Genomic DNA, 576716 nt, shown 5'->3' with positions numbered 1-576716 from the left:
GACTATAGTTTTTAGTGAATGTTCAAATAAAGGAAAAATGAATGTTTGCTTCCACTCCGGTGACACAGTATTTTTTTGTAAAATTTGCAGATTATATATTTATTGTTCGGAGCTTGGATTTGTAGCAGGCATGATTTATAAGAATACATCTTTACCATCAGTTCATTTATCTGTAAAGTGGTGACAGCACTCATTCCTTCATTATTTAGCAACTAGGTATTGAGTTTCGACTATACTAGATACCGTGCTGGTTATTGTTGATCAAGAATAAGAAATAAGACACTTTCTACGCTCAAGGAGATTGCACTCTTGCTGAGAAGACAAAGCTATAAAGAAGCAATCATAATGTAGGGTGGTAAATGTCATACTGGAAGTATATACTGGATGCCATAGGTACATGTAGGAAAGACAAAGCATCTGGTACAGCTGGGGAGGTAAAGATTAATATCCTCATGAAGTCTTTACTTTGTGGAGCACAGGAGGAGCAATTAACCAGGTTGGAGGATGAGAGGAATAAGATATTTTCCATGTGAAAGAGTATACAGGGTTAAGAGTTTGAAATATTATCTAGTATGTGTTTCTGCGTCTGTGACTCCTTTTCCCCTGAAGGCTTCCTAACATTAAAATAAGATTTCAAAATAATTAAAATCTTCATGTGTTAATGTTCAAAAAATTAATGTTACAAATGGGCTTTGCTAACTTATTAGGATCAAAGTTGAATTACTTTAAGGAAAAGCATTAGTGTCCTATTCTATTTTTAAGATATGTAGAAGGAAGAAAAAATAAGCATTTATTTATAAAGTACAAAATAAAGAAAGATTTAGGAATTATTCAGCTAATTTCATCATTTCAGACCAGGCTGGGCAGTGATACAATTTATTATGCCATATCATTCATGGTGTGATTGTATAAGAAAGATAAATTTGTTTTACTATGTTCTCTAAATTCTTTTTGTTTGTTTGTTTGTTTGTTTTAACATTTGTTTACTGTTGAGACACAGAGAGAGAGAGACAGAGCACAAGCAGGGGAAGGGCAGGGGAGGGGCAAGGGAGGGGCAGAGAGAGAGGGAGACACAGGCTCCAGGCTCTGAGCTGTCAGCACAAAGCCTGACATGGGGCTCGAACTCACGAACTGCAAGATCATGACCTGAGTTGAAGTCGGACTCTTAACCCACTGAGCCACCCAGGTGCCCCAAATGTTGTCCATATTCTGTACATTTTCTATCACTGTACAGAAGTTCTTACTGAAAGTCTAAAGTTATAATTATTTATTGCCATAAGTATGTGGGTGTCAAAACCAATACATATCAGTAATTCATTAAATCTATATCTAAAAAGTAACATTTGTTCTTATGCTTGTATGTATGTAAATCTTAAAATTATATGGACTGTAAAATGAATTCTAATGCATTGTGCTTTAGACAGTTAGAATAAATCAAATATGTATTCTTAGAAAAGACTTTAAAGTTTATTACCTAGGAAAGGGAGGAAAAGATCTCAAAAAGAATGAAGAATCAATTATTTTTTAAGTTTGAGTTTCATTATGTATTTTTTGATAAGTCCATAGCATGAAGTATCTTAAAAGCAATTCTGAATTACAAGAAGCAAGCACTTGAGAAGGAAAAATGCTTTGGAATGTTAAGGACTTTTCTTTTGCATGTCAAATATAAAGCCTGGCTGTATCAGGGCATTGAGTTCCATATTTTAAGTCACAGAAAGGAGAAAAATGTAGAATGACAAAAAATAGTTTTCCATTATTCAGAGAGTGGATTAAGATTCTTCTGAATTGGGGAGGAGTCTGAAGAACACTGGTCAGAATATGAAGAACATTTAGATCAGTGTAGAAATTCTGCTACCATCCTCTGGCCTCTTCCAAGGGGAATCTTGGAGAGGGAGGGGCAATGGAAGTGCTAGATAGGTTTGGAGATCTAATTCAAGGGAGAGGCAATATGGCAGCCTGCCCTATTACCAATAGAAGGGAGGTGGTGAGGATGACAGACAGAGTGCCCTCTCAAGTCTCTCAGCTCCTGTGAGATATAAGGGAGATCAAAATGTTCCAATGTGCCCAAGGAGAGTGCAGAAGACAGCTGAGGATGAAGTGCTTAGAGTAGATAGATCATCAGCAGAGCAAGCTAAGGACAACCACCAAGACAAGGAGAGACAATCCTCCCATCAGCAGAGGCTAGCAATAGAGGATAACGCTGGGACCAGATGTTCCTTTCTAAATTTGAAGAAGCCATATATCACTCTGGTGACAAGAGAAAGAAAAAGGTGATGGCTGAAAATTCTAGAAGCGTTCTTAAACCTAAAGTCTCCTTCATAAGATACTTTCCTTAAAAGAAGGTACTTAGCAGGTCAGAGCAACCTTTGTCTCCTTACGTATAAACTCCTGGGTGGTCACAGATAGTTCTATCCTGCACTGGCACCATTCCTGCAGTAAGGACGTCAAGCTCTCTCTCTCTCTAGACAAGACAGCTCCTTTAAATTTAAATCCCATGTTACCTGTAACTTGTCCAAAAGGAACTCTTCTTTGCCTCTAAATATCTTCATTTCAGTGAATGACATCGCGTTCTAGCTAGGTATTCAGACCTCTTGCATTATACCCTCTCACTCCATTGTCAACCAACTAGTTACTACTCTTAACACTCTCAAATGCTTCCCTCTTGTCCATCCCTGTTACCACTAACTCATTTCAAGCCAGATGGAAGATTCAAAACAGTCTAATTGGTTTTCTTGATTTAATCCTTGATTCCCCCCCCCCAATATTCCCTAAAACACAGTCAGAATGGTATTTTGCAAATTCAATTCAATTCTAATTAAGTTACTTGTGACTTAAACATTTTCTATTTTCAACAACTTTTTTCTCATGACAAACTTTAAACTCTTTATCTTGATAAGCAAGTCTGTGTGTGATATGGTGCTAACTTTGCATTCTTATTTTACTGTTCACCATTAAACTCTTAGCTCTACGTGGGTTAATATCTTTTAGTTCCAGAATCCCTTGTGTTTTTTGGGTTTTTTTTTTTTTTTGCACATGCTATTTAAATTACCTGAAACATTGCCCTGACCACCCTTCCCCATGTTCACAATAAGTGCTGCAGATTCTCATCTCCGAGTCTTGTTTGATGATCTTGTGCAGATTTTGCCTTTCTTTTCTTTTTCATATGATTTTTTTTTGTTCCACTTAATTTTTGCATTTTGTCCTTCCGCATTTTCACACATCAGTTGGAAAAAATATCCTCAGGATGGAGTCTGGGACATATTTATATATGTATTTTCCTAAATGATGGAAAAAAGGGGAAAAGATTAGCCTTTGTCTTGGTTAATGGCACCACCAGTCATCCTGCAAATGAATCAGAAACTAAGGTATTGTTTTTCTTCTACCCTTTATGTTGAGTTCATCATGAAGTTTTATTAATTCCATTTCCCAAATATTCCCTTTTGATCCCACTATCACTGTTGGAGCTCAGACATACCCCATCATAGCACTGACCGTTTAAGTTTCCTTTGTTTCTAGCTTTGCTCTTCAAACGACCCAAAATGGAAACCTAGCATTAATGCTCTACTATTTAAAACTTTCCTGCTTAACTAGTTCTTTATCACCCATAGTCTACACGCATGACATCTAGGATGAAAGTCTTTCTTTCTTTCTTTTTTCCTCTCCTCCTTCTCCTCCTCCTCCTCCTCTTCCTCCTCCTTCTTCTTCTTTCATTCCCTACAGTGTGACTTTTATCCCTGTTACAGTTTATTCCATGACTGGAAGCCTGTATCTCCTACTTTTCGTCACCCATTTTCCCTATCCTTCCCTCTGGCAACCACCACTTTGTTCTCTGTATTTATGGGTCTGTTTCTGCTGTTTGTTTGTTGTTTTTTTGGCAAAATCCTATAGTATTTGTCTTTTTTTGTCTGACTTGTTTCACTTAGCATAATAACCTCTAGGTCCATTCGTGTTGTTACAAATGGCAAGATTGCATCCTTTTTTTTATGGCTAAACAATACTCTATTGTATTATATACCATAGCTTTTTTTATCCATCTATTGATGGACAGTTGGTTGCTTCCACATCTTTCCTATTATACATAATGCTTCAATAAACATAAAAGTTCATATATCTTTCTGACTTGGTGTTTTCATTTTTGGGGGTAAATAGCCAGTAGTGGAATTACTAGATCATATACTATTTCTATTTTTAATTTTTTTGAGGAAACTCCATACTATTTTCCACAATGGCTGCACCAATCTACACTCCCACCAATAGTGGATAAAGGTTACTTTTTTCTCCACATCCATGCCGACACTTGTCATTTCTTATCTTTTTGATACTAGCTATTCTGACCTGGTGTAAGGATTATTCGTTTTGTTGTTGTCGTTTTCTTTGTGTGTGTGTGTGTGTGTGTGTTGTATAAGTTCCTTATATATTTTGGATATTAATCCCTTATTGGATATATCATTTGCAAATATCTTCTCCTACCCAGTTGGTGACCTTTTTGTTTTGTTGATGGTTTTCCTTCACTGTGCAAAAGTTTTCTATTTTGCTGTAGTCCCAATCGTTCATTTGTGCTTTTGTTTTTCTTGCCCAAAGAGGCATATCTAGAAAAATGTTGCTAAGGCTGATGTTAAAGAGATTACTGCCTGTGTTTTCTTCTAGGATTTTTATGGTTTCAGGTCTCACATTTCGGTCTTTTATCCAGATTGAGTTTATTTTTGTGTATGGTATAAGAAAGTGTTCCAGTTTCATTCTTTTATACGTAGCTGTCCAATTTTCCCAGCACCATTTATTGAAGAGACTGTCTTTTCCCCATTGTATATTCCTGCCTCCTTTGTTGTAGGTTAACTGATCATACAAGTGTGGGTTTATTTCTGGGTCCTCTATTCTGTTTCATTGATCTGTGTGTCGTGTGTGTGTGTGTGTGTGTGTGTGTGTGTGTGTGTGCCAGTACCATGCTGTTTTGCTTTTTATAGTTTTGTCAAAATTTTATAGTATATCTTGAAACCTGTGATTGATACCTCCAACTTTGATTTTCTTTCTTAAGATTGCTTTGGCTATTTTGTTTTTTTTTTCAAGTTTCATACAAATTTTAGAATTATTTGTTCTACTCCTATGAAAAATGCTGTTAGTATTTTGGTAGGGATTGCATTGAATTTGTAGATTGCTTTCGATAGTATGCAAATTTTAAAAAAAAATTTTTTTTTTAACGTTTATTTATTTTTGAGACAGAGAGAGACAGAGCATGAATGGGGGAGGGTCAGAGAGAGGGAGACACAGAATCCAAAACAGGCTCCAGGCTGTCAGCACAGAACCCGACGCGGGGCTCAAACTCACGGACCGCGAGATGGTGACCTGAGCCAAAGTCGGCTGCTCAACCGACTGAGCCACCCAGGCGCCCCGATAGTATGCAAATTTTAAAATGTTTTAGAATATTAATTCTTCCAGTCCATGAGCATGGGATAGATTTACATTTGTTTGTATCACTGTCAACTCTTTTCATCACTATTTTTAGTTTTCAGAGTACAGGTCTTTGGCTCCTTGGTTGTTTATTTCTAGGTATTTTATTCTTTTTGGTGCTGTTATAAATAGAATTGTTTTCCTTAATCTCTTTCTGCTAATTTGTTACCCCTTATTTCTTTTTACTTACCTTGTATATTATTACAAGACTCTCTGCTCTAGTTACACTAAAGAGAACACAACACACTTTCTGTAAAGAGCCAGATGGTGAGTATTTAGTCTTTGTGGACAAAAAGTTTTTGTCACGACTATTCAGTTCTGCCACTGTGACACAAAAACAGCTGTAGACAATAATATAAAGGAATGGGCATGGATGTATTTCCATAAAACTTTATGAACACTGAAATTTTAATTCATATAATCATCACATGCTATCAAACACTATTCTTTTGATTTTCCCCCTAACCATTTAAAAATCTAAAAAAAGCATTTTAGGCTCACAGACTGCATGAAAACAGGCAGTGAGTCAGATTTGGGCCATGGGCTGTGGTTTGCTGACCCTTGCACTAAGCCACTCTTAGAGGACTAAACGTGCTGAGGTATCACACACATGCTTTTTGGGTTTTTGTTTTTGTTTTTGCCTGACATGACCCTGTTGTTTAGGCTAGAGAGCTTTAACCTGAGAGGAGCTTAAATAGCAGTTAAACTTCATCATTATCTCCTGTGAAGAGTTCCCTAATTCTTTTTTTTTTTTAATTTTTTTTTTAATGTTTATTTATTTTTGAGACAGAGAGAGACAGAGCGTGAACGGGGGAGGGTCAGAGAGAGGGAGACACAGAATCTGAAACAGGCTCCAGGCTCTGAGCTGTCAGCACAGAGCTCGACGCGGGGCTCGAACAAGAGTTCCCTAATTCTTATACCCCCAACCAGGAAAAGGTTGATCACATCTTCTTTTATGTTGTCCAAGCATCTCCAAGTATCTTGATACAAGATCTCCAAGTACCTTCTACTACAGTACTTTGCATACTTTATTGCAGCTGTTTCTTTAATCATGTGTCTCCACCTTTCACTGAGGGTAATGGTTTCTGTTTCATCTATCTTTTGATTTCTGGTTCCTTGGCACTTTTGTTTTATGGGGTCATCAAGCTGAGAGACAAAGTCCTGTTCTGCAGAAAATCATGCCACGAGCAGAAAAATTTCAATATGTGTCGTGAGAGAAGCGTTTTGGTTGGCAATTGAAAATAATCCAAGCGAGAGATAAATTTAGTGACTGGGTGCGTGTTATCTAAAATATAATTGACTAGGATGTGCATTAGAATGTACATTCCTTTTAAATGATAGCAGAAGAAGCTCTTTGGAAGTTAAAATGAAAGCAAAAGTTCTCTTCAATTGTGCAAAATTAATCAGGTTGTGGCTTTTTGTGTCTTTTCTTGCATTTTATATTCCATCACAAACTCATGGTCAGTTTTTGAAATTTACATAAGAAAATGGAAGTAAGAAAGTAAATTCAGCCCCTTTGGCCTAGAGGTAAATTTTCATGTTAACAATTTAGAAAAGTCATTTCTCATTTTATAAATAGAGTTTATTTTCAAGAAGTTGACAAGGGAGACAAAAGTCCAGAGGCTTTCTATGTTACTTTTTAATGGAGATGTTTCTCAGTATATAATTTGGAGTATGTGTAATTATGTATGGAAATGCAGCCTGTCAGGCAGACTGCTACACAATGGTTTGTTTGTAAAAATATGGATGCTCAAGGTGGATACCTGTTACACTAGCAAGCAGAGGTCCATGATTGAATGAGGGTCAACTCCATTAAATTCTTTATAGACAGGCAAAACATCTGAGAATTTTTTTTTCTTGTTAACTACATGTGTGATGTGATCGTTACATTTTCTTATTTATAATTAGAGGTGTTTTTACCCCCAATATTTTAGCAGAAGAGAGTTTTAGAAAAGGGATTTTGGCTGAGGGTGGGGACAGCTGAGGGTGGGGATTAAGATCACAGTGACTTTGTTTTGTGTTGCAGGTATCATCATATTGATACTGCCTCAAATAGAGAACTAACCTACAAAATGTATTCCTCCTTCTAATTTACAAGTTCCTAGAGGGCAAAGGGTGGGTCTTTTTAAAATCCCTTCTCCTGGGGGCACCTGGGTGGCTCAGTTGGTTGAGGGTCCACCTTCCGCTCAGGTCACCATCTCATAGTTCGTGGGTTCAAGCCCCACATTGGGCTCTGTGCTGACAGCTCAGAGCCTGGCGCCTGCTTCAGATTCTGTGTCTCCCTCTCTCTCTGCCCCTCCCCTGCTCACGCTCTTTCTCTTACTGTCTCTCAGAAATGAATAAACATTAAAAATTTTTTTAAAAAAATCCCTTCTTCTCTTAACCAAATATCTAACATAGTAGAACAAAATCTCATTGTAAAAGCTGGGTTGGCAACCTGTTGGGTGTGAGAGTCTGTGTTCTCAAATTTGCATATAAAGCAAACATTGAACCTCTGAAATGCTCTTAAAAATATATCACTAACAAAAAACAGAACGCAGATATAGCATCTTTCAATAATTCTGGCACAGCTAGTTTTTTCCTACAGCTTTGGAACAAATGAAGTACTTTGTTTGCATTTTAGGGGCCAAATTGAAACCCCTAGAATGCACCCTATATGTTTCTGTGCTATCAGGATATTTAATGTTCATTGTACAGAATTGAATTTCTCTAACTTTAATAGTCAATGAATGTTTGCTGAATAATTGATTGATTGAGCAAGATAAAATATTACTTTTTCTAGCAGATGACATAAAAAACAAAAATCTCTATAATTTTGTCAGCTTTCTCTCTAGTACAGGAGTATTTATTTACAAGGTCAGTTCATGCTCTTTATAAAAAGGGTTGCAGTATTTGTTTGGAAGCCAAGGTGTTATTCTGCGACTCATGAAAACTAGGAGCTACCGTCCTCTTGAGGTATAACTGTTAATAATAGCTACAGATATGACCTCAGTTCTGCTGGCAGCTTTAGAGTTGAGGGGCCACTAAATGCACATAATTATTCTGGTAAAACTCCATAGATTATCCCTGCCTTATGGGAAAAAGTTATATCTTTGCAATTTTTTAATGATGTCCATGCCCATCAAAAGGTACCAGATTGACACTTGTTAAATTAATTGTGCTTGAAAAATCTGACTTTCTTAGAATCCAATGCAGTACAGTTGGCATGGTGCCTTTACCGAGACTAGGCTTGTTAAGAAGTCCAGAAACATACTACGAAATCTCAATAGCTACTAAGCTATTAATGTCTCTTTGTTATTATTCTGAGATAGAGTTTCCAAACTCATTGAGTTTATTAGGGAAGTGATCATCCCAATCTGGTCATTAAGGAAACTTTATTATATTATGGGCAAGAGATAAACAAGACTGGCAGTGAAGCCAAATAGGACTGGAAACTTATTGTTGGGGAAACCAATGGCCTTTTTTCCCTCCCTGATGTAAAATCAGAAACAAAATCTGAAAAAACGGTTAAAATGAAGATTTTTTTAGTAGGTTAATGATAATTTTATTTTATTATTATTATTTTTAATGTTTTTTTATTTCTGAGAGAGAAGGAGAGAGAGCGAGCATGAGTGGAAGGGGCAGAGAGAGGGAGTCGCAGAATCCAAGCAGACTCCAAGCTCCCAGGTGTCAGCACAGAGCCCCTTGCGGGGCTGGAACTCATGAACTGCGAGATCATGACCTGAGCCGAAGTCGGACGCTTAACCCACTGAGCCACCCAGGCGCCCCTCTACTAATAATTTTAAAAAGAATGTTTTGCCTTTTTTCCATTAGATACTCTTTTCCTGCTTTGTCAGATTAGTTGACCATACATTTGTGGGTCCATTTCTGGGTTCATTATTCTGTTCCATTGCTCTGTGTGTTTTTGTGCCAAGACCATATTGTCTTAATGATAACAGGTTTGTAATACAGCTTAAAGTCCAGAATTGTGATGCCTCCAGCTTTGGTTTTCTTTTTCAGCATCACTTTGGCTATTCAGGGTTTTTTTCTGGTTCCATATACATTTTAGGATTGTTTGTTCTAGCTCTGTGAAGAATGCTGGTGTTCTTTTGATGGAGATTGAATTGAATATGTAGATTTCTTTGGGTAGTATTGACATTTTAAGAATATTTGTTCTTCCGATCCATGAACGTGGAATGTTTGAGTCTTCAATTTCTTTGCATCTTCAATTTCTTTCATAAGACTTCTATAGTTTTCAGCATACAGGTCTTTTACCTCTTTGGTTAAGTTTATTCTCAGTTATCGTATGGTTTTGGTGCAATTATAAATGGGATTGATTCTTTGATTTCTCTTTCTGCTACTTTATTATTGATGTATAGAAATGCAACTGATTTCTGTATACTGATTTTATATCCTGCAACTTTGGTGAATTCACATATGAGTTCTAGCAATTTTTAGTGGAGTCTGTCAGGTTTTCCATATAGAGTATCATGTCATCTGCAAAGAGTGAACGTTTGCCTTCTTCCTTGCCATTTTGAATGCCTTTTGTTTCTTTTTGTTGTCTGATTGCTGACGCTAAGACTTCCAATACTATGTTGAACAACAGTGGTGAGAGTGGACACCCCTGTCATGTTCCTGACCTTAGGGGGAAAGCTTGAAGTTTTTCCCCATTGAGGATGGTATTAGCAGAGGGCCTTTCATATATGGCTTTTATGATGTTGAGATAGGTTTCTTGTATCCTTACTTTCTTGAGGGTTTTTATCAAGAAAGGATGCTGTATTTTGTCAAATGCTTTTTCTGCATCTATTGAAAGGATCATATGGTTCTTATACTTTCTTTTATTAATGTGGTATGTCACATTAATTGATTTGTGAATATTGAACTAACCCTGCAGTCCTGGAATAAATCCCATTTGATCATTAAAGACCTACATGTGAGACAGGAAACCATAAAAATCCTACAGGAGAAAACAAGCAGCAACCTCTTTGACCTTGGCTGCAGCAACTTGTTACTAGACATGTCTCTGGGGGCAAGGAATAGAAAAGCAAAAATGAACTATTGGGACCCCATCAAGATAAAAAGCTTCTGCACAGAGAAGGAAACAATCATCAAAACTAAAAGGCAATCGGGGCACCTGGGTGGCTCAGTCAGTTGAGTGTGTGACAGTTCGTGGGTTCGAGCCCCGCGTTGGGCTCTGTGCTGACTGCTCAGAGCCTGAAGCCTGCTTTGGATTCTGTGTCTCCCTCTCTGTCCGCCCCTCCCCTGCTTGTGTTCTGTGTTTCTCTCTCAAAGATAAATAAACATTAAAAAAAAATTTTGTTAAAAAACCCAAAAAACTAAAAGGCAACTGAGACTATGGGAGAAGATATTTGCAAATGACATATTGGATAAAGGGTTAGTATCCAACATCTATAAAGAATTTATCAAATTCAACACTCAGAAACAAATAATCCAGTGAACAGATGGGCAGAAGACACGAATAGACACTTTTCCAAAGATGACATCCAGATGGCTAACAAACACATGAAAGGATGCTCAACATCACTCATCATCAGAGAAATACAAATGAAAACCACAATGAGATACCACCTCATACCTGACAGAATGACTAAAATTAACAACTCAGGCAACAACAGATATTGGCAAGTATGTGGAGAAAGAGGAACCGTTTTGTGCTGTTGGTGGGAATGCAAACTGATGCAGCCACTGTGGAGAACAGTATGGATGTTCCTCAAAAAATTAAAAATAGAACTACTCTATAACCCAGAAATTGCACTACTAGGTATTTATTCATAGGATACAAAAATGCTGATTTCAAAGGGCACATGTACCCCAATGTTTATAGTAGTGCTATCAACAGTAGTCAAATTATGGAGACCCCAAATGTCCATCAAATGATAAATGGATAAAGAAGATGTGGTGTGTGTGTGTGTGTGTGTGTGTGTGCATATACGCACACACACACACACTAGAATACTACTCAGCAATGAAAAAGAATGAAATCTTGCTATTTGCAACAATGTGGATGGAACTAGAGTGTGTTATGCTAAGTGAAATAAGTCAGTCAGAGAAAGACAGATATCATATGATTTCACTCATATGTGGAATTTAAGAAACACAACAAATGAACATAGGGAAATGGAAAGAAAAATAAGTTAAAGACAGAGGGAGCAAACCATAAGAGACACTTAAATACAGAGAACAAACTGAGGGTGGGGGGACAGGCTAAGAAGGTGATGGGCGGTAAGCAGAGCACTTGTTGGGTTGAGCACTGGGTATTGTATGTAAGTGATGAATCACTGGGTTCTACTCCTGAAACCAATACTACATTGTATGTTAACTAACTCAAATTTAAATAAATAAATTTTTTAAAAAGAGCGTTTTGCCATGAAAATTTGTCTTCTCAATTATAATGATGGATTTACAAATATGAAGATCATGGATGCCTGTTCCACTCTTTAGAGGACAAATAAATCACTGTTATGAATAAGAAACTATCATTTTCCTTTTGGTAATTAATGTCTTAGCCGTGAAGTATGTTTTTATTGCATACTAAGTCTTTCACAATCCTAAGTGGACTTTTTTTGTGGTGGTGGAGATAGTTTTTGAAGCTGTGATTAACCTTGAAACAAGGAAATAATAATTTATAAGTTATCTCTGCCTTCAGATATGTTGATTCCTATTAAAGCAGAGACAAAACTACTCAAATAATTCAGCAGAAAAATAATTTCAAGCAAAATGAAGTCATTATTTTGAGTGGCAAAAGTGGGGAGACTCTGATAAGGAAAAGAAATCTGTGTTTTGGTTGGTTTTTCTTTTGGACAGATTAATTTATGTTTAGGGAAATATATATGCCACATTTAGATATTTTTGCCTGAGTTTCATGCAACTAGTTTCCATAAAAGTCAAAATTTCACTCATATAATGGGAGAAACAGAGATATACACATAATAAACATCATTTCTTTAATATTTCAGTGTTATTTATTTTGTAATGGGGAATACAAAATATGTAAAACACATAAAAATACTGTATAAATCATAAAGTCATTTCTGTACCTTGCATGAATCCCTTATATATATATCTCTTTTAGGATATAATAAGAGCATTTGGAAAATTAAGATAAAGTCTTTGCTGAACAAATATTAGAATCAATCACCTAGTAATAATAATATTTTATATTTACACAGTGCTTTACAATTTACAAAGCACTTTCATATATGATATATATCATGGTTTTAAGTAATATCTTTCCTTTAAAAACAAATACATATACTAAAAGTTACCCAGGTGGCACAGGTGGAAGAGAAAAGCCAATGAAAAGAGAAATCCAATGAAAGATGATGAAATGAATTAGTCCCTAAGATGGACGATGTATTAGAAGCCATCTTGGAAGATTTCAAGAAGCCAGTGGTCAATGATCTTCCTACCAATTACAGGGAGGAAATCAAGTGAGACTCAGACTGAAATCTGTCCATTAGATTTGACAATTGAAGGGAAAATGGGGAGAGCAGTAGAGAGAAATTGTGGGCAGAGGAGGGCTTACTGTGAAGCTAATGGAGTTTAAGCATGAGACCACTCAAATGCATGTTCCCCTTCATATACTTAATCTCAGGTTCATATTTTCGAATCTGTCTTCTTAAAATAGATTTCAAAATTGTGTAAGTTTTAGGCCCTACAAACTCTGATCTATTCCTGATTTTAGAGATGGAATCCTGATACGGTATCAGGATGTGACTGAGAGAGGAGAGGATGAACTGGTGAGCATGAGCCATTCTTTCAAGAAACTTGGCTGGGGTCAGTGGAGTTGTGTGTGCATACACAGCACCAGCTTCATGGGTGTGTGACCAATACATTAACACAAGGCCCCCCACTCAGAAGGACCCCACACTTGGGATTTGATGCTCTTCCATGGCTGTCTTGAGATTCTTGAAACCTATCTTTTAATTGATGTTTTGTGAGGGCTGATCAGACAGTGAAACATGCACTGTGTCCGGGGCGTTGGCTCTCCTGCAGGCCTGCCTCCCCGCGACCCTTCTCCTGAAGAAATGTTCTCTGCTACTTGCTCCCCAACCATCTGGTGCTCCAGATCCACTTGGCCTCAGCATTCCTGCCGCCACCCTGCCGCCGCTGTTGCCCTCCACCTCTGTAAGGAGCCTGGGCATGAGCACAAGAAGGGTCGGGGTTGGGTGTGTACATCCTGCCATGACTGGGGACTGGGCATGGTGACAGAGGTCCCCCCTGGGGTTGGCAGCATCATGGAGTGGTTGGTGTGGTCAACCAGAGGCCATATGTCAGTGAGGACTAGCCTATGGTTCACCTCAGATCCAACATCATGCGCTCCTCAGTGCGGAGGGTTTTGTTCACCCACTTGTGTGGCCTGGAGTGACAGACCTGTGGGAGAGGGAGAGGGGGATGGCTGGAAAGACTCTCCCAGACCCTGCCCCTCCCTGGAGTAGAGAGCCTGGGTGGGGGGCAGGTACAAGGGGATCTTGACAGTCAGGAGACTGGAGGGAGCACCAATGTCCCACTTGGTGAGGTGGGGCACCTGAGTGTCTGTGATGGTCTCCACTTCAAGGCTCTGTGGCTGGAGGGATCCTCTCTTCTTCCTGGTTCCTTCAGCTTTCCTGGTTCTGGCTTCTTTTTGTCTCTCCTGGCCAGCTAAAGTCTCCCTCTGGGGATGAGCCAGAAAATATGAATTTTATAATTTTGGTGATATCACAAACAACTTAAAATACTCTAATACTTGCATTTGAAACTGGCATTCCCAATATAAAGATGAATGGGAAAATATATGCTAAAAAATTTAACATTTTAATTTTACTATATTTAGAATGCCATTAAATAGCAAATAAAAAACAGCATAAGTTGAGAGCACAGAAGACATGAAAAGTGCTTTACATGTACCTTTAAGTGTACTTCTCCTCTACTCTTTGGACAAAAGGCCGCATTTTCATTTTGTACTGGGTCCTGCAAATATTGTCGCTGACCTTGTGTGTGTATGTTTAGCACAAAGAGAACAGTTGGAGACGGAGGAGAGTTGGGGAAAGCACGTGTTTGATGTGCTGAATTTGATTTTGGTAAGTTAGCTGCCATCACCTTTGATGAAAGGAGAGAGTTTTGCCAAACCTCTTGCTTAAGTTAGTCAGGTGTGTCTGACTGGGAGAACCTGGTTCATGTGCCTGTGCCTTAGCTGCAAGGGAGGCTGGGAGGGCATGCATTTCACGGTTTATGTTTTCATAGTGTTATGAAGTCTCTGTTTCATACTCTGGGTCATAAAGTTGGGACTTGTCTAAACCTAGGAGGAAGTTCAGATGCTATAGCAGAAACTGTAGGTGCCTTAATCATATTCATTGAACCTTACCACTTTTGGTATGCCCCGGATGACTTTGACATCCAGTTGCCAGTGCCTTAAAGGCTATTTCCAAAGCTAGTGAAAGGAGGCTCTGCTCATTCATGGGGCTATCCAGAAGTACTGGGTGGGGTGGGGTGGGGATGAAGTACCCAAGGAGAAGGCCTCAGCAAATGACTGATAGGAGCTACAATCCTCTTCCCTCCCTCCTTTGGTAGGATAACTATAAGATGTGTGTTTTATACCGTTTCCTGAAACTGCCAAGTGAGAGTAACCTCTAATCTCTCATGGTGGCAGTTGACTTGATAACATACCCATTATTGACTGCCTTCCCTTTTCTGATCCAGCTCCTCTCCCCTAGTAATGATTCCTTTATTTCCCAAACAAAATCACCTTGTACTTGAATCTTTTCTCAGGGTCAGCTCCTGAAGGAACTCAAACTAAGATAGATGCCAAAGAGCCGAAAGGCCAAAAACCAAAACCAAAAACAAAATCTGCCTCCCCTTGTGATAGAAGCATGCATTTCTCTGCTTCAGTAACAGCTCTTTATGCACGTTTATGTAATAACACTAATATCTCTGTAAGGTAGTATTTGTCTAACTAGTCCCTTGGGTAGGCTCACAAGATCCAGGACCATGTACGTTCAGCTGAGCATCCTCAGGGTTCATTGCAGAGGCTGGATGTAATGGGTGCCCAGTAAACATCTGGCAATGCACAAGTGAACAAACTGATGAATGGTTATGTGTTTATCCAAACATGATGGCTCATGAAAGATTTATATGAAAGATGTTCACCTTATTACTGTTATCTGAAATTCTGATTGAAGGGAATGTGATTATCTCTGTATTTTCCAATCTGCCCAATTTTATTTTTGGCCTGGTTGCTGTGTAGATGTGGGCATGTGATCAGCACTAATTTGTGTATGTGAGGGTGTGCAAAGAACAATGCCCTACTGTGTTTTTTGGGTTTTTTAAAATTTTCTTGAAATTATGGAAAAATGTCTCCAAAATCTGTCTTTGACATGGCAAACTATATTAAGCAGACCTGAACTAGTGGCAAACCTCTCTTCTTATGCCTAAAAGTTTTTGAAACACCCAGGAGGATGTGTCTTACCAGAGACTCAGATGAACATAGTGTTCTGTTCCATGAGTTGATTCTAGCATTTTCCATAGAGGTGTCCTTTAACATTTTTCTTGCTGCGTTTTTATGCTGAATTTAAAGCCGGTGAAATATGCCAGCTCAGGGCTTCTCAAATCAGAGGATCTCTGTTTCCTAGAGAATAAGTTTGGCTCATGAGAGCTAATGCCACCCACACTCCAGAACCATACCAGAATGTAGGCTCCAAGCAAATGCCTGTGCATACTCTTTACCTTCCTGAATAAAAACATCTTTGAAAGTGCATCAGTTTGAAGGTCAAATCTGATTTCTTTATATTTTCCTTAGTTTTGGCATAATTTTTTTCTCATTCTTAAGACAATGAACAGGAAGCCACGCAGATGGCAGAGTGTGTTAAAGGCGTTAAGCAAGTGTCTATTAATACTGAAGGAAGCAATGAGTTCTTCAGGCACGTACATACAGAAGAATATGCTGAAGCAATGAAAGCAAAATATGCTTTTCATTGTTCCAAGTTAGAGATCATTTCTAGTTTGAATAATGGAATAGGAAAATGTCAGTGCCTGGATGGGCAGTAGGAGTATCTCAGGGATAATTATTCGGGGAATAAGCTGCTTAATTCTATCTACAACCTTAAACCCGCCTTGCCATGTAACATAACATATTCATGGATTCCAGGAATTAGAACGTGGGCATCTTTGGGGACCCTTATTACACCTACCACAAGATGATTTATAAAACTACATAAAAATAGCAAAATAACTAAGCTGAAACTGAGACTAATACAAGAAAGACATAAATTGATAGGGGCATAAAGTGTATTGAGAAATTAAGCCAACAGAAAAATGCACGCTAATGAGGTCCTATACACCATACTTTGAGTTCCAAGTCAGTGATTCTTAAATTCTGGGTTTAAATCATACTTTTGAATGCTCTAACTTTGGTGCCATTCTGGAGGGGATTAAAAGAATCAAAACAAGACTAATCATGTCACCAATAATTATATCACAAACACTGCCCCAGTATAATTGTATCTCCCATTTTTATGAGAACAATCATAGAGAACTTGACTGCCCTTAAGCACAGTCATTGTTTAAATAGAGCTGCTTACTGCTTATGCCTTATTCTCCCATGAAATCATGAGGCACAGGTCTTGCCTATTCTGTGAATATCTTCCTTTTGGTTCCAGCTTACTTTTTCTTTATGCTGCTCTCATCTTATTGCAGCAGATGAATCCTACTTTGCGCATTATTAAAAAAAATTGCTCAGAACAACATTACATTTGATAAAAATTTCCATGACAGTAGGTATACTCAACATAGTAACAACAAAAAAAGTCTAAATGCTGGCCAAAATATGGGTACACACCCATGCTATGCCAAAAGGTCAAAGCACACCAGTTCTGAGCTCTCTGTCTTTAAATACAAGATACATCTGACCTATAACATAATCCGTAGTGTATATAGGATAAGAACATTAAATTATTTTTTTAAATTTTTATTTGAGAGAGAGAGAGAGAATTAGAGTGTGAATGGGGAAGGGGGAGGGAGAGAGAGAATCCAAAGCAGGCTCCAGGCTCTGGGCTGTCAGCACAGAGCCTGACGTGGGGCTTGAACCCACAAACAATGAGATCATGACCTGAGCCGAACCAACTGAGCCACCCAGGCACCCCAAGAACATTAAATTCTTAGCAGAAGGACAACTATTCCTGATAATAACCTAACATTCCTATAGTACTTACTGTATCTCTGATATACCTAACACTCTTCTAAGTGCCTTTACATACTTTAACTGATTTAATCTGTACGAAGGTCTTCTGTTCCTAGTCCCATTTCACCAAAAAAGAAATTAAGGCACAGGAGGCTAGTTGACCTCCCCTTGTTAATAGTAGCAATCTGGGATTTGAATCCAGCTAGTCTGGCTTCAACTCTGTGCTTTTACCATCAATGGCATGGCTTCAAAGAACAAAGCCAAAAATGTGTCCCCACAGTCCTTACAAAGATGACCTTGTGCCAGGCTGTGTATGAAACTTACTGTTTTGCAAGACTCCATCTAACTGGGTATTTTTACCAATGGAAGGGGGTTGAAAATGATACCTAAGGCATTGAAAATCTTCTGTTCTAGAAAGTTCCTTTGCCTAGCATGCTGTCCTCCTTTCTTTCCTCCTCCTTTCCTCCAGTTTCCTGGTTAACTCTTTCTAATGCAGATCTTAGAACAGGTATCACTTCTTTAGGAAGCTTCCAGTACTCTCTTGTTTCCATTATTTAATTGCATTTTTGTGTTAAGTACTCAAGTAAAATACTGAATTTTGTCCTTCATAGCATTCATTGTAGTTTGTAATTAATTAGTATGAATTTGTTTGTTTTGTTTAATGTGTGATTTATTTTAATATGTGTATTGTCTACCAGACTGTCACATCCATGAAGGAAGGAACCATGTCTGCTGTTGGCCTCCATTGTACCCTTAGAGGTAGCAGTGTCTGTCACATGAGAGTTAATTAGCAAACATTTGTGGACTGAATGCAGAAAATCCCAGTTTCTGTTTATTTGTCCTTCGTTTCGCTTCTTATTATAGGCAATTTTATATCTCAAATTATAGGACTAATGAATTTGGTTACAAAACTATGGTTTGAAAAATTTTTATTTCTGAAATTCTATATTTATTACACTTAGCAAATCATGTTTTTGCATAGGTAGAAGGTGAAAAATGATATTGATCTTATTACTATTCATTGTTCCTTGCACATGCCCTCCTTGCCTCTCACTGTATCCTACTTCCTTAGCTCAATTGAATTCCAGTTAAATCCAGTCTTGCCTCCACTGCCCTTCACCTGCGGAACTGACCGATGCTAAAGAAAAACACAACCCATGATGACTGGGTAATACCTTAAATCTATGATTCCAGCTAACTGCTTAATGAATGTTTTAGTAACTATATTGAGAAAAAAAAAAACCAAAAACATATGGGGATGTGAATAAGTACTGCTTTTTTAAATTAAAAAAAAATGTTTACTTGAATTAACAGGTAAATAGGTTCTGAGAAAGGAGTTAAGCAGCCCAAGCAGAAGGCTTAAGCATGTTGATTTCCAAGGGTGTATTGATTTGAGTACCAAGGCAGATCAACTTTTCTATTAATTTGTCAAAATCTCGCGTTAGCTTGGGAAGTGTAGTTGCGATTATGTGAAGGCTTCAGGGCACGCATGGCTGGATGGTGAATCCTGAAGCCCTGTGGATGGGGAAGCCACCTCGGGATGCATCAAATGTTTATGGACTCTTCACTAGCGAAGTCCTTTCTTGTATTTGGCCCCTTGATAGACGCCTGTGTGAGCTTTGGGCGTTTGGTGAGAGTTACACAGAAGGGGGAGGGCAGGAACAATCCTGGGTGAGGCAGTAGGAAAGAGAATGAAGACTTCAAGAGAACTGGATTTGGGTGTTTAGAGGATGACCAAAATAGATGAAAATTGCAATGTACTTAGAATTCAAAACTAAGTGACTTTCTCGTGTTTCTTTGTAAAACTTAGCTTGTATTTTTACCAAAGTAATACATATTCATAGTTGTTCTTTTTAAAAAAAACAAGTTTATGGAAAACAGTGGTTTGCCTGCCTTGTTTCTGCCCACCCAGAAGTCAGCCTTTCTGGAGGCCACCACTTCCGCCTCTTTGAACTGCTTCTTTGTGCTGTATTTCTAATTAATATGCTCATGTTGTTATTTATTTTCCAACCTCAGGCGTTTTATTGAATCCGCCTGAAAAAGAGACAATTAGCCCTCTTAACACCATGTTCCCACCTACACATAACTTCGCTTTTTCCCATTTTCCAAATATAGTCATTCTGCAATTTGAGGTTAAGTCAATATTGCAATGTTTACAGTATCGAGACTATGAGTGGGCATTTTGGGTATACTTAAAACAATATTTTTATTTATCTGGGGTTTCAAACACTGATCTAACTCCCTAATGTTATAATGTTTTAACGTTTTTACTTTAAGTTTTTAAATAAAACTTATACATTTTTATTAGCCTGTTGATATTAGTAGTCATTTATAAGGGAACTTTTATTTATTATTTATTTATTATTTTTAATGTTTTATTTATTTTTGAGAGAGAGACAGAGAGAGAGAAAGAGTGTAAGCAGGGGAGGAGCAGAGAGAGAGGGAGACAGAATCTGAAGCAGGATCCAGGCTCTGAGTTGTCAGCACAGAGCCTTACGTGGGGCTCCAACCATGAGATTGTGACCTAAACCAAAGTGGTATGCTTAACCGACTGAGCCATCCAGGCACCCCTATAACGGGACTTTTATTAATGTTTGGTCCCTTTTACAAATTTAGTTCAATAAAATGCTGTAAAGAGCTTGAAACTTTATTTCCTATTTAATATTTTTAAGTATTGTATTTTGCCAACTAATACCCCAAAGAATTTAATCCTAATAAATCTAGCAAAGAAAATTTATAAATATGGCGATTCCCCAGTTATCATAAGCATTCAGCATGGCTGATATATTTTCTAAAATTTTCTTGTACTTTCCATCTAAAAAAGACACAATCAAATATTCCAGAATGTTAGTATTCATCCATTGGATTCACTAATCTCGGAATGTCAAATTCTTAAATACCAAATTAAACCAAAGGTACTGACATATTGCTATGGGCTAAATTTAATATTTTACACTTTACCCTAAGCTTCCAAGAGTTAAAGATGGTTTACACTAAGGAGACAATTACTTCTTTCCCATCTCAGTGGATCATGGTGACCCAGGGCAATGCCTACAGTTATTATTTTTTTAAGTAAGCCCTTTAAAAAAAAGAGTTGATTTTCTGGTCCATGTGCTGGGATTCCCGTAACTCATTACTTAAATTTTTAAGTTTAATCTGGGTCTGAATCCTTGTCCCTCCATGCCCCTACATTCAGGTCATTTCATTTGCTTGATTGCGTCATTCTGTTACATAATATTATAAGTCATTTTATTATTCTTCAAGTTTGGTAAGGTAACACAATATCACAGACGTTTAAACAGCATCCAGTTTTATTTAGGTATTGTTTGTTTTTTTTCCTTTAATTTTGATTAGTGAAGGATAGCTGACATATAATGTTATAGTAGTTTCAGGTGTGCAATACAGTGATTCCATAATCCTGTATATTGCCAAGTGCTCACCGCGATAAACGTAGCCACCACCACATCTGTCACCATAGAACATTTTTACGATATTATTGACTTTATTCCCTATGCTGTACTTTTCATCCCTGTGAGGACTTTGTACCACTTAATCCCCTTCACCTATTTCACCCCACCCAGTTTTATTTTATATACTTCTTATGTTTCATTGTCATTCTAAATGACAATCACCATATAAATATTACATTAGAGCTGCATGATGTTCTATTATTGCATTTCCTATCTTGAAAATATTATTTTCATTGTTCTCGCATTTGCTTTGTTATTTTGCTCCTACTATAGTTTATAGAATCTAAGACATGCCCTTTTTGTCTTATATATCTACATATCTAAAATCAGAACTCCAAAAATGAAAGTTTAGAAATACCTTGCTCAATTTACTTTGTATTTCTTCTTTATATATAATCAGTGTGCTATAAATTCATGTCTACCTAAGTCTAAATTTTGATACATATAAAATAAAACACAGTCATACTTAATTGGTCAACCATTTCCTTCTTAGTACTATATGAAATGATGGTACATTTTAGAGTCTGGGATATCTTAGATTTGATGAAATATACTGCCATGTATTTATTCTAAGTCTCTCTGAAAGACATATGAAATTCCTTTTGGTATTGCCAGGCACAATACCAGGTTGTATACACTGGCATTTCTCCCCATTCTAGCCTGGTCTGGTTGTTCTCTGAATCTCTCTGCCCAGCTGTTATTGTGGAACTTTCTTCTCTCTACTGTATTAAATTCCCTATTTCTGGGATCTCATATCTCCTTTTTTGGGTTATTCCCCCATATGGGAGAGTTCACTCTTCAGCTCCTGAATTCCTAGAAAATATTTTAGGCTGACTTTATCATAATAATAGTTATTATTATTATTATTAGCAGCAGTAGTAATTTTCTCTGTGTGGGTTTCCTTTTTTAAAAAAATTATTCTTTATATTTTTAAGGAACATTTATCATTTAAATGCTGCTCATTCTAGATTGAGCCCCAATTTCTCTTGTTTCCTATTTTTCTACATTTTGTCTGTATTTCTGTTTTCAAATAGATTTTCTTAAACTTATCTTTTTTTAAAAAAATGTTTATTTATTTTGAAGGAGAGAGAGAGAGAGAGAGAGAGAGGGAATCCCAAATAGGCTCTGTGCTGTTGGCTCATAGCCCCACACAAGGCTCCATCTCACGAACCGTTAGATCATGACCTGAGCTGAAATCAAGAGTCAGACACTTAACTGACTGAGCCATCCAGATGCACCTCTCTTGATTTTCAAATGTTCCTTCAAAAAATGGTACTACTTCCTTGTTCTCTTATTTATTTTATAATGTTAACTTTGTTTTATTATAGAAGTTGCCATTCTTGTTTCATCCACGTTCCTGTTTGTTTGTTTTGTTCTCTCTCATGATAAATGCTTTCTGGGCTGGCCACAGTGACGACTGAGCTGAGTAGGGGGGAAAGAAGCAGGGGAAAGGGCTAGGTTAATCTCTCTAGGTTAACCCCACTGTTTTATCATGGTGTCACAGCTCACCTCAAGTCTGCCTCTAGGACTCAGGCTAGAGCTTCTCAGAGGAGCCTTTAGCCTAAACAGTGGGGAGGATATGACTCGAGTTAATGAGTGAAGAACTGGTGTTTCTGATGGGGTATTCAGATGGGGTATTCTGATGGGGTATTAGGGGAGAAAGGTACAAAATACGCTTTAGTAAGTGCGTGGAAATTTTAAAGACAAGTATTACAAGAAGGAAAACAGGATCCAGCCATATGGGTCTCCTTCCCTCTCCTCTTTCATTCATTCAACAAGTATTTTTTTGGTATTTACTTTGTTCTTGTAAGAGACAACCTGGATACAGCGACCATCGATCATCGTGAAGCCAGTCACAACTCCTGTTTCATGAGCTTAGAGACAAGCCAGAACATTCTAGATATCCTTACATAATTAGTCAACTAAGTACATTAAGTGCATTAAGTGTGTTGACGCAAAAGACAATGCCATGAGAGTATATAAATGGAGGAATACCATGTTCTGATGTTGGAGTGTGTGTGTAGGACCAACAGTTAACTAGACAAGGTTGGGAGAATAACGGGGGCAGGAAGACATTCCAGGCAGAGGGGATGGAATGTTTAAAGGATCTGCGGTCTAGAAATTAGAAGAGAGTTGGCTTGTTTAGAAATGGAAAGGAAGCCTGTGTGGCTGGCCTACAGTGGACCAGCAGGAGGTAGCTGCAGGGGAAGGGGAGAGGTAGGTGGGGAACTCAATACAGACCCCCCCCCACCCCCACCCCAAAGCCAGGCTAAAGATTCAGGGAGTGACTTGATCCACTCTGTTTTTAAAAAGACTACTCTCCTTGACTGGAGAACTTATTGAAGGGAGAACATTTAACTGCTCTGTGGGTGTGAAATTATATAATCTTACCGATAAATGATTTGGCAAAATAAATCCAGAGCCTTTAAAAATTCATAGTCTGTTAATACAACTTCTACAATTATGTCTAAAAAGTTAAAAAAGAGAGATATACACATACACAGTCATAGTTGTTTATAAAAATGAAACATTAGAAACAATTCAAAGGTCAAATAACTTCAGCAACAACAGCTACATGTATCGTCTGTTATTTTTAGCTATTTTCATATATTAACTTTGAAACTTCCTTATAATTTTTGGAGATAGATAATATCGATATTCCAATTTATAGCGAAAGCCCTGAGGGGTTAGGTCAATTTTCCAAGGTCACAGAGGTGGTGGGTAGGAGACCTGGGGCTCCTGCCTAGGCAGTGTGGATCCAGATCCTGAGCTTTCTATCACTACGTGAAATTACCACCTGGCAAGCAGCTGAGCAGCTGGCCGACCAGAAGATGGGCGATTCTACGGTGAATATGGTAGCACGGAGTCCTCGAAGAATAGTTCATGACTTGGATAGAATGTTTATAACGTAGTATTTAGTAAAAGAAATCAAGACACAAAACTGACTATGTATGCTTTATGATTACAGACAATAGAAGGTGCGTATGAGTGTGGCAGGATTATTAATCTGCATTAGGCTGTAATTCTTTTGCATCTTCCTCTCCTTCCTAGATCCTAGAATTCTCTCATTCTCAAGCCAGGAGGCCTCTCTCCAAGCCCGTTTGCATGGTAGGCATAGATCACCCACATCAGAAACAGCTCTAAAGACTGTAAATCTCAAAGACAGAAGTTGCAAGCTAATGACGCGCTGCATAAAAATATTCACAGGCTTGTTTGAGGACCAGGTTTGTCTACTCCCTGAAAGACTTCGAGCTGCAAAGAGGAAGAGGCAGCCTGAGAGAACAAGCAGATGGGAGGAAGGAACTGAAAGACCTCCATCCCTGGGGAGGAAAATAGAGCTTTCGTTTGCAAGTACCAGGCAAGTGTAGACACAGACTCCAAGCCAAATAGTCCTGTTGTTGCTAATTCAGGAATTTCACCACTACCGGCTTCGTGCCTCTGGGCATCTGCCTCCATACAACTGCTACCTGCAGAGAGTTCCCTAACGGATGGGAAATCTGGAAACCTGTAGGGGATTTAGATGTCCAGGGAGAAGATGATGGCTGGAATAGACTTCGAGCTGGGACAACAGCTGTATATTCTCTCCCGGCACAGAGCATAGAAACAAGGAAGGAGAGGAAATACAGCAAAATATCAGTCACGCTCCTGGTCATGTTATGTTAATGGTCATGTTATTTTCTTGAAATTTAATGGTATTTTCAAAATATTCTATAATGTGTAATATTTACAGGCAGGAAAAAAAATTGAAATGAAGGAAAGAAAGCTCGCAATCTTTACCAGGATGTGTGCCTGATACATGGTAACTTTATCCCCCTACTGGGTTTGACCAAGACAGCACCTGCAGTGGTGCGAGCTGTCTTTCCAAGTCCCTCTGAGTTCGATACAATTTATAAAGAAATTTTCAAAGCCCTGGAGCACTTCCCTGTAAGGCACAGGCCAGGCGTAAGGATTTTGCTTGGACAGCCAAAGGCATAGTCTGGAAAGAGAGGAGCAGTCTGAGGGGATCCTAACTTGAAGAACGGCTGAAATTAGAATTTTTTTTGGCTGTGTTGTGTTTTGTACTGCTGGCCGGAAACTGGTCTATAATCTCTTCTGAGCACCTCCTTCCAGAGTGTTTCTCCCGACTGCACTTGTTCATGTGACTCATGAATGCCTGCCGCCTTCAGTAGACTTTCAACATCACAAGAGGAGAAACCACGTCGTTTTCTCACCATTGAAAATCTCTTCCCAAGACTATATAGTTGGTGCATCTTTGTTGTTCCATTAACATTGGCCAACTGAGTAAAAACCCAGAACCCATTTTTTTCTGTAGGGAAAGGGAGGTTTTCCCCGTATTTTAGAGGTCAGCAAAGGTAAATATAACTCTTGGAACTTCTGACTTGTGATCGATCAAGTTCCATGTGGAGGGTTGGAAGGCAGGGAACGAATTCATTCTCCATCTTGTAGGCCAAAGACTGCTTCCTGGAAGATGTGGCCCCGAACAGGAGTTTAAAAGGGTAAAGAAGAATTAGCCAATTAAAACCGAACGGATTACAGGGTGTTTAAAGTCTTACGGTTGGGTGAGTGAGAGATTTGGGGGCTCATTAAGGGAAAAGATATGACCATGAGGTCGCAGTAGTGCATACAACTTTATGGGCAAAACAATGACAGAGTCACATTCAGGACAAAATCCTTCACAGAAGTCTGTCCGAAGGCTTTGGTGGGGGGGGGGGGGGGGGGCTAGGCCGATGGGCAAGAGAAGGGCAAGGCGACTTGCTGTGGGGGAGGGGCTGGAGAGGGAGAGCAGGGCAGAAAGCTCCAGAGAGCATAGGCAGCAGGGGATCTTGATGGCCCAGGGCGTATCTTATTTATTGCCAGCAGACCTGAGGTGAGGTTTGGAGGTATGCAAAGCAGGCAGGCTGTAAATGGCTCAAAATCTGCTTGTTTGGGCTATTTTTAAAATAAATGGATGTATAAAAAATTCGAGTTTGGCACCAGCCGGCTTCTGAGCTAACAGATCCCAGTCTGCCGGGAAGAAAGTAAACAACCTAGGAGCACACAGAGGCCCCTTCGGCTCATTTATAGAGCAGGCTCTCTGGGCTGCCTGGGTGACGCAGGCACTGGGGTTGTGGGTAGAGATGGGGCAAGGGCAGCAGAGCAGGGCACGACATACGTACCAGGGAGCCAGTGTGTCATTCTAAGAGAGCTGAACTCTAGGCTGAAAGCAATTTGGGGTCAGTGAGATAATTTAATAGTCTCTAGCCATCTGCACTGTTTAAAAAGCCCTTTGTGTATTGGAGCGCTTGGGTGGCTCTGTCAGGAAGCTGAAGTGTCAAACTTCAGCTCCGGGTGCCATCTCGAGGTCTGTGAGTTCAAGGCCCCATCCAGCGCTGTGCTGAGCTCAGAGCCGGGAGCCTGCATTGGATGCTGTGTCTCCCTCTCCTTGCCCCTCCCCTACTCGTGCTCTGTCTCTCTCTCAAAAACAAACATTAAAAAAATATATATATATATCTTTTTAAAGCCATTTGGGTGAATAGAATACGTAACCCGCGTTGGAAATACTGCCTCAGAACCCTGCTACTCAAAATGTGGTCTGTGGACCAGCAGGATTGAAACTGCCTGAGAGCTTCTGGTCAGTGCACGGCAGGTCCTACTCCAGCCCTGTGTTGGCTGTTGTTGTTTTCAATTCAAGTGTAATTCATGTACAGTGTTATGTTAGTTTCAGGTGTACAGAATAGTGATTCAACAATTCTATACATTACTCAGTGCTCGTCACTATTCGTATAACTGTTAACCCCTCCACCTAATTTACCCATCCCCCAACCCATATCCCCTCTGGTAACCGTCTGTTTGTTCTCTACCGTTAAGGGTTCGTTTTTTGGTTTCTCTCTCTTTTTACTTCGTTCATTTGTTTTGTTTCGTAAATACTGTATATGAGGGAAATCATGTGGTATCTGTCTTTCTCTGACTGACTCATTTCACCTAGCATGATACCTTCTAGTTCCATCCACGTTGTTGCAAATGGCATGACCTCCCTCTTTTTTAATGTCCAGCCCTGTGTTCTAAACAAGATACCAGATGATTCCTGGGCACATTACACTTTGAGAATCTAGAGTAAGTGCCCATAGACTTACTTTTACGCTTCACATATAGAATTGCTCAGAAGTGGTTCTCTCTCACTAATTTTTAGTTCCTTCAAAGTTGTATATGCAAGATATTTAAATGGTAGAATAGTTCTGCAAGGTGGGGCACCTGTGTGGCTCAGTCGGTTAAGCTTCCGACTTTAGCTCAGGTCATGATCTCGTGGTCCATGAGTTCAAGCCCCACTTCAGGCTCTGTGCTGACAGCCCAGAGCCTGCACATCTGCACATGCTTTGGACTCTGTGTCTCCCTCTCTCTCTCTGCCCCTCCCCCACTCATGCTGTGTGTGTGTCTCTCTCTCCTTCAAAAAAAAAAAAAAAAAATAGCAGTATCCCACCTACTCCTCCATTCTCATTCCCTAAAGGCAACTGTTTTCCACTTTTGGAGGGTAATTACTTCATACCTATGAATATTATGTTTATAGTTCTATTTTTTAGTGTTAGGCTTTATCTACCGACTTTTCACTACAAAAGATAAATATTTAGTATTCTTTCACCTCTACCTTTCACCCCACACAATGAAAAATTCCCCTCTCTAATTAGAGTTATAATTTTTATTTAAATTAATATTCAGTGTTTATGTCGACATGGCTATGAAAATCCCATGATGATTTAGGATGATTTCATTTTCTTTCTTACACGACTTTTTGCTATTTCGTCGGAGTTTTGTTTTTCCACAAATGATTATTCATGCGTTCACTACCCTCTGTCCTAAATATAAAATTTCTCAAAGCAATCAGATATTCTCTGTCTCTTTCCTTGTTTAGCATCACCTGACATGCTCTAAACCAATCTGGTTGCTCTCTGAAGCCACTACACCGTCCTCAGCCTGAAAATCCTCTTACAACCATCTTAGGAACACCCTCCATTTGTCTCTTACCCTGGGTTCTTTTTTCCCAAACACCACATCTCCCTTTCATTTTTCTGCACCATCATCTTGGTGGTCTTTGTCACCCCATAGATGCTTGACATGTTTGAAATTTCATGTCTTTATTCTACCCTAACACTTCATTGACAGTTTAGTCTCCTACGTCCCTCTGCCCAGAAGCTTTTAGAATCTTCTTTCTATCCTCACTCAAGTTCCCACGAACCCAGCCATATGCTTTGCTGTGGATCGAGCTTTATCTATATACTCAGTGGGGCCCTGTATTCATTTTGTGGGTCTGCCATAACAAAGCACTACAAAGTGTGGGGCTTAAACAACAGAAATTTGTTGTTTCACAGCTTTGGAGGCTAAAAGTCTGAGATCAAGATGTTGGCAAGGTTGGTTCCTTCTGAGGGCTGTGGGGGAGAATCTCTTCCATGTCTCTCAGCGTCTGGAGGTTTATTGGCAGTCTTTGGCATTCCTCGGCTTGTAGATGATTCATCCAAATTTCTGTCTTCATCTTGAAATGGCCTTCTCCCTGTGTGCATCTATTTTTGTGTCCAGATTTCTCCTTTCTGTAAAGACACCAGTCACAATGGACGAGGGCCCACCCTAGTGATGTCATCTTAATGTGATTACATCTGTCAAAACTAGATTTCTAAATAAGGTCATATTCTGAGGGGTAGGACTTCGATGTTTTTAGAGGGACACCATTCAGCCCATAACAGCTCCTTTGAACTAGAAATTCAATTCTTTCAGTTCTAGGAAATTTTCTCGAGTTTTTTTCTTGGAAAATTTTCCTATCTGTTTTTTGTTCTGTTCTCTCTGGAATATTTGTTATTTGGATCATAGAACTTGTGAAATGATCCTCTAATTATATTAACTTTTCTCCTCTTTTCTGTATCCTAGTCTGTATCTTCCTTTTTATTTGTGTATATTTTTCTATCATATACAAACTCACAATGCCCTATCCATCCACGCATTGCCTACTTCTTTGTGTATGATTTCCAAGAGTCCTTTTTAATTCTCTGAATATTACTTTTTAATATTATACTGCTTTTCTGTCAAGATTGTAATGTATTTTGTATTCTCTCTGATAATATTAAACATATGATTTGGAGTTTACTTTACCCACGTTGTTTGTTTATTCACTTTCTTTTCATCTCTTTCTTTGTCTTGGTATATTCTCTTTTCGTTACTCCTCGACCATTTCCTCATATTTAGGATTAGGGAACGAAAAGCTGAACTGATGCCCTGTGTATGTGTTCTGGGCTTGTTAATTGGTGCACTTCAGTCTCAGGTGGTCTGAGACATTCTGAGGGTTCAATGAAGAAAGGGAGCAAAAGTTTAATATTTCATTTCGTTTCTCTGTTTTAGTGTCTTCCACAGCTCAGCTGTATCTAGTGTCTGTTCTCTTGTGTCATCTAGTACCTAAAGATGCCTCTGCCCCCCGGGTGAACGATACCCCCTGGTACTCACATTTTTAGATAGTACACTTGTCCTGATTCTGGACAGGCCTTGTGATTATGACCAACATAATGTGGCAGAAGTGATGCTGCCTGACTTCCAAACTCTATGTCATGGAGTCTTTGTACCTCCCCTTGGGTTTCTCAGAAGGCTTGTTTTAGAAGAAGCCAACCTCCGTGGATGAATTTCAACTAACCGGAGACTGCCAAGCTGTGATGAAGGCAAGCTGGCTACATGGAAAGGCTATGTGTAAAGAATAGCATCTGGTCATTTGCTGGCTGTTCCGGTCATCCCAGCTGAAGAGCCAGGCATGTGAATGAACACTTCATCTTGGACAGCCAACTCATTCAAGCCTTTGGAGACTCCAGCCCAGCCACCATCTGTCCATAACTATATTGGGGAGCCCCAGTGAGAATTGTCCAACTGAGGCTAGTCAGCCCATATGTAGAATGATAGGTATAATACTAGATGATTATTTCATGTCACTACATTTGGGGAAGAGATTTGTTATGTGCCAATAGAATACAGAAACATCTCTCGTTTAATGGGACCTCTGTGTTATGTCTCTCCAAAGATTCCGTCTCCAATTTTCTGTTGAGGTGAGGCAGAGCAGGTCACCTAGATATGCAGCGTAAGGGTGGGGACCTGAGAGTCTAGCTGCTCCTTAAAATGGTATTTGAATCCATTCACTGAATGAACGATCTGCTTCTCTACCACACCATTACCTTCACAGCCATCAATTTCTGAACCGTTTGGACGTTCTGTAGTTATTTCAGGTAAATTACTACACAGTTTCTACCACGGAAGCTTAGAATTCATGTTTCTCAAGTTTTCTAAGCAGCTACCCCATATCTGTCTGCTTTTGTGCTTCCAGAGTTCTGTTTAGGTTGTTCTCCTTTTCGTTCTGTCTTTGTGGTTTTATGGCTTTTAAAGATTACTTTATTTTGATGGAGGCTCTCTAATCAAAAGTCCCTAGAAGCCACTTTACTAAAGGGCATTACTCAAAGCAGAACATTGTAAACAAAATGAATAGGGATTTCAAACAGATTAACACTAATTACTTAAAAAGAGGTAAGTTTGAAGGCCCACTTTATAAAATTTGGGACATCACCTTCAACTACTGGGGCTCCCTAAAGGACTAGCCCAGGTACCTTTTTTAAGTCCATGCTGAAAAAAGACAATACACAGACAGGCTTAAAAGCATCCTGCTAGGGACTTTGAATAACTATTACTTGAAATTATAGTAAGATTTCAGAGGGATTCAATATGGCCCCTCTTTCCCTCAATGCCTCTCTCTTCCCCTGAACTGTTTGTCTGCAGTATAGTTCTGTAATTCATATATAATAAAGTCATACTCAGAAGTAATTTGCGATAATAATTTTGTTACAGCTCATTATGGAAATATTTCCTTTTCCTGTCATAAGTAACAAAAATAACAACTCCCAACTTCTTTCAAGATGAGTCACATTTTTTTGAGAGCATAGCCAGGTACTTTTAAATTTTAAAACTATCATACTTTGCTTATAAAAAGCAATATGACTGTCCACAAATGGCTCAAGAGAGCAAGGAAGCTTGGGGAAGTTATGAAGGACCGAATTAGGCAGCAAATGATTGAAGCAACATCAATCTCTTAGGATTTCCCTTTCATTCTTATGACTGAACATATAGTTTTAGTTTACTCAAGTCCTTAATATGATTTAATAAGAAATCCACAGGCAGACCTTTACTTCTAAATGTAGCGTAACATGGTAATCATGAGGCTTTAATTTCAAGTTAATTATCATAATATGCTTGTAGCATTCATGAAAATCCTCTACAATCTCCAGGGAAGGAAAGTATTACATTCTGCTGCCCCCTGGCAGACATTTTGTTTACTGAATATTGTGAACTGCCCAGAGGAAAATGAAAACAAGATAGAGGCTGCCCTGTCTGTACGCCTCCACAGGAGATAAAATATTCTTTTAGGTGTTTGTCGTCCGATGAGCAAATATTATCTCTAGTCGAAATTTGTTTGAACGAGGATTTTGCTGAGGCAGAACCAGCTCATCTAAATTCTTGGCTTCCCTCTCTCTTAAGTGGGAAGAGTTAATATGAAATGAATGCCAACAGAGGATAAGTGTTATAAATAAACAATTGAAGGGAAATACTACCATCCCTGTTTTAGGCACTTTATTATGAACCAAAACTGTGAATCATGAAGCTCAATATAGGTAGGGTTGAGGTCCGTATATATTCTCAAAGGTTCCAGGGAACAAGAACGTTTTAAACCATAATCATCGAGTGTGCACACATGCTGGGAGAGAAGAGGAAACATGTTGGGCTGGTGGAGAGGGGTGTAGATAACACCACCTGCATCATCTTGCCCATGTTACGTTGCTGTCAGAGCATATAAGGATGTGTGATCTGCAAACCGTCGACGTGAGAATCAAGTCCCGTGGTTAAATATCTGTAGATGATTTGCAAAGTGAGAGCAAAATAAAATACAAAGTATTAATATTTCTGTTTTGGCTTGCTTCTTTTTTTAGTTTTCTTTAATGCTTATTTATTTTTGAGAGAGAGAGACAGACAGACAGACAGACAGACAAAGCATGAGTGGGGAAAGGGCAGACAGGGAGGGAGACACAGAATCCGAAGCAGGCTCCAGGCTCTGAGCTGTCAGCACAGAGCCCAACACGGGGCTCGAACTCACAAACCGTGAGATCATGACCTGAGCTGAGGTCGGACGCTTAACCAACTGAGCCACCCAAGCACCCCTGGCTTGCTTCTTTTGAAATCAGAAGAAGCAGTGAGCTACCTTAATGGTGACAAAGGAATGGAAATTTTCAAATTCCCTAGGAGTCCTTTCACCTGACATGTTTGTGGGAGAATATTTACCAAGAAGTCAAGTGAGAAATAACCTCGTTCTGCCTGCATCTCAGTCTTGTTACGACGGATCTGAAGCTGGGGAGGTAAGGAAAGGTTGAGGGAGATCAGAGAGGGATCTAATTTGAATATCAGCCAGTGACTAGTGTTGTCCCCTCTGGCCCCGAAGGATTTTTATTGCTTTCCAGATAGGATAGAATAGTTTTGTTTTAGGTTTTATTTCACATGATCAGGATTTCTTCTAAATTTATTGAATGTGAAACTCTGGGATCAACTGGGGAATCTCCATTTTAACATCTTTAGATGATGTTTAGGCAGAAATGGATCTTGGCAAAGCAATTTTTGTTATATTTTCAATATATATTTTCAATTGTATTGTCTCTTGGAACTTTGATGGTAAAGAAAATTCATTTGATCCCATATTGTAGACGGTGGCAAATTTCCTAGATTCTTCTCGTGGCTCCTTGGACAAATACCAGATATGAATCCCATGTGAGCATACGCAATGTAAGATCTGCCTGTGTTAAAAAAAAAAAAAAAAAAGTGATTGGAAGTGCTATGTAGAATTCTTCCTTTAATGAAAGCCTCCGAGAGATTTGGGCCGAGTTTTTATTCCAGGACCAGGATTACTACCATTAGCAATCTTTTTGTTTACGAAGTTCTGTGGACTGCTCTCAGAGTCCTGAAAATAGGTTAGAAGGATTGGTACCAAAATTCTCAAATACTTCTCATTAGCCCTGAGCTAAATGATTTCTGCCTTTTCCCCATACAAACGTAGGCACGCCTACCCAAATATGTTTCTGATTTATATGTCAATGCTGGTCTGTTTACACTGAATTATCTGTTGCATTGTTTTGTTGTTTAGGGTTTTTTGTTATTGTTATGCATTACATTTTTCTCTATATTTTGTAATATGTTCTTGGAGAAGACATTTACTGAGTAAGGAAGCTAAACAAGATGATCTCTGAAAACACATTATAATTCTCAGACACAAAGATTAAATGATAACTTTCAATGATTATGAACTATAATACTCCTGGCAATTCTGTGGGTTCTAAATAAGTAGTAGGAACCATCTTTATAGAGTATTTTTTATTTTTTATTAATAGATTTTATTGTTATAGTACTTTTAAGTTTACTGAAAAAGTATGCAGAGATTTCCCATATGCCCCCTATAGGCCTTTTGTGTCTACAGTTTCCCCTATTAGAACACACATTGGTGTGGTACATTTGGTATAGTGATTAACTAATATTGGCAGGTTATTATCAATTAAGGTCCGTAGGGTACGTTAAGGTTCACTCTTTTTTTTTTTAATTTAAATTTTAGTTAATATACAGTGCAATATTGGTTTCGGGAGTAGAATTCAACATTTCATCACTTACATACAACACCCAGTGCTCATCACAACAAATGGCCTCTTAGCACCTCCCTTCTTCAACCCTCAGTTTGTTGTCTATAGTTAAGAGTCTCTTGTGGTTTGCTTCCTTCTCTCCTCTTTTTTCCTCCCTTCCCATATGTTCATCTGTTTTGTTTCTTAAATTCCACATGAGTTAAATCATATGAAATCTTTCTCTGATTGAGTTATTTTGCTTAGCATAATACACTCTAGTTGCATCCATGTTGTGGCAAATGGCATGGTTTCATTCTTTTTGATGGCTGAGTAATATTCCAATGTGTGCATGTACCAAAGGCTCACTCTTTATCTTGAATAGTTCTATAGATTTTGACAAATGTATAATGCCATATATTCACCGTTACAATCTTGTGCAGAATACCTTTGCTGCCCTAAAAATTTTCTATGCTCCACTTATTCATCCCTCCCTTCCTTCTTCCTTCAAAGTCCCTGGTAACTGTTGATCTTTTAACTGACTATAGTTTTGCCTTTTCTAGAATGTCACGTAGTTGGAATTGTACAGTACTAGCCTTTAGGAACTGGCACCTTTTACTTAGCAATATGTATTTAAGGTTGTTTCTTCTTTTATCTTCTTTTATTTTTTTTTTTTATTTTTTAATTTTTGTTAGAGAGAGAGTGCGAGTGGGGAGAGGAGCAGAGGGAGAGAGAGAGAGAGAGAGAGAGAGAGAGAGACAGAGAATCGTAAGCAGGCTCCATGCTAAGCATGGAGCCTGATGCAGGGCTTAATCCCATGACCCCGGGATAATGACCTGAGCCAAAATCAAGAGTCAGAGGCTCAACCAACTGAGCCACCCAGGTTCCCCTTATCTTCTTATCACTGAATAATATTCCAGTGTATGGAGTACCACAGTTAATCCATTCACCTTTTGAATGATTTCTTGGTTACTTGAAATATCTTGGCAATTATGAATAGAATAGGGCTTTTATAAACATAACTGTGCAGGGTTTTGTGTTACATAAGCTTTCAACTCACTGGGGTAAATACCTAGGAGCATGATTGCTAGATTATGTGGTAAGCCTATGTTTAGCTTTGTAGGAAACTGCCAAATTATCTCTCAAAGTGGCTCTACCATTTTGCATTCCCTCCAGCAGTGAATGAGAGCTCCTGTGGCTTCATATTCTCACCAGCACTTGGTATTAGTGTTTTGGATTTCAGCCATTCTAATAAGTATGTAGAACAGCATTCAATAAGTTGTTTTGATGACATATTCTGTGGAGCATCTTTTCCTATGCTTATTTCCCACTTCTATAACTTCTTTGCTGAAGTTTGTGTTCAGACCTTTTGCTATTTTTTAATTGGGTGGTTTGTTTTCTTATTATTGAGTTTTAAAAGTTCTCTATATATTTTGGACAGATTCTTGTATCAGATATGTGGTTTGCAAATATTTTCTCCCAGCTTATGGCTTGTCTTGTCATTCTGTTAACAGTGTCTTTCACAAAGCAGAAGTCTTAAATTTTAATGACGTTCAACTTATTATTTATTTTATGGATTGAGTCTTAAAAAAATCATGTCCATGCCCAAGGTCATCTAGATTTTCTTCTGTGTCCTGTGTTATCATCTAGAAGTTTTACAGTTTTGCATTTACATTTACACCTATGATACATATTGAGTTAATTTTTGTGAAGGGTATAAAGTCTGTTTATATGAAAAAGAAACCTTTTTGGCATGTAGATGTCTAGTTATTTGAGCATCAGTTTTTGAAAAGACTATTCTTTCTCCATTGAATTGCCTTGGCTCTTTTGTCAAAATGATTCAACTATATTCATGTGGACTTAGTTCTGGGTTCTCTGTTTTTTTCCATTGATCTATTTGCTTATTCTTTTGCTAATACTATACTCTCTTGTTTACTGTAGAAGTCTTGAAGTTGTCAGTTCTCTGACTTTGTTCCAGTTTAGAATTGTGTTGGCTTTCTGTGTCTTTTCCCTTTCCATATATGTTTTAGAATTATTTTATTGATATCCACAAAATAACTTGATGGGATTTTGATTGAGATTGCATTGAATCTATAGATAAAGTTGGGGAAAACTGACATCTTAACAATATTGAGTATTCTTATATATGAATATGAAATCTCTCTATTTTTAATTTGTTTCATCAGTGTTTTAGAGTCTTCTTATGCATATTCTGTTAGATTTATACCTAAGTATTTTATTTTTGTGTATTAAGGTAAATGGTGGGGTGTTTGTAATACCAATTCCATTTGTTCATTTTTGATTTATAGCAAATAGATTGGCTTTGGTATATTATCTTCTGTCCTGCAACCTGGCTATAATCTCTGATTAGTCCCAGGATTTTTTGTTGTTGATTTTTGGGTATTTCCTAGAAAAACCATCATTTCATCTGTGAGCAAAACTTTATTTCCTTTTGCCCAATCTGTATGTCATTTATTATTTTTCTTGCTGTATATCATTAGCTAGGAATTCCATACAATGTTAAATATGAGTGGTAAGAAGGAATGTCCTCGCCTGGTTCCCAATCTTAGGGGAAAAGCATCTAGTTTCTCACTATTAAGTTTGATGTTACCTGCAGGTTTTTTGTAGAGGTTCTTTGTCAAGTTGAGGAAGTTCCTTTCTATTCCTACTCTGCTGAGTTTTTATTATGAATGGGTGTTGGATTTTTCCAAATGCTTTAAAAAAAGCTATTGATATGATCATATGACATTTTTTTTTCTTCAGTGCCTTGATTACATTAATAATTGATATTTTTTTCACCCTGAATGTTGAATAAGCCTCGCATGCTAGAAGAAATACCACTTGGTTTTGTTGTTTAATTCTTTTTATACACTGTTGGGTTGATTTGCTAATATTTTGTTGAGAATGTTGGCATCTAAGTTTAAGAGAGATGTGGGTCTCTGGTTTTCCTTTCTTGTAATGTCTTTGACTGCTTTTGGTATTAAGCTAATGCTGGCCTCATAGAATAAGTTTGCAAGTATTTCCTCTTCTGTTTTCTGGAAGAAATTTTGGAGTAGTGGTCTCATTTTCCCCTTAAATATTTGATAGAATTTGCCAGTGAAACCATCTGGACCTGTTTTCTGTTTTGGAAGTTTGTTACTTATTGGTTTGATTTTTATTTTCTTAGTCTCTATAGGTCTGTCAAGATTATCTATTTCTCCTTGTATGAGTTTTGGTATTCTGTGTCCCATGTTCTGAAGGCTTCATATTTGGTTTAACACTCATTGTTCCTGTCTTTAAATTCGTAATAATTTTATCTCTGAACTTGTGATTTGTAAGTGAAGTCCCCCAGGACAATGAAGCATGTTCATGAGTAGGGGAGGCAGTTACCATATGCACATCTGCCTTTCCCTGCTACTTCATTGCATGCGGCCTTCAGGATGCCCTGCGAGCACAGCATCTTGGTGGCACCACAATGTGCAGAGTTTTAGCAAGACTGGAAGGGAATACAAGTTAAGCATGTTACATAGAGTAGGCAGGGATAACAATGGGCCAGGAAGGCCATGTTTTCCTTTGGAACAGGATCTTACTTCAAATAGAAAGAATGCAGTGGTATTCTAAAAACAAATAATCAAGGAACCCCCCCACCCATCATAACTTTTCTTACTCGTGTTATCCCTTGTATGAGCCAACCACTTAAAAAGAAATGATAACACAGAGGAAAAGGCAAGCACCAGGCAAACCATTGTTTCTTTACCTTTTGGTCCTCCTTTAACTCATCAATAAGCTGAAGGTAGAGAATGCCTGTGGAATGTGTATATATTAAAGAAGCAAAATAAAAACAGTTAAGTTAGCCTTGGGTATCATCACCTCTGACATTTTGATAAGAATAAAAGACATATACTTGTGTGAGCTATAGATATGAATTGTGCAATTTAAGTGACTTAGTGTGCAAATTACATGCCCTTATGTTTGCATTTAAAACTGCTATTGAACCATATAAAGACAAATTTTTGTTAATATTTATAATTTTTAAATGTTCTTTAATTAGCATAACACTAGCCAGGAAATAGAAAGCACCTTAACAAGAGCAACACCATGAAAGAAAGAAAAAGGCTTTGGCTTTATATTTTAGTACCTTTAATCACATGTGTTTCTTCTTTTTATCCAAGGGCTCCACATTTTTTTTTTGCACAGGGCCCTGCAAATGATGTAACCAGATCTGAACTCTTGAAGAAAAGGTATTAAATATAAACAACAAAGAAGTTAGTTGTATTGAAATGGTGATTTCCTTAAAACATTTGCTGAAATTATGACTTTATTTGGCAACAGGGAAGCTGTGCAGGAAATTACAAAGACTGTGATAGATTTATTTGATAATTCAAAATCAAAAACTTCTGTACCTCAAGAAAAATATAAAATTAATGATAAGTTGGTAAATTACTTGTAAACATGATAGGTAAGGAATTAATAACTTATATATAACAAGACTTTCCAAATCAACATATAAAGCATCCTAATAGACAAATTGGCAACACTTATCAACACAAAATTTATACAAGAAGAATATAAAATATGAATCACCATAGGAAAAAATACACTTTTACGGATAATAAAAGAGTAAAAAAACGTTTACATGAGGTCTTTTTAATAATTTTTTTAAATGTTTATTTACTTTTGAGACAGAGGGAGACAGAGCATGAGCGGAGGAGGGGTAGAGAGAGAGAAAGGGAGACCCAGAATCCGAAGCAGGCTCCAGGCTCTGACCAGTCAGCACAGAGCCCGACGAGGAGCTGCAACTCACAGACTGGGAGATCATGACCAGAGCTGAAGTCTGACGCTTAACCAACAGAGCCACCCAGGCGCCCCGAGTTTTTTGTTTGTTTGTTTGTTTTTTACTACCAAGTTGACATTGGCTGATGTGCATTGAAGTAATCAGACACATTCATTTCGTGTGGACAAATCCAGCTTAATGAAGACTCATTGGAGGAGTGTTTGGTAATGTGTATTAGGAACCTTCAAAGAAATTGTTATGATTTGATCCATAATTAATTTCCAGGAATTTTATCTAAGCAAATTATGAGAGACAATATAGAAAGATTTCTGTATAAGGTTGCTGATTTTTATTTTTCAATATTATAAATAAGGTGTGGTGGTGGTTTTAAAACAAGTTCATGCACTTTTCAACTCCTCCCCCTGACAAAAGGTGAAGCCCAATTCACCTTCCCTTGAGTGAGGGCAAGTCTTAGTGCCTTGGTGCTGAGTAGACAATGCTGGAAATGATGTTGTGTAACTACACAACTAAGTCATAAAATGCATCACTGCTGGGGCTCCTGGGTGGCTCAGTCGGGTAAGCGTCCAACTTCGACTCAGGTCATGATCTCCAGGTTTGTGACTTCGAATCCCGCGTTGGCCTTGGTGCTCACGGCTTGGAGCCTGGAGCCTGCTTCAGATTCTGTCTCCCTCTCTCTCTGCGCCTCCCCTGTCACGCTCTGTCTCTCTTTCTCTTAAAAATAAACATTAAGAAAAATTAAAATGCCTCACTGTTTCATCCTTGCTCGCTCTCTTGATTTATTTGCTCTGAGGGAAGCCTCTCAAGCAGCCGTCTCCAGAGGTCCAATCAGTGAAGAACGGAAGTGAGTGAGCTGTCTTACAAGGGAATCCTCCAGCTCAGCAGGTCCTCCAGCAGATTAGATGCAACTCAAAATGCCAGTGGTAGGTAGGAATGCTCTGTGGAATCTGTGGCAGGATCCTTCAGGGAATTACAGAGATGATTATAATGTGGGAACAAAGCGTTGCCATTTTCTGTGAGGGAAAAGTCTCTCCTATCATGAAACATCTTTTGCTCTGCTACCAGGCTTTCGCAGAGACTGAACACTGGACCACAGGCCACCAAGTTACCAAGTAACTTGAGCTGTCCATCACGGACTGGTGTTATTTGACCCACCGACCTATAGATTAGGAGACATACAGCAGCACTCTTTATCAAATGGTAGGGATATGTCCTAGATTAGGCTCACGTAGTTCCTGAAAGCTCAAGGTGCATAAGGAAGTGGGAAAGATGTCCGTGGATTCTATTCAGAGTACATTGCCTTCCTCTCTCTTAACCTTTCCAATGTATGGTCTTGTAGGGAATTCTCGTTGACCAATTGTTAAAGAAAAAAATTCGATCTGATTTTACGAGTGTGTTTTGCAAAAACGCAGGCATCATCAGTATAGCTGCAGCATGCGAGTCCTACTCCAGGATGGCCCTGAAAGATAGCAGTAAAGGGCAGACATTAAAATTATTCATTTTTCAAAAAAGGAGAGATGGTCACCGTTATGGGTATACATCTATTTCTGGACTGTAGCTAATGTCACAGTCCTCAAGACTGGCTAGATAGTCAGGGACTGAGGAAGTGCATGTTTAGAAAATTGGTGACAAGGAGCTCAGGGGAAAAGGTATCTAGACAGATCCAGCATGAAGATATTTGTGCCCCATTATGCTCACCAAAGGGCAATTCCAGCAGAAGGGACTTTTAATTACCAGGTAGATAGGATAACATGATTTGGGGGTTGTTGGTGAACTTCCTTTCCTAGCCATTCCTGTCACTTATCACTGAGCTCAGGGAAAAGAGGCCATGGTGGCAGGAAGGAAGGTTATCCCCAAGGCCAACCTGATTATCACCCTTGCTGAGTACTCAAACTGCCTCCCAAATTGCTTTCACTGCTGGCCATGCTTCTGCCAAAACTACCGTGTATGAACTTACAGAACACTTTATCCATCATCATGGCATTCACACATCATTTCTTATGCCAGGGAAATCACTTTACCACAAATGAAATGCAGCAATGATTCCTGCTCATGGAATTCACCATATCCATCATTGCCCTGGAACAACTAACTTGATAGAATGGTGGGATGGCCTTTCAAGGATTTAATTATGGCACCGGCTAGGGCACAATATCTTGTGGGGCTGTGGCAGTCTCCTCCAGGATGTGGCATCTGTTCTAAATCACCATCCAGGATTTGGTATTATTTCTCCCATATGGGATTCCCATAGCCAGGATCCAGAAACCATGCGATGGAACTTTGGGCTCTGCTTGCTAGAGTTTATAATTCCAAAGGGAGGAACTTCCACCAGGGGATTTAATTCCATTGAATTAGAAATTGAGATGGTCATCTGACTACTTTGGGCATCTCATGACATTGAACCAACAGATAAAGAAGAGGATTCCTGCCCTGGGTGGGGCAAATTTTCCTGACTATCGAGGGAAAATTGGTTGCTCCTATACAACAGGGGTAAGGAGAAATATGTCTGGAATGTAGGAACCCCTGACTCTTGACTTTTTCTCTTTAATTTGAATGCAGCTTGCTCTAGTAAAAATTGATGCTTCTGTGTGTTGCTTAGTTTTTTCTTGATTGTTTTTAACCATTCATTCAGTGTGCACTTTGCTGAATATAGGCCTTAAATTCATTCATTTTGCAATTATTGAGTGAATAACGAAGAGGGAATTTGGAGTCAGAAATTACTCATCACAGTGGAATGAATCAGGATTTGTTCCCCTAAAATCTCAGTTCCTTGTAACTAGCAATGTATTTCCGGAGTAATAAGATAAAATGATCCATGATCAGTCATTCCTTACCATAGTCTCTTTAATTCTGTACACATTCTTCCACATTTTTGATCCTTTTTTGTTGCCCTCAATGCTCCTTTCCTTTATCACTACATTAGCAGTGTGGTTGCTGAACAAATTGCTTCAGGCTTTTAAAGGGAATAGACAAGACTGCTTTTTGTCATGATTAACTTTGGGGATTTATGAAGGAAGCTGCTCACAAGGTGTGGGCAGAAATTACTGACTACCCATATGTCGCTGGCACTGATAACACGTAAAATCTGAGGACTACGTCTGCACAATCAAGCTTGTGTAACTATAAAGAACACTTCATTTGAAGGTTGAAGGTTTTGTTTTATGTCCTCTCAGTTTTTCTTACCAATTATTTAACCTCCAAAGGAGTTATCACCATTTATCTTTCACTGCCTTAGAAAATATTTTAAAATAATGTCAAAGTAGGAAGAAGTAAATGAATATGGTGAGAGTGAGTTGGAAATTTTGAATCCAATTCAATTTCTCAAAAATTCATAAATAAACCAACTTGGATTAGATGGTAGTTAGGCTATAAAAAATACTATTTTTTGTAGGTGGAAATGTTTACAGGACTTTTATTGGCTTCTTTCTGAAGTATGAATGGTATTCTGTTATTTATACCTAATCATATCTCTTAAAGATATTTCAAGGAAAAAATCTGGCCAAAGTCTCATAGGTAGAATACTTCTATTTCCATTTTGAAGAGGAAAGACTATTAAAATTCAGAGAGCTGAAATGGCAAGCCCATAAGTCACATATATGATGGGATGGGGCTGAGAATCCAGATTCTTTCCACACATCCCCATGCTTTAAACACTAAGGAAAGGGGGAGAATAGCAAAATACTTTTTTACATAGCTTGTCTTTGTTTCCTAGTTTCTCACAGCCTGACACAGTGATTACTGTCACATCTGCCACTTCAGAGGGCACAGAAAAGAGTGACTATGGACATAAGAGTAAGGGTAGATGGTGGGGAAGCTCATTGAGAAATGGATGGAGCCCATAGAAGGGGAGTTGTCCATTCTAAAACAGGAGTAATTCCAGAGACATGTTTCTATTCTCATGGGAATAGAACTCATTGCAGTGGTCACTGAACTCATTTTGGAAACATGTAAGCCATTCTCTGTTCTTTACTTGTACCTGAATTTACTACCTATGTGGCTTTGCTGTGGAAGGCTGGTTTCTTTAGACTCCAAAACACTGTTATCTAGTTCTGAAAAAAGCAAGCATTTAAATGAGAGATCTTCAGGTAGGCGAGTTAGAGTCTACAGACAGAGATCAATCAGATAGGAAAAGGCACAAAGCTAGAAGAGTATAAGTTACCTTTACTAATATTGTAGATTTCATTTAAATAGAAAATATTGATTAGCTTACCTTATGAGAAATATAACATCTAACCAATTCATAGTTTTAAACAAATGCTTGAATTAGGAAAAGAAATTTAAATGTCAGTCTCATTTGGACTCCTTTGAGAACTCTCTATAGCAGAGAGGAAGACATTGTGAAATAGCTTAGGAACTAAGACTCAAAAGTCAAACGGATGATGGTTTGAATGTAGGCTCCATCACTTGACACGTATGTAACCCCAGGCGTTATTCAACTCTCTAAGCTTCATTTTCCTCATCTGTAAAATGGGAATGACAACTGCAACTTCTTCTCAAAGTTGACGTGAAAATTGAAGGACAGTCCACATTCTATTTAAGCTTTTATTACATTATATTTACATTGTGTAGTTAATGGAACATACTACTGGCAAGTATTGGGAATATATTTATTCTTTTTGTGACAAGATCAGATACATCATGTTCTATGTGTATGTCATTGGAGGTGGGAATGGAGTAGTCATATGGGTGGGTGGCTTGATTCATGTTTGGGAGTTGGCGGTTGCATCCAAATAGGATAGGAAAATATAGGCTTCAGTAGGCAGAGACAGAAAGATTAGGACCTGAGGTCCCTGGGTAGGGAAAAACATATATTTTGGAACAATGCGGGGAGCGGCTGACCACAACAAACCCCCTTAGGCTTAAGGTTCCTCTTAAGAATGTGACAGACAACACCTACTCCCCCTCTGGTTTCCCTCAGGAATTTCACAAAAGACCTGAGTAAAAATAGGTGGTAGACCATAAAACGTATGACCCACAAGGAATGGTATGGACACAGACCACCCCTCATACAATGGAAATGAACCAATCAGGAATGGACAACCCAGCACCTAGAGTTATCCAACCAATGAGGCTAAAACCTGAGAAAGAACAAGGGGGGGAAGGAAGGAAGGGGAGGGTGACCAGAACTTTATAAAACAAGGGCCCTTGCCTATAGTTGATGGGTATTCACCTTCAAATGCCGCCTCTCTGTAAAGAGAGCTTCCCTCCTTATTTTATAATCTTATGCTCTAACAAACTTGTGTTTGCTACTCATTCTGTGTCCGCCCCTTCATTCTTTCAAGTGGCAAGACAATGAATCCGGGGTATTGAGGTAAAAAATCTGCAACACAAACAAGCAGAAAGGGATTCAGAAGGATGGTGAAGTCACTAATAATGTGCCTAGTAGACTAGGCTGAATGTGGAAGGAAGTGAAACATTTACAAGGGTGAAATACAGGAAAAATTGGAGAAGTTCAAGGGCTGGCTCCGAAATGAGGTGGAGATTGGAAGTATGGTAGGTGAGAGCTGGGAGGACAGAAGATTATGCTGACCAGGTTGAGAACTGGTGCATATGCTTTCTGAGTTGGAGCATTTGCAGATAATGACAAAGCCCAAGGTGTAGTCATGCTGAAGAGAAGGGAAGAAGGGGTTAACTGGAATTTGTGAAGGTCAAAGAATCAAGAAGCCAGGGTGACGGATGAATGGTTTACATGTTCATAGAAGTACCCATGATGATGGCAGAAGGTGGCATGAAAAATAAGTGGAAGGATGGGTACATTATATTAATGAGGAAGTGCAAAGGCTGTAGTGGCTCAGAAACCGGATCTCCACAGAGGAGGGGTTATGGCAGACAGTTCATCCAACATATAGCAGTTATAAGGCAAGTAACACCCCTTGTCTTGAGGCATTTGGGATTTCTGAGAAAGAGTCTGAACTTGAAGTTCAAAGGATAGCAGTATTTGGAGGGGGAAATCAAGTTTAAGGTAAGGCTAGGAGGTGAGGAGGCTGGAGGGTGATGATTCTCACCTGCCTACATTAATCATCCTCAGGGCTTTTAAAGATCACCCATGTCTGAGCACTTCCCAAACCAGCTGAGTCTAATTCTCTCAGATTGGTGTTGTCAGCTCATTTTGTCAAAGTTCGAAATTACTTAATGGGATGTTTAGGTGAGAAGTTGCTTAGATCGAAGATGAATCAGCTGGGAGGAAGGGTAGAGAAGTGGTGACAAGCATCTAAAGAGAGATGACCTCAGCGGCAGGCCTTTGAGGATGTAACGGGATGAGGAGTCTCTATGCAGCTTTTTAGGACCTTCCATTACTCCCAGAGCCGACATTGTGTGGCAGGAGGTAAGGAAGACAACACCTGCTTGGGGAAAGCCTGGGGATGAAAGGTCAGAAAGTGTTTATTTACCTTTTATCTCCATCTCTCTTTCTCTCTCCTGGTTTCTCTCTCCAGAGCCCAGAGTTTGGGGAAACTTTGCTGTTCCTGTGAAGTATGAGTAACTTAGCTTTGGTGACCACTGACATCTATCCCATGCCTGCTTGTGCTATTCCCTTTCCCCGGTGCTCAGAGACCAAGCCCAGCCCCTGCACGCACTTGATTTCTCAGAATCTCTTCTCACCAATAAAAAAAAATCTGGAGGCCCTCTGAGTCTCTCTGAAGTGTGTGCTTCCCCAATAAAATGTGCCCATAGTAAGTTGTTTCACCTAAGCCTAAAATTTCCAATTCTCTGCAATGGTTTGTGGCAGAAGACTCTTTGGTTAGAACAGATGCACAGAGGCCTTTTCCTTTTCCATCTCGGTGTGATCAGAAATTTCACATAGAGAGCTGGTCACCCTTCAAAGCACTAAGTGTCCCTTGGCATGTTCTCAGGACTTACCTTACCCCACTCCCACCCCCAGCCCTATCACTACACTGGGACTGCTGTGGGAATACCAATGAAAGTGGTACCAGCCCCACACACACCCCCACCCCAAATGACCTAGGAAATACCTATCTCCTATCCCAGACTCTTCTTTTCCAGGAGTCATTCAACGATCTGTTCAACAAATATCTGTTGAAAAATTATGTGCTATGTCTGAAGGAAGCCAGTGGTTGAAAAAGGAAAATTACAAATTCCTGCCCTTATAGTGCTTATATATTCTGGTGGGAGAAGTTGGACGATGAACAAATATTTAAGGAAAGATACAGATGCTATTATATGGTAATACGCCCTTTGGAAAGGGATGAAGTCTTTGATGTAATTTATTTTAAATTAGGATTTAAAGTAGGGTGGTTGGAGAAGCCCTCACTGAGAAGGAGGTGTTGATGAAAGATCTGGAAAAAGATCTGAGAGAACAAGCTAGGTGGGTGTCAGGAGGAAGAGCATTCCTGGTGCAAAGACCAACAGGTGCAAAGGCCCCGAGCTGGGAGAATTTCTGCTATGTGTGAGGAACAGCAAGGAAGCCAGTATGTCTACTGTGACATGAAGCATGGGGAAATATTAGGGGATGAAGTCAGAAATGCAGCTGGATCAGGTTGGAGGCAGGCATCGGGGATGTGAGGGGAATGAGATCATAAGGGACCCTGTAGGCAATTGTGAGGTGCTCTGAGTGAGAGTGAAGGGCATGGAACAGAATAACACGATCTGAATGGGGTGCGTCAGGCTTCAGGGTTGAGAACTGCCTGCAGGGAAGTAGGGCAAAAGAGCAGAGAGATCAGTTAGGAGGCCATGGTGATAAGCCAGAGGAGAGATTTTGGTATATTGGTTTGGGTGGTAGCGTTCAGGGTGTTAAGTATTCGTCGGATGAAAGATATATTTTGAATGTAGCATTGAGAGATGTGTCAGATGTGAAGGATGAGACAAAGAGGAATCGAAGATGTGTCCAAGAGTTTTGACTTACAACTGGAGGAACAGAATTATCTGGAACTGAGAGGTATAAAACTGAAGAAGGAATAAGTGTGCTTGGGAAAACAAAGAGGTTGGTTTTGAACATAGGTTGAATGTGAGATACGCTGAATATCCAAGTGGGTATCTTGAGTAGGCAATTGGATTTATGAACCTAGAGTTTAAGGAAGGGATTTGAACCGAAGATAAAAACTTAGAAGTTTTCAGTGTGTATTTTACTTAATACCATGAGACTGGATGGCATCGGTGGGGGTGGATGTAGATGGAAAAGACATGATTGGTAGGGTTGATAGGTAAATTCATCCCCTTAAAAGTAAATTTTACCCCTACCCACTTGAGTATGGCCTTGCTCTGGAATCTCCAAAACTTATCAGAATAAACTGATCTGGTCTTGGATTCTTTCCCACAATCCCATGGGAATTGCAGGTCACCAGCAGATCTGTCAGTGTGGAGATCTGTCCTCTGGCTTGTTCCATACTTCTTCCAGTGAAAGGCCAGGAATATACCTATAGGTCTATGTAGAACCTTAAGTCTCTGCTTATGATTTCTGTGATGCTCACTATTTGAATAAAAATAGCATCTAAGTACAAGTAGAGGACAGTCTAAATCCATAGAGAGAAAAACAGCCTTTTTCTAACATGGTATCAATGCCTGTAGAGACCTAATTTGTAGGACTATCCAGAATATTGTCTCAGACTAAAACAATCACATTTAGATTACACCACATTGAGGATCTTCCTCAAGAAAAATGTGTAGCTCTTGCTTCATTGTTCCAAAACTAAAAAGCCCATGGAGGCTGTTTTCCAACAAAATAAGACAGTTTATCAAATAGATACATTAAAGATATTCATAGGAGGCTGAAGTTGGCAAGTTGTGTAGACTGTTCCAGTTTCTTAGAGTTTCACTACATTAATTTGTACACATGAGAGTAAATAAACATAGATACACACATGTACTTCTAAGAAGTATTTAAGGTACCTCATCAGAATTAAGATTGCAACCAAGATAGAAAAAAAGAGTGCAACTTTTAAGTTGTACCCATTGGCAGGGATAGAGAAATAATATTAGAATTTATGTAAAAATCCCCTTATTTTATATTTTATCTATATTAAAAATTATCTGGGATAAATCTAATAAGGAAAGATTTTAAATTTTTTTCTTAATCGCATATCAGTTAAATGCTTTAATTCTAAAATAAGATAATTAGGTATAGGCAATGGCTGCACAAACTATTCTTAGGATACTTTGAAAGCAAGTTATATAAATAGAACATGTAGGAAGTCTGAACTAAGAGCACTATATAAAGGGGTCTATTGGTCACTTCAGAAAGCATATTAAACATGAGTCAGTACAGCGGTTCTGTTCTTGAAAAGGTAATTATGGCATTGAAATGCTAAATAAGAATTCAGAGTGTAGGAAACACTTGGCACCTTTCCCATTAGGTACTCAAAATTGTCAAAGCCTCTACCTGCTCAATTCTGATTCTGTAATTAAATAAGACAATGTACGTGGAGAATATTCAAAGGATGCCAATGCAAGACAATGTAAACAAGAAGGAAGTTGACAAATTGATATTATTTATCTGAAGCAAGACATGACATAAGAGGTATGATATAGTCATCAATTTGCTGGAAAAGGAGGTCCTTTGTCAAAAATTAAACCACATTATAATGGGAAAGAACCCTGAATTTCAGAGCCAAATAAGCCTGGAGTATAATCCTGGCTCTACTATTAATTTGTGTGACTTTGGAGAGTAACTGAACATCCTCTACTTTCTTCGGCTGGAAATGTGGATAAAAATGCAATCCTTGATTAGTGACTATAATGATTAGATTAAATTATATGATGTAAGTAAAGCACCTAGCAAAGTGTCTAGTTGAGAGCTATAATGGAAATTATAATAAATCAATACAGCATTCTGTCATTGACATGCACTCTAATGTATGGGAGTGACATGCATTCTGGCAGAATGCAATTTTGAGTATTGCACAGTGGTTAAGAACATCATTTCTGAAACAGCCTTGCCCGCCTTCGAGTTCTAGCTATCCTACTTCCTAGCTACGGGACCATGGGCTAGTTATTTAAATTCTCTCATGTGGGTCATTTATTAGCCCCAGATTGTTCTATAGATTCTGTTCTGAGATTTACATTAGTTAACCCGTGTAGAATGTTTAGAATAGTTCCAGAGACTATTCTCTTCTGCCTCTTTCTCATTCTTTCCCCCTTCTCTTTCCCTTCCTTCTCCTCCTTCTTGCAATTAGTGTGATTCAAGGGCGTCACTTGGCTATTTCTGGTAAGTTGTAAGGATGGATCTTGAATCACTGCAAAACGTGCATTGGTACGTTTTGTCATATGTCATGTGTTGGTGTCATGTGTTGGGCCTTCCCTCCTTGCCCCCCCTCTGTTCCGTGTGGTAATCCCAAGAGCACTCTCTAATGAGTCTCCTGCATGTCGTCTCCATCCAGTCTACATGGCGGGGAATGCAACACATTACGGTCACCACTGCTATCCTCCCACCAATAACAATAGTGGTAATGACCAGTATTTTAATATTTCGCATGTGCCAAACACTGTGCTAAATGCTTTATGTTTATCATCGAATTGAACTGTCAACACTGAGCTATTATTATCACCTCCATGTTGTATATGCGGCTAGTGTGGCTCAGAGGGGCTAAGAAGTTTTCCTTGGCCACTAGTTGTCAAGTGGCGGAGGCAGGATTCAAACCCCGTAGTCTGGCACCAAAGATGTCACACTGTTCCGTGATACTATGTGGTCGTTTAGGGGGTGCTTAGTAAGAGTATTACCAGATATTTTGAGGTGATTTGCTATTTCATTGAGTTGTTTTTAGAATCCTTTCATTTGGTAAATTCCTACCCTGAGTGGACCCATTATTATTAAGTGTAAACAACAGGGTGAATGGGTAGTCAAAAGGGGAAGAGAGGTAGAGAAATGTTTAAGTCAAGACCTTTATCTAAAGGAATGCTTTGCTCAAGAGATACATGTGTTAAGGAATGTTGAATGTACAATAAAAATTATAAAAATACGCTCAATGCCACAAGTAATTGGGGGGATGCCCATTAAAAGAACACTGAGATAAGTAGAGATCTGCACAATTTGTAAAGAACTGATAATGTCAATGTTGGTAAAGATGTGGGAAATTGGATACCATCATACAGTTTTATTAAATTTTTAATAAATTAAAAATTATTTTTTTAATTAAATAAAGTTTTAATCAGTACTTTGGAGAACAATTTGACACTAATACATGTGAAAATGCATACACCCTACAACTTCGCAGTTAAACTCAAATACCTAGAGAAGTTCCTGTACAATTATGTTAAGAGGGGAAAATGTGGATGCTCCAGCAGCATCTTTTGTGAAGGCAACAGTTCTTTAAAAGTTCAAGTATCTACCAGTAAGAGAATGGGTAGATATATTATGGTGGTATATTTGTATGACAGAATGTTCATATAGTATTTCAAATGAATAAATTCAATATATATCAATGTAGATCTGGAAAAAATGTTGAAAGAAAAACGCAAGTTTCAGAATGTTAAATACGGTATGGCATCATCTATGTAAATTAAAAAAAATCAACACATATATTGTTAATGGATTCAGATGTGAGGAGAAAGTGTAAAATCGTTAACTGTGTATATTGCGAATTTGCCACGGTGGTTGCCTTGCTGGAGAGAAGGAAAGATGGCATAAACAGCAGAAGCAGTGAGAGAAATAGAGGAAACTTAACTTTTTCTCCCAAGGTTTATTTCTTAAAACAAACTGACAATCACAAAAAAGATCTGAGGCAAACATAAAAAAAAATCAACAGAGGGGAACCCGGATGGCTCAGTCAGTTAAGCATCCGACTTTGGCTCAAGGTCATGATCTCAAGTTCATGGGTTTGAGCCCCGAGTCGGGCTCTGTGCTGCTTCAGATTCTGTGTCTTCCTCTCTCTGCCCCTCCCCCCCTCATGCTCTGTCTCTCTCTGTCTCTTAAAAATGAATAAATCTTAAAAAGAATTAAAATAAACCGACATAACTGTTTGGGGGATAATATGTTTTTCACTTTTGTACTTTCTTAAAAATGAATAACAGTAGAAGAGAACGTGTGTGTAATTTTACTGATGAATTACTTTGCAAAGTAAAATCTTAATCCAAATGTAACTATTTGAATAGAATCTAGATATGTAGGTTATCTCTAGGTGGGCTTTGAAGTGTAAATATATATTATGCTGAAAAAAAGTAAGGAATTTCCTCTTTCTTTAAAAAATGTTTTTTCAATCTCCTTTGGAGTGTTTCAGGGTGACCTTTCCTGTGTGGGGAGAATGGAATGGATTAGTGGTTCCTAAACCTGGCTGATCTTCAGGATCACCTGGGCAGTCCTTCGATAGACAAAAGTGTGAGCCACACCTTAGGTTTATGAACCATATTCTTTGCTGGTGGAGCCCAGAGACCTGTTCCCTTTATTTCCATAGCCTTTGATAGCTCCCAGGGGAGTCTGGTAATTAGCCTAGCTTGGAAATCTACCTCCAGATGGCCTCTCAGGTTTCCTTCTTTCCGATTATTTTTTAAAGATTAATTAGTTTGGTATAGGAGTAGAGTGTAATCGTTTCCCACAGAGAGACTGGAAGTCCCCGCTTAGATAGAAAAGGTTTCCAGTTTCCAAAGTGGGCATGCCTTCCAACAGTTAACTCACGTGGCATATTCCTCCTTGCTTTTAAGTCAGTCTGAGTTCAAGATGGCCCCTGGTGCTTAAAAAACCAGGTACTTACAGTGTCTCCTTTTATATAAAGTCCAGAATGTTTTTCTTGCTTTTGTTGGTGGCTTTAGTCTTTTTTTTTTTTTTCTTCCTCTCTCTCAATTTATCTTCAAGAATGCTACAGACAGTTGAATATCAGTAAGAGCATTACAATTTTGGCTGCCAGGAAAATAAACATTACTGCAGTTCTTTTTGTGTGAAGCTCCTTGTCCGTGTAAAAAGTAACTAGTAAGCACAGATCTTTGATTCTGAATTGCAATGTTCTTTGCACTTGACTTGCAGGTGAATATAACCTCCATTCGTACTACAAAATAAAAATGGGATAATGATTTGTGCCTCTGAGGCATTTTCTTTTTGAGAGAGGCCTCACTATAAATCCTTCTGTGGGTTATTGGAGGAATTATATGTCTTACAGTGCTTGAGACTATAAATATATGGGTCATAAAGAGAGTGCCTCCTGACAGACTTCTCATCTGTATCTGCCATACACAGCTTTTCTGAGGGCTGGGAAGAGGGAGGACGGCAGAGAAGAAAATATCAGACAGGAAGTTTCCTTGTGGACGCATTTTGTGTTTACTAGTTTTTAAAGACTATAGCCTAGGGAGGGGCCTAAATTTATATTTCTAAGTACTTTTTTTCCCATGAAAAGATGGAAGTAGGGGGTTGCTACTAAGAGTGACTGCTTTAATATTTTCTATTACTTGTTTCCTCCTATCTGAACAGGAGTCTAATTTCTGCTCTGACCTTGTGCCTTTAGCCTATGCTACTCATGTACCTTCTGCCTTGTCACCATCCAGTAAAGGGGGATCCTAGGAGCTCAACTGTTCGTGAAGTTTTAGACCATCTTCCTTCATACCCATTCTTTTTTTTAAATTTTTTTAAATGTTTATTTATTTTTGAGACAGAGACAGAGCATGAATGGGGGAGGGTAAGGGAGACACAGAATCTGAAGCAGGCTCCAGGCTCTGAGCTGTCAGCACAGGGCCCGATGCAGGGCTCGAACTCACGGACCGTGAGATCATGACCTGAGCCGAAGTCAGACCCTTAACCGACTGAGCCACCCAGGCGCCCCCTTCATACCCATTCTTGATCCCTGTCTTGCTTCTCTACTCACTCAGCTCCTGACCGATGGTTTTCCTGTTGATAACCTAACACTTGGCCCTGAGCTCTAATTCTAGACTTAGCTTTTCCAACTTGACCCTCAAGTCTGCTCTTAGCCTCACTTTTGCCCCCTCTCATCCTCTCTGTTCTATTTCTGGCTCCCCCATACCAGCCTAGTGTTCACTATGCTCTTATGACTTGAAAAGGAGGAAGACACCCTCCCCTCCCCCGCCAGTGCTAAGGGTTGATGCTTTCCAGCCCAGTTTTGGCTGATGGTCTAAGTAAGAGTTTACATCCTTCCTCCAGTCATATCTGAGTCTGTGTGGCTAGATTTCTTTTGTAAATATTCATTATATGTTTTCAGGGCCTCACATATATTCTTATGATGCTGCCATTGTTGGAACACTTTTGAAGCATTTCAAATTGCCTTCTGACCACAATGCCTTATATAGCAAGAACCCCGTTGGTGTTTGTTGAATGAGTCAATTACAAATATGTATAGGAAACTCAATCTTGTTGATCTATAAAAATACTTCTTCTTAGATTCAAAAAAGCATTCCCTAACTTTTAGAAGCTACTTTGTTCATAACACATGTCACTAGATAACAATGGAACATTAAAAAAAATAAGTACACCTTTACCCCAAGGCACAGGACTGACCACCATTGGATATTGTTAAATGCACATGCTATAGCCTGGGAAAGAATTTCTCAAATGGGTAGTTTGAACAAGTTTCAATTAATGGTGGGATTTTTAGAGGAAGTATATGTTCTCCTATGATGAATGGTTTAAAAGGGATTATGTTGACATGTAGTTGATATGTTTGATGATGTTTTTAAAAATCAGTGACAATAGTTTATAACCACCCTTTTTACATTGAACTTTTTGGAAATAGTGTGGTCTTAGGTCTATGTTGCTTATGACACCATTTGATTTAATTTAGGGAAGACATCTAAGCTGGAAAACAATTCCCACCCTCCTCCTCACCCCCAGAAATCTCAAACCCTCATAAAGCAATTTTGAGTAACATACTCAAAGAAATGATGTAGAAAACATTTTACTTTCCTTCTCATCTTCTGCTTTATAGGTTTTAGTCGTTTCCTCAAATACTTTATTCATTATGTCGCAACCTTGCCCGAGCACTTTCTCTATTTCAGGCGCTGTGCTAGGAACCGGCCACAAAGCAATGAAATAATCCCTGGGTACTAGGAAGAAATAGTTGCTCTGAGAAGGATGGACACGTAAATAAATTTGCAAGTAGTGGTCGGTTCTCTTTAGAGTCTTGTCAAGAATGCTCTAAAATTATAGAAATGATCTACTGACTAGGCGACTAAGGTGGAGTGATTACTTCACAAGAAAAGTGGCACCGATCTAGGTCAGTGGTTGGCAAGTTGTTTTCTGTAAAGGGCTAGGTAGTAAATATTGTCGACTTTGTGGCCAGATAACCTTTGTTCTAACTACTTTATTAGGCAGTTGTAGTGTGAAAGCCGTCATAGACCATGTATAAACGGCTGTGTTCTGATAAAGCTTTATTTACAAAACCAGGCAGAACAAGCAGACAAAATGTGGCCCATGAGCCATGGTTAATTGACCTCTGATCTAGGTTATCAGGGATGAGTAAGGCAAAGATGTTTTGGGTACTGAAAACAGCATGATAAAAGATCCGAAGCAAGAAAGCCCATGTATCCCTAGGTGATAGCAACATGAAGATAGGCAGAATAAAAAACTGCTGGGAATAAGCTGAGTAAGAGTGACTAAGGCTATGTTGCCAAATGCATCATATGTCAATTTAAAGAGTTGGATTTTACCCTGAGGGGAGTCACAAAATGAGCTTCTCTTCCTGTAAAACTGGTATAAATCAACTTGTTCATTTTCTGAAGTCAGGGATGCAAAATCTTGTAGAAGGAAAAGCACAAGCTGAGTACAAATTCTTGCTTTTAACATTTTTATCGTTAGCAGTGGCTGGATTATTAGGCCTATCATAATCTTTTCTCTTCAATTGTGTCCTATTTTTCCTACACAGCAATTACCAAGAATTTAACAGAGGCAGCACACATCCATGCCAATGATATATCCCCTCAACCAGTTCTGTCTTCAACCAGCAACTTGTTTTTGCTCTTCACCTAGACATGATGGGACATTTGGAGAAAATTGCTCCCTCTAATGACTTTCCTATAGAAATTAGAAAAAAAGGCACCAAAGAGAGCAGCACTGAGATGAAATGCTACCATGAGTCAACTACGGGGATGGACCACTGCTCAGTAGCCTAGGAGACTTTACAATACAATGACTTGTCTTGAAGATGGTTTAAAAAATAATTCTCCAAGACAAGGAATATCCCTGAAATCAACTATTCAAATTTGTATTACTGAGGGAATCTTGGAATCTCTTTCTGCCCAGACATCGGCTGAACTTAACAGCAAGTTTGTAAAGCAATTTTAAAGCTATTTGATAGCATAAAGAAATAAATATATAATATATAAATAAAACAAACTATATATATATATATATATATATATATATATATATATATATATATATATATAGACAGTTGACCCTTGAAAATTTCAGGGGTTAGGGGTATTGAACCCCTGTGCTATCAAAAACCCACATATGACTTTCAATTCCCCCAAAACTTTACTAAGAAAATCATATGGAAAATACATTCGCAGCACTGTACTGTTTTTTATTTAAAAAAAAAAAAAAGAGGAAGAAAATCCGTGTAGAAGTGGATCCACACAGTTCAAACCTGTGTTGTTCAAAGGTCAACTGTATGTATACATAAGGATGCTTAAATATGTCCTTTACTCTTAATGTTTTAATATTATTTTGATAAATAATATTTAATAACTATATTCTACAATATTAACTTGATTAAAAAATTTTTTATTCCATGATTTTAATAATCTTTATTTCCATGAGTTTCTAATATGAAAGTAATGCCATGCAGACATCAGTAAGAGAAGAGATCACAGGGAAACAGAGTGTCTAGGGAGAGGGCTGTGGCCCGAGTCAGAAGATGAAAAGTCTGGTTCTGGCTGAGGGCCTGCAAGTCTGAGCCATCTCTCTGAGAACAGAACATACTGATTCTTTGATTGCAATGAACTAGGAATCATGAAATACCAAGAAACTCCCATGGAGGTCAAAGCATCAGGGATTGCGGAGGCCTGTCAATGAACCTGTCCAGGTACAACTGACTGACTTGGGGAGGGAAGCAGAGAGATGAGGGCAGGAATGTTCTGACTGCTTCCATAATTGCATCCCGGTGATAAATAAAGGGACCAAAGTGACAATTTATAACAACCTTCTCCCTCTTGATTGGGGCCACTGATCCTAAGAGTGCTCCCTAATCTATATATAGATTACATATCTGAAGAGTAAGCATCATGAGTCCTCAAAGAAAGGGAGAGATTTTAGCAAAGTGCATTTAAACATAGTATAAATATCAAAGAAAAACTTGTAATAAAGGATCCGACATGAGTCTCTGTCATCATGAGCAAGTTCTTTCTCGGAAGGGGCACAAAGACATCAGCACACTTCACACAAAAACAATAATAATAGTATTATTGGTGCCTTACTCTTCTCACAGAAGGGAAAAGATCATCTCTTGGAGGTGTCAAGTGGGTCTCTCAGGTCCTTCTGGAGTATTTTCCTGATGTTTCTCGTTGAAGTAGGAGAAAATTGAGACTTAGTCCATATGCATTGAAAAACAAAACAGAAATGCCTTCAGGTCAGCGATAGCCCTCAGGTATGTCGTCTTCCCTGGGGGGATTATAATCAAGTGGCAGGTGACCTCAGGGACTTGGATGATGATTGGATGATGAGACTGGACCGGAGAGGCCATACTGGCAGAATGCTCATTGGCCAGAAGACCTCAGACAGACGAGAAGGAGCTCTGAACTCTTCAGCAATGAGGGCAGTAGGTACACACTGGACTTTGTGGAGCACACGCCACGCCTTTAGTCTGTGTCAATGTCCAGTGGTAGATTAGCACTTGAAATGACACCAACTGTGTTTGTCATCTGCTGTTTTTTGGCCTGTTCCCTTGCTACTGTGAGCCCAGTTTTCCTTTTGGGAACTGCTCCTTCATTGCACATAGTCCTGGTCAGACCATAAGTCAAGATCCCCGGATAAAATTGATCAGGTGATCAAGCAAAGCTAATCAGACACTCTCTTCCAGAATTTAAATCTAGGGCAGGGTGATATAAGGACACAAAATAATTGGAACTGATCATTCAGATTGAGGTGGGTGATGTTTTTTCTATCTGCTCAGCAAGAACAACCACCCCCCAACCAGACAAATAACTCACAATTCACCAATTCCGCCATCATCGACAGCACTCAAGTGTCAGCTGATAGTCATGAGGAATTTGCATAAATGTGATTATTCTTGAACCAGAACAAATGCTGTTCTGTCCAGTGATGGACACGAGTGCTAGTCTCATTCTTTCTTTTAGAAAGTAATCGAGGCAGTGAACTAAAACTTCACTTTGCAATCACATCGATGATAACTTTGTAGTGTTAGCTCTGAAAGAGTCGTTGTCATGCCTTCCAGGAACATGATGATTTAAAAACGCAAGCCAATCACCAAGCTTTCGAAGACTAAACTTTGTCACAAGTTTTCTTCTCTTGAGGTTCTGCCTCAGTCTGCAAACGCACTACAAAACCTTGTCAGTTCAAAAAGGCTCTACCACATGGTGGCGCTCTGGTTGTGCCTTTAGTGAAATTACTGGCGTTTTCTTTTTAGGGAAAGGTTTGATCAAAACATGAAGTAAAACAAAACAAAACAAATAAAACCTATCCACGCCGCAGCTTCCGATTGTCTTAGAAAAAAAATGTTGTTTTTGGTGTTTTCTCTACATCCTCCTTGGGTCATCCTGCTGTTTTAGAGGATCGCACGTGCCCTTGACTTTTCTCCTGCAATTGCAGCCACCCGGGACCCAAAAGTGAGGACCTGGCGGAAGCTGCCTGATTGTAAACAATAGGAGGCTGGCTTAAAGATACCCTTATTCCTTCCTCATGTCTGTTCCTCTCGGCCCATGCAGAGCCCCTGCCATCCTCTCCATAAATGAATCACCGGGAAATTTCCAGCACATCCCAGCTTCCTGACCAACCGCTTGCTCATTCGTTCTAGCCGACCAGAAATAAGATGCACTAATGTGATAACGAAAAACAAGGTCTAATGGATGGAGTCCCGGGATGAAGTCACTCAAATTTAAACTCCAAATGTGCCTAAAGCGCATTTTCCTAGGGTAGGGGATGCTCTAGAATAGCAGTATCTTTTGCCTCCCTGGAGCCTGCGGTTTCTTCTTGAAAGAAAGTTGCCTTAAGGGAGAGGAAGGTCCAGTTCTGCACACCTGAAGAAAGCCTGTTGCAGGTGATTCCTGATAGAAAATTCACAAGAGGCAGAATAACATTTCAGCTGAGCTATGTGAAAAGGAAATTATAGGTTGATTGTTAGAAGTAATTTTTGATAAAAGAAAAAGCTATTAAATTGCATATTATTTTCTCTAGTCGTAGAGGTATATTAGATTTCCATTGCTGTGTGACGAACTTCTATGAACCAAGTGGCTTAAAAAGCACCCATTTATTAGTCCACAATTCTGTAGGTCAAAAATCTGGCCATGGCAGGGCTGGGTTCTGTGCTCAAGAGTATCACAAAGTTGAAATCAGTACGCTGACCAGATTGGGTTCTCTTCTAGAGACTCAGGAGAAAGAAATCTATTTCCAAGCTCAGTGGTTGCTGGCAGGACCCATTTCCTTGTGGTTCATTGTATGACTGAGGTCCACATTCTCCTGTTAGCTGTCAGCCAGGGGCCACTCTTAGCTCCTTGCTATACGGCCCCCAGGGGCAATTCACAACATGCTTTTTGCTTCTTCCAGGCCAGGAAGAACAACATGTCTTTCTGACTTCTTCCGCTAAGACTAACCAGAAGGAAAAAAACAAAAAACTCTCTATTTTTAAGGGGCTCACATGATTGATTAGCTCACACCCACCCAGTTCATCTGCTTTTCTTAAGATTGACTGATGTGGGTCTTTGGTGACATCTGCAAAATATTTTCACAGCAGGATCTAGATTAGTGTTTGGCTATCTGGGAACGATGTGTATACCAAGGGTTGGTGTACTGTCTCAATCTATCTCATAACTCCGCTCCCTGTCTTGATATCAGCATACAGCAAGGCTTGGGGGGGTTCTCCCTAATGTCCTCTGCCTGAGGAAGACTTACAGTTTTAATCCTTCTGCACCCTCCTGGGCTGAGTCAGAGATATAAAAGTTAGAGCTGGAAAAGACGTTAGAGATGGAGTCCAGTCGACCTGAAACCAGGAGAGATATAGTCAGAAACCACCCAGGGTCACCCAGAGGCTAGCCAATCTGGCTCAGCCCAATGCCTTCTAATTTCCAGTCCTCACCTGTAGCCTCCTCCAACCAGCCAGTGCCGCTCCATGATGGGGTTTCCCCCTGGCTGAGAGAGGTGAGGAAAATAACAATTTAGTAAGTTTTTAATAATACTAAATATTTTTATAAATATATTTTTTAAATTTAAATAGCTATCCTTTATTATGAGATTATACTGCCTATTTTTCCTTTTTCTTTTGTTAGTGGTGTTGAGGGGTGAGCTAGTTGACGTGCAGAGAAATGATTTTTATGGTTCTTCCGTAATTCACTTTTTAGCCACGAATACAGTATAAGGCTTTTGATTTCTAGATCAGGACATAAAACTGACATCATGCTCTTCAGAGTGTCAGACAGATCCTTTAAAAGGAGAAAAAAGAAAACCACATCAAAAATGAAAATACTATGGCCCAACGTTTCGAGCACTTAGTCTGCCCTTTAGCTATTATTTGCTGTTGTTCTTTAGAAAGTTCATTGCCTTTTAAATGTTCCAGTCATATTACAAGCATACAACATACCCTGCTGTGGTGAAGAGATGTAGGCATAGAAGAATCAATTATCATTATTATGGTCATTGATATTCCAGTGACTGTCAGGATGAAGCCACAAAGCCCCTGAAATTCTAATCTATTCGATCATCCTACTTTCTGACATGTTCAGAATATATTATAGGCATGATAATTATTTTTCCTACTGGATCGGTAAGTGTATTTGTAGGCGTTATTATGAATTAGTAACAGGATAAAGAAAATGTATAAATACATAAAAGCTATCATTTAGTGACTGCTAGTATGTGCCCCGAACACTCTGATACGTTTCCTCTCATTCCCTCATCAACCTGCAAGGTAGATATAATCCTCTCCACTCCACATGTGGATAGCAATTCAGAGAGATGCAGTAACTTGGCCACAGTCAGAAATCTGGGAAATGGTAGAGATGTAATTCGAATTTAGGACTCCGTAGTCAAGGTTCACTCTGCTCTGGCAGGTGTGACCGTCAAAGCACTCCTGAGCACGGGTATATCTTTTGACCATGACCTAAGAATAATGATTCTTTTCAGAGATGAGAGATTATACCGCAGCCTAGGAGCCCTAGCTCTGGCATCGGGAATGGGGTTTAGACTTCGTTAAGTGCTTTGAGCCTCAGTTTCCTTGTCTGTAAGACAAAGTGACAGGATCAAGTGATTCCCACCGGTGGCTGCTGCCCTGAATGGCGGACCCCTTTACATTTGGGTTAACTTGTCTTCATTTGTTTGTTTCTTCAGTGACTTCCTCCCTCCCTCTCTCCCTTCCTCTGGCCTTCTGCTGTTTATTTCTGTGTCTGTTTCAACTGCCCCTGCTAATTTCAGCATGACGGTGCCTCTGAGCAGCATGACTATACTGCTATAGCGACTGCTAACTTCCATTGCACACATTCTCCTCCTTGAATTCTGAAATCTCTATGAGACAGTTATTAGTACCTCCATTTTACAACTGAGAATTAAAATGTTTGGAGAAATATAAAAACTTTATTAGAGGTCGCCTTACTAATCTATGGTAGGTGTAACATTTAAAACTGTCTTCAAAACCCAAGATCTTTATCACAACTACCAACATGACGTTTATTAGATTCTCCTTATCCGGTGTTTGCTTTAATAGAAAACTAATCTTTTAAACACGACTTAATAGAAATAAAATGGACTTTCCAGGAAGATGTGCTATGTTTGTCCTGTGACTTATGCTCCCCAGCACACAGGTGCATACTTCTGAGTATGTATAGTGAGGGAAAAGGATCTTATACTGGGGGTTCATTTATTCAGATCTTTATTGGATTGTTCTGTGACAGGCACTGTGTTAGGCACTGTAGATGTAGGGGTGAATAAGGCACAGCCCCTGCCCAGAGGCAGGGAGGAAACCAACCTAGTTTTGCAATAGCTGCTCCACAGGCTTGGGGGTGAGTGGGACAAAGGCGGGGGTTACCACGTAGCAGTCTCCTGAAAAGGAAGCTCTGAGAGCTCTGTGTCCCTTTCCTGTATCTCAGTGAAAAATGTGCAAAGCAGGGTCCTGAAACTGGGCTCCGTGTAAATGCTGCCTTTTTTGGGGACAGTGATTTTTCTTCGAAATGGAAGGATTTAGCTTTGGGGCCTAATATGGGAAGGGGATATAGAGCAAGCAATAGGAAAGAACTTTCCCCGAGGCACTGAGGAGAGTTTGGCTGAAGATGATTATTTTCAGTGATGAAAATGAGCAGCTCAGAAACCCAGAGGCCTAAATCAGAGCAGGGCAAGACAGATACTGTTTCTCAGGGACCAGCCAGGAGTGTGTGTGTGTGTGTGTGTGTGTGTGTGTGTGTGTGTGCATGCACAGGTGTGAGTGTGTCTCTCCGTGTGCATGTCTGTGCACATGTGCATGTTTATGCAGGTGTGACTTATATGTGTATGTTTGCATGTGTGAGAAGGCACGCATGTCTGTGTACATATGTCTCCATGCACGTTTGTACACTGTGTTCATGTGTGTTGTGTGCGCGTGCCTGTGCACACGTGTGATTTTGAGTGGGTGCACATGCACCCTGGAAAGGAATTGAGCGGGATATATTTCCGTTGATGCTACAGGCAGATGCCTGTTTGCTTTCAGTCGAGAATGGATAGATGTGGCTATTTTCCACATAGATGTGGAAAATCTATGAATAGATGTGGCTAGAACCCATAAGATTAGAAGCAGTGTGAATTTTTTAGATTCACGATATTCTTGATGTCTAATAATTCCCCAAACAACTTACAAAGTTTATCGACCCCAAGATCGGCAAGGTATATGAAGGTGTGGTGTGGAGATAAAAAGGGGTTTATTTTCTGTTATTATCTATGCTTTCCTATAATGCAGTCCTCTGCACCTCTTCCTGCCCCCTACTTGCCAGAGAAATTGCTTCCTTTGTCTGAACTTGTTTACAACAGATGCCTTATTACAGCCAGGGTTTTAATTCTCTTTATGAATAGTGAAAACAAAATGAAGGGAGAAAAAAAAAAAAAAAACACGACCACAAACAGTATCCATCTACAAACATTTTTAAACAGAGCTGGAGGACATGATAAATAGATTTCAAAATGATTTTAGTTTGCTAAGGAGGCTGGAAGCCTGGCCTTTCCCCGAAGGGGTTAAGTCCCTGGGGCAGGGATAATTATGACTATTTGTGTTCGTTATACACATAGAGCTGTAAGGATCTGTTGTCTTTCTCTGTGGTGTATGATTTCTATTCAGTGGGCTTCTGCTAAAACGTGGATTTTATATTTACTTCTGAAGCCGATTTTAGTCCTTTCTCTTTCATCCAAAACCAAAATGTGGTATTTCCGTGGCTGGTTTGATAATTGTGCAATTCCAGACCTAGAATGCAACGTATTTGTTTGTTAAGATTAAGAGTTTATTTTCATCTGCGCCGATGAATGTGATGTCGTATTGCAAAGCAAGCAGTGCCTCTCATCCTTCATTTCCACCTGATTAAAAACAAAAATGCTCACTGTAAATCTGAAGTCAGAAATTACCAAGCTTTGAATGTCTAGTTTTTGAAATCCCTCTGGTTCTCGGAAGGCCATCTTTTGTATATACAGCTGCCAACGAGCCTTCCCGAAGCCCCACGGCAACTGCACACAGGCCCAGGCTGTGGCAGCGGCTGCCGTGGAGTGATCCAGCTTTTGGGGTAAGAAGTGCCTCTCTTAGCTAATTAATCGGTAACTCCAAGAACCCACTAATCAGAAAGAGTACCAAGTGCCTCCTGCATTCACTCAACCTTTGCCATGGGGCACATTTAAAGTAGCTTCGAGTCTTGGAGCATGTACCCTATACTGTGGTAAAAATCAACGCACTGGAAAAGGGAGAGATGCGAAATATCTCTGCACCCCCTGGGTACTAACAGCTACAATTTGTCCCTGGCGAAGTCCACAATACACTGGTATTAAAGATTAACTCGGTGTGCAGCACAGAAGTATCTGGGCCAACCAGGACAGAGCTGGAGAGTGACAGCATGTGCTTGAGGACAAGGGGCTCCGATGAATAGGCCATTAGAATCTCACCGAGGGCCTAGCTGAGAGGTAGAGGGAAGAGTTGAGGTCAAGAGGGCTCTGATGGTCAGAAGAAGCTTTTGCAGAAAATGGTGTAGGGAACTTTTGTGTAGGCAAGCATGAAGAGAGGAGCAAGTTCAACTTCAAAAAGGTAATCAAAGGACTACAAGCTGGTGTGACTGACTTCCACAGTAAGGAAGCTAGCACAAAGGCAGGGGTGGAATGAGTCATTGAAAATTATTGACCATCAGCAAATCTGTGGGCAATTCATGGCAGCCCAGGCTGGATGAAATATTCCTTAAGTGGGTGTTGATGTATAGTTAGAGGTGAATTATAAATAGGGAGCCTGGGAGGGAATAGAACATTCAGGGAAAATGGGAATAAGACTGTTCAGGTTCAAGCAAGCAGGAAAACGGGAGAGAGGACTCAGGGAGATCGGACTTCAGGTCTCCTATCAGAGTGACGGTTGCCCTGAATTGTGTGGGGACCTGAGTCACACTGTTAAGCTCCTAGAACTACATTTCTGGTGGGTGTATATGAGGTCATGCAGGGAGTCATGATGTTGCTGAAGCTCGAGCGTGTTGGAGCTGGAGGGATCATCTCACTAAACTCTTCAATCACCGATGTGGAAACTGAGGCTCAGTAAGGTGAAATGACATGGCGAAAATCCACTCACCTGGGCGGAGCTGGTGTGACAGTGGATCCCCTGGCATTTGTTCCATTCTCTCTCTTTCTCTCTTAAGTTTGTTCTATTCTGAGGAGACACAGACTACATCTCTTTTATTGATCTAAGAGATTGATTCTTTTGCAAATATAGTTAACAGGCCTATCTAAACACCAAAAGGAAATGCCAGTCCCCATTTTGTTCTGATCATAGCTTCCTTGCGTCATGATACCTGACATTGGGAGGCAGCATTTTCACCCCCCACACTATGGTTTTATTAATATGTCAAACAAACGGCAGTCAAGTTGAAAGAAACCTGAGCCAACAGGTGCTCCCAAAACAATAGGCTCATCCAATCTCCAAACCTATGTATTTAATCCTTACTTGGAGGCATGAAACCATGACTTCTCACCAATGAATTTCTTCATTCTTTACTCACTTGAGAACACCTGACCCGCTACCCTGTGCCAAGCAGTGTGCCTGAGCACCATGCAGAGATGCAATTCCCATCCCGGATGTGTGACCCAGAGCGTGCAGTGTAACAGGGAGAGAGCCAGAAAACTGCCATTAGGAACACGTGGTGATCAGTGCTATGGGCTGGTTGATCAATTGTTTCTGTTATAGTAATTTTATTCATGCAATCTCAACATAGTAACAAGCCTAGGGCTAGTTGAAGGCTGCCTAGAAAGCTTAGATCCAAATAAGCAAGCTACCAATGGCATGAGCATAAGGTATACCTCATTGATAGCCTCTTTTTTATGTGTGTCAACTTATTCAGTGGTTTGACTCGAGTCTGCCATTTTTTATTTTCAAAGTGTCTCAAAGCACTTACATAAGCCATTTAGATCCACAGTCCTTACGGTCACGATTGTCCTTGTTCCACTGAAGCACCCCAGCTGTTACAAAAGCTAGTAGTTCCTCTTCTGTGGCACTCGGCCCAGTCTACCGCCCATGGAAATCTTGGTAACTCTGGCACTTCTTCAAGCCCAGGTCTGACACCACAGATTCATAGATCTAAGCCTCCTACTCAAGGTGGAAACAGGATCTCCTTGAGGCAGAACCCTGCAGTGCTACTGCAAATATATACGATGCTCTTCCCCAATCTTCCCCCAAAGGGACCTTCAGACTTTACCTGGAGGAAGAGGAAATACTTAGAAATTTGAATGTTTTTAGATACCAAATCTGACCTGACACTCAGAAATTCAATAGTCCAATATGATTCCATAGTTAGAGTGATTAGAGACCAGGAGATAAAGACCTGACCTGAGTCTCTCTTGTGTTGGATTTGTTGAGTCACAGATCCACTCTGTGGTTATTTCCTGAGTGCATAATTGGTATGGACATACTTAGCAGCTGGAAGAGCCCTCACAATTGTTCCCGGACCTATAGGGTAATAGCTATTATAGGAAAGGCTAAGTGGAAGCCCCTACAACTGTCCTACTACTCCCCACTATCTAGCCCAGCCAAGAGAGTAAATCACACCTTAGGAGGAACTGCAGAGAGTAGAGCCAAGATTAAAGACATAAGGATGCAGGGGTGGTGTTTCCTATTATGTTCTTACCCAATTTACTTGTAAGACCTCCATAAGACCTTCATGGGTGTGGTGCATCATGTGCCATAAACTTAATCAAATGGTAGTCTCAATTTCAGCTGTTATGCTGGATGTGGAGTCTTTACTAGAATAGCCTCTGGCATTACGTAGGTGACTACTGAACTGGCATCTTCCCCAGTCCCATTAGTAAAGAAAACCCAAAGCAATTCCATTATGTGGGAAGACCGTCAACTCTCCAGCCCCAGGACTCCATTAACTCCCTTGTTTTCTGACACAGGTACTTCTCATGGACTCTAAGCAATTGGTCTGCTATATTGGTCATATATATATATATATATATATATATATATATTTTTTTTTTTTTTTTTTTTTTTTTTTTTAAATGTTTATTCACTTTTTGAGAGACAGAGACAAAGTGTGAGCAGGGCAGGAGCAGAGAGAGGGAAACAGAATCTGAAGCAGGCTCCAGGCTCTGAGCTGTCAGCACAGAGCCCGATGCGGGGCTCAAACTCACAAACCGTGAGATCGTGACCTGAGCCAAGGTCAGACGCTCAACTGACTGAGCCACCCAGGCGCCCCTGGTCTTCTATATTGATGACAGTATGCTAAGTGATCAGGAAGTGGCAAGTACTGTGTATTCCCCAGATAGACACATGTGAGTCAGAAAGGGGGAGAATAACACCATGGAGATTCAGGGACCTGCAATACCAGTGAAGATGTTAGGGGTTTAATGGTCTAGGGAACATGACCATTTCCTCTGAGGCAAAGGACAAGTTGTTGCCCATATACTCCTACCAAAGAAGAGACACAGCTCTTGCTAAGTTTGGTTTTGTTTGTATCTTGGAGACTGCATACACTGTGCTTTGGGTTACTGCCGCAGTGAACTTACTGGGTATCTTGCAAGGCTGATGATTTGGGGCCCAGAGTAAGAGGAAATTGCAACCGGCTCACGTGACCAACAGATTGATGTGTATAGTCTCTGTCTAGCGTGAAGAGCAGAGTCAAAGCAGAGATGCCTGGAATCCTTAGGCAACATCATACAGGCCATACTTTGTGGGTCAGGGAACTACTTGCCATTTGTAACAGCAATTTCTGGCTTGGCTCTAGTATAGAGTGAGTACCTTCCTGATCCTGGGACATCGAGTTATTGTGTGACCAAGGTATTATCACACCCACCAAGCAAAAAGTTTGAACAGGTGTAATAGCAATTGGCATTGTGATGGAAATAGTACATTTGGGTTTTGGCTCAGTAAGTCCAGAGAGATATCAGCAATCTGAACAAGTGGGTTAGATTTCCATATCACTTACTTTTGTTGGACTACCTCCTCCCTCTCTCACCTTACATCTGTGGCCTCACAGGTGGGGTGGAGGTTCTCTGTCACCAACCAGCAGAGAAGGAAAACCCAAATAATCAGAAATGGATTGGCTGTATATGTTGCTGCTAGCTGAAAATGGACTGCCACCACACTACTACCCCTCAGGAAAGCATAACGATCTCTGCACTTCATGATAATGCCCACCAGAGAGCATCTGTGGTACTCGCCAACCAGGAAGACAGTTTGACTTGTCCAGTGGCTAGCAGTCAGCCTCTGTCCATAACCATCCCAGGGCTTTGTCAATATCATACAAATGGCAGAGCCCAAGGGGAACCCATGCGCAGGCTGCAAAGTTGGGCTCCTCACTAAGACTGATCCAGTTGCAGCTGCTGCTAATTGCTCAAGCTGCCAAAAGCAGAGACTGACCCTGAACCCTCAGTATGGCATCATTCCTTGATGGAAAGTGGATCACATCAAAATGCGTCAACTCTCAATTTTTCAACAATTGTTGCTCAAGGAGCAATGATTGTCCTTTTTAAGTTGAAGATATGGATTTGCTCTTACCAGCACCATCATCTGAGAACTTACTAAATGCCTGATTTAATAACATGGGGTACAGCAAAACATTATCTCAGACAAAGGGACACATGTCACAATTAATGAGGGTAGCAATGAATGGGTGACCATAAGATCCACCAGTGCTAACATATACTGCGTGACCTGGAAGTAGACAGCCTAAAAGAATTATGGAATGGTTCATTAAAGATTCCACAAAGGCATCAGTTTGGGGCTAATGCCCTGCAGGGCTGGAGTACTAACCTCCAGGATGTGGTTTATACCACAGCTAATATTAAGGCACCATGGTCCCACTACCATGCATGCACAGATCTGAGAACCAAGGTGTGGGTGGAGGTTTGGCCCGTCTCATCATCTTCCCAGCTACCCACCTATGAAACTTGTGCTTTCTGTCCTAGCAACTTTAGGGCCTATTGGAAGAGAAATCTTGTTTCTCTGGGAGAGGGAGACGCTTTCATTAGGAAACACAATAAAGATTCCCCTGAGCCTAAAGCTGTAAATATCCCTGGACGGTTTTTGGATCCTCATGCTAGTGGGTCTTTAGACAAAGAAAGGAATTGCCATATTGGTAAGGGTACTTGAACCTGATTACTATGAAGAGGCAGGTTTGCTACTAGGGTGACTTTGAAACCCAGGGAACTCCCTGAAGTGTACCTTGGTTCTCCCATACCTGGTGATAAAAGTAAATGGCCAGTGTCAACACCTGTGGTCCATTAGGGGTAAAGCAACTAAGGGTTCTGATCCCCGGGGAATAAATCCGTCAAGTGATCCAATCTCAAGGAAAATTCCAAATAGGGCGAGGAGGGGAAAGATGTAAATATCATTATAGCCTTGGGATCAATCATAGCAGTTGGGACTGTAGTTTTTTCCACTACCATTGTCTATTAAGTTATTTTGTACATATTGCAGGTGACCACCATTTTGAAGGTCCTGTGACAGACTGACCGGACTTAATGTAAAGAGCAAGTGAGTTTCAGTAGTACAAGCATGGCTGTCCTAGACACCTCTCATGCCCTGCCTCAAATCCTCTCTGCCCATCTTTTTTTCCAGTTGTTGTTTCCAGTATAAACTTCGTGAATGCAGGCTTTTGCTCAGGCTCAGCACTGGGGAGTGACTCCAGCCAGGACAGAAGATGTACTTTAATTCAACTTTTTCCTGTTTGTGTCCCCTTTATGGATTGTGGAAGAAGGCATGTGTTTTCATGATTATATTCACTTGTCGTTACTGTATTCAGATACTCCAGGTCTGGCTGTGCATTTTATTTTACTTCTTTGGGTTTTGCTTTGCCCTGTATGCTCTGTTTTTCTCCCCTGTCCTAGATTTTTCCCCTCTGAGAAGGCTTTCTCCTTCTTACTTGCCCAAATATTGAACTCTGATATGCGTGTAAGAAGAACAACCATTTGTGAAGGTATATATGAAGTGAAATTCTTAGGCTTTTCCTTCCTTTTTTTTCACCCCTAGAAGTTACTAGTAACTGTGTATTCATTTGGAAGCAAAAACTATTTGTGGTATATTCAGAGTATTTTAGGATTTATTAATGTGCAATATTCATATAGACTCTGTGGCAATCCTAGTTTAAATAACCAGCTAACCCAGGCTACAGTATGATTACTTAAGTTTTAGAGACACAGCCGGATTCTCTACAAATAATTGTGCTGAATTGATTATTCAGGAAGATTTTATTTTATTCTAGAAGGATTTGCATCTGTTCTAAATCAGTGAGTAGCAATTCAAAAGAGCTACTACTCGATTTTCAGTATCAATCAAAACTCAGAAAACCAAAGCCATACGTTCCACATAGCTCCCATACTGATTAATAAGTTAATAGTGTTATTTAAATAGTATGTCGAAAAGAGAAAGGCGTGTCCCCATTTCCCCTTTAGCTGTATACACGTATCTATAGCATGTGTAATGGTGTGTGTGGTGAAATCAATCTCATCCAATTAAGTTCCCCTTCAATAGTATCTTCCAAGTGATGAACAGCAGAGTGTGTTGTAAATGCCTGATAAAATTAATGCTGAAAAAATTCTACAAGAATGAAAGTCAAATAGAGAAACTCAAGATCAGATTTGAAGTATAAAATTGAAAAATGTATCGTAAAATGAGCCTCAAAGAGCCAGCTTCAAGAGGAAGGTGAGTAGAAAGATCCTATCTCAGGTATGTTTTTTGTTAGCAGAATCAAAGATACAACCAGTATGAGTGAACTTCAACATATATCATGTAATAGAAAACTTGGGGGAAATGGAGCATTTTTTCCAGTATGTCAATTTTAAAACAAAATATAAAAGTCTATTTATTAAAACCTTTTAACCTTCTAAGGTGTTTAGAAGATACTGAAAGCTGTGCTCCGTCAAGGTATCTGCTAAATATTAATCTATTTCCAAAGAGAATGATAATGTATGTTAGACCTAAGATACTTTTACTTGTTTGTTAAATTTAGTTTTAGATCAGATATCCAAAATAACCAGTTTTTCAGTCTTACACACACACACACACACACACACACAGAGTATTTTATAAATAACAATTCAATTACAGTTTCCTATTCATCCAAGTATTAGATTACTGTTTTCCATGATTTATACCTATGGACAAAGAGTTTTTTACAAGCAGTGCAAAAAAAATCAATAAAAATAAATTGAACTTTCCCGTCAAAATGGAAAATATTTCCTACCACTTAGTAACAGTGTCAAAAGATTAAAACAGTATCCAATGATCTCAAATTTCCCTTTAATTCATTTTATGATTGCTGGTAGTTACACACATCCTATAATATTTGAATATTAAATAATACTTAAAAGGTATCTAAGTAACATCCATTTATGAAAGGTATGGTGTCGATTTGGACACATTTCAAGTTTCTGTTAAAATCAAAGCCTTTGAATTTGAGTTTCACAAATGAATGGAGACTTTAAAAGAAAAGAAAATATTAGCTGCTTGGAGATCTGGCACCCAGATGAGCTTGATGTTTCGTTGAGAACTTAAACCACAACCTTCTCATCTTTGTGCTCCTAACACCCAACCCACTGCCTGACACAAAGCAACGTTTAATAAATGCATGTGGAATAAAAGAAAACGTAAGTGTAATCTGCAAATTATCCTCACTATGCCCACTGTTACTTCTCCTTGAGGACAATTATTTTGGAGTCTTCTCCCAAAAGGTAAAACCTTTTTCCTTGGCTCAGATAGGCAATTCATTATCTAGAAGCAAATCCTCATGGAACTTGAAAGCGTATGGAAAGCCTGAACCAGAAAAACAGACACTGGCTGAAGGAACAACCCCTGTGGAAACACTGTTGAAGAGTGTGTGGGAGACCCAAAGGTTGTGTCTGATACCAGTGACTGGTCAGTTCACTGACCAGAAGGAAACAAGTTTGATTTTAAAGCCGAGATGCTGGTGTACAAGCAAAAGTGATACAAGAAATGGAAGGGGAAAAAAAAGAAAGGAAAAAGAAATGAGGTAAAGAAGGGCAACAGATCAGCATAGCGTAGAAGGAATAGCAATGAGTCCATGGCAGTAATGAGCCTTATGGCAATGAGTCTACTGGCTTTATAGTGCTCGCTCCTGTTAATCCCCGGAGCATTCATGTGTCACAGCAAAGAGGGTAGGATCAGTGAACACTGTAGGTATGCAGATGGCTTCGTGTGTACCTCAATAGAAAACATTTAGAGAGAAGGCAAACTAAATTCCATTCATTTTGATTGTCTCAAAGGACATCAATATTCAACGTCATGCTTAAGGCAACCCAATGGCTGTCTGTGGCCCATTCACTATTGTGCAAAGGAGAGTTGACGTGTGCAGGTAGAGCTTGGACGGTAGCTGAGCTATGATCAGGTGTTGCATGTAAACTGTCCTACGCGATGATTCAAAAACTTCCCCCAGTTGCCAGCAAACACCTCCGTTTGTGCTCAGTGTAAACTGAAAAAGCAAATGATTTTATAAGCAAATGCTGCCAACTGAGTTGTGTGAGACCAAACATGAGAAGGCTAGGTGTAACTGTTTAAAAACAAAGTAAAAACAGAAAGCCATGGAGTTACAGAGCAATTTTGCAGCTTCCCCCCCACCTCGAAAAGAGGTTAGCCCCTTAAATAGTTTTGTTTTGTTTTGTTTTTAATGCTGATGAAATTGGCCTATTTTGGCAAAGCTTGCTAAATTCTAGCCTAGCAGGGTCCGGTGAATCAAGTGCCTGAGGGTGTAAGAAGAATAAGAAAAGGCTGACTACTGTTATACGTGCAAATATTTCAGGCTTCAACAAAATAAAACCCCTGATGATGGAAAAATTCCACTCTTGGAGAGTTTTTATAGGTGTCACCACTTCTATACTGTTTATGGACTGTACACTCTTACATAAAGGGACATAAAATTGTTAATTCCCTTTGCAATTTTGTTCACTTTACTTCTTGATCCCCGAGCCCCAGAGAGTGGACGTGAGTGAGCTGTCCTCCCAGAGAAAGGGCAGAGGAGATTGCTCCGGTAACGTTTTAATAGTGAAAATCCCACATCCTGGGAAGCCGTCAGTTCCTGGCAAGCGAGGGCTTTTGCTCACCCTCATTTCTGAATTATGTGTGCTCCACCTCCTTTTCCAGGAGCTATTTGCAGATTTCATCAGAAACCTGAGAAGTAGGGACATGCAGTCGATCTACACCTAAAGAACAGAATCTCCAAAAGGAAGGACTAGGTAGCATTTTGCATGGTAGGAAGTGGTGGTTCTCAGCCTTGATGTGCCTTAGAATCCCCCAGGGAGCTTTAAAAACTACTAATATCTGTGTCCCCACCACTGGGAGTCTTGATATCATTGTTCTGGGATGTGGCCTAGACAGTATTCGAGATGAGTCCAAGATTGGGAACCACTGACATAGGGAGGCATGTAAACGTCTTCTGTATTTACTACGTTGAACTTCAACATGAATATAATTTGAGCTCATGAGAGTGATTCCTATTTAGCATGAATTGCTGATAAAGGAATATTTAACTCTTACCTTATTTGATATCGACCATCGCACAAAATAACCTGTAAGAAAGACAACATGAGCTAGTTGAACAAACTTCCCATTCTATCTTCAACAAATGAAAACATGTATCTATTCAGTTATTAATCTGATTCATTATAACCTAATAATTTAAGATTATACCTTTTCATGATAAAGCCTTTTAAACATGACTTTTACATTTCACATCTTATAGTTAACTTATCTTGACTTTTTGATGAACAGCTTCTGTTCCAATTGACTAGTCATTCCCTTCAGAATAAGCTTTAATCTCAACTATGCCCACTTATGACTCAACAGTTATTGGGAGGGTGATATTCAAAATATTTAACAACCGGGAAGGTACAGGCACTAACCAACTGCCAAGGACATGGCAACTGCCAAGGACATGGCAACATCGTGGGGAAGGAACGAGCCCCCTAACTGCTGAATCAAAATGCAGTTCCGAAGGTCCTCACCCATGTCTAAATGGGATCGTCTGTGGGGGGCGGGGGAGCTTCGGACAATGTTATTTACCAAACAGAGCAAAAGTTTTCCTTTAACAATATCATTTTGCCAATCGACATCTGCTGAATCCTGGCCCTAATAAAGAGTGTATTGAAGCCTCTAATTTAAAATGTTGACAATCTTGGTAAAGCCAATGTAAGAGGGTATCAATTCAACCCCTCACTGCTATGTGAAACTAGTAGGTAGCTCTCCGTGTATTTTGCAACGGGAAAAGCATGGACTTTGAATTCAGTCAGACCAGAACATGAGTTCCCGTTTTGTAGCTTCCTCTGTATAATTTTGGGTAAAGTGCCTCTTTGAGCCACAGTTTCTGTCATTGCTTAGGTTTTATGAAGACTAAGTGGAGGCAGGGGTCTAGGATCTTATTACATACTTGATAAATGGTGACTGTACTTACCATGACGATGCAGATTTTTCAGCTTCTGTTGAAATACTTTTATGGCTCAGCTCACCGCAACTCAGCTCTAATTGCTAGAAAGTTACACCTTATTATCGTTGATTGTACTTTTGGTTAAAAACGTTCACTGTCCTTGCCATGGAAGGAATATTTATCTCCAAGTTTGACCATGGGACTTGCTTTGGTCAATGGAGTATGAATAAAGGTGCCCTGTGTAACTTTCAGAGAAGAGCTTACCACAGATTATCAATGTTTCACATAGGGACTTCTCAACTGGCTTACAAACCAGAATGAGGAACGCATAGAAAAAATTGACTTACAGTGGGCATATATTATAAGATGTGTAATTTAGCGGGGTTTTTTTTAGACCCCTGAGATTTAGAGTTTTAGATTACTACAATCTCACACCCCACACTCTTGAATACAGAAATCGGTACCTAGAAGTGGGGTACTACCAAGAAGAAACCAAAATTTTGTGATTTGGGTTGTAGGATCTGGTAGTGGGCAGCAAGGAACTTATGTTTAGGGACTGGAAAGATGTCAGCTCCTACTATGTAAAGGCAATATTTTTGGTCAAACGATCCACTGACGTAACTTGGAAGGCAGATACCAAAAGAGCTTGTGGCTTTAGGAAAAGGTGGGGGAAAAGAATATTGGTATCCGAACTGTGCTTTCTTTGCTATTTGCCGCCTTTATAAGAATCTGCAAGAAAGAAATTGAATGTGAGGATGAAAGGGAACATGAAGGGACCATAAATTCTTGGACATTGCTTTGTTAGAAGAGTAAAGCTTTTTTTCATCTTCAACAGATAAACCCAAATCCTGGGTATGGCTGTCCTGCCCTTTGTCAACATCTTTAACAAATTGATTAAGATACCAACTAGTTAATCCTTTTAGTGGGGCAAAAGGACTAAAGAGTTGGCCCTCCCAGGGACTACTAAACTTATAATTAAGTCTAGAGCCATATCTTGAGAAGACTTGTTGGTGGGGCTATTGGCTTGTGGAAGAAAATCAAATAGACTAAAAAAAGTATGCATTTGAAAGAATTCGACTGCCAAATAAATACCAAGACAAATATCGATGTGACCGTGTGAGCCGTAAACCAACCTTGGGCCTCCAATCTTCTTTCAAGATAAAGCAGCCTGGGAAAGCTGCTTAGTCCTCAGAGATGTGGCCAGGGAGGAAAAGGAAGGGGGCATAAGGGAAAGTTATGGAAAATAGTGGTCTGGGGAGCTACTCCCAAAACCAAAACTAAGGTCTAATCCAAGAACATTTCCTGCCCTTCGAAAGTAAGGGCGGAAACACTGCATCCGAAGATTTCAGAATTACTCTAAACTGGAGACTGCAGTGTGCCTCCCATTTTCCTGATTTCTGCGTTGACGGTGGTAATCCTGTTCTTTCCTGGGTGGCAGTGTCGGCTTAAATACAACAGATACATAAGTTGAAGTGTATTTATTAAAAGGGGTATTTTGAGGCCCTTGGGTGGCTCAGTTGGTTAAGAATCTGGCTCTTGATTTCGCCTCAGGTCATGATCTCATGGTTTGTGAGATGCAGCCCCACATCGGGCTGTGTGCTGCTGACAATGCAGAGCTTGCTTGGGATTTTCTCTCTTTCTCTCTCTCCCTCTCTCTCTCTCCCCCCCTTCTCTCTGCCCCTCCTTCACTTGCTCTCTCTTATGCGCTCTCTCTCAAAATAAATAAACTTTAAAAAAAAAGCGGTATTTTATAGCGGTGGAAAAGAATTATTGCTAAACCCAGCAACATTGGTAACTCATGGAAATAATATTGCATGTGTACCAAAACCCCGAAACTAGATGCTTTGTGATTTCATTTATCTGAAATTTCAGAAATAGGTAAAACTAACATACGGTGATAGAATTCAAAATGATGATTTCCTCTGGAGGGCTGTTGACTTATGGAGGAAGCATGGGAGAGTCACCTGGGTGTTAGGAACATTCTATACATTGATTTGGGTGTGATTCCTAAATATAGATGTATGTGCAATTCATCAAGCTGTATACTTAATCCATCTCCGCTATACCATATGTAAGTTATACCTCAAAGGTTTTCTAAGCCATCTATATTTTTCTTGCCCCTCTTTCCCCTAAGTCTCATGTCATTTTGGGCTTTAACCTTTCTGAAACTCTTCTTATAGTTTCTCAAAAACTTTTGATTTTACTTTAGCTTTTTCATGACATTCTCCATGTTATGCTCTTGTCTTTTGAATATAAGAATTTATCTTTGGGCGCCTGGGTGGCTCAGTTAAGTGTCTGACTCCGGAGTTTTGAATCAGGTCATGATTTCACACTTCATGAGATCTGCAATGACAGTGGAGCCTGCTTGGGATTTTCTCTATCTCCCTCGCTCTCTGCCCCTCCTCCACTCGTGCTCTCGGTCTCCCAAAATAAATAAATACACATTAAAAAAAAGGAATTTATCTTAATGTTTCTAATTCAATCTCTCTAGTTTCCTTAAACATGAATGCTTGTTTTCTTCCATTGAAACTAGTCCTTCACGCCAATTTCATCTTTGAGATTCTGATTCTTCTTGAGCTTTAGTTTCTTTCTCTGTGGTTATGAGATACCTTTTTTTTTTTTTGAGTTTTGAACTCTGCTCTCCCAAAACTTTGGTTTCAGTGGACCCACAACCAGTATTGTTTTTCTACATCATCATAAATTCCACTGTGATCTGTCATTTTCCTCAAGAAGTTTCCACTTTCCCATTAATATAGTTAATCCACTGTCTTTGGCTTAATTGTTTGTAGTGCTGATAAGGAAATCAAAGGGTGGATCTTGTTCTGGGAACTGTTCTAAAAGGGTATCCTCACAAGTGGTAGGCTTATGCCCTGGGGAAGCTCTTTGTGGGTGAATAGAAGGAGCTAAAATACTGGGCATCATAGCCAATTTTGCACTGAGTACTGCATGCTTGAATGAGCATAATACAGAAATGAGAATCATCCTTGATCTCACCTTAAAGAAACACTCTGTCCTGAACAGAAACCTGCATCAGCAATAGTGAAGGTTACCAGAGCAGGAGGCTTTGTCTCAGCCCTAGTATCTGAGGCTAAATAGAAATCATGATATTCTACTGGGACGGCAGTAGCCACATAATGCGGGTCTCTATGTTACCTTTGGTACTTAGAGCAGGTTAATGGGAGCACATTCTAGGGCAACCTGATCCTGGCAGTGGTTAAGGAGTCCCTCTTCCCCATTCCCCTGCTGAAGGGTTAAATTTGAGTTTCATTTCCAGGAACGAAGGGAAAACAAATTGAATTGATCTTTTGAATACAAGTAAGCATCCTGAGGGAATTCTGGACACATATGGAGAATTTTAAGCAAAGGCCATAAAAAGGAGAGACTACATTTTCTGCTAAACTTTAAATTGAACCATCTCAGTGACTTGAATGATTTGGGGCATACAAGTCTTATTACAGATACTCTTATTTGTTACTTCTCTATAGAATTATGAATACTACTCTCTTCACAATGAAAGCAGTATAATGAGTGGTAATAAACCCATGCTCTGGAATGAGACAGACCTAGAATCAACCCTCGGTTCTAACTAATACAAGTTGGATAATCTTAGATGGATTATCTAATGTCTCAGACTCTTAGTTCTCTCAATGAAATAATATGAATATATTAAATGAGATAATTTATGTAAAGTGTTTAGAAGACTGCCTGGCATATATTGAAATTTCAGTGAGTGGTGATTATTATTCTTGTCATTCCATGAAATATCTATTGTCTTCATGCTATTTGTTTTTAACTTTCACATGTACGTTTCTATCTTCTCACCCTCAAATTCCAATTTAGACATATGTTAATAATATTGATAAACCTCTTCCCAGTTTCCATGGAATGCACATTGGACCTTGGCATAAAATAGTCTGAATACTCCGTACATTATATGATAGAGCATGCTTAATTTTAAAAATTTGAAGTCCGAGAAAATTACTTAGATTTAATGTTACGTTAAAAGCTATTTGATAATAAAAAGAACCACTGCTAATAAAAAATAAGACTAGTTCACCAAGCCAATTTAAAGTGTTTAAAGTGGCAATAAAAATGAGGCAGATCACTTTCTAAAGAAAGCAGTGTGTTTTTATACTTTCTCACATATTTAAGCAAATATTCTTAGAAAATTTGGTGTTTAGTAATATTTTAAAATAAAGTAAAATAAAATATTTTTATTATATGAATATATTATGAATATGAATAAAAATATGAATATATTTTTTATTATATGAAAAGAAAAGGAGACATGGTCTCAATGGAGTAGATATTTAATACATGGATAAATGAATGAATAAAAAAGTCCATAAATATACAATATTTACACATAAAAAATAAACACACTTCATTTAGTAGGTGAAACCTACAAATACAAAATAAACAAAAATTCTTGGCAATTCTTGTTTAAAAATTACAAATGCCACTGTTTTAAAGGACAAACCATATCTGTAAAATGCAATTTTGTTAAAAGGAGATTGTTAAAAGGAGAAATAATAAACACTAAATAATAAATACTAAACAATGACTTGAGTAGCATTCAGGACCATGTATCTCATGAATCTATTTGCTAAGTTTACTGAGATTGGATAAGATTCAAGTATAACCTCAAGAACTAAAATCTGAATAAAAAATAAAAAACAAAGAGAATAATGAATGACAATGTTTCCAGTTAAGATGTGATAGCTGGTGATACGAATTTTGTGGCCTGTCTTATTTAACAGCTTTATTAATTATAGAGGAAGAAGATGATTCTAAATGAGGAGATGCTACAAATACCACTGAAAACCAAGAAGTAATGGTTGGAGTAAAAGGAATTCATGAACAAAACTACCATTAAATAATACTGAAGGACAGTAAGTAAGAGAGAAGACTTCAAACTCTATTTCTTTTGCTTTCTGATTTTGTGCGGCAAAATCTAAGAACAGATCAAGTATAAAAACAATTTTTGAAGCTGATGTTGTTTTTTTTTTTTCATTTAAAGGAATATTACAAATAGTTTTATCTTTTAGAGCTCATCCCTCTCAAGTGGGTACTTAAAGCTATGCTTAGAGATCAAGTCAGAGTAGTGAATTTCATTGTGTTTGATTGAGGAGAATACTAATTTGGATATTTCTGGTCCATAGCCTATAACTCTACATACAAGTCCAAGTCCTTGTTTGCTGTCTGGATAGTTACTCCAAGTTCTCCTGAACAGTGAAACTCTGGCTCTGAACTGCAGCCTTTGGGAGCTGGGTTTCTACTAGTTTCATCTTCTTATACCAACCTGTCTGAACCTTTGACTATTTACTAAATCTCTGACTTGCCTTGTGCTCAAATGATCTTCCTCCTACCTCTGGTTACTGGGCAATTTCTGGCCCTCTAATTCCTCTCTGGAAGCTCTGTGTAGTTTTAGCATCCTAAGAAAAGAAAAAATAATTAAAAAAAATAAAGCATTCAAGTGGACTAAGGTTTCGTCTGATCGCTTACAACTGCCCTTGGATACACCCATTTAGAAATTCTATTATCCATCTTACCCGAGATGTTTCTAAAGAGAATTCATTATCTCTCCCTCTTTCCTCTAAAAAGAATCCTTTTCTGACTTTTCTTTCAATGTCAGTGGTGAGACATTTTACTCAGGCCAATAGGAATGGAAACTAGAGTTGTCCTTAACTTTTTCATCTTTATGATCCTCTGTATTCTATTGTTCACCTAGTCTCCTAGAGTCTTCTTTCCAAATTCATGTTAATCTTTCTCTTTTCTTTCTTGCTTTCATTCTTCTGTATCATTTATCTCTATGATCATAATAGCCTTTTTGGAGGGAATAAAATAAAAATAATAAAAATTGGTTTGATGTGCCTATAATAGTAAGCACATATAATTAAGGTAAACAGATTTGCCCCACACCATCCTTCCAAAAAGGAATACTCAAATGTACACACACGGAAAGAAAACAAAGGAGATGCTACCAGGTCAGTTTAACACTGCATAGATACTACCTGGTTGTCTGTAAGCTATAACTGGAAGTGTAGGTCTGGTTCTTGCATGATTTTCATCACGCATTATTGCACATTCTTGGGAAAAAGCCAACCAGCACTAAAGTTGTCACCAAGGAAGAACTGGGCTGGTTCCACATAGACATACAATGAAGACATGGACGTAGTGATGGAAGTATTAGCTAACCCCACAGTGGTAGTAATCATTTTGCAATAAATAAGTGTATAAAATCAATACATTGTACACCTTAAACTTATGTAATATTATATAATTGTCAATTATATCTCAATAAAGCTGGGTGGGGGGAGATGTGTAGGCACTGAGGGACTCCCAGGCAATTTAGAAGAAGATGAAAGCAGAAAGGGGGGGGGGGGAGAAGAGCAGTATTTATTTTATTTTCATCATTTAAAGTATCAGCTAACAAGTACTGAACATTTATAATATGTTGAACAAAGTTGCAAATGAATCGTCATTTTGTCACAACTTCACGACATAGATGTTGTTATTAACTCCATTTTCACAGTTGATGGCGTTGAGGATCCAGATATGGCCCCTTTTTTCTGTCTATATCAGCCCCACCACGGCCCAAGCTCTCATCATTTGTCTCTGCAACATTCTCTTAATCTGTCTCCCACACTGACTTTTGCCCTCACCAATCCTTCTCACCAAAGCATCTAGAATAATCTAACAATTTATATCAGATAACATTGTTCTTCTATATAAAGTCTTTTGGTGATTTCTATTGCAGGTTGCATAAACTCTAAAATCCCAAGTAGTTGGGATAAGACCCTGTGTAATCTGATGCTGCCTCTTTCTCTTCCGACATTGCTGTCACACTTTCCTCCTCTACCACACTGACCTCAGGTTACTTCCTCTAATATCCAAATGCTCCCTCCTCAAGGCTGTTGCCCAAACTATTCCCTTTGCCTCAAGTATTTTTGTCCCAACCCATTGGCTCATTTCTACTCATCCTTCAGCCTCAGCTTAAACTTTACTTCCTCTGATCATACATTTTTGTTTTCTTTTTATTTTTTTATTAAAAATTGTTTTATGTTTATTTATTTTTGAGAGAGACAGAGACAGAATGCAAGTAGGTTGGGGCAGAGAGAGAGGGAGGCACAGAATCTGAAGCAGGCTCCAGGCTCCAAGCTGTCAGCACAGAGCCTGACGCGGGGCTCAAACTCACAGATCACGAGATCATGACCTGAGCTGAAGTCGGACACTCAACCGACTGAGCTACCCAGGCACCCCATTTTGTTTTTCTTTTTAAAAAATGCCTTCTTTATCTGAATTTTTAAGTCTTGTTTTTTGAGGTATAATTTAAATACAGTAAAATTGATTTGGACGAAATTTGACAAATGTAAGCAGTCATATAACCACCAACAATCATATTATAATAGAACATTTTATTTGATTTCAAACATTCCCTTGTGCCCCTTTGAAAGCCATTCCCTTTCCCTGTATCAGTGGTAGCCATTAATTTCTTTCCCTATAGTCTTTACTTTTCTGGGATGTCATATAAATGGAATCATATAGAATGTGGCCACTTGTATCTGGCTTCTTTCACTGACATAATTATCTTAATATTCATCTATATTGTCACATGTGTGTATCACAATTTATTCATCCATTCATCAAGAGATGTACATTTAGGTTGTTTCTAGTTTTTGGTGACTATGAATAAAACTATAAATAGTTGGCACAGGTTTTTGTGTGGATGTTCATTTTATTTCTTTTGAGTAGCTACCTAGGAGTAAAATTATTTGGTGATATGATAAATACATGTTTACCTTTATAAGAACTGCCAAAGTGTTTTCCAAAGAGCTATACCACTTTTTTTGCATTTACACTAGAAATATAAGAGCCCAGTTTCCCTTCATATTCACCAGCACCGGATATTGTCAGTTTTAAAACTTTAGTAATTTTAATAGGTGTGTGATATGTACATATTTTTATTTTGTACTTCCTTGATGACTAATTTTGAGCATATTTCTATTTGCATATTTGCTTTTTTTTTTTTTTTTAAGTAGGCACCATGCCCAGAGCAGAGCCCAACATGGGGCTTGAACTCATAACCCCGAGATCAAGACCTGAGCGGATATCAAGAATTGGCTGCTTAACCCAGGTGCCTCTATATGCATATTTTCTATTAATAACTGTTCTTTGGTGACCTATCTGTTTTAATCTTTTGCCCATTTTTATTGAGTTGTGAAAGTTTTTATATATTCTGGATAAAAGTCCTTTGTCAGCTATATGTTTTGCAAATATTTCTTCCCAGCCTACGACTTGTCTTTTTATTTTCTTAAAAGTATTTTGAACAGCAGAAGTTTTTAATTTTGAATATGCAACTTATCAAACTTTCAGCTTTTTTTTTTTTAAACCTGTGCTCTTGTGTCCTTACCTCACCCAAGTTCACAAAAATATTCTTCTGTATTTTTTTTCTAAAATTTTATAGTCTTGGGGTGCCTGGCTGGCTTAGTCAGTAGAGCAAGCAACTCTTGATCTTGAGGTCGTGGGTTCAAGCCCTATGTTGGCCTGGAGCTTACTTAAAAAAAATAATAAATTGTATTCCATATAAAATAAAATAACTAAATAAAATAAAATAAAATTTTTATGGTCTTCAGCTTATGATCCTTTTCCAGTTGATTTTTGTATTTTGAGCTATGGGTGTAGATTAATTTTTTTGCACATGCATGTTTATGTTTTCAGTTCGAATAACTATATAACATCTAAATATGCCTGTCTGGGGAAGTCCTGACTGAACTGCAACCTATGTATTGTTTTCCCACAGTCAGAAAACATCACATATCAGCTGTACCCTCTGATGTATTTCTACACCAGCCCTCATTTCATTTACCTAAAACAACATTTTGTTACTTCCTTGCTTGAAAACATTTAGTGAAATAAATAGATTATTTAATAAATGGTGTTGGCACAACTGGATCTTCATTTTTCAAGAAAGTTTATTCAGACTTCTGCATCTTATTATATATACATGCACAATTCTAGATGGATTAATAAATATAAGAGATATAAAACATTAGAAAAAATAAAATTCTTAGAAACTGATAGGAGAAATTTTAATATTCTTGAAACAGAAAGTACTATTTAAGCAAAATATAAAACCCAAAGACAATGAAATAAAAACATTAACAGAGGTGCCTGGGTGGCTCAGTCATTTGAGTGTCCAACTCTTGATTTTTGCTCAGGTCATGATCTCATGGTTCATTAGTTCAAGCCCTGTGTCCCTCTGTGTGCTAACAGTGTGGAGTCTGCTTGGGATTCCCTCTTTCTCTCTCTATCTCTCACTCTTTCTCAAAATAAATAGATAAAAAAAAATTTTTTAATTAACAATTTGTGTAGTGTAAAAAGAACTAATTTATATATGACAAAATAAAATAAGGAGAGAATGAAATATTAAAATGAAATGATATATGGAGAAAGATATTTATTTGCGATATGTAACAGGAATACAGAGTTCCTATCCTTTTAAAAATTGGCATCTTATAAACCTGTAAAAACAGTAAATAAATAAAGGGGGAATATACCTCTGAAGAAAAATTACAAAGGGCATAAACCATAATTCATAATAAAACAAAGATCCAATAAAAATGAAAAGATATGTAACACTAATAATAACCAAGAATTGCAAATTCAAATAGCAATTAGGTGTTTTCAATTATCAGATGAAGAAAGATTAATGTGTTTTATGCTTGATTTTAGTGTTTTAGGGAAGCAAAAATCCTACACATAATTGGAATGCACATTGATATACATTTTTGTAAAGCTGTCTGACAAAATACATCAAAATCTTTAACTCTGTTTAGATCTTTTGTATTATAAATATGTTCACAGAAATTTAATATAAAAAATAATTGAATAAGTGTGAACTTTTTCACAGACATAAAGTTGAAAATAGCCTAATCATTCACCAAAAATTATTAACTAAATAAATTAAGGCACATCAATTCAGTGACATAATTAGCAGCTGTTAAAAAAATAAGGTAAGGTATATTTATATATCTGGTATATATCATACACACATACCCATACATACATACCTACATTTACACACACACACCATATCATTGAATGAAAAAACAGGATACAGTATGGTATATATAGTATGATTATGCCATTTAATATATTATTTGTGTGTGTTCATATCAAAGAGTTAGTGATATTGAGCTTTGGGGAATAGGATTCGGGATAAAAATAAAACTGATATTTAAATAACTTTGGTATTGTTTAAATTCCTTTTATTATGACTGCAGTGATTTTTGTAATATGAATTAGTTATTCATATTAATTTTAGAAAAAATCAAAACAGGAAAAACATACAACACAGGGATAACTACTATTCCTACTGTGCTGGTTTCTCCACTACAATGTTTTTTATGCTTACATATGTGTGTTTAGACACATTTGAGATCATACCATACGGATATATTTTAAAAATTTATTTTTTTAAATTTTTTTTCTTTTTTTTTTAATTTAAATTCAAATGAGTTAACATACAGTGTAGTCTTGGCTTCAGGAGTAGAGCCCAGTGATTTATCTCTTACATATGACACCCTGTGCTCATCACCCATTTATCCCGTCTCTCCTACCCCCCCCCCCCCACCTCCCGTCCAGCAATTCTCAGTTTGTTCTCTGTATTTAAGAATCTCTTATGGTTTGCCTCCTTCTGTTTTTATCTTATTTTTCCTTCCCTTCCCCTATGTTCATCTGTTGTGTTTCTCAAATTCCACACGTAAGTGAAATCATAAAGTTTATGTCTGAGAGAGAAAGAGAGAGAAAGACAGAAGGGGGAGGTGCAGAGAGAGAGGGAGAAAGAGGATCCCAAGCAGGTTTTGTGCTGTCAGCGCAGAGCCCCCACATGGGGCTTGCACTCACACACCATGAGATCATGACCTGAGCCACAATCAAGAGTCAGATGCTTAACTGATTAAGCCACCCAAGCACCCCTCATACAGGCATATTTAATAACTGGTGTTATTGGGTCTCTTATTCATCAACCTATGTATGGAAATCTCTGGCTCATATTGCAGGGAAGGTACAAAAAGAAAAGAAACAGTTGAGAAGGGAAGAAATCTGCTCTACAAATACTTTTCATATACCTAATTTATTCATACAGCAAGTATTTATTGAGGGCTTTTTATGTGTCAGGCACCGTTCTAGATGTTACAAGCACATAACAGGCAATCTTCTGTTGTTAATGGAAATAGAAATCGTCAAAATCTGTTTGACATGTGTTAATGTTAGAGTGAATAAAGACATGACTGGTCCTCAGATAATCTAACAAGCACTTAGCACACTAACTATGTTAAAATTCCTTAAATGACTAGGGTTTTTGTTCTCTTGAGTTTAAGGTCACAATCATTTAAATTTCTTCCAGTGAACATTTGCTTGCAAATCCACACCAGCTGAATTAATGAGTAGAAGACAAACGTGTCCTTCAGTGGAAGAGAAGGGACCAATGAAAAACCACATGTAGCCAAGGGGTGAATTCAATGATCACTTTTGTCCCAAGCACGGAGAAGTGGGATGGAGGCAAACACCAGGTGGACAAAACTTCAGAAATGAGTATCAGCGATAACACGGTATGATAAACTGACTCGTCCCTGCTCCTTGCTTTGATATTCTCAATGGCTCCTCTTTCTTGTGTAGAGGAATTAGCTTCCCTGTGACAACCGCGGGTGCTGACAGGATGGATGGAGCCAGAGATCATGGTGACCAGAGAGAGGCCACCATCTAGGAACCAGGCAGGTCCTGGCAGGGGACAGGGCAAGGCAGTAAGAAAAGTAGGAACACGAAATCTCAAGGGTAGACCTGAGACATCAAAAAAAGCAGTAGGCAGTCACTGTCGATGGGATACAGCACTAGGAACTATGTCTCTGGAGCAAAGAAAGGGCTTAGTCGTTAGAACAGAGCATGAGGCTAACGAAACAGAGTTTCTGGCTTGACTCCTTTTTGTTCCTATTGACAATCTGGTCCCAGGGCTATAGATGGTACTTTACTGTGAAAGTGAATCTTCACCCTATTAAGCTACGGAACCATTAAACAGGGTGGTCACACCTCTCAATGGTATGCAATCCAAGAACTTGTAGGAAACTGGAAACCTATGGTCCTTATAGTCACATCTCTCTACTTGGACTGATTGGACCAATTACCTTAGCTTTTTGAGACTTTTTCTCCCCACATTGTGGTGCCATGGTCCTTTCTCATTCTTTCCACTTTCGTTTCAGATTAAAACGAAAATCATATTGAAAACATCCTGATGGCAGAGATCATTTATTATATTCTGGTATTTGTTGTCAAACAAAAGCTGACAATTACTTCCCCTGTGTGAAGAATTTTAGGTAATCTGGTATCTGTTTATGCGCTTAGGCTGGGTCAGTTAACGAGATAAATTGGACTTAATAGAAAAAGCCTGTTATCGTTCCCAAATACACTACCTGCTGAACCCACGGTCTCCATTCTGTGTGGGGTGTGCTGGGGCACCCCGATGTTATCTTGTGTCCTGCCTTCCTGGCTTTGGGTCATGACTTTGTACACCTTCATCATGTTATTGGTCAAATTCAACTTCCTAAAGGTCAAGGACTCTTCCATTATTTCAAGCTTCCATGCTTTATCCTTGAAAAGAGAAGATGGCGGTCAATCTCTTTCCACTTACTCAACTTACCCTTTGGAATTTCTCAGCCGACAATGAAGAAAACTGCATCTGTTGTAAATGGACAGAGCTTAATTGAGGATGTTGGTTTTGTAAGAGAGGGCTATTTGTAAGTATGCAGAAGTCAAATGCCACCTGGGAAGCAGACATCCTTTTTCCAGGGCAGTATTTTTAATTATGTCTTTTCACCTGAGCTCGAGGGCAAACGTTCCATTTTTCTCCCTGCTCATTATTAACAAAACCCAAAAGGACACGGTTTTCTAATTTCATATATTTTTTTTTTTTAATGTTTATTTTTGAGACAGAGAGAGACAGAGCATGAACGGGGGAGGGGCAGAGAGAGAGGGAGACACAGAATCAGAAGCAGGCTCCAGGCTCTGAGCCATCAGCCCAGAGCCCGACGCGGGGCTCGAACTCACGGACGGTGAGATCGTGACCTGAGCTGAAGTCGGACGCTCAACCGACTGAGCCACCCAGGCGCCCCTCTAATTTCATATTTTTAAGTGAATTTAGCATGCAGAGTATTCTGAAATGACATTAGCTATGTAGTTAAGATAATACCTAGGCTCTGGAGTTTCTCCGTTTCATACAGATCTTTACCACCTACGCAGGTTGACTGCCCTCTGGTCACAGAGAAAAAGTTAACCATCCAATCTGTGTGTGTTACTGAAAGCATGTTCAGTGGCTTGTCGTGATCGTTGTTTGCATGCTACATACATTTGACACACATGGTAACTGTTATGGGACCCGTACATGTATATAATTTTCAGTGTTTAATTTGTATGGAGAGTGATTTTGTGCAGCATGCAGACTTGTGCACATTTTGAAATTAATTAACCTCGACAAAATTGGATTCGCCAGTCTAGGTTCCTTAATAATATCCTGGCTAACACATTAAATAATAAATGAGAGGGAAATGGAAGTGGTGAGATTCCAAGGAGAGAGAATGAGGATTCAAGCCTCCCGAGTTTTTAATCCCCATCCTGCCAGGGTTGTTCCCCTGTGCGTGAGTCTTCCATCCTTTGCTTTTGTTTTCCTGGCTATAGCCGGAGAGCGAGAGCAAGCTCAGGCAGTGTTGTAGTGAGAGTGAATGAATGCCTAAAATGCGCTTGGAGAGCCTCAAGTAAAACGCACTATGCCGCATGTGGAAATGATTATTAGTTCATTCTTCATGCACTTTTAGTCCTTGCCCTCTAGGCTCGGTCTGCCAGCCAAGGCGCCAATTACTGTCGATGGGGCTGTTGGTTCTTGTGATGTGAACACCTGTCCTCCAGCAAATGAACTGAGATAATACATCCCAATTTACTATGTGTGTCATATACCCTACAAATTGAATCTCTAAAATACACTCTGAGTTGAATAATAAATGACACTGGGTTTAAATGACAGGAAATAGACTCAATACAATTGCTTGGGCATCTGTGTCCACCCAAGCCTTTGTCCACCCAGTCTGCTGCTGAAACGCCAAGCCAGACTTCCCTCTGCATTCTCAGAGCTGACTAAGGGGCCATCTGTATGGGGAAAGTCACTGCAGAATTTCTGGCTTCCCTGGGAGAGCCTCGGGCTGATTAATTCAGTCAAGCCAGGGTTTGGCAGACCCAGCCCCATGCTGCTCAGCAGATAAGACAAAATTGCACCCGGATACAATTCCAGAGGCCCTCCAATTCATATTTCAAGAGACATTCATGAAGTTACGGGATGGACTGCCCCATACAAATTGTTACCCTGAAATCGGAAAGAGAAGATTACCGAATGAAAAAGGGAAGGAAGTCGCAGTGGAAGATAGTGGTTGAGGGAATAAGTTTGGAAGGACATACAAAAGCTAAGCTGTGTGACTTCGGGCAAGTTATAAACTATGATTTCTGTAAATTTCAGTTTCCTCTTCGGTCTCTAGATTAGAACCATACCTAACTGGCTCCCCAGTATATCCCGAAAGCCTGGCACATTATTTGGCCCACGTAGGTGTTGAAAATCAGCTGGACGAATGGTTTTTCTGGACTCCTTGTTACAGCCTGTTACAGCTACTGATGTAACAGCCAGGAGAGGCAGCGGTAGTGGACAGCCATCTGTGTCCACTCGTCCTGTGCTTTCCTTTGTTCTCCATGGGAACAACCTCTGGGTGAGGGAGAAAAGAGGTTCTTCAGCATTTGGCCGGCTCTGCCTAAGCACCCAGCCAGGAGGCTAAGCATAATGCTTAAGCTTGTTTTGTGCAGATTAACCCTCCTCCCTCAAAGAATTACAGTGCCCAGCCGGGACTTCATGTTTTGATACATTGCACTTATTCATATTTTGATACATTTATGGACTTGGGTTTTTGTAGAATTCACCGTCAAATGAATACAGGGCTATTGGGCCTCCCATGGCTGCATTTTATGTAGATACATAAATGTGTACGGTTTTTCTTCCTTTCCTGTTTTAATTACACGTTAATCAGCTGGAACTGCATCGATGCAGATACTACCTATTTTCTATGGCCCTCCCCGTTTCCAACATCCTTGATCAAGGGGAAGCGTGGACAGGAGAACGAATGCCCAGGAAAACAGAAGCAAGGCTATGGGAACACAGCAGGGTACTACAATAATATCAGTATTATATCAATAGATGTGCACTTATAATTCTATGAGTGTTTAATTTGTTGTTCTTCCTCCATAGATAATGCCTACATAACCTAAGAAGACAAAGACTTAGTTTTCTGTTTGCAGTTTCTGTGTGACCCCATGTAATGCCTTCACTTTATTTGGTTGGCTTGTCACTGACAGTGAGGGCTGTTGGCACATGTGAGTTCAGAAGAAAGTGCCTGTCCTGCAACTGATTCGCACCCTTGAGTTGGTGGCAAGCAGAAAGCCATGAAAGCCATGAAAGGAAGCATGTGTAGATCTGCTCCAAAGGTCTCTCCCTGGGACCTGAAGCTGGTAGAGAATCCCATTTCAGGAAGCCCCTTGTGAGCACAGTACAGTGCCCCTCTTTCGTGCTTTCCTCTTATCTGTCTTCCTTTCCTCTTATTTGCCTTCACCCAGAATAAGCCCTAAGGACCTTCTATTTGCCACTTCCTTCTAGCTTACTCCTTCTTTCCCATTGCTGCTCCTACCTGAATTCCCCTCTTCAGTCTTATTCTTTGACTGCTTTAGGACATTGCATGGGAAATCTCATATAGACGTGTTCTCTATTGCTTCCCTCGTGTTCTAGAGCTTTTCTATGTCTGGACATCCCTTGAGAAGGTATCTGACATCTCTCCCTGTTCCACTTCCTCACGGATCTATTAAGTGGCAATGGCTGGTATTAGATTACAGTGTTCCATATAGGATATTGGGAAAGAGAACTCTTTTTTAAAAAAATATTTATTTATTATTGAGAGACAAAGAGTGCAAATGGGGGAGGGACAGAGAGAGAGGGAGACACAGAATCTGAAGCAGGCTCCAGGCTCTGAGCTGTCGGCAAAGAGCACGGTGTGGGGCTCAAACCCACAGACCATGCAATCATGACCTGAGCTGAAGTCGGATGCTCAGCCAACTGAGCCACCCAGGCACCCCATGGAAAGAGAACTCTTTATTGATTACTTCAGGTTTGTAATACAATGTCTGCCACCTAACTATAGGTGTAGCAAGTTATTCATTCTCCATGCCTCAGTTTTCATTTAAATTTTATTTAATTTTTTCATCTTTTTTAAATGCTCCCCAATCTTTAACCAGCACCTACCTTTGGTTGAATCTAGCAGAAAGCCAGCTCACTTAGCACCCAGACATCCTGCAGGTCTTGGCTGCCTATGTTCCTGGAGAGAACAGGGCAAGGTCGAAGCATGCATCAGAAGGCAAAGCACCCATGGATCAGCCCAACAGCACTCTGTGTTTGTTCATGTAGGTGTGTCCCCTCTAAGGATGTGAGATGCCCAGGGTCAGGAAGTGCATTTTCTTCTACGTTGTATCCCCACTGCTTTCATGCTACCTCCGATGGAATGCAAGCTTAATAAATGTCTACTGAGTGGACTTGTTAGTGGAGGTTAAGTAGTATCCTTCTCAAGAAACACGTTTGCCTTTTTAGTTAGATAGGTCTGAATCTGTAAGAGTCCATGCTGCCAGGAATGAGTACTGATGAGTATGCAGCATGGTGGAGAGGGGATTAAAGAAAGGACAAACTAAGAAGAATTCATAATTCTTCCAGAACCTCTACTAACTTGGACAAAGGACAGGTTGGTTTTGACAGCAAAAAGAAGGAGACATTCAATAGCACGGGAGGTCAGCCGGAGAGGACTGGGTAGGATGGGACAGTGTCATGGGCCTTGAAAGACAGACATGGTGTAGCATGAGTTCTTGACGTTAGAGATTAGTTGGAGATTAGTTGGAGGCACTGTCAGGAAAATGAATATGCAAATCATGAAGCTAGTTTCAAAAGTAAAACTATATTTAATTTATTTTGCAACATTGGCTTGGATCAACCTCACGAGCTTCCCCATTCTTTGTTTCATTCTTCTTTGTAGCAAAATACTTCCATCCCCAGTATTTGGAAGGGTGCCTGGCATGGGAATGCGTATTGAGTGAAAACGATGTACAAGGGAAGAAAGTTGTAAGTGTATAATAATGTCTACATTGTGTAGGTTTACTTTAATCCTGAAACTGGAGACGAAGAGGCATGTGTAGCTAGTGATGCATCCATACTGTTTTTCCTTTAAGAACAGGCGTAGTCTGTCTCTTTGAGCAACCATGGAAAATAGTCATAAGAACGCATTACTTTAACTTTCCCAGGGGTAGTTAATTTAGCTTAGGAAAAGATGCTTAGGAAATTTAGCTTAGGAAAATTTAGCATCTCATAGCCTAAATATATTATTCTTCATATCTGTGACACACTGTATTATACACTTATCAGTTGCATTTCCCTTTCCTTTTTGCCATGTACTTCTCCTTCCATTGGTTTCCATTTGGTCACGTGATCTGCTTTGGCCAGTGGAATGTGAGCAGGTGTGGCATATTCCACATCTGAGCAAAATCTGCTTGTTTAGTATTGGTTTTATACCTTTCGTGCCCACCTTTACTTGAGAAGAACATGACCCAGACAGTAGTTACTTCTACAAACTAGGTTCCAAAATGAGGAGAGTCACAAGGTAGAACAAAGCAGAACTTGTCGGAGCCACAGCTGACTTGCCCATCTCAGGTAGCTTAAGCAAGAAATGGTGTTTGCTTTTGTAAGTCATTAAAGCATGTGTCTAAGTCTTCTACTGCTGCTATAACAAATTACCATAAACAGCAGCTTAAACAACACAAATGTATTTTATAGTTCGGTAGCTGAAGTCCAATATGTGTCTCACTGGGCTAAAATCAAGGTGTTGGCAGGGCTGTGTTCATTTCTGGAGGTTCTAGGAAAGAATCGGTTTCCTTGCATTTTCCAGCTTCTAGAGGTTGCCCACATTCCTTGGCTTGTGGCTCCCTTCCATCCTCTTCAGCAGTATCTCATCTCTCTCTATCCATTCTTCCACAGTTACATCTCTCTCTGATTGTCTTTTTCTGTCTTCCTCTTCATTTTTAAAGAGTCTTGTGATTTCCCTGGGCTCATCCAGAAAATCTCTCAATTTTACGTCATCTCAAGATGAATTCTCAATTTTGAAGTCAGCTGATTAGCAACCTTAACTTCCCTTTGTCATGTAACCTTAACATATTCATAGGTGCTAGGGACTAAGACATGGATATCTGTGAGGTAATTATTCTGCAGTATGGGAATTGTAATCAAGGGTGATATTGCTTGAATGGCAGACAATTAGCCATATTCTGTAAATGAACACGAAGCAGCAGCTATCTGTGCTTTTCGAAGTATAAGGTAAAATACACGGCAGAATGACATTGAATATGATGACCTGACTCCATGCCTCATACCGCCTCTAGGTGCCGGACTTTGGGCAAACCATTTGATTAATTTCTCTCTTAGTTTCTTCAACTGTGACGTGGAAATACTCAACTTTAGTGCAATTTATCTTTCAGGGCTCTCGAATAGCTATATCATAACAGTATCAGTGTCTATATATCTCCATATCTATACTTCATTCTTTTTATCTTCCAGGGTTATGAAATGGATCAAATCAAATGATGTAGTGTAAAGACATATCTGTGTATATCTATCTATCTTCGTTCTTTTTCTCTGTAAAGATATATGCACAACAGGGTGTACATGTTGGTAATAGGGTCACCAGATTTAACCTTGTGCCACATTTATCTTTTAAATGGATCATGCCTTCTGTGCCTACATATGTAGACACATTTGGGACCTTGTAACTGTCCTGTGAATATAGATTAGCTAGTGCACTTTTCCATCATAAAAGTAATATAGCTTCAAAAGATGAACAGCTTTCTCATTTATTCACCGATGGTAGCTATTAAAAATATTCAGTAATAAATGGTAACACTAAGATAAGATTTCCATTGGCTTACAGTCCTATGTTGGCAAACAGTTATGTATATGCCCGTGTGCATTTTGTTCTACATTGTAAAACTTTTCTTCTATTTAATCTTCCGTATCATATCACAGCATGGACTTGACAATTCTAACTTTTCATTTATATAGGTATTTCAATAAAAAACTCTCTACTAGAATGACCATATAAATTGCTTTTTCCTTTTATTGGAAGTGCAGCTTAGTGCTCATTGCCTGACTATTTTGGCCAACTCCTAAGGCATCTCTGGCTAAGTAGTCAGCTGTCTCCCCCGGTGGCAGCTGGAATCTATTTCTCTTTCAGCATCTGAGGATAGAAGACTTTATTTTATCCTTCCATATATGCTCATGAGAGCATATGCTCATGAGAGATCAGAACATTACAGGTACCCAAAGAGTTTACATCTTCTTACATCTTTTATTCTTTCTGCCTGCTTTGACATATGTCTTACTATTTCAATATATATATATATATATATATATATATATATATATATATATTTAATTTTTTAAAATGTTTATTTATTTTTGAGAGAGAGAGAGAGACAGAGCACGAGTTGGGGAGGGGCAGAGAAAGAGGGAGACCCAGAATCCGAAGCAGGCTCCAGGCTCTGAGCTGTCAGCACAGAGCCCAACATGGGGCTCGAACCCAGGAACTGCACGATCCTGAATTGAGCCAAAGTTGGATGCTCAACCAACTGAGCCACCCAGGCATGCCCGCTATTTCAGTATTTAATGAGATGATTCCAGCATGTATGTGAGTGGACTACGTCCATACATACCTACGTGCTATTTCAAATCAAATTATGCTGCCTGTCCAGTGACAGATCCAAACTGTTAACATGCATCACAAACTTGTTGCTTGAATGTTAAAGTTCTTCAGCAAAACAATGCAATCGGAGAAAAAATATCACTTGTAAAGGATGTTTTCCACATTCAAGTTAGGAGCCTATGACCATTCTATGGACTTTGAAGTTATGTTATGCTGTGCTAAAAACAAACATAAGAATTAGTCTAAAATATGATACAAATTAGACACAAAGTATGACAAAAATCTTTGTTTTCATAATACTTATTAAATATTTACAAGTGGAATAACAACTAAACATGTATTGCATACAATGTGCCATAAGGGTACCACATGCCCGCCCCAAAGTAAAATAATTTGATCTTTCTGAGAAGGATGTCATCTTGAAAATTAATGTCTCAAAATGAGAGATCTCTATTACCTTGCTCAGTTTTTTTTCTCTAAAATTAAATATTTTAAAAATAGTTTTTGTTTTGTAGTTCATTTTGGTATTAAACATTATATTCGTTTATTTTAAAACTATTATTCTAGTTCTTGATTTATTATATTACATTTTTAAAGTTTATTTATTTATATTGAGAGAGAGAGAGAGAGAGAGCAGGAGAGGGGCAGAGAGAGAGGGAGAGAGAGAATCCCAAGCAGGCCCCACACCATCAGCTTGGAGCCTGACATGGGGCTTGAACCCACAGACCGTGAAATAAAAGGGGGGCAAGGAGAAGCAGCTCTGCTCAGGAGCCATATACACTAATCCCATGATAAAGCCCTCTTTACTTTGTCTAATTATTCAGTTCCCCAGACAGCTAGATTGTTCCATGTTCAATAACCTATGGAGCCGTATGTACTGACATATCCTATCCACATAAACATAGCTCTTCTCCCCATAAAAACACCCCTCGTGATGGAGGGTCAGTCAGAAAAACATAACACACTACTTCTATTAATCATTTTAACCCTTCATTCAGTAAATACAAACCTCCTTCTAAGAGTCAGCACATATTAGAGGAAAACCAATAGCATCCATGGCAAAAATCAAAATGAATAAACCAAAAAATTAACCTTATAGGAAACAGAAATATTTAGGAACCAGAACAAAAATTAAAATATCCCAATTAGTTTCCTCAGAGAAGTTTAAGAGGATATTACATCCATAAAACAAAGAAGACTATTTTTTAAAAAGGAACCACCAGAGAATAAGAGTTTGTGAAAATTAAAATTTTAATTGTGATACAAAAGAAATCAGCCAATGCACTGAATAAGAGAATAATCAAGCACAACCAAGCTTAGTATTAGAAAGATTATGGATGGCACAAAAACAGACACTCAGATCAATGGAACAGAATAGAGAACCCAGAAATGGACCCACAATCATATGGCCAATTAATCTTGGACAAAGCAAGAAAGAATATCCAATGGAATAAAGACAGTCTCTTCAGCAAGTGGTGCTGGGAAAACCGGACAGCGACATGCAGAAGAATGAACCTGGACCATTTTCATACACCATACACAAAAATAAACTCAAAATGGATGAAAGACCTAAATGTAAGACAGGAAGCCATCAAAATCCTCGAGGAGAAAGCAGGCAAAAACCTCTTTGATGTAAGAAGCTTACTCTCTGAGTAAGAAGCGACTTCTTACTCAACACATCTCCAAAGGCAAGGGAAACAAAAGCAAAAATGAACTACTGGGACCTCATCAAAATAAAAAGCTTCTGCACAGCGAAGGAAACAATCAGCAAATCTAAAAGGCAACCGACAGAATGGGAGAAGATATTTGCAAACGATATATCAAATAAAGGGTTATATATCAGATATATATATATCAGATAAAATCTATAAAGAACTTATCAAACTCAACACCCAAAAAACAAATAATCCAGTGAAGAAATAGGCAAAAGACATGAACAAACACTTCTCCAAAGAAGACATCCAGATGGCCAACCGACACATGAAAAAATGCTCAACATCACTCATCATCAGGGAAATACAAATCAAAACCACAATGAGATACCACCTCACACCTGTCAGAATGGCTAACGTTAACAACTCAGGCAATGACAGATGTTGATGAGGATGAGGAGAGAGAGGATCTCTTTTGCAATGCTGGTGGGAATGCAAACTGGTGCAGCCACTCTGGAAAATAGCGTGGAGGTTCCTCAAAAAATTAAAAATAGAACTACCCTATGACCCAGCAATTTCACTACTAGGTATATATCCAAGGGATAAAGGTGTGCTGTTTCGAAGAGGCACTTGTCTGCCAATGTTTATAGCAGCACTATCAACAATAGCCAAAGTATGGAATGAGCCCAAATGGAACGAGCCCATCAATCCGTCCATTGATGGATGAGTGGATAAAGAAGATGTGGTATATATATACAATGGAGTATTACTCGGCAATAAAAATACAATGAAATCTTGCCATTTCCAACTACATGGATGGAACTAGAGAGTATTATGCTAAGTGAAATTAGTCAGAGAAAGACAAATACCATATGACTTCACTCATATGAGTGAACATAAGGGAAGAGAAGCAAAAATGATATAAAAACAGGGAGGGGGACAAAACAAGAGACTCTTAAATAGAGAGAACAAACGGAGGGTTACTGGAGGGGGGATTGGCTAAATAGGTAAGGGGCATTAAGGAATCTACTCCTGAAATCATTGTTGCACTATATGCTAACTAACTTGGATGTAAATTTAAAAAAATAAATTAAAAAAGAAAGATTATGGAACTAGTATTGGAAATAAACTTTCCAAATGTAGAATATATATATACACATTATTTAATATTATGTATAGTTATAATAAATAACCATGTTTTATTTACATATATATACATATACATATGTGTATATATATGTGTGTATGTGTATGTATATGTATATATATATATACATATACATATGTATATATATTGTTGTTGTTTGTGTGTTTTGTTTTCAGGTCAACTGGAGAGGGGGTGGAGAGAGTTGTTTGCATTAAATTTAACATCTTCTACTGAGTACTCCCTGAATGGTAATTTTGATTGTTTTCTGTGCTGTGGCTCATTAAACTCCAAGCTATATGTCAACCTTACCTGTCTAGATGCCTTCAAAAACACCTATGTGCATGCCAGCTTGGCCGTGCATTTAAACCTCGTTTTAAAAAATCCAGTAAGCACACTTGTGACCAGATTGTGGTTTCTAAATATTATTTTGGAGAACTGGATACTCAAACCCTGGCTCAGTGAGAGTACATAGTGAGCCTGATGCATCTCGTGTCAAGAATAAGCAAGCTCTCCAAGAATGGGGGCATGTCACAAGGACCTAGGAATCGGTTTCAGAACAATTTGAGCATCAAAAAGAATAATGAATATAATTGACTGTAACCACTGAATATATAAAAATCTATTAATTCATTGCGGTGTCAGTGAGAGATAGGCTACCAATGAAGAGATTATTATACCCCTTATCATCAAAATTAATTAAAGGCAAAGTTAAGCATTTAGCATAACTCTTGGAGAAAGTGTGTTCAGTCCATGATAATGAGATAAAACTCTCTCTTTTTTTAAACAGAAGTTGAAAGCTGCCAGTTAGAAAAGGAGAGGGAGGGGCGCCTGGGTGGCTCAGTCGGTTGAGCGACCGACTTCAGCTCAGGTCACGATCTCGCGCTCCGTGAGTTCGAGCCCCGCGTCGGGCTCTGGGCTGACGGCTCAGAGCCTGGAGCCTGTTTCTGATTCTGTGTCTCCCTCTCTCTCTGCCCCTCCCCTGTTCATGCTCTGTCTCTCTCTGTCCCAAAAATAAATAAACGTTAAAAAAAAGAAAAGGAGAGGGAATGATAGAATTAGAAAATGTCCATTTTGTAACCCCGAGCAAAATAATTCAGAAAGGGATCATTGCTGGAAGATAGAATCATTGGAGGAAATGTTGTTGAAGAACAGGATACTCATTGAGACCAAAGTATCATCCCCACCCCCCAAAAAATCACTTGGTATTTCATGGGGCAGGGAAAAAAAAAATACCTTTACCACGGAGATATCTGGGAGTTACCACGTGATGAAGTCTTGCTAATAGTGGATCGTGAGACCTTGTATATCTCCTGATGAGGTGCTACAGGACCCAGCAAGTATTCTTGCCCTAAGTGCTACACCTGAGTCAAATCAAGTCTGACATTGAACTCCCTGATTGTAGGAAATACATAGGGTTAGAAAAACAAAAACAAGGACACAGTGAAAAAAAATCGAGATCCCAGAATGTGGGGCCTTGTTTACACTAAGTCTCTTCAAAATGTCAGATGACATAGGGAAAAGCAAAGTAGGAAGCATGAACTTTGAATCAAAGTTAAAAAAAAAAAAAAAGCTAAAATTATATTTTGGAGAATTTTGGGGAAATTTTGAAAAGAAATTTTTAAAATATGAAAACTTTAAAATATGAAAATGTTTGTATTAGAGCTCTACAGAGAAAAAGAACCAATAGGATGTGTATGCATAAAGAACGAGATTTATTTTAAGAAATTGGTGCATGCCATTGTGGGTGCCCAGTGAGCACAAAAGCAGACTCGAGACTCAGAAAAGAGTTGCAGTTTGAGTCCAAGAGAAAACCAGAAAGAGCTGGGGTTGCAGTTCAAGTTCAAAGGCCATCCACTGGCAGAACTCTTCTTGTTCGGGGAGGCCACCCTTTTGTTCTTCCTTTTTTTTCTTTTAAGTTTATTTATTTATTTTGAGAGAGAAAACACGAGTGGGGGAGGAGGAGAGAAAGAGGGGGAGAGAAAATCCCAAGCAAGCTCCACACTGACAGCATGGAGCCTGATGCAAGGCTTGAACCCAGGAACAGGGAGATCTGAGCTGAAGTCAGAGGCTTTACCAACTGAGCCACCCAGGCACCCCCCAGCCTTTTGTTCTATTCAGGCCTTCCGCTGATTGGATGAGGTCCACCCACATTATGGAGGGGAATCTACTTTATTTGGAATCTATTGCAGAGAGAGAGGAAGAGAGAGTGCGCGTGCATAGCGCAGAGGGAGAGAGGCAGAGGGAGAGAGAAAGAATCTTAAGCCAGGTTCCATACTCAGCATGAGGCCTAACAGTGAGGCTCCATCCCAGGACTCTGGGATCTTGACCTGAGCTGAAATCAAGAGTCGGATGCTCAACTGACTGAGCCACCCAGGCGCCCCAACTGACTTTTTTTTTTTTTTTTTAATGATAATAGGATGGGAGAAACTTTGGGAGATGATTTCGGCCATAAACCCTAGGTGGAATCCTCATGAATGGGAATAGTGTCCTTATAAAAGGGTCTCCAGAGAACTCTCTGTCTTTCCCTCATGAAGCACAGTCAGAAGACAGCAATCTGTGACCTGGAAGAGAGACCTCACGCAGCCACGCTGGCACCCTCATCTCAGACTTCCAGACTCCAAAACTGTAAGAAATACGTTTCTGCTGCTTATAAGATACCCGCTCTTTAGTACTTTGTTATAGCAGCCCAAACAGACTGAAACACTGTAACTATTATTGGAAGCTAGGCTGTGCAATGTAGGAACCTGAGCTCAAATATACATACCTTGTGGGCATCAAATGCATGCGTGCACACACACAGACATGCATGCCTGTGGGCACAGGGTGTCAGCAAGACATGTTGAAAACACAGCTGTGTTAGGGAAAGACACATTGGGTATTGGTGGTTTACTTTTTGGTTTGTTTGTTTTTGAATTTTTACTGACACTGAGAGCACAATGTGAGAGGTGCCTTAAGCATAAGGAGAGAGAAATCACACTTAGCACCAAATGTAAAGAGCTGCATTTTTGAAGTGTAAAAGTTCAACATGTTTGTTTCGGTGTTCTTACTGAAATAACATTTTAGCAAATGGAAGCATTGATAAATTCACAAGATACAAACATAGTTTCTGCTATTTTATAGACATGATTATGAAGATTGCTACTGTTGGTTCATTCTTAGTAAAGTGTTCCCCAGAAGAAGATAGGGGCAGAGAATATGGAAGGAGGAAGGAACACGAGAGTGGAACCCTGCAGGGTGATGTTGGCTTAGCAAATCTATTTCAGCCCTTGTAGACACTGCTTTGCCACCAGGATACATATCCTGTTGACATCACTTATTAAAAGCCATCCAGCAAATTTTGTCTTCTATTTTATTATGTGACTGTTCTTCTTTTTTTTTTTAAGATTTTTTTTTTTTTTTTTTTTTTTTGAGAGAGAGACAGAGACAGAGCGTGAGTGGGGAGGGGCAGAGAGAGGGGGAGACACAGAATCCCAAGCAGGTTCCAGGCTCTGAGCTGTCAGCAGAGAGCCCAGCGCAGGGCTTGAACCCACAAACCATGAGATCATGACTTGAGCTGAAGTCAGACACTTAACAGACTGAGCCACCAGGTGCCCCTATTACTTGAATCTTGCGTTGTTTAATCCATTCTGTGCTTTATCTCCATTGCTCTTAGAACTGCTTTTTTTTTTTTCTTTTTTCCTGTTTGACCCGCTTCACCCATTTTACCCATTGAGGTCTGCTGATTTAAATATAAATCTCATCCCAAAACACCCTTATAGAAACATCCATAATGTTTGACCAAATATCTGGGTATTATGGCCCAGTCAAGTTAATACTTAAAATTAGCCATCACAGTGTTGTGAAAATGTAGAAGCAACTTCTTATTCTTAGCAGATGCATGCATAAATATTTGATGATAAAGTGTCATGATGCCTGCAGCTTACTTTCAAATGATTCAGAATGCATGTATATATATATGTATATGTATACACACAAACATATATACATATATAGCTACAAATACTTATAGACACATGGCAAATTTGAACTATTCTTCATTCAAAACATTGATTATAGCAAGTTTAAGCTTTAGAAAAAAATGTTTTTAATCCAGACTTTTCAGTTGTTCAGTACTGTGGACAGTTTTTCTGCTTACTTTAAGATATACTCATAGCACATTATAGATGAGTATAATTTTATTTGTAATTATTATTGATAAATGGTCTAGTTTTATAATTCATCCAATTATTTTTTTTATTTTTACATTTTTTAATGCTTATTTATTTTCGAGAGAGAGAGAGAGAGAGAGAGAAACAGAGCACGAATGGGGAGGGGCAGAGAGAGAGGGAGGCACAGAATCGGAAGCAGGCTCCAGGCTCCAAGCTGTCAGCACAGAGCCCGACGTGGGGCTCGAACTCACAGATCATGAGATCATGACCTGAGCTGAAGTTGAACACTTAACTCAGTGAGCCACCAGATGCCCCAGTTCATCCAATTATCTTAAGTTATTTGCTGTGTCCTTCAGAAAATAAGTTGTTAAAAACCAGTGTATGAATTTACCTTTAAAGAAAATAAAGTTAATGTTTCCATAATGTAGACTCTAGTTTATTGAAATGTGTTATAACTATATTGTGGAGTACATGATATATGTCAAAGCATGTGTTTATAATTAATATAATTAACACCAATCTTTCAATAACTACATGTTTCCATTTATCACATTTTATTTGTTAGTACATATGTTATTCTTTTTACCTATTATTTAAAATTATATAATATTTAACATACTTATATTTATTTAGACAGAAATTGACTTCCATTTATTATAAACAAATAATATTATTCCAGTTTGGAATATTTTTTCCCATAAAAGTCTTTGCCATATATTTTTTCTCAATTTCCTACTAAGAGGGATGTGTAATTATTAAAAATACAGCAATTAATGGAAGAATAATGAGAAAGATTAATTAGAAATTATACTTAGAAATTTTCCTAATAATTTGTGTCTTTAGGTATTCCTCTACTACATGGCTATAGCTGTCGTTAGATAAAAATACTAAGTTCTCTGCTAAAAGTATAAAATTCAAATATTTTAAATTCCAAGTAAATAATCATTTCAGAAATAGAAATGACTTTAACGATAATTGAAAAGCTTAGTGAAGACAAACACATTGAGGTTTAATAATAAAGGACCTAAAATAATGAAACTTTGGTTATTTTTACTTCATATCTTACCTAACAATTGGTTTTTGACTCTTTGAGTTGTTTAATTAAAGTCGTATTTAATTTGTGAGAGATTGACTTCCTTAAAACAATCAATTTTACTCTCAGAGAGAGTACACTACATCTAAACAATATATTTTTGTGTCTCATTACTCTTCTTTTTTTTAAAAAATAATTCCACAGATTGTACAACACACTTGAAGCCTTCAAGGAAAATCCATTTCAAATACCAGTGAAGTCATCTCTTTTCTCTATGAGTACCTGGAAAGTAGAATTCAAAACACACTGTATTCAAATAGATTCTGTGTTTCCACTGAAGAAGAAACACTCGGAGGTGAAGGAATGCCTTAGTTTCATTCTCGTGTTTTAAATTTCTCTTCGAAACAGTGACTAGCTAGAAGAACTCTTCTTTATTAAGAGGTGAGAATAAAACTCATGCAGAGTAATTCATATAATTGTAAAACAGTCAACATTCTTTTTTTTTAAGTTTATGTACTTATTTTGAGAGAGAGAGAGACCGCCTGTGAGCGGGAGAGGGGCAGAGAGAGAGGGGGAGAGAGAATCCCAAACCAGCTCTGCACTGCCCAGTGCAAAGCCCGATGCAGGGCTCGAAATCACAAATTACAAGGTCATGACCTGAGCTGAAGTCAGACGTTTAACCGACTGAGCCACCCAGGTGCTCCTGATACAGTCAACATTCTTAAAAACAAATAACTTCACAAATAATTTTAGATTAAAACAAAATAAACTACGAGTCTTGTTTTCCTAGATGTTTCTAAAAGGTCAATATTGGGGCAATTTTAGGCACTGTTTTAAATTCAACTTTTGTTCACTAAGAATTTAGGAGCAGCAAGGTGGGCTAAGTAGTAAGGAAAAGCATGGATTCTGGAATCAGAATAGCCCTGTGAATTAGATGAGTTCTCATGCCAATTTCCTCATTTCTTGACAAAGAGACACAACTGTGCCAACGTTCCCTACATGTTGTTTCCCTGTTGAACTTGGCAATGACTTAACTTCAATGTAAGAATCTTAAGTCACCCTTGGTTAATGCACACCTTAGTACCATCCCCGTGGTTTCAGCAGCTTCCCTCGCTCTCCGCTTTTCCTGCTACATATCTCCTGTCCGTCAGTACTAAAGACAAAGCACTCCAAGGCCCAATTTATTTTTTTCTTTCTAACAGAGCTACTATTCTTAAAATGTTCATTCTGTTATCACAGATGAGCACTTAGTAGGTTTGACATTTAATGATTTTCCTATAGAGGTACCTCCAGATTTTCGTAAGTCAAGCTATGTGTATTGCGGAGTGACGTCCCTAACTTTCCTTTTGTGGGCCAGCTTTGAACAATTTGTTCATTAATTAAGGTATGAATGTTTTATACTGTCACCTAGTGGTGATTGCTTGTCTACCAACAGCTTAATTTTGGCAGACTTACCATTGTTATACAAATGCTTGTATGATTATTTGAATACTCTAGTCAACCAATTTTTATTGAGTGGCTAGTATAAGTCAAGTTCTGTTCCAGACACTGGGGCTACGGTAGAAAAAGAAAAAAAAATTCCTGTCCTTTGGAACTTACTATATGGTATTGCAATGTGTTCTCTTTTCTAAATACAAATGAGAGAAAAAAATAGAAAAATAAAGAAATCTTTAATAACATGAAATATGAAAGACACATAATTTTATATAATTTTATATAACTAGTCACTAAAAGTGGAAAATTTTAGACCTAAATGGGGGCTTATGGACCTGAAGATGTTCACCAAAATATATTAAATAGCAATACAAAATTCCAGAAACATGTAATTAAGTGAAAAACATTAAGGACTTTAGAATATGTTTGTCTAAATGCACTATACACACAAACTCTAGACTGTAAATTTATTTTCTTTAAAAATTTTTTTTTAATGTTTATTTTTGAGAGAGAGAGAGAGACAGAGAGACAGAGAGACAGGCAAGTGGGGGAGGGGCAGAAAGAGAGGGAGACGCAGAATCCGAAGCAGGCTCCAGGCTCCGAGCTGTCAGCACGGAGCCCTACGCGGGGCTGGAACTCACCAACTGTGAGATCATGACCTGAGCCGAAGTTGGATACTTAACCAACTGAGCCACCCAGGTGCCCCTGTGAATTTATTTTCTACAGAGGTATGTGTTAGCAATTCTGAAACTATGTGTATTCTGGAACTGAGAAAAAAGAAAGTTAATGTGGATAATGAGAGCCAGACTTCTTTTTTCCACGGGCAATAGTTATAAATCAGGAAGCGGTTATGGCTAGAACGAACCATGTAGTGTTTGGTTGGAAGTGGAGGTGTCAGTATTAACTATGATTTCATATGTATGTAGATAGAGCTAGATGTAGAAAACGACATAGGTGCGTATATTTCTTACCTCTCTCCATCGAGACGGCCTAGAAGCAAGGTCACCTTAGTGGCAACAAGCATACCTCATGCCTAGATCTTAGTTTCTAAATATTATTCTTCAAAAATTTTTTTTCATTTAGTTTTATCATCATGATAAGTATACTCTTCAATCCCCACCCCCTAAATATTATTCTCTAGTAAAATAAACTCGTGCCTTTTGGAGAAGTGACTGACAAGAGTTGGGATGGAGAAAGTACAAAATGAACTGAGAATAAGATGTCGTATCAGAAAGTAAGCAAATGTTCGAACAATGATGCCAGCACATTGAAAGGATACCGGAACCAACTTGGAGTTCCTGGTGGCTGCACCAGGACCATTTGAGCACCAAAGTAGGTAATGATAGTGGTGGAATATAACCTATAAAATAAAATAAATTTTTACGAGCTTATACTATACAAATATATAACTGAATACCCAGTAAAGGTAGGTAAGGGATAGCTCTTCATTACAGTAGAATTGCAATTAATAAATGAACAATAAATGGAATTACAAAATGACTATTTGGTGACAACTACAGTAATAATTATTGTAGACAAGAATCCTCAGGGGATCCTAAAATTAATGGAAAAAGTATCATGAGAAACAGAATATTTCCCTAATTACAAAGTATTTGTCCCATAAGGTACTTATTAATTTTAAAGGGAAAAAATAGTAACTTTACATGGATAAACCTGGAAAACATCACCTTAACCAAGTGATAAAGAGAATGGCACCCATAATAATATTGACACGATGCACTGAGGAGGCGTAATTCCATTGCAGGACTATTCTTTTTTTTAAAAATTTTTTTTTTTAACGTTTATTTATTTTTGAGACAGAGAGAGACAGAGCATGAACGGGGGAGGGTCAGAGAGAGAGGGAGACACAGAATCGGAAGCAGGCTCCAGGCTCTGAGCCATCAGCCCAGAGCCCGACGCGGGGCTCGAACTCACGGACCATGAGATCGTGACCTGAGCTGAAGTCGGAGGCTTAACCGACTGAGCCACCCAGGCGCCCCAGCAGGACTATTCTTGTCAAAAATGCAGGGCTTGAGTTTAATCACAAGAAAATACCCGACAAACCTAAATTGATGGATATGCTGCAAAATATCTGGCTGACCTACATACCCACTTCAAAAGTTTCAAGGTCATGACCAACTGTCCCGAGTTAGAGGAGACTGAACACACATAGCAACTAAATGCAGTGTATAGTCCTGGTTAGAGCTTGGATCTGAAGAAGGACATTAATGTAACAGTTAGTGAAACTTGAGTAAGGTCTGTAGGTGACTTAATGGTATTTTCAGTTTTCTGGTTATGATGATTGCAGTATGCTTATGTGACATATTAGCTGTGGGGGTGGCTGGAAGAAGGGCATATTGAGATTGTTTGTACTATTGCAAGGATGAAATTATTTCAAGATGATAAGTCTAAGAAAAAAATAAATTGGTAAATGTTTTAATTAGCAAATATTTTATCTTAAAAAGGGAACCTTCCCTTTCAGTTTTAATAAGATGTAAAACTTGTAAATTTGCTATTCTGTTTTCACACATTCAACCCTTGTATGATTTTGGGAACTTATTTTGTGACTGCTTGAGATAACCTCCAGGGTAATAGAATCATTAATAACGACTAATTGAGTAACATTTTCTTTTAACAACAGGTACAAAGCTAACAGACAATTTAATTAGAAAATTATAACTGTATTCCAGTTACAACTGCAATTATAATTTAGTGTTGATCATCTGTAGTTTTCAAACTTGAGATAGCACCAGAAGCGCCTGGAGGGCTTATTAAAATGAAGAGTTTTGGGATCCACCCTCCTGAGTTTCTGATTCAGTAGATCTCAGGTGGTGGCTAAGAATGTGAATTTCTGACAAATTTTCAGCTGAGGCTGATACTACTAGTCCTGGGACCAGACTTTGACAAACCCTGGTCTAGACAAGAGTTCAAATTGTAGAATTAATGTCTCACCACATCTCTGTTATTTCTAATGTATATAGTTACATGTAAAAGGCTTTTTTTCACTCCATTTTAACCCAGTTGCTGATCTAGAATATAAATATTGCAGAACTACAAACTGCTTTCATGCGACTTTAAAATTCTAATGCCCAAAGTCATGATATTCGTAGGTGGGGCTTTGGGAGATGTTTGAATCATGAGACTGGAACCTTCTTGAATGGGATTAATGCCTTATACAAGAGGCTGCAGAGAGATCCCTAGGCTTTTCCACCATGCAAGGACACAGTAAGAAGGTGCCAGCTATGAACCAGAACTGGGGGCCCTCATGAGAGTGTGACCATACTGGCACCTTGATCTTGGACTTCTCAGCCTCCAAAACTGTAATAAATAAATGTTTGTTGTTTATAAGCCATCCAGTCTATAGCATTCTGTTAAAGCTGCTCATATGGGTTGGGACAAGGCTTGCTATGTAAGGTATCTGGAAATCCCCATCCTGTCCTTATAACAAGAAAAAGCTGGACAAACTGAAAATCAATTACTTCTTGGATCCATCAGAGAATTGAGGCTGCAGGACAAATTGCCAGCCTAAAAATCTGAAGGGACACTTTGATTCTGACTCAGGCATTGACCTTGCATCATGGTGCTTTAAAATAACCTTCCTTCATCCTGAAGAGAGCCATTTAAGAATAGGTCATAGACACAGACTATAGATTTTTTTGTTTAGTTTTGCTAAACATTTTTTTTTCTAAACAATTTTTACTTTTTTTCACTTTCATATATCTACAGAATTCTCGAGATCTGTGTGTGATTCTAAGATTCTTATGGTGTCCAAAGACCATACAAACAGCATTTGTTTTTTAGTGATGATGAGTACTGGAAAGGAAGTTATGTTCTTCTATCGCTGGGGGAGCTGCAGTTTATTGACAAGTGGAATGATGGAGGTAATTTAGAAGATTCTCTTAGTTTATTCATTCATTCACAAGGCACAGAGCATTTTACTGGCCAAAGCACCTTACTGGTCAGTCAAATTTTCCAGCTTTGGCCATCGGGAACTTTTGCAATTAGTCCCTATGTTCCTTTGATATGCCCATCTTTGTTTTCTTTTGTTTTTCTCTTACTTTTTGGAACTACGAGAGACTCCAGGGTTATATTTTCTATTTCCTGTTATATTTTCTGTTTCCTGCTCCAGTCCAATAATAAGCCATCTCTCCAAGGAATGCTGGTTCCTTCTATTTTAGAAAGGTATTAAAACCAGCATGTGGATGTTAGGTATACTCATTGCTACTGGGGTGTTGTTGTTCTAGGCCTTCTCAGATAACAGAGCGGGGAAATATATACGTGTATATACTAACTTGTGTGTATACATATCTATAAATATGTCCATACTACAAACATATGTGTCTATAGTAAGTTAAACATGAGCTCATATTGATGCCTTCAACTCTAATTCAATTAATCGTAATATATAAGTAATTCTAGCCTCACTTGTGTGTAAACTCCTACTCCAACAGTGAGACATTTGGCTCCAACAACCCAACTTAATTGTTAATTTAATTGGAATTACTGGTTTGTTTACTCAATTGTTAAATTCAAGTATACAGGTACAGAAGTATCAGAATTATTAACCCTTACCCTCAATGTGGTTATCAACCAGATAAATGATTTTTTGCCTTTAGTTTCATAGAATCCATTCATTTCCAAGGTTACTTAGGTCAATATCTCTTTCTCCTTTAGTGAGATTGTATTCATACTTTTGTAATACAGTTAGGTTGTTTTGTTGTCGTCCACATTTTATCCTGGGATCCCTTGCCCTCCGAAATGATTTAAAATTTGCATACATTAAAGTTCATTCTTTGTGTGGCAAAGTTCTATGAGTTTTCAACAAATGTGTAGTGTCTTGTATCCGTTCTTATACTATCATAGTGAATGGTTTTACCATCCTAAAAAATTCACTTATTCATACCACTCCGACCCCAAACACCAGGAAACCACTGACCTTTTTACTGTCCCTATAATTTTGCCTGTTCTAGAATGTCATACATTTAGGAAGAGACAATATGTGAGTTTTTCAGACTGACTTTCACTTAGCAATATGCATTTAAGATTTATGCCTTTTATTTTTATTTCTGAACAATATTCAACTGTACGGATGTTCATTTATAACATTTATAAAATGAAAGTTCGTTTTATTTATTTATTTATTTATTTATTTATTTATTTATTTATTTTTAATGTTTATTCATTTATTTTGAGAGAAAGACAGAGACAGGCCGTGTGTGAGCCAGGGTGGGGCAGAGAGAGAGAGAGAGAGAGAGAGAGAGAGAGAGAGAGAATCCTAAGCAGGCTCTACGCTGTCAGTGCAGAGTCTAAGGAGGGGCTTGATCTCATGAACTGTGGGATCGTGACCTGAGCTGAAATCAAGAGTCAGATGATTAACCCTCTGAACCACACAGGGGCCCTGTTTTATTTTTGAGTCAAATTCCATCGTATGGACGTACCACTGTTTGTTTACCCTGTTAGGTATATCACCTATAAAGGGGCCTTGGTTGTTTCCAGTTTGGGGTGATAAAGCTGGTATAAACTTTTCCAAGAAGTTTTTGTGTGTGGACATAGATTTCCAAATCAGTTGAGTAGAAGCCTAAGGATGTCATAGCTGAATTACATGGCAAATCTATGCTTTGCTTTGTAAGGAACTGTCAAACTGTCTTTCAAAATGATTGTACCATTTTGCAATCCCACCGGCAATAAATAAAAATTCCTGTGGCTCCCCATCCTCCCCAGCAATTAGTATTGTCAGATTTTTTAAATTAGCCATTCTAATAGGTGTGTAGTGATATCTTACTGTATTTCAGTTTACAACTCACTTATTATAAATGATGTTGAGCATCTTTTCATATGTGTATTACTTTCTTGGGTGAGATATATGGTTAGACTTTTGGTCCATTTTGAATTGGATTGTTTGTTTTCTTATCGTTGAGTTTTAAGTATTTGGGATGCAAGCCCTTTATCAGATATGGGTTTTGCAAATCTTTTCTCCCAGTCTGTGGCTTGTCTTTTAAAAGTCTCTTAACAGTATTTTCATAGAGCAGAAGTCTTTTATTTTTAATGAAGTCCAAATTACATTTTTCTTTCATGGATTGTGCTTTTGTGTTATATCTAAAACCTCATTGCCAAACTGAAGCTTACAGAGATTTTTCCGTTTTCTTTTTCTAGACATTTTATAGTTTCAGGTTTTTCATAAAGTTCTATGATATATTTTGAGTTAATTTCTAAGTAAAGTGTAGATTTTGTGTCTAGGTTATTTGTGTGTGTGTGTATGAATGTCCAAGTGTTCCAGCACCATTTGTTGAAAAGAGTATCTTTTCTCCATTAAATTTCTCTTCTGTCAATATATTCTGTTGGGTGCATTTCTAGGGTCTACATTAATTGATCTATGTGTCTATTTTTTAGCCAGTACTATGCTGTCTTGATTACTGTGGTTTTACAATAAGCATTGAGATTGGGTCTTGTGTTTCCTACATCTTTTCTTTCTTATTATACTGTTGGATATTTTAGGTCTTTTGTCTTTCTATATAAATTTTACAATCAACTTGTTAATTTCTACAAAATAACTCAGAACATTATACTTTTCTGCATATAGATCATTTATATATTTTGTTACACTTATGCCTAAGTATTTCATAGATTTTTGGTGCTATTATAAATGACATTTTGAAAATTTTGAATTGAAAATGTTCATTACCACTTTATAGGAGTGCTTGGCTTTTGTATCTTTGACCTTGTATCTTGCAGTCTTACTATAATTGCTTATTTGTTCCCGGATTTTGGATTTGTAGATTACCTAAGGTTTTCAACACAGACAGTCTGCTATCTGTGGAAAAGACAGTTTTATTTCTTCCTTCCCAATCTGTGTACTTTATATTTGTTTCATTAAAAAAATCTTTGTATTAGATAAGACTTATAATGCAATGTTGAATAGAAGTAGTGAGATAGGACATTCTTGCCTCATCCTAAAACTTAGGAGAAAAGTGTCTAATTTTTCACCATTAAGTATGATGTTAGCTTTAAGGGTTTTGTAGATGTTCTGTATCAAGCAGACAAAGTTTCATTTATTCCAAATTAGCTGAGAGATTTTATTAAAATGGGGGTTGGGTTTTGTTTTATCTGTATCAATTAACATGGTTATATGATTTTTCTTTGTTAACCTCTTGATGTGTGATGAATAACAATGATTGATTTTCTAATGTAGAACCAACCTTCCATATGTGGAGTAAGTTCCACTTGATTGTGGTGTATAATTGTTTTACATATTGTAGTATGCAACTGCTAATATTTTGTTGGGGATATTTACATCCATGTTCATGAGATATCATTGGTCTCTAGGTTTTCTTTCCAGAGATGTCATTGTCTAATTTTGACATTGATGTAGTAATGGCCTCATAAAATGAGTTAGGAATTCTTTTATCTTCTAGGTTTAAAAAAATTTTTTTTAAATGTTTATTTATTTTTGAGAGATTGAGAGAGAGAGAGAGGCAGAGAGAGTGACGGAGACACAGAATCCAAAACAGGCTCCAGGCTCTGAGCTGTCAGCCCCAGGGCTGGAACTCAAGGACCGGGACATCATGACCTGAGCTGAAGTCAGATGCTTAACCCACTGAACCACCCAGGTGCCCTTTTTCCCTTCTAGTTTTAAGAAGAGATTGTAGAGTTGGGATCACTTCTTCCTTAAATAGAATTCAATAGAATTTACCAGTGCAACCAGCTGGGGCTGGTGCTTTCTCTTTTGGAAAGTTATTAATTATTGATCCATTTCTTTAATACATATAAGTCTATTTAGATTATCTATTTTTCCTTGTGTAAGCTTTGGTAGTTTTTGTCTAACAAGGAATGGATCTACTTTAAGTTATCAAATGTCTGGGCATGTGGTTGTTTATAGTATTCCTTTATTATCCTTTTAATGTACATGTGATAAGTATAATGACCTCTCTTCCATATTTGAATTTGGTAACTTATGTCTTGTATTTTTCTTGGTTAATCTTCTGGAGGTTTATTGCTTTTATTCCATTTTCCAAAGAACCAGTGTTTGGTTTGTTGAATTTCTACACTGTTTTCCTATTTGCAATTTCATTGATTTTTGCTCTAATTTTGTGTTATGTCCTTTCTTCTTGTTGTTTTTGCTTAATTTGTGATTCTTTCTTAGTTTTCTAAGGTGGAAAGTAGGTTATTGATTTTAGAATTTTCTTCTTTTCTAGTGTTTGTACTTAATGCTATAAATTTCCCTCTATGTGCTGCTTTTACTGCATCCCACAAATTCTGATGAGATATAATTTTATTTTCATTTAGTTTAAAAAAAAACTTTAAAAATTTTTCTTGAACTCACCTGTTATTTATAAGTATTTTGTTAAATCTCCCAAATTTGGGGGTTTTCTAGCTCTCTGTTATTGATTTCTAATTCACTTCCATGTGGTTTAAATTTTTTTTAATGTTTATTTTTGAGAGAGAGAGAGAGAGAGAGACAGAATGCGAGTGGGTTAGGGGCAGAGAGAAAGAGAGACACAGAATCTGAAGCAGGCTCCAGGCTCTGAGCTGTCAGCACAGAGCCTGATGTGGGGCTCAAACCCACGAGCTGTGAGATCATGACCTGGGCTGAAGTTGGACGTCCAACCGACTGAGCCACCCAGGCACCCCTCAAATCCATGTGGTTTGAGGACATATTTTGTATATCTCTATTCTTATAAATTTGTAAGTTTGGTTGTTTGGCCCAGAATGTGGTATACCTTGATAACTATTCCATGTGAGTTTAAGAAGAATGTGTATTCTATCTGGTGCAGTCATTATAGAAAACAGTATGAAGTTTCCTCAAAAAGTTAAAAATAGAACTACCTTGTAATCCAGCAATTTCAATACTAGGTATTTACAAAGGATATATAAATATTGACTCAAAGGGGCACATGCACCCCAATGTTTAGAGCAGCACTATCAACAATAGCTAAATTATGGAAAGAGCCCAAACATCTATCGACTGATGAATGGATAAAGAAGATGTGGTGTGTGTGTGTGTGTGTGTATAGATACACACACACACACACACACACTATGGAATATTACCCATCAAAACAAATGAAATTTTGCCATTTGCAATGATGTGGATGGAGCTAGAGTGTATTATGTGTATTAAATATGTATTAGGTATGTATTACTTACTAAGCTTAGTAAGTCAGAGAAAGGTGAATGCCACATGATTTCATTCATATGTGGAATTTAAGAAACCAAACAGAAGAACATTGGGGGGGGGGGAATAGAGGGAGGCAAATCATGAAAGACTTTTTAAAAAATATTTTTTAATGTTTATTTTTGAGAGAGAGAGAGATAGAGAGAGAACGAGCGGGAGAGGGGCAGAGAGAGAGGGAGACACAGAATCTGAAGCAGGCTCCAGGCTCTGGGCTGTCAGCACAGAGCCCCACATGGGGGCTCGAACCCAAGATCTGTGAGATCATGACCTGAGCCCAAGTCAGACCCTTAACAGACTGAGCCACCCGGGTGCCCCAAGAGACTTTTAATTATAGAGAACAAACTGAGGGTTGCTGGAGGGGAGGAGGATGGGGGGATGGGCTAAATGGGTGATGGGTATTAAGGGAGGTACTTTTGGTGATGAGCACTGGGTGTTATAGGTAAGCGATGAATCACTAAACTCTACTCCTGAAGCCAATATTACACTTAACTAACTAGAATTTAAATACAAACTAAAAAAAAAGAATAATTTGCATTCTGCTGTTGTTGAATAGTGTTCTATAAATCTCACTTAGGTCAAGTTGAGTGATAATGCTGTTCAAGCCATCTCTATCTTCACTGATTTTTTGCTTGCTTTATATACTGGCAAAGAACTGTTGAAGTCTCAACTATACCAACAGGTCTCTTCATTTCTTCTTTACAGTTCTATCAGTTTTTGCCTGACAGTTTCTGATGGTAGGTGTATGTGCATTAAGGGTTGTTATGTGTAATTGGAAAAGTGATCCCTTTATCATTACATATGCTCCCCTTTATCCCTGATTTTTATTGTTCTGAAGTTGCACTGTTCAAAGTTAACACAAATCAGCTTTTGATTATTGCAACATGTTATATTTATCTCCATTCCTTTACTATTATTCAATATGAACTCATATTTAAACCCCATCTTGTAGACAACATACAATTGGGTCTTATTTTGTAATCCATTCTGACATTCTCTGGCTTTTAATTGGCATATTTAGACCATTCACATTTAAAGTGATTATCATTGGATTAATATCTATCAGGTTTATATCTTTTCAGCATTTTTTGTGCTAATTTTTTGTGTATGTGTGTTAGTTTTTCTGTCTTTCTGGTTTTAATTAAGCATTAATTGCCTTCTTTCTTAGCATATCAATTGTACTTTAAAAAATATTGTTAGCCATTGCTCTACACAGTTTGCATGTTTATTGCTTTTTAAAAGTAAATTTCTTAATTGAAGGTTAATATATACAGGGAAAAGTGCACTAATGACAAGTTTATAAATGAATGGATTTTCACAAAATAAACCACCTGTGTAATTAGCAGAGACGTTAGGAAACAGGATGTTACCAGCATTTTTAAAAACCTCTTAGTGTCCTCTACCAGTCCCTACAACCAAAGTAACTACTATCCTGACTTCACCTACCAGAGATTAATTTTATCTGTTTCTGTATAAAATCTTTGGAAGTTTACTTTTGTTGTTACTTATGCTGGCTTTTAAAGATGATATTTGTTCTTCTTGTACTTGGCCATTTCTAATTATATGCTCATATCTGGTAGATCTTAATCTGAGATAAGCCTAGTTGCTCAAATTGTGGGTGTTTTTTCCTATGGAGAATTTATATTTACTTTTACTATGAGCTAAGTGGCAAGGCATCCTTCAAGGACCCGTTTCTGGCTTAATACAGGAGTTTTATACACAGACCCAGCACTGTCATCCTGATCAGCAGCCAGATGAGTCTTCCTGCTGCAATGTTGGTTTTTAGTTTGCTCATAAGATAATCTAGTGCTTTAGGTGTGTTGACTGCTCACTGTACCATTTTGAATAGAATCTTTTGGGGGGTATGGAGAGGGAGATGCTTTCTACACATCCTGTGAACCTAGTCATGCATTCAAACTTACCCATTATGCATTCTTGAGTTGTTTTCTTGAAGAACGTTCTCTTAGTTTCTAGTTAGCCATAGCACTAAAAGCTGAAATCCATTTTGTTCTTGAAATTCTTCTTATTGGGGCGCCTGGGTGGCTCAGTCGGTTAAGCGGCCGACTTCGGCTCAGGTCACAATCTTGCGGTCCGTGAGTTCGAGCCCTGCATCGGGCTCTGTGCTGACAGCTCAGAGCCTGGAGCCTGTTTCGGATTCTGTGTCTCCCTCTCTCTCTGCCCCTCCCCTGTTCATGCTCTGTCTCTCTCTGTCTCAAAAATAAATAAATGTTAAAAAAAAAAAAAAGAAATTCTTCTTATTTATTTAGCTCGAGCTAAAAAATCACAATTCATTAATAAATGGAATTATGTCACTCCCGTGCTGGTGCTCTGCTTTTCCAGGCCAGCAGGATGACCCAAGTGGACAGTTTACATTGAATTGCCAGAGGTATTTTTGCATTTTTGACTTTTATTTCTAAACTAATATAAACTATAAAAAGAAGGTAAAAATTTGGAAACTCTAAATGACTGTGCTCCTTTTTGATCAAGAAACCTAATTAAAGAGTTTCCTAAAAACTTGGGAGATGTCCATTTTAACAGATAAAAGAAAAGAAAAATCTAGAACTTTTTTTTCTGTCTTGCTTTTTCAATGCCTATGAGATAGTCCCAGAGAAACTAAGGGTAGCTATTCCTTCGGCTTCTTCTTTCCAAAGGACAATATTTTAACATTGTTACAGCTATTTTATATATTCTGATGTTTGAACTTAGATGTCTCCCCTGTGAAAACTATTTATAGTCTGTGGTTTTAGCCAAGAAATCTTTGTGTCTTGTCACTTTTACTCTGCAAGTTAGAGAAATATCCTAGAAGGATTAATAATGTATTATAAATAAGATATAAAGGTTAGATGATGATGGTTAAGATATTAACTGGTTGACTCAACAGATATCAGAATAAAAAACTGGAAATCTGGAAAAGTATAATGGGAATTGGGCAGAAGGGATTGGAGAAGGAATTGCTCCCTCTCTCCCAAAGAGTTTTTATTTCCTATGACAGAATAACTATTCTAAAAATAATGTAGAAATTCTACAATAGTACTGTCCACTGAGTTGAAGATGAATATGTGGATTACTGTTTTAAGACATATATTTTGGAAGAAAAGACAAGCCATATGGCTAGTGGGAAATAAAGCAATATTTGGGGCCAGAAAAAATGTATTTTCTTCTCTTATACAAGGGACATGAACACCAGACTGTTAACTTTGGGCTTTATCATAGTTATAACAGCTAGATGAAAATGTTGGGTGGATGAATGTTGAATGAATCCATATGTGGCTATCACAATGTAAGAACTGACTGCGCCATGGACTTGCTTGTACAAAGATGTTAAAGGTAGGGATTAAAGAGAAATTCAGCGAATCCATTAGGTTGTCAAATCTAATTTGTCCTTAGTGTGCACGCTTTAGTATTTATAGAAATAAACTTCTTCCCAGTGTATCATGTTTAATGATGATCATACCAGGCATAAATATCAGTCAATTTGGGGCTGAACAACAAATGTTAAATTTCTATACTTTTTTTTTCCTTTAAGTTAGAAAATGGAATAAAGATACTGATACTATAGCTTACAAATAGAAAGAAATATTTTCAGCGTCTTAGTAATGACAGCTATAAAGATCAGGACACTGTTTTAACTCTCTCAAAAGCATTTCTTTTCTGGACCAAAGGACAGCTATAGCATATTAAAGATAGACTGTTTTCAAAATTATCTGGGAGAAGAGTCAATAGATGGAAGTCAACTAGTAAAATCAGACTTGCGACTCTTTTTTTTTTTAATTTTTAGAAAATATTTATTTGTTTTTGAGACAGAGAGAGACAGACCATGAATGGGGGGGTGGGGTCAGAGAGAGAGGGAGACACGGAATCCGAAGCAGGCTCCAGGCTCCAAGCTGTCAGCACAGAGCCCGACACGGGGCTTGAACTCAGGGACCTTGAGATCATGACCTGAGCCAAAGTTGGATGCTTCACTGACTGAGCCACCCAGGGGCCCCACTTGTGACTCTTTTTATGTAGTCCCCAATTTCTCTATCCACAGGAGCTGTACATTTCTGGCTTTGTTTTTGCTTTATTTTGCAAAGTTACCATGCTATATGTTAATGAAGTTGCTGATTGAGTTGGCCATTTGCTTCCTTCACAAATTCCTGTCCCTGGAAGAGTTATTAATGGACTGTTAAGCATTTGAATACATAATGTTGTTCAGAACTTCCAGGTTTCAAAGTGACAAGTCATATCTATCACAATCTCTAGTACAGCTAAAGGGCTCAAATTCTCTTATGGACTCAACTCAAGTAACCCAAATCCCTATTCGATCCATTCAATGATAGATTTGCTCACAGGCCATGCTCAAATTTTAGATTCCTATTTTGGCCCACCTCCAGCTCCTGATCTAATCTAGAAGAGGACTAATCCAATGTTTTCTAGTTTTCCTTTTTTAAATTTTAGAGGATTTTTAAAGCCCCATCAATTTTGGAACTCACTAACAATTTGGGAAGAGTCAAGGATTGATCCAATGGCTTTGCTATATTTCTCAGATTTTCCCATTATGTGTTGTAGCAAAAGAAGCCAATTTCTGCCGTTCAGTACCTGACATTCTATTTTAGCCATGGAGTATTAGTTTATAAAAAATCAATATCTAAAGATGAAGGTGTTTCCTTTTAGGGGATGGAGGAGTGTGGGTAGAGGTGATGTCATTCATTCTTATGGCTTTAAAATCCCTGTATTTATATCTTCAGCCCAGACTTTTCTCTGTAGTTCAAGCTTCTATATTCAAATGCCTACATGAACAACTCTCCTGGTATTTCAAATTTAACTTCTCTGAAATTAAATTCTTTCTTCCTGCCTCTCTACATCAACCTACTTCTGCTCCTACCTCAGCCTCCAACTCCAATCTGTTCCTCCTCAAACACCCCTCTCTAAGTCAATGGCCTCACAAGCCGTACTACAAAAGCCAGAAGCCATATGGTCATCCTTGACTCAGTCTTTTCCCTCACCTGCCACATGCAATCCCTCAGCGAGCCCTATCTTTAAAACCTATCTGCCACCCATCACGTCTACCTCAACTGCTACCTTCCTAATCTATCGCTGTGATACCTCACCGAAGCCACTGGAACTACTGCAAGTTTCCTAACTGGTCTTCTTGCTTCCACACTTGCTCTCTTCCAATCCATTCTCCTTCCGTTTGGCCAGAGAAACATACACATGCCTATCACGTCACATAATTCTCCTGCTTTAAATCCTTTATTAATTTTCTGCTGGATCAATAATATAATGCAAACCCTTTATCCTGGCAAGCACTGTCCCACAAGATCTGGCCACAGAAGACTACTCAGACCTTCATTCCCCTATTTTCCCTCCCAAACTCAGTAAGCTCCAGTTGCATTGGCCTTCTTTCTATTCCTCGAATGTGCCACTAACTCTTGCGGTAGGACTTCTGCGCTGTGCCTATAGTTCCCCTTCCTGGCTCTTCAGATGGTTGCTTCCTTTGTATCCTTCAGGTCTCAGGATAAACATCACCTACTCAGAGATCTTCCCTGAGTTACCAGGTCCCTCCACTCTGCCATTGTTTTCTATTACAGCACTATTTCCCCCCCTCCTGGCATTCACCTCAAGTGCTATTTACTTCCTTATTTTCTGTTTTCCTGAGAAAAATTTAAGTCCCATTAGATGGGTACAATGCATATAAACATGCCTTGTTGGCTGCTTGAAACTTAAAGCCTATCAGAGTAATTGGTGCTCAGTAAATATTTGTTGAATAAAAGCATAATTATGTGATGAAGTTTCTTTTACTCTTTGAACACAGGTTACAGGTTATATGTTGTTTGGATTATAACATTTTGCTAATGAATATGTGGTGTTGCATAAACATTTGTGATTGATATTAAAATATAAGATTTTCCAGATTTTTATGTTATTTTTAAATGTTTTTATTTTTGAGAGAGAGAGGGATTTTGAGTGCATGCGTGTGTGTGTGTGTGTGCACGTGTGTGGGGAAGGGGCAGAGAGAGACAGGGAGGCAGAGGAAATGAAGCGGGCTCTCCAACTCAGAACAGTGAGACCATGATCTGAGCTGAAGTCGGACACTTAACTGAGCCACCCAGGTACTCTGTTGTTGTTTTTTTTAGGTTTATTTATTTATTTTGAGACAGAGAGAGAGCGAGAGCAGGAGCAGGGGAGGGGCAGATCCATATTTTTAAAAATGTCATACACAAACTGACCCTGAAGTTGGAAGAAATTTTTCTTTCATAACAAAATCATGTTTATCGTAGGTCAAAATTTGGATAATTTGGACTATCTTTAATGAAAATATTATTTTCTGATAAAATGCCTTCTGATTTTCTCTCCCTATAAATAGCAGACAGGACGCTGAGCAGGGATTAGGAACTGGTGTTCAGATATGGGGGTGAAAAGTCTCTTTTTGGAGAGATATGCTCTGTAGAGAGGCAAATCTGAATAATGTATCTTGGGGAAATGCCAAATTAAATTCCAAGCAGCCTGTCAGATGAATCATATAGCTGAAAGAAAGGGTCAATATGACCCTCCAGGTGGAGCTAGGAAGACTTGGTTCTAGAAAAGCAAAAAAGAGAGAAATGAGTCTAGAGTGAGTCGCTGAAGCGCATTTTAGATTTTTCAGGTGTGTGTGCCCTTAAGTAGGAAAGATATGGTTAAAAAAAAAAGTTGATTTAGATCGTACAATTAATAAAGAGTATAAGTATAGAACAGAGCACACTTTAGTTTTCACTGGAGGCATGAGAATCTTCATGGCTCTGAGAAGCTTGGCCCTAAAAGTCCTAGGACTCTAGGACTTCTTTAGCCCAGTGTGAATATTCTTTCCATAGTGATTTACTTTTTCCTTCTAAAAAAATGCACCTTCTATAATTGTTTAATCTTTGTGTGTTTTTTTCTTTATTTATTTTATTTTTTGCTTTTATACCAAATCTAGCTAACACAGCTGGGTGTTGGTGACATATTTGCTTGTATACTATGAATTCTTTATATCTATAGTGTTTTATTTTCCATACATTAGAATGCCAAGTATAATCATAAATATAATGAACGCAGTGCATCGTAAGACCTTGGTATCTCATTAAGCGGGAACCAAACACTACCCAGCAAAAGCCAACAGGAATGGCTAAGGATTGTGCTTCCTGCTTATTTCTTCCTTTCCTCTCTTTCCCTTCCCTTTATTAACTCAGTATATATTTACTAAGCATTTACTATGTGCATTGTTCACTGTGGTGGAGTTACTCAGAACACAAGAAAATCTAAACTCTCAAGGGTTTCCCAATCAAGATTCTATTTGAACAAACATACTCATGTGAAACTATGTTGTATAAGGAGTGGTATAGCTCATATGATCTAAAACAAGGTTTTCCACACTATAGGTTGCCAGGCATCCTTTGCTGCTTTATAAATTTATTGGGTTAAGACCGTTTATTGAGTTACTACTATTACCAAAGAGTAGTAATAGTAGTAGTAATACTAATGATAATAATAATAATAATAATAGGAGAAAATGGGGTAGATATCAGTGTGTATTCCATGCAGTAAAATATATTTTTTCATAACATTTTTGGAGGACAGCTGTATGAAGTGTAACGTATATGCTTTACTATGAGACAAGGTTAAAAAAATGGTTGAAAGACACTTCTGCAGAGGAGCATAGAGAGACAGACTGTTTTAAATTGAGTAGTCAAGGAAAGAAGAAGGCTTTATAGTTCTGAAAGTACTTGAATGAGGCTTAGAGGAGAAGAGGTGACTTTTTCAGATGAAAGAGCTACTAAAAAGAATTCTGAAATTGTGAATTAAGTTTTAACCAGAAGAAAAAGTGAACTCTATAGAACCAGCTTACTCTTGAATGAATGACCACCCCAGGATCAACTATACTTCCAGAATCTTCTAGGAAACATTTCACTAACATACAACGCAATCTAGATCTTCCAACTTGGAATTACCCTCTATCTCTGATGCCACTAGATAAACTTTTAATAGTGTTCCTGTGAGGTATATCACTTATGAGAGTGATTCAAAATATGCTTCTGATTGCTTAGTCCACATATCTATTTAAGATACTAACAAAAATTTTTAAATGTGAAAGGCCTAAAGATAAATACCTAATTTAAAGTGTTTTTTCCTTCCTGCCACCCCCCCCCCCATATTAGATCCACTTGTCACTTGTATTAGTGGACTCTGAGCTCTACTGATCTAGTATTTACTGGGCAAAAATTCAAGGACTCAGGACAACGGATTTGTTTTAGCATTTTTTAAAATACAAAATAAATAAAAAGAATAAAAGCAGTCAGGGTGGCCTCTGGAGAAGGGTAGCTGTTGTTGCAGGAATCTTGCAAGTTAATGAGAATTCACCCGGGACTCAAGAGCGACAGAGAGGGGAGAAAGGAGGAGATGGGGCGGGGAGGGGGGGGGGGGAATAAAAACTCTTCCTTTGCAGCTGGCCCTCTCCCTCATTTGTTGCTCCAATAAGCAGTAATTAGGTCCTGAGCTAATGGTGTCAGCTGATCTGCTGTTTTTAGGCTAGACCCAGAGGAATCTCCATGGAAACCCTGCTGGAGTCGTCCCCCCACCTGGATGCTGAGTGCTCCTTTCCGCCACCTGGCTGCCGCCGCGCCCGCTGCTACCTCCTCCTGCCTCTAACCTGCAGCCTGCAGCATGCGCACTGCCCCCGGGATCCCTAAATGGGACAATTCTGCCCGTGACGTCAGCGCCCAGCCGTCTCCACAGAAACTTTTGTCCCATTGGCCAATCAGAGAGCTTGGAAGAGGCCAGGGAGGGGGGGGGGGGGTGGGAGGAGAGGGGAGTGGGAGGGGTAGGGGTGAGGGGAGAGGCGAGAGGTTTAGTGTGTGGAGCTGCTCGCGCTCCGCCCGGGCTGTCAGTCCCGGCTCCAGCCGCCGCGAGACCTTCCCGGAGACGCGCGCACACACAGCGCACCCCCCCCACCCCCCCGCACACCGCACACCCTCGCTCCCTTGCTCACACACACGCACGCACTCAGCCTGGCCGAGCAGGAGCCACTGACCATTTTGCAAGTGCCGGGACCAGCTGCGGCGCAGTGGGTACAAACACTCAGCGTTCCCATTCGGGGCTTTCGTCTGGGAGACGACGACGAGGGGCGAAGGTGGGCTAGGACGCGGACCAGGCGCGGGGCACTGGTCGGGCCGCCTTCCGGGCAGAGCCGCCTCCCGGGACGGGCGCGGGCCTCCGCAGAGAGTAGAATAAAGAGGAGCGGCCGCAATCGCACGCAGCGCGAGGAGGATGGGAACTCCCCTATTTCCAGCTCTGTAACCAACGGGTGGAAATCCTGAATGGAGAAGCCGCCGATTTCATTTGCTTGAGAAAATCGTCCAGAGGAACTCATATTTGGCTACTCTGAGCAGTGGAGGGGTGTCCATGACGTGGCAGGGGGAAAATAGACATACGAAACCTCCTGTGTGAACTGCAAACTGTAACCAAGCAAGGGGAAAATAATTTCTCTGTATATTTTAATTTCATGCAAAGGGTTGTAAGCATCTGTATTATAAACTTACTTCTATGCCTTGTACCCAGTCCAGCAGAAACCAGAGGAGTCCTGTCTGGGGACCCCGTCATTATCCGGGAGACCCGCCGCCCGCGGCCTGCCTTCGTTTACCCACATCCCCCTGGAGCGGCTATCTGTTTGGGGTATCACAGCCTTTCCTATAAAACTATGGCCAAATATCCACGAATGTTTTGTTAATTCTGGGACTTAACTCCTGGAACCTACCTGCAGGATTGGAATTTAGCCTAAATGCATATGAAGAAATGACATTTTAAACCATTAAAAAAAAATACCTTAATGATTTCCTGTGTAGCAGGATTTGATAGGCTTAACAACATGACAGGTAAGAACTTTCTCTCTTTCTAGTCCCTTAACGCCCCACGCAGGGAAGGTCGAAGCGTAACGGGACCCTGGAGGAAGGAGAGCCCGGGGACCCGGGTGCCCTTCGGGGCTCACAGGCGCTCGGCCGGGCGGCTGCTTTCGAGAGAAGCTCAGCCCTCGCTCCTGCACGGTGGGGCCAGCGGCCAGGGAAGCTTCTGGGGCGCGCGCTGGGAGGCGGCGCGGCGCTCCACCTGCCTTGCCCCGGACACAGCCCCGGGGTGAAGCGTCCAGGGACCACCCCAAGTCAATATTGGGATTTTTAATAAACCAAGGAATGGGATTTTAATTATTTAAAACCCAGCTCCTCTGGGCCAGATGCTGTTGGGATGGTCCTAATCACACAATATTAAAGAGACCCATCACTAAGAGGACGAGAAAAGCGTCCGAGACCAGCGTCCGAGACATCCGTTGCAATTACGAATGAACCAGAGACTTGGTAGCACGGGGCATTGATTGCTGGTGCCCAACCGGACCCTCCTCCCCTCTCCCCGTTCCTCCCCCCACCCGAGGCAGGCTCCGGCGGCGGCCGGGACCTCGCGTCCCTACATCGTGGCCGTGGCCGCATTTTTCATGAGCCCGGGGTGAACAGGTGCGAAGTGCGCTGGGAGCATCCAGCCAACGGCCGGGAACGGGGAACATGGAGAGCGAGCGCGACATGTACCGCCAGTTCCAGGACTGGTGCCTCAGGACTTACGGGGACTCAGGCAAGACCAAGACGGTGACCCGTAAGAAATACGAGCGGATCGTCCAGCTCCTCAACGGCTCCGAGTCGAGCTCCACGGACAACGCCAAATTTAAATTCTGGGTCAAATCGAAGGGCTTCCAGCTGGGCCAGCCGGACGAGGTCCGCGGGGGCGGCGGCTGCGCCAAGCAAGTGCTTTACGTGCCGGTCAAGACCACGGTGAGTGACTCCCCTTCCTCTGTTATTTGTCTGCGGGAGCAGCCGGCGGGGAGGGGAGAGAGAGGGGGGAGAAAGGGGGAGCCGTGAGCCACCGTTGGCTCGTGTGCCCCCCACCTTTCTCAACCCCCCTCCCCAAGTCGTCCCCACTCGCATGAGCCAGGCGCGTTTCCCCCACGGTGGAGTCTTTGTGGTCCTTTATTTTAAAGCGGCAGCGCACCACCAGAGCTCGCCGCCCTCCTCGCCTCCCAGGCTTCTGAACCCGCTCCTGGAGCTTCCATCCCCGGGTCGGGCGGCCTCCAGCGTCCTCGGGTCGGGCCATTGTCCCGTGTCCTTCGCTGGGCGCCTGGCGCGTGTCCCGCTTTTGCCACCAAGCATAAAGGCCACGCTGGAACCCCAGACGCACGCTCTGATAATAGACGATTCTGATCGATCGTCTACAGTGTCTCCTAACTGGCACAAAGCCCGATTGTGGCGCTGGTCAGAGATGTGGGGTTCCCCCCTCCCCCGCCCCCCGACACTATCCGGTTTTATTGTTAGACCGCCGCCCGGGAGACGCAAGGTTATCCGATCGCCTAGAGCACTCCCAGAGATCTTGCCACGACTATTTAGATTGTGGATGAGGTCCGGGAGATTCCTCCTCCCCGCCCCCCATTCCCTTCCTCACTTCCCCCTTTCACAAATAAAGCCGCCGCTACATGATGAACAACAAAGAGACATGGGTTTGGGCGCAATCAAATGGTATATGTGTTTGCTCCTCATTCTGGGATAGCTCTAGTCTCAGGGCCACAAAGCTCTAAGCCCAGGCGCAGCAAGGTGCTGGGCACTGAGAGCCTGGTGTACAGGGCAGAAGGCTGTGAGGCTGGCGAGCGGCAGCAGCGTCGATTGCCTTTTTAAGAAGATGGGAACTGTGGGCTACAAGTAGGATTGCAGATCAGATCCATAAGACCTCTTTCTCCGTCATGGAACGGTGGGTACTCGCCTGGAGTAGGGGTGGGGGAGGGTATCTGGCATCCTTTGCATTTTTGCCTGGCTTTGGGGTTTCTTGAGCATTTGCTCCTGTTCCACCCGCTCCCCCACCCCCCATACTGGCAACCCTTTCCCGTGCAGTGTTCCTGGAGGATGCTAGAAAGGAGATGTCTTGCAAGCTATTCTTCTGTCTCAAACGGAGGTATATGCAATTGGAAATCTGTGCATGGAAGGTTTTTCAGAGGATTATTTGGAGCGCTCTTTTAGGTTTGGAAAACCAGTTAGTGGTTTTCTGAGATTCGTTAGGGGTAGTTTGAAGGAAGTGTGTTTGTTTTGGAATGTATGTGGAAAACGGGAAACGGAAATAAAGGTGAAACAGAAACACACATGAAAGTTCTGTTTTTTTTCCAAAAAGTACTGTTGTTGGAATTTTCTGGGAGGTAGATCTACAAATACAGCCTTCTCTTTGAACGTGGCATTGCTAAAGACAATGGTGAGATTACTGTCTTGCTTTACTAAATAATGAGAACTAGCTGGGTCTGGATTAGAACTGAGGTTTATTTACATCTGGATGAGCAGAAGTCTGTTGTAGAGAATTAAGTGCTTTGATTCATTTGTATCAGGAGTAACTTAACCTGATTTTTAAAAATAACTTATTGTTAGACAAAGTAAATTAGAATTCAAAACATAAGAATGTATTCTCCTTTAGGGGAACACTGGGCTAATTGAATAAATAAAATAATAATTTAAAGTATATTTACCTAAATATTTAATAATATTCTATATGTTTTTCGTAACAATTGCTAGCTGGGAGGTTTGTTTTTCATTCCTTTTACATTAAAGTCAGGTTCCTGCATTTACCTGTCAGATAGTTTCCACCCTGTATGAATTGGTCCAATTTATACTTTGGGTATATCCACTATATGTATAAACAGATGTGCCCTTTGAAAACATTAACAAAAAATTGTAAATAACACAAATTGTGTAATGGCTGTAGAGGCAGTAAGATAAATATGGATGCCAGTAATTCAAATCAGAATTCACATGTTCAGATACCGATATTTTCATTCAAAAATTTTTGCAGAGTTGATAAAGAATTATTGCTAAGACATCTAACAGAAAAACAACTTCAGGGTGAATACTAAAGTAACACATATTTCTCTTTTCAGTAAAGATTTCATATATTTATGGGAGAAAATGTAATTCATCAGGTGATATTCTTAGATAGTGGTTTCCATGTAGTAGTATTTAAGGGCTTTGCTCTTCATTCAAGCCTGTTTTGAAATGTTGAAGAGGTTTTTAATTCATGAACTCTTCTGTTGCTCTTTATGAAAATTTTATGCTGCTCCTCTCACAGAATTATAGGCTCCGCCTTCCCTGAAAGACAGCCAATCATCATTTCAACAAGTTAAAAAATAAATAAAAGGTTCCCCTTTTATCATGTGTTTCTCCGCATCTCAAATTATTTCTTCCTTAAGAATGAGTTTTTCCTTGTAGTAGCGGGAGTACAATCACCAGCAAGACAAAAAAAATATTTTAAAGTCAAAGGCATATCTTGGCTGAAATAAAGTACTGTTTTTGGTATTTGCAAGTAGACGGAAGAATCATTCTAGCTGTTTGAGGTTTGAGGGTTTGCGGCTAGCTTTGCTGTCAGCGAGAGAGATTTGCGCCTGATGTTGCAGTAACCCACTGCTGCTGGTAATTAGACATCATTACTACCTTGAAAAGGGACAGACAGAAGGGAAGAGGACAGGCTGGGGCTAATTAACTGCTTGTGTTTAATGAAAGAAAGGGGGACTGATCGCAACTGGGAGGTCGTACCAGAACAGAGTAGACACAGCACATAGACTTAATAGAAACAGGACTAGCTTTCAGTCTGAAAGAAGCTTGTTTCTACCTCTTTTCTTAAACGAATAGCTGTAGCTTTGCAAATACTCTTTCCCCTAAAATCTAAATTTAATTGATGACAAAATCAAGCAAGTGACAACAGACTTCAAATGAAAATGTAGGATACTAGAAAGATAAACATGCCCTTTAATATTTGTCCTGGCCATGCCCAAAGCTGAGGGGGGCATATCTATCACTGTTTAGATTACTCTGTGGCTGAGGAGATACTGTGTGGTCGCCAAGCAACAACATCCTGCAACTCAGCCATTTTAGGTCTGGAGGAGGATCTGCGTGTGTGCCTGCATGCACGTGCACACACGTGTATATGCGCGCACGTGCAGTTTGTTGAGCATTGCATCTAAGTTTTGTTCACACCACCGCCATTATTTTTATGTGTTCTTTCATTAAAGATATCATAAATTTAAATGAGTGAAGTGAATAACTTAAAACAGTTCTGAAAAAAAATATAGCAAAGGTCTGATGTTGACTATAAAATATGTTTCATCAGTGATCATTTTAAATTAGTTACTTTGGTTATTCTGTTTTACATTTTTGGTAGTTTCAGTTTAGTTTGTTTTTAGAAGCTTTCCATCCTGGTTGACATTTTGGTTTTGGCCACAATTAGTTGAAACATCGACTTGTAATTCAAACTACCAAAACACATTATAGATACCACTTGGTAGTATGAAAGATAAACTTAGGAAAGAACCAGAAAATTCATTATTTTTCTATTCGTATTGGATGAATGCATTATTGTGTATTTTTTAAAGGCCCGCCACATTGTTTAAAACAGGCAATTTGGCAAACTCACAATTTTATTTGTTTTTCTGTCTTAAGCAAACAAAGCAATGAATATCCAATTATGTGAGTATGTAGGATATGTATATGTATATGTAGGAATGGACACTTAGGTCCAATTTTTGCCTTCTGTGTATGTAGTCCACTAGGGAACATAAAATGAATTTTCATCCAGAAAGAAAAATGTATTATCTTTAGTTATGTCATTTAAAAATGATGATGTATTCAGTTCTGCAATCTGTAGACTCAGATTTCATTTTGTTCTTACTGTGTATACTAATTGATTAGTACATAGTGATTAGAATGAATATTCATGGACTGGTTTATGAATAGTTACTGCTTTCTTAGTTCTCTGTGGTTTTGGTTACAAATTCTCTATGCTTTATCAAGAGTGAAGGAAATAATTCCTCATAAGGAGTTCATATACATTGCTATCAGGCCTGACTTCACTCGTGAGGCACACATGCATATTAGGCCTTGATCTGAAATTTGCTACAGAAATTCCAGAAAACAAAACTGAATGCTAGCCACACATTAGGATACTTTATATCTCTGACACAGACAAATCATAATAATAGTAATTAAGATATAAACAAAGTTTTGCTTATCTCCTATACTTTCAAGACAGGCATTGCTGTTGATAACCAATGCATTTTTCTCTATATTCCGGTATTTTGGAGAACTCTATAGCAGAGGTCTTTGGGGGTCAGATAGATCCCAAGTACGAGTCTCAGGAATGTGGCTTATAAGCTGACTTTAGAGGTTCCTTGAGAATTGTGAGGAATAACTCATCTACATCAAAACGCTAGCACAGTGCCAATTAAGGCTGTCAAGAATAGTGGGTATACCCTTATAAGAGGCCAATTTGGCATGTGTATTTAGGGACAAGGGCTTGTAGAGATAATTCCCTTGAATTTATGGAGGAAATCAGACTCTGTTAATATATGAAGACTATCCCACACATATTTCCTAAAATACCAGTTCTTGACTTTTCCATTGGTTCTTCCTTGTCTTGTTAATAAGTATAGTGGGCGGGGGAAGAGGGGCAACACTCAGCACTCATTTATTTTCCCTCAATAACCCTCCTAACCAGCTGAGATTCTACTTCTCAAGATTTTACACTCTAGACTTCATGCATAGTATAGAGGAAAGATGAAGAAGCAAATACAGGGATATGGCAGAACTTCTGAGAATTTCAATCTCCTGTCAAGACTACAAAGACCTTTCACTTATATCTGTTGTATTTATACAACACTTTATTTATACAACATAAAATGAATCTGCTGTGTTTTAGATTACATTCATTTTTGATAGTTCTGGGATAATAAGATAAACGTCATGAACAGCAATAGATGGCAGGAAACATGGCATAGTGGGCAGGGTATAGATTTTAGAGCAAGATTTAAATCCCGATTCAACATTTACGATAGCTGCAAGTAAGCAGAAGTTTTTTGACTAAAGACACTGTTTCCTCTTTGTAAATGCCACTAATAATACTTGTCTAACTACTTTTGGGTAAGAGTTAATAATAATTCATAAGCATATAGCATATGTAGTATCTGTCTGGCACATAGTAAATGCTAAAAAAAAACCCCAAAAAACAGAAGCTCTTCTAAGTATTACCAAGAAAGCAAGGACACCATGATGTAATTATAATTAGGTATATGTTATAAACTCAAAATTACACTGCCACGAGGAGTTAAAATACATCTGTATGAATGTATATTTATTCAGATATTTATTTTTAAAAAAATAAAAATGACTTTATTTTGTAAAAGTGATACATTTTCAATATTTAAAAAAACCTAAGTGAAAAGGAAAGAAATTTTAAGTCACATTAAATCCCTCCATTCAGATTTAACCACCATTAGCTAATTATGAGCATCATTATAGATGTCTGCCTAACATATATACCAAAAGAAGATTAGATATAGTGATTAATTGATACACTGATTGATATGGACACGCAGAAATAATTTTCCAAAACTGGGATGATAATTGTATGCTAATTTAAGTAAGAGGCATAAAACATCAAAATGTAACAAAGAAAAATAAAAACATAAAATTAAAAAAGTTGCTAATTAATAAATGCTTCTCAGAGGTGTTTTTCCTGAAGTTAATAGAAAACATTAAGAGATTGAATTCCATTCATTGTTTTTAACAACAGATTTCAATTTCATTCTTATTGACTTTCTCCAATGGTAGGTGAAGAGTGAGCCTATTTCACTGTTCTTCTGTTTTGTTACATTTATTATATTGCCTGTATTTATTACATCTAATGTTATATTTATTGTAATTATATATTTTATTGTGTTATGTTCATTATATCATATAATATACTATATTTGGTTTTATTGTTAAGGTTTTGTTATAGTATATAATTTGGTTCTCACAATTGTTTTTCCTTTGGTATATTTAAATACTTATTTATTCTTTTACCTTTTTTTTTTCTGAATTCTTTGATTGGATTCATCACTTGGTTGGCTACAATTCCTGGTCATTTTTCTTTTTCTAAGGAAAGGAATATGTGTTCTATTCTTTGAGGTTTGTATGCAATTAAAAATATTTGCCTTTTGCCTTTGTAACTAAAGAACAACTTGACTAGGTGTGATTTCTTTATTTTACTTTTACCACCAGAACATTGTTGATAATGTGTTTGTTATGTAAAATCCTAAGGCAAACCTATTTTTCCAAATTTCATGGATTGTTTACTTCTTTATCCTTGAAATCAAATTATTTAACTGGGATATGTTTTGAATACCTTTTTTCACTGAGTAATTACATTCATGTCCATGACTTCAGTTACATTTGTTTTGGTGACTTAATGCATTATTTTCTGAGGTTCAGATCTGAATTTTCACGATTTCTACTGGTTGTTTCTGCCAGGATATCCCAAAGCACCTCAAACTGAACATAACCCCAAATGACTTTTTCTTCTCTCCATTCCTTCATCCTAGGTCTTCCAAGCTGATACCTTTTTTCTTTTGTATTATCATTTTTAATAATTATGCTGAAATATATCCTATTATTCGACTGAATCCAGCTGAGCATTAAAATAGTTAACCAAATGACATATTTGGTTCCCAGAATAAATGACAATTCATAAATCATTCATTGTAATTTCAGGGTGGCAAATAGAAATTAAAATGATTTGAAGCCATGCCATAATTTGAAAGACTTAGAAAAAGTTATTAGCACTGTACATTGGAAGAGGAACAGAAAAAAATGGTAAATTCAATACAATTTTATAATTTCCCTAAGCCAATACAGTAAAGTTTTACGAAAAAGAAGCATTTACTATTTTGCCTTTCTATTTTATAACTGACTATAGCATTTAACATTGTGAATTTAGAGAACAGCAGAAATGTGACAAATGGTACATTTTTCTCCTGCTTAAAAAAAGTACCTGTATTTCTCTCCTTTGTTTAGAAATTGAAAGCACTAAAATAATAGCTTGCCTATGAATCATCCAATGGACACTCTGAAAAATGTAGAGGCTCCTTTTTATGATAATTTTCCTGGGAATATATTCCCTCCCCACCCCCACCCCCGCTTCCTGTCTATATTTCATTAGAGTCATTGTGCCATTTATGTCCATTATTTGGTGCACAGCAAATGCTCCTTTAAAAACAGTATTGAATAAATGAAAGCATGAATATTTGTTGTAATCCCTACCTCTTTTTTAAGGATTATCTTTTTTTTCAATTGAGTAATAATTGACAGACAATATCATTGTAGTTTCAGGTGTACAACATAATGATTTGATATTTATGTACATCATAAAATGATCACAGTGTCTACTTACCTGTCACCATACAAAGTTGTTACCATATTATTGACTGTTCTGGACACTATGTTCCCATGTCTTATTTATCTTCTAACTGGAAGTTTGTCCCTCTTAATCCCCTTGTCCTTTTCATCCATCTCCCTATCTCCCTCTCCTCTGTCAACCATCAGTTTGTTTTCTGTATCTGAGTCTCTTTCTTTTTTGTTTCCTCAATTGTTTTGTTTTTGGGATTCCACATATAAGTGAAATCATACGGTATTTGTCTTTCTCTGACGTATTTTACTCAGCAAATATCTTTTAGGCCCATCCATGTCGGCGCAAGCAGCCAAGATTTTATTCTTTTTTATGGCTGAGTTTTATTGTATATTTATAGCTACATCTTCTTTATCCACTTATCTATCAATGGACATTCAGGTTGCTTCCATACCTTGGCTATTGTAAATAATGCTGTGATGAACATAGGGATGTATGCATCTTTTCAAATAGGTGTTTTTTTTTTTTTAAATAAATACCTAGAGGTGGAATTGCTGGATTATGGGATCCTATGGTATTTCTATTTTTACTTTTTTTTCAGGAACCTCTATATTGTTTTCCATAGCGGCTGCACAATTTACATTTCTACCTATAGCACATAAGCCTTCCCATTTCTCCACATCCTTGTCAACACTTGTTATTTCTTGCCTTTTTGATACTAGCCTTTCCAACAGGTATGAGGTGGTCTATCATTGTGGTTTTGATTTATATTTCCCTGATGATTTTTAATTGGATTTTGTTTTGTCAATACTGAGTTTTATGAGTTCTTTATATATTTTAAGTGTCAGCCTCTTATCAGAAATGTCATTTGCAAATATCTTCTCCCATTTAGTAGATTGCCTTTTTGTTTTGTTGATGGTTTTCTTGGCTGTCAAAAGGCTTTTTTTTCTGGGGCGCCTGGGTGGCTCAGTCGGTTGAGTGTCCGACTTCAGCCCAGGTCATGATCTCGCGGTCCTTGAGTTTGAGCCCTGCATCTGGCTCTGTGCTGACAGCTCGGAGCCTGGGGCCTGTTTTGGATTCTGTGTCTCCCTCTCTGTCTGACCTTCCCCCGTTCATGCTCTGTCTCTCTCTGTCTCAAAAATGAATAAACGTTTAAAAAAAAAAAAAGGCGTTTTTTGTTTGATGTAGTCCCATTTGTTTCTTTTTACTTTTGTAAAAGGTAAATGTCAAAAAACTTACTGCTTTTGTTTTCTTCGAGGAGTTTTCTGGTTTCAGGGCTTATATTTAAGTCTTTAATCCATTTTGAATTTATTTTTGTGTATGGTGTAAGAAGGTGGTCCGCTTTCATTCTTTCCCATGTAGCTGTCCGGTTTTCCAAACACCATTTATTGAAGAGACTATTTTTTCCCCATTGTATACGCTTGTCTCCTTTGTTGTAGATTAACTGACCATAGAAGCATGAGTTTACTTCTGGGATCTCTGTTCTGTTCCGCTGATCTATGTGTCTGTTCTTATGCCAGTACCATCTGATGGGATTGCTATAGTTTTATAGTATAGTTTGAAATCTAGGAGAGTGATACCTCCAGTTTTCTTTCTTTTTCTCAATATTGCTTTAGCTATTTAGAGTCTTTCCTGGTTCCATACAAGTTTTAGGATTATTTATTCTAGTTCTTTGAAAAACACCATTGGTAGTTTGATAATGATTGCTTTCAGTCTCTAGATTGCTTTGGGTAGTATGGACATCTTAACAGTACTTAACAATACTGATGTTTTGCTTTTTTTTTTTCTAATTTTTTTAAGGTTTATTTATTTATATTGAGAGAGAGCATGCACACAAGCCAGGAAAGGGCAGAGAGAAGGAGAGACGGCATCCCAAACAGGCTATGCACCATCAGCACAGAGCCCAACATGGGGCTTGAACTTACAAACTCTGAGATCATGACCTGAGCTGAGATCAAGAGTTGGATGTGTAACCAACTGGGCCACCTGGGCGCCCCCTCTTCTTTTTTCCAATTTGGATGCCTTTTATTTATTTTTCTTATTCAATTGCAGTGGTGAGGACTTCCAGTACTGTATTGAATAAAAGTGGTGAGAGTGGACATTCTTCTCTTGTTCCTGATCTTAGAGGAAAAGCTTTCAGGTTTTGAGTTGTCATATATGGCCTTTATTATTTTGAGGCATGTTCCCTCTTCACCTACTTTGTTGAGAATTTTTATCATAAATGGCTGTTGAATTTTGTTAAATGCTTTTCTGCATCTCTTGTGATAATCATATGATTTTTATCCTTAATTTTATTAATGTGGTATATATCATGTTGATTGATTTTACAGATTTGCATCCCTGGAATAAATCCCACTTGATCATGGTGCATGATCTTTTAAATGTATTGTTGGATTTGGTTTGTTAAAGATGTTTGGGTCTGTCTTCATCAGGGATATTGGCCTATACTTTTCCTTTTTGTGTCTGTCTGGTTGGTACACCAGGGTAATGCTGGCCTCATAGAATGAGCTTGCAAACATTGTTTCCTCTTTAATTTTTGGAGTTTGAGAAGGATAGGTATTAACTATTCTTTAAATGTTTGGTAGAATTCACCTCTGCAGCTGTCTGGTCCTTGCCTTGTGTTTGTTGGGAGTTTTGTGATTACTGATTCATCTTCATTACCAGTAACCACTCTGTTGAGATTTTCTGTTTCTTCCTGATTCAATCTTGAAAAAGTATATGTTTCTAGGAATTTATTCATTTCTTTTGGGTTTTCTAATTATTTTTTCTATAATTGTTCATAATAGTCTCATATTTTTGTATTTCTGTGATATCTGTTATAACTTCTCTTTTTTCATTTCTGACTTTATTGGCCCCTGTCTTTCTTTTTCTTGATGAATCTTGCTGTAAGTTTATTAATTTTGTTCATCTTTTCTTTTGCTTTTTCTTTTTAAATTAATTTTCTGTATGCATGACAATACAACTTATCTATACAAAGGCAAAAATCAATGGGATATTTTTTATTTCCCCCTTTTCCTCCCCTTTCATAGTCAGTACTCAACAGAATACTATTAACTCTGTGAACTTAATATCTCTTGAATCTATCATATTCTTACCATACCATACCAAACAATATAACCATTGCATAATAATTTGGTAATTTTCCCAAAAACCTTTGAAGGAAGGGATTTGATCTCCAGTGCTTGAATAATGTGTGATGTATCCTTAGTGCTCAGTATAAATGGAATAAATGAAAAACTTCCTAGACCAACACCACATGATGGGACGTTCTTATTTACCATCATACAATAGCTAGTTTCATAGCTAAATTGGATGCTTTTTTCACTAAATGTAGTTAATTAATTAATTAATTAAAATTCGTGTAAAAACACATAACAAAAAAATTAATCATAACCATTAAAAATTTTTTTAAATATTTATTTATTTATTTTTTTTTTTAATTTTTTTTTTTTCAACATTTATTTATTTTTGGGACAGAGAGAGACAGAGCATGAACGGGGGAGGGGCAGAGAGAGAGGGAGACACAGAATCGGAAACAGGCTCCAGGCTCTGAGCCATCAGCCCAGAGCCTGACGCGGGGCTCGAACTCACGGACCGCGAGATCGTGACCTGGCTGAAGTTGGACGCCCAACCGACTGCGCCACCCAGGCGCCCCTAAATATTTATTTTTGAGAGAGAGAGAGACAGGGACAGAGAGACAGAGCAGGAGTGAGGAAGGACAGAGAGAGAGACACACGTAGAATCGGAAGCAGGCTCCAGGCTCTGAACTGTCAGCACAGAGCCTGACGTGGGGCTCGAACTCATGAGCTGTGAGATCATGACCTGAGCTGAAGTCAGATGCTTAACTGACTGAGCCACCCAGGTGCCCCAATTATAATCATTTTTAATTGTACAGTTGAAAATATTAAGTACAGGGGCATCTGGGTGGCTCAGTCAGTTGAGCGTTCGACTTTGTCTCAGGTCATGATTTCACCGTTTGTGAGTTTGAGCCCTGCATTGGGCTCTCAGCTTTCAGTGAAGAGTTGCTTGGGATCCTTTGTCCCCTCTCTCTCTGTCCCTCCCCAACTCATGCTCTCTCTCTTTCAAAAATAAATATTTAAACAAAAAATACAGTTTATTGTTAAATTAGCTAACGTGCAGTGTATACAGTGTGCTCTTGGCTTCAGGAGTAGATTCCCAAGGTTCATCGCTTACATACAATGCCCAGTGCTCAACCAAACAAATGCCCTCCTCAATGCCCATCACTAATTTTCCCCTCTCACCCACCCCCCCCCCATCAACCCCCAGTTTGTTCTTTGTATTTAAGAGTCTCTTATGGTTTGCCTCCCTTCCTCTCTGTTTGTAACTACTTTTTTCCACTTCCCTCCCTCCATGGTCTTCTGTTATGTTTCTCAAATTCCACATATGAGTGAAAACAGAAAAAGAAAAGTATTAACTACAGACATATTATCATACAACAGACGTCCACAACCTTTTTATATTGTAAAACTGAAACTCCGTACTCATTAAGTAACAATTTCCTCCCCTTTCTTCCTTCTTCTAGTCCCTGGTAACCACCATTCTACTTTCTGTTTCTATGGATATGACTACGTTAGATACCTCTTATAAGTGGAATCCTACAGTATTTGTCTTTTTGTGATTGATTTATTTCACTTAGCAGAATGTCCTTAGAAGCCATCCATGTCATAGTATATGGCAGGATTTCCTTCCTTTTTAAGGCTGAAAACATGCCATTCTATGTATAGACCACATTTTCTCCATCTACTCATCTGCTGATGGACATTTGGGTTCCTTCAACCCTTGGCTATTGTGACTAGTACTGCTATGAACATGGGTGTGGGAATATTCCTCAAGATCCTGTTTTCAATTCTTTTGGATATATAGTCTTTATATCTATAGGTAATAGATACTACCTATAGATATTTTCTTTTAGATCTATAATTCTTTTTAGATACCCCACAAGTGGGATTGCTGGAGTAGCTCTATTTTTAGTTCTTTTGAGGAACTGTCATACTGGTTTCCATAGCAGTTGCACCATCTTGTAGTGCCACCAGCAGTGCACAAGGGTAAGCACTCTTCAAGACTGGAAACTGGTGACTTTGCTCCTCATCTAGATCTCTTCAGTGGACATGCTTCTTTCTTAGGCGATGCAAGTATTGAATGTATCACCATTAATAACAATAATAATGCCTCACATTTATCGAGTCCTTACCAGAGGTTAAGGATTGGGATAATCACTTTGAGGGAAATATCCCCTTTAATGTTGGCAATAGTCCGATGGTCGTTAATGCTTTTTATTACACACTTGAGAAAATTGTGGTTTAAGATGACTTTTTATTGTATTATTTTCTAATGCTTGTTTTGAGAGAGCACGTGCATACTCACATGAGTGGGGATGGGGCAGAGAGAGAGAGAATCCCAAGCAGGCTCCATGTAGTCAGAGCAGAGGGATGCGGGCCTCCATCCCATGAACTATGAGATTATAATCTGAGCTGAAATCAAGAGTTGGACACTCAACAGACTCAGCCAGTCAGGTACTCCTAAGGTGACTTTTTAAAGTCACATAACTTCAAAGTGTTCAGATGGAAGAGTTCAGGTGGAAACCATTTAAGTTGGATTCCAGAGTCCTTGACATGATCTTCAGACTTTGACAATAATGCACTCCAGTTGTTAAAAAAATGAACATGTCCCTGATATATATATTTATTTTTATAGGTTATGTAGATATACTACTGTATCAATAATTAACACAATAATAATTAAAATACTCAAAAATATAAATATATAGTACTGAGATCAAAATACACAAAAGTTTTGGGCCGCCTGGGTGGCTCAGTCAGTTAAGCAGCCAACTTCAGCTTGGGTCATGATCTCATGGTTTGTGAGTTGAAGCCCCACATCAAGCTTTGTGCTGACTGCTCAGAGCCTTGAACCTGCTTCGGATTTTGTGTCTCCCTCTCCCTGCCCCACTCCGGCTTGCACTCTGTCTCTATCTAAAAACTAAATTAAAAAAAATTCAATGCATATGTTTTAATATTTTCTTCTTCACCTGGGGTATGCATATACCAATTTATAAATAATTAATCTATAGTGCAATTTTGCCTCACGGTAGAACATTATGTTTAAGAGCTTACCCTTCAACTAAATTATCACCTTTTTTATTTCAAAGGGTGCCTCTGTACTTAACCAACACAACATAAAAATAATATCTTGGCTATACAAATCCTTGACATCCACAAAACAATGGTATATGTTTGGTGTTGGTATGATGGGAGAGGTTGTTTCATCAAAGGCACGTTTAGGGGATGGTGCACAGTCAAGAATAGTTGAAGTGTAGGGTATGATGAAAGATGAAGTTGGGAAATTAGGCTGGGGCAAAATTATGGGACACCCCTATTGTCATGTTAAAATGTTTGGACTTCATTCTATAGGGAATGACAGCTCCCAAAAGTGTTTGAGCAGGGATGTCATGATTTAGGTCTTATAGGTAGAGACTTGATGTCTTTCAGCAGTTTATATTGTGGGATATATATCAGATGAGTAAAACAGAAGCTAAATAGTTCCTTTGACTCACCACACTGAAATGTTATAGTTACAGATTATATAAGTATTCAAAGTATCAAGCAGTTTGTGATTAAAATTTAGTAACCTGATGTTATAATCGAATTATGTATAATTGAATCAGGCTGTACAAATCTCAGACAAGTCCAATAAAATGTTAAAAATAGAAATTATGAAATGTAAGAAAAAATTTAAAGGCACTAATAGGAATATGAATCAAGCCATCTTATAATAAACAGGATCTTTTGTTTCTTTGCTCTTGGAGTTGAGGAGAAATGATTGTTCATCTTTTAGTTGTTACTATCTCCACAATTATAAAGACTTCCCAGAGAAATCCTTCTAAAAACCCAACTGGAACATTCTGTATAGAATACTTACTCAAGAGGCACCTAGCTGGCTCAGTTGGGAAAGCACGTAACTCTTGATCTCAGGGTCCATGAATTCAAGCACATGCTGGGTATAGAGGTTACTTAAAAATCTTAAAAAAAAAAAAAAAAAAAAAGAATACTTATTCAAGCTCAGGCCTTTTCAAAGTCAAGCTAATGTTTCAAATATTTATTAAAATGGCTGTTATGCTTTAAAGCAGTATTTTAAATCTTGCTCATACTTCATTGATTTTATACCCACCTGCCTGTCTCTGCCACTGTGAATCTTCCCTGTTATCCTTTAATTTTTGTACACTGTGATAGGCAGGATTCTGAGATGACTTCCAAATGACCCTCACACTAGTTTAATCCCCTCCCTTTGTGAGTGCGGGTAGAACCTGTGAATATGATGAGCTGTGTCACTCCCACAGTTTTGTTATGTTATATGGTACTGTTGACTTTAAGAAAGAGGACTCTTTCAGTAGGCTTGACTTAATCATATTAGCCTGTTAAAAGCAGAGAGTTTTTCTTTGGCTCATTGCAGAAGAAATAGAGTTTCAATGTCTGAGATGGAGGGGACCATGTGGCTAAGAGCTGACAGCAGTCTCTAGGAGCTGAGAGCATGCATGCTTTGAAGACAGATAGGAAAACAACAGGGACTTAAGTCCTACAACCACAAGGGAATGAATTCTGCCAACAACCAAAGGAAACTTGGAAGTGAGCTTCGAAATGAGAATGTAGCTGGCTGACCCTTTGATTTCAGCTTTGTGGGAACCTGAGCAGAGGACCCTTAAAATGTGCTGTACTTCTGACCCACAGAAATTGTGAGATAGTAATTTTGTGAAGTTTCAAGCCACCCGATCTGCAGGTTACACAGCAAAAGAAAACTTATACATAGTTCCTTGGTACAAATCTTCTCAAAAGCTCATGCACAATTAAAAAGGTCAACTTTGGGGTGCCTGGGTGGCTCAGTTGGTTAAATGTCCAACTCTTGATTTCAGTTCAGGTCAAGATTTCATGGTGTGAGATTGAGCCCCGCATCGGGCTCTGTGCTGACGGCCTGGAGCCTGGTTGGGATTCACTCTCTCCTTCTCTCTCTCTCTGCCCCTCCTCTGCTCATGCACATGTGTGCTCTCTCAAAATAAATAAATAAAGATTAAAAAAATAAAACAAGTCAACTTTTTAAAAAGCATATTTGACTATGACTATTTATGGTTTAAGATACAGATGGGAATAATTTAAATGTTCTTTCCACCTATTGCCTAATGTCTTGCTATTTTTATGATTTTTGATGAGATGGTCCATAATTTAGTAGTAAAATACAAAATTCTAACATCATTTGAAAAATTTAATGATGGCTTATATTGTGAATATATACATATATGTTCCTAATAATATATGTATATATGTGTATATATATGTGTGTATATATATGTATGTATATACACATATATATGTGTGTGTATATGTATATATGTATGTATATACACACACATATATCCATATATATTATTAGGAATATATATGTATATATTCACAATATGAGCCATCATTAAATTTACATATGTGTATATATATGCATATATACATATATATAACTTTGCTTTTTCTCTTAATGTCTTTATTTTTAAACGATTTTTATTTCATTATATTTCATCTATCTCCTAAAGAGAATACAAGGTAGCATACTGTTTTAGGTTTTTCATGGGAGGATCAAGACAGAACAGTACACATATCAGAAGAGATTATTATTATTTACATAATTATATTAATGTATGTTGAAGTATTTTTGAAAAAAATACACAGAAGATACAGCAAAACATAATATCCTTTATGAGGAATAACCATTCTATAATTTTATTTTAAAATAATTATTTTAACATAATATGCATTTTATTTTATTAAAATTTTTTTTTACTGTTTATTTACTTTAGAGAGAGACAGCAGGAGGACGGGAGGGGCGGAGAGAGAGGGGGACACAGAATCCGAAGCAGGCTCCAGAGCCTAATATGGGGCTCAAACTCCTGAACCTGAGATCATGACCTGAGCCAAAGTCAGATGCTTAACTGACTGAGCCACTCAGGTGCCCCAAATATGCATTTTAAAGGAGAACCACCTAGCAATTGTGGGCTAGGAAATAGGAAATAACACTGATAGGTATCTTCTGTTTTAAAGTCTTCCTGGGAACTGGAAATCCTTTTCCCTTCTCTATGTTGAGAAGGGAAAATCTTTGTTTTGATTTTCTTTCTTTCTATCTGAGGTTTATTCAGTGGGCTCTTAAGTTCTACTCTTCCTAATGAATCAAGTATTCATTTGTGGTAGTTTCTCTCACAGTTACAGATCTTACCACTGTTGGGAGCTGTTCGAAACTGGAAGGTTGAGAAGGAGATTCAGAAGATAAGTTCAGTAACTGGGAAGCTTAGTTTTGGTAATAAAAAGGAATAACCTGTCTTATAAGCAGAGAGCTAGTGTTTTGTTATTAGTGGTTATTTTTCTTCCTTTTTAAAAGTTATGTCTTTTCAGGAAATATTACTTGCAGATTTATGAGTCATCATTATGTGTAAAGGTAGCAGTTATTGGAATAAAGTTCAAATATTTTTGAAGTCTTATTCTCTGATGGAGTGCCAAGATGAGGGGGTTCAAAGGAGGATGCTTACATTTGGACCTAACTGTACTTGCCAGATGGCTAGAGGGCTTTAGAGGTTTAATCTAGAGCACAAAGCTAGGTGGCATATATGAGGATCTAATGACTAGCTAGGCCATATTAGCACCATGCTCTAACCAATTGACCTAATTAGATGAGATTTTCAAATCTAATATCAAAGGTTTGTTTGAATTGGAGATGTGGGTCATTGTTCCCTTAGTAGTCTCTGCTTACATACTCTTTGGTGTTTACCTGAGGTCATGAAGGAGTTTTGGTATATTTGTTTTAATTAATCTTGCTCTATAAAAGCTACCATTATAAAATAAGTCATTTGATGATTTGTTTGGTTTCACTAATTTGGAATATGTTAATTTAAAATTAGAGTTAATTTGAACAGGGGTAGGATGACATTTACCTTGAACTACCTATTAAAGGAGGATTTATCTACAAATTCATAATTAATAAGATAGCAGAGGGGGCATGCTTATCTACTATAATGAGTAAAAACTTTTTCTTAAACCATCTCTATCCTCATATAAACAATTCATAGGTCCATTCCATTATACATGGATCTCTACTTAATAAAGGAGGTATTATGAATAAATACCCTTCAGCTAATTTGCATTGCTCTGTTGTTGATACATAGAATGTAAGAGTAATAAGTCCCCTAGAATTTTCAAGTAAGGGAAAAAAGATCACCCTCTAGAACTTAAACTTTAAAATCAACACGGTTAATTAATATGTGATATTCAAAGTCATTTTAAAGTGACAGAATGGCAACTAAACTGTAAGACTAAGTGGTATTTTGCTTGAAAATATGATAAAAGATCTCATAATAGAGCCTCACTAGCTAATGAATTAACCAAAGCTCTATCGCTCTTCCCTCTATAACATACTGATTCCCAGGGTGTGAACAAACTTGTTTATAGTAGTCTACCCTGTAGTTACTTGCGCTTTGTGCTCATGAGATTGAATTGTATGCATATTATTGTTTATATGTTGTTCCCACATTCTTTTTTTAATAACTTTTTAAATGTTTATTTATTTTTGAGAGAGAGAGAGAGAGATCGAGCAGGACAGGGGAAGAGAGAGAGGGAGACACAGAATCCAAAGCAGGCTCCAGGTTCTGAGCTGTCAGCATGGAGCCCAATGGAGGGCTTGAACCCATGAACCACGAGATCATGACCTGAGCTGAAGTTGGAAGCTTAACCAACCGAGTCACCCAGGTGCCCCTCCCACATTCTTTTTTGGTAGTTTCATTTGTTATAATCATGTGATTTGAATATTTTATAAACTGGTAAAGTGAGTACAGTAACTTAAATTCAGCACTTTATAAAGTCTCAAAATAAATGTGAATCGCAAAAAACAATGGGGAAATAAGAAAAAATCAGAAAACTTAGGTTTCTGCACCATCTAGTTTACTTTACAAGTAATGACTAACTCCTTTAACTTTAAAACTGGAAATCATAGACACATTTTCAAGGGCTTATACACTTGGGATGTTGATTAGTAGGTTCATACTTAAAGAAAAGATCTTTGTCCTATCACAAAAGTTTAGCAAATAAGTATAAATTAGCATGTATTAAATGAAAAAAAATTGATATTTAGGTGTGTGTGTATCATCTACACCTTTCAGATTTAACTTTTTTTGTATACTGAGCAACTTCACAATGGCTGAAGAGCTTTATGTATTATTATAGAAAGTTACATATGGTATTTGATTAGCCACAGAAGTATGAGTTAAAGATGCACACATTGGTGATGCTGATAATATACTGTCATGAAGACAGAAGAACTTAGTGTTTCCTAAAGATATGTTCTTATTATATGCAAAAATGTTTCAATCCAGATGAGCCTGTTGCCACAACTTAATCACTTGGTATCATTATAACCTCATTCAGTCCATGTTTATTTAGCAAACCACTTTTTGATTATTTGTATTTCCATGTGGCTTGAATAAAGAGAGAGAGAGAAAGAGAGAGAGAGAGAACACTGGTTGAACTGTTACCATTGTTGGGAATACTGAAGTTACATTTCTCAGTATAAGTTAGATGCTTTTAGGTTTTATACTATAATCTCTTGTGGGTTTTAGTTTAGTTCAGAGTCTAACCAACTTATATACACTGATATCTGCAAAAAATATTAGAGAGCTTGAGAAGGGAAGGGGATAATGGATACTAGAAAGGGAACAAAATGGTGTCTACCATAATCTGACTTATTTAGAACTCTTTCTTCTAATCAGCCATTCCTCTTGGTTCCCAGTTTCCATGACTTCCTGGTTGCTTTCTTCTGAGTTGATTATTTTCTAAAATATAGTAACTGGCATACTTTTTAGAGTTATAACAATAGTTTAATATAACTGTGAATTGTGCTTTTTCATTTAAAATTATTATCATTAACATTTTCCCAATGTTACTAGTCTTGATTATTTTTGTGGCTTTACAAATACCCACTCAAACATCTCTACTATGATTTTCTTTACCATTTCCGTATGATCGATCATTTTATTTTATTTTTTTCTGTTTCAAGCTCCCCTTCCCACTGAATTATGATAATTATCTTTTTATTTTAAAAATACGTTTGTTTATTTATGTGTGTTTGTGTGTTAGAATTTATATTTTGGACCTCATTGAAGGATTTGCGTGAATCTTCTTAGATTCCAAGACCTGTTTGAATCCTATTCCAGGGTTCTAGCTCAGGACATCTCTTAGTTTAATGTGCTTACTGGTTACCTAGGGAACTTGTTAAAATGAATTAGGGATTTAAGTATGGATAGGACTCAAGATTTTTTGTTTCTAAGATGCTGCCATAAACCTTATCATGGACTATCGCTGTCACTGATTACACTGAAAACTCTGGAAGCAGTATAAAGCACAACTGCTTGAGAACTCTGAAAAACAAACAATAAAAGGTAGCATGGGGTTGGAAGCGAACAACAAGCACAGTAGTCCAAGGGGTGAGTGTTCAGGTTAGTTTTTCCTGCTGTTTTATCTCCTGGGTTTAATTGCAAGTTAGTCTCAGTCATGGAACTGCAGGATGACAGCAGACCATACAAATTCTAGGGTAACTTCTGGCCAGAAGATCAGAAAAAAAGGGCCCCTGCCACCTGAAGAATGTGGGGGAATCACTTTTTTCCCTTTTACTGAAAAGCCCTGAAAGCCCTACGATGGGGGCCGCCCTGGACATGGGACTGCATTGCTGCTGGTAGAGGCAGTGCTTCCAGGGAGGGACCTAAAACTCTGAGTGGAACACCTGTCTCTTTGTCCAGAGGAACGAGGAAAACAGGCCCCTGTGATCCAAAGAGTGTGTGTGAGATACCATTACAATGTTTTATCTCCCTGTTTTCCTGATACCTTTTTCTGAAGATGGCCCCAGTTTCATGGAATTGCACATAGCGCAGAATGCTAAAGGAATCAGAAGGAAAGGGGGATTTAGGGAATAAGAGAATGTGAGGAAACTACCAGAGGGGAGATACCCTAAATCGTTGTGTGAGCTGAAGTCATTGTCAAGCTAGGAATGTGAAGAACCTAGACAACGCACCAAGTATTTGAGAGCTGAGGTATGATATAAACCACTGCCCAAGGCCCAGATTAACCCCTGAGCTGCCCATATGCAGAGCAGACCCAAAGAAGCATAGCAAAATTTGAAAAATGAACTGATTGTTGGCATCACTGTTGAGAAGGCAAGATGGAATTTGTGTTCTGAATCTAACAGGGTTTACTGCATGCTGTAAATATAGAACAATTTCCAGAAGATTTTAATAGATCCAGAGTCTCCCAACATAATATTCAAAATGTTCGGGCTACAGCCTGAAGTCACTTGGCATATCAGAAGACTGAAAATTGGATAATTGATTTTTTTAAAACATACTTGACATGCAGTGTTACATTAGCATTAGTTTTAGGTGTACAGCCTAGTGATTCAACTTTTCTATACATTAGCTACACTTACCACAAACATAGCTGCCATCTGTTACCATACAGTGGTATTACAATATCATTGACTGTATTCCCTGACCTGTGCCTTTTATTCCCATGACTTACTTTATAACTGGAAGCCTGTATCTCCCACTCCCCTTCAGCTCTTTTGCCCATCTCCCCATCCTCTTCCCTCTAGCACCCGTGAGTTCGTTCTCCATATTGATAGGTCTGACTCTGCTTTTTGTTGGTTTGTCCATTGGTTTTGGTTTTCAGATTCCACACAGGAGTGAAGTCATACGGTATTTGTCTTTCTCAGTCTGATTCGTTTCACTCAGCATGGTACCCTCAAGGTCCATCCATGTTGTTGCAAATGGCAAGATCCTATTTATTTTTATGCCTGCATACTATTCCTGTGTGTGTGTATCACATCTTCCTTATCCCCTCGTCTTTCAATGAATGCTTAGGTTACTTCTGTATTTTGGCTAGTATAAATAATGCTACAATAAACATAGGGGGACATTTACCTTTTTGAATTAGTGTTTTCATTTTCTTTGGATAAATACCAGGTAGTAAAATTATTGGATCGTATGGTAGTTTAATTTTTAAGTTTTTGAGGAACCTCCATATTGTTTTCCATAGTCGCTGCACAAATTTACCTTCTCAGCAGTAGTGCAGGAGGGTTCTTTTTTCTCCACATTCTTACCAATACTTGTTATTTTTTATCTTTTTGACTTTAACCATTCTAACAGGTATAAGGTGGTATCTCATTGTGGTTTTGATTTGTGTTTCCCTGATGGTTAGTAGTGTTGAGCATCTTTTCACATATCTGTTGGCCATCTGGATGTCTTCTTTGGGAAAATGTGTATTCAGTTCCTTTGCACATTTTTAATTTTTTTTTTTTTTTTGGTGCTCAATTGTATATTTTTTTTTATATGTTTTGGATATTAGCTTCATCAGATTAATCATTTGCAAATATCTCCTCTCATTCAATAGGTTGTTTTCTTCTTTAGTTGATGATTTTCTTCACTGTGTAAAAGATTTTGTTTTGATGAGTCCCAATAGTTCACTTTTGCTTTTGTTTCCCTTTCCTTAGGAGATAATATCTAGAAAAATCTTACTATAATTGATGTCACAGAAATTACTGCCTGTGTTCTCTTCAGGGGTTTTTATGGTATCACATTTAGGTTTTTAATCCAGTTTGAGTTAACTTTTGTGCATGGTGTAATAAAGACCAGTTTCATTCTTTTCTTAATTTTTATTTATTTTTATTTTTTGGAAAGCTCAAGCAGGAGAGGGCAGAGAGAGGGGGAGAGAGGATTTGAAGCGTGCTCTGTGCTGACAGGCTGACAGCAGTGAGCCTTATGTGGGGTCCAAGCTCATGAATCACGAGATCATGACCTGAGCTGAGACACTCAACCGACTGAGCCATCCAGGTGCCCCAGTCCAGTTTCATTCTTTTGCATGTAGATGTCCTGTATTTCCAGTACCCTTTACTTAAGAGACTGTCTTTTCCCTGTTGTATATTTTTGTCTCTTGGACAGATTTTAGTAGGAAAAAAATCAACAAATGCTAACTCTGAGTTGAGCTAGATGTTGGAATTACTTTGAAGCAGCTATTATAACTGTGCTCTGTGCAGAAAATGCAAACCCTCTTGAAATTAATGGAAAAATAGACATTCTCAGCAGAAGAGGAACTATAAAAAAAGAATAAAATGCCAATATTTAAACTGAAAAAAAAAATGGAGTAAGTGATAAAAATTCACTGGGTGGGCTCAAGAGTAGAGTGGAGAAGGCAGATGAAAGAATCAGTGAATTTAAAGATAGATAAATAGAAACTATCCTGTCTAAAAAACAAAGTACAGAAAAGGTTGGGAAAAAAAACCCAGCCCCTGAGTGGTCTGTGGAACAATATTTAAACAATATTTAAACAATATATTAAACAAAAATATTTAATATTTGTGCTAATGAAATCATATAGGAAGAAAAGAAAAGAAATTGGTGTAGGGAAAAAAAAAAAAACAGTTGGAAAAGTAATGGCTGAAAATTTCCCAAATTTGGCGACAGTCCAATTCAAGATGCTTAGTGAAACCCAAACAAGGTAAGTTGAAAAAAATTATAATAGAACACAGAATAATGAAACTGCTGAAAGAAAACAGTCTTGAAAGCAGCCATAGAAAAACAACCCCTTATATGTAGGTAAACAAAAATTAAATGATTGCAGATTTCCCATCAGAAACCATAAAGGGTTCTAGACAAGAGTACAATTTTTTAAGTGTTGAGAGAAAGGAATTGTATATCCAATGATAATATCCTTCAGTAAAGGTGATATGAAGATATTCTCAGATGAAGGAAAACTATGAATGATTTTCCGGTAGACTTGCTCTAAAATAAATACCGAAATATGTTCTTGAGGATGAAGAGGAATGATGCTAAAAAGAAATGTCAAGCTTCAGTAGTAAAGGAAGAGTGCCAGACATAGTAAATAGACTATTCTTTATCTTCTAAATTCTTTAAAATGTGTGTGACCACTGAACGCGAAAGTTATAGCATTGTCTGCTGGGGTTTTAAGACTATGTAGATGTGATGCTTGTTACTATATGTAACTCACAAAGGATGTGCTCTGACCACAAAGTATTTAAAAGTGCAAATCAATAAGAGAATGTTATGCGGTAATTCCCCAAGTACTTAAAGATTAAACTACATACTTTCAAATAATCTACAAGTGAAGGGAAACTCCAAAGGGAATTAGACAATATTTTGAACTGAATGAAAATGATAATGTAGCATATGAAAATTTATGGGATGCACCTAAAGCAAGGCTTTGGGGAAGATTTATGGTAGTAAATACTTACATTATAAGAGATGAAATGTCTCAAATCAATAATCTAAACGTGCACCTAAGGGACTAGAAAAAAGAAGAGCAAAGGAAGCCCAGTGAAAGCAGAAACTTAATTTTAGTGCATTCCTGATAATCTCATTAAGTCTAAAGAACTCCTTTACCTAAGGTTCTAAGGATTAAGGGTCATTCATGTAGTGTCACAACCTCAGAGTGCAGAGGTAACTAGGTAACTGCTGATGGCAGTAGGCGTCTACTGAGATGTAGATTTCTTCAATTTGCTGCTATCATGTTGATGGGTAATGTGGTACACATTGCTTCTGAATATACAGAATATGCAAGTAGGGGACCCTCTTCATGTTTTGGTGTCATTCTTGATGTCGTGGGATGAATTCACCTACTCTCCTGTGAGACCATTTCACACCAATATGCATTCAAGGCTAGTTCTCAGAAACTCATAAATATATAGGTTATATTTTCTTCCTTCCATGTCTTTTTATACCAACCGAGAGAATTATCTCCTTGGAAGTGTGAAAACTGTTTATTACTTTACCAGTGTTTATTCAGGTCTATTTTTTTTGTGCATAAACATTATATGATGAGTTCTCCAGGCTTCGTGTTCATGGAGCTCAAAAGCTCAGGCTTTACAACTCCAAGTAAATATCTGAAACTTAAAACCCAAGACTTAAACATTTGTAAACAATGTGTGCCACCATAACAACCTTTCTCTAGGGCAATGATGGAATGCCCTGACAACCTAGTTTGGGAACAAGGCCAGAATACACATAGAAATGCAAATGAAAGAAATCAGTTAACACTTCAAAAATTCTCCCAACGTGTGTGAAATGAGAAGTATAAATGATACTTATTTTACTTGGGTATTATAATGATTAAATGAGTCAATACATATGATTCATATGTCAGTTTTGACAACTAAATATTGAAATGTAAATTTTCCTTTTTTTCTTTGTCATCATCACGTCTTTCTTTTCCTCAATAAATACAACTGGTATAAACATACAAATTCTGAAATATCCTCTCTGTGTACAGAGAACGTTAAGATGCCTTAGGGTTTATTCAGTTATCAATGAAACAATTCAGGGAAATAATACGCATGGAGAGAGGCTCAGGCCCATGGGACTAGAGGAGAACACAACTGGCCAAGGGGAAGGGGAGGGACTTCATTTTCCTTTACTCCTTCTTTTCTTATCCATTATCCAGTATGGATTTGGACCAAAATGCATTTTAAAAGTCTCTTCATGTAAACCAAATGATTACTTTGAAATGCAGTATATTTAAAGTTATAAAACTCCAAGGATTAGGAAACTTCAGAATATTGAAATGAGGAGGAATGATATGACAAGTATTATAAAAAGCTTTATTATAAAGATTGCCTTAAGGAACAGTGGATTAAAAAAGATGCTTATTGTAGACCATAGGAACTACTTATTGGCTAAGATTATTTGTGATAAAACATCTAGAACTCACTGTCAAAGAGTACAGATTCTCCTCTTATTGCAGTTCTTATTACTATAGAACAATGAGATCATCAGAGGAATATCATGTATGCCGTAGGGTGTCATAGATGTGCATTTTGTTTGCACATATTCAGGTTTTGTTGAGAACTATTTTAGGAGCAAATAGCACTTTGAATGAATCAAAACTATACAAGAGACATCAGATGAAGTAGTTTGTAATGAGGAGAGGCGTATACTGTCTATGACGCCTTATCAGCACTTGTCAGATTATGTTCACTTTTCAAACAAGGAGTTTCTTTGTCTCTCATTCAAAGGAAGGTCAAAGATAGGTAGTCTAGGGATGACATGACAGAGCCCGAGTGTCTTAAGAGCCCAAGGCTCCTTCTGTTTTCCTATCTCCCATCTTTATTTGAAGCGTTCATCCCCACTTGCTGGAGTAGCTCTAGTTCTGGTAGACATAATGCTTTCCAGGCAGAACATTGTGTGTGTGTAAGAGAGAGACAGAGCCAAAGGATAGACTGCTCCAACTCTCTAATCGTTCTGTTCTGAATTGAAATTTTTATTGAGATTATTGTAGATTCACACACAATTTATGAAATATTACAGAGAGATCCTTTGTACCCACCACTTCCTACCAATGGTTAACATTTTGCAAAACTGTAGTATAAGACATCCCGGGTAATTATATTAATATAATCCACCAATCTTATTTATATTTCCCCAGTTTTACCTTGTACTTATCTGTGTGTGTGTGTTAAGTTCTACACAGTTTAATTCTGTGTGTGTTTGTGTATCCAGTACCATACTAAAGATACTGAACATTTTAAACAATGCAAGGATCCCTCAGTCTACCCTTTTATAACCATACCCACCTCTCTCCTGCTTCCCTTTCCTCAAGCCCCAACCTTAACCCTTGGCAATCACCGATCTATATTACATTTCTAAAACTTGTCATTTCATGATGAAATTATGCAGTATATAACCTTTTGGAAATGGCTTTTTTTTTCAATGAGTGTAATTCCTTGGAGATTTATCTAAGTGTAACATGTATCAAAAATTTTTATTACTTTTTTTTTTTTTTTTTACACTAAAGAGTACTCCATGGTATAGATGTACCACTATTTGCTTGACCACTGTTGAAGGCTGTCAGGTCTTATTTCAGTTTGGGGCTGTTATACATAAAGCTGCTATAAATATTTGAATACAGGTTTTTGTGTGAACCTAAGTTTTTATTTTTCCGGGATAAATATCCAAGGGTGCAACTGATGGGCCTCAGAGTTATTGCATGTTTTGTTTCTTCAACTGCAAAACTATGTTCTAGAATGTCTGTACCATTCTTCTTTCCTACCAGCTTGTGTACGTGACTTTCCTATCGTATCCATTTTTTTTTAATTTTTTTTTTTTTTTTTTCAACGTTTTTTATTTTTGGGACAGAGAGAGACAGAGCATGAATGGGGGAGGGGCAGAGAGAGAGGGAGACACAGAATCGGAAACAGGCTCCAGGCTCCGAGCCATCAGCCCAGAGCCTGACGCGGGGCTCGAACTCACGGACCGTGAGATCGTGACCTGGCTGAAGTCGGACGCTTGACCGACTGCGCCACCCAGGCGCCCCAATTTTTTTTAATGTTTATTTTTGAGACAGAGACAGAGCATGAATGGGGGAGGGTCAGAGAGAGGGAGACACAGAATCCGAAACAGGCTCCAGGCTCTGAGCTGTCAGCACAGGGCCCGACGTGGGGCTCGAACTCATGGACTGCGAGATCACGACCCGAGCCGAAGTCGGCCCCTTAACCGACTGAGCCACCCAGGCACCCCTCGCATCCATTTTTTAATGTGATGGTAATAATGACTTATGTCAGTAATAACATGAAGTCATTTTCTTCAAGCAATTATTTAGTGTTTGAAGGTAACTTGCACTGATACAAACACAACCATAGAGAGGTGTCATTGTGATATTTTCTCAGCTTTTATTTTGAAAAAGTCATGGATATTTACTGAGTTTGTTCATCTTGCACATCAATATCTATTACCTAGAAGGCTGTGATTAACTTTCTTTGAAAAGTTTCCTGATAGTGCTCTCCTATATAGTCAAGGTTAGAAACATTGACATATGTAAATACCTAGCCAGCAACTATCTTCATAAAATGGGAGCTGTAGAAGCAAATACTTGTGGTACGAATGTTTATAGGCAATGAAAGGAAGGGTGTGATTTATAACTTTAGGACAAAGATACCAAAGTGAATAGTCTATATTACAATAAATTTTGCAGCCATGAAATTTATCACTTAACAATTTTAGTCTGGCGGACTAAGTAGGATTTGCCGGAATTTGACTCTCACATGTATCTTTAAAACAAATTTTTTTAATGTTTATTATTTTTGAGAGAGAGACAGAGAGCAAGCAGGGAAGGCGCAGACAGAGAGGGAGACACAGAATCTGAAGCAGGCTCCAGGCTCTGAGCTGTCAGGACAGAGCCCGACGCGGGGCTCGAACTCACAGACTGTGAGATCATGACCTGAGCCGAAGTCAGACGCTTAACCAACTGAGCCACCCAGGCGCCCCAAAGTTGATTTGTTTCTAAGGATCTAGTGGTTATAGAAGAAATGCCAGTGAAGTGCTATCAAATCAACATGGCTGTGTACTCCAATTTATAAAATGGCGAAAGCCCTGACTCAAAATGAAGTTTCTAGAGAGCTCTTCTTCACAGTAGTGTTTTTCCCTTCTCTGATGAAAAGTAACACATTAATTTTCCCGTCACCTCTTAGTTTGCTTACTGCTGTGATGACACTCTGTAGATGGTGCCAGGAGATGAAAGACAACAATTACTAAAATCGTTAAAAACTGAAGAAAAAAGTAGAAATTATAAATGGAAAGGTAAATATATACCCTTTCCCCCCAGTTTAAGACACTGCTGCTCTTATTGTTGGTATCTAGTGATGTGAATAGGCTGGAAGGAGTTCGTTGATAACAGCCATTATATACCATTGTGTATTTATAGCTAGCCTCCTCCTTCCTCTCCTGATTGTGCCAATTTGATGTGAAACTATTTTGAAATGCATAATTAAATAAAAGCTTAGTTTTATTCATTGGCATTTTGTTTATAGGAAAACTTGTCACCTCCTAGAGTTAACTGATGTCACTGATACATATTTTTTACCTTTTGCCATAATAAGGAGTTTTCCAGAATATCTAAGTCTTCTATGCACCAACCCAGTCATTAACCTTTGCCACTTATTTCTATACTTGTGTCATTATAGCTGCAAGTATACATTGATAGAAGTTTGAAGAATTCATCTTCCTGTGTTATGTGAAAGTTTTATGTGGTTTTTATGGTTTGGTCTAGTAGAGAATAGTAGTGGAAACTACTTTTAATGTTGTGCATACAGAGATAAATAAATCTAGATTTTTTTCCCGTAAGGAGCTCAATTGTTTTGCGTGTGGACAGGTAAACCTGATTATGCTTTAAATCCTTTTTAGAACATTCTTGCCCTTCAAATTTGGTTAAAATAGAATGATAGCTTCAAATTTGAAGCTATCATTCTATTTTAACCAGATTTCACTACTTAAAGGTAGCTGCAGTTAAGCTAGAGTTTAGCATTTTAACATCTGTCTGTGGGCCAGGAGATAGGACTCATGGGTCCACATTATATGGTAGGAAGCTAGAATTGAAGACCTCATAAAGCTGAAACCATCAAAGAATTTAATTTTCAGTGAAGGACGAACAAGGATATAACAAGGGAACTTCTATATTTCAGATGTGGCTCTGGAAAGGAAAGAAAGTTTCTCATGAAAGCTTACTACCATAGATTCCCCACCGCACCCCCCCCCCCCCCCCCGGTATGTTGATTTGGGTTCACATCTCCCACAAGAGTGTGGTCTTGGAGATCCCAAACTAACAAATTAACATAAATGAATGAAGGTTGTTCTCACTGAGGGGGACTGGCAGAAGCTAATTCACACTGTCTATGAAATGATGCACTGTCAACGCAGGCTTCCCAGGATTCCAACAGAGAAAGCTCAACTGTACTTGAATTTGTCAAAACTACATATTGTAAAACAACCACCTATAACTGAGAGCAGAAATTTTAAAGAGAAGAGTTAGATCTCCAACAACATAGGATATTAGAATTTTTGTGTATAGCGTGTAGGGGGAATATGTTTTAAGTGCCTTTCAAAATATAGGATCAAAATAGAAGAATGAAATGAGATATTTACATAAAAAAGACAGGAAGATTTTCAAAAGAACCAGTCACTTCTAAAAATGAAAAAAAAAAAAACATGAAAATCTGTACTAATTTCTGGAGGCTAGAAATCCTGAGTATAAGTGTCAGCAGAGGGTGAGTCCTTCTGACGTCTGGAAGGGGGAGACTGTCCCCTCACCTCGGCTGGTTTTCAGACACCTGCAAATCCTTAGCCATAGTAGCACACATCCTTCACAGAATGGCATTCTCTCACTGCCAACAAAGAAGTTAAACAGCAGATTCGACATAATAGAGAATTTGGGAACTTAAAGATAAGCTTGGGTAAGTTTCCTTATATTTCAGAGATGGCCATAGTGATAAAAAAAAAAAAAATAGGAAGAACAGGTTAGGACAGAGAGAGAATAGAATGTGAAGGTAAAAAAAATGCATTTAATTAGGTTCCAGAAGCATAGCATAGGAAATAAGGGAAAACAAGCTTTTCTTTTTTTTTTTTAAATGAAACTATTTTTTTATTTTTTATTTTATTTATTCTGAGGGAAGAGAGAGCGGAGGAGGGGCAGAGAGAGAGGGAGAGAGCAAAATCCCAAGGAGGCTTCACAATGTCAGCACAGAGCCTGACACAGGGCACAAACTCACAAACCATGAGGTCGTGACATGAGCACAGGTCAGGAGTCAGACACTTAACTGAGCCACCCAGGTGCCCCCGAGCTTTTCAAATATACATTTGATTAGAATTACCAAGAACCTTTGAAAGAGATGAACCCACAAATTCAGGAAGGACAACAAATATGAAACAGGATAAATATCAAAGAAATCCCTAACATGGCCCATAATAGTGACATATAAAACCATAGACAAGAAGAAAAACTTTAAAAGTACATAGAACAAAAAGTGATTTAAGAATGATTTATTTAGGAACAATTAAGTAAACAGCTTTCTTTTTAAGATCAAATGACTTCAAAATACTGAGAAGAAAGAAGATGCAATGAGAAATTTTCACATGAGAGATGTTACTATTAATAGACCCTCACCCAAGAAATTTTGATGATATGATATGTTTAAGGAAAAAGGAATACAGAGATCTCAAAAGGAAGAATCAGGATCTCAGAGGAAACGGTGAACGTAAAAATGAGAAAACGTGAAGGTGTAGTAAATATTATGAAATGGTATTATTAATATGTTGATAGTGGGAAATGAAGAAAATGTGGTAGTAAAATTCTGGACAAAAGTAACATTTTAAATGAAATATGACTGGGATTTAAAACAGTTTAAGCTTGTATTGAATAAAAAGAGGGCTGAAATATTGCTTAGGTTTGGACATAGATATGCATTTAAAAGTATAAATTTAATCACTACAAGAATAGAAATAATGTTCAATTTGAGAAAAAAGTGAAATATGAAAGACAACTTCAGTACATTGTAAAAATAATATAAAGAGAGAAAAAGCATGTAAAGGAGAAAGAATAGCACAAAATGAGCTCATTGAATTAAGTTCAGGGGCACCTGGGTGCCTCAGTTGTTTAAGTATCCACCTCTTGATTTCAGCTCAGGTGGTGATCTCACAACTCATGAGTTTGAGCCCTGTGTCAGGCTCATGCTGACAAAAGGGAGCCTGCTTAGAATTCTCTCTCCCTCTCTCGCTTCTCCTCTCCCCCTCAAAATAAATAATAAACTTAAAAAAATTCAAATATATTATTAAATACAGTAAAATATATGAACTAAACTTGTTGGCTAAAAAGGAAAAATCAGCATGTTAGATTTAAAAACATGTGTGTCCAGCTAATATGCTTTTTACAAGGGGGACGCCAAATTGTAAAGTTAGAGGTTAAAATTAAAAGATTGTAACAAATATTAACATAGCAGGTAGATGTGTATTTATACCAGACTAAACAGACTTTCCTTATTCATAACCATGTTATTGTGGATATGATACATGTGGATACATGTTATGTGGAAACATAAAAAGGAAACATATTTCTAAACTTGTATGCTACTAATAATATAGCCTTTATTATATACAAAGCCAAATTTGACAGAATTGCATGGAACATTTGACAAAGCCACCGTAACAGTGGGAGTTTATCATATATCTCCCATTTAATTTTTGTCTGATTTGATTATATTAAATACATGATTTATTCCAACAGTAAACAGACATGGTCTAATGAATATATATTTAGTCTCTACCTAGCAGATACAGCATTCACGTTGTTCTCAAGAGTATATAAATCATTTGTAAAAATTGGGTATGCATTATAATGTAGGGACAGGTATCAGTTTCTAAAACTCTGATTCATATATGCCATTTTGACCAAAATTAAGTTAAAAATTGAAAGTGAGTTACTGAAACACATAGTTGGAGATTTAAAAACTTTTAAAAGTTAATAAAAGGAGGGACAGAGACAGTGTGAGTCAGGGAGGGGGGGAGAGGGAGAGAGAGAATCCCAAGCAGGCTCCGCACTGTCAGTGCAGAGCCTGACACTGGGCTCAATTCCATGAACTGTGAGATCATGACCTGAACCAAAACCAAGAGTGGAATACTTAACTGACTGAGCCATCCAGGTGCCCCCTAAAACTTACTTACTTACTTACTTACTTACTTACTTTATTTATTTATTTATTTATTTATTATTTAATGTTTATTTTTGAGAGAGAGAGAGCAAGCACACAGGTGCGGGAGGGGCAGAGAGAGAAGAAGACACAGAATCCGAATCAGCGTCCAGGCTCTGAGCTGTCAGTACAGAGCCCGACGTGGGGCACGAACCGTGGAGCTGTGAGATCATGACCTGAGCCAAATTTGGACACTTAACCGACTGAGCCCTCAGCCAGGTACCCCAAAACTTAAATAACCCACATATCAAAGAAAAACTCAAAGTGGAAATTAGAAAATATTTTAAACTAAATAATAAAAAACACCGTGTCAGAAATTTTGTGATGCACCTAAATTGGTGTTTGTCACTTTAAATGCTGCTTCTCTATATATAGAATCCAGAAACAGAAAATCAGTAAGATATCCTGTTCAACTTAAGAAGTTAGAAAAATAATTTAAAGGAAGTAAATAATAAAAGAATAGAAACTAATATTTTCAGAATGTTCAGAAGATACTTTTCCACTGACTACGAGCTTTCTGATGAGAAATTCAAAATAATCCAGTTGTTACTATTCTGTATGGAATGTGCTATTTTTTATTTAATTGTTTTGAAGATGATTTCTTAGTTTTGTTTTTCAGAAGTTTCACTATGATAAGACTATGTAGAGTTTTGTTTGTATTTCTTCTGTTTTGGGTTTGATGAGATCTTTACCGTCAAAAAATTTTTCATCTAAGTTTATGTCTTTCACCAAATTTGAAAAGAAGTTATTGCCTGTGATTTCTTGAGAACTTTTCTTTGCCACATCCTCTGTCTTCCTTCTGGGACTCCCATTACTCACATAATAGAACTTTTGATATTTTTCCATAAATCTTTGAATCTGTGTTCATTTTTTCAATTCATTTCCTCTCTCTCCGGATAAGGTGATTTCTAATATTCTATCTTTATTTGTATCCTTAAAATACTGATGCTCTCTCACCCAGAAAGCCTTTGCATATTCTGTTCCTGCTGCCAGGAACTCAAACCGCCCTCCATAACCCCTTTTACCTACTTTCCTATTCTGCATTCTTCAGGTCTCATCTCAAACAGTGCCTTTTTCAGAATTCAGTCTCATTCACATTCCTTCCTACCGTTTATTTCACTTTATGATAATGCATGTGCTCGTGTGATTAATTAAAGCTTGCTATTCCCGTGAGATAAGTTTCATGAAACAAGCAGAATGTAAGTTTCCCCCACTATCGTTTAGCCCCTTGGCACAAAGCAAGCATACAATCAATGTGGAGTAAAAACTTACAGCTTTGTTCTTTTATATTATTATCAGCTCCCACACATATGTTTACTGTAGACAAATATTAATTTGCCTCTTTCTGACCTCACCTTGCTGAACTATAAAATGAAGGGATTGGATTAGATTCACCTGTGTATCTGTTCAACTCTGAAATGCCATTTGTCACCTATTCTTGGTTTAAAAGGATAAACTTACAAGAAAAAGGACAAAGATCATAATTTTCAGGTTTCTTTCCATTTTCTTAATTGTTCAGGCACAATGAAATGGAATAGTATATTGCCTGCCCCTGAAACTTGTTTAATTCCCAATGTTATATATTATAATTTTTGTTTGTTTGTTTTATTTATTTTTTATTTATTTTATATTTTTTAATATATGAAATTTACTGTCAAATTGGTTTCCATACAACACCCAGTGCTCATCCCAAAAGGTGCCCTCCTCAATACCCATCACCCACCCTGCCCTCCCTCCCACCCCCCATCAACCCTCAGTTTGTTCTCAGTTTTTAAGAGTCTCTTATGCTTTGGCTCTCTCCCACTCTAACCTCTTTTTTTTTTTTTTTCCTTCCCCTCCCCCATGGGTTTCTGTTACGTTTCTCAGGATCCACATAAGAGTGAAACCATTATATATTATAATTTTATATGAGTTAGCGCTCTGTTGTATTGTTTTCTCCATCCGAGTAATGGATCTGCACAAATCCGTTATTATGTTCTCTGCTCAAAAAAACAACAGAGCTCAAAACCTTAGCCAGTTTCTAAGGACGTTTGAGAGACTGCAAGTGCAGCAGAAATCCACCTTCAGAAGCTCTAAAATATCTGCCTATCAATTTAAAGAGTGTTATCAGAAACATCTAAGGAGATATATAATTTTTGTACCATACATAATTAAACTACAATCATTCAATTTGGAGGAAATATTCATTTGTTGAATACACTTTAAGGGTGGCTTCTTTACATGGAGAAGGCAAAAGATAATGGAAAATAAGGTAAACTATTGCAAGGGAAAAGTCCCTTCCTGTCAGATTCTGGAAATGCCAAATAATCTTTACACTGCATGAAAATTTGCTACACATTCATAGTTTTGCAATTGACAAAGTGTGAATAAATCTCCTTAAACATGTTTGCTTGAGGGCTCTCAAATCCCTGCCGTGAACATCTAATCAAAATTCATGTTTTACAGATCTTCTTCCACTTATGTACTGATAAACCCATCGTAAATTGAAGATATCCTAAGTCAAAAAGGCATTTAATATGCCTAACCTATCCAGCATCATAGCTTAGCCAAACCTACTTTAAATATGCTCGGAACATTTACATTAGCCTCCAGTTAGGCAGAATCATCTAACACAAAGCCTATTTTATAATAAAGTGTTGAATATCTCATGTAATTTATTGAATACAGTACTGAAAGTGAAAAACAGAATGATTGTGTAGGTACAGAATGGTTGTAGATGAATTGGTTGTTTACCCCGGTGATGGTGTGGCTGAGGAAACCACAGCTCATTGCCACTGCCCGGGATCTTAAGAGAGGATCTTAGGACATACTGCTAGGCCAAAAAGGGATCAAGATTCAACATCTTGTTTCAACTGAATGCCTATCACTTTTGCACCATTGTAAAGTTGAAAATTGTAAGTTGAATCTTCGTTAAGTTGGGGACCATCTGTATTGACAATAGTTTCGTAATGCCAACTTCACTTCTAGGACAGACCATTTACTTTTTTATGTACTGAATTATGTTGTGGGATAAAACCACTTGTGATTCTGATGCTGCATATTTTACAGTGTTGTTAATTTGTGTAGTTTCCAGTCCCAGATGGCTCTGATCAGCAGTTTCTGGAAGATGTGATGTTTTCATGCTTGGATTAAAATAAGATAATAGAGTTTTTGTAATCGAATTGACTGTCCTTAGAATTTCCATGATGGAAACTATGTGTACACATTGAAGCATCCATCTCCCCCTAGCATAAGATTTCATAGAGCAGATACAATAGTGGGGATACCTTTCTCTGTATCCTCAAAGGACATGATGGACACAATATTTTCAGCATGGACATTTCTTTTTTTATGTCTGTCATTTACTTTATTTTTGTAATAAAAAATGTATTTATTTATTTTTATCAGGAATAGAATTTAGTGATTCATCACTTACATGTAACACCCAGTGCTCATCCCAGCCAGTGTCCACAATAATTCCCTTCACTCTTTTAGCCCTTCTCCCCAACCAACACCCCGCCAGCTACCCTCAGTTTGTTCTCTGTATTTAGGAGTCTCTTATGGTTTGTCTCCCTCTCTGTTTTTATATTATTTTTGCTTCCCTTCCCTTATGATCATCTGTTTTGTATCTTAAATTCCACATATGAGTGACATTATATGGTATTTGTCTTTCTCTGATGGACTTACTTCATTTAGCATAATGCACTCTCGTTCCATCCACCTTGTTGCAAATGGCAAGATTTCATTCTTTTTTATCATTTAGTAATATTCCATGAGATATATATACCACATCTTCTTTATCCATTTATCAGTCAATGGGCATTTGAGCTCTTTCCATACTTTGTCTATTGTCGATAGTACTGCTATAAACTCTGGGGTGCATGTGCCCCTTCAAGCAAGCATTTTTGTATCCTGTGGATAAATAAATACCCAGTAGTGCAATTGCTAGTTCCTAAGGTAGTTCTATTTTTAGTTTTTTGGGGAACCTCCACACTGTTTTCCAGAGTGGCTGCACCAGTTGGCATTCCCACCAGCAGTGCAAAAGTGTTCCTTTTTCTCCATATCCTCGCCAATATCTATTGTTGCTTAAGTTGTTCGTTTGAGCCATTCTGACAGGTGTGTGCTGGTATCTCATTGTGGTTGATTTTTATTTCTCTGATGAGTGATGTTGGGCATTTTTTCACGTGTCTGTTAGCCATCTGTATGACTTCTTTGGAAAAGTGTCTATTCATGTCTTTTGCCCATTTCTTCACTGGATTATTTGTTTTATGAGTGTTGAGTTTGGTAAGTTTTTTATAAATTTTGGATACTAACCCTTTATTAGATATCTTCTCCCATTTGCAAATATCTCCTTCCATTCTGCCAGTTGCCTTTTAGTTTTGCTGATTGGTTTCTTTGCCGTGTAGAAGCTTTTTATCTTGATGAGATCTCAATGGTTCATTTTTGCTTTTGTTTTCCTTCGCTCTGGAGACATGTCAAGTAAGAAATTGTGGCCGAGGTCAAAGAAATTGTTGCCTATTTTCTCCTCTAGGATTTTGATGGCTTCCTGTTTTACATTTAGGTCTTTGATCCATTTTTGCATTTATTTTTGTGTATGGTGTAAGAAAGTGGTCCAGGTTCATTCTTCTGCATGTTGCTGTTCAGTTTTCCCAACACCATTTGCTGAAGAGACTGTCTTTTTTCCATTGGATATTCTTTCTTTGTCAAAGATTAGTTGGCTATACATTTGTGGGTCCATTTATGAGTTCTCTGTTCTGTTCCATTGATCTATGTGTCTGTTCTTGAGCCAGTACCGTACTGTCTTGGTGATTACATGTCTGTAATGCAGCTTGAAGTCCAGAATTGTGATGCTTCCAGCTTTGATTTTCTTTTTCAGGATTGCTTTGGCTATTCTGGGTCTTTTCTGGTTCCATACAAATTTTAGGATTGTTTCTTCTAGCTCTGTGAAAAATGCTGGTGCTATCTTGATAGAAATTGCATTGAATGTGTAGATTGCTTTGAGTGGTATCAACATTTTAACAATGTTTCTTCCAATTCATGATCAAGGAATGTTTTTCCATTTGTGTGTGTGTGTGTGTGTCCAATTTATTTCATAAGTTTTCTGTAGTTTTCAGTGTATAGATTTTTTTTACCTCTTTGGTTAGGTTTATTCTTAGGTATTATATTTTTTTTGGTGCAATTGTGAATGGGATAAATTCCTTTATTTCTCTTTTTGCTGCTTCATTATTGATGTATAGAAATGCCACCAATTTCTATACATAGATTTTATATCCTGCAACTTTGCTGAATTCATGGATCAGTTTTAGCAGTTTTTTGATGGAGTCTTTTGGATTTTCCACATAGAGTATCATATTATCTGCAAAGAGTGAAAATTTGACTTCCTCCTTGCCAATTTGGATGCCTTTCATTTCATTTTGTTGTCTGCTGAGGCTAGGACTTCCAACACTGTGTTGAATAACAGTGGTGAGAATGGACATCCCTGTCATGTTCCTGACCTTAGGGGGAAAAGCTCTCAGTATTTCCCCATTGAGGATGATATTAGCAGTGGGTCTTTTCATATATTGCTTTTATGATCTTGAGGTATCCTTCTATCCCTACTTTCTCGAGGGTTTTTATCAAGAAAGGATGCTGTATTTTGTCAAATGCTTTCTCTGCATCTTTTGGGAAGATCATGTGGTTCTTACCCTTCTATTAATATAAGGTATCACATTGATTGATTTGTGGACATTGAGCCAGCTCTGCATCCCAGGAATAAATCCCACTTGATTGTGGTGAATAATTCTTCTAATGTATTGTTAGATCTGGTTGGCTAGTATCTTGTTGAGAATTTTTGCATCCATGTTCGTCAGGGAAATTGGTCTGTAGTTTTCCTTTCTAGTGGGGTCTTTGGTTTTGGAAGCAAGGTAATGCTGGCTTCATAGAATGAGTTTAGAACTTTTCCTTCCATTTCTATTTTTTTTGGAATAACTTCAAAAGAATAGGTGTTAATTCTTCAAATGTTTGGTAGAATTCCCTTGGAAAGCTGTCTAGCCCTGGACTCCTGTTTTTTGGAAGATTTTTTATTAGTGATTCAATTTATTTACTGGTTATGGGTCTGTTCAAATTTCCTGTTTCTTCTTGTTTCAGTTTTGTAGTTTATATGTTTCTAGGTATTTGTCCATTTCTTCCAGATTGTCCAATTTGTTCGCATATAATTGCTTATAACATTCTCTGATGATTATTTGTATTTCTGCAGTGTTGGTTGTGATCTCTCCTCTTTAATTAAAGATTTTCTTTATTTGGATCCTTTCCTTTTTATTTTTGATCAATAGGGCTAGGGGTTTATCAATTTTGTTAATTTTTTCAACAAAGCAGCTCCTGGTTTCATTGATCTGTTTTACTGTTTTATTTGTTTAATTATTATTTCAATATCATTGATTTCAGCTCTACTATTTATTATTTCCCTTCTGCTGGTTTTGGGCTTTATTTGCTGTTCTCTTTCCAGCTCTTTTAGGTGTAAGATTAGGTTGTATATTTGAGGCCTTTCTTCCTTCTTTAGGAAGGCCTGGATTGCTATATACTTCCCATAATGACTGCCTTTGCTGCATCCCAGGGGTTTGGGATGTCCCCTGGGACAATGTGTTATCATTTTCATTGGTTTACATGTACTTTTTAATTTACTCTATAATTTCTTGGTTAACCCATTCATTCTTTAGTAGGGTGCTCTCTAATCTCCAAGTATTCATCGTTTTTCCAAATTTTTTCTTGTGGTTGATTTCAAGTTTCATAGTGTCTGGCCTAAAAATATGCAAAGTATGATCTCTATCTTTTTGTATTTGTTGGGGGCTAATTTATGACCCACTATGTGATCTATTCTGGAGAATGTTCCATGTGCACTCGAGAAGAATGTGTATTCTGCTGCTTTAGGATGAAATGTTCTGAATATATCTGTTAAGTCCATTCAGAGGCATTGTTTCCTTATTGATTTTCTATGTAGATGATCTGTACATTGCTGTAAGTGGGGTGTTGAAGTCCCGTACTATTATGGTACTATTATCAATGAGTTTCTTTATGTTTCTGATTGATTGATTGATTGATATATTTGGGTGCTTTCATACTGGGGGGCATAAATATTTACAATTGTTAGGTATTCTTGGTGGATAGACCCCTTAACTATGATATAATGCCTTTCTTCATGTCTTGTTACAGTCTTTATTTTAAAATCTAGTTTTTCTGATATCAGTATGGCTATATCAGCTTTCTTTTGTGACCATTAGCATGATAGATGGTTCTTCATCGCCTTACTTTCGATCTGTAGGTGTCTTTAGGTCTAAAATGAGTCTCTTGTAAGCAGCATATAGATGAGTCTTGTTTTCTTATCCATTCTGATACCCTATCTTTTGATTGAAGCATTTAGTCCATTGACATTTACAGTGAGTACTGAAAGATGATGAATTTAGTGCCATTGTGTTGTCTGTTGAGTTGGTGTTTCTGATCATGCTCTTTGGCCCTTTCTAGTCTTTTTGTTTTTGATCTTTTTTTGCTTTGTTGTCTTCTCTACTATAAGTGTCCCCCTTAAAATTTCTGGTAAGGTTGGCTTAGTAGTCAGAAACTCCTTTAGTTTTCATTTGGGAAACTCTTTATCTCTTCTTCTATTTTGAATCACAGCCTTGCTGGATAAAGAATTCTTGGCTGCATATTTTTTCCCATTTAGCATGTTGAATATATCCTGCCACTCCTTTCTGGCCTGCCAAGTTTCTGTGGATAGGTCTGCTGTGAACCTGATCTGTCTTCCCTTACAGGTTAAGGACTTTTTTTTTCCCTTGCTACTTTTGTAATTCTTTCCTTGTCTGTTTTGTGGATTTGACTATGGTATGCCTTGGTGATAGTTGGTTTTTGTTGAATGTGGTGGGAGTTCTCTGTGCTTCTTAGATTTTTATGTCTGTGTCTTTCTCCAGATTAGGAAAGGATTCCACTGTAATTTGTTCACATAAACCTTCAGCCCCTTTTTCTCTCTCTCCATCATCTGAGACTCCTATGATTTGGATGCTATTCCTTTTCAGTGAATCACTGAGTTCTCTAAGTCTTGTGGTCTTTTGCCTTTGTTTCTCTCTTTTTTTCTGCTTCATTATTCTCCATAATTTTGTCTTCTAAATCTCTGATTTGCTGCTCTGCTTCATCCATTTGAGATTGCACATCAGTTATAGCCGTTGTGGCATCCACTAGAGATTGCACATCGGTTATAGCATTTTTAATTTCGTCCTGACTAGATTTGGTTCCTTTATCCCTGCAAAAAGGGATTCTATGCATTTTTCAATCCCAGCTAGTATTCTTATTGTTATAGTTTTAAATTCTAGTTCAGACATCTTGCTTATATCTGTGTTGATTAAGCCTCTGACTGTCATTTTCTTCCTTTTCTTTCTTTTGGGGTGAATTCCTTTGTTTTGTCATTTTTGAGAAAGAAAAAAATTAAATAATTAAAAAATAAAAATTAAAAAATTAAAAAGAAAACAATAAATCAAATAAAGGAAGCTAGATCCTAGGTGTGTTTTGTTCCACTTGTTGAAAGAAGCTTGATAGAATAGAGGGGAAAAAAGGAAAGGAAAACAACAACAACAAAAAAAAGACAGAAAAGAAAAAAGGTAGGAAAATTTTAAGAATGAAAAAATTGTATAATAGAATAAAATGAAATAGAATTTAAAATTAAAAAAATAAAAAAAGTAAAAAAATAAAAATAAATTTTTCTTTCTGTATCCAAGAATGAGGAAGGGAAGAAAAAAAAAACAATTTAAGCAAAAACAGAAGCAAATAAAATGAACAAATAAATGAAGCAGCAAACAGAATGAAACCCAAATGAAGTTACATCCAGTTTCCCCTAGAAATTAAACTATGAAGTCTTTTATAGTCCTTATACTAAGCAGGTGGAGTAACTTATGCTGGTTTTCTAGGGGATGTGCTTGGAGGGTGCAGTTGGGTGGGGCTTGGTGTAATGGCTCTGTTCTCTACTAGATGGCACTGTTTAGCTTACTGGGGTGGGTCGGTGTGGTGCACATGTGCCTGTGACCTGTATGGGGGAGGTGGAAATGACTTCACCCAGCTCCTTATTCTCTGGCACAGGAACTTCACACTCTCACCCACCTGATATCAAGCACCCCTCCTTTGTCTCAGGCTTCCATCCCCTCCCTGACTCTGCCCTGTCTGTGTTCAAGCTGTCTGCCTGCCAGGAAGCGCCTCCTTCCAGAGTTTTATCTCAGATTGGATTGTGTTTCAAAGCCCAACGCTTCAGAGACCCCTGAGACTTGGACCCACACTGACTATCTGGGGGAGGGTCTTGTTGAGCAATGGCCGAGTACCGGCTTCCCCTGGGAAACATTCATGTGATGGTGCAGTGGCAGAAGTTCACAGATTATGACAAACCACAACACACAGGCGGCACCATGTTTCATTGCACCTTGGCGTCTTTGTCCCAATACCAGCAAACATGGCTGCTCTCTGGGGTCCACTCAGACCTTTGCCTGAGGGGCAGCCATATGGCCTCTACCAAATGCACTCCAAGCAGGGGAACTGCTTCTCCCCGTGTGGCACATAGGCGCCTCAAACCACTGCCTGCTCCTGGGGATTCACCCTGCTTCCTCGCCAGAGCACCACCAGGCACTGAACTCCAAAGCTCCAGATTCTGTGCTCTACTGTTTGTAGAACAGTGGCACCGAAACCCTCTCCTTTCTTCTATCAATGGTTTGGGGGAACAGATATCTTGTTCAGTCCCCTGTGAGTGTTTTCACACTTTCTCTCTCTTTCTCTCCAGCTACTTTGAGGGGTGTGCTGTTTTTGGAGGATCCCGGTGTGCCACTCTCCCTCTTTCTCTGTCCGTCCTCTGGAAAAACAGCGCCTTACCCTCCGTAGCTTTTCTCTCCCCCAGTTCACCTTCCTGCACCACATACCTGCTGAGTTCGGTGGCTCATTATGCAGATTGTTGTGTTAATCCTCAGATCAGTTTCTTAGGTGTTCAAAATGTTTGGTGCTGATCTGGCTGCATTTCAGGGACAAGACAAGTTCAGGGTCTCCATGCTGCCCTGCCATCTTGAATTCCTCCCTAGCATGGACATTTTTGAAAGGAATTTGTTATTTAAAAGTTAATGCATTTTTTCAAACATATGAAGAAAGACAAGTGCATGCACATAATGATCCTTTTTTTTTTTTTGGTCAGAAAGTAAGAATTACCTTTTTTGTATTATTTTTATGTGTCTTCATGAATGTATCTATTCCCTGCATGTTTTTCTATATAATTATCTATTTTTTAATTAACTTACTTATTTTGAGAGAGAGAGAGAGTGAGCAGGGGAGGGGTAGAGAAAGAGGGAGAGAGAATCCCAACCAGACTCCACGCTGTCAGCATGGAGCCTGGCGTAGGGCTCGAACTCACAAACCATGAGATCATGACCTGAGCTAAAGTCGAGTCAGACACTCAATTTGACTGAGCCACCCAGGTATCCCAGGCTATCTAAGTTTTTAAGTGAGAAAGTTGGGTAGAGATTAATTTGAAATGTGGAATAATGAATTATGTACTGGGAGGGATTTTTTTAAATAAAAGATTGATACACTTGTGCATCTGCTACCCATGTCATGATATTTCACCTTACTGAAGCAGTTCTAGTAAAGAATTCCAGACAAGGTGACACTTCTTAAGGCCTTAGGTATCCTGACCATTGCTAATGCAAGATAAAATGCATACAACCAGTTGTAAGACTGGTATAATTGGCCACAGTGCAGTGGCAACGGGGGGGGGGGGGGGGGGTTATTTTGGCACATGTAGGTGCAAAGCTTTAGTAGAGTAAAATAGCATTCTTTTTGAGAAAACTAACATTTCTGTTATAAACACTGGGACTTCAAGGAAAACATGGCGGAAGGATTTTAAAAAGACACCATCTATCAATACATACATACAATTTACACAAACAGGGTTTGGCTTTTTCATTATTTTGCATTGATAGAATCATCAAGATTTTCAATTTTTGCTTAACTTAGCTGCTTGGGTTTCTATGTTGAGAAGTATTAATTTCATTATTTGTGACTCATTCTTAGATTATATTTTATTAATTTCAATTTTGAGAAGAAATAATTAGAAAGGGCATATACAGGTGATGCCACTTGTTAGTAATAAAATCCATAAAATGCACATTGGAGAAAAATGTGGTCATGCTTCAGTGTTTCATGAAAACTAATTCAGTAATTTCTGATAAAGTGTCATTTTTACTATTATTTGTAAATGATTTAACACAAGACTGTAATTACAAGATTCTGGTGAGCCATTTGAAAATCACTTTTCATTGTAAACTGTCATCAATTTGAATTAATTGGGTTGGAGTCCACTAAATATCTGTATGTTAAATCTTAGCTCTTTATTTTTTTAATATTTATTTATTTTTGAGAGAGAGAGAGAGAGAGAAAACATGAACTGGGAGGGACAGAGACAGAGTTAGACACAGAATCCAAAGCAGGCTCCAGGCTCTGAGCTGTCAGCACAGAGCCCGACGCAGGACTCGAACTCACAAACCGCAATATCATGCCCTGAACAGAAGTTGGGTGCTTAACCAACTGCACCACCCAGGCACCCTGAATCTTAGCTTTTTAAAAGATATTTGCATTGGGGGGGGAGGGAAGTTTATTAATTATATGCAAAAATGCTCTACAACCCTATCATCAAAAAATAGCTCAAGAGAGACAACATAGCAGCTCTTGAAAAATGAGGTTAAACAAAATGTGTGACATCTTTTAATATTTGAATTTTGAACAAAGGCATTTAGGATGCTGGGAGTGGTTACATTTTCACCCAACTAACTTATAAGAGAAATACATTTAAGCCAATGAAACATATTATTATTATTGTAGATAATCTCCCTGACTCCTGTCTCTCTCCTGGCCTTCCTTTGTTTACCCCTTGTAAGGGTTGAATATGCATATATACTTGCTTTTCCAGTTTCCCCTGCAGCTAGGGTATTGGAATATAAACTCATTGTGGCCAATGGAACCCAAGGGAAAGTCTTTTGTAAGGCTTCAGGAAAGTTAATTCTCCATAAATAAAAAGATGAAAAGAATAAAACACTCTGCTGGATGTGGTGATGCGTACACATGAAGCTTGGAACTTGTGAAGTCTTCTTGCAGTCATAGGAGAGAGCTGACATGGCGGGGATGACAGGAGACAAGTAGAAAGTACTTACTTGGGTCATGATGATACCACTGGCTTAGAACCAGACCTAAAACAATGCTGTCCCTGGAAATTTTTGTGTACAAAATAGTAAATGTACAAGTATTTTAAAAGAATATTTATTGATTTTAGGGAAAGCACAAAGTGGGGGAGGGGTGGCGAGAGGGGAACAGAGAATCCAAAGTAGGCTCTGCACTGACAGGCTGACAGCCAGATGTAGAGCTGGAACTCATGAACCATGAGATCATGACCTGAGCTGAAGTTGGATGCTCAACCGAGCCACCCAGGTACCCCTACAAGTAGCTTGAAGGTGGCTATTCTGTTAATTACAGCAAAATCTCCTTAACTGACACAAGTGATTATCTCATATATATACATATATATGTGTATATGTGTGTGTGTGTGTATATATATACATGTATATACATATATACGTATATGTATACATATGTATATCTACATATGTACATATACGTATATATGTATATATGTATACATATACGTATATATGTATACATATATATGTATATATGTATATATATGTATATATATACATATATATATACACACACACATATATGTATATATGTGTGTGTATATATATATATATATGTATATATATGTATTTTTTTTCAGTATCATGTAACTCACTTTTCCAACCATTTAGATAAATCAGCATGAGGAGAATTAATTTAGCTGCTGACAGTATGTTCTAAAACGACAAGGTTATTAGAACTGGGTGGAGATACACTCAAGTTTTTGTGGAATTTTTCTACTTTATCATGTATGTCGAGGGACATCTGAAACTGCATGCTATAATTATAGAGCCGTCTCATTAAGAAAACAGAGCTACAGTTGGGTTCTTGTTTCTGTGCTGTGATTTCAAGCTGATGTGTATTAGCATATTCAGAGATTTTTGAGCAATATCTCCATAACTTTTAATAACATGGTATACTTATGATTCAGGGGCCCCAGTGGGCTTCTTTGGCTCTGTTAGTATATTTTTGTAATTTCACAAGTAACATTTTTGCATTGTGTACCAGGCCTACCCATAGAATACCATTTATAATTGCTTTAAAATACAAATTCCTATATAATGTACTGATCTGAATGATATCAGAGTACTTCTTTAGAGTGGGAAATATACAATTATAATAATATATAAAATAAGCTTAAAAACATTGTCAAAACATAGTTATTTGTGTATTTAAATAAAAATATGAGTTAAAGTTTAAGCTATCAAACCTTAAAATTCCATTCAATATATTTGTATCTTTGTGTTGTCCCACTCAGTTCCACAAGGAGGGACTGAGTCACTTTAAACTGATAAATCCTACCAACAATTCAAAGCACACATTTTAATCATAGTGACTGGATAATTCTACCTTCATTTAGAAAGGACAGCACAAGATATAAACATAATAGAATTTTACTGAATTTATAGTTTAAAATTATATATAGAAAAGCATTTGGGAGATACATGAAATCGTATGTATGTATATATGTGTATATGCATTTATATGTAAATATGTATATATGTGTATATGTACATATAAGTATACACACATATACATAAGTATACACACATATATAAATCACTTGTCCAGTTTTATTACATTTTAAGAGACTATTTAAAAAAAAAATTTAGCGTTTATTTATTTTTGAGACAGAGAGAGACACAGCATGAACGGGGGAGGGTCAGAGTGAGGGAGACACAGAATCTGAAACAGACTCCAGGCTCTGAGCTGTCAGCACAGAGCCTGGCGCAGGGCTCGAACTCATGAACCGTGAGATCATGACCTGAGCCAAGTCCCTAACCAACTGAGCCACCCAGGCGCCCCTTAAGAGACTATTTTAATTTAAATTTCAAGCTTTTATTTGCACATGATCTGTTACAGATGGCCTTTAGCCATTCTTATCAAGAGATAAGCATTCTCAGCTCTTATAAATTATGGTGAATGAATATCAATCAATCTGTTTTGCCTCTTTTTATAGACTATAATTCCAGACGGAAGCTTGCTGTTTATAAATCTGAATTCTTGCCAAAACAGAGATGTTGAAATTCATTTGGATATTATCTGTATGCAATGGATCATATATATGTATATATTTTCTCCCTACTAAATTATAACTGAAAAAGCCCACAGTCACCCAGTGTGTAGTTAGGATAGGCAACCTGATGGGGTCATAGCAATAAGCAAAAACCTCTTTAAAAATGTATCTCCAAGTCCAAATGTGAAAGTGAGTCTTCTGGGTTCAAATGTCTCACAGTCATATGGAAATTAAAAATATATGTTTATTCTGCAAATGAGGAATGGAAAGAAAGTAGTTTGAACATAGTTTAAAGGATTTTAGCCTTAATGTTTTCATGACTGATTTATTTCTAAACTACAATAAGATTAATTTAAAATATACCAAATGCCATATGATCCTGAAATATTATATTAGATAGGGGGGAAAAACTGAAATGTGTATCTTAATAATCTCTAACTTTATCATTATAGGAAGTGATTCTGCCCACTGTCTATTCCTTGTTTTGGAATAGTGCCTAATGTATAGTAAACGCTCAATGAATATTTGCTGAATGAATGAACTTTGAAAGTCAAATTGCCATTATTTAGGGGTTTTGGAGGTCTTGCATAGGACCCTTTAGTCTCTCTCAAAGATTAACACTAATACAAACAAAGCACCAACAGTAGTACATTAAGGCCATGTCCCGTGGGCTCGCAAACCAATTTTGTGACAAGAAAAAGTATCGTCTGTGAACAAATATACCAATACATAGTCACAAAAATACAAAATTACTATAATTCTAGCAATGGCTGACTCTTGTATTATGTCTTAGACACCGCTGAGGCTGAATTCATCTTTCCAGTCAACTGAGACAGTTGTTTTTCATTTCTTTTATTTTCCCTCCCACGCTAGCATTTATTTAATAATTTTTCAAGGCTTTATATTACATTCAGTGGGTGACAAAAAGGTGAATAACTCTGGCTACCCTTAAGTCTACAATTAAAAGGGAGGTATAATGTGTACAAAAATAATTATTGAGTTATAATACTCAACATCATATGATATTCTGGAATTGCAAATTAAAACAACAAGGTACCGCTATACCCTATTAGAATGACAAAAGTCCAAAACACTGACAGCACCAAATACTCATGAGGGTGTGGAGTAACAGAAACTCTCATTCATTGTTGATGGCAATGCAAAATGGTATAGTTACTTTGGAAGACGGTTTGGCAACTTCTTATAAAACTAAACGTTCTCTGATCATATGGTCCAGCACGTGTGCTCCTTGGTATTTACACAAAGAAACAAAAATTTTACATCCACACAAAAACCTGCACATAGTTGTTTATAGCAGCTTTTTCAGAATTGTCAATACTTGGAAGCAACCAAGATCTCATTCAGTAGGGAAATGGTAAATAAACTGTTGTATCCCTTGACAATGTAATATTATTCAGTGCTGTAAAGAAACGAACTATCAAGCTATGAAATGACCTGGAGTAACCTTAAATGTATAATACTAAGTGAAAGAAGCCAATCTGAAAATACTACATAGTATATAATTCCAACAATATGACATTCTGGAAAATGCAAAATTAGGGAGACAGTAAAGGATCAGTGATTCCTAGGGCTTATAAAGGAGGAAGGGATGAAAAGGTAAAGAAAGCATGAAGAGTTTTTTTTTAATGTTTATTTGTTTATTTTGAGAGAGAGAGAGAGAGAGCACGAGTGAGTAGGGGAGCGGGGCAGAAGAAGAGAGAGAGAGAATCCTAAGTAGGCTCTGTACTGAGTGTGATGTGGGGCTCAATCTCACAACCTTGAGATCATGACCTGAGCAGAATCCAAGACTGAGACGCTTAACCGATTGAGCCACCCAGATGCCCCAGCGCAAAGAGTTTTTAAGGCAGCAAAACTACTCTGTATGATACTATAATGATGGATATATATCATTATACATTTGTGCACACCTATAGAGTGTATATTTGTCCAAACCCAACAGTGAACCCTAATGTAAACTATGAACTATGAGTAACAGTGTAGTTTCATCAGTTTTAATAAATGTACTACTCTGGTGGGGCGTGTTTGATAGTGGGTAAAACCGTGTATCTGTGAGGGCAGGGAGTAGGAGGGAAATATCTCTGTAACTTCCACTCGGTTTTGCTTTGAACCTAAAACTGCTCTAAAAATATATGAGTTTTTTTTTTTTTAAAGCTACATTATAAAAGAAAGCTGGCAGTGTTCCAAGAAAAGCACAATCTACATGCTTTGGGAATGTGTGGAAGATAATCATTCTGGCTTAGAAAAATTTTATGAAAGATGTAACCATTATGTATGGATAATATTTTATTAGGGGTAGTAGTTAAATATTGCACACAGAGAAGAATGACAAGGGCAAAAACATTGGCAGATATACATGCAAAGTCCTCTTCTGTGGAATGGCACATAGTTTCTTTCCTTGGCCTGGAAACCAGGGAACACTTAGAGTAATGGAAGCTAAGATTTGGAAGATATATTTGTATAATTCTGCAGTTGGCTAGAATATTTTTTTTATTTACTCATTTCTGAATCTATAGATAAATAAGAAGGCCTAGAGGTATGATCACACTATTAGTAATAAAGAAGTTTGTTCACCTAATTGCCAGACCAGGTTTTCATTATTTAATGCTTTAGCAATGATAGAAGATTCTTGAACGTTAAAATAAAGAGTTTAATTTTATTCAATGGGCCATCAGTGAATTTTTTTTTTATATGTTGGAGAGTGGCAGAATGGAGCATGATCTTAATTAAGATAAGTGTGATAAAAGTAAGCAGAATGGGTTATGGAAAAAGTGGAGAAATCCAAACGTGGAAAATATTGTCATTTTGTAGTGTAGTTGCAGGGGAAATGGAAAAGGGGACCTGGCATGATTTGGGGTTTGAAGAAGTCATTGTACCATAGACCATCCTTTAAGCACTGTGCAAAAGGAACAGGACATGGGCATTGGGGTTGAAGTATTAACAATTTTATAATGCAGCTTTGTATTGTATTAACTCTTAAAATAAGCCCGTAGTACATTTGTAATCTAAGGATAACTATAAAGAAAATAAGCATTTTAAAAAGGATAATAGGGCTTTAATATTGTACAAAGTGTGCAAAAATGTTACAAGTGGCAGGGGAAGTATGAGGCAGATGTGTGTCTGATGTTAAGCAGTACATAAGCATGAGTTTATTTTGGAAATATTACACTCGAAGATTTTTACCACATAAGTAAGACTTTTCTGGGGAGTAGCAGTAAGAGTTAGGAATTCAAAGAAGCCGAACTGGATTGGTAAGTCATGCTTACAGAAGTTGTGTTGTTGGAGAAAAAGGGATGTTAAGGTGAGTAAAAAAAAGGACAGAAGAAACATACACATGTAAGGACTGTGAACTTTTGTTGGGCATATATTCATTCTTAGATGGTCTAGGTACATGACAGTCAATGGGTGAAAATCTTTGCCTTCAGGTAGCTAGTGAGACTAGTGAGTATTTCTCAAGGTAGTATCTTTGACCTACTTTATAACCTGGCTGAGCATCAAATGGCCCACGGGTAGTTTAGCTGTTCCAGAGGAAAAGGAAACACTTGTTAAAATACATTTAATAAATATGAAAAGCAAGATTAATTATGATGTAATTATAAGATTACATTCTTCACACATTCTCAATGATGGTTCGTGAGTATCATATACTTGATTGTGCAAGCACTATGAAGGAGATATTGGTCACTGGTCTTGGCAAATATTCAGCTAACAGGGAGCAAGTCAGGTTGGCTAAAGGGCTTTCATGCTACTGTTTATATTTGTGAAATTTGCATAATATTGTATTGAATTACATCCTCAATTCACAGAAGTGGTCCAGGAAATAAAATGATTTGTTGACATATAAAAGTAATATAATTCACAACGAAGTAGGCAGACTAGGGAATACAGGTATACATATGTAGAATTAATGGATTTGCAAGTGTAACTTTTCCACAGAGAAGCCCCAAAAGAAACATTACCTAGAAAATATGATGATGAATATCTTAAAATTGGATTTGGACTGTTTATCTGTGTCCTCTTTCCCTTGCACATTGGCAATGATGAAACTTTTTATGTATGAATAATATTGTATGCATGTGCCAGATTTTGTTTATCCATTCATTAGTTGATGGACACCTTGAGAAGTTTCTACATTTTGTCTGTCGTGTTCTGCCATGAACATTTGTGTACAAATTTTTGTGTGGTTTTATGTTTTCAGTTCTCTTGGCTATATACTCAGATGTGGAATTGCAGGGTCTTATGGAAACTCTGTTTAATGTTCTAAGGAACTGCCAAACTATTTTCAAAGTAGCTGTACCATTTAAATTTCCACAGCAATGTATGAGGGGTCCAAATTCTCCATATCCTTACCAACATTTTCATGTTCCATTTTTTGTATTGTATATGGAATAGAATCATCTTATGGCTAGTATTTCCCTAATGACTAATCTTGTTGAACATTATTTCATGTGCTTATTGGCCAGGTATATATTTTCTTTGGAGGAATGTCTATTCACATTCTTTGCACAGTTTTAAAATTGGTTGGTCTTTTTATTTCTGAGCTGTAAGATTTCTTTATATATTCTGGAACTACTCTTATCTGATATATTAAGAGTAAATATTTTCTTTGGGTTGAGTTATCAAAGCATTCTTTGATATGTAAACATATTAAGTTTTGATAACGTCCAACTTATCTATTTCTCTTCAGTTGCTTGTGCTATAGGTGTCATATGTAAGAGACTGTTGCCTAGGGGTGCCTGGGTGGTTCAGTCTGTTGAGCATTTGTCTCTTGATTTCATTTCACGTTGTGATCCCAGGGTCATGGGATTGAGCCCCGTGTAGGGTTCCACACTCAGTGTGGAGCCTGCTTAAGATTCTCTCTTTCTCCCTCTGCCCCTCTCCCCTGCTTGTGTGCTTGGTCTCTCTGTCTCTCAAATGGAAAAAAAAAAAGAAAGAAACCGTTGCCTAAAGCAGAGTCATAAAGGTTTGCACCTATGTCTTTTCGTAATAGTGTTCTAGACTTAGCACTTACTTTTAGGTTGTTCATCTATTTTGAGTTAATTTTTGGATATGTAATGAGATGGGTATCTAGTTCATTTCTTTTGCATGTGCATATCCAGCTGTCCTTGCACCGTTTGTTGAAGAATATTCTTTCCCCAATTACATTGGCTTGGCACCTTTGTCAAAAATCATTTGACTATAGATGTATATTTACTTATGGATATTCAATTCTACACCATAGTTGTATATGTCTGTCTTTAAGCTAGTTCCACGCTGTCTTGATTCTTGTACCTTTGTAATAAGATTTAACATTAAGAAGTATGATTTATCCAAGTTTAACTTGTTTTTTTAGATTGGTTTGGCTTTTCTGAGTCCCTTGAATTTCCATATGAGTTTTAGGATCAACTTGCCAGCTTCTAAAAGGAAAAATAAAAAAGGCAGTTGGAATTTTGATATAAATTGTGTTGAATCTGTAGATTAACTTTGGGAGTATGGCCATCTTAACAATATTGTCTTCCACTCCAGGAACCTGGAATATCCTTACATTTATTTGTCTTTTTTTTTTTAAAGAATTTTAGCTCTACTGAAGTAAATTGACCTACATACTTAAAAGATATTTAAAATGTACATCCTGGTAATTTGATATATGTATACATTGTGAGAGGATTCCTCCCATCTAGTTAATTAACACATCCATCAGGTCACATATTTATCTGTGTGTGTGTGTGTGTGTGTGTGTGTGTGTGTGTGTGTGTGTGAGAGTGACGTAAGAAAACAGTTAAGTCCTATTACCTTAGCAAATTTCAATGATATGATACAGTATTATCAACCATGGTCACCATATTTTACATTAGATCCTTAAAAAATTATTATTTTTGAGTTATCTATTATACACTTCAATTCTGTTCATTTTTTCTTTTTGCATTTTGTGGTTCTGTTGCTTAGCATATGTATATGTTAATAATTGTTATACATTACTTAAAATTTTTTTAATGTCTATTTTTGAGAGAGAGAGAGAGAGAGTGGGGGAAGAGAAGAAAGAGAGAGAAACACAGAATGTGAAGCAGACTCCAGGCTCTCAGCAGTCAGCATAGAGCCCTGTGTAGGGCTCAAACTCACAAGCTGTGAGATCATGACCTGAGCCAAAATCAATACTTAACCAAATGAGCCATCCAAGTGCCCCCATATATTACATTTTTTAAAAAAGTTTATTTACTTATTTGAAGGGAGAGAGAGAGGGAGAGAGAGAGGGAGAGAGAGAGAGAGAGAGAGAGAGAGAGAGTGAGTTTGGGTGGGAAGGGGCAGAGAGAGATAGGGAAAGAGAGAATCCCCAGCAGGTTCTACACTGTTAGTGTGGAGCTGGACGTGGAGCTCAATCTCATGAACTGTGAGATCATGACCTGAGCTGAAATCAAGAGTCAGATGCTTAAACCACTGAGCCACCCAGGCACCCCTAATTGTTATGTATTCTTGAAGGATTGACACTTTTATCGTTATAAAATGTCCTTCTTTGTTTCTAGTAATAAAGTTTATCGCAAATTCTATTTGGTCTATTACTAGTATAATCTCTCACCTATCTTTTGCTTTCTGTTTGCATGCTATATCTTTTTCCATCCTTTCACTGTCAGCATTTTGTGTTGGAATGTAAAGTGTGTCTCTTGTAGATATACTTTTGGGTGATTTGTAAAATCCTTTCTGCCAAGGTCTGTCTTTTAATTGTTGTTTTTTAATCCATTTACATTTAATGCCACTATTGATAAAAAAGAACTTATTTCTACTATTTTACTATCAATTTCTTCTTTATTGTCTTCATTTGTGTTCAATAGTTACTTTCCGGGGTACCATTTTAATTTCTTTTTTTAAAACTATGTATTTTTGTGTTATTTTTTTAATGGTTTATGTGGGGATTGCCATCAGTTTCTTACTATATAACAACATAGTAGGGGGGCCTGGGTGGCTCAGTTGGTTAAGCATCTGACTCTTGGTTTCAGCTCAGGTCATGATTTCATGGTTTTGTGAGTTCAAGCCCCGTGTTGGGCTCCATGCTTACAAGTGCAGAGCCTGCTTGAGCTTCTCATTCTCTCTTTCTTTCTCCCTCTCTCTCTGCCCCTCCCCTGCTCATGCTGTCTCTGTCTCTCTCAAAATAAATAAACGTAAAAAAATAAAATATATATATATTGCATAATATATATATAATACAATATAGTTAGGACTTTTACAAACATAATTTGAATAGTATATAAAACTTTGCTACTCTAGAGTCTTACCCCTTATGCTGTTATGGCCACAAATTGTACCTCTATACATAGTGTCTCCATCAACATACATTTATAATTACTGTTTCATGCAGTTATATTTTAAATTAGGTAGATGAAAAAAATTACAAATAAAAAATGCTTTTTCTGTACCTCTTTTTTTGTATGTATTTATATAGCTACCTTTACCACAGCTCTTTATTTTTTCATGTGGATTAAAGTTTCTGTCTAGTTTCCTCTCATTTAATCCCAAAGAACTCTGTTCACTTTTTATTTTAGGTCAGATATGCTAGGAACAAATTCTTTGAGTTTTGGTTTGTCTAAGAACATTTTAATGTCTTCATTTTTTAAAGGATAGTTTTGCTGGGTATAGAGTCTGGTTGAATTTTTTTCCCTTTAGCACTTTGAATATATGGTTTTTGGTTTTCTTGGTTTCTGATTAGAAATCAATTATTTGTCTTACTAGGATCTCTTGTTTATTATGAGTTACTTCTTTCTTATGGCTTTCAATATTTTCTCTTTGTCATTGCTGCCCAGTTTGATTTGGTTTCTTGGTGTCTTAGTCTGCTTGGGCTGTCATGACTAAATACTATGGACTTTGTGGCTTAAACAACAAAATATTATTTTCTTACAGTTCTGGATACTAAAATTCCAAGATCAAGGTACTAGCATAGTCAGTTTCTAGTGAGAATTTCCTTCTTAGCTTATAGATGGCCACCTTCTTGCATGGTGGGAAAAGATAGCACATGCTCTCTGATCTCTCTTCTTATGAGGGCACTAATGTCATCATAAAGTTCCTACCCTCATGACCTCATCTTATTCTAATTACCTTTCAAAGGCCCCATCTCTAAATATAATCACATGGGTGTTAGAGCTTTAGCATATGAATTTGGGGCAGACACATCTACTAGGTGTGGATCTATCTGAATTTAACCTATTTGGAGTTGAGTGAAATTTCTGATTACATACATTCTGTTTTTTCACCAAATATGGAAAGTTTCCCCCCATGATTTCTTCAGATATTCTTTGTGCCCTTTTCTCAGTTCTTTTAGTCTGGGATTCCCATTATGCATTTGTTTGTATGCTTGATGATGTCCCACAGCTCTCTAAGGTTCTGATCATTTTTATTTATTTTTTCCTTTTGTTCCTCAGAATGGATAATTCTGTCAACTTTATGTTCAGTGATTATTTTTTCTGCCTGCTCAAATAGCTTCTGTCTTTTCTTCTCCTTTCTTCTGTCAAGCTCCTCTACTGAATTGTTCATTTTAGCAATGCTACCTTTCAGATCCAAAATTTTTCTTTGTTCCTTTCTTAAAATAAATTGTCTGTCTCATTATTGATATTTCCAGTTGGTGTGATATTGTCCTTATATTTTTCTTTGGTTCTTCATACATTATCTTCGTTCTTTAACTATGTGTAAATATTTTTAAAAGCTGATTTATTTTTTTCCTAGTAAATCCAGTAACTGGATAACAGTTTCCTCTGAGATAGTTTCTATTGATTGCTTTTATTCTTGTGTATGGGCAATACTTTTTTGTTTCTTTGAATGTCAATTTCAACATCTTACTGAAAAATGGACATTTTAAATAACATTATATGGGAATTCTGGAAATGAGATTCTCTTCTTTTTTTCCAGGGCTTGTTGTTGATGCTTTTTATGGTTATAGATGTTTTTTGTTTAGTGGATTTTTAAAATTAATTCTGTAAAGTCTGTGTTGCTTGTCAGATGCAGCCACTAAAGTATTTTTTCAGCTTAATAAAAAAGAATGGTTTCCTTAAATTTCTGGAACCAGCATTTGCTAAGGGGCTCTCTGTGTTAGGGTAGACCTTTGACACACAGCCAGTTTGCTTACAGCTCTTCCCTAGACTTTATTTCCTGCTTGTGCAGAGTCTCAAAGTCAGTTAGAGGTGAGACCTTAGGGCCTTCTTAGACTTTTTTGAGTGTGCACATGCCTCTATGCATGTGTGTGTTGTCTTGGATTCCTAGGGAATATGTTAGAGCCTTTCAAAACTATGTGGATGTCTTTTTCCCTAGTTTTTACTTGTAGGCTTTTGTTTAGTCTATTGTTTGAATCAAACGCTATTCACTGTTTTAGGCAGCTGTGAAGATAAAACATTTTCCTGTAATTGTTTTCCATAAATGCTCATGAGGTGACGGCTTTTCACACTGGGTGAGTTCCAAGTCAGGTCAACTTCAGACAGCTTGTTAAGTGGGGTCTTCCAGGGAACCACTAGACAGGTAAAATAATGTGAGTATTCTTTGGGGCAAAAGCTTTGAAAAAGCTCAGGTTCCATTCTCTTCCCTCTGGTGGCTAACAGGCAGCTGTAATAATGTGGGCTGTTATTTTTCAAGGCTACAGCAGAGCAACACATTAGGAGATGGAACTAGAGCAAGTTAAAACACCATAAATTTCACTGTTCTTTTCAATATTTAGCTCCTTTTCTGTGATAAGTGCTTGCTGGGTTTTTAAGGCTTTGATGAGCTTCCGGTATTTTATAAAAGTGGATTCTGACAATTTTACCCTTTCTTTCATGACTTTTAAGAACAGATTTTCAGAGGTTCTTACTCTGGCATTATAGTTTTGATGTCACTTCTGTACACTGAATTTAAATAGTACAATTTAAGCTCCCTGCCAAAAGTTTTGGGTATTGGGCTGGAACTTTAGTTCAGGATCACTCTAAAGGGGCAAGCAAACTGGCAGGATGCTATTCACTGAATAATGCAAGGCAATTTTCCAAGCATCATCCACTCTCTTCATTGTTACATGGTGTTGTACTGTCGAGTTGCTCAGATTCACTCTGTGAGGTTGTGTGTTTCCCAAAGTATTTTTTTTTTAACACTTATTTATTTTTGAGACAGAGAGAGAGCATGAACAGGGGAGGGTCAGAGAAAGAGGGAGACACAGAATCTGAAACAGGCTCCAGGCTCTGAGCTGTCAGCACAGAGCCCGACGCGGGGCTCGAACCCACGGACCATGAGATCATGACTTGAGCCGAAGTCGGACGCTTAACCGACTGAGCCACCCAGGCGCCCCTCCCAAAGTATTTTTAAACTTTAATTAAAAAGTCTTAATTGCATTAACTTCCCAAATGAGGATATAGTCAAAAAGTATTATGATTGAAGTTAAAATAAATATTACCATTCACACGGAGATATCCCATATCAACATATCACCCAGGTTGAGAAGATACTTTTCCTTAGTGAAAGTGTTTACTTCTTTATTTTCACAACAAAAATTCTTTCTTTTTTTTTTAATATTTATTTATTTTTGAGACAGAGAGAGACAGAGCATGAGTAGGAAAGGGGCAGAGAGAGAGGGAGACACAGAATGTGAAGCAGGCTCCAGGTTCTGAGCTGTCAGCACAGAGCCCGACGCGGGGCTTGAACTCACGAACTGTGAGATCATGACCTGAGCCGAAGTCAGACGTTTAACCGACTGAGCCACCCAGGCACCCCCAAAAATTCTTAAAATAATATTTTATATGATTTGGAAGTGTGATGATTTTTTATTTTAATTAGCACTTAAAACTGGATAATAATTCAAAATTACATTAGTATTAGATTAATATTAATTAATATATTGATGTCATCCAAAAATATGTCATTCATTTGTAGTTATAATGCTGGGTGGTGACATAGAACAGATAATGTGTTAATAATTTCAAATATATAACAGAACCTCACTCAGGTTGTCAAAATTATATTATGTAATAATTTGATTATATATATTTATTTGTATAAATATATGTATGCATATATACAGTGTGTATACATACGTACAAAGACATAAACACATACATATATTCATAGATGTAAAATCCTAGGTTAGAGATTATTGGAGTTTTAAATAAAATATTTATCTCAGGGAGTACCTTATCCAGATTGAAAGAGAAAATATATATACTTTAACATCAGAACCATAATAAAGTAATGGATTAATTAAATGACAGGTGATATTATATTCTTAACCTCATCAACAGATTGAGGCCTTTGATTCTGGAAGGAAGGTCAGGATTGAGGATAGCATGATAAAATGTAGTTTGGATGATTAATAACTCTTGAGCATTTTCTATATTGTAAAATACTATAAAACTCCATTCTTTTTATAAATCCTACCTAAGTTGTATTGTGGGCACAATGTCTGACAGAGAAAACATATAGTTTTGATATATGATATGTTTATGATAATTGTCTATCTGGCATTGATATTTCCCCTTAATGGCTTACCCAGTGCTTGAATTAGTAACCTGTTTAGATGTTTAAAACTAGATAAATAGAATAGAACACTAGTGTTCATGTGAACACTTCTTTCACATGAAGTGAAAGAAGAAGCATGTACAAAGACTTAGAAACAAGAGAGAAAATAGATTAAGAATTGAAAAAAGAGGAGTGCCTAGGTGGCACAGTCGCTTAAGCATCCTACTCTTGATTTCCTCTCAGGTTATATAATCTTACAGTTCATGGGTTCGAGCCCCATTTTGGTCTCCCCATTGACAGTGTAGAGCCTGCTTGGGATTCTCTCTCTCCACACCTCCCCTGCTCTCTCTGTTTCTCTCTCTCTCCCCCTCTCAAAATAAGTAAACTTAAAAAAGAAGTATTGAAAAAAGAATGGCATGGCTGGAGAGTAGAATAAAATGGGGAGACTTGCGACAGACGCTGTTCAAGATTTCACAGGGCCAAACCATGAATGCTTTGGCAGTTCATATTGATAAGTATGTATTTTACTTAAGTGTGTATTAAGTATAAAATGTAGCTAAATGTCCTTTATTCTGTTGAGGAAGTTTCCTTTAATTTATGCTTTTCTGACAATTGTTATTAGGAATGGATATTAGATTTTTCAAATGCTTTTTCTGTGTTATTAGGTGAGCATATTGTCTCTTAGTTTGTTAATATGGCAGACTGACATTGACATTGACTGACATTGATTTTTGAAATATTAAACCTACCTTGCATTCCCATCTTCCACAGTGTTAACATGGCTTATCTTTTTCCACTCTTTTACTTGAAAACTCTTTGTGACTTTAAATATAAAGTGCATTTCTTGTAAGTAAGCATATAGTTGGGTGTTGCTCTTTAAATACATGTCTTCCTTTCAATTAGGTATTCATTACATTTATACATAATGTGATTGGCGTTAAGTTTATTATCTTGCTGTTTGTTTTCTATTTGTCCAGTCTGTTCTTTGTTATTTTTACCCTTTTTCTTCATTTTTGAAGTAATTACATATTCGTAGTTGCATTAGAGCTTATAGTGTACATCTTTAACTTATCAAAGTACGTGTTAACTTATCTATTAACTTCAAGAATTATACCATTTGTATAGCTAAGAAGCTTATTATACTTTCAATTCCCCCTCCTGACTTTTATGCTATCATAGGTTTTCTCTATAGATAGGTGATAAACCTCATAATACAGCATTTTGTTCATATATCAATAATCCGCAAAGATATTTACATAATAAAAAAATATTCTAATATATTTACCCATGTGGTCATCACTTGTACTCTTCACTCCTTTTTATAGATCTGTATTTCATTTGATATCATTTCCTTTTGCCCGAAAGACATTTCTGCCTGGAGGATATCAACATTCTTGTACTATAGGTCTGTTAGTAATGAATTCTTTTGGCTTTGTATGTCAGACAATGTATTTTGCCTTCATTTAAAAAGATACTGTAATTACATGTGTCTATATATTTTTAATATACTTCAATTTTTTTTTTTTTATTTTAGAGAGAGAGTGAGCTTGAGGGAGGAAGGGGGACAGAGGGAGAGAAAGCATCTTAAGCACGCTCCACTCTCAGTGTGGAGCCCAATGTGGGGCTTGATCCCATGACCCCACCCGAGATCATGACCTGAGCTGAAATCAGGAGTCAGACGTACAGCTGACTGAGCCACCGAGGAGCCCTTATGTGTCTATTTTTAACATTCCATTTTTTGTTTTCTATTTACCTTGTTCTTTTTTAATGTTCCCTTTCCTACTACCTTGACATTTTAAATTATTTTTTTCCACTCACCTTTTCCTTTTGCTGATTTGGAATTTATACACTAGATTTATCTTAGTGATTGCCATTTAAATTTGATCATGCATAATTATTATATTCTACACCTTGACCTTCCTGCCTACCATATTGGACATGAATTACAGTCTTTTGTTATTGAGGGTTTGGTTTATAGCCTTTTATCTTTTGAACCCCAGAATGTAGACAGTATTATTGTTCTTTTATGTAATTATTTCCTTAATATATGTATTCTATATAACATATATTTATCTTTATTTTGTAGATCATGTTGCTTTTATACTATCTTCAAATTAATTAGTTTCTTTCTATATTTCTTATTCCAGTTTCTTAGGCTTTTTCTCTAGAGACATTTTTTCTTCCTTAAATTAGTGCTTTAGAAGTTCATTTAGTTAAAATTCTTTGGGTGGTTAAGTTTCTTAATTTTCCAGGTGAAAATATTTTTACTCAGATCTGTTATTTTAACTTTTTAAATCCTTTTTTAAAAGGTCCTTGTGTTTTCCACATTATATTGTACCTCCTGTTGAGTAATGTGCTATCACTCCTATTGTCCATTCTTTGTAGATGATCTCTTTTTTGAAGGTGTTCAGGTCCCTCTCTTTCTCTTTCCATGGTGTTCTACAGACTTACTACAATGTATCTAAGTGGAGATTTAAAAATCATTAGCCTGTGGCACCTGGGTGGCTCCGTTGGTTGAGCATCTGACTTAAGCTCAGGTCATGATCTCACAGTTTGTGAGTTCAAGCCCCGTGATGGGCTTTGCACTGACAACGTGGATCCTGCTTGGGATTCTCTGCCTCCCTCTCTCTCTTTGCCCCTCCCACCTCCTTTCTGTCTCAAAAATAAATAAACACTAAAAAATAAAAATCATTAGCCTTTCTGATATATATTTCTGAATTAATGACTTTATCAGTTGTGGAAAATTCTGTTTTTATTTTCTTAAATTGGAGGGAAAGAAATTATATAAAAGGGACTGGGCAGATCTAGAAAATACTTGTTTTAAGGGAAAAACAACAGATGTGGCAAGTTAGGAACTCAAAGGTTTCAATAGAAATTTTGATAACATTAAAAAAAGAGTTGGTGAACTGAAATCTGGATGTGAAGATATTGCCCCCAATGCAATCTTTTTTCCCCTATCATTCCTTTTCCTCTAATTCCTTGCACTCACATATCAGCTTTATTTACCCTATTTTGCCAGAATCCAAGGTTGAGTTTCTTCCTCTGATTCTCTGATTTTATTGTATCATTTTAAAATTTGAATTTGTGGGTCCTGAGGCTTTCTCCTACTCATGTATAAGGTCAATAATACATTTAAAATAATGTATGACAGAGAATAAGTTGGCTCAGATTTTCATTTTAGATAGATACTTTAGGACACTCTGAGAAGAATAAATTGTTCTACTCTGAGTAGAACAAGGAGTAATTGAATAAGTAATCCAAGCAAGAGATACAGGCAAGTGTCGGCAGACTTGAGAATAGCTTAAAAGTTATGCTTAGTAATTGGATATGTGGGAGGGATAAGAAATCCAAAATGACTTATTTAAAAAAAAATTTTTAATGTTTATTTTTATTTTTGAGAGAGTGAGCATGGATGGGGGAGGAACAGAGAGACACAGGATCTGAAGCAGGCTCCAGGCTCTGAGCTGTCAGCACAGAGCCCCATGGGGCTCGAACTCATGAAACGTGAGATCATGACCTGAACTGAATGCAGACGCTTAACTGCCTGAGCCACTCAGGCACCGCCAAGATGACTTATTTTTTTTTTTAATTTTTAAAAATGTTTTATTTTTGAGAGAGAGACAGAGACAGAGCATGAGTTGGGAAGGGGCAGAGAGAGAGGGAGACACAGAATCTGAAGCAGGCTCTAGGCTCTGAGCTGTTAGCACAGAGCCTGATGTGGGGCTCGAACCCACAAACTGCAAGATCATGACAGGAGACAAAGTAGGATGCTTAACCTATTGTGAGCCACCCAGGCACCCCCAAGATGACTTATTTTAAAGCTTAACAGCACTTTAAAATGCAACTGTTCCATAACTGTTCTAATAACAGCCTAAGTGTTACAAATTTATAAGCTTTGGTTAGTATTGTTCTGTTTCTTTAGTGGACATTATTGTAGTTCTAGACATTTATTATCAGCTCAAGTTTAAATGATATGCCTCTGATATTGGGACAGTGGGGAAATAAACATAGACAAATTTTTGTGTAATCTGTTTACTGTAAATGACAAACATCTTTCAAATCCTGCCTGCTTGCCTATGACAGAATGTTTATTTATTTCAAGTCCATGTGCAACATCCATTTTCTAAACTTGCATACCTTGTTGCACTGGAAATTATAAGGTGGCTATTTTTATATTGTGTTCTTTTATTATTTTATTAATATCTTTCTATCAAACTCTTTAACTCCAGCTTATGAATTAGTTGGTACCTCTTGGCCCAGGTAAGCTATAATGTGGTTAAATTCTGATGGAGTAGTGGATAAAAACTGTCAGCTTTCGATCATATGATGCTTGGGAGGTTTGACAGTCTTATAACAAGGTTAATAAATATTTTAAATGTAACAATTTCTTGTAATATAATTGCTTAGTGAGTAACCTGGGTATGTACACATAGGTTTCTCTGGCTGTATTCTGTGTTAAGAATCTCTGAAATGTTCCCAACTCTTGGAAAGACATATTTTGAAATTTTTCATTCAGTTGGCTTTTTTTCCTGGAAAGATTTTAGACATTGAAAAAATATAGGATTGTTTGTCACAACTAATACCATTAAAATAAACTTATGCTTTAAAATTTTTATTTATTTACTGAGAGAGAGAGAGGAGAGAGAGAGAGAGAGATGGAAGAAGCAAGGGAGGGGCAGAGAGAGAAGGGGACAGGGGATCTGAAGTGGGCTCCGTGCACACAGCAGAGAGCCCAATGTGGGGCTCGAACCCACGAACCATGAGATCATGACCTAAGCCAAAGGCACCCACTTAACTGAGCCACCCAGGCACCTAAAAGAAATGTATGCTTTTAAAAGTGTAGACATTTATCAATTTTAAAAATATTTATTATTATCTAATTAATACCTGCTTATTACAGATTTATTGAAAAGTAAAGAAAAACAAAAGAAAGAAAAAACCCTTTGGTTCTATTATCTAGAGACATCTAACAAAAATGGCATACTGAGTGTATGATATATGCTTCTTTCCAATCATTTCTTAATTCCTCAGTTCTCATTCCTCAATTCTAGCGTGTACTAATATTAAATGACCAGATAATTATTCACTTGGAAAGTTTTAGTTAGCAGCTCTGTATTATGTTCTATATTTTAATGCCCTAATGCGTATTGTACCTTGAGAAAATAGAACAATACTTGAATATGCAAAGATTGAGACCTAGCTGAAAGCATGCCAGACCTGCCGGGAGCTAATCATACCATGTGAAATAATAGAGTGAGCAGCTAGGTCTTTTCAAGTGGCAAAAGAAGCAGTCCAGAAGTCCCAAAACTTTTCTGTGTACTTCGCATTCAGTGAAACCTCTACATACTGGAACATGAGGTACTCTGATCATGAGCCTTCTTCTGTGAGATCCTGATGATATAAAGTGACATGTTAAACATTAGTCCATATACATTCTATGACTTACATACAGACAGATCTAGCTCCCAAATGAAAGATACGTTTGCCTTTAATCAATGTGGACAAAAAAAGGCGCTAATTTGGCACTTGAGGGCATGGATAAAACTCAGTGATAGAGAACAAACTGAGGGTTGATGGAGGGACGTGGAGGGAGGTGGGTGGGAGAGGGACGACTAGGTGGGTGGTGGGCATTAAGGAGGGCATTTGTTGTGATGAGCACTGGGTATTGTATGTAAGTGGTGAATCACTGAATTCTACTGAAAGCAATATTGCACTGTATGTTAACTAAAATTTAAATTAAAAAAATCCTTAGGGAGATAGTAGAAACATGTCTGCCATTACAATAATAACTACAGTAATAGTTTGGCAGTTTGGAAGATGATTAAAGATGTATTGTCTTTATTGTTCTATTCAACTGTATCACATTTAAAAAATTTAAAAAATAAATTGTTTTTGAGAGACAGAGAAAGACAGAGAATGAGCAGGAGAGGAACAGAGAGAGGGAGACACAGAATGCAAAGCAGGCTTCAGGCTCTGAGCTGACAGCACAGAGCCTGACGCGGGGCTGGAACCCATGAACCGTGAGATCATGACCTGAGCCGAAGTCAGTTGCTTAACTGACTGAGCCACCCAGATGCCCCTCAAGTGTATCACATTTAAAGTGAAATTCTTCAGAAAAACCATCCTTGGAAATAACTGCCTTGTAAAATTAAGTATTTCAGTGTAAATATACAAGGACATACCTGAATGAATAACCATATAACACTTCAGTTTGCATTTTAAGGCATATGACTAATCTCAGAACTCTAATTGAAAGATCCTTTATGTTTTAGTATCAAATTTAGTATCCAAATATATATACATATACATATATATATATATATATATATATATATATATATATGAACATTTCTTAGGCAAAGTATTAAATCTCATTGAGAAATGCTGTTCATTTCCCTGTGAATTTTCTCCAGTTAAAGATTATCTTTGCCATAAGTTGTAAGTAACCAACAATTATTTAACAATATGCTGATTCATCAAGTAGCTCCATAAATGTTTGGAAAAATCAGTGATACAACCTATATTCAGCAACAGATGTATTGCTTACAAATTTATTTTCAAATTTCGTGGATCTTATTTAAAAGGTATATATGAAAAGCCCTGGTTATAGCAATAACATATTATTGTTCAAGAAGAGAATAGATCCATATTGTAAACTATATAAAACTGTCCCGAAAATTCAAAATTTCAACTATTTCTCCACCATGGTTCCTTTTGCTCCAGTAAATAAACACGTGATTCAGTTAGGTTTCTGTATGCGATTTTGTTTTATTTTATTTGTTTATTTATTTTGGAGAGGGAGATATTGTGTGCATGAGCAGTGGAGAGGGGGAGAAGATGAGAAAGAGAGAATCCCAAGCAGGCTGCATGGTCAGTGGGGAGAGGTCGGGGGCTCGATTGGCTCAATCCCACGACTCAAACCAAGAGTCAGACGCTTGCCTGGCAGAGCCACCCAGGCACCCGTGTGTGCAATTTTGAATCATGGTGCAGGGTGCCTCTAATGGACAAGGTTTATCTGGCCGGGGGGGGGGGGGGGGGGGGAGGCGCAGGGCACCGCCTGCTGACAACACCCCCTCCCCATGCCCTTCTCCTGGGAGTCCCAGGGCAAGCGGAGCTGCTGACCCTGGGAGAAGTCTGGGGTGCCCTAGGTTCCCTGGCTGCAGTGGCCGCCTTCTACTGAGTGGCTCAAAGGGAGTCTACTCTTCTCTCCCCCAAAGCCAGGAAAGGGCAGAGTAAAGGGCGAGGACTGGGTATCCCAGTGGTTGGAGATAAACCTAGGTGGGCGTGAAGGGCGGGCAGCGGGCTTTGCAAAGGGGTGGGAACGCAGAGTGAATGGGGGGGAAATGCCCGCAATCGGCAGCAGCACCCCCCGTAAGGTGCCTCGCCCCAGCTTGGATGTGGGGATGGCCTGGGGTGGGGCAAGCTTCCATCGTCTCTCGGACCTTTGGACGGTGGCACGCAGGACCCTCGCTCCTCTGGGTGACTGTGCCTCAGTCCCGAGAGAGCAGATGCCTCTCCTGGTCAGAGAGGGCGGGGCGGGAGAGCCTCTTTCCAGGCGGCTGAGGATCCAGGGCGGGTCTCCAGCCCCCGCCTACTTCTTCCAAGTGCGCCACTAGGCCCAGCCCCCGAGGGAAAATGGCCTTCCCTCCTCACCCCCCCCCCCAACCCCCGCCCCCGCCGTTGCCCGGGCAACAGGGTGCTGGGCAGGCTGGTGCTGGGGAGGCTGGCGTGTGGAGTGTGGTGTGCACGTGGTTGGAGGACGAGACGGGACCCCGCCCGAGGTCTGGGGAGGCGGGGCGGGTGCTAGGGGGCCGGAGGGCACCTTTCTCACCTTCCCCCCCCCCCCCCCCAGTGTTGCCATGGAGACTGCTCCGGTACCCTCACCTGTACTTGCTGCTGCGGGCGCCGCAGCCTTAGAAGCTGCAGCTACCAGAGCTCTCCTTTGCCCCAGAGGTCTCTTCCAGGAACTCTAATCAGGCACCTGCCACAGCTCCCCTCCCACAAACAGGGAATGACAGGGCAGACTTCCAAAATTCTCCCGGGGTTCCTCCACCACGCCTTCCGTTATTCGGCTTTCCACCCAACATTTTATATATCTCAGTGTTTTGCACAGTTAAAGGTCTGGAGGATGAAAAAGTGGCTCCCTTTATACTGTGTCTGCACACATCTCTTCCTCTGACAAACAGTTTATTCCACAGAACACTGGCCTGGCCCAAATCTAATTATCAACAGAAAGAGATTTAAAAAGATTAATTAGATATGCGAAATTCCTGCTTTTTCTTGATAGGATATGGCTCATTTAGGAATGTCCTCTTGCTGAATTAACCACTCTTTGACAAGTGAGTGGAATAATTATGTGTTGGAATATCTGCGGACAGAGAAAGAATGAGCTGTTCAGAAGCCACTTCCCTGTGTTATTTTTATTTTTTATTTATTTATTTATTTTTTTGCAGTCTGTATGCCAATCCTGTGCTAAAATGTCTCATTTCTGTGCTCCGTACAATCTATGTTTGAGATCAGTGTTTGGCTTTGCAGGGGAGGTTATTTAGCATGGGTCTGCCTTTGAACTGGGATGGGAGGTAAATTAAACACCCTCGAATATTTACACTTAGTTCAGGTTCAAGATTTAGTGCATGGATGCATCTCTACTGACTACCAGCATGAACGCGCTTAGGCAAGGAGGTCTCTCCCTGATTAGAGCAAGTTGAGGCATCTGTGATCTTGAATCGCCAGCCATACCCTGTCAAGCTCAATGAACAGCTGGCGGTCTCAACCCCTTGCTTCTCAAATTTCTTTAATGTTTAATGTGTATATTGTACGGCTTTCATTCCCTGGAAGCACCCTGGTAGTCTTTGCTACTGATAATCATGAGTTTCCTTACATAGTTCTGTAATTTTGAATAGACTAGCCTTTTCAACTGACTTTAATACTCCCTCTTTAGAAAATTCCAACAATGCAGGGTAACTATTTCTTTCCTAAAGCTACTAGGTGAAGTACTTACTAATTTAGTTTTGCCACACTTGCTGTGTCATGGGGTTTTCAAAGCCACCAAAAAAGATTTCTGTGTAGTCCAAGCCCTAGGTAAAGCTATGGATTTGAAACACGTTTGTTTTCAGTCTCCTAATTTACTTGGTTGCAGCCTCTTGGGTTTCCTAAACACCAACTCTGAAACCCCCCTTTCATTTGTCTTCCTACTTAGGCTTCTCCTAAGAATTTGACCCTCTTCACTTAACCTCTCCTCTTCCTTGCAAATCTGTCTCCATCTTCTTCTGCCTCGTCTCTGATCTCCTTCAGGGCTTTTTATCATGCTTTCCATTTTCCTCTTCCTTCTTTTATATTGCAGGTTGGTCTTCTGCTTTATCCATTCTTCATAGCTTCCTGGGCCTTCTCTTTCACATCCAAAACTAATCCTGCCTCATTATTCTCTCATCTTCTAAATCGGTGCTATTGTGTCCAATTTTTTTTCTCTAAATGCTAGACTCTTATTCCTACCTATGGACATTTCTACTGGTCTTTCCTTCAGGCATCTCAAATTCAACCTCTTCCTCACTGAACTATGTTCCTCTTCAAAACTTCCTTCTCCTTCTGTATTTCATATCTCAGTTGATGACCTTACTATCCCCCCAGTTACCCCAGATAAGAAACATAGAGTCATTTATTGATTTTTGCATTCATCTCATCAAATTTCTTATTGGTCTCTAGTGTATGCCAGGTAGACACTGTCACGAAGGTTAATTCTAGTGAGGAAGATAGATTAATACACTTATGCCTAAGTAATACAATTACAGCTTTTTAGAAAGTCTGCCACAGAAGTAACCAGGGTGGTATATGATAACGAAAAGTTCTTGTATTAAGTTGAAGGATGAGAAGAAGCCAAACATTTAAATTTCTGGAGAAAGAACAGGTTAGACAGAGAGAATAGCAGTCACAAAGATCCTGTGGTAGAGAAGGACTTCTTGTATTCAAGGCATTGACATAAAAATCAACGTGCATAGTGAGAAGGGAAAGTGGGGAGTGGTGAGGGTGGAAAGAGAAGCTGGGGTCAGATTTTGTAGGACTTGTTGGGCCCTGAAAAGGAGTTTGGAGTTTATCCTATGTGCAGTTGGAAGCCATGAAATGTTTTTAAGAAGACTGACATGAGCTGTTTTATAATTTAAAAAGATTATTCTGGCCACAGGGTGGAGAATGAACTAGAGGAGGTGACAGTTTAGAGATGGAGAGGAAATTGAAGACTACAGAAGTGTCCGTGGTTAGAAAATTAGTGATAGATAATGGCGGGGGAGGGGGTAGAAGTGGAGAGAGAGAGATGAGTGAACCAACATGAGGTATTTTCAATAGTCCTTGTCACTCAGATTGGGCCTCAATTTCATTTCTGTCTTTAGATTACACTATGCCATATGGGACTTTCCACATTTAGGTACTTACTACCAAATCCCAATTGTTATGATTCTTATTCTTTTATGGCCTTAACTGTCAGTGATTGTTACATGATAGCTGGCAAGGAGAATATACAGAACAACAGATATGGAAGAAGTTCTAGAATCAAGTTGCCTTGGTTCGTGTCCAAGATCCATGACTTACTAGTCATGTCACTTTGAGCAAATTGCTTAAGCTTCTCTTTTATAGAATAGCAATAATAGTGTAATACTTATTTTCAGGACTTTATAGGGATCAAATAATGCATATTAATATACAGTGCATGGCAAGTGCTCATTAAAAGTTAGATGATGATGTTGGTGCTGATGATAATGATAAAGGACTTGATATCTCATTCTGATATGGGTTTTTATGAAGGCAGTTGAGGGAAGTTTTGCAGCCTTTACTTATAACTCATTTGTAAATAATTCTAAGAATCAGAAAAGGAAAGGCATTATGTCTAGTCTTGAGGGTAGGAAGAAATGGGAAATGTTTTGACAACCTTAGGGTTGCTACTCCTCAAATATCCCTTCTTGGGAAAATTCTCCTTGAGGAGTTTTCTGTTCTTTTTTTGATTATAAAAAAATTCCTTTCTTTAAGCCTATGTTTTGCCATTTTATTTTTCCTTGAGTGATTTGAAAAGAAAATGCATATGGTATTGTTAATCATTTCAAGAATGATAAAATGCCTTTAAGTTGGGAAACATTGGGCCTTGCTGCTGCTTCATGTGGTCATTATAGTAAAGACTAATTCCAAAGTAAACACTCTTCAGTAATTCAAAACTTTCATTTTCCTAAGTTCCTAAAACCAATATTTACTGCATTTTATCAAGTATTCACTATCCTTCATAAATGGCCTATAACCCATATTTTTCTTAATCACTTATCAAGTCTTCTCTGTATTGAATAGATGAATTAATCCTTTGTAAAATATCTCTCCCATCTTTTTCCTTTCCTTTTTATTATCGTTACCCTCTATTTAAACTAGGCTCTCACTATAAAATTGCATTATCAGGAAATATATATATATATTATCCTTTTAACATTTCTCTGCTTGACTATTTCATATTCATGGCAGATGAATTTTCTCAAAACATAGAACTATTCTTGCCACTCTCTCATTCAAAAAATTCAAAAGCTGTTCACTGAGAAGAAAGTCACAAACTGGCAAAGGATTCATATTCAGGCTATCTATGGAGCTCCTATAAATTAAAAAGAGCACCCAATGAAAAATTGGGTAAGCAACTAGGAGAGATACTCAACAAGAGTAGTTCTCCAAATGACTAATAAATATAAGAAAGGGTCCTCAACCTCAGTAGTCATCAGACAAATGAAAATTAAAACCACTAGAATAGTCATCAGACAAATGAAAATCCCAACTGCCAGAATGGCTACAATGAAAAAGAATGACATTCCTAAGTGTCTGTGAGAATGTAGCGTAAATAGAATACCAGTATACTTCCAGGGAGACAATCCATGATACAGCTACTTGAGAAAAAAAAAAATAAAACTATTTTGATTTACAAAAGTTGAACATAGGTATATCCTATGAAGCAATTCTACTCCTTGGGTCTATAGCCGAAAGGAATGAGTAATGGGTGCACCAAAAGATGCAAGGAAAACTGTTATAGCAGAATTATTTCTAATAGCTGAAAAGTGCTCCAACGTGGATCTTGAGGACAACAGTTAGATAAATTGTGGCATGTTCTAGAATGAAATACTGTGCAGCAGTAAAACACTAAAAAATCCTGCTACATACTACATGTATGAATCCCACAAACATGTCATGACAAGATAGGCAACACTAATCCATGTGGAGAAGTCAGGTAGCGATATCTTTGAGGTGAACCAGGTTAGTGATTGGGATGGGCATGGAGATACTGGTGGGTGCTGAAACTTACATTTCTTGAGTTGAGTGATTCTCACATGGGTACGTGGGTGTAAATTTAGCAGTCTGTACATTTATGATATGTGCATTTTGACTCTTACATTCCAATAAAAATATTTATTTTTAAAAAAGCTTTCATTAACTACCATATTAAGTCACTCTCTCCAGATGGGCATTCAAACCTCCCCCAACTGGATTTTACACCTGCTTTTCAGGTCATTTCCTTATTACATCTTGGCACATGTCCTGTATTTCTGTCAGGTCTCACTAGTAAATGAGGCAGAGGTTTCCACTTTTTCATATTCATTGCTTTTTTTTTTTTCTTTTTAAAAATAGGACCCTCTGAATTTCAGCTGGACACCTGACTGCCTTTGACCAATTTACTGACTACATTTTCTAGCTTTCTTTGCCTCTAGGGTTGGTCCAATGATTAAGTGTGGACCAATGCTGCATGAGCAGACTTGATGAATGCAGTTTGTTTCTTGTGTTTTCTCTTTCGCTTTTGCTTCTGGCTGAGAACTAGCAAGGTCTAGAAAATGCTAGGCAGTCACATGTTTCTGATAGCAAGACTACTGCACTTTCCAGCCCTCTGAACTATTAGGTGGGAGGGAAATGCATTTCTATTTTTTTAAGTTACAGTATTTTGAGATCACTTTATTATAATATAGTCTCTGTTAGCACACCTAATCTTCTATAAGCATTGTGATTCATATTGCCTCTGCATTTAGTGAGGCTAGTTTATCCAGAGATGCCCTGACCCTAGGATTCTTCTACTGAAAGGGCCTCCAGGCTGTACCATATTCATTGTTTTTTCTGTGGCAATGCATTACATTTCCTGTATATGTGACCATGGAGAATGAATTCATTTATCTGAGCCTCATATTCCTCACCTGTGAAATGAGAGTTGTAGATGATTATTATGAAGATTAAAACATATGATATATGTGAAGTGTTTAGCACAGTTTGGGACACATATTAGGCACTCAACAAATATAAGCTTCTTTTCACATCATAGCTTTAATATACATCAGGACACTATAGAATTAGCATAGCCATAGCATCAAAGATCAATGTAGGTTGGGGGTAGATATCCAAGTTAAGGGTATTTTAAAAACTAGCTCAACTTGCTTTATGATTCCAGGCCTTCTAGGAATTTTTGATTATGTCATAAATACTGGAAGTTGTGCAACGTGAACATAAGTATACCTTATAAGTAAGCATTTCTGCTCTTAAGTTATATGTCCAAAATAAATAAACACATGGGTATATTAAAAATATGAAAAAAATATTCACAGAAACATTATTTTTAATAACCAAATGGAAATAAATCACTTGTGTCCTAGATATAGGAGCAAAATTAATTCTTAATTTTGGCCTTTATCTTTTAACTGTTCCATGCTTCTCTTTCCTCTTAAATCTTGGGGGTAATAATTCCTTACTATTGACTTCTTAAGGATCTGACTTATCTATTAAAAAGTGCTTTGGGGAAAATTGCTACAAAATCTCTAATGTTACAAATAAATTATGCTTATAATCTTAGTATTTCCTTCCCAGAATCGCCCAGCAATTTTCTTGAATCTCAAGTACTTCCTTTAAGTTCCCTTGATAAAGGTGGTAAATGCTTTTGGTTTTTGTTTCAAAGTTCATTCTTGAATGACAATTTACTTGATTATACAATTCTACATTAATATGTATTTCCCCTTAGAGCCATGAAACTATTATTCTACTGTCTTCTGAGTTTGTGATTATTGAGAAGTTTGCAGTCAGACAAATAGCTGGTCTTTAAGAGTAATAACATGTTTTATCTTTGTGGCCACTTGTTAATATGGTCAGTCTGTGGATATCAGCAGTTTAACTGAGATGTATTCAACAGTGGATTTTTAAAATATGAAATTATCCTGCTCAGAGTTCATTGTATTTCTTAAATCTGAATAGCTCTATCTAAATAGCTCTATCAATTTTTCTCCATTGTTTCCCCAAAGGTGAGACATTTTTTTCTCAATAAAGAGACAAATTAAAGTAAGACAAGTCACTTCGTCATCCCTGTTTTCAAATGGGCAGATTTTTCCTATTCCATTTTTTTTTTTTGCTACATGCGTTGACCTTTTTTTGAGGGTCTTGTTTTTATGTGGAGGTTTCTGTCTCAAGTACTGTGCCCCCCCCCCCCCCCCCCCCCGCTCACGGGACCCTAGAAATTTGCCTTACTCTAAGAACTGTGTATTTTTTATTTCTTTATTTAATTACTTATTTTGTAAACTCTTTTACTTTAACTCCAGTTAGTTAACATAAAGTGTTATGTTAGTTTCATTAGTTATATTAGTTTCAGGTGTACAATATAGTGATTTGGTATTTCATACACCACCCAGGTGTATGAAACAACACTAAGTGCTGTTCTTATTTAATAAACAAATCACCTATTTATTCCATTCCCCTACCTACCTCCCCTCTGTAACCATCTGATTGTTCTCTAATAGTTAAGAGTCTGTTTTGTGATTTGTCTCTCTTTTTTTCATTTGTTCATTTATTTTGTTTCTTAAAATTTTTTTAACGTTTATTTATTTTTGAGACAGAGAGAGACAGAGCATGAATGGGGGAGGGTCAGAGAGAGAGGGAGACACAGAATCGGAAGCAGGCTCCAGGCTCTGAGCTGTCAGCACAGAGCCCGACGCGGGGCTCGAACTCACGGACCGTGAGATCATGACCTGAGCCGAAGTCGGATGCTTAACCGACCAAGCCACCCAGGCGCCCCCATTTATTTTGTTTCTTAAATGACACATGAGTGAAATCATGTGGTGTTTGTCTTTTCTGACTGGCTTATTTCTCTTAGTGTTATACTTTGTAGCTCCATTCATGTTGATGTGAATGGCAAGATTTTATTCTTTTTTATGGCTGAATAATATTCCATTACACACACACACACACACACACACACACACACACACACCCCACATCTTCTTTATACATCTATCGATGGACACTTGGTCTGTTTCCATAATTTAGTACTGTAAGTAATGTAGCAGTAAACAGAGCGGTGGGTGTGTCCTTAAATTAGTGTTTTTGCCTCTATGGGTAAATAGTAGTGCAAATATTTAGGGTAGTTATATACTTAAGTTTTTTAGAAACCTCCATACTATTTTCCACAGTGGCTGCACCATTTGGCATTCCAAGAGCTGTGGATTTTACACTGTGGTTACTATTAATTCTTTCTAGTTATTTTATGGTAAAAAGTCTTTCTTTTTTAAAAGAATATTAATAGAAGTGAATGTTTTATATCCTTGGAAATTTTCTTTATTTTTCAATATGAACTGTTTTAAAATATGAAGAAGTATTTTTTAGAAATACATCTAATTAAGAGATGTAATCGATTTTGTTATATTTTAATTTTTGTGAATTTTCAGTTGATTTTTTTAATTGACCAAGGGTATTTTGCAAAAAATTCCTTGAGCTGGTTTTTGGTCCACTTAAATATCTTTCCACAGTGGTTACACAAAGAAGCAATGCTTTCCTTCTCAAAACCAGTCCATGGCCTTTTCTTTTAAATAGACTTTGTTTTGGGGGCACCTGGGTGGCTGAGTCGGTTGAGAGCCCGACTTCGGCTTAGGTCATGCTCTCACAGTTCGTGGGTTCAAGCCCCTCATGGGGCTCTGTGCTGACAGCTCAGAGCCTGGAGCCTGCTTCCGATTCTGTGTCTCCCTCTCTCTCTGCCCCTCCCCTGCTTGTGCTCTCTCTCTCTCTCTCTCAAAAATAAATAAATATTTTTTTAAAAAATTAAATAGACTTTGTTTTTAAGGTCAATTTTAGGTTTGTTTTATTGAGCAAAAACTACAGAGATTTCCCATATATGCCCTGCCCTTCCACATGTATAAGCCTCCCCCCTTATCAAAATCCCACACCAGACTGGTGTATTTGTTACAATCAGTAAACCTGTGCTGCCATACCATTATCATAAAAGCCCATAATTTTACATTAAGATTCATTCTTTGTATACATTCTGTGGGTTTTGAAAAATGTGTAATGACACATATTTACCAGTACAATATTATAAATAATAGTTTGCTCTGAAAATTTTATGTGTTTCACCTATTCATCCTTCCTTTCCTCCCTCCCTTCTTACCCCTGGCGACTGATCTTCATGACGGCAGCTGTCTCCATAATTTTGCCTTTTCTAGAATATTCATATATCTGGAATCATACAGTGTGTGCCCTTTTCAGATTGTCTTATTTCACTTAGTGATATGCATTTACATTTCTTCCATGTCTTTTCATGGCTTGATAGCTCATTTCATTTAGCACAGGTTGTACCACAATTTATTTTCCATTCACCTACTGAAGGATATCTTGGTTGCTACTAAGTTGTGGCAATTCTGAATAAAGCTGCTATCAACTTCCGTGTGCAGGTTTTTGTAGCCGTAAGTTTTCAACGCCTTTGGATAAATACCAAGGAGCACAAGTGCTGGATCATATGGTAAGAGAATGTTTAGTTTTGTTAATAAACTGCCAAACCGTCTTCCTAAGTTGCTGTACCATTTTGCATTCCTGCCAGCAGTGAATGAGAACTTCTGTTGTTCCACATCCTTGCCAGCATTTGGAGTCGTCAGCGTACTGAAGTTATGCCACTCTAATAAGCGTGTAGTGGTATCTTCTAATTTTAACTTGCATTTTCCTAATGGCATATGATACAGAACATTTTTTCATATGCTTGCTTTCTGTCTGTACATCTTCCATGATGAAGCATTTGTTCAGATATTTCGCCCATTTTTAAATCAGGTTATGCATTTTCTTATTGTTGGAATTTCAGAGTTCTTTGTGTATTTTGGATAACAATATTTTACCAGATATGCCTTTTGCCAATATTTTCTTCCCATCTGTGATTTGCCTCATCAGTCTCTTGACAATGTCTCTCAGGGAGCAGAGGTTTTTAATTTTAATGAAGTCCAGCTTGCCAGTTATTTCTTTCATCCATAGTACCTTTGGTGTTGTGTGGAAAAATCATTACCATGCCTAAGGTCATCTAGATTTCTTACTGTATTATCTACTAGGAGTTTTATTGTTTTGAGTTTTACATTTAGGTCTGTGATCCATTTTGAGTTAATTTTTGTGAAGAGTGTATGGTCTCTGTCTGGATTAATTTTTTTTTTTTTTTTTTGCATGTGCCTATCTAGTTACTCCAGCACTATTTGTTAAAAGGACTCTTCTTTATTGTATTGCCTTTGCTCCTTTTTAAAAATTTCTTTTTATTAAAAAAAAAATTTAATGTTTATTTATTTTTGAGAGACAGAGAGAGACAGCATGAGCGGGAGAGGACAGAGAAAGAGAGGGAGACCCAGAATATGAAGCAGGCTCCAGGCTCTGAGCTGTCAGCACAGAGCCCCAGGCGGGGCTCAAACTCATGAGCCGTGAGATCATGACCTGAGCCTAAGTGGGACGCTGAACCGACCGAGCCACCCAGCCTTTGCTCCTTTGTCAAAGATCAGTTGACTATATTTATATGGGTCTGTTTCTGCACTTCATCTTCTGTTTCATTGATCTGTTTTCCTTTTCTTTAGCCAATGTGACACTGTGTTGATTACTCTAGCTTTATATTAAGTGTTGAAGTTGGATGATGTTAGTCCTTTGACTGTTCTTCATTAGTATTGTGTTGGCTCTTCTTGGTGCTTTTTATTCCCCCTTTTTTTTAGGAACCATACCCAAAATCCATCTCTTTATCTAAAAGGCTTACTCAGATATTTGAAGGACACAGATTATAATAGAGTTGAGTGCTTATTAAATTCCATGCATACTTCAAGTAATCCTCAAATCAAACCAATTGGATAAGTGCTATAATTATCTTCATGTTATAGATGAGGACACCAAGTGCCAGAGAAATATAAGGGAATTGCCGAAGGAAACTTAGGAAGTAAATGGAATATGGTAGTTTGCCTCAAAGAGGCATAACTCACCACTTACCAATACTGATAGCATGAGCCAACTGTTTGGCAAAGAGATTCTACAAATATCCTGGCTAGAGAGACACAAGCTATACCCTAATTGAATGTTTACTGATCAAGTATTATATACCAAAGACTACTGTAGGTATTACAATTTCAAAATAATTATCAAAAATAATTATCACCAAGCATCTTCTGTGGGTTCATTGTGCAAAGTAAGGATCTTATAGTGATGAGATCATTTAAAATACAACATAGTAGCTATTTTTATAATAGTGCCAAACTAGAATCAACCTAAATGCCCATCAACTGGAAAATGGGCAAAATATGGCTTAGCCATGCAGAAATATTATTCAGTAATAAAAAGAAGGGACTAGTGATATAAACAAAAACATGAATAAATCTCTAGATTATTATGCTAAATTCAAGACATGAGACATGAACAAGTACACAAATACGCATCTGTCATCTCAGATGACTTATATAAACATTTGGAACAGGCAAATAGTAACCTCTGGTGATTGAAATCAACGGTGAAGAGGTTGACAAAGAGTATGAAACGTCTATCTAGTGGAATGGAAATGTTTGTTGTTTGATGCATTTGCCTAAACTGGCTGAACAGTATACTTAAGATCTGAGCATTTCACTGTATGTAAATTATAAAAAAGAAAAAATGAACAAAAATAGCATATTAAATGCTAAAAAACAGGAATGAACAGAGGGATATAGAAGCACAGGGGAATTAGTAGGTAACTTAGATTTAAGGGGTCAAAGAAAGCTTCCTGGAAGACTGGACATGTGAGTTGGGTCTTGAAGGGTAGACAAGAGCTTCCCAGTTGAAGAAAGACATTCTAGGGAGAAAGCAGAAAATGTTAATCTATTCACGTCTTAATTTATTCATTTTTCTGCTCAAAATTATAGTGCATTTATTCTCTGCTCGGTACAATTTTAGGTCCTTGGAAAAAGACAAATTCACTCTTTGCCCATAGAAAGCTTAGATTCTAATGGAGAAGTCATATCATGAGTTTTACAGAATTTTCAGGGTAAGTTGAGAAGGTTAATGTGATTAGAGTGTGTTGGAATGACAGGATATAGGGAAGTAGTGGTAAATAAATTGGGGCCAAATTAAGAAGACTTAAGTGTATAATAAGTTAAGGAGTTTGAGCTTTGTTTCATAGGCATGAGAGTCAAGTAGAAATTTATAAATCATAAGTTGGCGTAGTTATAATTTTTTTAATTTTTTAATTTTTTATTTTTTTGATGTAGTTATAATTTTTAAATAAAGATTATTTTAGCAATTTGAGGACACATTGGAACAGTAAGAAATTAATGGAAAAATGATAAAAAGAATACTGTTTCCATAATCTAAGCCAGCGTTGGCAGAAGCTCAGTACATATGCCATCTCAGACTTTTGAGCCCGTGGTAGACAATACTAACCTAACCCATAAAAGCGCGCTTTTCACCAAGCCAAAACGAGGCGTTTACATACTGGTAGCCAGTGTCAAAAATATATTTGGCACATGTAATGAAACCTATTTGTAATTCCTGGTTTAGGCTCCCAAAATCATTTCCTGGGCTAGTAAATAAGGAATCCAGTAGAAACAGGGACAAGAGTGGATTGGAGAGCCAGTACAGAAGTAAAATTATCTGATTACTAGATGAGAGAAAGATTCAGAATTTTAGATTGTGAATCTAGGTAACAATACCATTAAGCAAAGTGATCATTATCATAATGATAGAGTAACACATAACATAGAATGTGTTTGGATTCTTGGGGAACAATGATACTAAAGTTTTGACAAAGATCTCACACATCTCACTAGTTAAGTCTTCACGTTGACTTTTCAGTGGAACTCTTTTGTAGGTCTTCTGATCAAGTTAGAAGTGAAGAATCTTTCTCTCCAGGCTCTAATTCCTTTCCTTGTAATTAGGTAAAAAATTCTTACTTTGTGTCTATATGTACCTAACTCAATTACTATTCTTGGAATTTTCCTAAAACTAAGTCTTTCTCTCTTTATTCTGGGATTATGACTCACAAGATTGGCTTCTTAACTGTAAAGGCTTTACATTATTTTTTGTTGTCCTGTTAGCATCTCCTTACAAATATACTCATGCATTATAGGTCATTGGCCATGGACACCATGCATCTTTGATCTATTAATTGTTTAAATCAAGTTTGTAATGAGTATTAGAATCTCTAAAACTCATTTTTATTTGCCTTGCTCTGGTTGTTAGTACTAAAGGAATAAAAGGGATTTAGCAGTGTTAGGTAATGAATAGGTCTGCTAGTGAAGGAAAAATGCAAGAAGGTACTGTTGTGCTTCCCACTTACAACCAAGTACTGAATTATCCATAGTGATGACCAAAAAAGGTAGTGCAAATGATTCAGTCTTTGGATGAACCCTAAATTTATCTTGAACACATTGGTTTTCAAGGGGAGAAAATTAGTTTTTTTTACCTTTTTGCTCAAATGCTGCATAAATCATTAATGAGGTTAGTGCAGTGAAATAATCGAAAGCCAGGAAATAGGCAACCTAAATAATAACTGGTTAATCAGTACTTCAGAATCACAAGTTCTTTATATTTCCAGGGCAACAGCGGTCTGGGTCAGGGAAGTGGTGAAAAGTCACTACTGTAAGAGAGTGTCTGACGAGTAAAGTTCATTTTGCCAGCATCTGAACATATGGCAAATCAGTGTTTTTCCAGACTTCTTTGTGCTGGCAGGGATTGGCCTCCTAGTAACTTGGATTTCTGTTTGTGCCAAAGAGAGGATGAATATTCTCCATAAATAATTGTAATTATCTTCTCATTGAAGCAACATAAACTTGGAATTCAGTACTGTTTTCTTGAATAGATCATCAATTTTGGAAAGAAGTGGAATTAAATTTTCTGTTTTTACAAATGAATTGCTGGTACAAAAATTAATAAATTTTGTATAGGTTTGCCTTTCCCAAAGACATATTTTTCGGTTGAAGTACTTTAGGTTGAAATACTACATTTTTCTCTTTATGCTGCTTTTATTCTGCAGTGGTTTCCCCCCCCACACACACACACAAATACTGTCCATTTAAAATTCTGCAAGTTACCTTGTCTCCTTTTTAAAAATACGGTTAGTAACTTAAACACTTTAGAAGATGTTAAAGATTAAACACTTTAGAAGATGTTAAAGAATGCTGCAACCTAAAAGTTCTTAATTTGGGTTATAAACATTTTACTTAAAATTAGAGTGCATTTCTTCAGTAATTGATAAAATCAAAGTTTTGTGGGGTTTTTTGTTTTGTTTTGTGTGTGTGTGTGTTTTGTTTTGTTTTTTTGTTTTTTGCGTTTGTTTTTTTTTGTTTTTTTTTTTTTTGTTTTTTTTTGGCTGAAGGTGTCTTACAAAGTATTTACTCTACCAGATATTTGTTTTTAAATATATGAGTGAACTGAAGAGGAAGAGGTGAGGGCCAAATAGCAGGATCTTCCCCTAAGGTTAAAAAAGGGAGGTTAGGGCTGCAGATGACCACTTTGAAAATTAGCACTTTGTGCTGGAATGAGAGTGGAAATGTATATTTCATGTCTCTTTCCTATCAATAGGGGATGACTGCTTGAGCCCCCAGCCCTGGATTTGTATCCTAGCACAACCTAGTGATTGGAGAAAGTTACTTATATTCCCCATGCCAGCTTTCCTGTATGTAAATTGGGAACAGTAACTGAGCCTGCCCCAGAGAGTTGTTACAAGGGTGAAGGACCTTGCTTACACCTTGCACCATATCAGCGGGGACTGCCTGAGCACAGGGACAGCTTCATGCACAGCAGCAGCTGTTGCTATCACTCGTTCCACTCCCACCTCCCATGCTGTCCTCAGCCTTGTAGTTCTTATTTCATCTACCAGTTTTACTCTTTCATTTTACTCTTTATTTTTCCCTTTTCTGAGGGGGGGGGGGTCTCATTCATTTCTCTCCTTCGTAAATTCATTCATTGATTTCTTCAATTCACCGTCACATTTAGTCCCCAGGAATGGCTGAATTTTTCCTTCCCAAAATTTCTCTCACCTGCCCCTTCCCTTCCCCTCTTGTTACAATCGCTCTTATTTAATCTGGATATGCTGTACACGTTACTGTTATAGTAGTTGCTTTAAAGCACTGGTCTGATTTTGTGATTCTCATGTTGAAAACCATTGTAATGGTTTCTCACTACATCTTCAATAACGTATTAACTGAGCTGACATCCATGACCACATCGGGTCTACCCCATAATTCTGCTTCATTCTTTTTTTTTGTTTGTTTGCTTCAAATGTTTATTTATTTATTTTGAGAGAGAGAGAGCAAGCAGGGGCGAGGCAGGGAGAAAAAAAGAGAATCTCACGCAGGCTCCGCAATGACAGCATGGACCCTAGTGAGGGGCTCAAACCCACAAACTGTGAGATCATGACCTGAGCCGAAATCAGGGTCAGTCCCTTAACTGACTGAGCCACCCAGGCGCCCCATGTTTCATTCGTATCTGTAACTAACTCCTCTCCTGATTTCTCAACCTTTACTGCATATTAGAATCCCTGAAGATGTTAAAAACTCCCTTGCCCAAGTGCACCCATGATCTATTAAATCACATTCTCTGGAGAAAAGACCTAGGTATCAGAAATTCAAAGTTCACCAGGAGATTTCAATGTGCAGCCAAGATTGGGAACCAGTTTTAGAGCATGTTGGATTTATCATGCTCTACTTGTTACAGTCTCTTTTGACCTACTCATCTAAACGAATGGTAGACTGCAAGCTCCTTCAGGAAGGGAAACAGCTTATGAGTTTTTCTTTGGAATTAGCTAAAGTAATCTATCACAGTATCTTGCACATAGTAGAGGTAATTTCTTAAAAAAAAATAAAAAGTTTCTTTACCTTGAAAGAAAGATGGAGCATGAGCAGGGGAGGGGCAGAGAGAGAGAGAGAGAGAGAGAGAGAGGGAGAGAGAGGGAGAGAGAGAGGATCCCAAGCAGGCTCTTGCACCTTCAGCATCAATGCAGAACCCAAGGTGGGGCTTGGACCCACCAACCATGAGATCATGACCTGAACCAAAACCAAGAGTCTGATGCTCAACTGACTGAGCCACCCGGGCAACCCAGTAGAAGTAATTTCTTAAGCCTTGCCAACACTTTATACTTACTCATACTGCCCTACTCCTGGGCTTTCTGATTGCATCCGTCTTGCAGAATTATATTCCAAGGGAGCACCCTTAGGTAGTTACAGCAAGTTACGCCAAATTTGGGTCCCTTTCCATATTCATAGACTGAATCCTCCTCTTCTTCCATTCCCCCATTGCTTTATCTCAGCATAGGACAACAGACTTGCCAATGGGAAATGAACTTATACAGTCAACTGAGTAGAGTAGGAGCACAAGGGTACCTTTCAGTTTAGGTAGCACTTTGAAAAGTATTGGCAAAATTTCAATTTTTTGCAGATGGTCTCTATAAATTTTTGAGTTTAGGACTCTTGAATATTGAGTGTTGGAACCCTTTTTTTCTTTATTATGTTGTTTTATTTGTTGTTTATAAATTGACAGAGCTTCATACTGCTTTTATTTGTAAATATTTCACTAAAATTGCCATCCCATCAACTTTATCATGATAATTTTGTCATTTAAGATAGCTGTTTGATAACAACTAGACTGAAGAAGGACAGGTGAGATCACTATTTTCACTCACTGATTCCTAAACAGTAAATGTGTTATATTGGCCTTAGTTTGAATTGTGTAATATAATTATGCCAGTAGATGTTTTATTTGATATATCAAAAATTTGACTTTCAAATATTTTTCTTTAATGGAGCAGAAAATTCTCACAAATTAACTGAATATACTTGAGTGACATATTAGTGTCAATGTCTATGTGTATCTTACCAGAGCTTAATATTGGTGCAAGCAGATATACCCCTCTGTGGAGAATGGGAGTCAGGAAGGATTGCAGGAGAGAGATCCCTGAATGGTTGTGTTCCCATCAGTTCTTGTTTAGCTTCATAATGTAATTGGAAATGAGGAATTTCAAAAGAAGTTGAATTTGAAACTTAGGAATAGTGTATTCTAAATAGCTCCTGTAAGGCCAAGAAAAGACATGAAAATCTTTTACGATAGTCTTTTAACATAATGGCATATTGATTTCACTATAATCATGTTAGTATCTCTAAACTTTGTGTCTCTCATTTACCAAATTCACGTTTGCCTTAAATTTTTTTGTGTATGTATGTTATCTGACTGATGGGCTGTTAGTAAGCTAGCAGGAAGTGAAGTAAGGGTGATTCATTTTTGAGCTTAACTATTATCTTCCTTCAATAGCATTTTAGTGTGTTAATATAATACAATTAGGACATTGAATAAACCATAATTTTTTGAGCACAGACTTGCCATCACACATTCCATTTACAAATCTGATTAGTTTTGCTATCATGTTAACTTTAACATAAAATTTTTCCAATAGTACCTATGTTTTATAGCACCCTCAAGTGTTATGTTAGATTAGTTAGTTTTTTGAATTCTTGTTATCTAAGGCTTTTTATGTCAATGGTTGACTACAGGAACTGCGCTATAAAATATTCACTTAATTCGTTAAATATGTCACTCATCTTGAATGACATAAAAACAGTGGTATCCTGGGGCTAGTTTGTACTAATTTAAGAGAGCTAATTGTTACATTTTCAGAAATTTTATAAGCCATTTGTGAAACAGCCATTATTAAACATTAAGGGATATGAACTTAGTAAGCTATTTACTCTGAGAGGTGGTAGAAACTCAAAATGTATCACTGCCTAGTTATGTTATTATTATTCATACTTTTGTTTTTTAAATCTTATTTATTTTTGGTTTGAGAGAGAGACAGCATGAGTGGGGGAGGGGCCGAGAGAGAGGGAGAGAGAGAATCCCAAGCAGGCTCTGTGACGCCAGCACGGAGCCCGATGCGGGACTTGAACTCATGACACTGTGAGACCATGACCTGAGCTGAAATCAAGAATCAGACACCTAACTGACTGAGCCACCCAGGCTCCCTATTATTCATATTCTTGAGGTAGCTTTTCTGGTCTATTATGCGGTATTTTCACCAGACTGCTATGCTGTCGTGCATCTCTTCCTAACTCTGGGCTCGGTGACTTCACACTGGTATCTTGAAATATTCTTCGGTGGAAGTACTTACGCCACGGAAATCAGCAAGTACCACACATCAGGGCTGGATTTATTGTTCTGCTTATGGCCATAGTGCTGAAGCTCAAAGAAGTCTCAGTTTAATAAAATTTATACAAGGGAGAAATAGTACAACAGTAAAGTACATCCCATGTCAAGTTACAAAAGAACTTATTAGGAAGAAGTCTGCAATGAAATTCCATTTGACATTATCATGGTTTGAATAAAATAGGCTGGTTTTGCTGACCAAGAATTGAACAGAAGTCAATGAAAGCATTCTGTGAGAATTAGTTGTCTATATGGAATTTACGGTAAAAAGTATTACGTATTTTGCTATTATTTATAAGTTTATAACATCCTTATGTTATTAAAATTTATAAAAACCTTGTGTATGGGGCGCCTGGGTGGCTCAGTCGGTTGAGCGTCCGACTTTGACTCAGGTCATGATCTCGCGGTCTGGAGCTCGAGCCCCACGTCGGGCTCTGTGCTGACAGCTCAGAGCCTGGAGCCTGCTTTGGATTCTGTGTCTCCCTCTCTCTGACCCTCACCTGTTCATGCTCTGTCTCTCTCTGTGTCAAAAATAAATAAACATTAAAAAAATTAAAAAAAAACCTTGTGTATACCAACACACTGCTATAAGCCTTGGTGATTTAGCCGTTTCCATTTTCATTCTACATTTATGGGTGTGCAGACTGTTAGAATTGTATTGTATGAACTCCTTTTTTGATGTTTTGCCTCTTTGAAATTAAGGTTTTTTTTTAATGTTTATTTATTTTTGAGAGAGAGAGCGTGAGAGGCGAAGGGGCAGAGAGAAGGAGTCACAGAACCCGAAGCAGGTTCCAGGCTCTGAGCTGTTAGCACAGAGCCTGACGTGGGGCTTGAACTCACGGACTGTGAGATCATGACCTGAGCTGAAGTGGGACGCTTAACCGACTGAGCCACCCAGGCGCCCCTGGCCTCTTTGAAATTAAAATCTGTGTTGTTGCAAATGGTAATAGACAGCATTACGTTAAGTGAAATAAGTCAGATTGAGACGGACAAATGCCATGTAATATCATTCATGTGCAATGTATAAAACAAAAGAAATGAATAAACAAACAAAAAGCAGAATCACACCTATAAATATGGAGAAAAAACTGGTGGTTGCCAAAGGGAAAGGGGTTGGAGAGATGAGCAAAATGGATGGGGACGAGTTGGGGCAGATACACGTTTCCGGTTATAGAATGGATAAGTTACAGGAATAAAAGGCACAGCATAGGGAATATAGTCAGTGATAGTGGAATAGTGTTGTATGGTGACAGATGGTAGCTACATTTGTGGTGAGCACAGTGTAATGTAGAGTATTTGAATCACCGTGTTGTCCACCTGAAACTAATGTAATATTGTGTGTCAACCATACTCAAAAATTTTTTTAAAATTTAAAAATGCATATTTAAAATACAATAAAATAAAACAAAAAAGAAATTAAAATTCAAAGCTATTGGAGACTGCGTATTTCAAGTGTTTTTGAGGCATAACACACACCGTGTAATTCATCCACGTAAAGTACACAATTTAATGTTTTAGTATATTCACAGGATATAAAACCATCACCACCATCATCTAATTTTAGAACATTTTGTCCCTACTAAAGTCCCTTCTTTGTAACCATTAGCAGTCAGTTCCCATACACTCCTCTTCCTAGTTCAAAGCATCCAATAATCTGCTTCACATCTGTAAATGTGCCTTTTCTGGACACTTCTTATAAAACGAATCAAGTAATAGGTGTCTTTTGTTGTGTCTGGCTTCTTTAATTTAGCTTTATATCTTCAAATTTCATCCATGGCATAGCATGGATCAATACTTTATCCCTTTTTATGTCAGAATAATATTTCTTAGAATGCTTATACCACATTTTGTTTATATATTCAGTTCAGAGGCATTTTATTATCTCTATTTTTTTGCTGTAATGGATATGCTGCTGGATTTTGTACACTTTATTTTCTGTGGGCCTATGTTTTAATTTCTCTTGAATATATGTGTGTACTTAGGGCTTTTTCAGTCATCTGGTAAATCTGTTAAATTTTCAAGTTCCTGTCAGACTTTCCAAAGCACCTGCATCACTTTGCATTTCCACCAGCAATGCATGAGAGTTCCAAGTTCTCCATATCTTTGCCTATACTTATGTTTGATTATAGCAATCCTAGTCAATGTGAAGTAGTATCTCATTGAAATTTTTATTTATGTTTCCCTGATTACTAATTCTGTCGATCATTTCTTCTTGTGCTTACTTGCCATTGGAACATCTTCTTTGGGGAAATGTTTATTCAAAATCTTTACAATTTTTTTTGTTTTAGGTATACAACATAATGATTATGGTGTAGATATATAATGATTATATGATTACAATGATTATATGTAATGAGACATATATCAAAATGATCACCACAATAGGTCTGGTTAATATCCACCGCCACCCATAGTTACAACTCTTTTTTTATGATAGGAACTTTTAAGATCTTAGCAATTTCAAAAATGTAATACAATATTATTATCTATAGTAACCATGCAATATATTATATCCCCAGGATTTATTTATTTTATAGCTAGAAGTTTATACCTTCAAAATTTTGACCATCTTTACCCATTTAATCCACATCCTACTTCCTGACCCTGGTAACCACCAGTCTGTTCTTTGTATCTATGAGTTTGGTTTTTTGTTTGTTTGCTTGTTTTTTTACATTCCATATGTAAGTTAAATCATATGGTATTTGTCTTTGTCTTATTTCTCTTAGCACAGTATCCTCAAGAACCATCCATGTTGTTGCAAATAGCAAGATTTCCCTTTTTTTTTTTTTTGTGGCTGAAAAATATTCTATGTGTGTGTGTGTATAATACCACAATTATGTGGTAGCACAAAATGTGGCTTATATACATATGACCACATTTTCTTTATCCATTTGTCCATCAACAGATAGATACTTAGGTTGCTTTCATGACTATTTTCTCCCAACATTCATAGCTTTGTAATGAAAATGAGGGTGCATGTATCTTTTTGAGTTAGTGTTTTTGTTACCTTTGGATAAACCCAAAACTGGAATTGCTGGATCATATGGTAGTTCTATTTTGAACTTTTTGAGGAATATCCATACCATAGTGTTTTTCATAGTTCTGCACCAGTTTACATTCCCGCCAGCAGAGTGCAAGAGATCACTGTTCTCCACATCCTCACCAACATTTGTTATTTCTTGTCCTTTTGATAGTAGTTATTCAAACGTGTATGAAGTGATATCTCATTGTGGTTTTGATTTGCATTTACTTGATGGTTAGTGATGTTGAGTACCTTTTCATGTACCTGTTGTCTGTTTGGGTGTCTTTGGAAATGATGATTCAGGTCCTTTACCTATTTCTGTAATTGGAATGTTTGTATTTTTAGCTATTGAGTTGAACGTGTCCTTTATATATTTTGGCTATTAACCCCTTATCGGATATATGATTTTCAAACATGTTCTCCCAGTTCTGTGGGTTGTTACTTCACTTTTTTGATGGTACCATATTCAGCATAAATTTTTTTTAAAATTTTAATACAGTTCAATTAATTTTTCTTTTGTTGCTTTTACTTTTGATTTTATAACTTGGATGACTTTGCCTTACCTAAGTTTAAAAACGTTTATTTCTCTGTATGGTTTATTTTTTAAAGAATTTTAAGTTTTAGCTTCTACATTTAGGTCTATGGTTCATTTTGACTTAATTTTTATGTATGGTGTGAGGTCGGGATTCCATGTCATTCTTTTGCATGTGGGTATCCAGTTGTTCCAGTACCATTTGTTGAAAAGACTATTTTTTCCCTGCTGCATTGTTTTGACACTCCTATTTAAAATGAATTGAAAATGAGTGTAAGGGTTTATTTCTGGAATCTCAATTCTGTCCCATTGATCTATATATCTATTCTCATGCCCAGTACCATGTTGTCTATTATGTAAGATTTATAGTAAGTTTGAAGTCAAGAAGTGTGAGACTTCCAAATTTCTTCTTTTCAAATATTATTTTGGCTATTCTAAGTAACTTGCATTTATATATAAACTTTGACTTGTCAATTTCTGCAAAAAACTAGCCAGAATTTTTAAATGGGGATTCTATTACCATCTTAACAATATCAAGCCTCTGCTCTGTGAGCATAGGCTATTTTTCCATTTATTTGGGTCATTAGAAGTTTTTATAACAATGTTTTGTATCTTTCAATGTATGAGGCTTGCACTTTTTTTTTAACTTTTTGTCTAAATTTATGTCTTGTATTCTAATTTTTAGATGCCATTGTAAATGAAATGATTTTCCAAATTCATTTTTGGGTTTTTTATTGCTAATGAACAGAAATGCAATTGATTTTTATATATTACTTGTGAACCTCAAATTTGCTGAACTCACTTATTAATTCTAACAGTTATTTGGTGGATTCCACAGAGTTTCCTATATACCAGATCATGTCATATACAAATAGAGATAGTTTTTTCTTCCTTCTTTTCAATCTAGGTGAACTTTCTTTCTTTCCTTCCTTCCTTCCTTCCTTCCTTCCTTCCTTCCTCCTTTCCTTTTCCTTTTTATTTCTTTTTCTCTTTCCCTTTCCCTTTTTCTTTCCCTTTTTCTTTTTCTTTTTGTTTTCCTTTTCCTTTTCCTTTATTTTGCCTAATTGTACCTCCAGTAAAATATTAAATAGCAGTGGCTAGAGCAGACATTCTTGTTTTGCTCCTATTCATAGTGGGAAAGCATTCAATCTTTCATTGTTAAATATTGGTCATGGGATTTTTATAGATGCCCTTTATCATGAGAAAATTTCTTTCTAGTTTATTAAGAGTTTTTCTCAGGAAAGTATGTTGGTTTTTGTCAAATGCTTTTTCTGCATCTATTGAAGTGATCGTATGCTTTTTGTCCATTATTCTTTAATATAGTGTATTACATTAATTAATTTGGGGGGGCACCTGGATGGCTCAGTCAGTTAAACATCTGAATGTTGATTTAGGCTCAGATCATGATCTCGGCTCAGGTCATGATCTCGCAGTTCATGAGATGGAGCCCTGTGTTGGACTCTGTGCTGACAGCACAGAGCCTGCTTGGGATTCACTCTCTCTCCCTCTTTCTCTGCCCCTCCCCAGCTCCCACATGCACACCCTCTCAGAATAAATGTATAAACTTTAATTAATTTTTATATGTTAAACCAATCTTGCGTACCTGGGATTGTCCTACTTGGTTATGGCAATTTTGAGTTTTAATGAGTGTGGGTGTAAATTGAACTTCATCACAATTGCAAGCAGATCCATATGACAGAAGGATAATAGGTGATGTCCCTTCCCCAATGCATGTGATTTCAATATTATCTTGATTAACACTGATTTCTTGAAAGTATACTAACTGTTAACCACTGATGGTGAAGCATTTCCTATATATGTTCCCATAGCGCAATTTATACCTTCTGTACTCTAATTCTGTACTCTAATTCATACAACCTGTAGTTATATGATAGCCACCTAAAAATTTCAAGTCTTAATCCCTGAATTTTGTAAATGTTACCTTGTTTAGAAAAAGAGTCTTCATAGATGCAATTAAGTTAAGGATAGCGAGTGAAGAGGTTACCCTGGATTATCTGGTTAGACCTAAATGCCTTCAGATAAAATGAGTCATTAAGAGAAAGAGACACACAAAGGAGAGACACATCAAAAAGAAGAAGGCAATGTGGCATGGCCTCAAGGCATGGAATGCTAGCAGCCACAAGACTGGAAGAGACCAAGAATGGATTCTCCTGTAGAACTGCCCGAGGGGGTGCAGCTCTGCCACCATCTTTGAATTTGGACATCTGGCCTCCAGGCCTATGAGGAAATAAATTCTCTTGTTTTAAGCCTCCTATTTGTACTAATTTATTACCAAAGTCACAGGAAATCAGTATACACCTCTAACAATTATTTGATATTTTTTTTCTGTACTAGACTGTGAACTCCACAAAGACCTTGGTCATCTGTCTCATACACATTGGTAATTTTAGTGCCTAGTAGAAGGCTTGGCGATGTATTTGGTCTTTCTGGGATAATTGTTGAAGGAGCGAGTAAGTAGGCTGTGATTCCTACGTCGCTCATATTTTATTAACTGTATACAGTCACTATGTTTCTGATTATCCAGCAAAGGAAACGAGAGGAAACTGTAAGTTTTATGAGTTGGAGAAAAGACAAAATTTTATGTGTGTTTTTGCTGGTGGGAAGAGCTAAAATTTGGATATCTAGCCTAGGAACAGTGGATGTTCTCTGAGGAGTGGGTGTAGGTTGGAGTGACTGGGGGATGGGCATCTGAAATGGTGCTTCCCAGGCACTGTACTCTAAGCTACCTCAGTTTTTCGGGGTAGTTACGGCCATGCTTCATGCAGTTTCTCTGTACTTTCACTACATATGCTGGTTTTGTATCACAAGACAATAAGGGATTATCCATGAGACCCAGTATAGAAGAAGAGATGGCTTAAGATGTTAAAGGAGATAAGTGAGAAAGATATAAACCTAATGAGGAATCACCTGCATTCTAGGTAACTGTGGAGGAGTGCTTCAAATTTAACAGAGGTGAAATACACAATCCACATATATTTGAATATATATGTATTTGAATATATATGTAGTTATTTAAATATATACGTATAGTTATTTAAATATACCATTTGACTCATTGACTGCATAATAATTTAGCTCAGATTAATCACTCTCTTATGCTGTATACCAACATTAATGCCTACATCATGTTATTTCAGATTATGCCTCGGGGTCCATGTAAGAACATTGTGTGTGTATGCACATGTGTGCATGTCTGTGTTTGCAAATAGGAAACGCTTTCATATAAGATTAAATGTCTTTCTTGTCTAATTCCTAATTTCTTATTCTTTTCTTATGAATTTCTTACTTCTCATCATTTATGGGAGCTTTTTGCTACACTTTGTACCACCATGGGTTTTACCCTGTGTGAATTCCCACTCACATCAAATTGTGTTTCTTCCAAGAAGCTACCTCAGCCGGAGGTGACACCTTTATTCTTTCAACTCCTATAGTATGTTGTTTACATTTTTATCCCAATCATTAAAATGACAAGAGCTGCTATTTGTCAAGTGTTCACTATATGCCAACCAATTGGGTCACATCCTTTTCCTTTGTTATTTCATTTGATTACAATTCTGTGAAGCGGCCTCTATTATCTCTGTTTTCCAATTGAGAAAACTGAAATTTGAGAAGAGTGAAATTTAGGGGAATTTCAGTGATTTGCACAAAACATCCAATTTCTGAGTGGAGGGTCCAAAGTTCACACCTAGACTATCTCTAGAGCTTCCATTTTTAACTTGAACACTTATTGCCCCTTAGTCTAATCTTAAATTATATGGTGTTTAAGGTTAGGGATTTCATATTATTTCTTTTATTTCTCTAATAACAGCTTCCAGTACCCAGCAACTCAATAAAATTGATTGGATGAATGAATCAATATTTAGAATGAAATTATTGTAATAAAAATTACTAAGCCTTAAAATATGTTTTAGAATAATTTAAGAATGTTATGCTGATGGCAACAAATAAGTCATTATAAAACTTAAAAGATGTTATTTATGGGTAAGCATGATCACTATGCCAAATATATTTTTTCATATTTCTTAAAGTTCTATATGTAAATGTATGAAATTATGCAATATTCACTCACACGTTTTTAAAGTTTCCTATCAGATGATTTGGCTCAGTTTATCAAAATGTTTTTGTTTAATTACCTCTTTGTGGTGAATATATATTTCTTTATTAATTTTGTGTATTTTATTTATTTATTTATTTTTTGGTTTTGTTTCCAGGATGGTGTAGGGGTAGATGAGAAGCTGTCTTTGCGGCGGGTAGCTGTGGTTGAAGATTTCTTTGACATTATCTATTCGATGCATGTGGAAACAGGGCCAAATGGAGAACAAATTCGGAAACATGCTGGACAAAAGAGAACTTACAAAGCAGTAAGTTAAAAAAAAAACCAAAACACAGAAAATAGAAAGGCATGCATTTTGGAATTTGATATTATGTATGTTTGTTGAAAATGGTTTAAATATTTATAAATAGTCTATCTTTAATATAAATTGGACCATATCATGGTCACACCCAACATGTAAACTATTATTATTACTCATTCTGTTTTGGTTGTATATTCACTAAGTCTGTTGCATATAATTTAAATCTGTCTCTAGCACTCTCATTTTGTTTTCTTTAAATATACGTAAAATGTGGTAGTCCCAGTCAAATGCCCACAAATGGAAAGATATATTTGTGTTACATATTCAATACATAATATATATTCAGATCATAAATATATGATATATGGACTGGGTCATATGAACTTTTGTACTACCACTATAGTCTTAACATTCCTTCCTTTCAAATCATATTGTGTATTATAAGTATTTCCATTTAATACTTATATTCACATGGATAAGAAAATTTGATGTACTTTTCTTGTGTCACCTTATATTAAATACATTTGTCCTGAAGAATATGCATTTCTTAATTTTCCAGAGTAGAGGATTAAAATATATGTGTTGTTTTCGTAGATCCAATGCCCTTGAACATTTTAAAATGAAAATAGACAATTATGTATATCGTAAATTATGTGGAAAATAGATTTAATTAATTGTTAGATATTGAAATATTTTCAAAATGGAGTTATATATTATTTCTAAAGTTTCTAATTATATATACAGTTTGACCTAGACATTTTAATCTAGCTTTTATTTAATCAAACATTTTATGAAATCATCTTATAGATATTTCATCCTTTCTGGGAAAATTGAACAGTAAATTATTCTTTTCCAATATGAGCAAAGTATACATCAGAAGTGTTTTATCAGCAATCAAAAATAATATCCTTTTTTAGAATTCTTATTGAACTTTGCTTTTGGCTACCTTTTTATTGACTGTTTTCAGCTATATTGATACACAATATCAGTCTGGATCCATTTTTTTTTCAGATACAGAAAAATGTGTGAAATGCTCAAAGTTTCAAATACAGGTACATATGTTTGAAAATTAGCTACTGAGCATAAGAAATAGCTTCTTTTCCATAACTATTTTTTGCTATATTTCCAGGGTCATATTGAATCTTTGTAGTTGCATAATAACCCCTAATACATGTTGTATTTATCTCTCCTTCTCTATGGTTTTGTTTCTTGGCTGTTTCCAAATTGCATGGTTTGTGGGCAGGCACTATTGTAAGTTTCCTTACATAATTCTGCCACATAAACTTTCTTTTGACTTACATATCCTAGGAGACATTCTTATCATGACTAATGACAATGGCCTAGCTTCTTAAAATATTTTTATGTAGACTAATATTACTGAACATACTCATTTTGCTTGTCTCCTAAGCCAGGGTTTTATCTTTGGATATTGGATATTAACAGGAAAAAATATACATCGATCTACTAATATCACTAACTGTGTACCCTTAAGATAATGCATTTTCATGAAATAGCTACCTGAACTTGATAGAACTTCGTACGGTAGGAATGCATAAGTTCAGTTGTGAAATGGAAACAAACGTGTCAACAAAAAAGTGGCTTCATTGTCAGTAGTAGTGTGGCAGCCAAATCTGTTTAGGTGCCAAAAGCAATTTAATATGATTTAATCTTTGAAGTGTATTTATTAGACACCTTTAATTGAAACGGAAACATGATGTAGACCCAACTCTCACCGTTTTCTTAGATGAAATGTAGGGAATGTGATCCCTTGCCATGATTCTTGCTAGACACTTCCAATAAATTGGTAAACATGTTTCCAACATGTATTATTTTGCATTAACATTATGAAGATATTGTATGCATTTTGGGGTGGAAATACCAACTTTGGACATATAAGTAGCACTGAAACATCATCCATTCCCTCTTGAGAACATCCTATTTGAAGATCCTTTCCCAAGTTTATTTTTAATTTCCACATCTAAGATATTTTCACCCTTCACTAATATCATGAAGATTCTTCTCGGCATAATCTTTTACCTCCTGCTTTCTCTTAATTGAATCCTAATTAGGAAAGATTTCCATTTTATAGAGTAATAATACATCATAGAACAAAAAGAACCACTGCAATGCCAGCAAAACTGTGCATATCACTCTATAATAAATTAAGTCTAATGTTAAAATTTAATATAAATGTTCAACTAACAGGGCATAAAACTAAATGCAATTTGAAATGGAATGGTTTAGTGGTACTAGGGCCCTACACTGTTGGGTCAGTGTTTAATTCTCAAGACTAATGCTAGAATTGGCTAGTCATTGGTAGAATTAGCTAGATATCAATTGCAATTACAATGGTTCCCATTAAGTTTAAGATTTTTTTCTACTTCTAACACATTAGTCATAGCGCATGCATGATTATGTTTATTGACCTTTTTTCTCCCTTTTGCTACATGGCCAAGAAATCATACTTATACAACTAATCATTAAAGCGTTTCATATTGTTTTAATAATATTATCAATAGATTTAGTGATCATTTTATTTACTTTGCCTTTTTTGCAAATCTTTCTATGTTTTCACTCTGCAGGAAATGGTGGTCCTTTAATATTGGATTAACTTTTGAATGCTATTTGTTTTTATCTATCTGCGGTATTGTCATTCCTTGAAATATCTAGGCATTATACAACTTAACTGTTATCACAATCTGACCTGATTGTAGATAAAATTGGAGGGTATGTGTCCTACTCATGAGCTCTTTTTAAAAATCCACATAAAATGACACATTTTAGGAATATGTAAAGGCTATCATAATTATTTTGTTCAGTCATTGGGGAATTCTAGTGTCTTTTAGGTCTTTGCTTTTTTTCTGCATTTTTCCTTGCATATATGTGAACTATTACTGCTGCATTAAATGTATTTCCTTCCTTATATTTGACGATAGTCAACTCTTGATTATCTGTATTAACAGAATGGAGAGGAGGAATGGCTCATTTAAATATCACTTACATTTGAATTGAAGATAAATCTTAGTACTGAAAATTGAATGTTAAGTGTGCTTAGTAATTTGGAAGTTTACTCCAAAATTAATGACGTAACATTATAAGAAATAATTGTGAGATGTCTAGTCTTCTAGTACTTAGTTCTTCCCAACTTCTGCCCGCACTTTACCTTTGGAAATATGTCGCTCTTCCTCAGTTATCTTTTGTCACTTGTGTTTTATCACAGGCTAAGCACAGCTTCCCTTCCAGTAATATTTCTTACGTTAGGGTCCAATTAAAGGGTTAAATTTCAAACTCTTTCTTCTACCTGTAAAATAGGAGGAACTGGTAGAAATCTGGGAACTAAGGGGAAAAGTTGGTGTTTTCAACAGAGAGAACAGTCTGCATATAAATGTGTACACACACACACACACACACGCACACACACACAACTTGTAGTGTGATACAGTAAACCTACATGTATTATTCACATACATAGCTGCCAATAATTACATTCATTTAATTCAGAGTGGAGAACATATGCTGTAGCTAAAAAAAAAAATAGGCTAGAAGCCAGACAAACTCAGTTTCAGATTTCAAATCTAGCACTTCCTATCTGTATCAGTTTTGGCAAATTATTTACTTTTTTTTCTCCTCCTGTTTCAAGGGCGGTAACAATATGCATGGTGTGGCGAAATAAATCAGTTCATATGTGTAAAGTGCTTGGTACATGGTAAAGTTTGGAATAATATTATTTGTCCTTTATCCAATCATTACTCATGTTCCAGGTAGAAGAATAAGCAGGACGATTCCCATAGATCTGTCATTGCCTTAGTTACAATTATGGACATAATCTCCTCTGCCCGCCCCGATGCCTCTGTGTTGGGAGATAGGAATAGTAATAACTTTTCTTGCATTCTTTTATGTCCCATTCTAGACATCAGCATCCCTGGAAGTCCACAGTGTAAGTTTTATCTGAGGTTTCACTGGGCAGAAGGGAGGCATGAAAGCAGGCCAGGGTTTCCATGTTCAAGAGGTCTCCTGCTTCATGGAAGTTTATGAGAATTCCATTCTTTTTATTTGCTCTTTCCAAAGTTTGAGTCTGTTAAGTTACTTTCAGATTAATTTTTTGAAAAAAATTTAAAACTGGCTCTCTTTAAGGAGTGTGTTTTCAATATGAATTGAACATCCATTTCTAGGGATGTACTATAGAAAAATAATGTATCGTGCAGAATGTATTGTGCATTCCTACTCTGAGAATTAAAAAGGTACATCTTTATTCTGTGAGACCTAGAATACTTAACCTTAGCTTTAATTAGCATAATTTTTGTTCTGTTCTTTTTATAAATACCTATTGGTTTGGTGTTTCCACTTCTGAATAGGACATTTTAACTTGCACCAGTTTCTCACGATATGTATGTAAAATTTTCTAGAATTCTTGTCAACTTATGAGACTAATGAGAAAAATTTGTAGCCAATCTGGTGTGAAAAAATAATACTACACTAAAATTTAAGAGTTCTAAACAATTAATTTAACCACTTTTTGGCTTAGGCTACAGTTTACTCAGATACGAAATGAGGGGGCTACATTTCAGGTATTTTCAAAATCAAAGAATAACTCCAGTGTTAATGGTGTGTATGGGGCCGTCACTGTGCTGGAGACATAAGAGATAGTAACCAAAGTGAGTAAATTGGTTTGCACCAGAAATGTTCAAACATAGGGAATGTATCCTGCTGTTACAAAGGCAGATTGGCTGATAAGCATAGAATAGAGATAAAATATTCCTGCTCCACTCTGATCCAGAAAATTCTTCTATAAATAATCATAATGATGATGATAAGAGCAATAATGAAAAGGATCTGTAGTCATTGGACTTCATATTTCCAGGAATTTAAAATAGTAATCAAAGGAGAAAGTCCATAAAATATTATCAGTGTCAGCAAATCTTCACTGCACTCCATTTTTGTTAAAAATTTTGCAGTAACCTGAATCATGTGACGAATGAGCAGCTCCTTAGTTATTATGGGATTTTAAGCTGCTGCACCACACATACGGCTATACCCCAATTGCATTTATTCTTGTCTAGAACGTGATGACTTTGCTATATATCCCTTTTGTTTATTTATGGTTTTTCTTCTGTATCTTTATTGTGAACATGAATGATCGTGTGAAGACCAGTGTTACCTGTCTTACGGTCCTATAGTCTGAGACAGCGTTTAATAGGATTTGCTCAATCTTACTATTGAAATAGGGGGCTACCTATATACGTCTGTGATTAGTGCCAGAGAGGCTTTGCTCTCCAAATATTTTTCCCTTCCCTATCACAGTGCCTCAAGTTTTACAGTTAGGATTTAATTTACTTGGGTTAAACCATAGCCCCTGTATCTTTATACAGGCTTCAAATATCCTTGAGCAAGAAAAGCTGGAGAGTAAGGCTTCGAGCAGTCATCGACACTTTGTGTGATCACTTTACACATTTGCCTCTGTCTCTCGTATCTAGCTGGGTTTAACTCAACCATAGAGAAGTATACTGGATGGGAATGTGTGTTGCCCTAAATTAATGTTTTGATATCTGGCACCCCAGGTAGCATAGGATCTGCTGGATTTTTGTATGAGCCCTTAGTGTGGCATTACACTTACATATAGCTTTTGAAACATGTATGATATTTAGAAGTTGAGATCTCATGTCATCAAGGCAAAGATGAAAAACCTTTACAAACCTCATTTGAAAATATTTTCCAAAAAGAGGATACCATTTATTTTGATATTTTTAGAACGTGAGAACAGTGTTTAAAAATATGTTAGAAAGGTTGGGGTGCCTGGGTGGTTCAGTCAGTTGAGCCTCCGACTCTTGATTTCAGCACAGGTCATGATCCCAGGATCGTGGGATCCAGCCCCTTGCCGGGCTCCACGCTCACAGCGCGGATTCTCTTTCTCTCTGTCTTTCCCTCGGTGCCTCTCTCCCTACTTGCACTCTCTCTCTCTAAAAACAAAAGAACGGAAAGAAGGGCACTTGTTGTATGAGCACTGGGTGTTGTATGTAAGTGATGAATCACTAAATTCTACACCTAAAACTGATATTACACTGTATGTTAACTGGAATTTAGATAAAAATCTGGAGAAAGGAAAAAATTAAAAATTGATGGGAAGTATTAGATTTAAAACTCTGAAACTTAAATCGGATTTTCTAGTAAAAAGTACTATCCAATCATGATTCACTATAATACAATAAAAAAGTGTATGCTTCTGTCTCTTCTCAATCCCTTTTAGTATTTTCAATTCTCTCCTTCCCTCTCACAGATTCAAGTGCATGGATAGGGTGTTACTGAAGCTACGTGTTGAGGAAAATGTTCTCTGGGACCTAGAAGTTAATATTATGCTGATAAGCCATCTTCTTTGATTTAATGCAAAGAAATTTCAAAGCAAAGTAACATAGCAAATGAATATAGGTTCCTGCCTTGTTTATGCAGGGAACATTTTTTATTTCATTATTATAAACTACAGTGGCTTTAAAAATTTTTTTTAATGTTTATTCATTTTTGAGAGACAGAGTGCAGTCAGGGGTGGGGCAGAGAGAGAGAGAGGGAGGCACAGAATCCGAAGCAGGCTCCAGGCTCTGAGCTATCAGCACAGAGCCCACCATGGGGCTTGAACTCACAAACCTTGAGATCATGACCTGAGCTGAAGTTGGACACTTAACTAACTGAGCCACCCAGGTACTCCTACAGTGTCTTAAATAAACAACTGTTCTGGATATCAGATAGAGATAGAAAAAAACCTTAAAATTATTCTAGCTTCAAATAATTTTGTAGACATTCTCTAATATTGAATTCAACGATGATATTATGAAATTATAACTAGTTTATCCTTGAGAGTTTATGAGTACAAAACATTTTCAATGATAGATATTTTATGCTACTTGGATAAGGTTCCTTTTTTGTTTGTTTTTGCGTTTTATGACTAGGTAGATGTTGAAATAATCACACAGTTCTTGATGATGGGGGCACCATATCTGTTTCTCATACCACTGTGTCAAAGAAGGCACTCAGTTGTCGAAGGAATAAATTCTCCTTGTCTTTGTGAAGCCCTTGCCTTTTTGATACCAACTAAAGAGTATAAAGATGTTACTGTCACTGGCAATAATGAAATAAGATTAGCAGTGTATCCCATGGCTGTAAAGACTGTGGACTGCACAGCCCATGTTGACCTTGAAAAGAGCCCCAGATTTATGCAATTTTGTAGGTTATGAATAGGGAAAAAAAAATATTTTAACACAAGTGCTTCTCATTTGCTTTTCAAGCAAAACTTGAATGCTCTATTAAATAATGCTATCATCTTTGGGGTGTCTGGGTGACTCAGTCAACTAAGGGTTGGACTCTTGATTTCTGCTCAGGTCATGATCTCATGGTTCGTGGGTTCCACCCCCGCATCAGGCTCTGCACTGATAGTGCGGGGCCTGCTTGAGATTCTCTCTCTCCCCCTCCCTTGTTCTCTCTCTCTCTCTCAAAATAAATAAACATAATTTTTTTAAATGATGCTATCATCTTTGAGGCAGGATATAAACACTACTTACTTTTCCAGGCATTGGTTTATTTTTATCAGATACACACTTCCACCTACATATTCCACACATACACACATATATAGGTTTTAGGCAGGTGATTTCTAAGTATTGAAAACATCTATTAAATTTAAACATGGTACACATAATGTTAGATCTACTTTTATATTAGAGCAGCCATACTATTGTTGAAAACTAAAAGTAATTTTCAGCCTAATAAGTCAGATGGGTGAAACATCTCAGAAGGAAAAAAAAAATCAATGGCAAGGCAATTAGAGTTATTATACAACCATTCTGAAACTGAATACTAGTGTACTGCCATTCATCAAAATTGATTTATTTCTCATATAGGTGTAGTTAAAATTATCACAGGTGGGCAGATTAATAGTGCAAATCCATTATACTCTGAAGCTGTCTTTTTGGTAGTGGAAATCGTCAAAAGACATAAGAACTCACCGAAACCAGTTAATCATCAACTAATGTCACAAGCCCTGTCGTTAACAATTTTTGTATTAAACGATAATGTCCCAGTGAGTAGATCTGTTCCTCGAAAGGGAATTAACCTTTTGGAGAAACTATTAACTCTTAATGTCCAGCCTGGTAAATTGCTACTTCGGCGCACCCTTGTGGTGAAAGTGAGCCAATGCAGCTTTACAACAGGATGATTAATGCCTACCAGCTGGTGATTCTCACTCGGATCCAGAGATTTAGGTCTTCCCTGGTGTGGTGATGGTATAACAAACAAAAATCTCCCGAGTTTCTTCAAGCATATGCATGGGTGCACCTATGTAAATACTTACATAAGTATTTAAAAGGGATAAACTATAACAGGAAGAAGAGACAGGATGTGGATGACTAGGATGAGGTAGTAGAGAGAAAATGGTTTCCGTTTTGATGTCAACCAGACTTGTTTTGTTCTTACTTAGTTTTATTTTTTTCTCTACTGTGAATAATGCTGCTCTAAGCATTTGTGTCAAGTTTTTTTGTTTGTTTATTTTTGAGAGAGAGAGAGAAAACATGAGTGGGGAGGGGCAGAGAGCTAGGGAGGCACATGATCCAAAGCAGGCTCCAGGCTCTGAGCTGTCAGCACAGAGTGCTACCTGGGCTCGAACTCACAGACTGTGAGATCAAGACCTGAGCCGAAGTCGGATGTGTAACCACTGAGCCACCCCGGCTAAATCCCAGATTAGGTAACAAGTTGGGCTTGTATTATGTGAAGGATTTTTTTTTTTTTTTTTTTTGAGGCTCAGAAATAATATATGTAAAAATTTAAACAGTAATACCTTCAAACATGATACTATATTGAAGGGAATGGAAATTTGTTTTTTTTTTTTTTTGATGTGTAGTTTTTGTGGGGTGACAGATTCTATAAACAGCTTCTTTAAAAAATTATTTGTTTATTTAATTTATTGATAGAATGCAAGTGAGTGAGGGGGAGAGAGAGAGGGGGAGGGAGAGAGAATCCCACCAGGTGCAGAGAGAGAGAGAGAGAGAGAGGGAAATAGAGCATGGAGTCTGGAGCCGGGCTCCAGCTCACGTGAAGCGGGGCTCCAGTTCACACGATGCAGGCTCAAACTCATGAACCATGAGATCGTGACCTGAGCCGAAATGTGATGCCTGACTGACAGAGTCAAACAGGTGCCTTTACGTAGCTTCTTACTAACTAGATTTTGAAAGATCTCTTTCTTTGTATCGTCTGTGCTCCTCTTTGGCCTATGGATAACACTCCCCCATGTCTTTCATGCTTGACTTTCCCAGAATTGAGATTATGATTCACTGGCTTTATCAGAAACAGGTGTCCTTTCCTGATAGGTAAAAAAGAGACCAGCCTTCACCTATTCCTTGTCTGTTCACCTGCCCTACTCCTCCCCAGCCCCCTCTTTTTTTCCGGGGAAGTCCTCTCCAGTCAGTACATGGCACAGCTGTACTCTACTCCTTGGCTACAGTAATGGGAAAGGAGGTGAATCCCAGAAGAAACTGACTTAGCTGCCACTTTTGAGAATTTGGAACTTTGACCAAGAAATCTCTCTCTTGGTATGCTTTTTCTCTTAAGTAGAGAACGGGTAAACATAGTATCTTTGACCTATGTATCCATTAGTTATTATCTGTATAATCGAAGACAACATTTCTCAGTCGCGCTCTGTAGGTCTTTCGGCGGGCAGTTGGCTTTGTCCAAATACTCCAAGCCATTTACTATCCTTCACCCCTGAATGTTATGTTCCAGCAACACAAGCCCGGCTTCCTGTGAGAATCAGAATGCATCCCTATTCTCTATTTCTGGTCACCTCTGTAGCACAGTAAACACCCCAAGTTGAGAGATGTTTTCTTCTTTTTTTAAAAATTTTTTAATGTTTATTTATTTTTGAGAGAGAGACAGAGGAAGAGTGGGGGAGGGCAGAGAGAGAGAGAGAGAGGGAGACACAGAATCTGAAGCAGGCTCCAGGCTTAGAGCTGTCAGCACAGAGCCCGATGTGGGGCTCGAACTCACGAACCATGAGATCATGACCTCAGCTGAAGTTGGACGGTTAACCAACTGAGCCACCCACGCGCCCCGAGAGACATTTTCTGAAGGACACCATGTGGCCAGTTCTCTACTTAGTATCTCAGAAAATTGTTATCATTATTTGCCGGTTGTTGAGCAATTCAAGAATTCAGACTATGATTTCTGCATCCGTGGCACATAGTTATCCTCTCATGACTGTGCACTTTGCCTGCACAGATCTTTGAGGGTGCTGTAACTTACTGGACTCCTGAGTAGTGAAGTCTAACCTTCTCCATTTATTCCCATTTCCCCTAAGGTGCCTAATTCTTGCCTGCTTTAAGTACCTGTGGCAGTGGTATTCTTAGGTACCTGTTTCAAAAGAAACACTGCATCCCCATTGACCAGCAGCACGTAGTAGTAAAGGTAAAGTTTAACAGAGGGGATTGCAGTCAGAACCAAGGGAGAGCTTGAATGTGCTGATGAATTCTAGACCAGGAAGTTTGAATTCTTTTTTTTTTTTAATGTTTTTTTTGTTTGTTTGTTTTTGAGAGAAAGCATGAGTGGGGGAAGGACAGAGAAAGGGGGACAGAGGATCCAAAGAAGGTTCTGAGCTGACAACCGCAAGCCAGATGTGGGGCTCAAGCTCACAAACTGTGAGATCATGACCAAGCACCCTGGAAAGTTGAATTCTAACTGGTCTTTCCTAACCCCAGTAAATGCACTAATATTTCATATTATAAACATTTTTTCAGAAAAAATCAAGAGAGGAAGTAAATTCTCCACAATTCCCGTGTGTGTAATTGTGTATTTTCATGTAGCTCTTCGTACAGCAAGTAATTATATAAGCATTTGCTTTGCTGAGTCATTTTATTTACATGCAATATTTAGGGATTCTCTTTATTTTACTATTAGGAAATGTGCATGAAGAAAAACTTTTCACTGCCCATCTGCTCATTTTTTTTCATCTAATATAAGAATTCTCTGTTACGACAATCTGTTCCTTAACAGGCAAATATTCTGACATAAGAAGTGACAAAAATAGCATTCACAACTTTAGAGATCTATTGCCAGTTGCTTATCTCTCTTGTTGATGGTGTCTCATTTGCTCAATTGATGATAACTATTTTAATTATTGTAAAAAATACAGCTCCAAATTAAAGATGTGCATCATTATAAGAAAAAACAGAAAGAGAATAAGGTTCTTTTTTCACAAAGCAATACAGCGAAGTTTGAACTGTAATCAATGAAGCAAAAACTGTTTCCAGGAAAAGTTAATGAATTAGAATTAAATTACATGGCATGCTACTTCTTGTTTGCCTATGCCTTGATCTCCTAGTGTGTGATGTTGTAGTGCCTCATTCATGTGCTTTGCCCTGGAATGCTGTTCCCTCTCTGCTTACCTCCTCAATTCACGTCAGGTGGCGGTTTTCTGTGCTTCTGCCCAAGCTGAGTGTCTTTGCCCTTCGCCTCTCATTCTAGCATCTCCCTGTCCCTGGAGGACACTGACTTCTGCCACTGTTCTGCCTTCACCATTCATTCCCCTCATACTACATCCGATGCATTTGCTTCTGGTTTTCAGATCACTTTGAGCTGTCTACAGGTTGACCTGAACTGTCTAAAAATATCCCTGCCTGCATTAGGCCTTCTTTGGATTTTCCAGCCTTCATTTTTAAATTTGACCGCCTATGCAACATCTTCTCTCAACCCCATAACAAAAATATTTGCATTGACAGACTGCATTCTTCTGCTTCAGACCCATTGTTTGCATTACCTATCACAACCCCTTAGTGAGTTATCAAGTCAATTTAGTGGGTTGTAAATCCTTTAAAAGGATAAAATGGAAGGAAACAGAAATGATCAGTTTTAATTTATAAATGTGTATTTGTGCTAGCTTATCATATAAACTATATTTACACTTGTGCTGTTGGTCTTAAAAGTTGGAAAGCATCACTTTAAATGGGGACTGTGATTTCAAATTGCCTCCATACTTTCCAGTAATCACTTCCACTCCCCTTGGCTCTCACTTCAGCTCTTGGTACATTCTTATATTTTCCTGACGTAACAATTTGTTTCAAATTTAAAATCATCTTCAGGCTCTAACCCATATTTTCACTCATTTTAGATAAATGTATCCTGTGAGATTACCAGATTTAATGAATAAGACAGAGGATGCCCAGTTATATTTGAATTTCAGATACACACTAATTTTTAATATGTTTGTCCCAGTATTGCATGTTTATGTGGGATTTATATTTAGCTGGGCATGCTGTGTTTTATCCACTATCATTAATCCTATTTAAAAATCAACACTAGACCCTAAGGGTAGAAAAAATTGTGGTGCCTCCCCTATCTGTAATTAAAAATAAAAACAGTCATAAGCCCCAAATACGTGTAAGGATGATCTGAATTTGCCATGTTACACTCAGTTGCTTTTTTTTCTTATTAGAAATTAAATTCCTCCAGTTGTGAAAAATAATAAAGTAAAACAATCCTAAAACTCAGCACTAGATGTTCCTTTCTGGGCCATCCCATCCCCCTCAACTAAGTGAAAAAAGCAAGGGGAGCTGGTGAATGATCCAAGAAGAAAGAAAATGATCAGACAAGAAAGAAGGAAAAGGAAAAGGGGACCATGCTGTGACTGAAAATAGCAAATGATAATAGCACCAGAGTCGTAGCAAATCAAGCAATAGTGCAGGATTTATGGGAACTCAAAACAAAACAAGAGATTCCTGTCGGGGAGCAGTGGTGACTTTGGGGATGGAGTGCAAATGCAGCTTCAGCTGGTTTCGGTATTGGAGACATTATTAAGGTACGGGGATTCAGTTGGTTGTTTAACAGACATTTAGGGGTCAGACAGATACAACCTAGCACCAAATGTTTCTAAACATTACTGAGGGTTTTGACCCAAAAATTGTTGAGGTCCAGAGTGAATGCAGTTTTGATGTAGGTAAATGCCTACAAGCCAAATGCCTGGCTTGCAGTCTATTTGAATCTTACCACACATGCACTTTTTACCTAAGAGCATTTATGTTGAGTCCTGATGAAAGCATTTTTCAGGATGACTTTAGAATGAATCAAATAGTTACTAATAGGCGATTCCAATAATTTGATATATCCAGGCACATTAGTGGTATAGAACCAGATGTAGAAGTATTCAGGGATAAGTTTACTATCTGTGCATTTTGGTAGGTATTTGTTGAGTAAGTAAATGTTTAGGTGAAATGTGAAAGATGTCTTCATCTTTGTTTTTTCTTTTTTTTTGAGAGAGAGTGTGAGCGGGGGAGAGGGGCAGAGGGAGAGAGAGAGAGAGAGAGAGAGAGAGAGAGAGAGAGAGAGAGAGAATCTTAAACAAGCTCTGTGCTCAGTGTGGAGCCCAGTGTGGGGCTCGATCCCATGACCCTGGGTTCATGACCTGAGCCGAAATGATGAGTCAGATGCTTAACTGACTGAGCCCCTTGCGTGCCCCATAAATGTCTTCATCTTTGAAAGACAGCTTCCATATGCACCTCTGCAAATTAATAATTATCTCTGTGGAAGTGCAATGATGCTCCTGCTCATCTTTTCTCATGCATAAAATGGGTAAAAGAGAATCCATATAAATATAAGAGCAAACCACTGGCTGGACATTTCAATTTCACAATACATGTAGAAAAATGTCTGAGCCAGGTGTTAGAGCATTTGCGGGATTTTTTTTTCTTTTCTTTCTTTCTTTTTTTAGCCTTAATTCCTTCCTTTCAAATGTGTTCAAAGATACGCAATGTGTAAAGTAGATAAAGGCAGGGTAGCCCTTGTTGAATAGAAGATATTACCCCGAACTAAGGCTTCCCTTCTCCCAAAAGAGGTGTGCTGCTATTTCTTTATGAATCAGGACCTATGGGGTCTTCAATAGCATTTAGAGTTATAGGCTTTATTCAATTATATTTCAATTTTATTTTATTTTTGGAAATTTTTATTTATTTTGAGAGAGAGAGAGGGAGAGAGAGAAAGAGAGAGAGCGTGCACACATGAGCAGGGGAGGGGCAGAGAAAGAGGGAGAGAGAGAATTCCAAGAAGGTTCCATGCTCAGCGCAGAGCCCACTGTGGGGTTTGATCTCATTACTGTGAGTGAGATCGTGACCTGAGCTGAGATCAAGAGTCAGACGCTTAACCGACTGAGCCACCTGGGCAGGCCTAAATGTTATTACTTTTTAAAACTGCAGTTTCTATAGTTGTATTGTCCATTTCTATACATTGCAGGTGGTTTGTGATAGAGGAGCACAGTATTAAATATCACAATACCAAATATAGCAAGGTAAACAAATTTCACCAGGAGAAAACTTCTAATTTATTTTTTGTTCAGAATCTCAAGAGTGTTCATAAGAGAAAATAGCAAAAGTTTATCTCCGAGGGCAAATTCTTCCACAAGTTACTGCATGGTATTCAGCAACAGACATGGTTTTAATTCCAGTAAAATAAAAGTATTATTGCTACTCTCTAAAATCATTTTACAAAAAAGGCAAAAGTAATTTTAAAAATAGTATGATTAGGCCAGTTTTATTTCCTTAGAGACTCAGTATCTGAAATGGAGCACACTATACCAAGACATCGAGATGAGGAGTAATGTAACTTATGATGAAATTCAGCACTTGCCTACCAGTTTTCCAAATTACTGATATTTAGTAACATTAATTCTGGTTTGTTTTGTTTGGGAAAACCTTACTGAACCTAGGACAAAATGGTGTGATTTTGGTGGATAAATCGTTTGACGTTAGCTGTTTTGTTTTGCTTTAAGAAGTGTTTGCTAATGCTCATGATTTCCCAGCATCATGTAGTGTCTCCGTTTCAGCTCATGTGGCAGGCTTGAATCTTAAGCCAAGAATGCCTTCTCCACTGGTGAATTTCCTTCAACAATTAGAATTCTTACTCCTTTAGAAATAGGCTACTCATAGTCCTTCTCGTACATTCTATTAAAAGCAGAAGCCCTATGCATTTTGTTCCCGGCTGTTAAATGTGACGGCATTGTCTCGAAGCCGTCACTTTAGCCATGGGTTCTGCCGAACAGCATGTTGTTCATTTCCTCCAGGTGGAGCTCTCCGTGGTTACTGCACAGTCTGATGTGTTTCTTGTGGAACTTTGTAACCTGAGCCAAGGTACAGAGAATTGGACTGCCCCTTGTATTCAGAATGTCACCTCAAACCAGTTACAGCATCTTAATATTACAAAGAACCGCACACTGGGGGACATGATAAATATTTCAGCATGTTAGCCTATGCAGTGACATTAATATTCCAACTCTTTATGGATGAGACAGTCTCTCTCTATTTCTTTTTGAATGCTAATAAGCAGGAGAGGCTATATATACAGTGATTAAAAGGATCGTCTCTGAAACCAGATAGTCACCTGAATCCTGTCCCTTTACTTGTTTGACAAGTTGTACAACCTCTCTGGAGCTTAGTTTCCTCATCTTCTAAACAGAGATGACGGTGGTAATGACAGTAATCTCTTCCTGGGATCGTTGTGAGGATTAAAGTGTAAAATCCATGTAAAATCCTTACTTAGCATAACCAGTGCTTAAGGACTCAATTCATGGAAAACTTAAATGCACACGTATTGTTCAGGAAACATTTCCTTTTGTGTAAAACAGCAACAGTGAGTTATAGTTGGCATACATTGAATGATATCTTAATTTTGAGAATTGTCCACTCTACAATTTCAGGAACCAGAGTATTGCGGATATATGTACAAACTGAGTACATTTAGAGCACTTTTCTACTGAAAATGTTCAGAAATTAAACGGTTAAAATTAGAGAAGAAGAGGCTTGGGACCGAGGAAAAGAGACCTAGAACAAAGAGCCCTGTTTTAAAATCCTTCTCTGTTAGCCATGTTGCTGTCACAATTTTATGGCTCGCGTTAATGAGCTGAACTTGCATCCTATAACCGTGAGACACACAGTCTCAGAAACAACAGCAAAGCAGCAATTTATTATTACAATGTTTTGATTAACTTCTTCCATTTTTCCAACTCAATGTTACTTCAAGTATTCAGATCTAGGTAGGAAAGATTTACTTCTGAAGACAAAGCTCTGCTCATCAAAAGTAAGTGTAAGAAAACTTTAGGAATTATATACTATTGAATTTGTAAGATAATATTTGCAAATCAATTTATGGTTGATCTTTTAAGTTTTTTTTTTTAATTTTTAAATTAAATTTTTACTAAAGAGCATGAGCCAGGAGAGAGGAGCAGAGGGAAAGAGAAGGAGAATCTTAAGCAGGCTGCACATCTAGCATGGAGTCCGATGCAGGGGTCGATCCCACAACCCTGGGATTATGCCCTGAGCTGAAATCAAGAGTCGATGCTCAACCGACTGAGCTACCCAGGCACTCCTATTTCAGTTCTTTTGGATCGCTGACATTTTGACCTTAACTGAGCTGTGCTGAGAGGAAGCCAGAATTTGGCTTTATAGTTGTAAGGTTTTGAAAAAATGTGTGTTCTTCTTTCTTCAGAGTGGCAGGGACATTGGCAAAGTAAAATGCCCATCCTCTTTTCAATCATACAATTTGCCAGTAAACTTTTCAGAAATGTGTCCCGGATTTTTTTTTTTTTTTTTTTTTCTGTTGTTGTTTTAACCCACAAGTGGAAGATTGGTAGCAGTGCCCTTTATGGCCCTGGATCATTAGGCCTTCATCGGGTAGATCTGTTTATCGTTAGATTACTAACGTCATACTTTCTTTGCTATAGAGGCCGAGTTTATTGTATAATCCATCAAAAGATGCCTCAGTTCAATTATTTTTATGTAGAAGTATTACCATATTTTTTTGTTATTGTTGGGAGAGGTCATTTCTATTCCTAATGTGTGATAATTTGATTCATGATATTCTGCATTGTTGATGAAGTCCAGTTTTTTTTTTTTAAATATATGAAATTTATTGTCAAATTGGTTTCCATACAACACCCAGTGCTCATCCCAAAAGGTGCCCTCCTCAATACCGATCACCCACCCTCCCCTCCCTCCCACCCCCCCTCAACCCTCAGTTTGTTCTCAGTTTTTAACAGTCTCTTATGTTTTGGCTCTCTCCCACTCTAACCTCTTTTTCTTTTTTTCCTTCCCTTCCCCCATGGGTTTCTGTTAAGTTTCTTAGGATCCACATAAGAGTGAAACCATATGGTATCTGTCTTTCTCTGTATGGCTTATTTCACTTAGCATCACACTCTCCAGTTCCATCCACGTTGCTACAAAAGGCCATATTTCATTCTTTCTCATTGCCACGTAGTATTCCATTGTGTATATAAACCACAATTTCTTTATCCATTCATCAGTTGATGAACATTTAGGCTCTTTCCATAATTTGGCTATTGTTTTTTTTTGTTTGTTTGTTTTTTTAATTTTTTTTTTTTAACGTTTATTTATTTTTGAGACAGAGAGAGACAGAGCATGAACAGGGGAGGAGCAGAGAGAGAGGGAGACACAGAATCTGAAACAGGCTCCAGGCTCTGAGCTGTCAGCACAGAGCCCGACGCGGGGCTTGAACCCACGGACCGTGAGATCATGACCTGAGCTGAAGTCGGACGCTTAACCGACGAGCCACCCAGGCGCCCCAATTTGGCTATTGTTGAGAGTGCTGCTATAAACATTGGGGTACAAGTGCCCCTATGCATCAGTACTCCTGTATCCCTTGGATAAATTCCTAGCAGTGCTATTGCTGGGTCATAGGGTAGGTCTATTTTTAATTTTCTGAGGAACCTCCACACTGCTTTCCAGAGCGGCTGCACCAATTTGCATTCCCACCAACAGTGCAAGAGGGTTCCCGTTTCTCCACATCCTCTCCAGCATCTATAGTCTCCTGATTTCTTCATTTTGGCCACTCTGACTGGCGTGAGGTGATATCTGAGTGTGGTTTTGATTTGTATTTCCCTGATAAGGAGCGACGCTGAGCATCTTTTCATGTGCCTGTTGGCCATCCGGATGTCTTCTTTAGAGACGTGTCTATTCATGTTTTCTGCCCATTTCTTCACTGGGTTATTTGTCTTTCGGGTGTGGAGTTTGGTGAGCTCTTTATAGATTTTGGATACTAGCCCTTTGTCTGATATGTCATTTGCAAATATCTTTTCCCATTCCGTTGGTTGCCTTTTAGTTTTGTTGGTTGTTTCCTTTGCTGTGCAGAAGCTTTTTATCTTCATAAGGTCCCAGTAATTCACTTTTGCTTTTAATTCCCTTGCCTTTGGGGATGTGTCAAGTAAGAGATTGCTACGGCTGAGGTCAGAGAGGTCTTTTCCTGCTTTCTCCTCTAAGGTTTTGATGGTTTCCTGTCTCACATTCAGGTCCTTTATCCATTTTGAGTTTATTTTTGTGAATGGTGTGAGAAAGTGGTCTAGTTTCAACCTTCTGCATGTTGCTGTCCAGTTCTCCCAGCACCATTTGTTAAAGAGACTGTCTTTTTTCCATTGGATGTTCTTTCCTGCTTTGTCAAAGATGAGTTGGCCATACGTTTGTGGGTGTAGTTCTGGGGTTTCTATTCTATTCCATTGGTCTATGTGTCTGTTTTTGTGCCAATACCATGCTGTCTTGATGATGACAGCTTTGTAGTAGAGGCTAAAGTCTGGGATTGTGATGCCTCCTGCTTTGGTCTTCTTCTTCAGAATTACTTTGGCTATTCGGGGCCTTTTGTGGTTCCATATGAATTTTAGGATTGCTTGTTCTAGTTTTGAGAAGAATGCTGGTGCAATTTTGATTGGGATTGCATTGAATGTGTAGATAGCTTTGGGTAGTATTGACATTTTGACAATATTTATTCTTCCAATCCATGAGCAGGGAATGTCTTTCCATTTCTTTATATCTTCTTCAATTACCTTCATCAGCTTTCTATAGTTTTCAGCATACAGATCTTTTACATCTTTGGTTAGATTTATTCCTAGGTATTTTATGCTTCTTGGTGCAATTGTGAATGGGATCAGTTTCTTTATTTGTCTTTCTGTTGCTTCATTGTTAGTGTATAAGAATGCAACTGATTTCTGTACATTGATTTTGTATCCTGCAACTTTGCTGAATTCATATATCAGTTCTAGCAGACTTTTGGTGGAGTCTATCGGATTTTCCATGTATAATATCATGTCATCTGCAAAAAGCGAAAGCTTGACTTCATCTTTGCCAATTTTGATGCCTTTGATTTCCTTTTGTTGTGTGATTGCTGATGCTAGAACTTCCAGCACTATGTTAAACAACAGCGGTGAGAGTGGGCATCCCTGTCGTGTTCCTGATCTCAGGGAAAAAGCTCTCAGTTTTTCCCCGTTGAGGATGATGTTAGCTGTGGGCTTTTCATAAATGGCTTTTATGATCTTTAAGTATGTTCCTTCTATCCCGACTTTCTCAAGGGTTTTTATTAAGAAAGGGTGCTGGATTTTGTCAAAGGCCTTTTCTGCATCGATTGACAGGATCATATGGTTCTTCTCTTTTTTTTTGTTAATGTGATGTATCATGTTGATTGATTTGCGAATGTTGAACCAGCCCTGCATCCCAGGAATGAATCCCACTTGATCATGGTGAATAATTCTTTTTATATGCCGTTGAATTCGATTTGCTAGTATCTTATTGAGAATTTTTGCATCCATATTCATCAGGGATATTGGCCTGTAGTTCTCTTTTTTTACTGGGTATCTGTCTGGTTTAGGAATCAAAGTAATACTGGCTTCATAGAATGAGTCTGGAAGTTTTCCTTCCCTTTCTCTTTCTTGGAATAGCTTGAGAAGGATAGGTATTATCTCTGCTTTAAACGTCTGGTAGAACTCCCCTGGGAAGCCATCTGGTCCTGGACTCTTATTTGTTGGGAGATTTTTGATAACCGATTCAATTTCTTCGCTGGTTATGGGTCTGTTCAAGGTTTCTATTTCCTCCTGATTGAGTTTTGGAAGAGTGTGGGTGTTTAGGAATTTGTCCATTTCTTCCAGGTTGTCCAATTTGTTGGCATATAATTTTTCATAGTATTCCCTGATAATTGTTTGTATTTCTGAGGGATTGGTTGTAATAATTCCATTTTCATTCATGATTTTATCTATTTGGGTCATCTCCCTTTTCTTTTTGACAAGCCTGGCTAGAGGTTTGTCAATTTTGTGTATTTTTTCAAAAAACCAACTCTTGGTTTCGTTGATCTGCTCTACAGTTTTTTTAGATTCTATATTGTTTATTTCTGCTCTGATCTTTACTATTTCTCTTCTTCCGCTGGGTTTAGGCTGCCTTTGCTGTTCTGCTTCTATTTCCTTTAGGTGTGCTGTTAGATTTTGTATTTGGGATTTTTCTTGTTTCTTGAGATAGGCCTGGATTGCAATGTATTTTCCTCTCAGGACTGCCTTTGCTGCGTCCCAAAGCGTTTGGATTGTTGTATTTTCATTTTCGTTTGTTTCCATATATTTTTTAATTTCTTCTCTAATTGCCTGGTTGACCCACTCATTCGTTAGTAGGGTGTTCTTTAACCTCCATGCTTTTGGAGGTTTTCCAGACTTTTTCCTGTGGTTGATTTCAAGCTCCATAGCATTGTGGTCTGAAAGTATGCATGGTATAATTTCAATTCTTGTAAACTTATGAAGGGCTGTTTTGTGACCCAGTATATGATCTATCTTGGAGAATGTTCCATGTGCACTCGAGAAGAAAGTATATTCTGTTGCTTTGGGATGCAGAGTTCTAAATATATCTGTCAAGTCCATCTGATCCAATGTATCATTCAGGGCCCTTGTTTCTTTATTGACCGTGTGTCTAGATGAACCATCTATTTCTGTAAGTGGGGTGTTAAAGTCCCCTGCAATTACCACATTCTTATCAATAAGGTTGCTTATGTTTATGAGTAATTGTTTTACATATTTGGGGGCTCCGGTATTTGGCGCATAGATATTTATAATTGTTAGCTCTTCCTGACGGATAGACCCTGTCATTATTATATAATGCCCTTCTTCATCTCTTGTTACAGCCTTTAATTTAAAGTCTAGTTTGTCTGATATAAGTATGGCTACTCCAGCTTTCTTTTGGCTTCCAGTAGCATGATAAATAGTTCTCCATCCCCTCACTCTCAATCTGAAGGTGTCCTCAGGTCTAAAATGAGTCTCTTGTAGACAGCAAATAGATGGCTCTTGTTTTTTTATCCATTCTGATACCCTATGTCTTTTGGTTGGTGCATTTAGTGCATTTACATTCAGTGTTATTATAGAAAGATACGGGTTTAGAGTCATTGTGATGACTGTATGTTTTATGCTTGTAGTGATGTCTCTGGTACTCTGTCTCACAGGATCCCCCTTAGGATCTCTTGTAGGGCTGGTTTCGTGGTGACAAATTCCTTCAGTTTTTGTTTGTTTGGGAAGACCTTTATCTCTCCTTCTATTCTAAATGACAGACTTGCTGGATAAAGGATTCTCGGCTGCATATTTTCCTGTTTAGCACACTGAAAGTATCGTGCCAATCCTTTCTGGCCTGCCAAGTTTAAGTAGAGAGATCAGTCACGAGTCTTATAGGTCTCCCTTTATATGTGAGGGCACGTTTATCCCTTGCTGCTTTCAGAATTTTCTCTTTATCCTTGTATTTTGCCAGTTTCATTATGATATGTCGTGCAGAAGATCGATTCAAGTTACGTCTGAAGGGAGTTCTCTGTGCCTCTTGGATTTCAATGCCTTTTTCCTTTCCCAGTTCAAGGAAGTTCTCAGCTATTATTTCTTCAAGTACCCCTTCAGCACCTTTCCCTCTCTCTTCCTCCTCTGGGATACCAATTATGCGTATATTATTTCTTTTTAATGTATCACTTAGTTCTCTAATTTTCCCCTCATACTCCTGGATTTTTTTATCTCTCTTTCTCTCAGCTTCCTCTTTTTCCATAACTTTATCTTCTAGTTCACCTATTCTCTCCTCTGCCTCTTCAATCCGAGCTGTCGTCGTTTCCATTTTGTTTTGCATTTCGTTTAAAGCACTTTTCAGCTCCTTGTGACTGTTCCTTAGTCCCTTGATCTCTGTAGCAAGAGATTCTCTGCTGTCCTCTATACTGTTTTCAAGCCCAGCGATTAATTTTATGACTATTATTCTAAATTCACTTTCTGTTATATTATTTAAATCCTTTTTGATCAGTTCATTAGCTGTTGTTATTTCCTGGAGATTCTTCTGAGGGGAATTCTTCCGTTTGGTCATTTTGGATAGTCCCTGGAGTGGTGAGGACCTGCAGGGCACTTCCCCTGTGCTGTGGTGTATAACTGGAGTTGGTGGGCGGAGCCGCAGTCCGACCTGATATCTGCCCCCAGCCCACCGCTGGGGCCACAGTCAGACTGGTGTGTGCCTTCTCTTCCCCTCTCCTAGGGGCGGGATTCACTGTGGGGTGGCGTGGCCCGTCTGGGCTACTTGCACACTGCCAGGCTTGTGTTGCCGGGGATCTGGCGTATTAGCTGGGGTGGGTAGGCAAGGTGCACGGGGGCAGGAGGGGCAGGCTTAGCTCGCTTCTCCTTCGGTGATCCACTTCAGGAGGGGCCCTGTGGCAGCGGGAGGGAGTCAGACCCGCTGCCGGAGGTTTGGCTCCGCAGAAGCACAGAGTTGGGTGTTTGTGCGGAGCTAGCAAGTTCCCTGGCAGGAACTGGTTCTCTTTGGGATTTTGGCTGGGGGATGGGCGGGGGAGATGGCGCTGGCGAGCGCCTTTGTTCCCCACCAACCTGAGCTCTGTTGTCCGGGGGCTCAGCAGCTCTCTCTCCCTTTGTCCTCCAGCCTTCCCGCTTTCCGAGCAGAGCTGTTAACTTATGACCTCCCAGACGCTAAGTCGCGCTTGCTGTCAGAACACAGTCCGTCTGGCCCCTCCGCTTTTGCCAGCCAGACTCGGGGGCTCTGCTTGGCCGGCGAGCCGCCCCTCCGCCCCGGCTCCCTCCCGCCAGTCCGTGGAGCACGCACCGCCTCGCCGCCCTTCCTACCCTCTTCCGTGGGCCTCTCGTCTGTGCTTGGCTCCGGAGACTCCGTTCTGCTAATCCTCTGGCGGTTTTCTGGGTTAGTTAGGCAGGTGTAGGTGGAATCTAAGTGATCAGCAGGACGCGCGGTGAGCCCAGCGTCCTCCTACGCCGCCATCTTTTTCAATATCCCGACGAAGTCCAGTTTTAATGGACTTAGAATGTAATATTTTCATTGTAAAAACAGTATTAATAATGTCCAATACAGAGAAGAATTAAGGTCTTTAGAAGGGGTAAGTAATGAAAAAATACGTTGTGCCCCAACATTCCCACCCCGGAACCACAAACTTAAGAGGAGTAACAACAAATCTTCAGCCATAACTCAAGTTTAAGGACGTTTCACAAGTGCTGACTTTGTCCTGTGAGACACTTTGAAATCTACAATTAAAAAAAAATCTATTTCAATGTTTCTGCTTTCTTTGGACCCCAAGCATTTGTCTGTCAGTCAGATAAGCTCATCATGGTCCATTCAATTCATAGAGATAGACCAGGATTTGGGAGACCCAAAGCCCTCTGCTTTGTCCTTTGTTGCATAACAATGGCAACTCATTTCATCTCTTTATACCAGTCAATCCACTTATCAAAAAACTACTGTGAAATCTGTTTAGTTACTGTCTAACGTAAGGAATGCAAAAAGTCAATGAAAAATACAAAGCATTACATAAATCTAAGAAAACAAGTCTGGATTCATAGGAAAAACATCTTCTGAGGAAGAGATGCCTCACAGTAGTTTACATGAAATATGATGTTTGGTATTACTTTGTAAGTTTCAGTGTGGCTAGGTTCTAGTCCTTCCTTTGGATGTTAATTTCTAGTATAAGCAGTATATGTGGTTTGTCATAAGGCAGTTGTCCTTTTAGTGTTCAGTGCAGAGAGAGCAAGACTAATATCCATTCATGTTACGTTTTGCTTCTTATTACCAAAAAGATGCAGTGTTTCCTCATGGAAAAATTCAAAGTAAATACTCTCTATCATTCCAAAATATAAATATAATTCTAAGAATACATTTTCAAATGACGTGTTATCTTCATCAGTGTTCTAGAAAATGTTCCATACTCGATTCAAAGTTCAATTTCTATCCTAGAAACAAGTAAGTGATTAGATTTGAAGACTGGGTCAAGGAAATAGACATTTATGAATGATTATAGCATTTCATATAATTAATTATAGTGTTAGTAGAATGGTATTTCAAGTGTCTGAATCAAAATATTTTTTCAATTTTTGTCCCTTCGAAGTTTTATTTGCAACTACTATTACATACTGCATGAAGGATGTTAGGACTTTGATGAATGGAGAGCCTAGAAGAACACATCCCTGTGTTTTATCACCATTTATGAATATCTATTTAAAGTTGGTTTAGCATTTCCAACATTCACTCCCAGCAAATGGAAACAGGGCCTTTCATTAGAGAAGGAGCCATAAGGGCATTTTGCCCCTGCCTCAATTTCTAAAGAGGCTTCACATGTGGGCTTTCAATGTTATCTCTAAATGGGGTTACGGGAAGATACCGACAGGATCAAAAGACAGGGCTTTAAATATGAAATGTATTTATTCAAATATACTGTAATTTAAGAGCTTTTTAAGAGTATTTCTTCATTTTTACAAATATTCTAAGAACTTCAGCCATGAAGGTTGCCTAGGATCCTTAATTTCAAAGAGGCCTGGGAGGAAAAATTCTAGATAAGGAAAAAGAAATTATTTTCCTTCTTCACCTCCATGGCAGGAGAAATATCATTTCAGAAATAAGTGTAAGATGTGAAGAATCTGTTCTGAGGGTCTTTTCTCCTTGGGCTTAGGAAGACTCCGAGGTCTGTGAGCCCCAGTGAGCATGAGGTGGGGAAAAAGGATTCAAGGAGAGTGGGAAGCCTTGCCTGGTCTCCCCATGAAGTGGATTCTGAACACCAAGAAAAGTACCCCCAAATAAATGCTTTTATCCACTGATATAACATGTGGTGGCATGGCAAGTGCTGTGCCAGCATAATACCACAGAGAATGATGTGATAAAATACTTGCTAAAATTTCCTTTCTAAGATACAAAGCAGGATTTTATATTTTTTTCCATGCCCACATGTACACATGAACACAAACATATTTGTGACCGTTACAGTTACTCATTTCTCAGAGTTAAACTATTAAAAGAAATGTAATGTGATTGATTACAGAGTTAAACTATTAAAAGAAATGTAATGTGATTAATAATGATTCTAAAACCATTGGTTTGGAGCTAAGTAATGCCAGGACAAGTAATATGATTGGGCCAGGTCAATGATAAATCCATCTAGAAGGGATTCCTACACAAGCGCCTTATTAGCATTGGGAAATAGGAAGATTGTGGAGAGCATCAGGATGCTGGAAGCAAACACAGGGTGTCTTCAACTCCACATTTACTCATAAGTTTTTCAATGGACGGTTTGCCTTTTATATAAGTAGATAGGGTTGTAATAGAAATCCTCTGAAAATCAGTAGAACATTCTACTCAAATCCTATTTGTTGAAGAATTTACTGGACAGCCCCATTAGTTCCAATGGACTATAACTTCATGTGAGTTAAAATATTAGGGCCAGGCATGCATCGTGGACATTTGTTTGTAACTTCTGAATTACTTTAACATAGGTTTTTGGAGTGTCAGAAAAATGATCTCCGATCAGATTAATAAATCAGGCAAAGGTGTGAGTTCCTTCTATAAAACAGATGAGTAATAATCAAATATGTTTGTGTGTGTGTGTGTGTGTGTGTGTGTGTGTGTGTGTGTAGTTAGGAAAATAGCATAAGAGAAAGGGAATGAGAACTTAATTTGTGTATGTATTTCCTTATTCAATAACTAATATAAAGTAGTTTGATGGGGGGCACCTGGGGGGGCTCAGTCGTTTGAGTGTCCAGCTCTTGGTTTTGGCTTAGGTCATGATTCCAGGGTCGTGGGATAGAGCCCCACATTAGGCTCCACACTCAGTGGAGTTCTTCCCCTCTGCCCCTCTTCCCCACTCGTGCTTGCTCTCTCTCTCTCTCTAAAAATATAACATAAATAAAATAGCTTGATGAAATACTTTCAAGTTGTTCTGTTTATTTTTCTCTCAAAATTCTTTGTACAGTATGAAGTATTTTTTTTAAACTGGACAACATCTGAATTTACAAATGATAGTAAATTAAAAACCCTAGTAAAGTTGAATTTTAATTACCTGTATATGGATCATCCATGATAGACTTTAATTGTGGGCCTGTGCCTTCTCTTTGGTATTCTTGTGGCTTTTTTGCCCTGATCTAGGCTAACTGATACAAACTGACTTTATTATTAAATGCAAGGCAAAGTTTGCTTTATAATTTTGGATTTTAGTGCATGGGATTTCTTCAATGTTGTGCTCTTTCTACAGCATGAATAAGTAAAATCTGACCCCATCATCATTAACAGAATTGGTGTAGAATTGTACTCAATTACACACAAGGTGCATATTTCCTTTCTACAAGCTTCAAGCGTGGTAGTGTTCATAACAGCTGTACGTACACCTGAGAAATTTTCTTTGGCATTTATGTCTCACTTACAACTCACCTTGTTTATTCTTCTTCTTTCTGGTGTATTTCATGTACCAGTGTTAGTGCTGTGGTGGAAGATTGATGCCCTGCATCACACTTCTTAGTAGCACTGTCCGAGTCAGTGTCCGCTTTTATTTAGAGATATTTAACAATCTGTCATCTTCACTTAAGTCATTGGCTTTGATGAGAGAAATACCTTGGATTTTGAAAAATTAGTATTTTAAAAATGACTGATAGGAGTATTGATTTCTAATGGGATCTAGATCATGATTCTGATAATAGAAGCTCTATAGAGTGTACCGGAGAAGCTTGCTCTGCTAATCAGCCTGAGCTTTTGTGGACATAAATTTTGAAACACTGACGTAAAATAACAAATGAAATAAGTGGCCAAAATGCATTTCCAGGTGTGTCATTTTCTGTGGAAGGGATGATTCACTGTAGCAAATACATACATGAGTTCTCTTAGAATTTTCTGTTATTTTGACTTAAAATGTTTTAAAAAGCCATACTGAAGAAATGCTCACTAATGCAAAATCCAAAGTTTAGTGTTTCTAGTTGGGGCTAAATTTTTAAAAAATGTATGTAAATTGGATAAAACTTTGATGGTGCTAGCAGTAAGTCTAAAAAACAATGTTGGCAATTTTTCATAGGAAAATTCACTAGAATATCTGCACACTGTGATTACGTTTCCTAAAAGAAATGCAGAAACCTAAACAGATATCCATCCAGATGTGGGTGATGTTTTGTTCTCCACATCACATTATTAGCTATTACTAAGAGACATGCAATCAAGTTGGATAGATATTTCTTGAAATGATGCATGGTACGCAGTGCATGCTTTCATTGTGCTTCCTGCCATTATGGAATAATGCGTCTTACTGGGAAATACAGTGATCATTTCTGTTGACTCATGTGCAGTCAGCTTATATAATAACACCTCTATTTTGTGAATCATTTCAGATTTCAGAGAGCTATGCCTTCTTACCAAGAGAAGCGGTGACACGGTTTCTAATGAGCTGCTCAGAGTGCCAGAAAAGAATGCATTTAAACCCAGATGGAACAGATCACAAAGGTAGCTGTGGTGTCAAATAGTGAGACTTAAAGTCATTTTACTCATAATGGCAGTTTATATCCGACATCTTTATACACATGTGGTAGACTGAAATAGTTCAACAAGTCCGATCGTCTCGTTGATTCAATCCAGAGGCAGTCAATTTTGAATATCCACTTTCAGAGTAATTCTGTGCCCATTCTCAGAAGAAAGGTGGTTTTGACTGTGGCAAATAACTTTTTTCCCTATAATAATATTTTAATTTTCACATATCATGTGTATTTCATGGGATGTTAAACATAGTTAGCAAGGAACCTGATGTTCCATCAATCTCCTTTTAAATCCACCAGTTCCTTATTTCTAAAAATGAAGAGTATAGTATGGAGCTCCTCTGCTGAAAATTTTTACATGAAAGTTATAATTTGACTTTAGTTCTCATTGAAAATTACTTATATGATTTTCCTAATCGGTGAGTTTCTCTGCGAGTTTAAAATAATCTCAAAGAGACATTTGGATTAGTTCATTCCCGTGTGTTGGGGGATGAATAGACATAGAAGAAAAAGATGAAAGGAAAAAATGTGCAAATTTCCTTTTTTACTCAAGTAGCACATAGGAACTGTAGGTGTGCAGCAAAGGAGAAAAATTCAAAACTATCAATGGTTGTGTTTAATCACTGTATTGGGTTCACCCTTTGCTACCAGGGTATCAAAAAGCTTTCCCATAGTTAGAAATCACTAGTTTATCCATAGCGTTAGTTTGTCCCATATACCTTTGTATGGTTACTTTTTCCTACCATCCATCCGTAATGCTACCAACCTCCTAAAGACTTGGTGTCTAGAACCAGATTTCAATTTTAACAACGTGGATCGCTTGAAATTACAGGTAGAATGCAGTATCACTTTCACACCCATTAAAAATGTTTTATTGCAGATAATGGAAAACCTCCGACTTTGGTGACCAGCATGATTGACTACAACATGCCAATTACCATGGCCTACATGAAGCACATGAAGTTGCAGCTGCTGAACTCACAGCAAGATGAGGTAAAATGGAAATACCGACTTCCAAGTCGGAATGAAGTTTGATAACCATGACTATCGTATTAAGCATGATGGCATTTTGAAGATGGTAATTTATTCTTTAATGAAAGGAATGTTACTGGCATTGCACAGATGGAAAAAACAGGCAGAAACTTCTAGCCCCGACAGAGAGTCCCTGTCTCAACACATCTACCTCAGTGCTGGGTGGGAATGTGTTCCTTCCCAAGAAAGCTTCTTTTTCCTTAATGGACCACCATCAAGCTAGCCTTGGTAAAGTGCTAGAAAGTTCAGGGGAAAGTATCCCAAATGAGTGAGTATCCAAGGAAAGTGTTCAGTAGTACTCAGGCTATTTTTCCTGGAAATCACAAAAGTCAATTTAATGGGCATTTCAAGTATAATCATTTCTCCACCATCTAAATCTTTTGTATGTTTTAAAGGTTTTTTTTTTCCATTATTCTCTATACCAGTGTGTATTTTCTAGAGAGAATTTGTTGTGATTCTTCCTAATTAGGGGTATTTTGAAAATTATCCTGTTTAATTTGTAGAGTAGAATCGAGATGTGCGCTTGCTGGCATGTATTAGACACAAATGCACACTTGTTGAATATTCTTTAGGATACTAATTAAGTGTTCAGTTTGGTGGAAGTATCTCGAAGATAGGGACCAAGTTATATATATTCTGCCACCAAAACTTGTAGCAGTAGGGTCTTAGGAAATCCTTGTTAACTAGTCAGTTAACAAGCCATTAATCAATAGGCACATTCAGATGATCAGTATTAGGAGTGGTTTCTCAGGCTAATACATACAGTCCTTCTTGAAATTTCTCAATAACAGGAAATGTGGTTAAATATTTATTTTTCAAATACAGCGTTATTTGGCGAAGTGTTATAAAATTCACTTTGTTGAGCTTACTTTGTTTAATGAAACTCATATTTTTTGTTTTCCTCTTTATTTGAGCAGGTTTAATCTTAAAACTATATTATAAAATTGTTTTATCTCAAAAAACCATTGAGAGTACACTTTGTGAGAAGATCTGTATTTGTACAGTGGCAGACGTGGATTTCATATTATCAGATGGCTACATATAAATGATTAAGTAAATAGTAATAAAATCTTTGGGTTAAAGATATAAAAGACAACTAAAAAAATACTAATGTCTATCCATCCGGGAGAATGGAAAGTTATTCTCCTGATTTATTATATAATTGGAAAAAAAATTAAACCTCATAAACTAGTTGGAGCTGTCAAATTATTTGTAGGAAGCTCATTTAGATGTTGGTACATTTATTTCTAGGCTAAAAAGTAAGAAAATCAACTCTGTGCCAACAGTACAGCCCACACATGCCGAATCCTTCTGGCTTCGAAAACATCATAAGTATTTCACACGAAGGGAGTAGATCCTTTTAATTTATAACTGGATTAGGAAAATAGCTCTCATCCTTACATCTTGAAAATACCAATTGGATGCACACTGCCTTCAAAATATTCATATAAATGGCTAGATTATTTGCAAAATTTTAGAAGTTTTGATTATTGAAAGATAGGAAGGTGATTAAGTAAATTACATTAAAATGGAAATCAAGTGAGATATTTCTTTGTGCTCAGTTATATTTAAATTTTAATGTGTTATTTCAATTAGTTCAACCAATATTTACTGAGTACCTTCTATGTAACTGGTACTCTTGTAGATAATGGAGATAAACTTAATAAATTGACAAAAATATTGCCTTTATTAAACTTCTAGTTGCAGGGGAGAAAATAAAGGACATAAATAATAAAAGTATGTATAGAAGAAGATGCTAAATGCTATTAAGAGAAATAAAGATGGCCAGGAATGAGAATCAAAATACTTTATCTAATGTAAGATCAGTTGACCTTCTTACAGACTGTTGATGGAGTTTGAACCAGAATAATCTTACAGGGGGAGAGTTTGGCAATAATTATTAAAAATTTTTCAATGTTACTCATATGCTTGACTAGAAATTTATACTAAGGAATGTGATGTATGGAACAACTCAAGTATTAGGATGTTTGTTGCATTGCTAATAGTGAATGATTGGAAATATTTTCAAGATCCAACAATGAGGAATTGTTAGATTTTCACTGCCCCATATGGTAGGCATTAGCCACATGTGGATATTTAAATTTAATCGGATATTAATTAAAATTACCTAAAATTAAATTTTTAGTTCTTCAGTTGCACTGGCCATGTTTCAAGTGCTCAATAGCCAAGTAAAGCTGGTAGTCACCTTACCGCATAGGGAATATTATAGAGTAATTCCATCAGCACAGAATATTTTTCTGAACATTACTGGCTACATAACCAACGTCAGGGGCACCCGCGGAACTCATTGCATTGCATGTTGCAGAACCCCAGCCCAAGATTCTGATTCTAGACATAATGTGTGACACGTGGTGATCTGAATTTTTAACAGTATCTACACTCATGCACACTAAGGTCTGAGGTGGTGCATTCCATAGAAAGGCTAATAGTATGGGCTTTGAGTTGGTTTGAGCATAAGGTAAGTGAAAAACAACAAAGATTAGATTGTGGGAGCGGGTTTCAAGCAGTCTTACGGAAAACCCTTAATGTTTGAGCAACTTACACATTACTTGGTAGATTTGGATTGACGAATATAGCTGCAAATTTATGAGCAGAGAAGTGGCACTTTCTGAAGTGGAAAGGTTAATTTAGCAATAGATGATGAACAGGACTGGTGGGGAAGAAATTGGAGGTGGATAGAAACCTAGGAGACTGTAATTAATCATTCAGGAAATGGGAAAATGAGATCAGGACAAATAGCAATGGAAATCAGGAGTCGCAGGGTAGAGACCTCTAGAGGTAAAATCCGGAACTTGAAAACTAAAATAAAATATGGAATGGATCAGAGGATCTAAATTCCATGCAATTGTCTTAAAAGGAAAAAGACTGGGAATAAAATTATTTGTTACAGTAAAATATTTATTCTAATTTTTAAAAATTAAGCCTTAGGGAAGCAAATTCTATGGTAGTTGGCCATGGCTTTCATTATCCTAAGATTTTAATAACATAAGGAATAAAGTCAGATTGAAGACTCTCTTTCTGATTGTCATATAGAATAAAATACCCATAGGGGAAGAATTCAGATGAATGGCCTACAGATGATCATGAATAAAATAAAATACTTAATATCATATCAGTCAAGTTTTCCAGTTCTTCATTCTTAGAAATATTTGGTAATTTCTTCCTAGACTTAGCATTCCTAGACAATTAGCATTGTCTCTATGTTGATAATAAAAAACCGCAACATTAGGTTTTAGGCACTTTTTCCACCTCTTATCAAAGATAGTAATTTAATCAGTCAATAATTTGAATAGAACTTACAGAATGAATACATGCACTTAGTTTTGTTAAAGCTCTTTATAAATGTAAGCAATTGGATAATTTATATTCTAATAAGGAGTAGAATTGTGAAAAATAAAATGTATATCAGAGGAAATCATAAAGGAAAATATTTAAGATAGTCACAATCATTAAGACACCTATGATTAATAGAATGGTGATTTCTTTTAAAATTAAAATACACAGCAGGTACAGTTGGTTGTATAACCATTTAATTTGTTGTCCACATTTCTTAAAATATATACTTATAAGACTGTTACTTATTGATGATAAAATGTGTATTGATTATTCATAATGTGCTGTAGCAGTTTATATAATCATTCCATGGATCAGATATTATCTCTTTGTATCTAGCTTTCCTTTAAACTCACACATACATTCTGACATATACATACATTTACACACATACGTGTGAATACACACACACACATATATTTAAGATGGTATATATTAGAGATGAAATTTTACTGGACTATGTATATTTAGCTATTTTTAGTATATATAATAAGTGCTGATTCTACAGACTATGTTTATATAAAATACACAGCTAGTTTATAAACACATATTTAAATTTACTTTATATTTTATTTTATATTTATATTTTTTACTATCATATTTAATATATTTAAATGTATTTGCTATTATATTTAATCTTTACTATTATATTTAAATTTATTTTTGTATGTGTTCATAAAACATAAGTCCTATTATATACTGCAGAGTTTCTTATGTATTCTACATAAAAATATTAAAACAGTTTTGTACTTATTTATCTGACCTTGTCCTAAGTACTTTAAATATTAGTATATTTGCTTAACCTTTATATAGCCCTATGAGATTGATACTATTATTCCCATTTTATAGATGAAGAAATTGAGGCACAGAAAGGTTAGGTTACTTATTTAAGGTAACACATCTAAGTGGCAGAGCTGGATCTGAATCAGTCAGTCTCGCTGTAGAGAATGTACTCTAAAATGCCATCATGTCAGACACTATATATAGTGCATATAATAAATATCTGTATCACCTACGTGTGTGCATATATATGTAGGTATATGTATATGGTACACACTGATAAGATTGATGTGCACATTGAATTCTGTTATTTTTTTCCCTTGTTAACATATATATTTATTTCAGATGCTTTGGATTTTCTTAGAATTTAGAATTTGAGAAAACATAATGTACCAAGAGAGAGGGCATGCCGCTGGGAGAAGTCTATGTGGCTGATTGCCCAGAGGCCTCACAGGGTGGCATTTCCTTGCTGAATTAATGAAGAGCTAGTTCTACTCAGTATACCTGGGCATGATCAGACCTTTCGTAAAGGAAGGACACCAAAATCACCTTGACCTGACCGATGGATCAGAATGCCAATTTGTTAGTCTACTAGAACGTTCCTGTCCCCTAACCATAGCAACTTCTTTGCTGATACCAAGATGTCATTTAGGAAGCCAAGGTAACTCTTCCTGTTCAAAGAAGTTATTTTCTCAAGCGTGAGTGACTTCATATGAATCCCAGTTCTGGTGTATTATAGTGGGATACATTCTTTAACTGCTCTGTGCCTCAATTTCTCAATCTGTAAAAGTGGATGAATCCTGGTACCCAATTCACAGGTTGTGATAAAGATGAAGTGAGTAAACAAGTATAAAGAACAGTTATGTATCACATAAATAGCACTACTGCTATGGCGATTGCTGATTTTTATATTAATGCTAAACTTTGAGATCAGACATTTACAAATTAAAGTCAAACCTGGTGATTTTGAGTAAGTACTTGCAATATGTTACACAAGTTTCTCAGGCCTTTCTGCCTACATAAGCATACCATTTGGCTGAAAATCGGTTCTCTAAAAGGAATTTGCTTCAGTGAAATGATTTACAGCAAAATATCTTAGACTTGGTTTAACTTAATTTGTGACAGGTTTTGATGAGTTGGGCATTTGGAAAACTGGCCTTTTGGTAATTTAGCCACTCGGTGAACTGGCTTTTGGTAAATGGATCTTTCACACTTCTACCTAGAACTTGTTTTTGTGGTTGCAGTACAGCATATATTCACTTATAAGGAAAGAAGGGAGGTGTTAAAATCTTGCTTTCAGGAAATGTGGATTTTCAATCTAGCCATGTAAGTTTGTCAATTATTAGAATCCGTCCTGTTTGCCAAGGAAAATTTTTTGTGTAAGGTTTTTTTATCGCATCCTAAGATTTTTGCTTATAATATTTTATTAGGTCATTTATTTTTGGACTCAAAACATATATTTCTCTATATTTTATGTTTTGTGACTGTCCTAGGGAAGTTTTTACTAATTAAAAAAACCATTTTTTCATTGTTTAGGATAATTCTCCCAAGTACATCCTTCCTAAACATGTTATTTTGCCTTTTAAATCTGCCTGTACTTAGATACATTGTTTGATTTTTCACAAGCCTTGAAATTCCTTAAAGAGAGAAATTATTACATTATTTATTTCAAGTATCTATTAATATGTAACACAATTTACTGAGTTCTGTAAAAGCTAATTTACTGGCTAAACTCTAATTGACCCTGTAGATATAATGGTCACTATTTGAATGTGTTATATTTTATGATGCTTGATGATATTTTAAAACCATTTTCAGGATGAAAGTTCAATAGAAAGCGATGAATTTGATATGAGCGATTCAACACGGATGTCAGCCGTGAACTCTGATCTTAGCTCCAATCTTGAGGAGAGAATGCAGAGTCCTCAGGCTCTTCATGGGCAGCAAGATGGTAAGCCTTTCAAACTGAACAAACAAATCAACAAAACAACAAAAACCCAAGTCAGAGTTTATTTAAACAACAACCACCTCATGCTCTTGTGCTGATTTTTTTTTATCTGTTCCTGCGGGGACTTTTCTGTAGACTCAGGTTCCATTATCTACTTCCTTATTTTTGGATTCAAGTACTTTGTTCAAAACTAGGGTGATAGACTGGTTTATAAACAGATGTTAGTTATAAAAATCCAAGCTTTCCCGTGTTTTGCTCCCTGAACTTAATTAAATGTGTTGTACCAGTGTAATTTGGGCTTCTGCAATGTTTCCTAGCTTTGGTTTCTCAGGCCATAATAGTAAAGAGTTTAAAATGATCAGAAGAGTAATTTGGATGTTTTAATTTTCCTAAAAGACAAAGTTGTAATTAAAAACAATTTATCTAAAAGAATAATTTTACCAGAGTGATTTTGCTGGGGTAAGAAGATTTTTGCTGGGATTTTGAGCTACTTTATAAAGCTGTAAGTGAAAAATCAATCATAATCTCTTATTCCTGGGTCCATTGAAAATTCCAGAATTATCCAGTTGTTGTTGGTAGGAAGAAAACTGGATAGGTAGAGAAAGTAGACCAGGCAGTTAATATTTTAGGTCTACTGTTTGCAGAGATCTTTAAAAGTTATCTTTGTAGATTTCTGTCTTTGTAAATATAAAATTATGTATGGAAGTAAATGTGCCTTACTAAGGTAATTGTGAATGAAAATTACGGGTTGTAAATAGAAGGCAGTTGGCCAATTTCATCCAACATTAGTTTATTATTCCTGTAATTAACAAGTTTACATGAACTTTTTGACTATATAGTTTTGTGCCTACATCTCTAGATAGGGAAATGAAAAGTTTTCCTTGCTTTCTCTGACGCTTGCTATTAAAAACTGGTTGTAAAAGATTGCTGCATTTCTAGCTGCTGATCTGCTTTTGCTGTCAAAGTTTAAGAAATCCCTAGTTTTAGGTATACCCAAATTTCAAAAAAAAAGGTGGCAAACATGTTTCTTGTTCACAATTCAGATGAGCCTAAAAGATTTTGGTGTCCTTGTTGGCATGAATTACAAGGAATGACGCGTGCACTGATTGATCAGTGGCTTTAAAATCTTATTTTACCTACTACACAGTGGACTAGCTATTGTGGTAGAAAGGACATTTACTTGGGAAATTTGTTTCTTTTTTAATGCTTATTTATTTTTGAGAGAGAGACAGAGAGAGTGCGAACGGGGGAAGGGCAGAGAGAGAGGGAGACAGAATCTGAAGCAGGCTCCAGGCTCTGAGCTGTCAGCACAGAGCCCATTGCGGGGCTGGAAGCCAGGTACTGCCAGGTCATGACCTAAGCCGTATTCGGAAGCTTAACTGTCTGAGCCACCCAGGTGCCCCAACTTGGGAAATTTCTAAGAATGGGATTTTTCTGGTTTAGATATAGATTATCTTTTCTCTTTTAAAATCTGAGCAGACATCTTCAGATTTTGACTTTTTATTGGAAATTGCATAGCACTGGGATCATAGAATAACTGAACTATATATCAGTGACAAATATATTTATGTATATATCACTCTACTAACATTTGTTCGTGTACTTTGCCTATTTGCACCATCGTCTTTTTTAGTCTATAATTTTGGAGCATGTAAATAACAAGAGAATGTGTCTCACGATGCAAATTCATGGTTTTCTTGATTGAAGTTGTCAGTTGTGGATATTTTGCTAGGGGATAGCTGATGTGATATAAATCTACATTGATTCTAATACAATTCAGTGGAATAATTTCAAATACTGTTTACTCTTGGGAGAAAACACTTTCTCATCATATATGGATGCATGCCTCAAGGATAAGGACATCGCTAGTCATTCCTTCTCCAACCTATGCCTAAGTCTTCTCTTATACAAATGCCTTTTCCTCTCACTTCTCATTGAGTTTTCTCTTGCAAGCATTTCTTTTGTTTTCCTGCATCATAGCTTTTCTCCAGGATGAATATATAAGCATGGTGTGATAAATGTCCTCTATACAAAGCTTCCGTTGATCCCATGGTGCCCTTCCATTCAGTGCCCCATTTCTCTGTACCATTCCCGCAATACACTTTCCAGAAACACTCATCTAAAGAGTTGTCTCGGCATCTCCACTTTCTCTCCTCTACTTCTTTTGCTCATCTCGGTAAGCTTCCATCCTTGCCACTCCCTGTTGGAGTGCTCTAGGGTGCAACCCGGAACTCTCTCCTCCCTTACACTTACTCTCTAAATGATCACATTGACTTGTGTAGCACCCTGATGAATCCCAGATTTGCTTCTCTAAGTGCTGATATCTTTCCTGAGCTCAGGACTATCTCCCCCAAACACCTAAATTTTAATATTCTTCAGAGGACTCACCGCTGTATGAAGTATTATTTTTCGTATTTATTAGCTATTTCTCTTCTAGAATACAAATGCCATATTAATGGATAGATCTTATGCTTTTGATTTTCCTTTCAGTTGCTCTATTTGAGGTAGTTCTTAAATACTCCATTATTTAAAAAAAAATGAAAATATAACTTTTTACCATTACCACGAATTTTTGCCTAAGTTTTACATATTTTTTCTTTTCTCCTTTCCCCTGATAATAGCACTCCCATATGTAATCCTCATTGACAAACTACTGTATCATTTCATTTTTCTCTGTACTTACAGATAGATACATGCATCAATGAACATACCTAAGCATACAAACACACACACATAAACAAAAATATGTACATACTGGGAAGGTTTTTTTTTTTTTTAATTTTTTTTTTCAACGTTTTTTATTTATTTTTGGGACAGAGAGAGACAGAGCATGAACGGGGGAGGGGCAGAGAGAGAGGGAGACACAGAATCGGAAACAGGCTCCAGGCTCCGAGCCATCGGCCCCTGGAGCCTGACGCGGGGCTCGAACTCACGGACCGCGAGATCGTGACCTGGCTGAAGTCGGAGGCTTAACCGACTGCGCCAACCAGGCGCCCCTTTACTGGGAAGGTTTGATCACCATTCTTTTATAAAAATATGTTCATTCTCTCTCTCTTTCCCTCCCTCTCTCTCTGCCACTCCCACTCTCTGTCTCTCAAAATGATAAAAAAAATAGTTCATATTATTTGCACTATACTGTATCTTGTTTTTCTCATCAAATGTTACCTTTTAGAGCTTTCTATATGGTGCATATATATGTAGATGAAGGAAAAAAACACATGGTCCCCACCTCCATAAAACACACAATCTAAAGGAATAAAAGTATACGTGATACCACCCACATTTGATTACTGTTCAATTAACCAATGTGGGAAAATGCCAGTCTCTGTAAAAATAAGAATTCAATATGGTAAAACCTGTAGTTTATGTCTACCTTTCTAAAGTCAGTGGGGACTCTGGGTGCTAGACCTACATTGGATCTGAGGGTATTACTTTCTTGTACCTGGTGTACGTGATATTTGGGAGTAGTCAGAAGGTAGGGACTTATGATACAACAAATCCACTTTTGGGTGGGCAATCCAGATACACCTCCAACCTAGTCCCTCCCAAAATTTCTCAACTTGGGCACATCATTTGTGGTTGTGGGGGATATCCTGTGCATTGTAAGATGCTTAGCAGTGTCTCTGGCCTCCACTCACCACGTCACTATTAAAACCTGTCTCCCGAGTTGTGACAACCCAAAATGTCTCAGACATTTCAAATGTCCTATGGGGAGGGGCATAAAGTCCCTAAGTTGAGAACAACTGGTATAGGCAGAAAAGGCAAGTCTGGGTTAGAATCCTGTAAGATGGAGACTGAAGAGACCCAATAAAGAGAAGTTTAGAAGTGGAGGTTGGGGAGGAGTGAAGGAAGCGTGTTCAATCCACTTTCTGAGATAATGGAAATGTTCTGTATTTGTGTGTTTTATACTTGTGTTAGTCACCAGCCATGCTGCAACCATTGAGGACTTAAAATATTGCTGGTGCAGCTGAGGGACTAATGTTAATTTAATCTGATTTCATTTTAATTCATGTTAATTTAGATTAAAAGTCACATGTGCCTAGTGGCTACTGTATCAGATGTGTAGGTCTAGAATATTGTTTTGCTCAGACTTGGCAGTTAAATTCCTTTCTCTGTAGCCACAGGTTTGATGTGTCTGAAGTTTTTGTAGAAATTGAGAAAAATCTTATGTTTTAACAGTCAGCTGGAACTCTAGTTTAATATTTATAAAATATGAATAACAACATTTTAAATGTTAAGTTAAAAGGTTCCATTTTCTTTAATACAACATGATTAATTTATTATTGTAAAGAAATTAACATATCGTGATTTTAGAAATCCTTACCTATAAATATAACACAGGTAGGTACAACAATGTCTTTATTGGGCACCATATAAAAGGGAGAGTTAAAAATCCCTTTTAAGAGCTTTTTTTTCTCACTGTGGTTATGAAGGATTTGCAATATATTCATTAAGGGAAATAATGTAAATTCATTGGGAGATATTGTATATTATGTGTGTTGGAGAAAGAGAGGAAAAGAAGAGAAATGTCTTGCCACTGGGCTAGATAATTAGGTGAAGGTCAAATAAACACAACTGGAATGAAGAATTTAGAAAAGGAAAGATCGATGTATAATATTCAGCTTTTTTGTTTATTTTAAGCTTCTAGTGCTTTCCTAAGTCAACAAAAATATAAAGATAAAAATGTGCAGAAGCTCTGAATCTTAGCATAGTACTTAATCTATTTTACATTTGTTTATTTGTTTTAAGTTTACTTATTTATTTTGAGAGAGAGCACGAGCATATATGCACAAGCAGGGGAGGGACAGAGGGCAAGGGAGAGAGAGAATCCCAAGCAGGCTCTGTGTTGTCAGTGTGAACCCCATGTGGGGCTTGACCTGAGCTGAGCTCAGGAGCCAGACGTGTAACTGACTGAGCCATCCAGGCCCCCCAAACTATTTTACCTTAAATAAGTGTGCAACATAATGGCTTGATATAGGTAGTTACTGTGAAATGACCACCACAGTAGGGCTAGTTAACATCCATTACCATACATAGTTACAATTTTTTCTTATGGTAAGAACCTTTAGAATCTACTTTTAGAATCAACTTTGAAATATACAATGTGTAATTATTAACTATAGTGACTATGCTGTACATTATATCCCTAGGACTTATTTATTTTGTAACTGGAAGTTTGTATCCTTTGGCCACCTTCACTGGATTTTGGGTAAAATATATTAAGCTATGTAAAACTTTTTGACAGACTTAAAATAATGCCTGTAGGTTAAAATCATTTAAAGATTGCATAATCCATTGAGTTAATCATAAAAGCAGGAGGTCCTTGAAGCTATCATGAAATATAAGTAGCTTATCATAAAAGAGGCTCTCCTGTGCAATGGTTGTTGTTTACAGAATTCCGAAAAGCATTCCCAGATCAAGAAGCTTAAAGATGTTCTGTATTCAGGTGTTTGTCAATTTGTAAGTGTCTAGTTCTGTCATTTAATTGGATTAGAAGTAGAACTGTGGTCACTTAGGCTTCTGTCCTTGAATCCAGATTCTAGAAATTCGTGGGAGCTTGTAATAGCTCAAGAAAACACTCTTTTTTCTTAATTATTTTCTTCTGAAGTTGTACATTCTATAAACCACTGATTTGTTTGTTTTGTTGTTGTTGCTGAGGTTATTTATTAAAGGATGTCTGGCAAAAGAGAAGTGTCAGATTTAGAGACAGACTTGAAAGTTTCAGTTCAAAATAAACATTCAATTTCATTTGATAGAAGTATACTTTTATAAGAACCATTTTAATTGCTTGTCTGAGTCAATACTATATTGTATATTATTGATAGTTTTGCAAGGGAATATTTGTACTTTATTAATCTCAAAAATATGTTTACATAAGAGCAAAGGATTTCTGTATTTTTGAGTCACAAAAAATTGTTGTATTTTTCCCTGTTGCCCATTTTCTTAAGATTGTTGGAGTAGAGGGGCGCCTGGGTGGCTCAGTCGGTTAAGCATCCGACTCTTGATTCAACTCAGGTACTGATCTCAAGGTTTGTGAGTTTGAGCCCTGCATTGGGCTCTGCACTGACAGTGCAGAGACTCCCTGGGATTCACTCTCTCCCCTTTCTCTGCCCCTTTCCTGCTTTCTTTCTCTCTCTCAAAATAAACTGGAAAAAGATTATAGAGTACAAAGGTAAGTTGAGGTACCCCTTTAACTCTGCACATTACTTTAATCATCTTTAAAAGTAAGGGATTGCAATAGAAAAAATGTACACATTCTCTTCAGCCCTCATTTTTTTTTATGATTTTGGTGGTGACATCACAGAATATATTGCTTTTAAGTGTGTGTTCAGTGTCCCCACATTGTTTCTTGACTCAGTGTAATAATAGAGACTATTTTAAGCATAGTTGTTTTTTTTTTTTTGCAGTATTTGGTACTTCATTTATGCATCAAACAATGACTTCTTTATACATTTGAAACCTTAACAAATAACATCCAATGTACCAGGCAAAGGGCTATGATAATGTACAGAAACAAAAAAAGAGAGAGAAGGACTGCCTTAAAGAGTTCATTAACACTTCAATGTCTACCCATGACGGATGGAAGAAGTATATTCAAGGCAACTCTTTCATTCAAAGATATGTTCAATAACTCTGTTAGCATGTGGAAATACATAGTTGATTTGCTAGAATTTAACCCTCCCCCACACACTTTCTGCATAATATTTATATTCTAGAAATGTTTTGGTATGTTTCACTTGGTCAGACTATTTTTGACAAACAGGAAAAATTGAATTGGAATTTAGTGATAACCTGCATACAAATATTAAACTATTACATATATATATATATATATATATATATATATATATATATATATACACACACACATACAAACACATAGTCATCCTTAATTATAATAAACTGAAGAATTTTGGGTTTTACTTCACTGCTAAAAACAGGCCAATTGTTTACCATAAATATCAGTTTAGTGAAAACAAAAGAATTTATATAAGTTATAAATATCTTATAGGGTAACTAAATAATAGGTAAATGCTCTGCATTCTAATCATTTGAATTGCATACCTTTGAGTAAAATCATAATTACAAAAAAATGTGGTTCTCAGGTTCTAAAGGCCAGAAGGCAGTTTCTGAAACTCAGAAAAATATCTTGTTTTGAATCTTGTTGGGAAAAAAAAAATTGAATCTCACTGATGTCCACTTAGTCTTTCAAACCGTAGTTTGATTAGAACAAATGAGTAGAATAAATATCTCTCTGTAGAAGCTAGGGTTAAAATCAGGAATGCATAGATATTTTGTTTGATAACATATCAGTCTAGAACACTTTTCCTATATAACAATACATAGTGTACTGGTTTCCAAAGAATGTTAGCAAGAAACCCATTGAAATAACATTTCTATGTGAAATATTTTTCCAAAATGTTTTCAGCTCCTTTGGTTTCGTAATGGGGATCTTCACCTCTCACTAACACTTATATGATACAGCATTAACCCCCAAAAAGAGCCATATTCAGGAGCTAAGTAGACAACATGGAGCACGTGTCCCATTCAGGCATATAATTTTATTTTATTTTATTTTATTTTATTTTATTTTATTTTATTTTATTTTATTTTATTTTATTATTTTTTTTAATTTTTATTTTTTTTTTTAATTTTTTTTTTCAACGTTTTTTATTTATTTTTGGGACAGAGAGAGACAGAGCATGAACGGGGGAGGGGCAGAGAGAGAGGGAGACACAGAATTGGAAACAGGCTCCAGGCTCCGAGCCATCAGCCCAGACCCTGACGCGGGGCTCGAACTCACACACCGCGAGATCATGACCTGGCTGAAGTCGGACGCTTAACCGACTGCGCCACCCAGGCGCCCCCAGGCATATAATTTTAATAAGTATCTTACATGGAGCCTTGAGCATCCTTAGGCAAGGGTAAGTGGTGAGAGACCCAGTATTTCATTATTAAGTCAACAAATACCTATTGAAACCTAGACTGAGCTACACAATGGGGTTATAAGGACAGACCTGACATGTAAGGTTGAACCATATGAAATTGCCATATTGGTTCAACCTAATAGGTCAAGCTCTAAAATAACTTAAAGTAGAACATGAAGAATATGAAAAGCAAACTGTTTTTGAAATTGGGATTTCTGTTTCAGAACAATGATGCATACACATGGGCATTGCGTGTATCTTGACTTACACATTTGTAAAGACCAGACTCATGGGACCACCTCAAATGAGGTAACTAAGACAATCATAAGGGAAAGGTATGGAGCCAGTGTTCCAGCTGTACTTTTATTTTCCTCACATTTCTACCTGGAAGTTTGGGAGGGTCAGGATGGCAGCAGTAGTGAGTCATGTGGGTATAGTCATCCTCAAATGCTGTCTTTAGCCAGTGTTACCTTCTGAATTACCTTCAGAGTGAGGATTGATATGCATGGGTTTCATGTAGCCCTGTTTTCTTCGTTAGGACAGCTGTTATATATTGCATTTCTTTAATATTTCTGAAAATGTTCCTCTACTCACCTACTAAATTTTACAATTTTTTTGCAGTCTTATTTATCTGAGTATCATACACATTTGAACTTAATTTTAGAATACACACACACATAACACTCTTTTACTGCTGTATATACGTGAATAAAATTTTATTAAAAGTATGTTCATGACTAAAATTGCATCTAATTTAGCTGAATGGGATGGTTCCAAGTAATTATTAAAGCATATAAACTGGCAATAAAAGCAATAACTATTCACTATTTAATTTAGTTGGAAATCTAATAAAACATGTTTTTAATAAAAATGATGTAAAACAGTATAGTTAATACAAAATTAAATTTAGTGTTTCATTTTTTATGATGTTGAGTTTTAATTAGAAAAGTTATTAACATTTTTTTAGGTGCAACACCAGATTCCCTATTGACCTATTGTCTTGCGTAAGTAAGGCACTTTCTTTGTTCCAAAACTTTGTTTTCCTTTAATACTTTATAATTGTTCAGGATATTTTGCATAAAGCAAAAAATATTGAAAAGAAATTTTTTGCATAAATATAATAAAATATTTTACTTCCCAAATTGAAACTGTCGTTAATGGTGTTATTCTCAAATTTTAAGTTGCCATACACTTCTTCAAATACCTGGGAATTATACACTGGTGCTACTTTTTCTTAATCCAAGTTGTTCTAATGCCAAATTAAAAAAATAATTTACGTGAGAGATTCATTATTCTGGGTTGAGGTAGTTACACGGATTTTTTTAAAAAAATTTTTAAATGTTTATTTACTTTTGAGAGAGGGGGCATCGAGGGGCAGAGAGAGAGGGAGACAGAGAATCCCAAGCAGGCTCCGTGCTGCCAGCACAGAGCGCTCCTCATGGGGGCTCTGAGATCATGACCTGAGTCAAGATCAAGAGTCAGGCGCTTAACTGACTCAGCCACTCAGGCGCCCCACACTGGTGAAGTTTTCAGAAAGCTTTCTTTTCATGGCAGTGGCTCTATGAATAATTATATCATAATTTTCAGAAATATAAAATATCTTTATAAATAAATGAAGACGGTAGATAATTAAATGGAGTGTTTCTATGAACTGGAGGAAATTTTGATTGCTAGGTTCTGTTGTAATATTATGTATGCTTGTGTGTGTGTGTGTGTGTGTGTGTGTGTGTGTGTGTATTTAATCATTTGAAATTGCTTTTAGGCAGTTACTCGACTTCCAAAAGCAGAAGAAATAGCAATTTGGCTTACCTGTAAAATGTAAGTGTGGAAAAAATATGTTTAGTTATGTATTTCCTTTAAATGCTTTTGTAGGGAATATTTTCTTATATTTACAGTGATAATATTTGAAAGTTTACTTTCCTTTAAAGTTGAAATTCCACTTCTTCATATTTTACTCATATTGCATAAGTGGTTTTTCATGTAAGTGAGTGCTTGTTTACAAATTTAGCTTACTGATTTCAGGATAAAGCTTGCACACTCAGGACACCAGTCTAATGTTAGCTAGGTCCTAGATCTCTGGAAAATTAAGGGAAATTGGCTAGGCTCCAGTTTGATTTGGGGAGTCTAATCTGATCAGTGAAGGATGTCAGATTAATTTGGAATTTTACTTCTGGGGTAATTCTTTGTTTTGAAGTATTGTTCTTGTGCTTGGTCATTAACTTCGTGGCAATATTCACTGGTCCATGAATGATTACATGGATCCAACATTCAATATTTTAGCACCTCCAGGAGACGCCAAAATTCCGTTGGGGCTAAATAGCAGTTACTAGACCCTTTAGTCCTTGAATATTGCGTTTTGCCTGCCTGATAAGGCATAAATAAGGTAAGAATGCACATGACACTGGAGAGATGTTAGAAAGTATATATCTTTTGAGCATTTATTCAAATAAATTTTGAGCCTATAAATTCACGTATCCAGCTATATTATAGAATCATAACTGCTTGAATTGTACAAATTTGAGTCTAAGTAGCTAACTTTTTTTTTCTAAATTTTTGTTTTTACTGTCACCCTTTTTAAACTCTCACTATAAAGTCAACACCATGCTGTGTTTCTTTACAACTCTCTTGTCAGTGTGGGTCAGCTAGCTATTACTTAAAAGAAAAACAAGCAAACAACTTCAGCCTTTGGATACAAATAAGTTCAGGGTTGAATTATTTCAGGGCTTTGAAGCTGGTGTTGCATAAGAGTTGTAGAGAGAGAAAGCAGTTACCAAATGGTGCTAAAATGACCATAAAAATCTTTATTTACTAGGTTTACAAAGATCATAATTGGATGATAGGTTCATGAAAGGAAAGAATGGTCAGAGGATATTGAAGAAAACAGTTAAAAGGGTATTTCATTGCATTCATTATAAATTTGTAGTATAGTTGCTTTCTTATCACTCTTACCTGTTTGACCGGCAGTGCCTGCAGGTGGGAGACCGTACATCTTCTGAATTCCTTCACCCTGCCTTTGGAGCCAAGGACAGTGTTTGACATATCATAGAATGTAGTTTTTGAACTGAAATAGTGTTTGAAATTTCTTCTTCATCTGATTGCTTCGGAGGTGAAAGTGGACTCAACTCTTACACTCAGTCTTTCTCGCCAAACATTAGACAGGCAGTGGATTTCCTTGCCCATGAATGACTATTCTGTCCTTTCTACATCTCACTTTGGGGTTTCTGATGCCAGTTGCTGTCTTCCTCCCAAACCCAGTCAGGAGCAGTGGAACATTAGGAAGCTTTGAGTCCTAAAGTGAATTCATGAAGGAGGCAGCATGAACAATCTCTTAAGTTCAAATCTTGACACCTGGCTTCTTGTCCCAGCTCTTCCAGTAAATGAGTCTTGCAGCCTTATTTAAGAAGTATTATCTTCAGGCAACCGTTTCTACATCTGTCAATGAGAAGCTCAGATGACCTCTCTCTAAGACTTATTCTGGCTCCGGAACACTCTGACTGTGCACCGTTTTAGGATTCTCTCTTGGATCTGTAATATTTTCTGTTGTTTTCATCCTGACAAAACATTTTCCTTTAAAAGATATCATTTTCTATGTATCTTTAAACTGCTTTAAATGTTTTCTCAGGCTAGAGGAAGGGATTAAAGAGTGATGTAGACATCCCCGTCCTTCTCCCAGCTAGCCCTTGGCATCTTTTTTTAAGTTTATTCAATTATTTTGAGAGAGAGAGAGAGAGAGAGAGAGAGAGAGAGAGAGAGAGAATGAATATGAATGAGAGCAGAGGGTTGGGGCAAAGAGAGAGGGGAAGAGAGGGAATCCTCTGTGCTGAAGCCTGACACGGGGCTCGAAATCATGATCTAGCCGAAATCAAGGCACCCCCTAGCCCTTGCCATATTTAAACAGCCATTTTATTTATTGGCTTTTTCTTTCTTATTTAAATTCCAGTTAGTTATCATACAATATAATATCAGTTTCAGATATTGTAATTCCAAGGTACATGTTTGAAGAGTACTTAGGGAACCAGGGTGATTGCTGACCACTTTCCCTCCAGTCTTGACTGCAAGAATCTTCCAGGGTCATTTTCTGTCTTGTTTTTGCTGCCAATCTTCCATGCCTTTGGCAAGAAACTGTAGTCAGCACAAAGGCTGGTAGGTATTGCCAATATGTGAAATGAATGCTCCCATTTTTCCCCCTCTTCTTCATGAACATCGTTCATAAGAACCCTTATCCCTTAATCCTTCCTAAATATATGTAAATGTGTATGTACATATATATGTATGAGTGGCTGTGTGTGTGTGTCGAGAGAGAAAGGAAGGGGGGTAGTGGCTGCGTGTGCATGTGGAAGGGATGAGAGAGAGGGAGGGAGAGAGGGAGGGAGGAGGAGTTAGTTCTAGTACTTCCAACAATTATGATTATCTTCCTTCAAGCACTTTTCATAACATTTATCCTGAGCTCCTGAGGTACCGGAGGGTTTCCTAGGATTTCTTTTAACAGCAACATCATTGAAGCTTTGACAACCTTAACTGTCTGTATACATTTCAGAAACTTTGCGATTCTTGGCAGTCAGGTGTCAATCAGCCCATCTCTCAGTCTGGGGATTTATTTCACTAACCTATCATTATTGCCACTGCCTAATAACATCCTGGAGAATACATTCCAGCATCATACAGAATAAAAATTACAGCTCATCACTGCTTATCTCTGTTCTTATTCAAATCTGTGATAAAGCAATCAAGAAAAATCAGATTAGCATTATAGGTACAGGGGAGTTTGGTACACCGAACAATGATGCCAGAGTTCTAACTTGGGCTCAGTGAGGACATGCTTGCTCACTTAATGCACGTCAGCGACATCAGCAGTTTGTTTATCTCAAATGTGATGTGCATAATTCTATTTTTGAATTGATGAAACACATCTAGACTCTCATCTGAATTTAACCATTGAAAATCAAATCGTGGTAAGATATTTCCAATAGAAAGTGAGGATAAGCGATGATGAGAACTGTCTTGATTGCTTCCTGTACATGGCGCTGCCCCAAGAATTAACTTTTCAGATTTTCACAGCAATCCTATGAGGCATGAAGTGTTGTTATTTTTATGGTAGAGGTGAGGACATGGAGGCTAAATAACTAGTCTGTCGTCACCCAGCTGCAAAGTAGTGGAAGAAGGATCAGAACACGGACATTCCGGATCTGGAGCCTGTCTCTCTAAAGATGAGTTTCTAAGTTGCCACATCTGTCACCACCGCATTTATCATATTCTGTAACTTGTGCTTGCTTAACGCAGATTATTTTATGCCAGACATGCTCAAGTGTCCCATCGTGTTCTTATTTTCCGAACAGGGAATTAATATTCTGGCTCGTGTTTTAGTAGTACCTGTGCCTTTAAAACTGTATAATAGCTACTTGTAGATGTTTTCTCATACTTTCCTATTTTCGTGCATGTAGCTTCTTTGTTTCTGCATTGTTATAAAGAAACTAAAATGCTATTTCTAGCCCTTGAAATCTGTTAGTTTCATCAGGAGTAGCAAACTCAAAATCTGTTTATTTCAATAACACCTCTTGACAATAATTGCCCTGTGTTTAAAATTCATATTTCCTTTTATCTGTTAAATGTGTAATTGACTTTTGACAATTTCTTTCATTTCCCCTTATTCTTCCCTTGTTGGAAAGGACAATAAGAAATTATGATTGACCTCCTCTGCTGCATTCATTATTTCAAATCTTCTCATTTTACTTTACTTTATTCTGAATAATAAGGCCAATATTTGGCAGAAAAGGGAAAAAAACCCACTTTTCATTCATGACCATCCAATTAGGCCAATAGTGATTTACCTTATAAGCTTTTTTTGGGTAACATTTCAGTTTTGCTTTGTGTAAATTAACAATAAAGTGTACACTTTTTGATGAAGAATACTGTTTTCCTGCATAAAGCATTCAGATGAATAGGCTCTTTTGAAAATATCGATCATACAAGGCACATCTTAAATTAACATACTTTATAACAATAATACTCATGTTAATGTAATAAAAACATTTTTGAAAGAATGTTAAAGGTTGCATAATGTGGAAAATATCCAGATTAAGTTAGGGAAACTTATATAATAATGATATATTCAGCCATACCTAATGTGAGTAAGCTTTAAAAATGAAACAGCAAACTTCAAAAGAAGGCTTCTAATATTATGAATTGAAATTACTGTACTGCATTTGTGAAAAGAACACAACTAGACCCCATAAAGGTTATTAAATGCTGGTAAGATATTGTGGCTTTGAGAACTTACATTGAGTGAATTGAGGGCTAATAATAGAACCAGTTACCACTTGGGTGTATTTTTTGTCTAACGATTATGAATATCCCTACTTGTTCATAGGGCTTATTAACTGGCCAATCTGTAAATTGGCCAGCTTTTGCATCTGCATCTAGAGATGAGGATCAATTCATATTTTCTTAAAAAGAAGACTATAAAATGTTACTCTGGAAATGAACTTTTTATAAATAAGCTCCAGATAGACTAGGTATTTTGACTTTCTTTTGAAAGTGTTTCTTACCCCATTGTGGTGATATTATAATAATGTCGTTCATTTTAATGATCAATATTACTCTCATTTCAAAATTAAACCTGTCTTTGGTTTTCTTTTCATTAAACCATGCTGCTTTTTTGTTACTAAAAGTATTGTTTTACCTTATTAAGCAAATGTTTTACTAAGAATTCTTTACAAAGCCGATTCCGAGCCATTGTTAAAGGTGACAATGGATAAGGATGTGGTATAATGGACAGCAGTAGGCCAAGATTCATAGGACCAAAGTATAGATCCCATTTCTATGACCTAAGATGTCCTGATGCATGTCATTTCATATATATTAACCTAAGGGTTAATTAACCTAAGGTTAATTTGAAGGTAATATTTGCCTTATTAACCTCACAGAGTCTATGAAGGGAACCAATAAGATAATATGACCATTTACAACAATTACTTATTGACCACCTACTGTATAAAGTGCTTGGAATTCAGTAGTGCGTAAAACATAAAAAAGGTCTACACTGTTGACGTTGATGTGTAGTCTAGGAGGGTGGGGACATAAGACTAAGTTTGTGAGTACAAATTGTGACAACCGCTAAGAATGGAAGGAGCCCCATTAGAGAGGATAGCAGTGGCACTGACTTAACCTGGCCATGGGAGAGCTGGAAATGCCTCTCAGAAAAAGTGACGTAGATCCAGAAGGTGCAAACCAGTTCATAGGTGAAGAAAGGCACAAGAGCACTTCAGAAAGAAGCAATCGCATGTGCCAAAGCCATGTGCTCTATACACTTTTAGGTATAACGGGGCGATTATTTTGATGTTAAACTGTGTGTGCGTGGTTTTTCAAATCCTCTTCCGCTCACCACATCTCCTTTCAAGCAGAGTCCAGGGCTTTTCAATGAACTGCCCTCAGGGTAAGCATATTATAGAAAGAATAAAGAATCAATTGTTTGGCTTTTGAGGGCTTAAGTAGATATTTTAAAATTAATAGCATAGATATACATCTTTAAAACCATGGCTTTCACTGGCAAGATCCCAACATAGAATAGAATTCTAAGAAATTCGCTTTAAATAGGAGCAAAAGCCTAGAGGTCTGAATGAATACATTATAGAAAGGACGAGAATGCAGAATTGCACAAAACTTTTGTTTCCTCCCCAAAATTAACCTTCCTACTATATGTGGGAAAGAGCAATTTAGAGATATGAACTGCAGGGTTCTCTGGGAAAAGCCTAGTGGCCATGGCCAGGGCAGCAGAGTAATCAGAATATGCTTCAAGGATAAAAGAACAGAGTCTCATTACCCAGGGTATATAGCTAGGAAGACTGCAAACCTCCCAGAGAAATGCCCTGTGTCCAACATGGCATCTGAAGAGGGCAGCAGGAATCCTGTGAAGTACTTAGGCAATAAGCCGAGGGAAAACCTCATAGACTCGCTAACATGGGGTAGGTAGAAAGAAGCAGCTGAGAGGTCTGGCGAAGCACAAGAATCTCTGAGGTTGGGGAAAAAAACATCCTGAATCTACAATTTGGAAGCCCTCGCAGACTCATGGTCATCATCAGCAGACTCCACAAGGATAGGCATCTGATGAGAAAGTTCCTCTTTCCATGGAGGAAAGTTATCTTCCCATGGAGGACAGTGAGCACAGAATAAATTGGCCTCCTTTTTCTTCTCCCTTTTCCTGAGGAGAAGAATATCATGTCACTGAGATCCCTAGGAAAAAAGGGAAGGAATGCGTGTCATTAGAAACCTCATGAGTTCACAAGACAGAATGGTTCTACGACCAAGACTCGAGTTTTCACTGGAAATGACTGAACATCCTTCATGTGGCATAGATTTCCCTCCCTCACCAGGAGTGGGGCAAATAAACCGAATTCAATTTAAAAAGGAAAATGCCCCCTTTTTGTACACATGAGTTGGTGACCATGTGGACTTAAACCAGTTCTACGTGGAATACAGATGTCAGCAGTAATCATCATTGAATTTGGGGCAGAGCTTGGAAGTTGATGTTTCTACGGTACCCTCACAGTTGTCTTGAATTTACATTCCTGAGCAATGTCCTTCCTTTTTTAATACCTTGTAGGAAATTGGAAAGCAGGTTCATTTTGAACCTATGTTCTTTTTATAAGTAGTCACTAGACATTTCCAAAATCCTTTTTCAGATCAAAAGATGTTTTAAAACTATGCTGTTTTGATCCCATGTGAGTAATTGTTGAATTACTGTTGGCTTGTTGTTAGATATACACGGTTGGCTTGAACATGACTTATTAAATGTTTTATCTTCTCCTACACTTACCTATATAAAATGAATTATTCAAGGGGTGCCTGGTTGGCTCAGTCGGTTAAGCATCCGACTTCGGCTCAGGTCATGATCTCACGGTTCGTGAGTTCGAGCCCCGTGACTGTGCTGACAGCTCAGAGCCTGGAGCCTGCTTCGATTCTGTGTCTCCCTCTCTCTCTCTGCCCCTCTCCCGCTCCCGCTTTGGCTCTCTTGCTCAAAAAGAAATAAATGTTAAAAGTGTTTTTAAACGGATTATTTGATGTGTACAAAAGAAACACATTCTTGTGGGAGGTAATTTTTTAGTTATTGTTAGAGTGATCTCATTGAGGATGAGTGCCTTTGTCTCCTGGGAGTTGTTCTGTGGCCACAACATGTACTGTCACCTGGAGAATGCTGCTGCTTGAAGACATCCTTTGCATTTTACCAATTGTCTTTATTAATAAGGGGCAAAAAGTCATCATTAACAAGAATGACTTAAATTGGGGAGAAGGAAATTGATGTCATCTGAGACTTTTCACTTTCAATTAGAATATAGTTTACATCTGCCTAATGCGAATTTCCATGACCTGACCAATGTTGAGAGGTTTATATCCATCATCCCCCAAAAGTGACATTTTCATTTTAATATAAAGAAAAAACATGTTATATATTGCCTCCCCTGCAAGTAAAATCATGTATTCACAGCTCACAGATTTGAATTTAGACTAAAACACCTTGACTAACGAAAATGGTCACATTTCACATTATCTGAGATGAAAAGCAATAACACATATGTGCACTGGATCCCTCTTTGCATGGAAATTATTTTATAATTAGAAAGGCCGATCTCTGCATTTAAAAACCTATAATGGTTTTTCAAGTGTAAAAATAATAACACTGTCTTTATGTAATAGTTGGTGGCCAACCTACTTTGGAAGTTAGTTTTATATTTTTTATTTTGTTTTGCTAGAGATATGAAAAGATATCTGATACTCTTTGCACCTTTGCCATTGAAAGTAATATCCTGGAACACTTGAACACTTCATGTTTTATGCTGAAAGGGGCAGTAATGAAAAATAGTAAAATCACCAGTTACTCTAATGACCACTAGAGGTCTACTGATATCAAATTTCTGCCAACCTCCTTCATTTCTACAAATATTTAATTTCATATGAATTAAAGTAAATTTCCCGTTTTGTTATGTATCTTTTTTTCTGTGGACTCCAATTCCACTTAAAATTGAGGGTATTTGGTGGTTTGTGGTGTTTTGTTTTTGTTTGGGTGTGTTTTTTTTTTTTCCAAGTTAATTTGAGAGAGAGAGAATGGGCTCATTCATGCACACATGTGTACAAGCAGGAGAGGGACAGAGAGAGAGAGGGAATGAGAGAGAATCCCAAGGAGGCTCTGCTCTGTCAGCACAGAGCCCAATGGTCGGGGGGCTTGAACCCCTGAACTGTGAGATCATGACCTGAGCTGAATAAGTCAAGAGTTAGAGGCTCAACTGACTAAGCTACCCAGGTGCCCCTATGTGTTGTTTTTGTTTGTTTTGTTTTCCTCTGAAGTTGTATTTAAATACTATATCATGAGTATTAACTTTTAGGGAAAGTTAACTTTTAAGTGGTTAGTGTGTGTGTGTGTGTGTGTGTGTGTATGTGTGTATGTGTACATATATATATGTGTATGTATATACACACACACACACACACACACACATATATATACACACACACATACATACATATCCCATGTGCATATATATCACATTAGTTCAAATGAGACTGGCTTACTTTTCATTCAGTAGATTTTATAAATTCCATTTGCAAGACTTTACTCCCCGGTATGACACATTTTCACACTGACTTGTGAGTACACCTTCAGGGAGTTTGCGGTGTGCATACACGTCAAACGTAAACAGAGTTCACTATTCAAGGACTCATGCTGTAGTCAGTCCTGCTGCTAAAAAATAGATGGCTTCTATTTTGTTAGAAGCAGGTAAGTGTTACTAGCCACCATTTTGTAGAAAATTTGTGTCTAAGACCCCTGGAAGTATTCAATTTTGTGCTATTCAGATAATCTGCCTGCAATTTAAATCTGTGTGGAAGAACTAAGGAGCCCATCTCTGAGATCTGGCGCTTAGGAAGAGTTCCGTAAATGCTGTTCAAGTGACTTGTCTGTCTTGGACCACAGATGACATCTGGAACTCAGAAACACCCTATAATCAGAGAGTCTCTTGTATCTACAGTGCTTTAAAGAGTCCCAGCTCACAAAGATCAGTAGAAATGTCACGTTTGTTATTCTCTCATTCCAACACATCCAGTTCTGGCTCCATTCTCTTGCAAGAAAGAATAGTGAAATTAGAAATGTGCAGTCATCTTGTTGGAACAAGGAGGAAGGGAAATGTGTGAGTTCTGGGATTTTCTTCTGATTAGTCAAAATAATTATGAATACATCTGCAATAAAGAGAAAACCTCATCTTGAGGAAACATTACATCTACACTTTTTGGAGCATTTAGTGAACTGCCCCCGAATTTATTTTCGGACAGCATTCTGTCTAGGAGACAGGAGTCAGATTACAAATGCGGCGAAGGGATGATTTTCATTCAGTCCAGTTGGTGCTAATTTTTTGCCATATGTTGTTGGGTAAGTGTATTTTACACTATCCGGGATGGCCTTTTTTTTTTTTTGAGTAAGCAGAATAGGGTTGCTGTTGATGTAAGGGATTTGGAGGATGCCAGAAATGGCTCCCCTGGGCCGCTGTGTGTAGATTTGAAGTGATCAAGTTTGTACACTCTCCAAAGGCTACTGTTGACCATGGGGCGAGTGAAAGCTGATTACAGGTCATCTTCTGCTCTGCCAAGCCAGATGTGCTGGTGCAAGCTGCATTCACCCAGAGGAATGGGCATCTTGTCATCTGACAAGACAAGCATGTCTTGCAAGTAGCCAAGGCCACTGTCGTTTGCTCAAGGCTTTCCCTGCCTGCCCCCTACTAAAGTATCACTCTCATTCGCCTATCATGATATGTAAGACTTTACCATTATCTTTGGTATCTGAAGTTTCTCCTGTTTCCCCCTTATACATAAAATCACATACACCCCTCAAAATATAACCTTTGCAACTGTGAAGGAACACCGACATTTAAATTACCAACTACTCACTGGGAAGACTCAGGAGGAACTTAAAGGTTTTGAAAAAATTATGAAATGTATATGTTGTGTTACAATATATATTATATAGGAAATATGTAAAAATTCCAAACAAACACAAAAAGAGGAAATAGTGAAGTACGTATGTGTTTATAGTAGGATGTACTTACCACCCAGATTCACAATTATTTGCTTATAAACCCTTTATTTAAAAAAAATTTTTTTAAATGTTTATTTTTGAGGGGGGGAGGGGCAGAGAGCGAGGGAGACACAGAATCCAAAGCAGGCTCCGAGCTTTGAGCTGTCACTACAGAGCCTGACACGGGGCTCGAATTCACAGACCATGAGATCATGACCTGAGCTGAAGTTGGAGGCTTAACTGACTGAACCACCAGGTGTGCTGCAAAGTCTAAATTGGGGCATGAAGAGCCCCAAAAGAGAATGTACTTTTGACTTTTGAGAATTCTGCTTCACTTTGGCCATGCCCTTCATGGTTTACATGGAGACTAATCCCTTCTCTCCTTTTGTTCAACTGTGATCTAATGAATGAAAATTTTTATTTCACTTACTACTTCTGGAAACATTTCATAAAAATGATTGAGAAGCCTTATGATTGCTAATATAATGGGTTCAAGAGTAATTCATCCATTCTTCTTCAATTATTAAGCCCTTACTATGAGGTGGAAACTTTTTTTTAAGTTTATTTATTTTGAGAGAAAGGGTGGGGGGTGGGGAGGGGACAGAGAGAGGGAGAGAGAGAATCCTAAGCAGGTTCCATGTTGTCAACGAAAAGCCTGACATGGGGCTCAATCCCATAAATCTGAACCCTGAGATCATGACCTGAGCTGAGATCAAGAATCAGATGCTTAACGGACTGAGCCCTCAGGCACCCTGAGGCAGAAACTTTTTTACTCTAGGACCATAGCAATAAACAAGGCAGACAAGATATCTGTTACATTAGAATTTATATTCTAACAAAAGAAAGGCCTAGTTATATAAAATAAACTAAAAGACTAAATCCTATATATGAAAGGAAGCATGGACCATTAAAACAGCTTTTTTTAAAGAAAGAAAATTAGAAACAAGTTTTTCTTTTAAGAGGAAATTTATTTTTATTAAAGTTGTTTAATAACTAAGGGGGAAAAGTCCAATAAAGTATTTATTACAGTGTGCTCTGCTCTTTTCTAGGTATCTAAGAAACATCAATATTACTTGATCTATGAAACTTGTAATTCTCATTCCCCCCCACCATAAAATACACTTAATGACTCTTCATTCTTGAGTTAGTTTCATACTTTATGAAATATTGCTTACAAAATTAGGTAAGCTACGAAAGAATGACCATTGTAAAAACTGGTTATTCAAATGTTATCAGTTGAGGTAAGTAAAACTATGTAAGAACTTGGACTTCTTGTGGTTTCATAGGGTAGTTCATCCTCAAAGCTATAAAAAATACTACATACTTGTGATGGGCAAAAGGAACATGGCTACTTGGTATTTTCCTGCTGCAAAAACTAAAAAAAAATGATTTTGCTGTTGTTTTTTTCTGAACACCAAATATAAAGCTTTATATTTTGTTTCTTATTTTTTTAAAGCTGTTTTTTGAAGCAGTTTTAGTTTTGGACTTCCATATACATCCTGCCCCCACACATACATAGTCTCCACAAGAGAGGGAGGCAAATAAGAGACTTTTAAATACAGAGAACAAACTGAGGTTGCTGCAGAAGAGGTGGGTTGGGGGGATGGGTTGAATGGGTGATGGACATTGGGGAGGGCACTTTTTGGGATGAGCACTGGGTGTTATATGTAAGAGGTGAATAACTGGGTTCTACTTCTGTAGCCAAGACTACACTGTATGTTAACTAACTTGAATTTAAGTTAAAAAAAAAAAAGAAGGTGGCACTTGGAAGAAGGTCATCTCCCAAAGAGGAAAAAAAAAAAAATCACCCACCAGAATGGTACATTTTTTTTTTTTTAACCAAGGGTGAACCTGTATTAACTCATAATAATCACCCACAGTCCTTGGGGTTCACTCTTGGTGGTATATGTTCTGTGGGTTTGGATAAATGTAAAATGACATGATCCATCATTATAATATCATAGAGTGTTTTCACTGCCTCTGTGTTCTGCTCATTCATCTCTCTCCCCACCCACCCCTGACACACAGTGGTCTTTTATTGCCTCCACAGTTTTGCCTGTTCCAGAATGTTACGTAGTTGGAATAATACAGTATGAAGCCTTTTCAGATTGGTTTCTTTCACTTAGTAATATGCATTTAAGATTCTATCATATCTTTTCCTGACTTGATAGCTCATTTATTTTTGGCAGTGAATAATATTTCACTGTCTGAGTGTTCCACAGTTTAATTCTCTTATCCACCTACTGAAGGCCATTTTGTTTGTTTCCAAATTTTAACAATTATGAACAAAGCTGTTATAAACATCCATGTGCAGTTTTTGTGTGTACATAAATTTTCCTTGGGATAAATGCTAGGGAACATTATTGATGGGTTGCATCATAAGGGTGTGTTTAGCTTTTGGAAACCACCAAACTGTCTTCCAAACTGGCTATGTTATTTTGCATTCCCGCCAGCAGTGAATGAGAGTTCCTGTTGCTCCATATCCTTATCAGCATTTGATGGTGTTGGTTTTCTGGATTTTAGCTATTCTAATAGGTATGTGGTTGTATCTCATTGCTGTTTTAATTTACATTTCTCTTATGACATATGATTTGGAGTATCTTTTCATGTACTTATTTGTCACCTGTATATCTTCTTTCTGAGACCTCAAGTCAGGTCTTTGGCCCATTTTTAATTAGTTTGTTTTCTTATTATTGACAAAATTTTAAGAGTTCTTAGTATGTTTTTGAATAATAGTCCTTTATTATATATGTCATTTGCATTTTTTTCCAGTCTGTGGCTTGTCTTATCATTCCCTTGATATTGTCTTTGGCAGAAAAGTTTTTTTTTTTTACTTTTAACAACTTGTCAGTTGTTTCTTTCACAGATCATGCCTTTGATGACTTGTGCAAAAAGGTCATCACCATACTCAAGGATATTTAGGTTTTCTCCTGCTTATCTTCTAGAAGTTTTCTAGTTTTCATTTTATGTTTAGATTTATGATTCATTTTGAGTTAATTTTTGTGAAGGGTCTGGGCCTAGATTAATTTTTTTTACATGTGGACATCAGTTGTTCCAGCACCATGTATTGAAGACACTGTCTTAGCTTCATTGTATTACATTTGCTACTTTGTCAAGATGAGTTGACTATTTATATGGGTCTATTTCTGAGCTGTCTATTCTTTTCCATTGATCTATTTATTTAAACTTTGGCCAATACCACACTCTCTTGATTACTGTAGATTTACCATAAGTGTTTAAGTTGGGTAGTGTTAGCTCTCCAACTTTATTCTTCTCCTTCAATATGGTATTGGCTGTGCTAAGTATTTTGACTTTCTATGTAAACCTTAGAATGGTTTTTCAATATCCATTAAATAACTTGGTGGGATTGTGACTGAAATTACATTGAATCTATAGATCAATTTTAGAAAACTGGCATCTTGACAGTATTGAGTCTTTCTATCCATTAACATGGGGTATCTCTCCATTTATTTATTTAGGGTTTTTTTTTTTTTTTTACTTTGCTCATCACAGTTTTGTAGTTTTCCTCACTACAGGTAGGTAGGTAGGTAGATAAGTAGATAGATATTGTACATACTTTGTTAGATTTATACCTAAGTATTTCATTTTGGGGGATGGATGTTGTGTTTTTAATTTCAAATTCCACTTGTTCATTGTTGTTATATAGGAAAACAACTGGCATTTTACACACAATTTGTTTCACAACCTTCCTATATTCACTTAGTTTCAGGGGGCTTTTGTTGATTTGTCAGATTTCCTAATACACAATCAAGTCATCTGTAAACAAAGACAGTTTTGTGTTTTCATTTCTAATATGTATATAATTTATTTCCTTTTCTTATTGCATTAACTAAAACTTCCAATATGACATTGAAAGGCACAGGTGATAGTTTATATTGTTTTCTTGTACCTGATATTATGGGAGAGCTTTGAGTTTCACACCATTAAGTATGATGTTAGCTATGGGTTTTTTTTTTTTTTTTTTTGTAGACAGGCTTTATCAAGTTGAAATATTGCTCTTCTATTTCTAGTTTACTGAGAGTTTTTTATCATGATTAACTTTTGGATTTTATCAACTGCTTTTTCTTGCTTCTATTGATGTGATTATGTGATTTTTAAAAATCTACTGATGTGAAGAATTATGTTAATACACTTTGGAACGTAGAATCAGTTTTGTATACCAGAAATAAATCCCACTGGTCATGGTGTGTAATTAATTTTATGACTTTTTTAGATTCAATTTGCTAATATTTTGTTGCATCTATGTTTATGAGAGATATTGGTAGGTAGTTTTCTTTTCATGTGATGTATTTGTCTGGTTTTTGTGTAAGGAAAATACTGACCTCACAGAATGAATTAAGACGTATCCTCTCTATTTATGTCCTCTGAAAGAGATTGTAAAGGATTAGTATAATTTTTTCTTTAAACGTTTGGTGGAATTCACCAATAAACGTATCTGATCCTAGTGCTTTTGTTTTAGAAGGTTATTAATGACTTATTCAATTTCCTTGATAGATATTGGTCTATTTAGATAGTCTGTTTCTTCTTGTTTGAGTTTGGCAGCCTGTGTCTTTCTAGTAATTGGTCCAGTTCATCTGTGGATTACCAAATTTGTGGGCATAGAGTTGCTTCATATTATTCTTTGTTATCTTTTTAATGTGTTTTTTTTCCTCTCTCTCTCTCTCTTTTTCATTAGTCTGTTGAAGCTTATTGATCTTTACAGAAAATTATTTTTTGGTTTCTTTCATTTTTTTTATTGAATCCTGTTTTCAATTCCATTGGTCCCTTCTCTAATTTTTATTCTTCTCTTCTGTTGAATTTGAATTGAATTTTTCTCCCTTTTTACTTTCAGGAAGTGGAAACTTGTTAATTTTAGATCTTTCATATTTTCTAATATATATATTCAATACTATAAATTTCACCCTAAGCACTGCTTTCACTCTTTTCCACAAATTTTGATAAATTGTGTTTTAATATTCATCTAGTTCTAAATTTTAAAAATTTTCTTGAAATATCTTCTTTGACTTATGTGTTATTTAGAAGTGTATTGTTTTTGTGGCTCAGTCAGTTAAGCGTCTGACTTTAGCTTAGGACATGATCTCATCGTTAGTGAGTTTGAACCCACATTGGGCTCTGTGCTGACAGCTCAGAGCCTGGAGCCTGCTTCTGATTCTTTCTCTCTCTTTCTCTCTGTCCTGTTCATGCTTTGTCTTTTTCTCTCAAAAATAAATAAACGTTAAAGAAATTAGAAGTGTATTGTTTTGTTTTATTTTGTTTTTAAGTTTTTATTTAAATTCCAGTTAACAGAGTGTAATATTAGTTTAGTGATTCAACACTTACATACGACACCTGGTGCATAAGAAGTGCACTCCTTAATCCCTATCACCTGTTTAACCCATCCCCCGCCCCCCCCCCCCAACCTCCTCTCTGGTAACCATCAATTTGTTCTTTATAGTTAAGACCCATTAGGCTAGCTGCAAGGTTCTCAGGAAACATGGCAAGCCAGAAGGGACTGGCTTGATATATTCAAAGTGCTGAATGAGAAAAATTTGCAGCCATGAATACTCTATCCAGCAAGGCTATCATTCAAAATAGAAGGAGATATATAGAGTTTCCCAGACAAACAAAAACTAAATGGGTTCATGACCACTAAGCCAGCCCTGCAAGAAGTATTAAATGGGGGACTCTTTGACTGGAAAGGATACAAATGTATTATTTAATTGCCACATATTTGGGTATTTTCCATTGATCTTTTATTGATTTCTAGTTTAATTCCAACATGGTCTAAGAGTATACATTATATAATTTCTATTCTTTCAAATGTGTTAAGGTATGATTTATGGCAGAATGTACTCTAACCTGTTGAATGCCCCATGTGAGCTTGAGAAGAGTGTATATTCTGTTGATGTTGGACGAAGTAGCCTATAAATGTGAATTTAATCTAGTTGATTGTTAGTGTTGTTGAGATCAACTGTGTCCATACTTATTTTCTAGATGCTGGATCTGTCTATTCCTGAGAGGGAGATGTTGAAATCTCCAACTCTGATAGTGGATTCATCTGTTTGTTGTTCCTTACAGTTTTATCAGTTTTTGCTTAACATAGTCTGACACTGTTGTTAGGCACATACACATTAAAAATTGTGGAGAACAATTGTGGAGAACTTGGAGAACTGAACTCTTTATCATTATGTAATGCCCTTCTTTATTCCTGATAAATTTCCTTGATTTGAAGTTTACTGTGTCTGTAATTAATATAGACCCTCTGCTTACTTTTGATTATTATTAGCATGGTAAGTGTTTTTTCCATCCATTTACTTTTAATCTATATGTGGTTTTATATTCATATTTAAAGTAGATTTCTTATAGACAACATATAGTTGGATTGTGTTTTTTGATTCACTGTGACAATGTCTGTCTTTAACTGGTGCATGTAGACCATTCACATTCAAAGTGACTATTGATGTGGTTAGATTAATAACTAACCACATCTGTCACTCTTTATTTGTTCCTCTTGTTCCTTTTCTTTTTTTCTCTTCCACTCTTTTTCTGCCTTTTGTAGCTTTAATTGAGCATTTTAAGATTCCATTTTTCCTCCTTTTTAGTATATCAGTTTTACTTCCTTTTTTACATTTTTAAATGGTTTCCCTATTTAAATGGTTTAAATGTACAGTGTACATTTATAGATAATCCAAGTCTACTTTCAAGTAACATGTACCACTTCACAGTAGTGTGAATACCTTATAATAATGTGTGTGTGTGTGTGTGTATAACATATATGTGTATATGTGTGTATATACATGTATATATGTATGACATATATGCTTTTTTGTGTATGTATATATAGATACAGATACACACGTGTGTGTATACAAAAACAGACATATTTGAAAAATTGTAGGAATTATTTTGTATAAACTGTTATCTGTTAGATCAATTAAGCATAAGAAAAATACAATTTTTTGTTTTACCTTACCTTATTCTTTCTTTGATGCTGTTTCTTTCTTTATGTAGATCCAAGTTTCTAACCTACATTATTTACCTTCTCTCCAAAGTTCTTTTTTTCTTTTCTTTTTTTTTTATTTTTTTATTTTTTGTAAGATTACTGAAAAAATATTCCCTCATTTTTTGTTTGTCTGAGGAAATCTTGGTTTCTCTTTCACTTTTGAAGGATATTCGCAGGGTACAGAATTCCAGGTTGATGGGTTTTTTTCCTCTTAACACTTTAAATATTTTACTTCACTCCCTTCTTGCTTTCATGGTTTCTGAGAAGTAGGAGTAATTTTATCTTTGTTCCTCTATAGGTAAGGTGTTATTTTTTCCCCTCTGGCTTCTTTCAGAATTTTGTCTTTCATTTTCTATTATTTGAAAATGATATGCCTAGGTGTAGTGGGGTTTTTTGTTTGTTTGTTTTTAATTCACCCTTTGGTATTCATCTGGCCTGTTGTTCTCTGAGTTTCCTAGCTTTGTGGCTTAATGTCTGACATACATTTGGGGAAACTTTCAGTCATTCTTATTTCAAATATTTCCTCTCTTCCCTTCTCTCTTTCTTCTGTTTCTGGTACTCCCATTATGTGTATGTTATACCTTTTGTAGTTGTCCCTCAGTCCTTGAATATGCTTTTGTGTTTTGTTTTGTTTTGTCTTGGTTTAGTTTTTGTTCTCTTCCTTTTTTTGTGTTTGAGGATTCTATTGATATATCTTCTAGCTCAGAGATTCTTTTATCAGCTGTGTCCAGTCTACTAATAAACCCATGTAATGCATTCTTCATTTCTGTTACCTTCTTTTTTTTATATAACCTATAGCTTTTCTTTTTGGTTCTTTCTTAGTATTTCTATCTCTCTGCTTATACTTCAGTCTGCTTTTGCACATGCCTACTTGTCTACTTTATTAACTAGAGCCCTTAACATATGAATCATAGCTGTTTTCCATTCCTGGTCTGATAATTCTAACACCCTGCCATATCTGGTTCTGATATTCTGTCTCTTAAAATTGTTTTGTTTTTGTTTTTGTTTTTTGCCTTTTGGTATGTCTTGTAATTTTTTCTCGATAGCTAGACATGATATAATGGGTAATAGAAACTGTTACAAATAGGCCTTTAGTGATATACTGTGAGGTGGGGGCGGGGTGGGAAAGTATTCCATAGTCCTGTGATTAACTCTCAGTCTTTTAGTGGCCTTGTGCCCAGGTGTTTCTCAGTTTTCTTCTCCCTGCCCTTGGTGGGGCAGGATAGCAAAATTGGGCTGGATTTGGGTATTTCCCTTTTGCAGCAGATTTTACTCTGGTTAACTCATTTTGCCTGAGTGCAGGCTTTGTTTAGAAGAGCCTCTCTTTTATTTCAGAATGGTTCCTCTCCCTCCTGCTGCCAGATACCCAAGGGGATTTTTCTCTGGTATTTACAATAGGAATCTGGTTTAGCTCCATTGGTAAATCTGACAATATTGTGTCCCCCTCCCTACACCCCACCAGGCCTAGATCCTCCTGGAGTTATTCACTCTCAGAGTTATCAACACTGAGCCTCCAACAATTCATCATTTACAGTTCATATCTTCCTACCCTGGCACTGGCTCCCATGGCAGTTTCCTTTTATGTGTCTGAGTCCTGGTAAGCTAAGACGCCCTGCATTCACCTGTCTGATTGTCCAGTCTTGGTGGCTGCTATTTGCCCTGTGTCCTGTCCCCTCTAGGTACCCAGAAGATTTGTTTATTTCAATCTTCTGGCTTTTTTCTCATTAGGACACAGTGGTGACTTCCAAGCTCCTTCCATGTAGAACAGGAAACTGGAAATGATTTCATTTTGTTTACTTCCCTTAGCTAAAAACCAAAAACCAAAAAAAACAAACAACAACAAAAAAATCCACAAACAAAACAAAACACAGTAGTTGTGAGATAAAAGACATAGTCAACCCTCTAAGGAGTAAAATAACAAAGAAGAGCAGGTAACTAATATGAGAAAAAATTTCAAACTAACAAGTAAAGGAACAGAAACTAATAAAAGAATTATTTCCCCATCAAATTGGAAAATATTTTTAAAAGATAATGAAATTGTTATGGTATGATATAATTTTGTAAAGCAGACACTCTGTAACACACTGATATAATGTAAATTGGTACACTCTTTCTAAGACAATTTGCAAGTATGTTTCAAGAAACTGTAAAATATTTATAAGTCTGAATTATAAGTGAAACTATAATTCCAAGAATTACTCTTAGAAACATAATCTAAACAGTAATTATAGGTACAAATAGATATATATTATCTGACAACAGAGTAATGGATAGCAAATGCCTGTTTTTTCGCTGATGTATCTCAAGTGCCTGATCATATTAGATGCTCATAAATATTTGTTTAATTAATGAATATTATTAATAGAAAATTATATCACCATTAAAAATATTAGCTTTGAAGAATAGTCAGTGATATAGGAAAATATCCATATATAATTTTAGTTCACAAATATGATTGTAAAATTTATATATACAGCATGTTTCCAACTTAGTGATTTATTTTTTTCTTTATATGTTTATTATATGACATTACGCAATATTACTACATATGAAGAAAGGCTAGCTCTAAGTTCTATTAAATATGATTCTTACCTTTAGACTTTATACTATTTTTAAATATATAATGAACTTATAGTATCTTAATTTGTAATTAATTTAATTTATATAAATAGTTTAACATCTCAATTGTTAAAATAGCATACACAAAAATATATCAATGCCTTACCTATTCTCTCTTCTTGCTTCACACAGGTAACTGCTTTCAAATATTTTAGCGGTTTCTTTTTCATTTCTAACATGTTTCTTAAAAAAAAAAATTAATGTTTATTTATTTTTGAGAGAAAGAGAGAGGCAGAGTGTGAGCTGAGGGGAGGCAGGGCGGAGAGGGAGACACAGAATCCGAAGCAGTCTCCAGGCTCCAAGCTGTCAGTACAGAGCCTGACACCGGGCTCAAAACTATGAACCACCAGATGGTGACCTGAGCCAAAGTTGAACCCTTAACTGTCTGAGCCATCAGGGCACCCCCATTTTTAAATAACCACTTCTTCTTGGTATTTCTTGATTTTTTTAGTTTACACTTTAGACATAATATATTGGTTTTCTATAGCACTCTCCTATCCTCTCTCTCCTGACACTTCCCAATTTAGTTACTTCATATTTTTTAGTTAAAAAATATTGAATTTAATTCTCATGTAAATGGTATCCATAAGTGACCATATTTTCTTTTTTATAAAATTTTTTCTATTATTTCTTTCCTGGAGAAAATAAGTCCCTGCTTTTTTATTTGATTGTATTTCTAGACATCTGTTATTTTGTAGATCCATTATTGAACACATACATAGATATTTGGATTTATTATTTCTTTTTTGTTACAGTTGTAGTTTTAAGAAATTTATCTACTTCATCTAATTTACTTAATTTATTGGCTTAAATATTTAGAATATCACCTTATTATTGTTTTAATGTTTGTAGAACCTGCAGTGATGCCATTTCTCATTACTTATATTGATAATTTATGTATTTTGATTTTTATTATTTTCATTAAGTTGTTCCAAGGGATTATGAATTTTATTAATATTGTCAAAGAACCAACTTCTGGCATATTACCTCTTCTCTATATTTTGTATATTTCCTCTTACATGACGACCACTGTGAATTTTTAATAATTTATTCTTCTTAGTTTTCATTTGTTTTTCATTTTCTAGCTTCTTAAATAATTTTAGCTTCTTCACATGCACATTTTGTTTTCATATTCGTTAAAATGAGTATATTTTAAAAATTTCCTTGTGATATTTGACCCACGGATTATTTGGAAGTACATATTCAGTTCCAAATCTTTTGTGTGTGTGTGGGTGTGGATTCTTTTTTAGATTTTTAATTGTCTTCTATATGATTTGTGTACTTTTAAATTTACTTAGACTTGTTTCATGGTCCATTATATGATATGACTTGATGGAAGGTTCGGGTACACCTGAAAATAAGAATATTCTATACTTATTTTGTGCAGTATTCTATATATGTCAATTAAATCAATTTGGTTGATAGTGTAGTTCAAATCTATATCCTTACTAGTTTTTATCTACTTGTTTTATTAATGACTGAGGAACATATATTAATCTCCAACATAATTGTACATTTATCTGTTTTCTCCCTTTAATTCTGTCCATTTTTTGCTTCACATATTTTCAAGCTTTGTTATTAAATGTATACACACATTCAGGACATCTCTTCTTGATAAATTGACCTTTTGTCTCTATAAAATGTAATTTTATATCACTGGTAATACATTTTTATTTCATTATATTACCATTACATTTTTTGTAATGTACAATTTTATTGAAGCACATTTTATTATATTGAAATCTATTTTGTCTAATGCTAATATAGCAATACCAGTTTTCATATGAATGATGTACCATGTTCTGTCATTTTTCTTCTCACCTACCTGTCTCTTTAGATTTAAAATATAGCTCTGTATGACATATATAATTGGTTGCCTCTCACTACCTCAGTCTCTCTAGACAGACAGGTAAGGAGGTACGTAGGTAGGTAGGTAGGTAAATAGACCTAACTCTAGATGTTGGTATGTATTTCCAGTCTGATAATCTCTAATTAGAATACTTTTAGTTCTAATGTTTTTTCACGGTTATCTGGGAACTTCAGTATGTGTCTACCATATTATAGCACACTTAGAATTAATACTTTGTTTTCATATGTTTTACTTCATAACTTAGAAACTCCATGTTTATATTACCATTTTTGCTTTTAATAGCCTTTTAAATAAAGTAAGAAAGATTAAAAATAGTCTATTTTCTACATGTTTATAATTTCTTTCACTTCTAAGCTGAGTTTCCAATTATTTACTTTTATACTGAAGGATTTACTTTATCATTTTGTTGTGCACATTCTGCTAGGGACAGATTCCCGCACTCAGCTGTTGCTTAGTGGATATATCTTTATTTTGTATTCATTTCTCAAGGACTTTTTCACTGTAGAATTTTAGGTTACGAGTATTTTTCCCTCCAACACTTTAAAGACGATGTTTTTTATGTTCTGGGTTGAATTGTTTATTATGTGCAGTTGGCAATCATTCTTGTTCTTCTGTACATTATGTGGAAATAAATGAAGACCAAATGAGAACAGGCAAAGGCTATTTATTCAGAGCTGGCTGTAGCAAGAGTCAGCCACCATTACTGATGTTTGCAGAGACTCAAAGACAGGCAGAGGAGTGGGAAAGCTTTACAGTGAAAGCAAAGGAAAGCCTTCAAGTAAACCCTGATTAGAAGCTGTTGGCCTGGGGAAGCTGGAAGTGGGCTAATTAGAAGTGGTACATTCTGTGCAGTTAGTTAGGGCTGCGTAGGGCTTTCTTTGGTTAGTCATAAGTTGGATGTGGGACAGAAATTAGGGAAGCTGTCAGTTACTAATCAGGTCCTGGCCAGTTTGAACCAGTTGTATAGAGGTTATTGCTGGGCTTTTTAGGCTGGTTTCTAGAGAAGGACATCTGATTGCCTCCACATCTGGCTTACATAGTAGTCTGACTTTCTGGGCTAGTTACTGTAGAAAATGAGTTGGTTTCCTGGGATGGTTGCTGCAGATTGTGGGTCCCAGTTCTATTTTTGTATGTGGTCTGGCCATTATCTGTATGTATATTCATTCTTTCAGTTATGTGTATTTTTGTCTCTGTCTTCTCTTAAGATTATCTTATATTTTTGGTTTTCAGCAGTTTGCCTATGGAATGCTCAGGTGTGTGTGTGTGTGTGTGTGTGTGTGTGTGTGTGTGTGTGTGTGTGTAAATTCTGATTAGGGTTTGTTGAGTCTTTTAAAACTGTGAGTAGAGATTTCTTTCAGTTGCTTCCATTTTTCAGACTTCTCTTTTCCAAAAACATTTTCAGCCTCATTTTCCCTCTGATCTCCTTTGCAGATTTCAATTGCATGATTACATGTGTATTATTGATATTATGTCACAGATCACTGACATTTTTACTGTCACTTTTTTCCAACAGTCTTTTTGCTTCCATGCTTTTAATTTAGATAATGTCTTCTCACTTGACTTCAAGTTCACTTATCCTTTCTTTACCCATGTTAAGTCTTCTCTTAAACACGTCAAATGAACTTTAATTTCAGACAACATATTGTCTAATTCCATAATTTCTATTTAGTGCTTTTTTAGAGCTTCCTGTTTTCTGCTGAAATATGCTATCATTACACCCAATATATTAATCTTTTGCTATAAGTTGTTTAACATGTTAAACTTGTTTAATATGACTAACAAGTTAATAATGATTATTGTAAAGCCCAGGCATGCCAATTTCAATAATGAATTATCTATAGAGCTTCTATTTATTTTGCTTTCCCTTTATTATGGGTAATATATCCCTCCCGTATCTTGTAAAGTTTTATTTTTTCTGGACATTGTTATAAAAGAATGGTGGAAACATTGTTTCGATTCTTTTCCCAGGTAATAAAACCCTTTCACTTGTCTAGTGGTTAGGGTAAGGGGCTAATCATTCCAAGTTCCTCTGATCGATGAGCCATAGTTTTAATTATATTGAGTTAATCTTTGGTTTGTCAGGCTACCACCCCTTTTTTCATCTTATCAGTATTTGGGCAGAGAGGGTATTGTATTGCAGCTCCAAGTTTGTTCACTCTTTAATTCAAATTGGAAAGCATTTTGAGATATAATTACTTCAAGAATGCTTAGGAATTAGCAATTTCTCTTTCCATTGTTCCTTCCTCCACTGCTGCTTCCTGGTAAAATTTGAGGAGGCGAGGAAGAAGAATTGACATACTCAGGTATTTGTTTTCACATTTAGGGCTATTTTCAGTTTTTAAAGCATTCTGCAAGACCCAACTGTCGTCTAGTCTTGCCCGACTTGTCCTCATCTCTGCAGAGCCTCTCCATCTGCAGTGGGTCTGTACCTGCACTGACACATTTGTGGCCACCACCAGGCGGTGCATGGTGCAGGTGCAGAAACTGTAGCACCGCTTTGCTCACCTAGTTTATTTAACTCTTAGCTCACTGGCTTTTCCTTCTCACGTTGTTCCTTAGTTTTTCATCATTTCCCTTCTCTCTTAACTTTGTAGCACCTTGTGGCTCAGTGTTTGGATACTTCCTGTTTTCTGTGTGCAGTCACTCCTTTGGTGATAGCAGACTCGAACATTTACATATCATCTGTGCAGTGATGACTCATAGTTATATCTCCGAACTAGGCTTCTACTGTTAACCCCAGACTTGTATTCCCAAACCCCCATTTGGCATTTCCATCTGGACATAAAATAAGCATCTTGATCCATCCACAATTTAACTCTTTCTAAAATAATCAATCAGTCAATCAGTCTTGCTTCACCTGCATCCTTGTCTGCCTCAACTCCGTCCTCTTAGTTGCTCAGACCAGAATACCTGGAGTCAGGTATCACTTCCTTCTTTTTAGCATTCAGCATTCGATCAATCAGATAACTTTCTGGTTCTTTTATCTTCAGAGTATATCCAGAATCTGGACCCTTATCTCCCTTTCCAAACCTACTCTCCTAGTCCAAACCACCAACCAACATCATTTGCCTGTTTTTTTAAAGTAACCTCCTATCTAGTCTCCCTGCTTCCACTCTTGTTTCCTTTTCCGTCCTACAGTGCATTCTCAACCTGGGTGATCCTTTTGAAGCCTGGGTCAGATCATGTTATTCTTTTGCTCAAAACCAGAGGCTTCCCCATCTCTCACTGTAAAATCTGAAGTCTTTGTATGGCCTGGCTACAACGAGCTTCCTGCTGTTCTTCAGACATGCCAGCTGTACACAGGCCTCAGGGTTCTTCGTGCTTCTTATTAACTTTGCTTGAAACTTTCTTATCTGCATATTTTGCCCCATTACCTCCTTCGAGGGTTTGCTCAAATATCATCTTCTCAGTGCAATATTAAGTGACCAGTTCATTTACATAGCAAACTCTATACACTTTCCCCACTTTATTTTGCCCTATAACACTATTTTCTTCAACTATCTATGTAATTTACTTTAGTATTTTGTTTGTTTTTTTTTTCCTCCCCCACCATTGGAATACAAGCGGGGCAAAAGGGATTATTTTCCCTGTTTCGTTTATGCTGTATCCATAGAACAATGCCTGACACATAGAAGGTATTTTGGAATATTTCTGTGTATTAGTAGTTGTTCTTTTGTCCCTTGGCTAGCTGTTCATATTGCCAGTTTTTGTCCTTTACATTATGACAGTCTAAAGGTGAAGAGATTTCTTTGTTTTACAGTGACCCTTTCTTTGTCCCCGTTATATATTGTTATATTGATTATTTTAGAGATCTGGGATTATTGTTACAATTAGAAAAAGCAAACACAATTTTCTTGAACAAAGGTTAAGTGTTATCCTAGGGAAACGGAACATATATTTGTATTCCGTCTTTGAAAAACTACTTTGCAAATATTAAAACACTTTTCAAATATAAGGAATTAAAATATTGTGCATAGTAGACAGCTTTTTAGTACTGATTTAACATGCCAGCTCTCCACTAGCAACTACACGCTGCTTTTAAATATTGTGGAGCCTACGTAAAGTGTAAGTAAAGTTTGAATATTCAAATTTCATGTAAATAATTTAATATTTTTATAACAGAGTTCCAAAATACTTTTCCCTTTATAGCATATTCACGGCTCTTTAAATTCATAGCAATACCTATGCTCGTGGACCAATTTTAATCAGGTGTAAAGACTCTTAAATAATTGAAAAATCCAGAAAATTAAGAGTAACTGCTCATGTTTAATAACGGACTTACAGAGTGGAGGTGGGTTTGGCGATGGGTGAAATAGGCGAAGGGGATTAAGGGTACACCCATCATACTGAGCACTGAGTAATGTACACAATTGTTGAATCATTATATTGTACACCTGAAACTAATATAACACTGCATGTTAACTATACTGGATTAAAATAAAAACTTAATTTAAAAAAGAATGGAATTAAAGAACTTTGTATTTTAATGTAATAAAATGGTAAAATCTCTTGAGAGCTATTTTGATAATTCTCAAGAGTGAATGAACCATCTAAAATAAAGAGATGTTCCACCATTATAATTTTGCAATGAGTAAAAAGTATATCCCAAATTAAACTTCTTTTTTAGGTTAATTATTCATGACCACTATTTAAAAATTTATGCAGACATTATTTTAATCTCTGTGTAAATATCCCAAGCAAATTTCAAATTGTTATTTTTGTTGTTAGAATATATACATGAAATCAGTTTATCCTAAGAGATGGCTTATGTATTTTAGAGATTAATAATCCCCAAGTTAAGCTCTTTTAACAAGAGTTGTGTTTTGGAAATCTGTTTAGATATTTAAAACCACTCAAAGTGTTATATATCATTTAATGGCAAAATTTTGAACTTTTTACTTAGAAATTTCCTGAAACATTCAAGCAGAGTCCTCAAAGCAAATAAACCAATGCTCTAAAATTTCCTACAAATTAACTACTTAGCATTTTTTATATCTCCTAATTTTTTATATCTCCTGTCAGAAATTCTTAGCCTTCATGACTATCATCAAACTACGTAGTTAACAATTTATTCAAAGTTATAAAACAGTTATTTTACTAATCAGGAAACATAGATGTGTATGTATCTTCAAATTAAAATATAAAATGACGAATCATAATTTTAGTGCATTTTATAGTATAAACATCCTTTGCAGAATATTTTTTAAGGGGAAAACTCATTTGCAGGCTGAAATCCTTGTTAGTATCACAAATAATAAAAGTTACGCATTTTAGCCTTTAAAAAAAGAAAAAAAAACTCATTTCTTTGATGAAACTGTTGGGTATTTAATTTTAGAATGTCTGATATTCAACATTTCATTTCAGGATTTTAGAATGTATTGTGATATCACTTTAACTTCAGTGAACATGTAGGGAGAATACGTGTAACTGAAAGAGATAGAGAAAGCAATATATGTGAATATTAATAAACTGCTATTGGCTTTTAGTTGATTTTATAACTTTCAAACAAAATTGATAAAAGCTGTGTCAAAGATACACAATCAAATGGAATTATGAGATGATTAGCGATGTTTGAGAAAATTGAGTGTGTGTGTGTGTGTGTGTATGTGTGTGTGTGTTTTCTTTGACACATCTGCTTTCCCTTCTAACACTTCCTAAAAGTGCACTAAACTAGATTTCTAAGCTAATTTTTAATGAGATTTTACTTGTTTCTGTTCTAAAGAATGCAGTGATATCCTTATTTGAATAGTTTTTATCATTCAAGTTAATTGCCTGTTTCATTGAGTTGGTTTAGTAAAATCAAATAACTTTCTATGTAGATTGTGTTATCTAGCACGTGAGTAAATATTGTATATTTTAATTTTTTGCCGTAAAAACAAGATGTTTATAAATTACATGTATTCTAAAAACATCATGGGGAATAAACGTTAAAATTTTGGAAATTTTTATGCATTAGGATGGTCATAGTAGGATGCTTTTCAGGTAAACCATCTAGAATATGGTTGGAAGATTTGTAAGACTTGAATGAGTATTTTCTCTTAAAAACGTTTTTAATGTTTATTTATTTTTGAGAAAGAGAGAGACAGAGTACAAGTGGGCGATGAGCAGAGAGAGGGGGAAACACAGAATCCAAAGCAGACTCCAGGCTCTGAGCTGTCAGCACAGAGCCCGACGCAGGGCTCGAACCCATGAACCGTGTGAGACCATGACCTGAGCCGAAGCTGGACACTTAACTGACTGAGCCACCCAGGTGCCCCATAAAGGAATACTTTCAAGTCTAGGGATCAAAGTTACATAATGACAATCTATAGAAATGTATTTATGCTAGATTATATCATGACTAATAATACTATTGAATTATATTTCACATTTCAGAAGTAAAGCATATGTATTACATCTACTATTAATAATACCACCAATTTGTTTTCCATTTTGAAATTTCAAAGAGCAATTTTCATTATAATGATCCTGGAATGTGGATATTTCATAATTTGGAATGTGTGCTAATCTACCAAAATAAAATATGCTTTAGCATATGATCTTCAAAAACAGTTCTTTATGAATGGTTAGAAGTCAGACTCTGTAATTTCATTGACCCTGCTTCTGATGAACTTAATAATGGAGATAATAGGATCCAAGGCTTTTATGATATTGTAGTATAAGTGGAGAGAAGAAAAGGACATGTGCCTTGGGGCTGTATACAGTCTCTATAATATAATACAGTGAGTATAATCATAATAATATTGTTTACATAAAGCATTGATGACAATTCCATATTACAGTCTTTATTTCTTTTTATTCCTTTGACCTGCTTCATTTAAGTTTCAACAAATAAGAGAAATTGGCAAAAGACACTGTGTAGTGTGTCCTGCTTTACTTTTCTTGGACTCATTTGATCCTTCACTGGTGCTCATCCTGCACTATGTTTTGCTATTCATAGGTGACAGTGTACTGATTGTATTCTGTAAATTGTACTTGACTTCTTATGATGGTCTTTGTGTCATAATTATTAATTCTTTCTAAACACATGAACGATTTAGTCACACCATTCAATATACAGCAAGGAAGAAAAAATGGCATTTTCCAATTATGTAAATAAAATTAATTGTTGTCTGTGCATAACAAAGTCTCTTCTGTAGAATTGCTACAATGTGTTGCTTTTGAGAGAAAATAATTGAGCTTTAGTGTAGCATTCAGTAATATAATATTGGTATTACTAGTTTATTAATTAATTACTGTCACATAATATGGCAACGTATAATGTCTGGAAACAACAATATTTGTTTACATTTTTGTTACATTGGTTTATTAAATGCATTCACAGATATTATTTTATTTGGGCATGAAGGTAGACAGAAGGATTGGTTTTCTCACATGTCCACATAAAAGATGTAAAAGCTCAGACTTGAAGAGATGACTGTGTCCAATAACACACTGCACATGCAAGAATAAAAGTCTCCATCTATTTATTTATTCTAATATCCAGTCTTTTTTTCTTTTAAAGCACAATTTCTATTATCAATTAGAAGTTTGCCAAATTTTGATATAAATAATTCCACATATGATATCATAAATGTATATTTGGGGGGAAGAAACAATGTAAGACAGTTAATGAGTAAAGTCTAGAACACAAAGTAAAAGGATGATAAAGACCAAAATTGTCACTTAATTTATTTTTGGAAGTCAAACTCTTTGCTCAATGCTTACCCCTGTTAGGGAGTCATTGCACTAAAACTTTGGCTGGTGGTTTCACACTGCTGCTAATGTCAAGGTTGCTGTCTTTTCAGATTAATTTCCCATGGTCTGATCACCTCTGTTGGGTCAAATCAAGATATGACATGGCCTTTCTTCTCTATTCGTTTCATGTGGGTTTAGTTATCCATCTTTTGTCTATGCCTCACCCAGGAATACATGAGGAATGAATGAGAAGGTAAAAGTTACCAAAGGTGAATGACCTCTTTAGAAGCAAGGATCCATTACTGATATAAAGGGCAATATACTTTATAGCATAAAGTAACTTCTCTTTGTGTTTATATGATGTAGTTGATTGAAGGATGAATGGCATTTTACCTGATAAATTTAGTGATGATTAACCAGTTCTGTAAATTGGCTGTCTTTTCGGTTCGTGATTTGCATTTACTTCACGTATTTCAAACATCTCATTCTGGATACAGTTAATTTTTTTATATGAATATGCACTGTTGCTTTCTATTTACTGGTATCAAAGTCCAGATTATTTCATTCTGTGATCTCAAATTGACATAGTTTCAGTCCACCTGCCTATTTTAATTTTGATATATAAAATGTATATCTATGTATGTGTGTGTGTGTGTATGTATATATATATATATATATATATATATATATATATATATATTGCATGTAAAAATGGATATTTGAGTATATTATTACTCTTTTAAAAAATTAGATGATCTCCCTTTTGACACATTCTCAAACTTGATTAAACTTGTCTTTTAGAAATGTTGAGAATTTGGGGGCACCTGGGTGGCTCAGTGAACTGAGCTTCTGACTCTTGGTTTCAGCTCAGGTCATGATCTCCTATTTCTTGTGATTGAGCTCTGCCCTGACAGTGTGGAGCCTGCCTGGGACACTCACTATCTCTCTCTCTCTCTCTCTCTCTCTCTCTCTCTCTCTCTCTCTCTCTTTCTCTCTCTCTCTCTCTGTCTCTCTCTCTCTCCTTCCCCCAGTCACACTCTCTCTCACAAAATAAATAAACTTAAAAAAAGAAATGTTGAGCATTTTAAGTGAGGAGTGGAATGGAAATAACAGGGACTACTACTCCAGCATATTATATATGAAGAGAAGATAATGTTTATATCTTTAGTTCATTTATAATATTCTGGCAGAAGTATAGTAGAAGGCTTCTTTGGGAAAGAATTCATGCTTGTTGAGGTTCTGCCACAGCCTCTTCTTGCCCCTCAGGTGAGGTTCATGCATTTAACTGAAAATTAAGGTCCATCACCCAGTGCTATATTTTTATACCTATCTAAAGTATTTAGCTATTATCTTTCATTATCTGTCTTTTATGAGACATCTACAGATCTTTATCTTCTTTTGTCCCTTCAAATGGATCTTTAGGTTACTTATTAGCATTCCAGGCTTTGATATTTGCTATTTCTTATTTTAACCTCATTTTCTTCTTTTGCCCACTTTCCTTATCTCACATTTCTATTTGTTCCTGCTTTATCTGTTATCCAATTCTGATAGACTTAATGCCATTTCTGGTATGTATCATTCTAAATAATACATAATTAGTTGCTTTGGTAATTGAAGCAAGAGTTTCTAATAATGTATCCAGAGGAGTTGTAGCAACTATGATAAGCAATATTAACCCTCTTCTAACTGTTCACTCTTTTTACGTACTGTAAGATACAACAGTTATTTAAGACAGGATCCCTTCACCTAATGAATTTATAATATTCCTGGTTAAAAATTTCACATTACTTCCAAATAAAATAAACTGTTGATGTTAAAACAAACAGGCTATACTTTCTTTTCCTTCATTTGTGTATAGTTCTTATGAGTTACCAGTCCATTAATGTAGAGCTTATGAAAACAATGAATGTAACGTCCCCTCAGCCAACCCAACAGTGTGACTCCGGCAGACTAAGCCTATGTGCCTTGAAAGGATATGTTTAGAGAGACCACTGGTCAACCTTCTTGTAGAAGCATTTTAGCATCCTGGTCACCATCCCATAAGGTCACTTTGTACACGTGGTATTCTTCCAAAGAGCTCTTGAGCTGTGTCTACTTAGAATCACTATAATAAATAGTATAAGAGACTAATATGCTCTTCTCTCCCCATAGAGCTAGATCTGTAGGATTAGAATGTTGGTGATAACACCTCATTGAATTTTTCTCATTCACCATATCTTTTTTTTTTAATTTTTTAATGTTTATTTATTTTTGAGAGAGATAGAAACAGAGCACGAGTTGGGGAAGGGCAGAAAGAGAGGGAGACACAGAATCTGAAGCAGTTTCCAGGCTCTGAGCTGTCAGCACAGAGGCTGATGAGGGGCTTGAACTCACTAACTATGAGATCATGACCTGAGTCGCAGTCAGATGCTTAACCAACTGAGCCACCCAGGTGCCTCTCTCAGTCACCATATCTTGAAGAGTACCATTGAGGTAATTTATTATTGGGGTGGGTGTGTGCTCAGTTGGTTAAGCATCCGACTTCATCTCAGATCATGATCTCAAGGTTTGTGGGTTCAAGCCCCACATCAGGCTCTGTGCTGACAGCTCAGAGCCTGGAGTCTGCTTCAGATTCTGTGTCTCCCTCTCTCTGCTCCTCCCCCACTCATACCCTGTCTCTCTCTTTCTCTCAAAAGTAAATTAAAAAACATAAAAAAAGATAATTTATTTTAATAATAAAGATTATTACAAAAATTATTGTATGGAAGATAAGTGTTTATTCATTCAACACTGATTCAGCAAACATCTTTCAAATATCTATTGTGGACTACTGACTAAGCTAAATACATGTGTGTACTCCTAGTTCTTAATTATATTTTCTCTGCCATTTTTATACCTTATATTCAAGTGACTGAAATCTTAGGATTTCTTTCTGCATGAAACTCAGGCCAGTTAAGGCATGTCAGCCTTGTATATTCCTTTAAGTTAGTTTGAAGTTCTGTTTTCTGAAGAAAAATACTAAATACCTTGGCAACTTGAAATAGTCACACAACAAGGCACGATGTGATGTCTTTCCATCTACGTAGCACCTTTATCCTGAAGAGATCAAGATATTTCATAAACATTTATCTCCTTTCCACCCAGAATTCCTTTCTGCACTAATTGCTAAAACATGGAGAAGTAAAATTTCTTGTCTTGGGTCATGTAGTCCTCTTCCTTAGACACCAACTATATACCTTCTCTATGTCCTGGTTTTCTCTACAGCATGGTTCATGAGTATGTCCAATTTCCTCCTAAAATAATGAATTAGGCCAACCAGCAAATATTGTACATCTGCTATTACTAGGCATTGTTCTAGGTATTCAGGATAAATCGCTTAACCAAACAGAAGAAAAAAAAAAACCTTTCCTTGCCCTCCTGGCACTTATATTTTGATGGGAGGAAGGGAATAGAACAGGGAACAGAGACAATAAACATCATAAATGAATAATTTATAGTATTTTGAAGAGAGAAAAATTCAAAGGCAAAAACAAAGTAGTGAGGAAAAAGTTAGACAGTGGGGTGGGAACATGTAAATAGATTAATCCGACTGGTGCAGAAATAATTTAAGTTCCCAACTATGTAAAGCAACGTCACTAAAAGTTGGCTCAGAATTGAAAATTAAGAGCTGGATTGTTTGGGGGTGGGTATTGCACATTCAAATGGCGGAGACTTGAGTTTACTAGTTCAATTTCATGAACATTTATGAGAACCATTCTGTACGAAGTACTTTTCTAGTGGTTTTGAGTACAAAGGTAGATATAGTGTGGCTTCTGCTCTCAAGCTGCTCAGACTTTGAAGGACAAGCTATTTTGGTATCTGTTTCTGCATAAAAACACCACCTCCAAGTACAACTGTTTAGAACAATAATCATTTTATTATCTCATGATTTATTGGGTTGACAGAGTTTACCTGGTGTTGGTTCTCCTTCTTCTGATTGCAGTGGTCCGGGGGCTTGATTGGCCTGGACCATCAGAGGGGGCTCGCTCATTTGGTTGCTGCCTTGGTGGGGGAGGCCGGCAGGCTTATTTCAGGTAGGACATCATTGGGTCACTGAGACTGCCTGTGGGTCACTGTCAACACCTCCTTGCCTCTCAGATTGTACTGCACATGGTTTCTCCGCATGGTTCTTCCAGCAGGTAGTGAGACTTCTTATGTGTTGGCTCAAGGGTCCACAAAGTGCAAAAGTAGAAGCTGACAGATCTTAATTGTTAGGTCCAGAACCTACACGGGGTTACTTTCTCTGCATTCAAGTGGCTAAAATGAGTCCCATGCCAACTCAGATTCAGGGAGAATATTTCACAAGGGGCAGACTGTGGGATACACAGATCATCTAGGGCCATTTTTGGAGATCAACAATTCCAGAAGACAGTGCTTACGATATGTGCAGGGTGAAAACTGTGAAAACCTCGACAAAGGGCACCTGTCAGTCTGGAGAAGCTCAGATGAGGCTTTCAATAACAAGAGAATGCTGCACTGGACCTTAAAGGAAAAATCAGAATTAGCCAGTGAATGAGGAACAGAAGGATATGCCAGGCAGAGAGAGAGAGAGAGAGCGAGCAAGAGAGAAAGCACGAGGCATTTTACAACACGTGTTGTCAGAGGAGAGTATGATGTGTTCTGAGAACTTCCAGTTATTCAGTATAATAGAGTACAGTCTCTTTTGGTAAATACTGAGAAAGACAGCTAAAGAGGAAGACAGTGCTTTGAACCAAGGGTATTTTATAAACTCTATCTCAGAAAGTTGCTGTGAGGTTTACATTATATCGAATATCCAGTGTGTGTGTGTGTGTGTAATGTGTATATATAATATGTATATATTCCATATACTAGGAATACTTCAATATACTAGGTAACTTCTAACACTTGTTTTGTGATGATGGGGGTTTGAAATTCACCAGGGAACTGATGGGAAGCCAAGTGTTCTTTTTTAAAAATGTTTGTTTATTTATTTTGAGAGAGAGAGCCAGAGAGTGAGTACAGAAGGGGCAGAGAGAGGGGGAGACCGAGAATCCAAGCAGGCTCCGTGATGTCAGCATGGAGCCCAATGTGGGGCTTGAACTCAGAACTGTGAGACTGTGACCTGAGCCAAAATTAAGAGATGTTTAAACGACTGAGCCACACAGGCGCCCCAAAATGATTCTGAAAAAATCATTTTGCTCTATGGAATTTACAACAGAGAATATTATATATTTTATTATTATTATTATTATTATTATTATTATTATTATTTATAACTTGTGTGTTACATAGCCCTTATATTCGTGAAATTTATATGCACACTTTTTGGAGGGCTGGTTGTTAAACATTTACCAGCACATCACAGGTAGTAAATAATTTGCCTGTTTCCTATATGTTCCAAAAAGTCATTTCTCTCCTTTTCATGCATTTAACTCATATTTCATCCTGGATATTTTCTACTGATCTGTATTCCAGTTCACTAATCCTCTCTACTTTTCTCTCAAACTATTGTCAACAATCAAATCTATCTTAAATGCCTAATTTTAATGCTCCCTTATTTAAAATTCTTGAATTTCCTTTTGATTCCCTTTTATAATTTCCAGTCTGGTGAAGTTCCCACCTCTTTTCATCTGGCCACTTAAATATAATAATCACAGTCATTTAAAAAATTTACTTATTTATGTATGTATGTATGTATGTATGTATGTATTTATTTATTTATTTATTTATGACAGAGTACATGTGCATGTGAGTGGGGGAAGGGCAGAGAGGGAGAGAAAGAATCCGAAGCAGGTCCTGCCCCTCCATCCCGCCCAAAGCCCCATCAGTACTCAAACTAAGGAACTGTGAGATGACTTAAACTGAAATCAGGAGTCAGACGCTTAACTGACTGAGCCACCCAGTTGCCCCAATATTCATTCATTTAAAAATTTACTTCTGATGACTCTGGTAACTGGTTATCTGTGTCTTTCTATTGTCTATTTTCTATAAAATGTTTTTTTCTCTTGATCCTGTTTCTTGGTATGCCTTACCATTTTTAATTAAATTATGGATATTGTGCATGAAAAATAATATGTGGTCTTAGGAGTGTTGTCTGGCTCAGGGAGAGTTTCCCTTATCTTCTAGAAAGGCAGGTAAGGAGGCCCAGATCATTTCAATCAAGTCAAGGATCAGACTGATTTGATGCTGCATCTCAATTCTTATAATAAGCTGCTTTCCCCATCTGTTTTTCCTCCAGTGAAGGGTGTAACCTTCTAGAGGTCCCAGCTGATAGCTTGATTATTTACAAAAAGTCCTTCCTCCCTCTGGGTCCTTGGGTTTTCGGTCCAGTGCATGACTACAGCAAACACTGTCACGTGTTTGCTTGTTTGTTTGTTTAGAGGTTTCCTGCTTATCTTCTTGGGCTTTTGCTGTGTGCAGCTTATAAATAGGCAGAAGTCTCAAGAATAAAACCACAAGTTGTGGTCTTGCTTCCATGCTACTACCCTTTCTCTGGGATCTTGACTACCTCACATCCTGGCTACCTTTTTCAATCTGAAATCCATTTTTTTTTTCTTTACAGCGTTATGAGATCTTCAAAAGTTCTACTCTTTTTTCTCTGCCTCTTCACAATGTATGCTCATATTCTTAGTCTCTCTCTTCACATGAATATCAGCATTTGCCTGGAGGAAAAAAACTGCTGCTTAGAGAATGTTGGTTCACAGTTCTCTGATTTCCTTCTCTCAGGGATCTTGGGCTCTCAAATCCTGGTTGCTGTCTGATGACTTCAATCGGATTTCAGGCATACATTTTTTTTTAAATGAGCTTTTCTGCCTATTCTCAGTGATAACATTGGCTTGCTCGAATCTTTTCCATTCTGGCAACTACACGCTCCTTTGATGATTTCATATGTCTGCACCAGGATAAAATTCTCTCCTAGATCCTCTCGTAGCATTCTGTACATAATTTTCTAATAATTATACTCTGTTGTGATAAAGACTTGTATACGTCTCTGTCTCTACTGCTTGACCATAAACTTCTAGAAGGCAGACTATCTCATTTTTCTTTGAATTCCCAATATCTGACACATGATTGCACTGAATAAATTATTGTGTAATAAATAATTTAGAAGTGGTTATGGATATCTATCTATATCTATATATCTATATCTATCATCTCTCTCTATATATATATTATAATTATATATATAATTATATATATTATATTACATATATATAATATATAATATATATGTAATATAATATATATACAGATATATATATATACAGATATATATATAGATACAGATATATATATCTATATATATGTATATATAGATATATATATCTGTAGATTTCTGGGCCGATCAGGATGTCACCTATATGACAGGTATTTCAGAATTTGTTTTCCTCTATGTTTATTGTTTTTAAAATCTCAAAATGTTTTCCATGCTTTTACAACTTTATTCTCTTTAAAAATTTAAACCATCTGGAATTTATTTTGTTGTATAAAGTATAATAGAGTTATAATTACGTTTCTTAGTTATGTTTTACCTTAGGAAGATAAGAAGAAAATTACTTTTTCAAAGTAAGGGGGAATTACTTTTGTAGATTAACCATATATTATTTCAGTTGCTAGAATAACATGTTTTTTGATTGTGAAATTTTTGAACATTCTAAACTCATAATAGTTAGTTAATAGATGTATATTGCTCTTTTGACATATTTGAGTATTTTTAGATGTTATATATTCATTTGTTAAGTATTAGACAGATGATAGAAAATACTGTTCAATACATAAATAAGAACTTTTATGTATTAATTTTTAATTTTTCTAGTTGGAATTTGACCACTCCTTCTATGAAGTCTTCACAGATTCCTTAGGGAAGAGTTAGTCATTCCCTTTTGTAGCTTCCCATGGTCCTATGTAGCTCTTTTATGGCTGTTACTAACTTGCATTATATGTATAGGTTTAAAATTTAAATCTTGTCCCTGTTTCTACCACCCTTTCTATTTTTCAACTTTGCTTTATTTTCCTCTCAAGTAGCTATATTCTACTTACATACTCACATTTCCCACATCTAACACATACACACACACACACACACACACACACACAAACACACACAAACATGGGTAACCTTGAGAGTAGACATTTCTCTCTGTTTGGTTTACTGCTGTATCTCCAGCACCTGGAACTGTGCCTCACACATAGCATATATGTTAAGTGGATATCTCTTTCCGACATTATATTGTGAACTCGCTGAAAACAGAGACCATGATCTAAGTCTTAGTACCCTGATGTCTAGCATAATATCTACTAAAGCAAGTGCTAATACTTTTGCAATAAGTGATAACTCATTCTCTCATAAAACTAAGGGGATTATGGTGCTCATATTCAGATAATCCTGCTTGCTGTGATCTGTAGCTGTTGTTCAGCAAATAGTTCCTAAACTAGAATTAGTATGCAAGAGGGCTACATATTGAAAATCTACTCCGTTCATTTCTTGAATAAGTATTTATTTACTTATTGAACTTTATAAAACCCATAATAGTTATATAGAGAGATTTATTATGTCTCTTCTGTCATATTTTAGAATCCTTAGATATTATATATTTGCTTTACTTTATTATATATTGAAATCATACAGATGATATGAAAAATAATCTGAACATTTAGTGAATACATATCCTATAGCAGATACTGTGTTAGGAACAGGAGGAACAAAATGAATGATATTTCATCCCTGTCTTCAAAATCCTAAATGATACTTAACATTTACATAGTATTTTCTGTATGCTAGGCCCTGTTATGATAACATTAGGTGTCTATTCCTTGAACTTGTATGAGAATTCCATGATATAAGTAGTATTATTTTCCCCATTTTGAAAGTGAGGAAACTGAGGCACAGACTAGTGCAGTTTGTCATTAGAATCTGTACTCAGTGTCCAGCTAAAGTCTAGAGACTGTACCTAAGCCTTTGGACAAAAGGCAGCCTCTTCGAAAAAAAAGGTGGTTCTTGACCCACACTTTGCTCCCCTTGCTGTGGACTCCAGTATCTCAGACTCTTTCCTCAGAACTGCCTTGCGGTTCATCTTCGAAACTTGTTTTGAGAAAAATGTTCCTTCCCCTACTTTCCCTGTCTCTATTTCCCAAGACAAAGTTATTATTTTAGTTTAACAGACATACTGATTATTATGTTGAAAAATAGAAGCTCAAAAGTAATGCATAGGAGACAATCATAAAACTCATAAATTTCTGACAATAGTGATTCCTGGCATTCGTATTATATTGGTTGGTTATAATCTGCTTGCAGAATTCAAATTTAAGTTGTGGCACTCTAGCATGACCTACTTAAAATCTTTTTTAATTAATAATATTGGTTTTTTGGAGTGAAGGGTAACTGGAAAATATATATGATTGATCTCCAGGTAGTTAGTCTTAAAGGAATAGCAGATGGTAAACATTAGCTATTAGAGCAGGAAATTATTTCTTCAACATATTTTTTTTTGCTAAGAGATTCTTTGAAAATGAGTAATTCTGGTTGGTTGATTTTGAAAGTAAACCATATGTTGTTTACATGTTTTGGCATTTATCCAGTTTCCCTGAAGATGAGAGTGAAAATGGGGGGAAAAAGCGCCTTTTACTAATTAGATAATAATGAACATAATGAAAACAGGTGCCATAACTTCTTGAATTATGAGAATGTATCTTCAGAACCAGCTCCGGGAATAGGATCTTGAGGGAAAAATATTCTGTACATACCCATGATGTGAGCATATATGTGTCTGGGAGTATATACCCAGGCACACGTTAAATAAATTTAACTATTTTTTACTATGATAGAAATAAAAAAACATGGATCAAAATGTGTTTTCAAATGCCCTGTTCATTTTATATGAATTATTCAATATAAATACATGCATTATTTGCAGTCAGGACGTCCTAGTTAATATCTTAAAGCTTTTCACACACATCTGAGTGAGAACCAAGAAGTAACTAAAGATAGCCTAATGATTCTCCTAGAAAGCCAGTAGGACATTGAATCCTTGTAACCTATAGATCCCCTCACTTCTGAGTGACAACAACACCCTCGAAGTTATATTCTCCCTCCACAATCAGAAGAATGCATGTAGGTGATGCAGATTCTATTGCTTCAGCCACAAAGGAGAGTAATTGCAGCCTAGTGTGGGGGAAGGGTGGTGTGTGGTAAGAGCTGCTCCAGACATAAAGGATTGAGAAATGGAGGAGGTGTTGGGGAAATCAAGAGGAGCAAATAGAGTTTGGATGACTCTCTGGGTGAAAGCCTCACTCATGGTACGGTAGTAAACCGAACGTTTGCTGCTGAGAAAGGGAAACTTTTCCTGCCCTGTGTCTTTTCCTTCTAGTAGGAAAGATGGACATGTTTGAATTTATATGAATGCCTTTTGAAGAAAAACAAATATCCCAAACGGTACAAAGTTAGGACTATTAAAATGCATTATCAACTTTTAAAAATACACAATAATGTGCGTGTTAATTATTTTCCAAAAAATATAACCGCTGTGTTTGAAAATAATATGTGAAATCTGCCCTCATACGATATGACCCAATACTAGATCTCTTCTGCTGTTGAAAGGCACTTAAATTCTACTGGTGATTATTTTTCTAAATGATTAACGCTTATTGTGATTATTCTCCAGCTAATATATGTATGCAAAATGTGGCTGCAGGGATTTGCTTTTGTTAGCATATCCCCTCCCCCACCCTGAAACCTCAAGGCTCCAGATATTGATGCTGGAGAGAGAAAATGGATGTGTGTATGTGTGTGTGTGTGTGTGTGTGTGTGTATCTAACCTTCAAGTTGATACATTGGTGATGATATGCAAACAAACAAAAAAAGATAAAGCTTTCTCTTTGATAATGCCCTTCTCAACACATTAATATCATTTTCAAAAAACTTAACAGTAAGCAGAATGGTTTAAATTTAAGTGAGGCTAGTGTTCTAAAACAGCTATACAAAGCAGTTACAACTGGAAATTTAATATAACTGAGAATGGCACTTTTATTAAATAACTCTGTGATCTTCCAGCCATGTTCTTAATCAGTGATCTCCCTGTAGCAAAATGCATAGGTAATCAACAACTCTGTCAGTAAACTTGTTGGGGGATTAAATCCTAAAGGAAGGAGCCCATAGCCCTGGAGGAAAACTGAGTACATGTTTCCCTGAGTCTTTGAAGGCTCATCTCGGTAGTCCCACTGCTAGAATGTGCTCTGTTGTCATAGCAACACCATCTCCTGCTTCATACAGGAAAGATTAGCTCTTACTGTGCAGAGGAGAGAATTTAGGGGAAGTCAGACTAATCCCTGGGTGCACTTGGAGAGAAAGGTTGGACCTCGCCTGAGGGATGCTGTCTCTGCAATGATAGAATTGGCTGCCACAGACACTGGTATTTAAGTTGAAGAGCAGAATTCACAGTAAGTGTCAGCTCCTCCAGAGTAGAATATTGATGAATGAGGTTTGTCTAAGTCTTGTTGAAGACTGTCCCATGCAGCAGTGGAATGACAGCAGGAGACTCTGATAAGACTGCCAATGTTTTCCTAGTGTAGGTGGTATTTAGAGGGTTGACCACATCAGGAACTTGAAAATTTTTAGATACTTTTGAAACATCAATCTAAAATCCTGGAAGCAAATCAAAATTAGATAGGCAAAAAAATGTATTATATATTTTTGGCGCTAAATTTATTTACCCTAGATTTTTATGCACTTAGATTTAAAATTCCATAGAGATAAAGCAAAAAAAAAAAAAAAAACTCATGAAAAAATTTTATTATTTCTAAGCAAGTGTGTTTTTCCAACACCAAAAGTAATGAGATTTCATTTTAGAAAAAAAATGATTTCATTTTAGGATTGCAAATGTTTGTTTTCAATAATATACACTGTTTTTGAAAATTCTTTTAGAAGCCTACAAGTGGTATAATTCTTTTAAGGTAGTTGGAATATGATAAAAAGATATTCTTTGGGGAAGATTAATTTATTTAGGTCTTTGGTGCTGTTGCTTCAACTTGTCAGCATAAAGCATGTGTAATGTATAAATCTTTCAGGATTTTCTACTGCTTGTCTCAAATGGATTTTGTTCTGGGGGGGCGGGCTATGGGGTTTTATTTTGTTTTCCCCTCTTGATGTGTATTGGCACAATTTTTTCTATAATTAAAAGGGTTGTATGAATTTTAGCTTAAGCACTGGGAAACCTTGTTATGGGTTTGAAATGTTTGATATGGATATCTATTGTGGTGATATCTACTCATTGAAAACTTAATTACCTCAAAGTACACTTTAATCCACATCCGAAAATAAAAAGAATATTTCAAGAATATGTAGATTTTATGTACTGTATTAGTGATATGTAAACTGTGTGGTTTTGACAATCAGTGTGTATTTCCCTGAAAGTATATATATTTTTTATTTAAAGTGTTCCTGGTGAAATTTGAATCATGCTGCATTGATCATGTTTTTCACTTGCTTTGATCATGGCCCTATATTTAAAATGTGTATTTAAAAACTGGGTTTTGGTGCCCATGTACAAAATCCTAGGCTACTGATGTACTGCCACACTGTAACTAACATTGCAGTCTGTGCTAAATATAGCCAATATCATAAAATATATTTAATTATTATTTGAAGTATACTGCTTTGATTTACCAAATGAAAGAGATTTGGGTATTGGCTGTCAAGCAGAGCGCAGATTACACATAAACTCCTTTTCTCTGAAACTTAATGTTAGAAGAGACCATGGGTCTTAGACTTGAATGAGCAGTTGTATTAAATGGCTACATAAAATTATTCTCTTCATATGTCAGGAAATGCACACAAAACCATAAGGGTCACAATTGGCTTAATAGCATTCAAGTTATAACTACGCAGAAAGCCTGATGCTCTTAAGAAAATGGAGACAAAGCTGGAAGTCAGGGAGCCCCTCTCAGTGAATGATTGCAAATTATTACAGCAACCTCTTTTCCAGCATTTCTGTCAGTTTAGGGTAGGGCCCTTAGAAATCACAAAGAGAAAGAGGCACATCTGCTAATTTCTCCTGAGCCTCCTCCCCTTCCTTCCGCCACCCCCCCCCCCCCCAAAATAAACTGGAGTAACTTATTTCTCTTCATTTATAGACTTTGGGCAAAAATAAGGAAACCAATGACCTTATTCTAAAAAGGGAGAGAAACTTAGGGTTCACTATATGATGTGAGGCTCAGAATGAACAGAACAGAACTGGGAAAGGAGGAGGGCTGAGTCAAAATGGGCACCACTCACTGAAATAACAAAGTATGTAAATGGATAATAATAATTGAAAGGTAAGGCAGGGATTTAGCCCATTCACTACTTTAACTGAAGCTTTTCAAGAGGTAGTCCTAACTAGTTAAAAAAAAAAAAAAAGAAAACAACAACAACAACAACAACAAAAAACCTTGTTATATCATTTAGAGTTTTCCATTTTCTGTCTTCTGGGCTTATTTCTTTTGTAAATACAGTAATGATTGAGCCAAATGCTGTCAGCTGAAGACTTGTGGGGATTTATCACCTCCCTGAGGCAGTTTGGTTTGGGCTGCTAGAATGTCAGGGTCTTGCTTGGTGAGGAACAGGTCACATTCTAAAGTCTAATTATCTCTTGAAAGGCATTGCTTCAGGAATCTTTGAAAGAGCAAGTTGTTCTATTCTTGAACTGGTCTCAGAGGTTTGGAATATCTTGTGGGAAGTGCAGAAGTCAGTTTAAGATTAAAAATCTTCAGGACATCAAAATCTTGGGGCTAGTAGGTGATCTGGAAATGGTCTGAGCTTTTGTGAGGAAAGTGAGTACAGAAAAGAGAAAGAGGAAGCAATGTCCTGGCAAGATCACAACACAAGCTTCTGCTAGGGAATAATCAACAAACACATGCATGGAAGGCATTGTTTTTATGATTTTGATATATGATATATGGTATGATATATGATTTGGCATATGATATATGATTTTATAATGGTCAGTTATCATATATACTAAGAATAGCTTCTAAAACTACCTGGTATGGTTGATGGCTGACATGTGCATAATAATAAATACTGAAGATAAAAATATTTAGCACAAAAGGTAATACTCTGATATAAACACTTTTTGTATTTGCTTTTAAATAGCAAATTAAGGGGTCGCCTAGGTGGCTCAGTCGTTTGAGCATCGACTTCGGCTCAGGTCATGATCTTGTGGTTTATGAGTTCAGGTCCTGCGATGGGCTCTGTGCTGATGGCTTGGAGCCTGGAGCCTGTTTCAGATTCTGTGTCTCCCTCTCTCCCTGCCCCTGCCCTGCTTGTGCTGTCTCTCTTTCTCTCTCAAAATAAATAAACGTTAAAAAATTTTTTTTAAATCACGTTAAGATTCAATGTTGCCTGTAGAAGTTTCAATTCTATGACACATTGTTGGGTTAGAGGCCACTTTAAAGAGCTGTAATGTAGCAATAATTCCTCCTTTTTTTAATTTTGGGATTTATGTTCATGTAAAAATATTCTCCTTATATTCTTTAAGTTTTACTCTATATGTCTCAGGACAAATATGTAAGATGCTAGATTTGTCTGTTTTCTTAGGATTGCCTGCAAGCAAATAGGTAGCATGATGTATGAGAAGATGGCTGGAACAATTGTTGAAATTGGGTTGTATGTAGAAAGACCAGAATATTCATTGGGGCTATGTACTTTTGGTGATACACACTTTTGAAGGCAGATGGGAGCCAATGGAGATTTCTGAACAAAGAGTGAGAAACAAGGAGCAGGACTCTGCGAAGTTGTATCCTACAAACCTAGAGAGGACAAATAGATGATATGGGCAATAGTTAATGGAAGGTGATGTGGACTGCGAGCCTTAACTAGCATAGGAAAACTGAGAATTAAAGGTAGGGAACTGATGAGAAAGAAATCATAGCCATATAATCTGTGGAATTTCATGTATTAATTTATTCAACCAGGGTTTATTTGGCCACTGCTAAGATGGATGCTAAGAATTACAGAGCAAAATGCTTATGTTCAGGCATTCATTAAAAACACTCGGTCTGGTGGGAATGAATGAGAGATAGCAAATCAGAGTATCTCATGGTTAGAGGTGTGATAAAGCAAGCACAGGGGATAGACTTGGCCATTGACTGGATAGCATTAAAGAACCTTCAAACCTGGAAGTTGATGGGTGCCATTACTAGACATAGAGAAAGTCAATAGAAAGAGAGGGTTTATGAGGAGAGCAGTGACAGTAATGGAGACAGCATTCAATTTGATTTTAGACATCTTGTTTGATCTTTAAGCCTTAAAAAACAAATATTGCATTTAATTATAAGAGTTAACCTACCCATTATGTAGTTTATTTTAGAAGGTCATGCAATGCCTTCAAGTTCATAGCACCTTTAGCATTTGTTTTACTACTCTCTATTTTGTTTCCTCTGTAATATTTGTAAATAGCAATTAGAGTATGTAAAAACTTGACATGTGTTTTCATGTTGAAGTACAACTTTTTAGTATGACCACAAAGAAGTTTATCTTTCATTCCTGGGGTCTGACACTTCCAAAATTTAATACTTTTTATCTTTGTATTCTTCTCTTGGCATTAATATAAGATAGAAATAAATTTAATACAAAGGAAAAATGAATATATTCAGCTGAAGTTTTGAGAAAACCACTTTTGTAAAACTTAACCCAATGAACTAGAGAGAGAACTATTTTATTGTCTTTTCTATCAGAACGATGGCATAATTTTCTATAGTCTTGAAATGATAATAGTTATAATAATAACAACAACCACATCAACCCTTACACTTTACATTTATAATTGTTGAGGCAATGAAAACAACCCTGCCCCCTAAAGACCCCTCCATACATGTATAGAAGAAACAGAGAAAACACTATTATAGTGTAGGGATGTATGGTGACATCAACGTGACTGCAAGGTCTGTACAGAATTTCACACATGTTTATACAGGAAAGTAACATAAAGGACAATGACAACTTGTCTGTTTTCTTGAGAGATATATAGATGTACCTGATCATCTCCTATTTATCTTGTGAGGGAAAGCCTAAGCTAATTCTGGAGGCTCACATATACAAGTCTGAATGGTCAGAAGTCCTAATGCTGCAGTGGAAAATCAAAAGGTTGGTCCTGTTACACCTGTTCATTTTCAAGAGACTGTAAAGGGGATAGTAGGGAAGCAGCTCCCTGTCTCCTCGAAGAAAATCCATCGTTTTATCCTTGCACAGTGCACTTTTTCTATACATTATCTCATTTAATAATCACAATACTGTTAGACACACATAATTACCATTATGTTTCAGTTTTATGATTGAGGAAACTCATGGTTGAAAAGGTCAGGGAATATTTTTAAAGTTGTATAACTAACAGCCTGAGCTTATCCAGCTCGCTCTTGATCTCACATTCTCATTTCCTAAATGAGGCATTGTAGAAACTCATTTTTGGATGCTACATGGAGAGGTAATGATAAGGAAACAATCATTTTTATTGTTCTTGCCTTAGGTGTCTGTGAACACTTATAAATAAGCAGGCCATTGGATAGAGTCTGATCCAATTTTTCTGTATAATAATTATTTCATGGAATTGTTTTGGAAATTAAAAGAGATAAGTAATATAAAGAAACCTACACTGCACTAGGTGCTTAATAACTGATAAGTCACCATCACAGAAACTTATTCCACTCCAGGAAGAGGAGAATGATGGAGGCAATTGGAGCTTTAGTAAAAATAGTGCATAAGTACTCTTAAATACAGAAAGCAAACTGAGGGTTGCTGGAGGGGAGGTGGATGGGGGGTTGGGCTAAATGGGAGGACACTTGTTGGGATGAGCACTGGGTATTGTATGGAAGTCTTGAATCACTGGGTTCTACTCCTGAAACCAATACTACACTGTATGTTAACTAACGTGCGTTTAAATAATTTTTTTAAAAAAGAAGGAAAACCAATGAGTATCAAAAAGAAAAAAAAATGCTGTCCTGGAGAGTCAGATCATCCATCCATCCATCCATCCATCTCTTCACTCATTATTCATTCAGCAAGCATTTAAAACCCTTTCCCTGGGCTTCCTTCGGCACAGACACATTGTAGGAAAATGAAGAAAACCAGAAGCTGCCCCTCCCCTCAAAGATAAAGCTAAGCTCTTCCTTGTTATGGATTGGGTATGGGATTTAAATACTCTGCAAACATTAACTCATTTAATTGTATCAGTTATCCTCTAATGTAAATCCTAAACCTGCCCCTTTGTTCCTGTGGGGAAGCTTAGGTTCCGAGAGTGTCCCAACCACCCAACTTATAAGTGACAGACCTGGGTCTGAATCTAAGTTTTTCTAACTGCAACACCCAATCTCTTAACCACAGTTTATTCCCGCTGTTGCACACGTGTCAAAGGTGTTATGAGGAAGGGTAGTATAAGATACAGAGCTGTCCCAAAGGACAGTGGTGACAAAGTGGGGGTGGTTACATGGGGAGGCCTCAGAAGATACAATTTCTCTGTATAAGAACTGTTTCATGGAATTATTTTGGGAATTGAGGGAGCTAACTAACACAAAACACTTGCAGGGCACTAGGCGCTGTACAGGCTAGCAGCCACTTACTTTCTGGCCAGCAGCCTGAACTGAAGTTCCGATTTCAATCTCAGTTACTGCTCAGGGTTTTTTTTTTTTTCTTTTTCTTTCTTATTTCTTTGATTGTTTCATAGACAGTCTGTCTTCTTCACTTTGTCTAACAGTTTGAGAGATGATTAAAGATTCAGAAAACAGAAAACTTTCCCAGCATTTGACCTTGACCTTCCATGTGTATCCATTAGGGTTCCTGTTTTCTGTCTCAATTTTTTTCTAACTTAACAGAGAGAAAGGGGCTTGAATATCATGAAAGTTTTTCGTTTTTTCAAGTAACAATGCCACTACTGACTAGGGAGCTTGCCTCTTTCTCTATGCAGTCTTCATTCATAGGTTTCGTTGAATGTGTGGCAGAGAAAGGTAAGAAAATTAGTGCCACAGAAAGGAAGAAGCAGTGTTTATAATCAGGTCTTCAGAAGGATCATTGGCTCAATATCTGAGTCAAAACATTAAAATACACTGAAGAATATTCACACTTTGTAACCTATAGGAAAAAGTTTTCCCATATTGGTCCTGAATGCATATCTATGTATATAACATTACATTGCAGCCTTTTAAATCACAGGCAAAACTTCACGCAACAGAAAACTCTCTGAAGGCTGTTAACTTTATCTGTGACAGCATCACTTATAATCTCATACCTTTTAGTAAAAGCTAACAATATGATTTTAAAGTTTAGCCCTGTGTAATAAATATTAATAACATTCACAAAGCAATATGAGCTAATACAATGATTTGTGGAACAAACCTAAGGTAGATTTTAAAAGGAAAATGAGAAATTGACTTTGACACTGCCTGTACCTTCTGACCTTGTCTAATAATAATCACATTAATTAGAAAATGAAAGAAAGAAAGAAAGAAAGAAAGAAAGAAAGAAAGAAAGAAAGAAAAGAAAGAAAGAAAGGGAAAGAAAGAGTCACATATAATGCTTTTCTAATGCTTGGAAAGAAGCTTAGAAATTTAGAAAATCCCAGAAGCCATGGCTTTATTAGAGAATGCTGCACATGTGTATCTTCTCTCTAGAAGTTGCTTTAAGCGAGTAGGGAATTTAAGGGTGATAACCAAGTTTTTTTTTCTTTTCTGTAGCTAATAAGGTCTCAAGGGATGACTATCTATACCCATATCAGGAAGGAGGCATGTGCTTCTCTTAACTCTTGCCAATAGAGAATACCAAGGATCTTCTTAGCCTTTAGTTCTTTAGTCTGGTCGCCATCCTACACAGGGGGAAGTGGGGAGAAGAAAAGGCCCAAGACTTTGATTTTTCCTTTCTGCACATTTTTTGCTGCAAATTCTCACACTATTTTCCTTAAGTTCTCTTCAGATTTCTTTAGAGCTTAAAATTTTAACCTGTTAATTTAGCATTGTTTCTTCTTGACCCCAAGACATGGTTTTCTTAGTGGCCCCTCCTCTCTTAAAGCAAATGTCATAGGTTTTCTTTTAAGTTTCTTTATTTATTATGAGAGAGAGAGAGAGACAAAGAGAGAGAGACAGAGAGAGACAGAGACAGAGAGAGAGACAGAGAGAGAGAGAGAGAGCTGGGGAGGGGCCAAGGGAGGGAGAGAGAGAGAGAATCCCAGACCTGTTCCACTCTACCAGTAAAGAGCCCAACATGGGACTTGATCTCACAAACCTTGAGATCATGACCTGAGCCTAGATCAAGTTGGATGCTTAAACAACTGAGCCACCCAAACGACCCACAAATATGGTTTTTAACTGATCAAGAGAAAAAGCAGTACTGGGACTAGCATGATATTGTTAGTAACTTTCTAATTTTAAATATCTTAAGTATTGGGTTTTTGTTTTTTAAGAAATTATCAGTTACAAGCAAATTATATGTTAATGGACCTGTGGTTTAAAATTGGGTCTTTAATCTGGCAAATATTTACATTATGCTTTCTCCATCATAGAATATTTTTGGTTATCAGACAAAACTAACATGTGACCTTTGCCAACTTAAGGTGTTCTCTGTATCCATCTCTAACGTTTTAGAGACTAAATAAATCTCTTACTGAGATTCCCCCTCATACCAGGGGAAAAGTTTGGTAGGGTAATTAAAATATAAAATATACTTCTGACCAAACCTACTTGAACAATTTTGGCTCAGAACTACCTCGAATTCTGGGTTGTATCACTGTCACAGTTCATGCTTCACATGGTCCTTTTGTTGTGTATCTACCCCAGTGAGATACCTAAGTTAGAAATACAAGAAGATTCCATTAACTGATGCAATATACTTATTTGTCATTGCCCTGCAGCATAAGGAAGTGGGAAGCTCAGACTTTGACCTTACACATATTTCCCTTGGAATCTCAGCCCTCTACCTCCAATGTAGTTCCCTCATTTATCTGCTAAAGGGCTAAGAACATGCCTTACATGTTGCTCTATTTCAAAGTTCAATGGATAAAGTAAGAAAATTTATTAATAAAATATTACACAATTGTTTTAAATATATATTCATGTTTAAAACATTTAGACTTCCTAGAATCACTTCCATCACCAATATATTATTAATAAAATATTACATATTCATTTGGATACATATTCATGAGAACGTGTTTTTAAGGTACAGAAATCTATAAAGAAGGAAGGGTCTCCTATTCTCTACTCCTAATCTGCTGTATTCCCAATAGATAATTTCTGTTAACAATTTGGTATGTACTTTTCCAGAAAAGATAAATAGCTAAATGATAGCCCGTTCAATAGATATCCTTTTAAAAGAAAGGGTCACCAAAATTTTGAATTTGGGTTTCATTTTTATCATTTTGAATCATTTGTTGAAAAGGACATTTTGTCAATGATTTGCTGAAGTTGTCATAGATTTTATGTTGTTTTTATACGAGCTCTTTTATACCAGTACTACAAAAGACATAACAATTTACAGACTAAAAGAAAAGTGGAATGGGATTGACCACCACCCATCTTTTGAGAAACATTATTTGTGGCAAGATCTCTTCTCTTCTGGAATGACAAGTAAATACACATCTTAACGTTATAAATACAGAAATGGATGCTAAGCCAAATTAAAGACTAGCTCTTAGAATATTGGTCTGCAAACGTCTGCAGAGCTGAAATGTGTAAATTAGAGATTCACTGGAGTCTGCTAGCCAAAAGCGAAAACGAAAGTGCTTACAGCTCGCTAATTAATGCCGCATGTCCAATTTGATTGCAGAAAAAAGAGCCACCGAGGCCTATGGGAAAAAGCAGTGGCCTGGCAGTCAAGAGAACTGAGTCCCCTTCTATTCTGCTACTCAGTGTGGGACCATCCTCGAACAAGCCTGTCCTTTGTCCTCAACGCAACCATTTAAAAATAACGGTCATATTCACCACCCTGTTAACTTCTCAGAACTGGCAATAAAACGGGGGGAAGAGAGAGATTGAGTTCCAGAAAAACCATGATATAACTCTAATTTATTGCAGAACTGTTAATGTTCTTACGTCTGTATTGTTTAGGTATTTCACAAATTCTTAATGAGTTTCTACCACGTCAGGCTCTTTGAGGAGCACTTCGTGGACCTCAAAACTCTTACTGGTGCATGACAAGATGAAGTGCTTGGTTTGAAACCACAATTTTATGCCTGTAGAATTTAATAATAAATGGGTTTGTATTTTGTACGCTCTGTTTCAAGCTTTGGTGTTTGTTTTTACGAACTATTTGTCCGTGACAGATTGGAGATAAACAGATTGATTCTTCATCACACATGCTTTGAGAAGCACTGTAGTTGGGAATTGGAGCTGTGGGTAGATAAAACAAAGAGCAAAAATTGACCTAATCACTGCTCTTTCAGAGCTGGAGGTCCTGGGGGAGACCCAGATATTAATCAAGTAACCGTATCTAAGTGATTATGTTATTCAAAGTGAAATAAATTGTTCTCCTCAACCACGCTCCTCCTCTCTCCTGTTCTCGTCTTCCCCCTCCACTGCCGACTCTCTCTGCCTTCTTTCCTTCTCTCTTTCCCCCTCTCTGCCTTCTCTCCTTCTCTCTCTGCCCTCCCTACTCCTCTTTGCCCATTCACCCCTCATCCCTCCTCTCCCTTCCTCTGCTATGACTCACTGTCCCTACTGTTCCCTTCATTTATTTTCACCTACTCTGAATTCTATATCTGAGAACCTTTATCAATCTATGTGGTAGAATAAATAATTACCTTGATATCAATCATAGTCAACAAGCAGAGCTCTTCAAATATTCCAGTTTGGGGGCAGTATATATATTTTCTTTCTGATTACTATAGAGTATGTGCTTACATCCCTGTGTATTTCTTCCTCTCTCCTTTTCTTCTTTCCTTTCATCCTTTTAGATTTATTTAGATTATTTAAGTTTATTTAGAATTTGTTAAGCCCCTAGTATGTGGCAAGCATCGTGCTTTGCATCCCACTATATCCCTGCCTCCTATTCCCTATTCCTACCCCTAACATGAAAAATCAGCAAAAGTAATAAGAACTGGAAATAAAGATTCTATGAATATTTAACCTCGGCATGCGCTATCTTAGGATGTGTTCTTGTATGTACCCTTTAGAAAAAGAGAGATACTATTAAGATGAAGCATGTAGAAGTTGAAATTCAAAGTTTTGTCATTAACAACATAAATACAATTGGCATGATTCCTTTTTGAATTCCAGAAAACTGTAGGCAAACTACAATGTCACTTAAGTCATTGCTTTCCTTTGCCTTTAGGATAGGATTCTTAATGATAAAAAGGAAAAAAGAATTTATTTTCTGAGGCACGAAATCACTCAATCATAGTACATTTTGCACTACTTAGTAACAGCTGTAAATAATAGCTGAAGTGATTTGTATGTGAATAAATGTGAAATTGTGCCCTGGTTTCATCCATTAACTTATTTTCAGTTGTTTTGTCACTGTTTACCCCTGCAGATTGGTCAGTATACCTTGGTGGCTGCAGGAAAAAGGCACATTTTGGGTGAAAATATATCTCAGTAGAGTAAGATAAAAAAATTTCCATGTCTTGGTTCAGTATAATCCAGAAAATAATTTTCAATCCATATCTGCAAAGCATCTGAAAAATAGAGCATAGTATCTTATAGAAAGAACTTCTCTGCCTTCAGAGACCATACATTTCTTTTTCCAAGGCTGGTATCTGCACCATCACCAGAACAATTGGATGACATGAGATTATGTCCTAGAGAGGTTTGTGGGAGAGGGAAAAGGACAGTGGCTCTGGACTTAGCTTCCCTGAGTGTGAATTGGGCCTCGGGCCTTGTGGTACTTTGAAGAAGTCATTCGATCAAGATCCCAGAATATGCCTCTCTGATAGTAGATTAGCTGGGCCTGCTTTGAGGATTAGATATAATGAAATAAGTACCCAGCACATAATTTTAAATTATTTTTAATGGCAAATAGCACTAATTAAACAGTGTACTTCTTTGTATCAGTTACTTCAAATAATGAGGACAGAAGGGAGGTGTCAGTTTTTATAAGAATGATGTCACAGTAAAGGAGACAGTGATTTAAGGAATGCAAGGATAGGAAGTCTAGAACAAGCCTGGCCATGACTTAGCCTTGGCCTTATTGAGTTATATACAGGATTATCATACAATTTATTGTCCAAAGCAAAACACATTTAGAGTCAAAGGGGGGATAATTAATAATTGTACTGATGCCAAGATGTGTGAAGCCAACCTGCCACATATGTGGTCCCTCTGTTGTATACCTTTTTTCTGTGTCCATCTGTTACCCCCACTCCAGCCTCTGGCTTTCTTTGATGAATTCGGCTTGTTCACATTCCCTGGCAACCTCTTCAGTCCAATGCTCCCTTAATGGTTCTTACTTTAGCTGTGGTTACTAACCATGTTAGGAGTTTGGGCTTCTGAGATTTTTGTTATGCACAGGGATTGTCTAGAAGGCTTGTTAAAATGCAAATTCTGGGGGTGCCTGGGTGGCTCAGTTGGTTAAACGTCTGACTCTTGATCTTAGCTCAGGTCATGGTGTCAGGGTTGTGGGTTCAAGCCCCACATTGGGCTCCATGTTGGGTGTGAAACCTTCTTAAATAATATGTGTGTGTGCATGTGTGTGTGTGTGTGTGTGTGTGTGTGTGTGTGTGTGTGTGTGTGTAAAAACCCATGATTTCTGATTCAGTAGGTTTGAAGTAAGGCTTGAGATTTAATAGTTTTAACAAGTTCACAGGTGATTTTGATGCTGCTCATCATTAGCCCACATGCTGAAGAGAAAGCTGTTAGTTCAAATTCCAAGAGATGGAATTTTTTTGAGCTACTCACCTTTCTGATTTGACCATAGTGGTTGTGGCTTTGAACTCTTATGGTATGTTGGTTCTTTGGTCAGGTGCCTACCTTGGCAGATTGAGCCTGGGGAGGACATATGGCTACCAAGACAGTAGGTAGGGTAACTTGTTCTTGAAGGGAGTATAGAGAGGAGATTCATACACTAAAATGATATGTTCAATGTAATTAGTTGTCCTGTTTCTTTTCATGGAGAGCCAGAGGAAGGAGCTTGAAAAGGTGCCATCAGCACTGGATACCCCTCTAAACCAGGCCAGTCAAAACTCAGTAAACATTTCCTCTCTGCTAAAGTCAAGAAGCAATGGCTTTCAAACTAGAATCTACTGTGCTTTATCCAAAGCAAGATTTTATGGATGGCCATGGTTGTGTAACATTAGTATAGCAGCATGAGACATTGGGGACAGGGAGTTTATTTTGAGCAGCTCTTGGCTAATTAGAAATAATCACACTGTTAGAGCTCTTATCTTGGTATTATTCAGAGAGTTTAAATTGGTATAGTCAGTACAGAAGTTTAGAGAAATTGGTTTTTTTAATGGTCAACCAAGATGGATTTTTAAATTTTGATTTCAGGAGAATTCAATGAGTTGCTATGATAGAAAAAGTATTAATGAAAATAAGCACATATATCACTAATATAAAAAGAATATAATCATTACCTGGGAATCCTTTCAATTCTGAGCTCATTTTTATTTTTTTCAAACTCATTCTGACATTACCTCCTGCCAATCCTTTTACTACAAAAAATAAAACATCAGCAAACCCAAAATGTTTTCTCTTCTTCTTTGAATTTTCAAAAAACATTATGTTTCTACTTGGTGGTTTTGAACTATGCAAAGCAAGAGCTTAGAAAACAGGATCAATGTAAACAGTGTTCCATGGATATTGGTAGCAGTCGGTCTGTGAGAGCCTGTGCTCTAGAAGAGGATTTGGGGCAAGATGGCCGCCCTGATGTTGCCCAGGCTGCTCAGGTAGAGTTGACCTAATTCCTCAGCCATCCACTATTTGAGAATTTGCTTGGTTTCAAACTAGGTGATGACTTTGAGAACGTTCATGGTTCTCTTGAGCCATAATCCTCCTTTCCCCCCAAATCAGTGCTAGGACTACCAATTGGTTATTTAATTTGGTATTAACAAAATTAAATATTTAAACTGGCTCAAGTATACTGAGTTTGAGAAATATAAAGTGTGGAAACAAGTCTTCCATCTTTACTATTTGTTAAGGTCTTGCAGTTAATGTAGCCAAAGCAAGTACTATTTCTGTTATTGAAAATAGTTCACCTTTTATTCTTGGGTGGTGACAAATATCCAAATGCTATGTGGACTCATGATGTGTAGTCTAGGATTCTGCTATTATGAAAGCATTTCACTCTCAAAGTACCTGCTTTACAATTTCCTCTCTAGCAAGTGCAGTGCTTGCTATTTTTTTTTTTTTTACAGAGCACTTTATTTTAGAGTTGAGTAAGTAGTTCTTTCTTCCGTTCTGCCCATTTCTTCTGTATTTACTCACAGTCCTTTTCAACTTGGCAACTAGAAGTATATATGCACCTTATGCACTTATGAATACTCACACACAGAGATGAAGCCATCCATAGTCATTCAGATTCAGTCATCCTTTCCCATGAATGTGGCCATTAGCCCTTGTCTATCGTTCAGTTATGCTCTCGTGATCTGTGTGATGGGAAAGATGGGTGTGGGAATGTTAGTGGTATCAGAGATTTACTTACCCTTTTGGGATGGGCGTAGGACTCCTGGCTTCTTTGTGCTTTGAATAAACTAACTGTGGCCTATGAGTAACACCTTACTGATTTTTTTTATATTGAGGTATAATTGATATATACCATTGTATTAGTTTCAGGTGTGTAGCATAATGATTTGATACATTTGTATATCATGCAATTGTCAGTATGATAGGTCTAGTTAACTTCATCACCACACATAGTTTCAAATTATCTTTTCTTGTCATGAGATAAAATCACTTTTCAAATAGAAAAGCAGCAAATGTGTTACTGTTCTCTTTCAAGAGTAGGACTTTAATTTTCCATATCCTCCAAATACTGATGTTAATGTTAGCTTGCTTTTATCTCATATATTCGTAAATTGTGTTATTTTTTCTCCTCCTATTTATTTAAAGCTTTAGCAAGTTTCCTAAAATGATATCATTTGATAGCATTCAGCCCTGAATGTCAAATACAGTTGTCTTTGGTTATAAATATCGTGTAATTGGTCAGCTTGTACTTATAATCATGGTGATATTGAAAGTTCATCTGCATCTATAAAAACATCAGAACTACTCAGTTTATGCTAATTGCAAGAAGGGTAGGCAGAAGGTCTTTGTTACAGAAAGTAGAAGGTGGTAGCAGGCTATTCACTGCGATTTCTGATTTTATGAAGTACTACAAAACAGGTAACCTCAGATGACATCTTTTAATTTAGTGTCTCTAAGAGCTCCCTAAATCCAAAGTTAACTTGTCCCCCCAACCCCCCCGCCTCCCCAGAGCATATTGCCTGTCTTTTACAGGCTCTTCTCTTCACAATACCTAGACAGGTGTTTCCTGCTGAGGTGTAGCTACATGATTTAGACAGACATTGGTCTGGAATTAAGGATCGGGTGTTTGATCCTATATTTGTCACTATCAGTGTGACTTGAGCAAGTTCTCCATTTTATGTTTATCAAGCTGTTTCAATTAGTAAAACTGATAGTGTTATTTTATTCCTAGATCTGTTTTAAATATTGTAAATATTTAAATATGTAAATACCAAAATGATTTGTATAAGTAAAATGTATAATGATTGAAATCATTTTATATTATTCAGATGAATCTAGAATAAATTAGTCTTTGTTAGAAAGATATTAGTACTTTCACAAGTGTCTAAATAATAATGCTTTATAATTTGCCACCAAAACTCTTATTGGCTTAGAATCCTTTAAGATGACCAATAAATTCCGTGATACCACTGTTACTGATGATGATGGATTCAGCACCAGAGGTAGAAATCGTAAAGAAAGTTTGGTGCAAATCTGTTGGATATCAAACAGTGAATTAATATTAACAAGGAAAAAAGAAATCACAGAACATTTGCTATAATACTATCAAAGATGCTAGAAGACAGAAGTCTTGAAGCCAGAGTAAGGCAAATTGTATCAATTGTGATCCAGTCTAGAAAATCGAGGCCATTACAGGTTACTCATCAGAAAAACTTAATACTAGGCACTATTTATAATGGTGTGAGAAGAGCTCAAAGACTAAACAGAGGATAGTAAAGTGATATAGGAATTAATAGCAGAAGGAAGCCACTGCTACAACTAGAGGTGGAAAAGTTGAGAAGGAGTTGGTGTTAGTAGAGCCCAAGAGCCAGAGGACCTACCTGGTTGCGTGAGATTCACAGAAGATACTGCCTGGCAGGATTTGGGACGTGGAGAAGATGCATCCTGAGCTAGAGACCTGAATCAGACAGGATGTATATAGAAAGTGGAGGTAGGGATACCCAGCCATTTTCTCTTTCTCCCATCCTCAGTCTTTGCCAGCATCTCCCATCATTTGATCTAAGCCATAAAACAATAAGCAAAGAAATCTAGGAAATGGTTTGCAAAGAAAGGGGAAGAAGAGATCAAACCAGCAAATGACCAAAGCGTAAGATGGAACGTATGTAGAAGCCTTTCATTGTCCCGTTTTAGGATTTGTTCATTTTTTAGATCTAAGAAGTGCTTAGTGGCTCCGGTTTCTTGCCATCTCAGGATGTTGTGGATGAGATCTTCACTTTCTTTGTTGAATAGTCCTGGCTCACACACTGCACTAGGGAGAGGAACTTACGGGGTTGGGAGGGCTTAGGAGAAAATATCGTGGAGCATGCACTCTAACCATCAGCCTCTAAGCTACTCAAAAAACATGGGCATTAAGTAGGTCTAGTATGGTTACAAGATTTCTCCCTTTACACACACTCCCAAAACACATTACACTTCTCCACCTGCTTGCTAATGGCTGAAAATATCAAGAGTAAAAGCCTTTCATTCCACAATTAGAGATAAGATGTTTAAATTAACAAGTGCCTAGCTGAAATGATTTTTTTCTATGGGGAAATTTCAGTCAAAGACCAATCAACCAATCAATCAGTCACTCTCTTCCTCAGTAACATGACTTATAGAGAACCAGTGTGCACACAGCTGGAAGACTGACCATGAAGATGGGAAGAGAACATGAGGGACCCAGAGGAAAAACTTGGAAGGTTTTGACAAGTTTTCCTAGAATAGCACTGTTTACCTACTATATGAGCAATGATAACAATGATTGCAGCACATGCGAGCACATAGGTGATATGCAGCTCTGCTTTAGGGGCTGAGTAACAATTCTTGATTTCATAAACACGCACTTGACATTGGTAAACATCTTCTTTCCTAGGAGTTTGCTAGTCAAAGTAATTGAGGTGATCTTCCCTGAAAGAATGCCTTTAGTTCTGCAGTTACAAATTTCCATTCACTCTATGGGGAAAAAATCCTATTCTCTCCTGAGTCTTTTAAAAGTGGGGCCACACTGGCAATAAGTGTTCTTGGTTATTTGTTTTGATTAAGAGAGAATATTTGGCTTGCTGGCATCTTTTTCTGAAAATGTCCTAAAGATTTATTAAACGGGATTAAAATGGCAGATCAGTCTTACTAAACTCAGATTTAATATTCTCTTGACATCAAGAGTTCCCTCCCACAATTGCGTATGTCACCAGTTAGTTGTTGGAGATGATCTACATGAATTTCTCACATGTGGCCCCAAAATTCTCATATGAGAAATGCTTCTAGATGGCTGCCCCTTAAGATAAATTAAACCAAGGTTCCTGTGTTTTGTTGGGTGAGAGGTTTTTAGTGCCCAAGAGGATTTTCATTTTTAACAGTTTCCCTGGAAAATTCAGAAGCAATTGAAGTTTGAGAACCACTGATAGGTACCTATCATATGAAATATGCCTTGAATAATTTTGAGTGGTGTTACCTATCGTGAGCCACCATAGAAAATCCTTTATGTTTGTTTCTGTGTTCATTTCAGATTGCTGTATAACAAATTATCACACACTTACCAGCTTAAAACAACAGCTATGTCTCACAGTTCAATAGGTCAGAAATCTAGGCAGCCTCGACTGGGTTCAATGCTCAGGGTATCACAAGGGCAGAATCAAGGTGTCAGCCCGCCTAGCCTTTAAAATAGGGACTCTGCCGTGAGTTCGAGCCCCGCGTCGGGCTCTGGGTTGATGGCTCGGAGCCTGGAGCCTGTTTCCGATTCTGTGTCTCCCTCTCTCTCTGCCCCTCCCCCGTTCATGCTCTGTCTCTCTCTGTCCCAAAAATAAATAAAAAACGTTGAAAAAAAAAAAAATTTTAAAATAGGGACTCTGGTAAAGAATCCACCTCTAAGCTTATTCAAGTTGTTGGCAGGGTGTAATTCCTTGTCGCTGTAGAACAGAGGTCCCTGTTTCCTTACTGGCTGTTGGCAGAAGTCTCTCCCAGCTCTCTACAGCTGCCTGCATTCTTTCTATGTGACCTCCTTCATCTCCGGGCCATCAGTGGCAAACCGGAACCCTTTATGCTTTGTGTCTCGGTGACTTCTGCTGCTCACCAGAGAAAGCCCTGTGCTATTAAATGCTCATGGGATTAGATCAGGCCCACCCAAAGAATCTCCCTCTTCAATATCCACTGTGCTGCATGACATTTGTATAATCACAGGAATGATATCTCACCATGCTTACAGGTTAGGGGAATTAGGGTATAGAATCTTGAGGGGGAAGGCACTATCTAGATTCTTCCTACCACAGTGTCCAGTGTACTAATGCTTTCAATGAGTAGCTCAGTAACATATATGAGGACGTAAAAAGATGTGATTCTTTTTAAAATTTTTAAAAAATCCTATGTTTTGAGCAACATTAAGCAGATATGTGATTATGGCCTCCTGTGGTTACCTAGTTCAACAAATAGTTATTGAATATTTACTATGTGGCAATCATAAATTCATAAAGGAATAAGAACTAGATCTTTCCCTTCAATACCTCACATTTCATAATTAAACATCTCTGGAGATAGAGGAACTTCTTTGATATTTTGATAATGTGTCAAAATGTTTTCCCATATACTGATTCTGTGTAACTTCTAATCTTTGATCTTCTGACAGGTAATAAAACACATTAATATTTTTCAATTTGATTCAACCATATTTCTCCTCATAATCTCTGACAGTGTTCTTTTCAGGTTTAGAATCCTCTTGTTCTTTGAGTATATTTTATTACATGATTTCAAGTCCCTTCCACATGTAAGTTATATTTTTAGTAAGACATAATCAAGTCACTTAGCATTTCTGTTCCTCAGTTTTTTCAGAAGTAAAACAAATATTATGCATTAGTTAACATTGTTTTTTCCACGTTAAAAAATTATCTCTGGCTAAACTAAGTGAAAACAATGCAAAGAATGGGAAGCTAATGGAGAGGTACTGGAATTTCTGACAGAATCACAGAAAAGAGGTAAAAATTAAAAACAGCCTCAACTTTAGAGAAATGGTGATAACTCCAGTGATAATAATTTTTGTATTTTCTTTCTAGAGGTTAAGATAAAAAGACCTAGTTCCAATGACACCCTTTTTCTGTCTCACAGCTCCAAATTGTTCTAAGGTAGGAAGGGATTATGGCTTCTAGAGCCTATATGCATATTAGCAAGGTATCATCTACCTAGGTTTCCATCCCAATGGGTGCTTGGTACATGCCATCATTTGGCTGCTAAAACACACACATACGTACCACACCAGTGCACATCACACATCACATTAACTTTTTCACATAGCCAAAGATAATCCTATTGAAAACTTACCACCTATTTCACATGAACCTCAACCAATCTCATTCTTCCCCAAATGGAATGAAATCTAAGCCCAGCTATTGCACTCAGAGATGGTGTTGGGGAGCCCCAGTTTCTCAGGCCAGATTACCCATGGATGTTCGTTTCTTCTTTCGTTCTGTAACCATTGAAATTATGTAATTAATGGACTAATTAGCATATTTATCTACCATCACCACACCATATATACACAATGGAAATAAAACTTCCGGATGCCTGGGTGGCTCAGTCAGTTAAGCGTCCGACTTCACCTCAGGTCATGATCTTGCAGTTGGTCCCTGTGTTCGAGAGCCCTGCATCGGGCTCTCTGCTATCTCCCTCACTCTCTGCCTCTCCACCCTCCCTCTCCCCGCCCCTCTCAAAAATACATTTGAGAAAAAAAAATTAAAGAGACAAGAAACATGTTTTAATCTTCAGACACTTGACAGCAAAGAAATCCAGATAAATACTGCACTCCTAGTTTCTGCATCTGATTCCAAAGCCAAAGGTAGTATCACTAGCCCGCTCCACTACTCATTCCACGTTTTCCTTTCTTTAGCTGGCAGTTGGATTACTTGGAGTATTTTCCAGGTCAGATATCGGAGGGGAGGCGGGGGAGATGAGATTTTATCTCTACCTATAAGGATTACCTTGACAGTATTTTCCTTTTGGCAAAGTAAAATGAAAAATGCTTCAGGTACTCGTTTGGGCCTATCTCCCAACCCATTTTCTTTTTTCGATACCTTTCATTCCCTTGGTATTCAAGATGAGTGACCACGGCCCATACATAGCTCTTCTTTTGCCTGTTCCCTTAGTGGCCCACGTGGTGTGAAATGGTCACTTGTCTGCTGTTTTTCTGGAAGCATCCTTCTTACAGGCCAACAGAACGTAGAGCTGTAGAGAAGAGTTGTGAGAAGTGTCACTAACATCTCAGAAAAGCCTTTTCAGACTGATGTTGTGGCTAAGAGAGAGGCAGCCCCAAGAGTCAGTAGCTGGTTTAGAGCATATATCACATCCTGAAAGGCAGCACCTCAGGCTCAGATTGTATCTTTCAGTGGCATCACGGCTGAGTTTTTTATTTTTATGTTTGTAAACATTTTTTGATGTTTATTTGAGAGAGAGAGAGAAAGAGCAACAGAGCATGAGCAGGGGAGGGGCAGAGAGAGAGAGGGAGACACAGAATCCGAAGCAGGCTCCAGGCTCTAGGCTGTCAGCACAGAGCCCAACATGGGGCTTGAACTCACAAGCTGTGAGATCATGACCTGAGGTGAAGTTGGATGCATAACCGACTGAGACACCCAGGCACCCTGGCATCATAGCTGAGTTTTTTAAATAATAGTTTATTCCATTATTTTATAAGGTACATAGTTTGTCAATAATGGAGTAGAGAATAAGAATAATAGCTCCATGGCAAATCTTCCACCTGTTTCATTTATTTTAGTATGATGTGATTTCCTTAATTAAAATTAATGTTGTGTGGGCAAAAAGAGTGGTATATACAACATTATGAAGTTCATATGTGGTGGTGTTGAAGGAAGAATGAGTAAAATGCAGGGCCAAGTCAAAAATAAGTGTCCATTCTGTTGAGGACAACTAACTACCCCCTCTAATTAGAGGCGTCTAATACAATTGCTCTGCCCTGGACTATTATGAAAGGTCTATCAATATCATCCTTCCTTCACCTTCTATTCAGAAGTCCTTCAGACATTCCTTTTCCAAGTATCTATACCATTTGGCTGCAGCCAAAGACATACTAAAAACAACCTCTGAATATCTTTGTTTAAAGAGAATATATAACCAGACTTATTGCTAAAGGTCCTGTCCTTTTAGTGGATTTCATTCTTGTTTGGGCCTATCCATGAAAGCAACTGTACCATTGCAGAGTGTTACAGGAAACCAGGCTGACATTTTTCATTCCCGATTTTTCAAAAAGAATTTCATTTAAGACAGGAGACAGAGATTTACAGAAGGAAATCTTGTATGGCAGATTGTGCTCATACGGCACTGGGGCATGAACAGGCTTGTATATTGCTTTCACTCAACAAAGGAGGGCTACTGAGAATGCACAGATTTAGCACCGAATGAACCAGGTGGTGCTCAGTTGGTAATGGCCAGTTGGATAAAGAGTCAGAGGCTGTTATCAAAAAGTCAAGTTACCCAAGGAAGAATGCAGTGCCCTGCACTAAATCTTGTTCTTTACTGACAGAATTTCTCTGGTTGGAGATGACCCCAAGCTCCATGCCCAATCCCGAATGGCTACAGATCTAGAGTACCATTTCATCTACTTTGTCTTCATGAAGGCCAAGTGGAAAAGCCACTCTCATTACAGTCTAAACCAGATGAAACCTACTTGGTGATGTGCCTTCTTCTTAGTGATAAACAGGTCAAGTTTTAAGAACTTCTCCTTCACTGGGGAGGGGGAAAACTGAATCTCTCTGTTACTTTCTTACCCTCAGTATTGGTTCTATCATTTTAAAATCAATGCTGTTTAATATTTTAGTAAGAGTCATACCTATATATACACACACGTATATTTATTTACATTAGTAAACTCCTTACTGTGAATGTTTGACTTCAAAATGTAGCATCATTTTTTGTACATGTTTAAGATAGCAATGGGGCGCCTGGGTGGCTCAGTCGGTTAAGCCTCCAACTTCAGCTCAGGTCACGATCTCACGGTCCATGAGTTCGAGCCCCGCGTCGGGCTCTGGGCTGATGGCTCAGAGCCTGGAGCCTGCTTCCGATTCTGTGTCTCCCTCTCTCTCTCCCCTCCCCCGTTCATGCTCTCTCTCTGTCTCAAAAATAAATAAACGTTAAAAAAAAAAAAAAAAAAAAAAGCATTACTAGGAATGCCTGAGTGGCTCAGTCGGTTAAGCACGTGACCTTGGCTCAGGTCATGATCTCATGGTTTGCAAGTTCAAGCCCCACATCAGGCTCTCTGCTGTCAGCACAGACCCTGCTTCAGATCCTGTCCTTCTGTCTCTCTCTGTCCCTCCCCCGCCCTCGCTGTCTCTCTCTCTCTCTCTCAAAAATAAATAAACATTAAAAAAATAGATAGCATTATTAAACAGTATATAATGTAGATTATAGTTTTCAAATGCAAATAAAAACAGACAACTGCTTTTGCTGATTATCTTTTCAAAGATGTTTGTGGTGTTGAGGACTTGGAAGTGCAGGACTATTGTAATGAACGATTACAATTTTTGCGTATAAGAAAACAAAAGATAGAACAGGGCTGTTTACTGAAATTAATAACAGTAATATAGAGGATGAGTAAAGTAGAAATAAAAGAATGGAAAAGTCATCAGAAGGATTTGAAGAAAGGAATTGAGAAAAATGAAGAAGGAATTTCTAGGTGACAACTGCAAATGGACAAAGGGTGATAAAGGCAGGAATGTGTCAGAGTCTTGGGCTGGGGGAGGGATGAGCTGCCCAGCAAAGGATCGATCAATCGATCGATCGATCACCTATGTATCTATTCATTTTTGTTTCAAGTTTTTATTTAAATTCTAATTAGTTAATATATAGTGTAATATTGGTTTCAAAAGTAGAATTTAGTGATCCATTATTTCAATATAACACCTAGTGCTCATCACAACAAGTACCCTCCTTAATACCCATCACCCACTTTAACCTGTCCCCACCCACTTCCCCTCCAGGAACCCTCAGTTTGTTCTCTATAGCTATTAGTTTCTTATGGTTTGCCTCCTTCTCTTTCTTTTTTTTCTTCTGTCCCCTATGTTTATCTGTTTTGTTTCTTAAATTCCACACCTGAGTGAAATCATATGGTATTTATCTTTGACTGACTTATTTCTCTTAGCATAATACACTCTAGCTCCATCCACATGATTGCAGATGGCAAGATTTTGGCTGAGTAATACTCCATTGTGTGTGTGTGTGTGTGTGTATGTATATGTATATACATATGTATATGTATATGTATATACATATGTATATGTATATGTATGCATATGTATATGTATACATATACATAAATATATACATATATATATATATACATATACATATACACACACACACATCTTCTTGATCCATTCATTAGTCAATAGACATTTGGGCTGTTTCCATATTTGGCTAATGTTGATAATCCTACTATAAACATCAGGGTACATATGCCCCTTTAAGTCAATATTTTTGTATCTTTTGGGTAAATACTTAGTATTGCAATTGCTGGATCATAAGCTAGTTCTATTTTAACATTTTCAGGAACCCCCATACTGTTCTCCAGAGTGACTGTACCAATTAGCATTCCCACCAACAGTGTAAGAGAGTTCCCTTTCTCTGCATCCTCAGCAACAACTGTTGTTTCCTGTGTTGTTAATTTTAGCCATTCTGACAGGTGTGAGATGGTATTAATTATAGTTTTGATTTGTATTTTCCTGATGATGAATGTTGTTGACCATTTTTTCATGTATCTGTTAGTCATTTGTATATCTTCTTTGGAAACTTGTCTATTCCTGCCTTCAGCCCATTGCTTAACTGGATTGTTTGTTTTTTGGGTGTTGAGTTTGGTAAGTTCCTTATAGATTTTGGATACTAACACTTTATCTGATATATCATTTATAAATATCTTCTCCCATTCTAAGGTTGCCTTTTAGTTTTGATGATTGTTTCCTTCACTTTGCAGACGCGTTTTATCTTGATGATGTCCCGATAGTGCATTTTTGCTTTTGTTTCCCTTGCCTCCAAAGACGTGTCTAGTAAGAAGTTGCTGCCACTTATGTCAAAGAGGTTGCTACCTGTGTTCTCGCAAAGGATCCATTTAGACTGTATTACTTGCTTCATGTTGTAGAGTAGCCCTAGGGTGCTGTGGTATAAGATGTAGGGTATAAATCTATGATTTCACTCATGTGGAATTTAAGGAACAAACAGATGGACGTGGCATGGGAGAGAGAGGCAAGCCATAGAACAGACTCTTAACTATAGGGAACAAACTGAGCATTGATGGAGGGGATTGGTTAAATGAATGATGGGTATTAAGGAGGGTTCTTGTTGTGATGATCACTGGGTGTTGTATGTAAGTGATGAATCACTAAATCCTATTCCTGGAACTAATATTACACTGTATATTAACTAACTGGTATTTAAATAAAAACTTGGAGGAAAATTAAAAAGATGTAGGGTATAGTCTAGCAATGGATGCACTTTCATTTTTTTATAGGGGACCCTAGGCTGGGAGAAGACTTAGAACAGAGGCCAGGAGTAACAAAGTGAGGAAGAAGGCTGGCACCTAAACTCCATTTTGCAAATAGATTTTGAAGGACTTAAAAAAAAATCTACTTTTTTTGGATATTAAGGTACCAATCTTTTGACGTAGGGTTATTTACAGCTGTATTTTGGATTTAAAAGTTAGCTTTATGGTGAGATATCAAAGGGCAGTTTTCTAAGGAGGAATCAAAAGGCTAGAGGTAGAAGATTGTGGTGCATTTGAGGAAAAATGGTAAAAAGCTTTTTAGACCCTGTAAGCATCTGACCTGGATTTTAGGACTAAATTTCCAAATACTAATCTTAAAATGATTATTATATAAATTTTTTTCCTATTCATTTTGCCCAAGGCACTTGGCCTAAAGGCCATAATGAAGAGCTACCAAAAGTAAATGAATAAGAATGTAGGTCAGGTGTTTTGGGAGATTCCAAATATATATACATCACATTATGTTTATATAGAGAGATATAGATATGCACACACATATATGGATATTTATATACTTAAATACACACACATCATACATACTGTTATAGGTTAATTCTCTTTAAAAAATATGTTTTAATCATTTATTTTTGAGAGAGAGAGAGAGAGAGAGAGAGAGAGTGAGAGAGAGAGAGAGAGGAAGGGAGGGAGGGCAGAGAGAGAATGGGAGACACAGAATCCGAAGCAGGCTCCAGGCTCTGCACTGCCAGCGCAAAGCTCAACGCAGGGCTCCAGCTCAGGAACCACAAGATCATGACCTAAGCTGAAGTCAGAGTCTTAACCAGCTGAGCCACCCAGGCGCCCCATTGGTTAATTCTCTTTATATGGGGAGAGCTAACCATTGAATCTGGTTCTGATGCAACTGCTTCACACAAAAGGCTTGTGACGACATTAGACATAATTGAAACAAATAGTATTTCTAGGGTCTGTACCAATTGGTGGAGGGAGTGGGAGTAGGGAAGGAGAAAGAAGAAAATGAACAGCTTGCCATTAGGGTTAGTGTCACTGCACCTTACAGGCAAGAGTCGCAGCTGAGCTAACTTGGATGGCCCTCTCCACAACACTAAATCCATCCCAGCAAAACTAACCTCAAAGCAATGGAACCCAAACATCCATCGGCCTTCCTGATGTCACTGGATTGCCACACTACCTGTCATCACATTCCACGTTCTCTTCTGTTGCTAGGTACCCTGGGCACTCTTAATTTTCAAAGCTCCAGGTGCCGTTTTTTCCCTTGGTACTCACACATAGAGTTTTGGTTCCAATGCTATGGTGCCCAGGCTGAAATTTGACAGAAGCACCATTGCTCTTGGCCTGTGAAGCTGAAGGCCATACCTACAGATCTCAGCACCGTACCCTCTGTGTAGCAGCTGTCGACCTGCATGCCAGCAGCCACTTAGGATGGAGCAAACTATGTTGGGTAAGGAAGCAGATTTCCCCTTGAGAGCAATAAACTGCTGTGAGTCGATTATGATAAATAGAGGAGTCTGAGATTTGTGGTTTCAAATTCTGGAAAAGTATCTTCAAGGAGGAGAAAACACAAATCGTTAATATGGTTATGAGAACCCAGACAATCAAAAATGCTTCATTTAGTTTCAGTTTAATGTCTGCTCCCTCTTTCTGTTGAATTTTTCTAATATAGACATCAAAACTTTGTTTCAAATTTTGATTGATAAAACAGTGGCATGTGACATTACTCGTTCTTTTACCATTTAAATGATAAAATGGTGTGAATATATATTATATACAAATAAGTAAATTATTCACTTGTTCTTTATGAAACATACCGATTTACTCAAGAATGAAATATGTAAAGCTGTGGAATTTAGTTACCTTGGTAACATCTGGAGTGAGGTACTCTGTCTAAAAATATTTTCTCCTTTATTGTTTATACTTTATACCAAAATTACAAATACATGACTTTTATTAAAAATTATCCTGAGGTAATAATGTTTATCTTATTTAAAATGCGAATAAATGGTACACTAGTTACTAAATATGCATGATGATTTTAGATTAAAGAAACAGTTGTAGCATGTTAATTTCTTAACTGTAATAGACGTTGGATTTGTTTTCTGCTAGTATCCATTTTGTGTATATAATATACTTTTAGGGTTATTCGTTCTTTTAACATATTGACAAAATTTTTATTACATAAAATGTTTAGTATTTTAAGGGATTCTAGTGCACAAATGTTACATCACATTTTTCTTCATGAATTTAAGAACTGGACTTGAATATGTACCTTCTGCTTTTCTTTGGACTTTCGTGGAAAGAAATAACTTAAATAAATCCGAAATGATTTCGCATACTTTAGCATAGGATTTGACTTCACATAAAGAGCATGTGCAATTTTATGGGTTGCTTATATAAATCACACCCCTAATTCTTTATTTCAAAAACCTTCTATATTTCATGGTTAAAACAAAAAGAAGAACGTTTTTGATTTTCTCAATAGCTGTGGAAAGTGATATGTCATGTTATTTATGACCAGTTTCTTAAATTCTCTTATGTATGTTTTCTCTCCCCATGAAGTCTTTTTTTGAATGGAAATGTACAAAGAGGAATTTATGAGTAGAATCTTGCCATTTGAATGTATTTTAACTTCACAAAGCGGTTTTAGAAAATTTTTAAAAATATCATTTTACTGAAAATTGAACTTAATACCCTTTGTTTTCATTTCACATTGGAGCTGGAGATCTGGGCTTCCTCCCAGACCCTTGTCTGCCCTACTCTCAGTCTTACTTGTTCTTTTCTTAGGATTTTTTGAGTCTCCTCTTGTTCTGCACTGTTGCTGCTTTGGTTTGGGCTTTCAGCAATGCTGAGCCAGTGGCTTATAGAGCTCTTAACGGTCCCACTTTTGTTGCCTTCATCCCATTCTCCTCATCAGTCAGAGTAATCTCTTTAAAACACAGTCCTGTTCATATCACTTCTGCATAAAATTGCTCCTATTCACTCCCAAGGTACGATCCACGCTCTTAGTTCAACAAAACACATTCTCTGCCTCCCTTTCTTATTCTCTTGTTTGCACTCAGCACCCCAACCTTACTTCCCATCTGCCCTGCACTTTCCTTCCTCTGAGGTGTTGCCCCTGCTGATCTCTAATTGGGAAACTCTCTCCCCCACCTTCATCACTGGGTTAAGGCTTACTCGTCTTTTGGAATTTAGCTCATATGCCACCTTCTTTAGGAAAACTTCTGTGATGTGTTTACCCCTTGTTTTGGATCAAAGCCTTTTTCCTCTGCATTTTAGTTGTATGTTTGTTTGTTTTTTCTGTCTCTTTTAATTATTTATGAAATTATTGAAGACACAGTCTCTATTGGCCAAATATTTAACCCCCTTTAAAGGCCAAGCTTAGGCATTCAATAAATGTTGAATGAATGAATGAACAGGTGAGTTATACCACTTCTTCAAATTTGTATATTCGTTTCATGAATTTAATTGATTAGAAGGCATAAATTTTTCATTGCATCCTACAAAAATAAAGCACACTGGGGAATATTCAGAAATCAAAATATTACAAATATGAATATTGTTACTCTTGTGTGTTCATATTTTTATGGCTTCATCAATAGACTTTAACTACAGGAAATAATCTAACACCTTTGCATTTCATAGTCCTTTAACATTAATAGAAAATTCTTACCATAAATGCAAAGATGAAATTAAGAGAAATAGAATTTTCCTGTTTCATCTAAATTTTGTTTTTTACTCTAAGTAAATTGTTATTGATATGTTTTACTAAACAAGTTTATCATTTATTTTAAAGCCAGAAAATTTTGGTTAATTCTACTTCTTCCCCTTCCTCTCTGTTTTGTTTTTTTTCTACAGTTATTTTATTTATTTTTAAATTTCTTTATTTAAATTCAAGTTAGTTAATATACAGTGTAGTATTGGTTTCAGGAGAAGAACCCAGTGATTCATCACTTATATATAACACCTAGTGCTGATCCCAACAAGTGCCCATCTTAATGCCCATCACCCATAAGCCTGTCCCCCGACATCCCTTCCAGCAACCCTCGGTTTGTTCTCTGTATTTAAAAATCTCTTGTGGTTTGCCTCCCTCTCTGTTTTTATCTTATTTTATTTTTTCTTCTCTTCCCCTGTGTTTATGAGTTTTGTTTCTTACATTACATCTGTAAGTGAATATCATGATATTTGTCTTTCTCTGACTGACTTTTTTCACTTAACATAATACATTCTATCTGGTTCCATCCATGTTGTTGCAAATGGCAAGATTTCATTATTTTTTATTACCAGGTAATATTCCATTGTATATGTAGGCCACTTTTTTTTTTTTTATCCATTCATCAGTCAACGGACACTTGGGCTCTTTCCACAATTTGGCTCTTGTTGATAGTGCTGCTATAAACATTGGGGTACATGTGTCCCTTCAAATCAGCATTTTTGTATCCTTTGGATAAATATCTAGTAGTGCAATTGTCAGGTCATAGGATAGATTTGTTTTTAATTTTTTGAGGAACTTCCATAGTGTTTTCCAGAGTGGCTGCGCCACTTTGCATTCTCACCAATAGTGCAAAAGTGTGTTCCCCTTTCTCTGCATCCTCACCAACATCTGTTGTTTCTTGAGTTGTTAATTTTAGCCCTTCTGACAGGTGTGAGTTGGCATCTCATTGTGGTTTTGATTTGTATTTCCCTGATGATGAGTGATGTTGAGCATCTTTTCATGTATCTGTTAGCCATCTGGATGTCGTCTTTGGAAAGTGTCTATTTATGTCTTCTGTCCGCTTCTTCACTGGATTATTTGTTTTTGGGTGTTGATGTTGATAAGTTCTTTATAGATTTTGGATACTAAGCCTTATCAGATATGTCATTTACAAATATTTCTCCCATTAGGAAGGTTGCCTCTTAGTTTTGGTGATTGCTTTCTTCGCTGTGCAGAAGCTTTTTATCTTGATGAAGTCCCAGTAGTTCATTTTTTGCGTTTGTTTCCCTTGCCTCCAGAGACATGTCTAGTAAGAAGTTGCTGTGGCCAAGGTCAAAGAGGTTGCTTCCTGTTTTCTCCTCTAGGATTTTGATGGTTTCCTATCTAAAATTTAAGTCTTTCATCCATTTTGAATTTATTTTTGTGTATCGTATAAGAAAGTAGTCCAGGTTCATTCTTCTGCACGTCGCTGTCCAGTTTCCCCAGCACCATTTGCTGAAGAGACTGTCTTTTTTCCATTGGATATTCTTTTCCACTTTATTGAAGATGAGTTGGCCATACATTTGTGGGTCCATTTCTGGGTTCTCTATTCTGTTCCATTGATGTCTGTGTCTATTTTTGTGTCAATACCATACTTTCCTGATGATTACAGGTTTGTAATACAGTTGGAGCCCGGATTTGTGATGCCTCCAGCTTTGTTTTTCAACATTACTTTAGCTGTTCGGGGTCTTTTCTGATCCCATACAAATTTTAGAATTGTTCGTTCTAGCTTTGTGAAGAGTGCTGGTGTTATTTTGATAGGGATTGCATTGAGTGTGTAGATTGCTTTGGGTAGTATAGATATTTTAACAATATTTGTTCTTCTAATCCACGAACATAGAATGTTTTCCATTTCTTTGTGTTTTCTTCAGTTTCTTTCATAAGCTTTAAATCATATATATGTTGTAAATATTAGAGAGTATTAAAATATCCAGTGCCATACAGTTAAGAAGAAATTAATATTAACATTTGAGACTATATTTTTCACTATTCTCCCTCCCATATTCCACATTTCCCATATTCTAATCATTTCAACATATATTAAGCCAATTTTTTATTTTTGGTAATTTCTGTCTCTTCTAAATGTTTGCTATCGTAAGAAACATTTTTGTAAAGACCTTTTTACCTGCACAGCAATGCACACAATGATTGCTCTCTTTAGGTTTAAAAGTCCCAGAAGTGTAATGACTGGAGCAAAGGTGACGAGCTCTTTTAATGTGTTTGATGTGTATTAAACACTCATAAAGCTTGAACCAACATATGCCCTGCTAGCATATAGACAATGCTTTTATCAGAGAATTTTCCCCAAATCTTGACATTGTCGCTTGAAAAACAAAAAAGTTTCTGCAAAACAATGAACAAGTTTTCTTTGTTTAAATTTACTTTTCTTTGAGATTGCATTTGAGATCAAACTGTTTTCCCTACTTTATCTTTTTCTTACTTCATTTCTTCTTGTGCCTAAATGTGCCTACTAGATTACAAATAACAATGGCTGCTTCACAAGTTATTGCTAAGGATGAAACTGCACAGGATGTGTAAAATTAGCACCATGGCAAGCACGTAATAGGAGTTCAGTAAATGTGAGTTGAAGTAGAAACCGAATGGCATGTTAATTAAAACCAAAATATTCTTTTCAACAGATGATTCTGCTGCAGAGAGCTTTAATGGCAATGAGACTCTGGGGCACAGTTCAATTGCTTCAGGGGGAACACACAGCAGGGATATGGGTGACTCCAATGGCGATGGCAAAACTGGGCTGGAGCAGGACGAGCAGCCACTGAACCTGAGTGACAGTCCCCTCTCCGCTCAGCTGACTTCGGAATACAGAATAGATGACCACAGCAGTAATGGAAAAAACAAATATAAGAATCTTCTAATTTCTGACCTCAAGATGGAACAAGAGACGAGAGAAAATGGAAGCAAGGTAAGGTCATGTTACGATTTTCAGAGTTTTTGAGTTTGTCATGAAGGTCAGAAAGAAACACATATTTACACAAGAGATGAAGATTATTTTCGCTAAAAATATTTTAAACAAATCCTCATAATATGCTGCCAAGACATTTAGAAGCATAGATATCATGTGTCCACATGAGCAATAATTTTCCCGAATAACAGTGAGCAGAATGAATAGTGTTTCGAGCAAAGCTGTTGGTGTTTTCATACATGATGAAATCACTTGATTTAATGTTTCTCCTTCATATAATCTTCTTATGGATCGGTCTCTGGGAGTTTGTGGAGCTCATACCTGAAAATATAGCCCTGAGAACACGATTACAGACCTTAAAAAGATCACTATCTAGTTTCTACTAGAATGGATAGGTAGACACAGTAATAAAAGTTTCAATTAGACTCTCAAGTTTGCTTTAGAGACCCAGGGACTTCAGTCAGTAATTTACTCCCCATACCTGGGAGAAACGTAAGTGTCAGTGTTCTAGATGAAATATGCAGATTAAATAACTACTGCAACACATAATGTATCACACGCTGTATTATACAAAAGACACACACATGTTTCAGACATATCTAAATTTCTAGATGCTTTAGAGCAAAATAAATTATAATCCTCCCCATTCCCAATTGATTTATTATTTTATTTTTATTTCTTGGTCCTTCTGTTTTTATCTCTTTATCTTCACACCCGTTTTCAGAAATACTGCCCATTCTTTTTTTGTTTTTATTTAAATTCCAGTTAATATACAGTGTAATATTTCAAGAGTACAATATAGTCATTCAACACTTCCATACATCACCTGGTCCTCATCACAAGTGCCCTCCTTAATCCCCATCACCTCTTTCACCCATCTTCCCCCCCCCCCCCCATCACCGTCAGTTTGTCCTGATTGATTTAGTAAAAAAAATATAGTTTAAATTTCCACCGGTTTGAAATAATGCATGCTGGTGACTTTCGCTCTATAATTTTTCAAGGTATACTTTTGACCACATGAGGATTTTTATGGAATGTACATTTTGACTCCTTCCCCCCCTACCCTCTTATAAATTTGAGTTGAAGAACTGATCTTTTGACATAGCAAAATGTCTTAATTTGGATTAATTTGTGAATGTGCTGAGGCACTGTACTTCCTAAATTGGCTCCATTCAGATCCTCTTGCTTGCCTGAGGGTATGTTGTTTCATCCTCTTTTAAGCAAGTCACTATACATCATCAGACACTTAAACACTTCTGCCTGAGGGAGGCTGCTGCAACTTTTGCTGGGGTAAATGTGCAAATATTCTCCCCTATGGTTTAAAGCATAATCACTCAAACACAAATGATTTTATATTCACTAGCATGATCTGAATCAAAGTTACATTTTACAGAACAAAATAGCCTTTAAATTCTCAGGCCATCTGCAACATCAGTCCAGTCTTCATAAAACTTATATGATTATGAATGTCCTTTTTATGCTATGTATCTGTTGAATATTTTTCTAAAATTACTCAGTGGTTTGCTCTTCTGTTCCTTAACCCCTTATCCATTATAATGATAGGAACTATGCTCATTGGAAACACATTGTTGCACATTTTAAACAGTGAAGTTACTTTTCTACTCTATTAAAATGAAGTTGCGAAAAGCACAGATTGTTTGGGTTGTATGTGAGGAGTAAGATGAGAAGTGGGCCTGGGGAGGAGACCTCCCTAAGGAACCTAAAGTTTAATGGTTTGGTAAAGGAATAACAGTTCCAAGGGCCGACTGAGGAGTAGCCAGAGAGGCAGAAAAACAATCAGAGGGGTATAGTGAATGGAAGCTAAGGGTAGTATACCTTTCAAGAAAGAGTTGTCAGCTCTGATGGGCAATGCTGATATATCAAATAAGATAAATACAGAAAATAATTGGATTTATGTGAACAGTTTTGGAGCACTTTGAGAGCAGAATCCAGAGGGACTCTTTATTCGCTTCTTCAAAGATTGAAGGATATATTAGATACCTGTCATACTTGCATTAATGGAGTAGGTAGCAGAGACAACTCAAAGAGAGGACTCTATTCATAAAACCTTTGATAAATAGTTTTGGTACAAAAGGGTACATATACAGAGAAAGGTTTCTTAGTAAAACTATAGGCAAGTATCTATTTCTGTGTTAGAACATTGGGAATTCAAAGTAAGAAAATACTGTTTCTATTGAAGTAATAAAGAGGGCTTCGTAGAGAAAGTAAATCTTGAACTTTGAAGGAAATGTAAGATTACCATTTTTTCAGAAGGGATCTCCTTTTGGACATTGTGAAGGCCCTGGAATGCACAGGAAAGATGAGTTGGTCTCACAGGTTAGGGAACCATTGCCTATTTGGAGCTAGGTAGGACTTAATAACATCGTACTTGAAGAAGAACACAGTATCATTATTCAAGATAGACTATTTGCCACCAATAAATTTATTCACTGAATATTTACTGAGGGACTCCTACATGCAAGGCACTGTTGTAGGAAGCAAAAACATGGAAGTGAGCGAACTAGGGTCCTAGCCCCTCAAAAGCTTAAAGTCTATCAGGAAAGAGAGGCAAACCTCTGATTATAATCAGATTCCGTAAGTAATATTATGGGCATATGGCAGGGTGAAGTGAGAGATGAAAAGTAGTGCACCCACGGGACTATAATGTTCTTAAGGAAGACTTTGGAGAGAGGTTGATGCTAGGGATGAATGCAAAGTGTAAGTAGAAGCTATTTAGACGGGGAGGATTATTTATGGTAGAACATGTTTGGAGGCATAGAACCGCAGGAGAGTACACTTGTCATGGAGATTTGCAAGGAGCTTAGCATGGCCACAGTAGAGAATATGTGTGGAGAAATGGAATATAGAGTGGCTCCATCAATAAGGGCTTTATAGGTTAGTTCAAGGACTTTGGACTGTATCCCATAGGTAAGCTTAGCATGATAAAGTTGTGGTCAGCTTGGAATTTTAGAAAGATTATCTTGTCTACATAAACAGGGTAAACAGGGTAAAAGACAGAAAACTGGTTATAAGCTATTGTGGCATTCCAGGAAGAAAGTGATGTAGGAATATATATATATATATATATATATATATATATATATGAATATAGGAATATATATATAGGAATATAGGAATATATATATAGATAGATATAGATATAGATACAGATATAGATATAGATGTAGATATAATAGGGCTCCATAGGTTGTATATTGCCAAACTCCTGGGAATGTCTTTCACATAGACTACAGTATGAATAGCCTCTTTATACATCCCAGTAGGATATAAATTCTATGACTATAAGAATGATACCTACCATGGGTGCCTGAGTGGCTCAGTCGGTTAACCAGCTGACTTCAGCTCGGGTCATGATCTCACGGTCAGTGGGTTTGAGCCCCATGTTGGGCTCTGTGCTGACAGCTCAGAGCCCGGAGCCTGCTTCGGATTCTGTCTCTCCCTCTCGCTTTCTTTGCCCCTCCCCCCACTCACACTCTGTCACTCTTTCTCTCTCTCTCTCTCTCTCTCAAAAATGAATAAATGTTAAAAAGAAATTGAAGAAAAAGAATGATATCTACATTATTTACTGAGATGTGTCCAGCACCTGGCTTAATATCTGGTACATAGTAGCCTCTCAAATATTTTGAAGAAAAGAAGTTTGATCGAATGTGGGAAGTGGAGCAGAGAGCATTCTAGAATGACTCCAGGCTTATTGGCTTGGTTGCCTAGGTAGATGGTGATTCCATTTACCAAGATGCAGAAAGAGAAACACTTGAAGAAGTAGTTTTTTGATAAATAAGGTTTACCATGCCTATGCAGTATCCACTGGATATATTTAATAGGCATCAGGGATATATGTGTCAGCTCAGAAGAAATATCCAGGTTGGAGAAAGAAACACATGAAAGGTTTTAGAGCAGAAGTGCAGCTTAAAGCTGTTGTGGTTGACCGGATCACCTCAGAAGAGCATAGAGCGAGGGGAGGAGAGGATCAAAACATATCAACCTGGAGAATAGCACATCAAAAACAAGTGGCATAAAACGAGCTTGTGGATGAACATAAAACCAAAGGACAAAATGAAGGCAACCAGTAAGGAGATGTTTTAGAAGCCAACGTGTGGGGCAATTTCAAAATTTATATGTAGCTAAAATGGAGTAACGGTTAGGTGAAGTGATATAGGTCTAAACCCAGATGATACTCGGAAAGTTAATGCTAAGAGTTGAAGTCAGAACACATGGCACAAGAAGAAGCCAAATTAGTAGGGAAGTGGATTGGAGACATTTTTAGAGGCTGGATAGGAAAACTAAATCATTTTAATTGTAAAGGAGACTGTGCCTGGAATTTTGTTTTAGGAATTCTTCTTGCAATGCAAATTCGCATGCAGAGTGCCCTGGGTTCCTGGCTTTGGATCACTACTTGCTCTGCCTGAGGCTATCTGGTGAACTTCATCCTCAAGGTTTATCATTCATATGTTCAGTTAGTACTACTATTTGTAGTCCTTAGAAATGTTCCAGTACTTTTGTACAAATTTATAAAGTGACAGTACCAATTTTTTCTTCCAGTATTTTTCAGTCTAGCCTCTGTTCTGCCTTGAAGGAATATTAAAGTTTAATTATACAGCATCTTTGAGAAGCGTAGATTGCTGTGAGTTTGATATTGACCTATTTCACAATTTTATTGTGAATAATACCAAACAAAAATAATTACAAAGCATTTAAAAACCTGAACACTGAATAGAAATGCTTAAAAAGAATAGCCGAGCTGGACTATGCCATTTACTGATTGCTTATTATTATGCAAATTCAGACACTAGACTAACAAATCTTATTAACCAACCTAAAGAATAAATACATTGCATTGAAAACTTTTAGGTGATATATATTTTCTGCTTGCAGATGTCCATATTTTTAGAGGACAACAAGTAACATTAGAACTCAGAAGGAAGTAGAAATGTTGATTAAAGCCTTGGAAAATGAGATTCATGAGGAAGTGTCAAGGAACAATTTAGATAGGGAAAGACAGGCTAAGAAGACACAAATTTGGATATAAATATGTTTAAAATTATTAAGTGAGAATAAAAACAAAACTTGAACTCTAATGGAGAGAAATATGTAACTTAAAAACACTATCATTGACTTTTGTTTTGTTTTTTTTCTCTTTTTTTCTTTTAGTATTTGTGACCTAGCTGAATTATACTTAATATGGTAAAATATTCTGAATCAACATCCCCAAAGAATAATATTTCAAGTAGTAACTGTGGTAGGAGGGTGATTATTATTTGAAGGTTAATGTGTCACTGTGGTTACTGCATATTAGGTTTGGTTTTGGGCTCAGTTCCCAAGACCCTTCAATCTTCATTTTATTAATCTTTTTTCCCCAAAAGGGTCCATGTGGCATTTTTTCAATGAATCTTTAAGTTCTAACCAAAATGGATATTACCATTCAAATTAAAGCTTATAAAATATTTATCATAATTACCATTAATAATTGCTATGCAGTTTTATTTAGGCATGATGAATGGAAGTAGCACATTTTTTGAAATATCTCTTTGTAATATTTAGGTGTAATGAGATTGTCTTTTAAAGCATAAGAGCCATGGATTTACTTTTGGAACAGTATTATCTTGGTCTTTGTTGTGTAGGTATTCCAGCTCGTTGTTGCTTTAATTTGATGATTTTCAATATCTAGCTTCTTGGTTGTTGTATAAAGATTTCGGCACAGACCTTCCTCAGAGTAGAAACAGCAGTATGTATTCAACAAATGTTCCTCATATATGCTAGGAACTGTCCTGGGTGCTAAAAAAAACCACAAAAAAACACAAAAGGTCTCTGTCATTAAGAACTCACCAGAAAGGTAGACACAGAAGTAAATAAGTGTGTTATAATATGGAAATTAATTGATATGTAGATGTGCCTTCTAGGCTTACTAACTATGTCTTGGAAAGTTTCCCCAGTTAATTTTTAATGGTTATGTAGGAGATAGCTACTTGTTGAAAAGGGAGTAGGAAATTCTCAAAGAACACACCATTAAATTAAGACCTAGAAATGCTGAGGACTGAAGTGGTGAGAGAGAAGTCCGGAGAGGTAGTTCAGGGCATCAGATGAGAGTAGGCTATAGATACACTGTTAAAGTTTGAACTTCACTCTATAGTTGACAGGGAACTTCCTAGGATGTAGGCTAGGAAAATATCATGGTCAGATTGTGTTTTGGGGTAGATCATTGTGGCATCTTTGTTACAAGATGACTTGAAGTGGCATGGAAAGGGAAGAAGCTGCTAACAGGATGAGGTACTGCCATGGTGAGGTGATGGTAGGGATGGGAAAGAGAGCAAAGACTTAAGAGATATTTAGAACGTTAAATGGGTGGAATTGGGAGTTTGATTCGGCAAGTGATGGAGGGCATGAAAGAAACTAAGAGCCAGAAAATAACCGATATATCAGTTCTGATATTTGGATGTCACGTCAACTCTAACAATGATGAACACTTGTGTAATGTTTCATATTCATAACTCAGACCAACTGTGTGTGGTAAGGAGAGAAAGTATAATTATCAGCCTTACTTAAACATAAGGGCATAAAATCCAATGGATGCTAAGCTATTTAATATTAATTATGCAGTTAGTTAAGTGATAGAGCCTGCTATTGAACCCAGGTCTTCTGACTTTGCAGCCTTGTGCTTTTCACTATATTCACACCCACACACTGGTTGATGTTTGTAGGACTAGTTACTCTATGGACCATATAGTGACTATGTTAAGCAAGCTATCCAGAAAGGCAGATATTTAAAACAATCAGTGGATAATTCCTTGGTAAGTGGCACATATTTACAGTGGCATTTATTATACAGATATTTGTTTTGCTCTTCTATATGGATTATTTTACAAAATAAAAATAATATACTAGGTGCCTCTATTGGAAAACTAAGCATGTAGCCATTTGTTGCTTTCATGCACAAATGTAAATAAATGGATAGTAGTGGGTCCTTAAAAGCCCTAAGGTAAATTTTAGACTTACTTTTTTTACTGCCAATTTAAAATGACGTCTTCATGTATTTTACCTAGAGACATATATATTTTACCTAGAGAATAGGTAAAATAAATAAATAAATAAATATATATATATATATATGTATTAATGTATAGATATATAGAGAGAGTATGTATGTGTTTCATATTTTACATGAGTTACATGGGCTTCATTTCTTCTCATTATTGGACACATTTTTTCCTTCTGTCCTTAGTGGATCTTTTTTTAAATCAAAAGATATACAAGAAGAATATAATATCATATGATTTTTTGTAGTGTCTATCATATTTTCAACCTAAATTTAAATGTGTATAGTGCTTTTTCACTGTATAAAATATAGTATATTATGTATACCATGTAAAATATATGTAAAATATATACATATATTAAAAATATGTGCCTTATTCAGGAACTGTTAAATTAACTCTCTGTAGAATAATATAATTTTTAAAACTGCTTCATTTTATAGATGAAGCAATTGAAACTCATTCAAGTGACTCCTAACATGCAAATCAGTGTCCTTCTGAATCATTATGCTGTCATGGTTACCAGTGAATATGCTTATATTCTTGATATGTTATTAAGGAAGAGAAAGGGTAAAGTCAACATATGTGAATATCTATGCATGATCCAGTCTATGTTTGCTCATTTCACATTTGTTATGTTAACAGAATGAAGAAGACAAGGGGCTTCTAAAATTTATACCCTGAAATGTGCAAGGGGTGGTTGATTTTAATTCCCCATATGCAGCAAAATATACATTTTAGGTTCCTTTTTAAACGTATGAGTTCATTTGGTTCAATACTAAATTTCAACTGATCCTTCAGCCATCAATGCTATGTATTGATAAGTAATCTGGTTAGAGTAATATGCGACATTTTTGGCCAAAATACAAAACAATGAAAATTGACCAACTATTGTCTTTGTCTTTATTTAACGATTAATCTATAGCTCAAAAAGAAATAGGAATTGTATCTTGTATGCTTTTGTGTTCAATGTTTTTTTGGTTAGGGGGTGGGTTTTTTGTTTTGTTTTGTATGTGTGTTTGTTTTATATTTGTATTCTGTCATTTGGAATAAGATACAAGGGTTAAAAATATCATTAGGTCCATGGGTATTTTGAGAATGGTAGAGGAACTCTGAGAGAACTATAGTTAATATACCCATAAGTAATTCATACGTGTCTCAGAATAGTTGGTATTACCGAGACTCATTGAAACACTGATATTGACCCAAATTTGGTGAAAGAAGAAAAGAAGAAAATCAATACCAGAGACCAAGAGTAATACATTCTAATTTGCCTCAATATAATAAATTTACATTGTTTTTGTTAATATTAAATGTGTGATGAATATTAAAGTATATTCCTGAAAGCAGTTATCTGTTATCTTGTTATTAGTATGATTTTTAACAAAAAATATTGTGAAATGGAAATCTTGGGTTTATTTGGAGTCAAAAGGATAAGATGGAGGAGAGTTTAAAGAAAATGATTAAGTAATAAAAAGTCATAAACTTTCGTCCCAAGGAATAATAATGAAAAGTAACCTTACTGAGTTCTTACCATGTATCAGGCACTATTCTAAAACTTACTCATGTAGCCCTCATATAACCCAATGGACTTAGCTCTGTTATTAGTCCCATTTTTACAGATGGGAGAACTAAGACCCAATGATATTATGATTATGATTACACTAAGAATTTCTAGAATTTGGACTTAAACCCCCCAAAGTTTGGCCCACATTTCAGCCATGCAATTTAAGTTGAGATCATGGGGAAAGGCCTGAAAATGAGAAACAGCAAATTTAACTTGATGCTGAGACCCTCAGCTGCTATTTTATGGCTCATAATTACTCCTTGATCAGAAGCCACTCTGATCAGCTCTGTGACTTGGAGCAAGTCTTTACCTTATAAGCCTGAATACTTCATTAGTTACAGTGGGATAATAATACTTAACCTATAGGCAATGGGGCAATCAAATAAGACTGTATGCATTTTTATATAAGTAGATAATAAATGGAATTGCTATAGTGTTGTTATTGCCTCGAGTTTGGGGCTTAGCTGAGTCTTGCAAAAATGTTTTCAACTCATAATATTTATTTGGGAAGTTGAATGTCCATTTTTAGTAGCCTACCAAGTACTTACTGAGACTGGCAATTTGGACAAGCATATTACTTTATTTCATCTAGTAAATACTACTGTCTTTTATTCCCCTTTTTATCCCTTCTTCCTTCCTTATTTCCTTTTAGTTACACCTGTTTTCCAGGAGTCTGGAATATATAATACATTCCCAGAGGTGTTTTATAGGCATTTATTCTAGGACCTATTTCTGTGCATATATAACAGGTACTCATAGAAATAGATCCTAGATTCCTTGCAATTTCTGCTTGTTAAAATCTTCCTGACCCTGTTGGAATCTGTCCAACTCAAATGTCACTTCCTTTATAGCATCTATCTTGATTACCTCAGCCAGGGGGGTGGAGGCAGGGAACATATTTTTTTTCCTGAAATCCTAGGGAAAAAGATCCATGAGGAATAAGGTCAGCTTGATAAATTGTAGATTTGTTGGATTTTATGGTCACACCCTAAAGTGATTTACATGCATAAAGCTTACTCCTTACAAAATGTTGTACAAGTGTAAATTGTACAAGTGTTGTATTTTATGGTCACACCCTAAAGTGATTTACATGCATAAAGCTTACTCCTTACAAAATGTTTGTTGAACAAAAATATGCCATGATGTGGGAATGCATCAGATTGATCTCATCTCACCCATTTTCTTATACCAACACTTTCTTCACATTGCCACCTGACTTCCCCCAACTTCCCACTATGTAGCTGACTCTTAACTTAATCTGGAATATGAATACTATCGCAGGTAATAGGTATATAATCTTATTTCTCTTGGCTTTAGATTCTCATTTGAATATTTCACCATAAATAGTGACTTAATTGAATATAATACTAAAAACAAACAACAAAAGCAAAAATCAACAAATGGAGTTGTGTCAAATTTTAAAACTTCTGGACCACAAAGGAGACAACCAAAATGAAAAGGCAACCTAGAGAATGGGAGAAAATTTTTTCAAACCTTATATTGGTAAAAGGTTAATATCCAAAATATATGAAGAGTGCATAACAACTCAGTAACAAAAAACATCAGATTTAAAAGGGGCCGAGTAGCTAAATAGGTATATTTCCAAAGAAGTCATCCAAATGGCCAACAAGTACATGAAAGATGCTCAACATCACTTATCATTGGGAAAATGGAAATCAAAACCACATTGAGATATTATCACACACCTGTTAGAATGCCTATCATCAAGAAGACAAAAGATTATAAGTATTGGAGAGGGTGTGGAGAAAAAGGAACCCTTGTACAATGTTGGTGGGAATGTAAATTGGTTCAGCCACTATAGAAAATAATATGAGAGTTTTTCAAAAAATTAAAAATAGATCAGGAATTCCAGTATTAATCAGGAATTAATCAGGATCAGTATTAATCAGGAATTCCACTTCTAGGTATGTATCTACAAGGAATGAAAACAGGGTGTCACAAAGATATACTCCCAAGTTTATTACAGCATTATTCACAACCTAAGTGCATATCAATTGATGAATAGAAAAATAGGATGTGATATATACAGATGAATATAAATATATATGAATATATAAATATATAGGATGAATGGATAAATAGGATATGACCATATATATAATATCCTCTATATATTAATTATATATATATATATATATATATGATATTATTCACCCATGAGAAAGGACATTTTGCTGTTTGCAATATGTATGGAACTTGAGGACATTATGCTAAGTGAGATAAGTCAGACAAATACTATGATATATCACTTACATGTGGGATATAAAAAAAATTTAGAATTCCAAACTTTTAAAAACAGAAAATAAGATGGTGTTTACCAGCGGTGGGGGATGGACAATGGGACAGGTGTTGTTTCAGGGTACAAATTTGCAACAAGTAGTAAATAAGTCTTAGAGATCTAATGTAGAGTATAGTGAATATAGACAATACAATCATATTATAATAATCAAACTTGCTGAGAGACTTGATCTTAATTATTACCATCACTGAAAAGTAATGATAATTATACAGTAGGATAGAGGTACTAATTGTTGCTATAATGGCAATCATATTGCTATATATGAATGTATCAAATTAACATGTATGCACCTTAAATTTACACAGCGTTATATGTCAAATATATTTCAATTAACAAAAAACCAGCGACTTAAATGGATTGGATTTCCAATATGGTAATTAATGAGGATAGCATCATTGCAGACAGGTAAAGGAGATACTTGGAGGTTTATGAGGTCTTGTGATTCTCACATGTGTGCACTAAATATAAAGACGATTGTTTTTAAATTGGTTTCGCTTTGGTGTTTCAGACAATATTTTGAAGACTTAATTTTCTTAGAGTAGTTTTAGGTCCACAGAAAAATTCAGAGGAAGGTACAGAAACTCCCCATATGTGCCTTCCTCCCACACATGCACACCCTTCCCCAGTAACATTCCCTACCAGAGTAGTACATTTATTAAAATTGATGATTCTATATCGATACCATCATAATCACCCAAAGTCCATAGTTTACCTTAGGGCTCACTCTTGGTATTGTACATTATATGGTTTTGGACAAATGTATAGTGACATGTGTACATCACTGTGGTGTCACAAAGAGAGCTTTCACTACCTTTAAAAATCCTCTGTGCTCCCCCTATTTATCCTTTAACCAGTTTAAAGCAAAATTAAAAAATGTTTATTTATTTCTGAGACAGAGGGGGACAGAGCAGGAGTGGGGGAGGGGCAGAGAGAGTGGGAGACACAGAATCCAAAGCAGGCTCCAGGCTCTGAGCTGTCAGCACAGAGCTCGACGTGGGGCTCGAACTCACAGACTGTGAGACCATGACCTGAGTCCAAGTCAGACGTCCAACCGACTGAGCCACCCAGGCGCCCCAAAAGCAAATTTTTAAAGACCAAAATTAACCAGTGATACTTATTTCTACATTTTTATTAAGTGAGATATTATTCCTAGTGTTAGCCTTCTCATCAGAGATGCCTCTGTAACACTGAAAAGCTCAACAAAACTAGTATTATTTGAGGAAATCACCTCTGGGTCAGAATTGTCCCAGTCATCAACTGTTCCTCAGTTCCTGTATAAGCAGGGTTCCTACCAGTGACTGTGGGTGCTATAGACTTGCTTCTGAAAGAGCTACCACATAAACAAAAACAAAAGGTAAAAATAGATGAATGTCAATCATTATGTACAAAACTGTTGGCGAAAACACAAAGTAGGCAATTAAAGATGGTTTCATAGAGGAAAGAGTTTGTGTGAACCCAGAGAAAAAGGATAGTCATGATGAGAGAAGTTTGAGGAGGTGCAAAGGGAAGAGTAAAGTCACAAATGTAAGAAGGTCACCAAAATAACCTAGAAGCAAATAGCCATGGGTTTGGATGGACTAAGGATGCATAAAAGCATATGGGGAGGGGGGATATTTTCCAGGGCCAGTCCTGATACACTACTTGATTTATGTCCTTGAGCATGGAGAACCATGGAAAGATATAAGCATGAGAGTGATGCAGCGACCATGATCTTGGGCAGGAGGATGGATGGATGTTTCAGCACTTCATGGAATAGTCTGAGGATACGAGAGACCGGAGGCCCAGAGAACTTTTCCAAGGGAGGGGTACGAGCAGTGCCAATTTTTTTGAGTTTACAGAGTTTCAGGTGCTAGAGGGTCAGTTAGGCATGAATGGATGACAGGTGGAAATGTGAAGCCAACAGAGAGGAGAAAGACTAAGGAAGAAAGAAGCAGGGGTCACCTGCTGTGTAAACAGGAAGCCAGGCAGGAAGTGGCCAGCCAGCAGACCCAAGCCTTTCTCTATTGGCTGAAAGAAGAGAAAGCAGTGAGGATGGATGGATGTGAAACTGACAGAGAGGCAGAAAACAGAGAACCTGGCTCATCCAGTCCCAGAGTACAAGAAAGGGTGGTGATGGATCATTTTGGGTATAGAGGAGAAGGAAAAATGAAAGAAACCTTTGACTTGGATGTCCCCGGAGACCATCCAGAAGGTAGTTTCATTTGAGTGGTGAGAACAAAAGCACATTTCAAGGAACTGAGGGATGATTCAATACATGGTTTCCTCAGAAAAAGACATGTATAGTAAAACAGTTCATTGGCTTTGTGTGCTTTTTTAAAAAATTCAAGGTGGTTACAGTAATAGTATTATGGAAATTAAATATAAGTTTAAATTGATATTTTAACACAGTATCTTAACACTGACTTTTCATCTGAATTTAGGAAATAATTTTGGGTACCAATTACATACTGAACACCGGGCATAAAGAAATGTAAAGAGGTTGGTGCTCCAGGAGCATCAAGAAAAAGAGGGAGACATTAAACACATTACAGTGTGACAGTCCACCACGTGCAGTCATTTAGGATTGTAAACAAGCCACACGTATAAGAGAATGACTCACTTTATTGAGATGAGTGGCGGGAATGAAAGTTTGGGGGGAACAGAAAAGATTTTTTTTTCTGAAAAAAATCTCGCCTTACCTGGATCTTAAAAGAAAAATAGTTTCCAACCAGAAAAGGGAAGAAAGATGGTTCAGATCTCTGCAACTGACTAAATTGGGTGGGTTCAAAGAAATTAACTCAAATTTAACTCAATTTACTAACTCATAAAGTGAGGGAGTCATCTTTATTGCTTACGATCCTTCGTTTAGTCATCAACAAGTATTTGCTATTTACTATGTGCCAAGCCCTGAGTTAAGTGCTAGGCATTTGGCAAATGCAATGAGAATCAAGTGGGAAAAAAAAAAAAAAACATTACAAAATATTTTATTTGGGCTCAGGACAAAATGAAAAGGATCTGTCATTATTCGTAATAGGAATGCAAGTGAATGAAACAATGCAGGAAATTAAGGAAATGATAAGCAGCCAGTGGTGCTAAAGAATAGGAAGAATGTATAGTACACCTGAGATGATAGGTGGTCGGGCTGTGCTTAGGACCAGAGGAGAGAGAGGCAGGAAAGAGATGAGACAGGAGCCAGATCATGAAGGATCTCTGAAGGATTTGAACTTTATATTACAGGGAAAGGGAACAAGAAGAGGATTTTTCAGCAGGGACAAGATGTGATTCCATTTGCATTTTAGAAGACCAAATAGTATGCTCTTCTAATTCACTAAGGTGTTTAATATGATCGAAGTACTAGATTTGCAAAGTTGATAAGTAATCTTGATTCTATCTGTTGAACGAGCATGTGCTGAGGATCTGCTGTTTGCCAGGCATCATTCTGAGCTCTGAGGATGCAGAAATGAATAAAATGCGTTCTGCTCTAAAAGAAATCCAGCCCATTGAGTGAGGCAGTTGTATACATAGATAATTGCCTATCGTAGAACACATGCAATAATAAAGATATGTGCTGGGCATGAATGTTTCACAACACTGGAAAACATCAATAAAAGCCAAAAGATAATCATATACTTTAACATTTGTTTGTAAGAAGTTCACAAATGGGTAGATTTCAAAAATGCCAAAAGAAAAATGTAAAATAAACTTATTTCTACACCTCCTGAAAAAAATATTATTATGTAGGGACACAGAATGAGTATGACCGAGTTTTCTTGGAACTCCCCTTTTTGGAGAATAGGGATAATGTTTACTCCCATAGTATTTCACATAGGTTTGATAAATATAATTAAAGAATGTCTGTCTACATTAGGAAGGACTGATTCCAGGTTTTGACCTGAAGTACAAAGCATGATCATTTCAAACATTAATTTTAATAAAGTGACAGTTGCTTCTTAATGAAACTTTCATTAAGGAACCATGTTCCCAAGTCATGTAGTAACTTTTAATGAGTGAGAAAGTAAATGGGGATTGATTTACTATTTACTATTTGTACTGGTAGTTCTTATTTAACACTTATATTGGAGCTTATATTTAATATTACATTTTTTAAATCTGTTTTCCATTTTATACATCATTTACCATTTATTGATCCCCTCCTGTCAGCCAAGTATTATGTTGACAGTTATAAATGCAAGGGTGAAAAAGACGGAGGTGGTCCCTGTTTCTCAGAGGCTGGTTGGGTCAGGTTGTTCATCAGAGAGAAGTTGAAGGCAGGATAAGAGGACATGCTGTGGTAGGAGCACTAGGAGAGACATTGATTGGGATTTGGGGAGTCAGGACCTCCTTTGTGGAAGAAATAAACATCTAAGTAAGAAACTGAAGAATAAGTAGGAGCTAGACAAAAGAGAAGCCTTGTATTCTGTGCTGAAGGACTGGTTCCAGGCAGACACTTAGAGGAAGACAGAGCATGGCAGGTTTGAGGAGCTAAAAGAACTTCAGTATGACAGGATTTTGGAGTGTAGGGGGACATAGTGGTAGAGATAAGTCTGAAAAAGGAAACAGAGCCATATTTCAAAATCTTTTGTAAATTACGTTTATTAATTTGGACAGTGTCACTATAGAAGTCATTAATTGGGCTAAGATCTTCATTTTTAGGATGTCTTAGTCTGTTGAGTCTGAACCTGGATGAACCAAGGTAGAGTCAAGATAATCTCCACTACCTTTGAAATAATCTAAGCAAGGGATTTTGGTGACCTGGTTTCTATCATGAGGACCTGGGTGGATGGTAGTGCACATCACTAAAGTAGGTCTCTGTGTAGATGTTGCTGTCCCCACAGAGCTGTTTGACATCCATTTTTGGGATATTTGCCTTTCCTACTTCACGCTCCCATAATACTTTTGGTTCCTCCTACTCCAGTGCCTAAGAAGTATGTTTAAATTTCAGCATTAGTGCTTAACACTCCCTCTGATGAAACCTGAGTTCCAGCCATTTTAATACTGTGTTTGAACATGAACTTCCTTCACTCAGAATATTCACTGTGTCTGCTTTCCTCATTCTACCCAATTTCAGCTCCCCAATTGCCCCCCCCAACCCTGCACACGCACGGGTGCGCGCGCGCACACACACACACACACACACACACACACACGCATACTTCTTTGACCTGGTGTACATCTATTACCTATGACTGGTTCAGGTATGTGAAATCTTCCCTGATAATAATGACTGTAACTAGCTTCTTCTGTCTCTTAGAACTGGTATATAGTTCTATACAAATTACATTAGATTCTGAATATAGGTTGTATATTTTTCTCCTATGTTGAACCAGAGAAGAAATGTACAATAAAACCTTGGTTTGTGAGCATAATTCATTCTGGAAACATGCTTATAATCCAAAGCACTCCTATATCAAAGCGAATTTCAAGAACCATTGGCTCAGTTGTGATCATGTGGCATTCTGCTACTTGTTATGCAACACATCACTTGCTTATCAAATTAAGATTTATTAGAACTGTTTTCTTGTCTTGTGGAACACTTGCATAACAACTTACTCGTAATCCAAGGTTTTACTGTATATCATCCATCTCTGAGGCGTTAGCATTTAGTGCAATTTCTCACAAGTGTATATTGAATCAGACTGGCTGGAAGATGGCAAAGTGTATGTTGTTCTTAGCTAATATTGTATGTATGGAAAGAAAAAATAAAGATGAGGGCAATTAGTAGGGATTATCTGATAGGAAGAACTGTAGTGAGGTATGAGAGAATTTAGTTATCATCTACAGTGCTAAAGAAGTAGTGCTTGGGAATACTAACTTTCTCAGGTATATTTAGGAAGAATTCAAGTAAAAAAAATGTATTGAAGTGTACCTTGCTATGCTAAAAATAATTAAGCTTCCTGAACCATCTATCTTATAGTAACTAGGAATAACTGAACTAAAATAATTTTTGTGCCGACATTCTTTGTTTTTAATTTTTAATTATTGTATTTCATTTTTGAGAGAGAGAGAGAAAGAGACAGAATGCCAGCAGGGGACGGGCAGAGAGAGGGAGACACAGAATCCCAAGCAGGCTCCAGGCTCCAAGCTGTAAGCACAGAGCTGGACATGGGGCTCCAACCCATGAACCGCGAGATCATGACCTAAGCCAAAGTCGGATGCTTAACTGACTGAGCCACCCAGGCACCCCTGTGCTGACATTCTTGGCCTGCCTATTCTTTTCCTAATTTATAAAGTCAAAAAATTTATTTTTTCTTTAAATTTAGCTTATTATTTTTTCTGTGAGGACTTTACATTTCCTAATTTAAGTTCTTTACATTGTGTTTTAGCTATATTTTTTATATTCAGGTTTTTAGTTCCTTAATATTAGGAGATAAATTCAGTATCAAATCACATTCTCCCTCAAAGCCATTGTTGAATTTTAAGAACTTCTTTATTATGACAGCATTGTCACTATTACTGAGTACAGAAAATAGAAATTAGCATTCCATCATGTCTGCGGAGGAGTTTCTGGGCACTGAGAATGATATAGATATTATCTTTCCCCCAAAAAGGAGCACACATTGTCAAGTATTCACACTGTCTTGAATTTTAACCCCTTGGGATTCTATGATTTAATTTGGATATCATGCCAAATCTGAAGCGTGTTCTCAGGACTTTCAGATTTTGATCCAATTATGGTGGCAGATCTCTCCCTATTTTCTCTTATCAACACTGAGACAGGCTGACATATTCAACAAAAATTTTGCCAGAGATTAGTGGAAAATAAAGAAATAGTAATAGGGAAAAAGACTAGTATAAAAACCAATATCTGGAGGGCAAGTATGTATAATGTTTTGTTTGTAGTTGAAACCTAACTACCCAGCACAGTGTTGAGATCAACGTTAAATATAGTCTATGTTTTAAATAAATTCTGGAATTGAGTTAATCTACAGTAATTACCAAAGATCTGGCTGTATTTTATAGGCACTTTTGCCTGGTTTCTTGGTCTTCCAGCAATTGACCAACTATTGAGCAGGTTGACTTGAGGGGCCATACTATAGTTTTGGACTTGTATTATTTATGGACAGTCAGATTAAATACCAAATGCCTGATCATGTCTCCAAAACTATTTCTTATCTACCTCATTTACATTTCTTGCCTGAGAGATGTTCTAGCCAATATGGCAATTGAATTATGTTTATCCTATAGTGAAAGATAGATTTGACTTTTTGTTTTAGTTGTAAATACTTGGTAGTAACTGCTTGGTCCAGAGATACATTTTGCCCAGGTTCAGTAGAAAAAATGATCAATTAAAAGGTGTGTCCCAAGCATGGGTTAGGAGAGTAGGAGCATCTTTGCCAGTCCTGAGATAACCCTATTCAGCTTAAAATTATCATCATCATCTGACTCTGAAACATCTGGTTTCAGTTCACATACTTACATCACGCTCACCACACTCAAGATAATTATCAACAATCATTAATCTATAATGATAAGTCCATGATAACACTAGTTAGTAAACATTACTCAGAGTTGCCCTAGACAATTCTCAGATATTTTTTTGTGTTATAGTATATTTCTTAGTGTGTCATATCCATAGTAAATATTTAGAACTCTTATGCCTATTAAGACACAATAAGATAAAAGGAAAATTAGCATTTTCTAAATCAGTTTCTAAAAAAAAATGATGAGGGAATATGTACTTATTTAAATTCTCTGTGATTAATTTCTTTTATTTGAGTATAGTTGGCACACAATGTTAGATCAGTTTAAGTTGTAAAACCTAGTGATTCAGTTTCTCTACACATTATGGTATGATCGTGACAAGTGTAGCCACCATCTGTCACCGTACAATGCCAGCACAGTATTGACCATGTTTTCTATGTTGTGTCTTTTATTCCCATGCCTTATTTACTCCATAACTGGAAGCCTGTATCTCTCCCTCCCCCCCGCCCCCATTCATTTTTTTCCCATCTTCCTAACCTCTTTTCTCTGGCAACCATTAGTTTGTTCTTTGTATTTATAGGTCTGATTCTGTTTGTGTTTATTCATTCATTGGCAACAGCATGGATGAACCTAGAGAGCATTATGCTAAGTGAAATGTCAAACCAAGAAAGACAAATACCATATGATTTCACTCATATGTGGAATCTAAGAAACAAAACAAATGGATAAATTCTCTGTAGTTTAAATACAATAAAAATGGTGGATTTGGAGTACGTGTTCTCTTCAACTCAAAAATCCCCTGTACAAAATCCACCTTATGATTTTGAAGGCAGGTTAGCAAGCATTTCAAGAAAACTGTGTCTTTCCTCTCCATATTCTTTTACATTCCACTCAAAAGTGTACCATTATGAAAAATGTCAATGAAACATGTGGAAGAGAAGAAAGAGTGAGCAGGAAAATAAATATTTGTCAAGGGCCAACCGTATGATGGGCATAGTGCCGTGTAATGTAGTAAACCTGTGAAAGTTTTCTCTCTACAGATCCTCTGCAACACATATCCCATTCATCATTCATTCAGTCAATCGGCAAGTAATCAAACATTTATTAATCACTTATTGTGTGGAAATACTGAACGTGCATGCATTTTTAGGTGTGTTTCATCAATAAAACATGAGCTCCTTAAATTTGATATATTTGAAAAATGATGTACAAAATAAAACCATCTGTATGCTTGTCTCCTTGTTTCTGACGTAGTATTTTTCTCTTTTCCAAGTCAGTTTATTTAGGATTTCATGATAAGAAACCAAGTTTTCTCCAAAAATTGTGAAATAGGTGGAAAAAAAGTTTTGTTAATAGTTTTGTTAAAATTTAAATAAACAATGTAACTTTACACTTTAAGGAACTAGAAAAGATACCAAGTTAAGCCCAAAGTTTGTAGAAGAAAGGAAATAACAAACATCAGAGTAGAAATAAATGAAATAGAGACCAGAAAATAATGAAACCAAGAGGTGGCTTTTTGAAAACATAAACAAAATTGAAAAATTTTTAGCTTCTCTAAGAAAAACAAAGAGAAGACTCAAAATCTGAAAGAAGAAACATTACAACTTATACTACAGCATTTCTCTGATACCAAAGCCAAATAAGAACATTATAAGAAAAGGAAACTACGGGCCAATATCCCTGATGACTATAGATGTAAATATTTTCAACTAAATATTAGCAAAATGAATTCAACAGCACATTGAAAGGATCATACACCATAATCAAGTGAGATACATCCTTGAGATGGAAGGTTGGTTCAATATATACAAATCAACAAATGTGTTATATCACATCAGTGGAATGAAAGATAAAAATAATATGATAATCTCAAAAGATGCAAAAAAAGCCTTTGACAAAAAAAACCCATTCATTATAAAATTGCTGAACAAATTGGGTATGTAAGGAACATACCTGAACACAATAAAAGAGCATATATGACACACATACAGCTAACGTCATACTCAGCAGTGAAAATTTGAGAGCTTTCCCTCTAAATCACAACAAGACAAGGGTACTCATTTTACCACTTCTCTTCAACATAGTACTGGAAGTCTAGCTGGAGCAATCAGGGAAGAAAAAGAAATAAGAGCATCCCAAATCAGAAAGGAGAAAGTAACCTTTTTTTTTAAAGATGACATGATCTTAGATGTAGGAATGCTAAATGCTCCACCAAAAAACTGTGAATTCAGTGAATTCAGTAAAGATGCGGATACAATGTTTACATAGAGCAATTATTGTATTTCTATACACTAACAGCAAAATAACTAAAAATAAAACAATCCCATTTACAATAGCATCGAAAATGGTAAAATATTTACAAATATATTTAACTATGGAGGTGAAAGATCTATACACTGAAAACTATAATACATTGATGAAAGAAATTGAAGACACAAATAAATGGAAAAATATTCTGTGTTTGTGGAAGAGAAAAATCAGTATTGTTAACATGACCATACTACCTAAAACCATGTATAGATTCAAAGCAATCTCTATCAAAATTCCAGTGGCGTTTTTCACAAACATAGGGAAAAAAAGATATTAGAAGATGTGTATGGAACCCAAAAGACTGAATAGGTAAAGCAATCATAAGGAAGAAGAAAACTGGATGTATCACACTTCCTTGTTTCAAACTAGACTACAAAGTTATAGTAATCAAAACAGTATGTTACTGGAATAAAATAGATGTAGATCAATGAAACAAAATCAAAAGGCCAGAAATAAACTCCATATATATGGTCAATTAATATTTGACAAGAAAGCTTATGCTTAATGAAGAAATGATATAGCTTCTTTAATAAATCATGCTGGGAAAACTGGACTATTGCATGCAGAAGAATAAAATTGGATCCCTATCTTATGCAACTCACAAAAATTAACTGCAAATGGTTAAAGACTTAAACATAAGATCCAAAACCAAAAAATTCCTAAAAGAAAACAAGGGAAAAGCTACTTGACATTAGTCTTGGCAACAGTATTTTGGATATGACACAAAAAGCATAAGCAACAAAAGCAAAAATCATTGAATATTTCAATGTCAAACTAAAATGTTGCTTAACAGCAAAAGAAACAATCAACAAAATGAAAGGCAACATACAGAACAAGAAAAAATACTTGCCAATCATATCTGATATGGGGTTTATATCCAAAATATATTTAAAAAAAAAAAACTCGCACAACTCAATAGTAAAAAACAAACCAAAAAAAAAAAAAAAGACTAATAAGTGAGTAGAAAAACTGAACAGATTTTTCCCAAAGAAGATATACAAATGGCCAATGGGTACATGAAAAGATGTTCGACATCACTAACCATCAGGGAAATGCAGATCAAAACTACCATGAGATATTAGCTCCCATCTATTAGAATGGCTCTTATCAAAAAGACAAAAACTAACATGTGCTGGTAAAGATGTGAAGAAAAGGAAACCCTTGTACACTGTTGGTAGAAATGTAAATTGATAGGGGCACCTGGGTGGCTCAGTCAATTAAGCAACTGACTTCAGCTCAGATCATGATCTCACGGTTCGTGAGCTCGAGCCCTGCGTCAGGCTCTGTGCTGATGGCCTGGAGCCTGCTTTGGATTCTGTGTCTCCCTCTCTCTCTGCCCCTGCTCATGCTCTGTCTCTCTTGCTCTCAAAAATAAATAAACATTAAAAAAAATTTTTAAAAAGAATGTTAAATTGATAAAACCATTATGGAAAACAGTATGGGAGTTTCTCAGAAAGTTAAAAATAGAACTACCATGTGATCCTGCAATTGCACTTCTAGGTATATATCCAAAAGAAATAAAATCAGGATCTTGAAGAGATATCTACACTTCCATATTCACTGCAGCATTATTCACAATAGCAGAGATAATAAAAGAACCTAAGGGTCTGTCAACATATGAATGGATAAAGACGGTGTGTCTGTATATAAGTACATATGTATAATTGAGCCATGAGAAAGAAGGAAATTCTGCCACTTGTAGCAAATGTATGGTATCATTGATTTAAAAAGCCCAGCTCATAGAAACAGACAGTAGAATCGTGGTTAACAAGGGCTGGGGTTCAGGGAAATGGAGAGATGTTGGTCAAAAAGGACAAACTTTCAGTTATAAGTTGAATAAGTTTTGGGGATCTAATGTATAGCATGGTGATGACAGTTAACATACTTGAAAATCACTGAAGAGTAGATCTTAAATGTTTTCACCATAAAAAAAAAAGAAATGATGTACTTGTGAACTAACCCTACTGTGGTAGTCATATTAACATTATACACCTTAAACATACATAATATTGTATGTCAATTATATCTCAATATAGAGGGAAAAAAGAGAAACCCTATACCATTAAACTATGACTTTCTGTCTCTCTATTTCTCTCAGCCCTCAGCAGCCATCAAACTACTTTTATGGCTCAGTAGATTTCCCTATTCTGGATTTGCATGTAAATGAAACGATGTAATATGTGGTCTTTGTGATAGGCTTCTTTCATTTAGGATAATACTTTTAAGGTTCATCCTTGTTTTAGCATGTATTAGTATTTCATTCCTTCTTATGACTAAATAATATCTCGTTGCATGGATATACAATGCTAATTTTGCTTAACCATTCATCAACTGATGCACTTTTGAGTTTTCTCCTTTTGTCTATTATGAATAATGCTGCCGTAAGCATATGTGTACAAGCTTTGTGTGGACATATGCCTTCATTTCTCTTGGACATACATGTGGAAATAGTATTGCTGGCTTGTCATATGGTAACTCTATGATTAACCCTTGAGGTATTGCCATACCTAAATTGTGTGTATCATTTTACATTTCCAGTAGGGTATATGAGGGCTCTGAGTTCTCCATATCCTCACAAACACATGTTATCGGATTTTTTTATTCTACCCATTTAGTAGGTATGAAATGGTATCTCATTGTGCTTTTGGTTTGCATTTCCCTGTTGAGTAATAGTGCCAAGCATCTTTTCATTGGTTATTTGTATGTATTTTGGGGGGGAAGTGTCTATTTAGATCCTTTGACCTTTTTTTGAAGTTGGGCTATTTGTCTTTTTATTAAAAAGTTGTGTAAGCTTTTTGTATGTTCTAGATACAAGTGTCTTATCATATACAGTATATGACTTGCACATATATTCTCTGGGTGGTCTTTTCATGTTCTTGATAGCACCCTTTGAATCACAGAAGATTTAATTTTGATGAAATCCAAGTTATCTATTTTTCTCATATTGCTTATGTTTCTTATGTCATATCTATGAGTCCATTGCCAAATACAAAGGCATGAAATTGCTTTCCCCTATGATTTCTTCTGAGTTTTATAGTTTTAGCTCTTTTCTCCAGTTGTCTTAGCACCATTTGTTGAAAAGAGTGTTCTTTTCTCATTGAGTGGTTTGGCACCCTTGTTGAAAATGAGTTGACAGTAAGCGCATGGGTTTATTTCCGGGTTCTCAATTCTATTCCATTCACTTCAGTGTCTATCCTATGTCATTACTACATTATCTTGATTACCACAACTTTGTGGCAAGTTTGGAAACTGGGAAAAGTGAGTACTCCCATTTTGTTCTTCTTTTTCAGAATTGACTTGCCTATTCTGGGCTCCTTGCAATTCTGCATACATTTTAAATCAGCATATTAATTTCTAAAAAAAATTCAGCTTGGATTTGGGTAATAATTTCATTGAATCTGGAGATCAATATGGGAAGTATTGCCATCTTAACAATTTTAAGTATTCTAATTTATGAAGAGGGTATTTTTTCTTGTATATTTAGTTTATTTCAAAAATAGTTTGTACATTTCAGAGTATAAGGTTTACACTTTTTCGTTAAATGTATTCTTAAGTATTTTATTCTTTTAGATGCTTTTGTAAACGTAATTTCTAAAAGTTTTGTATCTGGTTTGTTTATTGCAACTTTACAGAATACTATTAACTTTCGCACTTGGATCTTATATCCTGAAAACTTGCTGAACTAAGTTTTCAGTTTTAATAGAGTTTTAAGAGATTCCTTAGAAATTTTTACATACAAAAGCATTTCAACTGCAAATAAGGATAGTTTTACTGCTTTTCTAATCTTGATACTGTAATTTATTTCTTAAATAAAATTGCTGTAGCTAGAACCACATTTATGGTTAAAAGTGACTACATTTATGAATAGAAATGACAAGAGTGTATAGATCCTTGTTTTGGTCCTGATCTTTATTAAAGAATCCATTCTTTCACCCTTCAGTTAGCTGTTAGCTATGGGTTTTTGTACACGTCTCTTCTGAGGTTGATGAAGTCCCCTACTCTTCCTACTTGGTTGGATTTTTCTAATGAAAGAGCGTTGGACATTGTCAAATGCTTTTTTGGGTATCTATTGAGTTGATTTTATGGTTTTTATTTCTCATTCTATTGATATGATTAATTGCTTTTCAGATGTTAAGCCGACTTTATATTTCTGAGATAAATTTCGGTAGATCATGGTGTATAATTTTATTGACATGTTGCTGGATTTGGTTTGCTGGTATTTTGTTGAGGATGTTTATATCCATATTCATGAGATATCAGCTGCAGTTTTCATTTCTTGGGATGTCTTTGCCTGGCATTCAGACGAAGGTAACACTGGGAAGTGAAGCCATAGGAGCGTGGGCCTTCCTTCGTAGGTAGTTTTGATTAGTAATTCAGTATGTTTACTTTTTATAGGTCTATTCGGATTGCTTATCCTTGACTCAATTTAAGTATTTTGTGTATTTCTAGGAATCTTCCCATTTCATCTAAGTAATTTGTTAGCATACAATTATTTATTTATTTTAATCTTTTTTATTTCTGTGAGGTCAGTAGTGGTGACCCCTGATGCATTTATGTTTGTCATTTGAATCTTCTTTTCTTTTTTCTTTGTCAGTCTAAGTAACAGGCCATCGATTATGTTGATGTTTTCAAACAGCCTTTTGGTTTCATTCATTTTGTCTATTGTTTGACTATTTTCTATTTAATCAGTTTCTGCTCTCACTTTTGTTATTTATTTCTGTTTCCTTGCATTAGGTTTTATCTTTTTTCCCCAGTGTCTTAAGGTAGAAGGTTAGGTTATTGGTTAGAGATCTTTATTCTTTTTTTTTTTTTAATATAAGTTTTTACAATTGCTCTCTAAGCACTGCTGCTTTAGCTGCATACCATGTTTGGGTAAGTCATCTCAAAATATTTTTTAACTTCCCTTTGATTACTTCTTTGACCAGTTGGTTATTTAGAATTGGATTATTTAATTTCCACACATTTGTGAGTTCACCACATTTCTTTTTGTTATTGATTTCTAATTTCATTCCATTAAGATCAGAGAACAATTTTTTTTACTTATTTCAAATTATTTATATTTATGGATATATGCTTTTTGGACTAGTATATGGACTATTCTGGAGAATGAGCCACATGCACTTCAGAAGAATATATATACCACTGTTGTTTGGCGAAGTATTCTGTTGATGTCAATTAGATCTAGTTGGTTTATAGTGTTGTTCAATCTTCTATTTCCTTTTTGATCTTCTGCCTAGTTGTTCTACCTTGATTGAAAGTGAGGCATTGAATTCTCCAAGTATGATCCAACTATTATTGTTATATCTTCCTGATGGATTGACCCTTTTATCATTGTAAAACACCTCTCATTTACTCTAGTAGTATCTTTGTAGTAGTATCCTAAAAAGTCTATTTTGTCTGATGTTAGTATACTCACTCTAGCTTTTTTGTGCTTCTTGTTTTCATGATACATCATTTTCCATTCTTGTAATTTCTATCTCTTTCTATCTTTGAATCTAAAACATGTCTCTTCTGAAAAATATTTAGGGTGGTCCAGTTGGTTAAGCATCCAACTTCAGCTCAGGTCATGATCTCGTGGTTCATGAGTTTGAGCCCCACGTTGGTCTCTGTGCTGACAGCTCAGAACCTGGAGCCTGCTTCAGAATCTGTGACTCCCTCTCTCTCTCCCCCTCCCTTGCTCATGCTCTGTCTCTTTGTCTCTCAAAAAAAAAATGTTAAAAAAAATTAAAAAAAAATAAAAGTTTAAAAAATGAAATGTGTCTCTTTTAAATAGCATATAGTTGTATGTTACTACTTTCTTTTTCTTTGAATCCAGTCTCATAAACTTTGTCTTTTAATTGGGTTATTTAATGAATTCACATTTAATGTTATTATTGATGTTGTTGGATCTATACCTGCCATTTTGCTTTTTGTTTTCTGTATGCTTCGTGTCTTTTTTTGTTCTTTTATTTCTTCTTTACTGTTTTCTTTTGCATTGAATAAATATTTTTAATATAGTATTTTAACTTCTCTAATGATTTATTTTTGTTCTTTTTTAAGAAAAAGTAGTAGTTGTTGTTCCAGGTCTTATCATGTATCTTAAATTTACCGACATCAGCTTCAGATTTATATTAACTTACTTCAAGTGATAAATAGAAATAGTATTCCTATATAGCTCTATTCTCTTTTCCTCTTTTTTATATTATTGTTACATTATGTCTATAAACATAAAACATTGCTATAATTACTACCTTACGTAATCTTACCACTTTTAAAGAATATGAGAATGGAAAGGAGAGCCAGTATATATAGTGTTTCCTATATTAACCTTGTTTATCTTTTCTGGCTCCTTCCTTTGTTCCTCTGGACTCAAGGCTGGTGTCATTTTCCTTAGCCTAGTAGAGCTTTGCTTCCATCCACCTCCTTTGTGCTATTATAGATATCCCCTACTTTGTGAAAGTTTGCATTTCACCACTTCACTTTCATGAAAAACTTACCTTAGTACCCACCTTCACTAACTGAAAGAAATCGAAAGAGAATTTTCTCTTTTGTGTAAAAAGGCAAAAAATGAAGATAGCATTCAGCATTTGTTTTTCAGCAAGCTGTGTTAGAGGCACACACACCCTGAGCAACAAGCATGCACTACCAAGCTTCTTTCCTGGGAACTGCACTCAGTATTCTCAGCATCAAGCCATCATAGCTTTGAACTCTGTCTGTGAGCATGTGTGCTTTATTTAAATTTATTATTCATTTTGAAATAATTTTTTTTTGATTCCTAGGAACTCTCATCATATCTCTTAGGTTAAGTTTGTATATGACCAAGATCCAGTACAGATGGGATAGGAGAGCTAGGTCAAAACTCAACTTCAAAGAAAGCTAACATTCCTTTGTAGATTGCATTTTGTAGAGAAAGAGCATTGCTCTTATCAGGAATATTTTGTAGGGCTAATCATTTATAAAACAAAAAAGAAAACTAAGCAAATATGAGGTTAAGTGGAATTATTAAATTGTTAAATGCATTTTTAGGGCAATATCTCAATTTATTCTACATCACCACAAATTTTGAGCTATAAAAGAAAAATAGACTTGAGGTTAAGAATTCAAAAAGATTTTATTTAATTATAAATAAAAACTTAAAATTATGCAAACGCTAAGTACAATTTCAAGTTAAGTAGATTCAAATGAAGAGAAAATAGATTTTCATAGGAAAGCAAGTATTCTCATGTCGATTTTAGAGTATTTTTCATTAACATTCTCCTATTAACATTTATAGAAGATTTATGCATGCACTGATGGGAGAATTAACCTCTGAATCTGTAATGTCAAGTGTTCTCCATAAAAAGCTTACAGATATCTGCTTAAAGAATTTGGCTGTTTACAATTAGAGATGACAGTACTAATTTTACAAAAATGATTTTATTAATTTTACTTGCAGATGTGTCAAATGTGCAAAAACCTAGGACTTAATTTTGTCTCAGTTTATGTCTCCATAGATACCTATCCATTTATGGTATAGACTTCAGTTTAACTGGAGCAGTACTGTCCAGCAGAAATTTCTGTGATGATGACCATGATCTCTACTGTCCAGTATGGTAACCACTGGCCATGTGTGGCCATTGAGCATGGGAAATATGGCTACTATGACTAAAGAACTTGATTTTTAATTTTAGTTAATTTAAATGTAAATAGACTCATGTGGCTAGAAGCTATTTTATTAAGCATCACAGAACTAAAATAATTAGTTAATGGTAATTCTACCCTATACATTCATTTATTCTGTACCTATTTATATTCCTTCCTCCAGACACACACAGACTAACACTGACCATCACCCACAATTGTAAAAAAATAAATGCTATGTTATTATTTCAGTTTTAAAATAACAAGATGGGATTAATAGTTATATTATTTTTTATTGAATAATACATTTTATTTATTTATTTACTTATTTATTTGTTTTTTTAAATAATTTATTGTCAAGTTAGCTAACATACAATGTATATAGTGTGCTCTTGGCTTTGGGTGTAGATTCCTGTGATTCATCACTTACATACAACATCCAGTGCTCATCCTAACAAGTGCCCTCCTCAGTGCTCATCACCCATTTTCCCTGCCCCTCTGCTCTTTCACCCCCATCAACCTTCAGTTTGTTCTCTGTATTTAAGAGACTCCTATGTCTGCTTCCCTCTCTGTTTGTAACTATTCTTTTTGTTTCCCTTCTCACATGGTGTTGAGTTTCTCAACTTCCACATATGAGTGAAAACATGATATCTTTCTCTGACTGACTTATTTCACTCAGCATAATCACCCATTATCTTACATTGCTCTACATTTCTTGGACATTTCATGTAGAAACTCACCCAAATAAAACTTTATAAATTAATGCATATTTTCATTTCAAATTTAAGTTTGCTTTAAAGGATGGTGCTGAAAATAAGAAAAAATAATCTAGTACATTTATCTGTACTCTTTAACAACCATTGGGATGATTAAGGCAGAATAATATTGCATCCTGGAGTATGTGAGCCAGATAGAGGAGGTATGGCTCTTGGTTGCATAGTTTGCTTATCAAAGGCATGATTCAGGCTAAGCTCTGTGCTATCTCTAAGAATTGGCTTGCTCGGGAAGAAGCAGTTTCTTCCCTACTCAGACAATAAGACATTGGTCTCAGGGAGGGCTGTGTTTAACTTATAGTGAAGAAAGGAAGGAAGCATATTCTCTTCTGCAAATATTAAAGTGACAGGATGTGCTTGCCATAAAATGGGAGGTTTCAGATATGGGGGAGTATAACCTATGTGAAAGATGTATAGCATAATAGGATGTTCAAGAGAATGAATGAAATATTTATATATTTATGCAGTGAACAAAAATGATTATAAGTATGGAAAATTAGCTGGCTTATGTTTTCTGAAAGGAATTACTTTATAAAGCTGTTTTGATGCTGCTAAACTGATAACTTCAACCTCCCATTACCATTACAATACCGTATCGGATTTTTTTTTTCCTTATACTTATCAATGTCTGAAATTATCCTGGTTAATTATCTCCTGGTTATATTCTTTTCCTGGTAGAAGATAGTCTCCCATGAGTATAGGATCCTTTGTTACACATTGTTATTAGATCTCTAGTTTTCAGAACAGTGCCTGTACATAGTAAGTGCCCAATAAATACTTTTTAAACAAAATAATTAGCTCATTTACATTGTTATGTTATTATAAGTGGGAAGAAAAAATAGCTAAATAGGTTATACCTAACTTACTGGACACCGTATGTGATATTATACATCATAATCATGCCACAGCTATAATGAGGTATCAATACAGAAGTACCTGTAACATAGTTATTTTTATTTTGTCAAACACTTATATAAGTGCTTCTATAAATAATAATCAGAAATTATTCACTTTACTATTAACTCATTAATCATTAATTGTTATGCTTCCTTAATTGTTCCCTAAGACATTTGCTTTGGGTTTTATAACAATTTGACTTTAACCATTGAAATAGGCTGAGCATAAAAATGTCATCTACCCCGTGTCTGTACAAAAAGTAAACATTATTATAAAGTTAAGTGAATATTCTTAGTAGCTCTTTGCTGGATTAGGCACTATTCATGAAAACACATTCTTTTTGTCTGATTCCATACAATAACCGTTTACAAACCTATTAATAGATCTTGTATTAAAAGTTATTTATCTATTGATTCAGCATCTAGCAAACTATCTTCATTGTGTTGTTTAGAGATATTGTGTGTTATGGATTTCTATTATTTCTCCTACCCAGCTGGTTCATAATTATTAACAGATGCTATCATTCATCACGCTAAGATGCAGTGTTGGATTGCAGCAAATCCTTTTACACCGATCAGTCTGTATTTTAGGCTTTAATTCAGGATGACTTTTGCCATTGGTTTTAAACGTGTAGTTCAAATAATTCTGATGGAGTTTTCCAAATTTTACTTGGTGCCCTTGTCTACAGAAAGGGAAGATGGTATGTATAGTGTAGGGGCTTTCAAAGTACTTTTCATTCTTAGCCTCTTACAGAATTTCACTATACAAAATGTATGTACCATGTGGTGTGTCTTCTTTTCCTTCCCCATAGTATGTATGTGTAGTTGCCTTAGTTGCAATTTATGTAAATCTCAATAATCAGCTGGGTCCTAATCTACATCATCCATAGTGGTGGTTTCTCGTGGCCCCAAATCCATAATTATCTTTAGGTGGATGCTTCTTGAGTTTCAGTAGTCCACAATGAGCCTGGTACTCATGATCACAATGACTATGAAAGAGGGCTTCCTCCTACTAGTTCTCAATACCACCTATCTTGACTTTTCTTAAGTGAGCAGAGTTTCACTGCATGGGCCATTTCCTGGGATGAGTTGTCTTTCCCTAAAGAAATGATCAAGATTCAAGTACATTCTTATGGTTAAGCATTTCATTCTTCTGGCATCCTCTGAAACTCTCCACCTCTATCTGGTTTCTTGGGCACTCCAGAAGAGGAGAGTATTCCAAAGGAGAAGAAGAGAGAGGTCTGATGATAACCTGTGTAAGATAGGAAAGGTGGGAAGAATAATATTGACAAATATCCATTTTACTTCTCTGGCTAAGGTCTTATTTGTCTCAGAAGTGTGAAGTGAATCAAACCTTGCTCCATGACCTTATTTCTCCCAAGTCCACTTTATGGTCTACATGAGAATTTTATATTTCACTCACAACATGTGGACCTTAATTTTTGATCTGGAAACCCAAGTCTTTATACGTAAGTGAGCATTTGCATCACTTGTATTGCCTGACCTCCTCCAGAAAAAGGCAAGAAATTAAGTTATTTCTTGAATAGAGTGGGGAAAGCAATTTAACTTCACTCTGATTTACTGATAAAAGAAGAAATCTTCTGCGGCTCCTGGGTGGCTCAGTTAAGCATCCGACTCTTGATTTCAGCTCAAGTCATGATCTCATGGTTCATGAGTTTGAGCCCCACGTTGGGCTCTGACAGTTCAGAGCCTGCTTGGGATTCTCTCTCTCCCTCTGTCTCTCTCTGCCCCTCCCCCATTTGTGTGCACCTGTGCTCTCCCTCGCTCTCAAATAAACTTAAAAAAAAAAGAAAAGCAGAAATCTTCTGATTTTACTATGCCTTGGACAATAGGGCAGTTTCAGGTATCCCCAACTCAGCCTGCCTATTGTTGCCCACACGGGACAATAGTCTTTCCTCTAAGTGGCCTCTGGTGCATTGGTGGCTGGATGGAGATCACTAGTATCTAACCTGAAAGCTTGCTATAATCATGTGTTAGTTCCAGTGTTTTTTGTCAGTTCTTTCAGAATTTTACATAGGTGATCATGTCATTTGCAAATGTGTATACTTTTGTTTGAGTTTTTTTTTTTTTTTTCACCTTACTGCATTAGCAAGGACTTCTAGTAGAATGTTGAAAAGGAGTGGTGGGAGAGAACATCCTTGCTTTGTACCAGATCTTAGTGGAAAACTTTCAAGTTTCCCACCATTAAGTGTGATGTCAGCTGTAGGGTTTTGTTTTTGTTTTGTTTTTTTTACTGTCTTATCAAGTTGAGAACATTTCTCTCCATTCCTAGTTTACAGAGAATTTTTATCATGAATAGGTATTGAGCTTTTCAAATGCTTTTTCTGCATCTATTGATATGATTTGATTTTTCTTTTTTATTCTGCTGATGTAGATAGATTAAATTAATTGATATCTGAATGTTGAACCCATCTTGCAACCTGCTGTAACTCTCACTTTGTTTTGGTGTAAAACTTTTTAATACTTTTTTGGACCAAATTTGCTAATATTTTGTTGAGAATTTTTTTTCTCCATGTTCATAAGAGATACTGGTCTGTAGTTTTCTTTTAATGTTTTTGGTCTTGGTATTTGCATAATGTGGACCTCACAGAATGAGTTAGGGAATATGGTCTCTCTGCTTCTATTCTCTGAAAGTGAGTACAGAGAACTTGTATAATTTCTTCCTCAAATGTTTAGTAGAATTTACCAGTGAACCTATCTGGGCATCATTTTTTCTTGTGTGAGTTTTCACAGTGTCTTGCAAGGAATTGGTCCATCTCATCTATGTATTTGAATCTATAGGCACAGAGTTGTTCATAGTATTCCTTTATTGTTCTTTTAATGTCCATGGGGTTTGTCGCAATGTCCTCTCTTATTTCTAACATTAGTAACTAGTGTCCTCTCTTTTTTTTTTCTTCATTACCTTGACTAGAGCCTCATTGATTTTATTGATCTTTTTAAAGGACCATCTTTTGGTTTTGTTGATTTTCTATGTTGTTTTCCTGTTTTCAGTTTCATTGCTTTCTGCTATAATTTTCATTATTTCTTTTCTTCTGGTTACTTTGAATTTAATATTCACATCTTTCTCTAGTCTTTAAAAAAAATTTTTTAGTGTTTATTTATTTTTGATAGGGGGAGAGAGACAGAGCCTGAGTGGGGGAAGGGCAGAGAGAGAGGGAGACACAGAGCCTGAAGCAGGCTCCAGGCTCTGAGCTATCAGCACAGAACCCGACACGGGGCTTGAACTCACAGGCCATGAGATCATGACCTGAGCCGAGATAAGACACTTAACCGACTAAGCCACCCAGGTACCCCTCTTTCTCTAGTTTCTAAGATGGAAGCATATATTATTGATTGTAGATCTTTCATCCTTCCTAACATTCAATGTTATAAAATTCCCTCTAAGCACTGCTTTAACTGAATCTCACAAAGGTTGGTAAGTTGTGTTTTCATTTGCAAAATATTTTGAAAGTTTTCTTGAGATATCTTATTTGACTCATGTGATTTAGAAGTGTATTGTTTCATCTCTGTGTTTTGTTTCTAGTTATCTTTCTGTTACCAGTTTCTCATTTAATTCCCGTTGTTGTCAGAGAGCATTGTATGATTTCTGTTTTTTTAAATATGCTAAGGTATGTTTTATGACCTTAAATGTGGTATATGTTGATGAATATTCCAGGTGAGCTCTAGAAAAATGTGTATTCTACTACTGTTACATGAAGTAGTCTGTGGATGTCAATTATATTCAGTTGCTTGACACTGTTGCTTCTGACTGCTGGATCTGTTTCTGAGAGGGGTGTTGAAATATCCAACTGTGATAGTAGATTCATCTATTTTTCCTTGCAATTCTATCAGGTCTTTTTTGTTTTGTTTTGTTTTTTGCCTCATGTAGGTCAATTGTTGTTAGGTACATACATGTGAAGAATTGTTATGTCTTCTTGGGTGAATTGACCTCTTATCATTATGTAATATCCTTCTTTATACTTGATTACTCTCCTTATTTTGAAATCTGCTTTATCTAACACAGATACTCTGGCTTTCTTTTGATTATTGCTATTTTTTCTCCATCCATTTACTTTTAATTTTTGCGTCTTTATATTTACGTGGGTTTCTGGTAAACAAGGCATTAGTTGGCTTATCCTTTCTGATCCACTTTGACAATCTATGTCTTTTAATTAGTATATTTAGACCACTCACATTCAATAAGATTCTTGATATAGTATCTACCGTATTTCTTGCTATATTCTATTTATTGTTCTTGTTCTTTGTTTTTGCCTTCCATTCCCTTTTGCCTTTTGTGGTTTTAACTGAAAATTTTACATGATTCCATTTTCTCTCCTTTCTTAGTATATCAATTATACTTTTTTAAAAACTTTTTTTCAGTAGTTGTCCTAGAGTTTGCAATATACAACTAATTCAAATCCACTTTTATTTATTTATTTTTTTTAATTTTTTTAATCTTTATTTATTTTTGAGAGAGGACAGTGTGTGAGCAGGGGAGGAGCCGAGGGGAGGGAGACACAGAATCAGAAGCAGGCTCCAGGCCCTGAGCTGTCAGCACAGAGCCGGACGCTGGGCCTGAACTCACGGACCCTGAGATCATGACCTGAGCCGAAGTCGGACGCTTAACCGACTGAGCCACCCAGGTGCCCCTCAAGTCCACTTTTAAATAACACTATATCACTTCATAGGGGGTGTGAGTCCCTTAAAATAACAAAATATCCTAATTCCTTCCCCCCACCTTTTATATTATTGCTGTCATTTATTTCACTTTATGGACACATGCATATATATATATATATATATATATATATATATATATGCATATATATACGTGCATATATATGCATATGCATATGTGCATATATATACACATATATAAGTATATATATGTTTAATTCCAACATATATATATATATACACATATATACAACATATATATATGTTGCATATATACAACATACATATATACATATATATATATATATATATATATATATATATATATATATATATATGTTTAATTCCAACATCCCTGTCACCCTATCATGTCTGATTCTGATGCTGCCCTGTATCTTCAAATTGTGTTTTTGGATTTTTGGCATGCATTATAGTTTTTTTTTGTTTTTGTTTTTTGTGTCTTTTTGTTTTTCCAGGTAGCTGGATTCAATTTGCTTAGTAGAAGAAACAACTGTCAATAGGCCTGTAGTGATGTGTTGTGAGGCGTAGGGGGAGGGGCATGTTCTATACTCCTTATGATTAGGTCTCTTTCAGTATCCTGTGCTCCTGGGCTGTGAACCTCGGAAATGCTTCTCAGGTTTTGCCTCCCTGCTTAGGTGAGGCAGGGGGACAGACTGGCTTAAGTGTGTAGAGTGGGCATTTCCCTTCCCTGTGTCAATTAGGCTCTGACAAAACTCCAGCAGGTTACACTCTGGTTAATTAGTTTCTCCTGATGGCAGGCCTATTTAAGAACAGACTGCTCTGGCTTATTTCAAAATGGTTCCTTTTCCCCCTCCCTCTGCCGGAAGTAGGAGGGGATTTTTTGTCCGATATTTATGGCGGGAATCTTGGGCAAGCTCCTGGACGTAATTCTCGCAATATTGTTGGGTTCTATCCTATGGCCAAGTCCTCCTAGAGTTTTTAACTCTCAGAGTCACCCCTGAGGCTCTAGCAATTCATCAGTTACAGTTCAGGTTTTCCTACCCTAGCTCTGGCTCCTGCACTGGTTTCTGCTTGTGGAGAGTCTGCTCGGGTAAGCTGGGAGTCCCAGGATTCACCCCTCTGTCTCTAATCTTGGGGGTAACATTTGCTCTGTCTTTCCCTCTCTTATGAACTCAGAGTTGCTGATATATACATATATATATATATATATATATATATATATATGTACACACACACACACACACATAGATGTGTGTGTGTGTGTGTGTGTGTATGTATATCAAGTATATGGATTTATCAATAGTGAGTCCATCATAACGATTTTCCAAAACATGAAACTTACTTACTTTCCCCACAAAACATTATGTAATCCCTCATTAGGTTTTTGTTAGTTTTCCCTAGTCAAAAAAACATGAAAGTAAAACTATGTGACCATTTCTCATTTCTTTAAGACATATAGTAGATTGTATGTTAATACTATGCTAAAATCCTTTAAATGGGTCAGAATAGCTGTATCACGTTATCTGTAATACAACCAAGGCTGGAGAATAATTTGAAGATTTATACTAGGCTTTTATGAAGTAAGGATTGGCTCTTCTGCAAAACGTTAAGTAATAGACAGCAATTTGTAGATATTGTAATCCTTATTAAACTTGCTGTAAAGATCAGTATCCTTTTGTGGTTCAACAAAGTATTCCACATCTGCCTAAAAAATAGCTTAACTTTTACTTTCTAGATAAAAATGGTCAGTGTTCTTATTCAGTTCATGAGCCATAAAAACTTTGTAAGCCAGAAACTTTGGGAGAAAAACATTATTTCAGAGCAATGCGATGTATTTTAGTTACCAGCTGCCATAGGACAAAAACCATACCAAGGGTTTTCTTTCAAACTTCTCTCTAATAACAGGAAGAGTCAAACTGGAGAAATTTGGCCCAAAATTAATTCTGTTGCAGGAGGATTATGCCTTTATTTAAACCTAAAAAGAATACATCTATGTAATGAAAATAATAAACTTGGTGGTTAATTCTGGTTTCAAACTCAATTTTCCTTTTAAAATAGTCATTTTCATAAAAAATTAAGTACGTGACTTACACTTTATTTAGCAGACTGTTGTTTGGACTATCCTGTTTCATGTAAATTGGCACTATTACATTATACATTGGATTACAGCTCCTCCCAGTTGTAAAATAAAATAAAATTATTTGGTCTTGTCCCGAAGTTATTGGAAGAGCATTAATAGACTTTAAATCAATATGTCAAATAACTACAATTACTGTTATTACAAATATCTCTTTCAAACTGATAAATATAAGGGAATACAGCACAGTTTATGCTATAAAGTACTTAAAGTCCATCATAAGTAGAAAGATATTTTTATCAGGCACACTTATTTTTCTTAATTGATTTCTTTTATATTGTCTTAAGAATAAAGTAATAAAAGGTAGTTGATTTGATTAAAGGCTTAGAACCAACTCCAGAGATTATTTATTTATCTACATATCTACATCCCAATTTCTTAATCTGTAAAATCCAAGTGGGTATAATGTTTGGCTGTTGGCTGCATCATCCTAGACTTGAGCAGATAATCAATTGAGAGAGATTAAGGAAACCAGAAATTCATTTAAAATCTATGTATTTCATACTTTCCCTAACACACACCAAAGATAGAACATGGTTAGAATTTTACCTAAAATCCACTGAATGTACAGTCTTTGCTGCGAAACTAAAATGGTTGATTGCATTTTATTTTACTCAGTATTGTTATTTAATGTGTTTCTCTAGAATTAAAAAAACACGAATACTAAGACATGAGAGTTTTAAAATATTGGTCTGGAGGAAAAACAAATTAAAGTGTCTAAAGGGAGATTTTTGAAGATCAGGCATAACTGAGTAATAAACCATTCAGAAACTATAGTGATGGCCATGAAAGGTTGTTTTTTTCCCTCAATAGAAGACATAAAATAAATTTTATAGCATTTTAAAATACAAAAACAAAATCCTAAAACTCAAGCCATCAAATGTTGGAGGGTACAATACTTAGGCACTCACAATTAAGTGCCTGTGAAGGTTTTATTTTCCCCATCTGTCAGAGGGTTGGTGCTGCCTCAGTAAACACTTTCAGATGCCTGAATTTCCCAGCTGTCAAAAACAGCTCTCCAAAATGATCTCATGTGAGGTTTTACAACTAGTGTAACCATTTAGGGTTGATTAGTTTAAAAAATTATCTTAACAATTAAATAGCCTTTAAAATACTTAATTTAATTGTAGCCTATACCTTAGTCACTAGTTGGCATTATAGCATTTTTCTCTTAGGGAAATAATTTTCAATCAGTTTTTGTTCTTAAAAACCATCTCGTTTATTTCTCATTTCTGTGCTTCAAGGTATAGGTACTAGTAATATCCTGTTTTAAATGAGAACCCTGAGATTTAGAGAAGTGAAGTAAATCCTCCAAGGTCACATAGATAGCAAATGGGGGAGGGGGAATTGAGTTGGTTAAGTTAAAGATAGCCCTTGGACAAATGTTGACAATTTGTAAAACCTTGAGGCCATATTATATTTCTCCAGAGTTGATAAAACAATAGAAATCACTAGGTTTTGCGTTGTATTTTGGTTTTGGGGTTTTTTGTTGTTTGTTTTATTATTACAAAATTGACCAGTATTGGGAAGTTTGCAAATTCACACGTGCCAACCCAGTAGAATATTTGTACGTAAGTGTGATGTGGTGTCTATCTAGAGGTATATTTCCCTGTATATTTGGACATAAGGTAGGTTAAAAGTGAAAATTGGATACAGACTGAGTTTATGTTACGTTTCATCATAATTCCTTGTGTCTTATAAATTTACTGTGACTTAATTTGTTGGAAAAAATAATATATTCTTTGTTTCCCTATTACTCAACAAATATGGCCCTATGGCAAGGAAAAAAAAATTGGTCTGTCTCATATGTAAGGTGTGAGGCCATTTCCTATGAATTTGGAACATATTTTCTCACAGATATATATTGGTTAATGCTGAGATTATTTTATTATGACTCAAATCATGTGCAAGCAAGACAGAAATAATCTTTAACAAATTTATTTTTTTACAAGTAAAGCACTAGCTTCTGTTCTGTAGTTCAGTATTAATTTTAGCTTTGTTGAAATTGCTGAATATTTGACTTTTTTATTTATAAGAAGTGGCAAGTTCATAGGATCCAATCTAAAATAAACGAGAATAGGAAACTGAATATTGGCTTAGCTGAATGTTAAAAACATTGAAGAAAGGAAGTAGGGGAAAACAAAAAAAACAAAGATCCAGTGAGTAGTTTGGAAGCAACAATTGTTTATATCAAAACAAAATTATTTTTGTTGTTTGTTTTTAAAATCTACCTTATTTTTAGAGGAGTTTTAGGTTCACAGCAAAATTGACTGGAAAGTACAGAAAGTTCCTGTAGACCTCTTCTCTCCACACACAACCTCCCCCACTATCAATATCCCTCACCAGAGTAGTACATTTGTTACAATTGATGAAACTATATCATTATCACCCCAAATCCATAACTGTGCATTAGGGATAAATCTTGGTGGTGTACATGCTATGGGTTTGGACAAATGTATAATGCCCTGAATTCACCATTATAGTATCATATAGAATACTTTCATTACCTTAAAAATCATCTGTGCTCTACCTGTTCATTTCGGCTGCCCTATGACTCCTGACAAACTGTTCTTTTTACTGTCTTCATAGTTTTGCCTTTCTCAGAAAGTCCTGCAGTTGGAATCAAAAGTATAGCCTTTTCAGGCTGTCTTCTTTCATTTAGTAGTATGCATTTAAAGTTCATCCGTGACTTCTAGTGGTTTGATAGCTTTTTTTTTTTTTTCCTTTGCATTGAATAATATTCGACTGTCTCTGGATGTACCACAGTTTATCCTTTTACCTACTGAAAGACATAATGGCTGCCTGTAAATTTTGGATATTATAAATACAGCTATTACAATAATTGGTATAAGGGTTCTTGTGTAGACTAAGTTTTCAACTCATTTGGGTAAATACCAAGGAGTATGATTGCTGGATCATATGGCAAGAGCATGTTTAGTTTGGTAAGAAGCTGCAAACTGTCTTTCAAAGCAGTTACAACATTTTGCATTCCCACCAACAATGAATGAGAGTTTCTCTTGCTCCACGTCCTTGCCAGCAATTGGTGTTGTCCATGTTTTAGACTTTTCACCATTCTAACAGATGTGTGGTGGTTTCTCATTTTTGGTTTAATTTGTAATTCCCTGATATATGAGATTGAACATCTTTTCATATGCTTATTTTCTATCTTTTTATCTTCTTTGGTGAGGTGCCTGTTCAGATCTTTTGCCCATTTCTTAACTGGGTTGTTAGGTTTCTTACTGTTGAGTTTTAAAAGTTCTTTGTATATTTTGAATAGTCTTCATCAGATGTGTCTTTTGTAAATATTTTCTTCCAATCTGTGGTTTATCTTCTCATTTTCATGACAGTGCACTTCATAGAGCAGACATTGTTTTTATTTTAATGAAGTCCTGTTTATCAGTTATTTTTTCACAGATTATGTCTTTATTATATCTAAAAAGTCATGGCTAGGGCCAAGACCATCTAGGTTTTCTCCTATGTTGTCTTCTAGGACTTTTTTTTAATTGAAGTATAATCAGCGTAGAATGTTAGGTTAGTTTCAAGTGTACAACAATTTTATACGTTACTCAGTGCTCACTAAGATGTGTAGTCACCATCTGTCAACCATACAATATTATTATAATACTATTGACTATATTCTCCACAATATACTTTTAATTTCCATGACTTATTTTATAACTGGAACTTTGTACATCTTAATTCCCTTTCTCTATTTCACCCATCCCCACCTGCCTAATGGGAACCACCAGTTTGTTCTCTATAAGAGACTGTTTTGTTTGTTTTGTTTTTTGTCTTTCTCTGTCTAAATTATTTCACTTAGCATAATACCCTCTAGTCCATCTGTGTTATTACAAATGACAAGACCCCATTCCTTTTTATGGTTGAGTAATAATCTGTGTGTGTGTGTGTGTGTATACACTACATCTTTTTTCCCCTTTGCTTTGATTTTCATTCCCATGATTTACTCATTCAGTAACTAGAAGCCTATGTCTCCCACTCCCCTTTACTCATTTTGCCGTACCCACCAACACCCTCCCCCTTGCAATCAGTTATTTCTATTTATAGTTCTTCTGATTTTTGTACATTTTTTTAGTTTCAGTTAATGACTGGAATTATATGGTATTTGTCTTCTTCAGTTTGATTTCTTTCACTTACCATAATGCCCTCTATGTCCATTCACATTGTCTCAAATGGCAATATCTCATCCTTTTATGTGACTGTGTTATATTCCTGTGTGTGTGTGTGTGTGTGTGTGTGTGTATGTATATGTATACACCACAGTTTCCTTATCTGTTCATTTACTAATGGACATTTAAGTTGCTTCCATGTCCTGGCTATTGTAAATAATACTGCAATAAACACAGGGGTGCATATATATTTTAGGGTTAGTGTTTTTGTTATGCTTGGGTAAATACCAAATAGCGGAATTACTAGACTATATGGTATTTCTATTATAAATTTTTTAAGCAAACTCCATACTGCTTTCCACAGTGGCTGTTCCAATTTACATTCCCACCAATAGTGCACAAGTGTTCTTTTCCCCCACATCCTTACCACCACTTGTTTCTTGTCTTCTTGATTCTAGTTATTCTGTCAGATGTGAGGTGATATATTTTTGTGGTTTTGACTTGCATTTCCCAGAAGATGAGTGATGTTGAGCATCTTTTAATGTGTCTGTTGGCCATCTGTGTGTCTTTGAAGAAATGTCTATTCAGGTCATCTGCCCATTTTTAGTTGGATTATTCATTTTGGGGGTGTTGGGTTTTACAAGTTCTTTATATATTTTGGATACTAACCATTTATCATATGTCATTTGCAAATATTTTCTCCCATTCCATAGCTTGCCTTTTAGTTTTGTTGATTGTTTCAAACATTGTGCAGAAGGTTTTTATTTTGATGAAGTCCTAATAGTTTATTTTTGTTTTTGTGTCCCTTTCCTCAGGAGACATATCTATAGAAAATGTTACTAAGGACAATGTCATAGAAATTATTGCCTGTGTTCTTTTCTAGGATTTTTATGGTTCTAGGTTTCATGTTTATGTCTTTTCTTCATTTTAAGTATTTTTGTGTATGGTGTTAAAAAGCAGTCCAGTTTCATTTTTACATGTAACTGTTCAGTTTTCTCAACTCCCCTTATTGAACAGACCATCTTTTCTCTATCATGTATTCTTGCTTCCTTTGTCATATATTAATTGATCATATAAATGTGGGCTTATTTCTGGGCTCTCTATTCTGTTCCATTGATCTATATATCTATTTTTGTGCCAGTACATACTGTTTTGACTACTACAGGTTGATGTAATATTCTTGAATCTGGAATTGATACATCCAGCTTTATTCTTTCTTAGGACTGCTTTGGTTATTCAGGATCGTCTGTGGTTTAACACAAGTTTTAGGATTATTCTAATTTGGCGGACAATGCTATTGATATTTTGATAGGGATTGCCTTGAATCTATGGATTGCTTTGGGTAATACGGACTTTTAGGCCATATTCTCTCAATTCTTGATCATGTAATATCTTTCCATTTGTGTCATCTTGAGTTTCTTTCATGAGTGTTTCATTGTTTTAGGAGTACAGGTGTTTCACCTCTTTGGTTAGGTTTATTCCTAGGTATTTTGTGGGGAGAGGTCCATTTTAAGTATTTTTCTTTTTTAATCTCCTTTTCTGTGACTTTGTTGTTAGTCTATAGAAATGCTACCAATTTCTGGATATTAATTTTGTATCTTTCCGTTTATTGAATTCATTTATTACTTTTAGTAGATTTTTGATGGAGTCTTTAGGATTTCCCATGTATAGTATCATGTCTGAAAATAGTGACAGTCTAACTTCTTCTCTACCAGTATGGATGCCTCTTATTTCTTTTCTTTTTCTTTTCTTTTTTTTTTTTTTTTTGTCTGATTGCTGTGGCATACCACATATTCTTTATGCATTTATCTATCAATGGACACCTGGGTTACTTCCTTATGTTGGCTACTGTAAACAGTGCTGCAATAAACATAGGGATGCATGTATCCTTTTGAATTAATGTTTTTGTTTTCTTTGGATAAATACCCAATAGTGAAATTACTGGGTCATAGGGTATTTCTATTTTTAATTTTCTTCTCTTTAGAGAGAGAGTGCAAGCAGGGGAGGGGCAGAGAGAGACAGAGAAGCTCAAGCAGGCTCCATGCTCAGCTTGGGACTGAGCTATGGGACGCTCGGCTATGGGACTCAATCCCATAACCCTGGGATCATCACCTGAGCAGTAATCAAGTGTTGATTACTCAGTCAACTGAGCCACTCTGTTGTCCCTCTATTTTTAATTTTTTGAGGATCCACCACACTGTTTTTCACAGCGGTTGCATCAGTTCACATTCCCACCAACAGTGCTTGAGGGTTCCCTTTTCTTGACATTCTTGCCAACACTTGTTTTGTCTCTTTTTGATTCTAGCCATTCTCACTGGTGTAAGGTGATATCTCATTGTGGTTTTTGGTTTGCATTTCCTTGATGATGTTGCTGATGTGGATCATCTTTTCATGTGTCTTTTGGCCATTTGTATGTCTTCTTTAGAAAAATGTTCGGATCCTTGGCCTATTTTTAACTGGATCGTTTGTTTTCTTGTTGTTGAGATTTGTAAGTTCTTGATATATTTGGATATTACTCGTGTTGGGTATATCACTTGCAAATAACTTCTCCCAATTAGTAGTGTTGCCTTTTCATTTTGTTGATGGCTCCTTTTACAGTGCAGAAGCTTTTGCTTTTGGTATATTCCCAATGGTTTATTTTTGCCTTTGTTTCCCTTGCTTGAAGAAACCTATTCATAAATAAGTTGCTAAAGGCAATGTCCAAGAGATCACTACCTATGTTTTCTTCTAGAAATTTTATGGCTTTAGGTCTCATATTTAGGTCTTTAATCCATTTTGAGTTTATTTTTTGTGTGTGGTGTGAGAGACTTGTCCACTTTCATTCTTTGGCATGTATCTGTCCAGTTTCCCCAGCACCATTTATCAAAAAGACTGTCTTTTCCCCATTGTATATTTTTGCCTCCTTTGTCATAGATTAATTGACCACATAAGTGTTGGTCTGTGTCTGGGCTCTCTATCCTGTTTGTTAGATACATCTGTTTTTGTGCCAGTTCCTTGCTGTTTTGATTAGTACAGCTTTGTGGTATATCATGAAATCTGGAGTTGTGATACCTTTAGCTTTGTTCTTCTTTCTCAAGATTTCTTTGATTATTCGAGGTCTTGTGTGGTTCCCTATAAATTTTAGGATGATTTCCTCTGGTTCTGTATAAAATGCTATTGATATTTTAAAAGAGATTTCATTGAAACTATGGATTGCTTTGGGTAATATGAATATTTTAACAATAGTCTTCCAGTACATGAATATGTTATACCTTTTCTTGTATTTGTGTCATTTTCAATTTTTTTCATCAATATCTTACAGTTTTCAGAGTATAGATTTTTTGTCTCCTTGGTAAAATGTACTCCTAGGTATTTTAACTCTTTGGTGAAATTGTAAATGGCAGTGTTTTCTTACTTTATTTCTGCTCCTTTATTATTAGTGAATAGAAATGCAGATGATTTCTGTATATTAATTTTTGTCCTGCAACTTTACTGAATTATTGGTTCTAATACTTTTTTGATGGAGTCTTTAGGGTTTTCTATATATATTATCAGGGAAGCTAAAAATATTGAGTTTTACTTCTTTACCAGTTTGCATCCTTGTCTGATTTCTGCAACTAGGACTTCCAGTACTATGTTGAATAAAAGTAGTGAGAGTGGACATTCTTGTTTTGCTCCTGATCTCTGAGGAAAAGCTTTCAGTTTTTGATCTGAGTAGGATGTTAGCTGTGGGTTTTATATATAACCTTTATTATGCTGAAGTATATTCCCTGTAAACCCACTTAGTTGAGAATTTTTATCATGAGTTGATGTTGTGATTTCTCAGATGCTTTTTCTGAATCTATTGAGATGATCATGTGGTGTTTATCCTTATTCTGCTAATGTAAAGTATCACATTAATTTGGAAACATTGAATCAACCTTGAATAAACAAATAAATCCCACCTGATCATGGTGAATCACTTTTTTAAAATATATTGTTGAATTTGGTTTGGTAATAATTTTCTTGTTGAGGATATTTTTGTCTCTGTTCATAAGAAATACTGGCTTGTGGTTTTCTTTTTTTGTAGTATCTTTGTCTCATTTTGGTATCAGGGTAAATTAATGCTGGCCTTGTAGAGTGAATTTGGAAGTTTTCCTTCATCTTCTAGCTTTTGAGATAGTTTGAGAAGAATATTTATTAACTCTTCTGTAAAAGTTTGGTAGAATTTACCTGTGAGTTGTTTTGTGGCCTAACAAGTGATCTATCCTGGAGAATGTTCCATGTGCACTTGAATGGGTTTTCTGCTTTTGTATGGAATGTTCTGTATATATTGTTAAGGTCCATCTGGTCTAATGTATCACTCAAAGCCACTGTTTCCTTTATTTCTATGGGGATGATTAATCCATTGTTGTAAATGGGGTGTTAAAGTCCCTACTCTTGTTACTGTCATTTTCTCCTTCTATGTCTCCTAAAAATTATTTGCTTTATGTGTTTAGGTACTCCTCTGTTGGGTGCATAGATACATATACACTCCTCTGTTGGGTGCATAGATACATATAATTGTTATATACTCTTGTTGTATTTATCCCTTTATCATTATATATTGCCCTTCTTTGTCTATTGCTATTACTACTGTTTTTGTTTTAAAGTCTATTTTGTGTGATAGAAGTATTTCTACCTAAGCTTTTTTCCTTCCTTTGATTTGCATGGTATATGTTTTCCTATCCTTTCACTTTTAATCTGTATGTGTCTTTAGGTCTGAAGTGAGTGTTTTGTAGGCAGCATATAGATTTTTTTTTTAATTTTTGTTCTCCATTCAGTCACCCTATATTTTTTACTGAGCATTTAGGACATTTACATTTAAAGGAATTAGTGATAGGTGTATAATTACTGCCATTTTCTTAAGTGTTTCCTGGTTGTATTTGTAGTTATTCTGTTTCTTTCTTCTGTTGCTTTCTTCCCTTGTGTTATGATGGTCTTCTTTAGTGTGATGCTTGGATTCCTTTCTCTTGATGTTTTGGGTACCTATTATAGGTTTTTGACTTGGAGTTGCCATCAGGTTCACATATAATGTCTTTATGTGTTAGTCTCTATTAAGTTGATGGTCGCTAAAGTTTGAACACAGTCTAAAAAAACTAAATTTTTACTTCTCCGGGTTTTATGTATATGACAGTATATTGTACATGTTTTTATTTTATGTACCCCTTAACTAATTTTTGTAGATATAACTGATTTTACTACTTTCGTGTATTAGTTTTCATATTGGCTTTATAAGGGATTAATCTGCTACCTTTACTATAGGTTTGTTTTTACCTATGACATTTTTTACTTTTACACTTCTAGTTAAAGCCTTTTCTTTCCAAAGAATTTCCTTTAATGTTTCTTGTAATACTGGTTTAGTGGTTATTAATTCCTTTAACTTCTGCTTGTTTTGGAAGCTCTTTATCTTTCCTTCATTCTGAATGATAACCTTTCTGGGTAGAGTATTCTTGGTTGCAGGTTTTTCCCTTTCAGCACTTTGAACATATTATGCCACTCCCTGCTAGCCTGAAAAGCTTCTGCTGAAAAATCTGCTAATAGCCTTACGGGATGTTTCTTGTATGTAACTGTCTTCTCTTGCTGCTTTTGAAATTCTCTTTTTATCATTACTTTTGCTATTTTAATGATTATCTTGGTGTGGACCTCCTTGGGTTAACCTTATCAAGATCTGTCTGTGTTTACTGGACCTGAATGTCTGTTTTCTTCCTTGTATTAAGGAAGTTTTCAGCTATTATTTCTTCAAGCATGTGTCTCTCTTCTTTTGGGATTTCTATAATGTAAATGTTGTTATGCTTTATGATGTTGCTTAGTTCCCTTAACCTATTTTAACTTTTTATTCTTTTTGCCGTTTAGCTTGGTTGCTTCCCATTACCTTGTCTCCCAGATCACTAGTAGATTCTTCTTCTTCATTCTCTAATCTGCCAATGATCTAGAAGTTTTATAGTTTGTGTTTGAGCTTTAGGGCCACGTACTACTTTGAGTTAAGGTTTGTGAAGTGTATAATGCCTGTGTCTAAATTCTTTCATTTGCATGTGGACGTCTAGTTTTCCAGCACCACTTGTTGAAAAGGCTTGTTTCTCTGTTGTATTGCCTTTACTCCTTTGTCAGAGATCAATTGACTATATGTGGGTCTATTTGTAGACCTGATCTGTTTAATTGATCTATTTATTCTTTCACCAATACCATGCTATCTTGACTTCTGTAGCTTTAGAGTAAATATTGAATGCAGGGAGTGTTAGTCCTCCCACTTTGTTCTTCCAATATCGAGTTGTCTTTTCTGAGTCATTTGCCTTTCAATATAAATTTTAAAATCAGTACGTTGATTTTCACAAAATAACTTGGGATTTTGATTGGGACTGCACTGAGTCTCTAGATCAAGTTGGGAAGAATTGACTTCATCATGATATTGAATCTTATCAATGAAGCTGTAATAGCTCCTTTATTCAGTCTTTCATTTTATCAGTTTTGTACTTTTCCTTATATATATCTTATTTACACTTTTACATATGTGCTTGAGTATTTCATTTATTTTAGTGCTAATGTAAATGGTATTGTGCTTTTAATTTTGAATTCCACTTCTTCACTGCTAGTATATAGAAAACAAATGACTTTTATGTATTAACCTTGTAACCTGCAGCCTTGCTGTAATCACTAATTAGTTCCAGGAATTTTTTGGTTGATTCTTTACAAATTTCTACATAGGCTGTCCTGTCATCTACCAGCAGAGACCATTTTCTTTCTACTTTCCGAGTGTGTTTACAGTTTATTTTTTTCTTGCCTCATTGCATTAGCTAGGACCTCCACTATGATACTGAAAACAAAGGGTGAGAGGTGCTATCATAGTCTTGTTCTTAATTTTATCAGAAAAGCTTCTAGTTTCTCACTATTTTGATTTTTGTGGTAGGTTTTTTGTAGATGTTCTTTATCAAGTTGAGAAAGTTTCCCTCTATTACTAGTGTGCTGGAAATTTTATCATGAGTGAGTGTTGAATTCTGTCAAATGCTTTTTTACATCTATTGATATGACTGTGTATTTTTTCCGTTCTTGTAATTTGCCTGTTCATGTGATGGATTACCTTAACTGATGTAAATATTGAACCCACTTTACATATCTAAGATAAATCCAATTTGGTCATGCTATATAATGCTTTTTATACATTGTTGGATTTATTTTGCTAATATTTTGAGTATTTTTGCATATGTTTATGAGAGGTATTGAGTTGTAGTTTTGTCTTTTTTTGTTTTTATTTAAATTCCAGTTGGTTAACATAAAATATATTATTAGTATCAGATGAAGAATAGTTATTCAATACTTACATATATCACCCAGTGCTCATCACACGTGCACTCCTTAATCCCCATCACCTATTTAACCCATCCCCCCACCCACCACCCTCCTGTAACTAGATATCGGGGAGCCCTCTTGCCCTGTTGGTGGAAATGCAAACTGGTGCAGCCACTTTGGAAAACAGTATGGAGGTTCCCTCAAAAAGTTAAAAATAGAACTACCCTACAATCCAGCAATCACACTACCCAAAGAATATAAAAATACTAATTCAAAGGGATACATGCACCTCAGAGTTTATAGCAGCATTATTGATAATAGCCAAATTATGGAAATAGCACAAGGGGGCCTATAATTGATAAATAAAAATGTGGTATGTGTATATAGTGAAGTACTGATCAACCATAAAAAAGAAGGAAATCTTGCCATTTGCAATGACATGGATGGAGCTAGAGAGTATTATGCTAAGTGTAGTTTTATCACTTAAAAATGTGTTTAATTTTTAGTTTTTAATTAGGTTCCATGCCCAGTGTGGGACTTGAACTGCATTATCCAAGATCAAGAGTTGTATGCTCTACCAACTGAGGCATCTAGGCACTCCAGTTTTGTCATTTTTTAAATATAGCCTTGGTATTAGCATAACATTGACCTCATAAAATGAGGAAGTATTTGGAAGTATTCTCTCTTTTATGTCTTCTCGAAGTGATTGTAGAAAATTGTTAAAATTTCTTTCTTAAATGTTAGTTAGAATTTCTGGACATCATGCTTTCTGTTTTGGAAATTTATTGATTAAATTTTTTTTAATTTTTTTTTTTACATTTATTTATTTTTGAGAAACAGAGTGAGACAAAGCAGAGCGGGAGAGGGGCAGAAAGAGAAGGAGACACAGTATCCGAAGCAGGCTCCAGGCTCTGAGCTGTCAGCACAGAGCCTGATGTGGGGCTCGAACCCACGAACTGTGAGATCATGACCTGAACCAAAGTCGGACGCTCACCCGACTGAGCCACCCAGGCGCCCCTGATTAAATTTTTAAAACAGATACAGGTCTATTCAGATTGTCTACTATTTCTTGTGTGAGTTTTTGCAGATTGTGTCTTTGAAGAAATTAGTCCATTTCATATAGGTTATTGAAATTGTTGCCATAGAATTGTTCCTTTAGAATTGTTTTTGTAGTATTTCTTGATTATCCTTTTGATGTCCATGGGGTCTGCAGTTATTTCCCTTGTTTCATTCATGATATTAGTAATTGGTATCTGTTCACCTTTTTTCTTTATTAGCTTTTTTCTTTATTATCACTTTTACTTCTTTATTAGTCTTATGACTAGAGGTTTACACATTATACTAATCTTTTCTAAGAACCAACTTTTGGTTTCATTGCTTTTTCTCTGCTGTTTTCATGTTTTGAATGTAATTGATCTTTTTTTGCTCTAATTTTTATTTATTATTAGTTTGGATATAATTTGCTCTTCCATTTTGAGTTTTCTTCAAGTGGAAGCTTAGATCATTGTCTTTAGATTTTTATTCTTTTCTAATATATGTAGTCAATGTAATATATAATCTAAACACTTTTTGCTGCATCACACAAATTTGGCCAAGTTGTATTATTATTTTCATTTAGTTCAAAGTATTTTTTAATTTCTTTTGAAATTCCTTCTTTCATCCGTGTGTTATTTAGAAATATGTTGTTTACTCTCCAAGTATTTTGGTATTTTTCAGCTATCTTCCTTTTGTTGACTTCTAGTTTTATTCCATTGTTACTGAGAGCATATACTATATGATTTTTATTCTTTTAAATTTAAGGTACTTTTTAATGACCTAGAATGTGGTCTATCGCATTTGGTTTTTATTCTTTTGCAGAATCATCTGTCTCTGCTTATGTCATCTATCTCTTCCTGCATGTTATCTATTTTTCACATTAGAGTCCTTAGTGTATTATTCATAGCTGTACATTTCTGGTGTAATTATTTAAAATTCCTGGCACATTTGGGTCTGGTTTTAATACTTGTTTTGTCTCTTCAACCTGTTTTTTGCTTGTTAGTATGCCTTGTAAATTTTAATTGAATAGACATGTTGTACTAGGTTAAAGGAACTGTAGTAAATAGGTCTTTAATAATATAGTAGTAAAGTGTGTGAGAAGTGTTCTATAGTCCTGTTGGTATGTCTTAGTCATTTAGTGAACCTGTGTCTTTCAACTGTGAACTCCATAAGCGCTTCTCAGTTTTTTCCTTTTTTTCACCCCTTTAAGTGGTATTGGATAATTAGGAGGAGTCAATATTTGGATATTTCCTTTCCTAATTTGTTCTTGCATGTATTTTTATTCCCCCAATTAAGTTTTCTTCCTGATAAAACTCCAGTAGTTTAGGCTTTGATAAAATAGTTTCTCTTGAGAGCAGGACTTGTTAAGGTCAGAATACTCTGGCTTATTTCAAAATATTACTTTCCCTTTTCCCCTGGAAGCCCAAGATTTTATTTTGTTTTGTTTTCCTCTGATTTTCACTGTAATAACCTGGTAAAGTTTCTAGAAGAATAAATGCAAATTGGGGAACCTCCTCCCAGTAACTGTCATGACTAGGTCCCTCTGGGGTTTTTATCTCTCAGATATGTCTCCTCTCAGCCTCCAGAATTTCATCTATTACAGTGCAGGTTTTCCTACCCCAATACCAGTTCCTTTGGATGTGAGTTTCTGCTCTAGTAAGTCATGATTCTTTCTATACACCTGTTTGTCTATCTGATTTTTGGGGGGAGGGGGTGGGGACAGTTGTTTGCCCTCACTTCCTTGACAGATACAAGAAGTGTTGTTGACTTTTGTTTCTTTGTCCACTTTTTACTTGTTAGCTCCTTGCATGCTGGGTCAGAAGCCACCAAAAACAATTTTTATTTGACCATACAATAGTTATTTGAAATTTTTAAGCTATTTAAATATTTGTAATTCATTAAAAGTGCTTCATGAACAGGGTGCTTGGAAACAATATCTAATTTAAACCCTGAATATTTAATTGTATTATGAGCCCATAGTTTCTTTTTCACAATTCTAAAATCCAAAGGCTCTTAAAAATAAAATTTTTTTACGTAAATTTGTGCCAAACTCATTTTTAGCAAAACCTGTTCTGAATTGACATGTAGCTATTTATGGTCTCTATTTACTTCAGTATATTCATTTTTTCTAGAGAAATGTTAATGTATTTTTACAGTATTCTTCTGGGATATTCAGACTATATTAGTTATGCTCTACATACTATATGTAAATTTTTTAAAAATCTAAGTTTCAAATATATCTAGAACCAAGGGTTTCTAATAAAACATTATGAATCAGCATTTTTTAAAATAAATACCTAGTAGTGCAATTTCTGGGTCATAGGGTAGTTTTATTTTTAATTTTTTGAAGAGGAAAACAGTATGGAGACACACACACACACACAATGCAATATTATTCAGCAATAAAGAGAAGGAAATCTTGCCATTTGCAACAATATGGATGGAAGTAGAGTGTATTATGCTAAGTGAAATAAGTCAAAGACAAATATATGATTTCAGTCATGTGGAACTTAGGAGAAGGGAAGGAGAAATAAGATAAAAGCAGAGAGGGAAACAAACTGTAAGAGACTCTTAAATACAAAGAACAAATTGAGGGTTGCTGGAGGAGAGGTGGGTCAGGGAATGGGCTAAATCGGTGATGGGCTTGAAGTAGGGCACTGGTTGGGATGAACATTGGGTATAAGTGATGAATTACTAAATTCTGTTCCTGAAACCACTACTACACTATATGTTAACTAACTTGAATTTAAATTAAAAAGTGAATCAGTTTTGTATAACAATTTAAAAAAGATTATTAACCTTTAATAATAATGTTATTAATCTCAGATTCCAAGACCTTTCTTTAGTAGATAGTATGTTACTGTATAATTAACTAGACATGGTATCAGACAATATGGTTGGGGGCATTTAATGGATGGGTTAAAAAGGAGTACATAATTTTTAAAATAATTTAACTTAATTTTTTTTAATGTTTATTGTTTTTGAGAGAGGGAGAGAGAAAGAGATAGAGCATGAGCAAGGGAGGGGTAGAGAGAAAGGGAGACACAGAATCCAAAGCAGGCTCCAGGCTCTGAGCTGTCAGCACAGAGCCTGATGCAGGACTCAAAACCCTGAACTGCGAGATCATGACAGGAACTGAAGTCAGATGCTTAACTGACTAAGCCACCCAGCCACCCCAATTTTTTTTTATTTTTTTTTAAACATTTTATTTATTTTTGAGACAGAGAGAGAGCATGAACAGGGGAGGGGCAGAGAGAGAGGGAGACACAGAATCTGAAACAGGCTCCAGGCTCTGAGCTGTCAGCACAGAGCCCGATGCGGGGCTCGAACTCACGGACCGTGAGATCATGACCTGAGCCGAAGTCGGACGCTCAACCGACCAAGCCACCCAGGCGCCCCGGGTGCGCCCCGGGTGCCCCAATTTTTAAAATAATTGTAAAGGATAAGATTGAGCCTGGCATATTGTTTGATCATGAATAAACCTGAAATGTCAATAAGGTAACTTATAGAAAAATACTTTATTTGTCATAGTCTTCCCATAGTCTTCTTTTTGCCCTTTGATTCTAATTTACATCTTATGGGAAATGTGGGGTTGATTTTTAATTTTGTTCCAGAGATCTAAGAACAAGCATGCTTTAATGTCTGAGTCTCGCTTTTCAGATTTTACATTTATAATCTAGAAGTTCATGTGCTTAACATATCAAAAAGCATTGCTCTACAATCAGCTACATTTCCTACATACCTACCTTCAAAAGAAAATATGAAAGGAAAACAGTATAATCCTTCCGTAGGCCTTTAATTTAGATTCGTAGTTTGGATTCTCTCTTTACTCCACAATCAAAACCAATATTGGCCAAGCAATAATCCACAAACTTCTATTAAGCACTTGCTATGTTCCTGGCACTAAGTATGTACAGAGCACATTGGCACTAATAATGAACAAACCCGGATGCTTACTATATGTCAATTACTGATCCAGTCAAAAATCTCAAGGAATTCCATAGGTTCTCAAGGGAGCTAATATCTTGTATGTAACAAGGACAGATAAGAAAACAAAGATTTAGCAGATAAGGGTTTTTTGTTGTTGTTGTTGTTAGTTTTGTTTTTTGTTTTGTTTTGTTTTCTGGAAGAGGAAAAATGTCTTCAGTAAAGACCTGAGTAATACATCATCTAGCTTTTCTCTTGACACCCCAGATCTTCCCTTTGGCAAGAATTTGGCCGTTTTTTAAAATCCTACTCTACCTTCATAACATCCTTTGAATATACTGGTATCATTCACTTTGATATATGCGTTACGGAGTTCCTAGAAAAGATAGATATAGTGACTGGTATAATTTATTTTGAAATATGTATATAGAGTCTGTAAAAAAGATAGATATAGTGAGTGGTATCCACTTTTTTAAAACGTTTATTTTGAGAGAACAAGAATGAGCAGGGAAGGGGCAGAGAGGAGGGAGAGAGAGAATCCCAAGTAGGGGCTTGATCTCACGAACCTTGAGATCATGACCTGAGCTGAAATCAAGAGTTGGACACTTAATCAACGGAGCCAACCAGGTGCCCCATCATTCACTCTGAAATATGCTATAGAGTCTCTAGAAAAAATAGATATAGTGGACTAAATATTAGTTTCGGAGTCAAAAAGTATGAGTAACACATCACTAAGAAGATAGGCATAGACCAGTGTAGGAGATACTGGCCAGCTACTCACCAACCCAGTTTTCTCTTTTTCCTGGAACACACACCTCAACAGCATTTCCAAGTATTCTTTGTCCCTGAAATGGAGTTCTGGGCAATGGAGACATAGTAGAGATGAAATGCAGTAGTTCCAGTGCTGGCCCCTCGTAACTTCCCATGTATGATCCTTCTTTCCTTCTGACACAGGGACTCCAAGGTCCTAGATTTCCACAAATGGAAAAAACCTAGGTCCCTGAATTACCACATGTGAAGTCCCCACCAGTCATGGAAACCATTTTGGACTTGATTTGAATGAGAAATGAGTTGTGCTTAGTCACGGAGATTTGGAGGGTTTGTTTTTTATAGCAACTAGCATTATATTAGCCAATACAGTTATGGACATACCATTTAAGCATAGATGATGTCTGTCACATAGTATCAAAATAATCTCAAACCAGAAATTATATCCATTAAATCTTGTGTGATATAACATAATGTATGTGGATGGACAGCATTGAAGCCAGACTGCAAGGGTTCAGATCACAACTCCACCATTCATTCTCATTTTTCCCACCAGTAAAATGAGTGTAATAGTATTTACCTCATGGCGTCCTTGTGAGAATGAATTAATATGTATAACATAATATGTAGAAAGGTAGAACATAACTAACTGTAATATTGTGCTTATTATCATTGTTACTGATGTTACTGTTAGTTACAACTAGACTTATTTTAAAAAAATTTTTTAACGTTTTTTTTTTTTTGTTTTTTTTTTGTTTTTTTTTTTTTTTGTTGTTGTTGTTGTTGTTGTTGTTTTGAGACAGAGAGAGACAGAGCATGAACAGGGGAGGGTCAGAGAGAGAGGAAGACACAGAATCTGAAGCAGGCTCCAGGCTCTGAGCTGTCAGCACAGAGCTTGACGCGGGGCTTGAACTCACGGGCCGTGAGATCATGACCTGAGCCGAAGTCGGACGCTTAACCGACTGAGCCACCCAGGTGCCCCTCAACTAGACTTATTTTAAAAATTAAGACAATTGAAACAAAGTTTAAATATGTAATCGACAAGTTAAAAAGCACTTGAATAATACCAGGCTTGGCATCTCCGCCTTTTAAACCTTTAGTCTTTAGTGTCTGAAGCCTAGGCTGTGAGATTTTTACTAAATATTGGAAAAAAACCCACCTCTTTCCCTTGTGAATAAAAGTGGTAATAGTGCCTCAAAACCTCTAACACTATTGTAATTACTTGAATTGTTGGTGATTTAATTAATGATCAGGAATTCATTTCACTTTCAAGTCTCAATTTGAACTGACATTTAACTCTAAAAAGGAAAAAATGTTACTCTAAAAACAATAAAATTAGCAATTGGGGAAAAAATACATTAACATTAATAGTATAACATTTTTCATCTTTGTAAAGTACTTGAACAAAATCTAATTGATATTCACGAGACATTCTGAGATCTGATACCTACATTTACCTTTATTATTTTAATGGTAGAACTAAACTGAGATATTAGATGACTTTTGCCATTTGGGATTTCTCTTTCATGGTGATGAGTTAGTAACTTTAATAGTTGTGTTTGAAATTTTGAAAGAAAAGTTAAATCAGGGATTCATGTTTTTACTGTGTCACAAGGCTTCTCTAATATCAGTATATTCTAACCTGGTCATAAAAGATCAAATCAATATCCCTGACAACATCTATTTTTGAAAGCTTCAGGAACATAAACTTTGTTGGTTTCTTTCTCTTAAAAGTGGTGTAATCATAGAAACTTGGAGTTAAAGAAACCAGTGATGTCATTCCTACCACGTATTTCTGTCATTTATATAATAAAAATAAAAGCCTCAGTAAATTGGTTAAGATATATATCGATTCTCTTGTGGGAAGTTCTTTCACATAGAAGTGTATTGTAAGTTCAAATAAAAATGTGTTGCTTTTGACTTAGGTCTTTTATTCCTAAATGAAATCTGCATTCTCCTAAATGAAATGAAATGATGGGGCAGATTTTTTTCTCAGGTGGGAAAAACTTCAGTGACCATTTAGCATACCAGGAATGCGTGCCGGGGGACAGTCATTAGAGTCCCCTGTGTGCCAGGGGACATGTTCTGAACCCATTGTAGAATGATGGCTTATACTTTCCTCCCCGCCTCTACTCCGTGAGCACTAATATTTCTCTTCTTTGTCTTGGCATGTGTATTAATATCCAGGATTAGCTGTTTAGTTTTGAATCTCTGTATGATCTCATTGCATGTTTCTGAGGTTGTACATCCTCAAAAAAACTGTTTCTCATAGGTAACTTGCTGTCATTGATGGATCAAATTATTTATGTCAGAATTAAAAAAAAAAATAATTTAAGATCCCAGGAGGGATAGCTGTCTCTCTACCTGTATCTCATCTTCTTTAAAAAAAAAAAAAAAAAATTAATGTTTATTTTATTTTTGAGAGAGACAGAGCATGAGCCGGGGCAGAGGGGAGCAGAAAGAGAGGGAGACACAGAATCCGAAGCAGGCTCTAGGCTCTGAGCTGTCAGCACAGAGCCTGACGTGGGGCTCAAACTCACGGATCATGAGATCGTGACCTGAGCCAAAGTCGGACGTTTAACTGACTGAGCCACCCAGGCAGCCCTACCTGTATCTTGTTTTCTAAAAATGGTACCCAAACAATGAGACATGCTTGACCTGAAGATGTTTTTCCCTCGTATCTACTAATTTCTTCATTGATTTGTCTTTTAATAACCCCACATATTGTTAGTGAGGAAGAGAGAGTTGTGAATACTCAAACATGAGAATTAATCACAGCAAAGAGAAACAGGAGATATTCCTTACCTTATGTTTAGATGTCTTCCCTTATACAAATTGTGGAGATTTCTTCATTAAAATATTCTGTGTTTTTTTATTTTTTTTAATTTTATTTATTTATTTATTTATTTTAATTTACAGCTTTATTAAGGTATAACTGATATCTTAATACTGCAGCACATATTTAATGTATATAATTTGATGAGTTTGGAAACAAACCTTCCAAATTTGTATCTATTTTTTTTACCTGATTATTATTTTTTTTTTTTTAATATATGAAATTTACTGTCAAATTGGTTTCCATACAATACCCAGTGCTCATCCCAAAAGGTGCCCTCCTCAATACCCATCACCCACCCTGCCCTCCCTCCCACCCCCCATCAACCCTCAGTTTGTTCTCAGTTTTTAACAGTCTCTTATGCTTTGGCTCTCTCCCACTCTAACCTCTTTTTTTTTTTTTTTCCTTCCCCTCCCCCATGGGTTTCTGTTAAGTTTCTCAGGATCCACATAAGAGTGAAACCATATGGTATCTGTCTTTCTCTGTATGGCTTATTTCACTTAGCATCACACTCTCCAGTTCCATCCACGTTGCTACAAAGGGCCATATTTCATTTTTTCTCATTGCCACATAGTATTCCATTGTGTATATAAACCACAATTTCTTTATCCATTCATCAGTTGATGGACATTTAGGCTCTTTCCATAATTTGGCTATTGTTGAGAGTGCTGCTATAAACATTGGGGTACAAGTGCCCCTATGCATCAGTACTCCTGTATCCCTTGGATAAATTCCTAGCAGTGCTATTGCTGGGTCATAGGGTAGGTCTACTTTTAATTTTCTGAGGAACCTCCACACTGCTTTCCAGAGCAGCTGCACCAATTTGCATTCCCACCAACAGTGCAAGAGGGTTCCCGTTTCTCCACATCCTCTCCAGCATCTATAGTCTCCTGATTTCTTCATTTTGGCCACTCTGACTGGCGTGAGGTGATATCTGAGTGTGGTTTTGATTTGTATTTCCCTGATAAGGAGCGACGTTGAACATCTTTTCATGTGCCTGTTGGCCATCCGGATGTCTTCTTTAGAGAAGTGTCTATTCATGTTTTCTGCCCATTTCTTCACTGGGTTATTTGTTTTTCAGGTGTGGAGTTTGATGAGCTCTTTATAGATTTTGGATACTAGCCCTTTGTCCGATATGTCATTTGCAAATATCTTTTCCCATTCCGTTGGTTGCCTTTTAGTTTTGTTGGTTGTTTCCTTTGCTGTGCAGAAGCTTTTTATCTTCATAAGGTCCCAGTAATTCACTTTTGCTTTTAATTCCCTTGCCTTTGGGGATGTGCCGAGTAAGAGATTGCTACGGCTGAGGTCAGAGAGGTCTTTTCCTGCTTTCTCCTCTAAGGTTTTGATGGTTTCCTGTCTCACATTCAGGTCCTTTATCCATGTTGAGTTTATTTTTGTGAATGGTGTGAGAAAGTGGTCTAGTTTCAACCTTCTGCATGTTGCTGTCCAGTTCTCCCAGCACCATTTGTTAAAGAGACTGTCTTTTTTCCATTGGATGTTCTTTCCTGCTTTGTCAAAGATGAGTTGGCCATATGTTTGTGGGTGTAGTTCTGGGGTTTCTATTCTATTCCATTGGTCTATGTGTCTGTTTTTATGCCAATACCATGCTGTCTTGATGATGACAGCTTTGTAGTAGAGGCTAAAGTCTGGGATTGTGATGCCTCCTGCTTTGGTCTTCTTCTTCAGAATTACTTTGGCTATTCGGGGCCTTTTGTGGTTCCATATGAAGTTTAGGATGGCTTGTTCTAGTTTTGAGAAGAATGCTGGTGCAGTTTTGATTGGGATTGCATTGAATGTGTAGATAGCTTTGGGTAGTATTGACATTTCGACAATATTTATTCTTCCAATCCATGAGCAGGGAATGTCTTTCCATTTCTTTATATCTTCTTCAATTACCTTCATCAGCTTTCTATAGTTTTCAGCATACAGATCTTTTACATCTTTCGTTAGATTTATTCCTAGGTATTTTATGCTTCTTGGTGCAATTGTGAATGGGATCAGTTTCTTTATTTGTCTTTCTGTTGCTTCATTGTTAGTGTATAAGAATGCAACTGATTTCTGTACATTGATTTTGTATCCTGCAACTTTGCTGAATTCATGTATCAGTTCTAGCAGACTTTTGGTGGAGTCTATCGGATTTTCCATGTATAATATCATGTCATCTGCAAAAAGCGAAAGCTTGACTTCATCTTTGCCAATTTTGATGCCTTTGATTTCCTTTTGTTGTATGATTGCTGATGCTAGAACTTCCAGCACTATGTTAAACAACAGCGGTGAGAGTGGGCATCCCTGTCGTGTTCCTGATCTCAGGGAAAAAGCTCTCAGTTTTTCCCCGTTGAGGATGATGTTAGCTGTGGGCTTTTCATAAATAGCTTTTATGATCTTTAAGTATGTTCCTTCTATCCCGACTTTCTCAAGGGTTTTTATTAAGAAAGGGTGCTGGATTTTGTCAAAGGCCTTTTCTGCATCGATTGACAGGATCATATGGTTCTTCTCTTTTTTTTTGTTAATGTGATGTATCACGTTGATTGATTTGCGAATGTTGAACCAGCCCTGCATCCCAGGAATGAATCCCACTTGATCATGGTGAATAATTCTTTTTATATGCCGTTGAATTCGATTTGCTAGTATCTTATTGAGAATTTTTGCATCCATATTCATCAGGGATATTGGCCTGTAGTTCTCTTTTTTTACTGGGTATCTGTCTGGTTTAGGAATCAAAGTAATACTGGCTTCATAGAATGAGTCTGGAAGTTTTCCTTCCCTTTCTCTTTCTTGGAATAGCTTGAGAAGGATAGGTATTATCTCTGCTTTAAACGTCTGGTAGAACTCCCCTGGGAAGCCATCTGGTCCTGGACTCTTATTTGTTGGGAGATTTTTGATAACCGATTCAATTTCTTCGCTGGTTATGGGTCTGTTCAAGGTTTCTATTTCCTCCTGATTGAGTTTTGGAAGAGTGTGGGTGTTTAGGAATTTGTCCATTTCTTCCAGGTTGTCCAATTTGTTGGCATATAATTTTTCATAGTATTCCCTGATAATTGTTTGTATTTCTGAGGGATTGGTTGTAATAATTCCATTTTCATTCATGATTTTATCTATTTGGGTCATCTCCCTTTTCTTTTTGACAAGCCTGGCTAGAGGTTTGTCAATTTTGTGTATTTTTTCAAAAAACCAACTCTTGGTTTCGTTGATCTGCTCTACAGTTTTTTTAGATTCTATATTGTTTATTTCTGCTCTGATCTTTACTATTTCTCTTCTTCTGCTGGGTTTAGGCTGCCTTTGCTGTTCTGCTTCTATTTCCTTTAGGTGTGCTGTTAGATTTTGTATTTGGGATTTTTCTTGTTTCTTGAGATAGGCCTGGATTGCAATGTATTTTCCTCTCAGGACTGCCTTTGCTGCGTCCCAAAGCGTTTGGATTGTTGTATTTTCATTTTCGTTTGTTTCCATATATGTTTTAATTTCTTCTCTAATTGCCTGGTTGACGCACTCATTCGTTAGTAGGGTGTTCTTTAACCTCCATGCTTTTGGAGGTTTTCCAGACTTTTTCCTGTGGTTGATTTCAAGCTCCATAGCATTGTGGTCTGAAAGTATGCATGGTATAATTTCAATTCTTGTAAACTTATGAAGGGCTGTTTTGTGACCCAGTATATGATCTATCTTGGAGAATGTTCCATGTGCACTCGAGAAGAAAGTATATTCTGTTGCTTTGGGATGCAGAGTTCTAAATATATCTGTCAAGTCCATCTGATCCAATGTATCATTCAGGGCCCTTGTTTCTTTATTGACCGTGTGTCTAGATGAACCATCTATTTCTGTAAGTGGGGTGTTAAAGTCCCCTGCAATTACCACATTCTTATCAATAAGGTTGCTTATGTTTATGAGTAATTGTTTTACATATTTGGGGGCTCCGGTATTTGGCGCATAGATATTTATAATTGTTAGCTCTTCCTGACGGATAGACCCTGTAATTATTATATAATGCCCTTCTTCATCTCTTGTTACAGCCTTTAATTTAAAGTCTAGTTTGTCTGATATAAGTATGGCTACTCCAGCTTTCTTTTGGCTTCCAGTAGCATGATAAATAGTTCTCCATCCCCTCACTCTCAATCTAAAGGTGTCCTCAGGTCTAAAATGAGTCTCTTGTAGACAGCAAATAGATGGCTCTTGTTTTTTTATCCATTCTGATACCCTATGTCTTTTGGTTGGTGCATTTAGTGCATTTACATTCAGTGTTATTATAGAAAGATACGGGTTTAGAGTCATTGTGATGACTGTATGTTTTATGCTTGTAGTGATGTCTCTGGTACTCTGTCTCACAGGATCCCCCTTAGGATCTCTTGTAGGGCTGGTTTCGTGGTGACAAATTCCTTCAGTTTTTGTTTGTTTGTGAAGACCTTTATCTCTCCTTCTATTCTAAATGACAGACTTGCTGGATAAAGGATTCTCGGCTGCATATTTTCCTGTTTAGCACACTGAAAGTATCGTGCCAATCCTTTCTGGCCTGCCAAGTTTCAAAAGAGAGATCAGTCACGAGTCTTATAGGTCTCCCTTTATATGTGAGGGCACGTTTATCCCTTGCTGCTTTCAGAATTTTCTCTTTATCCTTGTATTTTGCCAGTTTCATTATGATATGTCGTGCAGAAGATCGATTCAAGTTACGTCTGAAGGGAGTTCTCTGTGCCTCTTGGATTTCAATGCCTTTTTCCTTTCCCAGTTCAAGGAAGTTCTCAGCTATTATTTCTTCAAGTACCCCTTCAGCACCTTTCCCTCTCTCTTCCTCCTCTGGGATACCAATTATGCGTATATTATTTCTTTTTAATGTATCACTTAGTTCTCTAATTTTCCCCTCATACTCCTGGATTTTTTATCTCTCTTTCTCTCAGCTTCCTCTTTTTCCATAACTTTATCTTCTAGTTCACCTATTCTCTCCTCTGCTTCTTCAATCCGAGCTGTCGTCGTTTCCATTTTGTTTTGCATTTCGTTTAAGGCGCTTTTTAGCTCCTCGTGACTGTTCCTTAGTCCCTTGATCTCTGTGGCAAGAGATTCTCTGCTCTCCTGTATACTGTTTTCAAGCCCAGCGATTAATTTTATGACTATTATTCTAAATTCACTTTCTGTTATATTATTTAAATCCTTTTTGATCAGTTCATTAGCTGTTGTTATATCCTGGAGATTATTCTGAGGGGAATTCTTCCGTTTGGTCATTTTGGATAGTCCCTGGAGTGGTGAGGACCTGCAGGGCACTTCCCCCGTGCTGTGGTGTATAACTGGAGTTGGTGGGCGGGGCCGCAGTCAGACCTGATGTCTGCCCCCCGCCCACCGCTGGGGCCACAGTCAGACTGGTGTGTGCCTTCTCTTCCCTCTCCTAGGGGCGGGATTCACTGTGGGGTGGCGTGTCCCGTCTGGGCTACTTGCACACTGCCAGGCTTGTGGTGCTGGGGATCTGGTGTATTAGCTGGGGTGGGTAGGCAAGGTGCACGGGGGCAGGAGAGGCAGGCTTAGCTCGCTTCTCCTTAGGTGATCCACTTCAGGAGGGGCCCTGTGGCAGCGGGAGGGAGTCAGACCCGCTGCCGGAGGTTTGGCTCCGCAGAAGCACAGAGTTGGGTGTTTGCGCGGAGCGAGCAAGTTCCCTGGCAGGAACTGGTTCCCTTTGGGATTTTGGCTGGGGGATGGGCGGGGAGATGGCGCTGGCGAGCGCCTTTGTTCCCCACCAACCTGAGCTCTGTCTTCCGGGGGCTCAGCAGCTCTCTCTCCCTTTGTCCTCCAGCCTTCCCGCTTTCTGAGCAGAGCTGTTAATTTATGACCTCCCAGACGCTAAGTCGCGCTTGCTGTCGGAACACAGTCCCTCCGGCTCCTCCGCTTTTGCCAGCCAGACTCGGGGGCTCTGCTTGGCAGGCGAGCCGCCCCTCCGCCCCGGCTCCCTCCCGCCAGTGGTGGAGCGCTCACCGCCTCGCCGCCCTTCCTACCCTCTTCCGTGGGCCTCTCGTGTGCACTTGGCTCCGGAGACTCCGTTCTGCTAGTCATCTGGTGGTTTTCTGGGTTATTTAGGCAGGTGTAGGTGGAATCTAAGTGATCAGCAGGACGCGCGGTGAGCCCAGCGTCCTCCTACGCCGCCATCTTCCCTCCAACTCCTGTGTTTTTTTAGAATTGTGCTAAAATAAAAACATCTATCATAAAAATTTACCATTTTAACCACTTTTGAGTGTACAATGGTATTAAATGCATTCATAATGTGCAAACATCACTAACATCCAGGTCCGTACTCTTGTAAAACCAAAAGTCTGATCCATTAAACAATAACTTCCCAATCCCCTCTCCTCTCATCTCCTGGAAACAACCATTCTACTTTGTATGATTTTGATTGCTCTAAGTACATCATGTGAGTGGAATCATAAAGTATTTGTCCTTTTGTTACCAGTCTATTTCACTTAGCCTAATGTCTTCAAGGGCATCCGTGTTGTAGAATGTGACAGCGTTTCCTTCCTTTTAAAGCCGAATAACATTCCATTCTAGGTGTATACCACACTTTGTTTATCCATTTATCCGTGGATAGATGTTCAGGTTGCTTCTACCTTTTAGCTATTGTGAATAGTGCTTCTATGAACATGGATGTGCAAATATCTCTTCGAGACCCTGCTTTCAGTTCTTCGGGATACATACCAACAAGTGAGATTTGATAGTTATGTGGCAGCTCTATCTGTAATTTTTTGAGGAACCAACATGTTTTTCAAAGCCATCACACTATTTTATAATCCTGCCATCAGCGCACAAGTGTTCATACTTATCCATATACCCACCAACACTTATCATTTTCTGGGCTTTTGATGGTAGCCATCCTAAATGGGTATGAGGTGATATTTTATTACAGTTTTAATGTACATTTCTCTGATGATTGGTGATATTGAGGAACTTTGCATATGCTGCTGGCCATTTGTATGTCCATTTGGGACAAATGTCTACTCAAGTCCTTCACCCATTTTTTAATTAGGTTAATTTTTTTGTTGTTGTTGAGCTGTAGGAGTTCTTAATACGTTCACAGTGTAGTTTTAAAACTTGCAGTATATCATGAGTGATTTAATCTTGGGGCTAAAAACTATTTTTCTTTTTCAATTCAAATATCAATTTACTCATCAAATAATTTGGCATTTGTAGCACTCAGGGATTTCAGTGGCAGGTAACTAACAGAGGCAGAAATAAAATATTTCTATAAAGCCATCTCTGGGTGGGGTGCTGGGGTGGTGGTGGTGAACACTCAGGCTTAGACTCTTCGTGGGCAGGAATGAGTTTGTAATTTGCATTGCACCAGTTACCTGTTGGAAATACCTCAAGACTGAGCATAGGCAATTGACCCCTGGAACCATGGATACTGCTGCCCCTGGAACTAAACAGAAAGCTGCCCTCTGGCTACCACCTGGTCAGACTGATCTCTATTTCTTTACATACTACCTTGCATTTAAAGTGTGTGGTGAGTAAATCCAGTAGGTGGAGTCTGAATCAAGGGTCCCCCCAACACAGGCATTTTAAGCTTCTGTGTTGGGAGGTGGGCTCTGCTCATAAAAAGGGGGATTCTTCAAAAATAGGAAAAAGTATCAAATTTCTACTGTTTCTTTGCCTTATTTCACCCAATATCACAAACTTAACACTTGTAAAAAATTGTTTTCCCACATCTTAAAATGTACTTATTACTACTCAACTGAAAACATGCCCTTCTACAAAATAAAAGTCTCAGAATTTCATTGTTACTGTGAAGGGATTGATCAAAAAAACTAAAGGACAACCTTCAGAATGGGGGAAGAGAGTTGCACATGGCATATCTGATAAATGGTTAGTATCCAAAATCGGTAAAGAACTTAACAAACTCAACACTCAAAAAAACAAATAATCCAGTTGAGAAATGGACAGAAGACATAAATAGACATTTTTCCAAAGAAGACATTCAGATGGCTAACAGAGAAATGGAAAGACGTTCAACATCACTCATCATCAGGGAAATACAAATATACAGTGAGTACCACCTCACACATGTCAGAGTGGCTTAAAATAACACCTGAAACAACAGATATTGGTGAAGTTGCAGAGAAAGGGGAACCCTCTGACACTGTTGGTGGAGATGCAAACTGGTGCAGCCAGCCTGGAAGACATATGGAGATTCCTCAAAAAGTTAAAAATAGAACTACCCTACAACCGGGCAATTGCACTGCAAGATATTTACCCAGAGGATACAAAAATACTGATTCAAAGGGATACCTCCAGCTCGATATTTATAGCGACATTATCAACAATAGCCAAATTATGGAAAGAGCCCAAATGTCCATCCACTGATTAATGGATAAAGAAGGTAGATGTGGTGTGTGTGTGTATATATATACGATATATGTATATGATATGTATATGATATATATTGATATATGATATATATGGTATATATATATATGATATATATGATATATATACATAATATATATAATACATAAATATATATTTATATACATTTTAAATATATAAAATACATAATATATATGATATATATAATATATATATGTAGTATATATAAATATATACCACATCTGTATACAATGTAATATTATGCAGCCAACAAAAAGAATGAAATCTTGCCATTTACAATGACATGGACAGAGCTAGAGTGTGTTCTCAGTGAAATAAGAATCCTTTTGCATGACATAAACTTATAGCAGATCTGAGAATAGTTCATGTATCCACAGGTGAAGGTAATTGTTGTATGCCTCTCACATATCAAAGTGGACCTTAGCATACTGCATCAAGCATACAATCTGTCCAGAGCAGGCCTGGAAGTTACAGAAGAAATGGCATGCAAAGTTGCCATTGACAGGTTGAAATATCTTGAAGAAATAAGTTTTCCAGTAACAAAACTCTACACAGATTCATCAAGAACTCCAGTGTATATGGTATAAGGACAATGTGGTAATACAGTTACATAGCTTAAAATAACAAGTGACTTAGAAATGTATACATCTTAATTGTAAATTAATTTTATATATTCAGAATTCTTGATCATTCCACAACTGATATATAAAGGTAAGGGAGGCTTCTATCAAAAATCCAAAAATAGGGGCGCCTGGGTGGCGCAGTCAGTTAAGCGTCCGACTTCAGCCAGGTCATGATCTCGCGGTCCGTGAGTTCGAGCCCCGAGTCAGGCTCTGGGCTGATGGCTCAGAGCCTGGAGCCTGTTTCCGAATCTGTGTCTCCCTCTCTCTCTGCCCCTCCCCCGTTCATGCTCTGTCTCTCTCTGTCCCAAAAATAAATAAAAAACGTTGAAAAAAAAATTTAAAAAAAAAAATCCAAAAATAGAGGAGGACCTGGACTTCTCAGTTGGTTAAGTGTCTGACTCCCAATTTTGGCTTGGGGCATGATCTTCTGGTTTGTGGATTCAAGCCCCTCATCAGGCTCTGTGCTGGCAGTGCAGAGCCTGCTTGGAATTCTCTCTCTCTCCCTCTTTCTCTGCCCCTCCTCAGCTTGTGCTTGCTTTCTGTCTCAAAATAAGGAAACTTAAAAGGTGGGGGGGGGGGGGGGGAAGATTGGCAGAAGCTTCACAATGTCAACATGTCAAAAAACTATTGTAAGAAAATTCTGATGGTCAAAACAATAAAAATAAGGAAAAGAATGACAAAAGATAAATATGATGAAAATAACAGGAGAGATAAAAATAATGAGATTCAAGACCCTTTCTAACAGGAAACAACAAAATAAAGATTAAAATAAAAATACAATTTGTTAGGGTAACAATATACATAAATGTCAGCAGTGATTTTGTTTGGACTTTGATAAATAATGCAATAATTCATTATGGCACTAAAATTTTTTTTTAATTTTTAAAAATTTTTTTGAGAGCGAACATGAATCGGGGCGGGAAGAGAGTGAAAAAACTTTAAGCAGGCTCTACTCTCAGTGCAGAGCCTGATGTGGGGCTCAGTCCCACGACCTTGGAATCATAACCTGAGGCCAAATCAAGAGTCAGATGCTCAATCAAATGAGCCACCAGGTGCCCTGATTATGGCATTTTAAAGATAAATTGAGTCCATTCAATACAGGCTAAGTGTAGAAAGGTTTTTTTCTCTTAAATCTTGTTCAAATATTATTTAAGGATATTCAACAGTACATTGATGACAAAAATAAGTTCATTACATTTAATGGAAAAAAATAAAGAGGTGGTCAAAGTGATGAAAGATGCTGGCCATTTTATTTGAAAACCAAAAGTCACATATACTATTTTGCTTGTAAACTATTTTTTAATATAATTTATTATCAAATTGGCTAACATAGAGCGTATACAGTGTGCTCTTGATTTTGGGGGTAGATTCCCATGATTTGTTGCTTACATACAACACCCAGTGCTCATCACAACAAGTGCCCTCCTCAATGCCCATCACCCACTTTCCCTCTCCCCACCCCCATCAACCCTTAGTTTGTTCTCTGTATTTAACAGTCTCTTACAATTTGCCTCCCTCTCTCTCTGTTTTTAACTATCCCCCCCCTTCCCCCATGGTCTTCTGTTAAGGATCTCAAGTTCCACATATGAGTGAAAACATATGATATCTTTCTATGACTGACTTATTTCACTTAGCATAATACCTTCCAGTTCCATCCATGTTGCTGCAAATGGCAGGACTTCATTCTTTCTCATTGCCAAGTAGTATTCCATTGTATATATAAACCACATCTTTGTTATCCATTCATCAGTTGATGGGCAGTTAGGCTCTTTCCATCATTTGGCTATTGTTGAAAGCACTTCTGTAAACATTGCCCCTGTGAATCAGCACTCCTGTATCCTTTGGATAAATTCCTAGTGGTGCTATTGCTAGGTTATAAGGTAGTTTTATTTTTAATTGTTTGAGGAACCTCCACACTGTTTTCCAGAGCGGCTGCACCAGCTTGCATTCCCACCAACAGTGCAAGAGGGTTCCCATTTCTTGACATCCTCACCAGCATCTTTTGTTTCCTGAGTTGTTAATTTTAGCCACTCTGACAAGCGTGAGGTGGTATCTCAGTGTGGTTTTGATTTGTATTTCTTTGATGATGAGTGATGAGCATCTTTTCATTTATCTGTTGGCCATCTGCGTGTCTTCTTTGGAAAAGGGTCTATTCATGTCTTCTGCCCATTTCTTCACTGGATTATTTGTTTTTCAGGTGTTGGGTTTGGTAATTTCTTTATAGATTTTGGATACTAACCCTTTATCTGATATGTCATTTGCAATTATCTTTTCCCATTCTGTTGGTTGCCTTTTAGTTTTGTTGATTTTTTTCTTTTGCAGTGGAGAAGCTTTTTATCTTGATGAGGTCCCAATAGTTCATTTCTGTGTTTGATTTCCTTGTCTTTGGAGACGTGTTGAGCAAGAAATTGCAGTGGCTGAGGTCAGAAGTTTTTGCCTGTTTTCTCCTTTAGGGTTTTGATGGTTTTCTGTTTCACATTTAGGTCTTTCATCCATTTTGAGCTTATTTTTGTGTATGGTATAAGAAAGTGGTCCAGTTTCATTCTTCTGCTTTTGCTGTCCAGTTCTCCCAGCACCATTTGCTAAAGAGACTGTCTTTTTTCCATTGGATGTTCTTTCCTGCTTTGTCAAAGATTAGTTGGCCATACATTTTTGGGTCCAATTCTGGGTTCTCTGTTCTATTCCATTGGTCTATATGTCTGTTTTTGTGCCAATACCATACTGTCTTGATGATTACAGCTTTGTAGTAGAGGCTAACGTCTGGGATTGTGATGCTTCCCACTTTGGTTTTCTTTTTTAACATTACTTTGGCTCTTCAGGGTCTTTTGTGGTTCCATACAACTTTTAGGATTGTTTGTTCTAGCTTTGAGAAGAATGCTGGTGCAATTTTTATTGGGATTGAATTCAGTGTGTAGGTTGCTTGGGGTGGTAGTGACATTTTAAAAATATTTATTCTTCCAATTCATGAGCATGGGATATTTTTCCATTTCTTTATGTCTTCTTCAATTTCCTTCATAAGTTTTCTGTAGTTTTCAGCATATAGATCTTTTACATCTTTAGTTAGGTTTATTCCTAGGTATTTTATGTTCTTGGTGCAATTGTAAATGGGATAAATTTCTTGGTTTCTCTTTCTGTTGCTTCATTATTGGTATATATAAATGCAACTGATTTCCATACATTTTTTGTATCCTGTAACTTTGCTGAATTCATGTATCAGTTCTAGCAGCTTTTTGGTAGAGTCTTTTGGGTTTTCCACACAGAGTATGAGGTCATCTGTGAAAAGTGAAAGTTTGACTTATTTGCCAATTTTGATGCCTTTTATTACATTTTGTTGTCTTTTTGCTGTTGCTAGGACTTCCAATACAATGTTAAACAACAGCAGTGATAGTGGACATCCCTGTCATGTTCCTCATCTCAGGGGGAAAGTTCTCAGTTTTTCCCCATTGAGGATACTAGCTGTGGGCTTTTCATATATGACTTTTATGATGTTTAGGTATGTTCCTTCTATCCCGACTTTCTTGAGGGTTTTTGTTAAGAGAGGATGCTGTATTTTATCAAATGCTTTTTCTGCATCTGTTTACAGGACTGTATGATTCTTACCCTTTATTTATTAATGTGATGTATCACAGTGATAGATTTTCAAATATTGAACCAGCCCTGCAGCCCAGGAGTGAATCCCACTTGACCATGGGGAATAATTATTTTTATATACTGTTGAATTCGATTTGATAGTATCTTGTTGAGAATTTTTACATCCATATTCATCAGGTATATTTGCCTATAATTCTCCTTTCTGGGGGCAGTCTCTGTCTGGTTTGGGAATCAAGGTAATGTTGATGTCCTAGAATGAGTCTAGAAGCTTTCCTTCCATTTCTATTTTTCAGAACAGCTTGAGAAGGATAGGTATTTACTCTGCTTTAAGCGTCTGGTAAGGGTCTGTGACTCTTGTTGGGAGATTGTTGATAACTGATTCAATTTCTTTACTAGTTTTGGGTCTGTTCAAATTTTCTATTTCTTTTTGAGTTTTGGTGAGTTCTTTTGAGTTTGTGGGTGTCTAGGAATTTGTCCATTTATTCCAGGTTGTCCAGTTTGTTGGCATATAATTTTTCATAGTATTCTCTGATAATTGCTTGTATTTCTGAGGGGTTGGTTGTGATAAGACCATTTTCGTTTGTGATTTTGTCTGTTTGTGTCCTATCTCTTTTCCTTTTGAGAATTCTGGCTAGAGACTTATCAATTTTGTTTATTTTTTTCAAAAAAACAAGCTCTTAGTTTCATTGATATGTTCTGGTGTGTTTGGATTCTATATTGTTTATTTCTGCTCTGATGTTTATTATTTCCCTTCTGCTGGCCTTGGGGTTTCTTTTCTGTTCTGCTTCTAGTTCCTTCAGGTGTGTGTTTAGATTTTGTATTTGGGATTTTTCTTGTTTCTTGAGATAGGCCTGATTGCAATGTATTTCCCTCTTAGGACTGCCTTTGCTGCATCCCAATGAGTTTGGACTGTCGTGTTTTCATTTTCATTTTTTTCCATATATTTTTTTAATTTCTTCTTTAATTGCCTGGTTGACCCATTCATTCTTTAGTAGGGTGTTCTATAACCTCCATACATTTGGAGGTTTTCCAAACTTTTTCCTGTGGTTGATTTGAAGTTTCATAGCATTGTGATCTGAAAGTGTGTGTAGTATGATCTCAATTATTCTATATTTATTGAGGCTGTTTTGTGACTCAGTATGTGATCTATCTTGGAGAATGTTCCATGCGCACTTGAGAAGAATGTGTATTCTGCTGTTTTAGAATAAAAAGTTCTGAATATATCTGTCAAGTCCCTCTGGCCCAGTGTATCATTCAAAGCCATTGTTTCTCTATTGATTTTTCTCCTTAGATGATCTGTCCGTTGTTGTATGTGGAGTATAAAGTCACGTGCAATTACCACATTCTTATCAGTAAGATTGCTTATGTTTGTGATTAATTGTTTTATATATTTGGGAGCTCCAAATCGGGTACATAAACATTTATAATTGTTAGCTCTTCTTGATAGATCCCATAATTATGATATAATGACCTTCTTCATCTCTTGTTACAACCTTTAGTTTAAAATCTAGTTTGTCTGATATAAATATGGTTATTCCAGCTTGCTTTTGACTTCCAGTAGCATGATAGATGGATCTCCATCACCTCACTTTCAATCTGAAGGTGTCCTCACGTCTAAAATGGGTCTCTTGTAGGCAGTAAATAGATGGGTCTTGTTTTTTTTTTTTTATCCATTCTGATACGCTATGGCTTTTGATTGGAGCATTAATCCATTTACATTCAGCATTATTATTGGAAGATATGGATTTACTGTCATTGTGTTATCTGTAGGTTTCATGCTTGTAGTGATGTCTCTGGTCCTTTGTAGTCTTTGTAACATTCCACTCACAGAGTCCCCCTTAGGATCTCTAGTAGGGCTGGTTTAGTGGTGATGAACTCCTACAGTTTTTGTTTGTCTGGGAAAACCTTTATCTCTCCTATTCTGAATGATAGTCTTGTTGGATAAAGGATTACTGGGTTCATATTTTTCCTATTCAGCACATTGAATATTTCCTGCTACTCCCTTCTGTGCTGCCACGTTTCAGTAGAGAGGTCTGCTACTACCCCTATGTGTCTACCCTTGTTTGTCTCTAGCTGCTTTCAGAATTCTCTCTTTATCTTTGTATTTTGCTAGTTTCACTATGGTATGTGGTGAAGATCGATTCCTGTTACATCTGAAGGGAGTTCTCTGTGCCTCCTAGATTTCAATGTCTGTTTTCTTCCCCAGATTGAGGGCGTTCTCAGCTATGATTTGTTTAAGTACACCTTCTGCTCCCTCTGTCTCTCTCTCTCTCTCTCTCTCTCTCTCTCTCCTTCTTCTGGGACTCTTATGATACGGATATTATTGTTTCATGGAATCACTTAGTTCTCTAATTCTCCCCTCGTGGTCTAGAATTTTTTTAAATCTCTTTCTCAGCTTCATCTTTTTCCATAATTTTATCTTCTCTTTCACTTATTCTCTCCTGCCTCTTCAATCCTCACTGTCACCGCATCTAGTTTATTTGTTCCTCACTTACAACATTTCTTAATTCATCCTGACTAGTTTTTAGTTCCTTGATCTCTGCAGCAATAGATTCTCTGCTGTCTTCTATGCTTTTTCTAAGCCCCAAGATTAATCTTATGACTATTATTCTAAATTCTTGTTCAGTTATATTGTTTATATCTGTTTTGATCATTTCTTTAGCTCTCATTTCTTTCTGGAATTTCTTTTGAGGAGAATTCTTCCATTTCATTATTTTGGCTAGTTTTCTGTCCCTTACGTGTTTTAAAAGCTTGTTATGTGTCCTGCACCTGTGAGCACTACTATATTATTTTTTTCAATATATGAAGTTTATTGTCAAATTGGTTTCCATACAACACCCAGTGCTCATCCCAAAAGGTGCCCTCCTCAATACCCATCACCCACCCTCCCCTCCCTCCAATCCCCCCATCAACCCTCAGTTCTCAGTTTTTAAGAGTCTCTTATGCTTTGGCTCTCTCCCACTCTAACCTCTTTGCTTTTTTTTTTTTTTTTCCTTCCCCTCCCCCATGGGTTTCTGTTAAGTTTCTCAGGATCCACATAAGAGTGAAAGCATATGGTATCTGTCTTTCTCTGTATGGCTTATTTCACTTAGCATCATACTCTCCAATTCCATCCACGTTGCTACAAAGGGCCATATTTCATTCTTTCTCATTGCCACATAGTACTCCATTGTGTATATAAACCACAATATTTTTATCCATTCATCAGTTGATGGACATTTAGGCTCTTTCCATAATTTGGCTATTGTTGAGAGTGCTGCTATAAACATTGGGGTACAAGTGCCCTTATGCATCTGTACACCTGTATCGCTTGGGTAAATTCCTAGAAGGAGCACTACTATATTAAAAAGTGGTCATGCCCTGTTTTGTGCCTGGCTCTTCAGGAAGTGTTTTTTGGAGTGTGTTACATGTTGTCTATTGTTGGGACTCTGGTTGCTTTATCTCCCTACTTATAGTGATGTTTTGGATCCTCCACCAGGTGTGCTTTGATTGTTCATTGAAGTAGCCCTATGGCCTGCCAGGTTGTCCCCATGGGCCCCTGGAGATACTCTGTCACGTAGCAGCCTGGACTCTTGGAATTCAGAGTCCTCTGGGCTTAAGACTGCTGTGTCTGAGGGACAAGGGAACTTTGGATCCCCCTATTTCTCTGCCATGTTGGATCTCACTTGTAAACTATTTTGAAGAAAGACCTTATTTATTGGGATTTATAAAATGGATAAATGTCTTATAAAGAAAAAAATAATCTTAAAGGTTACGAAGATTTCATGGAGCTCATGATGGCTATGGTTATTTGGATTACCGTGGGGGGAAAAATACACTAGCTTCTATAAGTGTGTTCCCCAGATGAGCAGTGTTACAAAGTGAATGTGTCCTCGTGTAATTCCTATGTTGAAATCCTAACCCTCAGTGTGATACTAAGAGGTGGGGCTTTGGAGAGGTGATTAGGTTATGAGTGTGGAGCACTCATGAATGGGCTTTTTCTTCTTGAGGTAGGCCTGACTTGATGTATGCTTCACTCTTATGACCACTTTGCTGCATTCCAAGGTTTTGGACCCTCGTGTTCTTATTTTCATTTGTTTCTGTGTATTTTTTTTTTATATCTTCTTTATTTTTTTGATTGACCAATTCATTCTTTCATAGGATGTTCTTTAGCCTCTTTGTATTTTTGGTCTTTCCAAATTTTTTCCTGTCGTTGACGTCAAGTTTCATAGCACTGTGGTCAGAAAATATGCATGGTATTATTTCAGTCTTTTTGAACTGTTGAGGCCTGATTTGTGACTTAATATGTGATCAGTTATAGAGAATGTCCCCTGTGCACTTGAAAATAATGTGTATTCTACTTTAGGATGAAATGATCTGGGTATATCTGCTTAGTCCATCTGCTCCAGTATGTTATTCTAAAGCCATTGTTTCCTCGTTGATTTTCTGCTTAAATGATCTGTCCATTGCTATAAGTGGGGTGTTAAATCTAATACTGTTATTATTATCAATGAGTTTCTTTACGTTTGTTTTATATATTTGGGGTTCTTTCAAGTTAGGGGCATAAATATTTATAATTGTTAGATCTTGTTGGTTATGATGTATTTCCCTTCTTCATCTCTTGTTACAGTCTTTGGTTTAAAAATCTATTTTGTCTGATATAAATATTGCTACTCCAGCCTTCTTTTGATGTCCATTTGCATGGTAAATGTTTCTCCATCCCCTCACTTTTAAGCTGGATGTGTTTTTCAGTCTAAAATGAGTCTCTTGTAGGCAGCATGTAGATGGGTCTTGTTTTTTAATCCATTCTGACATCCTTTGTCTTTTGATTGGACCATTTAATTAATTTATATTCGGAGTGATTCTTGATAGACATGAATTTAGTGCCATTGTATTACCTGTTAAGTCATTTTTGGAGATTTTCCCTGTTTCTTTCCAGTCTTTGTCACTTTTGGTCTTTATTTCCCACTCAGAGAGTACCCTTTAATATTTCTTACAGGGCTGAATTAGTGGTCACGAACTCCTTTAGTTTTTGTTTGTCTGGGGAACTCTTTATCTCCTATTCTGAATGATAGCCTTGCTGGATAGCGTATTCTTGACTGCTTATTTTCCCCATTCAGAGTGTTAAATATATCATACCACCTCCTTCTTGCCTGTTAAGTTTCTGTGGAGAGATCTTCTGCTAACTTTGCCTTCTCTGGTAAGTTAGGGACTTCTTTTGTCTCCCTGCTTTTAGGATTTTTTCTTTATAATTTGCAAATTTAACTATAATATGTCTTGGTGTTGGCCTACTTTTGTAGATTTTGATGGGACTTCTCTCTGCCTCCTGGATTTGGATGTCTTTTTCCTTCCTCAGAGTAGGAAAGTTTTCAGCTATTATTTGTTCAAGTAAACCTCCTGCCCCCTTTTCCCTCTTTTCTTCTTCTGAGACTCCTATGATACAAATGTTGTTATGCTTTATGGAATCACAGAGTTCCTTAAGTTTGGCTTCATGATCTAAGATTTTCTTTCCCCCTTTTGTGCAACTTGATTATTTTCCATAATTTTATTTTCTACATCACTTATTCATTCCTCTTCTTCTTCCACCCTTGTCGTTGTTACACCAGTTGATTTTGCATCTTTGTTATTTTAATTTAATTTAAGAATTTTTTAATTTAAGCCTGGCTAGTTTTTAAGTCTTTTGTCTTTGTGGAGAGAGATTACCTGGTGTCTTCTATACTTTTCTCAAGCCCAGCTAGTATCCTTATGATTGTTGTTTTAAATTCTGGATCAGACATATTACTTATATCTGTTTCAATTAGATTCTTAGTCATGACCTTTTCTTGTTATTTCTTAGGGGATGAGTTCCTCTGTCCTGGAATTTTGCTTATATATCTGTCTTCTTCTGTGTGTTAGGAAAGCCTGGTATGTTTCCTGCTCCTGAGAGTAATGTTTTTACGCAGAAATAGTCACATACTGTCCAGGTTGTGGCGCTTCAGGAAGTGTCTCTGGTGCTGCATGTCTCTGCTGCTGTGTTTTGACTGGTTTGTCCCTTAGGCCAATCCTCTGCAGAGTTTTTGCTTTCCTGAAGTGGGGAGTGTTTGGACCTTGTCCAGAGTGTGGTGAGTTTTAACTGGGTGTGCTCTGGTCTGTTTGTTAAAAGAGACTTGATGCTATTTTCACTAGAGCTGAAGATTTGCAGAACTCTATGTTCAGTAGATGTGGTGTGGCAGGGATTTGTGCTGGTCTTTTGGGGGGTGGAGCCCACTGCTCTGGTTCTCAGGCACACTGGCCAGAGAGAAGCAGCACCTGGAGAGTACAGGGTGGGCAGGGCTTGCTGTAAGTGTTTTAGGCCACCATTGTTGGCCCTGTGCTGCTTACTGAAGTTAGTTCATGCTATAGGTGAGGGAGGGAAATGGTGCTAGCCAGCTCCTTCTTCCCCAGAGATGAGAGTTCTCACGTGCTACTATCAAGCAATCCCTCCCAGAAGACAGAACAGTTTCCCCTTGGGTGTCTCAGATGTCTTTCAGATCGTTGCCTTAACACCGTGTCCAAGTTGCTTGCCCACCTGGAGCAGTACAGTGCACTTTTGACTCTATCTCAGCCAGGCCTGCTGACTTTTAAAACTCAAAACGTTAGGGACCTGGTGTGGCAGTATCCATGCTGGTCTTCTGGGGAAAGGTCTTTCATGCTGGAACTGATACAGGTTTGACCCAGAAGGTCAGTCACCCCAGAGCACAGGAGAATATTTTTGTAATAAAGCACAGTAAAGATCCAGTGTCCAGGTTAGCCACCCTTAACTTGTGTGTCTGCATCTATGCTGAGAGGTAGAAGAGGGAAATGGCACCCACTGGTTCCTTTGTTTCCAAAGAGGCAATGTCATGTTTCTCAGATGCACCGCAAGAAGGAGGAATCATATCTCCCATTGTATTTAGGTGATGCTCAGATTGTGCTGTTCCCCCTCCAGGTTACTTGCTCATCTTCTGTAAAGGAGCACTGCAGCACCCTCAGGGCTCTATATCAGCCACTCCATACACCTCTAAAACTCTAGTCTTTGATCCCTATTGGTTGCAAAATCTCATGAAAATCAGCTCCTCTTGTTTTCCCAGTCAATGGCTTTGGAAAAGTGTTTTCTTTGTATAACGTCCTGTGCACCCCTCTGTCCTTTTGTCTCCTCTCTCTCCACCTGGACTCCCACTCCTCTGCAGTATCCATGATCCATTTTTCCCATAACCACATTTCTGCACCTCCTTCCTTCCACGGTGTGGTCTCTGCTCTCTCTCTGGTTGTACAGTTTGTTCTGTGAGTCCTCAGATTGATTCCTTGGGTATTCAGAATGATTTGATATTTATCCAGCTGTATTTGAGGGATGAGATAAGCCTAGGGTCTTCTTACTACACTGTCTTAGCTCCTCTCAGCTGAGAAAGGTCAGTATTAACTCTTCTGTAAATGTTTGGTAGAATTCACCTGTGAAACCATCTCATGCCACACCTTCATTTGTTGGGAGTTTTCCTATTACTAGTAACAAAATTGAATCAGTAATAAATCTGTTTAGATTTTCTATTTCTTCCTGATCCAGTTTAGAATTATTGGATGTTTTTAGGAATATATATATTTTTTCTATATTGTATAATTTGTTGGCATATAAATTTTTGAAGTAGTCTTATATAATCCTTTGTATTTCTGTGGTGTTGGTTCTAATTTCTCTTTCATTTGTGGTTTTGAGTCTTCTTCTTGATAAGTCTGGCTAAAGGTTTGTGCATTTTATATTTTCAAAGCACCATTGATTTTTTTTTCTGTTATTTGTGTCAGTATTTCATTTACTTCTTTTCTGATCTCTATTATTTTCTTCTTCTACTAACTTTGGGTTTTGCTCTTCCTTTTCTAGTTCCTTTAGGTGTAAGCCTAACCTGTTTGTTTGAGATTTTTCTTGTTTCTTGAGGTTTGCCTGTGTTGCTGTATACTTTCTCTTAGAGCTGCTTTTGATGCATCCCAAAGATTTTAGTCTGTTGTGTTTCCATTTGCTTTTGTCTCCAGATATTTTTTAATTTACTCTTTGATTTCTCCATTTGCTTATTGGTTTAATAGCGTATTGTTTAGCCTCCATGTATTTTTGTTTTTCTGTCTTTTTTTTCTTGTGACAGATTTCTAGTTTCATACCATTTGAGTAGATAAGATGCTTGATTTGATTTTAGTCTTTTCAAATGTATTAAAATTTGTTTCGTGGCCTAACACATGATGTATCCTGGAGAATGTTTCATGTGCAGTTGAGAATGTCTTTTCTCTTCATTTTGGATGAAGTGTTCTCTAATAATCTATTAAGTCCATCTAGTCTAATGTGTCATTACAAATAACTATTTCCTTACTGATTTTCTGTCTGGGTGATCTGTCCATTGATGTAAATGGGGTGTGAAAGTCCCTAATATCATTGTATTACTTTGAATTTCTCACTTTATTATCTTTAATATTTGCTTTATATATTTAGGTATAAATATCTTTAATATTTGCTTTATATATTTATACATAGTTGGGTGTACAGATAAACAAAATTATTTTGTCCTCTTGTTGGATTGATCCCTTTATCATTATGTAATGCCCTTCTTTGTCTCCTGTTGCAGTCTGTTTTAAAGTCTGTTTTGTCTGATGTAAGTATTGCTCCCTACCTCTTTTCTTTTTTTCAGTTCATTCATTCACCCTTTGTTTTTGATTGAAGCTTTTAGTCCATTTACGTTTAAAGTTAGGTGTGTACATATTGTCATTTTCTTAGTTGTTTTCTGGTTGTTTTTATAGTTCTCTGTGTTCCTTTCTTTTTCTCTTGCTTTCTTCCCTTGTGATTTGGTAACTTTCTTTAGCCTTATGCTTGGATTCCTTTCTCTTTATTTTTTGTGTATTTATTACAGGTTTTTGGCATGTGGTTACCATTAGGTTAATATATAATAACATATGTATGTAGCAGTCTGTTTTCAGTTGATGGTCACTTAAGTTCAAATACATTCTAAATACGCTATATTCTTACTTTCTCCCTCCCCACATTTTATGTATATAATCTCATATGTTACATCATTTTATTTTGTGTATCTCATAACTAATTTTTATAGATGTAATTGATTTACTACTTTTGTCTTTGAACCTACATAACAGCTTTATAAGTAATTAATCTTCTACCTTTACTATGTTTCCTTTTATCAGTGAAAAATTTTCCTTTCATAATTATTTTTACTTGTACTTATGACCTTTTCATTGAAAGAAGTCTTTTTAATCTTAAGGCTTAGTGGTGATGAACTGCTTTAACACTTTTTTGGGGGGTGGGAGGGAGTCTGGAAAACTCTTTATCCCTCAATTCTGAATGATACCTGCCAGGTAGAATAACCTTGGCTTTATTTTTTTGTTCTTTGTTTTTTGTTTTTATTTTTGTTTTTGTTTTTAGCACTTTGAGTTTATCCTGTCACTCCCATCAGGCCTATAAAGTTTCTACTGAAAAATCAATTGTAATAGCCTTATAGGGTTTCCCTTGTTATAGAATTACTTGATTTTCTCTTACTGCTTTTAAAATTCTCTATTTTTTTGGGTGCTTGGATGGTTCAGTCAGTTAAGCATCCAACTTTGGCTCAGGTCACAATCTCATGGTTTGTGGGTTCGAGCCCTGCATTGGGCTCGGTGCTCACAGGTTGGAGCCTGGAGCTGCTTCAGATTCTGTGTCTCCTCCTCTTTCTGCCCCTCCCCCACTTGTGCTCTGTCTCTCAAAAATAAATGTCAAAAAAAGATTCTCTATTTTTAATTTTTGGCATTTTACTTATTATTTTTCTTGGTGTGGACCTCTTTGTGTTCATCTTGTTTTGAGCTCTCTGTGCTTCCTGAACTACGACATCTATTTTCTTTATCAGGTTAGGGAAGTTTTCAGCTATTATTTCTTCTTGTAATTTTTTTGCCCCTTTTTCTCTTTTCCTTCTGTGACCCTTATAATGTGAATGTTAGCATGCTTGATACTTTCCCAGAGGTCCCTTAGCTATCCTCCTTTAAAAAAAATTTCCCTTCTCTCTGCTGTTCAATTTGGGTGATTTCTAATACCCTGTCTTCCAGATTGCTGATCCATTCTTCTGCTTCCTCTAATCTACTTTTGATTTCCTCTAGTGTATTTTTAATTTCATTTGTTGTATTTTTCAGCTTTGATTCATTCTTTTTTATATTTTATATGTCTTTGTTGAAGTTTTCACTGAGTTCATCCACTTTTATGTCTGGTGAGCATCTTTATCACCATTACTTTTAAATCCTCATGAGTCAGATTGCTTATCTCTATTCCATTTAGTTCTTTTTTCTGAGGTTTTGTCTTGCTTTGTTTGTTTGTTTGGAACATGTGTCTCTGTTTCTTCATTTTATGTGACTTTCTGTGTTTGTTTTATGTATTAAATAAGTCATCTATATCTCCTGGTCTTGAAAGTAGTGGACTTATGTAGAAGATATCCAAGGGGCCCATAATACAACCTCCCTGGTCACTATAATCATGTGCTCCAGGGGCATCCTTTGTATGGGCTGTGTGCACCCTCCTGTTGTGGCTATGCTGATGAGCAGGACTTTTTCTGGGCTTGGCCAGTTGCAATGAGCAATTGCAACTACTGTGAGTGCACCATTGGGCAGGGCTGGCCCCAGTGTAACTGGCTGAGAAGCCTAGCTATAGCTACTGTGGGCATACTGGTAGGTAGAGTTAGCCCCTGCTTCAGCTTGTTGAGAAACCAAACCATACCAATAACACATACCAATCCATGGCTATACAAACGGATAATTTCAGATTCACATGCAGTTTTTAGTAATAATACAGAGATATCTTGTATGTTTTTCACATAGTGAAATATAACGTTTCAACTATCATGTAGAAAAATCTTTTATGAAGTTTATTTTGATAGAGCAGAGGAGGGACAGAGAGAGAGGAAGAGAGAGAATCTCAAGCAGCCTCCATGCTATCAGTGCAGAGCCTGATGCAGGGCTCAAAACCATGAACCATGAGACCATGAATTGAGCCAAAACCAAGAGTCAAATGCTTAACCAAATGAGCCACCCAGGTGCCCCAAAAAATCTTTTTGATAAAACAAGTGAGAAGTTACAAATGCCTAATTTGAAATATATGATGACTATATTATTCTGTTGTCTTTATACTTATTTAATAAATTATTGAAAGAAAACTGAGATAAAATATTCTAAAAAAGAGAAGGGAAATCAATAGACATTCTGACACTGGAAGCAACTGACTTATAATTTCAGATCTTACTAAAGGCAGTATATAGGAATAAGAAAAATGCAACTAATGAAGAAGAATTAACTAACACATTGGGAGAAGATACTAACACATTGGGAGAAGATTTAAATTTCATATTGAATTTGACAGAAAATGCCAATATTAAGAAAACAAACTCATAAAATGTCACTTTAATGAAGACATCAGTCACTTCCTAGGAAAACTTGAAATGCTCTAAAAATTCATGGTTTAGACATAAAAGGAACTTGATTGAGGGTTTCCCTGACAGAAAACAATGTAACAATTTACATGATATTAGCAATAATTAATTTGAAGAGCAAATAAAGTTTCTAAACTATCAACAGTACAAGACACGTTTCCATCAGACAGACTGAAGTAAAGACAGAATCATTTTTCTGTTCTCAATAGGATATGATAATACGAAATAATTGTCATATGAAGAAGCAATCAAAGAGCATGCAGCCAAGAAATGTGAAACAGTATTACAGAGATGTGTTAAGGAGTTACTTAATTTCTGAAATATTATTTTTTTTTGAATTTTGTGATGATTGTAGCATTTATAAGCTTTTTAGTCTCATAATTTACTTTTTCTCTTATTATATCTCTTTGTATCTAATTTTTTCAAATAAGTGTGCCCTGTCTCCAACTTTTCTAACTTTCAGGCCTCAAAAAACCTGTGTCAAGTCAGTCCTATGAGCCTAGAATGCTGCTATGAGCATAGATTAATGCTTCTTTAAATGTTTCATGAATTATTGTTATGAAAAATATTTGAAATGGAAGAGACACCAAACTAAAACTTACAAATTTTAAATTTTATTTTGAAAGTTTAAAGTGTATTGAAAAATAGAGAAAATAATACACAGAACTGCTAATATCCGTCAGCCATATTCAACAATGATTAAGACTCCATGCTTTTTTTCACTTTTTTCCTTTCTTCTGTAGTATTTTAAGGCAAATCTCAGATACCTGTGTCATTTCATCTCTTATACCTAAATTCGTGTCTCTAACAAGTGTGGGCATTTTCTTACATAAACATTTACTTAACCAAATGTTAGGTCTTACATCTTGTAAAATTAATAAGAATTCAATGTTATCATGTAATACCCTCCATAGATAGTCAAATAGTCCCAAATGTTTTTCAAAATTTTTGCATTGGGTTTATTTGAATCATGATACAAGCAAAGTCAGCACATTTAATTTTATTAAAAGCATAACCTCAGATGCGTTACGGGTTCAGTTCCAGGAAATCACAGCAAAGTGAACATCACAATAAAATGAGTATCATAATAAAGCTAGCAAATAAATTTTTGGTTTCCAGTGCATAAAAAAGTTATATTTGCAATATACCATAGTCTATTAAGTGTGCAATAGAATTATGTCTAAAAAACAATGTGATTTTTTTTTTTTTTTTTTTGAGAGTGTGAGCAGGGGAGTCGCAGAGGGCGAGAAAATCTTTAAGCAGGCTCCATGCCCTAGCAGGGAACCCAACACAGGGCTCCATCTCATGACCATGAGATGATGACCTGAGTCAAAATCAAGAGTAGGACACTTAAGTGACTGAGCCACCCAAGGCACCCCACAATGTGCATATTTTAATTAAAGAACACTTCATTGCTAAAAAATGCAAACCATCATCTGAACTTTTAGTGAGTTGTAATCTTCTTGCTGATGGAGGGTTGTGCCTTGACATTGATGGCTGCTGACTGATCAGGATTGTGGTTGCTGAAAGTTGGGGTAGCCTTGGAAATTTCTTCCAATAACAATGAAGTTGGCCAAATTAATGGACTCTTCCTTTTACAAACAGTTTCTCTCTCGTACAGCGCTGTTTGATAGCGTTTGAGCGCAAAACTTCTTTCAAAATTGGGGTCCATCCTCTCAAACCCAGCATTGCTTTACCAACTAAGTCTATGTAATATTCTAAATCTTCTGTTGTTACTTCAACAACTTTCACAGCATCTTCTCCAGGAAGAGATTCCATCTCAAGAAATTACTTTCTTTGCTCATCCATGAGAAGCAAGCCCTCATCTGTTCAAGTTTTATCATAAAATAAATCACCAATTCAGTCTCATCTTCAGGCTCCACTTCCACTTCTAGTTCTCTTTCTATTAATATCACATCTGCAGTTACTTCTTCCACTGAAGTCTTGAACCCCTCATTGTCACCCATGAGGACTGAAATCAGCTTCTACACTCCTGTGATGTTGATATTTTAACCTCTTCCTATGAATCACAAATGGTTCTGAATGGCATCTAGAATGGTGAATGCTTTCCAGGAGGTTTTCAATTTACTTTGCTCAGAACCATCAGAAGAATTACTGTCTATGGCAGCTATAGCTTTATGGTATGTATTTCTTATATAATAAGACTTAAAAGTCAAAATGACTCCTTAATCTGTGGACTCTAGAATGGATGTTGTGTTAGCAGGCATAAAAACATTAATCTCATTGTACATTTCCATTAGAGCTCTTGGGTGACCAGATGCATTGTGACCAAAATGCAGTATTATTTTGAAAGGAATCTGGTTTTCTGAGCAGCAGGTCTCAACATTGGGCTTAAAATGTTCAATCAACCATGTTGTAAACAAATGTGCTGTCATCAAGCCTTTGTTTTTCCATTTATAAAGTGAAGGTAGAATAGATTTGGCATAATTCTTGAGGACCCTAGGATTATCCTACTGGTCAATGAGCTTTGGCTTCAACTTAAAGTCACCAGCTGCATTATAACCCTTAACAAGAGAGTCAGCCTATCCTTTAAAGCTTTGAAGCCAGGCATTGATTTCTACCTAGCTATGAAAGTCCTAGATAGCATCTTCTTCCAATATAAGGCTGTTACATCTTATATTAAAAATTTGTTATTTAGGGGCGCCTGGGTGGCTCAGTCAGTTCGTGAGTTCAAGCCTTGTGTCAGGCTCCGTGCTGACAGCTCAGAGCCTGGAGCCTGCTTCAGATTCTGTGTCTACCTCTCTCTCTTCCCCTACCCTGCTCATGCTCAGTCTCTCTCTCTCTCAAAAATAAAATAAACATTACAAAATTTTTAAAAAAAGAATTTGTTATTTAGTATAGCTATCTCTATTTTCTTAGGTAGGTCGTCTGAATAATTTGCTTCTATGTCAGTGCTTGCTGCTTCACCTTGCACTTTGATGTTAGGGAGATGGCTTCCTCCCTTAGGCCTCATGAACCAACCTCTCTGCTAGCTTCAAACGTTTCTTCTTTAGCTCCCTCACCTCTCTCAGCCTTCATAGAATTGAAGAGAGTTAGGGCCTTTTTCTGGATTAGGCTTTGGCTTAAGAGAATGTTATGGCTGTTTTGATCTTCTATACAGACCACTAAACTTTCTCCAAATCAGTATTAAGATTGTTTTACTCTAACCATTTGTGTCTTTACTGCAGGAGCACTTTTAATTTCCTTCAAGGGCTTTTCCTTTGCATTCACAGCTTGGTTAACTGTTTGGCACAAGAGACCTAGCTTTTGGCCTGTCTCGGCTTTTGACACACCTTCTTCACTGAGCTTAATCATTTGTAGCTTTTGATTTAAAGTGAGAGACAAGTGACTCTTTCAGTTGACACTTAGAGGCCATTATAGGATTATTAATGGGACTAATTTTAATATTGTTATCTTAGCTAATAGTAAGGCCCAAGGAGAGGGAGAGAGATGGGGGAACAGCTGGTCAGTGGAGCAGTCACAACAGACTTTCTCAATTAAGTTAACTGTCTTCTATGGGCATGGTTTGTGACGCCCCCGCCCCAAACAATTACAATAGTATCATCAATGTTCACTGATCTCAAATCACCATAACAACTATAATAATGAAGAAAAAGTTGAAAATAGTGTAAGAATTACCAAGTGTGACAGAAAGTGAGCTTAACGCTGTTGGAAAAAATGGTGCTGATAGACTTGCTTGACACAGGGTTGCCCCAAACCTTCAATTCGTAAAAACCACAACAACAACAACAACAACACAGTATCTGTAAAATGCAATAAAACCAGGTATATCTGTATGCTTCTTAAATCTCTTCTGATATGTCACCTGTTTTTCTTGTGTCACTTCTTACAGAACTGAAGTCAGTTGTCGTATACAATGTCTCGTTTTTGGGTTTTATCTCTTTGTTTTCCCTGGTGTCATTTAACTTGTCGTTCTATCTGTCTTATTTCATATAAGTGGAAGTTAGCTCTGGGATACTGGTTCTCACACTTGAGAGTGCAGCAGAATATCCTGGAAGGCATGTTAAAACACAGATTGCTGGGTTTAGCCCCAAAGTGCCTGATTCAGGTGGTCTTGGATGGGGGCCAATAATTTGTGTTTATAATAAGTTCCCAGAAGATGCACTTACTACTGATATAGCAGGAACTCTTTGAAAACCACTGCTTCTATACTGTTCATATCTTTAATTTTTCTAAGATTGCCCATTATATTCAGTAATGAATAAGATTTTTAAAAAGCTGAATGAATTCAGTAAAGTTACATGATACCAAATCAGTATACATAAATCTGTTGTGTTTCAACTATGCTTCAATTAAAAAAATTTTTGTTTTTTACACTAATACCAACTATTAGAAAGAGAAATTAAGAAAACCATCTCATTAACAATTACATAAAAAAAATACTTAGGAATAAACTTAACCAAGGAAGTGAAAGACCTATGCACTAAAAATTTTGGGACATCAATGAAAGAAATTAAAACTGACACAAACTAATGGAAAGATATTCCATGCTGATTGGAAGAAATAATATTGTTAAAATGTCAATACTACCCAAAGTAATCTAGAGATTCAATACAATCGTTATCAAATAAGTTAAATTTATTTAAATATGTGAAAATTCCAATGGCATTTTTCATAGAAGTAGGACAAGTAATCCTAAAATTTGTATGGAACCATAAACGACTCCAAATAGCCAAAGAAAAACAAAGCTGAAGGCATCATGCTCCCTGATTTCAATATATACTACAAAGCTATAGTAATTAAAAATGTATAGCATTGGCATAAAAACAGACACACAGGGGCGCCTGGGTGGCTCAGTCAGTTAAGCGTCCAACTTCAGCTCAGGTCATGATCTCACGGTCCGTGAGTTCGAGCCCCGCGTCGGGCTCTGTGCTGACTGCTCAGAGCCTGGAGCCTGTTTCAGATTCTGTGTCTCCCTCTCTCTCTGACCCTCCCCCGTTCATGCTCTGTCTCTCTCTGTCTCAAAAATAAATAAATGTTAAAAAAAATTTTTTTAAAAACCAGACACACAGATCAGTGAAACAGATAGAAAGCCTAGAAATAAGCCCATGCGTGTATGGTCAACTTAGGATAAAGCCAAGAATAGACAACGGGGAAAGACCATGTCTTCGATAAGCAATGTTGGGAAAATTGGACAGCTGCATGCAAAAGAATGAAACTAAACCACTATCTTACACCATACACCTAAACAAACTCAAAATGGATTAAAGACTTGAATATAAGACTTGAAACAATGAAACTCTGAAAGAAAATACAGGCAGTAATTACCTTGATGTCAGTGTTGGTGATGTGTTTTTGGATGTGACACCAAAAGCAAAAGTAAACAAGTCGGACTACATCAGACTAAAAAGCTCTTGCACACTTAAGAAAACCAACAAAACAAAAAGGCAACCTGTTGAATGGGAAACCATATTTGAAAATTATATATCCAATAAGAAGTTAAGATCCAAAATACATAAAGAACACCAAAAAACAAACAAAACAAAACAAAAAACCAATCCAATTAAAGAATGGACAGAGGATCTGAGTAGACATTTTTCCAAAGAAGGTGTACGTATGGCCAATAGACATCTGAAAAGATGCTCAACATCACTGATCCTCAAGGCAATGCAAATCAAAACTACAATGAGTTATCACCTCACACCTGTTAGAATGGCTACCATTACAATCAGAAGAAATAACAAGTGTTGGCTAGGATTTGGAGAAAAGGGAGCCCCCCGTGTGCACTGTTGGTGGGTATGTGAATTGGTATAGCCATTATGGAAAACAGTATGGATGTTTCTCAAAAAATCAAAAATAGAAGTATCATATCCACCAATTCTACTTCTGGGTAATTGTCTAAAGAAAATTAAAACACTAACTGTAAAAGATATATTCATTCCCTTGTTCATTATATTATTATTTATAATTCCCAAGACATGGAAGCAACTTAAGTGTCCATTGATGGATGAGTGAATCAAGAAAATGTAGTGTATATATATATACAATAGATTATTATTCAGCTATAAGAAGAAGGAAATCTTGCCATTTGTGATAACATGGATAGACCTTGAGGACATTCTGCTAAGTAAAAAGAGAGTAAGGAAAATACCAAATGATCTCACTTACAGGTGGACTATTGAAAACAATCTCAGAGATAGAGAAAACGTTTTGGAAGTGCAGTGGGTAGGGAATAGTTGGAGAGAGTCAAAAGGTACAAACTTTGAGTTATAAAGTAAGTCCTAGAGATGTAATATACACCATGGTGGCTATCGTTAATAATATATGGTATATTTGAAAGTTGTTAACTTAAATTTTAAAAGTTCTCATCACAAGAAACAATTTTATAATTGCCTATGGTGCAGAGGTTAACTAGAATTATTTGGATCATTTTGCAATACATCCAAATATTAAATCATTGTTATATACCTGAAACCAATATAATATTGTATATCAATTATAACTTGACCAAAAAAGAAGTAACTGGTCAAATTTCTAAATTGCCATTTAAAAAATTAATTCAAATTATTTTCTGTATAGCTCTAATGTGTAAGCAGTCACTCAGAAAACATTTACTTTATTCCCACTATGTGCTTGACATTGTCCAAGGTTATAAAGATGGAAAAGTCATGGTCTTGAAGTGTCTCCAACCTCAAGTAACTCTTAGTCTTGTGGAAGATGGATATATAAGCTAACTTGTATAAGACTTCACGATCAGTGCTGTGACAGAGCTACATACAGACTATAATGAAACCATGATTGCCTGGCACTAAATTCATGAGATTCTTCCCTTTTTTAGGGTATAATAAAGAAATGAAAGGTTTTTCCTTATTTTCCTTGGCTGCATATATCAGAAATGGCCCCTCTGGCCTCAGCTGCATCTCCTATCAAGCACTGTGATATTGCTGTCTTAGCCATTCTATATGCTCTGACCACAGAGTAAGCAAACAGATGAAGCTTCCTTTTTTGGGGGGGGGTGGGGGTGGGGGGTGGGGTTCAAGGTCCAGAGCTGGCAGTTTTATTAGGGTGGTAAAAATGTTAGAAAATGGAAGAGCAAATGTATTTTTAATAGGTCTTCGCTAAGGAGAGCCACAGGTTATGTCGAAAGGAAAAAAATGGAATATATAATTAAGGCAAAAATACACCTTTGGCCCCATAGCAAAATTGAGAGGAAGGTATAGAGATTTCCATACACCCACTACCCATAGGCATGTATAGCCTCCCTCATTATCAACATTACTTACCAGAGTGGTACATTTGTTATAATTGATAAACCTACACTGATGAATTATAGATAGCCAAAGTCCATGGTTTATATTAGAAATCATGGTGTTGTACTTTTTATGGGTTTGTACAAATATATCATGACACGTATCCTATAGAGTATTTTCAGTGCCCTAGAAAGCTTCCATGCTCTGTCTATTCATCCCTCCTCACACCCCAACCCCCGGTAACCACTGATCGTTTTACTGTTCATAGTTCTGCCTTTTACATAATGTCTTATAGTTCAAGTCATGTGATATGTAGCCTTTTTACATTGGCTTCTTTCACTTGGTAACATGTATTTTCATGACTTTTTAGCTCCTATCTTTTTAGTATCAAATAATATTCCATTACCTGGATGTACTACAGTTTATGCATCCATTCGCCTACTAAAGCACATCTTGACTGCTTTTTAAAAAATTTTTTTAACATTCATTCATTTTTTGATAAAGACAGAGCACAAGTGGGGGAGGGACAATGAGAGAGGAAGACACAGAATCCGAAGCAGGCTCCAGGCTCTGAGCTGTCAGCACGGAGCCCGACGTGGGGCTCGAACTCACAGACTGAGAGATCATGACCTGAGCCGAAGTCGGATGCTTAACCGACTAAGCCACCCAGGCGCCCCTTGACTGCTTTTAAATTTTAAAAATTATGAATAAAGCTGCTCTAAATATCCCTATGCAGTTTTTTGTGTAGACATAGTTTTTAACTCCTTGGGTAAATACCAAGGAATATGACTGCTGGACCATATGAGAAGAGTATGTTAATTTTGAAAGAAAAAGCCAAACTGTCTTAAAGTGGTTGTACCATTTTGCATTCCCACTGGCAATGAATGATTTCCTGTTGTTCGTCATCCTCATCAACATTTGATGTTGACAGTGTTCCAGATTTTGGCCCTATAAGGGCATCTCCTTGTTTTAATTGGCATTTCCCTGATGACATATGTTGTGGAACCTCTCTTGATAGGCCTCTTTGCCCTCTGATTATCTCCTGTGGTGAGGTATCTCTTAAGGTTTTTGGCCATATTTTAATCAGGTTGTTTTCTTTCTTATCATTTAGTTTTTAGTGTTCCTTGTATATTTTGATTAACGGTCCTTTATCAGATGTGCCTTTTGCAAATATTTTCTACCAATCTGTGGCTTGTCTTCATTCCTCCATTTTTAAATACCAAATAGTTTTGTAGAAAATTGGGTCCTGCAAAAAGTCTTAAGTGCTATTTCTGTAGAGAGCATTTCTTTGTTGCTGTAGGGAAGAAGTAGAAGGTCATGTGCTATTGAGATTCCTGTCTCCATGTAGCTTAAAAGAAAATGCAAATTAACATGAGAAGTAGAGAGCAATGATAGTCTTTAATTTTATGTCAAATGCCATAGCATATTAAGAGTTCACAGTTTAGAGAAACATTGAAGTAGACTGAGGTAGAAGAGGGAATCTGTGGAAATTGAATTTACTCAGAGTGGCCTTGAAATCTAGTTCTGTCTTCAACAGTGGCAGAGGCAGAAAATGACATTCCAGCTGAGAAACTGGATTCAGAGTTATAAAAATTTCAGTTTATATTGTAGAGGGAAAAATTGATTATGCTTTAGATTTAGATTCTGAATATTCTCAGATCTGTAAGACTGGATTTTTTTTAGCTAGAGGGACTAGAGGTGTAAATCCTACATCATTCCAAATGGTTCTATTTATAGCAGATGGCTAGGTTGCGTGTTTCACATGGCAATAGAAAGAATATATTAGCCCAGCTTATTTGCATTCATATGAGTGTATTATAACACTTAAAATGTTGTACTTTGGCATTTAAAAAAATATATATGCTATATTTCTCAAACCTATGGAATATTTGCCTTATGTTTTATTTGGTAAATCTACCTTGTTAACAATTTGAAATATTATTATAATATTACAATGATATAGTGTCAAATATACTGGTTTTTAAATTTTAACTTTATTTTTTTAATGTTTTATTTATTTTTGAGAGAGAGAGACAGAGACAGAGACAGAGAGTGAGCAGGGGAGGGGCAGAGAGAGAGAGAGAGAGAGGGAGACACAGAATCCGAAGCAGACTCCAGGCTCCAAGCTGTCAGCACAGAGCCTGACATGGGGCTTGAACCCATGAACTGTGAGATCATGACCTGAGCCAAAGTCAGACGGTTAACCAACTGAGCCTCCCAGGCACCCCCATTTTAGCTTTATTTTTAGTATCAGTGACCTATTCTAGTTTTATTATTCTTCCTCTGATTATGTAGTAATAATAGTGTGATCCTTAAAACATACTACACATACGTTATCATTGCACACAGGCATTTTTGAACACTGCTGATTTAAAATTTTCCATTGTAAAGTTCTTTCTAAAGCCTTTTACTTTGTTAATTGGAAAATGCTGCCACTGTTGACAGAGATATTATCCATTTAGCTGAGGCCACCTTTGTACCTAAATTACTGTATGTGAAATTTGGGTTGTTCATCTGGACTTATAATAATTTCTGTACCACTCCAGACTGAATTGCAAAGGACTAAAACTCAGATTTAGGCAAAGAAAAAAAACTAAGGGGGTGGTGTAGAAGATGTACAGTATCACACAGCTGATTTCAATTGTGGGTGAATTTCAGGCACAGTTGAATCTAGAATCTCAGATGATGTTATTAGGACTCTTGTTCTGCTTAGTCCTGTGGGATTCAACTTGATTTCAGTTACATAGGGGTAAAGTTGGGGCACCTCTAGGTTAGAGAAGGCTGATGCCCTATAAATGGCACTTTTGCCTGGAGAAGCAGAAGCTATTTCTGAAAGGAAAAGGTACTTCCCTGACAAAGAAGTAGAAGTTTCCACAGTGGGACCCATGGTTGCTCTTGAACACAATTATCAAAGTTTGTGAAAACTGTTGGTTGGCATTCATCTACTAAGCTTTAGAAAGCATTCGACTTAAAAGATGATTCAGAGGATACCTGGTTCCTTTTCTCTAGACCAAAGTTAGATGCCATCCTAAGACTCACAGACCTTTTAAAAACTGATTTTCAAGCCTGTGGTTTATAAATAGCAGCCTGGTATCAATATTTTGTATAGTCCTTCTTGGGCAAAGTAATTAAACATATCCACCCCTCAGTTTCCTAATCTGTTTAAAAAATACTAAAGCAGTTAAATTGACTAAGCTCTGAGGTCATTTCTGTTTCTAAGAATATATGATTCAATGATTCTCTTGCAAAAGTGATTATAGGTTGGCTTTCCTGTCTTTTGTCTTTTTTCTCTCTTTTCTAGACTATGTACATTGAGTGGAAACTATCTATGCTCTTGAAAAGCCAAATTCTGTAAAAACTTCCTGCAGTGATAGAAATGATCCATGCAGCTATTGAAATGTGGCTGGTGTAACTTGGGAAATGAATTTTTAATCTAGTCGTAATTACTTTTGATTCAAATGAAAACAGCCCCAACTCTGGCACTACCTTTTTTCAACAAGATTTTTACGTAATAGTTGAAATTTTAAAATAAAATTTGTAAGCTATGTGATGAATTTCAAAGCAGCAATCCCTCCTCCCCCCACTTTCTTTTCAGTCTCCCGCACACAGCTACTCAAGCTACGACTCTGGCAAAAATGAGAGTGTAGACCGAGGTGCCGAGGACCTGTCTCTAAACAGGGGCGATGAGGATGAAGACGACCACGATGACCACGACGATTCTGAGAAAGTTAACGAGACTGATGGCGTTGAGGCAGAGCGGCTGAAAGCTTTCAATGTGAGTCCCACCACCGCCCCCCCTCCCCGCCCCTGTGGGTTACTTTTTACCACTTCACTTTCATGTTGTTGCTTGTTGGTAAACGTGGATATTCTAGAGACGTGTTTGTTTAATTTACAGAAGGATTTAAAAAGTACATGAAACTCTCTTTGCCAACCAGACACCAGAATTGCTGGGTTTTGTTTAGAATTTTACAGCCAAATGTGAGCTGAAAACTGGATTTGTGTTGTGTGAGTATGCATGTTTACCTAGAGGATGAGGGGGTCTCCGCTTATTCCTCGCAAGAGTATGCCTGTCATCAGTTATTTCTTTTGCCTTCCTGGCTTATCTAATTATGCATGACAAAAGAGTCCCCCTTGTTATCAGAGATTAGTACACTGTGCAGGGTAGCAATGTAGCAGCCATACTGATCATTAATGGAGAATTTTATGGGGTGCTTAATTGTCACAGTCTGCTGTTATTTCCTGAATTTTTTTTTCCTACATGATAGTCTATACTTTTCTGTCTGTCTGTCTGTCTGTCTGCCTCTCTCTCTCTTTCTAGTTTTTTTTATCCAACCATTTAAAAAGCCTTTAAAAGGTGTTTGCTTAAGATCTCTGGCTTTCCATTGCAAAGTTCTCCAGTGCATAAAGCAGAAAAGAGTATTTTCCTATCGGTAATCAAGACAGGAAGCTAGGAACAGCAGAGAGCAGTCCTCCAAACCCTTCTCCTCTGTCTCCCTCTTGCCAACAGATGTTTGTCAGGCTGTTTGTAGATGAAAACTTGGACCGAATGGTCCCAATCTCTAAGCAGCCCAAAGAAAAGATCCAGGCTATCATTGACTCATGCAGGCGACAGTTCCCTGAGTATCAAGAGCGTGCCAGAAAACGTATACGTACTTACCTCAAGTCCTGCAGGCGGATGAAAAGAAGTGGTTTTGAGATGGTGAGTTTTGAATTAAAACACAGCCCTAGATTCCATCAAAATCCCACATGTAAACCATGACACTATTTTTTTTTCATCTTAGTGTCTTTTTTATTTTTTCCATAATGTCAGGTCAAAGGGGTTTTTGTTTGCTTGTTTGTTTTTACCCCCTTCTCCTTTTCATCTTCCCGAAGTATTTATCCCCTTTGTTATTCAATAAGGCATAGCTGGTGAGACCAGCTTACAGGCCCACATGGTACCATGTCACAGCAAATGAGGGCAATCTGCGTAAAACCCAGTGAGAACCAGCATCTCATTCGTGTTCGTTTTCTGTCACTACCAAAGTGGGTATAAGGTTAATCAAGGCTTGAAGCACCAGTTGCTGCTTTAGGTGGCACGTGAGAATGGCTTTGTCTGGAGCCAAAGGAAATGGATGACTCCACCTAAATAATACTGTTTTCATACCAATGGTTAACAAATTGCAAGCCTTGAAAGTTAAAGATCAGTAAGATAAGGCTTTGTTGTACTCAGTGTATTTACGAGCTTGTGGATGGTAACATGAGCTTTTATATTCCTCTGGGCTCTCTAGATGGACGAGATTATGCTGACATTAGATCCTTATGGGTGGAAATCAGGTATCAGTGTTTTTTGAACTTTATTTCACCTTTCTCTAATTGTTATGCCCAGAAATAGCGTATTCATTTACAATGTATTTTTTTTTTATTTTTGTTTTTTGTGTATGTGAGCAGAGATGTATTAAAAATTCTCTGAATCGATTTATTTCCCTTTCGTGGGTCCATCAAAGCCAAGGCTGATAGTGATGGCGATCGGTGCCTGTAATGTGTTAGTTGCGGAAGGGTGATGCTCGTGAAGCTACGAGAGGTTTCAGAGTATGTCATATAGGAGAAATAGGTTTTTCGATCTGAATGAAATGACCAAAGCAGCAAGTCTACTATCGACTATTAATTCTTCTTCACTGGCTTGTAAAAATACCTTCGACATTCTTTAAAACCGAATGGCTGTTATTGAGAGGCATGTGCCTAGATGGAGCACAAGGTTCAGTCCTCAGAGAGCCCGGATTGGCATTCTGGATCCATCACTTTGTAGCTGTGTGTGACCCGGCAAGTCAGCTGCCTGTACTTAGGTACCTCCTCTGGAGATGATCACTCCTGATTTATAAGGTCATGAGGATTACATAAATTGTCACTTGGAAAAGCTCTGCGAGCCATTACTGACAGATAGTCACCACTCAGTAAATCTTAAATCCGAAATTATTTTCAAACATTATTTAATCTATCATTTGATAAAAGCTTCCCAAAATGTTTGTGTTAAACAATCACAAAATACTCCAGTTAAGTATTTGCTTACTTCTTGGAAGTAATAACCATATTGAAGTCAGAGATTGTGGTGCATGTGTCATTTTAAGGGGCACATGGGTGGCTCAGTCTGTTAAGCGTCCGACTTCAGCTCAGGTCATGATCTTGCAGCCGGTGGGTTTGAGTCCTGCGTCGGACTCTGCTGACAGCTCGGAGCCTGGAGCCTGGTTAGGATTCTATGTCTCCCTCTCTCTCTGCCCCTCCCCCCTCCCCTCAGAAATAAACATTAAAAATTTTTTTAAATAAAAATGGCATTGTTATGCCTGATCAAACTAAATTTGACAGAAAGGCAGTATGGTATAAGAGAGAAGGAGAGTTTGCTTGAAGAAAATAAAGTTATTTCTCCCATTATTGAATTATTTAAAAATTATTATTACCTACTCCACAGGAGAGAGATGACAGACAGAAAGGGTATCTAAACATGTATGGAAGCCTAGAAGAGTCCTGGTGTTGACATTTGGTTCAGGACCACTTAACAGCTGATGTGAAATTGCAGGTGAACATAAATGTGTCTCACAGAGTATGATATACAATATATACTCTTCTTTTTCAGTAACAAAGATGATATCATATACCAAGATTTTTATTTACCAGCATCTGGCATTACTATTTTTTCCTAATCTTGTCATATTTTTTAGAGATTTTATGATAAAATTTATCTTCTTTTACATTAATTATTCTTTAAGAGAAAGAAATCATTGTTCTGTAAAATTCTTGATTTCTCTAAGACATACCTTACACTTTCAAGTTTTTCTGTTGATTGTACTTATATGTTTACTTTAATATGCACATCTATTTGTTGTAAATTCTGTGCTATGCATAGAGAAAACAAAAGTTGACTAATTCAAAGTCAAATAGTTTTACTAACTAATGCTAAAGAAATATGCTGTAAGAATTCATTTATTCAACAACGCACATAACATTATATAAAGTAATAAGCAAAAATATTAGAGATTTCTACCCACTTAATTAGAAAAATAAAACATGTTCCCTGATCATTATGATTCATTGAGGTGACAAGTTGTGGGAAGTAAAACAGTCAAGTAACAAGGTCGAATAAAATTAAATGTTACGTGAACAACATGAATGAAAATTTATATTGTAGGTTCTTTTTTTTTTTTTTTTTTTTTTTTTTGAGAGAGAGAGAGCACATGTGAACATACACGCGTGTGAGCAAGGGGGAGGAGCAGAGGGAGAAGGAGAGAGAGAGAGAGAGAGAGACAGAGAGAGAGAGAGAGAGTGAGAGAGTCTTAAGCAGGCTTAATGCCCAGGACAGAGCCTGATGCAGGGCTTGAACACACAACCGTGAGATCATTACCTGAGTGGAGTTGAAGTCTGGCGCCTAACTGACTGAGCCACCCAGATGCCCCAGTTTATTTTTTTATACATTTACTTAGTAATGTACTACTGGCAATAATAAATCTAGCATCTAGTTGATACTTGGTATCTTGATTTTTTTTTTTCCTTAATGTATCACTTTATTGTCGTGGGGCATGGGGAGGATCATGTGTCATTTTGAATACTTACCCTTATCTAGAGCAGATAGGAAAATGTATGACTACTCCAGATAGTAAGTACAACTAAATATTGTATTTGAATATCTTTTGTCATCACTTTTTAAATTTGATATAATACCCATCATTTCTTTTTTATTGAGACATCATTAAATAAAAGAATCTTTCCTCTAATGTGTTTTGTGTAGTTAGACATGAAAAAAAATCTCAATTTCAGTGTGTAGTTACTTTTACACTCAAATTATTCTGTAGTATTGAACAGGTCAACAGAGAAACATAAAGAATTTTTAAATATGTTTATTTAAAACATAATTAAAATTTTTTTTTAATTTTTTAAAAAATTAAAATTTAAAAAAATTTTTTAAAAATGTTTATTTAAAACATAATTTTTTTAATTTTTTTAAAATTTTTTTAAAAATTAAAAAAAATTTTTTTTAATGTTTGTTTATTTCTGAGAGAGACAGAGACAGTGTGTGAGTGGGGGAGGGGCAGGCGGAAAGGGAGACAGAATCCAGAGCAGCCTCCAGTGTCTGAGCAAGCTGTCAGCACAGAGCCTGACACGGGGCTTGAACTCACAAACTGTGAGATCATGACCTGAGCCGAAGTCGGACACTTAACCAACTGAGCCACCCAGGTGCCCCTAAATATGTTTTTAAAATGAAATTATTAAGTGTAGGATTATTTGGTAGGGGATTCCATATCTAAAACAAAAGTGGCATTCAGTAAGCTTAGCTCTTCCAATTATTTGGGGTGTCTAAGCCAGAAGATGCCTTAAGTAGAATGAAACACAAAATATTGAATTATATATTTTGTGCTGACTGTAAGAAATTCAAAGAGGTAATCCCATAGAAGTGGTTTATCACGACATATATTAGTACTGTACTTGAGGATCTTGGCATTTACTTTTATTAATTTCCTGCTATCATTAATATATGTAAAATTTATGTATGGTTAATTATTCTACACTATCGCTTAAGAATTTAGATGCTGACGTAAACACTTTTAATTGACTTCACTGAATGGATACAAATATGAGAGTATGTGTTTATGAATTTCTTTTTCACTACAATTATCAAGACCTTACAAATCTTGATTGCTTAAGCAGCCAAGATTTCATGCTATTACTCCAAATAGTCTCCAAGTAATAGGTGAAGGACAGTAACTATATTATGATTCTTTTCTATACAACACTGTTACCAATAATCTGAAATAATAAAATCCTCTGTGTTGAATATAAAAGGGCATATTCTATGAAAAATAAATCTCATAAGTTTGATCTAGAGTGTTTCAGTTTTCATTAGATTTTTAGAACTCAGTGAGTTAAGCAGTCATGAAATTAATCCTTTAACAAATATATCAAATCACTACTGATTCATTTGTGCAGCTTAGACTCTCAAATTACTTTGGCTAGTTTTCTAAAAAACATATGATGATTTTTCTAGAAAAAAAAATCTATTTCTCCAAGGTGTCCTGATCTTAAATTCAAGAGCATCTATAACAGATAAGTTCATAAAAGCAAAACTTTATGAACAAGGTAGGGTTGGTCCATACCTGAGTATAGTCTGAGTTATGTGATTTATCTTTTTATTTTCTGAGCTTGTATTGTTATAGACTTTTTCACCATGCTGCATATGTTTATGTGTGTTTGTATAAAACCCAAAGGTAATATTTAGGAGAGTCAGCCTAAGATGCTTGCAGTCCGTCATTCCTACTGTATCCCAAATTTTGCCACTATACCAAGTTAGATCAGGTTGCCTAGATATTTGAATTCAATAAATTTAGCCTCTTGAAAAATTTCCTGCTTACTTACTTTTTAATTCATGTGATTAACTATGTTTGAAGAAATGAGTCTATGAAATTTTTGTAATATTTTGCCGATGACATTGTCCATTAGGCTACTAAATATCCATATTAAATTACCTTAGCTCAGAAACTTCTTTTAGAATGTAATACAAGAAAAAAAAATGCTTCTCCTGTGGAAGTAGAATGCTTTCTGTTTTCTCTCTGCTAGGACAATGCAACTAAATATATTCACATTTGTGCCTCATTGCCATGAAGTTCAGAGCCAAAGTTTATCCGAGGTTTAGTCATCTTTTTGTTCAGTTTATCATAGAGTATATATCATAGCATAGCATAGAGTACATAACAGTTTTAAGAAAAAAGTGAGATGTAAGTTTTAAAAAGTATTTAAATCTGATTATGGAAACAAATTTTAATACTATAATCAAAGCTCTTCATTATAGTATTTTGTTAAATTACATCCTATAATATCCCTGTTAGCTATTTTGATATCTGGCCTTCTGAACTCATGATTCCTTCATTAGAAAAGAAATAATGTTTAGGAAATAGTACATTTTTTTCCTAGGGAATTTCACTAATTACATCATTTGCCTTGAGTTGTCTCATGCAGATGAAAGTAGAGAGATCAGAATTTGTTTTCAATTTAAAACTTCCCTAATATGAGCATTGCAAAAACTACAGTTGATACTTGCTATTCATTCTTAGCTAATGGAAATATTATAAAATAGGAATTAAAGCGCTTCTTTAAATTAAAACTTTGATTAAAGGTACACCCATCCCTTCATACAAGGTCATGATTAAAAACTCTCTAATACCTGTGCAGCCATTATTTGTGTTATTATTCGCACAACTATGTACATTTCTGTCTTTGTGACCAATTAACTTAATTGATGCTAATTAGCAAACACATTTTGTTTAAATTCCCCACCTGCTACTTGTACCAATTTATGGGCTCTTTTTCATACAGGTCGTCTACCATCCCCTGGGATACTTTCATATCCTCTCCTGAGTCCTTTATTCATGGTATTTCTTTTTAATTGTATCTTCTAATACTCTGCTTAGTAATTTTGCTATCTGGTCTTTTGAATTCACAATGCTTTTACTTTCTCAGTTTCAGTGATCTGCATCTTTGTTTCATGTTGGCTGTCGTTAGCATGGATGTACCTTAGTCTTAGTTATCACTCAGCCTGCACAAGCAATATTAAGAACTTTCATGGTCACCTAAAATTTTTCAAGTATTTGCCACTATCTTTACAGAGGAGATGTCCTCATTGTGTTTGCCCCTGGATGACCCTGCAGCCTCTGTTCCCCCCTGTTCGGTCTGTTTCATAAAGCTGCTTCATCAACCATCCCAATGCTCACATTCTCAGTTTTCCCTTTTCACTGAGAGAGGGAAATTTCTTCTCTTCTGCCTTATCAAAAGGTCCCTAGACAAAGAAAATATTTCATCTTGGATCTTCTCTTCTACAGTCTGAAACCATCCTTCTTTGCCAGGCTTCCTGAAAGATTATTTTATACTCACAGATCACACTTATTACAACCAACTCCCCCACTGGTCCCTCTTCCAGACTCTGGTTCTCACCAACCCATTGAATTGGTTTTTTAAAAGACCACATGACTGCCTTTGCACCAGATCAAACATTGTATTCTTTTTTTTTTTCTTAATGTTTTTATGTATTTTTGAGACAGGGACAGAGCATGAGCAGGGGAGGGGCAGAGAGAGGGGGACACACAGAATCTGAAGCAGGCTCCAGGCTCTGAGCTGTCAGCACAGAGCCCGACATGGGGCTCGAACTCATAGACCGTGAGATCGTGACCTGAGCCGAAGTCGGACGCTTAACCGACTGAGCCACCCAGGCGCCACCAAACATTGTATTCTTAATGAACTCACCCCCATTTTCTTGAGCATCTTGTTGCTCTCCCTCCTCATTTTCTTTTTCTTGCTTTGGGGCCACTTCCTGAGATCCTGGGCTTGGCCATGTACTGTGTCTTACCTTATCCACAGCCGCAGAGATCTGTTCTGTATAAGCAACTCTGGCAGTGGAAGTCCAGTCGCCTGCAGTTTTTGTATTTCACTCCAAATGTCAGCCAGATGCTGGACAAATGTATTGTTATATCTTCACTGAACTCTTTGTATTTTCCATCATCCATCCTCGCCGCTGGTCTTTCACCTCATCTACCAGATCACCTGTAAGTTCCTCTTGACTTGCCTTTTTCTGGCAATAGCACCACTATTGTGATTTATAGCTATATTCATACACTTGAAATGAGATTAGACTTCCTTACACTTATGGCTTGCATCCTACTGCTCATTGAATTCTGTTGATTCTTCCTTTACTATGTTTCCCAAATAGTCCAATAATTTTGAATTTTATTGGCTACCATTTTAGTTCTATCCCTTCACACCTCATACCTGTACTCATACAGAATTCTAACTCCTCTATTTGCATCTTACCCTCCCTCCCTCGCCCCTATCTGAGGCAGGAACAGAACTAGGATTTGTGCCTGAAATTTATAAAATTGGGGCCTTATATTAAAAGAAAAATACTATAAAATTGTGAGCAAAAAATTATGTAGAACGATGAATATTTGTTTATAGTAAGAAAACACCAAAAATTTTAACAAAACAGAAGTCTTGAAGATTCAGACCCTTTTCCTTTGACATCTCTTTTGACAATTTTCAGACACACATATGAATAGTTACTGATTTTAACTTGGCTTCCCCTCCCTACCTAGAATGCTTACAACATCCAGAAACTCTGGAAGTCCCATCTAGTTAAGGAACCCTAGTATCTAAACTTCCCTGGCTTTATGAGAAACCTGCTTTTGCTCCTGGAGTAGTCTTCCTCAGTTCTGGCTTTGATGGTGTCAGACTTTTGCCATCTCAGAACAAATTCTAAATTTCTTACTGTAATAGAGTATGGGCTCTTGAAACTGAGAGACCTAGGTTCAATTCCTGTACAACTTTGTGTGATTTTTCTGAATCTCCAGTTTTCTAAAGAAGTGGGATGTTGGGGTGTTATATGTAATAATGTATAAGAAATATTTAGAATATAATCTAGCCTCTTTCTACTTTTTCTTCTAATATGCTCAATTAGTTCATTTCTCACCTTAAGCCATCACATGGGATTTCTGGTACTTTTCTCAGTGTGTGCTCTTTTGGTCCACTGATTTTTTCCTTACTTAGGAACTATGGGTGCTATTCTCTCATTATTTACTAAATATATTAAGATTGACAAGTAAATAGAGGGTAAGGAATATAGCCAACATAGTTGTCAGAGTTACTTAGCACTGGATCTTTTAGCAAAATGTTGACCTAAGCCTTATGGAGTACCCCACATAGAGCCTACCCACCTTCCCTCTACAAATATACAGATACTAAGTAAAATATAACAACCTTTTAAATAACCAGATAAGATCAAAAGAAATAAAAGGAAAATTTCAGGCTATGAAACTGATAGAAAACTCATAGCCATAATTGTAAGTCTTTAATTTGGTAGGGTAACAGACTAGGAAGATAGAAAAAGTGAATGTAGGCCAAAACAGGTCAGGGTTGTAGTCTGAATGCCCACTTAAGTTCAGGAGATGTGTATTTTAGTTTGCAACTAGACAGGAACATGAACTGAGAATTATATAAAAAACTGGGACTCTGAAAGAGCTACTCCTCTATCAAGGGGAAATTACAGAAAAAGAGAAGAGAAATAGAAAAAAGGAGTTAAGGTGGAGAATAGACTGATAAAGATAGATCTAATAGGCACTCTAGAAGAGAAATTAGAATAAGGACAACAATTCAAACAGATGAGAAGGGAGAATTTTATAGACTTGAGTAAACCAGTGAGTCCTAAGAGCAGGGAAATAGACCCGTGCTGAGCAGTATAAACAGAAACAAATCTGTACCTGTGTGGATCCTAGTGAAAGTACAGCAGTCTCAAGAAATTCTTTAAGGTCACTATGAAGAAACAAGAGATTATCTAAAACGTAAATGCAGAATGGACACACATCTTGTCTTCAAAATAGATGCCAGAAGACCGTCTGTAAGGGACCAAGGACAAAAAGTCTCGATTTTTTTTTTTTTTTTGGAGAAACTAGTTTTAATTCACAAATCAAAGCCCAGCTAAACTGTACTTCCAGAGTGAAAAACAAAGCACTACTTCAGTGACCAAGGTTACCACTTACAGGCTGTCTATGGAAAAGCTGAAATGTCCTCCAAGCAGAAGGAAGCTGTGCCCTGAAGGAAACAGTGGTAAATTAGCACCATTGGTGAGAAAATCTGAAAAAACAAAACAAAACAAAACAAAACAAAAAACCTTGATTTTTAAAGTCAGAGGGTCTTGGTTCTTAGCTCTCCTTTACCAGTTATTGCCAGTGGACCTTGTATAAGTAAGTTTCAGCTTCCTCATGGGAAAAACAGAAACAAATAGCATTTATTTTGCACATGAAAACCAACATCACTTGGTCACTGGAAATAACAAATGGAAAAACTCCCACCTCGCATAGTACCTGGTATCCAAGGAACATGATAAAATGCAGTCTAATCTGAAATTGTGTGCCATGGCTGGCTTTACTGGAACACCCTGACTATCTCAGTCTCTTGAACTATTTGGAAGACTAAATCAAATGTCTCTATCTAGACAGCGCTCACTTCTCACTAAAAGCAGCCTTAAATCTTTCTCTCTTCTGTGTGCAAATTGTACTTTGTGGTACATCTTTTGTAGTTTGCTCCTGTCTCATATTGCTGTTATTTATATATGGGCCTTAGCTCCCTTACAAGAAGTTATGTTCCTTGAGAATTATGCTGCTTAACCTGTTCATGTCTGTATCACCTACAATGTCTTACCTAGAGTGCAGTTAATTGCTCAGGAAAGCTGCTCAGTTCCTGCTCAATTCAACTGAATTGAAATTGTCAAGTGAAAGATGAATGAATGGACATTGACTAATGTGTTCCTTTGTGGTAGAAATTAGTTGGGAGATAAGCTCATTTTTATTGTGTGCTATGTGTTTCACAGTCTTCCATAGTTGGCATTTCAAAGTGCTTATATACAATGGAGTATTACTCAGCAGTCAAAAAGAATGAAATCTTGCATTTGCAACAACGTGGATAGAACTAGAGGATATTATACTAAGTGAAATTAGTCAGACAAAGACAAATATCATATGACTTCACTCATATGTGGAATTTAGAATATAAAAGAGCTGAACATAAGGGAAGGGAATATAAAAACAGAGGAACAAAACATAAGAGACTCTTAAATACAGAGAACAAACTGAGGGTTGCTCTAGGGGTTGTGGGTGGGGAGATGGGCTAAACGGGCAAGGGGCATTAAGGAGGACACTTGTTGGGATGAGCACTGGGTGTTATATATAGGGGATGAATCACTGGACTCTACTCCTGAAATCGTTATTGTACTATATGCCAGCTAACTTGGATGTAAATTAGAAAGTAAAAAATAAAAAAAAATAAATAAACAAACAAAAGTGATTGCTGACTGAAAATCTAATAGGGAAAAAAAATATATCCCTGAAGAAAAAAAGTTACATTTAATTTTAACTCTTTTTAACTCTTGAAATCCTATTTTAAAAATATTTTCATCTATTTGGCAGTTTGTGTGAACAGGTAGTGACATTAACCAAGTGAATAGATTTTGTATACAGTTTTAGGTTTCACAAATAAGCTATTAGGGCCAAAGATGCCATGATCGGCAACAATCATAAGCATATCTAGTCAGTTATTTTCAGAATTAAAGGATGTTTCCTAGTGGATATTTCAAGTAGTCACTTAGTTAAAAATGAAAATATGTCGGGGCGCCTGGGTGGCTCAGTCAGTTAAGCGTCCGACTTTGGCTCAGGTCATGATGTCATGGCTTGTGAGTTTGAACCCCGCGTCGGGCTCTGTGCTGACAGCTCAGAGCCTGGAGCCTCTTCAGATTCTGTGTATTTCTCTCTCTCTCTGCCCCTCCCCTGCTCACACTCTGTCTCTCTCTGTCTCTCAAAAATAAATAAACATTAAAAAAAAATGAAAATGTCACTTTAGTTGATAATTCAGTTTTTCTGGTCTTGATCAAAAGTATTATCAGATGGGATTAGCCAAACTGGGCTTCTGAGTATTAAATATGACATAAATCCTCATTTATTTGTGAAAGATCATTATTAATGGCCAATGATGCTCTAAAATTAAGGCCAAAGTGCATACTATTAATTCATAATTGTTGTCAAAGCTTAGATGAAGACTAATTAGCATTTTTGTTGAAAATACATTTTCAAACTCCTTTTAAATAGGTCAAGAGAATTTTCTCAAACTGGATCATCCAAGGATTCACACATAGCTGGATCCATGGGGCCAGACGTCAGTGGCTTGCTGATCCCCTATTTCTCAACGAGGCTTCTTCCTCTCAGGTCCTTGCTACCTGCTGGAAAATGTTGCCATCAGCAGCTCTAAGCCCCTCTTCTTACTTAGCATCCGAGAGCAGTCTTCCAGCTCCAGGTCACCCTTCCCATGAAAGGACTTTAGTCCTATTTAGATCATATATCCATCTCTTGGATGGATGAGCCCTTATGATAGTCATGGCCAGGGTGAGGTCAATGAGGCTCTTTTCTCATAATGTCCAGCAAAACCATCTAGGATGAGGTAAGAACAATTGAATTGTGTTTTTAGTCCACATCCACAAGCTTTACCTGAAACCTTGGATCATATGTGGTCCAAAATTCAGAACTTTTCAGATTTGGGGAACATGATAGAGTATATATTCCAGTTATTGCATAACACTTGCAACAGAGTCGGGGAAAGCAGCTCATATACAAATATATTAGTATTTCTGACATAAAAGATCAGAATATTCACAGAAAGTAGGGAAAAGGCCATATCAGTTTTTTTCTGCCAAATTTCCCCAAATTTTTTGGAACAATTTTCAGTTTATACAATATTAGCATTATAGAATTGCTGGTAAAAGGTTGCAAGTCTGTAATTAACATATTCTATTGCACGTGTATTACACCCTACATGCTGGGCATATATTAGATTGTAAACTATGATGGCTGAGACAGTATTGATACTATTTATATATCTGAACATGACATACTTTCTGACATATAGAATGTGCTTATTAGATATGTTTGTTGAATAAGTGAATGTATCAGTGACTTTATGTACATTACTTCATCATGGAATTCCAAAAATTAGCCCATGATATAAATATTATTTTTCTTATTCACAACTTACTGAATGAGCCTTGGTTTTGCCATTTGCAAAAATAGAATTAATGATACCTAGCAGAATGAGTGAGGCTCAGAGAGATTAAAAAGCAAAAGCGGTCAGATTTCAAGTAGCTGATTTCATAATAATATTCAAGTCAGTCACTTCATCACTAAACTATTACTTTATTCCACTGATGGATACAAATGAAGCTGCTTGATTAATTGAAGGGATCCCTTAGGAGCTACAACTTTCTACACAGCCTGTAACAATTATCCCTTTAGGTGTAGATATATCATTTGGTGGGAGATAAAATATGCATATCATCTAAGCTGCAGAATTTTTAAATTATGTATTCTAGAAAGTAACAAGATTAGGAAAAATAATTTAGGGTCCTATGTCAATTCTGAGTAATGTATCATTTGCTTTAATTATCTTGAAAGAGCTCATTCTACATAAAATCTTGGGTAGATATCACAGTTGCTCCAAATCTGGTCTCATTTATTACTTGATTTAGTTATGCTTAAACCCTGGAGGCTAGTGAGCCTTGCCACAAATAAGTACTATAAATCCATGAATACAGTTTTATAGTCATGATTTATTTTTTTTAAGTTTATTAAACTTAAATTTATGTTTCTTGTCTATGCAAGTGGAGGAAGGAAAGAGAGGGAGAGAGAGAATCTCAAGCAGGCTCCGGACTATCAGCACAGAGCCTGACATGGGGCCCGAACCCACGAACTGTGAGATCATGACCCGAGCCAAAATCAAGAGTTGGATGCTTAACTGACTGAGCCACCCAGGTGCCCCCAGTCATGATTTATCTTTACTTTTTTATAAAAAAAAAAAAAAAACAAAAAAACCTGGAGCATCTTAAATGTACAACAGTTCTGAGGACACTAACATTGTGTAGTTTATAGTTTTGAGATCAAAAAGTGGACTAGTTTGTTGGTGTGGTATTAAGTTTTACATGTATCTATAAGGAAAGGCACATTTATGTTGTGCCAACAGCAATCACATCTTAAGTCCCCAATTAAAATGTTACTTTTTAAACTCCAAAAGTTCTACGCGACAGCTGAGCCATCTGTTTAATGAAACAACCACTGATTTGGTCATAGATAATTATTGCAATAAGAACAGTGCTAGGGAAAGTTCAACTCATGACAGTTAATTACGAAGAGATAATTAGCGAGGGTAGTTAGCATGGTCTCCTCTCTAGGGTAAGAAATAGGTAACAAATCTCATTCCAGGTGTAGATCATGTAAACGGTATAGTTACATATATTTTTGAATCATCATTTAAAAATCTTATTAGGTACCAAACAGTATATTTACTGAGCTATGTTTAACCGAAAGGAGAAGTGTTGTTTTTCATAAATTATCTATTGAATTCTATGCATTTTTTTGTCAAAAATATCCTTAGGTTATCACATGGAGGCTTTTGTGTTTCATGGGCACTCTTACCAATGTAAGAGGGAAATTACGGCACTTGTCCCTGGTGGAATCCATGACTACGGTCCTTAACACATTCTGCTAATTACCTTCCAGGAAGACACAAATGCGGGAGTATTAGAGTAAGCTCTCTACCATCAAATGTGGTGAAGGAGAGTTCTGGTGAAGATAGTTCTCAAAACTCACAGTAAATAATCGTTTTAAATTCCTCTATGATAAAATCACTTTGATAAGGAGCAAAAATGATTAATTTCCTTCTTACTGTCTTGGTATAAGTACTTCAGAGTTGTGAAGTACTTATGAAAGTACAAATTATGAAAGAACAAATTATGGAGGGACAATAAGCAGAAGACTTGCAATTGTAGTATCTTCTATCCAAGCGCAGCATAATGGAGCTCCAAGGGTGGTGAAAGCATTGGCATTCATTATTGGCTCATCAGTATTAGAACCAAGGGAATTTTTAACAGATTGCCTCACAGGAAAGAAAGAACCCTGCCTGGCTCCTTATTCTCATTTTGGGCACAAAACTAAGGTTCTCTTATGTTTCATATACAGTGATGTCTTGGCACTTCTGGTTTCTCCAACATGAAAACCGTGTGAGTTTATATTGCGTCCGTGCAGAGTATGTGACAGAACTGAGAAAAGTTAAACTTATTTTTGTGCTATTAGTGAAGAAAGGTTTTTAAAGAATTAATAGGAAAATATGTTAGGAGAATTTCAGTCTCTTTAAGAGAAGAATTTTTGTGAGATCCTAATATACTCTGTGCTTAAATGCAAAATAGAGTTAGCTGTAAATGGATTTCTCTGTAGGAGTGTGTAGTATTTAAGATCTCTAACTTTGTTTAAGCTACCGAGAGCTTCGGTGTACTTTGGCAATAATTCTTTACTAGGAATTAACTATTACTCCCAACTTATCAGAGAATTAACTATTACTCCCACCTTATCATCAGACTTAGATATGAATTCAGGTATTTCCACATACATAGCTGTGTGATCTCAGGCAAGTTATACGATTTCTCGGAACTTCAATTTATCTTTCCTCAATAGGAGTATTATAAATATTTTTCTCAAGAGTTGCTTGGAAAATTAAATTAGATAATGAATCTCAGCTTCCTATATTATGTCTGCCCATCCCAACCACTCAGTATGAGTCAGGTGTTATATTTATCTTAAAATTTGGATGGTAGTGGTTTCTACTTAGGGGTATATATTTTATTATTCACTTAAGATATAGGAAATTCTTTGAAAAATACATGTATATTAAACTGTAATATAGATTTTATTCATTCTGCCTTTCTTTCCAATGAGCACGACTGTAATATACACATATAAGGGTTGTCTTTGGTCTGCTTATTGAACACAACAGAGTGTGTGTAAGGATTTTTTTCTACAATATTTTCCATTAATGATAAATTACATAAAAGTACTAAGTATACAACAGAATTTAGACAATGGAAGGGTTGAGAATTAGGAGACAGGAACCTTGGTTTCTATATCTAGTCAACTTGTCCTTTAGCACATCACTTATCTAGGTTTCAATTTCTTCAAACTTCAGAGAAGAAACTTGTACTGAATGATTTCTATGGCTATTTACAGTTACCAAGCTATAATTCTACAATAAGCTCAGAACAACTGTATTTTCAAAATTATATCATTTACCTACTGGCAATGTTTATCATATATCTTTGCTTCTACTTGTTTTTTTGCACTTAATAGGAAAGAGTACATGATTGCTTTATCTTGAAGTTGATTTTTTTTTCCAAAATCTTGAAATATTAGGCTATCCAGTGACCTTAAAAATGATCTAGCCTCTCACTCGGCCAGGACATTATTCTAGTTTCTAAGAAGACCAATTTCCTTTATCTGGAAAAGATCCAACTTTCTCTGTTATGTTCTCTGAAAAGGAAATTATATAGATTATCATGCCTAATAACTTTTACTGTCCTAGTGAAAGTTATTTCCCATTTTATTTTTAAAAATTAAAAAGAATTTGAAAAGAAAAGCTAATTTTAATTACAGGGATATTTTACCTTTTGTTTTATCTGTTCAACAAACCTTTATGTGTTTAAGAAGGTGTGTGTTTATTGCTACAATCGAATCAGCTGAATAAAGTTCCACAGCTTTATATATTCCTAATTTTGAATGGAGATACCTGATAGAAATAAAGATAATGAAGAGCAGAAATACATCTCTCTGAATTTCATGTGTCTGTCAATAATTATATCAAGAAAAGAGAGGCTGCTGATGTTTTATTTAGATTGTGTTAATTCAGTCCCTAGAACCAGATGAAAGGTCTAATAATGTAGTTTATAATGATGTGAACTGTCACTTCTATTTGAATAATGTTAGCTACAATCAAATAATTTTTCCTTTTCCATAATGGAATGTTCCTATTCTCATTGTTTTCTGTAATATCTTTGCCTCCAAGTAATTCAATTGAGGAAAAACAACATCGTGTACCTAATTCCTGTGTGGTTTAGATTATAGTTTTGAGCCAAGCTGTGGCCAGAGTTGTGTCCTTTCATGAGACACTGATTTTGTGGCTCAATATGTTTTTGGTTCTGAGCTAGATTATCTTATCCATACTCAGGGAAGTACGAATGAAATAAAGGAGCAATATGACTTTTGAAATTATATTTACATCTTTATGACTATTTTTTTTTTTTTTAATTTATCTGATTTGACCCTCCTCTCTGTTCCCTACACAAATTCTGGCTTTCTGATTTCCTTCTCGAAATGCATCTGCTGCTTTTAACTGCCACCTCAGGGGCCTCTCTCTTTTCTTTCTTTTGCAAAAAAATAGCATTTCCAGATATCCTAACGCTTTATTATCAAAGTTGTCCAGGTGTCATTTCAGGCATCTCACAGGGTTCATAGTGGAGACAGTACCCTGTACCTTTCTTACCTTTTGTCTATAGAGGTGACTTTGCAGGTGGAAGCATGAGGAGGGCGGCCGAGGCAGCTACAGAAATTGTTTCCTAGGTCACGCAAGGTCAGAGCCTGGTCTCTTCGTACACTATACAAATTCCACTGACGAATATCTGTGAAAACATTGATGGTCTGAATTTAGCTGTTCTATAATATTGAGATATAAACCCTATGGGTCAATTTGCTAAAGCACATTTTACATGCTAGACTTAGCAAAATGAATCAAGTGCCATAAAGGCATGCTCATATTCACTTAAAAAAAATTAAAAGTTGTCTATTAGGTCAGAGGCTTCTAATAAGTGGCATCCATACATATTTGAGATTGAGGCTTTGAAAACTCTAAGGTGGCATGTCATTATATAGGCTAACTTCCCAAAGGGCATTTTTATTTTGTAATTGCATCTTTGGCTAACTTATCTGGCTAAATTGTCATGTTATTTCTTATCTGTCATTTGCTTATCTTCATTAAAAAACTGTTCAATATCATTAAGCACTTCATCTTTCAGTTAGATGATTTTGCACGTAATTAGGGGAAAAGAAAATGGAAAAATTTTCTGATTATCACAAATGATATGGAGAGTTGCAAACAATTTGAAGTTAATTACGAGCTTAGTTGGGGGGTTAATTAATTTCTGCGTGGACTATACAGAAGATGGATTTCCAACATGTATCTATTAAGTTAATAATATCGACTCCTATTTTATAAATAAAACATGTAGGTACACATACAGCTCAGATGAAAATATCAAACTTTTATTAAATCAAAATTGTTCTAGGACTGACTTTTTGGTTTGTATTTAAGCTTTTTTAGAGGATTTTAGTCACACCAAATGTGTCACAACTTCAACTGTAAATACTCATATTTCATATTAAGATTGTTTGACATGGTCTGAGTGTCTGTCCATTTTTCCAGCTATGTTTCAGCCTTGTCACTTGCTTTTGTTTTCTTGTGCATTGTCATGTGTTTTGAAAGAATTAAGGCACTTCTTTTATTTGCAAAACCCAGTCAGCATTTTGTCACCACCTGTTCAAGTTCCAGCGTAATGGCCCAGACCAAATACTTGGGAATGTGGAGGTCTGGGACTGACTGATGGATCTGTGTAGTAACTATACCTTAACCTCTAACTAGCTTTCATTTTTCATCTTTGCAATTTCCATTTCCTCTTTTTATCAAAATTAATTTAGTCGAAATAAATGGATACTCCTGCACATCCTATGAGCTCTTCTGAGAATTGCACGGGTCTGTTAATAATTTTTCATGTCTCTCTCTCTCTTTTTTTTCTTTCTTTTTTTTTTTTTTTTTTTTTTTAGTCTCGACCTATTCCTTCCCACCTGACTTCAGCAGTTGCAGAGAGTATCTTGGCTTCAGCCTGTGAGAGTGAGAGCAGAAATGCCGCCAAGAGGATGCGCCTGGACAGACAACAGGTACCGAGGAGCCTCGGGGTCGGTGGACACCAGCTATTGCAAATATTGTTCAGTTAGTCTGATTCAGGTAGAAGGGCGAAAGCTCTGGGATTTTGAAGTACACTGAGGTAGAGTTTTGAGGTCTTTATGATATGAATTGAAAGTTGAAAGTGCAGGATCATGAGATCAGTGGGCATCCATTACATTTTCCGTGGTGAAAAAATGGACAGTTGTGGGGCACCTGGGTGGCTCAGTCAGTTAAGTGTCTGACTTCAGCTCAAGTCATGATCGCACGGTGTAGTTCGTGGGTTCAAGCCCTGCATCGGGTTCTGTGCTGACAGCTTAGAGCCTAGAGCCTGCTTTGGATTCTGTGTCTCCCTCTTTCTCTGCCCCTCCCCTACTCACACTCTGTCTCTCTCTCAAAAATAAACAATAAAAAATTTTTAAAAATGGACAGCTGTAAAATCAGGAATTCTGGCTAGTATCCAATTTGCAGGCTAATTACTTATTTAAATAAATGGTTCTAACTGATCATTTATGTTCGTTTTGTACATTTACCTGATTGTTTATAATAGTGACATGATTGTGTTCATTTCGAGTGAAAGTGAACCTCTCTTTAATCTCCCCTGCTCTGCTGCTAAACGTCAGTGAATTGCTCTGGGAATCTTGAAAGCACATACTTTGAAAGACTGGAAAGCTGTAAAATGGGGACAGAAAATAATGAAAATATATGTCCTGGGCTTGCTTCCGTATTAATGAATCATTTACTGTATACCCATTAAGTATCCTTCTATCTGTGTCTCCTTCCTAGGGATGTAGCTGTATGTGGTGTGGGCGTGTGCATTTTGCAGGCGTTGTGCGCTTATGTCTTGCTCAGTTTTCCCTTGGTTTATGTGCCTCTGTCGGTCTCCCCTCCTCAGGTCTGAATGCCTTTCTCTGTGTTCTTTTTATCTCTGGCCCTCTTAATTGTCCATAATCAAATACTAAAGTATAGCACACAATATTAAATACTACACATAAAAGTATGCTGTGTTCTGACTTTTAAGTTATTTTTACAACAAATGATCTTGTGCTTCATATCTTTAGTTGAGTTTGGGATGAGAAGACTAAATTTTCAGTCTAATTTTGTTTTTTCCTACGGGCCAATGAGCTTCTTAAAATTATATATATGTATGTATATGTATGTATATATATGCATACATATATATATACACATATACATACATATGCATATATGCATACTATACATATATATACATATATACATGTATATATATGCGTACATACATATATATGTACATATACATATGTATATACATACATATACATATATATAATGTATATGTATAATGTGTATACACATTATATATAATGTATATGTATAATGTGTATACACATTATATATATAATGTATATGTATAATGTGTATACACATTATATATATAATGTATATGTATAATGTGTATATATATGTATGTACATATATACATATATGTATGTATATGTATATATATATAAAACAAGTATTTCCAGTCTAGGACCTAAATATTTCAAAATGTTTCAGAGTGGCAGTATTTTAAAATTGTATGTGTTTATTATTAATATGGCATGTGCTAATAATTCTAAACAATGCAAAATATGAAATCCCTGGTTAAAAAAATTTTTTTAAGTTTATTTATTTTGATGGAGACAGAGACAGTGCAAGTGGGGGAGGGGCAGAGAGAGGGAGAGAGAATCTTAAGCAGGCTCCACACTGTCCGTGCACTCACTGTCCACGTGAGGCTCAACCCCATGAGCTGTGAGATCATGATTTGAGCCAAAACCAAGAGTCAGACACTTAACCAACTGAGCCATCCAGGCACCCCTAGCTAATATTTTTTAAATGTAGTATTAGCCTCAGATAAAATGTATATGAAAATACTGATTTTGAGTTTGTTAATCATCCTTGGCCAGTCATGTTTACGCACATATGCATTCCTCCGTGAGACTTTTATCATTATTATAAGCCTAGAATCTATCTTACTTGGAACAAGTCAGAGCCCTGTATACAATACCATATAGCACAGTCATTAAGATGGCACATTCTGGAGTTAAGTACATCTGGTTTGGTTTCTCAGCCCTACTCTTACTAATAGCTCTTCAGAAAGCTACTCCATTCTCTGTGCCTCAGTTTCTTCATGGGCACGATAACAATAACAGTTCTAATCCTAAAGGGTTGTTGTGAGCACGCTAAATGACACATTTATGTTAAGTACTTAGCCTGGCATATAGTAAGCATCAACAAATTTAGCCTAGGAAAAGATTGTAACTGATGTTCTGTCATTGCCTTGGCATCAATAAATCTAGAAAGAAACATTAATAGTAGTATCTCAGATATAGGAATTTTGAAGTCAGATGAAGTCTATTTGAGAAAATATCATAATTCTAGAAACCAACATAATAGAATTCTGGGATTGAATGCGCTTTTCTGTGTTGTCTTGACATATATCCCACCTCATCTACACTCTAGAATGGTGTCAGTCATATATACAGTTGTCATGAAAATTAAATGACTGATTGGTGCTATGAACTACCTGTGATACTTCTATGTATCCACCAATATTGGGTCCAGTAACTTAACCACTGTTGGCCTAATCTATCAAATCGAGGTTACATATATCAAATTCATAGGTTTATTTTGAGGTTTCAATAAGGCAAGGCATATGAAAACATAGCTCATTTAATAAGTTTACATATACTGTCAGAGCTATACTGTATTCAAACTCCTATGTATATGCTTCCATACATACCTAAGTGGTAGGAAAATGTTACCTCCAGTCCTAAGATCGGCTATTTACTAACACACGTGTCCTATTATCAGAAGGGAATACTCATTTGTGCAGTCTTTAAATTGAGATCAAAATTGCTTCCTAGAACTTCTACCCATTGAAGAAAAGCTACTAGCAACTTTTAACTATTAGCAATCATGAGAACAGTGACTTCTAACTACTGCCCAGGGACCAGGGGGCCAGAATGGGTGGGGATCAGTGGTCCTTGGCTCTGCTTCCCATGTTACCGGTTTCCTTTTTCTGTCCTCCTACACAGTGGTCATTTATTGCAAAGCTCTGTCACCTGGGAATAGGGGATGTCCAATATTTTCCCCACAGAGGAACGTTCTTTCCAGGTTTTAAAAGTGTTCAGTGGGCCTGGGATTTATGGGGGATATGGAAGAAAATATTTAAAAAAATACATTCTGTGATTTATTGGCAACCTAATAGGTGCTTTGTGGGACTTTATTTTTCCTATTTAGTAATTTCAACACCCCATGAAAAGCGGGTGTTATTATTCCCATGTCCATGTACGGAACCTAAGGCTCAAGGAAGAGGGGTTATTTGTACAGGGTCACCCCGCTGAATGAGCAAATCAGACAATGAGTTTCTACTGTGTGAGGCGGACACTCTAGATCTCTCTACAGTCTTACTACCTTCCATTGATTATATTCACTGAGGGAAAACCCGTGTCCTGGAACAAACTCTTAGGACTCCTGTCATGTGTGCCTCTGCTTGTAATGTTTTTGACAGTGCAGTGTTCTGTTGGAAAACCATCTGTTTTAATCATAAAGATATTTATGCTCTTTCATATCTAGCAAACCAGGTTTCCCCAGTAAGCAAATTATTCCAGGAAGGACATTCTTGCCTCAATATCAGCTTGAAAAAGTGCCTCACTTCATCGGGGAAATGAGTTCTAAACTGTGAACACTGATTGAGTGTTTAGTATTTCAAAATAAATAAAATATATTACACACAGATATTTAAAAATCCACGAATTATTTCTGCTTACTCTGAACTCATATTTCATTTAACATGCCACACAAAGTGTTCCATCAAGTAATTGTGCACTGCCAACCAAAGCATGCGAATGGGACAGCCCTCTCCTTATTAGATCTAGACCTTCTTTACGCAATTAAGAGACAGAAGGATTCTTTTGGGTGTTGGCGATGAGATCATCCTTTTCTGTGCACATTCTTAACCCAACTCACAACTCTTAGAATTTGCTGGTGACTCAGAGATTCTGTATCACATCCTTGCCTTTCTGTAGGTGCATGGAAGCTCAAAAACTGGACAGTTAAATCTGGATTCTGTTAAGCCCCATATCTGAGTGCTTGCTGCCATTGCGTAGCCACACGGAGAGCTATAATTATGTATGTCCTTCAGAGTTTATGAAGCTTGATGAATTAATTGGATTTTATAAAGCTGTTTGAGCTATGAACATGAAAGGTGTTATGGATGTGTTAAATACTTTATTTCATATGCCCACCTTGCACCACGATCCAGACGAGTCTGGTTATTATGCAGCCTGAGCCCCGGAGCAAGCCAGTGGCAAGGACAGGAGACTACCGTTTCATCTGGAATCAGATTTCACAGAGCTGAGGTCAACCCTCAATGCATTATAGAATATAGTCCGCATTTCTTTTCTTTTAACGTGAAAATCTGGAATTTTTATGGTACGTAGGAAATTCTTCCTCACTCTGACAATTCAAAAAACTGGTCAAAATCAGACTTCACTTTTATGATTCTATGTCATAGCTTATCTTTCAACTAAAAGATTGCCTTTGTTCAGTCTTTATTTCATTCCTCTTTCCTTAAAAACAAAGATCTCTCAAGATTCTTGGTTACAGTTCATCTGGATAGACAAGAGCAGAAAGTGAGAGATTAGAACCTGCTACTTGCTGATGATTTATTTCCCATTGGTGTATATTTTTTGCTGTTTTTTTAAAGGGATGATATATGTTTCATTTCTGGGCTTGATGACTGATAAACTTAGGGGATTCATGAATAATATGAGTTTCTTTGGTTTCTTTTCTCTATCCCCAGTTCTTTCAGTTAGTTTGTAGTGCCATATTGGGGATCACATAAAACCAAGGGGTAAGGGCTGTGACAGCATCAGTGCAACAGACACGGCCCTCGTGAAGGACAGCACAGCACACGTGCTAGGTGACTGCTTTTGCAGTGATGAGGACAGATGGGAAGTCAATGGTAGGCTGTGATGTGACCTCTTTGACTCTATTGAAAAGAACATAGTGAAGGGGGCAAGGGGACATGGCTTGTTAGTTGCTTGTGACATAATAAAGGGTGAGAAATCAAGGCAAAAATTACTGAAAACTGGGTGTTTTGCTAATTTAAAAAGAAAAAAAATCAGAGCTAGTAAACCAGCATGAAAGCACCAGCCAGGACCTACAAACACTGAGTGAGCCTAACATCGTTCCTGCTACTCTGTTTTCTTTGGCAGTGCTGAATTCCCTGTGACCTGCTTCTTGTCACGATTCTTCCTGTGTTCTGTTAGGGTGGACATCTTAGTGAGCATATTATCAAAAAAAAATGTAATTGTGGATACAAAGTTGAAAATGTAGCTGTGTAAGCATGGTGGCAGTTTTGACACAGACTTTTTATTTTCTCAAGGACATTTTTGAAAACGAGCTGAAGCCCCCCTGGTCAAGACAGAGTTTTCAAGACACGCAGCTTTTCTTTCGTATTTCATTCTGTCTTGTGTGTCCTTTTGGTACCACTTATAAACTGTAACAAATGCACAACTTAAAGCAACATTTTTCAGTAGGGTTTTATGCTTAAATTGAAACAATGTGATAGTAACTGAGATGCAGCTGGAAACCAATTTCTGTTCCTTTCCAGCCCACACCCCTAGGCTCCCATTCTTAATCATCCTCAACTCGTATTCTGCTCCCACCATTTTCCTTTCATATTTATAACATGGTATTTTAGAGAAAACCTGACATCTTTGAATCTTTCAACATCTGTTTCAGCACGCTCCTCTCATCTGAAGGAGAAAATACACTATAGAAGGACAACAAAGTGCCATAGAGGGTAGTTCTTGGATTACATTGTATTTCCTTTGTGACATGTGTAATTTAAAACTATTTAGATAGAGGGGCACCTGGGTGGCTCCGTCGGTTGAGCGTCCAACTTCAGCTCAGGTCATGATCTCGCTGTCCGTGAATTCAAGCCCCGTGTCAAGCTCTGTGCTGACAGCTCAGAGCCTGGAGCCTGTTTCAGATTCTGTGTCTCCCTCTCTCTCTGATGCTCCCCCATTCATGCTCTGTCTCTCTCTCTCTCAAAAATAAATAAATGTTAAAAAAAAATTAAAAAAAACTATTTAGATAGAATAAACTTCCCAAAATCATCTCACGATACGGGACCTTATTCTCCTTACTCATGGTAATGTTAAGGTGAAGAATAGCATCAGAAGTGTTTGGGGATGCAGTCCAGTGCGAGGTGTTTTCCAAGCCTATTTTATGTCATCGTCATGGCTTTTAATGAAGTGAGGAAACTGAGGCTAAAGCTAACTTCTCCCAAGAGTGCAGAGTTGCTCAGGGTAGAGCCCTGCTTTGATCCAATCCTTGTGCTTTTTAAAACCACTTGTTCCATTTAAAATCACTGAAGAAGCGGCAGCTACAGCTGTCCTCTGATATACGCGTGATGTGACAGCTCACCGCTCTTGGTGACACGAACTTTCCAGATGGTGAAAAACTATTGGTAAAGTTCCAAACAATACACAGTACAATATTCCCTTGATTTACATAGTAGTGATATGCCTGAAATAATGCATATTTAAAAGCATGCATAAAAACTTTGTGTTCATACCTGAAGTGAACTTTTAGGCTCAGGTGATTGTATGTAGGCTTCCACCCACCCAAAATATCCAGAAGGACTTATTTTAAAATCCACATGGGAGGAGAGACAGCTCTTAGTCAATCAAGACTGCCTGGAGTTTCCAGGAAACTGGCCCCCCACCCACTTCGTGCCTGTGTCACCTGCTATATATTTTCCAAATGTCCCCTCTGAGTGGTTGGTAACACTCTTTAAGAAGCATTGACACAGACAGATAAGTCTAGGGTTTGAATAGGAAAGGGAACCATAAACTCACAGATACATTCTTTGATAGTGAACCCCTAACTTTGTAACTCCCATCTGAAGAGGACTGGCCTTGAGCTGCAGAACCCACAAATTTTCCATACGTTTTGCATTTATCATATTACATGAATTTTCCCTCCATCCTTTTCTCCTTCTTTTACTTTTTGTTTTTAAATTCACCAGACCCTATAAATAAAAATTCCATGGTGTCAGATAAAAATAATGGGGTCCCTTGATTTAATTTTTATTTCTTCGCAAGTGTGAGGCAATTAAGTATCAATGGCCATATCAGTTGTGCCCTCAGTTAAAAAAAAAAACTAAGCCATATGTGATTTCTAATTCCAGTTTTATTCTTGAAGTACAATTCCATTTTGTATCCATCATTCAACTATTTTAAGTCTTTCCCAAAATTACATTTCTATTCTTTCCAATTTTGAAGTCACCATCAATTAAATTTTTACGTTAGATATTTATAACAGGGGTACCACAACATCCAGTGCTTGGCTACAGATAGAACTCCACAGAAAGATAAGGCTCTGTAGTCTTCAGAAACGCGTAGTTCATCCATTTGAATCATCCATAAATACGCCATTTGCACACTCACCATTGGAGGGCATCACTTGACGGTTCTTCTCTTTCTGTGATGGGTGTGCGCTGAACGATCTACTTACATCATCTCTAAAAGACCTGGCAATATGTAGTGAATAATCATATTCTAAAGGAATAGAGTTTTTTCCTATATGGGAAATAGCTAACACAGTAGATATCAAACCATGACCTTGAATTCATGAGCACCAAAGAATAGACCAATCGGTAAACCAATCCAGAGAGACACGATGGCAAGCATTGTCACTACTGCAGACCTATCATCATACCTCTACTAGACCAGAGCAGACTCTAGAATGGGTATAATCACATTTTTCAATAATAAAAATATGGTAATATTATATGTTCCATTACATTTTTGTAAACATACAAAGTTTTAGAAGTATAACAACTAAAGAAAAGTAAAGATATATGCCAAAATAAAATGCTTTACAGTTACATAAAATATCCTTTGTGGATCATTATAATGCATTTTTGCCACTCCAATTTAAAAGTTTGAGCTTACTGTACACATTATATAATATTTGAGAAACAGGGTTAAAATACTTTCACCGGAATTTTTATTTGCTCTGTGGGGAGGAACACTTGACCTGAATTCTGTTGATCTTTTGTAAGCAAAATAATTGCTTTATGAGTTTGTATTCTTTCCGCATTAGCTTAATGCAGCTGGACATCAAATATGAATTAATTCCAACTTGAGTCTTTGCAAGATACCTTTTTAATGGAAAAAGTTTTAAACTTTATTCTTTTTCCATGTTTTTTTAACTTCTCTGGGTACTTATTTAAATATTTCATTTATCTGTATCAGCAAGGAATATGAATAGGAATGTTAATAGGAGAAAATTGCTTCTAAATAAGTTCTAAAGTGGTTTATTTAGCAAATATTCATTGTATGGAAGATATTTTGCTATATACAGAGGCCATGAAACAAGTAAGAAGAGGGGAACCTTTACTGAGGTTTACTAAGTGCTAGATTTAGTAGCACTAGATTGGTTTTTTTGTAGATATTCTGTTATTTCTGACAATATTGCTGCTGAACAGGTATTTTTATTCTCCCTTTACAGATGGATAAAACATAATACTTTTCCTCAAGAAACTCACATTCTATTAAAGATAAGTGAAATTAGCATGATAAATAAAATTATAAGAGCATGACCAGATTGCTGTAAGAGCCAGGGAACAGCACTCCTAATTCTGCCGAGGGAACCCAGGAGGGCTTCCCAGAGGAGGCACTATTAGATCCGGACCTTGGGAAGTAAAGGAGATTCTGACAGACAAAAAAGCTAAAGGATGATATTCTGGATACATGGAGCATTTCCATGCCTGAAAACTTCTTGAGTGTTAAAAATCACAGTCTCCTGTGAGGGAAACAAGATTCTTGGGGGGAAAAAATACAAGGACAGGAGATTGGACATGAAGATTTAAACTAGGTTGTGTAGACACTTTATATGATGTTACTTGGACTTTTAATGCATGTCAGAGAGGAGTGTGAAGGAGACCGAAATGTCTTATTTTTACAAAGCTTCAGAAGCCTATGGACAAGGAGTATTGAGACTCGAGGGCAAAGGTGAGGTCCTGATTCAGACAGGAATTACTTTCCTTACCACCTATCATTTCAAACTTGCTATTGATTTTTTTTTTTAAGTTTTATTTATTTGAGAGCGAGCACAAGCGGGGGAGGGGCAGAGAGAGAGGGAGAGGGAGAGAGAGAATCCTAAACACTTCTCTGTACTAACAGCACAGTGCTTGGTACAGGCTCAATCTCACAAATCGTGAGGTCATGATCTGAGCCGGAATCAAGAGTCAGACACTTAACGGACTGAGCCACCCAGGCGCCCCTCAAACTTGCTATTTAAATGAGATGATATGCAAAGCTGAGCATATGCCAAAAAGTGATTGTGAAGATGAATCTTCTGCAAAATAAACAGATGGTTTCAGGGTATTTCTAAGTTAAACATGAGTGACCTGGGCTTACCTGCTCTTCTGTGCCAAAACCTTAGCTCAGCGAATTAGAAATCAAAGTTTAATGTTTTCCTGTAGTTTTAGTTTATGAAATTATATGCAAAGATTATTCTTCTGTCTTAAAGATCTTTTTATCTTTATGATGTCTCAAAAAACTGACATTACAGTTTTCATCAATCAGTGATTTTTAAATCTTTTTTTCTTAAATTGAGAATATGGTTACTTTTGTATAAAAGTTTTCCTTAGCGTACATATTTTCCTTGTGTAATGGTATATCAATTTATATCTGTATAGTAATGCAGAGAGCATCATTTTATTGGCCCCTCATAATATTGTGAAACATGTCGAGTAAATGGTTTCCTTCTTCTATGGATGGGGAATCTGAAGCTGAGAACCTTTATCCTTTTGGGTGATATCCATGTGGGGTTTTTTGCACTCAGTCTACTTTACTGTTGGGTTTTCTGGCTTCATCGAGAATTCTTGCACATTCTTTTTTATTTTTTTATTTTTTAATTAATTAATTAATTAATTAATTAATTTAGAGGGAGAGGGGTAGAGGAAGAGGGAGGGAGAGAAGCTTAAGCAGGCTCCACACGCAGCACAGGCTCCACACACAGCAGGTTCTATCCAACAACCCTGAGCTCATGACCTGAGCCAAAATTAAGAGTCATACACTTAATCAACTGGGTCACCCAGGCACCCCTCCCACATTCTTACAGAAATGATTTCTTTTTAGATTTTTAGGTACATCTTTGGATTCGGATGTTATTAGTTTCTGGATAAGTGTCAGGATATGGGTAGGTGGTTTGAATTCAGACGGAGAAATTCACATACTATGTTTATACACTTCTTGGTGCCAAAGTCAGGCGAACATATGGTTAACTTCGCTCTCTGTGAATACAGCATCTTTGTTAATATTGATTTTAAAATGAATTATTTTTAGGCTTAGTAGATAAATGAAAATCTGCCATATTCAATTTATGCCAAATGCACTCATTTTTATAATTTATTTCTCATAATATATTCATTTTCTGTCCTGTCTTTTCTCTTCAACCACTTTAAAACCCACTAGGTACTCAAACAACAATATTGTGTGGATTGGGGAAATTTAGCCATAGTCACACATTTATTATGAAATTAGATAATATAGTGGCTTGACAAATTGGACTGTGCTTCCTAAAGAGATTTATGATGACTGACATGACTCACGTGGTAAATACAATGAGACCCGTGGCCTCAAGAAACACATTTTTCTCTCAATAACTCAGCACTTTGGGAAGTGGGGTTTCTGCAGAGCTGAGTATTTGGGGTAGCTGAATATTAGCTTTCCTTAAAACATCATTTTACTTTTGTTTCTGTTTCACTTATTTTACTTTTCTTTTTTTCATTTCATTTCATTCAAAACTTTCAGTGTGTCTTCATTTCATGACAGAAGTCTTCTGATCGTAAATTTTAAGCATGGATTTCGTTATTAATCTTTACCAAGGCTTGGGCAGTTCTCATATTAGAGCCTTACCTATAGGCACGGGTACTGCAGAAGAGGTGAGCGTATAAAATATGTCCTAGAGAAAACCCCGGAGGCAGGTCAGCCTGCTTTCTTGGTAATTTTCCTCTTTCTCATAATGGTCAAAAGAGCCTGGCTTTCTGATAGGCTTGCTGGCAATATTGATCTTTATTGACACCCTCTTTCTCCTAAGTTTCTCACCCTCAGGAAGGAGCCACATCTTTCCTGCACTATCAGTGTTCTTTGCCTTGTCAACAATATTTTTTAAAAATTATTTTCTGGGGCACCTGGGTGGTTCAGTTGGTTAAGCGTCTGACTTCAGCTCAGGTCGTGATCTCACGGTTTGTGAGTTCAAGCCCCACGTTGGGCTCTGAGCTCTTAGCACAGAGCCTAGAGCAGCTCAGAGCCTAGAGCCTGCTTTGGATCCTATCTCTGTCTCCCTCTCCCCTGCTGGTGCTCTGTCTCTTTCTCAGAATTAAATAAATTTTAAAATTTTTTTAAATTATTATTTTCCTTTAACAACCCAATGGCTTCTAGATGTCGACAGGACATGCCTGTGTGTGTTTTCATTTACACCCTGTTCATGGGATATAAGAAAGACTACCTCTCACTACTGTTTGAGGAGTTTATGCACACCTATTTTCTAAGAGGCCTTGCCCGCACCCTTTCATCAAGAGAAAAATGATGCATATATAGATCAAAAAGCAAGTCACATCTCTAAGTTCTTTTTAATGTTTGCCTTGAACATAAACAAGATCAAAATAACACTTTAAATGATACAATCAGGTTGAAAGCCCAGTGATCTTCCTATGTTAAGATCAAACTTCTCATTAAATCACTTCTAGTGGCATGCCATGTTCTTATCTTGCTTGGTTCTGGTGCTAGTTTTGATACATAAGAAAACGTAATAGTGCATTCTGGTCCCGATATTCAAGGGCACTCGGGGAGCTCCAGCACATGGCAGGAACAGTCACCTCTTTCATCTCTGAGGTTTGTGTTTAGTCTCCCGCTCCAAAATCCTCCATGAAAAGTTAAGGGAGATTTAATAGACGTCATGGTTCTGAGTTCCAGAAAGAAGGCAGAGAACAAAGGTACAAAAAGAGGTCATGGCTATAACTGTAAGCATAAATAATAAAATAGGTAGCTGTAGGTGAAAAGTTTATCTGAATCTCAGAGGCATTATGATTCCCATCAAAAAGCAGCGATTAAAGCTTTTTTACTATGCTGGTGTCTTTCCTACTGGTTATTTATCAATGAGCCACGATTACTTCTAGGTGAGGGAACCTGAGAACTTAGGGGCAGAAGGTAGGCTTTGATTCAAAACAAATAGGGGCACCTGGGTGGCTTAGTCAGTTAAGCGCCTGACTTCGTCTCAGGTCATGATCTCGTGGTTTCATGAGTTGGAGCCCCGTGTAAGGCTCTCTGATGACAGCACAGAGCCCACTTCTGATCCTCTGTCTCCCCCTCTCTCTCTCTGCCCCTCCCCCACTACTCTCTCTCTCTCTCTTTCTCAAAAATAAACATTAAAAAAGAAACAAATACTGTCTGGAGAATGAGAAACAGCGGGATGTTTTAAATACATGTATGGAATATCTACAAAGTCACTACACTTGGGGATTGCTAACCTAACAACTTTTCAGAAGAGCCTCTTCTTCAAGTTATTAAATTACCATTTTTACTATGGGACATATTCAACTCATTTTAAAAAGTCAGAGCTCCTGGGGTGCCTAGGTGGCTCAGTCAGTTAAGCGTCTGACTTTGGCTCAGGTCATGATCTCACGACCACATCAGGCTCTGTGCTGACAGCTCAGAGCCTGGAGCCTGCTTGGGATTCTGTGTCTCCCTCTCTCTCTGCCCCTCCCCCATTCATACTGTCTGTCTGTCTGTCTCTCTCTCTCTCTCTCTCTCTCAAAAGTAAACATTTAAAAAAAAAAAGTTAATTTCTGGTTAGACTTTCTTTTCTCCCCCCCCCCACTCCATTTTTCTTCCTTCCTTCGGTGATTTTTCCATATTTCACTAGAAGCAGAATTTCTCTTTAAAAAGAAAAAAAGAAGACCAATACAGTACAAAGAGTTTAGCTCCCTTTTTATTTCAGGGTAATGTTCTGAATAATGAAAATCAGAATGCTTCATAAATTTCAACTCTTAATGCCATCATACATTCATAACATGCAAGAATTTGAATACTACTTCAGATGTGGAACTCAGAAGGTCACATTAGTTTAATGGAGTTGCATTTTTCTATCCTTTATTATTGCTTATGAAGCAAGTTTGAGAAGTCCAATGAAGCTGTCAAGCTTTGTATGTCTCCATGTGTGTGAGGAAAATTTCCCTTCTAGGGAACTGCCCAGTTATTAGTGTATTTTCTTAAATTCTTTATAAAGGATCTGCATGTGAGCTTTTTAAAACTACAGAACCTTTTCTGTAGCTTTTTACATTTATTTCTTAAATGACTATTTATTGGGTAATTCTTATTCGAAGAACAATATTTATTGAAACCATTTCAAATATCCAGATTCAGGTTTAAATTCCAAGTTCTTTACCACACAAGGTATCATCCCCACTATATTTGGGAAATAACCAGGACATGTTTAGGAAGAACATCACACATAATTATACTAATGTTTGTGTGTTCTCTTATACCTTAATGTTGAATTCACATACATTTTCCCACTGAATTTTTCTGCCCAAACTCAGTGAGGTATATACATCATGCCTATTATTCATGACTCAGACTCACACACATAAGTGCAGCCCCTCATTGTTGCTCCTGTTTTCTTTCTATATCCATGAAATATTGAGGATTTAGAGGTGTGTGAATGTAGAGCCAGATCTCAGTCCTTTGAAGACACCGTAATTCTTTCCACCCGAGTGCCTTTGCTCAGGCTCCTCGTCAGGGCCAGCTCCACACCTGTCCTTATTGGTTCCCATCTCAAAGTGCATCGGTTTGAAGAAGCACCTCCTGGATCAGATCAGCCCAGGAAACTAAGTCCTTTTCCTCTTCTCTAGGTAGCAACAACTATCCGCCCAACATATTGTACTGCTTGATTAAATACCCGGCTAACACTGGCATGGCCTCCAGATGTCTTTTGGAATATTGACTCTTCAATTATGTATCGCTCTGTAGGATTAAAACGGCTTTGGCTTTTCATCATTTTGAGCCTCAGAGATCTGCCTAGTTATATACTGGGATGAGGTTATGCACTCAATATCCACATGTGGCTTGATGTAGCAGGGCAAAAAGTTCAGTTTTAGGGAAGGAAAGAGCCTGTTGATGAGATGCCTGCCACACAATAGAACTTCGCTCAGGCCCAACAATGGTAATACGTAGACTGATAGAGTGGTAATCATTGGAATTAATGCTATCATTTGAAACGTTGTCTAACAGCCCAGTACACAATGTCAGCACCAAATGGGGAAAATCAAAAATATATGACAGGAACCAAACCTGTAAACTGGGGAGAGGATAAAGAATGTCTCAACATTTATTTCCATGCCCCCTGTTGCTTTTAACTGTTTGGTGAGAAAAAGAAGGCAGCTATTGGGTTTCTGACAAAGCAGTTATAGGGAGAGACAGATTCTGGGAGATGACCTGACGTTTGCCCCCAATGGTTGTCATAGCAGCAGGCTGAATAGAGCAGCTCGATACACATGCTGTTGCAGGCTCTGGAGGAAGTTCCCCCCTAAATGGAACACATTAGAACATGCATATACAAGGATATCAAGCATTCCTTAGTGGTGGCCATCTTCTTCCTTTATCTGGTGCTTGTCTAATTTTTAAGGACTCAAGACTTAAGGAGTCCATGTTTAAAGGCAATGACAACCACAGGCCTTTGGGATGAATGGCAGCACCATCCCCCATAAGTTGATACCACGTATCTAGGGTGCTGTTCCTTGGGGAGAAGGTATTTCAAAGTGTTGCTAACAAAGGCTTGGATGCTAAACTGGATGTAGCCTTTTTTTTTTTTAAAGCTATATATGCTGTGTCTATACTTAGCAAGTTTTGTCCTTATTTACTCTTCAATTACTCACAAATACATGCATGCACGCCTTTATCTCTGTCTTAGACATGAAAGATAGCGACTTACAGTTATGTATAAAAAGATGTGTACCCATGTAAATATATCTACATAAAGGAGAGGGTATCTGTCAATAGGTTTTTATAAAAAAAAAAAAAGGCTTTGGGATTGTTAGTGGGGTACTCATTTGAGTTTTGAAAATGTTACTTTTGGTTTAGTAGGCTAGATTTGGTATTAAATGTGGACACGTCTTTCTAAAACTGAAGTCTTAATAGTAACATTAAGTTCTGTATCACTAGACAACCGTATTTTATAGTTATAATTATTAATGCATCCATAATCTCTAAATGCTCAGATGAACTATTGACAATTACATAATTTTCAGCAACAATATGATTTCTTTCCAATGATAAGTAAGATGTGTGATAATCTTGGATGATTCTGCCTAAAACATTAAGAATAAAAATCCTGATCCTATGCATGAGCAACAGAGAACCTATATATTCTAAACCATGGCCTTAAAAAAATCTCTAAATATTTTCTAAACCATGGCCTTATGTAATTATAAAATAGATATAGGAAAGAATAAAAAAAAAATAGTAGAACCACAACGATGAGGGTGTTTTTTTTTTTTTATCAATCAGCATATATTTAGGAGAAATTGGAAAAATTTAAATTTTCACTCAATTTGACCTGATGAAAACACAAGTAAAGTTACAAAAATACGTAATCTGAATGGTAACATTTTGGTTTTGCTTAAAGCTTGAGAAAAATTATTATAATATTTTGACTCCATAGTAATTTCAAACCAGCACTTCAGGAATTACAAAAGAATGGATGCATAATAAACTAAAAAGAATATAAACTAAATGGAAGACTTGGCGTCAAAATTGCATTTTGTCTCTGTCATGAATCAAGTTGGAAATTGGGAGTTTTCCAAAAAAGCTTGGAAGCACAATCTGTGTGGATACAGGATATGTGAGCACTGAAATATAGTTTATTAGTATGATGAACTTACCTTTAAGAATGTATTTAAAACATACAGTATATTCACCTTAGGGCAGGGAAGTTGGAAATCTATCTGATCTAATCCAAATCCACGCATTTTAGTAGGAAGAGAGAGGCTCTTCAGTACTCTTCCCCTCCGGGAGAAAGTTAAGCAACATTTGTCTGTTCTCTCGGGTCACTGAGACACATACAACTGATTGAGGGTCTCTACCGTGCAGACACAACCTGCAAGAGTAAGTAAGTCCTAGGTGTGAAAAGCATCCAAGGTGGTACACATTTAGAGATGAGGAAACCTAATGAACTTTTTTTTTTAACGGAGATAACCTGAATTAGGAATTTTCAAAGCATTGAATTCATTAAGTACTCAGTGAAACATCAGACCAAAAGCTTAACTTCGTTTTCAGGTTGAGAAGTGGCCCAGGAGAGCGTGATCCTGGCATTCAGTGACTGTTGAAAGGAACTGAAGGAGGACAGTGCCAACAACTAGGAGATCTAACACCCAGAAATCTCTTACTTCACAGTGGTAGAAAATTTAGTCATAGAGAGGGTGAGCAAAACGGAATTGATAAGCTCAGGCAACCAAAAGTTCTAGCAACAAGGCCGGCTTTATACGGGGTTGATTGTCTTGTAGGTGAATAGGATTCTCCCTGAGATCTCTTGGCTCTGCTCCATCTTTGCTGTTTCTATTCTCAGACAGGTTATCCCTCGTGGTAGCAGAACGGCAGCAGCAGCTCCAGTTTTCCATCTTCCCCACTGGCTAAGATTGGATTACCATTCCTCCCTAAAGTACATGCTGAGGCCCAGAGAGCAGAAGAATGCGTAGATCACATGCTCAGTTTTGGATCCATGAGTGCAGTCAGCTCTGCAGAGCACATGGAATAAGAGTGGGAGGGGAAAAGTCAGACACAGTAACCGAAAGGGAGAGGGGGGAGATAAATGCTGAAAAGCCAGAGAAGAACAATATTCACTACAGTGGGTTGTGCTAGTTTCCTAGGGCTGCCATCCCAAAGTTCCACTAACTTGGTGGCTTAATCAACAGAAATTTATGTTCTCGCATCTCTGGAGGCTGGAAGTCCAAAATCAAGGTATTATAGGGGCCACGTTCCCTCCAAAGCCTCTACAAGAGGATCCCCCCTTTCATCTTCCAGCTTCTGATACCCCCAGGCATCCCTTGGATTGTCTTGTGAACCATCACTTCATCTTCATTTGTCCCATCTTTCCTCGGTGTCTGTATCTATTCTTTTCTCTTAAAGACACCAGTCACACTGGATTAGGTCCTACCCTAATTCAGTATAGTCTCAACTAGATTACATCTGCAAAGATCCTATTTTCAAATGAGGTCACACTGGCATGTATGAGGGGTTAGGACTTCAACATATGTTTTGGGGGGGGGGCACAGTTCAACCTGTAAGAGTCCACTCCCTGCCCTCTTCACCAAATTCACGTCTTTTCCACTTGAAAAATGCAGTCACTAATTGCAACTTCATGAGAAGTCTTAACTCATTCCATTATCAGTCTTGAATCCAAAACCCCCCCCTAAATATAATCAACTCAAAAAGTCTCAAATCTTCTAAATCATCTAAATCTGGTATGAGTGAGACTGAGTATGGTCCATCCTTGGGCAAAACTCCTCTCCACCTGCAGACCTGAGAAACCTGGAAAACAAGTTAGATGCTTCCAAAATACAATGATGGGACAGGCGTAGGATAGACGTTCCCGTCCCTAGAGGGAGAAATGGTAAAGGAAAACAGGGTTACAGACCCTGAGCAAGTCCAAAACCCAGCAGGCTAAGTGCCATTCGATTTTCAGCTAAGTGCCTGAGAAGAGCCGTGTGTGGTGCCCTGCTCTGTCATCCTTGTCCCCCCTCCCCTCCCAGGCAGCAGCTCCAGGCTCCTGGCCCACCTGCTTGGAGGTGCCCCATCTTAGCCCAAGGAAGTTTGGTAGGCTGGCCTCGGTCAACTCCACCCTGTCTGTCTGATCCTTGTGTCTTTCCTGTGTCGTACAAATCCTCTTTCTCATTCCATCCCTGTTCAGGCTTGCAGTTTTTCTGCTGGCATAACATTCTTGAAACATTTGTCAGAGGTGAATAATATTTGTCAGAGGTGAACAGAATTTTTGTTATTGAGAGCTCAGGGAAGAAGGGCGGCCAGGAATTAAACTGAAAGGGTATTCCTTTGTGTTTGGGAAGATGTACCCATATATTCCTTCCCTTTTTCTCTCACATTCTTTCTCCCCCTTGGTTGGATTTCGAGACAATCTGACGACTTCCTCCTCTTCCCTGAGAGGTAAATAATGTTATTTGACATGAAGGTTCTTTGCATGCCGTTCCTGGATGATCTCATCTCTATTCCTAGCCTCTGCTGAGATGGTTGATTGGACTTCTGTGTCACAGTTAAAATCTTTAGCATAGGGTTGTCCAGCCACACCCTTTTTTTCAAAGCATGCTCTCTAGAAAATTTTCCAAATCAACTGCCAACTCCTTTTTCTTAGCAAATTCAACCCACAACATGGGCTAACTCCAATTTTTGCATTCAAGTTTTTGAAGAATGTGTGTATGGCTTTACGTCCATGAGGTGATAGTATACCTAATAAGAATTTACCAACAGAACTTTTGAAGGCATAGAATTTACAGTGTATCTGTAAATGCAAAATATGTAACTACCTCCAGTGCTATTTAAATGAGGAAAAATGTATAAACTATCTTTGAGTTTTACTTAAAGATTTGAGGTAGGACTAATATTTCCACTTGTTGGTTTTTTAAAATTATAGGAGTTTTATTATCAGGAGACAGGCATTATGGGGCACCTGGGTGGCTCAGTCAGTTAAGCATCTGACTTCAGCTCAGGTCAGGATCTCACGGCTCATGGGTTTGAGCGCTGCATCAGTCTCTGCGCTGACGGCTCAGAGCCTGGAGCCTGCTTCAGATTCTGTGTCTCCCTCTCTCTCTGCTCCTCCCCTGCTCACGCTCTGTCTCTCTCTCAAAAATAAACACTATTTTTTTTTTAAATCAGGAGACAGGCATAGATATTCTCTCTCTCCCCCACAGACACATGCACTACAGATAAAATAGGTAAACTCTTATACAAAATTATTTTTTTTAATTTTTATTTAAAAAATTATTTTTGATATTTATTTTTGAGAGAGGCAGAGTGCAAGCAGGGGATGGGCAGAGAGAGAGAGAGAGAGAGAGAGAGAGAGAGAGAGAGAGGGAGACAGACATAGAATCCAAAGCAGGCTCCAGGCTCTGAGCTGTCAGCACAGAGCCTGACGCGGGGCTCGAACTCACGAACTGTGAGATCATGACCTGAGCCGAAGCTGGACATTTAACCAACGAGCCATCCAGGTGCCCCCCAAATAAAATTGTATATCAAAATATGAAGAAATGCTAATAATCTGCATCACTGAGAGGTATGAAGAGTATAAACATTGGAAGTAAAATTCAAAAGGAAGATGAAGATAGTCCTATTGCCCATTGATACGTGCTTTACTCTTTCATGAATGTAGCAACTGCATATACTCCATTCTGTTGCTATTGTCAAACCCATAAAAGTACTTTACATACTTCACATTCCCACACCCAGAAAATCTGTCCTTTTTAAAAAAAAAATTCAGTCTTGTGTTTTTCCTAAGTATTTTGCTTAGTTGTAATAATTGTTAAGTATAAGATGGGAATACTATGTATATTTAAATGTTTTTTCTGCTTTACCGACAAAGTGATTCATACATACGTATCATGTACGCATCCCTAATCAAGGCCATCTATAATTAGACGAATAATAAGTGCTTCTTAATGATGAGAAGGAAACCAATTATTAATGAGCTGTCTCTTAAAAAGTACAGTCCGTTCATTAGCTGTAAAGTGCTGACCAAGCTTAAATGTGTATATTCTGGTCTAAAAATCAAACTAAAATTAATGCATAAATGTATCGCTCTCTTTTGTTTCTTATTTACTTTGTTGGTCTTCAATGAATACTGAAAGCACAGTAGAAAATTTGACAGTGATTTTTTATAGATGTACCCACTTAAGGCAGGTTCTGACAAGTTATATGTATCTTAGCGTGGAGGCAAGCACACTACCAGCCCTGACTCTCTCCTGTCCAGAACTGAGGGGTAAACATCAGGGAGACTGGCCTCAAATTCCTTTATTTAATCCCTTTCTGAGCAACCCCCCTCAGGAGGAGGAAAGGATCTGGTCTCTGTCTTTGTAACCTGTCGGGGCCCTGTGTTCCTTGAACCTCAGATGTGCTGGATGCTCTTGTATCGAGTAGCTTAGGAGCCTCTGTCCACGAAGCACAAACCAGGAACCCAGGGCTGGGCTGTGGCTGTGAGCACAGGGCCTGGTTCAACTGGACACGCTCATGACGTCTCAAAAGTATTCCCAGGGATAATTCAGCATCCCCCTGCGCTGTGACACGTGACTTGCTTCAACAAGTCAGGAGCACACTGCTCCGACAATTCTGAAAAGAAATACAAATTAAAATGAATTGAATCATTTCTCAGTACAGTAAACCTAGGTAGGCATCAAAAGCATGTAGGAGGGTGGCAAATAGTTAGCAGAGCACAGAAGTGACGGTTTTGCCCTAGCCACTGCTGGAAAATGTTTGCATTTGAACTTTCTTCAGGGCGCCATGTGCTCTTGGATTTACCACTGGCCCCACAACTTCCCACTGTCCTATAATCGGACCCCCTCTCTCATTGATGTAATTTTTTGGGTACCATGAGGCAGTCTGGTGTGCCATCTATGGTAATAAAAGTCTCCAAAGACTTTTGATTGACCTCATATTAGCTGAGTCTTTTATCACCCACACATATGTACCAACATTGTTGCTGTAAAAATTAAAGCTTTGCTAATCCTCTAAAAAATAATTAGGATGAGAAAATAGTCTTTAGATGTCTTACCCATTCCAACTTACACACGTGCGTAAATACTATCTCCTCTACACATTTCGATAGTAGAATAGAAAGAGTGTTAAAAGAATAGGAATAAGAAAACTATTCAGATTTGGTTCTTCTCTTTTTCTGTATTTTAGCATGGAAGAACATGTGGGTTCGCCCTGGTGGGGATACTGGCTGGTATGAGAAATAATGCACATATCAGTAAGAATATACTAATATAAATTAAACTCAAGCTGAGTTATCACCCTTGTCTTAACGAATCACTGAATTAAGGTTTAGTTCCTTTTTATTTTTAAAGTTTATTTATTTTAAGAGAGAGAGAGAGAGAGAGAGAGAGAAAGAAAATATCCCAAGCAGGCTCCACACTGTCAGCACAGAGTGCGATGTGGGGCTCAAACTCACTAACTCTGAGATCATGACCTGAGCCGAAACCAAGAGTCGGACGCTTTAACCAACTGAGCCACCCAGGCGCCCGAAAGTTTACTTCCTTTTTAAAATTCTAGCTGTGTGATTTCTGTGAGCTACTTGAAACCAGCAGCCTTGCTTGGTGCAAAACATGAAGGGGAAACAATTAGGCAGGGTTTTTTTCCCCCACCCCAAATGAATCTATCCGTATTCATTTTGAACTGAGTTGCTTGTTGTTCCTAGTCAGTTATTCAGGAAGATAAGCCTCTGGGTCCCCAAATAAGTAAATACATTATTTATGTTTGGCCGCAGCAAAGACATGTTTAGTTTTAAAAATGGGGCCAGAGTCCTTAGGCTAGAGTTATAAGACATTTATAAAGCAGACAAATAACTAAATTAAGCCACTTAAAATGAAGGATTCCTGGGATTAATCATCTTGAAAGCGCACAGCTCATGAAATACTATGAAGCCATGGAAAGAGTGAGAGAGGCAGCCTTCATTAAGCAACTCCCAAAAGACCTGGTATGAGAATGAGGCTCACATTTCTAATTAGCCTTCTATAGAGTTTGAGAGGATCGTCCTGTTTTTTAGGTAGTGGTGTTGTTAAATACCTATACAGCATTTTCTTCTACAGGACTCAAAAAGCTGTATGAAGATTAATAGACCTTATTTAGATGGGTTCCACAGGACAGATAGAACTGCACCCTTTTGTTCACCCAAACACAGCAGGAGACAAAAAGGGTGAGGGCTGGGCACCATTTTTCTGCAAGTCTGGATGAGCCGCTGACCGGAAATGGAGCATTCTTACCTGCCGTTCACCGGTTGGTACACAGGACTATATCCTATCTTCCCTTTGCAAGGAAGGGCCCACAAAGGAGAGAGGAGGAGGAGGAGGAAAGAAAGTTGTAGTTCATTTGCATAATTTAGGCTTCTGAAATTAAAAAGTATTAATCACCTTGCTGATTTGGTTCTGTAATGAAAAAACTGCTTATCAGCAAATCCAGCCTCCTGCACAGTGCCTGGGTTAAAACAAACAGCAAATCCCATCAAAGGGAAATTATGAAGTGAAGATAATGCTGAATTTCTGATGAAATATCCTTGTGCGGTTCCATTATTTTTCACTTCACTTAATTTTATTTTAAGGGCCATTTTAGAATTAAAACACTCCTTCCTTAATAATCGAATGTTGTTTGTCCTTGAAGCTATAGTTTAGGGCAGTTAGCAAATTTTAAAAGATTAAAAAACAAGTTTGAGTTTTTGCCTATAAACATGTGAAAACATACCTAAAAATATACTTAGTACGAGGCATACCAAAAAAATATCTTCATATTTAGTACCCATCAGAGTAAGTACTGTTTAATTGAATGTTGTTTGTCCTTTAAGCTATAGTTTAGGGCAGTTAGCAAATTTAAAAAAGAAAAAAAAATGAACGTTTATTCATTCTTGAGAAACAGAGACAGCCTTGTGAGCAGGGGAGGGGCATAGAGAAGCCTCCAGACTCTGAGCTGTTAGCACAGAGCCCCATGTGGGGCCTGAACTCACAAGTGGTGAGATCATGACCTAAGCCGAAGTCGGATGCTCGGCCGACTGAGCCACCCAGTCACCCCGGCAGTTAGCAAATTTTAAAAGATTAAAAAACAAGTTTGAGTGTTTGCCTATAAACATGTGAAAACATACATAAAAATATGTTTAGCACTAGGCATACCAAAATACATCTTGATGTTTAGTACCCGTCAGAGTAAGTACTGTTGATTAAGTAAAGAGATAAAAATAGAATATTTTTATTTGAAAAATTTCTCATTTTACTGTCATTGTTTCACATTCAAATATATAAGCATGGAATATTAAAATGATATAGCTAGCTATATTTCTTTTTTGCCTTTTGTGCCTTAATTGCCTAACAAAATTAACTTAAACTGTGGAACACTGAGTGTGTAAGATCTGCTTTGGGTACCATTTTTCTGCCACCCATAAAAGAGTTTCCAGCAGTATTTGACAGCCTAAGTCTGTGAAAGAGGATTCCCCGGTGAGTGAACAAATGGATATTATTCTTTTTCTTCTCTAGTTAAACACCTCCTGTTCCTTTAAGTTCATTATAAAGTTTTGAGAATCTTCCAGCAACCTGGTTTGTCTTGCCTAGACAGGTTCAGCTCATGATGGCTCCCAGTGTGCCTACCAGTCAGGAAGGTTTGACTTGCTCAGCACAGTGCGAGCTCTGGAGTCAGAGTGCCTCTGTTTAGATCTCGGTTTCAGTACTTACCTCTGTGTAAACTTGGATAAGCCACTTTGAAGCCTTTGTGCCTCTGTTTTTCCAATGTGTAAAATGAGAATTTAATAATATATAACTCATTGGTATGTTATGTGGATTAAGATAATATGACAGTCCATTAGCACAGTTCCTGGTATATAGTAAATGCTCAATAAATATTACCTGGTAATATATTTATCTCTCTCTCCTCTCTCTCTCTTTGTCATTCTTTAAGGAATAATTAAATGCAGGCAGCTCAGCATTCTGGGATTTATGTACTTTTATTAATACAGCTTAAGATGGCATTAGATAATTTTTGTCTAATTCATCTGTACATTAGGTCCCTTATTATATGCAATCTAAAAATAATCTCTTTTGTTATATTTAAATCATTTACAATTAATCTACAGTCTTAACCTGTTTCACCTGCTCATGTGTAAGTTCATGGGAAGCAGGCAATCATTCTGTATCATTCGTTACAACAGTGTGCAGTGTCTTGCACATTGTGTGTCCTCGATATTTTAACAAATGTTTTAAGTTAGTTATAACTGTACATTTTTCCAGAGGTCCTAATGTTACAACATTTCTTCCTCACTTTGTGTGTAGAGGTAGTAGTTTAGACTTAAGGGTAAGGATACACTTTCAGCCCTGTTGAGTTCATCGTATGAAATATCAGCCTGTAACGAAACTGTCCAAAGCCTGTTGCTGTTGATTTTGCATATTGTTTAGACTTCCCCCTCCTTCTTCACATCCTGCATCCGTTTCTCGTTATTACCCACATTATTCAGTATTCTATCAATATACTTAACGTGTCTCAGTTTAAATATCAAATGGCGTAGGCTTAGGGCAAAAATTCATGGCGTGCCTTCTAAAAACCTCTCTTCTAGCTATTCCAGTGCATTCATCTGTCTTTGGATGTGGTCATTCTGTTAAGATATGAACTGTCCTCATGGTGCTATCTTTCAGCCTACTCTGCTTTATTTTGTCATATGCTTTGTTCTTTGTCTAGAAAATCACCATGATCTGCATTTTTAAATTTTTTTCACAAAGAAAGTGTGGTAAGTTTAGGTGTGAGTTGGTTGTTACCCATTTTAACAAGTATTTTAAAATATTTTTCAACTTTAATGACTTACTGCCTTTGTATAGAGACAGTGTAGTCTTTCTATTCACATATTTTAAGTTTTCCTTTTCTATCAAAGAAAACTTCCAGGTAGAGTTTGCCATCTGATGTATTAAGACCATTTCAAATGACAAGAATCTGAGATTAAAAGATATACTTAATGTATCTATCCAAATCCTAAACATACTGCATTACTTCCCAAAGTTTTCCTACCTGTAATCTTAGATATATTAAAGTTTGAAGGTGTACATGTCTTTTGGCATGGCAAATTAAATTTTTGCTTTATCTCTGCTTCCTTCCAAAACCCCACTAAAATTATTGTAAGTGAATATAAAGAGTTGAATACTAAAGGAGATACAGAATGAGGGAGCATTCAGGCAAGGATGAGAGATTTTATCTCAACTTTGGAAAATGGAAATCTGACATGCAGATGATGGTAGGGATATACCAGCAAGAAGCCACTGAATCCCCTCTTCCCCTGAGCAGCCTGAGGTGATCTCTGAAAACGGCTTGCTAATTCACTTGACCCAGAAAACCCGACAAAATCATGCAAATCAAGAGGTTCAAATCTTCGTGTTCACTTTAAGAACACACACGAAGGCTGCCCAGGCCATCAAGGGTATGCATATCTGAAAAGCCACCAAGTATCCATAGGATGTCACTTTACAGAAGCACTGTGTGCCATTCCGTCACTACAACGGTGGAGTTGGTACGTGTGCCCAGGCAAACAGTGGGGCTGGACACAGGGTCCGTGGCCCAAAAAGAGTGCTGAATTTTTACTGCACGTGCTTAAAAATGCAGAGAGTAATGCTGAACTTTCAGGGTTTAGATGTAGATTCTCTGGTCATTGAGCACATCCAGGTGACAAAGCCCCAAAAGATGAGACGCAGAACTTACAGGGCTGGTTCCTGGTCGGATTAACCCTACATGAGCTCTCCGTGCCACAGTGAGATGATGCTTGCTGAAGGAGAGCAGATTGTTCCTAAACCAGAAGAGGATGTTGCACAGAAGAAAAAGACCCTTCCCAAATTCTAGGGGATCTCTGCCTCTGACCACCCCAGTAGAAGATGAGTGGTGTATTCTGTAGAGAAATAGAAGCAGAAGGAAGGCTCTAAGCCCAGGCAAGCTAGGTATAACAGCAGGAACAATATACTGAAAATGGGCAGAATAAATTCTTCATCCTGAAGGTTATATATCTCTGCTACAGGCCTTTTCACATTTTAGCTCCAAGAACAGAGGAAGCCTAATAATTTTCTCCTTTCAGGAAACTTGGAATCTTCTCTCAAAAATTGAGGATCCAGGGGCGCCTGGGTGGCGCAGTCGGTTAAGCGTCCGATTTCAGCCAGGTCACGATCTCGCGGTCCGTGAGTTCGAGCCCCGCGTCGGGCTCTGGGCTGATGGCTCAGAGCCTGGAGCCTGTTTCAGATTCTGTGTCTCCCTCTCTCAGCCCCTCCCCCGTTCATGCTCTGTCTGTCTCTCTCTGTCCCAAAAATAAATAAAAAACGTTGAAAAAAATTTAAAAAAAAAAAAAAAATTGAGGATCCATAGAGGAATAGAACTATATGAATCCTGGCACTCAAAGTTCAGAAGCAAAGCAAAGAACAGAAGAAATTTTTGAAGCAAACATAATCTATATCCTCAGAGAGATTTTTTTTTAAAAAAGGTTTTTCCTTGAAATAAGAAATGAATGCACGAAAAAGAGCAATAAACAAAATCAAACACGTAGAATATGAAAAAATATATATGATAGTCAAAGGTTCTTTAAGGATTGGAAGACCATTTGGGAAATTACTCGGAAACTTTAAAATAATAGACATAGAATGGAAAATTAAGGAGAAAATTTTTGTTTTGTTTTTAACATTTATTTATTTTTGAGAGAGAGAGAATGAGCAGGGGAGGGGCAAAGAGAGACAGAGACACAGAATCTGAAGCAGACTCCAGGCTCTGAGCTGTCAGCACAGAGCCTGACGTGGGGCTCGAACTCATGAACTGTGAGATCATGACCTGAGCCGAGGTTGGACACTTAACCAACTGAGCCACCCAGTCACCCCAAGGAGAAAGTTTTTTAATGTTTGTTTATTTTTGAGAGAGAGAGAGGCAGAGAGAGGGAGACAGAGAATCCCAAGCAGGCTCTGCGCTGTCAGCGTGGAGCCTGATATGGGGCTCGAACCCGTGAACCATAAGATCATGACCTGAGCCAAAATCAAGAGTCGGATGCTTGAGCGACTGAGCCACTCAGGTGCCCCATGGAGAAAAGTTTTTAAAAAGGATGATCATTCTAGGACAGCCAACACCTGGCTAATTAGAGTCAAGAGAAAGAGAAAATATGAAGAAATTATTTTTAAAAAATTCAGAACTAAATAACACACATTACCAGAATGAAAGAGCCCATAAATTATCAGGACAGTAAATGCAAGCCAAGATCTGAGTTAATCACATTATCATGAATTTTTCAGAAGTCATGATATGAAAAGAAAATCTTAAATACTCAGGGAGAAAAAAGGGCACATACAAAAAATTAGAAAGCCAAAGGACATCACCCAGGAAAGACTGTCCTCAACGCTAAAATATATGGGAGTAAAACCGACAAAATTCTGAAGACCGTTCTATATCCAGCAAAATAAGCAACCAAATATCAGAGTAAAAATACTTTAAAATAATTTTCTGGTATATATCTTCTAATAGTCTTCCTCACAAAGTTATTGGAAAATATTCTCCACTGAAACAAGAATATAAACCAAGGAAGAAGTCACTGAATCTAAGAAGAGGAGCTCCAAAATAGAGGGGGATAGAAGAATGTCTGAAATGACACTATGGAGCAAGCCTTGGAGAGTAATCTTTGTAGATTAGAGTAAGAAGATAAACAGTTCCAGCAGACAGGTGTCCAGGGGAAATACAGAACTGATGGGGCACCAGATGGATTTGATGATATGGAAAATGTTCTAAGGGGTTTATTCTGTGTTAGAGAATTTGGGGAAAATGAGTACTAGTGCCTTAGAATACTTGCCAATTAGAAATAGCGGCTTGGAATACGAAGAATACCAAAGGAAAAAAAAAATGAATATCAAGGGAATAAAAATCTAGAGAAGAATGTGTACTCATTATTCAGTGGTTGGGTCAGTAGTGAACAGCACTGTGTCATTCTGGGTCCCAGCAGGGGAGAGAGAGCACAGTGAAAAGAGTAATTAAAGACTATTTAGTAATAGGACTATGTACGTAGGCATAAGATGGCCTAAGGAAATGAAGAAGAAGATGATGAAGCATCATCTGGGGCTGGCAAGTGAGAGAAGCGTGGAGAAGCAATGGAAGGGAACTGCTAGCAGAACCAGACTAAAGCCCTGGGAGAGCGGCTGTTTCACAGGCTCCAGATTCAGCCACAGAGGAACACAGACACGCCACAGCGTGGCAGGTCAGAAAAGGCTGCCGGGGGGATAAAAACCCACGCCCTGTCATTTCTCAACCTCTGAAGCATGTTAGGGCTTCCCGTTGACCAAATCCTAGCATCCAGAGAGCAAGAAGCCCAGCGAACTAACTTCATACTGGTTAACACTGGTTCTAGAGAGTGCATCTGAAGTGGAGGAAATAAGAATATTCAATTCAGTAGCAAAAATGTGTGTTTAAATATTTTGTTAGGACGCAAGTTCTAGTCTAAGCAATGTGAATGCTTCTGTGCAATAATGAAACAAAACCCAGGGATCATAGAAATCTTTGGATGTGAAGAATGTCTCATGTCAAGTGTAGAATGATTTGTGTGTAATGTTCATATGCGGACACACACACGTCCCCCGTATCTTCATATGACTGCCTCTTTTCTATCAGTTTTACCTTTTGGCTTATGTACTTCTTTCAGAAAGGCCTTCCCTCTTGGACACCCATCTCCAATTATTCTTTTACATCACCATGTTTTCTTTCATTATTCATGGTTACCACTGTCTGAACTTATTACATATTATAGTTTTCATTTCTTCCTCTTGCCTACTCTCTTCCTCCTCCCCTACCTCTATAGGTCCCTTGAGGGCAGGGATTCTGCCTATTTTATCTGATGATCTATCTTCAGCACCTAGCTGGATGTGTAGCCTAGCAAATAAGACATTCAATAGAACATTGTTTTAAATAATTGTATGAGAATTCATCCTGTGTTGTACATATGAGATAATAAAAACAGGGCCTATTCAATATGGCACCGATCTCTAGCTCAGGAGACTGGATGAAGGTATCATTAACAGAAATCCAAAATTCAGGAGGCAGAGCAAATTATGGATGGAGACGTGAAAGTATGAGAAGAAAGTGTACAATTTTGACATACTGATTAGGAAGCACATGCGGGGTATTCAGGTATTTGTGTCCAGTGAGTAGTTGAAAATGACTCGGGAAAAGGTCTTAACTACAGATTGAGATTTAGGGGTCTTTGGTATAGAAGGGATAGATGAAGGGATAAACACAGCTGAGATCTTCAAGGAAAATTATGCATAGAAAATAGCAGACTCAAAGAGAAGCAAAATGGAAGAAAAGGAGAAGCTTAGTTATACCGTTTCTACCAAAATTTATTATGGAGAAGGATAACATAAGCCAATATCTTAAGGAAGATAATACCACTGCAACAAATACACAGCCGCCAAGAACATTAGTGGATTTACTTGTGTATATTTTTGAGAAGTTAGAGCACTCCTAAAAATTAATGACTTCTTGAACAACAAATCAGTTTTTCATCATAGATGTAAATAAAATTGTAAACTTTAAACCTGATGTATGAAGAAATATGCCAATGGTGCTATTTCTTTTCTTACTATATACCCTACACTCACAGTCAACATGGTACATCAGCGCACGTTACATAACTAAGTGACAAGTGACAGAAGTAGTGCTATCCGGGAGAGGAACATTAACAAAAAAACATAGTGTTTTGTTTATGTATACACATACCCATACATAGTCAGGCATAAGCACTGCATGTTAAATTTATCACTAGGTTATTTTCAGTTCATTTCATGTTATCTCATGCATGTTCCCTTTAAAAGTTAATTTCACACTAATATAAAAGCATTATGACTCGGTGATTCAGGCATCACCATTTTGATGGCTTTTCTAATTACTTTAGTTTGACTATTTCATAATTAATACACTTAAAATATCCAAATGGGTGGGTAATTTGTACACCCAGATGAAATCAAATTAGAATAACCTGTAAGCTTTTATTCCAACGTGTAGGTGTTAACATCTCAATTATGTGGCTCCTTCAAGGTACACAATTTGGATGGAATTCTGTTTACTATATGATTGAATGTAATGTTTGACAAAAGTAGCTATGAAGGAATCCATCATGTAGAGTGACGTTAGGAAGGGATTGTTCTTCATTCTGCTCAGGCAACCATGCTGGCACGCCTGTTTCTAATTTTGAAATCATCTGGGATTACCTCGCAACATCAGTGTGGAAATAGCATCATTAGTCAAGTTTCTCTGTTTGCTCAAAAAGAAATGTGGAAAGATGAAAATTATCTGCCATGGCCACTTGTTGTTGTTGTTTTTAACTTTAATTGTATTTTTCATATCTCTGCTTTCTAGTTCAGTCTAATTTTCTTAAGCCAATGATGAAAACTCCCAGGACCATACTGAGAGGATTTTGGGTAACTGACATCCGGGATAAATAAATAGTATGTGAGGGCTCCGTTTTAAAGTTCTTAGCCTGAGTTTTGTTGACTTATGTTTATGTAGCCATTTGTGAGAAGGAATCTAAAGTTTCAACATAACATAAAACTGTGTTAAAACACAGTTTTAACATAAATTGCAGCTTAGTCGTGTATTTTAGAAAAACTGATACCCACGGAAATGAAAAGAAAATTTGTTTCTCTTGTCTTTGAACGTGACACACATTATTTTAATTTGTTCTAAAACGTTAATCACAACAGTATTAATACCTATTAGTTTATTTCAGCATTAGCCAATAATATATGGATATTCTATATGGATAAAATAAAATAAATATCAGAATTGATAACTGCCAAAATCTAATTAAATCCCTTTATGAAGCCCCTTTATGGATCACAGATTTGATTACATTGTAGATAAAATAACATACCTCTTCAGGCTGCCCAGCATCATACCCTAGGTGGCCAGTGTGCAGATTTAGCCTTAATCTTGTGATACCGTTATGTCAATAGGATTCTTATGTAGTAGCTAATGGTTAACTGCTCTAAAAAAAATCTTAATGCTTCTATTGTGCTTCCCAAACTTTAAATTTTTTTTTAATGTTTGTTTATTTTTGAGACCGAGAGAGACAGAGCATGAATGGGGGAGGGTCAGAGAGAGAGGGAGACACAGAATCCGAAGCAGGCTCCAGGCTCTGAGCTGTCAGCACAGAGCACGACGCGGGGCTCGAACTCACAGACTGTGAGATCATGACCTGAGCCGAAGTTGGACTCAGCTTAACCAACTGAGCCACCCAGGCGTCACTGTGCTTCTCAAAGTTTAATACTAAAAATACTTGTTCTAAATTTGGTTAAAGCTATAATATTCTGAATTTTTATGATAGCTATAATGTTTTTATAGCTAGAGGTTTTGACATAGCCATCATGTTTAGGTCTTTGCTTTGAGGGAAATTTCAATTGTTTGAATATAATTGTCTTGACACTTTGAATTTCCCATCTTCTGTAGGATATTTGGTTCAAGGTCTTTTGGTCTATAGCAACCTGAGGACTGAAGAGCTCATTTATATACATTTGAAGTCTTTGTTCTCTCCTATGATATCTTTTAGTCTGTATTTGTTATTCTTGCATTTTTTTTCATAAAGATAATTGTATACAGAAGAGGTACAAGAATTTCAGATAAATAGTCTTGTTTCTTTTGTTTAATGGTGGCTGGGGGATATTATTAGAGATTTAAGGAGAAAAAATATTTTGTTACTCTGGAATTTAGGTTAGACTATGAAGAAGGAAATACTATCTTTCTCCATTAGTTTGATGAAAGCCATAGCGAAGCCTGATTTATTCATATAACACTTTCTGATTTCACACAAAAAGTAAACTTAATTTTTTTTAACCTTTATTCAGTTTTTCTGAGAGACAGAGACAGAGCATGAGACAGAGAGAGACAGGGAGACACAGAATCCAAAGCAGGCTCCAGGCTCTGAGCTGTCAGTGCAGAGCCTGACACAGGGCTCGAACTCACTAACAGTGAGATCATGACCTGAACCAAAGTTGGCCACTTGACTGAGCCACCCAGGCACCCCAAGAAACTTTAAAATAAGTCTTTTAAGAAAAAAATTTTGTTTGCTCTTCAACATTAGACACATACCTTAAAGTTTTGCGAACAATATTAAAAATTAAATGACAAACCATCATCAGATATAAAATATTCAAATAAAACCTAAAACCAGCAGAAGTAAGGAAGTAATAAATATTAGAGCATAAATAAAAGATATGGAAACTAAAAAACAAAATCATATGACAGATCAATGAAACCGGAGCTGATTCTCTGAAAAAATTAATTATTGGAAAATTCCTATGTATTGGTGCCCAATGGCACATTTAGATGACTCAGAATATTTCCCTGCTTTTTTTTTTTTTTTTTTTTTTTGCCACTTTAAGTTATGACCAGAGTATGGAGTGTTATCAGAGAAAGTGACAGAAAATGTGGCTGCCAGGATTGTTCTCAAACTCTGAAGAGCTTTGGATGCCAGCAGCTCTGGGTTTTGTTCTCCAAGAAGAAAGAAATCTCAAACTCTTGAAAGAGAATTCAACATGATAAATGATTTCAAAAGATAGGTTTGAGAAGATGTGGACAAGATGTCAAGGGGAAAGCACTGGTCAGGAGGTTATCACATTAGCCCAAAGGAGAGACTATGGGGCTCTGAACTGTGTATTCTCAGTGAGGGTTTCTCAGATGTATGCCAATGAGGGTCCTTTCCAAAATGGAGCCACGAGGACATGGGTGTTGTTTGACTGAGAGAAGCCTAGTGTAGGAGAAAAAATAAATCTTGGTGTGATGCATTAACAGAACAAGATACATTCATTGGTGATAGAACAGGTCTTGTTTTGTTTCTTAATTAAAAATGTTGGCAAGAGATATCTGGAGGAAAGAAAACATAAATTTAAGTTCAAGATATTAAATCTGCTATGCCTGCATTTCCAGTTGTTCAGGCATGAGCCTCAGAGAGAAGGCCAATATTAGAAGTAAGAATTTGAGTATGACAGTTACATTGGTAATATCTGAAACCATGCCTGCCATGGTATCACCAGGTAGAGCATTGCAACTATCTTACCAAAAGAGAATATTAGGTTAAAGGGGATTAAGAAAAAAATAATTTAAGAAAGTTTTTTTTTTTCTTTTTAATCAGTAGAGCCAAAATTGCAAATAAAGGTATAGTTTTAAAGATGTTTTGAGTTGTTATAAATGTAGTTTTTTAAAATATTTTAAAAACTCAGGAGGAAAAATATCTCAGGAGAAACAAAAATATCATATGATTAGGAAAATACATTTTTATTCCCAAAATATATTAAAAGTTAACATTTAAGATGCCAATTTGGTATTGCTTTGTTAAAATTGATTTTTCTGAGGGCCAAAATTAATATAATACGCATATAAAATCAATGACCAGGGCACCTGGGTGGCTCAGTCGGTTAAGCGTCTGACTTCAGCTCAGGTCATGATCTCAAGGTTCATGGGTTCAAGCCCCGCATGGGGCTCTGCACTTGGAGCCTGCTTGGGAATCTCTCTCTCTGTCTCTCTCCTCTCCACCTCTCTCTCTCTCAAAAAAAAATCAGTGACCAAAACATTTGTATCTGCTGTCCAATTTTACTACCTCAAAGGAACATTACTTTTACATTTCATTATGGTCATATTAACAAAGGAAACCAAAGTTGAGTGTTAGAAACCTATAGAAAAAGATATTTTTTAATATGATTTTTTGGGTCAATAATTAAATGGCAGACTGTTACATGTAAAGTTGAGATTCTTTTGATGTTTGTCAGAGGGTATATGTGCATGGAAGCAGGGGGAAGGGCAGAGAGAGAGGGAGAGAGAGAGAATCCCTAGAAGGCTCTAGGCTATCAGCACAGAGCCCGATGTAGGGCTCAATCCCATGAACTGTGAGATCATGACCAGAGCCAAAATCAAGAGTCAGACACTTAACCAACTAAACCTCCCAGGTGCCCCAAAGTTGAAATTTTTAAATGCTAAGTCTGTACGTTTATTTTGGTAATAAAACTTTATGGCCATTAGGAAGAATTTTAGAGTAGATTACTTTGCGATGTAATTCTTGCCATTCTTGCCAACCATATATCTATGTTTACTGGGTTGGGGACTATATTTATTTTGTGTTTTATATTTAAGCCAATAGTTCTCAAATCTTTATTGTTTAAAAAATCGTGTGTGTGTGTGTGTAAATAATGCTACAAAGAGAGTCTTTTAATGTAATAACCTGTTATTCTAAGAGTTTGATAAAACTCTGAGTAACAGCTATCTTGCTGTGGTTGTGGTTTCTCAAGTCAGAAACACAATCTACCTTCTCTCTTATTTCACATCTTATCTTTAGGCTACTTGGATTTGGTCAAAAGATATTTTTCCTTATTATCTTAGTGGGTTTGGGAGCATCTTTGCAAAGAACAGTCTTCTGTGTTGGCATCTTAATTATTTGTGTGGCCAACAGGGGGAGAAGATTGTATGGAATGCTCCTAACTGAACGAAATAAATGGCTCCCTGAGTGTTACTATATATATGAGAGTGTGTGTGTGTGTGTGTGTGTGTGTGTGTGTGTGTCTGTTGTTGGCATCGTCAATCACTTCTCATCATCTCAAATAATAAGTACATTTGCTTTAAGTGCAGACTTTTTTTTTCTAAGCAGTTTTAATGGAAGCTTTGATTCTCTCAGATCTTTTATGAATTTCCCCATAAACTCTTAGCAATGTACTTAGTTCTGGAACACTTGCTATCAAATGGAAGAAGAGAAGCTTTTAGAAAGTGGAGATGTTTTCCAGTAGTTTATATGTGAAATAAATTGTACTTTCTTGCCCCATCAGTACTAATAAATCAAAGGATAAATTTAGAGCTTTAACTTAAGTAAAAACGCTTCTGTCATGTAGACTACAAAGAGCATGAAAAGATAGGAGAAATCCAATAACAATCTTGCAGAAGGCTCAGGCAAATTGATGCCTGAATTATCCATATGTTTACTATTTTGCAGTGATAAGCTTCTTTGAAGTCTGTGCAAGCTTCTTCACCTTAAAAAGGTGGATCACAAGTTCCTTGACCAATGATGAACTAAAACTGTAATTCAATATCGATGCAACATTGCCTTACAACTTCTAATTGCCATAACGATGTAAGGTAAAAGGCAAAAAAGAAGAAAGGTATCTGAATTATTAAATCTAGCAGTACACTTTACTGGAATTTTCTAACTCTAGATAGAGAAGACTTAATGAAAACACACAATAAACATGATAGACGGTAGAAAATATAGTCTAAGAAAACGTAGAATTCTTGGGAGACATAATAAAGACATTGTAACATTTTCCAAGCAAAGTTTTTTGGAATCTATTGTCAAAAATTTGAGTGGAACCAATCAAATTTCTTTTTTTTTTAAGGATCTGTCTAAATTACTTGAGTAAAGAATTCCTTAGGCATCTGCACTTAAGGAATTCAATCTATATGGCCCAAGTGCCAATCAGGTTCTGCAAAGTCTAGTTGTCTCTGTCCAGTTTCTGAGGATAAGGTACAAAAGAGTACAAACCAGTCTTCCCAAAGACAGTGACAATGTCAAATCATTCCCAATCTTGCCTTCCATCTATAAGTAATCACACATCCTATTACAAGCCTATATTTTGTGAAATGTGCAATACATCAAGGCTATATTTATCGATAAGGCCAAAGCCTTGTTACAGAAGTTACTATAAGCATTTCTTTAATTTGTTGTATATTTTTAATCAAAGAAATCTGAAAGCAACACTGCATTATCTAGTACACTGCTGGTGGTCCTTAAATCACTGATGCGATCTTATTTTTTGGAATTTTTAACAGAAAATTGAAATACGTCTCATAAAAGCCGGGATAGGATTTTGTCTGATTTTTGAGGAATGAAATTTATTTCAATGCCTGAATATGCAGTCTTATAAAATATTGATATTATCCCATTTTAAAAATAATCTTCATAGCAACCCAGGGGCAAGCTGTCAGCCTTGAGAAGTTTGGGAACTAATAATTAAAAGTTGCTTACAGAGGTAAAATGTGACTCTAGGGGATATTTATTTTTTTATGTCATTAAAATCTATGCTTCTTTGAAACCAGTAACAGCAATCGTTCATAAGGAAAACACGAATTAACTTTATATTAAACTTTTGCCCAAAAGATACTGCAGACCAGATTTTATTGAGGCTTTCATATGTTTTATTTCTCAGCATATAGTGGACTGCCAAGAACATTAATAATGCAAATCTGTGTTTGAACACAAATGACTCCCTACAAGGCCTGTTTTGATTATTAATGGAATTAATTATCTGCCTGCTCTATGCAGTTACTGTGGTTTGGAATAACAGTTAATAATGAAAGACTAGGCAAATTTTAAAAATAGCATGTTTAATAATACGAATTAATTCTATCCTACAAAGAATCAGTGAGCAAATATTGTGGAGACAATGCCTTCTCTCTTCTCTCTTTTTACTCGTCATGAAGAAACTCCTCCTATAAGTGTATTTTATTGTCATTTTTCAAACACAGAAAAATAGACTGGGATGTTCAGAAAGGCCACCAATTTTGCCAAACTGGGAACTCAGATTTTATCATGTTGCCCAAGTAATTTTCAATCAGGAAACTGGGAAGTTATGCAAGTAGTGGAATTGTTTGAGGCTAGCCCCTACCAGGGACCCCAAAATTGCTTTGAAGAATCGAATATTCTGCCTTCTTTCAGAGTTTCAATGGCGACATGTCTTTACAGAAAGAATACTTCACACAGCCTGGTGGTTTTCAAAATGCTGTAGATGCAGTGATTTTATGAATGTAGATCAAACACGGCATAACGGCACGTCTTTGTGCCCTCGTCCCACAATCTCTGGAACACTCTGAGTCATCTCCCCCCAAAAGCCTTACAGTTCCATGAAGCGTAGTTAAAATCTATTTCTTTATAGAAAAGAGAAGTCATATGCATAAAAAAAAAATCCATGGGTAAACATCATGGATTCACTTATCAATGTTCTGGTAAGCTTTACTCATTTAATAAGCTTAAGCTGAATATATAAGACCTGTCTGTGTTCTACTGTGGAGGAATATATATGTAATATGTAGGATAATGACATAGTGTATATAATATTATATTATTATATATATGATAATAATATACATTTAGGTTGATTTCACCTCTGGGCTATTGTGACCAACTCTCTTCATGTAATTTTAAATTCAGTTGGAAACTGCTTGCAAATTTTGCTCTACCTCCAATCTGTCTCGCATCGTTACTTCCTTTTAGCCAAGTTGTTGAAAACGTGCATGTGTGCCAACCTGATGTTGACCATATATGTATATTTTTTTCTTATTCAGTGCCGACCCGTAGATAACAACGGGATGGTCGTAGTCAAGGCGAAATAGTACAGTGACTTGACAAATAACGGAATGCTGTTGTCATTGCAGGACGAATCTGCCCCAGCTGACAAACAGTGTAAACCAGAGGCGGCCCAGGCCACTTACTCAACCTCAGCTGTTTCAGGCTCCCAGGAGGTGTTGTACATCAACGGCAATGGGACCTACAGTTACCATAGTTACAGAGGTCTAGGAGGGGGACTGCTTAATCTGAATGATGCTTCCAGTAGTGGTGAGTCTTTACTATTTATTGTGCTTTTTCTGTCCATTTGGGGATAGCAAATTCTCTAAATCTGAGAGAAGAAAATGAATATGCCTTGATAAGCAACAGTGCCAATCTGCTAAAAACAAGACCATTTAATACAGAATATTTGCCTCCCTACCCGGATATCTCCCTATTCTGTTGCTGTTTCTGAAAGTGGCAGCACAGTTACGCAACTGGAGAATTGTACTCAAAAAAAAAAAAATCTCAACTAGTGAAATAGCAAAAAAAATTTTTTACCAAATAGTTATACATTCTTCCCCCCAAAGCTGTAATGCACTATTCATCAAGAATAATGACACATTTTCTCAGTGTTCACAGAGGTTTTTGGTTTGGAAAATATGAGGCACCAGGAACTTTACTTGATAAAACACACACAGTAAACCTAACATACATGTGGAAACAACACAGAGAAACGACCAGTGGCTATCCATGCCCCACCAGCACTGAATGGTGTACTGGGGCCAGCTCATACCAGCTCATTCTTCGTAAATTGTTAGGAATTTCTTGAGCTTATATACCAAAATGAATTGCAAATATGTAATATAAAAGGAATAAAATACGTGGGTGAATTTCTTATTACTGGGTCGTAGGAAGTGCTTTCCTAAACTATACTTAAAATTCAGGGAAAAAATAAGTTTCATTACACAAATGCATGCACACACACACACACACACACACACACACACACTTTTGCATGACAAAAAAACACTATGTGTTTATGTGTAAGAATAAATCATAAATTGGTAACATTGTTAGCTACAAAAGGTTAATAAGCCAATACATGAAGTTCTTCTAAAAAGAAAGAAATACCCAAAATTATATATTACAACATAAGGCTAGAAAGTGAACTCACAATTCCCAAAGAAAGCCATGCAAATGTCCCTTAAATATGGGTAAAATTACTCAACCCCAGTCGCTTCTAATAAAGAGAAATGAAGATTAGCAAAAATCCAAATATTTACACAATATTCCTTTGACAAGGCTGTGGGGGAGATGAGGACTCTCATGCACAGCTTGTAAAAATGCAAAAAGTTGGGGTGGAATTTGGCAGTATCTAGAAAAGTTAAGTATGCATTTACCATTCAGTCCAGCAATTTCTTTAGGAATCTCTTGTTAGGAATTTATCTCAAACACATATGGGCAAAAATACAAAAAGATATATGCGGAAGGGTATTCATTGTAGTGTTATTTATAAATGCAAGAAAAAAAGGATTACCAGTAAAAATGTCTAACAATTGATGGCTCGTTGACTCATTTTGAGTGCATCCAAACAAGAGAGTAATATGCAGCTATATATACTCCAAGTGGTGAAAAGTACCACAGTTTGCTAATATTCATTAAAGAAGGACTTATATAATATTTTTTTAAAGTGTATATAGAGGCAGGAATGGGGGAGAACAGTTTGGAGAAAGGAATATAAGCAGAATTCTGAAAGCATAGTTGGTTTTTATATTTTTATTTTAAAAAATTTAACTTTGAACAGTTTAAATACATAATTGTGAAGCAAACTGACTTGAAAAATTCCTGATATCAAAAGTAAAATGACGCACATGAACTTTATCTGTGTTCACGAGCAGTTGGCATAGCCCCCACACAGAGGAAATTTTCCAAGTGATCTCAAAAACCATAATTTGATTCCACAGCATGCAAGCCTACGATAAAACCTTAAACTATTTTCAGTAATCATATTATTTTGGGCTGTTGTCTGTGTATTGTGATTTAAAGCAAAGTTGTAATTATTTTGATGTCTGTGAAAGTTGGGATTTTTAGCAAGGGGCAAAGTAGATATAGACGTAAAAGCAATATGTTTAAGGAAAAACTCCCATTATCGTGTATTTGAATTGGTAGTATCAGTGAGAATTCAATGCATTTTTTGTTTTGTTTTTTTTTTTAAAAAAAACATATTTCTTCTTCCACTGAAAATTGCCTGAAAGAAATACCAATTTTAATTTTAATATTTAATTAGGCTTGTGGGCTTTTAATAGATTTCGGAGCAAATTGCATTATTAATGTCAAAGGAGTATATACTCAAAATCATTTACTTTTATAATACTGCAAATATGCTCTGAGTGTGTTCGGGGATTACTCTTCCTTGAAGGCTGGGGCTATTTGGTCTGCTTTAAAATTAAAGGTGCTCTAAGGACAGAATCACTGAGCTTTCGTCTGAAGCAGTTACTTTCAACTCAAAAGAGGGGTGCCCCAAGTTGAAAGGAAAAAAAGAAAGCATCTCATTTGGGAAGGAAACTAAGTTTTAAGTGTATATTCTGTTTTTCCAAAGCTAGGGAACCTTATCAGCTTTTTTCAAGTTTTGTTTGTAGTTAGTGCACAAGTCAGAAGGAAAGAGAAAGTTTAATACCAGAAGGGGAAAACAAACAAAACCTGAGCATTCCTTTTAGCCTACAAAGCTGGAAACTGACAATTCTTTTTAAATATTCGACATGGGAAGTAAGACCTGATAGGTATTTCAGGACTTATCAAAACCTTATCAAAAGAATTGGGGGGGGGAGTGCATTGGCTATAGGTTTTAGAGATAGAAACCGTATTTTTTAGTCTTGAAAAATCATTCATTTATTAAATTATTTAGCATCAACTAATAACAATAGCTACCACTTAGCAAGTCCTTCTGGAGCTTCTGCGTAATCTCCGTTGAATCCTTACACAGTCCTCTGAAGATATGTTTTGCAATTTTGTGGAAAAATTAATTGAATTTGCCCCAATTAAAAAAAATAATAATAATGCCTAGACACCACTTGCCTTTTTCCTAGCATGATTGAAACCTATTTTGTGAGGCTCAGAGAGATGAAGTGATTTTCCCAAGGTCTCTCCTTAATAAAGGGAGGAGCCAGGATCGGAGCACAGGCTTTCTGACATCAGAGGCCACGTTGTAAACCACTGAGCTAACAATCTGTGTAAAGGAAGCAAGTACTAAAGTATGTGATATCCTTAGGTATGAACTAATCTACTTTTTGTCTCCAGAAACACTCCCATTCTGGACATTTTATATAATGAATGGATCATACAGTATGTGGTCTTTTATGTCAGACATCTTTCATTTAGCATGATGGTTTAAAGGTCCATCTACATTATAATATGTATCAATACTTCATTCTTTTTTTATTGCCAAATAATGTTCCATTCTGTGGCCATGCCATATGCTGTTTAGCCATTCATCAACTCATGGGGACTAGGATTTTTCTCACTTTGGGGCTACTACGAATAACGCTGTAAACATTTATGTACAAGTTTGTGTATATATGTTATGATTCTTTTGGGTATATACCTACAAGAGGAATTGCTGGTTTATTCGTATGGCAACGCTATGATTAACATTTTGAGGAAATAACTCAAAATGAGATAGATGTCTTTTCATTTATTATCAATCTTTAAAAATTTTTCTTAACTATGTCTTGTCATGCTTACACTACAAGCTTTATACTTCTTTGCTGTTTCCTTTTGTGATGCTATTGTAGACGGAATGCTTTCCTTAAAATATTATTCTATATCTTTTCTACTTTTGGAGAGTGGGTAAAGTAGTAGTATTAATCATTTAAATGTTTGGTAGAGTTGAGGAGTGATGATATCTGTGCCTGGGTTTTTCTGAGAGGTTTTCAATCACTAACTCTCTTATTATAGGTTCACTTATATTGTCTCTTTCTTCTTGAGTCAGGTAGTTTGTGTATTTCCAGAAATTTGTCCATTTCACCTGAATTATCTAATTTATTGACACAATTATTCATAGGATTCCTTTGTAATCCTTTTTGTTTTCATAAGGTCAGTAGTGGTGTTCCCTCTCTAATTTCTGATTCTGGTTACTTGAGTGTTCTCACCTTTCTTCTTGGTCACTCTAGCTAAAGTCATGTCAGTTTTCTTCATCTTTTCAAAGAACAGCTTTTGGCTTTATTTATTTTCTGTATTTTTTTTCTATTCTCTATTTCATTGATTTTTTACTCCCATACTTATTATTTCTTTCATTTTGCTTACATTAAGTGTAGTTTGTGCTTATTTTCCAGTGTCTTCAGCTGAAAAGTTAAGACATTTATTTTTTTCTTCTTTATATATAGCCATATTGTGTTTTTGTCTTCATTTACCTTAAAATGTTTTCTAATTTATTTTTTCATTTCTTCTTTGACCCACTGGTTATTTAGGAATATTTTCTTTAATCACCATATATTTATAAATTTCCCAATTTTTCTTAATGATTTCTACTTTTATTCCATTGTGACTGGAAAGCATACTTTATAGATTTCAATCCTCAAGTTAAAAGTTTGTTTTATGGGGCGCCTGGGTGGCTCAGTCAGTTGAACGTCCGACTTCGGCTCAGGTCATGACCTCACGGCTCGTGAGTTCGAGCCCCGCATCGGGCTCTGTGCTGACAGCTCAGAGCCTGGAGCCTGCTTCACACTCTGTGTCTCCCTCTCTCTCTCTCTGACCCTCCCCTGTTCCTTCTCTGTCTCTCTCTGTCTCAAAAAGTAAATAAACGTTAAAAAAAAATGTAAAAAAAAAAAAGTTTGTTTTATGACCCAGATTGTGATCTGTCCTAAAGAATGTTCCATGTTTACCTAAGAATGATGTGTATTCTGCTAAACACAGAATATTTAGCACCCCATCTGTGGTGGGGTCTTTGTAAATGTACATTATATCTAGTTGGTTTATAGTGTTGTTCAAGTTTTCTATATTCTTGTTGATCATCTGCCTAGTTATAATATCCATTATTGAAAGGTTATTGAAGTCTCCCACTATTATTGAATTGTTTACCTTCATTTCTAACAGCCTTTCATTTATTTTGGGACTCTGTCATTGTGTGTGTGTGTGTGTGTGTGTGTGTGTGTATTTATATATATATGTATGTATATATATATATATATATATATATATATAGTTATATATTATTAATGAATTGACTCTCTTATCATTATAAAATATCCCTCTTTATCTCTAGTAACTTTTTTAATGTTTATTTTTGAGAGAGGGTACACCCATGCATGAGCAGCAGAGGGGCAGAGAGAGAGAGACAGAGAGAGAATCTCACACAGGCTCCATGCTGTCAGCACAGAGCCTGACTCAGGGCTCAATCTCACCAACCTGACCTGAGCCGAAATCAAAAGTTTGATGTTTAACCAACTGAGCCACCCAGGTGCCCCTCTAGCAACTTCTTATATCTATGTTGCCTAATATTAGTTATTTCTGTAACACCAGAAAAAGGCAATGGTAACTTGGATTATAGGTAGTGGTAGTACTGAAAATGAAGAGAAGTGGGCAAAATTTTGGACATGGAAGTGACATATAAAAGAATGCAGGACAAATTGAATATTGCTTATTACCTCTACTCAAATACAACCAAAATAATTTACCTTTGCTTCCTAAATGGCTATGTAATTTTGGAAACCCAATGCCAAATGAAAATGTGGAGCCTCTTATTTAAAAATTAATATCAAGATGGTGATAACAGAGCATTACACAAAGCATGGTTAGTTTTTGGTTATTTTTTGTTTGTGTGTGTGTGTGTTTTCATTGTTTCTTTTGCTCTGTTTTGTTTTTGAGAGAGAGAGAGAAAGCCTGTATGTGCACATGAAGAGGGGAAGTGAGAGAAGGAGAAAGAGAATCTTAAGTGGGCTCCACACTTAGCATGGAGCCTGATGTGGGGCTTGATCTCACAACTCTGAGATCACGACCTGAGCCGAAATCAAGAGTGAGATGCTTAACTGACTGAGCCACCCAGGCACCCCACATGGGACTCTTCTGAGCACAGGATGTTGTGAAACACATACATGCCCCACTTTGTTCCTTTGATTTATTTAGCAGATTGGATGAACACTGTGTTTTCATAAAAACGGCAGATAGTTACTGGCGGGAAGAAAGATAATATATGCAAAGATGGAAAAGATTAAAGATACAAGTGAGGATATTTTGAGTTTTTTGAGGAGAGGAGAAAACGGGCAGCTGCCAATCGTGAATAAATACTGAAAAGGACTTTAAAGGAAAAAAATTGCTATGAATTATTAATGAACAATGATCCAAAAAGAAAAAAATTTGGTTCTTCTTGGCTCTATGGCTCTCTTTCTTTTTAGGAAAATGATGTTATCTAGCCCTTTTATGCCTCAAGGTTCACCCACCTGAACTTTTCTTTGACCTGCCCTTTTCACCCCTATGTCCCTCATTTACTAGTCATCTTTTAAATCCTGAACTCAAAGCCTGGATAAAATGTAGTCATAATTTTCATAGCATCCTGAGTTTGTCCTTTGAAGGATGTACCACAGCGTATGGCCCATTACACACACCACATGCCCCTCCACACATTCACACACATATGTTATCATACTACGTTGGTATCCATTCCTCAGTTTTATTGCTCAGTGCTACTTAAAAGCCACATAGGGAATATGGTATAGATCGTCCATATGCCACCATATAAGTGGTTAGAAAGCAGGTTTGATAAATTAGAAGTTTAAATGTAGGTATTGTAATACTATGGTGAGGTTTACCTTGTATGTAAGTTACCCCCCAAAACCTATCATAGCATGAAAGGTCTAAAGGGACCTGAGAAATAATTTGGTAGCAACCTCTATTTTTTAAAGGCTATAGAGAAAGAAACAGGCCAGGAAAGTTAGGTACCTTGCTCAAAGTGACACAAGCTGACTTTTTGGTTATTTAGTTCATATGTCTTTTGGTTTTTATATATCGATATAACGATCTCCTGAGGACACAGCAAAGGACAATGCTGAACAATCCAGACTGTGTACTGCAGCAAAGAAACAGGACTAACAGAATAGCCAGTGTGGCGTGCAACATGCTAAGGTTCAAATGGGTGGCTTTCTTTGAGCATTGGCTTCGGGATGAGTGTAGGGGAGTTTAAGAAAGAAAGAAAGCAAGCAAGAAAAGAGGCAAAAGACTAGTCTTGATAAATAACAGCTTCAGGCTCCAGCCAAAGAGAATTTCTCTACCTCACATTTGAAAAATAACTCTAGCTATAGTAACGGTAGCACCACAAATGGCTAATTACAGTTGTGAAGGAGCTCTCATTACTGGTTTTCAAAAGTCCATACTACCTGTAACACTGGCAGTGGCTACTGCTGTTTTGATAGTACTTGGCTTTTGCTTGTTTTTATCACAGAAAGGCATCCTGATTGGTCAGGCCCACAATTTCCTGTATTTGGGGACTTTCTTCATAAATTCTGGAAACCCCAAACGTTCTGTCTTCTAAACACGGTATTATCTTTAGCTTCTTGCTTCATTTTTAAGACATCAGAATAGTCATTCCCTGTAACAGATTTGGAGCGATGGAGAAAGGATCTATATACATATACATAAATCTCGAAGCTAAAAAGGACATAGCAGAAGATTAGCATTGTATGAGATGCAGCATCACATCTGATGGCTGAGAACTCCGGTTAATCTAAGTTTGAGAATTCTTGATTTGGGGATTTGTAGAGATCTTCTGAAAAGTGTAGAATGGAGCAGCTACTTTCAAGAGACCTAAGTGAATTAGCTACACATCTGAGTTTCTTTTTTGTAATGTTTATTTATTTTTGAGAGAGAGAGAAGGAGTGAGTGTACCAGCAGAGGGGCAGAGAGGCACACACCGAATCTGAAGCAGGCTCTAGGCTCCGCACTGTCAGCACAGAACACGACATGGGGCTCGAACCCACAAACTGTGAGATCATGACCTGAGCCGAAGTTGGACGCTTAACCTACTAAGCCACCCAGGCAACCCACTGTACCTCTGAATTTCTAAGGCAGATGAAGACAATAAGAATTTAAACCATTAACTGGGAAGCATGATGTGGGTAGGCAGCCTAAATAGGAAGGTGAAGATTGAAGGAGACAGATGTTTGTGAAACCTTTTAAACTAATATAATAACACAAACCCTATACATTGTTCCGTGTTCAAGAAGAATGGGAGGGCAGAAAGATGAGAAAGGATACCTCACGGCATTTGGACTTAATTTAATAGTAGTTTTGGGTCCTTATTTTCAAATCACTGTAAATAGGTACCTTCTTAATCTATTCAAGCTGCTATAACAAAAATACCATAAACCCGGCAACTCAAACAAAAAACATTTATTTCCCGGAGTTCTGGATGCTATGAAGTCCAAGACCACAGTGCTGGCAGATTTGTTATCTGGTGAAAACCTACTTCCTGGTTCATAGCTGGCCATCTTTTCACTGCGTCCTCCCATGGTAGAAGGAGTGAGAGAGGTCTCTGGTGTCTCCCTTATAAGGGCACTACTCCCACTCGTGAGGGCTGCACCCTCACAAAGGTCCCACCTCCAAATACCGTCACACTGGGGATTAGATTTCAATACATGAATTTTGAGAGGATGGCAAACATTCAGTCCACGGCAGGCACTTTAAGAGAAACAAAGTTAAATAAGAATCACTGATCTCAGGGAACTTACAGATCAAAATGAGATAAAATATTTTTTTCTTTTCCCATCTAAACATCAGAATCCTTTAAGATCCTGATTGAATAGCACTTCCTCTGGGAAACTTTACTGTACCTTGCCACCTTGTGGCCCTTTGGGAGAGTAAATTATTCTCCTGGATATGTCTCTATTCTAGCACTGTACTTTTTTTTTAAGTTTATTTATTTTGAGAGAGAGAGAGCTCAAAAGTGGGAGGGGTCAGAGAGAAAGGAGAGAGAGCGAACCCCAAGCAGGCTCAGTGCTTGTCAGCGCAGAGCCTGAGACAGGGCTCGATTTCCCAAACCTGGAGATCATGACCTAAGCCTAAATCAAGAGTCAGACGCTTAACCGACTGAGCCACCCAGGTGCCCCCAGCACTGTACTTGAAAGCAGAAATTCTGTCTTGCTCATGATTACATCCCCTGAATAAATGTAATAAGTGCTCAACCATTTTGGCTTAATGAATAATAGATTTTTAAAAATAGAACACGTAGTGCCAAAAGTGAGAAAGGTGTAAAGAGAATTATTTATTGAATGGCAGGGGTGAAGGGTTTATTTTAGATAAGGCAAAGGAATCTGAGGCAAAAAGAAAGACTATACTGAATTTGAAGATTCTATGGGTAAAGGAGGAAGCCTCCAAGAAGTTTTATAAACTTCTGCTTTATTTTGAATACGGTAGCAACAGGAAAAGCTTGCCCCTGTTGGAGACTTCCATAGCAAGGAAAGGATGCCCTTCAAATCCTTTGTTAGCCAACCTCCATTTGTTTAGAGCTGGCAAGGGTGTGCACCCAGTGATCCAAATTTTCAAGTTGGAGTGTTATCCAAATGACAGCAGTTACAATTTGTGTAAAGAATTTATTCAAATTATCAAACTGAAATGCGAAGCAAGCAAGCAGCCAATCCTCCCGTTATTATCAAATCCAATTACATAGGACTTTGGAATGCTTTCTTTCTATCCGGAAGTTCACATTGAGCTGTCTAAAGAGGGCAATTGTAGTTTGCTGCAGTTATCCATTGGATCTCTTGAGTCTAAATTATATGCATAATGCATAAGTTAACTACTGATGTTTCCTCTCCACAAACTCCATCAGGCAGACTTTTCAATTTGTTTTTCAACTCTGATATAAACTGGGCTGATATACAGACCGAAATTTAACAAGACCAAATTGTAGTAATAATGGCCATAATAACTAACATTTGTGTCGTAATTTCTAGTTTGCCCGAATCTTTACATCCATTATCTTCTTTGCTCCTCACTAATATTCAGGGTTGTTGGCCATAAAGATGCTTTGGATCAGAACCTATAATTATGAGTCTAAGGAAGCTCGGCCATAAGATTCACCACATTCTAGAGCTCATTGATAGTGATACAACTGACTTTGTGTATGGATAGTGATGTCCCTAGGCATCAACATTCTGAACATCACTCTTCATCTGAAATTTTCAGAGGAATACTTCTATTCATGTACAGTCTTGACTTCTCATCTGTCATTCACTCTTCAATCCACTGTAGCTGGCTCCTCCCCACCATTTTGCTGAAACTGGTCAGGGAAAATTTGTCAATGATCCCACTTACTGTCAAACTATAGGTGATTTTTGTTTTACTGGATTTCCTGGCTATATTTAAATGTGTTGATGTTTAGAGCTTTGAAACATCCACTCTCTTGGCTTCTGTGATAATACACTCTCATTTCACTTTGCTCCTCAGATAATTCTTCTCCTGCCACATTCCTGGGTTTTCTCTCTCTCTCCTCATGCCCTCCACACTGGGATTCTCCTCGCCTCCTGCTCTTGTCCCTTTAACCCTCTTATTCTGCACACTGCTCAAAAGGAAGCCGACTAGCTCTTAGGGTTTTAGAATATGCTAAGAGTGGCATATCTCACCCATGTTTTGCCCTGATCTTCAGATTTTATATCTGGTTATCTACCAGGTAGCTTGATCTAGATATCCCAAGAAAACTCATATTCAATTACTTTAAAATAAATTCTTCATATCAACACCTACTGTTGCCTGTCTTATGGGGTTATCTCATGCAGGAATGCCTTCCTCTTCACCTGACTCATATCAGTTATTATGTTCTCTATGATAATTTTCTAGTTGCCTCCTCCATTAAGTTTTCTTCCTGTATGTTCCCATGATACCCTGGGCATGCCTCTTATTTAACCAGTTACCTACTTTTCTCTATACTGGACTGTGCACAGTTTGAGGACAGGAAAGGTGACTTTTTTTGAGTCTCATATCACCAGTGTTGATAGATAACTGGCTTATATTCATGTTCAATGAATACTAGATGGATAAATGAATGATTCATAAAGGAATTGTTCCAATAAAATACTGTACCACTTTTGAGAACTTAATTAAATCTAACTGAGCACAGTAATAATCAGTTGAGGATGTCTTCTTACAGTTCTTTTTTTCTCTTAATACCTTAAAAAGCACAATAATGGAAGAAGAGAAGTGTTTCGGATCAAACATTTAAGACAAATGTTTTGAAATACATAAATTCTGTTTTAAACTGTATTCAGCTTTAAGTCCTCTGACTCAAGAGAGAAATGTTTACATAGTTACCTGGATAACCGTTTTTACCTTTACCTTATCCTCTTTATAACCTCTTCTGGTTCACTAGCCATATGCAAAGTAGTGTGGAGGCATGGGGAGGGATCCCTCATCATCCTGCTCCAGAAGATCAGCTGGGTGTTTCTGTTGTGTGAAAAATACATAAGATCTATTATGTAAAATTGTGTAGATAATGATTTTACAAAGTAGAGCCTAAAAGGGACTCACAGAGGTTAAGCCATCCCCTATGGTTAATTTGTATGTCATTTACACAATGGAAAGATCTACATGATGATAACATGTGAAAAAAGATGACGATGCGATCTAATTAAAGTCAACATAGTTGGGATTATGCAGTTATTATACCTCAGTAGATTCCAATAAACCTGAGTTAGTTTTCAGTGCACATTCTATGGCCCATAGTGGAGACTTCATTTGTATCTGGAGATTGTGCCATCGGGGTGTCTAACTTGTGGCTCTCTATTCTTAGAAAGCCCATTTCTTCCATGTGAATTCCTCTGATGGCCTGTCTTGATTAGTATATTTTCCTCTCTTAAATTCTACTCTTTTCTGTCCTTATTTTGATTGCATTTCTTTTCTTATAAATATGTTTCTCCACTTCTGCACTATCCAATACAGCAGCCATTAACCACATATGACTTTTGAAACTGAAATTAATTAAAATGGAGTAAAATTTAAAATTCAGTTTCTCAGTCACAGCAGGACACATTTCAAGTGCTCAGCTGCCAAAGAGGTGGGTGGGTACTATATTGAATTGAACATTTCCATCACCACAAAAAGTTCTATTGGAAGAAAAAAAAAGTTCTGTTGGATAGTGCTGATTCCAGACACTACTCTTCTTACCTTACACCATTACACTGACCTTTGGATGGTTTTATTACTTCAGAACTTTTTCTACATTTATTCCATTAAGCTCCTTGCGTTTAATTATATATGTGTTTTTCTCTCAATAAAATGAGTGAGGTCAATGAATAGCTTTATGGAAACCTAAATGGTGATTCTTAAATAGTAATGCTTTTCATTCAAACTGCTCAGCCTTTAATTAACTTTGTAGCTATGTAGGGGCTCCAGGAAGAGCTACTAAGTTGTACCATAGGTGTTGAAAACTTCTTTGGTAGAGGCTGGCATTGCTTTAAAACTAGAAACAAAACCAATTTTAAAAGAATTTCATTGTGACAGAATTTCAAATTGTGTGCCATCTAGAGAAAGCAAGACCAAAGTGAAAATGTTTGAAATGCCACTGAGTTCATTCTATTTTTCCAGCTTTTCCCACATGGACCATGATAATAACCTAGAACTCAGGTGAGACTATGGAAGATTTACACACATATGTACTGAGATAACATGGAGCTTCAGAGAGACGATGCTTATCTGTAAACTTTAATGATTGGAAATTATGTTAATCAGTTGGAAAAAATGGAAGGGAAATGATAGGAATTGTCTGCAAAATAAATGGAAGCAGCTTTCAGTTTCTCTGACTGAGCCCTCAAATCTTCCACCAGGTTATTGTGAGGTCTGGGAGCCACGGAGAAGGGGCTCTAAAAGAAAGGAGCGGCCCTGTGCTTTCCCTGGACTACCAAGCATATGTAACTGGTTTTACAGGTCAATATTGATCAGGCTTTCTGGCAGCAGGTTCTTAAAAGCCCTTCTCCTTCTCGACAGTAAAATGGGTCTTTATTTACTCTTAAGATCCTCTTTTTGTTTTGTGTTTTTGTGTTTGTGCCTCCTCACCGAAGGGAAGGAATGAAAAGGCGACTCATTAGAATCCTGGGACCTTTCTCTAGGATACAGTTCAGGGCTATCCAGGTGTTATGAGTGCATAATGGTTGGTTTGGCTTGTTTTCCTTCTACAACCTCCTCTGAACTTTGTCATGTCCTCTGGGAATCTGTCTACACAAACCGGTTAAATTTTACTGGCTTCACCAGCCCGCTGCTACTCAGGAAGGAGCTCTTTGGGGAGTTCAGAATGTTCTACTTTTCTAGGAAGTCAGAAATATCACTCTCTGTATGAAAATTGAATTAGCCATTTTCTACATTCCTCTTTCCTGGGTTCAGGTACTGATGCACCTTCCTGAAATAGGCACCAGGCTGCTCCCCTGCCTCAGTAGAGATCTTGAGTCTGTCTGCCTGAATCACTCCAAGAGGGTAGGAAGGCCAGAGTTGCCTTATTTTTTTCTCTTTCATGTTAACAAATTTCAAATGCCAAATATGATTACAATTACAATGCTAATATTTTCCTTTTGTGGTTTCAAGGCACACAGTCATTTTAAATGACATTTGGTTCTTGGCTAACATACAAATGCTTTTTCTGAGAGCCCTGCTTCCATCCACATATAGTTTCTGGAACTAGTGGAAGTATGTGGGTCCACAGAGTGAAAGGTGCCTTGTGTCATTGTTTGGTCCACTCACTCAAGTTCAGAATTAACAAATGATTAATGCGTGGTGACTAACATTCTGGCCAATATCTCAGTGGCCTCGGGGAAAAACAAACTATATCTGGTGATTTAAACTCATTAGGGAATGATCCTCTTGAGTACAGTAGTCCCTCCTTATCCACAGGGGATATTTCCAAGACCCCTAAGAGATGCCTGAAATTATGAATAGTTCTAAACCCTAGATGTACTATGTATTTTCCTCTATTACATACCTATGATAAAATTTAATTCATAAATTATGTTTTAAGTGTATGTATTTATAAATTTAGTAATTTATAAATTAGGCATAATAAGTAAACAATAACTAATGAAATAAATTAATTATACAATATACTGTAATAAGTGTTACATGAATGTGGTTGCTCTCTTACCCTTTTTGTGATGGTTTGAGATGATAAAATGCCTATGTGATGAGATGAAGTGAGGTGAATGACACTGGCATTACGACATTAGCATTAAGTTACTATTGACCTTCAGACTATACCTCAAAAGGAGGATCATCTGTTTCTGGATGAAACTGATTCCAGGTAACTGAAACCCTAGAAGGGGAAACCATGGATAAGGAGGAACTGCTGTACTCTGAATGTATCTAAAAGCAATTTTTACACTACTTAAATTTAGAAATTTTTTTCTGGTTCCTATTTCTGGCAATATAAGTGACTCTATTGTTCTTGGGGAAATATTGTAAAAATAAACTTTTTTTTATTTTAATTCTGGTATAACATAACATAGTGTTATATTAGTTTCAGGTGTACAATGTAGTGAGTTGTCAGTGCTCTATATTCAGTGCTCATCACCATAAGTGTACTTTTAAACCCTTTCACCTATTTAACCCATCCCCCCACCCACCTCCCCTCGGGAACCATCTGTTTGTTCTCTATATTTGAGAGACTTTTTTTTGGTTTGTCTCTTTTATTCTTAGTTTCTTTTGTTTCTTAAATCCACATATGAGTGAAATCATATGGTATTGTATTACACTGACTTATTTCACTTAGCATTGTATCCTTTAGTTCCATCCATGTATTGCAAATAGCATGGCAAGATTTCATTCTTTTTTATGACTGAGTAATATTCCATTATACGCACACATACACATATCAGTGGATACCTGGGCTGCTTCCATACGTAGTCTGGCTATTGCAAATTATGTGGCAATAAATATAGAGGTGCCTGTATCCCTTTGAATTAGTGTTTTTGTATTTGTTTCGTAAATACCAAGGAGAGTGATTACTGGATCATAGGGTAATTCTATTTTTAACTTTCTGAGGAAGTTCCCTACTGTTTTCCACAGTGGCTGCACCAGTTTGCATTCCCACCAACAGTGCAAGAGGGTTCCTTTTTTCCACATCCTTGCCAACATTTGTTGTTTCTTGTGTTACTGAGTCTAGCCATTCTTACAGGTGGGAAAAAATGCCTCATTGTCTTTTTGATTTACATTACCCAGATGATGAGTGATGTTGAGCATCTTTTCATGTGTATCTTGGCCATCTGTATGTCTTCTTTGGAGGAATGTCTGTTCATGCCTTCTGCCCATTTTTTAATTGGAGTGCCTTTTGGTGTTGTATAAGTTCTTCTATATTTTTTATACTAACCCTTTATTGGATATGTCATTTGCAAATATCTTCTCCCATTCAGTAGGTTGTCTTTTAGCTTTGTTCATTGTTTCCTTTGGTGTACAGAAGCTTTTTATTTTGATGTCATCCTAATAGTTTATTTTTGCTTTTGTTTCCCTTGCCTCAGGAGACCTAGCTAGAAAAACACCGCTATGACTGATGTCAGAGAAATTACTGCCTATGTTCTCTTCTAGGATTTTTATGGTTTCAGGTCTCACATTGGGAACTCTAATCCATTTTGAGTTTATTTTTGCATATGGTATAAGGAAATGGTCCAGGTTTCCCAACACCATTTGTTGTTGTTGTTTTTTGTTTTGTTTTATTTTTTAGATTTATTTATTTATTTTGGTGGGGGGGGAAGAATTCCAAACAGTGAGTCAACAATGCCATATTCAGCTTCACACAGACAGCACAGATCCCAACATGGTGCTCAATCTCCCAAACAGTGAGATCATGACCTGAGCCAAAACCAAGAGTTGATCACTTAACTGACTGAACCACCCAGGTCCCCCCTAATACCATTTGCTAAAGAGATCTTTTCCCATTGTCTATTTTTGCCTCCTTTGTTGAAGATTAATTGACTGTACAATCATGGGTTTATGTCTGGGTTCTCTATTCTGTCCCATTGATCTATGGGTCTTTTTTTTTTTTTGTACCAGTACCATACAGCTTTGGTTACGATAGCTTTGTAGTATATCTTGATATCTGGTATTGTGATATCTCCACTTTCATTCTTCTTTTTCAAGATAATTTTGACTATTCCTGGTCTTTTTTGATTCCCTACAAATTTGAGGAGTATTGTTTCTAGTTCTGTGAAAAATGCTATTCGTACTTTGGTAAGGATTGGATTAAAACTGCAGTTTGTTTTTGGGTAGTTTGGACAGTTGAACAATATTTGTCCTCCAAAATCATGAGCATGGAATATGTTTCCATTTGTGTCATCTTCAGTTTCTATTATCAATGTTTTAAAGTTTTCAGAATACAAGTTAAGTTTATTCCTAAGTATATCATTATTTTTGGTGCAGTTGTAAATGGGACTGTTTTCTTAATTTTTTATTCTGCTACTTCATTATTAGGATCTAGAAATGCAACAGATTTCATATATCGATTTTGTATCCTACAACCTTACTGAATTCATTTGTCACATCTAGCAGTTTTTTGGTGGAGTCTCTAGGGGTTTTTTTTTATATACAATTATCAGTTCATCTGCAAAGAGTGACGGTTTTACTCCTTCCTTACAAATTTGGATGTTTTTCTATTTATTGTCCTTGTTTGATTTCTGCAGCTAGGACATCGATTACTGTGTTGAATAAAAGTAGTGAAAGTAGACATCCTTCTCTTGTTACTGACCTTAGGGGAAAACATCTGTTTTTCAGTATTGAGTACAATGTTAGCTATGGGTTTTTCATATATGGCCTTTATTATGTTCAGGTATGTTCCCTCTAAATGTATTTTGTTGAGAGTTTTCTCATAAATGGGTGTTTTACTTTGTCAAATGCTTTTCTGCACCTATTTGAAATGATCATATGGGTTTTATACTGTCTCTTGTTGATGTATCCCATTGATTGATTTCGAATATTGAACTAGCCTTACAACCATGGAGTAGATCCTACCTGATTGTAGTGAATGATTTTTTAATGTATTGTTGGCTTTAGTTTGCAAATATTTTGTGGAGGATTTTTATGTTCACCAGAAATATTGGCCTCTGGTTCTCTTTTTTTGCAGTGTCTTTATCTGGTTTTGGTATTAGGGTAATGCTGGTCTGGAAGGTTTCCTTTCTCTTCTATTTTTGGAATTGTTTCAGAAGAATAAGTATTAACTCTTCTTTAAATGTTTGGCAGAATTCACCTGTGTCTGGTCCTGGACTTTTGTTTGTTGGGAGTTTTCTTTTATTACTGATTCAATTTCATTGCTGGTAATTGGTGTGTTCAAATTGCTATTTCTTCCTATTTCAGTTTAGGAATTTATCCATTTCTTCTAGGTTGTCAAGTTTGTTGGCATATAATTTTTCAGAATATATTCTTATTATCCTTTGTATTTCTGTGGTGTCCGTTGTTAATTCTCTTTCATTTCTGACTTTGTTTGAGTCCTCTATTTTTGATGAATGTCCTAAAATTTGTTAGCTTTGTTGATCTTTTCAAAACCTAGCTCCTGGTTTCATTAATTCATTCTATTGTTTTTTTTCAGTTTCTATTTATTTCTATTCTAAAATTTATTATTTCCTTCCTTCTACTGGTGTGGGTGTTGTTCTTTTCCTAGCTCCTTTAGGTGTAAGGTTAAGTTGTTTGAGATGTTTCTTCCTTCTTGAAGTAGGCTTGTATTTCTATCAACTTCCCTCTTAGAATGGCTTTTACTGCATCTCAACGATTTTGGTCTCTTGTACTTTCATTTTTATTTATGTACTTTTGGATTTCTTCTTTGATTTCTTGGTTGACCCATTCATTGTTCAGTTGCATGTTATTTAACCTCCATATATTTGTGTTCTTTCCAGATTTTTTCTTGTAGTTTATTTCAAGTTTCATAGCATTGTGGTTAGAAAAGAACATGAAATGAGTTTTATCTTTTTGAATTTATTGAGACTTGTTTTGTGTCCTAACATATGATTTATTCTGGAGAATGTTCTGTGTTTGCTGTTTTAGGATGGAATGTTTTTAATATATCTGTCAGATCTATCTGGTCCAATGTGTCAATCCAAGCCACTGTTTCCTTGTTAATTTTCTGTTTCATTAATGTAAGTGGGTGTTAAAGTCCCCTAATATTATTGTATTACTACTGATTACTTTCTTTATGTTTGAATAGTATTTTCTTGTTGCGTATTTCCTTTATTATATAATGCCTTTCTTTGTATTTTGTTACAGTCTTTGTTTTAAAGTCTGTTTTGTCTGATACAAGTTTCCCTACCCCAGCTTTCTTTCCACTTCCATTTGCATGATAAATGCTTTTCCATCCCTTCACTTTCAATGTGCCAGTGTCTTTAGGTCTGAAATGAGTCTCTTGTAGGTAGCATATAAACCGGTCTTGGTTTTTTTATCCATTCTGTTCACCCTACATCTTTTGATTGGAGCATTTAGTCCATTTACATTCAAAGTAATTATTGATAGATACATATATATTGCCATATTGTTACTTGTTTTATGGTTGTTTTTGTAGTTCTTTGTTCCTTTCTTCTCTTTCATAGTTTGTTGACTACTTTAGTAATATGCTTGGATGCCTTGCTCTTTAATTTTTGCACATCTATTACTGGTTTTGATTTGTGGTTACCATTAAATTTACAAATAACATATTATGCATATAGCAGTCTATATTAAGCTGATGGTGACTTAAGTTTGAGCCCACTCTAAAAGTACTAAATTTATACTCCTCTCCCTCTCAAACATTTTAGATATATGGTGTTCCACTGTATAATATGCATTTATTTCATGAATGCCTTGACTGATTTTTTAGATATACTTAAGTTTACTGCTTTTGTGCTTCCTATTTTCCTTATTCCTACTCATGATCTTTCCTCACTACTCAGAGTCAGCCTTAATAGTTCTTGTAGGGCTAGTTTGGTGGTCATGAACTCTTTTAATTTGTGTTTGTATGGGAAATTCTATATCTCTCTTTCTATTCTGATTGATAGCCTTTCTGGATAGAGTGTTCTTTTCCCTTTCAGCACTTTGAATATATCATGTGACTCCCTCTGGCCTGCGAAGTTTCTGCTGAAAAATAAGCTGATAGAAAGCTTATTTTTGAGGGGTGCCTGGGTGGCTCAGTCAATTGAGCATCTGACTTCAGCTCAGGTCATGATCTCAGGGTTCATGGGTTCGAGCCCCGCATCGGGCTCTGTGCTGACAGCTCAGAGCCTAGAGCCTGCTTCCAATTCTGTGTCTCCCTCTCTGTCTGTCCCTCTCCCCCTCATACTCTCTTTCTCTCAAAAATAAATAAACGTTAAAAAAAAATTTTTTAAAGGAAAGCTTATTTTTGAAACACTTTATTTTGAAAACATTTTTCCTTGTATGTAACTGTTTTCTCTTTCTGCTTTTAGAATTCTTTCTTTATCACTACTTTTTTACATTTTATGTGCCTTGGTGTGGACCTCCTTGGACTGATTTTGTTGTGGGTTCTCTGTGCCTCCTGAATCTGGATTTTTGTTTCCTTCCCCATATTCAAGATGTTTTCATCTGTTATTTCTTCAAATAAATTTTCTGCCCCCTTTTCTCTCTCTTCTACTTCTGGGAAACCTATAATGCAAATGTTATTACACTTCATGATTTTGCTGAGTTACCTTAATGTATTTTAATTTTTTATTATTTTTTTTCTTTTTCCTGTTCAGCTTGATTGCTTTCCATTATTATGTCCTGATTTGTTCTTCTGCTTTTTCTAGTCTACTATGTATTCCATCCAGTGTTTTTAATTGTTAATTGAGTTCTTCATCTCTGATTTTTTTTTAATGTCTTCTATTTCTTTGTTGAGGATCTCACTGAGGTCCTCCACTCTTGTTCTCAAGTCCAGTGAGTATCTTTATGACCATTACCTTAAATTCTCTATCAGACATTTTACTTATGCTTGTTTCATTCAGCTGTCTTGCTGTGATTTTGTCTTCTTTCATTTGGGACATATTCCTCTGGATCCTTATTTTGTCTAACTCTCTGTGTCTGTTTCTAGGTGTTAAGAAATTCAGCTACATCTGTTTCTCTTGAAAGTAATGGCCTTTTTAAGAGGTCCTATAGTGTCCTGCAGTCAATGTCCCCTATTCACCAGAACCTGTTGCTTCAGAGTGGTTTCTTATGTGTGTTGTGTGCACCTTGCTATTGTGGCCGAGCCCCATTTGTCTTCATTCCAGTCACCTGCAATGACTCTTTTGGCCTATTGTGGGCAGGATTTGGTCCCTGTATTATTGTTAGGCCAGACTGAGGCCACCTTTGGCTTGAGTTCAGTCAGACCAAGCATTGTCAGATCTGCTGTAGCACCAAATTGCAGGGCCCGCTCCCTATATTCTTTCCTGTGAAGCTTTTGATGGTGGATGTGGCCTGCAGTCAGACCAGATGTCTGCCCCCAGCCAACTGCTGGGGCTGCAGTTGGACTGCTGTGTGTGTGTGTGTGTGTGTGTGTGTGTGTGTGTGTGTGTGGTTCTCTTCTCTTCTTCCTGGGATGGGAGTCACATTGGAGTATTTTGGTACCCTATGAGGCTTGTGTCACTACTTTGGATTGTCTCTTGCCAAAAGCATGTTGGAGAGGGCATGTCCATAAGAGAATGTGGGGGTAAAGTACATGATGCCAGCAAGGTCTGCACCAGTTCACTGTGGGAGGGGACCCACAGCCCTGTGGGAATATTCCTGCCCAGGCTGAGATGGAAGGGGTCAGGCACACTGTTAGCAAGCCAGGTGGAGGGTGTTTCCACTGTGCCACCCAGGCACCTCTCTGATTGTAGTTTTGATTCCCCTTTCCCTAATGATAAGTGATGTTGAGTATCATTTCATGTACATGTTGGCCATTTGGATGTATTCTTTGGAAGGTATCTATTTAGTTCTTCTTCCATTTTACATGTAGATTGTTTTGTTATTGAGTTGTGTGAGTTCTTTATATATTTTAGATATTAACTGCTTATCAAATGTGTCTCACAAATACTTTCTTCCATTCTGTAGTTTCTTTTTATTTTACTGATTGTTTATTTTGCTGTATAGAACCTTTCTAATTCGATGTAGTCCTACGTGTTGATTTTTGCTATTTTTGCTTATGCTTTTTGTGTCATACCCATCACTGCATAGACCAATGTCAAAAACTTCTTCCCTATGTCTTTTCCTAGGAGTTTTATGGCATCAGGTCTTAGATTTAAGTCTTTAATCCATTTCAAGTTAATTTTTGTAAATGATGTAATATAGGGTTCCAATCTGATTTTCCTGCATGTAGCTCTCCAGTTTCCCCAGCAGTATTGGTTGGGGAGTCTATCCTTTCCCTATTGAGTGTTCTAAGCCCCCTTGTCAAATGTCAGTTAACTGTATAGGGAAGAATCTAGCTCTGAGTTCTCAATTTTGTTTTATTTGTTTATGTGCCTATTATTATGCTAGTACCATACTATTTTAATTACTACAGGTTTGTGGTATACTTTGAAATCAAGAAGTACAATGCCTACAGTTTTATTCTTTCTTAAGATTACTTGCATTATTGGGAGTCCTTTTGTGGTTCTATGCAAGTTTTAATATTCTTACTAGTTCTGTAAAAAGAAATGCCATTGGAATTTGGTAGTAATTGCATTGAACGTATAGATGGCTTTGAGTAGTATGGGCACTAACTAACAATGTTAACTCTTCTGATCCATGAACATGGATATATTTACATTTTTTTGCATCTGCAATTTTTTTTCATCAAAGTCTTTTCATTTCCCTTGTACAGATCTTTCACTTGGTTAAATTTATTCCTAAATATTGTTTTTTATGCTACTGTGAATGGGATAGTTTTATTTATTTTCAGATGTTTTGTTGTTAGTGTATAGAAACACAACTGACTTCTGGATGTTGGTTTTTGTATCTTGCAACTTTACTGAATTCATTTATTAGTTTCAACAGGTTTTTTTTTTTTGAGTCCTTAAGATTTTCTATATATAAGATCCTATCATCTACAAGTAATGAGAGTTTTACATCTTTCAAATTAAAAAAAATAAGATTTTAGAGAGAAATAGTTGGGGGGAGTAACATATGGGGTGGGGGGGTGGAGAGAGAGAGAGAGCGAATTTTAAGCAGTCTCCACCTAAGCACTCAGCCCAGTATGGGACTCAGTCCCACGACCCTGGGATCATGACCTGACCTGAAATCAAGAGTCAGACACTCGACTAACTGAGCGACCCAGGCACCCATTTCTTTCTCATTTGTATACCTTTTATTTCTTTGCCTTGTCTAGTGGCTCTGACTAGGACTTCCAACCATGCATTGAATAAGAGTAGTAACAGTGGGCATCCTTGTTTTGTCCCTGATCTTAGTGGAATATCTATCTATACCATTCACCATTGTGTATGATGTTAACTGTGGGTTTGTCCAATAAGGTCTTTCTAATGTTATGTTCCTTCTATACCCAATTTGTTGAGGGTTTTTATCATGAAAGGATGCTGTATTTTGTCAGATGCCTTTTCTGCATCTCTTGAGATAATCAGGTGATTTTTATCTTTCATTCTGTAAATGTGATATATTGCATTTATTGATTTGCATATGTTGAATCATCATTGCATCCCAGGGTTAAATCTTGTGTGGGCATGGTATATAATCCTTTTAATATGTTGCCAAATTTGGTTTACTAATATTTTTTGAGAATTTTTGAATTTTTGAATTTCTGAATTCTCTGTTGAGAAATCAGAAATTTTGGTCTGTAGTTTTCTAGTAGTGTTCTAATCTGGCTGTGGTATCAGGATAATTCTTGCCTTGTACAATTAGTTTGGAAGTATTCCCACCTCTTCAATTTTTTGGAAGCATTTGTGAAGGATTTGCCTTAATTCTTCTTTAAATGTGTGGTAGAATTTCCTATGAAGCCATCTGGTCCTGGGGTTTAGGGTGGAGGTTTTTAATTACTGATATAATCTCCTTACTCATTATTGGTCTATTTAGATTTTCTAGTCTGCCTTTTTCAGTCTTGGTAGATTGTATGTTTTTAGGAATTTATTCATTTCTTCTGGGTTGTCCAGTTCTTTGGTATATACTTGTTCATAGCAGTCTCTTTTTCTATGTTTTTCTGTTTTATCAGTTTTAACTTCTCTTTATTTTCTTTTCTTTATTTATTTAGGGTGTAGTCAGTTTGTTTTATTTAATGTTTCAAGTTTTTATTTAAATTCCAGTTAGTTAACATATAGTGTAATATTAGCTTCCGGAATAGAATTTAGTGATTCATCACTGACATATAACACCAGCTGCTTATTACAACAAATTCTATGTTTAAAACCAATCACCCATTTAGCCCATCATCCCACCCAGCTCCCCTCCAGCAACCTTCAGTTTGTTCTCTATAGTTAAGAGTCTTTTATGGTTTGCCTCCCTCTCCTTTTTTTCTTTCCCCTATGTTCATCTGTTTTGTTTCTTAAATTCCACACCTGAGTGAAATCATATGTCATTTGTCTTTCTCTGACTCATATCACTTAGTATAATACACTCTAGCTCCATCCATTTTGTTGCAAATGGTAAGATTTCAATTCTTTGGTGGCTTAGTAATATTCCATTGTATATATGTACCACATCTTCTTTATCCACTTATCAGTCAATGGACATTTGGGCTCTTTCCATACTTTGGCTATTGTCGATAGTGCTGCATTTATAGCAAAATCAGCATTTTTGTATTCTTTGGGTAAATAGTAATGCAATTGCTAGGTCATAGGGCACTTCTATTTTTAGGTTTTTTGAGGAACCTCCATACTGTTTTGCATTGTGGCTGCACCAGTTTGCATTCCCACCAACAGTGCAAGAGGATTCCCATTTCTCCACATCCTCACCAATACCTGTTTCTTGTGTTGTAACTTTAGCCATCCTAACAGATATGAGGTGGTATCTCATTATAGTTTTGATATGTATTTCCCTGATGATGAATGATGTTGAGCATCTTCTGACTTCTCTTTCATTTCTGATTTTGAGTTCTCTTTTTTTTTTCCCTTGGTGAGTCTAGCTAAAGGTTTGTCCATTTTTTTTCTTAAAAAAGAAAACAAAAAACTCTTGGCTTTTTTTCCCCTTCTGCTAACTTTGTGCTTAGTTCTTTTTCTTTTTTAAAATGTCTGTTTATTTATTTAGAGAGAGAGAGAGAGTGAGCGAGCAGGGGACGGGTAGAGAGAGAAGGAGAGAGAGAATCCCAAGCAGTCTCCACATCAGCACAGAGCCTAATGCAGGGCTAGATCTCGCAACACTGATATCATGACCTGAGCTGAAATCAAGACTCAGATGTTCAGCCAACTGAGCCACCCAGAAACCTCAGTTCTTCTTTTTCTAGAGTCTTCATGTATAAAGTTAGGTTGTTCATTTATGATCTGTTTTCTTAACATATGCACATATCATTATAAACTTCCCTCTGATAACTTGTTTTACAGCATCCACAGGTTTTGATGTATTTCTTTTTTTTAATTTTTTTTAATTTCCCTTCTGATTTCTTCTTTGACCTATGGGTTATCCAGAAGTTTGTGTTAAATTTGCACATATTTGTAGATTTTTAAGCTTTCCTCTGGATTTCTAGTTTCATACTGTTGTGATCAGAAAATATACTTCATATGATTTCAGTCTTCTTACATATGTTGAGACTTGTTTTATGTCCTATAATCTTATCTGTCCTGGAGACAATGTCATGTGAAATTGTAAAGAATGTGCATTCTACAGCTGTAGGATAGGATGTTCTGTAACTGTCAGGTCCATTTGGTATAATGTATAGTTCAAGTCCAATGTTACTTTGTTGTTGTTTCTTTTAATTTTTTTTTAATGTTTATGTATTTTGAGAGAGAGTGAAAGGACAGTGAGTGGGAGAGAGGCAGAGAGAGAGACATACACACACAGGATCTGAAGCAGGCTCCAGGCTCTGAGCTGTCAGCACAGAGCCTGTCACAGGGCTTGAACTCACAGACCACAAGATCATGACCTGAGCTGAAGTCGGCCGCTTAACCAACTGAGCCACCCAGGCACCTCATGTTGATTTTCTATCTAGATGATCTACCCAATGCTGAAATTAGGGTGTTGAAGAGCCCTGTTATTACTGCATTGTCTCTTTCCAAACTTGTTAATATTTACTCAATATATTTATATGCGCTGATGTTGGTAGTTATATATTTACAAATACACCTTTTTCATGAATTGATACCTTTATCATTATACAGTAACCATTGTTGTCTCTTATTAAAATTTTTGGTTAAAGTCTATTTTGTCTGGTGTAAGTATAGCTAAACACACTTTCTTTTGGTTTCTATTTGCATTGAAATTTTTTTCATCCCATTACTTTGAACCTATGTATGTCCTTAAAATTCAAGTGAGTCTTGGGGGCCTCATGTAATTGGGTCTTTTTTTTTTTTTTTCATCCAGCAAGTGTATGGCTTTTGATTAGTGAATTAAATCCATTTACACTCAATTATTGATATATGTGGACTTGCCAGTGACATTTTATTAATTGCTTTCTGGTTGTTTTAGATTTCCATTTTTTTCTTTTTCTCTGTTTCTAACTTCTTTTGTCAATTGGTGATTTTCTGTGGTGGTTAGCTCTGTTCCCCACCCCACCCCCTTTTTTTGTCTTTAGTAATCTATTCTAGGTTTTTCCTAGAGGTTTATGTAAAACATCTCCGATAAAAGAGCCCAATTTTAAGCTTATAGCAGCCTAAATTCAGTTGCCTACAAAATCTTCATCTTATTCCTCCCGTGTTTTATTTTTTTTGGTAGAAATATTTATATTTTGTATTCATTAAATTAAAGTAGCTAGAATTATTTTTAATTTTAAGTGGTTAAACACGATCTTATTATAGATTGAAGTCTGACTGTATATTTACTTTTACCAATGTTATATACTTTCCTATGTTTTCATGTTGCTGATTAGCCTCTTGTCAGCTTAATACTCTCATATTAGAATTTTTTCATGGCAAGTCTAGTTGTGATTAACTCCTTCAGCTTTTGTTTTCATGAGATTCTTTATTTTTCCTTCAATATCTGAAGGATAACTTCAGATAACTTCCATATAGGAAACTTCCATATAGAGTATTCATGCTTGGTAATTCTTTTCTTCAGTACTTTCCTAGCCTGTAGGATTTTTCCTGAGAAATCTACTGATAGCCTAGTGGAGGGTTCCTTTGTAGGTTAAAATCTTTTTTCCCTGGATTCTCTTCTATCTTTGACATTTCCCAGTTTCATTATGTTATCCTAGGTAATGTCATTTTACATTGAGATAATAGGTTGAGGTATTATCTTTCATGAGCTTGGTTGCCCAAGTTTTTCCCCAGCTTTGGGAAGTTCTCAGATATTATTTAAGTAAACTTTTTGTCCCCTTCACCCTTTTCTCTCTCTAGTATATTAATTTTTTCAATATTTGTTCTTTTGATGAAATTTCATAAATCACTTTCTTCACTCTTTTTAGTTTTTCCTGCTCTGATTGAGTTATTTCAAAATCCCTGTCCTCTTATTTACTTATTGTGTCTTCCATTTGCTGTACTCTACTGCAGATGTTTTCTATTGCAATTTTCATTTTATTCATTGAATTTCTCAAATCCAGAACTTCTTTGTTCTTTTTTATGATTTATGTTTCTTTGGTAAGTGTGTCATTTTGTTCATGTATTTTTTTTCCTGAATTCATAGAATGGTCTTTTTGAGTTTTCTTTATAACTTATTGAATTTCTTCTAATAGCTATTTTAAATGCTTTATCATTCAGTGTCATGCACCAGAGCTTGGTAATTTAAAAATTGTTACCTTTGGTGATGCTGTGTTTTCTTGATATTTCATATTTCTTATAGTTTTGATCACTGCTTTCACATTTGAACTAGCAGATACCTCCTTAAATCTGGACTAGTTGCCTTCAGTTGGGGTATGCTGTTTACTGGTGCTTTTATATTTAGGGTTTTCTCTGCTTTCTGGGTTTAACAGAAGGTAGTGTGTTAGTTCACATTTGTGGTTTCTCCTTTGTCCACAGCTCCCAATCTGTTTTTCTGATAGCATTCCATTTATAAGACCTGCTCTCAATGCTGCATTCTGGAATATGCACAAGGAGTCAACTACAGAGTGGAGTGAGGTGTGGGTTCAGCATTTAGGGCACTAAAGGTATCCAGGAACCCAGTGGGAAGATCCTTGGGTGAGATGCTCCCAGACACCATGGGCAGATTTCTTGCTGAAGTCTTGAGCTTAGTTAGCAGGAACCCTGTCACTTTAATGTCTTGATATTCTTATTTGCCTCTTCACCAGTCTTCCTTTCCACAGTTACTGCTGCTGGAAAGAAATGGGTTTCTCAAGCAGCATTCCACACAACTGGGTTAGCCAGGCATTCACTCACCACTCTCCTTTTTATCTGCTAGAGAGGTTACCACTACTGGATAACTCAGTCCTTGCCGTGTTGTGGGGAGTGAAGTACCTAGGGCAAATTCCTCTTACTGTCTCCATTGCAACCAAACTCTTTTTTTCTCCCTCCAAAGACATGCTAGAATCTCTGCTTGGGATGGCTGGACATATGCAAATTCTCTCTCTTCTGTGGCTATTTGTCCAGCTCCATGCTCTCCAGTTTTTTCATAACTTTAGTGAGAGGGGTTGGGCCAGGTTTGCTGGCTGTGTTGTTTCCACAGCCCAGACCAAGGTCTGTTTGCTTATTACTAGATGCACAGGTGGGTGAGATTCCTCCTAGTCTCCTGATACGTATTCTGGATCCTACACTTCTCACAAAAGTGCTGCTGTTCGTAGATGTATATATCTAACTCATTGTTCAAAAGAAAGAATAAAATAGAAGAACTTCGTACCCTGCCATGATGCTGATGTAAGCTCTGGACATTCTTTTTAAACATACAGAATAACCAGTTTTGCTGACCTTAGCTTCAGTTTAATTACAAAGTTGATTTAATTTTTGTCTGCTATTTGCTAGACTTCTAACTCTTTTACAAAGTTAGTTTTTCTCTTCTTAACCTTTAATTATTAGATTGAGTGAAATGGATACTCCAGAGGTAGCAGGGTCCGCCCAACCCGTTTCACCCATACTCCCAAGGAAAAGACTTTTTTAAATTACCATGGATATATACCATTTAAGCATCTTAAAATATGTTGATTAAAATTTGTTGAGACTATTTGGGAAAATAGTTAAACATAGAAGCCTCAAATTTTAAAAACAATGGATCAGACAAAAGCATCTCATTCATACTCTGTATTACAAATATATAACCTAAAGTTATACATGGAATCCTATAAATGTTATATACTGTGATTTCCATAATTAATATGTTCATAGTGAATTTTGAGGGATTTAAAACACACGAATAGAAATGATCTGTCATAGACATTACATTTTTAGATTATCAGTAGTGATGAGAATATTAGAAAGATTCTTTAATTTTGTTTTTTAAAATAGATAAATTAACTCTTCTATAAGGAATTTTTTCTAAAACTTATTGTCCACTATAATAATGACCAAGGTAAATCAGTGTTGCATTTTTATAATATTGCAGTATAATATTACAGTTATTAACTATAAAGTTTATTAATTATTAGTAATCCTAATTCCAGAGGGGTCATTATTTCACTAGTTCACATATGTCTTACCTCATGAGCCATCAGTATTTCTGCTATGGTTGTTGTAATCCTATGTTTTTTAATGACTGTGGTATTAACACTGTGTGTGGGTGTATGTTTAATATCCTAAATTCAAAGTAATTTATCTGTGTATAGTTGACATGCATGTTAATTAGTTTCAGGTGTACAACATAATGATTCAATCACTCTGTTATGCTCACCACAATTGCAGCTACCATCTGTCACTATACTCAAATTTTTAAAAATGTAATTATTGAAAACAAAATGAAAAACTACAAAAGAGAATCTAAATGAATAAAATGCCAGGCTGAATTTCATTTCCCTTGAAAAGAAATAACTCATTTTACCATTTTACTATTGAGCATATAGAGCAAAAAGCAACTCTTACTATTTGTATAATAGACATTTATCTTATAGTAAACATGTCTTATATAACTAACTCAAAACATTAAAATGATTTAGACTATCTTCCATTTGGGATATCAGAGTCAAAATTATATGAGGGTTCTGGGAAAGATGGTAGAATAGGAGGACCCCAAATAGATAACATGGATACAACTAGATAATACATCAATGCCCATAACCCAAAAAATGACATCATGACTGGCAGAACAAACTCCTTAACCAAATGTAGAGAAGAGGCCACATTGAAGAGAGTGGGAAGGGCAAAGACATGGGGAGCTTTAGGTATGGCCACCAGAGGGAGGGATATGCAGGCATTGAGAAGGGTGAGAAACAGACTATTCCCATTGCATTTGTTATTGAAAACCAGAGGGACCAAATTTCATGAGTTCTCACTACCAGCAGGATGTAAAGCCTGGAACTCTGAAAGTCAGTGGGCTTGGCTCTAAGAGAGCTTGGAGGATGATAGGAAGCTGAGTCCCTGCCCTTTAAGGGACAGCACAATAAATAGGCCAAGGAGATACAGCTTAGAAGCAGCTGTTTGAAAAACACCTGAGGAATACAAGAGGGAACATTAGTTACTAACCTAGGAACAAAGGAGCTGGCGGGCACCAATTCTCTCCCTTGCCCCCACCCCCAGCATAATTATATATCCACCTGCAGGAACCAATACTGTGCAGGCATTCACTACCTTACACTTGTGCTTACACTGTGTCCTGCCTCTCCAGCTGGTCCTGCCTTAGTCCTGGCCCTGCAGGCCTATCTCCCAGAAGACTACAGCAAACAACCCTTGCCAACACTGCCTCTCCCAACCTCCTGTAGAAGTCACATGCACCTTGTTAAAACTGCACCACCCTCCCCGTACTGACCACATTTTGCAGAGCAGCTTCAGCCAACCTAATCTTAGCAGGAACTGTGTGTCCCCTGTGGAAGTGGACAGGTACATCACCTTGTTAAAAGTGTGTGCCTTGTCCACTACTTTGAAGAACAAGAGACACAGCTGACTGTCCTAAAATACAGGAATGGATCCAGTTAGGAAAAGAGGATATAGAGGAATATGCCCCCAGTGAAAGAACAGGACAAAATCACAGCAAGAGACCTAAACAAATAGGAGATAAGTAATATGTCTGATGGAGAATTTAAAGTAATTATCATAATGATACTCACTGGACTTGAGAAGAGTGAATGACATCAGTGAGACACAACACAGAAATAAAAAAAGACCCATTCAGATATGAAGAATACAATAAATGAAATTAAGAATACACTTGATGGTTGGGGCACCTGGGTGGCTCAGGGGGTTAAACATATGACTTTGGCTCAGGTCATGATCTCATGGCTCTGAGTTCGAGCCCTGTGTAGGGCCCTGTGCTTACAGCTCAAAGCCTAGCAATTGCTTCAGATTCTGTGTCTCCCTCTCTTGTTATCCCTCCCCCACTCATGCCCTGTGTCTCTCTCTCAAAAATGAATAAACATTTAAAAAGTAAAGCAATAAACAAAACAAAAAAACGAATACACTTGGTGGAATAAGTAGCAGGCTAGAGGAACAAAGTAAAGACTTGGAATACAGTGATGGAAAGTAATCCAGCTCAGCAAGGGAGAGAAAAAAGAATTATGCACAATGAGAACAGGAACTCAGTGACTCCATCACAGTAACATTAGCATTAGAGGTTTCCCAGAAGTAGAAAAGTGAGAAAAAGGGGCAGAAAATCTATTTGAAGAAATAACAGCTGAAAACTTACCTAATCTGGGAAAAGAAACAGATTCCCCCAACAAAATCCACTCAATGAGGTCTGCACCAAAACACATAGTAATTGTAATGGCAAAAGTAGTGATAAAGAATAAATTTTAAAAGCAAAGACAAAAGACAACAGTTACATACAAGGGAAACCTCATAAGGCAATGAGCTGATGTTTCAGCAGAAACTTTGCAGGCAAGAAGGGAGTGGCATGATATATTCAAAGTGGTGATGGAAAAAATCTGCATTCACCGGTACTCTATCCAGGAAGGCTATCTGAATAGAAGGAAATGCAGAGTTTCCATAAGGAGAGCAGGAAGAGTAGAAAACACAAAAGCAGTAAAAATAAGCGTATCTGTAAAAATCAGTGAAGGGATTCACAAAGTAAAAAGACGTAAAATATGACACCATATATGTAAAATGTCAGAGGAAGAGGAGTAAGGAATACATTGAAACTTAAGCAACCACAAACTTCACATAGACAGCTGTATGCAGATGATGTTATATACAAACCTAATGATAACCACAAACTAAAAACCAGTAATGGACATACTTAGATTCCTTTCTCTTTATTCTTTGCATGTCAGTAAAGAAAGCCAGTACACCATGAAAGAGAACAAGAAAGAAGCAGAGAAAACTACAAAAACAACCACAAAACAAATAACAAGATAGATACATATCTATCAATAATTACTTTGAATGTAAATGGACTAAAGACAGAGAGTGACAGATTGCATTAAAAACAAAACTTATCTTGGGGCAGCTGGATGGCTCAGTCAGTCCATCTCTTGATTTTGGCTTAGGTCCTTATTTCATGGTTTCGGGGATCAAGCCCTGTTTGGGCTGCAAGCTGACACTGTGGAGCCTGCCTCGGATTCTTTCCTTCTCTCTGGCCTTCTAGCAATTGTGTACTCATTTTTGTGGGCACTGTCTCTCAAAATAAGCAAACAAGACCTATCTGTATGCTACCTACAAGAGACTCATTTCAGATCAAAGGACACCTGTAGATTGAAAATGAGGTGATAGGGAAACACTTATTATGCAAATAGATCTCAAAAGAAAGCTGGAGTAGCAAATACTAATATCAGACAAAATAGGCTTTAAAACAAAGACTTTAAAAAGAAACTACACTACATATATAATCATAAAGGGGACAATCCAACAAGATGTAACAATTGTAAATATCAATGCACACAACAGAGGAACACCCAAATACAGTAAAAAGTTAATAAAGAAAGGAACTAATCGATAGTAATACAATTACTATTATACCCCTATTATTAACACCCTACTTACTAATGGGCAGATTATCAAAACAAAATCAACAAGAGTGGCTTTTTTTAAACTCTTATTTTAATTACAGTTAACATAGAGTGTTATGTTAGTTTCAAGTATTCAATATAGTGATTTCAACAATTCTAGAGGTCACCCAGTGCTCATTACAAGTGTACTCCTTAATCCCCATTAACCCATGCATCCACCCCTGCTCTCCTTTGGTAGCCATCAGTTCTCTACAATTAAGAGAGTTTCTTGATTTCTCTTATTTTTTTCCCTTTGCTTGTTTGTTTTGTTTCTTGAGTGTAATAATATGGTATTTGTCTTTCTCTAACTTATTTCACTTAGCATTATACTCTCCAGCTCCATCCATGTTGTTGCAAGTGGCAAGAATCCATTCTTTTTTAAGGCTGAAAAATATTCCATTGTATAACTTCTTTATCCATTCATCAGTGGATGGACACTTGGGCTGCTACCACACCTTGGCAATTGTGCATGTAGCCCTTTGAATTAGCGTTCTTGTATTCTTTGGGTAAACACTCAGTAGTGCAATTGCTGGATCATAAGGTAGTCCTCCTTTTAACTTTTTGAGGAACCTCCATACTTTTATATATATGCATACAACAATATACACACACACACACACACACACACACACACACACACGTATACTGTGTGTGTGTGTATTTACTTTGGCAATATTGTTTTATATGGGTCTTTTCTATCAAAATGAAGCTACATTTTATTTATGCATCTACCTAAGAACCTGTCCTTTAACAAGTACGGATTACAACAGAACAGGGTATGATGTGTTAATATAAGATCTGCAATCACTCCTCTTTAGCAAACTTACCCTTTGATTAAGAAAGGCCAGATGCTACGGTTTAGTGAGAACTGTTTGTCTCTTCTGAAGTCTTTATCAAACTCAAGCCATTTTCAAGTCATTCAGATCTACTGTAAGCCTAATAGATTGTGCTGTCAAGTACATAACTCTCCTTGATCTCATCCTTTTCTTACTTAATAAACACTGATTGATCAGTATTAGGTTACCAGGGAACAGGGTATTTATTCATAAAGTACGTACCAAATTGCTGAGATACATATTCTACAGACAACTAAGAAAACACAAAAAGCAAGATATTTATCACTGTCAAGTAGCTGTTTAAGGCTTTAGGCAAGGGAGAAAAGAGCATATGGATCACTTTTCCTCTCCCCCGAACATCTACTTTCTATCAAAGCTAAAGATCAAGCACTGACAGCAGTTATAGGTTGGATATGATCTCCCATTATATATTCCCGTGTTGATTTGAAAGCATTTTTGATTGTTTACTTCAGACTAATTGTTGATATCCCATACAATACAAAAAAATTATACATCACTGTCCTGAGACAAATTTAGCTGAGTCCTTATATACTTCAAAATGCAAATCTCTTAGATCTGGTTTTAAAGATTCATCTTTAAAATTTTTCCTTTACCAGGTCTTTCTGTATTTAATCTTTTTTTTCCATTGTCTTAAGCCATTTGTTTTCATTTTTCTTACCTTATTGTACCTTGTTTAAAAAAAAAAAAAGTAAAATTGCAGTTGAACATCTCAGCATTTTTGTTCTCCTCTTAGAGTTTTTCTACACAATTTGAAAAGACTCCGTTCTTTCCCACATTGGAAAGACCAGTCTCTCCTCTATTTATATTTGCTAACTGCTGATACTCAGCTCTGCAAACTGCCTTAGTTTTTTCATCGTGTGGCCTTTCCACTTGAGCCTCAGATTCAGCATTTTGTAGAGACCTGACTAATCATTCTGATAAACTACAGGATGACTTGGCAGTATGAGTCATCATCCCAGCAGAGTCTTAGAAATTTGTGAGGGAAACAACTCAGCATGCTTCTGTTTTGTGCTAGTTTTGGCTTGTGGGAGAGGACACAAACACTGCAGTAGAGAGTTGTTTTTAATTTCAGTTGAATCAAACATACTACATGAGGGCATAATGAATTAGTGTACTATGTGAGTTCATGCATTTTCATACATGTATAGTTATTTTTCCAAGTAACAGGAAGCAATCCCTAAAAAAATCACGTGACCAGAACATCAATTTATTATTTTTCAGAGCTGAGGTCAAAAATATCTTAATTGCTTAGACTATTGAGTTCTGCCTTTTTTTTTCTTTTGCCATGGTTATTAGGAAGTTTAGGAAACAAGGGGCAAGAAGAGATAAAAATCTCCAGAATGCCCAAGAAAAGACTAGATATTTGTTTTTATTCTTTTATACTTTGACTTTGTTCCATTTTTAAATTTTTTTTTTAATTTTTAAAATTTATATCCAAATAGCATACAGTGCAACAATGATTTAAATTTTTTTTAATATTTATTTATTTTTGAAGAAGAGAGGGAGAGAGACAGGGCATGAGTGAGGGAGGGGCAGAAAGAGAAAGAGACAGAATCTGAAGCAGGCTCCAGGCTCCGAGCTGTCAGCACCGATTCCAACACGGGGCTCAAACTCATGAGCCCTGATATCATGACCTGAGCCAAGGTTGGACACAACCAACTGAGCCACCCAGGCGCCCCTATCTTGTTCCATTTTTAAGTTAACAGAAAACCCCAATAAGTCACAATTTTAAAATGTCAAGCTGTAAAGTATATCTATGTGTATTTATTCAATCTACTTCCAGAAATATTTGAAGACACTTTAAAGATATAAATTAAATAGAAACAGTACCTGTGTTAAAGCACTAATAAAAATTCTAATGAATTTGGACTTGGACACAGGTTTCATCTTCACATGATGAAATCCCATTTAATATACACATATAAAGATACAGCATTTAGTTATAAGATCATAAAACTAACATGTGAAATATATTCAAGTCTAAATATAGAAACTTTCTAGATACGTGAACTGTAAATTTGGGCAAGTCATTTATCCTCTGAGATTCACAAGTAAAATGTGAATGCTGCTACCACTTTTGTCCATTTGTCAGGTTGTTGGAGCAGTGGAAATGAAACTATGAATGTTAAATGAATGGTCCAATGAATGTGAGATCTTATTCTTAACGGGGATCCTGCCCTTGCCTTATCTTCTCAGTAGTAATAGAGGATTCATGGATTATTTATGTTAAAGTCTAAGGATTTATTCAAGTTGATGTAACTCATTGTATTAGTCAAGGTTGTCCAGAGAAACAGAACCAACAGCTGTGTATGTGTATGTATATAATATATATCATGAGGAATTGGCTCACTTGATTATGGAGGCTGGGAAGTCCCAAGGTGTGCAGCTGACAGGATAGACCTCCAGGAAAGCTGAATGTGTAGCTTCAGTCTAAGTCTTAAGGCCTGAGAACCAGGAGATGTGACCATACAAGTTCTAATCTGAAGGTTGGCAGGGTCAAGCCCCCCGACTTGCTGATTTTTCAGTTCAAGTCCAAAATGTAGAGCGGACGGCTATCCAGCTCAAACAGGTGGAAGGATTTCTGACTTAGCCTTTTTGTTCTAGTCAGGTCTTCATCTGATTAGATGATGCCCACCCATTTTAGAACGTATCTCCTTTACTTAGGCTACCAATTCAAAAGTTAATCTGAGTCAGACAAATTCAGAATAATGTTTGGCTAAATGTCTAGGCACCCAGTGACCAGTCAAGTTGACACCTAAAATTAACCTTCATATTCATGTATCTCTTTTATTAAGTTTTTAAGATTTTATTCTAGTATAGTTAACATACAGTGTTACATTAGTTACAGGTATAGTGATTCAATTGTTTATATACTACTCAGTGCTCATCGTAATAAACGTACTCTTTAATCCCCTTCATCCTGCCAACCTCCCCTCTGGTAACCCTCATTTTATTCTCTGTAGTTAAGGGTCTGTTTCTTGGTTTGTCAGTCTCTTTTCTCATTTGTTAGTTTGTTTCTTAAATTCCACATGTGAGTGGAATTTATCTTCCTCCGACTTACTTGGTTTAGTATTATATGCTCTAGCTCCATCCACGTTGTTGCAAATGACAAGATTTCATTCTTTTTCATGGCCAAATAATATTCCATTGTATATATCTATATTACCTCTTATCTATACCACTTTTTTATTGATCGACTTATCAATGGACACCTGGGCTCCTTTCATCATTTTGCTATTATAAATAATGTTGCAATAAACATAGGGGTGCATGTATCCCTTTGAATTCATGTTTTTTTGTATTTGCGGGGTATATACCCAGTACTGTGATTACTGGATCATAGGGTAGTTTTATTTTTAACTTTTTGAGGAACTTCCATACTCTTTTCCACAGTGACTATATCAGTTTGCATTCCCACTAACAGTGTACAAGTATTCCTTTCTTGCCACATCCTCACCAACAGCTGTTGTTTCTTGTGTTTTTTATTTTAGCCATTCTGACAGGTGTGAGGTGATTATCTCATTGTGGTTTTTATTTGCATTTCCCTAATAATTAACGATTATGAGCATCTTTTCATGTGTCTTTGGCCATTTATATATCCTTAGAGAAATGTCTGTTAATGTCCTCTGCCCATTTTTCAAAAATGTTTACTTACTTATTTTTGAGAAAGAGTGAGAAGCAGAGAGAGAATCCCAAACAGGTCCTGCATTGTCAGAGCAGAGTCTGATGCAGGGCTCGAGCTCACGAACCATGACATCATGACGTGAACTGAAAGCAAGAAATCTGACACTTAATCGACTGAGCCATCCAGGTGCCTCAATGTCCTCTGCCAATTTTTTAATCGGATTATGTTTTTTGGGTGATGAGTTGAATCATTTCTTCATGTATTTTTCATACTAACCCTTTAGCAGATATGTCATTTGCAAATATCTTCTCCCATTTAGTAGGTTGCCTTTTAGTTTTGTTGATTGCTTCCTTCACTGTGCAGAAGCTTTTTATTTTGATTTAGTCCCAATAGTTTGTTTTTGTTTTTTATTTCTCTTGCCTCAGGAGACATATCTAGAAAACTGCTCCTATGGCCGGTATCAGAGAAGTTACTGCCTGTGTTCTCTTTTATTTTGGGGTATGATATAAGAAAGTGGTCCAGTGTCATTTTGTTGCATGTAGCTCTCCAGTTTTCCCAACATCATTTGTTGAAGAGACATTGATCGTATAATTGCAGGTTTCTTTCTAGGATTTTTTTTTAATTTTTAACATTTTTGATTTATTTTTGAGAGACAGAATGAGACAGAGGGCGAGTGGGGGAAGGCCAGAGAGAGAGGGAGACACAGAATCCAAAGGAGGCTCCAGGCTTTAAGCTGTCAGCACAAAGCCTGACATAGGGCTCGAACTCATGAACTGTGAGATCATGACCTGAGTTGGATGCTTAAACTACTGAGCTACCCAGGTGCCCCTTAGGCTTTCTACTCTGTTCCACTGATCTATAAGTCTATTTTTGTGCCAGTACCATGCTGTTTTGATTACTATGCCTTCTTAATATAACTTGAAGTCTGTAATTGTGATACCTCAGTTTTTTTCTTTTTGAAGATTGCTTTGGCTTATTGGAGTCTTTGGTTGTTCCATAAAAGTTTCAGAATTGTGAAATTCTAAAATGCTGTATGTATTTTGATAGGCATTGCATTGAATCTGTAGATTGCTTTGGGTAATATGGACATTTTAACAATGTTTGTTCTTCCAAATCATAAGCATGGGAGTCTTTTCATTTGTTTGTGTTGTCTTCAATCTCTTTCGTCAATGATTTATAGTTTCAGAGTACAGGTCTATCAGCTCCTTGGTTAAGGTTATTCATAGGTATTTCATTATTTTTAGTACAATGGTAAATGGAATTGTTTTCTTAATTTCTCTTTCTGCTGCTTCATTATTAGTGTATAGAAAGGCAACAGATATCTGTACATTGATTTTGTATGCTCTGACTACTGAATTCATTAATCACTTCCAGAAATTTTTTGGTAGAATCTTTAGGGTTTTCTATATACAGTATCATGTCATCTGCAAATAGTGGAAGTTTTACTGATTTCTTTCTTACCAATTCAGATGCCTTTTTTCTTTCTTTTTGTTGTCTGATTGCCATGGCTAGAACTTCCAGTACTATATTGAAAAAAGTGGTAAGAGTGGACATCCTTGTCTTCTTCCTAAACTTCTGGGAAAACCTCCCAATTTTTCAGCATTGAGTATAATGTTAGCTGAGGGTCTATGATATATGGCCTCTATTAGTGAGGTATATTCCCTCTAAACGTATTTTGTTGGGTGTTTTTAATCATAAATGGATGTCATACTTCGTCAAATGCTTTTTCTGCATTTGTGGATATGTTCATATGGTTTTTATCCTTTCTCTTATAGATGTGATATATTGATTGATTTGCAGATATTGAACCAGCCGTATATTCCCAGGAATAATTCACACTTTATGGTGGTAAATGTTTTTTTTTTTAATGTATTGTTGGATTCTACTTGCTAGTTGGGGATTTTTGCATCTATGTTCATCAGAGATATTGGCCTTGTGGGTCTCTCTTTCTGTGGTGTCTTTATCAGGTTTTAATATTAGGGTAATGCTGACCTCATAGAATGAATTTGGACGGTTTTCCTTCTCTTCTATTTTTTGGAATAATTTGAGAAGAATAGGTATTAAAGTTTCTTTAAGTGACTGGTACAATACACCTGTGAAGCCAGGTGGTCCTGGACTTTTGTTTGTTAGTTTTTTGATTACTGCTTCAATTTCATTTGTGGTAATTGGTCTGTTCAAATTTTCTATTTCTTCCTGCTTCAGTTTTGGTAGGTTTTATGTTTCTAGGAATTCATGTATTTCTTCTAGGTTGTCCAATTTTTTGGCATATAATCTTTTATAATATTCTCTTACAATTGTTTATATTTCTATGGTGTTGGTTTTTACCTCTCCTCTTTGATTTGTGATTTTGAGTCTCCCCACCCCCAGCCCTTTTAATATGAGTCTGGCTTAGAGGTTTATAAATTTTGTTGATATTTTCAAAGAACCAGCTCCTGGTTTTATTTAATGATTCTAGTGGGTTTTGGGTTGTTTTTTGTTTGTTTGCTTGTTTGTTTGTTTTAGTTTCTATATCATTTATCTTTATTATTTCCTTCCATCTGCTTGTTTTGGGTTTTGTTCTTTTTCAGCCTCCTTTAGGAGATTGAAAAGGTTAGGTTGTTGGTGATTATTTTTCCTTCTTGAGGTAGGCCTGTATTGTTACAAATATCCCTCCTAGAATAACTTTTGCTGCATCTCAAAGATCGGGATTGTTGTGTTTTCATTTTGTTTCCATGTAATTTTTTATTTCTAATTTCATTTCTTGGTTGACCTATTCAGTTTTAAATAGCATGCTTTTACACCTCAATGTATTCGCGCTCTTTGTAGATTTTTTTTTTCTTGTGGTTGATTTATAGTATCATAGCCTTTTGGTCAAAAAGATGCACTGTATCACTTCAGTCTTTAATTCATTGAGACTTCTTTTGTGACCTAATATGTGATCTGCCCTAGAGAATGTTGCATGTACATTTGAAAAGAATGTGTTTTAGGATGGAATGTTCTGAATATATCTCTTAAATACATCTGGTCCAACATGTCATTCAAAGCCACTGTTTCTTTTTTTTTTTTTTTTTTTTGAAAAGCTAACAACATATTTATTTATTTTTATTTTATTTTTATTTTTATTTTCAATGTATGAAATTTATTGTCAAATTGGTTTCCATACAACACCCAGTGCTCATCCCAAAAGGTGCCCTCCTCAATACCCATCACCCATCCTCCCCTCCCTCCCACCCCCTATCAACCCTCAGTTTGTTCCCAGTTTTTAAGAGTCTCTTATGCTTTGGCTCTCTCCCACTCTAACCTCTTTTTTTTTTTTTTTTTTTCCTTCCCCTCCCTCATGGGTTTCTGTTAAGTTTCTCAGGATCCACATAAGAGTGAAAACATATGGTATCTGTCTTTCTCTGTATGGCTTATTTCATTCAGCATTACACTCTCCAGTTCCATTCACGTTGCTACAAAGGGCCATGTTTCGTTCTTTCTCATTGCCACGTAGTACTCCATTGTGTATATAAACCACAATTTCTTTGTCCATTCATCAGTTGATGGACATGTAGGCTCTTTCCATAATTTGGCTATTGTTGAGAGTGCTGCTATAAACATTGGGGTACAGGTGCCCCTATGCATCAGTACTCCTGTATCGCTTGGGTAAATTCCTAGCAGTGCTATTGCTGGGTCATAGGGTAGGTCTGTTTTTAAATTTCTGAGGAACCTCCACACTGCTTTCCAGAGCGGCTGCACCAATTTGCATTCCCACCAACAGTGCAAGAGGGTTCCTGTTTCTCCACATCCTCGCCAGCATCTATAGTCTCCTGATTTCTTCATTTTGGCCACTCTGACTGGCGTGAGGTGATATCTGAGTGTGGTTTTGATTTGTATTTCCCTGATAAGGAGTGACGTTGAACATCTTTTCATGTGCCTGTTGGCCATCTGGATGTCTTCTTTAGAGAAGTGTCTATTCATGTTTTCTGCCCATTTCTTCACTGGGTTATTTGTTTTTCGGGTGTGGAGTTTGATGAGCTCTTTATAGATTTTGGATACTAGCCCTTTGTCCGATATGTCATTTGCAAATATCTTTTCCCATTCTGTTGGTTGCCTTTTAGTTTTGTTGGTTGTTTCCTTTGCTGTGCAGAAGCTTTTTATCTTCATAAGGTCCCAGTAATTCACTTTTGCTTTTAATTCCCTTGCCTTTGGGGATGTGCCGAGTAAGAGATTGCTACGGCTGAGGTCAGAGAGGTCTTTTCCTGCTTTCTCCTCTAAGGTTTTGATGGTTTCCTGTCTCACATTCAGGTCCTTTATCCATGTTGAGTTTATTTTTGTGAATGGTGTGAGAGAGTGGTCTAGTTTCAACCTTCTGCATGTTGCTGTCCAGTTCTCCCAGCACCATTTGTTAAAGAGACTGTCTTTTTTCCATTGGATGTTCTTTCCTGCTTTGTCAAAGATTAGTTGGCCATACGTTTGTGGGTCTAGTTCTGGGGTTTCTATTCTATTCCATTGGTCTATGTGTCTGTTTTTATGCCAATACCATGCTGTCTTGATGATGACAGCTTTGTAGTAGAGGCTAAAGTCTGGGATTGTGATGCCTCCTGCTTTGGTCTTCTTCTTCAGAATTACTTTGGCTATTCGGGGCCTTTTGTGGTTCCATATGAATTTTAGGATGGCTTGTTCTAGTTTCGAGAAGAATGCTGGTGCAATTTTGATTGGGATTGCGTTGAATGTGTAGATAGCTTTGGGTAGTTTGACAATATTTATTCTTCCAATCCATGAGCAGGGAATGTCTTTCCATTTCTTTATATCTTCTTCAATTACCTGCATAAGCTTTCTATAGTTTTCAGCATACAGATCTTTTACATCTTTGGTTAGATTTATTCCTAGGTATTTTATGCTTCTTGGTGCAATTGTGAATGGGATCAGTTTCTTCATTTGTCTTTCTGTTGCTTCATTGTTAGTGTATAAGAATGCAACTGATTTCTGTACATTGATTTTGTATCCTGCAACTTTGCTGAATTCATGTATCAGTTCTAGCAGACTTTTGGTGGAGTCTATCGGATTTTCCATGTATAATATCATGTCATCTGCAAAAAGCGAAAGCTTGACTTCATCTTTGCCAATTTTGATGCCTTTGATTTCCTTTTGTTGTGTGATTGCTGATGCTAGCACTTCCAGCACTATGTTAAACAACAGCGGTGAGAGTGGGCATCCCTGTCGTGTTCCTGATCTCAGGGAAAAAACTCAGTTTTTCCCCGTTGAGGATGATGTTAGCTGTGGGCTTTTCATAAATGGCTTTTATGATCTTTAAGTATGTTCCTTCTATCCCGACTTTCTCAAGGGTTTTTATTAAGAAAGGGTGCTGGATTTTGTCAAAGGCCTTTTCTGCATCAATTGACAGGATCATATGGTTCTTCTCTTTTTTTTTGTTAATGTGATGTATCACATTGATCGATTTGCGAATGTTGAACCAGCCCTGCATCCCAGGAATGAATCCCACTTGATCATGGTGAATAATTCTTTTTATATGCTGTTGAATTCGATTTGCTAGTATCTTATTGAGAATTTTTGCATCCATATTCATCAGAGATATTGGCCTGTAGTTCTCTTTTTTTACTGGGTCTCTGTCTGGTTTAGGAACCAAAGTAATACTGGCTTCATAGAATGAGTCTGGAGTTTTCCTTCCCTTTCTATTTCTTGGAATAGCTTGAGAAGGATAGGTATTATCTCTGCTTTAAAAATCTGGTAGAACTTCCCTGGGAAGCCATCTGGTCCTGGACTCTTATTTGTTGGGAGATTTTTGATAACCGATTCAATTTCTTTGCTGGTTATGGCTCTGTTCAAGCTTTCTATTTCCTCCTGATTGAGTTTTGGAAGAGTGTGGGTGTTTAGGAATTTGTCCATTTCTTCCAGGTTGTCCAATTTGTTGGCATATAATTTTTCATAGTATTCTCTGATAATTGTTTGTATCTCTGAGGGATTGGTTGTAATAATTCCATTTTCATTCATGATTTTATCTATTTGGGTCATCTCCCTTTTCTTTTTGAGAAGCCTGGCTAGAGGTTTGTCAATTTTGTTTATTTTTTCAAAAAACCAACTCTTGGTTTCGTTGATCTGCTCTACAGTTTTTTTTAGAGTCTATATTGTTTATTTCTGCTCTGATCCTTATTATTTCTCTTCTTCTGCTGGGTTTAGGCTGTCTTTGCTGTTCTGCTTCTATTTCCTTTAGGTGTGCTGTTGGATTTTGTATTTGGGATTTTTCTTGTTTCTTGAGATAGGCCTCGATTGCAATGTATTTTCCTCTCAGGACTGCCTTCACTGCATCCCAAAGCGTTTGGATTGTTGTATTTTCATTTTCGTTTGTTTCCATATATTTTTTAATTTCTTCTCTAATTGCCTGGTTGACCCATTCATTCTTTAGTAGGGTGTTCTTTAACCTCCATGCTTTTGGAGGTTTTCCAGACTTTTTCCTGTGGTTGATTTCAAGCTTCATAGCATTGTGGTCTGAGAGTATGCATGGTATAATTTCAATTCTTGTAAACTTATGAAGGGCTGTTTTGTGACCCAGTATATGATCTATCTTGGAGAATGTTCCATGTGCACTCGAGAAGAAAGTATATTCTGTTGCTTTGGGATGCAGAGTTCTAAATATATCTGTCAAGTCCATCTGATCCAATGTATCATTCAGGGCCCTTGTTTCTTTATTGACCATGTGTCTAGATGATCTATCCATTTTTGTAAGTGGAGTGTTAAAGTCCCCTGCAATGACCACATTCTTATCAATAAGGTTGCTTATGTTTGTGAGTAATTTGTTTTATATATTTGGGGGCTCCGGTATTTGGCACATAGACATTTATAATTGTTAGCTCTTCCTGACGGATAGACCCTGTCATTATTATGTAATGCCCTTCTTCATCTCTTGTTACAGCCTTTAATTTAAAGTCTAGTTTGTCTGATATAAGTATGGCTACTCCAGCTTTCTTTTGACTTCCAGTGGCATGATAAATAGTTCTCCATCCCCTCACTTTCAATCTGAAGGCGTCCTCAGGTCTAAAATGAGTCTCTTGTAGACAGCAAATAGATGGGTCTTGTTTTTTTATCCATTCTGATACCCTATGTCTTTTGGTTGGCGCATTTAATCCATTTACATTCAGTGTTATTATAGAAAGATACGGGTTTAGAGTCATTGTGATGTCTGTATGTTTTATGCTTGTAGCGATATCTCTGGTACTTTGTCCCACAGGATCCCCCTTAGGATCTCTTGTAGGGCTGGTTTAGTGGTGACGAATTCCTTCAGTTTTTGTTTGTTTGGGAAGACCTTTATATCTCCTTCCATTCTAAATGACAGACTTGCTGGATAAAGGATTCTCGGCTGCATATTTTTTCTGTTCAACACATTGAAGATCTCCTGCCAATCCTTTCTGGCCTGCCAAGTTTAAGTAGAGAGATCAGTCACGAGTCTTATAGGTCTCCCTTTATATGTGAGGGCACGTTTATCCCTTGCTGCTTTCAGAATTTTCTCTTTATCCTTGTATTTTGCCAGTTTCACTATGATACGTCATGCAGAAGATCGATTCAAGTTACATCTGAAGGGAGTTCTCTGTGCCTCTTGGATTTCAATGCCTTTTTCCTTCCCCAGTTCAAGGAAGTTCTCAGCTATTATTTCTTCAAGTACCCTTTCAGCACCTTTCCCTCTCTCTTCCTCCTCTGGGATACCAATTATGCGTATATTATTTCTTTTTAGTGTATCACTTTGTTCTCTAATTTTCCCCTCATACTCCTGGATTTTTTTATTTTTCTTTGTCTCAGCTTCCTCTTTTTCCATAACTTTATCTTCTAGTTCACCTATTCTCTCCTCTGCCTCTTTAATCCGAGCCGTGGTCATTTCCATTTTATTTTGCATCTCGTTTAAAGCGTTTTTCAGCTCCTCCTGACTATTCCTTAGTCCCTTGATCTCTGTAGCAAGAGATTCTCTGCTGTCCTCTATACTGTTTTCAAGCCCAGCGATTAATTTTATGACTATTATTCTAAATTCACTTTCTGTTATATTATTTAAATCCTTTTTGATCAGTTCATTAGCTGTTGTTATTTCCTGGAGAATCTTTTGAGGGGAATTCTTCCGTTTGGTCATTTTGGATAGTCCCTGGAGTAGTACGGACCTGCAGGGCACTTCCCCTGTGCTGTGATATATAACTGGAGTTGGTCAGCGGGGCCGCAGTCAGACCTGATGTCTGCCCCCAGCCCACCGCTGGGGCCACAGTCAGACTGGTGCGTGCCTTCTCTTCCCCTCTCCTAGGGGCGGGATTCACTGTGGGGTGGCGTGGCCTGTCTGGGCTACTTGCACACTGGCAGGCTTGTGGTGCTGGGGATCTGGCGTATTAGCTGTGGTCGGTAGGCAAGGTGCACGGGGGCAGGAGAGGCAGGCTTAGCTCGCTTCTCCTTCGGTGATCCACTTCAGGAGGGGCCCTGTGGCAGCGGGAGGGAGTCAGACCTGCTGCTGGAGGGGTGGCTCCACAGAAGCACAGCTTTGGGTGTTTCCGAGGAGCAACCAAGTTCCCTGGCAGGAACTGGTTCCCTTTGGGATTTTGGCTGGGGGATGGGCGAGGGAGATGGCGCTGGTGAGCGCCTTTGTTCCCCGCCAACCTGAGCTCTGTCGTCCGGGGCCTCAGCAACTCTCCCTCCCTTTGTCCTCCAGCCTTCCCGCTTTCCGAGCAGAGCTGTTAACTTATGACCTCCCAGATGCTAAGTCTCGCTTGCTGTCGGAACACAGTCCGTCTGGCCCCTCCGCTTTTGGAAGCCAGACTGGGGGCTCTGCTTGGCAGGCGAGCCGCCCCTCCACCCCGGCTCCCTCCAGCCAGTCTGTGGAGTGCGCGCCTCCTCGCTGCCCTTCCTACCCTCTTCCGTGGGCCTCTTGTCTGCGCTTGGCTCCAGAGACTCCGTTCTGCTAGTCATCTGGTGGTTTTCTGGGTTATTTAGGCAGGTGTAGGGGGAATCTAAGTGATCAGCAGGACGCGCGGTCAGCCCAGCGTCCTCCTACGCCGCCATCTTCTCTTCATTCTCAAAGCCACTGTTTCTTTATGCAAATCAAAACTACAATGAGGTATCACCTCACACCTGTCAGAATGGCTAAAATCAACAAGACAATAAACAGCTATTGGGGAGGATGTGGAGAAAAAGGAAAATTCATGCACTGTTGGTGGGAATGCAACCTGGTACAGCCACTATGGAAAACTGTATGTTTTAAGGTAAAAACTTTAGACTTATTACCTAATAATGCAGGGAACAATTCAAAGAGTCACAATTGTCTAAAAACTATGTGCCCCAATAATATAACCTTAAAATTAATTTTAAAAAATAACAAATTTACAAGAAGAAATTGGCATATCCACATTCATAGCCATAGACTTTTTTTTTAACGTTTATTTATTTTTGAGAAACAGACAGAGCATGAGCAGGGGAGGGGCAGAGAGAGGAAAAACACAGAATCCAATGCGGGTTCCAGGCTCTGAGCTGTCGGCACAGAGCCTATGCGGGGCTCCAACCCACGAACTATGAGATCATGACCTGAGTCAGACAGTTAACCAACTCAGCCACCCAGGCACCCCATTAGCCATAAACTTTTAAGACGCATCTCAGAAACTGATAGAAAAGAAACTCATTTGGATTTGAATAAGTAATAAAAATTTAATCTGGCTATATCTAGAACCTGCCCCAAAATGTTTGACAACACACGTTTTTTCAGACATTGACTAAGAAAATAGTGACAAAGGATCATTATTAGTATACTGATAGCATTGTGTTTTTTTATATGAAATTTATTGTCAAATTGTTTTCCATATAACACCCAGTGCTCATCCCAACAGGTGCCCTCCTCAATGCCCATCACCCACTATCCCCTCCCTCTCACCCCCACATCAACCCTCAGTTTATTCTCAGTATTTAAGAGTCTCTTACGGTTTGCCTCCTTCTCTCTCTGTAACTTTTTTTCCCCCTTTCCCTCCCCCATGGTCTTCTGTTAAGTTTCTCAGGATCCACATAAGAGTGAAAACATATGGTATCTATCTTTCTCTGACTGACTTATTTCACTTAGCATAATACCCTCCAGTTCCATCCACGTTGCTGCAGATGGCAGGATTTCATTCTTTCTCACTGCCAAGTAGTATTCCATTGTATATATAAACCACAACTTCTTCATCCATTCATCAGTTGAAGGACATTTAGGCTCTTTCCATAATTTGGCTATTGTTTAAAGTGCTACTATAAACATTGGGGTACAAGTGCCCCTATGCATCAGCACTCCTGTATCGCTTGGGTAAATTCCTAGCAGTGCTATTGCTGTGTCATAGGGTAGATCTATTTTTAACTTTTTGAGGAACCTCCACACTGTTTTCCAGAGCATCTGTACCAGTTTGCATTCCCACCAGCAGTGCAAGAAGGTTCCTGTTTCTCCACATCCTCTCCAGCATCTATAGTCTCCTGATTTGTTCATTTTAGCCACTCTGACTGGCATGAGGTGATTTCTCAGTGTGGTTTTGATTTGTATTTCCCTGATGAGTGACATTAAGCATCTTTTCATGTGCCTGTTGGCCATCTGGATGTCTTCTTTAGAGAAGTGTCTATTCATGTTTTCTACCCATTTCTTCACTGGATTATTTGTTTTTCAGGTATGGAGTTTGGTGAGCTCTTTATAGATTTTGGATACTAGCCCTTTGTCTGATATGTCATTTGCAAATATCCTTTCCCATTCCGTTGGTTGCCTTTTAGTTTTTTTGATTGTTTGCTTTGCTGTGCAGAAGCTTTTTATCTTGATGAGGTCCCAGTAGTTCATTTTTGCTTTTAATTCCCTTATGTTTGGGGATGTGTCGAGTAAGAGATTGCTACGGCTGAGGTCAGAGAGGTCTTTTCCTGCTTTCTCCTCTAGGGTTTTGATGGTTTCCTGTCTCACATTCAGGTCCTTTATCCATGTTGAGTTTATTTTTGTGAATGGTGTGAGAGAGTGGTCTAGTTTCAACCTTCTGCATGTTGCTGTCCAGTTCTCCCAGCACCATTTGTTAAAGAGATTGTCTTTTTTCCATTGGATATTCTTTCCTGCTTTGTCAAAGATGAGTTGGCCATACGTTTGTGGGTCTAGTTCTGAGGTTTCTATTCTATTCCATTGGTCTATGTGTCTGTTTTTGTGCCAATACAATGCTGTCTTGATGATTCCAGCTTTGTAGTAGAGGCTAAAGTCTGGGATTGTGATGCCTCCTGCTTTGGTTTTCTTCAAAATTACTTTGGCTATTCGGGGCCTTTTGTGGTTCCATACAAATTTTAGGATTGCTTGTTCTAGCTTTGAGAAGAATGTTGGCACAATTTTGATTGGGATTGCATTGAATGTGTAGGTTGCTTTGGTTAGTATTGTGTTTAGAAAGATTTACAATTAATGAAGATGAAAACACCACACATTAAATTTGTGGGATGGAACTAAAGTGGTATTTTGGCACACACGTTAGAAAAAAAAATTAATGAGCTATTCGTTTTACCCAAGAAGTTAGAAACAGAACAGAGAAAATAAATGCACACGTTAAATAGAAAAAACACAATAGAGGAGACGAATACAAGTAAGATCTTTGAAAGGACTTAGAAAATATCTGGCAAGATTAGCCAAAAGCAAGTAACATAAAATAAGAATGAAGGAACAAAATATTTTAAAAAATTAAAATACTAATACCTTTATAGTAATATATTTGAAAATGTAGAGTTAAAGACTGTTTTACAAAAACATAATTGGCAAATATTGACTCAAAAAATAGGTATTCCAAATGAACTTATGATGATTAATACATTGAATCATGTATAAAAAACCTATGCATTAAAAAATAACAAAGACTCAGATAATTTTACAAAGGAGTTTTACCAAAGCTTTAAGGATGAAATAATACCAATTTTAGACAAACAGGTCTAAAAGAGGGGAAAACAGATCTAAAAGCACTGTGCAGTGCTTTTTAAATTAGGAAAAGAAATAGAAAGCACACAGCCCATTCTATGATGCCATTATAATCCTATCACCAAGAACAGTATTAAAAGAACAAATTCTATTATAATCACTTGTGAATATAAATACAATTTCTAGTGTGTTGAGTTTAGGAATATGTATCTGCTATAATACAGGCCCTGTGCTGGCTGCTTGGTATGTATTCTCTCATTTAGCCCAGATGCTAAAGAATAATAATAAATTTTTTCACTCATTGGCAGAAAAGTATGAAAATATTACCAATAAAATACTGTTAAACATATGATCAAATATAAAGTAGAAATAAACCTGCAACCAAAGTTCAGTTTCTAAGTGGCTCATGTATTTGTGAAGCAGGGAAAGTGACTTCACGTATTCAGATATTCAGTTGATTAAAATGTGTGTGATTGCAGCAGTCAACGAAATGTGTCTGTAGCAAATACATTTGCTTCACTATTAACATTATGGCAAAAACAGTGCTTGAAGAACTGAAGAAATTGAAATATTGGCAGTATTAGTAACCAATTAAAAAACAAGGCAACTGATTAAAAGTGGTTTTGTCCCTTAATAAGTTGAGATGTTACTGATACTTCTGGGGTTCTTTTGAGTAATTAATGATGAGTTTGAAGTGACAGAATAATTGGCATTTATAAATAGTATAAATTGAACACCTTTAGCTGAGAATATTTTCAAAGTAAAGAACGAGATAATTCAGCAAAACCTGAAGTGGAATCTGCTAAGATGTTTGAAGCAGGAAAAAAGGCTTTAAAAAGTTTATTAAAACATAAAGCATATGGCTATTTCTTGAACTCTTCATTTCTTGCATTAAGTACATTGTGGAAAACATTTGAACTCATCATGTGATATTCAAACAGTAGTGTGAATTTTAAACTTTGTTTTCAATTTAATCGTCAGTCCTGTCAAAAATAGAATCAGAATATTCTTACTTATCCTAAAACATAGCAGCTTGCTGGCTCAGTGGGAAATTTTTATTACAATTTTTTTTCAGGTCAGGGCTAAGATTGAAATTTTCCTGATCAAGAAGAACTGCCCTCAAGCTTTCTTATCAAACACTAAATGGCTTTGGAAATTAGATTATGCTGCAGAATGGACAATGATTCTTAATGAATTCAATCTAAAATTATAAGACAAAACAGTATTTCTATGTGAAGATTATGCTGTGGTAATACCATTTTGCCGATGACCAACACTTTTTGAATACCGTGGAACTGCTAGCTGCTTTATAAATGCATACTGTTGAAGCTAAAACAACAAGGTAAATCTACACTTCAATACACATTTCCAGTGGATATATTTACTAAGCACATACTACAGGCTCAGCAATGCTTTATGGGACTTCATGCTAGTGCAAAATAAATTCCCATATTTCAGAATAATTTCACCATTCAGTTGAAGAACTTCTGGCTTAATTGTCTATTGGAAGTGATTAACCTTCAATGCATTGACAAATTATGAGGTAATAAGAAAATCTAGAAGACTATAAGTGATTTAAAAATGATGAACACACTCTAAAACTCACAAAATCCCCATATAGATCCACATTAACAGGGAACATAAATTTGAAACCCCAGTTAAGCAAAATGCTGTCCCCCCTCCTAAGAAAAAGAATTTCATTCTTAGTAGACATATATATTTTGTAATGTATTTATCAGTTGTTGTATTTTGAGTTTTGTTCATGAAAGTTTTGTGAAATCTTGTAACAGCAATTTTAATATTTGTGAGGGGATATATCATTGTGGCTTTGACTTGCATTTTCCTGATGATTAGATCATTTTTAACACATTTTAAGGTATCTGTTGGCCATATATATGTAATCTTTGAAAATTGTTCAGATCATCTGCCCATTTATTAATCAGATTTTTTTTGCTGTTGAATTGTAGGAGTTTGTATATGTTTTGAGTATTAACCCCTTATCAGATATAGCATTTTCAAATATTTTCCTCCCATTTGGTCAGTTGCCTTTCATTTTGTTGATGTTTTCCTTTGCTGTGCAGTGTTTTTTAAATTGATATAGTCCCATTTAGTTTTGCTTATTGCCTTTAATGTCAAACCCAAAATATCATAGCCAGATTGATGGAGTTTATCATCTATTTTTTATTTTAGGGGTTTTATGGGTTCAGGTCTTTAACCTACTTTGGGTTAACTTTTGTGTATAGTTTAAGATAGAGGTGCAGCTTCATTCTTTTGCATGTGGCTGTCTGATTTTCCCAACGTGATTTATAAAATAGATGGTTCTTTCTGCACTGTGTATTCTTGGCTCTTTTGTCATAATTGACCCTATACGTGTGTATTTAGTTCCAGGCTATTTTGTTACGTTGGTTTCTGTGTCTGTTTATGCCATACTATTTTGATTACTCTAGCTTTGCTAATATTGTTTGAAATCAGGGAGTATGTTGCCTCCAGCTTTGTTCAGTCTCAGGCTTACTTTGGCTATGTGAAGTCCTATGTGGTTCCATATAGACTTTGTGATTGACAGTTTTACGTTTTCCTTTCCAATGTGGAATGCTTTTATTATTTTTTTTCTTAATTGCCCTGGCTAGACTTTCAGTACTATAGTAAATACAAGTGGGGAGAGTCAGCATCTTTGTCTTATTCCTGATCTTAGAGGAAAAGCTTTCAGCTTTTCACCATTGAGTGTGATGTTATATATGGGCTTGCTAGAAATGGCCTTATTTTGAGGTACATTCCTCTCTAGGTCTGCTATGTTGAGCACTTTTCAAATATGTTGTATTTTATCAAATGTTTGTACCTATTGAAATTATCATGTGTTTTACATACATTTTGTTAATGGAACATCATTGATTGATTTGCAGATATTGAACCATTCTTGCATCCTTGGAATAAACCCACCTGATCATGCTGTGTGATCCTTTCAATATATTGTTGAATTTGCTAGTTTGTTGAGGAGTTTTGCCTATATGTTAATCAGAGATATTGGCCTGTTATCTTTTTTTACTGTGTCCTTGTGTAAATTTGGTACTTAAGCATACAATTACAGAAAATCAAAACACAAAGACAGCAAGAAGAGAGGAACAGAGGATTTGCAGAAAGCCAGAAAACAATTGACAAAATGGCAATAAATATGTGCTTATTGGTAATTACTTTAAATATAAATGCCTAAATTCTCCAATCAAAAGACACAGAGAAGCTGAATAGATAAAAAATAAAACCAATTTTGAAGCTCCCTACAAGAGACTAACATTAGATCGGATCTAAATATATATATATGTAGCCTGAAAAGGAAGGGATGAAAAAAAGATATTCCATGCAAGTAATGGAAGCAAAAACAAAGCCCGGGTAGCAATACTTGTACCAGACAAAATAGACTTTAAAACAATGACTTTAACAAATAGACAAAGAAGGGCATTACATAATGAAAAAGGGATCGATAGAACAAGATAATATAATAGTTGTATATACCTATGTACCCAACATATAAACACCTAATTATTAAAAGCAAATATTAACAGACAAAGGGAAAAATGGACATTCATACAAAAATAGTAGGGAACTTTTTCTTTTTTTAATTTTTATTTAAATTCTAGTTAGTTAACATACAGTGCTATATTGGTTTCAGGAGTAGAATTCAGTGATTCATCACTTACATACAACACCCAGTGCTCATCAGAACAAGTGTCCTCCCTAATACCCACCACCCATTTACCCCATCCCCTACCCACCTCCCTCCATCAATCCTCAGTTTGTTCTCTATCCTTAACAGTCTCTTATGGTTTGTTTCCCCTTCCCCTCTCTTTTCCCCTTCCCATATGTTTTATTTCTTAAATTCCACACGAGTGAAATCATGGCACTTGTCTTTCTCTGTTTGACTTAGCATAATGTACTGTAGCTACATCCATGTCCTTGTAAATGGCAAGATTTTATTCATTTTGACAGCTGGGTAATATTCCTATTTGTTTACACACACACACGCCACAATACTCCACAATTTCTTTATCCACTCAGCAGTCAAGGACATTTGAGCTCTTTCCATAATTTGGCTATTGTTGTTAATGCTGCTATAAACATTGGGGTACATGTACCCCTTCAAATCTGTATTTTTGTATCCTTTTGATAAATACCCAGAAGTGCAATTGCTGGATCATAGGGTAGTTCTGTTTTTAACTTTTGAGGAACGTCCATACCATTCTCCAGAGTGGCTGTACCACCAACAGTGCAAAGGGTTCCCCTTTCTCTACATCCTCACCAGCACCTATTTGTGTTAATTTTAGCTCTTCGTACAGGTGTGAAGTGTTATCTCATTGTGGTTTTTATTTGTATTTCCCTCATGATGGGTGGTGTTGAGCATCTTTTCATGTGTCTGTTAGCCATCTGGATGTCTTCTTTGGAAAAATGTGTATTCATGTCTTCTGCCCAGTTCTTAACTGGGTGATTTATGAGTGTAGATTTTAAGTCCTTTATTATAGATTAGGGATAATAACCCTTTATTAGATATGTCATTTACAAATATCGTCTCCCATTCCATAGGCTGCCTTTTAGTTTTGTTGATTGATTGTTTGCTTTGTAGAAGCTTTTTATCTTGATCAAGTCCCAATAGTTCATTTTTTGTTTTATTTCCCTGGTCTCCAGAGATGTAGCTAATAAGAAGTTGCCCAACTTATGTCAAAAGAGGTTTCTGTCTGTGACTCCTCTAGGATTTTGATGGTTTCCTGTCTCACATTTAGGTCTTTCATCCACTTGGAATTTATTTTTATGTATGGTATAAGAAAGTGGTCCAGTTTTATTTTTCTGTGTGTTGATGTCAAGTTTTCCCAAAACCATTTGTCGAAGAGACTTTTTTCCACTGGATATTTTTTACTGCTTTGTTGAATATTAGTTGACCATATATTTGTGGGTCCATTTCTGGGTTTTCTATTCTGTTCCGCTGATCTATGTGTTTGTGCCAATAGCATACTGTATTTATGACTACAGCTTTTTAATATAACTTCAAGCCCAGAATCATGATGCCTCCAGCTTTGTTTTTCTTTTTCATGATTACTTTGGTGATTCCGGGTCTTTTGTGGTTTCATACAAATTTTAGGACTGTTTGTTCTAGCTCTGTAAAAGATGCTGGTGGAATTTTGATAGGGATTGCTTTAAATGTGTAGATTGTTTGAGGTAGTATAGACATTTTAACAATGTTTGTTCTCCAATCCATGAGCATGGAATTCTTCTCCATTTCTTTGTGTCCTCTTCAATTTCTTTCATAACCTTTCTATACTTTTCAGACTCCAAGTCTTTTACCTCTTTGGTTAGGTTTATTCCTATGTATCTTATAGTTTTGGTACAGTTTTAAATGGGATCAGTTCCTTTTTCTGCTGCTTCATTATTGGTGTATAGAAATTTTGTATCCTGTCAATTTGCTGAATTCATGTATTAGTTCTATCAGGTTTTTTTTTTTGGTGGAGCCTTTTCAAATAGTGCAAGTTTGACTTCTTCCTTGCTGATTTGGATGCCTTCTATTTCATTTTGCTGTCTGATTGCTGAGGCTGAGACTTCCAGTATCATGTTAAACAGTAATGGTGAGAGTGGATATCCCTGTCTTGTTCCCGACCATAGAGGAAAAGCTCTCACTTTTTCCCCATTGAGTATATTAGCTGTGAGTCTTTCACATCTGGCCTTTATGATGTTTAGGTATGTTCTATCTATATTTACTTTGTTGAGGATTTTTATCAAAAATTGGATGTTGTATTTGGTCAAATGCTTTTTCTGCATCTATTGAGAGGATCATAAGGTTCTTCTCCTTTCTTTTATTGATGTGTATATCACGTTGATTGACTTGCAAATATTGAACCACCCCTGAAGCCCAGGAATAAATCCCATTTTGATCATGTTGATTAATTCTGTTGGATTCAATGTGCTAGTATCTTGTTGACAATTTTTGCATCCATGTTCATCTAGATATTGATCTGTAATCCTCTTTTTTAGTGAGGGTCTTTGGTTTTGGAATCGAGGTAATGCTGGCCTTGTAGAATGATTTTGGAAATTTTCCTTCCATTTCTATTTTTTTTGGAACAATTTGAGAAGAATAGGTATTAACTTTTCTTGAAATGTGTGGTAGAGTGGTGCCTGGGTGGCTCAGTCGGTTAAGCATCCAACTTCAGCTCCAGCTACGAACTCCTATCTTGTGGGTTGGAACCCCGCATCAGCTCTGTGTTGACAACTCAGAGCAGGGAGTCTGCTTCAGACTCTGTTTCCCTCTTTCTCTCTGCCTCTCCCCTGCCCACACACACACACTCTGTCTCTCTCTCTCTCCAATATAAATAAACATTAAAATTTTTTCTTTTAGTGTCTGGGAGAATTTCCCTGGGAATCCATCCGGTCCTGGACTTTTGTTTTTTGGGAATCTTTTGATTACCACTTGAATTTCATTGCTGATTATGGGTCTGTTCAAATTTTGTATTTCTTCCTGTTTCAGTTTTTCTAGTTTGTATGTTTCTAGGAATTTTTCCATTTCTTCTAGATTTCCCAGTTGGCTTATAATTTTTCATTAAAAAAAATTTAATACTCCACTTAGTAGATAGGTGATCCAGACAGAAAATCAATTTTGTTAATGGCTTTAAATGATACATTAGACTGGATGGACCTAACAGATATATAGAATGTTTCTTCTAAAAACTGAATACACATTCTTTTCAAGTACACATGGAGCATTCTCCAGAATAGATCACGTTAGGCCATAAAAAGTCTTAATAATTTTAAGATTAAAATTATACCAACCATCTTTTCTGACCACAGAATTATGAAACTAGAAGTCAAATACAAGGAAAAAAACTTGGAAAAAACCACAGACATGTGGAAGCTAAACAATGTGTTGCTGAACTGCCAATCGTTCAACAAATAAAGTGGAAATCCAAAAATACCTTGAGACAATAAAAGTATAAACACAAAGTTTCAAAATTTTCCGAAGCAAAAGCAGTTCTGAAATAAGATTATAGTGATACAAGCTACCTAAAGAAACAAGAAAATTTCAAATAAATAATCTAACTTTGCACCTAAATGAATTAGAAAAAGAAGAACCAACAAAGCTCAAAGACAGTATAAAGAAGGAAATAATAAAGCTCAGAGCAGAAGTAAGTGAAGTAGAATCTAGGAATAAATCTAATCAGGATGTTTAAGAACTGTACTCTGGAAACATTAAATACTGATAAAAAGAAATTGAAGACAATACAATGGAAAGATATTCCATGCTCATGGATTGGAAGAATGTTGTTAAAACGCCCATACTACCCAAAGCAATCCACAGATTTAATGCAATCCCTGTCAAAATACCAACAGTATTTTACACAGTACTAGAATAAATAGTACTAAAGTCTGTAGGAAACTGCAAAAGACCTCAAATACCCAAAGCAGTCTTGAGAAAGAAGAATAAAGCCAGAGGTATCATGACCCCTGGTTTCAACATATACTACAAAGCTGTAATAATCAAACCAGTATGCTACTGGCACAAAAACACGTAGGTCAATGGAAAAGGACAGAGAACCCAAAAATAAACCCGTATTTATATGGTCAATTCATGACAAAGCAAGCAAAAATATAAAAGGGGGAAAAGACAGTCCCTTTAATAAATGGTGCTGGCAACACTCAGCAGCTACATGCAGAAGAATGAAACTAGACCACTTACACCATATACAAAAAATAAACTCAAAATGGGTTAAAGACTTGAGTGTGAGACCACAAACCTTAAAAAGAAAACAGACTGTAAACTCTTAGTGGTGTTAGCAATATTTTTTGTGTGTGTCTTTTCAGTCAAGAGCAACAAAAGCAAAAATAAACAATTAGGACTACATTAAAATAAAAAGGTTTTGCAAAACAAAGGAAACTATCAAGAAAACAAAAGGAAACCTGATTAGGAGAAGATATTTGCAAATCATATATCCAATAGGGGGTTAATATCCAAAATATATGAAGAACTCCTATAATGCAATTAAAAAAACATCAAACCAATTAAAAATGGCAGAGAACCTGAATAAACATTTTACCAAAGAAGATATACAGGTGGCCATAGACCCTTGAAAAGATGCTAATGAACTCCAGTCATCAGGGAAATGCAAATCAAAACCACAGTGAATTATCACCTCACACCAGTTTAAATGACCAGTATCGAAAAGACAAGTAAGTTTTGGAGAGGATGTCTAGAAAACAGAACACTTGTGCAGTCACTATGGAAAACAGTATGGAGGGTCCTTGCAAAACTAAAAATAGAACATCATACAATCTAGCAGCTCTACTTGGTGTTTACCAAGGAAAATGAAAACCCTAATTAGAAAATACATTTGCACCCAATATGCTTATTGTAACATTATTTACAGTAGCCAAGATATGGAAGCTACTTAAGTACATATTTATCAACAGATGAATGGATAAAAACGTATATATCCACAATGGATTATTCAGCCATTAAAAAAAAATGAAATCTTGGCGATTCATGATAACAACATGAAAAAACCAAGAGGGTATTTTGCTAAGTGAAATAAGACAAACTAATACCATTTGATGTTGCTTGTATGTAAAATCTAAACACACAAACAAAAATATATTCATAATTACAATGAACAAACTGGTGGTTGCTATGAGGGGTGGGGTGAAGAGAAGGGCAAAGTACAAACTTCTCGCTGTAAAACAAGTTAGGGGGATGAAAAGTACGGCATAGGGCAATAGTCAATATTTTACTAACTTTAGTGAAACTGTGGCTATTGTGGTATATTGCAATGTATATAAAGTCCAGGCACTTTGCTGTATACCTAATACTAATATTCTATGTCAGTTATACTCAATTAAAAATTTAACATGTAGGGCCACCGAGGTGGCTCAGTTTGTTAAGTGACCTGACTTCAGCTCAGGTCACTCTCACATTGTGGGTTCAAGCCTCACGTTGGGCTCTGTGCTAATAGCTCAGAGCCTGCTTCGGATTCTGTGTCCCCCTCTCTCTGCTCCTTCCCCATTCATGCTCTGTCTTCCTATCTCAAAAATAAACATTACAAAAATTAAAAACGTAAATGGACTAGGGGTGCCTGGGTGGCTTAGTCGGTAAAGCATCAGACTGCAGCTCCGGTCATGATCTCATGGTTCATGAGTTCTAGCCCCATGTCGGGCTCTGTGCTGACAGCCTGGAGCCTGCTTCAGATTCTGTCTCCCTCTTTCTCTGCCCCTCCCCCACTCATGCTCTGTCTCTGTCAAAAATAAATAAAAATATTAAAAAAATTTTTTTAATGTAAATGGACAAAACTCTAATCAAAAGAGTTGCTAATGGGTTAAAAGAAAAAAGATCCCATCTAGATGCTGTCTACAAGAAACTCACTTCAGATAGAAGGATACACATAGACTTAAAGTGAAGGGGATAGAAAAGATATTCTATGCAAATGGAAACCAAAAGAAAGCTGAGGTAGCTGTATTTATACCAGATGAAATATACTTTAAGACAAAGACCATAAAATAACAGACATGTAGGACATTATGTAAGAGTCAATCCAACAAGAGAATGTAACGTGTAAATATTTATGCAACCTACATAGAAACACTTAAATATATAAAGCAAATATTTACAACATATTGTATCAGAAGTATGTAGCAGTACAATAATAGTAGAGGTCTTTAATAAAACACTTTCTTCAATGGATAGATTTTCCAGATAAAAAGAATCAATACAGAAAAATTGGCCTTAAATGACCCATTAGACCAGATGGACTTAAACAGACATATACAGAGCATTCCACTCAAGGGCATCAGAATACACATTCTTCAAGTGCACATGGAACATTCTCTGGGGTAGATAATATGTTAGGTCACAAAACAAGTCCTAATAAATAAATTTAAGATATTAAGCATCTTTTATAACCACAATGATATGAAACTAGATATAACTTAAAAGAAAACTGGAAACTTCACAAATATGTAAATATTTAAACAACATGCTGCTAAAAAACCCATGTGTCAAAGAAGAAATCAAAACAGAAAAAAATACCTGGAGACAAATGAAAATATACCAAAACTTATGAGATACAGCAAAAGTAGTCCTAAGAAAAAAGTTACTAGCAATCATGCCTATATCAAGAAACAGGTAGGATCTCCAACAACTTAACTTTATACTTCAAGGAACTATAAAAAGAACAAACAGAGCTTAAAGTTAGTAAAAAGAAGAAATAAATACTAGAGCAGAAATAGAAATAGAAAGTAAAAAGACAATAGAAAAGACCAATGAAGCTAAGCTCTTTTTTAAAAGATAAAATTGATAAACCTTAGACTTAACAACAAAAAAAAAATCAGTAATGAGAAAGGAAATATAACTGATACCTCAGAAATACAAAGGATAAGAAAATGAACAATTACATGCCAACAATTTGGACAACCTTAGAAGAAATATATAATTTCCTAGAAACTTACAACCTACCAAAACTGATTCATGAAGGAATAGGAATCTGAACAGACCAATTACTAAGGAGTTATCAGTTAGAAGACTGAATCAGCAATCAAAAAACCCAACAAATAAAAGTCTTCACATGGGAATTCTATAAATATTTAAAGAACTAACACCAATCCTTCTCAGACTTCTGCAATATATATGTAATTGTATATATTCCATCATATATATATATTATACATGTATGTATATATGTATATATATATACTATACATATGTATGATATACGTATGTATGTATATATAATATATATGTATGTATATATGTATATATGTATGTGTATATATATGTATGTATATATATAATATATATATATAAGATGGAATATATACAATTCCATATATATATACAATTCCAAATATATATAATATATATATGTCTTATTTCCATAAGACCAGCATTACCCTGATACCAGATGAGACTCTTCATAATCTCAACTACCCAAGCTGATAATTAACAGACCTGGTTTCCAATAATTCAAGAAGGATGTTTGAGTCTGCTGGCATTTTGTCATTGTTTCTGGTATTGCTTTTTAAATCCTTTATGGACTGATGGCCATTTATGAAAGATGCTGAGAATCAGAGGAAATCACCACTATCCAAATAGAAGAATTATCAGGACATGTAATTAGCCAGGATCAAATTGAGGCTCAATGGAAGAACCAACAGACACCACCTCAATATAATATTATATTAAGGCCTTTTTAAAGTCTCTTGAACAGTTTTAAATATAAATTAATTTTGTAATAAAAATAATACCCCCAGCCTGATCCCCACTAGGCCCTAGCCAGCACCTCCCATTGTCCCCACACACCATGTCCTGCCCTTCTCTACACCTTTGCTTCTTCTTTCTGTGGAGACATTTGTTTGTTCTTCCCTGCCCAACTGCTCTTATCTCCTCTGATCTGATACAGCATAAATAACCAGAAACCATCCATAGTTTTGTCAAGCTAGTGAACCTGTCTGGAACTCAGTTTCCCCAACTGTAAGATGGGAGCCAGTCATCCTGCTCTGAGTCCCCATTGGACCATTGAGAGGCTTCAAGGGGGACAATAGGAGTCCCTAATGAAGAGAGGTTCCAGGAGGTAGTGTCATTGCTTACCCCTCACCACCACAGTCCTTACTGTCCCTTCATTTCCTCTCAGCCCCCACAGCCCTCACCTGTACTAACAGATTTGGTCTTCATTAAACACAGTTTCATTACAATTAAAAAATTATTTATCTCTCCCACCCTCTTCCCAGAGCACTAATCAAGAACTCTGGGAAGGTTCACAATGAACGGGACTCAAAGATCCATGGTTATTTCTCCCCCACCTTCCTAAACTGTAAGGTCTCTACCGACTTCAGCTCTAAGCCAAACAAATCATTTAGGTGTGGCCATATATGTTTTTTGTCTTTAAAAAGTCTTCCTTGTGAACATTATTGCTTTGCCTTTAAATAAATTATAACATGGTTATGTTTTATCGGAATCAGATACATTTGACTAATTCTTTATCATATGATCCACCAATTCCACTTCTGGGGATTTATCCAGAAAAAAAACACAAGTATTAATTCAAAAAGATGTCTTTACCATGTTCATTGTAGCATTATTTACAATAGCCAAGACATGAAAACCAACCAAAGTGTTCACTGATGAATGAATAGGTCAAGAAAATGTAGTGTATGTGCACATATATACATGCACACATGTAATAGAATATTATTCATATGTGGAATAAAAAAAAAAACCCTGGAACTCATAGAGAACAGGCTGTGGGAATGGGGGTAAACAAAATGGGTGAAGAGGGGGGGTAAAAAACACAAACTGCTGGTTAAAAATAGGCATGGGGATGTACAACATGGCAATTATTGTTAATAATACTGGATTATATATTTGAAACTTGATGAAAGTAAATCTTTAAAATCTGGGCACTTGGGTAGCTCAGTCAGTTAGACTTCTGACTTCAGCTCAGGTCATGGTCTCGCTGTTTGTGGGTTTGAGCCCCACATTCAGCTCCGCGCTTGGGTGCATAGCCTGCATGGGATTCTCTCGCTCTGCCTCTCTCTCTTCCCTTTCTCTACTTGCATGCTGTTTCTCTCAAATAAATAAACTTTAAAAAGCTTAATAAAAATTAATAAAATCACATCATAAAAATAATTTCCAACTATATGTGGTGATCGATGTTAGACTTACGGTGGTTAATACATACAAATACTGACTCATGTACACCTGAAACTAATTTTATACGTCAGTTGTATCCTAATTTTAAAATTATGTAAATTTACTTCCTTTTTAATGAAGTATGCCTCTTGACCTATAACTGAAATATTTACTGTCTGGCTGTTTGTATTAAAAGTTTTCCAAACCCTTTTTTATTTTTTTTTTTTTTTTTGTTTAAAAAAAATTAATGTTTATTTTTGAGAGAGAGAGAGAGAGAAGGGGAAACACAGAATATGAAGCAGGTTTCAGGCTCTGAGCTGGCAGCGCAGAGCCCTGTGTCGGCTTGGGCTTGAACTCACAAACCCTGAGATCATGAACTGAGCTGAAGTTGGACACTTAATGGACTGAGCCACCCAGGCTCCCCTCCAAACCCTTTTTTAAGCATAAATCTGAAAATGTCACTCTATTATTTAAAACTTGTAAATGCCAATTATCCAAACAATTCAGAGTTCATACCACGGTAGTGGAGAAGGGAAAAGAGAAGTTTGCATGTAGCCAGGACCAATTTTATGCCCAATTCAGGACTCATCTACTGAGATTATGTTTTTCACAATTTTGGATGATGACTTTTATGCTAATAAAAATATCCCCATATCAGAGGTAACCCTATTTGAATAAGCTCCATTAAATCCACTGTGTTCTATATCTAACGAGTTTTCTTTTAGCAATAATTGGGTGTTACAAGTGACATCACTCATTCTCCATTTCTTTAGTGTTGGCTATAGAAATATCTGAAACTTCTCATTCATTTATTACACAAACATTTATTGAGCCTTATTTTGTGCCATGTACCATCACAGTCCCTAGCACAGTAGTAAGCCACAAAGGGTGACTGCCTTCATGGGCCTAGCCTCTGGCCCCCAGTATATGTAAAAAACATGGTTATCCAAGTCTTTTAAAAATAACTCACTCTGCAAAACAAATTAAAAATTTGTCCTATATTGGGGTCTCTATTATTTGAGTATAATTGACATTAAAATAAGGCCACAAAAGTGAATCTAATTTTAAAAAGGACCAAAAATGCATCATAGATACGGGTATTCAATTGATAGTTTAAAAAATACAGACTTCAACAAAATATTAGCAAACTGCATTCAAAAATTCATTAAAATGATCATTCACCATGATCAAGTGGGATTTATTCTGGGGGAAGCAAGGATGGTTCAATATTTACAAATTCATCAGTGTAATACATCACATTGTATGAAGGCTAAAATCACGATCCTCTCAAGATGCAGAAAACACATTTGACAAAATTGGACATCTGTTCATGATAACAACTCTCAAAGTGGGTTTACAGGGATCATGACTCAATATAATGGCCATATATGACAACCCCCAACATCATACACAGTGGTGAAAAACAGAGCATTTTTTCCTAAGATCAGGAACAAGATAAGGATGTGTGCTCTCACCACTTTTACTCAACATAGTACTAGAAGTTCTAGATTCAGGAATCAGACAAGAAAAGTTATTCAAATTGGTAAGAAAGAAGTTAAACTATTTGTGGATGACATGATCCTAAACATAGATCCTAAACATAAGGACTCTACCAAAAATCTACTAGAAGTAATAAATTAAGTCAGTGAAATTTCAGGGTACACAATTAATATAAGGAAATAAATTGTTTTATATGCACTGATAATATAGCAGAATTAATATAAGGAAATAAATTGTTTTATATGCACTGATAATATAGCAGAAAGAGAAATTAAGAAAGCAGTTCCACTTATAATTGCATCAAAAAGAATAAAATACCCAGAAATAAACTTAACTGAGGAGGTAAAAGATTGCACTCAGCAACTATAAAACATTGATTAAATAAATCACAGATATACCATGATCATGGGTTGGAACAATTAATATCGTTAAAATACCCATGCTACCCATAGCCATTTACCCATTTAATGTGATCCTTATAGAAATACCAACAGTATTTTTCACAGAACTAGAACAAATAATACTAACGTTTGTAGGGAACCACAAAAGACTTCAAATACCCAAAGCAATCTTGAGCAAAAAGAACAAAGCCAGGGGTATCACATTCTCAGATTTCAAGTTCTACTACAAAGTTGTAGTAATAGAACCAGTATGCTACTGCCACAAACACAGGCACATAGATCAATGAAAGAGGAGAGAGAGCCCTGAAATAAATCCACCCTTCTATGGTCAATTAGTCCATGACAAAGGAAGCAAGAATTTACAATGGGGAAAAGCAGTCTCTTCAATAAATGGTGCTGGGAAAACTGGACAGCTACATGCAAAAGAAACTGGACCACTTTTTCATACCATACACAAAAATAAATTCAAAATGGGTTAAAGACCTAAACTTGATACGTGAAACCATAAAATTCCTAGAAGAAAATATAAGCAATAATCTCTTTGACATTGACCTTAGCAACATTTTTCAATATATGTTTCCTCAGGCAAGGGAAACAAAAGCAAAAATAAACTATTAGGAATATAGGAAAATAAAAGGCTTTTGTGCAGCAAAGGAAACAATCAACAAACCAAAAAGGTAACCTAGTGATTAAGATATATGCAAATGCTATGTCCAATAAGGGATTAATATCCAAAATATGTAAAGAACTTATACAACTCAACACCAACACACACCAAACAATCCGAATAATTAGTGGGCAGAGGACCTGAATAGACATTTCTCCAAAGACATACAAATGGCCAAAAAATACATGAAAAATTGCTCAGTGTCACTAATCTTTAGGAAAATGCAAATCAAACCCATAATGAGATCACAACTGTCAGAATGTCCAGAATAACAAAGACAAAAACAGCAATTGTTAGTAAAGATGAAGAAATCCTTGTGCATTGTTGATGGGAATGTAATTTGATATAGCCACTATGGAAAATGTTATGGAGCTTCCTTAAAAAGTTAAAAATAGAAATGCCATATGTTCCAGTAATTCACCCACTTGGTATTTACCAAAAGAAAATACATCACCAACTTGAAAAAGATATATACCTCTAAGTTTACTGCAGCATTAACAATAGCCAAGATATGGAAGTGACCTAAGTGTCCATCAGTAGAGGAATGGATTAAGAATGGTGAGTGTGTGTGTGTGTGTGTGTGTGTGTAATGGACTAATAACCATAAAAAAAAATGAGATCTTGCCATTTGAGACAACATGGATAGATCTGACCTAGAGGGTATTATGTTAAGTGAAATAAGAGAAAGTCAAGTACCATATGATATCACTTACTTGTCAAACCTACAAAAACAAAACAAATAGGGGCACCCGGGTGGCTCAGTCAGTTGAGCGTCCGACTTCAGCTCAGGTCATGATCTCGCAGTTGGCGAGTTCGAGCCCCGTGTCGGGCTCTGTGCTGACAGCCCAGAACCTGGAGCCTGCTTCTGATTCGGTGTCTCCCTCTCTCTCTGCCTCTCCCCCGGTCATGCTCTCTCTCGGTCTCAAAAATAAAGATAAACATTAAAAAAACAAAAACAAATGCAGAAACAGACCCATAAATACAGAGAACTAATGATTGCTAGAAGCATGGGAAATAGAAAAATGGAATAGAGTAGAAGTAGAGTAGAAGATTCCAGTTATGGAATGAATAAGCTACAGGGAAGAAAGGTACAGCTTACTGAATATAGTCAATGGAATTGTAATAGTTTCTATGGTGATGATGGTACCTACACTTACAGTAAACAGAGCATAACATATAGAGTTGTTGAATCACTATATTGTACACCTGAAACTAATATAGCATTGTATGTCAAGTATATTTTAATTTAAAAATATTTTTAAAATATTAAATATGAATTTTTGATATATATTTTCATTTAATTAGAATTTATTTGTAACTTAAATATGCCCCCAAACCTTAAAAAAATAATTCAAAGATTGGTTTAAGTGGGTCTTAATTTTTTTTTAATATCTTTTTTTAACGTTTATTTATTATTGAGAGACAGAGACAGAGCATGAGCATGGGAGGGGCAGAGAGAGGAGGAGACACAGAATCCAAAGCAGGCTCCAGGCTCTGAGCTGTCACCACAGAGCCCGACACAGGATGAGAACTCACAAACTTCGAGATCATGACCTGAGTCGAAGTCAGATGCTTAACGGACTGAGCTACGCAGGCACCCCATGGGTCTTAATTTTTCTAACATTGCATGTTAACCTGAAATGTATCTATTTCTTCCTCAGATTTTCAGAGTGAACATAAAGTAGGTCTGCATCATTTTGTTAAAATGTGGGTGCTTATTTTAAAATGACTTTGTCGAGTTTTCTGATTATTTCCTTTCACACTTGATATTCAAATCATTTTCTCTTGAGGTATCTATTGTGTCATTATTTGTGTTTGTTTCGTTAACAGGTCCCACTCTTCCAGAACCATACTTTTTATTGGCTTTGTGATTTAAGCAAATCTCCAAGAATATTTTCCTGGACTTCATTCAATTCAACATCTTCATAAATTTTGAGCTTTTACTTTACATTGATTGTTGTTTGGGTTAAGCTAAGCCAGTCAAGTATGACATTGTCTGAATGAGGCAGATAAGAATACTAATGACAAGGAAAGGGCTGGTTGAGTAGATACTAGTTATGTAATTTGATCATTTGTGAGTATTTTAATTGTTTTGCTTTCCTACTCAACCTCTTAACTTTGAGGATTTAAATAATAGCAAAAATAATTCCTTCTAGTTTTTATGTATAATACTTAATCCTGATCCTGTAAATGGAAAAGAAACCAAGAGAAGTCAACTTTGTTCCAGAAAAATAACAAAGGTGTGAATGGCTTCTGTATTACTGAGCTATCTAGAATTTGCCTATGTTGGGGCACCTGGGTGGCTCAGTCAGTTAAGCATCCAGCTTCAGCTCAGGTTGTGATCTCACGGTTTAGGAGTTCAAGCCCCACATCAGGCTCTATGCTGACAGCTTGGATCCTGGAGCCTGCTTTGGATTCTGTGTCTCCCTCTCTGCCTCTCCCCCACTCACACCCTGTCTCTCTTGCTCTCAAAACTAAATAAACATTAAATTTTTAAAGAATTTGCCTATGTTAATAATCATCTGAAAGAAAGTGAAAGCCACGTCTTGGTTTAGTAACCATACTTCTCAGCCAGAAGTAGAGAATTATCTGTAAACAGCAGTGTTAGAATAAAATCACAGTATCTTTTACCCCAAGAGGAACTGGAGCCCTAGCCCCCTCCTTTCTCAATTGCAGGTAAAGGGGTCAATCACCAACTTGGCCTGTCAGCAAAAACATCACAAAATATTACACCTTCTAATAAAATGATAATCAACTACATGCCAAATATCTGCATAACTGAGGAAAATCCTATTTTCTTTTGTAATGATTCTTACCAGGATTCTTAAATATTAAAGGAACAAAACCCCCAGATTTAAAGTTGGCTCATCCATAGACCTGAACCCATTATGTCATGGGATTTTTTTTTTTATGTTTATTTTCAAGAGACAGAGAGAAAGAGAGAGAGAAAGCACACAAGCTGGGTTGAGCAGAGGGAGAGGGAGACACAGAACCAGAAGCAGGTTCCAGGTTCTGAGCTGGCAGCACAGAACCCCATGCGGGGCTCGATTCCACCAGCCGTGGGATCACGACCTGAGCCGAAGTTGAACACCCAACCGACTGAGCCACCTAGGCTCGCCCTTTAATTTCTTAAATGTCATGTTAGTTTCTTAATCCACGCAGAACTTTCCGGAAAAAACCTGGTTGCTATGAATAATTTGCTTGAATGCTTGTTCAGCAATTCCTGTTTGCAAGGGTGACATCCCTACATCTCTCCGTTTCAGCTTGCTATGTCACACTCATGATTTTGTAAACAGCACGACAAATGGAGGCTAACTCCTGCTAGAAAACCAAGGCTTTGAAAGGCCGTGGCAGAAGTGGAAATACGTCTCTCTCAAATGTCAGAGTTCTTATGTGCAAGTCTTGTCTCTGTCCTAATTAAATTACAAGTAAAGCTGTTTCTGTCTCATGGGACATCTGCCTCCTCGCTGACAGGAGCCCTCTTTTCCCTCCAGGGTAGAGGGTGGAGGAGGTTGGGTCTTGACCTGTCTCCACCAGGCCTCAAGAAGAACTAACAGGATAAAATAACATCCCTCATTTCAGTTCATGAAATGAATACCATTATCTGAAAAGTTATGTTTAGGAGAAATCGTGAAAATATCCTCAAGGTAGGGCATCACTACAGTTTTGAGCATGCCTTTAGCTATGTTGACAGTGAGACTTATTCAAGGATTTTAAATGTATTGCTCATCGCAAATGTAGTAATTATAGCAATTGCTTAATGAAAGGTAAGAATTATAACAATGAACATTTTGGTATATAATAAAACCTTAATAATCTAAGAATAATGGATGCAAAGCATCTTAAAAATCTTTAACTCAGGGTCCCCTGGGTGGCTCAGTTAAGCATCTGACTCTTGGTTTCGGCTCAGGTCATGATCTTGGGGTTTGTGAGTTTGAGCCCCAGACTGGGCTCCCCACTGACAGCCTGGAGCCTGCCTGGGATGCTCTCTCTTCCTCTCTCTCTGCCCCTCCTTCACTCTCTGTCTCTCAAAATAAATAAACTTAAAAAATTTTTTAACTCTTCTATGTTAAATAAATTGTTTTAAAGATTTATAAAAAACAATTAAAAATTTATAAAATGTTGTCAAAAGGCAGACCTATCTGATTTGGTTTAATTATATGTAATAAAAAAAATCTTTTGACATCTAAATGTTTTATGTAAATATAGAAGCAGCTTTAGCAAGACCTAGAGCAGTATTCCAAGTCTAGTTTCTTTGCAAAATTGTACTGATCAGTTACTTGCTGTACACTTCTAAAAGAAACTTTAGTATTGAAAAATACCAGACTGATTTATACTAATACCCATTTTGCAAAAAAATAAAAAAGATTTTGCCTATGTTAATAATCAACCTGATGGAAGAAAAAGCATTCACCTGAAATGAAAAACTAAATATGCAACTCACACCCTTACTGTATCACTTAAAAGTTGAACTCCCCTGTCCAAAATTTCCTTTCTTCTAAATAAAGCGGTTTGTAATCTGGAGTCATTAGCATCACAATCTGGGATATTTCCATGTCAGAATTGGTGGGACCTAAAATCATTTGTTCACCAATGGCACAAATTCAAAGCATTCGTAATTCCCAACTTTTGACACAACTGCAGAGAAACTTCTACTACGTGTGTAAGATAGACTTAAAATCGATTTTTCCAAAAAGCACGTGTTGGGAGGTCTTCACCGTGTTTCCACAATGAGAGGTGATTGCCCGGACAAGGAGTCCTACTCAGCCACTCATTTCACATCAGGTTGCTTTTTGTTATTTCTGTGAACGGATGTATTTGATTAAAGGTATCAGTGGCTTCTCACAGAAGAGTAAGTGAATCAAGTCAACAGTTTAGTGCTCGTGTTCAAAGTACCGGAACAGAAATTGTTCCTGTTAATTTTGTGATTATTTTTTCTAGGACCCACCGATCTCAGCATGAAGAGGCAGTTGGCGACTAGCTCAGGATCCTCCAGCAGTTCAAGCTCCAGACCCCAGCTGAGTCCAACCGAAATCAATGCCGTGAGACAGCTCGTTGCAGGATATCGAGAATCAGCTGCATTTTTATTGCGTTCTGCAGATGAACTGGAAAATCTTATTTTACAACAGAACTGAGTCAAATGACGATCCTATTCACTGAGGTCTAAATTTGCAGTTTCCACTAATGACATTTTGATTTCCCAGCAGAGATGCTTCTGGTCTTACTGCACAGTCTTAAGAGAAATACTTCCATTATGCCACATTGTCCTTGATCCATAAAGTGATGTATTAAGGTGCTTCAAAGGAAGTCTGACCTCTGAAGTACTTGAGATACAGTAATGTGTCCAGCTCACTGCTTTTTGTTTTAGTTTGTCAGCATAAATATCAGGGGCAAATAAAGGCTGTATATTCCTAATTCAAGGATAAAACAGAAGAAACGTGTGGTATTAATAGTTCAAGATTCAACTGAAATATTAGTGGAATCTGCTACTGACTTACTGAACTGAAAGTTGCAGTATCTGGCAAAAAAAACAAAAAACAAAAGCCAAATTTCTTGTTGCTACAGGATATAACAACAATGAGACGGATCTTGTATTTTAAAAAAATATATATGTAGTTTTTATAAAAAGAAAACTTGTTTTTCATTCAAAATGGTCATTTTTACTTTGGTAACTTTTTCATAGGTCCTAAAAAAAACTGTTTTGAAAAACTACTGTAAGTACCTTTTCCACATCCCTTTGCCTTCTCCTCTTTCCAAATTCTTTCTACAAAAATAACGATGCTGGAAAACAAATCCTTGCTACGTTCTTTAAATCGTCACATCAGGAAGTACTTCCAAGAGAAGCCTGCGTTTCTGCACCCGTGCTCATCAACCCACTCAACATTGCAGTTGTGCCATAGCGGTTTTCATCACAGAATTTTTTAATATTAAAAAAGACATATCATTGAAAAAAAAAAAAAAAATCACACCTTGGTTCCTTACAGCTGCTTGCCCGGGATTGACGCTGCTGTCTTATAGGCATGCCTCCAGCAGCAATGGGATGTAGATGGCTGAATGTTAAGAGGTTGCAAGTGACAATCTGAAAATGTGCACTCATGTGGTTTTTCTTTCTCGGTTTCAGAAATCGTTTCCAAAAAAAGACCGTTCCCCTCTCCTGATAGGATTTGTATAATTTACAATTCTAGGTGAAAATGATGTAAAGAACTCTCAGTGGATGCAGCTGCAACTTTAAATGAACTGCCCCGTCCTATCCAACCCCCCCCCCCACTTTGTCCTTCTTTCTTATTTTATAGTGTTGGATACACATGAATGGTGTTTTCTTTGTGCACTGAGGCAAGCTTATTTTTAAAATATTTAGGGAGGAGTACATCTGTTTATGCTTCTTGTACGATTCTTTTTCTGTTGTTTAGCTTTGGTTGGATTACAGATTCTCTGTGCATTCCTGGATTTGCCTTATTTCATGTAGAACTTATGTCATTCCATTTTTGGTAATGAGTTTAAGGCATCAGTGATATTTCTTATCTACTTGTTACATATAGTTTTTCAAGTAATGACTGTGATTGTGACCAAGTAATGTGCACTTTTTCTTGTAACTGTGGACATTGCTATGCTTTTTTCTTCTAGTGTTTCTAGAATTACTGTTCCTTACAGTTACGTAAGCAAAACAAACAAAAAAACAAACAAAAAAAAGAACTTTTGTGATACTGTTGGTGAATATAATGTGAAAATCTTATTGAAATATGAGTATTTTGGAAATACATAGATGCACAAACATCTTTTAAGGTGTGGATTTAGAGTTTGCTTATTTAAATGAAATTCAAAAATCGAGGGCTGGTATAATTTTCTCTGTTTTGTTTGGTTTAATAAACAGATTTCTGTGTTAAAACAATGATTGTGAAAAATTATAAACTTTCGAATGATACAATACTTAGCTTTTAGCAGTTTGCCTCTAAAATATGCAATGCTATTTTGTACCTAACATTCAGCACAAAAAGGACAGTTTAGCCTTTTAAGATTATCCCCAAACCCCCTTGAGTCTCAACATAGTCTAATAAAGAATTTATTCTAAGACAGGGTAAAGCAAATTAGCAAACCAAGAACATTTCACTTGATCATTTAAAACTAAAATTTTTTTTTATTATTATTGGGGTGCCTGGTGGCTCGGTTGGTTAAGCGTCTGACTCTTGATTTTGGCTCAGGTCATGATCTCACAGTTACTGGGATCAAGCCCTGTGTTGGGCTCTGTGCTGTCAGCACAGAGCCTGCTTGGGATTTTCTCTCTTCCCTTCCCCTCCTCCCTCTCTCTCAAAATAAGGTCTTTTTTTTTTTTAAAGAAAATGTTTATTTTTGTGAGGGTGAAAGAGTGCAAGTGGGGGAGGAGCAGAGAGAGAGGGAGAGAAAGAATCTTAAGCAGGCCCCCCTGGAGCCCAGGAAACTAGGACCTGAACTGAAATCAAGAGTCAGACGCTTAACCACCCGAGCCACCTAGGCCCCCCAAGTATTTATTTTTTATTGCTCATAAGTGAGCCATCTGGCTCTTTTAGTCACTCCTGATTTAACAACTTAGGAGAAACATTTGCCTGCTTGAGGTGCCTGTTTCCTGCTTTGGCTTTCCTTGCAATGGTCTTTGAAGATTTTGACAGGGTTGCTGTTTCACAAAGTAACAGGTTTGAGCTCTGCATCCACATAAAAAATCCTTGATGGTGATTAATGAAGCCAACGCAGTAGAGGAGGTAAGTTTCAACACGGTTCTCTTGTCTTCCTTACATTTCCACCTTCAATTTTAAGTCCCAGGCCTGCCCACCAAGAACTAGAGTCCCCCAAAGTTTCTGCTTTTTGAACATTTACCTAAAGCACAAGGGTCCTGGGACTCCCATTATTTCTCTGGGAGAGGTCAGAGGCCAAAATCAAGCACTGTTTTTCCTTTGCCTTTAAGACTCGTACCTAAAAACACCCTGATCCTCTTTTAAACTCTGTCACAGCAGAATAAAGAGATCACATCCTCCTTTAGAAAGCATTTTGGAGAAACTAGGTTCATATTCTCCTTCCACTGAGGTGATAGAAAACTATCATCAGAAACACAGGTCAAACACAAGTTTCGGCCACTTCTACCAGTTAACTTCCCTGACAACAGCAGTCCCTTGTTACATGTGTTACTTTTTCACACTTCCTAAGAAAACAGGCCTTGAAATGACCAGAGAACACCAACACAAGCAGTTACTGAATTTTCTTAAGTTGTGCAATTCAAGCAACAATACTCAGTAAGAAAGGGCATTCACATATGATAGCCACCGCTTCACTCGACCTTTATACAGAGAGAGGCATTTTGTTTCCTCTCCCTCTCACAGTAACTGTAGATGATGAGGACAGTCACAGTCCCTTTTACAAAGAACGCTCGAGAAGTTGAAGTGACTCACCAGGAGCACAGACACAAGTGAAGGCTGCAGCTGTCATTGGAAGCCAGGCATAGCTGATGCCGGAGGTCCGTGCCTGGTCACTGCCGTCTGCTGAGTCTGCTGCCTCCCAGGTACCGAATAATTGTATTCCACCCTGTGACTTGGAACCAGGTCTTTGTATTCAAGTTTAGCAGTTTTGTGTGGTAGATAAGTAATAGTTACTGAAAATGCTCTTGACATCAAATAAAGCATTTGACTTAACGCCAGGAGTTTTATCCTGCTTAGAGAGGTTTAATTTCCTTTAAGTTACGTTCTCTGCAAATATAAAAAGCAACAATAAAACCCAGCACTAATGAAAATCAAATACACGAAGAAGGAGAGACCGTGGCTTTTTAACAGTGATGGTATCAGCAGTAAATCTGGTCAAGAAACATGAAAGTCATTATCCGTCTAAACCCATAAAGGTTAAGTTCTTTCACCTGAGATTTTAGTCTTAGTCTCTACATAGTTGGTTATCCTGCTATTGTAATTAATCTTTACACCATTATTACAGATATCAGAGATTAATCTTTGCCAAAAAATATTTTCTAATTTCATATTGCTCTGGTTTCAAACTTCATTAAAAAAAATCCAAAAATAAAGCAGGGAGACACATTGAAAATATGTTAATATGTTTGAGATGCAGAGATTTGGCAAAGTAAGGATTGAGCAAACGCTAACCTCCAAGAGCTTACTGTATTAATTGGAGCTCATATCCACTCTTAAAGATTTTGAAGGGAGATAAAACGCTGTGAGTAACCGATCTCCAGTGTTAATTAAAGTCAATGATATTCATTTAATTTTGTTTTTTGTTTGCAAAAGAAACTTGGGAAATAAGACAGAAGAAAAATAGTCCATAGAAAATCATTACCTAAACAAGTATATAAGTATTTTCGTGCAACTTTACTGTTATATAGTGTTACCTCAGCTGCTTTTCTAACCTAACATACCATGATTATTTCCCACATTACATGTTCTTTTTTCTTTTTAATGTTATTTTTGAGAGAGAAAGAGACAGAGCATGAGCCGGGGAGGGGCAGAGAGAGAGACGCAGAATCCAAAGCAGGCTCCAGGCTCTGAGCTGTGAGCACAGAGCCTGACACAGGGCTCAAACTCACGAAGCTGTGAGATCATGACCTGAGGCAAAGTCAGACGCTTAACCGACTGAGCTACCCAGGTGTCCTACCTGTCCTTCGTAAGCATTATGTTTTAATGACTGTGTACTATCACATTGTCTGACTGTACCTGTATTAGTGTTCTAGTGGTGCTGTAACAAATTACCACAGACAACAGAAATTTATGACAAATATATTTTAGTCCATGAGACTTCCAACCTAAGTTTAAGTAAAAGTGTTCCTCTCTAGAGGCTCTTGAGGAGAATGTTGCCTTGTCTGCTCTGCTTCTAAGGGCCCTCGTTGACTGGTGGCCCCTTCTTCCATCTTTAAATCGAACTCTGACTTCTTTTACTCTCCCCTTCCACATATAAGGACTTTTGTGAGTACCTTGGGACCACGTGGGTCAAAGAGGATAATCTCTTTATATTAAGGTCAGCTAATTAGAAACCTTAAAATCTTCTTCAAACTTAATTCCTTCATTTGACATACAACCAAACATTGACAGGTTCTGGTGATTAGAATGTAAACCTCTTAGGGGGCATTATTCTGACTACAGTACCTTAATTTCTTTTAAAAAATACTTCTCTGTGCCCAGATACTAGAGATGCATTTTCCAGTCATCGTGTGGTAAAGATCCTAAGTGAGCAGCACAAACATTTTTCAAATACTGGTCAGCGGCTGTACCACACTTTTTTTCCCCTGTATAAAGGATATACTCTTTTGGAAATTTTAATGGAATTTTCCTCAAATGTGTCATATTCAAACTAAATATAATGAACAAATAAATATGGTAAAAGTACCACTAAATTTTCCAAGGGAAATAGAAACAAAAATACCTCTGAACCCTTTCTTCACTTTGATTTCTTAGAAGGTGGTCCACCTAAGAAATTCCCTGATGTGGAGAAGCTTCCAATTCATTAGGCCAGAAAGGGTACATGAGAATCTAAGCTTCACTAAATTCAACTGCATTTATAAAACTTCTAGTGCTAATTCCTAGTGGCGTTTTATTTACTCTGAACAAATGATATATTTAACACTAAATGTTATCAGGTGACACTTCTTTTTAAATTTTTTTTTTTAACATTTTATTTATTTTTGAGACAGAGAGAGAGCATGAACAGGGGAGGGTCAGAGAAAGAGGGAGACACAGAATCCGAAACAGGCTCCAGGCTCTGAGCTGTCAGCATAGAGCCCGACGCGGGGCTCGAACCCACAGACCGCAAGATCATGACCTGAGCCGAAGTCGGACGCTCAACCGACTGAGCCACCCAGGCGCCCCGTGACACTTCTTTTTAAAAAGGAGAGTTTCAGGGCGCCTGGGTGGCTCAGTTGGTTGAGCGTCCGACTTCAGCTCGGGTCATGATCTCGCTGTCCGTGAGTTCGAGCCCCGCGTCGGGCTCTGTGCTGACAGCTCAGAGCCTGGAGCCTGCTTCAGATTCTGTGTCTCCCTCTTTCTCTGACCCTCCCCCATTCATGCTCTGTCTCTCTCTGTCTCAAAAATAAATAAACATTAAAAAAAATTTTTTTTTAATAAAAAATAATAAAAAGGAGAGTTTGGCAATAACAAATATATTGCATTTAAGATGATCAGCTGAGTTTAAAAATTAAACCTCTTTGTTTCCTTGCTGGGACAACTATTTTTATCTACATGTTAAAATTTTTCTTTACTTTTCTTTACTGTTTTTCCCTTGAAAGGCTAGCCACCGAATGAAAGAAGATCAAGATAATTCAAGACCATTTTTAATGCTATGAGAGAAAAAAATGCAATAAAAGCATAGACCACAGAGACCAAATGCTATTACTAACTGTGTGGGATTGGCACCATTCCTTTTTTTTTCCTTGAAAGTTCTGATTTCTCATATTTGTTTACTGGAGAACGAATTAGATCAGTCTGCCTGCGAGAAAAGTTTTCTACTTGTTGAAGGTGCTCCATGATGGTGACCCAAGTGACCAAATCCCAACATAGATTATTTATTCGTAATCCCTTCATGGATGGAACGATTCTGAGGTCTGCTCTTCTTGGAGTAGTAAGCCTCTTAGCTCGTTTTAATTTTTCATGTTAATGAATATATATTCTTTGACCTATTCTGTGCTAGACATTGTGCTGTCATACAGAACAACACTATTCCTGCTTCAAGAGGTCCCAGCTAGTGGAGAAGAGGGACAGATAATTACAATTCAAAAGGATAAAGATTAACAGTGCAACATGTCAAGATAGAAACATGCCAGACAGATCAGAGGAGAGACCCTGCCTTGGCAGTAGAGGGGTGGGCTGGAGCTAGCTGGTCACCACAACTGGAGCTGTGGGCAATACTTGGCAAAATTGTCGGTTGTGTTTAGGGAAGAAAGAGGAAGAAAGATGCATCAGCAAAGGCCATTTCAACTATAGGGGGCAAGACAAGGAGAGCATAGAGGAGATGCGAAATAACACGATGTGCACAGTAACTCAAGCAGCTTAATGTTGCTGATCGGTAGCGTTCAAGAATGGAGAGAGATTCCTGCCAAGGAATAAAGGAGGCCTAGCATGCAGAGCCAAAGAGGCCTCGCCTGCCATGCCAAAGAGCTGGGCTGGGAGCTGCAGAGGATGAAGAAGCAATGTCCTATTAGTGAGATGGTTAAATGGCATATGCTGCCTCCACTTTTGACTCTTTGAAATTCTGGGGAAGGAAATGAACTAATGCTGGATCATAGGACCTCCCTTCCCGAGAGAGTTAAGTAAAACTCTTACTGGTAAGAAAAAAAAAAAAAAAAAAGTATTACATGAGCAGCATGCTGACAAGGAAGGACGGGCTTTGTCCCATAACCGTTGAGAAGTAAGAACCAGGAAAATTCAGGAAGGGTCACAGATTAATGTGACTTCTTCCTCAGAAGGCAAATCCAAGAAAAGACAGTAGAAGGAAATTGTGAGAAAACTCCACTATGAACTCCTTAATTTGGAAAAAGGGAGAATGAGGGGAAGGTGGACCACCTGGGGAAGTAAGGACACAATGCTTCAAGAATGCAAGTCCCTCCCTGTCCCCACGGGTCTCCCCAAAATAGAAGCACTGGCAAAACTTGCTATTTTGTGCATCCTCTGGTGGAAAAAGAAAGTCTGAAGAGTAAAGGAAGGAAAATGGTGATACCCAGGGCAAATGTCCTATAAAAAATGAATTAAGATTTCAGCCAACACCCCATCTTCCTGTCCTGTCTTCGTTCTCCTTTCCTTTACCTCCTCCCCACCCCTGACAACATGGTAGCCAAAACTTACGAGCTCAATTTTTCTTGCTTGATTTTCTCTGAGAGGGAAGCGGGGGGGGGGGGGGGGGGGGAGGACATTAAGAGAAATGAATGATTGGGTTTCATTGCCCCCTGTCAAAAGCCAAGTTTCAAAGGACCCACCTTGAAATTGAGCAATTTAGAAGTCTTCAGATTAATTTCCCATTCCTAAATCCCGGTAACATGAAGTCCTACCCAAGTGGAGTTATAAACCAAGGACACTGCAGAATAAAATTATCATAGACTGCTGTTATCATCTCAGTGACTAGCAACACCTCCTAGGACGGATAGTAAAACAATGAGCATATCCCATGAAAATGAGTAAGATGTAAAGAAACAGCATGACCCCCAGATATCCAACCGATAGCAATGAGTGGAAGGCAGGCAGGCAGACAGGAAAGAGTTCATAAATGTGAAAAACAAAATACATTTGAAATAAAATAACCTCTGAATACGTAATTTTTTCTGCAATAAATACTTGGCTTGCAATAAACTGAGACCAGGGAAACTTTTGTTTTTTTTTATCTCATTTGACAACCTGAAATTCTAACAATGTCACCCATGACAAACCTTTCACTTTAAGAATCGTTCTTCCATACTTCCTAAGTACAGAAATGTCTTTTACTGCACACGTTTTCTATCCACTATAGAAACAGATAGGGAGGATGCCTTCTACACCACACCAGACCAAGGCATACGTGTGGCGCCTCTGGAAACTGGATAAAGATCATCAGAGTTGCTGTAGGGAGCATGGCATGGGAGAGGGTCTTATTTGGCATAGATCTTGCAACCTTATAACATGGTGTGCCTGGTGGGATTTCATTTTATTTTGTTTTCTACCGGTGCTATGAACATTACTAATGAGTTGTGTTTCCGTTGGGAGATGTGACAGTGTCACATTCCACGTGTCACTTGTGTTCTACACCTCCCATGCAGAGAGCAGAGTAGTGGGACTTCAGACCAAGCGGCAATGGGAGAAAGTGCCTCTCTCACTCCTAAATCAATTATTCACCTTCTCTTCATTATTATGCAGCTCAGCCGCAGATACTGCCAATGCCAAAGGTCAAATTCAATTTTCTACATAAGATCTTTCAATTAAATAGAAAGTCATACTCCAGACTGGTGCCTTCAATGTCATGTTTGGATAGGATTTCTCTCTCATAGGATACGCCCCATCCAGGACTTAATCGGTATATCCTTTCCAAAGCCACTTGCAGTCTGGGAATCTTCCCTCTTATTCTACATTTATGGGCAGACCGGGATGGGTTTGACTTTGCTGAGCTATCCGAGCTCAGATTCTCAGCAGCCCACTCTCACCGGCTCTTGGGTCCTGGGTGAGCGATTGCAGAAGGCTTAGCCAAGTGACCCCATGTCCAGACAGGGTATGGCTGAAGCCCGGAGCGTGAGGAGGAACAGCTGGAAATGGAAAAGACCTTAGTGAACTGTGGATCTGTCCATGTATAACTGGGCACCTTGCTCCATGGCCAAGGTTTCAGGCCAGCAATGTGTTCTCCTCATTAATCTAAACACTGCAGTTGGTGTTGTGACAGAAAAGGCCTGCTCTACTGACATTTGAAACGAGTCCCAAATATACAGTTGTGGATGCTCAGGAAAGGAGAGCCTAGCTCGGCTTGGCAAACCAACAGCACCCATCTCACCACCTCATCAAGTCCCTCTCAGGACCTCACTGAATCATAGGCAGAATATCATAACTTGTGAATGGATTCTGATTATACATGTAATAGCACATTGTGTTTGTGTTTATTTTTTTTTAATTTTTTTTAACGTTATTTTATTTTTGAGACAGAGAGAGACAGAGCATGAATGGGGGAGGGGCAGAGAGAGAGGGAGACACAGAATCGGAAGCAGACTCCAGGCTCTGAGCCATCAGCCCAGAGCCCGATGCGGGGCTTGAACTCACGGACCGTGAGATCGTGACCTGAGCTGAAGTCGGACGCTTAACCAACTGAGCCACCCAGGCGCCCCTGTGTTTGTGTTTAAAGATAGAACTTTAATGGGCAATTTTGAGAGCTTTTAGAAAGTACCCCCCTAGACGTGGATTTATTCAATCCATATTATAGGGAAGACAAGATTTTATCATCCTTTTCTGAAACTGAAGCTCAGCATTTTGAGACTTCTAATTATTACAGCCACGAAGAGAAATCAGGTCTTCTAATTCTGAATCCCGTGTTTTCCTTGGCCCCTACCCCATTATTTCACAGTGCACTTCGAAGAGTTGTTTCTCCCGTGTGCCACAAACATGCATTATCTGGGTTTTCTGGCTCATTTCCGATACCCATTCTCTGACATGGTCATAACCTCAGAGACATTCAGACCAGAATATCTTTTGATTTTCTCTCCTCCTTTGCCTGTAGGTTTGTCTTTTTCTTAATAAAAATTCATTAGGAGAGTCATTCAAGCAGAATATATGAAATACAGAGCCCCGTGCTATTCTGGCGTTGGAGGCAGGGGGTTTCTATAGAAAAGAGGTACATGTTTATGTGGAGTCTGCAAGCCAGCAGTGAGGGTATTGGCACCAGGCCCTTTGCTGACAGCCACTGGACTGGATCTGTCTGTCCATGTGTAAAGTGAGAATAAGCCTCTTCACAATATAAACACGGCAGTGAATATGAAGGGAACAGGTTTTAAGGCACACAGTAAATAAAATTTAGAACCTTAGAGTGCTACTCCTTACATTTCCACTTGAAGCCCTCGCAGTGTTACCTGTAGAAACTAAGACCAACTTCCTGCCACACCAGTATAACCAAACGAGAACCAACATTAGGAACCTGTCCCCGTACTTGGCAAGACACGTGCTTCTGTGTGCCCCTTTCCACTCCTAGGCAGCCCAGTGATGGTCCTGAACATTCCAGAAGTCGCTTACACCAGGTCTCTGTTGGGTCTCCATGTACACTAAAAGCACCATGAGTCAGAAAAATAAGGCACGCTTGAGCCAAACCTAATGTTCTGTTGGTTTGCTCCATTTTAGACACAGATATTTAGCGATTGGACATTTGAGAAAACAGCATCACGGGGCGCGTGGGTGGCTCAGTCCGTGAAGCGTCCGACTTCGGCTCAGGTCATGATCTCACATTCCGGGAGTTCGAGTGCTGACAGCCCAGAGCCTGGAGCCTGCTTCAGATTCTGTGTCTCCCTCTCTCTCTCACCCTCCCCCTGTTCATGCTTTGTTTCTCTCTGTCTCAAAAATAAATAAATGTTAAAAAAATTAAAAAAAAAAAAAAAAGAAGACAGCATCATGCATAAAGTTTCAATTCCTATTTAAAACCTGGGTGGGTTGCTTTGCTAATTCTTTAAGGCTATAATCCAGACAGTCCCCAAACCTACATCCCTCACCTATAAAAGTCACCAAATTGGTTTTAAGGAGTCCTCTCCCTCTCCTTGCTGGGCCATGGGATTCTCTCCGTGTCCCCTTCCTCTGTCGGTCACCTCCCCCTTGGCATTAAAATAATGCCAATAACTAATATTTGGTGAGTTCTTACTATGAGGCGGGAACTAAGGGTTTCCCATATTTTAGTTCTCAAGCCCACTGTGAATTCAGGAAAGCTTGTATCATCCCAGTTTTGTCCCTGGGGAAACTGAGGCACCAGCAGCTTAGCAGTTGTGATACCCTGGTAAGTGGTGAATATGTGATGCGAGCTACCGCTGTCTAGCTCCCGAGCCCATGATTTTGGCCACGCTGCTGAAATGCCTTTGCCATGTATATGCCACAGAACTGCATCCCTGTATGAAACTCCCACCAAACCCCTAAAAACGTAGCTCTTGTTCCTTTTGCTTTTAAATGAAAAAGGAGAATCAGTGCAGGACTTACTACATTAAATGAAGAGTTATGATGCTCCGGTCCATGATAGCCAGTGTGCTTTGAACAGTACCGTGTGTCAATTCTATTCGACTGGTGTAACTTATTGCCCTTTTATCATATATGTGAGGGAGACAGCATGGCCTTCATTTTACAGACGAGAAACTTAAAGCACAGACAGGTAAAATTAGCTTTTCCAATGCCGTTCAGCTAAGAAGTGGCGGTCTTAATTACCACACTACTCTGCCAAATAATTTAGTTCACATTAATGAAAAATCCTAAAAGTTTTACATAAAACCTTATGATGAGAAAATAACATGAGCGCACTATATAAACACAAAGGCACATGCCAAGTTTCCAGTCCTAATTCTTAAATTCCCCTAATGATGCCTTTTTTTATGCCATAAACACCATCTTTATGCCATCGCACATCTGATTCCAGCTCATTTTTTACCTTAAAGAAGACTTTCTCAGAACATGAGAGTAAAATTAGTTTTGACTAATCTTTTGATTAGGTTTTTGTGGGGAGAGGGCAGGGGGAGACGTGCAAGGTAGCCATGTTTACTTGCGAAAATGTTTACGCTTTCTCTCATGATCGATAGATGACACCCGGTGCTTCTCTAGCCACAAAGAGGTGTCATCTAACACTGGGCAGGTCTCTGTGGGCTGGGCCCAGCCTCCAAGGCTTATTAAAGGAAGGCAGCCCGCCAGGCTGCACATCTTCACACATGCTTCTACTTCTCTTCCCTCCCAACTCCCTCTCAGGGCCCTCAGTTCCCTGTGTGCTTCCCTGGGTGCCAAACTTCCTAGTTAAGGTGATGAGAGGTAGTTCTGTGGCGTCAGAATGGCCTGGCGAGGAGAGAGAAAGGAAAAAAAGAAAAAGGATCTCTTTTTCTCTCCTTCAGAGAAAGGGCCTTGCCTTTACGCCAGTCCCTAGTTCTCCAAAGGCAAACAATTGTTTGAGGTAGCGTCTGTTCCCATCATTACACAGGGAGGCCATTGCTGCAGCAGTCTACGTAAACAAGTCAAAATCTAAGCCTGTCATTGCCTCGTGGCTACAAAATCAAACGCTAAGGACAACCAATCACCAACAGCCCACTAGGCTTTAAGCTATCATCAGTTTCTTTTCTTTGCTTCCACACTTTCTCTGCATAAGTCTCTCCCCGCACCCCTGTTGGCCGAGTGTGCCTAACTATTTCTGGTTCAGTGCTGCCCTATCGAGTCAAGTTTTGTTGAAATGAATTCTTCAAATGTTGACTATGCCTCAATAGATCTTTTAGCAATTTATAGGTGTGACTAGTCTAGACACCTGAGCACCAGCATAGTGGTATCTGAGTCAGAATGGGGCAGGTAGGGGTGGGTGGCCTAACAGTGTAGTTAGGATAAAGCAATCTGCCTTTTTTAAAGTCCTCCCAAGTGATTCTGATGCAACTTTATCATTTCAAAACTAACTGAGACCGGAGAAAAGGAAGAGAGAGGGGGCCAGTAGGTGGGCATGTTTGAAGGAAAATAAAGGGATGCCCAGAAAGCTCGGAGTTTCATAGCATTTCGCAGAAGTCACGCTGTAGAGAAGATTTGAAGCCCATGGCAACTTTCCCCACAAGTAAATCACCTCTCACTCATCCTAGAGATTCCACTATATCCCTGAGCAGTTCTGCTCTGACAGAAGCACAGCCCTGGGGCCATGGACTACTTCTGACTTCTAGCAAGAAAAGACTGGGGAGGTAGGAGAGTCGCTAGCTCTCCAACAGGCTAAAGGCAAGTTCCTGGCACAATGGGACACTACTGAATGCCTTTTACCACAGAAATAGTGCTACACCGGGTGATTTGGTTCCGTTTTAATATATTCCAGTTACGAGTACTTTTATCAATAGTTATATATACATATATTCCAGGGCAGGGGTTATAAAATTATGGCCAGCTGGCCAAATCCAGCCTGCTCACTGTTTTTATAAGTCAAGTTTCACTGGAACACAGCCACGTTCATTCACTTACATGTTGTCTATGGCTGTTTTCACACTGTAATAGTCAAGCAAATGCAACAGAGACTACATGGCCCATTAAGCCAAAAAATCTGACCATTTATAGAAATGCCTGTCAACTACTGGTCTACAAGATTATATTATGGACCATAGCTGTTCTCCACTATATGCCTGGCAGTCTACTAGGCCCCTTTCTTAAGTTATCTTTAATGTTCCCAATAACCTTGCTAATTATGGTATTTTCATGATCTTACAGGTGAGGAAAGAATGTTAGGTCAAATGAGCATCTAAAGCATACTAGGATACTAATAAGTATTCCAACCAGAATTCAAACACTGTTTTGTTTTGCTTCGTTTTGTTTTTTTCTGACTCAGTTCTTTTACGAGCTGTTTTAGGAACATAATCCCCATGTTTTATTTTTAGTGGGAAAAGTGGTTCTCAGTGGCAAATCACAGACCTAAAAATGAGCTAGTAAAAAGCAGCCCATTTAGAATTTGGGGACTGCCTCCTAGTCCAGAAAGCTCTTCCCGACCACCTGATCACTTTCCAACCTATTTCATTTTGTAACAATTATGAGTGCCTATATATATTTTATTTAGGCAACAATTTCTGTGTGGATCCGTTCTGTAGAATGCAGGCCGCTCACAGGCAGAGCCTTTGCACCATTCACTTCTGCGACCCACAGCCTGGAAGAGGGCCGGGCAAAGCACCTCATACGTGAACCCCTCTAGTTAAGAATAAACATCTACGTGGTCTTCTCATCCTAGCATACAACACCTGGGTAGAGCCTGGCATGTGTAAAAATTTCCATTTGTTTATTTATCAACAATGGAAAATACTCCCTTGAAATCTGTGTAAGCGTATAGGCATTCTGGAAGAGAACTGGGCTACGTGTTAATTTGTTACAATACAGTATTTTGCAAATTATCACAATCTCACTTTGGGGGACTTAATTAATCAGAACATATATATCAGAGAAAAAATAACAGCTTTTTAATTAAACAGTAACTTCAAATGAAGGTGATACTGCTCCTCATTTAACCCCTGAGAAGTTTGAGTTTACAGATTGCTACATCCTGCCCCCTACTGGAAGAGAGACTAACAACAAATAATAACTAGCCAAAAAGCTAGTTTTTCAAGCTTTTACAAAATTTTTCTTTTTGCTAAAAGAAATTACATGCTCAGTTGCCTTTTTACCCACATCTAATACTTTCTACTTCCAAAATAAACAGTGAAACAAGAAGGAACATAAGATGGCTACCAGTAAAATAGAGGGAAAAACCAATATATATATATTTTTAAAGCCCCTATATATATACATATATATGTATATATATGCATATGTATATATATATGCTTAAATATTATATATACACACACACAGATATATATATATGACACATTTTTAAAATTTTTTAATGTTTATTTTTTGAGAAAGAGAGAGCACAAACAGGGGAGGAACAGAGAGGGAGACACAGAACTCAAAGCGGGCTCCATGCTCTGAGCTGTCAGCACAAATTCTGACGTGGGGCTCAAACTCACGGACCACGAGATCATGACCTGAGCCAAAGTCGGTTGCTCAACCGAATGAGCCACCCAGGTGCCCCAGACACGTTTTGAAAATAAAGATGATTTGTTATTTCTGTAGGGTTATTTAAAATGTGACCAGTTTAATAATTAGCTCTATATAAACTTACCATATAGCATAACCTGAAGGAATGTAAATGTAAGGGTGAACTTCTAAAAATCAAACTCTTTCTGAATATTAAAGGCAACACATATTATTTATTAGTATTAACTCATTTATTTCAGGTTCTTTTTAACTCTTAACTAATGGAGTAAATTTCATGTGTAATATAATATGTACGATCCCTGATTTTAAAATGCATATCTTGTAGGATACTTTCTTTTATAGATAAGAGCATTTAATTACATAATTACACAGGACGTTTTTTTTTCCTGCCCAAATTGGTCCCTTCCACTTCCATAACTCCCCATACCAAACCCCACGTCTATGTGGAGATAAAGCAAGCCATCCCTAACCATTACCCAGTGCTCATTGAAATAACACCATTCTACAAACCAGCATTGTGACTTTTATAGGTACAGGACTTTAATCAATAATCTAGACTACATAATTTTTTTTAACATTTATTTTTGAGACAGAGAGAGACAGAGCATGAACAGGGGAGGGGCAGAAAGAGAGGGAGACACAGAATCTGAAATAGGCTCCAGGCTCTGAGCTGTCAGCACAGAGCCCGACGCGGGGCTCGAACTCACGGACCGTGAGATCATGACCTGAGCCGAAGTCGGACGCTTAACCGACCAAGCCACCCAGGCACCCCAAGACTACACAATTTTAAGCATTGGCTAATCTGTGCTAAGTTATGACGTTATAAAGCCAAGTGTGTACATCTCTAAGTTAATTAGCTGTTCCCCTAATTTTAAGATAGCGACACAAGAAGTTGCCGTGTGGAGAATGTATTGTTTCTCTTGCGCAACTGGGACCAAGGTTTTGATTTTCATTTTTCTATTACAGTCTATTCTATTACATTTCTATTACATTACATTTTCTATTACATTACATTACATTACTGAATATATTTTTCTTAAACTCAGGGCAAGAAAGTCTTTACCTCATGGTGTTCCCTTACTGGAGAGTAAGGAATCATTGTGCTTAAGAGCATAAATCCTCAAGTCAGATTACGTCAGTTCAGATTCCAGCTCTCAGGTACTAGCTGTATTACCCTGGGCAAGTTATTTACCTCCCTCTGCCTCAGTTTACTCATCTGTAAAATGTGCATGTCAATAACCCTTGCCTCATAGGGGAGTTATGGGAGTAAAAGAAATTCACACATAAAAAGGCCCTTAGAATTGGGCCTGACACATGGTAAACATTCAACAGATGTCAGCAACAACTCAAATCCGTTTATACATCTGACCCTGTGGACAGAAGCCTCAAAGCTAAAGCTCCACGCTTCTGTCATAACTAACTCATCCCAGATACCTGCTTCTTCTGTCTCCCTCCTTTGTGATTCACTTATAATTGTTTTCTACCACTGTAATAGCAGCTATCTTTAAATATTTTAAGGAAATAAACAAGATCCGAATTAAAATAGACTAAATTGACCTTGGCCTCTTTAGCCAATTATTTCATACCAGATTACTTAATTTTCTGCTTTGGAAAATACTCTTAAATTAGGTCACATAAATTTCCAAAAGCACATCTTAAAATATGATTATCTTCCATGTGCAGGAAAATCCAGAATTGAATAAATCTCGCCTTCACATGAGGCTACTTTGATGGCACACATGGCTGTTAATGGTTTAATAAATCCATAAAAAGAGCTCTCAAAACATCACATGTGCTGATGGGTTTTCACGCTCATTGGCGCTCACATGGATAAGGAATAGAACAGAACAGTTATAGACCACTGGCCCTGAGCTTGGAATAAATTGAAATCAAGCTTCCAGCAGAGTACAATTCCAGTGAAAAGTGTAAGAGGGAACCCAGTACGGAGTTCAAGTGCACCAGAACAGATTGCTCTGGCTTGCATGAAACTCTTAGCACCCCCAGGAGACGTGTGCAGAACACTTTTCCAAATGGATAGCTGTCCTCAGAACTTAAGCTCTTGAACACAAGTTAGGAACAAAGGCTTGTTCCCCCTCCTCCTCCACCAACCCAACTCAAATATCTTTACCACTTATTAGACAAAGCGATCCAATACTTCCTGGAGAGTGCCCTTCCAGATGAAGGAGGATCATTCCTCAAGGGCTCTACTCTGGACACTTCATTGTTAAGATGGAAAGCATTAGTTTTAATGTACTCTGATTTGTCCTAAGGAAATATCCCAAAATTTTCGGAAAGAATGTGTCTGAACATGAAAAAAATTGAAAGAGGTGAAGCACAAGAGGTATCATCAGCAATTGATGGAACAAGGCTGGCCCATTAGGATCGCTGGGAGTGGTGATGGCAACAGGGTTACTCATAAAAGAAGAAAACAACAAGAAACATGCATTTTCATTGTGGACTATCAGCCAGCTGAGCGTGGCTAAGAGAACTGTTCAGGAATGCTCGCAGGTAATGGCTAAGGAATTTTTTTGGAGGCGAGTGTAAAAAGAAAGTGTTGAGATTCCAGTGGTTTCACTTGAGGGAGTTCAGAGACAAACACTCATATCCTTCCTACCCTGGTTATTATTCTCTTAGGCCATGAAAGCTAGAGAGTGTTTTTTTTTTTTTACAGTATCAGTAACATACAGGTGCTTCCTTCCTGATTGTTAAAAGACACAGACTTGCAATTTGAAGTCAGCTATCCCCACAAATGGTACTTGTACCCCACACTACACTGAAACAGATCTCAGTACCCTGTGGCACCAAACAGGTTATTCATAAAGTACATTTAGTCATCTCATATTGCAGGTGGGAATATGGGAAGGTTACAACACTGAATTACTAGAAAAATACTTAAAATCTTAACTAGATGGGACTGTTTTCTAAAACTCACTATTTGCAGTACCAGCGATGAGTTCCTTCTATGCTCGGCCTCCTTAACTTTTGTCTTTTCCCTCCTGGACTCTCCCTCCTCCTCCTCCTCCTCCTCCTCCAACCCAACTCAGATAGCTTTACCACCATGCAATTCAATGCCTCTAATTCTGCATACCATCATCACTATCCTCATCCTTCTGGCCATGACCATAGCAAACATTCTGTACTTAAATGTCTAATACTCCAAGAATGGACTCATTTCATCCTTGTGAAGGTCCAATGGATTAGGATTTACTATCATCATATGCATTTTTATACTTGAGGAAATTAATACACCGAGGGGAGATAACCTGACAAGATTACATAGATGGTATGGTTGGATATAGAGCAGGGCTATCAGATGTGGGCAGCTGAAACTAGTCTGTGTTTTCAGCCATGGACACTGTTTCTCATACTGTATACCCCATACTGCTCAGTGAACAAAGGCCCGCTGGTCAACAGTATACACCTGCCCCTAGGAAACAAAAGATTTAAAATTCATTTTTATGCTACACATATTAAATAAAATAGAACACAGAGCAACTGAAACTGCCAGAGGGAGGGACTCTTCAGTCAAGTCTACATAGGAAGTAAGCTGAGCTTTAAGAGATGCATAGAAGTTCAAGCAAAATATGGCATAGCTATAAGGCCATGTGGAAATGTGTGTTTTATGTTGGAACTGGCTGGATGTGATTGGAGGAGGCATTATTTGAGGAAGGTGCAAAAGATGCAGCTAGGAGAAAGACAAAGATTTGATGCAAGGTAACAAATTGGCTTGGAATGATGATATTAAACATGTGGTTAATTTTAGGTTGTAGGAATTCAGAGAAATAATATAATCAAATTCATATTTTGGAAAATTCTCTGAGTGCTTAGTGGGGGACAAATTGTAGGGAATCAAGAAGTGTGTGCATATGAGGATTAGGATTGATGCAAAAATACTAGTTAGGCTACAATGCCTGTTAAAACTACAGCCTTAAATTCATTCTCAGTTCCAAATTCTCCCAAATATCTGCTTTTCCTTTGGTAAAGGGAGGTGACTGCAACAACCATTTTTGTTAGACTTTTTTTTTTCCCAATCTACTTTTCCCTCGTATTCTGGAAGTGAGCTCATCAGAAAGCACTCAAAACCAACTTACTATCTTGTCTCAAATCTACTTTCCTCTGCTTCAAATTTCTAGACCTAGTTTCATTCATTCCTCAATTCAACAGATGCTTACTGGGTATCTACTACCCAGTAGGCATATACATTTATTCCTTCCAAATTGTCTTCTGCCTTAAGGTGGATTGTTGCCTTTGGGGGAGGGCTGACCGGTTGAGACCTTGAGACGATTTTGCAACACAAGGTAGAGGGTGAATGGCCCAATGAAAGGAACCCTCATATGAAAAGGCCACATCTCCAGCCAGAACATGGTTGGAAGGATTTTTCACTTTTCTCTGCCAATGCCTTTGGTCTTTAGTAGATTGACAAACATTTGAGAAGACTCCAAGGGGTTGGGGAGAATCACCTTTGCCACAGAGAAGCTACTGGAAGATTGGCAAAGAGGTCACTTGCAGGCAATTCTAAACTTAAATGAAGTAATCTGTATCCTGTAAACCACATAATATTTCTGTGATGAAAATTTCCCTGTGTTATCTTCAAGTCTTTTTAAAAGTCTTGCTCCAAAGTTCCAGCAGTCTCCATTAAGACTATAAAGTGTCTTATTTCCATACTTAGGCCCAGTAATTGAAGAAGAGGAATGTCCCCTTAAGGCCAGTAGGATGAAGATAGAATTACTTTTTAAGCAGCGAATCTTACCAAATAAAAATCAAGGGCAAGAAATTTCCAGTTTTAGCTCTGCTGTATAAAGAGCTTAGAGACTGTGTTTCCCATACCAATAACAAGAAAATACTGGGCTGATAATCACTTTTCTTGGACCCAGAGAACTGAGGACTCGGGGCCAACTGCCACTCAGTAATGTGGAAACACAGACAAAAATAAAGGGCCTTGGCCAAGATCTACTTACTTGGAACAGCAACCACTAGCATAACTGGTAGGAATACCTAAATGATAACTGACAAGTTTCTGGAGGCTGAGTGTAGACTAGCATGACAGAGAGAAACTCTGGAGGGTTGCATTCTTATGAGAGGGCCAATAATCAGCAATAACCAGTGACTTTATCTACAAAAGCTCCATTTGGCTGTCCTGGGGAAGATCTAAGCAAGATCCCCTTGTGACTTAGGAAGAGAAAAAGAATAATCATTGTGAAATAAGGAGCATTTGCCATAGCAGCAGCCTTCTTTTCATGGGGAAAGGCTTTATCAGAGTTTTAGCCCAACTGTGGGAAAGACATCCCTCCCATTCTTCCTCTACACGCAATCCTTCTGGTCTTAACTTGGCGGGGGGAGGGGGGGGCGCTACCCTACAGTAGAAACTCTGCAAAGATCAAGCCAGGAGACAAAAGCCCACTTAAAGGCTGAGATTGAACTATAACATAGGAAGTGCCCCCTCCCATGCACCATGGCACTATACCAACAGGGTTTTAGTATAATAACAGTGGGTTATAGCTAAACAAACAGCAGGATGCATACTCTCTGAGAAGGAGAACTTACGAAAGCCAAACTCAAAAAGAAATTAAGACCAACAACAAATAAAAACAAAGTTACTAGAGGAATTTGAAGCTCTTGACACTCACTGCATTAGCCATTATTAAACACAGCCTAATACCTAGACACATGAACATAAATCCTAACAGTAAAAGCCTATTTACTTCAGTTCTCATTATCCAATAAAATATGTCTAGCTTTCAACAACAACTAATAACAAGGCATAGGAAACAGCAAAAGACCCCACCATTTGAAGAAACACAGCAAGCATGAGAACCAGACTTGCATATGGCACAGATATTAAAAGCAGAAGATGTGGAATTTAAAATAACTACAATCAATATGTTAAGAGCTCCAGTGGACACAGAAGACAAACATGAAAGAATAGGTAGGTAAACAGAGTTGGAAACTCTAAGGAAGAATAAATATTAATGCTATAAATCAAAAAACACAGAAATGGAGCAGCTTTTGCTGGGTTCATCAGTGAAGTGGACAAACTGAGCCTGAAGACAGGTCAATGTAACCTTCTCAAACTGAAATGGAAAAAAAAAAAAACTAAAATTATAAAAGTCTAATAAATGTGGGACAATTTCAGAAGATGTAACCTATGCATAATTGAAATATAAGACAAAGAATGAAGCAGAAAAAAATATTTGTGTTAATAATGGTTTCAAATTCCCCCAAATTAATGACAGAAACAAAACCACAGATACAGGTAGTTCGGGTACAACAAGCTCAGATACAGGAATACATAAATTGCAGGTTAATCAAGCTGATGAACATTAAAAACAAAGCAACAACCAAAAAATTAGGAGACTTCCCATTCCCAGTTAAGCATGTAAGAAAAACTTGGCAGTTGCCACTCTATACTAGTAAGTAAAAAGTTGAAAAAACTGAAAAATCAATAGGTGTCCTTGTATTCTTAAAGAGAAGTGAAACCACAGGGTAAACCACTGCCCCCCAAATTGGGGAAACCAACAGTAAATACAAAGAATCAAAACTTACTGTACCAGAGCCCCATGAAAGAAACCCGGGCAGGAACCAGTGCTAAGGTAGGAAAACCTGAACTGTAATGAATCGCTAGAGGCTCAGTGTGGACAAATCTGAGAGTTGTAACTCCAGGGAGATCCAGTCATAAAGCAGCCTCCATACTGTTGTGAATTTTATCCCCGGGAATTCTATCAGGTACTCATGATGAATTGTAGAGAAAAATCCCCTCGTGCTTCCAGTAGGAAGAGGGGAAAATAAAACATTTTGAAATACACCAGAGCATTTTGTTCTTCTTGAATCTGCCCACAGGAGAAATTATTTCACCCACGCCTAGCCTGATGGGGTTTTATCAGAGCCTCAACAACCTGGGGGACAGTAAATACCCAACTCCAGCCAGCCCTAACCCTTCTACATGGAGGAAGGAAAATAGAAAGCTCCAGCCATCCTGTCCCACTGAAGGGGGCAGAAATCTGAGAAGCACATATGAAGTTCACAATCCAGAGACAGAGGCTCCCTTGAAGACTGAGAGCTGAATATAGAATTATAGAACACGCCCCTCCCCCCCCACACCTCACCATCTATTACTAAAGGTCTATTTATAGCAGTTCATTTTACCCAGATCCAGCTATCAAAAAGACTTACAAGGCATACCAAAAAGCCAAAAGACACAAGCTGGAGAGACAGCGCCATAGAATCAGACATGGTAGAGATGTTAGTGTTACCGGACTGGGAATTTCTTTTTAAAAACTATGACTGGTATACTAAGGCCTGTAACGGATTAAAAAAAAAAAAAAAAAAAAAAAGACGCTATGCAAGACCATATGAGCAATGTGAACAAAGATGGAAGCTCAAAAAATAATAATTGCTAGAGATAAAAAAACACACTGTAAACTGAAATGAATAAATGCCTTTGATGGGCTTATTAGTAGACCAGATACACATGGCTGAGTAAAGAATCTCCAAGCTTGAGGATATCTTAGTAGAATCTTCAAAAACCAAAAATCAAGGAGAAAATGAAAACAGAATATCCAAGGATTGTGGAACAATTACACAAGTTGTAGCAACAACAATAGAAATACCAGAGAAGAAGAAAGAGAAAGGAACAGAAGAAATCTTTGAAATGAGAATGCTCAACTGACAATTTCTCCAAATTAATGTCAGGCACCAAACCACAGACCCAAGAAGCTCAGAGACCAAGCAGGACAGAGGCCAAAACAATTAAACCTGGGCATATATCTTCAAGCTAAGAAAAACAAATAGTTTTTTTAAAATGCTGAAAGAAATCAGAGGGAAGAAAACATTTATAGAGGAGCAGAGAATTATATTCAACTTCTCAGAAACCATGCAAGGCAAAGAGAATAGACTGAAATAGTTTAAGTGTTAAGAGAAAAAAAGCCACCAACCTATAATTCTACCTAGTAATGCCTCAAAAGTGAAGGAGAAATAAAAACTTTCTTGGAAGCATAAAAATTAAGGGAATTTGTTGACAGCAGACATTCCTTGCAATAATTGTTAAAAAAAAACAGTCTTTAGAGAAAAGGAAAATGACATAGGTAAGAAACTCAGATCTACATAAAAAGAGCATCAGAGAAAGAATGAAAAAAATTAAAAGCTTTCATTATTTCTATTTTTTAATCGATCTGAAACGGGTTTGTTCAAAATTTAACAGCAACAATATATCCAATGATGTATGCTTACACATAAGTGCATTGAATGACAGCAATGATACAAAGGATAAGAGGGAAAAATTAGGATTATTTTGTTATTACTAGGTACTTGAATTATCTGTGAAGTGGTATAGTTTTATATGAAAGGACACTTGAATTAGTTGTAAATCTATTACAAATTATACAGAAAACACTCAAAAAATTAAAAGAAACAAGTATAACTGATATGCTAAGAAAGGAGAGAAAATAGAATCATAAAATGCTCAACTGGAACAACAAAATGCAGCGGGAAAAGTGGAAGACTAAACAGTAGCTAGTATCATAGATATTAATCCAACTATATCAAGAATCCACTGTGAATGTCAGTGGCACAAATGTACCAATTAAAACACGTATTATTAGAGTGGACAAAAAGACAAAATTGAAGTGTTTGCTGTCTACAAGAAACCCACTTAAAAAATAAGGACACCTATAGATGAAAAGTAAAGAGATGAAAAAATAAATATCATGCCAACAGTAATCAAAAGAAAACAGGAGTAGCTATATTAATTGCAGGCAGAGAAGATTCAGAGGAAGGAAAGTTATCAGGAATATAGAGGAGCATTAATGATAAAGGGCTCAAGTCTCTAAAATGGCAGAATAATCGTTAATGTGTATGTGCCTAACAACAGAGCATCAAACTACATGAAGCAAAAACTGATAGAACCACAAAGAGAAATGGATGAATCTGCTATTATAGTCAGAGGCCTCAAAAACACTCTATCACAAAAGGATAGATTCTGTAGGCAGAAAATCGGTAAGGACATAGTTGAACTCTACAGCACCATCAGTCAACTGGATTGACATAATTGACGTTTATAAACTATTTCATCCAACGATACCAGAATACACATTCTTCTAGTTCACATGAAACATTCACCAAAATAGACAACATTCTGAACCATTAAACACTCCTTAACAATCGTTTAAAAAGTGAAGTTAGGGGCTCCTGGGTGGCTCAGTGAGTTAAGCGTCTGACTCTTGGTTTTGGTTCAGATCATGGTCTCATGGTTGGTGGGTTCGAGCGCCACGTTGGACTCTGCACTCACAGTGTGGAGCCTGCTTGGCATTCTCTCTCTCCCTTTTTCTACCCCTCCCCTACTTGCTCTCCCTTAAAATAAATAAATATTTTTAAAAAAAATTTTTTAACGTTTATTTATTTTTGAGACAGGGAGAGACAGAGCATGAACAGGGGAGGGTCAGAGAGAGGGAGACACAGAATATGAAGCAGGCTCCAGGCTCCGAGCTGTCAGCACAGAGCCCGACACAGGGCTAGAACTCACGGACTGCAAGATCATTACCTGAGCTGAAGTTGGCCGCCCAACTGACTGAGCCACCCAGGTGCCCCTAAATTTTTTAAAAATTAAAAAAAAAAACAACCCTTCAGTTATACAACATATGCTCTCAGACCAAAAAGGAATCAATAACAGAAAGATAGCTAGAAAATACACAAATGGAGATTAAACAGTTCTAAATAATGTACAGGTCAAATTTAAAAATTACATACTTTGAATTAAATGAAAATTCAAATTTATCAAAATTTGTGGGATACAATGAAGGCAGCCTTTAGAATGAAATTTATAGCATTAATGTATATGTTTAAAAAGTTCTAAAATCAACACAACATTCAATTTTAGGAAACTAGAAAAAGGATAAATTCAATCCAAAGTGGGTAGAAATAACAAAAATTAGAGGAGAAATAAATGAAATTGAAATAGTAAATCAACAGAGAACAAAACCAAAAGATGATTCTTTGAAAGATCATTAAGATTTATAAGCCTCTAGCCAAGGTAATTAAGAAAAAAAGAGAAGATGCAAATTACTAATATCACAAATGAGGAAATATCACTACATATCCCAAGGATAACAAAAGGACAAGAAGGAAATAGTATTAACAACTTTATACCCACAGATTTGATAACCTCAATGAATTGGATCAATTCCTTGAAAGACACAATCTGCCAACACTCCTACAAGAACATACAGATGATTGGACAAAGTCTTTAACTATAAATGAGTTCATAATTAATAACCTTCCATAATAGAAAGCACAGGTCGATACGAGTTCACTGGTAAATCCTACCAAACATTTAAGGAAGACATTATACCAATTCTCTACAATCTCTTTTAGAAGATAGAAGTACAGGGAATTCTTTTAATGAGGTCAGAATTATCCTAATACCAAAACCAGACAATGATATTACAATAAAACTACAGACCACTATTTCTGATGGGTATAAGTGCAAAAATATTCAGTAATAGCAAGTAACAAATCAAGTCCCACAACGTTTAAAAAAGGTATACAACACTACTCAGTGGGATGTAGTCCAGGTATGCAAGGCTGGTTCAACATTTGAAAAATTAATATAACCCATCACATCAACAGGTTAAAGAAAACTTACATGATCATATGAATAAAAAATTACATGATCAGAGTTGAACTCTACAGCACCATTAGTCAACTGGATTGACATAATTGATATTTATAAACTATTTCATCCAACAATACCAGAATACACATTCTTCTAGTTCACATGAAACATTCACCAAAATAGACCACATTCCAAACCATAAAACACTCCTTAACAATTATTTAGGAGAAACATTCAGCTCCCACTCATGAAAAACTCTCAGTAAACTAAGAATAGAGGGGTACTTCCTCAACTTGATAAAGACTATCTACAAAAACCCTCCAACTGGGTGTCCCTATGGCTCAGTCAGGTAAGTGTTAGACTTTTGATTTTGGCTCAAGTCATGATCTCACAGTTCATCAGATTGATCCCTGCATCAGTGCTGTCAGGACAGAGCCTGCTTGGGATTCTCTTTCTCCCTCTCTGTCTGCCGCCCCCAACTCACTTTTGCTTTCTATCTCGCTCTCTCTCAAAATTAAATCAACAAACAACAGCAACAACAACAAAAACCCTCCAGCTAACATCATACCTAATGGTAAGAAACCTGAAGCTTTCCCATAAGATCAGGTACAAGGCATGGATGTTCTCTATCACCACTCGTTTTCAATATCATACTGGAAATCTTTGTTAATGTGATAAAATGAAAGAAGAAAATAAACTGTATACAAATTGGGATGAAAACATAAAATTGTCTTTGTTTGCAGATGACATAATCATCTATATAGAAAATTTAAAAGAATCAATGAAAATACTCCTGGAACTAATAAGTAATCATAGCCATGTTTCAGAACACTAGTCAAAATTGACAAAAGTCAATTGCTTGCCCATATTCTAGCAGTCAACAAGTGGAATCTGAAAATAGAAGCAATACTATTTATATTGGAATCGCTGAAACTGAAATACATAGGCATGAATCTAACAAAATATGCTCAAGTTCTACATGAGGAAACCTATAAAATTCTGATGAAATGAAAGAAATCAAAGAATTCAATAAATAGAAGGATATTTCATGTTCATGGAAAAGACTCAAGTTCTTCCCACCTTAAGCTCAATCAAAATCCCAGCAAGTTACTGTGCAGACTAAAACAAACTGATTCTAAAGTTATTTTAGAAAGGCAAAAGACCCAAAATAGCCAACAGAATATTGAAGAACAGTGTTGAAAGAGTAACAATATCTGACTTTGAGACTTATTTCAAGGGGACAGTAAATATTCAACAGTGTTTCTTTGGCAGAGAATAAACAAATCAGTGGAATAGAATAGAATCCAGAGACAGACCCCTATAAATATAGGCAGTTGATCTTTGACAAAAAAAGCAAAGGGAATGCAATGGCAGAAGATAGTCTTTTCAAAAAGTGGTTCTGGAACAACTGGACATCCACATGTAAAAAGGAATGAATCTAGACACAGATCTTATAGCTTTCACAAACATTAATTTAAAACGGATGAAAGATGGACTGTCTGGCTGGCTGAGTTGGTAAAGCATGTAACTATTGATCTTCAGGTAGCAAGTTCAAGCTCCACATTGGGCGTGGACCCTACTTTAACTAACTGATTAAAAATTTAAATTAATTAAATTAAATTTAAATTAAATTAAAATTAATTAATTAAATTTAAATTAAATTAAATTAATTAAATTTTAATTTTCATTAAATTTAATTAAAAATTTAATTTTTAATTAAATTTAATTTTTAAATTTAATTTAATTTTTACATTAATGAAAACTAAAATTTAATTAATTAAAAATTCAATAAAAGTAAAATGGATCACAGACTTAAATGTAAAATGCGTAACTATAAAATCCCTAGAAGGAAAAAAAATCTAGATGACCTTGGGTATGATGATGACATCTTAGATACAAAACAAAAGACACAATACATGAAAGCAATAAGTGATTATTTGGACTTCATTAAAAATTAAGAACACTGGTTCTGTGAAAGGAATTATCAAGAGACTGAAAAGTCAAATTAAAAACTGGGAGGGGTGCCTGGGTGGCTCAGTCGGTTAAGCTTCCGACTTCAGCTCAGGTCACGATCTCTCGGTCCGTGAGTTCGAGCCCCGCGTCGGTCTCTGGGCTGATGGCTCAGAGCCTGGAGCCTGCTTCCGATTCTGTGTCTCCTTCTCTCTGCCCCTCCCCCGTTCATGCTCTGTCTCTCTCTGTCTCAAAAATAAATAAACTTAAAAAAAAAAAAAAACTGGGAGAAAATATTTGCAAAATGACATATCTGAAAGAACTGCTCCAAAATATACAAAGAACTATTAAAACTCAACAAGAAAACAGACAACTTGTTTTAAAAAAAAATAGGCCAAAGAGCTTAAGAAACACTCCAAAGAAAATGTACAGATAGAAAATAAGCACATGAAAAGATGTTCTGTATTACGTCATCAGGAAAATGCAAATTAAAACAATAATCCAATACCACTATGCACATATCAGAATGGCTGAAATCTGAAACACTGCCAAGACCAAATGCTAGTGAGACTGGTGTAATAGTAACTCTCATTCATTGCTGGTGGAAATGCAAAGTGGTATAGTCACTATGGAAGGCTGTTTGCATTTCTTACAAAAATAAACATACCCTTACAATGAAATGCAGCATTCATGCTCATTGGTATTCACCCAAGGAAGGTGAAAACTTATGTTCACCCAAAAATCTTCTTACAGGTATTTATAGCAGCTCTGTCGATAATTGCCAACTTGGTAGCAACCAAGATGTTCTTTAGTAGGTGAGTAGATAAATGAACTGCAGTACATCCAGACAATAGAATATTATTCAATGCTTAAAGGAAATGAGGTTTCAAGCCATGAAAATCCATGAAGGAAACATAAATACATATTACTAAGTGAAAGAAGTAATCTGAAGGCAACTTACTGTATGATTTCACTCATATGACACTCTGGATAAGGCAAAACTATGAAGATAGTAAAAGAATCAATGGTTGCCAGGGATTAGATAGAAGAGAGTGATGCATGTGTCAAACACAGGATTTTTAGGGATATGTGGCAGGAAAACTACTCTCTATGACTCTATAATGGTAGATATAGGTCATTATAAATTTGTCCAAACCCATAGAATATACAACACCAAATATGAACTCAAATGTAGACTATGGACTCTGAGTGATAATGACGTCAATGCAGATTCATCACTTATAACATAAGCACCACCACATGCAGGAAGTTGATATGGGAGAGACTATGCATGTGTACAGACAAGGGATAAATGGGGAATACCTAGCTTCTACTCAATTTTGCCATGATCTTGAAGCTCCTGTAAAAAGTAAACTCTTAAACAAACAAACAAAAAGCTATAGGTAGGCATAACATATTCAAAAGGAAGAAATCAAAAGACAAATTCTTGAAATAAACAAGGGGACTTTTGAAGCCTCTTATGGAATAACATGAGTAAGAGTTAAAGCAGAACAGAGAACCCAGAAATGGACCCACAAATATATGGCCAACTAATCTTCGACAAAGTGGGAAAGAGTATCCAGTGAAAAAAGACAGTCTTTTCAGCAAATGGTGCTGGGAAAACTGGACAGTGACCCATAGAAGAATGAAACTGGACCACCTTCTTACACCATACACAAAAAATAAACTCAAAATTGATGATTAAAAAAAAAAAAAAGAAAACTAAATGTGAGACAGGAAACCATCAAAATCCTACAAGAGAAAACAAGCAGCAACCTCTTTGACCTCAGCTGCAGCAACTTCTTACTAAACATATCTGGAGGCAAGTGAAAGAAAGCAAAAGTGAAATATTGGGACCTCATCAAAATAAGAAGCTTCTGCACAGTGAAGGAAGCAATCAACAAAACTAAAAGGCAACTGAAGGAATGGGAGAAGATATTTGCAAATAACATAGCTGATAAAGGGTTAATATCCAAAATCTATAAGGAACTTATCAAACTCAACACCCAAAAAAACAAATAATCCAGTGAAGACATAGACAGAAGACATGAATGGACACTTTTCCAAAGAAGACATCCAGATGGCTAACAGACACATGAAAAGATGCTCAAAATCACTTATCATCAGGGAAATACAAATTAAAACCACAAAAAGATACCATCTCACACCTGTCAGAAACTCATGAAGCAGATGTTGGCAAGGATGCAGAGAAAGGGGGACACTTTTGCACTGCTAGTGGGAATGCAAACTGGTGCAGCCACTTTGGAAAACACTATGGAGGTTCCTCAAAAAATTAAAAATAGAACTACCCTGTGACCCAGCAAATGCACTACTAGATATTTATCCAAAGAATACAAAAATGCTGATTCAAGGGGGACATGCACCTCAATGTTTATAGCAGCACTATCAACAACAGCAAAATTATGGAAAGAGCCCAAATGTCCATCAACTGATGAATAGATTAAGAAGATGTGGTATATACATACAATGGAATATTACTCAATGATCAAAAAGAATGAAATCTTGCCATTTACAGCAACATGGGTGGAAGAATCAATGATGGGTGATGGGTGCAACTAGAGTGTATTATGCTAAGTGAAATGAGTCAGTCAGAAAAATACAAATATCCTATGATTTCACACATATTTGGAATTTAAGAAACACAACAGATGAACATAAGGGAAGAGAAGGAAAAATAAGATAAATACACAGAGGAAGGCAAACCATAAGAGACTCGTCAATACAGAGAACCGAGGGTTGCTGGAGGGGTGTTGGGTCGGGGGATGGACTAAATGGGCAATGGGCATTAAGGAGGGCAGTTGTCGGGCTGAGTACTGGATGTTATATATAAGTGATGAGTCACTGGATTCTACTCCTTAAACCAATGCTACACTGTATGTTAACCAACTTGAATTTAAATAAATACATTTTAAAAAAAGAGTTAAAGCAGTCAGTAGCCATGCAAACAAGTTAACAGATAAGATATTTATAGTTTTGAAAGATATCAAGCCCAACCTATAATTCTGTCCAGCAAAAGTTTTCTTCAACAATGAAGGAAAAATAAAAACTATCTGAGGAAAAAAATAATAAAACAAAACCTGAGGGAAGTCATCTCCAGCTGACCTGCCTTTAAGAAATGTTAAAGTAAGTTCTTTAGGAGAAAAATTAAAGATCAGAAATATTGGATCTAGACAGAGCAATAAAGAGTACTGGAGAAAGTATATATGAATGTAAAATAATTTCTTCTCTAATCTAAATGACAACCATTTATTTCAAATACTAACAGTAATGTATCAGGCCATCGCCACAGATGGGATAAGTGAAATGAATGACAAGGTCATAAGGTCTGGAAGGTGGAATTAAGAATACTCTGTTATATGGTATCTGTGTTACAGGAAAAATGATATAGTGTTATTTATGGCATGCCTTTGGACACTAAATCACAGTATCCCGAATTCATCTTATATAAATTTTTCTTATGGTTTTGTTCTCTTTTTCCACTTTTTTTTTTACCATGTTATATTCTGTGGATATTTCTTTTTTTTTTTTTTAATTTTTTTTTAACGTTTTTATTTATTTTTGAGACAGAGAGAGACAGAGCATGAACGGGGGAGGGGCAGAGAGAGAGGGAGACACAGAATCAGAAGCAGGCTCCAGGCTCTGAGCCATCAGCCCAGAGCCCGACGCGGGGCTCGAACTCACGGACCGCGAGATCGTGACCTGAGCTGAAGTAAGACGCTCAACCG

General features: G+C 37.1%; 1 protein-coding gene across 10 annotated transcripts; it reads left to right on the top strand.

Moving 5' to 3' along the window:
* Positions 1–121017: 121017 nt before the first annotated feature.
* On the top strand, positions 121018–547126 carry NOL4 (nucleolar protein 4). Of its 10 annotated transcripts, XR_002084657.2 has the most exons (12): positions 121018–121865; positions 212763–212912; positions 240346–240457; positions 241367–241479; positions 247471–247603; positions 328997–329280; positions 420743–420922; positions 421655–421846; positions 439392–439505; positions 476769–476949; positions 490018–490107; positions 545179–545282. XR_002084657.2 is itself a non-coding variant. In XM_019465437.2 (11 exons), the coding sequence occupies exons 1-11, from the start codon at positions 121602–121604 to the stop codon at positions 545370–545372; spliced, it is 1917 nt and encodes a 638-aa protein (XP_019320982.1). In that variant the 5' UTR covers positions 121018–121601; the 3' UTR covers positions 545373–547126. The 10 variants fall into 10 exon arrangements, 9 of the variants coding, with proteins under 9 accessions (XP_019320982.1, XP_053758523.1, XP_019320983.1 ...); XM_019465437.2 differs by lacking the exon at positions 490018–490107 and having other exon boundaries at positions 545179–547126; XM_053902548.1 differs by lacking the exons at positions 421655–421846; positions 490018–490107 and adding an exon at positions 213896–213958 and having other exon boundaries at positions 545179–547126.
* The last annotated feature ends 29590 nt before the right edge of the window (positions 547127–576716 follow it).

This window comes from Panthera pardus, unplaced genomic scaffold (assembly GCF_024362965.1).
Source record: "Panthera pardus isolate Hobbes unplaced genomic scaffold, ASM2436296v1 HiC_scaffold_15, whole genome shotgun sequence".
Classification (NCBI taxonomy): Eukaryota; Metazoa; Chordata; class Mammalia; order Carnivora; family Felidae; genus Panthera; species Panthera pardus.
Note: the sequence above shows the minus strand (reverse complement) of the source record. Positions and strands in the feature narration are given on the sequence as shown.

What these genes read in the sequence shown, in the direction of transcription:
- NOL4 (XM_019465437.2), top strand. Translation starts at nt 121,602, where the DNA reads ATGGAGAGCGAGCGCGACATGTACCGCCAGTTCCAGGACTGGTGCCTC. An exon ending in TCTTCATGGGCAGCAAGATG is followed by an intron (nt 247,604 to 328,996) that starts GTAAGCCTTTCA and finishes TCTTTTCAACAG; the next exon opens with ATGATTCTGCTGCAGAGAGC. An exon ending in CGAGAGAAAATGGAAGCAAG is followed by an intron (nt 329,281 to 420,742) that starts GTAAGGTCATGT and finishes CTTTCTTTTCAG; the next exon opens with TCTCCCGCACACAGCTACTC.